The sequence below is a fragment of the Lissotriton vulgaris genome, chromosome 6, assembly GCF_964263255.1.
Source record: "Lissotriton vulgaris chromosome 6, aLisVul1.2, whole genome shotgun sequence".
NCBI lineage: Eukaryota > Metazoa > Chordata > Amphibia > Caudata > Salamandridae > Lissotriton > Lissotriton vulgaris.
This window is the reverse complement of record NC_141694.1, coordinates 1,709,859,844-1,710,436,559: the sequence shown is the minus strand read 5'-3', so window position 1 is coordinate 1,710,436,559 and position 576,716 is coordinate 1,709,859,844. Positions and strand designations below refer to the sequence as shown.

The following is a 576,716-nucleotide window of genomic DNA, read 5'->3' as shown; positions in this document are numbered from 1 at the left end:
TCAGGGCCTGGAAGGTGGGGCAAGCTGCTGCGGACTCCGGGACCGGGAGATAGCGGTGCAGAGGCCCCCTGACATTGTACCAGCTGGGGTCGGATTGGGAGTAGGACCCGACCAGGCTGCCGGATTGACTTTGTTTCTACGGCCGCACCTGGAGGCTCGCGGAGGGAGGAGCATAGGGAGTACTAGTGGAAGCTGCCTGAGCCGCCTGGTGAGGAAATCGAGGCCCTGGCTTGCGGCCCCTCTGTGAGTTGGGTGCGGGACATGCACTACGGGAGCATTGACTGTGGCGAGAGTTGGGACCTTAAGTCAGAGGAGGTGCCCCCTGGGGTCCTCCTAAAGTACTGCTGCCTGGTGGAGGGGTGAGGGCTGAGGCCTCCTGGGTGAGTGTTATCTGATAGATCGTCTGCACCTAAGGCCCGAAGGGCATGAAGGAGTGCGGAATAGAAGGGTGTTGAGAAGGCCTGGCGTGTTGTGTGGAGGCTGTGGCTGGGCCTGGATAAGCCTACAGATATTGTGGACACGCCAGGGAGATCCGGGGGAGAAGAATTTGTGGGAAGACAGGGGAGACAGCTATTGTCAGGATCGGCGTGGGGGCCCGCATGGGGAGCATATCCCCTTGATGTGGCGGCAAATGAGGGTGGTGTGAGCCATCTTGGCTTGAAGGAGGTGGGCCCTGAAGACTTTATCCCACTTGAAGGTGCTGGTGCAGGGGACAACAGCTGGTATCTCTGGAGGCTAGGATATGGTGCAGTGAGCGTCACGGGTCTGAGCTGGAGGGGCAGTGCTTTGACAGTTTACCCTCTTGCGTGACTTGAGGCCGGATTGGTGCTGAGGTAGCTAGAGTCTGGGGCCGCGTGGGCGCTCACCTGTCCGGATTCTGTTGTAGGAAACAGGGGCGGAGGTCGCAGACACCCCAGGTGAATGATGCACTTGAGTAGTCCGACCAGTGAGTGGTGAAGCCCCGCGCAGAGGGTGAGGCAGAGAAGTGCACCATATTGAGGCACGATGCAGCAATTGGAGGACCCCAGCCGGCATAACCAGAGCTTGGAAGCAGCGGTGCGGGAGTCGCCTGGACCCCCACATAGAGGACGGGGTGTTGAGGCAGAGTCATGGTGACGGGAGGGAGAGGTCCTAAGGCCAATGCCCAAAAACAGCTTGATAAATTTGCATGGGCCAAGACAGGAGAAAGAGGAGATTCGCCGCAATCGGAGAAGGAAGGTGGGGCGCCTGCCACTAAAGAGGGCCCGGAACCCACTCTCCATGACGTCATGGCAGCCATCAATGGGGTGCAGGCCTTGGTGGACTCGGTCACTGTGGAGGTCTCCCTGATTAGAGCAGATTTTCGGAAAATGGACGAAAAGGTCAAGGAGCTCAAGAGAGTCACAAATGTCCTACAAACGGACACATCGGAACTCCAAACGCAAATGCTTGAAATGCAGAAGAAGCAGAAGAGGATGTCGCAACAGCTCGATGACTACGAAGGCCGTGCCCGCCGCAACAACATCCGAATTTTAGGGGTCCGGAACGGACAGAGTGGCCGGCGGCAGACCTCTATGTGGAAGATCTCATCCCGAAGCACCTCAAACCTAGGACTCTGTCCAGCTATTTTTCTATTGCGAGGGCTTATAGGGTACCAGTGGGCAGACCAAAGCCTGGAGCGCCCCCAAGACCCCTTTTTGCCAGGGTATTCAACTACAGAGACAGAGATGCTATTCTGCAGACTGGGCGCTCCGGTCCACCCCTGAAGATAGACAACTACAAGGTGGCTTTCTTCCCGGATTTCACGGCCAAGGTTCAAGCCCAACGTCGAAGCTTTCTGGCGGTGAAGAGAGAATCTATGATCATTCCAGTGACGCTGAGAGAGGAGTTGGATGGCAAGTTGTGGTTTTTTGACTCTCCGGAGGCAGTATGGGAATGGATGGAGGGATGGAGTACGGTGGGAAGCCAAAGACGAGACAGAGTGGACAGGCCTGGTCTACACACAGGGCTGCGGAAGGAGACAGTGCACAACGGGTCGCTGGAGAAAGACAGCCAGCTGAAGGAGAAGGACTGACCGACTGGGGTGGCATGGAGGAAGAGCTCATGCCCACCTGAAAGCGCAAGTAGGGGGAAAGGGGGGAGGGGTGTGAATGCCCACCATGGAGGGACTTCCTAACAGAGAGGACTTAGTGCAATGCAGCAGACTGATGGGTTTTATTGTTGTGACCTGAATCAAATTGACAATATTCGCATGTGGATGGCTAAATTACGAGTTAATTGTGATGTGTACATGCGGGGAGGGGGCTGGATCACCCCGTGCAGTTTCGGCATTTCAGGGGGGGTGAGAGGCACTCTGCCATGTTTGGGAGTGGGTAGTTTTGAATCCACGGGCAGGGGGGCAGGGAGGGGGTCGGGGAATTGGTATTGGGGGGAGGGGGGTGTTTGAAGGTACAATGTTTAAATGTGCAGCTGGGATGTTTATTACTGGACAGAATGTTTACAATTCTCTCGCTTACCTCAGTGATCCATTTCATTGTGGCTCATGTTGTGATCTGGGATGGGGGACAGAGATAGGACACTTTCTGTACTAACGTGAAATGATAACGGGATGGGGGAACAAGATAAAGAGGGGGATAGTGCAACAATATTTGAAACGTCATTTTCCTGATGTGGTATTGTTACAGGAGACGCACTTGGTGGGACAGAAGACGAAGGCCCTCACTTGATGGGGATATAAACTCTTGGTTCATGCTGATTACACTTCCGGGTCGAGGGGGAGAGCAATTCTGGTAAAGTGGTCCGTACCCCTCATAGTTCGTAGGGTATGTTCAGATTTGGTAGGGAAGTTTGCAGGAGTGGAGGCCCAATGGGATGGTAGAGACCTCAATATAATTTCAGTTTATCTGCTGCCTGCTATGGGTAAATTGGCTTTGGAGTACCTGGGTGGGAATTTGACGGGATTACAGGAAGGTACACTGATTATGGGTGGCGACTATAATATGACATTAGACAACACAGTTGACCGCCAGTCACCAAGGTCAAAGGCAAAATCCATTACCCTGATGGAATTTACGGAGGCGTTGGGACTGGTGGATGTGGGTTGCACGCTCCAGCCCACAGACAGGCTGTTTACCTTTTTCTCTAGCATGCACCAAAGCTTATCATGTATTGACTACTCCCTCACACACCCATCAACGGTAGGAAATTTTGTTAAGTCCCGGGTTTTACCGAGGTGTATATCTGACCACTCCCCGGTCTGGGTGGAGTACACACACTGGGAAAGACAGGCACGCACCACCATCGTTCTGAACCCATGGCTTTTGCATATACCGGACATTAGAGAGGAACTCCGTACACAAACAGAGAATTACTTTGCCGAAAATGTGGGTTCTGTCTCATCCGCTCAGACGATATGGGAAGCGAACAAGGTAGTTCTGAAAGGGCAGGCCCTATCTTTGAAGATGGGATATATTGTTAAGAAACGCGAACTTTTGGTGCAGGCAGAAACAGACCTTCTTGACCTGGAGCGGGAACATGCACAGAATCCCTTGCCTGATACTGCCCATAGGTTTCGGTTGAAGCAAGATGAGTATAGGATAAAAACCTGAGAACATATGTTGGCTAAGTATTGCCACTCTCCGCACAGAATATATGAAATGGGGGACAGGGTGGGCAGGACACTGGCTTGGCTAGAGAGGCGAGAACAGGGGTCGAGATGGGTGCATACATTGATAACATCGGGGGGGGGGCTCCGTGGCACATCCACAGGACATAGCGGAGGAATTCGCTGCTCACCTAGAAAAGGTATATTCCCCCTCTACTCTCTACACAGAAGAGGACTCACGCCAGCTCCTGCGGGATAGTGACGTCCTGACCCTCTCAGAGGCAGATAGGGAGACCTTAGATGAAGATCTCTCAGATGAGAAAATTGGTAAAGCTATAGGGCAGATTAAATCGGGGACGGCGATGGGACCCAACGGTATCCCGGTTGAATTCCTGAAAGCCACTAACTATCGAACGATAGTGCATTTGAAAGCCATGTATGAGGAGAGCCTGGAGGTGGGGCGCTTACCAGTTGATCAGATGTTGGCCACTATTGTGGTGATTCACAAGCCAGGCAAGCCGATGGACGTCTGTGGTTCCTATAGGCCGATTTCACCGATTAATGTTGAGGCGAAAGTCTTAGCGAAAGTCCTCGCCAACCAGCTGGGGGAGGTTCTTATGACATTAGTCCACCCAGATCGGTCCGGGTTTATGCCTGGCAGAAATACAACCCTCAATCTAAGGTGCCTGCATAACGTAATTGCCCGTAGACAGTATATCAAGGAGGATGCCAGGTTGTTGTCTCTTGATGCCTCTATGGCCTTTGGCTCCATAGAATGGCCGTACATGTTTGAAGTTCTAGAGAGGGTGGGCCTGGGTCCCAAGTTTATAGCGTGGATTTGGTTGTCGTACACGGATGTTCTGGGTCAAGTGCGTGCAAATGGTCATACTTCTAGGACATTTACATTGCGACGAGGTACCAGACAGGGATGCCCTCTGTCCCCGATGTTATTCGCCTTTCTGTTGGAACCCCTTGTGGCGTGGATACGCTGGGATATTATGGTACGAGGGATGAGGTGGGCAGACGACATAGAGGACCGCATATCTCTATATGCGGATGAAATACTGCTGTACTTGGCTTCCCCATACAAATCAATATTGGTGGTGCTCGACATCTTTACGAATTTTGGCAAATACTCAGGGTATGCGATTAACTGGCATAAGTCTGTGTTATTTATGCTTTGGGGACAGGTCCCCTGGCTTCCGGCGGGCTGCTCCATAGTGGTCGCGGAGGACGGGTTTAGATACTTGGGGGTTTATGTTACGTCGGACCCCAATCTGTTATACAGCTCCACCCTGGCCCCTCCACTGTATAGGTTGCGAGCAGATGTGAAACACTGGCGGTCCCTCCCGCTCTCCCTGATTGGCCGGGTGGTACTTTTTAAGATGCTGGCCCTTCCTCGCTTCTTGTATATCTGACAAAATTGCCCGAACAAAGTCCCGGACTCATATTTTAAATCGGTGGAAGGGGAGGTCCGTACGCTGTTGTGGGAAGGAAAGGCCCCAAGGGTGGCGTTGAAGAAGTTGACGAAGAGTTGGTATGATGGGGGCATTGCGCTCCACGACCTGCAGCTTTACTATTGGACAGCACAACTAGTGATCGTCAATAGGTCGATCTACTGCCCTCCGGAGGATCCTGCGTACGCTCTTGACCAATATCAAACTGACCGATCAAGATATCTGGGTGCCTTGTATGTTAGTGACAAGAACAACAAGGGGAGGTTCTTTGGGCCCACCCTGCATATGCTGGAGATTTGGCGCATAGTAAACTCTCATCTGGGATGGGCTGGTATCCTTACTAAGGTTGCTAGTTTCTGGGGTGCGCAGAAACTGGGTATGTTGTGTTATCAGCCCGGCTTCGAGTTTAGAAAAGGTCTATAGCCAAGTGACAAAATTAACAAGCATTTTTGTGGTTATATAAAGTTCATAGTTACCATAACCCAGATATAAAGTCCAACTGTATACAAAAACATCAAACATTAAATATTTCAGATTTGATTTTATTAGTATATAATATATGTATTCATTATTTCTTTAAAGGTACAAATATTTATATTTTTTTCTTCTGTTTTGTTTTCTTTTCTTATGATTATTTTTCGATATGACAACATTCAATTAAAGTCATACTAGAAAAAGTGCATATAGACATGAAACTATACAAATTGTTGAAGGCAAAGCGGTAGGTAACACTACGCGCGTTTCGGCTCTTGAGCCTTCTTCAGGTGACCGTCTATTGCTCTATAAATTAAAAAAAAACATATATCAATAAAACTACAAGACAGACATAATATATACAGCGGACGTAGACAAATATAAAGAATATATACAGTTATTTAGCTTTAAATCTTCATTTGAGCAGCAAAGTTAGAACATTGTTTTGTAAGTATGTCTTCCAAATATAAATATATTTCATCAAGTCTTGAATTCTGTACCTTACTAAGTATTACCCTTCTAATTACACATTTTCATAATCAGAATGTATGTCAAGAATGAACATTCATTAAGTGTAACAGTTTGACAATCTCCGAACTCATTGTACATAAGTCGAAAAATGACATTCTTTGATTATAGCAGGACTACGAAAACAAACTACTTTCTCGATGCAGGAGAAAAACATGTTCATAGAATGTAGGAACATCACATGACATAATCAGTGAGTGACAATGCGGCTAAAAGGCTACCAATTAAAATCCTGAATATTAAGGCATTCAATACATAAGCTATTTGGGGATAAAGTAAAGTTACTAGAATATACTTACAACAATCGATATGGACCCAGACCTGATAAGTGGCGTAGATGTAATACGTCAGTCCCAAATAAGGGCTTCTTGATATCTATAGATGTGACATAACATGGCGCTTGTTATTGTAATGGCTCAAATAGCCATGGTAGAAAAAAGTTGCGATTTACATATCAAGAACTAATTTCTAAGGAGCCAATCCCAATGAACATAAACGGAATAGTGTGTAGTATGTTGCTATACCTTTCAAACGTTGGTAGATGAAAGAGATGTTGAGGACATATGTTGTAGCCGTAGAAAGACGTAGTAGATATCTATCAAACAGTGAGCAAGTATTACTGATTCATATTTTCATAGAAAGTAAGAAAAAACTAAAAAATAATAATGTCAATTAGTTACCTGAAAATCAATAGTTATGATCCTGTCTGATATTTGTCGCGATATTAACACTGAGGGTTGTATAGAAACTTCTGACTTGGCTGGAATTTTTAATGATATCTATTAAAGCAAAGCAGAAGCAGGAAAAGAACAGATTAAGCTTCAATCTTTGATATATGATGACTATAATGGATACAGTCTCAATGTGTATTTACCTCCACATTTGAGTTTCACTCCAAGTAATGGAAGATGACGAATGATAGTAAAATGCCCGGCTTCGACAAGTGGGACCTTATAGGTATCTCTGCAGTAAAAGAAAAGGTCAAAAAGGGGGCTATACTCACATTTGAGGAACTCCAGCAACAATATCAACTGGCCCGGGGAGAAACGTATAGATACCTGCAGATTCGCCATGCTCTTCAGATGGCCCTCCTGTCTTTTACAGACATACCAGACTCTTCACCGCTTGAAGACAGGCTGTTAGACGGGCCTTTGGATTCGAAAGCAAACTCTCTCACGCACAAAAAATTACGCAGAAAACTTCTGGATTCCTTTACGAGACTCAGGGAGAGATGGCAGACCGACTTGGGAAGTATTAGCAACGAGGAGTGGCATGAGGCCCTGATGTCCTTAGGGAGGCAGCCATAACACAGAAATTTAGGTTGATCCAACTTCGAATCCTGCACCGCTCGTATATGTCGGGACAGACTCCGGCAAAAATAGGCTCTAGGTCTGATGATCTCTGCCTGAGGGGTTGTGGCCAAGAGGCCACATTTTATCACACTCTGTGGAGCTATCCGAGGTTGAATGTCCTGTGGGAGGGGGCCTTGGAACACATGGGTTGTTGAATATCTGGGAGGCAACTGATCTGACGGAAGTGGAAAAACAGTTTACGACGCCAGGGTACATGCTGGTTAAGCGGGAGATAGCGAGAGGGTGGGGAGGAGTAAATATACCAAGCGTCCACATGTGGGCGAAAGAGTTTGACAGATGCATGCTGGCGGAAATGGAAGTATTCGTGGCAAGAGGGTGCCCCTGAAAATGGGACCGGAAATGGTCGAACTGGAATACATATCGAGGAGATCCTGTGGTATCCCCAATGGTGGAATTGGGAATGTATAAACGTACAGAAAGTGCAGAGTCTATGTAATGGTTACATGCTGTTTGCTAATTGTCCGGATTTGGAAATTTGTGTAAGTTGTAACTACTGTCCTTTTATATACATGATTTCTTGTAACTAATAAAAACATTTAAACAAACAAAAAAAAATGCTGCACTTGCACTTTGATTGAAAGATTGACTGTCTAAAACAAATATATAGAATGGATATTAGTTTGAAAAATGGGAAACTAGGTGATTGGAAACTGATCAATTAGATACTGGAATAAGAACACACGTAATTGATTTTTCTGCAAATTAAATAAATCCAGACTTGCTGATCAAGTATAAAAGTAGTGCCTGGTTGTTAAATATCAATTAAATACTTATTTTTATAGGTGAAACGAAGTACATGCATCAAGTGAACTTGCTCTTTTGTCCATAATGTGTTTGAATTGACATGTTCAAATATGGCAGCTACTTTGGTAGTGAAAGAGAACTGCGTGGTGCCTAATGAAAATATAGTCCTTCATTAATGTCTTTGTTGAAATGGCTTTTTTAATGTGAAAGAAATGGCTCCTTGGCATCGTGAACAAGGCAGCGTGAGGCTGCCAAAACGCGTAGATGTGATAGTTATGAAAAAAATAAGAAACTCAGTAACCAATACCTCTTGCAGTGCTGGATGATTATTATTAAATGCAGTAGTCTCATGGATATATATATATATATTACCTACTGGCGGTCGCCAGTAGGTATATATAGTTACGACCTAGTTACCATAGGAAATCCAAACATTCTATTGGGAATAACTTTGCCGCCTATTGAGGGATCTGCCTGTAATTTTCCTTAAATGTGCCTCGCTGCGCTCCGCTCCTTCCCTGAAAGTTTCGGGGGGATTCGTCGAGCAGGGGCCGAGAAAAAAGGTGGGTCCCCAAACTTAGGGACATTCTGACAAGGCTACAGCTCCAACGGCTGAACAGAATTACACCAGATTTGGCAAGATGGTAGGGACTGGTATGCAGCCGAGCCTTTTGTATGTTTGGTGTAAATCCCTGCAGTAGTTTTTGAAAAAATTGAATGTGAAATGTAGCCCAATGCAATTTTCCATAGGACCTTTAGACACGGCTACAGCCCGAACGGCTGAATGGAATTACACCAAACTTGGCAAAATGGTAGGGACTGGTATGCAGTAGTGCCTTTTTTATATTTGGTGAACATCGCTCCAGTAGTTGTTGCGAAAATTGAATTTTCCCAAATTATATATCTATATGTGGGACACCGTGAGTGCACGTAAGCTTACCATACTCTGTACCTTCCCGAGTATGATCTGCATGCTGATTGGCTGCCACTGTCTGTCAAAACTCTAAAACAGAAATTGTTGGCAGACATCTTGTGCCTCGGTAGACTGAGGCACAGGAAAGCAGAAAAACAAACGTGTAGAACTTAAAAAGGGGGCAGGGTAGAAGCACCCTGACCCCCTAGGCCCGCTCAGGGGGTCCCACAAGGCCCCCCCAGGCCCCCCTCCCCAATTTCTTTTTCTTTCGGAAAATCGTGGGGGTACACGCACCGTACAGAGTACAGTAAGCTTAAAGTAAGCTTAGTGTAAGCTTACTGTACTCTGTACGGTGTGCGTACCCCCGCGATTTTCCAGGAAAAAAACATTTTTTGGGGGGCCTGGGGGGGGCCTTGTGGGACCCCCTGAGCAGGCCTAGGGGGTCAGGGTGCTTCTACCCTGCCCCCTTTGCGTGTTGTGCACCTTTGTTTCACTGCTTTCTTGTGCCTTGGTTCTACCGAGGCACAAGATGGCTGCCAACACTTCCTGGTTTGGAGTGTTGGCAGACAGTGGCAGCCAATCAGCATTCCTTTCACAGGAAAGCATTTGAATTTGAATTTAAAATTATTTATATAGCGCACGTTCACCAGCGGTTTCATGGCGCTGCAACTGACAGATATCTGGGCGGGAGTAGCGGAAGTTAAATTAAAAAGGAAAACAAGACAGCTAGTGGACTAATTAAAAGATTTAGTAAACAAGTGAGCTTTGAGCTGTTTCCGGAATTGCGGATAGAGGGTTAAGGCTCTGAGCTCTAAAGGCAGGGAATTCCAAAAGAGTGGAGCAAGGGTCGCAAATTTCGATCCTCCCTATTTCTTCCTCCGGAACCGCGGGACTGTGAGGAGGGATTGAGTGGATGAGCGCAGTTCCCTAGTAGGAACATAGGGAATGATCTCAGATGAGATAAAAGCCGGTGCCGTGCCCAGTCGTGCTTGAAAGGTGATAGAGGCAAGCTTAAACTGGACACGTTCACGGACTGGGAGCCAATGTAGGGACTTAAGGAGGGGAGTGACGTGATGGAACTTTGGCAGTTTGAACACCAGGCGCGCCGCCTGGTTCTGGATCTGCTGCAAACGCCTTAAGCTATATGCAGGTATACTTGCATATAGAGCGTTGCCGTAATCCAGGCGGGAGATGACCATTGCCAGGGTGATCAGTTTCAGAGCGTCAAAAGAAAAGAAACGGGACACCTTGCGTATAGTTCGTAGTGAAAGAAAAGAAGAAGACACCACAGAACTAACCTGGGAGTGAAGGGTGAGCTGGGAATTAAGTTTAATGCCTAATGTTTTTACTGAGGTAGAAGGGACAGGTGGAGAGCCTAGGGAAGGGGGCCAAAACAAAGAAGACCAGGGACTGGATGAACCACCCGTCAACACCAACTCAGTCTTGTCTGGGTTGAGTTTCAGATGGTTGTGGTTCATCCAATCCCGGATATGAATCATAATAGATTGGAAATTAAGGACAGAAGCAGGGGAAGAAGACAGATTAAAGACAAGTTGGAGGTCATCCGCATAATTATATACGGTGACCTCCATTTGCTGCAGTGAAAAAATAAGAGGGGCGATGTAAAGATTAAACAAAAGAGGTGAAAGGGAGGAGCCTTGGGGGACCCCGCACTGAACTTTCCGGAAGTCAGCAGAAAAATCACCCAGGCGAACTGCCTGGGTGCGGTCCCTCAGGAAGGAGGATAACCATACCAGGGCGGTACCCCCGATCCCCGCCGCCTTGACACGGGAAAGTAAGATGGTGTGATCAACTGTGTCAAAGGCGGCTGAGAGATCGAGGAGAACCAAAGCCTGGGTCTGGCTAGTATCCATTCCCTCCCTGAGGTTGTCAAGGACCGACAGTACTACGGACTCCGTAGAGTGTGCGGGGCAGAAACCGGCCTGGCGGGGAGCTAGAACCCCGTACTTCTCCACAAAAGAGCTCAGAGCGCAGGTGACATGGCGCTCGAGCACCTTTGCCAAAAATGGCAGGAGGGAGATGGGGCGATAGTTGGCGGGAACTGAGGGGTCTGCACCCGGCTTCTTCAGGATGGGGATAATAACTGCTGTTTTAAGTGGGTTTGCTACGACACCCTGAGAGAGAGAGCTATTGAGGAGGTGAAGGGGGGGGGATCTGGAAAAGTGGTAAAAATGTGACGGAGGATGTGGGCAGAGCAAGGGTCTAAGGGGGAACCGGATTTGACAAGGGGGATTATTGAAGTCAGGGATTCCTTGGTCAAGGGGGGAGGGCAACAAGTTGTCCCTTGGGGGGGGACATTGAGGATCCACAAAAGTGGGAGGAGGAAGAGGAATGTTGGCTTTTATGGTGGCGATTTTCTGAATAAAGAAGTTATTTAGGGAGTGACAGAGTTCCTGGGAAGGGGTGGGCTTCAGAGTTGTTCTGTCGGAGAATGCCAGGTTATGCACAATCAAGAAGATTTCCCTCGATTGGTTCTCAGCTGCGAGAACGTTTGAGGAAAAATAGGCTGTTTTAGCCACCAAGATAGCCTTTTTATATTGAGCCAAGATGTTAATGAACTCCAAACGGAGTGAGGGGCAATAGTTTCTCCTCCAGGCACGCTCCGCTCGGCGTACCGCTAATTTGGTGGCCTTAAGATCTTCATTGAACCACAGGTTTGCATCCTTCTCCCGCTTTGAAGTGACCCGCTTCAGAGGGGCAATAGAGTCACAGCCTAAAGAGAGCCACTGGTCAATGGCCGTGACCTGGGAGAGAGTGGATAGACCTTGTAGGGAGGGGTAGGAAGCGGTTAGTAAGGCGGATAGATTGTCGGGGTCAACTCGCCCCCAGGCGCGGACCCAGACATTCTTAGGAAGTGAAGGCTTAACCGGGGGGTGGGTGGGAAGGGCAAATGAAATCAGGTGATGATCCGACCACGTGCAGGGTGAGATGGATAGGGACTCTACGGGACAATTTAGGGACCAGATCTGGTCTAAGATATGTCCTTTGACATGGGTAGGAGAGTGAATATGGGATATAAAATTGAGAGATTGAAGGGTGTCTGAAAATTCTTTTGAGGAAGGGCATTCTGCGGGGTCAGAGGGCCAAAAATTGAAATCACCCAGAAGCAGGATGGATGAGTTATTGACCGTGATCGTGGCCAATACTTCCAGAAAATAGGGAAGAAACAGTAGAGGGGATTGAGGGGGACGATAGGTAAGTACACAGGTGAGAGGGGGCGTAATAGAAGTGGTGCGAATAGCCAGGTACTCCGTGGTGGCAATATCTGGCAGAGAGAGAATTTGAAAAGGGAGGTCAGCTCGGGCAATGACCGCTACGCCGCCCCCAGCCGTACCATTAGAGCGGTCCGCACGTAGAGCATAGTATGGGGCTGGGAGGGTGGCCAGTAGAACGGGGAGAGAGTCATCGCAAAACCAGGTTTCTGTTAAAAAGAGAAGATCTGGTGCATGGAGGTCCAGTAGTACCGATAGTTCGTGCGAGTGGGCTACTGCTGACTGGGTGTTCAGATAGTAGGCCGAGAGGGCTTTAGAGGTTGCAAGGTTGTCATCATCCCCAGAGGGGTGAGGGGGAATGTGAAAAGGGGGAGGGGTGGCGGAAGAGGGTGCAGGAGACAGGCCAAGGGAAGAGATGCGGGAACAGGCAGTGGTGGATAATGGCCAAGGGCCCTGGAAGCAGCGGAGTTGGGCGGGGGTATAGGTGGTATAATGGGCAGAGTGACGTGCCCCTAGCCCCGGTCGGCCGCGGACGGGCGCAGACGGGCTTGACTTGTGCGCAACTTCGGCACGAAGTCGGCGCTCCCGCTGCGCTCGTCCGCTGCGCTTGCTCCAGGTCGTCATTTATGTCGTCTTGCCGTGAGCCACTAGACCGCTGACCTGCACGGTGGAGAGGCAGGGTGGAAGTGGTGCATGACCAGGCAGGAAGTGTCGCTCATAGGGCTGACCCTCCGCTCAAACGGCACACAGCCGGGGCGGACCGGGGTCGGGAGCGAAATAATGGAGGTAAGCTGGTAATCAGTTTGCCAAGGTTCAGAAGTCAATATGCAGGCGCGATGCTATTAGTCAGCGTGAAACGATTTTAAAAGACACACAGAGTGCTCAACACAGCTCTCAGTCAGCTGGGTTGTGCAAGGTTTAAAAATAAATGTTTAAAAATAAATGTAATCAGCGTAGCGTAGGAACGCGCAAGTAGCCTGCCCACCGCAGTAGTCTGCCACAGTTGTCTGATCGCGGGGTGGAACAGGAAGCAAGATATGCAAAAAGATACTGCAGCCACTAGACCGCTGACCTGCACGGTGGAGAGGCAGGGCGGAAGTGGTGCAGGACCAGGCAGGAAGTGTCGCTCATAGGGCTGACCCTCCGCTCAAACGGCACACAGCCGGGGCGGACTGGGGTCGGGAGCGAAATAATGGAGGTAAGCTGGTAATCAGTTTGCCAAGGTTCAGAAGTCAATATGCAGGCGCGATGCTATTAGTCAGCGTGAAACGATTTTAAAAGACACACAGAGTGCTCAACACAGCTCTCAGTCAGCTGGGTTGTGCAAGGTTTAAAAATAAATGTTTAAAAATAAATGTAATCAGCGTAGCGTAGGAACGCGCAAGTAGCCTGCCCACCGCAGTAGTCTGCCACAGTTGTCTGATCGCGGGGTGGAACAGGAAGCAAGATATGCAAAAAGATACTGCAGCCACTAGACCGCTGACCTGCACGGTGGAGAGGCAGGGCGGAAGTGGTGCAGGACCAGGCAGGAAGTGTCGCTCATAGGGCGGACCCTCCGCTCAAACGGCACACAGCCGGGCCGGACCGGGGTCGGGAGCAAAATAATGGAGGTAAGCTGGTAATCAGTTTGCCAAGGTTCAGAAATCAATATGCAGGCGTGATGCTATTAGTCAGTGTGAAACGTGAAAGCAGCATGGTTATTGGCAGTCAACACTTCTAATCAGGAAGTGTTGGCATTCATCTTGTGCTAGGTAGACCGAGGCACAAAAGAAGCAGAAAAACAAATGTGTAGAATGCAAAAAGGGGGCAGGGTAGAAACACCCTGACCCCCTAGGGCTGCTCAGGTGGTCCCACAAGGATATTAACATATTTAAACGTTATCCGCTAATAGAATTAGCATTTTAAAAACCTTGCAAATTCACTGAAAAAACCATAGGTTTCAGGCTTTATATAGTTAGGAATTAGCATTTAAAAAACCTTGCAAATTCACTGAAAAAAACATAGGTTTCAGGCCTTATATAGCTAGGAATTAGCATCTGAAAAACCTTTGAAATTCACTGAAAAAAACATAGGTATCAGGCCTTATATAGTTAGGAATTAGCATTTAAAAAACCATTGAAATTGCTCCTATATAGTTAGTTGTACTAACTATATTTCGCGCCCCCGCAATCCACTGCTGATGATTTCACATATTACATCATTCATGACATGGTCAGTGACATCACTGATGACATAATTCATGTGATAATATGATGCACCTCCTTACACTCTAATATAACCTTTGATACACCCAGTGTTAAATCCATACTACCATTCTTGAAACCATTGACACACCAATACCAGTTACTACATACGCACTCACTGATTGCTAGGTTTACACACACATCCACTTATTCACCCATAGAATCACTCATACATACAGTCACTCATCAATACAACACTAACATATGCACTCATACCCTATACAGACACTCACACACTGCCACTCATCCATGGAGTTACTCACACACCTAGTCAGTCATGCAAAGAATCAATCACACTTCCATTTCCTCAACTATACAGGTATACACACAACACCTTACTTATTCAAACATATACTAACACATACTTACTCTCTTATACAATCACTGATACAAGTGCACAATGATCCATACAGCCACTCGCACAATCACTGGCTCTCATGTATAGTCATTTATATATGCCAACTCTCACAAGCACTGTCTTTTACATATGTACTTACTTGGACATGTAGCACTGAGATATCCATTCACTCACCAACACACACATGCACACAATCAACCGCCCATACACCTGTGTCCACATGCACTCTTGAACCCACACACCTAGTGAATCAACTGCTCACACATCTATGCACAGAGTCACACACCTCCCAGCCACCCACACACACACTCAGTCTCCCATACAAATACTTGGGCAACCAATCAATAAACCATATAGCCACTCACATAGCTACTGATCAACACATGCAGCAGCTTACACAACAACAGACATACTGATGCACACATTCAGAGAGTTTAGTCACTAACCCATGCATTCAGTAAGACAAAATTAATCACTCACTCATACAGTCAGTCACGCACCTACTAAATCCTTCATCCAGACACTTATACATCCACTCATTCTTCAATATGTAAAACATATTTAAACTTTACAGAAACATACAGTCACTCGATGATGTCATCAGTGATGTCATTTGAGATGTCATCAGTGATGTCATCAGTGATGTCACGGACCTTGTCATGAATGATGTAATATGTGACATAATCAGCAGTGTATTGCGGGTGCGCGAAATATAGTTAGTACAACTAACTATATAGGAGCAATTTCAATGGTTTTTAAATGCTAATTCCTAACTATATAAGGCCTGAAACCTATGGTTGTTTCAGTGAATATATATATATATATAGGTATATATACCTATATATATATATATATATAGATATATATATATATATCTATATATATATATATAGGTACCGAAATGAAGAGCACAGACCACAGATGTAGAAAAACCTTCAGTATTTTATTTCATTGCAGGTACAAAACGGATGGGGCAGCCATGACGCGTTTCGTTCCTGACTTGGGACTTGATCACATGACGCCAATCCACCTATACAATTCATTTAAATAGTGGTTCACTTTTTTTACTTTTTCTCAGTTTTTTTCTTTTTTGTCAGTTTTTTTCTTTATTTAAACAGACACATAACAAACCTTGTGTTTGTGCAATACCCACACATTTTAAAGTGATGATTACCATACTAACTACTAACCAGTGATTAATAATTGTCAAACCTTTGAGCAAAGCAATTTTTTCTCCCCAAACATCATGTTTTGGCTTAAATGCCACATTCGCCAATCATTTTGTGCGTTTCTTTGTCCGTTTTTATATACATTTAACGGTCCTTTGGTTGCTGGACATGATTCATTACAAATAAATAAATGTACTTTAACATTTTAAGCTAATAAATAAGAATATAAATACATTATATACATTTGTATTTACATACCCATATAAATATGATAAAAGGCTGTATAAAATTATAACTGTATAAAGACAGAAAATATACTGCATAGGTGATTAAATACATAGTTAGGAGTCCATCAAGCATTGTAGTGCCTCATCCTATCTACTGTACATACATGAGTTCATTTTGGATTTGATGACGAAATGATTATTTATCATAGGATTGACAATATTTTATCCTCACTGGATATATCTAACTAGAAAAGATATATACACACCCACATCTAAATCCAATGTCCTATTTTAGTGTCTGGCACAATGATTAAAGTTAAGAAAAAGTAAAACCAATACAATTACCAGTGATATAAAAAATGATAAGGTGATTAAAAAGAGAGCAAATTGTAAGGGATTTATGAGGCACAACCATGTAATAAAGTTGTATATACATATATAAATATAAATATATTAGTTCAGTCTTACTTTGATGGTACCAGATCACACAATTCTGTGTCCCAATTGATCTATTTAATCATATGGAATACCCAGGAAATTTGTGCTGTATGCTTTTTTTTATATCAAACTAGTTTCGAGGGAGTTATTGTCTTTGCACATCTCGATTTGTATACGGGAACCTTTTTTGTGCCTTATAGGCTGGCGTGTAATTCTTCAGAACTATTCAGACCATTCGGGTGCTTCGTATCCAGGCTCAGAATGTAATGCATTTCCAGCAGTCAAAGACTCATCTCTAAAATTCCCCCCACGTTTGTTCCTGGGAACAGAGTCTATGAGGTAATATTTTAGATCTTTCGAATTAGCCTCATGTCGCTCGTGGAAATGTCTGGCCACTGGGTAAGCCTGATCGTGATTCTTAATTGCGCTAATGTGTTGGAGTACCCTCTTGTGTCCTGGTAGGGTAATGCTTCTGATGTACCTCAGTCCACACGGGCACTCCAACACATAGATCACATGATCACATGATTGCAAACATGATTGCAATTAAGTGCTTTTGTAAATGCCCTGTTCGGCCCTCCAAACGGTGTTGAAAATTCAGTCGTATTTACACCGTGCTGACAGGCTTTACAAACCTTACACTTGAAAAACTCCTTTTCTTTGTGAGAGCCAAGAGCCCTTGGGTTGTGGTCTGCCTGGATCATTTTCCACAAGGGCATCCTTCATTGACCCCCCTCTCCTGTATGTTATCATTGGATTTTTAGGGACAGTCCTGCCAATAACTTGATCCTGTTTGACAAAGTGCCAATTGCGTTTGATAATTTTTCTTACAGCTTGATGTTCTTTACTGTAGTCCAGAATAAATCTGAACATGTCAGGGGCTTATTTCTGGGTATCGGGGGCCTTATCGTCTCTGAAGAGCTGATTTCGATCAACCAAGTTGCATTTGTTGAGGGCCTTTCTTAGACATTGTTTGCCATAACCTCATTCCCTAAATCTAGCTAGACATTCTCCTTGCGCTATTAGCAGTGTTTCCTCATTACTGCAAATTCTTTTTATGCGCAAGAGCTCACCATATGGGATACTTTGCACGAGGTGGGTTGGGTGCGCACTACTGGCGTGCAAGATGGCATTGCCGGCAGTAGGTTTACGGTGTAGTTTAGTTTCTTCGCTCCCCTGGTCTATATAAATTTCCACATCTAGAAAAGTAACTGTGGAACAACTTATTGTAGCAGTGAAGTTTAGATTTAAATCATTCTGATTCAATGAAATTGTTTGCATCACACTCACTGCCATCCCAGACCAGAAAGAGGTCTTCAATATACCTCCACCAATTCCTGACATGCTTGTTGAAGGCATCTGAGTGTTTTGCCATGAGGACCTGCTCCTCCCACCAGCCCATGTGTAAACACGCGTAGCTGGGGGAGAAGCAGGCCCCCATGGCTACACCTCTCAACTGTTGATATATCACATCTTGGAACAGAAATACATTGTTATTAAGACATACTTCAACCATATCAACAATCATTCTATTATGTTCCTCATAGCTTGGCCCCTTCCTCGCTAGATAGTATTTTAGAGCCCACAACCTATCACTATGTTTGATTGATGTATATAGTGATGTTACATCTAACGCAATCATTAGATACCCATTTTTCCTTTGGAAGTCTTTCATCTTAGACAGAAAGTCTCCGGTGTCTCTGATGTACGAGGCCAGATTTAAAACAAACTCTTGAAGCAAAAAATCCACATAGATTGAGGTATTTTCAAAAACTATTTTTGGCTGAGATTATTGGCCTACCTGGCGGATTTATATATATATATTTATATATATATATATAAATTCCAAAACAAACGCAATTGTGCTCAGGATATGCACACCACAATGCTCCTAACACATTCATGGATCTTGTTTGGCCTCTCTGCAGCATGCTTGCCCTTTGTCCCTCATTGGCAATGATACTCGACGCGTTTCGAGGCAAACGCCTCTTCATCATGAGTTTTGAACAGAGGCAAGGAAAGCTCACCTGATGAATCACTCTCTTTATTAAATGACTCCGCCCACACTGGGCTTGGCTTGCAGTAATCACCCTGATGCATGCTGGTCCTTGCAGTTCAGGTGAGTATTAGAGTTCCTCCTATAGTAGACTCCAAACCCCTGTTAGCATTAAAACCGTTCGTAATGTCCTTTAGTAGGTTGGCACTTCAGGGCTGCATGCTAATTAAGCAAAGGGACATCGTGCCACAGATCGGGATCTTTGCCCTCTCAGTCCTTCCATTTAGAGTGGTGCACTTCCTGTTACTGCGGTTCGGGCAGCCGCGCTTCAAAATTCCAAACCAAACGCCCTTGCGCTCAGGATATGCACACCACAATGCTCCTACCACATTCATGGATCTTTTTTGGCCTCTCTGCAGCTTGCTTGCCCTTTGTCCATCATTGGCAATGATACTCGACGCGTTTTGGGGCAAAAGCCTCTTCGTTATGTTTTGAACAGAGGCATGGAAAGCTCACCTGATGAATCACTCTCTTTTATTAAATGACTCTGCCCACACTGGGCTTGGCTTGCAGTAATCACCCTGATGCATGCTGGTCCTTGCAGTTCAGGTGAGTATTAGTGTTCCTCCTATAGTAGGCTGCAAGTCCCTGTTAGCATTAAAAACCTTCGTAATGTCCTTTAGTAGGTTGGAATTTCAGGGCTGCATGCTAATTAAGCAAGGGAACATTGTGCCACAGATCGGGATCTTTGCCCTCTCAGACTTCCATTTAGAGTGGTGCACTTCCTCTTACTGCGGTTCGGGCAGCCACGTTTCAAAATTCCAAACCAAACGCCCTTGCTAAACAGAAAAAATATATTTACACTGAAACATGCCCAAAGATCTATAAACAATGTATTACATTTTCTATTTTTCTCTTCAGTTTATTCACCCAAGGGAATGTCTCCACATGCCTATATTTTCCATTTTCTTTTTAAGTTGGGGAATGAATTCCTTGTCAATACTGAGGGTCCCTGGGGTCAACTAGCCCACCAGGTACCTCCAGTAAGCGCCACGGAGCTGCGTTGCAGAGTGTTGTAAACAGGGGCATGGCCTCTGAACACCTCTCTGCAATGCAGCCTCCTGGGGCATACTGAAGGTACCTGGTCAACTATTTGGCCCCCTGGGACCCACAGGATTGAGGAGGAATTAATTCTCTAACTAAAAACGCGCCACAGGGTGTGTTTGCAGACATATCACCTCAGGCCACGCTTCCTTCCTTCACCACTGTGCAAACGAGCCTTGTGGCGCATTATAAGTTGGGAAATTAATTCTCTTTCAATACTGAGGGTCCCTGAGGGCCAAATAGCCCAACAGGTATCTCCAGTATGCACCAGGGAGCTGCGTTGCAGACAGGTGTTCAGAGTCCACGCCCCTTTTTATACCTCGCTGCAACGCAGCTCTGTGGCGTTTACTGGAAGTACCTAGTGGGCTAGTTTGACCCCTGGGACCCTTAGGATTGAAGGAGACTTAATCTCTAAACTTAGAATGGTGACAGGGCGCATTTACACAGTAGTGAAGGGAGGGGAGGGGACTGACGTGATGTAAGCAAACATGCACTGTGGCGCGTTTTAAGTTGGGGAAAAATTCCACTTCAAACCTGAGGGACCATGGGGGCCAAGTAGCCCACCTGGTGCTTCCAGGAAGCGCCACTGCGCTGCGTTGCAGAGAGGTGGTGCAGGCTGTTCCCCTTTTTACGTCTTTCTGCTACGCAGCTCTGTGGTGCTTACTGGATGTACTACGAATTCCGATTTACTCACCTGTTATCAGGAGAGACCTCAGTTTAGCATCTTTGAGCCCAGTACTGATCCTGAAAAGTAATTCCACGCATACTTGCCAGTAACTTGAATTTCCTTCCATAGGCTAACATTGACTGGTTTCATTTGGAAATTCTTCTAAGTGTGGAGTTTTGCAAATTTTAAATATTCACCTAAAATTATCCGAACAACGAATTCTGATTTACTCACCTGTTATCAGGAGAGAACCCAGTGCTGCATCTTTTAGCCCAGCACTGACCCTGAAAAGTAATTCTAACCATACTTACCAGTAACTTGTATTTCCTTCCATAGGTATTCATTGTCTGGTTTTCACCAGAAAAGTTTCTGTCTATTTTCACAAACTACAAATATTCCTAAAAAATCACCTGTATGACTTAAACGCATTCTTTCAACTGTTTACAGGAGATGCACCAGTGCTGGATCCAGGATCCACCACTGAGTAAGAAAAAGTAATGATAACACTAATTACCTGCTAAGTGAATTTCCTTCCTTAGGGTAACATTGACTGATTTCACTTGGATATTCTTCTAAGTGTGGAGTTTTGTAACTTTAAAATATTTGCCTAAAATCAGCCGAACAACGAATTCTGATTTACTCACCTGTTATCAGGAGAGACCTCAGTGCTGCATCTTTGAACCCAGTACTGATCCTGAAAAGTCATTCTAACCATACTTACCAGTAACTTGAATTTCCTTCCATAGGCTAACATTGACTGGTTTCACTCAGAAATTCTTCTAAGTGTGGAGTATTGGAACTTTTAAATATCCACCTAAAATCATCCGAACCTCGAATTCGGATTTACTCACCTGCTATCAGGAGAGAACTTAGTGCTGGATCTTTTAGCCCAGCACTGACCCTGAAAAGTAAATCTAACCATACTTACAAGTAACTTGAATTTCCTTCCATAGGCTAACATTGACTGGTTTCACTTGGAAATTCTTCTAAGTTTGGAGTTTTGCAAATTTTAAATATTCACCTAAAATTATTCGAACAACGAATTCCAATTTAGTCACCTGTTATCAGGAGAGAACCCAGTGCTGCATCTTTTAGCCCAGCACTGACCCTGAAAAGTAATTCTAACCATACTTAACAGTAACTTGTATTTCCTTCCATAGGAATCCATTGTCTGGGTTTCACCAGAAAAGTTTCTAAGGGTCTATTTTCACAAACTTCAAATATTCCTTAAAAATCGCCAGTATGACTTAAACGCATTCTTTCAAGTGTTTACAGGAGATGCACCAGTGCTGGATCCAGGATCCACCACTGAGTAAGAAAAAGTAACAATAACTCTACATACTTGCTAAGTGAATTTCCTCCCATAGGATAACATTGGTGATTCTATGTGAAAAAGTTTCTAAGAGTCAACTTTTAAAATACAATAATATTCCTTAAAAATCACTACTGTAACCAAAACTCTTTTACTCAACTGTTTACAGGAAATGTCCCAGGACTGAATCTAGGATCAAGTCCTGTGGTTAGAAAAGTAATCCATACAGTAACTAATTGCATTTAACTAGAAATTCCCATTCAGCTCAATGTTGCATTGTGTTTGAAATTGTGTTGCCCATTGCAACAACTGTAACTACTGTACTTAAAACTCTATTGCCTATTTGCAAAGTATTTAAACTAATGTAATTCATTCTGAGAAAGTATATTTTGTAATGTAATGTATAATGTAATTATAATGTAATTTAAAAAATAAAATATCTAAAAATAAATAGTTAAAAAAAAATTGTAAATCAGTATAAAAATAATAAATATAAGAATTAATGCATTTAAAAATTGCCATTTACAAAACCTTTGAAATTCACTGAAAAAACTATAGGTTTGAGACATGTTACAGTTAGGAATTACCATTTAAAAAACCTTCGAAATTCACTGACAAAACCATAGGTTTCAGTCATGTTATAGTTAGGAATTACCATTTAAAAAAACCTTAGAAATTCACTGAAAAACCATAGGTTTTAGGGATGTTATAGTTAGTTGGACATTTCACTTGTACAAAACCATTGAAATTCCTCCGTTATAGATAGTCGTACTAACTATAACTCGCGCGCCCGCAATCCACTGCTGATGATGTCACATATTACATCATTCATGACATGGTCAGTGACATCACTGATGACATCTCAAATGACATCTCAAATGACATCACTGATGACATCACTGATGGCATCATCCAAGTGACAATCTGATACATCTTATCATACACTAGTATAACCTTTCAACACTCATTATAAAATATGGAGTACCATATTTGAAACCATTGACACACCAACACAAGTTCCTAATAACACACTCAGTGATTCCTACATCTACACACACATCTAAACACTTACCTATAGATTCACTCATACATGCTAACAAAGATCAATAGAACACTATTAAATATACTTATACACTTACATCAACATTACACACCAGCACACATCCTATTCACTTATGCAGTCATCCTACTCACTTATGCAATCAATTGATCATACTTATATTTAATAAGCTACACACTTACACAAACACCACTTCATTTATTCATATAGATAGTAACTCATTCTTAGTGTGTTATAAAATCACTATTACAAGTATACAGTTATCCATACAGTCACTCATACAATCACTGAGTCGTATGTATACTTATTATATACAACAACTGTCACATACACTGCCTTTTATATTTCTAGTTTGTTGAACATGTATCATTGAAAAATATATTTACTCATCACCACACCCATAAAGAGATTCACTCACCCAAACAACTGTTTCCACATACAGTCTTAACCTCATACCTACTAAATCAACTATTTACACATCTTTGAACAGTCACACATCTCCCACCCAATCACACACACATTCATTCACTATCCCATACAAATACTCACTTAACTCATTAATGACTAATATAGACTTTCACATAGCTAGTAACTAACTTATCTAGTAGTTTACACCACAAGAGATAGAGTGATACAGGTATTCACACAGTTTAATCCCTATCCCATATATTTAGTGAGACACTTTAACCTCATGCGCGCTAGCGGTTTTCCGGCTGTGCGCTGAGATTTTCAAAAACCCGCGTTACATGACGAGCTCAGCTCGTCATGAGCGTACGACAGGCATACCTCATGACGAGCTGAGCTCGTCATGAGCGTCGAAGGTGTTAAATTCGTCACTTAGACAGTCAATCACATTGCTACTAAATCCTCCATTCAAACCTTTATACATCAACTCAAACTTCAAGGCAGACTGCTATATATATATATAATACTTATTTAAATATCGAACCAAACCACATTCACTGGATGATGTCATCAGTGATGTCATTTGAGATGTCATCAGTGATGTCATCAGTGATGTCACTGACCATGTCATGAATGATGTAATATGTGACATCATCAGCAGTGGATTGTGGGCGTGCGAGTTATAGTTAGTACAACTAACTATAACAGAGTAATTTCAATGGTTTTGTACTAGTGAAATGTCCAACTAACTATAACACCTATATATCCATACTAATATAATAAAGAGAGAGCCCAAACCTTTGAGGTGGGTAATCTCAGGAACCACAGCACCAATCACAACACCCAATACAGCGTTGGAAAGGGAAGTTGCAGCAGAAGGACATAGGCTATGCAGACACCCACCATATACATTTAAATAGTAAAAGAACCGTGTCAGCAAAGTAGTCCCTTGTGGGTGTGTCTGCGTTGTGCTGTGGGCGTTTGCTGGGGGCGTGACATACACTGGGGGCGTGTGGTACGTTCCGCCCTTCATGCCATGTCTCATATTGTGTGCTAATCCCACCCTGCTCCCTTTAAATACCCCTGCACCCCATAATCATAACCCACCCTTACTCCATAAAATACCCCAACACCAATAAACACTAACCCATCTTAACCCTATAAATATACCCTGTACCCCAAAACCCAAACCTATCCCTGAACCCTATAAATACTCCTGTACCTCAAAACCCAAACCTAACCCTGAACCCTAAAAATACCCCTGTACCCCAAAACCCAAACCTAGCCCTGAACCCTAAAAATACCACTGTACCCCAAAACCCAAACCTATCCCTGAACCCTAAAATACCCCTGTACCCCAAAACCCAAACCTAGCCCTGAACCCTTAAAATACACCTGTACCCCAAAACCCAAACCTACCCTGAACCCTAAAAATACCCCTGTACCCCAAAATCCAAACCTAGCCCTGAACCCTAAAAATAACCCCGTACCCCAAAACCCAAACCTACCCCTGAACCCTAAAATACCCCTGTACCCCAAAACCCAAACCTAGCCTTGAACAGTAAAAATACCCCTGTACCCCAAAACCCAAACCTAGCCCTGAACCCTAAAAATACCCCTGTACCCCAAAACCCATACCTATCCCTAAACCCTAAAACTACCCCTGTACCCCATAACCCAAAACTATATCTGAACCCTTAAAATACCCAAAGACCCCAAAACATATACCTCAGTACCCCAAAACATATACCCCTATACCCATACTTACGTTATCCAAACATAAAAAAAACATGCTTTTACCATTCAAGCATATACAACGAATTTTGTTGTAAATGTATGCATGGTAAAAGCATATAAAATGTAATACCATGCGTTATAATGGCATTGCGGAGTCATGGTACTTTCGTAATGAAAGTATGCGGAGTGATGGTATGCGGAAAGAAAGTTGCGGAATAATGGGTTTTTACCCTCCCCCGGTAAGTACATTGGTGGCACGGCGGCCTACATCTCAAGCAACATACTCATATTTTTTCACCACCCATTTGAAAAAAGCACAGGTCTCTCTCATTGATGGCCAGCACTGACATACACTTTCAGACACACCTCCCGCCACAAGTTCTAGAATTGCGAACTTTAGAGCTGGGGAGCTACGTTCGAATCTCGGCATCAGCTCAACATCCTGTGATTCCAGGCAAATCGCTTTGTCTCCACGTGCCTACCACAAATGAATGTGTTCTTCTGTAATGTAAATTGTGCTCATGCCATGTTGTCGAGTTCGCGCTATACAATATTGCAAGGGAAAATAAAGTAGGGAAACTCGAGTTCACACACTACTGAACGTGCACTCTTAAGTGCATCAGCAGTGCACTGTGAATCGGAGCGTGTCACAAATAGGAAATGCGATCAAAACGAAATCCTACAAAACAATATACTACTGGCCGGCAGCAATTCATACCCGGATAACGTCGGGACGGGCTGCTGTATATAGATATATATATATATATATATACATTTCACTCTTACAAAACCAGAGAAATTCCACTGTTTTAGTTCGTTCAGCTAACTATAACTCATGCCCCCGCAATGCACTGCTCATGACGTCACAAATTACATTATTCATGGCATGGTCAGTGACATCACTGATGATAACTCAAATGACATTACTGATGACATCATCCAGTGACTGTCTGTTTCTGTAAAGTTTAAATATGTTTTATATATATGCCAAGCTGTATTGAAGAATGAGTGGGTGTATAAGTGTCTGGATGCACGATTTAGCAGGCGTGTGACTGATTCTATAAGTGAGTGATTAAATGAGTCTTACTGAATGCATCGGTTAGTGACTAAACTGTGTGAATGTCTCTATCAATCTGTCTGTTGTTGTGTAAACTGCTGCATGGGTTGGTTAGTAGGTACATAAGTGTCTATATGGGTTATTGTTTGTTTGCCTGAGTATTTGTATGGGAGACTGAGTGTGTGTGTGGGTGGGTGAAAGGTGTGTGACTCTGTGGATTGATGTGTGAATGGGTGATTCACTGGGTGTATGTGTTCAAGAGTGCATGTGGAAACAGCTCTATGAGTGGGTGAGTGTGTGTATGGGTGTGTTGGTGAGTGAATATGTCTCAGTGGTACATGTCCAAGTAACTACATATGTTAAAGGCAGTATATGTGAGTGATGGTGTATATAAACAACTATATGTGAGTGACTGATTCTGACATTGGCTGTATGGATGTGTGTACTTGTATCACTGATTATATAAGAGAGTAGGTATGTGTTACTATCTGTATGAATAAGTAAAGTGGTATATATATAATTGTATAGGTGACTAAATGGGACTGTGATAGATTCTTTGCATGAATAAGTGGGTGTGTGAGTAACTGCATGGCTGAGTAGGGGTATGTGATTGTCTGTATAGCTGTATGACTGCATATGATAGTATTGTATTTATGAGTGACTGCATGTATGAGTGATTGTATGGATCAATCAGTATATGTGTGTCTAGACCTAGCAATCAGTGAGTGCATATGTAGTAACTGGTATTGCTCTGTTAACAATTTGGAAAATGGTTCTGTATTTTTCTGTGGATGTATTAAATGTTATATTAGAGTATGAAGAGGTGAATCAGATTGTCACGTGGATGATGTCATCAGTGATGTCATCAGTGATGTCATTTGAGATGCAATCAGTGATGTCACTGACCATGCCATGAATAATGTAATATGTAACGTTATGAGCAGTGCATTGCGGGGGGCGCAAGTTATAGTTAGCTGAACTAGCTATAACAGTGGAATTTCTCTGGTTTTGGTAGAGTGAAATGTCCAGCTAACTATAACAGCACTGAAACCTATGTTTTTTTCTGTGAATTTCTAAGGTTTTTTAAATGCTAATTTCTAACTATAACGTGCCTGAAACCTATAGTTTTTCCAGTGAATTCCAATGTTTTTTTAAATGTTAATTTCTAACTATAACGTCTGTAAAACCTATGTTTTTTTCAGTAAATTTCAAAGGTTTTATAAATGCTAATTTCTAACTACAATGTCGCTGAGACCTATTTTGTTCTGAAGTAAATTTTAAAAAGACATGCATACTTTTTGTAGTGAAAAACTAACTGTAACAGCAGTCTCATCTAATTTATAATTTAACAATGTTTAAAACTTAATTAGCACTGATTAAAATCTAAGTGTAGAAAAACTGTGACGCACCAGCTATGATACCTGACTTCGAACAACACCGTTCACAGTTCAGTCCCCAGCTCCGGCGGCACGTTAGCCCACCATTATGTCTGTATATTGGCAATACCTTGCTTAATGTTCCCGACACCCCTGAGCGCCGGGAAACCTCTCTGGAGGTAGCTGTACGCCTTACAAATCCTGGCATTTTTTAAATTTAAAACCATAATGATGACAAATATTAGAACATATTTTATTTTTCTTCTATTCTGAACGATTTTTTTTAATGTCTTCTATTTAGAATTACGGCAATTAATACATGCTTTTAGTAACGAGAAACGAAATGACACCGTTTGCCGGGTAACCGTTTTTAAGCTCTCCAACATTATATATATACGTGTGAAGATCGAAATGAAACCTTTACGGCTTCACATTACACAGTGAAAACGTGAGCACGTCTCAACTGTAAAATGTGACATCTAAATTGGCGGAGCCCCATGTTCCTTCCATAGACTACTGAATAACCAAAAAGTATATAAACCACACCCGTTGATTGATTATTTTCGTTTGTTCGTTTGTGCGAGTTATTTACGTGTGTCCCTTCTGTGATACAGGTTCCATTTTCTAGCGTCAAATTCTTCTTTTGCGACAACAAAAGATATTACAGAGTTGTAAGTTGTTTGATTATGGCATAGTAAATCCTTATAATACGTAGCTATTTCTCAATATTTAACAATTTGTATTTAGAAAAAAATATTACTGCTTGTTTTCTCCATTTATGTGTATCATCAGCAGGTTGTATCCAGAAACACAGTAAATAAAGAAAACACTGTTCCTTTTCTGCCTCCTTTGAGAACATATACTGTGACTATGTACATTTGTAATAATCAAAGTATAGCAGATCTCAGAGGTGTTGGTGATCCCTGGGCACGAAGATTAAAAATGTATCTATAACCCCAGCAGCTTCTGGTTCTTACTCTGTTTCCTCCCTGGGACCAAATAGTGTGAGTATGTATAATTTAATATTCAAATTCATACTGAACTCACAGGCGTTTATGACCCTTCGGCGCAATGACGAAAATCTTTTTAAGTCCCGAAGAAAAGAAGCTTTCAACATATTCACCTCAGGAAAATATTCTCCTACTCCTTATTGGATATATGGGTATAGTAGTGAATATTATAGTATTATCCTATATATTCTTAAAGCAGTACCTGATGTATCAGCGAAGCCGTAAGCGACCTCTAAGCACTACGACAGAACTTTCCAGTGTTCTACAGAATAGAAATGTAAAAAAATTTATTTTTTTGTAGTTGCAGTTATTCTTCTGCTCGTGTGGAATACTATAAACTCACCCCGTATATTCTAATACTGTGAGTTTATAGTACTTCAAAGGGGTTGGGCAGCTATCTGTGCGACAAATGTACAATACATACTACAGTTATTTCTGTAGATAACTTTGTATCTTACAGTTTGTTACATGGCTAATGTATCTTAAAATGGTAGTTGCTTAAAAAAATATTGTATACATAGTGCTTCATGTAATGTTTTGATGAAGCGTACATTTCTATGTAATATCACGTCATTTGTGTTTAACAGTTTTTTACTGGTGATTGTTGTTGAGACCTGAGATGATGTAGTATGGGAGTGCTTCTTGTAGCACTTCTTTACTACTCTATCTAAAAGTAACTGATGCCCTTTATACTAACAAGAATATGGGGCAACACTTTTACAATCTATAGACGACAAAAAAAGGGAGGGTGTGGCCACGATTTTATAAATTGCATTTTTATTTGTCACCCCTCTGATATATACAGCTTCACTTTCCCAAGAAAGTATATTTGTGATTGCTTAATAAAAACTGTTTCAAACCTAGACTGAAATTTTTGCAGCGCAACCACACCTCCCCTTCAGAAAAGTACATTACATTATAAGTAAATAGTGCTTCTGGGAAGTATCCCACCTGCAGACTTAATAAAAAGAAGTACGCAACACACTCTATTATTTTTCCACCTTGCTTTGTAAGGCCCACGCAAATTACATAAATGGCCCTTACAATATACAAAAATCAATTTTTACATTCACAGTCCATATCCACCACCTTGTGATCACTGTACAGAGTTAATAGTGTTCCTACCCTCCTCTACTTTTTTTCCCGTACTCCTTTGAACTGCGTCACAAAATGGCTGACAACAGTGAACCGTTTCCAACCAATAAGTAGCAATCTTGTACTCGGAACACTTTAGCGAATAAAATGTCCATGGTGTTCCACAGATGAGGGAATAGCTCCCAAAACCTCTACTTTTAATGCTTCACAGCCAATGAACATTAAACTTAGGAAGCTACTGCTTGGAACACGTTACCCAATCAGATGTCCCTGATACTCCACAGAGGGGGAGGGAATGGCTGGCAGCACTTCTACTTTCAATGGTTTACAACCAATAAACAATAAGCTTGGGAAGGTCCTGCTTGGAACACGTTACCCAATCAAATATCCCTGATGCTCGGCGGAAGGGGAGTGAATGGCTGTCAATACTTCTACTTTCAATGATTTACAGCCACTGAACATTAAGCTTGCGAAGGTCCTGCTTCGAACACATCACCCAATCACATGTCTCTGCTACTCCACGGATGGGGAAGAAATGCCTGGCAACACTTCTACTTTCAATGGTTTGCAGCCACTGAACATTAAGATCTGGAAGGTCCTGCTTGGAACATGTGAGCCAATCAGATGTCCTTGCTACTCCGTGAAGGGGTAGGAAATGGCTGGCAACACTTCTACTTTCAATGGTTGACAGCCAATGAACATTGAGATTGTTGTTCGAACACCTCAGCCATTTAAACGTTAATTTTTGTCCGCGCACAAGGACAGAACACGCCTTCCCACATAATATTAAACTTCGTCTAAGAAAGTGACACTGTCCATGATAAAAGTGAACAGGGCATTATAAGTAAACATTACTGCACATTATATTAAAGAAAAGCTGCAATATGGCGCATTGTTATTTTCCCGATATGATTTACACAGCCTACTGAACATTGCCGCAATACCGCAGATTCACACTTCCTTTGTGTGCACTGTTACACAGCCTACTGAACATTGCTGCAGTACCGCACACTCATACTACCTGTGTGTGAACCCTACACACTGCTTGCCACAATACGGCGCAGTGAACCCCCCTATTATTTTTTTTAAAATGCCCCTGCAACTTTGTCCACCTAGATGCCTCATTAAAATAAAAATGCTTTTTTTGTCCCTGGATGTCCTTCTACGACCCCCTGAGCAGGCCTAGAGGGTCAGGGTGTTTCTACCCTGCCCCCTTATCTTGTTTTATATCTTTGTTTCTCTGTTTTCTGTGACTCGCTTCTACCGAGTCACAAGATGGCTGCCAACACTTCTTGGTTTGGAGTGTTCACAGCCAATCACAGTGAAGCTTGTGCTCAGGACTTAGGCTCCCCTCAGATATTGAAACTTTTATTTTTCTAATTTCTCAGCAACTACTGAACGGATTTACACCATTTGAAAAAAAGTCGCTTTCTGATCCAAGCACTACCTTTCTGCCAAATTTGGGGTAATTTCGTTCAGTAGTTTCGGCTGTATCCTTGCCCAAAGTTTCCTATGGGAAATTGATTTTTTGACTATTTTTTTTTTAATTTCTCAAAAACTACTGAACAGATTTACACCATTGAAATAAAAGGTCTCTTTCTGAACCAAGCTCTACCTTTTTGCCAAATTTGGGGTAATTCCAATCAGCAGTTCGGGCTGTAGCTCCTTGCAAAATTTCCAATAAAAATAAACATGGAGAAAACGCATTTTGGGACCCCCTTTTTTCTCAGCCTCCACTTGATGAATCACCCCTACACTTGCAGGATAGGAGCTGACCTGGATAGACTTGTTGTTTGGAGAGTTTCTGGAAGATTCGTCAAACGACGTCAAAGTTATTAGCAAATCTAAGTAAGGATAAGGCTTATTTATTTTTCAGGTCTCCCCCGACCATCATATATATATCCAGTGGATAGGTCCAGTGGAAGGCTAGGAGTAGCCGAAACGCATAGGCCGTCCAATTTACTGTACGGTATCTTTGCACATGGTGTGTGAATAAAAACAATTTCAAAAAGACTTACCTGCTTGCTGTGCCGTGACTCCGCCGAGAGGGGGATGCTGAGGCGAGAGAATCTCAAGAGATATATATATACTAGCAGCCCGCCCTGGAAGGGGGTTGGGGGCAGCATTTCAGGCTTGCGTGCACTCCCGCCCCGCCCGCCATGACATTGTCTGTGTCCCGGACAATGTTGTGGCGGGCGGGGACTGGGGCGGGAGTGCACGCAAGACTGAAATGCTGCCCCCAGACCCTGAGCCTTACCGCAGTTGTTCCGGCCCAACCTCCCGCACCGGCTCTCTCCCGTCCCATGTCCCAGAGCCTTACCTGAGCTGCCGCTCCTCCCCGAGCTCCTCACTTCACCGCCGCTCCTCCTCGCAAGCCTGAAATGCTGCCCCCAGACCCTGAGCCTTACCGCAGTTGTTCCGGGCCAACCTCCGGCACCGGCTCCCTCCCGTCCCATGTCCCAGAGCCTTACCTGAGCCGCCGCTCCTCCCCGAGCTCCTCACTTCACCGCCGCTCCTCCTCGTCATCACGTACATTGCAGCCAGCGCTACGTCGTGGCCGTCAGCGTCGCGGCCGGTGCTACTTTCAGGGCACTACTTTTTTTTTAAGTTATATTTTTAAATTTACGTTTTTTAAAATTTTCTATAGCTTATGTCCATCTGCACACCCTGAGGATTACAACAATGTATTGGGTGTGTGGATTGGCGCTGTAGTTCCCGAGTTTACCTTGCCAAAAGGTTTGTGTTCTCTCTTTATAATAGTAGTATAGATATATATATATATATATATATATATATATATATATATATATATATATATATATATATATATATATATATTACCTACTGGCGATAGCCAGTAGGTATATATAGTTAGGATTTTTTCCCTATGGGATTTTTGAAAATTCTATGTCTAATAACTTTGGCGTTTGTGGACGGAATTGGCTGAAATTTTCAGGAAAATGGCACATTTTGTTTCTGAGCAGCTCTTGGAAATTTGGGGGGGTTAGTCAAGGGGGGCCGAGAAAAAAGGGGGGTCCCAAAACGCGTTTTTCCCATGTTAATTTCCATAGGGCGGTTGGACTCACTTTTAGCCCGAACGGCTGAATGGATTTCCACGAAACTTGGCAAAATTGTAGGGACTGTTAGCCCGATGTGCCTTTGCTAGGTCTCAATATATGTGCTTCAGTGAATTTTGAGAAATTAACGTTTAAAACAAGATATATATCTGTAACAGCGCTCCGGGCAGCGCTCCGGTTCGCGTACTTTTCGCGTATCGGAACTTTGCGAAGCGAAGCTGATTGGCTCTCCGGTGTCTGTCAACATTCTAAACAGTCCGGTGCGGCCGCCATCTTGTCTCTCGGTAGGATCGAGAGACAAGAGGAGGCCAAAACAAAGGGGGAAATGAAGGAAAGGGGGCAAGGTAGACCCCTTCTGACCCCCTAGGATTGATGAGGGGATATAATAGAGCCACGCTGGGCCCAAAAAGAAAAAAAAAAAATCCTATTTTTTCGCCGTAGAGACGCGTCTTGGTACGCGAACCGGGCAGCTAACCGGGCAGCTAACCGGGAAGCTAACCGGCAGTGAAACGGGAGTCTGACGAGTAGCTGATTGGCTGTCAACATTGTAAACAGTCCGGAGCGGCCGCCATCTTGTCTCTCGGTAGGATCGAGAGACAAGAGGAGGCCAAAACAAAGGGGGAAATGAAGGAAATAGGGCAAGGTAGACCCCTTCTGACCCCCTAGGATTGATGAGGGGATATTATAGAGCCACACTGGGCCCAAAAAAAAAAAAAAAAAATTCCGATTTTTTCGCCGTAGAGACGCGTCTTAGTACGCGAACCGGGCAGCTAACCGGGCAGCTAACCGGGAAGCTAACCGGCAGTGTAACGGGAGTCTGAGGAGAAGCTGATTGGCTGTTATCATTGTAAACAGTCTGGAGCGGCCGCCATCTTGTCTCTCTGTGGGATCGAGAGACAAGAGGTGGAAAAAAAAAAAGGTGTAAATGAATAAAAGGGGTAAGGCAAACCCCTCCTGAACCCCTAGGATTGATGAGGGGGCTATTAAAGTTCCCTGGGGGGTGAAAAAAAAAATTGCGATTTTTCGCGGTAAAGGTGCTTCCTGGTACGTTAACCGGGCAGCTAACCGGCAGCGTAACGGGAGTCCGACATATTGTGTTTTTTGAACGTTTGTGATATGTGCACGTGTGGATTTTGTCTAATTAAGGTTAAAAAAATATATATATATCTTTAAGCGTGTTCTGGCGCGCTTGCGTTTTGGGTTTGGTTTGCGCTGCAGAGACGATACGTCAAGGTTATGCGATGCATCATTAGGTGTCTCACGGGCAACGTGATACGTCACTTAATAAAGAATATATTTTACAGCTATAGATATTAGCTTTTAAAAAACCAATGAAATTCACAGAAAAAACCATAGGTTATAGACCATATATAGTTAGGAATTTGCATTTACAAAACCTTGAAAATTCACTGAAAAAACCATAGGTTATAGACCATATATAGTTAGGGATTAGCATTTAAAAAACCTTATTTTATTTGCACAAAACCATTGAAATTCCATATATAGTTAGTTGCACTAACTATATATCGCGGACCCGCAATCCACTGCTAATGATGTCACATATTACATCATTCATGACATGGTCAGTGACATCACTGATGACATCTCAAATGACATCACTGATGACATCACTGATGGCATCTCAAATGACATCACTGATGACATCACTGACATCTCATTTGACATTACTGATTACATCACTGATGATATCATTTATGTGATAATACATCTTCAGACTCTAATATAACCTTAGATACACTCAGTGTAAACAGGCACTCACAGACTGTCACACATCCATGGAGTTACCCACACACCTAGTCAGTCATGCAAAGAATCAATCACACCTCCATTTCCTCAACTATACAGTTATACACACCTTACTTATTCAAACATATACTAACACATATTTACTCTCTTATACAATCCTTGATACAAGTTCACAATGATTCATACAGCCACTCACACATTCACTGGCTCTTATGTTCAGTTATTTATATATGTCAACTCTCACATGGAGTGTGTTTTACATATGTACTTACTTTGACATGTAGAACTGAGATATCCATTCACTCACCAATATACTCATGCACACAGTCAACTGTCCATACAGCTGTTTCTACATGCACTTTTGAACCCATACACCTAGGGAATCAACTGCTCACACATCTATGCACAGAGTTATACACCTCCCAGCCACCCACACACATACTCAGTCTCCCATACAAATACTTGGGCAACCATTCAATAACCCATATAGTTACTGATATAGCTACTGATTTAAACATGCAGCAGTTTACAGAACAACATAAATAATGATTGCCAAATTAAGGCACTTTAATCACTAACCCATGCACTCAGTGAGACACATTTAATCATTCTCTCATACAGTCAGTCATGCACCTACTAAATCCTTCATCCAGACACTTATACATCCACTCATTCTTCAATATGTAAGACATATTTTAACTTTACAGAAACATACAGTCACTGGGTGTTGTCATCAGTGATGTCATCAGTGATGTCATTTGAGATGTCATCAGTGATGTCATCAGTGATGTCACTGACCATGTCATGAATGATGTAATATGTGACATCATTAGCAGTGGATTGCGGGTCCGCGATGTATAGTTAGTGCAACTAACTATATATGGAATTTCAATGGTTTTGTGCAAATAAAATAAGGTTTTTTAAATGCTAATCCCTAACTATATATGGTCTATAACCTATGGTTTTTTCAGTGAATTTTCAAGGTTTTGTAAATGCAAATTCCTAACTATATATGGTCTATAACCTATGGTTTTTTCTGTGAATATATATATATATGCACTGAAAAAAACAAAGGTTATAGTGACGTTATAGTTAGGCTGACATTTTACTCGAACAACACCAGATAAATTCAGAGGTTATACAGTTATAGTTACCTGAGCTTAATATAACTCACGCCTAAGCCTGAGTGGAGTTCTGCTGCGCCGAACTCCGGCAAGTTAAAAAAAACTCTGCTGCTGCGGTTTTAGTTTCTCAAAAACTACTGAACGGATTTGCACCAAATAACAAAAAACACAATATGTGTACATCTTCCTTTCTGCCAAATTTGGTGAAATTCTGTCCAGCGGTTTGGGCTATATGTTCGCCAACTCGTTCCTATGGGAATTAACATCTGAAATGCGCTCTTATTTCGCACCCCTATTTCTTGGTCCCTACTGCACAGATCACCCCCAAACGTTCCATGATACACAGAACTTACTTTGACACTTTTTTGGAAACATTTCATGCAGATTAGTTAAATGACGCCAAAGTTATAAGTAAGTCAGAAAATGCTTTTTCTAAAGAAACTAGGTCTTAACTATAACAAATTTATATAACAAAGACCAAAAAGATTTTCAATTTCTATGCCTTCATTTTCCAATATGGCAAGCATATACATTAGAAATTCCTGAGCATTTTGTTGGATATTCTGCGTAAATTGTGTAGAACCTGAACATATGTCCAAAAGATTACGAATATCAGAAATGTTTTGCATTTTACTTTTAACAGTTCTCAATTTTTCATAAACAGAATGCAACAAGGAACAAAATCTTTTTTCACGATTCTCCTTAATTTGCTGTTGCAAACTTTCAAGAAAAAAACATCGACCACTACATTAGCATAGCAGTTGATACCTGAACTATTTTCTAACTGATAACCAACAATCTCTTCAATAGTGTCCTTTTTCTTTTTACTTGCAATCTCAACATTATCTTGATTTCTTTCCTTCTCTATAACTTCACTACAGATATTCTCATGTCTTCTTTTTCGACCTATTACATGCTTTTCAAACACAGGAAATTCACCTAAATTAGGAGCATATGTTCTTCTTAACCTATTATACTCTTTTACACAGTGTAGCGGTTTCATGGTCAAGGAGGCGGGAACAGTGTCATCTTAGAGAGCCCCGTTGATTGTGTGTGCCTGGGAGTATATGCAGGGCAGGCAGAAAAAACTACACTAACCAGCATGCTAAGGGACTGTCTAGCGGAGTCACAGGGCGTATCTCATATAAGCACCTCCCTCCCACGAGGAAGGTGCTTGTCAATCAATCCAGAGGTTGTTGGAATGGCGGATGGTGATCCCCGCCGGATTTCAGCTGGAAGAAAGAAGTTTGCCGAAGAGTGGAACTCGTTCTGAATCTTGTCTCCTGAATCCTGACGACTTATGATAAGTACTATGGCAATTGGAGAGCGGGCTCGCCTCCGTTGCAAAAGTCGTGTGTTCTTTGTTCGTACCATAGTTAGATAGGGACTGTGATTTATTGGTACACTTGCTATTGACATTCCTTGGACTTTTTCTTGTGAATGAAGTACCTGTGTGCGAACGCGTCTGCTGTTAAAGACGTGTTTTGCAGATACACCATACGCATCTAACAAGAGATGCGTTCTGGGATACGTTGTTTTTCTTTGTGATCCCTGACTGGATTGCGACCCGAAAAGAGACAGTGACCCATTTACTTCCACTTCCTTTTTTTGATCCAAACTCAGGATTACTCGAACAGTGGTAGTGCTTGGCTTGTGATACTAACAGCCACAAAATGCTTTTTGTTCTTTTACCACTGTACTCAACGGCCAGGAACTCTTGTGTCGAGTGGATTTAGCCATTCTCCAGCTCCCTAAGACTGTGTTAATTCATAGCGCTGTTTTGGCCTGCAAGGGTTCCTTTGCCCGTTACTTACCGGCCTGGGTAGTGTGTGATTCTGGTGAGTTGTGGAATAGGGGTTTCGGAATATCTATGAGGATCTTTACAAAGGGTGGTTGTAACCTTATTCTTTGCTCTTCCTCAACTCAGGTGGGAAGATCTTTCCTATCCTACGCAACATATTGACCAGACCCAGAGGGACCCCCAGAGAATCATCACTGCCTGTTTTTTGTTTTATCCACTTACCCTTTCCCGACTGGGTACGTTTTCACACAGTGAGTGATACTTTCGCTGTGGGATTCGTAGCTGGATGGGACTGGGGAACTTCTCTTCAGACATCGTTTCTGCCGGACACATTGAGCAAAGGTTAGTGGTGTATTGTATGCTTGCGCTGCGGCCAATCCACGACACACAGTTGGCATCTGCAATAATCTTTCACTCATCAAAATCAATCAAAAACAATCCAGATAAAGTTCTGACTTGGGACAAAGCACCATATGCCATACCCTCTTTAAACACAGTACTTCCAATGTTCACCAAAGCACTGTCTATACTTAATCCTTGAGATTTATGAATACTCATTGCATATGCCAGAGAAAGTGGAAACTGTTTTCTACTGACATATAAACTTTTAACAAGCAAAAAAAAAAAGTGCAACAACCTATTTGTTTTACTTCTGCAATTTGATCAAATTTGATTTTTCAAAAATTCAATTCCATCTCTATTTTGATAATAAACAAAATCCACAACTTTACCCATCGCTCCATTCACTAAACCTTTTTCTAAATCCAAATTACGCCTTAAAATTACCCGACAGTTTACACATACATATAGATTCTTTTCTAAACCAGCAGTTTTAGATATCGATTTTTCTAAAGTATCCAATTTTGTTTTCAATTTTTCCGTCAAAATAATGGTATTCCTTCATGCTCTATTTTATCAATGGCTTTCATTTTTATTATTTCTTCATTTTCTAGGTTCAAAAGTTGTTAATTGAATATAGAACACTCGTGCAGTGTTGGCATTAAGCAGATTATAGATTTATTTTCTGCAATTTTCATATATATTTTCTCAGGAACTAGATTTTCATTTGGAAACAAATTTAAAACTAGTCGACTTTGCAAAGCTTGTTTGTTATGTTCTGTCAGTACTCCAATTCTTATATCTTGAAGAATAGTTCCATAATCAACATGTCGCATATTTGTAATGAGTTCTTTATATTCAAAATATGACCAAATATTAACTTTTCCAACACTACCCACAGCCTTTCTTGTGTCTTCATGCACTAGTGTTTTAAATACTGGTTGTCCTTTTATGGGAGTAAGTTGCAGTAGATCTCCAAAATCTATGACATGTTTTCCTCCAAATAAGTCATCGTACTCTGTTTTAAGAATTTGCTGCATTCTTAAATGCACAAAAGCAAGCATTAAGTTTGAGACCATGCTTAGCTCGTCAATATTCAGAAGTTTCATTTTCTTTAGCACTCTTGAAACTTCATAACAAGCTTCTTCAGATACCTTGTGATATTCCAATTTGTTTTCATGCTCTACAGGTATCATAAGCAAACAATACAATGCAATTCTTTTAATGGTGTATGCTGCCAACCCAGTTGGAGCAGTTACAACACAAGCCAAATGAGAGTCAGTTGTTTTCCGTAGATTACTGGTCAATACTTTAATTAAGAAACTTTTTCCTGCTCCATCTTGACAACTGACAAACATACGGATAGGTTGAAATGATTTGCATGTGCATTCTTTCTTTTCATGAAGAAATCCATGGTTAATCTGTTGTCTCACTTGGTGATATATTCCTTTCTGTTCAACATTTAGTTGTTCTTCCAAATGTCCTAAGTCCATAATATCTTCTTGAGCTTGATGCATTGCTGTTTCCACTTCATTCATGGCGATTGCTGTTTCATTTTCAAGAATTGGTTGTCCTAGTGGATCTTGACTCAGTGGAGCAGAACTTTGACTGTCTTGTGAACTGTCACTAGCAATTTCAGCTGCAATAGTAGCTTCTTGATCAATTTCATTGTTAAACATTTTCAGATAATTTGCAAAAACAGTACATTCTATGGTATCTTTACAAGCATTGAAGGAATCTTCATATCTTTGAAATCTCCAAGTAATTCCAATTCTGTACACCACGGTTTGAACAGTTGCAAAAGTGCCAAATAGTAAAATTCTCTTTTATCAGTAGTATCACAACTTAGTTTTCTGTGATTAATCAAATTTCCTTTCCTTTGTTTCACCAAACATCCTTCGGAACCAATCACTGCATATTTTCCTTCATTGATGTTTTTTCATTGATGTTTTCTGTAGTATTCCGTTTAAAAGTGTAATATTGCAGCACTTCATAGAGACACGTGTTCTCAAGATGATGACTTCTATTTGGATAATATGTATCCAACATGTTTGTTTTGACAATATCTGTACTTTCTGGATCTTTTTCTGCTAAATATTCAAATTCTTACACAGATTTAAGTACTCATCTTCGCGTAGCAGCAAGACCAAGACTCACCTAAATTATTCTTCTAGATTTTGAATATAAACTTGCAGATGATAGCCGATTTGAGCATTCATACGCTCCAATTTCTCGATGGGATAACATCTTTAAACTGAAACTGTACAATTTTTTACTAAGACTCTTCTCGTGAGAAATTTCTTCCCACATTTCTTTCAATTCCATCTTTTCTGTTTTTTTAATGTAGGATGTCACTTACCGGGCAACAGCAATGGAATTATCCGCAACATGCTGAATATCCATATTAGCATTCCATATTGAGAGAATAACTGGATTATAATCATTTATGTATTTTGATTCTTCAATTCTTCTCAAACTGGATGCATTTTTTGGAGATTTTCTAGTGATGGTATGTCTCATAGCTGACATAAAACTGTTTACTCTTCCATTGGATATTACAGGACGTGGAAATCCAAAACAACATTTGGTATAAAACTTTTCCTTGGACTTGTACTTCCGTCGACAGTATTTGCCACATCGATGACTTTGGAATCGTAAACTTGTTGTCTTAAGTTGTTTTCTTCTGTTCTTTTTGGTATAGCACATGTGGCATATTCTTCAATAAAAGACAAAACAGTACCGTCCGAATCAGTTCCGAATTTAGATACATCCTTGATCCATATCAGCATGTATATGAGGAGCACCACTAGCTTGATACTCCTTTCTCCAAAAGAAATCCACAACTTCTCCGAGAGGAGGATTCTTTTTATTGCAGATAAAAGACATCATAGCTTTAAATCTATGATTGAAATATCTGCATACATTAACAGGATCCAAAGAGCACAATTCTCCAGATGTCTTGTATTCAATATTTTTTATATTCGAATTTGCCTCTCAAAGAAATTCAAGTAAATCATCCCAAGCATATTCAGCACAGCTTAGGGTAAGGAACCACGTAGGAGTTCCTAAGTTGCTTAGCATACACTTAAGTTCTAAATGACGATGGTACCAATACTCATTAGTACCACGCTGACATGCCATCAGATTAATCAGCTGAGATTCTAAATGATCATTTCTCTGATGTACTTTATCCATAAATTCCTTTGCTGAAACATTTTGAAGATGTACTCCTGTTTTAAATATGTGGTTAACTGCGTATGAAACTCCAGACAAGTCACTCTCAAACAAAAGATGAAATATATACAGGACACAATGTCGAAATCTTGGATCTTCTGCATACAATCTTGTTGTCTGATATTCAGATGCAGGAATTTGCACTGATCGTTCATCACATCGTCCACCTTTTCCTGTTGGAAACAAGTGCAGAAAACAACGAGCTTCCAAACTTTTTTCGTATACACTCATGGGACTTTCCTTTGCTTTTTTCATTTGGAATAATTCAATAGTATTCCACATTACTTCTTTTGAATGAAGTGGATGTACACTATTATGTTCATAGATTTCTTCGCTTTTGGACATATCCACTTTTTCAATTTGACCACTTGGCGTTTCAGTATCATCTCGTAAACGTATTTCTTCTTCTCCCGCATACACATTTTTATAGTACTCATTATTTTTTATCAGATACAATGTTGCCTTTTGCACTTTCCTAACATCCACTAATTCTTGCCAGATTTTCTTACTCTTAGTAGGAACACCATTATCTAGAATAACTAGTGGTTCACTTTCTACATTCTCTACACAAATAGTTTCAATATTTTTCTTTAAATCTAGGGGTAAATATACAGATCTTCCTTTTAATCCTCTCTGTAAATCTGAAGGAGGCAATTTACCTGTTTTAGGCTCCATACGAACAATAGCTTGAAATGTGTGCACACATTGAATCAGAATAGAATCATAGGTATTTAAATCTATCGGTTCTGGAGGAATAGTTACCAACTCTAGATTATTATGGACAGCTCTAGCAGGCATTTAATTCTCGTCTAATTTGTTATAACAATATTTACTAATACGCTGATCAGAACCCAAATCAAAACAATTCTCTACCAACAAATACGTTGCAAATTCCTTACACTTGTTATTATTTTCTTTTTAACTTTTTAAATACAGATCAACAGCCCTAGTCTGATTTTTATAGTGAGTACGCCGACAACAAATACAAGAATAATTTGGCCTTTCACCTAAAATCACCTTAAACCTTGTAATTTGTTCTTCAAAATTTTTTGTAGTAGTATGTTGCACATTCTCTTCAACATTTTCTTCTATTAATGTGTCAGTTGCTGCACTTTCTTGTTCAGGACCAAAGTAACAAAACTCAGTTTCATCACAAACCTTCTTCACATCTGATACTGACCCAGACAAAAGAGCATTGTTCAACTCATTTAACATTAGTGCTGGACTTTTTACGTAATACAATCTTCTGACTAACTTCCGCATTTGAGAATGATGTACTGCTAACATCCTGAAATGATGAAAAACACTTTGACATACTTTTCCAGAAAGACAAGCCAGAGAATGAACTTGCAAACCAGTATTTTTCCTCACTCTGCAAGGGTCTAGTCCTTGCAATATCTTAATCTTGTGTTTAACACTTTTTCTACTATATTCTTTTAAGAAATTGCGTAAAATATCAATAGATTCTTGTTGTACACTACAAATACTACTGCAATCCCAAGTGTACACTGGGGCTTTAGGGCGTCTCCCTAGAACTTCATCAGGGAACCATCTTCTCTTTCTCAATTGGACAACCATTTCTAACCTCATAAGCTCGACCACTGGTATCAACTGCATGCAATAAATTATTGGTCTGAAAATAACTCTCTTCATTAAAGAAAGGCTCTGAACTTGAACTGTGTTTCCGTTCACCCAAACAAAATCACAAAAATTAGTTCTGTTAATTACTCCTTTACTCTTACTTTTGGCCTTCATTAAATGGATTGGTTTATCTAGTGATCGAATTCTGTTTAAAACTAAAATGTAGGGGGCGTGGCTAGCAGCCGAGCATGGCGGCAGCTTAGCAGAGGAGCTCCGTGAGTGAGGCGATATCCCCCGTACATCCGATGCACTGATCCGACTATTTGAACACTCCAGTGAGGCTGACCGGGTCCAGGACCGGGCGGAATCCCGCAGAGGCGTCCGGAGAGCCGGCGGACACCCGTGGCAGGAGAAGAGAATCCCGGCGCGGTGAGGCCAGTGCGTGAAGGAAAGCAGCGGACTGCCCTGCGACAGGGACCCGGGCGGAAGTGAGGAGGCGGCGGGACGCACACACAGGAAGTGACCGGCGTCCAGCAACTTGGAGCGCCATTGAAATCGGAGGTGGCGGTGGGGCAACTACAGTCGGCACCAGACAGGACAGGCATACCAGCACCACGCCAGGACAAGAGCCGAGGCTCCCACGAGGCCTGGGCTCCCGGAGAAGGAGGAGGCTGAGCCGGGCGCCCGACTGGCAGAGCACCGGCAACGTAAGGAGCTGCGCTGGGTCCCCCCCCCCCCCCCCCCCCCCGAACGAGATACGCGGAGGCCGGTGGCAAGGAGGAGGCGGCGAAAGCGAGGGGCCCCCCCCCTGGCGAGAATCGAGAGCCGGGGTCGGCCCGAGGCTGTGATAACCGGTGCACGACGCACGCCACCATCCTTAACTGCAGAACCCCCACCACGCGTCAGGAACACTGTGGGTGCAAACGTCTGAGGCAGTGGTGGGTAGGCAAGACACATCCAGCCGGCAGCCAACGACGCAACGCAGGGCGTTGGGACTATAGTGCGGGGACGGGGCAGCGGGGCCTGAACAGCGATAACACTACCCGCAAATACATTGCGACAGTGCCGGAATTTCCAGAAGGGACACCGCAAACCCCTCAGCCACGACTGTAAGACAGTGCAGCCCACGGTGGCGGAAGGGACACAGCCGGGCGCGCGTAACGCCAACAGCAAGAGAGACGCTAGAAGCCTGACGGCTGCCTTATAAAGCGGGACTGGCATACAGTGGACACGAGAGAACTGCGGCCAAATAGATTCCCGGAGGCTGAGGGGGGATAGACCGCCCGCACATAGCGGACGGAACCCGAAGGTACGGCGGCCCCACGAACCAGGAGTAGGGCAGACACAAGAAAGATCATGACAGGTAGAGGGCCCAAGCACAACTCCGCACAGGCGAGACTGGACAAATTCGCCTACGACAAAAACACCTCACCGCAAGTGGACCCTCGTAATTCGACGGGCAAGTCCCAGGAAGGGGATGGCACGAAAAAGGCGACGCTGGAGGATGTGATGCGTGCCCTGGCGCAGGTACAAACCACGGTGGGCTCTACAGCGACGGAAGTTACACTAATTAGAGCAGATCTTCAAAAGATGACCGAAAGGGTGAAACAAGTGGAAGTGGTAACGAAATCCCTGGTGGAAGACGTCTCAGAACTACAAGTTGCAATGGAAAAGATGGCGGCCGAGAATAAATTCCTCAGAGACAAGATGGACGATCAGGAAGGGCGCTCGAGGAGGAACAACGTCCGAATCCTAGGGGTTCCGGAATCAGAAGGAAAAGGGGCAATGGACCTATTTGTGGAGGAATTGGTCAAGACACATCTGCAGCCCAAGGGCCTCTCACATTTCTTTTCGGTGGAACGGGCCCACAGAGTGCCTGGTGGAACGCCCAAGCCCGGGGCAACTCCTAGGCCTATCCTAGCAAGACTATTTAACTTCCGGGACCGGGACGCCATCTTGCAGGCGGCAAGGGTATCCCCTCCCATTCGTATCCAGAACTCGACTATCGCCTTTTTCCCGGATTACACTGCAGAGGTGGCACGCAGAAGGAAGACTTTCTTGGAGGTAAAGAAGGCGTTAAGGGAGAAGGAGGTGCCCTACTCTATGATCTTCCCGGCAAGACTCCGAGTGGTGGCAGAAGACAAGGTCTGGTTCTTCGAGACGCCGGAGGCGGCACAAGACTGGTTGGAGGGCTGGAGAACCACGGGCCAATTCCATCGCACGAAAAGACAAGACCGGACCCACCGACACGACAGGCCCCCTGAATCGCAGACACTTGGAAGAGATGGGGGAAGTGGCTCACCGACACTGGACAGCCAGGGAGCAGCAGGAGGGGTCGAATGCTGAATCTACAAAAGACGCCGCTCAGATGCCCGTCACGACAATCTCTGACGGGAGGACGATGCCTGGACACTGGGCCTGGAGGACTCACAGGAGGGCAGGGATGTCGCCTGCTCTGGAAGATCTCCACCCCAGCGCGCAAGTACACTGTTAAAGGGATGGGTCAAGCACTCTGCTAAGTTGGGGAGGCGGGCGGTTGCAAGTCCGTACAGCAGGGAGGCAGGGAGGGGGGTGGAGGGTTGGGGTAGTTTACACGTTTTAGTAGTTCCACAATCAAGGTCTTGCGATAAACCCGTACAGATGCACAACCTGGGTCAGACACTAAGCGGGCGCACCCTGAGGCAGGGTCCCGAGAACCACAAACTACTTTGTAAGTTACATAATGCAAAACGCACAAGCAAGATTAGCTGAGGAGGGGACGCTGCGATCTCGGGTAACGCCGCTCAAGCTCATGTCATGGAATGTGCGTGGGTTGGGGGACAAGATTAAACGGGGGTTGGTGTTGAATGCGGTCAAGAGGTTGGGGCCGGCCTTGGTGCTTCTCCAGGAGACGCACCTTACAGGGTCCGCGGCGAAGGCACTTGATAGAAGGGGATACAGGATGGAGGTGCATTCAGAATTCTCCACAGGTTCAAGGGGCACGGGCATACTACTGAAGAAGTCTGCACAGTTCATTACACTCAGTACCAAGGTAGACACACTAGGGTGTTTCGCAGCACTCCAGGGCCAATGGGAGGGGAGACTCCTGAATGTGGTATCAGTATATGTCCCTCCGGCACTACACTCGACCATACTTCCAGCATTGGGTGAATTCCTGTTAGACCTACCCGAGGGGGACATAATAATCGGGGGAGACTTCAACGCAGTGCTGGATCCCACTATTGATAGGATACCGGCGTTGACACAACCGGGTAGCCCCTCTCAGTTGCAACGGTTCATGACGGCACTGGGACTGATCGACATATGGCGATACACTCACCCTGCCGCAAGGCAGTACACCTACCACTCAACGGTGCACAATAGTCTGACACGAATCGATTACTTCATGGCACTGGGAGGTGGAATACAAAACATTGACGCTGCTGACATACACCCTAGAGGGATATCTGACCATTCCCCGATCACTCTCGAGCTCTCCACGCAGGAACGAAAACGTAAGAGAATATACCCAATACATGCATCATACCTCAAAATTCCCAAGATTAGTAAAACACTTAAGACAACGACGTCCCACTATTTTAGGGAAAACACTGACTCAGTGCAGTCCCCAGCAACCCTATGGGAAGCCTACAAGACGGTGTTGCGAGGCCAGGCCATAGCCACTATAACGGGGCACACAAGAGAGAAACAGCGTGAACGGTCGGAATTGGAACTGGCACTAAATGCAGCGACGGTGGCTCACGAAGCGGACCCCACGCCAGCGACTGCCCAGACAGTCATCCTAAACCAACAATTACTTAGAGAGCATGACAAGCTGCAAACGGTGTCCCAGATCACAGACACGGCCCATAGAATATATGACATAGGGGATAAGGCAGGGAAAATGCTGGCATGGCTAGACAAGAAAGGAGGTTGTGCTAGGGGGATACAGCGCATTCGCGACAAACATGGGCAGATACGCACGTGCCCGGAAGAAATAGTGGAGACGTTAGCTTGTGGAATTTTGACTTGCGATCTAAACATCATCTGCGCCAGCTTGTCACCTATGTACTACATGCACGGCAGCTATTCTAGGTCACCTATGTATTACGTGCATGGCAGCCATTTTAGGTATCATGGTCTCCCTGTCCACGATCGATCGCCAGCACGTCCCTCTGACCCAGCAAGCATCCTCTGCGCACCCCGGCTCCCCCTCCCTCCTCCTTCTGAGCACGACCCTTCTGCATGACCCTGTCCTTGAGAGTCACGCCAGCGCCTGACCAGCACCTCCTCCCCTCCCATGAATGCCCCTCTGTTGCTAAACCTCCCTCCTGCACTGGATTGTCCACACAGCATGAATACCTCTCCATTGATGGCCCCTCACCCCGTGTCCGACTGTCCACACAGGTCCGAGGCCATTGCCTAAGCCGGAAGATATCATTTACTGCTCTTTATTGTATGAGGTCGCTCTCCTTCAAAGGTCCCTCTATTTGATCCAGGCCTCCCCACCCCCTGTGACATGATCAGGCGCACACATCCTAAGACTCGACAACACACTCAGCTGCGAGATGACTCTCTCTCTTATCAGCAGGTTGAGGACCTCTATTGTGAATGTATATGGGGGTGGGATTAACACGAGGATTACGGGGATGTCTTTCCCATGCTCTACAAAGTTGTGATTGTATTAAAGGAAGGTCACATGCCATAAACCAGTGTATAAGAGGCCAGGCCTCCGAGTGGCTGTTAGAGCACCTCGACATGATACCTTGTTGTCTGTTCTGATGTGTTCTGCTCCGTCGGAATAAACTTCTGTTTCCTGCCTTCTGGTCTCCGGCGCCTGCCTCATTGCTTGGTAAACTTGAACGGTACAAGGGCGGTTAGCGCCGGGCAAATCTTGAGAAAGGTCCTAGCCCTACCTTTTTCCACAATTGGCGTCCCAAAGCGTGGGGCCCATCAGCGACACGTGGATCCAGTGGGAGAGGTCCCGATGACAGAGTGAACGACTGCAACGATCGGGAAGAGCTCATGTCCGATAGACCCTCGTCTGACAGCCGATCATCCGACCTTCACTAGTTCTGAACAGACCTCTCTCGAGTGATCTACGGTCCTGACTGGGAACCATCAGGAGTGCCGCGAACAACACGAAGGAGAGAGGACGATCGGGCGCTGGATCCAGAGGACAGGAAACCGTCCATGCGGTCCGGGTAAGGTCGTGTAAACACGACGAATTGAGGAAATTGTTTTTGGATAATACTAGTATTACGCTTTGTTGAAACCCTCTGGAGATTCACTGTCTGCAAACGGGGAAAAGCAAACAGGCTCTCTCTTTGCAAGCAGTGAAGGATAGGTAACGCAGACTTTTGTCCCCATTGTAATCCGTCGTACCTATCTTCCTCCCCCACTGTTTCCCGAACTATCGTTCGTGGATTATTGTCTGGAGATTCTTTGTCTGCAAACAGGGAAGAACAAGGCCTCTCTTTGCAGGTAGAGAAAGAGTGGGTAGCGATAATTTTTTCGTGCCCACTTATTCTCCCCACTGGATTGTTTGATTGGCCGATTATTCGGTATTGGTTCTTTTGAGGTATTCACGGCCTCCAAACAACGTAGAATAGAAATATTCTGTCTAGTCTTTGTCCGCCGTGATAAGATAGGTAGTGCAGACTTTTGTCCCCGTTGTAATCCGTCATGCCTGTCTTCTCCCCACTGGTTGGTAGCCTGTTTAGCCCGGACCGCTTATTAGAGATGAACCATCCAGCTCCACTGGAGGGCACCCCTAATAAGGACATGTTCACTAAGTATGGACTAGTCGCTATAGCTTACACTAAACTATGGCATAAATATACGAAAAAGAACCTTGAAAGTCAGTGGCCACTGATAGGTTCCTTTGACGAAAATAAAATAAAAACATTAGAAATAGCGCTCCAGAAGAATAAGACCACGCCCACTATGCTCGACAGTATCGGCATGTGGCGCAAAGAAACGGAACAGCGAAAGAAAAGAGAAGAAGCAAAAATAGGGAAAGAATTACGAAAGGCAGCCCACCTAGCCGCAAAGCAACTAGAAGAAGAAATAAAAGAAAGAAAGGAAACTATGCAAAATCAAGAATCAGGGTCGACAGGCCAATGTCCTGTTAGGACCCCCTCTGCGCTCTACCCTGAATTGCCCTCCAAACAACGAGCGAACGACGAGCTACTACTAGGTCCCCCAACCATCTACATGCCCCCTCCATATGCCCCCTGCCGACAAAGCTTCCACGCTCCGAGTGTGAGCGAAAGCGATCTCAGCGCTAGTGCACCAGCCCTCACGGCCTTTGCACCAGCCACATTAACAACCTCATCAGACGACCCCGAGTCTAGCAAACAATCATCGGCCAGATTAAATAGATTAAGCAAAGATGAGCGGGACGGGATCGACAAAATAGCAAAGACCTTGGTAGAACGAAGGGAGAGCGAAGAGTACACAATGAACATATATAATTCACATGCCGAAAGCCACAGACGGCATTTTATTTTGCGATTCAGCTACCACACCCTGAACGCATATGAAGATAGGTATCAAAGTAAGGGTCCCGCCAGGCTGACAACGCTGTATAGGAAGATTGACGTTGGAGATGGGACTGAATGTGAAGCGACGGAACTCTTCATGCAGATGCTCGAGGTCTTCCGCCACCTTACAGAACAAAAACCAGAAACCAAGGTTACAGTCCCTGAAACGACCTCAGTAGAAGTAGTCAATACTATGATGCCTATCAGAGAAGCGGCTCCTTACTGGATCCCGCCACGGGGCCAGGGAACGAGCGATGATATTAATAATGAAAATGCAAAAGGGAGGGTTGTGTACAATTGGGTTTACCAACCATGGGACCGACAAGATATCCTAACCTTCAAGCAAACCCTGCCCGACTTAAGAAAGAACCCGACAGCATTTTACACCGAATTAGGCACAGCCTTGGGTTCGACAATAATGACCTTAGCAGATATTGACTTGTTCTTTGGGCTATGTCTGCCGGCTGACGTGTGGAAGCAAATCCGGAAGGCTGACCACACGGATCTGTTTGGACATACCTGGGACCAACTCGGTAAACTAGATAGACAGCGAGAACCGGGGAGCAAACCAGTGAAAGACATACTGGAACTCCCAGATAAAATAGTCCAGAAATTAAAAACACTGGTCCCGGAAAGAAAAGTAGACTGGTCGATAGTCACGGCCTGTCGACAGAAACCCCAGGAAGATGTGTCAGAATACTTCTCCCGATTCGAGACAGTGTTCTCCGACTACAGTGGCCAGGACATGACCACTGCAACCGGACAGCACCTGTTCGTACAAAATTACGTAAAGGGTCTAACACAAGAGGTCTCCCAAAAACTGCAGACGAGTGAGAGTAGTTGGGGGGCCTCCAAACCCGCAGCTATCCTTCAGATGGCTCAGTATTACGAGCACCAAAAGAATGAGAATGATAGGGCATCCGAGAAAAAGAAGAAAGATTTAAAGGAAAGGGTAATGATAGCCCAGATACAGGGTATAGCGCTAGGACGGGAACATCAAAGGGGGAACTACCAATCAAACACCCCCAGAGATCTACCTCCTAAGGATCACACCCCGACATCTCACCCTGGACGGAGAGACGTTAGCAATGACCAATGCGCTTTCTGCAAAGGGCTCGGCCATTGGAAATTCCAGTGTCCGGTTTTGCTAGAGATGAATAGAAATAGGGATTCCAGGGATGTGGCAGGTGGTCCGAGGAATAGAGTACAGGGCCGAGGGAACTCCAACGACACTAACAATGACAGATCAGGAAGACTGAATACATTTGACCGTCCCCGACAGAATCAATATCAGCTATCCGAAGGTGAAAATGCCCCCGATTTTGCATAGGACTGCCAGGGGCAAGGGAGGGATCCAGTCGAGCTCTGTGTTGACCAGCAAGGTCCTTATGTCACCGCTAAGGTCTTGGGTACAGAGTCTCCATTCTTGGTAGACACTGGGGCGACACGTAGTGTGTTATCAAAACGACTGATTCCAAGGGCACCCTTGTCTGGCTCACACATAACGTCGATAGGTTTCGATGGGACGCCCTCCACTAACCCCCTGTCCGTACCTATTACCTTTGACCTAGAAAGCAACACTGCTGACACGACATTTCTACTCTCCTCCAACTCCCCTGACGCCATTATGGGCATTGACTTACTGAAGCATTTTCGAGCTACCATTAGGTGTTCCCCAGATGGAATACGAGTCATCCTGTACGACAACCCAGACATGCCCAGATCCCGTCCCCCACGACACATGTGCTGCATAACTGACGCTGACATGTCCTTGCTTGACACCCTGCCTCCGTACCTGTGGGCCAAAAATGACTCTGATGTGGGGCGAATGATGATTGATCCTATTCACATAACTGTACGACAGGACGCCATACTCCCGAAGCTTCCACAGTATCGGATATCCCCCGAGGGTGAGAAAGCACTGGTAGCGATTATTCAGTCTCTGGTAGATGCAGGAGTGGTTGAAGAGGTGGTTAGCAACGTCTGCAACAGCCCAATCCTACCCATTGTTAAGAAGCAAGGTGAAGGAGATGAGAAAGCGTACCGCTTCATCATCGACTTACGAGAGATTAACAAAGTAGTTGTACCCCAATATCCTGTGGTCTCTGATATCACCACCATTCTGACCCTCATCCCGTCCACTGCCACCACCTTCTCTGTTATCGACCTTAAAAACGCATTTTTCTCTATCCCCATCCATCCAGACAGCCGTTATCTTTTCGGCTTCACTTTAAAATCTCGCTCATACCGATTCTGTAGAGCTCCCCAGGGGTACACTGAAAGTCCCAGCATTTACAGCCAGGCCCTCAAAAGACAGCTGGATGCTTTCCAGCTACCAGAGGGAGTGGTGTTGATCCAATATGTCGATGATATCCTTTTGGCGGCCGACACCACCCCGCTGGCAACGACAGCCACCGTCCAACTCCTACACTTCCTTGCAGAAAATGGCCATAAAGTCTCCAAAAAGAAACTACAGTTCTGCCAGCCACAAGTAACTTACCTAGGCCATCTTCTGTCCAAGGAAGGGAGGAAACTTACCCCTGACCGAATCCAAACTATCCTAGACACCCCCATCCCAAAAACGCAAAAGCAGGTCCGCTCTTTGGTTGGCCTAACCTCTTTTTGTAGACAGTGGTTGCCTAATTACAGCCTCATTGTGAAACCATTACTTGCCCTACTGACCAAGGATGCCCCCTCCCCGTTCCCTTGGACCGCTGAGTGTCAAGCCTCCTTTAAGGAATTACGGGATGCACTCTGCTCAGCACCCGTCCTCGGAACGCCGGATTACTCCAAACCCTTCTCCCTCTTCACCCACGAAAGGGAGGGATGCGCATTGTCTGTCCTGACTCAATCGATTGGCCCTAAGCAGCGCCCTTGTGCCTACTTCTCCGCCACTCTTGATCCTGTAGCCAGAGCCTTACCTGCCTGCCTTCGAGCGGTAGCTGCCGCTGCTGTCTCCATCCGTCAGAGCGAGGGAATCGTACTTTCCAACTCCCTCACTGTATTAGTGCCCCATGCAGTTGACACCCTTTTGAACCAGACAAAGACCCAACACCTGACTAGCGCACGACTGACAGGGTACGAGTTGACTCTGCTTGCACCCCACATCACACTTAAGAGATGCACGACTTTGAATCCTGCCACATTGTTACCCCTGCCTGAAAACGACCCCGACGTTCCTCCCATACACGACTGTGTGACCCTCACGGACGAACAGACTAGGAGTAGGGTTGACCTCCGAGACACTGCTTTTCCTGACCCCGATGGAGAGCTATGGGTAGACGGCTCATGCATCAAACTCCCAGATGGCACCACTTCAGCTGCCTATGCAGTGACGACAGCCCAAACAGTAGTTGAGACAGCCTGCATCACACAACGATCTGCCCAGGCAGCGGAACTGATAGCCCTCACCCGAGCATGCATCATAGCCGCAGGGACCACCGCGAACGTATATACGGACAGCCAGTATGCCTTCGGGGTGGTCCACCATTTTGGGCTCCTGTGGAGGGAGAGGGGATTCCTGACGTCCCACGGCACCCCAATCCTCCACGGAGATTTAGTGTCCGCTCTGATTGAGGCAGTTCTCCTCCCCAAACGATTAGCGGTGATCAAATGTCAGGCACACAAAAGAGTGACAGACTTAGTCGGACAAGGGAATGCATTAGCCGACATCACTGCACGAACCACAGCTGAGAATAGGACAGTGACACGCATATATGTGACTAGGTCACAAGCAGAAAAATGGAGTGACACAAGGGAAATGATCAGAGACATACAGTCGGCCAGCACCCCTCACGAATTGACTAAATGGGCAAGGGTGGGTTTGAAGGATGAGGAGGGCTGTTGGCGAACGAAGGATGCAAGCAAATGGTTGCTGCCCGACTCATATCTGATTCCCATTCTGACAATGGCTCACTCTCCCGCACACATAGGATCTGCACCCATGATCGAACTCATTTCCAAAGTCTGGCATAACGATAAAATCCCCGACTCAGCCAGACGCCTGGTTCAGCAGTGCCTTATTTGTCTGCAACACAACCCCGGGAAAGGAACTGTAGTACCCCGGGGAGGGTTCGGGACCCCCAATCATCCCTTTGAGGTCCTTCAGATGGACTACATCCAATTAGAGAGATGCCAAAGCCTGAAGTACGTACTAGTCATCGTGTGTGCCTTCAGCAAATGGGTAGAAGCCTATCCAACCCGTGACAACACTGCCATGACTACTGCCAAAGTACTACTGAAGGAATTCTTCCCTCGCTATGGCCTTTGTCGAATTTTATGGAGCGACAATGGCCCCCACTTCATAGCTGAGGTTATCCAATTAATCCTAAAGGGGTTAGGGGTGAAGCAACGATTTCATGCGGTCTTCCACCCCCAATCCGCTGGTCTAGTGGAACGCCATAATGCCACGCTGAAGCTGAAACTGGCAAAAATAGTGGCCACCACTGGACTCAACTGGCCGGATGCCCTCCCACTGGCCTTGTTATCGATGCGTTCCACCCCCACCAAGCACCATTTGACCCCCTACGAGGTCGTGTTTGGGCGTCCGATGAATCTCTGGACTGCTCCCAAACCGACCTCCATTCATGACGTCCCGGACGTCCTACTATCTGATTATTTGTGCAAGTTAACTAAAACGTTGTCTGTCATTCATCAACAGGTGCAGCAGGCTATCCCCGATGCTTCCAGGGGCCCCGGCCACGACATCCAACCGGGAGATTTCGTATTAATACGAAATTTCCAGCGAACCAAGAGTCTGGAACCTCGGTGGACGGGCCCCTGGCAAGTGCTGATCACCACCCGAACAGCACTCCGAGTGGAGGGGAAGAAGCACTGGCTGCACGCGCATCATTGCCGGAAGGTCTCTGCGAACCTGGCCACGACAGAAAACGTCAGCACCCAAGAAGAGCTCCTGAGCAAAGACCGACCGATATTGGACTGTTATCCCGATACTGAGGCACTCGAACTTGCAAAATTCTCTGATCCCACCGTGCCATCCAGAGAAGGGTATTTCCTGCGTCGAAAGGAGGGAGTTTCGGCTAAGTAGGCCACGGACTAAGTTAAAATCTCAGAACGGTGACCTAAACACAATCAAGGGTTGCCGGGAGAGAAGCTAAACGAAGTCTGTGGTTCTGCCCGCTACCGAGCCCCCTTGAAGGTGATGGAAGCGCCAGATAAGAAGATGATGGAAGCGCCAGATAAGAAGATGATGGAAGCAACAGGAAATACCCAGTATAGAAATCCAAAGACTGACAACTTGCACAAATCAAAGACAATCGCACTCTTCATTGTCTTCCTCTTCTGCCTCCTCCTCATGACCTCCTTCTGGATTCTGGAGGAAAGCACACCGGCTCATGAGACATTGCTACCTACTGCACAGCCAACACCCCTGAAAGAGCATCACCTAATATCTCTGTCGCCTCAGCTCCGAGAAAGGCGCAGGGAATTCTGGAACAATTCCTTCGTGCAACTGTTGCACCAACACAACCTTGCTGCAAATGCTACAAACTGTTGGATCTGCGGGTTGCTCCCGCATGCCACTGGACACTCCATTCCCTTCATCCCTTCACCCTTCTCAGTTCACGGCTCTTGCCTCGCCTGGTTGATCCTCATGCAAGAGAGCCACAGGGACAACGCCACCTCCAGCCAGACAGTGTCACACTTCTACTCTGGGTTCTGGCTGAGCAAAACAGGAAAGACCCCAGCTGCCCTGTGTCCTGCGCTCGCGGGCGCCACCTTCATCAAAGACATTCCTGCCAAAGAACGAGTCGAAGTACAGGTGCTCCACAATCCAGCCAGAACCACCTTCACTCATCTGCAAAAACAAACTACCGCCACTCTGACTGTGGCCCTGTCTGTTATCAACATCACCGGCCTTGTGTGCCTAGAAGGCCAGGGAACGCAACTGGTGGGTTACAGCGCCTGCCGAATCACCAGAACATTGGACTCAGCTGACCCCCCTTCCTTCGTTGCTTCTCCGAACATGTACTTTGTGTGTGGCACCAAGGCTTACACCTGGCTCCCGAAGGGTTGGAAGGGTATCTGTTACATTGCCTTCGTTCTTCCACCCACATATGTAGCCCCAGCCAACCATCACCGGCAGAGACGTGCAGACGACCTTGGACAAGCCGACTCCACTGGAGCACAGTTCCTGGATGCAGCAAAGGGACTTGTTCCTCTGTGGGGCCCAATGGCAAACAGCCGTGCTATCCGACATCTGACCCAGGCAGTAGAAACAACGATCAACATCACGGCTGGTATCCTCGCCAACAACACTGCGGAGCTTCAGGCGGTCCGCCTCGTGACCCTCCAAAATCGTCTTGTCTTAGACGTGGTCCTGGCCGACCGAGGAGGAGCATGCCGCATCATCGGATCCAGCTGCTGCACCTACGTGCCTGACAACTCGCCTTCAGTCTACAAGGCTATTGAACACCTCCACAGACTTTCCTCGGAGGTTCACCAAGAACAGGAAGGATGGTCGCTTGGGAGCTGGTTTTGGGACACTTTGAAGAACTGGGGTTGGAGGTTGTTTTCCTTTGTGTTGATACCTGTTGTGATCTTATGTGGGTGTTGTTTAGGTATCCAATGTCTGCCACCCTTGTGCGGCCTTGTTTCTAACTGTATGTGCCCAAAGACTTTGGACTTCCGAAATGAGCACATGAGCCCCCTCTATGAAGTAGAAATACGTGGCCTTATGGGGATAAATTCAAACTGACAAGTTGGCGAGATATGTTAAAAGGGAGGACTGTGGAATTTTGACTTGCGATCTAAACATCATCTGCGCCAGCTTGTCACCTATGTACTACATGCACGGCAGCTATTCTAGGTCACCTATGTATTACGTGCATGGCAGCCATTTTAGGTATCATGGTCTCCCTGTCCACGATCGATCGCCAGCACGTCCCTCTGACCCAGCAAGCATCCTCTGCGCACCCCGGCTCCCCCTCCCTCCTCCTTCTGAGCACGACCCTTCTGCATGACCCTGTCCTTGAGAGTCACGCCAGCGCCTGACCAGCACCTCCTCCCCTCCCATGAATGCCCCTCTGTTGCTAAACCTCCCTCCTGCACTGGATTGTCCACACAGCATGAATACCTCTCCATTGATGGCCCCTCACCCCGTGTCCGACTGTCCACACAGGTCCGAGGCCATTGCCTAAGCCGGAAGATATCATTTACTGCTCTTTATTGTATGAGGTCGCTCTCCTTCAAAGGTCCCTCTATTTGATCCAGGCCTCCCCACCCCCTGTGACATGATCAGGCGCACACATCCTAAGACTCGACAACACACTCAGCTGCGAGATGACTCTCTCTCTTATCAGCAGGTTGAGGACCTCTATTGTGAATGTATATGGGGGTGGGATTAACACGAGGATTACGGGGATGTCTTTCCCATGCTCTACAAAGTTGTGATTGTATTAAAGGAAGGTCACATGCCATAAACCAGTGTATAAGAGGCCAGGCCTCCGAGTGGCTGTTAGAGCACCTCGACATGATACCTTGTTGTCTGTTCTGATGTGTTCTGCTCCGTCGGAATAAACTTCTGTTTCCTGCCTTCTGGTCTCCGGCGCCTGCCTCATTGCTTGGTAAACTTGAACGGTACAAGGGCGGTTAGCGCCGGGCAAATCTTGAGAAAGGTCCTAGCCCTACCTTTTTCCACAAGCTGACTATTTTGAGGGGGTATATACACCAGACAATAGGGTGACAGCGCCAATGGCAAGGGCAGCACTGGAGAATATCCATATACCCGCGCTCTCACCGGAGGAAGGGGCTGAACTAGAGGCGGATATCACGAGGGAGGAGGTCCAGAGGGCGATCCACAACGTCAAGCCGGGTAAGGCGGCCGGGCCAAATGGTATCCCGATAGAATGGTACCAGTCAGCGTCAGACAGACTTAGCGGACCCCTGCTGGCTATGTATAAAGATAGCTTGGAAAAAACCACACTTCCGATGGATCAGAGGGTGGCGACCATAGTTGCAATCCCCAAGCCCGGTAAAGAACCGGGGGAGTGTGGGTCATATCGCCCCATCTCCCTGCTCAATGCCGAGATTAAAATTCTGGCTAAACTCCTCGCCACCCGGTTGATGGCCTTCCTACCCCAATTAATACACCCGGACCAGTCAGGCTTTATGCCCCATAGGAACACCGCCCTCAACTTGCGTAGGGTACATAACGTACTGGCCAGAGCTGACACACTGACCGAAAAGGCGGTGATCCTGGCGTTGGACGCTAAAATGGCGTTCGATATGGTGGAGTGGGAGTACCTGTTCGAGGTCCTAGAGCGGATGGGTATTGGCCCGAAATTCGTGGCCTGGATTCGTCTGCTTTATTCCGAGCCATTAGCACACGTGGTAGCAAACGGTCATATCTCCCGGACGTTCCGGCTAGGGCGGGGCACCCGTCAAGGTTGCCCGCTCTCACCATTACTTTTCGCAATTGCATTGGAACCCTTAGCGGCCCAGATACGCACCACCCCATTACTGAAAGGAATTGTCTGGGCGGAGGGATGGGAAGACCGCCTGTCACTGTACGCAGATGACATGCTGGTGTACCTATCGGAACCAGAACGGGGTGTACCGGCACTACTGAAGTTGTGTGACGACCTAGGTGGGGTGTCGGGGTATACCCTGAACTGGAGCAAGTCAGAAATGTATGTGCTGCAAGGCCCAACCCCTGAACTGGGAGAAGCATGCCCTCTTGCAATGGCGGGATCCTCCTTCCGATACCTGGGAGTCCAGGTCACGAGGGACCCAGCGGAATTCTTCCAAAAGAACCTGTCGCCACCACTTGAACGCCTGAAGCAGGATGTCAAATTCTGGGCGACGCTGCCGCTGACAATGTTGGGAAGAGCGGCACTCTACAAGATGATGTCGCTGCCCCGGTTTTTGTACATCCTGGAAAATACCCCATACCCGGTCGACAATAGGTACTTCGGGAAGGTATCCGCAATAATTGCTGGTCTCATGTGGAATAACCGTCCGGCGAGGATAGCTCAGGCTAAACTGCATAGGGGGTGGTATGACGGAGGGATTGCGCTACCTAACCTGCAACTCTATTATTGGGCCGCCCAATTGAAATCCATAAATCAATGGCTACATGTACCTCAGGACGACCCGGCATACCGGGCGGACAGACTGCAGTTGGGTACCCATAATATCCTGACCCCACTCTATGACCAGAGGAAGGTGCGTACACTCATCGGACCCACGAAGCTCACTGTGTCGCTGTGGCATAAGGCACAAGCGAAACTGGGGTGGAAAGGGAGAATCACGAGAATGACCCCTCTGTGGGACACGAAGGCCCTGGGCAACCTGAGGAGTAGTAAGGGATTCACGTCATGGGACAACATAGGTCTATCCACGGTAGGAGACTTGTGGGAAAGGGACGCAGTGATCCCCTTCGACCAACTGCGACAGCAATGTGAGATGGCGCCCACGGAACTGTATAGGTATATACAGGTGAGACATGCCCTGCAGTCCGCCATTCCCAGCGGCACAACGGTCCCAGAAGCATCACCCATGGAGGACCGACTGCTTACAGACTTTATGCAGGAGCGAGCGACCTCCCTCACGTATCGCAAACTAGTGAATAATCTAGCAGACCCAACCATAGCACTGAAAACCAAATGGGTGGAGGAGGTGGGTGATATGGACGAGTCGGAGTGGAACGAAGCGTTGGCGGCACCCAAAGAAGTAGGCATATCGGCAAGATTCCGCCTTGTGCAACTCAAGATCTTACATAGGGTATACTATACATGAACGTTGCTCTTCGCAATCCATAGAACACAAGACCCATATTGTCTGCGAGGGTGTGGGGAGGAAGGGACACTGTTTCACACTTTGTGGGAATGCGCCCGCATTCAAGAGTTCTGGAGACAGGTCATGAGGACTATTTCACAGACATTGGGGGTGTCCCTGACTCCCGAACCTAGGAAGTGCCTGCTCAACGTATGGGAACCCACAGACCTCACCAGACACGGGCAGCAATGGTCCACATTGGGGATGGTAGTCGCCAAACGAGACATAGCGCAGAAATGGGGGGCGGAGACCACCCCGACATTGACACAATGGTGCGCGAACATGGACAGGATTATGTTAGTGGAAAGAACAGTATACACAGTTAGGGCTTGCCCGCGTAAGTGGAACAAGATTTGGCTCCCATGGAACACGTTCAGGGGGGACATATGCGAACCCCTGGAGGAAGATGACCCACTGACATCTGACGAGGAAGGTGAGGAAGAGTAGGTAGAATACAGAAAAGGGGGTCCACGGCACCTAACTCAGGAGGGACGTTAGACGCATTCTGAGGGAGGGGTGGGGAAGGTACGCATGGCGGGGGTGGCAACGGGGAGGGCACCGACCATGATGGGTGGGTCCAAAGGGGGCTAGGAACACTGGGCAAGCGTCCAAAGACACGCGGCCGATACTCCAGGCCTACACAGGGGTGCAGTACACATTGCTAGAGACACTAGGGACCGAATGTGGTAGCTACTAGTTAGTTTGTTTTTTCAAGGTTTAAAAATAAAAAACTAGACCTCAAGGATTCATGTCGTGTTAAATCCACACCCTCAGGGGTGACAGTGAACTGCCGCCGCGCCCCCGGGATGGCGGCTAAGAGGCTGTGTAACGAGTCCAACAACATACATGACAATACGATGGCGGCCGGCCCCGGGGTTGTAGGCCAGAAGCTGTGTAATGTGAAAGTTCGAACAATAAAGGTCTTCCAAAAAAAAACAAAAAAAAAAAAAAACTAAAATGTATAATTTCCTTTTTAATTCAAAAGCCTTTTGAACAATGGAATCAATATGCTGCTTCGTTTTATAAAATAGTGTTCTTTTTTATATTTTTTACATCTTTTAGCAAGTTAAAAACAACTCTGTTGTAAAAAATCTTTTTTTCTGATTTCTTTATACTGATTTTGCCTTCTTTTATCATACATTGTGTCTTTTGAATATAATTTTCCATTTTTTCCTCTGCTTTTATTCATATTCATTTTCTGGTCGAAGCATACGTTGTACCTTGCACAATCTGCACACTGTTTTTAGGCTTTGAAAGTTTTTTAATGAATTCTTTTGTTGTCTTTCCGAAAGACTTTTTCTTTTTACCCACCTGATGTTAGTCATCCAATACTTGTTGAATTTTCTTCAAATAATTGTCCTTTTTCTGTCCTATTCTCTTTCTTGATTTTTTGGCATGATAAGTTTATTTTAATGATGATAAACAATATCTGTAAAAAATAAATATAAATAGATATATTTTAATAAATTATACTTTTCTATTACTATACAAACACATTGTATATAAAAACCATTCAACCACTTTCTTGTGTAATCACTTATTGAAATTGTAATTGAATGTGTAAAGATAACTGTGTAGGTGATTAGAGGTCTGCATGTGTAATGGACAAGGGTTTGTACCAGTGTTTGTGTTAAGTCCTGGGACATTATATTAGTCCTTAGGCACTGACTGAATGATTAGAGTCCTGCAAGGAGAATACCTGGATGAATGTATAAGTGTTTGGGTTTTGGCGCAGTGTTTGGATTAGTACATGATGCTGGCTGGCTGTCTAGAGCAGTGCATAGGGAGTGACAGGGTGTTTGCTGGAGTGTATAGGTACTGCCTAAGTAATTAAAGATGTGAAACACAAGTGTGTAGGTGGTTAGACAACTACATGCAGAGTGGACAGGAGTTTGTACAAGTGCATGTCTTAAGGCCTAGCTAACTGTATGAGTACTTGGGTATCAAAACAATGATAAGAGTACTACAAGGAGAGTGCCTGGGTGACATTATAAGTGGTTCAGTTTTGGCACAGTGAATGGAGTAGTACTGGGTGCTGAATGGGTCACTAGAGGAGTGCAATGGGAGTGACAAGGTGTTTGCTGGAGTATATGGATACTGACTGGGGAACTGAAGGTGTGAAAGACAAGTATGTAGGTGGTTAGAGGACTGCATACATAGTGGATAGGGGTTTGAATCAGTCTACGTGCTAAGGCCTGGGTCACTGTATGAGTACTTGGGTACTGACTGAATGATTGGAGTACTGCAAAGAGAATGCCTGGGTTAATTTATAAGTTGTTGGCTTTTGGCGCAGTGAATAGATTAGTCCATGGTGCTGAATGGGTCACTAGAAGAGTGCAAAGGGAGTGACAGGTTGTTTGCTGGAGTGTTTGAACACTGACTGGGTAATTGAAGATGTGAAAGACAAATGTGTAGGTGCTTAGAGGACTGTATACATAGTGGATAGGGGTTTGAAGCAGTCTATGTGGTAAGGCCTAAGTCACTGCATGAGTATTTGGGAACTGACTAAATGATTGAAGTACTACAACAACAACGCCTGGGTGAATTTGTAAGTGGTTGGGTTTTGGCGCATGAATGGAGTAGTACATGTTGCTGAATGGGTCACTGGAGGAGTTCAAGGGGAGTGACAGGGTGTTTGCTGGAAGTGTATGGATACTGACTGGAGATTTGACAAACCTCTCCATGTGGATATATAGTGTTAATACGTGTAGTATACTGCACAGTGGATGTAACCATATTACCTCAGCCAGTGGGTAACATCTCGGTCATGTAGCTGTGTTGTCCCCCCCCCCTGAAGCGGAAGCGGAGTGGTTTATAGGTTTTTATTAAATTAGCACAGCTAATTAAAACCATTGCAATAGATTGTCATCATAGCGCAGTTACAACGCTAAAGGCAAAAACTAAGAAAACCATCAAGTTTAAGTTCATATACATATGACTAACAAGGCAATCTTGTAGTTACTATTATAATCACGTAACAGGTTTCCAGAGCCAAGAATAAAATAAATTAGTACAGGAATACTAGGACAGGGGGCGAAAAAAGTCGGGGATACGTTTTTGGGGGGGAGGAACTGGAAGGGCAGGGGCCAGAGAGGGTAAAAAAGATTGTCAAGGATCTCACATATTTTCCATTCCTTACAAGCACTTGAGTGTCTAAGGAAGTAAAGCGAAGGGCCGATGCCTCCCAACATGTTCTGATACCCCATTTTAAATATAAGGGTTTTAAAAGAAGTCTTCTGGGAGCGTCAAGGGCAGGACAACAGCACAGAAGATGCAACCATGATTCAGACCTGTAGTTGCACAGTCTGCAGGCCCCCTCCTCACTTGTTGGAGCCCATCGGTTGAAGACAGTGGAGCGCAGACCTAAGAGATGCATCAACATTATGTTCTTCCGGGCCACTGCGTTCAGATTTTCCAGGAGGTAAGATTGAGGTACCCCAGGGAGGTAGGAGTTATTCAAGGGAAGCAGGATAGTTGATGATTTTAGAACCTGGATATCCATCAGGTAGGAAATTTGTGTGACCTGTTTATTGATAACCCTTTTCCAGACTGTGTATGGAATATTGACTGCGGTTAGTAATGAGTTGTTGATGTCTAGCGTTCTTATGGCCTTTATGATTTGACGATTCTAGGGATTGCCAGAGCTGGCAAGAGTTTCTTTTAACCGGGCTTTTAGGGTGTTGTCTGCGGCTTTTAGTGTCCTTATAAAGTATTTCAGGGTATCAGCCTCACACAAAATAGCTCCAGTCTTAGTCTTGCCCTGTGGATGAAATTCAGAATTCTTCTCCATTCCTGTCACTTGAGCACATATTTTTACACCTTTTACTGCACCTGGTAGTTTCCTTTCCTTTACATTAGAAAAGTTTATAAATTGTGTAAATAAATTATTCATATCGATTGGCATAAGATCTATTATTGTCTTTTAATTATTCATCAGGTACTAAACTGTATATATATTGGGCTGTTGTGTTCCATCCCCTTTTCTCTTGCAGGATTCAATCCTACACCAAAGGTGACTTAACAAATGTATTTCATCGATTGAGTGTGATTTAGCTATGTCTAGGACCACCGTGTTTTTCTATTTCAATTGATACCCAGGTCCTTTGACTTTTGTTGGGTTGACCCCATTTATTCAATGGTTCTACTGGTGTTAAGCAGGATGACTACCTGCAGCATGAAAGGAAACACAGCAGAACACCCACAGGTGCCATAGTGTCAATGACCATGATACAGGGATACCCATGAGGGCCACAAGATTCACCACAACAACCCCAGGACCACCAACGCCCCCCAAACTAGCATCTGAGCAAGTGTGTCCGTGTGGTCATTGTGTTAGCATGATAAGCAAATACCCTTCAACATCACAATGTGCTGTCTTCAGCAGACGTTACCATGTCAGCTCAGCGTTAGCAGTCACCCTGGACATGTAGCTACCCACGCATCCTTCTGCAAGCACAACACGTGTGCTGGTTCGGCCATCACAAGTCAGCGCAGGAGTGTGCCTATTCGACAAGGGAAATGGGGTGTCTCCCACATACCCATGTGCAGGAAGTGCGATAACTGTGTCTCTGTGTTCTGATGTAGTCTGCCACAAGGGCCGCAGCAGACAATGTTGGCATCCACCACCACCAAACGGCACTCTCATGGTATAGATCGAATGCTGCACGACATGCCAAAATACGCATTTCAATGCTGTGCCATACTAGTGCACGGTATTCAACAGCGCATCGTACAAAAGTATGCAATGCGAATGCATAAGCAATAACTGGCTTCTAATAGTACTAAAACTTGACAACAGGATAGGTTTTTAAGCACTTATGTGTCAGCAAATACATGAAGTAACCAAATGCTTCCCTCACAATGGTTGCGCAAATGCACACAGACTCACAGTGTGATTCTAGACAAGCAATACTATTCCATAGACTTTAGCAAAACAGACTCACTAGTCTGGCAGTGGTAAGGTGACTGCACACATTCTACATATTTCACTAATGCAGTCTAGTGTGAATGCCTGACTCATTCTGCGAATGCATAAGCAATGACTGGCTTCTAGTTCTAAAACTTGAGAACAGGATATGTTTTCAAGCAGTTATGTGTCAGCAAATACATGAAGTTACCAAATGCTTCACTCACAATGGTTGCTCAAATGCTGACAGACTCACAGTCGGATTCTAGGCAAGCAAGACTATTTCCTGGACTTTAGCAGAAGAAACACAGTAGTCTAATTAAAAACAAAGGCACCACATACAACAACGGACAAACTAATAACTCACCTCTCAAATTCATTAGTAGATTAAGAAGCATCTGAATCACACACCAGATTTTCTCATACAGAATGTCCGTAGTGCACTGCTCTTAGCAAAACGAAAAAAAAGGCAAACTTTCCCTCTCATTCTGAACACATATACATGTATATATCAAATCACATTGTTTCCCACATTAATTCAAAAACTAACACACATTTCTATTGGTTACTCATTTCAACCCTCTCCAATTGACATAACTTTGAACCCTACCCCCACTCTGCTTAATGCCTGTTACCATAGTAACAGTTCATGGAACACTCAACTGAACCCACAGGTCACAAGTTCAGCACACAATGTTGCAAATCCAAACAGCAAGTGTGCTTGACATTTCAAAATGTCAGCTTATCCTATGTAATGTTGTGTTCACACAGTTTTCATTAACCAATAAGAAACATGCTTTTGAAACACAGAAACATGCACCCTATTTTTCAGTCTATAATGTTCTCAAACAGCCAATCTTTTCTCTTTTTTTTAAACTGCAACTTATCCACCATTTTAGAAAAATCTTCGTTTTCAAACTGCCCATTTCACATACAAAAACATTCTGAGTGCATCCAGACCTCCCTTCAAGATGCTTAGAGTGTGGATTGTGGGACACAGCTATATTTTCTAGAGCCAAAGGTATGCAGAAAACAGAGGTATTGGCAAAGACCTAGCTTTGCCAAATGTAGACATTAAATGGATTGGACAGAGAGGATTAAAGTAGAACCAACTGATGCCATTGATTAAATCCTTTCTGCATCTCCAACATCCTGACCTCATAATTGTGCACTGTGGTGGCAATGACCTAGGCACTTTGACTGGGATAGGTCTGGAAATGCTTATGAAGGACACCTTTGGAGAATTCATGTCACTTTCCCTCAAAAATGCCTTTTTCTATTCTAACATATGCCAAAGACAGAAATGGAACTGGTCCAATCAATTTTGTCCACAGATTGAGAAACTAGGAAACATGTCAACAAAGCTGTTTCTGCTTATATTAGAGATTATAGAATGGGGTCCATTTACAACAAGAATCTGCGTTTTAATATGGACTGCATCTATAGGAGAGAAGGTGTACATTTTACAGATGAGGGTAACAGAGTCTTCTTAAACAACTTTAGACTCTGCATCAGTACTTACTTGTGGGTACCAAATTCTCCCAATAAACACAACAGCTCTTTTTAGAGCCACCTAAGATCTAAACACATAAGATTGATGTTGGACTTGGCCCTTTCCCCCGAAATTATTTGCTTCTTGCCCCCCTAATTTGGGATGTCTCCCCCATGGTAATAAACCTTTATAGGCAATGTGTGGTAAGAGTTGCCCTGTTATAAAAGGTAATGTCACGAAATGGTGTGCAGGAAATATTCCCTCATTTTAGAAATGCACCTGACTGAAATGTTCTGTAATTAAAATGGATGCCATGGCCATGGGTTTTGCCACCTGACTGCCGTAGGTCAGCAGTCTAGATATTATTACCCAGCCACCCCTAGCTTTCGGAGGGAAGCCTGGCACCCAGGGTGCTCAACCCCTCCCCTTGAGCCAGTTTAGACCAGCTTGCCCCTAACATTCTAGAAGGTTCTGGCACTGACTGGGAGGAGGGTATAAGTAAGGGGATGTGCCACCAGACACACACACAGAGCTGGGACAGGAATGTGAGGGGACCTGCTGCAAGGTGTTACCGCCACTTGGGCCTGTGTGCTGGGCCCTGCCACCATTCAACCCCCCCTCTACTGTCTCCAGGGCCCCTGCCGAAGGAGGGCCCCTCTCCCTAGGTCCCTGACACTGTGGGGGACCGTGAACCACGCCAGCGCTGCGTGAAAGAAGCCCCTGGAGGTGAGGAGTGTGCCCCTGGGGCTGGCTGGGGAACTGTTGTGGGATCTGTCTGCCCCCCTGGTGAAGCTGTGGCCCTTTGGAAGCGCTGGGCTGTGAGGAGCGCTATCAATAGAGGGCTAGGGAAGAATCCCCAGAGAAGAGGAGATGAGGTCTGAGTGCTGTTTGCCCGGGAGGGTGAATAATGGCTGCCTGGGATGTGCCTGGAAGACCCGTCTGCCCATCTGGAGTGCTGAGCCCCGAAGCGCTGTGAAGCCCTGAGCTCCATAATTTGCTAAGTGCCACCCTGACACCGGAAGCGCTGTGCCCGGAAGCGCTGAAGCGCTGTGTGGCCTGAGGACACTGTGTTCATTGCAAAGCGCCGCGGGTGCCTACCCTGCGTTTTGGCGCCAGTATGCCCGTTTAAATTGGAGCGAGTGCCTACCTTGCGTGGCGTCATCCACATAAAAGGGAGCCTACCCCTTACTGCCGCCGAAAATCACCGCCGCGGCCCGGTGCCGCCTTGGAGGGACCCCACTGTTGTGGTCATCGGCACGGCGGCCCCCGGTACCAGGAGAGGGCCGCCGAAGTGAAGAGAGGGCCGCGTTAGGCCCTGAGGTCGCCGTCACCCTCATCACGTGACGGGAGCGCTGCATCAGAGGCCGCGCCCCCGCTGGTGGCCGGGAGAAATCTGTGGCAGCGTTGAGCGTTGCGGGGCTCTCGTGTGGAAGAGGGAGCCCCGGTAGACCTTAGAAGACCGGAGTGGGAGCCTTCCCTGCCGGTCTGCGTCCCAAGGACAGGGGCTGGCGGAAGAGGCGGGCCGGGGCACACTGTCGGTGCCAGCCCCGCCGCCACAGGAAAAGCGCCGCCATCTGGACCTGAGGAGCCCCGGGTCCCAGGAGGGGGCCCGGGTGAAGGCTGAGGAGCTCCGGTGTAGGTGGGGCCCTCGGGAGGAGGAGAGCCCCACAGGAAAGGTGACGGCTGCCGGGGAGTCCCGGGTCAAGCAGGAAGCCGGCAACAAGACTCCCCCGCCGGTCTATGTCCCTGCGAGGAGCAGCACCTGAGGAGAGCCGCTTCAGAGGGAAGCCAGAGCCCAGAAGACGCCTGCAGCACCTGCTGAGCCCACCAGGGAGAACCAAGTGCAGCCGGTGAGTGGGGCCTTAGTCAGGCTGTGTGGAGGGTCAGAAGGCAACGGGCACAGAGTAGGTGCCCGCCCCCACCTCTCCTTTTGGATGCCGGGAGGACTGTAGTGGGGCCCGTTGGCTCAGATTAGCCTGGGGAGAGCCTGCCACTGGGTCCAAAGTGACTGGAAGTCCCCCGAAGGGGCCCGGACCCCCGTTAGGCCCCATGACTGAGGCATGGAAGAGTTAATCCCTTACTAGGGGGAAGGTTATTCTTGTTTATGGTGGCCTAATGAACTGACTGCTTTACCCAATGGGATGTTTATCCTTGCGAAAAGAAATCTTGCCTGAAGCCTGGTGATTGTGTTTCCTTAACGAAAGGTGCATCCTACCGTAGGCACTGGTTATTCTTACCCTAATGAGAGACTTATTCCTACCCAGTGATGAAGTTATTCCTGCCTGATGCCCTGGTTATTCTGGCCAAATGAAATGTTATTGCTGACTAAGGAACCTTTATTTCCCTTTGATGGAATGGGTATGATTCCCTAATGAAATGTTGATTCCTGCACAGTGACCGGGTTATAGGGGAGGGCTGATTATCCCTGCCCATGATTGGTGGTGTCCTGCCTGGGGTTCCCAGGTTACCTTTGATGCCTAGGGTGTATACCTAAGATGTTGTTGAATGCAAGGTGCCTACTTACCTGATGTTTTCTGCCCGCAGGTTGAGGGTGGGGTAAACCTGGATATGCCCTTTTAATACAGGTGACCTGCTCCTATGCTGGCCTGACGTGTCATTCCAGGCCCCCGGTTACATCACATGTTAATGAGCAAGCCTTGCTGCTTTATTACAGGTGCTCCTGTCTGTGATCATGTGCTGTGATGCCATGAAGTTTTTCCCTTACAGGGGTCGTGTTGAAGTTAAAAGGCATGAGGTGTATTTAGGCGTAATGTTGCAGTTTGCAATTACAGCCTACCACTAAAGATTAGAGCCTGAGTTGGCCCCGCCATATTGACCCCAGGTTTAATGTCAATTTAATCACATTCTTGTCATTTCAGCCACGGACTCATGGACTCAACCATTTTTCCCATTGTCCCCTTGTAAATAATCCCCCCTGATATACTTGGCTCTGGCGCCAATTGGCGCCCTGTTGTGATTATCACTGTTTTGCATTTTTTTTGTTTTGCAGGTTGGAGATATACTAAACTACTAATTTGTCCAACCAGAGGCGGTGTCTTGTCTCTTTTGTGATGTGCCTGGTGTGTCGTCTGTGGGTACTGCGTGAGTGCTTCACATGTCCTCCGTAGTTTGGCCTGCCCGCTCTGCTCCATGCTACCCCCCCCTGGAGATTTGGTAACCCCATTTCTTACTCTTGATATATATCTGAAAATATTACTTTTTTTTTGCTTGGAGTTGCGCACCCAGCGCGTTAGGAGTTGTGCACCCAACACGTTAGAAGTCGTGCACCCAACACGTTTAGCACCTACCTCTAATTTCTATTATCCATGGGAACCCCATCCCCCGGGGCCTATATACAACATTGGGGACCGTGGGGGGAGCCCCAATGCCCCCACGTTCCCACCGGCTCCCCGCGTCCTTCCGGAGCCAGCATTGCTTTTGGAAAAGCAATCTGGTTTGCATTTTGAAAGAGAGAGGTTTCCCTGCTCTCTCTTTCAAAATCCAAACCAAGTTTGCTATGGATGGGCGGTAGCCGCAAAGCTCCTACCCTGCCATAGCAAACAGCAGTGACCCAGGGGTGGGCACCCTGGGACACTGCAGGAGCCGGCCCTGGGAGGTGGCGGTCCCCAGGGCCCTCGAAGGCTCCAGGAGGGGGGCCGCGTGGCCCCCTCCCACAATGTACAAAGCCCCGGGGGTGGTGGTCCCTGGGGCTTGGGGGGGCCTTTGACCCCCCCATCCATTTATTTGAAAGCTCTGGGGGGTAGCATTCCCCGGAGCTAGGGGAGCATTTGAGCCCCCCACCCATGTTTTTTTTTTCATTGCAGGATCCACGCACCCTGCGTGCATTTTGCCATTAAAAAAAATATATATATATGCTTGCTCCCGTTAGTGACATTTTGATTTAACGGGAGTATAGACTTTAACAACTAACGATCACAACAACACCATGTCTGCTGACACGTTACAGGGGCGGGTTGAGGCAGCTAAAACTATGTTAACTGACTCCCTGGCTGGGGACGGAGCAGTACCAGTGATTTCAGCCACCCCACATGAATCGCACAGTAATTTGAAAGATCTGTTCAAGGCTTTGGAGAAAGCGAGCAAAGCCGAACAATCCAAATGATGGGAGCAATGTTTGCTGACTGGGTACTTAGAGGTCGGCAGGGTTCCGCGGGGCTTAAGAATCATGCTAGCCCCGTCATACGAGAACCCTGACCCTTGCATGCTTGTGGACCGGGCCGAATGCAATCTTGAGTCCTCCAAGAAGCTTATGGCAATAGTGATAAAGTATGCAGAAAGTGACAGGGCTAAATTGCTCTTGGAAATTGACAGATTGAATGAAGAAATTGACAAATTGCCCAGCACACCCAGTTAGCAAAACACAGGGACGATATGCTTGTCTGCTTGAAATGAGAGGAAGACGTGATCAAGAGGCGCAAGGCGTATAAGTTCCAAAGAGACCGTCTTGACTACAAACACGGTCAAATCTTTACGTTTGCCAGGAAATACGATCACCTCAAAGCTTCACACACGACCAAAGCGGCAAGTTCATCCACGGCTAAACCAACAGTAAGGGCGGTGACAGCTGAAACCTCATCTGTTTCAGAGGGCAGCTCCAACATCGACAGTGAATCAGATAATGAGCAGGCTAGATCGCAGAGAGTGGGGTTTCGCAAGTTCAACCTTGCACAGGAGCTGGAGGTAGTGCAGCGGGATCGCAAGCAGACTCTCCACTCAGGTGCCCAGGGTGTCACCGCAAACAAAGTGTCAACGCCAAACGGGCAGCAAGGAGGCGGTGCAACAAACAACGCAGGCACAACAAACAAAATAATAAAAAAACAACACAAACAGTGGAACCACAGATGAATCCTGCATTGACTAAACCACCCACGGTTGTCAATCTCACTGACGTGCCACTCACAAATAAAGAAACCTCCTTGCTTGCTCTGGGACTGTCATACAGCGCTAAAAGCAATTTTGACTATGCAGGCACAAAAATTGATTTGTATAAATATGTGTGAAAGCTCAAGCTGCGCAAATACCATTGCCTGCACAAGAATTCACAACCTACCACAGATGCTGGGCCTTGTTCCCAATCTCCCACTCTGTCTGCACCAGACTCCAGTCTGCTACTCGAGCTGATGGAAATGCAAAATGAATCCACTACGCTATCATCTAGCCCGGGGTCGGGCAGGATGCCAACAACTAAAACATCTACAGTTACTAATTTTAAGCCTAAATCCAAGTTTTGCCCATTGATGATCAAAGATAACATCGACCAATTTCACGACAAAGTTTCACTGGAATTAAGGGAATTCTTTCTCAAGCATGGCAGTTTCTCCAAGAAACATCACTATCGCGATTTTGAATACCATCAACTAATCAGAAAACTGAAAAGCAATACAAACATTATCGTGAGGCAATCTGATAAAGAAGGAAATGTGGTGCTATGGCCTCGCCAAATGTAACTGGATGTAGCACTTGGGCAACTTAATGACCGTGCTTGTTACCGACGGACTGACGCCAAGGAAGTACAGCTAGACAAGAACAATATTTATTCTAAACGTATGGCTTGGAAAAGCACTGGTGTTATAACTATGGATGAGTTTAAATTCATGAAAAATGACAATCCTGTAACACCGGTGATTTAATTCATACCAAAGATCCACAAGAACTGTTTGCTGCCACAAGGGCGACCTATTATATCTGCCTGCAACAGCATACTTGAGAACATTAGCAAATATGTGGACTTCTTTCTCCAAGAGTTCGTCAAGTCATTACCTTCTTTTGTGCTCGACACTGGAGATTTTTTGAGAAAGGTGTATGATGTGGAGTGGAAAACAAGTTATCTGTTAATATCTCTTGATGTTACCGCATTATACACCAGTATTTACCATAAAGATGGTCTGAGAGCAGTACAACACTTCCTTGGTTCTAGACCAGTGTGCTTGAATGAGCACACACGCATGATTGTAGACATGATCGACCTATGCCTTGAGAACAACTTTTTCTTGTTTGGGAATCAATTATTCCAACAGACCAGGGGGGGGTGGCAATTGGGGCCTGCTTTTCTCCCAGTTATGCCTGTTTGCACATGGGATACTGGGAGGAGCAGGTCCTCTTGCCTTACTTTGCGGATACCATGAAAACCAACATTGTAAAATGGTTAAGGTACATAGACGATCTTTTTATAATATGGGATGGCCTGGAGAATGAGGCAGCTGAATTCATTGAGAAACTGAACGAAAACACTCTTAATCTTCCGTTTACTAGTCATGTCAGTGACAAATCCGTTTGCTTTTTAGATGTGGAGATATACACCAGAGAGGGTGTAGTGTAATTCCTATATTCCGAATAGGCTCTGCGTATTGGAATAACATAAACACTAGTTTAGACGTAGGACTGAGGTCGACTAGGTCTCCACTGAATATGTTAGACTTAATTAGGTATGCCAGCTAGCTCAGAGGTCACTAGAAACTTTCTCGAATGAACAGGGAGGAGTTAACTTCCCTGATTAGACAAGAAGGGATTAGCTTCTGACAACTGCATAAACATGACAACTTTGCTCCCTCCAGAATAAGGAGTATATCTCCAGAGTCGTGTGAAAACAATAGATAGCTATTTCACTCAGTCAATCGTGCATACTTAGTTTCACCAGAGTGCAGAGAAATAGAGAGATGGGCGTTTTTCAATAAAAGGTGTTATTTATTGAATGTAAATGTATGTAAATGTAAATGTATTGGCATTTATATAGCGCACTACTTACCCGTAGGGTCCCAAGGCACTTCGACCGCTGCGAAACCCTTCCTGGCTTCCCTGAGAGATGGTCCCTTAATGGGTATCTCCAGGGTGAGACCAGGCATCCCCGGCGGTCTGGTGGGGCCGTTAGTGAAGATGAGGCAAGCTAATGCCCAGAGTTGCCGAGTGTGAACGCTGATCAGAGTGGGCACCGAGGCGAGAGAATTATCGAGTCCGCTGACCCTGGTCCAGAAACCTGCCGCGCCGGGAATCAACCCTGGTCCCGGGCCGTCCTCTGCTCTTGGGTCTGCCGCCTCTAACCAGTGAGCCACACTACTTCACTTCACTTCACTTGAGCAGTCCTCTTTCTCATGCAAGAGAAGTGAATTGCCACAATTGCAATACTTGTTATAAAGTAAAGTGCGTACAGTAAAAGGAGTATTATAAAATAATACTGTAAAAGCATTGATATGGTTTCTGAGCTATATGATACTTAAAATGGATAAAATATATACAATTACATACAATGATAAAAGTTGACTAAACGTACTCAACTGGTGCTTCTAAATATGCCAACCCCGGTGTACCTAACCTAAGCCTAGTAAGTGGGAAGGAGTAAGGGAGTCGCAGTTTAAGTTAAGTTAGTTTTGCCAAGAATCTGAATCAAGAATTCTCTAAGGGTCTAATCAGCTCCGTACCTTGGTTTTAGAATGAAGGAGGTCTTGTATCTCGTTCTCAGGACTCGATCTCCCAGATCTCCAAGGGTGACTGGAAACACTGGAGCTGGATTTCCTCTGCAGGAGAAAAGAAGGTGTCTTTCTCAGTGCGTCAAATGGGAGGGACGGCTTCCTTCAGCACTCGCATCATCTGGGCTTCGGGTAAGTAGATAGCCGCTCTGCTCCAAACCACCGTGTGTTGCTTAAGGCAAATGCTGGTATATTTATACCCGGAAGGTGCCGTGCTTGACGTAAGGTTGGACATAAGACGTCAATAAGAACCGTCACTAGGAACTGGCAGTTCTTTCAGGACTCGCAGGAATTCTAGGACAAATCAAAAGAAAAGCATGGGGAATTCCCAGGTTGCTGGAGGTTTGGTTTGTTTAAAGAACTCGTTGTACTTTCTAGGAGTCTAAGGAAGTAGCCTTGCCATATTTGGACTGCATTGGCTATTACTAAATATGGATATGATTCGTATGCCTTTATAAGGATATGATTTGTTATAACCACATAAGGGCATAAATCGGGGATATTTAATTAGGGTCCTAGATACGTTTACAACAAGGGTAGACTTGAAACCAAACTTTACCGAAAACCGACTGCCAGTAACAGTATCCTCCATGCGGGCAGCCATCGTCCCGCGCATCTCATAAGAAGTATCCCTTACGGAGAAATGCTCCACTTAAACGGATTTGTAGCTCACATTCTGACTGTAGAGAGGTCCAACTACTATGCAAAAACAGATTCATGCAGAGGGGTTACTCCAATGAGGTAATTGAAAAAGCCATGATTAGAGCGAACTCACAAGACAGAGCATCCCTATTGTCTAATACAATCCATGACATAGGAACTCCAAGGTCCAATACAGTACAGAGCAAGAAAGACACAGTCAGCATTGCCCATAGTGAAACTAGGCTTATTTTCACATTCAATAATCAACATCGGACTATTAGAAATATAGTCAAACGAAACTGGGCACTTATCACAAGTGACCCGGTACTGAGCAATCAGGTCACTGGTGCGCCTAGCATAGCCTACAAGCGTGCCAGGACCTTGAGCAACTGTTTAGTGTCAAGTAGCCCTGAGATCAGGACCACAGGCTCATGGTTAGACTCTAGTAAGGGCTTTCTGAAATGCTCATCCTGTAAAGCACGCAGAAATGGAGTCAGCAGGACAGAATACTCCACCCCATTCAGCGACACTCCGACCTCTATCAAATACAAACTGATGTGTCGCACCGAGTACGCAGTGTATGTGCTTGAGTGTCCCTGTGGTCTATGCTACATGGGAAGCACAAGACCACAGGTACACAAACGTATCCTCCAGCACCTCAAGGCATTACCAACGGCGACACTGCGTACCCGGTAGCGAGACACTTTGAGGAGGTACACGACAAAAATCCAGCTGAATTGCGCTACTTTGTAATTGACACGGTTTCACCTCAGAGGAGGGGAGGGGACCGAGAACTGTTGCTACGGAGATTGGAAACTAGACATATAATCTTATTATACACCAAGACACCTAATGGTCTAAATGCGGGGGAGGACTGTCACACTTATTCATGAGTACCACTTATGAAACTGCCAACGGTACACACAGAAACGTAGTAGCTGTCTCAAATAATCATATTGTTTAATGTATTTTTTATTTCAATTTTATATAATGTTATTAACACAGGGTAGCACTTACTTTTAAACTAATGCCAATATTTATTTTGCTGAGTTTGCACATATGTCTTCTTTTTGCACATTTGGAAATAGGGAGCTAGCTGGAAAAATCTTGGTTCATCTTAAACTTGTGGTTTAATCCCCATATTAGGGGTTTAACTGCAATTTTGTGGAGCATTAACAATTTTAAACATATTTATTGATCCATTTATTTATGTTTTGTATGCCTGGTTCCCTTTTGCTGCTATATTTATCTCTATATTTATACTAATATTTATGTATTTATATATTTAAATGTTATTTATGTGTAAGCATTGACCCTTGAATACTTTTGAACAAGATTTGACATGAATTAATTCTGACAAATGTGCTTATCTGCATTTACGCAGTAACTGATCTTCGACAGTATGTCTTCTATATCCATTGCAAAATACAAACTATTTTTGGCATCCATCACTTTAAAAGGACCAAAACGTTGTCATTAGGCATGGGCGAATTTTGCGAATCTCACGTTCGCGAATTTTGCGGATTTGCGAACTCGCAATCCGCAAAATCCGCGAATTCTCGCGAATTTGCGGATTTTTTTATTTTTTATGTTCGCACGGGTTTCTGCAAGTTCGCGAGGGTTTTGTACAATTTCGCAAATTGCGAAATTGTACAAAACGCATGCGAACTTGCAGAAACCCGTGCGAACACAATGTGCCCAGTAGGGTATGTGCCTCTGTCTTGTGTGAATAAAAGGTCAGAGAAAGATCAGTTCAGCAGATGAAGAGAAAGAAGCTCCTGGTCACAGGAACAGCACGGGTATTGCGCTCGTGAAAGTCAAGGATGCAAAGCCTATCCAGCATCACAGCTGATTTTCCACAGTAGATTTGGGAAGAAGGCACACCTGTCCAGCCTCGACGACGCTCACGATTGTTTTTGGGCTAATGAATGAGTCACTGATTTTGAGCATCAACTAGTTCGAGCGACCATGTGTGTGTTACTATGCAATCGCCCCGAAGGGCGCAGGGGTCCCTTGAGTGAGCTGCAGACCTGTGCCCAGCCATGCAACTATTTTACAATGGCGCCAGCAAGCTGCCAGCGCCGTTGTAAAATAGTTACAAAGTTAGCTTGCACAGGAAGCACTTAGATAAAATAAAGCAGCACCTGCTTCGTTTTATCTAGTGGTTCCTGTGCAAGCTAACTTTGTAACTATTTTACAACGGCGCTGGCGCCATTGTAAAATAGTTGCATGAGTGGGGGTTCAACTTTTGAACCCGTTACGTTCGCGGATTTTTTTTTGCGGATTTTGCGGGAAATCCGCAAAATTCGCGGATTGCGGATTTCCCAAAAATCCGCAAAATCCGCGAGCGTAACGGATTTCCCGCTCACACTTAGTTGTCATGTAATCAAGGTCTTGTTTGGCCAAAACGCGTAGTGTTGGTGTGGTGGAGAGCGTAATAAACCTCTGAGCACTAGTACCTGGGTTTGCCTCGTCTTTGATGCTGTGTGACTGCTGCGAGACGTCCTTCTGCTGAAAAAAAAAAATAAAAAAAATATATATATATATATATATTGTGCCTTGGGGGTTCTTGTGAGACCCCCTCAGCAGGTCTAGGGGGTCAGGGTGTTCCTACCCTGCCCCCTTTTTACATTTTGTGCACTTGTTGGATTGATTTCTTGTGCCTCACTTCTACCGAGGCAAAACATGGTTGCCAACACTTCCTGGTTTGGAGTGTTGACAGCCAGTTGACAGCCAATTAGCATGCAGCTTGTGATCGGTAAGGTGCACGCAGGGTGCGTGCAGGGTGCGCAGATCCACCGTACCCATAGATATATATGTGGTTTTACTTTTGATTTTCTCAGCAACTACTGAACAGATTTACCCCATTTAACAAAAAGGCACGAGTCTGAACCAAGGGCTACCTCTTTGCCAATTTTGTTGTAATTCCGTTCAGCAGTTCGGGCTGTAGCTGTGGCTCTGTATGTATTGCATTCTGCCATCCAAAAATAAATAAATAAAAAAAAAACATAACTACCTACTGGCGACCGCATAAATATATATATATATATATATATATATATATATATATATATATATATATATATCACCACACCTCCTTCTCAGGAATGAATACGCACTCGCAGGATCTATTCTTTTCAAGTTTTAATCATTTGCAATTTCCAGCATAATAAATACCGACGCGTTTCGCCACCAAACCCGGCGGCTTGCTCACGGTGGATATTTACTTTTACAAATTTCTTCCATTAAGAAGTGATTTCAAAACACACGTGATTAACTTGTCACTTCCTGCTGTTAATCGCTAAGCAAAGTGGGTTTAAAACTTGAAAAGAATAGATCCTGCGAGTGCGTATTCATTCCTGAGAAGGAGGTGTGGTGATAAATTTCGGCGGGGCTCTGCCGAGGAATACTGCACCGGTCCGAGAAGCGCCAGGGGTCGACGAGGACGAGGACGAGCCAAGTTGATGGAATATATATATATATATATATATATATATATATATATATATATATATATATATATATATATATATGCAAAAAAATAAGAGTTTATACCTACCTATAAAATGTTTACCAAGCAAATGCTTTTGCCACAAAAATATTTTACAGGTAAGTATAAACTCTTTCTATATACATAAAAAGAGTTTATACTTACATGTAAACTACTTACATTTTCGTGGTAAACGCATGCGTGGATTTGTCTTACATTCATTGATCTTCTATTCTGCTGGCATTATGCATTTTTCTCTTGCTCCTCTTTCCCTGTCATGCCTATTGATTTCTCAGTTTTTTTATTTCACTCTACCTATACTGTGTTCTCGATTTCCCCTCTCCTTTTACTCACTATTTTCAGCTCTGGGTGAAGAGAGATTTAACTCTGTGCGCCAAGAATGAATACTGCAGAGCAGAATAGAGGTATGTGTAGAAGGATCATGACAGGCATTGAACACAGTGAGGTTGTCATTAGACTACTATCTGCAGCACTAAGTTGTATTAATGCTGAAGCTGTGTCCCTCTTAACCAGTCCTGGTTAGGGACAAGCACTAAGTTGTGTAGATGCTGAAGCTGTGCCCCTTGTAACCAGTCCTGGTAACGGACACAGACAATGAGTGTTACAGGAATCCAAGCTATCTGGGGGACTTGGGGGTCCTTTTCTTGGGACTCTGAGTCAATCTGTGGTTACTGGATAGTATCTTGTTTGGGTTCTGTCCTTTAACACATGTGCCCAGTTGCCACAATTTTGCACTCCAAATTGGTTAGCTAAATTACTCCCTTTAGGCATTTGAGTCTTTCACAGTAGTGAGGGTAGCCAGTAAACGTGTACTCCAGGTGGTGGTGCGGGTTGCAGACTCATCTTCAGTTTGTCATATGAGCTAATGAAGCAGTGAGGATGGGGTTTGTACTGCCAAATCAGTGCAAATTCAAGTACAAGCTGTTCTCAAATGACTGGACCTTTGTCTCAAATTGATACTTAATATCAACTCATCAAAAAGTTAACCCAGTGCCCCGAGGAGACCATTCTACCATCAAATGAAACATTCTGTAACTCACTAGCCACCCTCTTTCAAGATAAGGTGAAGGGGGTCTATAGCGGGTTCTCACAGAGTGCTCCCCTAGGGATGCTGCCACCTGTAGGGACTCCTGGTGCGTCTAGGGGAAATGGAAATCACTCCGCTACCCACTGATGGGAGTGATCAGCATGAACTTCTCTCTTTTCCCCTATAAACAACAGAGGAAGTGATTAACCTTATGATGTCCACAAAACACGGGTCCCCCCTTGATTCCTGTACACCCAAAATTGTTCATCTTCTGCTAGAGGTTCTTGCCCCATACCTGACTCTCATTTGTAACCAAATGTTTGTCACCGTCATTTTTCCGGCTATTTGGAAATAGGTGTCCGTTCTCCCCCTCCTCAAGAAAGCTAATCTGGATGGAGCAGACCCGAACAATTATCGGCCAATATCCAGACTCCCACTGCCCGATGGTGGAAAAGGCTATTAATTCAAGCGATAATTATCGCTATTGCTTGGTTAGAGACAAATATTTACCGCTGAGCTGCGGCGATTTTTATCGCAGATAAACCTTGGTATTAAAGTCAGCGATATTCATGCATTACCGAGCTAATACTCTTAGCCATGTTATCCACCTCCCATTGGATAACATGGCTAAGAACTGCTCAGGGCAGGTGTTAGCTTTTGGAGATATTCGCGCTTAGCGCGAATAAATCCAAAAGTTGGTAATAGGAGATAGCGATGTTAGCGACTGTTTCCAGTCGCTAACATCTTGGCACGCCCACTTTGCATGTCATTAGTGATAAATATCACTGACATGCAAAGTGGGGCCCAAGATGGTCGCTATCTCCTACTAGCTGTCGCTAACTGGTGTTAGCGACAGCTAGGTAATAGGGAGATAATTTTATCTCTGCTTTCTTTCCTTTTAAAGCCAAAAAACAGAGATAAACCCACTTGATAATATGCCCCTCAGACATCTCAGTCTATCTGGAAAAGCGCGAGTGCCTAAATGATTCTCAGTTTGGTTTCAGACAGCAACCCAGTACTGAACTGGCGTTGATCTCTGCCTCTGAGACAATTAGGCAGACCGTTGATGCAGGAGGCAAAGCAGCACTAGTGCTGCTGGACCTCTCTGCAGCATTTGATACGGTAAAGCATCAGAAATTATTGTAAGTGCTGGAAGGTGTCGATATTAGAGGAAAAACGCTTGATCTTCTAAAATTATTTCTGTCAGGACGGGAACAGTTTGTGGTTCTTGCAGAGCACAAGTCGCTGAATTTTACATGCCATGTAGGGTGCCACAGGGCTCGTCATGGAGCCCTAATATGTTTAACGTACATGTTGCTCCACTGGCAAGGCTAATCAAATCTTTGGGTTTCTCTGCTATTTCTTATGCAGATGGTTCCCAGATTGCGGTTTCAGTGACAGGCTCTGCAAACAAAGCAGTGGCCCAGTTCCACACTTGTCTTTGCCAGGTGTGGGACTGGTTGTCCTCTAAATGTCTGAAGCTTAATTCTAGCAAAACTAAAATCCTACTTTTTGGTAAAGGCACCAACTTTTGTAACCCCAAGCTGTGGCCTCCAGAGTTTGGCCCGCTTCTCCACCCTAAAGATAAGGTAAAAAACTTGGGGGTGACATTTCACCCTATTCTCTCTTTTGAAGATCATGTCAATCAGGTCACCTCCGTCAATCAGGTCACCTCTGTCTCCTTCCATACTCTGAAAATACTAAGAAGGATTCTTCCAGTCATTCCAGCGGACTTGAGGAAATTAGGGGTGTCTGCCCTTGTTCTGTCCAGATCTGATAATTGTAACTGGCTCTTTATGAATCTTCGCAGCGCGTCTGTTGCTAAACATACCTAAATATTCATCGGTCTCCACGGCGCTTAAAAAGCTGCACTGGTTGCCAGTGGAAAGGCGGATAGAATTTAAGTCGCTCTGCATTGCATTTAAGGCAACTCACGATGCGGGCCAGCATTTCAAAAAAATAACTTGCAGCCTTATGCCCCTGCCCATGAGCTCCGCTCAGCAGATTCTCACAACCTGGTAGTTCCCAGGTTTAAAAAGTGTGCGTGGAGTGGAAGGAGCTTTTTGGGCAGCACGTCCCGGCTTTGGAATACACTGCCGGTGCAGATTAAGAAAGAAAAGCAACTGTTACCATTCAGAAAGGCTTTTAAAACATGGCTGATCACTCTTTGAAAAGTCTCCATTGCTTTTATTGGTCTCATGCTGAGTTAGCGCCATGATACCTTTGGGTGAATGTTTTGCGCTTTACAAATCTCCTTTTCATTTAATTTCATGACAGTGAAGACCATTAGGCTCCTCAAGAATGACAGAGTAGTGGATTTGTAGACCATAAAGGTTTATTAGTAGATTAGCAGTGGTAAAAGATCAAATCATTCAAATGAGTCATAAATCAATATTCATCTGGTAAAAGAGTTATTTGTATAATCCAAAGCAAGTCAAAATAGCAATCACAAAGGGAAGTTATTTAATGATTGTCATATGCAAATCTAAAAAGATTAATTTTCTTCTGAAGAGAAATTCCCTAACTCTAAACTGGAGATGCAAATAAAGGGGGCGGAAGTTAAGCAGAAGGTGTCAGCAAATAAAGCCTCTAAAAGACAGGCAAGGGACAAAGAATTTGCTCAACGGGGGCAACAGCAAGTAAGAAGTCTCAAGAACATTGAAAGGGGCATGTGCTTTCAAGCAAGTGAGAAAGCATATCTGAATCTAACTGTCTCGGCAATGCACACTGAAAGCATACAATTTCCAACAGTATGAAGCACCCCCCAGCAGGAGGACAGGAGCAGAGAAGACCTGGGACTCGGCGGAAAGGTACGTTTATTTTTTATTTCTCCGCGACACCCTGTGACCCCCCACAACCCATTGTGCCCACCGTCTCCACCTGCAAGCCATGCCGGTCGCTACTGTTTCCAAATACTTGCTCCAAGTGGCACCTCCATGTGACATTTGGGCAAGCTTGATGCTGAGAGCGCTGTAGCTGCTCTTTCTTATAAAGCCTCTGTAATTACTCAACTCTCTCTCAGTAGCCAGGATGGCAGTGTAAGGATGCCACATCCTGGTCTGTCCTACAGGGTAAAGCAGACAGCCTATCAAAGTTCAAAGTTTAAAAAGTACTTTATTCGGGTAAAAGCAAATAACCATTAAAGCAACAGATAATAAAAAAAGAAATACATTTACAGTGTTGAATTGTACAGTTATTTGTAAAAGGAGAAGCTATCACAGTTCATGTAATTTCATAATATATACAATGTTAAAATTCATCTGAACAGATTGATTTCCGATATTTAAAAACTTGTTTAAAAAACTCAGCTAATGAGGCAACAGTAAAAACATTGTCCATTTTTTGCAGTTCTAAAAACGCTGGGTGACATCTATACAAATTCATTTCTTTTAGGATAGGGACAATAAGTTTCCTACGTGGCAGGGTATAAAATGTACAAAAAAATAAAACATGTATATTGGATTGTGCAGATAATTCATCGCAAGGGCATACAGGCAGTTCATTAGACCAAGAATTCATTTCAGGGAAAGTGAATAATCTAAAAACAATGTTAAATCTAAAACGTGTTAAGAGGAATCTATCAAAATTAGGCATATGCAGGGTTAAGTATGGCTGTAATTTATCTCCGGTTAGAGTTAACTGATGTGAAGAGACAGTCTTTTTATTATTTTCATCAAGTAGTCTTTTTTCACTCAGATGCTCCATACATAATTTTTTCAGTTTTTTCCTGGAAATATGTGCCATAGTAGATGGATCTTCATAATATTGTGGGCAATCAATTTCCATCAGAAATGTTCTGATATAGTTTAGCCATTCAAGTCCATTTACTTTTCCAAGTTTCAGCATATCCTGTAATATGGTGCGATTTAATACACATTCATTTACAGTCCAGGCCCTGTGCCACAAAAGAATGGGCTGTGTTCTAATAATGTCTGTAATATACGGCACCCCCAGCTCAGCATGACAAATAAAAGTCGCTGTAATTTCTGGTATTGAGAGGATGTGCCGTAAAAATTTATATTCAACCATTTGAAGTGATTTTATATTTGAATAGCCGCAGAGCCCTGCTCCATACAATGCCACCGATACACACGTTGCGTTATAAATAGTAAAAATTTCCCTGATCGTTTTTTTCCCTAGTTTTCTTATGAAACTTTTTAGTGCCATTATTGTCTTGGAGAATAGGAGCGTTCTTGCCTTCACCGCATTTGACCAAGTGCCTGTCTCGTGAAACAAAATTCCAAGATACGGGAAGGTGGGTGTTCTTTCTAAAGGGGCGTTGTTTATATACATCGTTTTAATTTGCTTTCTGACGCGTGTGCCACAATTCATAGCAAAGGTCTTACTACAATTTATTTTTAAGTCCAAGCTGAGCATAAACTGGTTTAAAGATGTTATCAGTTTTTGCAGGGCCATGGGGGTACGAGCCATTAAAACTGCGTCATCTGCATACAACAGTGCAAGGATAAATCTTTTTCCACTCTTAGGCATATCCCCAAACTCTTGCAGCAGACAACTTTCGAGGCCATTTATATAAATTAGGAATAGAAAGGGGGCCAGGACGCACCCCTGGCGTACACCACGCCCTATCCCAAAGGGCCTACTACATTCCCCCCCCTTTTCCATAACGTACAATGGCAGAGGCTCCTGAATATAGCTCCCTTAAAAATTGAATTATAGATTTTTCTACGCCCAGCCTTGACATCAGGTCCCATAATTTAGAGTGAGACACACAATCAAAAGCCGATGTAAGATCAACAAATATGAAATACAAACGCTCCCTTTTTATCGTAATGTATTTCTGGTGGATCAAAAATAGATTTAAACCCTGCTCCGTTGTTCCTATGCCCTTTTGAAATCCAAATTGTAGGTCGCTTATTACCCCAAACTCCTCTGCCCAGTTTTGTAATTTGGCTAAAATAACTCTACCAAGGATCTTTATTGATGAGTCAAGAAGGGATATTGGCCTATAGCAGGCACAGTTTTGTCTGTCTCCCTTCTTGTAAATAGGTACAATGATTGATGTGAACCAAGATGGACTCAGTCCCTTTGCTAGCGCTGCATTAAAAAGTTGTACAAGCATCGGACCCCATATTTTGCTGTTCCCCTTATACAAATCTGCCGGGATCCCATCTGGACCAGCCGCCTTACTGCCTTTTGTGGCTTCCAGACTTGTTAAAACCTCGGGTAAAGTTACAATCAATTTATGGACCTCATCTCCTGACACATCTAGTGAGTTTTGAACCTGTATCTTGTACCTCATCTATAGACATATACAGAGTGGAAAAATGTGCAACCCAGTCCTCCTCGTTAATCGCAATTTCCATGTGTGCTTTGGTGTTTTCATAGGGCAGTGGTGCATTTACCACCCTCCAGAAGGCTGATGTATCTTTAGTTTGTGAGGCTGCACATAATTCTTCCAAAGCCACCCTTTTAATCACATTCTTACTGTCTTTTAGTGCCTGGTTGTAACTTTTCCTTAGGTTTCTTATCTGAGCAGTATCTCGGGGCACCTTATGTATTGCATGTTTGAGTTCTGTTAGGGCCTTAGTACAGGTCCTGTCAAACCATCTTATGCTATTCTTGGGCCCCTTCTTTGACGCTAATTTCAAGTTCTCTTTGATGGTGGATGCAATAATATTAAAATGCTCTATTATGCTTTCATTATCAGAGTCTTCACCCAGGCAGATTTTAAAACTGTCGGCACAAGTATTTACTAACTTTTTTAAGAATTCTTTCGGTACCACCTTGCTCCACTTGAGGGTATACCCATTTTGCCTCCCCAGTGCCACATCTGGGGCGACCTGCGCTGGGGTATGATCATTCCGTTGTGCTACAAAAAGGTTCTCAATCTCAAGTATTTGAGGTAGGTGGTCACTTACTGGTGTGTCCAAAACTTTAAAACCACCTATCTTCTGCCCATAACCATTTGAGCAGAGGGTAAAGTCAATGGTAGTCGATGCTCCCTCCCAATAAAGGTTGGTACAAAAGGTGTTGGTTGCTGAGTCATTTCATTCACAAAACCCAAATCGCAATTAAACAATAGTTCATTCAATAAGTCCCCAGTTTGAGTATGTTAAAAATGTGAGAGGTTAATGACCTGCTCTAACATTAAACCGCAAATGCCTTTTTGGCCTTTTGTACATGATGGACAATTGAAATCACCCCCCATAACATCATTACTTCCTTCTCCTTGCTGTCTAACTCACATTGTAAATTGTTAGCTAACAATTTCAAAATATCCTGAGGCATATTACCTGGGATATTATTGTAGAAATTTATAATTACAAGACAAAGACCAACTTTAGTATCTATCACTAATTTATGGTAAAAAATCACATTTAGAATAAAAACGTACCTTAAATTATTCGAGATGTACGTAATTAAGCCACCCCTAGATCTCCCATATGTGCCACCTACTGCAGGAGTGCAAAATGTTTTGTAACCATTAACATGTATGGGGTCTATGGCCCAGGTTTCTTGAAGGGCCATGATGTCTAAGCCATTTGTAACGGTATCCCACGAAGGATTGGTAATTTTTGATTTCAAACCTGCCACATTCCAGAACATCAATGTACATATATCTTTATTTAAGTCCATGCCATCATTATCTAGTTCCCTTTCCTGATTTACAAATTTGTTATTTCTGGTGGTATTGGTAACTATGTCGGCTTGCTCTCCATTGGTCCTGGTATCTATTCCATTATAACTTTTATTCTCCCTCCACGAAGTAATAGTCACATTTGTGTTTTCATTTGGAGTCATTTGTAGCCTTCTATCCCTTTCCTTCCTTGTGCAAGCCGATATGTTCCACTGTTCTAGGATCTTCAAAGGTTCCCACCACACAGTCTCCTTGAATTCTCTTTTTGGTTTTTCCCAACCAAGGGACCCTCTGTACCATTAAGATGTTACTGGTTATGGATGGTGGAAGGGGGTGGTTAGAATTTAACCAGTGAAGTACCTTATTTTTAAGTGTCCAAAAAGATTCCGTAGCCTGAGCAGCCAGTTCAGTGACCCCAGTTAAGATAACTACATATGGGCATGCATCTGGTGGTAAATTGATCCCTTTACGTTTTTCAGTCCTATCTTGTGATGGTTTATCAGGACTGTGGGTCGGGGCATTTAAGATTGCTGATTTATTTGCATTTGCCTCGGTGGATGGAGTAGATTTGACCGGGTTTTTACTTGTCACCGGAGGGCCAGGGTTTAACACTGGTGTTTTGGGAGCTGATTTTTTTAGCTTCAGCTAAGGACTTATTTGTTGTTTGTGGTTTAGTTACGGGCAGAGTTAGATGGGTTACTTTTTTAGTCTGGGTCGGACGTAAGGCTTCTATATTCTTATGTAGGGCATTTAATTGTGTTTCTATTGCCAGAAGCTTGTTTTCTAGAGGAGACAGCAAAGATTTCATGAGAGTTTTTAGTGTCGATATAAGCAGGTCTTCCCTATCTATACTGGTGGTTGTGCTATTAGATGTGATGCTGTTATAAAAAATATCAGCCAAAGTATCGTCTAAGATTGAATCATCAATAGTCAAAGGCATTGTTCTAGGGCCAACCTCTTCTTTCCCTGTGTCCACTTTGGATGCTCCCCTCAGTTGTTGTTTCATATTATCGGCTCCCGATTTATGTACAGTTGCCGCTTTTATCTTTTTAGAGGTGGTAGTGTTATTTTTAGTATGCCTAATCTTTGGGATTGCTCCCTCCCTTCTCCCTTTCGACTCACTATTGCTACTTTCCGCCTGGGAGACTATTTGTGTAGTAATGAGAAAGTTCCCCGATGGTGCCAAATGCTGAGAGTCACAGAGAGTAGAGTCCTGGAGTGCCGGCTGAGTAGACATGTTATTATGAACCTCTACGAGTGTCTGCAGAGGAGTGATATTGCTTGCTGCATTTTCTGGGCTACGGGCCTCAGCTATATGGCCCATAGATGACCTCTTTGCAAAAGCTAGATCCTGGGATACCCTGCTCTCCATAAGCACAATTCCCTGATCTATTAATGTATTAGTGCGAACTATAAAGTCATCGAGGGTTCCTGTCAACTTTGTCCCCCCAGCAGCAGTCATACTTCTAGTTTCGCGAGCCATTGCTCATGAAAGGAATGAAACTGCAAGCAGTTTTATAGTCAGCCTCAAGTGTTCATAATATAAGGAGTGCGATAAATTGTATAATGGAGATTTATGCTCACATGACCAAGGCGATCCTGTGAAGAATTGGGCAGAGTTTCCGGCCCAGCCCAGCCTCCTCCTGCCTCTGACGGCCGCAGACGGCCCGCCCTTTGCCCGGGCTTCACCCGGCTCGTCCCACACGCGTCCCGCGAAGCGGGCGCTGCTCTGCTTTTGTGCGCCTCCTGGCGCTGGCGCGGTGTCAGCAGAGCGCGCCGCCCCGGGACTACAATTCCCGGCTGCCTCAGCGTGGTTTGGCAGCGTTTGGATGACTCCTGGCGGTGGCGGCATCCTCTCAGGTAAGTGGCAGCCCTTAGATGACTCCTGGCGGTGGCGGCGTCTTATCAGGTAAGTGGTAGCTTTTTAAATTGTTTCCCCCACTTCGCCGGGCGCTGCTCTGCTTTTGTGCGCCTCCTGGCGCTGGCGCGGTGTCAGCAGAGCGCGCTGCCGCTGGGCAGCCGGGAATTGAAAGTCCCAGGGCAGCGGCGCGGTTTGGCAGCGTTTGGATGACTCCTGGCGGTGGTGGCGTCCTCTCAGGTAAGTGGCAGCCCTTAGATGACTCCTGGCGGTGGCGGCGTCTTATCAGGTAAGTGGTAGCTTTTTAAATTGTTTCCCCCACTTCGCGGGGCGCTGCTTTGCTTTTGTGCGCCTCCTGGCGCTGGCGCGGTGTCAGCAGAGCGTGCCCCCGCTGAGGCAGCAGGGAATTGTAGTCCCGGGGCGGCGGCGCAGTTTGGCAGCGTTTGGATGACTCCTGGCGGTGGTGGCGTCCTCTCAGGTAAGTGGCAGCCCTTAGATGACTCTTGGCGGTGGCGGCGTCTTAACAGGTCCTTGAAGTCTGAAACTTCGGAAAAGTGGTTAATTCAATTTCTATTGATGATGAAGTGCTGGAAAAGAAATGCAGCAATGCCCGGGCGCCTCATGAGTGGCGATAGAAATGGACGCCCAATGCAATAAGAGGCCATGTCTGTCATGTGTGTGCATTGCACCTTAACCTGCAGCAGAGTGGTCATTCAGGATCACTCCTTTGTGAGTGTGGAGGACTCCTCCTTCTGGTCCTTGACCACATGGCCTTGCCATCTTCTGCACGTTTTGATCACAGATGAGCTGAATATGCACGTGTTCACGTGCGCACATGCAGGAGGTTTTGAGCAGTCAGTTTGTGAATTCAACCTTGAGCACAATGCGTGTTTTTCCAATTTACGCAAACCTAGATAAAAAAAGTGAGTTGTGCTCATACTATTTTGCTGCCTAGGTTGCAAAACGCCTCACGCCTTCCTCATTGTGAGACTGTGATATAACCTATATATTGTACAAATAACTGTTTGTATTACAAGGAGGTGTGGAAAGGTGACGCACTTGCGTTTGAGATTCACAAGCGATGACGCATTAAGGTAGGACGCACCAGAAATGTGACCATTTGCAACTCACTACCATTCATGCAACAGAAAATTGCTAACAACTACAAAGGTTATAAAATAGATGTATGGCTTGCATGTGTTAAAAAAAGGACAGCTCTTCCTGTAATATAATAATAATGAACTTATTACCTAACCGTGATCCTCTTCCCAGTCTTACCGAATGAGGTAGCTCCGTCCCCGGACAGATCGTGGCCCAAACTTTTCTTTTTTTATTATCATTTTTATTATTATCACTATTTTCCACGTGAGCTACAATGGTCCTTCTTCCCTTTCTTATTTTAAAACAACCTTCCCCCGCCGATGGCGGCTTGCACTTAAACAAGCTATGCTATATTGCAGTTTTTTAAAACTTGCCAGAGGGAAAAGGAAAGGCTGTGACTAAGGTAAGGAGCATTAGGCCTCAGGGTAATAAATATCGCCAAAAGTACTAACTACCAATGAAAAGTCTTTTTTATGAAATCAACAGCTCTGAATGTGTCACTCTATTACAGAGGTCTTGAAACGTTCTTGCTTTGAGCAAAATGTTTTCAAGTCGGGCCCCCCTCCAAAACTTTGTCTGTACTTGGGGTAGTGGAAAGGTCCTGGGCGAGTGCACACGGTGGGATTACCCTTTCAGGAGCACTTTTTCTGTAATTGATAATCCACACTAAATGTGACCCTGGTAAAAGAGCAAATATATCAAGCAATAACACAACTCCTGATACTTGGAGTGGTGTGAGCCCATCACACTACTGAGACCCAATGCAGCTGCACGTGTAGCACTAATGCTAGCTGTAGCCTTGAGTAGCAGACTGTGTGCTGTGCCTCGTTCACCTTTTCCCCAATATGCATGGCCATCACTCCAATCTTGGAACAGATTCTCTGTCCCTTTCAGAATAAAATGAGCTCTGGCGTGTTGTCCACCACTTTGCAGTAAGAGTGCACTCCCAACTAATGCTAGGAAGAAAAGCATACAATCCACTTTTATAAATGAAGGCAACCATAATTGGTATACAGTGGACCTCTCACTCCTTGGTCCAAGGGCCACTGCATCTGCTTCAGTAATGAGATCAAATGCCTTGTGAAGTGGAGTTCTTCTCAAATGGCCCCCCATCTTGCTCCTTTCGCCACTTTGTCATCTCTCTGAGGCCTAAGCTAATGTGTCCCCCCTGATTACACCGTCCCTTCTCTTGGGCCATTGGTCCGAGGCCCAAAGCAACACTTGCAAAACAATGGTAACAATAGTAGGCCCCAACATAATCAAGAAAAGACAGTAAAACAAGACTAATTTGGGTTTCTTTGACCCCTCACACCCCTGGCCCCCATGCAACTGCATCTGTGGTACAACTGATACCTACTACTCTGCCCACTCTCTCCACTGGCCCATCACTCCTTGTTGTCAGGTCCAGAGCATGTTCTCTACTCCTTTGTGTCAAAAACAAAGGGGAGTAAATCCCACATCTTGCCATCTGTTGCTTTGGACATGTTCCCTGTGCTGCAAAGTTAACTATGGCCACGTCTTTGAACCCGCCACCATGGTGCCGAGAAGAACAGTTACCATCCTTTTATATGACCTTTACTTGCTGGATATAAATGAAGACAGCCTGGAACTGCGATAAATAAAGAAAGTTGCACTTCCAGGCCATCTTCATTTACAAGTATTTACACTGCCATTTGCACCCCCTTAGGAACATAACCACAGCCCCCAGGGGGTCGCACCCCACAGTTTGAAGATCTCAGCTCTACCAGATGCCCATACCCAATGAAAAAGAAATATTTTTGTCCCAGCTACTGTGGGACTCAGGATGCAGGCTGTTAAAAGTGCAGGTTTTAATTAGGTGTTGATTATGGTCACTTTTAATCTAACTACATACACAGCAATTATATGTTTTCTAGCAAATAAACATCTTTCAAGGTCCTCTCATGTGACTTTATTTGTCTAATCATAAACGTCTGTGGGCAAACACTCAAGTAAGAGTGTGTAACTGAGCAGAAGAATATAGAAGTCCAGGTAGGCATACATAAAACTAAATTATTGTTCAAGAAACTCAGTTTGAACACTTTGATTTTGCAGCTCAGTCATGCTTAGGGATATTCCAAAATGTATTATTACAGTTGTATTTCTGTGTCTCAAAGGCATGAATGATTAAAACAGGAAAGCAAGTGCAGTTGATATTCTGGCCTCTAAACATGTCATCGAATTGAAGTCTTGCAAAGCTTCAGTCCTTCAAGTGTACTTTAGCCTGACCAATGATCATGCTGACCAAGAGAGCCAAGAGGTCTGGTGAATGTGCAATTAAAGTGTTTTTTTCACTGATGGCCTGAGTGTGTGATACTCTGGATGGATGTGCGAGTGAATGTGAGAATGTTATTGCCTTGTGTGGCAAAACAAAAGCCTTGGACACACTGCTTGGGCTTCTTGAGACTGGTCCTGGTGGTGGGAAAGCAGCTCAGGCTATCACAAGTAGGGCTGCAAAGCAGCAGTAGGTCATGTGAGCGAACTGGTTTGTGGAACGAGACAGACATTGGAAAGTAACTGCACAAAAGTAAATGTTTGAACAATAACCAGTTGATTATGCACAGAAGTGTTTTCCCCTTCTGCCTCTTTGGGGGAAGCACTGCTGATGTTAACAAGGGACTGGCGTAGCCAGGAGTAGCAAGAGACAATAATTTATAGGCTACTACAGTCTGTACAAGTGCAACACGTGGAGCAAATACAAAGAGCTACTAATACAAGAACAGGCCTGCAGGCACTGCAGCAATATGTGTAAACCAAGTGAGACAAGACAACAACAATAAAGTGATGGATGTGATGCTTACATTAAGCTCAGCCTCTGGCAATCATTTGGGCTGCATTCAGTCCACAGTTTTTCATGCACCATACCACTCTAAACAAAGGCCAACCTTATGCAAATCAGTACTGACACTTCTCCCCATGAGAACACTCTGGAACTACCAGAACTACCAGACATTCCAGATGGGACCACTGGGAACCCCATACCAGTTTTGCCTTTTTTGGGGTTTGTCAGTCGGGTGCAGCTTATATCCAAAGTCACAGTGAGAACAGGACCCTCATCTTGGCATACTTTTTGCACTTAGGGCATCAACTGCAACTACAATAAGATGATGGATGTAATGCCACTGTCAACCACTCTGGGCCGCAGTTGAGTACATTGTTTTTCGCACATCATGCCACTCTCGACAAATGCCGCCTTAGGCAAATCAGAACAGAAAATGCTTCTAATGGGAACAGTTCGCCCCGTTCCAAGTGGTAGAGTTAAGCAATATATTGCTAAGATACACATGATTGTAAGCATGGAAGAGGGGAAAATTAGCATTAAGGGGTGTAACGGTGTCTCTAGCAATAACCGTAGAGACACAGATGGTCATTGGGATAAAGTTTAGATTCCTGTAGGAATATGGGCCGATTACAGGATGCAAACATTTATTAAATTATGAAATAAGAAATCTGCACACAAAGGACAACCTCAAATGGATAAACGGAGGACAATTCAATTCAAGCAGGTATATTTTTGTATACAAAATAAAACCAGATTAATATATCCCCTAATTTATGTATTGGCGTTGGACAATGACTAGGATTAGTCACCAATAAAGGATGCTTCCAAAATGACAAAGCCATGAGATTGGATTCAGGATATCCAAAACATTTTGAATACCAGCTGCCTTCCGTAGTATTTCCACATTAAAGTAGGGGAAAATTCAACTTTTTAAATGTTTTTCATATATTGTTTTGCAAACATACATATTAGCAAAGAGCTGCTGTATCTGGGAGGCAAAGCTCTGGCACCTCCTATGGGCCCTGACCCCAAAGCATTTCCAGAATCGAAAATTGTTGCCCAAAGATGGAAATACTTTTTCAAGATAGAAAAAATATCTCATTTACCATCACCCATGAAAGTTATTCAGTAGTACATTAGTCAGACATAACTTTCCCCTTACTACAGCCCAGTTCGAAACATTTTGTGATTCACTATCAGTATAGATAACGTGCAGAAAGGACCACAAATGTAAACCATAGAGAATATTTCAATCAGATGATTTGTCAGATCATCTCAACCCTTATTCCAGTATTAATATTTCCCCAATACTTTCCCACATACTGGTTTCTCTAGATTCCCACATTCAAGTGTAATATTTTAACTAATTTATTATAACGTTTAAAAAATCCTTTTTTTTAATCTTCTCTATACTTATCACAAGGATATCTCCACCCTAAATGTGGTAAAGTATAGTTGTTAAATATTAATGTAAATTCATTGTATATATTTATCTTAAAATTAGAGCTCTAATAAATGCTACAGCACCATTAACTAAATTAACATTTCATTTTTACTTAATTATATTAAATTAAACAAAACTATCTTTCTGATGTTTAAATTAAAAGAAAATCACACCTAAAGTATTTTTTATTATGCAATATTAATTATTAAAAGTGAAGAATAGAATTAATTTAAATAATTTGATACTATTTTAGTAAAAGAGAATAGTACATTTGTTTATACATTCAAAACATTTGTTCAAATATTTGATGATTAAATAATATATAAATTGTTATTGGTATTAAGATATATGTATTTATATGTTTACCTATTTATTTTAACATTATTTACTATGAGGTTTTATTCTAAGTCCCTACCTTTGGTATTTTCTATGGTAGGGTGTTGCAGTTCCAGTGGCTGGCCATGTTTGGTGCTCGATGTTCTCCAGTTCCAGCTCTGAGCTGGCAAAATGTACTGAGGTTTTGAGTCTCTTTTTAGCTGGGGTAACTTTAGAAGTGCAGTTCATGAATAGCAATGGCCATTTTTTTGTGGGTGGGTGCATACCTCTCCTTAAAACCATCCCTAACACTCCCTAAACTCTTATTTCATCTCCCTATATCTCTCCCATTTAGTAGTAAGTATGCCTCTTTTACATCTACTCCCCCAGGTCCTGCCTAGGTTTACTACTAAGTAAATTCCGATGTCGTAAGGAAACTGTCCTGAATGATTCGGTTACCGACTGGTTTCCAAACAAATCGGGTCCTCTTAGTCTGGACGACCGATTACGATGAATCCCAGCATCGTTCGTTAGACTCGTATTGACTTCAATGGGAGCCTGTGTCCTGAAAGCGAACACAGGCTCCCATTGAAAAAAGGGGTGGTGTGGGAAAACCTTGCACCCTGTGGCGGGCACCCCATGGTGCCTACCATATTGTGCATGGTTGGGAAAGGGATCCCTTGGGTACCCCATGGGCCACATTCTGATGCCTTTGGGTGATGGGATGCCTGCAAAGGGCCCCCAAAGACACATTTCTGGCAGGTGTTTCGTCTCGGGCAAAGCAAATCAGAATCAGAATCTGTCATCTTAATTGCTCGTCCGCAAACCGTGTCCATAGAGGTGTATGAATCCGCTCTGAAAGACTCGGGCTTTACATATGCCTTTCGGAACTGATTCGGTCTGCTCGAATGGTTTCCGAGCATCGTAATGGGTTGTTGGCAAAACTGTACTATTCGGTAGAAAGCAAGGGTTCCGAATCAGATTTGACAATACCAAATTCCATCCGGAGCCCTTCCTAACAACATCTGTATCGGCCCCTTAGTAGTAAACCTACATTTGTTAGGACCATAGAAAAGACAGGGGAGGTGGAGGTGGAGCTTTACATTTGTAGGTTTGTGAATAGCATTTTGTAGTACTTTAGCAGGCTATTGTAGTACTATTACACGTACTACAAAATGAAATTATCTTATTATATCTGCTGACATACACAAACACCCTAGCCCTCTTTTCTCCCTGTCTGTTTTCCTTTATGTTTGCAGCATCCTGTGTGGATATTTCACAACCTTGCGGCCTCCGCCAGTCACCACATTAAGGGCCCGATGTAGGTAGATCTACATTTACCACTTCATAAATACCGAATCATACCGAATCGGTATTTATGAAGTGGTAAATTAGAGGGGGGGGATGTAGGTATTTCAGATTCGGTAAATACCGATTCGGTATCCCCCATTGCTCCCTATGGGCCTTGAAGCCCATAGGAATCAATGGGCATTACCGAATCGGTAATTACCGATTCAGTAATTACCGATTTGTGCAAGGGTGCAGGGGGTGTCACTTTGACACCCTCTAGCACCCCCAAAACAGGCATGTGAGCCATGTGGCACACAGACATGCCCTAAGGGCATGTCTGTCTGTCACATGGCATAGGTGTGCATGCACACATGTGCATGCACACCTGGATTCGGTATTTTAACACCCAATTGGATTGGGTGTTAAAATACCGAATCTGAAGGGCCTGTGGGACAGAAAGTAGTCCCACCTACATCCCAAATTTAAAAATCGGTAAAATTACCGATTCGGTATTTTTGCGATTCGGTAATTTTACCGAATCGGTAAAATACCGAATCGGACAAAAAAAGGTCCCCTACATCTCAGTAGGCCAAATACCGGTCGGAAATGGCCGAAATCGGCCGTTTCCGACCGGTATTTGATACCTACATCGGGCCCTAAGTACCTTTCAGCACAGTGCTCACTTTTCAGACAGCAATAATATGGGCTGCGTAGCTTGTGACATCCTGATTTCCTTTTTATGCTCCCTTCATGCAATGGTATTGACAAGTCATTTTCTGACATACACTATTTTTAAGCCATGCCATCTCAACAATGTTTTACCAGTATCAAACATTTATACATTCTTAAAACTATCTGTCACTGCTGCTAAAGGAACATTTGTGTGATTTATAGGTGATGTATTCACACGCTTCCAATTTCTCTTTGGTTACCGCAGCATCTCAAAAAAGGATTCTTTATATTTTTAGCCATTGATCTTTGGACTTGTTTAGTCCACAGTAAGTAAGTTCGTTTCGCCCAGCACCACCTTGCCTCTCCGTAGTTCTTATCTCTCCTATTTTGTCTGCATTATATGTTATGCTTGCAATTTGTTATGTCCTGATGATGATTTATGAAATCTCTTATATGGTCGAAACACCATTGTCACCAATACAGTCAGGCTAAGGAATTTTGCTAGGATATTGATTTTCGTTTTATGGTTTTGAGATTTGTAAAATCTTTTCTATTTTGATTCTCTGGTGATTACATATGCTTGTATATACACATATTTCACTTAAGTGTCCCTTTTGCACTGTGTGATCAACATAGAGCATGTAACACTAGGTGAGATAAAGCACACCTGTAAATAAAACATCTGAGCTGAAATTTAATTACGTTTAGGTTTAATATCCGAATAGAAATCATGATTACAATAAGTTTGTTTGCTAACATGAGCTACCTTCAATATGAAGAATAACTTTTCATGCTTGGTTTGCATTCAAAGCGACAAGTGGATGCATGTAACATGCAAAGTATGTGTTAGTATTGCATGTTTAGTTTTTATTCAAGGTCAAATATATAATCACTATCTTTGCTGTCAGAGTACTACACAACAAACTGCTGTGCTAATACGCTTCTATTGAAGTTTGCCAATAGTTCAAATCCCACGAGGTTTATTCCTTGTGAAGTAAAAAGGCCAATAAAGCTAATAATTCTAAGGATTTTCTTCTTGTGATAAATTCCTATTCCTGACTGATGTCTCTAGTGAAACAATCAAGTGACATAGATTTGTAATCCCTGTGGACGACTCCTCGTGAGTCATAGCTTGTTGCCTTAACTGCGTAGAGGGCAAATGAAGAGTCTGTTCCTGATAGAATAAGTAAATATTTTCTCTTCTCTCCTCTTTCTGTTACCTAAGCTCATCTGTCACTACATTGTTATCTGCATCGCTCTATATTAGGAAGGTATACATATTAATCAATTGTATGATATGAATACTGGGTGCTGTTTTCAGCAATATTTGGGGATTCACATTACCCAACTCCAACCCTCACAAGTCTTTAAAGCGGAAACAGCAAAGTCTTCAACATTTTCTGAAAAATTAACATATCAAACCGGCTGTGAGTTGATTATAAGGCTTCCCTCCTAACATTTAATAGTTTACACTGGATAACCGTCCTGGTGCCCAGGTCTCAACCAGAGGAGACTTTATTTATGATTCAAGCATGAACCCAATTAGAGGCCATTTACACAGGTCCATACTCTCTGTTATCTTGTCCTGATGAAGACACGGGGTGATGGTGGATCTGAGCACACAACATAATTGGGAAACATCGATGAATATTATAGGTGTTCCATATCACGATTGAGCATGTAATGTATGTATATGTAATGTAATGTATGTATACTTGTAAAGCGCACTGTTACCTCGTTACGTGGTGTCCTGGCGCTGTATACCGCTGGGGAACCCGTCCTGGCTTTCCCTGTGAAAGAGCATCCCCAAGGTGAAGCCAGGCATCCCCGGCGCTGCTGGGGCCGTTGTGGAGATTAGGCAAGCTATTGCCCAGAGTTGCAGAGTGGGACCCATGGTTAGCGTAGGCACCTAGGCAAGAATTATCGAGTCCGCGGACATTGACCCAAGACCCTGCCGCGTCGGGAATTGAACCCTGGTCCCGGGCCGACTTCTGCTTCAGGGTCTGCCACTTCTAACCAGTGAGCCACACTTCTCCATATCACACATCCCAAAAATAAGGACATACGCTTGAATCTGTCTGTGTAATTGTGTGTAATTGTGTAATGTCTTGTGTATTTAAATGTTATTATTTGTGATGTACTGCACTAATTGTGTGTCTTGCATTCTTTGGAGCTGTAAAACAATGGTCATGTGTACTATAGTGTGCCCGCATGGTAGATGAATATGTCAATGACTAATTTTTTTGTTATTATTCTGGGTGTTTTTGCCATAGAGGTGGCCATTCCTAATTAAACAGGAAATTAAGTAATTTGTAAAGAAATTCCCTTGGGAACTGGCTGTTCTCCATACTATTTGTCCCACATTCAGCATGTCATTAACTGTAGCAAAACTCATAAAAGTTGTGTAATCATCCAAACAATGACTTTGCTAGGGCATAAGGCTACACAAGTCTGCTACAAGCTACATGTTGTCTACATTTCAAGGTTTGACAATTACTGTATAAAATAAATAGGGGTGGGCGCTTAACTCTGGTCTGCCAGCGGAGTTTGCAGAGTTTTTAGTACTCCGTGCTCCATTTGGAGCACGAAGTTTGGCAAAACACTCCGCACTCGGAGCGGATTTTTCCAGTGGCAAGTCAATAAAGGCCAAATATTAGCAGGTAATATGGTGGTCCTTGATGATACACAAGGTATTTACCTGTTACATCACTAAGGCAGCCAAGGTTAAATTTCTTCTTTCTGATGTTACTGTGAAGTAAAAAATTAAATACAACAAAGGGGGGGAGAGAGAGAGAGAGACAAGTGGATTCGGTCTCCCTTAGCAATATGATTAAACAAATTAGAATCCACTCAGCAAGTGGTTTTGATCCCTAAAGTGATGGGGAGCTCAGAGTGTTGTTTAAATGTCCCTCACACACCAACAGGCCCCTTGGTGTCATGCTTCATCATCGGGGCCTTCGCACCCCTCTACGGGATGCGGCGTGCTGCGACTCACGAATACGTAGGAGCACTTGATAGTGAACTATGTGTAGGTGTGTGTTTAAGGGAAGAAGTGTGAGTGGTGAGGTGAGGTGAAAAAGTGAAAATTAAATTAAAAAATACCTGGCTCGTAGGAAAAAATTATTTATTAGGTCCTCGGCTGGTATCACTAAAAGTGCAAAAGGAGGTTGATAATATACGTATTAGGGTATATCAACCAATTAAAGCGTCGACATGTTTCGGAGTCTGGCGACTCCTTCTTCAGGACAAGGATATGCACATTATCCTCACCTTACTCACATGGAATGTTGAATGTCAAAGTGTATTCTACAAAAAAACAAAAACTAGGTGAAATGTACCTATTAATGTAATTATGAAAAAGCTCAGTTGCGCCCAATTGGCGTTAGAGAGACCTGTGGAATAAACAGACATAATAAACATCTCAGTCGGACGTCCAGGAACAGGGAAAAGACAATGCTTTCCAGTCAATAATGGGTAAAGAGAACCAAAATTAAGGTTCAGGAACCCTGTAAAAAAACATTAAAAATGACACACAGTAGACATAGACATACATCTGTGGTAAAATACATAAGGGTATTATTCTCCCCAAAACATCACTGAGGAGGAGGGGGAGGAGTTGTTAAATGGAGGCTTACTTATAGTTCAAGGTTTGATGACCTCATGAGCCTAAGCGTGGTATTGGGGGATTCCTTCCTCACTGCTCAGTAAAGCAACCTAAAGGATATTAAGGGAGGGTTTTAGGTTGTTGTAGTAAATTTGGAGAGAAAGAGCTCATCCTTGATGCTATGACCCAACTCACGGTTACTGCATGGTGTAATCGCCTGCCTTCCCCTCAACGCTGCTCCGATGAAGTGTGGAGTGAGGTTGGTGATTTTACTCTTATATACTGCCCTTGCTTCCAATTGGGGAGTAAATTGAATAATTAGGCACGGAAACATGCCCAAGTACGGCTGTTCTGTGTAGATGAGGTCCGGTACTGCGCGTTAGGCAAAGGCACGGTACGGGGATCGAGTGCGCATGCGCCAGAAGCTAGCGCTGATGTTGTTGCGCATACGTGGTGCCCGGGATTATGCTAAGACTGATACAGTCATCGCGCATGTGTTATGCCCAGACGCCGGCACAAGTTGCAGGCTAAAGCATTAGGTTTCATTAATAGTGGGAGATAGAGGCAATTTTAATCGCCTGGCGTCATGGTTTATAGCGCGTCAATATTTTAAAGGACGATGTGACTCAGTACATTAGGCTTATGTTGTAAGAGGAAAAATTAAGAAGTGGCCAAGGCTGATTCATATGCGGGTAGCGCCTATGTTTAGCAGCACATCTTGAGGAAGCTAGAACCCTGCGCATTGCTGTCAGGAAAAGGGTTTTTTTCTTACACTTTTTCTTTCCTTAAACACACACCTACACATAGTTCACTATCAAGTGCTCCTACCTATTCGTGAGTCGCAGCACGCCGCATCCTGTAGAGGGGTGTGAAGGCTCCGATGATGAAGCATGACACCAAGGGGCCTGTTGGTGTGTGAGGGGCATTTAAACAACACTGAGTGCTCCCCATCACTTTAGGGATCACCACCACTTGCTGAGTGGATTCTAATTTGTTTAATCATATTGCTAAGGGAGACTGAATCCACTTGTCTCTCTCTCCCCCCCCCTTTGTTGTATTTAAGTTCTAGACAGCGCACAGCTGTGGGAGCCCCTTCCCATTTTTTGACCACACTAAGACATTCGACATACACCACAAACAACACCCTGAACCTCCTACCCTTCCTATACCAACATGGAGGACGAACATGGCCTAGCCTTCAGTGAGGACGACATCGATAGAATTCTCGCAGATGTCAATCCTTTTGAAGGGCTAAGCAACAGTGACCCAAGTCCAGCAGTAGCAGACTGGGATGAGTTAATGAACACAAGGAAAATTCAAATAAGGGCGGCCCTACATGGCTTATTGATGACGGAATATCCAAGGAACAAAAGAGCCCCGCAGGGTCTATTGGTAAAGAACGAACCCTTTATTTTCCAGGATGACCTCGTCTTTAAAAAAGCATGATCTCTTATCTCCTGGCATTGCACCAGAAACTGGCTGGTGTTGATAGTTCAAACAGCCACAAGAAAATCTTTGGAGCTAAAAGTGGAAATCCAAAAACTAGAAGTACAATTAAAAGCCTTTATTTCACCAGCAGACGTAAAGAAAGGGTTGGAAGAACTAAATCAGCAAATGAAGGATTTTGAGGCCACCTTGAAACAAAGTAAATTTAACAAGTTGAAAAAGGATAAGGGCCGCTTTACCCCTGAGAGAGCATCTCCATACACAAGAGCTGACTACGTGATGAAATGCAATGTGAGTGACACAGACAGTATTAGCTCAGATGGTAGTACTGCAAGTACTAACTTAGGTGGTTTCCAGCAGAAAAAACAGAGGGGTGGTTTCCACCAACAGAGGTCTCAATTCCCCCGCCAGAGAGGCTGGCGAGGTTTCCAGGGTCCCCAATATAACCCTTACCAGAACCATTTTCAGTTCCCACAATACCAATTTGGCCCACCACAAATGAGACAATTGTATCCCCAATGGCTTCCAAATCAAACCAGTGTTCCCCAGAATGCTCAGCCTTTTTTATCATGGGGCCAGGGAACCCGCAGAGGGAGGAACAAGAAGGGCAACAATGTCAACTGGCAACCCGCAGACGAAACAGACCCCAGGGTCCTAACAAGGAGTATGACTGCGAACCAAGCATCAACGAGCAAGAGGGGGACCTAGTTATCAATATAACCCCATGGCCCCTCAGTGATTTACAACGTAAAGTAATGAATAAAGGCTTAGGGTACGTCCCTACTAATAAACCTGACACCTTTTTGTTACACAAGGAAATCCAAGATTTCATAAGAACTATCAAATTGAGGGCTTTATTTAAGGATAAAGAACCTTCTCAAGATACCTCTGATACAGGTTTAAGACCAAAGTCCAATTTCATACCTTTGGACAACCAACTCCCTGTGGAGGTTTTGGCTTTCGAGAAGGCAATTATGCATGAACTCAAGAAAGTGGACACTAAGCAGAAGGTGTTCTAAAACATAAGCAAACTAGAGAATGAGGCGATCAGAGAACTAAGACTCAACAAAAACTTAACCATAAAACCAGCAGATAAAGGTGGGGCAGTGGTTATTCAAACTACTACTGCTTATGATAAAGAATGTAGGAGACTCCTCTCTGACAGAAGAAATTATCAGGTGTTGGCAGAAGACCCAACCGAGTCTCTACGAGTACAAATAGAAGCGATGATTGAGGAAGCCTTGGCACATGATTGGCTTACCAAAAAAGAATCTGAATTCCTGGTTCAAAAAAATCCTCGCACTCCCTATTTCTATACGATACCCAAAGTCCACAAAAACCTTGAAAACCCACCAGGGCGACCAACTGTGTCCGGCATCTCATCCATCCTCGAACCTCTGTCCAAGTTTGCCGATGCCTTTTTGAGACCCTTGGTGCAAGCCACTGATACATACCTGAGGGACACTAAAGCGGTCCTGCAACTATTACAGAACTATCCCTTCGATCCTGATTCACAAATGCTTCTGAGCCTGGATGTGGAGAGTCTCTACACGAGCCTCCCACATGATGAGACACTTCTGATTATCGAAGAAGTACTTCATTCTGGCCGATGGAAATACCAAACTCCCAGAGGAGTGGTCATGGAATGTATCTCGCTGGCCCTCACCAAAAACTTCTTTGAATACGAGGGCACCCTGTTTTGGCAAAGCCATGGAACCAGCATGGGGAGCACATTTGCTCCGAGCCTGGCGGGATTGTACGTCCACCACCTACAGTCCTCTAAGATTCTCCACCCCAACAACCACTTCAGGGGGAGAATCCATACATGGCAACGCTATATCGATGACATTTTTGTTATTTGGGAGGGGGATGGCCATTCTATCACCGAGTTCATGCAATGGCTCAATGACCAGAACTCCTTCTTGAAATTCACCTACCAAATGTCCAATAGCTAAATGATCTTTCTGGACCTCAATATCTACCATGAGGCAGGTTTGCTGAAGACAGAGACCCATTTTAAACCTACGGCGAGGAACTGCCTCCTCAGGTTTGACAGTTTCCATCCTCGTCACCTGAGGGAGAACTTACCATACGGGCAGTTCCTACGCCTACGTCGCAACTGTAGCGATTTAGCAAAGTACAAAACTCAGGCCACTGACCTGAGTAGGAAACTGAGACAAAGAAAATATCCGAATCACGTCATCCAGAAGGCAATGAAAAGAGCCAGGAATAACAACCGTGAAGCCCTTTTGGAAGATAAACCTCAGAAGGATGACCAACCGAACAGAACAATCTGTGTCACTACCTACAGTCCAGTTGCAAACCAAGTATCCAAACTGGTCAACAAACATTGGCGTATACTAACAAGCGGCTCATTGAATCTGGAGAAACCGCTGTTTGCTCACAAACGTGGTAGGAATTTAAAGGACATGCTTGTCCACACAAGACCTCCCACACACAAAGTGGAACAAACAAGGTTACAAGGAATACAGGGCCATCACCCTTGTGGCAACTGTAACAGTTGCCATCTTACTAAGAAAAGCCAGACTCTCACCTTCATGAATGGTACTAGTTGGGAACGCACTTTCACCAACTGCAACAGTAAAAACATAGTGTACCTAATCACATGCCCTTGCAAGAAGGAATACGTGGGAATGACAATGAGGCAAGTCAAAGTAAGGATTAATGAGCATAAAAGCAACATTGGATGCAAAAAATCATCTACAAAGATGGCAGTCCATTTCCTTGAACAACAACACTGTGTGAATGAGTTACAATGGACAGTGATTGAGCAGTTACCCACAGAGTCAGGGTTATTCGAAAAAGAACAACATTGGGTGTTCCGTCTTGGTACTGCCACCTCTGGGCTGAATGACTCTATTCCTTGGAGACAGCTACGTTGAATGTACAATGACAGCTCCCAGTTTACCCATAAGGTTAACATCACTGACTCATGGCACCCTTTATACTCTTTCCCCGCAGTACTTTTATGAAATTCATCATTACTGAGAGAGCTTCGACCTCAATATGTAATTAGACTGCTCGTATATACGGTGCGTTTCGTGCTAGGCAACCCGTGAATAGCTAGTAAGAAAAAAAACCTTTTCCTGACAGCAATGCGCAGGGTGCTAGCTTCCTCAAGATGGGCTGCTAAACATAGGCGCTACCCGCATATGAATCAGCCTTGGCCAATTTTTCCTCTTACAACATAAGCCTAATGTACTGAGTCACATCGTCCTTTAAAATATTGACGCGCTATAAACCATGACGCCAGGCGATTAAAATTGCCTCTATCTCCCACTATTATTGAAACCTAATGGTTTAGCCTGCAACTTGTGCCGGCGTCTGGGTATAACACATGCGCGATGACTGTATCAGTCTTAGCATAATCCCAGGCACCACGCATGCGCAATAACATCAGCGCTAGCTTCTGGCGCATGCGCACACGATCCCCGTACCGCGCCTTTGCCTAACGCGCAGTACCGGACCTCATCTACACAGAACAGCCGTACTTGAGCATGTTTCCGTGCCTAATTATTCAATTTACTCCCCAATTGGAAGCAAGGGCAGTATATAAGAGTAAAATCGCCAACCTCACTCCACACTTCATCGGAGCAACGTTGAGGGGAAGGCAGGCGATTACACCATGCAGTAACCGTGAGTTGGGTTATAGCATCAAGGATGAGCTCTTTCTCTCCAAATTTACTACAACAACCTAAAACTCTCCCTTGATATCCTTTAGGTTGCTTTACTGAGCAGTGAGGAAGGAATCCCCCAATACCACGCTTAGGCTCATGAGGTCATCAAACCTTGAACTATAAGTAAGCCTCCATTTAACAACTCCTCCCCCTCCTCCTCATTGATGTTTTGGGGAGAATAATACCCTTATGTATTTTACTACAGATGTATGTCTATGTCTACTGTGTGTCATTTTTAATGTTTTTTACAGGGTTCCTGAACCTTAATTTTGGTTCTCTTTACCCATTATTGACTGGAAAGCATTGTCTTTTCCCTGCTCCTGGACGTCCGACTGAGATGTTTATTATGTCTTTTTATTCCACAGGTCTCTCTAACGCCAATTGGGCACAACTGAGCTTTTTCATAATTACATTAATAGGTACATTTCACCTAGTTTTTGTTTTTTTGTAGAATACACTTTGACAATCTACATTCCATGTGAGTAAGGTGAGGATAATGTGCATATCCTCGTCCTGAAGAAGGAGTCGCCGGACTCCGAAACATGTTGACGGTAGACAGTCAAAATATCGAGTTGGAAATATCGACCTACCATAATATCGAGTCTGAAATATCGAAGGAGCATAATATCGAAGGCAAGAATATCGTAGGACAGAATATCGCCCCAAGGTAAGTAATATCGATATACTTAATATCGATGTAAGTAATATCGAAGTTAGTAATATCGATAGCATATATATCGATGTTAATAATTTCGATGACACTAATATCGATATTTGTATTATTTTATAGTTTTTTATTATGTATGTGTTATATGTTTAATTTAAGTATTTAAAATAATTACTATTATATGTGTATACATTTTCTATAATAGTATATAAATTTATAAGGAAATTTGATGTTTTAGTACCGGAGCGGGTTGTGGGTTTATAGGGGAATAGGGTGGGAAGTAATTTAATTATGGTAAGTTGATTAATAATTAGTAGGATTAATTAATTAATTATAATTATTTGCTAATTAATATTGATTAATTGGGAAATAATTAATTGATTAATTGATATATATTTTCTGTAGCGGGATGTGGGTTTATAGGGTAATAGGGTGGGGAGTAATTTAATATTAATTAATTAATTAATATATGTTTTTAAATATTTATAACTAATTAATTGGCAAATAATTAATATTAATTAGTTAATTAATTATTATAATTTTGAACATATTTTAAGTTAGTAATTAATTGGTAATTAAATAATATTAATTAGTTAATTACATTAATTAGAGTAATTTATTTATATATATAATTTTTAGTTACTGTTAATTAATTATTTGGGGAAATATGATATTAATTATTAAATTATATTAATTACAGCTTATGTGCTAATATATTTACTTTATTGTTATTGTTAATTAATTATTAATTGCTAATTAAATAATATTATTTAACTTTGGGTTAAGGAGTATTTTTAGGGTTCAGGGTCATTTTTGGGTCTTTGGGTAAAGGGGTATTTTTAGTGTACAGGGTCAGTTTTCAGTTTTTGGGTAGAGGGGTATTTTTAGGGTTCAGGGTCAGTTTTCAGTTTTTGGGTAAAGGGGTATTTTTAGGGTTCAGGGTCAGTTTTCAGTTCATGGGTAAAGGGGTATTTTTAGGGTTCAGGGTCAGTTTTCAGTTCATGGGTAAAGGGGTATTTTTAGGGTTCAGGGTCAGTTTTCAGTTCTTGGGTAAAGGGGTATTTTTAGGGTTAAGGGTCAGTTTTCAGTTCATGGGTAAAGGGGTATTTTTAGAGTTCAGGGTCAGTTTTTAGTTCTTGGGTAAAGGGGTATTTTTAGGGTTCAGGGTCAGTTTTCAGTTCTTGGGTAAAGGGGTATTTTTAGGGTTCAGGGTCAGTTTTCAGTTTTTGGGTAAAGGGGTATTTTTAGGGTTCAGGGTCAGTTTTCAGTTGTTGGGTAAAGGGGTATTTTTAGGGTTCAGGGTCAGTTTTCAGTTTTTGGGTAAAGGGGTATTTTTAGTGTTCAGGGTCAGTTTTCAGTTTGTGGGTAAAGGGGTGTTTTTTGGGTTCAGGGTCAGTTTTCTCGACTGTTGCACTCTCTGGAGAGGGAATAGTAATTTTATCCCTACGCTATCAAACACTTTCCCTACTGTTCCACTCTCTGCAGTAGGAATAGTAATTTTTACCCTTACGCTATCCAATGTTTTATATAATTAATTGTTAAAATATCACATGTTTATTTTATTTTTTATATTACTTACATTTTATTTATGTTATTGTTTCATGTTTGTAAATGTATTAGTAAATTAGAATATATTTCATTAATTTATAAATTAGTAAATTAATTATTAATACTTATTGTTCAGTACATATATATTATATCTTTACTGTATATATTTAATTAATGTATTATTAATATATATGTATTATTTATTAATTTTAAACATTATTAGATACTTTTAAATATGTATATTTTATTTATTAGTGTTATATACTTACTTTTACATTTATATATATAAAAAAAAATAACGATATTTTTAACATCGATATTTTTTACATCGATATTATTTTTTCGATATTTTTGTACTTACCATGTTGTAGATAGGATGTCGATATTTTTGCCCTCGATATTGTTGACTCGATATTCTTGTAGGTCGATATTTCTGAGGTCGAAATTCTGTCAGTGATCCCATGTTGACGCTTTCATTGGTTGATATACCCTAATACGTATATTATCAACCTCCTTTTGCACTTTTAGTGATACCAGCCGAGGACATAATAAATAATTTTTTCCTACGAGCCAGGTATTTTTTAATTTAATTTTCACTTTTTCACCTCACCTCACCACTCACACTTCTTCCCTTAAACACACACCTACACATAGTTCACTATCAAGTGCTCCTACGTATTCGTGAGTCGCAGCATGCCGCATCCCGTAGAGGGGTGCGAAGGCCCCGATGATGAAGCATGACACCAAGGGGCCTGTTGGTGTGTGAGGGGCATTTAAACAACACTGTGTGCTCCCCATCACTTTAGGGATCACCACCACTTGCTGAGTGGTTACTGTGAAGTATGCATTCCTAGTGTAGTTTCCCAGTTACCTTACCTCCTTCACATGGTGGCTATCCAGGACTGTGCAGCATTTATAGATAGGAATAACCATTCCTAATATTCACTAGAATATTAGCATCCAAACTCGACCTTCCGAGAATGAACTGCATTTTCCTGGGAACAGGTCGGAGAGGTTTAAGAAAAGGCACGAGACAATGAATTTTCCTGTGTAATGGAAGGGATGAGGAATACCTTTTGTTCAAGAGGTAAAAAATAAGGAGCTTTTATACTTCAAAAAAGATAATCATTGTTATGGACAGGGCAAGATTGCAACCAGGAAAGCAGATAAAAACGATGAATCTGCATAATGGAAGAGGAATTAAAAATTAATATATTGAATGTGAATTACCTTTTTTCACAACACTTCGAAGAGGGAGGCTATTTTTATGTATTAGAGGATTCCAAGGCTGAGGCTATCCTTCAGCAAGCGACACAGAAGTCATATATTTTAAACACCGCTGATAATTATTGGAGAGCAATAAAGCATATTTTGGAGTGCAGCAATGATGATAGGAAAGGTGTCAGTTGTTACAATCATTAGAACAGAAACTAATCTGAAGGGAGATGGTCTGCTGCCGTACTTAGTTGATGATTGCCTAAATACAGAAGACTCCTCTGCATTTCATGTAATGGTAAATGAGCTGGTCAAACCACCCTCTCCAAAGATCCTAAAATAGAACACTGGATCAAATCCCAGTCTGCCCAATCAATGGAACCTGGGCATATCAAAACAAATGGCATTGTTTTGTGCAGGAATGGACCTCTTCCTGCAGAAACAAAGAAGTGCAGAGTCGGAGCGCTGTTCATAAGTGATATAGTAAAATAATTAAGCTATGATATTTATGTATTTCATGGGTTCCCAACATTTTTTTATTCCTATCACCTTGTGGAAAGAATAATCCATTTATGGTTTTCATAAATGATCAAGATTGACATGTAGTCTAACCTGTTGGGTCTTACTGTTTGAGTCCCACAGAATCACTTGTCTTTTGCTCGCCAAAGATTGTGGCATTGGATTGGAATGTGGAATGTGAAGCATGATTTAGATGTCTATGATGCTCCACACATATAAATTACTTTTCTTATCTTGTTTTGTCCTTCCAAAGGATCTCCAACTTTAATTATGACTTGAAAGAAATGAGGGCCTGATAGTACGAGTAAAGCACATCACAAACTCTGAATCATGCCTTTAATTTCTCCAGCACCCCTGCATTAGGTGTGGCAGTTTCCTGCATAAATGTGATTTCTTACACCACATACATTCCCCCTCCAAATAATTCGGCTGCATTCACAACTTCACAGTGTGGGATTCATACAAGTCATTCATGTGCAAATTATAACTAGATTTACTATTTGTAAAACACATCACAAGGCTGAGCAGAAAACAAAATACCTTACAAAAATTGAGACTGCCCAGTAGAATCCTATGTGCCATTACAGATGTAGGGCTCTCAGACTCAAACTGAAAAAGTAATATAATAGTTGGATAGTAAATAAGGTCTTGGAAAAACTAGCTGTCCACGACAAAGAACTGTTTGAATTTATTAAAAAGTGTGGTTAGATGTTAGCAGTAAAAGCAGGGGCAAACACAAATGGAAACATTATGCCAGTTAAGGTGGTTTGTAAACTTTTTCAAGATGAAGAGAAGACTTAAAACCAATACGTGGAACATTATTATGCTTTGTACTCTAATTCAACCCCCTTTCACTCGATTCATAGAGCCAATTAAGCACTATTATACACACACTTAACTTTGTCTGATAATGAACATGAAGAACTACTGGAGAATGTATCACAGGAGGGGGTAAAGAACAAGACTGAGCTCTCAAAATGAGGAAGAGCTCTAGACCCCAATGATCTAATAGGGAAATTCTGGAAAACAGTAATGTATTAAATGCTAGAACATTTAACTTAACTGGCTTATGAAATCTTTAGTGCAGGTAAGGTTTAGATATCTTGTCTTGAGTCACACATCACACTTCATCGTAAACCAGGTAAAGATCTGGATCTATAAACTTTCTACAAAGTGGTTTGATTATTGAACATGAATGATAACACCACCTCAAGACTAACTTCAACTTGACTTCAAACGGCAGTGGAGAAACTTATTCATGAACCGATCATTAGACCATATTATATCAACCTCCTTGCTTCATTGATATTTCAAACACCTTATTCCATCCCTTAAAGGCTATCCTGGTGAACATGGAGAATGACTTTGGCTTAACCAATTGGTATTATTTTTGGGCAGTTTTAGGTACTTTTGGGTCCTTGGCTAAGTTGCTGAACATAATCAAAGCCTCTATTCCAAGCTATAAGCACTCCCAATAGTGAATAAGCAATTTACTATCAGCTTCAATAAAATGTCTGTTCTCTAAGTAAAGAATGGGCATGGGGGCATACACTGTAAGATCTTATGTTCTTTTTATTCACCCATCATGTGCGTTTGATGACTGTAGAGTAGGTGCACATTAAAGTTGGGGGTGCAGATCAAATATGCATTTGAAAAACAACATATTTGAAAAGTTTTGGCCTTTGCATTGAACTTTTCTTTTGATACATTTGAATATTGTAATTACACTGATAGAGAACTAGAACACTTATTTGTTCTACATTCTGTATGAACGTTTTTTACAAATGTTGAGACTTTGATTTACAGAAGCCTTCTTCAGGACAGAACAATGCCCTTCAAATTTATTTATGTTTAAATGGTGGGCATTGCTTTGGTAGGATAAGAGTTTGGAAAATATTCATCCTTACTTAGTTTTAGATTATCATTGGCTTTATGTTTGCACTGTGTGTTTCATCTGCTTTTTTTATTATCTTCAACTACTTGCTTTGATGTTTTTGCACCATATCCAATTGTTGGACTTCTTAACAGAAATATATCCACGGACATATAAGCAAGCACACCTCATATGAGCTATCAGAGCTTTCAAAACTTTAATTCTGACTATGACAAAAATGTCGGGTGATAACAATTGTTCAATGCCCATATAATCTTTGGCTTTTGAATCCACTTCTCACCACTAATGATCATTCAGACAGTGGCCCTTATTTTTGTCACTGTAGTCATAACTAAGATACAAATATGCCCTATCATATATTAGCCATTCTTTACCCAAACAAATATTTTTTAAATTATAGAACCATGACTCCATCATTGAGTTTCACTACACAATACCTTGTCCAGGAAGTCCATTTACACTGTGGACGTATGTCAATGTTTACACTGTATCATAAAAGATTTATGTTTTTGTACCTTGCAAAACCCCAAAGATAAAATAAACATCCCCCTTTTCCACCCTCATGCCCAGAAGGTGCAGGCAGTTTGCATACACAATGGTCATGATTCATGATTGTAAGTTTCTGTATGGCTAAATACCTGTGTGAAGATCCGTGCACTTGAGGCAGATATCTCTGTACAAATAAGACAGAACAGGAGGAGGCACAGATTTCTGGCCAGAGCTTTGTGAATAGCATTTATGAGTATAAAATGAGTAATATAGGATCACTACTTTATATTCATAAATGATGTTTGCAAATACACACTTTAAAGGACTAAAGTACACATCAGGAGATGACAATGTGAATGCTTTGGAGTATTTGACCAGATGTACATTTTTGGGCTGACAACAAACAACATTATTCCATCTTGGCAGTAGCTGATTCACCAACTCCTGCCACCTAGATTCCCAGATCCAAATTCATGAAATCAAGATCTGTGAAATTTCAATATGGATATACCACTTATGACATGTCCCATGAGAGAGCCCTTGCAGTCGGGAATGCAAATGTGGTGAACATTCCTGACAGCATACCTTTATGGTAATTGTATTCTTATAGTACTTACTATCCCTGACAAGGCATTGAAATGCTTTTCGGCGAGTAGCACGTTACTCCAGAACCCTCAATGGATTCGTGGTGGATTAGTAAAAGGAAATATTTGTTCATTTGAGCACTGGACATGTGAGTTTGCTAGTTGGATTTAATAAGATGAAGGAGAGAAGAGTCTAGAAAGTGTTATTTATAGATAATAGTAGTAAAATTAGGTGTGGAGTGAGTCGAAGGAGGGATAGAGGGAAGAGTCTAGAAAGTGCTATTAGGGAGATCAAAGTAGTAAAAGGAGGTTAGGGATGAGTCAAAGGCGAGATAGAAGAGAGAGGAGTCTAGGAAGTGCGATTAGGGATAGCAGTAGTACAATGACATTTGGGATGAGTCAGAGAGTGGAGGAAAATGATATATTGAGGATTAGACAAAGTGCACTGGAGAGAGTTGGAGGTTTTATTTTAGTTTTTTCTGCAGAAGAAATAATGTAATAAACATATAAATACATAACTACATACAAAGGTATGCATGCTCATGGATAATAATAAAGAGATGTAAAGTTGTATTATATGAATTCCCATATGTGCATGTATGGATGAATCGTTAGAAACTCAGACTTTCCAGTGTTACTATATATAACACAAATTTTTTGTGCATTTGTATTAATTGTTTTTTTTGCGTGACATTTTATGGACTTTTTTAATATACACTTGGTAGCTTTTATTGTATATTTTCCCTAATATTTAAATAGTGAAGCACTTTTAGATACAATTGTTATGATCACATTTACACATTGTGGTAGATAAACTAAAATAGAGACCCAGAAGCATCCAATCAAATAACTTGTATAAGTTATCACACATTGTGATAGATTTAAATAAATAAAGCAGAACCCACAAGCATATAATCAAATAAGGTATATGTAAACTATGCAGTGACCTATATACATACTAAGCATAAATAATATGTATATATATTCTAACCATAAGTAATGTTACAATTGCTAAGCAGAGTATAAGAATATCTACACATTTTTAAACTATAATTAGTATTTTTTATATATATGTACAAAGAAATTTAGATATCTAGATACCAAGGTCCACAACCATTTGGTCCCCCTTACGGCCCCCCACCACCAGCACCATTCTACTATGGCCCACCGATGTACCCTCAACAGCCTTTCCCGAATTGGGGAGGTAATCAAGGAAACCAAGGCAACCCAGGTCGTCCTTTTTTAGGCAGGGGCAAGTCCCAACAACGGCCAAAAAACAAAACAGGAAAACAACTACAATGGGCACAACAACTAGTGACGGAAGGATGCCACACTTGCAGCAAGGGCCCTCCAGAACCATCGACGAGCGAGCCTCAGATCTAGTAGTCAATCTATCTAGTACCAAACTTACCCCAATTCAGACACAAGTTTTAAATAAAGGCTTAGGTTTTGTACCTACTACCAACATTGACAAATTCAAACTATGTTGTGAGCTGAAAGAGTTTCTTAGAAAACTGAAACTCCAAGTCTTTTTCAAAGATAAGAAACACAACGACCAAATCGAATCAGACACCGGACTAAAGAAAAGATCAACATTTGTTCCAACCCCTGGAAGTTTACCAGTTGAAATTCTGGCTTTTGAAAAGGCCATTATAAAGGAGGTGAAAGAACTTGACCCATGCACAGTGAAAGTGTTTCAAAACACAAGCAACCTGAAACTGCAAACAATACAGGAACTATCAAAAGACAGCACTTTAACTATAAAACCTGCTGACAAAGGAGGAGCCATTAATCTACAAAATACATCTGACTATAGAGAGAAATGCCTACGACTTTTAGCAGACACCAGAAATTACATCATCATCAAAGAAGATCCCACTGAACGATTGAGAGTATCTATTGCATACCTCATCGAGGAATCATTGGCGAACGACTGAATGAGCAAAAAAGAAACTGAATTTCTAGTAAATAACAAACCAGTCACCCCCTACTTCTATACAATCCCCAAGATTCACAAACAGTTGGACAAACCACCGGGAAGACCTATAGTCGCTAGCATAGGATCTATCCTTGAACCTCTTTCCAAATATGCCGATGCCTTTTTAAGACCACTAGTGCAGGAAACAGATACTTATCTGCAGGATACAAAGGATGTCCTCTGCCTACTCAAAGAACAAAGTTTTGACCCTACATCCAGCATTCTCATAAGCCTGGATGTGGAGAATCTTTATACCAGCCTCCCCCACAAAAAAACTCTTGAAATTTTGGAAGAAGTCCTTTTTGATTCCCAATGGAACTATAAAACACCAAGACATGTAGTTCTGGAGTGTTGCCATTTGGCCCTTACCGAGAATTTTTTTCGGTTTGAAGAGACACTATACCACCAACAGCACGGGACCAGTATGGGCAGCACTTTCGCGCCGAGCATAATTCCTAAAATTCACCACCACCATGAACAGATCTCACTTGATATTTTTGGATTTGAATATACTGGCAGATGGAGGTTTTCTAAGGACAACGATACATTTTAAAACCACGGCAAGGAACTGTTTATTGACTTATGACAGTTCCCATCCTAGTAAAAATACCACTGAGAATGCACAACCTATTTGTATCGCAACATTCAGGAAAGTGTCGGATCAAGTAACCAAAATAGTAAAAAAACATTTGCCAATTGTCAACAGCGGAGACCTGAACATACCTATCCCAATGTTCAGCCACCGCCGAGGGATGAATCTGAGAGACCATCTAGTCCACACTCGTCCTAAACCAACCAGCACGGTTACCAGAGTGCAACCTCTACCTACGGGCCACTATCCTTGCAACAATTATACCTGCCTAGGAGCAAAATAAATTGGTTGAGGCCCACTAAGCACGGCATTTTTAATTCACTTACACCCACTCCACCACTTCTTTGCACTACACAAAGTCTTTCACCTGTAAGTGCTCCTGCTTAGTTCGTGAGTCGCAGCACGCCCCTTTTCGTAGAGAACTGGGATGGCCCCAATGATGAAGCAAGTCACCGTGGGGCAACCCCGGTGAGTGAGGGGACACTAGAAAGAAATGTTTCTTTCTTTTAAGGTTGTACTGGTCAACTGGGTCTGTCACCTACACATGAGCTAGGTCTCGGTATCCAGTAAATTGGATTCCAACTTATACATTAAGACTTTGGAGGACAACCTAGTCTCTGATTCCTCCTTCTCCCCCTATTTCACATCGATATCTAGATACAAACATGTAATCAATTTATACATGTTTAACATACACAGACATATGTTGTACATTTTGTTTTGATAATGGTGGTCAAACAGCCAACTCTTGAGTAGTCTTCTGAGAGATAAGATAGTCATCTGTGGTTCTTATGTTTGGGGTTAATGAATTCCCATAGTTTGGCTGCTGAACAGTGAAAGATGTACCACCCTCATACTTTTTTTTGTATACTGAGAGTATGAGGTGTCAATCTGGAGCAGAGGTTCCTTTGTTGTATGCATTTTGTGATTGTATTCCTGATAACTAGTGGTCCTGTTCTATGTATTGCTTTCTGGGTGATACAAAGCAGCTTGAAGGTGGATCTTCAGGCAACCTGTAGACAATGTAGGGTCCTTGAGGCAGGGGAGATGTGGGTTTGGTTTTACGTGTAGGAGTAGTCTGACTACTGAGTTCTAAATGTGTTGCAGTGTTTTCTTTTCGTAGTTGATGAAGATGATCCATGGTAAAGGCCATTGGTGTAATCAAGTTTAGACAGTACAAGAGAGATAGTAGCTTGGACCTTGTGTGGAAATCCTAGGTGGGAGGAGATGCGCTGCAGAGTTTTCATAGTAATTAAGCTTGATCTTGCTAACTTATCCACTTGGGCATTTATTGATAGCTTGGAGTCCATGGTAATTCCAAGGTTTCTTACTTCCTTGGATACTTTAGGAGGTGGTCCCAGATCATCAGGCAAGGCACAGAGTGGGTCATAGTTTTGCCAATCTCCACATGTGAGCATTTCAATTTTTGACACATTCAATTTGAGATGCTTCCATGTCATCCATCGATCAACAGCTCCGAGGCATTTCAAGATTTTTGAGTTTCCGATGTTTTTGGGGCTTTCTAGTTTAGGAAGTATTTGTGTGTCATCTGCATAGTTATAGCATGTGAGATGAAATGCATTGACTATTGCTGGTAATGTAGAAGTTGAACAGTATGGGTGAGATGAAAGAGCCTTGAGGGATCCCTGCTTTGTGAAGTACAGTTTGGATGAAAAAGGGAGAGTATGGATGAGATTTGTTCTATTTTGAAAGTACGATGTGATCCAGTCGAGAGCAGTCCCCCCTAGGCCGGCTTCGCAGAGTCTTTAGATTAGACTGTCATGATCAACTGTGTTGAAGACAGCTGAACGATCCAAGAGAAGTAGCACAGAGACCCCGTTCTGCTCCTCTTTATTTTTAAGGTCATCCCAGATGGTGATGAGGGCAGATTCTGTTCCTTGTCTTGGAAGGGACCCGGTTTGGAAGTCAGAAAGTATGGAGTTGTCTTCAATGAATCGTAACATCTGGGTGAATGCTGTTCTTTTTATCAGTTTACCCAGGAAAGGTCCAGTTGTGATTGGTCTGTAGTTGTTTGGCTCTTATGAGTCCATATTTGTTTTCTATATTAATGGGCATATGCATGCATTTTTTTAAAGCCTTCTGGAATGACTCCTGTAGTTAAACATTGTTTATGATTGTTCTGACTGGCATGGCAGCAAAAGTAGTTAAAAGAATGTTCTTGAAGATTTGTGGTGGGCAGGGGTCAGAAAAGCAGCTGGCTGGTCTGCCCTCTTTGACAGGAACCATAAACTCAGTTTCTAATTATTTTTTGAAGGAATGCAGAGGCTGGGTTTGCCTACCCTTGAAGGGGAATGTTAGCAAGGGATTGGTGCTGGTGGGTTTCCTTCATTTTAAATAGGAGTACAACATGTCTGATTTAGTTGTGTAATGATTTTCCAGTTTGTCAGTAAATTCTTGAGAATTGGGATGGCTTCCTTCTGTGCATTTAGGTTCACGAAATCCAGCGAGCATTTTTATAAAATTGTCCATTTGCACATTTAGCATTTTGAATTATGTTTTAATAGTACTTTTTTTTATTGCTTTTGATTGTTGACTTGTATATTCTGTTAAGTTTGTATATGGTATGTTTGTCTTGATTTGCGTGTGTTTTGAGTTGGGTGCATTGCAGGTTTTCAATTTGTTTTATCTTTTTAGTTCTGGATTCATCTGAGGTGCTTGTTTTTATTTGTCCTGTCTTGTTAGAAGTATTTGCAAACATACTCAGTAACTTTCTAGCATTAACCACATTAAAATTACACTTGTGAAAGTGGTACAGAAGGGTGAACAAGTGCCCAATAAGAGGGTCACAGATACAGTTTATTCACTTGGAAAAGTGCATCTACTGTAAAGGGAAAAAAAAAAAGGAAAAAAAATTGTAATTGGATATTTTCACAGAACCTACAACTGTGACTTGTCCAGTTCCTAATTTGTGCTGGTGGTTTCCGGTGCTCGGCACCAGTACTTAATTGGCAACACCGGCGCTTGTGACAGTCTGCAACAGGGCGGCACTTCATGGTTAATTTGGTCATTCTTATAGCTTTGGAGGTCTGAAATAGTCCGAATTGTCACAATTGTAGGAGTGTGATAGTTAAAAGTTGCGTTGTTACTAACATTGGCAGCATTACAGGGGCAATGTGAAGGTTTAAGCTACAGTGTCCTCTTCACGAGAGTCCCAGCACTTTTTCTTTTACAAATTAAGCACTGGGCTCGTCCACGCCACAGAGGTTATGAGGAACATGTATACATCTGTAGATCATTCCCGCCACTGCTGTGAATTAAAACATTGAAGAATTTCTCATTTTCGTGACTGAGGGTCATCATTTTTTTTAAAACTTGACTGTCCAATCAAAATGTGGAATGCAACCGACTTTTCACACGAGCAACTTCTTTGCTGAATTGGAGGTAGTGTGAGCGTCTGAGCTGATGTATGCACATATCAAAAGATGAAACATATCCAGAACGTTTGCTAAAGGACAAGCTGAAATAGACAGAGCCTTGACACAATGGCTAGTATAGAATTTGAATCTATTCGGTAACATTTTCATTAATTCCCCTAATGTTTAAGCATTCCCTCGAGGTTAAATAGAAATCAACATTCAGAAAGAACCCGTGTCCCTTTTGTGCCCTTTAATTAAACAGAGAGGGTTGATCAGTCCTCCCTCATTATTTGCATACTGAGAAGCTAATCATCTTTTTTATTGATCATTTAGACTATGCCAGGCTGCGAAAATACTGAGCAGACATTGTGTCTGACGGTTCTTGTAAGCACTTTCGCTTAAAAAATATATATTTTAACAAAGTTGTCTCAGCTGCATGTCTAAAGTAATTCTGATCATAATACCGACCACAAGGAGACATATGCCTAGACTTTTATTTCTTCCCTTAAACAAAGATTTTTTTTCAAAAAGCAACCAACCTATTTTCTATAAGTGTAAAAGTGAAGCTAAAGTGCCTTTCCACAGGGACTGAACAGAAACAGCACGTTCAGAGAGCGCCTGGGCGGCTGCTCTCTCTGATTGGATGCTCTGGTGTTGGCAAGCTCTTTTCATCTTTTACCAAGGGCCCTTTATTTCTATATATCTCTGTTCTGTGCCTTATGAAAAGTTTGTACACTAAGTGACTGGCTACGCGGAGTTTCTTTTTTCTACTGCCAAGTTCTTTTTAGCTTTGGCAGCAAGCGTGTTTTTCCTGTCATCATCTAATGCCTATTTATTTTACGTTGCTGTAATGCTAGTGAAATTCACTCATAAATCCCAGGTTATGAAGCAGAAGATATTCATTTCATTTAATTAAAACTCTCCAGTGTCTCATAGCCTCTCTGTCTCATTGTCATTCCTCCAGGTCCAAATTAGTCAACAATTCGGAAAGCTCCCGTAAGGCACTCGAATTTTGCCAATGAAGAATGTGTCGATTGCCTGGAAGTTATTCTTTTTTGTCTGCTTGGAGTGTTTGATTTATGAATCATTTTATATATATTATATGTTTTTTGCAGAAAAGGAAAGCGTCTGCTTTCACTAACTCCTTGTGAACTCGGCATCACCACTGGGTTTTTCTGTGAGTGAGTGGTGGCTTGAAACCAGGAGAGAGGCACGTCATGGACTTCAAACGTGTAGAGATAGATTTTATCCCCCTGGCTCAATCTCCGAATCCACTCCTACATTTAATTTGGCCTGCTCCCCATCAGACAGGCTCCCCCGTGCTGGAGGGCCTTCTTCTAGTCGTTCTATTGTTTTTTCCCAGATTTATGCATTATGCATCTTTTCTGTTTCTTTGTAGGGAGAACATATTCTTTGATGCCATTGCATAGATATGTCTCTAATCCAAGAAGAAGTAATTTGAAGGTTTGATCCCCTTCAAAATCTGCTGTGCAAGCATGTCCCACTCACCTCCAGACAACAAGCAGTCAATTCTACCATCCCATAGGGTTGTGCAACAATCACCCCTCCTGAGCAAGAAGGCATCACCCAACTCCACCGCAAAGGCAGGCAGCAAAGCTCTTTCTATGGATGCTCTCACTCCCCAGCTCCCATATCCATGAATTAAGTTCATCCACTATTCCACACTTCCCTGGAAAAACTACTTTTCCCTGTCTAGCTATAAACATCAATCACGTGTGGGTAGTCAGGACTGTGTAATTTGTTGTTCAAGCATTGAGCCTCCATGAGTTTTCTTAAATATGGGCTCCCCTGTGATGTTTATTTTAGGTATCCATCACGGTATGCAGAGAACACCCGGGCAGGCTTCAATAGCCCGAAATACCCGAGGCATGTTTGGCAGGTATCATCACCGTCTCAACTCCCCCGGGTAGGTGTCGTCTTTATTACTTAAGACCTGAGCAATTTATCAAAAACTTTTACAAGCCACTAAAAGAAGCAACACAACTTCCAATCTTTAACCCCAACGCAGTCATACCACCCTGCACCAGAACTCTCCATGCATATTGCATGCACTTGCACCATTCCACTCAAACAAAATTGTCAGATACCAGCCTCTCCATCATCACATCAAGACAAGTAGTAATGTTCTGCCATAGCCCTCCACAAGTGGCAAAACATCTTTTGAAGCCGACACCCACCACCAGAAAGGCACAACCTTGATTAAGGTCACTTAAGCAGCCATCTGGTTCTACCCACTTTTCTCCCACCAATATGCTCTCTGCCAAAAATCATTACAACCTGCAACCAGTAGCAGCTGGCATGGAATGGGTGGATGGGCGGGGCGGAGGGGGGGGGGGACAAAATGTAAAAAAAAATACCACTTACCTCCTCACAGCCGACGTCTTTCCACAATCATGTTTTGGCTTCTCCTACGAGTCCCGGAGGCTGGAAGCACCTAGGCTCCCCTAAGCGAATCACAGTGCTGCAAACCACCATTGTGATTGGTCTGAGCACAGTGTTTCGGCACTCAGATGGGGACAGGAAGCCTGTGCATGTTCCCCATCAGCCTGGTGAGGAGCATACAAAGTGTGCGTGACTCTTCGGCCATCCAAGACGGCAAGCCAAACCGTCATGCGCACTTGGAGTGTGCAAACCACTCCTCCTCCTGTGCACCAATCCCACCCCACCCTAACCCAGGCCCGAACCTATGAAAAATAAAATGATAATAACGATGTTATTATCATTTTATTTTTTCTGCTCTGAGAGCAGTGGAGCAACGATCCTCTGCATTAGCCGAGGAGATGCCCCTGCCTGCAACCGTTAAGTTACTTTTTTTCAGTGTTGTCTTTTTTGCTAATGCCGCTGTCAAGATACATCAAAATATAGCTATTGGTGTTGAAACAAAAGTCCTGAATAAATATTTTTGCCCTTCAGCTGGTAACAGATCACTACTTTAAGAAACATGCTAAGTGGAAAATATGATGGCTGCTTCCTTTTCATTCACACTTTTGGTGATGTCTAGTATGGGAAAGCATGTATGGTTAAACATCAAATTTAATTATTTAGTTTCAGAATGTTGTCCTGAGCAAAGAGTGCACACCTTCTTAGGTACTCTGGCCCAGGTTGATTAAACATTGATGCAGCGCAACACAGGAAGACAACTTACTGTGCTGCCTCAAAATGGAGAGGGCAAGAATGCGTCATATCTATTAAGATGTGGCACATTCCTGCTCTCTCCTTGTTCTGGCACACTCAGTGCAACTAGTGCCAATGCAGGCACTCTTGAGTGAGTCATGGTGCAAGGGTGCTTGCATTGCAAGTAGGATTGTCTTTCATCCTTAGATATGTTTCCTCACTCTAAGTGTGCTGCACAATGCAGCACACTAAGAAAAAGGAAACACTGAGGAGAAATAAAGATATTGCTCCTCCGTGTGCCTCTATCGGGAAGGTGCAGCATTTTGACACATTCCCTGGTACATGAGTCTTGGTAAATCTGGAAATGTGCCAAAATCCATGGGTGGATGCATGAGAACACCTGTGCTTCATTCACGGAACGCCTTCCTAGGGCAGAGTACTGTGAGGTAGCGACTTGCACCACCTTGCGTTTAGGGCCGAACTGGGAACCCAAAGCAGCCCTGGCAATTTTGTGGGACCAGCCTCCTGGGGTGGGCATGTGTGAAGCACTGTTGCGTTCTTTACTGGGGGCCAAAATTGCAGCATTGCTGCAAAACCAGTCCCACCACTGCAAAACCGGCCCCACCCTCCCCGGGAAATGCCCTATGCCCGTTACGGCCAGTGTCACCATGCTTGCATTACTCCATATTCACCAGGCATCGCAGGGCCACACAATGAAGCCTAGAATTGCTTGCTTAATCTGTTTAACTTGGAAGATCACGTCCTCCCCCCAGCTGCAGCCAGAACGAAAGGTGTGGGGCAATCTGCCTCCGCTAGCAAAATGTCATAGGAAGCGGTTAGATTCTCCCAAATAATCCCTGTCATTACATGCTCAATGTCACCCTCTATACGAAAAACCATATTGTACAGTCGATCCGGAGGGGCTATCCGGGTATCAGCTGTTTCTACAGTGATGAAAGTTTCAGTTGCTGTCGCCTCCAGACAAGGATGCAGTGCCTCCCACACTATTGTAACTTCTGCTGCGCTGTCTAGCAGGGTTACCACCCAAGTTCAGTCCAGCAGTCGGGTTCTCACCATCTGAGGCATATCTCGCTGTTAAAGCAGCAACTTTCTTACTTTAAAATGGGGCCCGGAAGCAAGGTTGTTCCTCCCGTTTCCCCTTGCCGTCAAATTGACGATGCTGATCACGTCCCTGAGGTGCAGGTTGAATCTTGCCACGATCCTGGTGTTCCCCACCACTGACTAGTGAGCCAGAAGAGATCTGTGAAGAACAAGGAGAAAGCGGATCAGGGACCTGAAATCTATGAGGAGTCTTAATTTGTGCGCAGTCGCACAAGTCATAAGTACGCTCAGGAATGTTATGTGTCAGTGAACCCGCAAGCAACCCTTGTTTCTGTTGTTGTTGCCTCATTTTTTTTCCAGTTCTTTTTAGAAAATACTGGGTGTCCATCTGCGTCAGATGGAGCTCTCGGTTGTGTTTGAGACTGAGTTTGCGTTTGAGTAAAAGGGTTAACACCCAAACTATTGTGGCCAATAGTTTTATAAGTCTTTGCAATAATTTTTGGTAATTTGCTAGGTTTTTCTACATCAGGGACTACTATCAAGCCGTTAATGACTTGAAAGCTTACTGCATTGCCCTTGACATTGGCAAGTATCATATCAGTCACCACGTCAAATACTCCCACCAGTCGCATCCCGAGTTCCACAGCCGCTTCAGCACCATGCTCATCTTGAACACGCTTAATCACGGAGGGGAGGACAGTCATAGAGGGAGTGGCGAAAGACTTCGAATACACAGCTGCAAACACCTTGTCCCAGGTGTTGCAATCAGATAACTCGGGTATTAAGTCTTTAGGCAACCTAATAGTCAAAAATCTGTGTTTTTCTTCAGGAGAGGTATTAGGAAAAACAGCTTCAAGCTGTCCAAATTTCACGGCAAGCCAATAAGGCAATTCATCCTTATTTGTTTGACACTTGTCCATTACCGAATTAACCATTACGGGGTTGATAGTCACTCCACCAGACCCCGCAGGTTGAGTAACAACTCAAGGGGAGCCATCTGAAAAGTATGCAATACAAACTGATAACAGATCTATGTACTGGAATCAGAGAAGTATGCAACATACGTAGCTCAGGCAGTGTTGCTGTCGTTAATCCCCAGCCAACACAGGCCATGTGGCCCTTTTTATTGATAATGGACATAAACGGACCGGTGTGAATGAGTAAGGAAGGGTTCCATTAAACCAAATTTTGTGTTGCCAAGCTGTGAGTGGAACCTTAAGGGTCCGATAGTGTTGATACGCAATTGGAACAGCCGCAGCAGTGTATTCATGAAACAGATTGTCTTCCCCGTCCACCACCGGAAAGGTGACCCAAGAGTAAAAGACCTCAAACAGGTGCGCAGGATCACCGTTCTTTAGCCCACTCTGCCGCCTAGTGTGGCAGGGTATGCTCAGACGTGAGTCCCTTGCTCACTTTGCCACTGGATTCAAGAAAGCCGGGCTGAAGACGGCTGGAATGCCAGAAACCGGTCCTCGGAAGCTTGTTTCCGGTGCAGGGAAGACATGGCTTGGCAGTTCGGGCTGGACTGTTCCCATGAGGCATATGGTTAGACTGATTTGCATATAGCCATGTCTGAACTGGGGTGGCAGAGTGGGCTAAAGAACGGTGATGGATTAAACCCAGATCTTTTGACTGGGTGTGAGTGTTTGATTGATTCAGATGCTCCGTCCATCATCACCCCCTTTTGTACCGCTTTTGGTCACCATAGTGTGGCAGGGTATGCTCAGACGTGAGTCCCTTGCTCACTCTGCCACTGGATTCAAGCAACCGGGCTGAAGACGGCTGGAATGCCAGAAACCGGTCCTCAGAAGCTTGTTTCCGGTCCGGGGAAGACATGGCTTGGCAGTTTGAGCTGGACTGTTCCCATGAGGCACAGGGTCAGACTGATTTGCATATAACCATGTCTGAACTGGGGTGGCAGAGTGGGCTAAAGAACGGTGATGGATTAAACCCAGATCTTTTGACTGGGTGTGAGTGTTTGATTGATTCAGATGCTCCATCAATCACCACTCCCTTTTGTACCGCTTTTGGCCGCCATAAATGTGGCAGGGTATGCTCAGACGTGAGTCCCTTGCTCACTTTGCCACTGGGTTCAAGCAAGCCGGGCTGAAGACGGCTGGAATGCCAGAAACCGGTCCTCTGAAGCTTGTTTCCGGTCCAGGGTAGACATGGCTTGGCAGTTCGGGCTGGACTGTTCCCATGAGGAACAGGGTAAGACTGATTTGCATATAGCCATGTCTGAACTGGGGTGGCAGAGTGGGCTAAAAAACGGTGATGGATTAAACCCAGATCTTTTGACTGGGTGTGAGTGTTTGATTGATTCAGATGCTCCGTCCATCACCACCCCCTTTTGTACCGCTTTTGGCCACCATAAGTGTGGCAGGGTATGCTCAGAAGTGAGTCCCTTGCTCACTTTGCCACTGGATTCAAGCAAGCCGGGCTGAAGATGGCTGGAATGCCAGAAACCGGTCCTCGGAAGCTTGTTTCAGGTCCAGGGAAGACATGGCTTGGCAGTTCGGGCTGGGCTGTTCCCATGAGGCACAGGGTCAGACTGATTTGCATATAGCCATGTCTGAACTGGGGTGGCAGAGTGGGCTAAAGAACGGTGATGGATTAAACCCAGATCTTTTGACTGGGTGTGAGTGTTTGATTGATTCAGATGCTCCGTCCATCACCACCCCCTTTTGTACCGCTTTTGGCCGCCATAAGAGTGGCAGGGTATGCTCAGACGTGAGTCCCTTGCTCACTTTAAAACTGGATTCAAGCAAGCCGGGCTGAAGACGGTTGGAATGCCAGAAACCGGTCCTCGGAAGCTTGTTTCCGGTCCAGGGAAGACATGGCTTGGCAGTTCGGGCTGGACTGTTCCCATGAGGCACAGGGTCAGACTGATTTCCATATAGCCATGTCTGAACTTGGGTGGCAGAGTGGGCTAAAGAACGGGATGGATTAAACTAACCCTGGGCGTAGTGTGCGGAGTTGGGCTACGCGGAGCTACGCGAAGTGGGCACAAAACTACGCCCACCCCCGCACTACGCGTAGCCCCACTACGCACCGCCCGCCTCCCTCCCGCCCTCCCTAAATACTGCAATAAAAGGATAGAAAGCTTTTAAAAACACTTACTTTATCCGCCGCGTCCCCGGGGCTCCCTCTTGCCGTCCCTGGATTCGCTCCGCCATTTCGAATAGTAATGCGCATGCGCGGGCGCCCGCGCATGCGCATTTCTCGTGAGGAATGCGCATGTGCGGCCGCCCGCGCATGCGCATTAGTATTCGAAATGGCGGCGCGAATCCAGGGATGGCGAGAGGGAGCCCAGGGGACGCGGCGGACAAGGTAAGTGTTTTAAAAAGCTTACTATCCTTTTATTGAAGTATTTAGGGAGGGCGGGAGGGAGGCAGGTGGCGGCCGGCTACGCACAGTCTGCGGAGCGCGCGTAGTGCCGCCTGGCTACGCCCACTACGCAAAATGCGTAGGAGACGGCACTACGCGCACTCCATGCACGGAGCGTAGCTGGCCGCCCACCACCAGATTAAACCCAGATCTTTTGACTGGGTGTGAGTTTTTGATTGATTCAGATGCCCCGTCCATCACCACCCCCTTTTGTACCTCTTTTGGCCGCCATAAGTGTGGCAGGGTATGCTCAGACGTGAGTCTCTTGCTCACTTTGCCACTGGATTCAAGCAAGCCGGGCTGACGACGGATGGAATGCCAGAAACCGGTCCTCGGAAGCTTGTTTCCGGTCCAGGGAAGACATGGCTTGGCCGTTGGGGCTGGACTGTTCCCATGAGGCACAGGGTCAGACTGATTTGCATATAGCCATGTCTGAACTGGGGTGGCAGAGTGGGCTAAAGAACAGTGATGGATTAAACCCAGATCTTTCGACTGGGTGTGAGTGTTTGATTGATCCAGATGCTCCGTCCATCACCACCCCCTTTTGTACTGCAGTCCCACTAGTAGTATTTAATTTATAGGAAGTATGGCACAGGTATTGGCACTTTACGTGGAACTTATAAATAAATTAAATATGCCAATTTGATATAAGTCAATTCTACAATGTTTTCAGGAGATAGCACAAGCACTTTGGCACTAGTTAGCAGTGGTAAAGAGTCATAAAGTCAACAAAAACTAATTCAGCACAAAAATAGGAGGATGAAGGCATAAAGTTTGGGACTGACCCGGCAAAGAGGGCCAGGTCCAAAAAAGACCAGTTATCATAGTGAGTTAACAGTGACAATTACAAATCTCTCTTAATACTTAGGAAAACATGTGAAACTAGTCTGTGATGATAACAAACATCATACCACCAAGTCAGGTAAAAGAATTGGATTTGGTCTTCCAATTTAGGACCCAATTCCAATCTCATTTGGAAAGCCCTCCGTATGGCTCGGATCCGAAGGGCTTTCCGGACGAAACATGCTCCGGGAGTCCGAGCGAGCTGGTACGATGCGTCTGTAAGCATACGACTCGATTCGCTAAGACTTCCATTGAACTCTATGGGAGCCTGAATACAGATGCGTACACAGACTCCCATAGCAAAAAAGGGGTGGGTGGGGAGAAGGGAACTCCCTGTGGCACACACCCCATGGTGAACACCACATTGTGCATACTTGGATCCGGGGACCAATGGGCAACCCCTGTGACAGATTCAGAGGGCCCCAGGTGAAGGGGGGCCTGTTACGGCCCCCAAAGTACTCTTCCGACAGCCGTTTTGTCTTGCTGAGACCGAGGAGAAGCGGCTGTCCGGATCGGGCATCTTACGCGCTCGGTCGGAATCCGGCTCCGTTGTGCGGTGCGTCTATGTACGAGTCGTACGGACAGGTTCGGGTCCCATGAATGATTCAGTTGGCGTGTACGCAAACTTTTCATCGTACTTGGTCATTTGGACCTGTGTACAAGTCGGTCAAAAACAAGGGCTACGAATCGGATCCGGTAAAGCCTAATCCGATTCAGAGGCCTTCCGCACAACATCGAAATCGGGCCCTTAGAGCAACTTGCTGGAAGGCAATTACAATCAATAAATCACTCAAAACACTTTTCCTAGGAAGACCCAATCATTATATAACTACATAAAAGAGAAGCCTTTAGTATCACTTTGTGCATATGATGTAATTTAGGTTTTGGAAATATGTAGTCCATGTCATAACTCGCATTTTTAAAGACTTTCAATACTATTGCAGAGAGTATTAAATGACCTGCTGCTCACGAACTAGGCAGTAACCACCAACCTAGGAGAAAAACGTACCATCTCAAGAAGCCATTGTAACACGAGGCTATTTTGTTGTCAGGCTAGAAGTCACAAGGAGCACAAAGATAAATATCTGATGTTGGAATTCTTATGCTAAACTCTAAGGGGCAGATTTACAAGAAAGTGACGCTTCTGAAGAAATGCGTCACTTTCCCTGCGCCACCCTGAAAAACACTTTTGCCGTCATGGATGCGCCGTATTTAAAATACAGCGCACCATGGTGCAAGGATTGACAGGTGCATCAGAAATTCTCACGCATCTGTTGGGGCAAAAGTCAGGCATTGCTGGAGTTGTGTCGCAAGCCTCAACACAACTCCAGCAAAGCATTTTGAGGCCTATTTTCACTACACTGCATCATCCCTTACGCCTGCCTCAAGCAGGCATAAGGTTTTGATGCAGTGGCATCCTAGAAGTGACGCCTGGAAATCTTGTAGATTTCACTCTGTCACTTTTACGAAGGCTTTCCTGCGTGGGAATGCCCACCCTACATACATTATACCTGACACAGGTATAATGTGACGCAGGGCTTTACAAAGTGACTATCTTCATAGTTGCATCACATTTTAATTTGGCCACATTTTTTACGCCTCCGCTGTGTCACAAAAGTGATGCATTGGCAAAGCAAAAGTGTTTATTTTATTTTATTTATTTTATTTAGTAGTTTGTAGAGCGCTCAGCTACCTCCAATGGAGTTGTCCCGGCGCTGAAGATATTACCTCACAAAGGGTCAGTGGGAGGATGTAGGGAGTAGCTAAATTAGATGAGGGTAAAGAGCCAGGTCTTGAGTTTTTTTCGGAATAGGGGTTCTGACGTCAAAAATCTTAGCTTTGCAGGAAGCTGGTTCCACAGTTTGGAGGTGGCCACTGCAAAGCCTCTTCCTCCCGTGCGGGCCAGGCAGAAACGGGGGCAGATCATAAGGCGGCGATGGTTGGATTTAAGGTTTCGGGAGGCTTGTGAGAGTTTAATTCTATGGCGCAGGTAAAAAGGACCTCGATCATTAATAGCTCTAAAAGCCAGGATTAAAGCTTTAAATTGAATGCGGAGTCTCACTGGGAGCCAATGAAGTTTGATCAGATGGGGTGAAATAGAGTGGCGGTAAGGGATGTTGCAGATCAGCCTGGCCGCTGCGTTCTGGACTCTCTGTAGTTGGTTTATGAGGTACGCCGGGGCACCTACACATAGACTATTTGCGTAGTCCAAGTGAGCTGTGATGAGAGAATGGACAACTGTTTTTCGAGAGTCAATTGGCAGGTATGGGATGATTTTTTTTATCATGCGAAGCTTTCCAAAGCAAGATGAGGTGACTTTATTAATTTTCGTCTTGCAGGAGAGGGCAGTGTCAAATTGGAAGCCTAGGTTACGGGCGGCTTGAACTGGGTCCGGGGGAGGGTTGAGCTCAGTCGGCCACCAGAGGGTGGAGGGTGTGGGGGATTTCTTATTAAAAAATAGGACCTCCATCTTGTCCGTATTAAGCTTTAAGTTATTGGCCGACATCCAAGAGGCAAGCATGCATTGGCGAAAGTTGTGGAATGATGTTTCGGAGTGGTCTTTGAAGGAGAACACTAGTTGGGTGTCGTCAGCGTAAAAGGTTACTTTGTCGCCCCATGATTCAATCACTTTTGCTAGTGGTTTTAAATACACATTGAATAATAGCGGACTGAGAGCCGAACCTTGCGGAATGCCCCAGATCAATGGTTTCTTGGAAGAAAGGAAGGAGCCCAGCATCACCTGTTGGAATCTGTTTGTGAGGAAAGATTTGATCCAGGTGAGGGGAGTTCCGCTGACACCTACCTCTTGCAGGCGAGCGAGAATGTGTGTCATGGGAGATGGTATCGAATGCTGCGGATAGGTCGAGGAGAACCAACATGGCCTCCTCTCCCCTGTCCGTGCATTCTCGAATCAACTCGGATACCTCAAGAAGAGCTGACTCTGTACTAAAGTCCGGTCTGAATCCAGATTGGCAATCATGGAACCAAGAGTTGGATTCAAGGTAGTAAGATAGTTGCTCTTGGACTGCTTTCTCAAGCACTTTAGCGGGCTTGGGCAGGAGTGAGATTGGCCGGTAATTGCTTAAGCAGGAGGGGTCAATGCCTGCTTTCTTTTGGATTGGGATAAGCATAGCGTGTTTCCAAGCGGAAGGGACCATTCCTGAGAGGAGGGAAGAGTTCCATATTTCGAGGAGGAAGTCAATGACTAGAGGGGCAATCTCGTTCATAATTAAGGCTGGGGCTGGATCCAATGGAGAGCCTGATTTACATTTCACAAATAGGTTCAGGGCATGCTCCTTAGTAAGAGGATGGAAAGGGGTAAATGAATGCTTGCTGATAATGACAGGGTCCTGGGTGGTATTGCGTTCTGAAGAATAGTTTCCGCAATGTTGGATATTTTTTTTCCGAAGAAGTCTGATACATTTTCACTCAGTGCTTGGGAGGGGGGGACTGAGCTGGTCATAGCACTGGGGTTGGTAAAATCTTTAACAATATTAAAAAGGGTTTTGGAAGAGTTTTTTGCCTTTGCCAATGGTATCAGCGAAATAGGTGCTCATGGATTTGCGTTTAAGTTTGCAAAACTCCTTGAGGGCTTGTCTGTAGTGAGCCACTGTCGTTCTATCTTTTTACACTTACTTCTGTGTTCCCTTAGTTCCTGAGTGAACCAAGGGGCTGATCGTTTTTGTCTGCGGGAGGTGAGGGTTTGTAACGGGGCTAATTTCTCAATAGCAGTCGTGAGATTATTGCTAAATATGAGAACCACTTCGTTGAGATCGTCAGGAGAGGGTTTAGGCTGTAATGATATTGTTGTTCTAGGGTAGAACATGATATCGTGTGCCATTTTCTGCCTTGTGTTCTGATGGCAGACTCCTTTTTGACAATTTGAGTTGAGGATACCTCAAATGGGATTAGAAAATGGTCAGACCATGTCAGAGGTAGGGTTTGGAGGGTTTTTAGTTTTTCTTGGTTTGAAAAGATAAGGTCAAGGGTGTGTCCTGCAGTATGAATGGGGCCCTTAACTCTTTGTGTCAGATTTAGGTTTTCCATGGATTCTAGGAAATAGGAGGCGCTGTTGCAGCTGCTTATATCAACGTGGAGGTTGAAGTCTCCCAGTACCATGAAGTGGGGATGTTTGATAGAGAGATCTGCGGTGATTGCCAATAGTTCAGAGATGGCAGATTGGGGGGTGTTCGGGGGGTTGTATACCAAGATCCCTGAGGCAATGGCAGTCGTAGCGTCCGTGATCGAGAAGTATAATGCTTCAATGGGCTTTATATTCGTGATTTTTCTAGAAGTGTATAGTAATCTGCTTTTTCTGTAATGCATCTCCCTGGCCCTGATTCTCTGCCTGATGCTCTAGCTATATGATGTCATTTGGAATGTTATGGATATTTGTACTTGAAGGTGGAGCTGTTGGAGAAGATGGGCTGAGCAGCCAGGAGCGTGCTTCTGGTGGGGCTTATATTAAGACTTACATTGGAATTTACTAAGCTGTAACTTAAAGAATAAACTACAACTACAAGAGCCGTCTACCAGACTTCATTGATTTCTACAAAGTGATTTTCAGGTGGTTCTTTAAAATTACAGCGATTCCTTCTCCTGTTTTGGAGCCTTCACGGCATAACCCAGTGAAGCGATAGCCGGTGGGTACGGCGAGAGAGATGTCTGGGTTGGAGGAGTCTTTAATCCAAGTCTCAGTTAGAAATAGGAGGTGGAGGATAGTAGTAACCAGATGTCACTGGCGTGACAAGGTAAGGAGCGACAGTTCACCAATCCCATAGAGTGAATGTTGATGGGAGAGGGTCGGCTGGTTGTGGCGCCCTGGGGGCAAGTCCAGTAGGGTCACAGAGTGAACTGGTAGTTATGACATTTGTGCAGGGGTGGGTTAGGTAGAGGGAGGTTGCATATAATGGTGGGAGTGCAAGATCTCTTACCAAGGTCTAGAAGCTGTGACCTGGTCCATGTAAGTCTCTGCGCGGGTTGAGGATTAACAGCATGGCTGGCCCTAGGCACGGAGCTGGCGCGGACGGGCGCAGACAGGCTTGCCTTAGGCGCGCCTTCGGCGCGCAAACGCCGCGCCCGCTGCGCTCGCCCGTTGCGCGTTCGAAATATGCACATGATTTATAGGGAGTAGGCGTCGGGAAGGAGGGGCGTGGCCTCTGAAAAGGGGCGTGGCCCTAGAGTGCGCGGTAATGGCCGTCAGAGTTTGTTTGTGGGAGTTCCCTCGGCAGCGCTATGGTCCGCTGCATGGGTGTAGTCAGGAGACTGAGTTTCAGTACAGTGAGTTTTTAAAATCAACATACTTCAATCGTGACTCTCAGTTTTTAAAATCAACACAGTTCAATCGTGACTCTCAATTGTTTAAAGTAAAAGTGCTCGCTTAGTTAGGCTACCGGCCTCCGCCTCAGGAGTTGTAATCTTCTGAATGACGCTAGGCTTTAGCGTCTTTTGTAGTCAGGGCGAAGGGCGTGTAAATCTGACCCTAAGGATATGGAACAATCTCACTGAAGTTTAGACAACCTACTTAATTTTTTATAAAAGATCAGGAAATCCATCCATTTTAGGAGCACACCACCTCAGCCCCTCCTTCCATATCCCACCTTAAATTTGTACACAGTCCCAAAATAGACCCTCAACTGTATCTCAATGATTTATCCCTCAGCCACTCAATCATACACTGAGTGGTCTTCGAAGGTTTTTACTTTCATCCTATTTTAGCCAACACTTTTGCTTCCTCTCAATTTTTACAGACTGTCGGTCCTTCTGAGGTAGTAGTGCAGACAGACTACAATTCCTATATGTAAAAACACAGAGATGGTCACCTCACCTGCACACTCTGGCCAGCTTCATTTTCATGACACTCCCATTCAAAAAAAATAATTTAAGATGCCTTTCACCAATAATTCCACATCCTTTAAGGTTTCATTCCCAGGTTTGAAGCTCTGAATATATGGAGTCTGGAAAACAGCTCCTTATCTTTAATATCTTTCAATTTCAATTAGAGGTCTTTCTTCCTTTCAGTTTCTCTAATTTGGATGTTCATCTACATTTTCTGAAAATCTGAATTAAACTGCATCAGCTCTTTCATCTTCCATTTCCACCTTTGCCTCTGTTCACTCTACACTGTTTTCTAAACGGTCCTTCAAATGTTTCCTGCATTCCGCCTAATGGTGCCCTAATAGCTTGGTTCACAGGGGCCTGAAGGTCACCTTCCTACACCATCGAAGGACATTTCACCTTACCTTTGCCAGACTCTCCAAATCTGAGCATCACACTCCTTTTTCTTTCCGTCCTCCTCCATTTTGGGAGCTTGGAGGCAACATTCTTCAGTCCAATTTCTTATGTCTGTCTGTTGTTAGGGAAAATTGCTGCTTGGAGAACATGGCACAGTGAATACAGTAGAAAGCGTGGATCTGTTTCACAGCCCTTTACATATCTATACATCTGTTACTGTGCGTCTTGATGCCGAGTGAGAGTACTTCTCTAGCCCACCACCTCAATAGTTTATCTGCTGCTTTCTTTCAGCGGAGGAGCCCTCCATACCTATGACTTACTCTTTCTGTCAATTAAAAGTCTGCATCCGCTCACCATCCTACAGAGGATTTAAAATATGACATCCTAGAAATGTGCACACATGCGGAAGGGAACAGTTGCTCCATATACAGCACTTCAAATCTCATTCTTTGCCATCTCAAAATGCTATGACCCAAAGATGTTGGTATAACCCAAAGTAATATTCCTCAGTGCACAGTCTCTGAAAGTGGCGTTCACTTTGCAAGATACATACCTATGATCTTCAGTTCACTGACTACATCAGTAGCAAGGGGTGAAGTCACTGATCCATTTTGGAAGCGGAGTGGTGACATGAACACTGGGATGTCCTTGGGTGTCACAATGTGACAGACTGCTGATATTCAGATCACCATTTATTAGATTTGACTAGAGACGTCGCTGCTATCTGCCGGGGCTTGTGCCATCGACAGAAACAAATCATACAGTAGGGTCTTGTGGGCCAACCCTCATCCTTCATTGCTTGTAAAACAGTGTTATAGTGAATTTGGTTCAGGCCACAGATGTAGTTTGTCTTCACCAGGTTCAAGGAATTTCATTGGTGCATTATGTGCGGACGGGTATCTATTAAGTACTTTGCACTCTTTGGGGAAGATTTACTATTATTTCTCTTACTGCGCTATTGCGTGAAAGGGAGACAGCAGAGCACCATTGCTCTATATTTACAAAGATATAGAGCATTTCTACTTCATCCTTGCACTGGCACACTGTGTGCTGCCTAGCACCAATGCAGCCATCCACAAGGGTGTCTGATGTATGGGCAGGATTGTTTATGTAAAGGAATGGATACCTTTCTGCACAAAATCAATCCTTAGAGGCATATTCCTAGTTCTATGTGTGCTGTAGAATTCCACAAACCTGGAAAGAGAAATGAATGATAAAAAAGAAGCCCTCATCCAAGATAAGTGAAGTGCATGGAAAAGTATGCTGCTTCTACCCTAATTTGAGCGACTATAAGACCGTCAATCTCTGTTCCTCTCTGCCTCGCAAAAGGGACTGCCATGTCGGAACACAACCAGGCAAACAACCCTCAGTGAAGCAGGGTCTGCACCAGCACAAAGCCAGCAGCATAAATGAGCATTGATATGCGGATGTGGCTGCAGTCAAAGCTGTCAAGACTAGAGGCTTAACTGGCAGCCAAAAGAGAAACCAGGGGAGTTAGACAAGAGAGAGAGGCATGGGCCTGCTACTTTGCAGCTTGAACAGGAACACCTCTCCCTGAGGAGCGGGCAGAGCGCCGCAAGAGCGCACTTAGACACTGATTTGTGTCGTAGCATAGATACCATTCCTTAAAAGTATCCCACCACTAGACAGTCTCTGAAGGCCGTATGACAAGCCTGCCCAAAGCCTATTACCTGTGGACTGAGGAGAGGATTGGAGGACCCGAGCAGCGAAAGGGAGGCCTGACACTAGGACAAAATTGTTCCGCACCTGCAAGGCACATCATGCCGCAACCCACCAACCGTGCCTGATGACAGTGATGCATCAAGGGGCAAGTCCTGTGCCACCCTGAGTAAGGAGGCAGAACCACTGCTACCTACTACCTATGGAAGGAGATCCTGGAGGAGGAAACACCACGGAGTAGGGGATCATAGAAGGTAGCTTAGGAGTGAATATGCGACATGTGGCATGCCACCACACTGATCTAGAGAAAAAGCAGCAGAAAGTGGGCCATATGCACACATCTACCCACAAAGTGGGAACATCAAGAAGGTCCAGGAAGGTAGGTCATGAGAAACATGGCCCGACACCACACAGCACCAGAGAAGCAGAGGAGAACGTCATCTGTGACTTCCATGATCATCACCAAACGGGAACCCAACACCCAAGGTCGTTGACCACTGAGATGCCCTGTTTGCTGGCCATGAAGAAGATGCATGCCCTGCACCCAGAAGAAGAGACTCAAGCGCCTGGATTTCTAACCCTCATATTTCCAAAGATGGCGCATGCCACTGCATCCAGAAGAAGAAGTCTCAACTTTATCACTGGAAAGAAGGTGCAGGCTGAACACCAAGATGAAAGAGGAGAAGGAAGTGTGACCAGATAGTTCACACCGGGAAACTTGATGACCCACCAAGCCCAGGCTGGAAGATCAAGAGTGGCCAGGGCTGGAAGGGGCACTTGAGAGGTAAGATGGCGGCACCCTGATTGTTTCCTGGCCACGATCGGAGTAGGTTAGCTGCGGACTCTGACGGCGTAGTTGTGGGAACTGCTGCTGGCCTGGCTGTGGGAAGAGAGCACTGTGAAACTGAGAGGTGCCTTCATGAAAAGGGGGCCTTTGAATACCTGCGTACCGGGATTCCTTGGGACCCGACACAGCGGGTGCGAGACACACTGTGCATTGTGGGGTGAGAAGGCAGAGATGATTTTCACTGCTCACTAGATGCGCGGACGCTGTGGGAGTGCTCCTGCTAGTTCATGACCCTAAGTGAGCTCCTATTGATGAGGCTGAAGCCCTCTGTGGTGACTGAGAGGTTGTGGTAGAGGTATTGCTTTGGAAATTATGCCTGGAAGAACTACGAGGATCCTGGCTGCCTTAAGGTGAGCTGCTCCCACACAAAACAATGTGAGGCTGTCTGAACAGGTGGAAGGGCAGTGACAGAGCTATGGTGTGGTGCGATGATGGCGTGGACAGGTGGTGCGGTGACGGCAGTGGGGCAGGACTTTGGGCCCAGTCCACATCGTGGCAGGAAAGCCACTAATGCAATTTCCATGCAAATCCTCTGTGGGTCTCCCACAGCGTGGGACGCGCCTGGGCGAATACCATGCCAAGAGTGGGCTTGTTGGTGCCCATCCGCTGCCGGGTGAGGCTGGGCCAAGCCCACTCTTTGACCCCCCTGTCATTAGCAATAAAATTGCCCGGACTGAGCAGAGGCTCTCTTTAAATCCTGGTTGGGACAGTGGGGGCTCACCTGGTCTTTCACCTCAATCTTTTCTGGTCATGCCATCTACCCTACCCTCTAATGACGCAGTTTCTACCACAGCCCAAGGACTTATCCCAAAATGTGCGGAAATCCCCCCGATACCCCTACTACCTCTATTGTTTCAAGTAATAAGGCTGCCCATCCGAAGCTGACAAGGAAATCAAATGAACGTGCAAGCAGTTGGGTAGCACTGCTCCTTCCTTCTCTGATACCCCGCAAGAGCCTGTATCAACTCTAAGCCCAAGGGTTCTATGTTATTATTATTATTATTATTATTATGTTTCTAATATAGCGCCTGAATCGACCCCCGAAGGGGTATCTCCGCGCTTGCCTTGGGAACCCGTCCTGGCTTTTCCCTGTGAGATAGCCCCTACAGAGCATCCCCAAAGTGAAAGCCAGGCATCCCGCCGCGGGGGGGCCGTTGTGGAGATTAAGCAAGCTTAATGCCCAGAGTTGCAGAGTGTGAACCCATGATTAGGTCAGGCACCGAAGTGAGAATTATCGAGTTCATGGACATTTGAGCTCAAGACCCTGCCGCGTCGGGAATTGAACCCTGGTCCCTGGTCTGACCTCTGCTTCAGGGTCTGCCTGCTCTAACCAGTGAGCCACACTTCTCCACTGTTCCTCACCACAGCAAGAATGCCTGGATCACCAATTTAATAATGAACTCCTGGCAAGTCATTTTGAGACATTTTCAGAGAAGCTGTGGGTCATGCATATTTCAGAATTTCATCCTTTGCTCTTAAGTTTGGACTCTACTGAATCTAAATTAGTCCTTTCTCTACCTGGTGGTGGCCATCTTCCATCCCAAATAGGTACCATCAATATGGGTCCTAATAGGCAAGGCAGTGCAGCCAAAGCACATGACATACTTCTGGAGAACCCCCGCTTATCACATGTGCACCCCCCATTCCCTGCAATACAGTATTTCCCCCAGATCAATCATGTAACAAACATATATTTACTGGGCAAAATGCAGGCTTTATGTTTACTACAGTTCCTAAAGTTACACATCCAGTGAAGGGTCCTAAGGGAAAAGCTTTACTAGTGAAGCCGCCTATCCAAGTACCTGTTATCAATCTCCCTCAGCTGCATGCCCCTACGTGTCCATGCTGCTAGGCATACCTTCTTTAAGAAATGACTATGTGAAACCTATGAAGAACTCCATAATAAACCCTTAGACTGGCTGGTTTGCCACAGAGACCTGTCTTTTTTCCATGCAAGAGACATTTTGCATGTCAGGAGATGTGCTTGGATAGGGCCTAACCAGCCTGAACTTATGGGAGATTGTATTGTGGTACATTTTTGATTCCCAAGGCTGGAACATTTGCTATTTAACCTTAGGTGTAGTTTTCTACCAAGCAGTTCCATTACCCTGGTCCCCCTTGGCTATTTTAATAGACCCTCTTTCTCCCAGGGGCAGCAATTGAGTCATTTTTCTTTAGATCACAGACAGGGCGCACTAGGCACCTGTCCTTCTACTCACTGGGGGGCTGACAAATTGCCCTCACTCAATTCTAATTTGCCAGTCAGCATCTCTCCCATTGATTTTACAGCCAGGTCTCGGGTATCATTGCACACATCTAGTGACCCTTACTCCGTACCTTCATCCGATAGGTACGATGCACTTTCTGATTTCGATTGACCCACGGCCAAAAAGGTCTTTGTATCACAGGCTGTTCCCTCCATTACACCTCTGACTGATAAGATAATTGCAATACCTATTGTTTCAAATGTCACACAGTGACCAGCTAACACACTTCATACCTTGACAACACAGTATAGAACTTTTTCTATACTTAGCTTCAATGTAGCAGGTCTTAACGCATAGATCAATAACTTGGACTGGCAGACTTTGTCTCAAAGTATGACACAATTGTTTTTGTTTTTTTTACTGGTCTTTATTGAACAATTTTGTCAATTAAACCACCACCCCCACCCCCCTTAACCCCCCCCATACAGACCATTTTTAATTATTAAACATATACAACACAATTGTACTGCAGGAAACTTGGCTTACTGTTGCACCACATTTCGAAGGCTATGCCTGCTATTCCTGCCTTGCTATCCCATCGATATGGGGCCGGGCATGGGTAGACTATCCATTTGGGTCAGTATAAATCTCTAGATAGAGGTCTCAGAGGTTAAATCTGAGTCATCATCTTTCCTAGCATTACAATTATGTGTTCCTAAGACAAATATTGCTTTTTATGTAATAAATGTTTATAACGACGACTTTACTAATGTCATTTGTACACACTATATCAGTTTATTCAATTTCTTATCCGATCTGCAATTAAAGGGCAGAACTAGTCAGTTGCAATCTCATTTTTTTTTTTGTGGTGATTTTAATGGAAAGCTAAATGGGGCCTCTTGGAACCAGGGTGACCGTACAGACGGGCACATTACTGCCCAGGATGCAAGGGGCAGAGCTCAGTGAGTATCTTGTCACCCATGGCTTGCTTGGTTTACTTGAGACACTAGGAGGGGCCAATAGTACGATTCTGTCTTTCATGGGCACTCACTAATCTCACTAATAGATGATATGCTTGTAAACCTTAACTTTATATCCTGGTTCTCTAATGGAGAGATTTTACCTACAGAGTGGGAAGACCATGATGCCCTTTGTGCCTCCATGCTGTTACCGATCATGAGACAGCTATGTAATAGTAATTCAGTCTCACTCAATGGACAGCTTAAGTCTGGTTTCTTGCTTGAAAAAATTAATGGAATCATTATCGGTTTTACTTAAGTCACAATTGAGTATATTCCTCAATTGCCTAGACGACAGTGGACAGGAGTTATTGGCCTTGCATTACAGCGGGTCAACATGTATTATCAGGGAGTCTATGCTTATGCCAACCCACACATCCAATGTGCATCCTAGGTGGTTTGATGGGCTTGTTCTATTGCAATTCGAATCATGAGAAAGGCTTTAAATGCACGGCCCAGGGTAAGGCTTGACATTTTTCACGCATGTCATGAGTATAAAACCACGCTTTTAAACAGGAAGAGGAAGCTATATAAATGGGACTGGGAGCAGCTGGAAAATGCAGCCCTAGAGAAGGACAGTAATCCTTTTGTAAATTAGTAGAACAAATTAGACCAAAAACTCCCCTACTAATCCTCTTCTGCAAAATAACCTCATAGATTCAGATTGGGTTACTCACTTTGTCTCTACCTATCATACTGAGGTAGACCCGAGTATGCTAACCGTTCCGCGTGATAGAATAGAGAACTCCTCCCCCCTCCTAATATCCTTGCAGGAGTGGGATTGGCAATTCAACACATTAAGAGTGGGAAAGTGCCAGATCCTGACAGGGTACCAATGGATTTGTTGAAATCTATGCCTGAGATATGGGGTCCCCCCATTAGAAACACATTCAACTCTTGCCTAACAGCTAATATTTCTTACTCCTGGACCATGGCAACCGTTGTGCCAATATTTTAAAAGGGTGACCAAATGTCTCCCAAGTGCCATCGTCCTATCTCGCTTATCAATAACACAATCAAAATTACTGGCAGAGCCATTTATGACCATTTATTTAAATAGGCAGCTGATAAGGACATTTTCTCCCATTTTCAATTTGGTTTTCAGCCAAATCAAGGTACCAACAAACAGTGTCTGAACCCGGCTTGATAATCTCCAAGTATATCAACGCCAGATGGTCTCCCATTTATCTCGCTTTCATGGATCTGTCCACTGCTTCTGATTCACTGACCAGAACCAAGTTATGATTAATGTTGCTGGATCAAGGAGTGGAACCCCAATGGTGAACTTTCTGTACTCATTACACCCAGATCTTCCAGCTAGAGTATGTTTAAATTCCTACGACGAGCTTTCATCTGACTTCCAATTGTAGAACGGGGTGCGACAGGGGTGTATACTGGCACCAATACTCTTTATTCTTTATATAAATAGATTAACATCTCATTTAACTTCTTCCCAATTAGACGTACCTAGAATAGCGGGCAGTCCTGTTCCAGCGTTGCTTTATGCAGATGATACAGTGTTGCTAGCCTTGCGCCAAATGCACTGAGACACCAGGTGGGACATTTTGCCACTTTTATGGAAAATCTTGATTAAAAAAACAATTACACCTAGTCGCATATCATGTCCAGCGGACTAAAAAAGGCAAGGTTAAATAAAACCAGTATCAATGGGCAAGCACTAACGAGTGTTAATAATTTATGTTACTTAGGCTTAACCTTTAGCTCTTGAGGGTCTTGGAATACCCACCTTGTTCACGCTAGACTTAAACTTAGTAGAACTTCAGGGATAGTTTGTAAGCATATCCGACCAGGTTTCCGAGGAACCGTTCTAGCACCACTGAAGGTGTATCATTCGCAGTGTATCAGTGCAGCTACTTATGGTGCAGGAGTCTGCGGTTTTAACAAATGCTGCTCCTTACAAGCAGAGGAAAATATTTGTTTTGTTGAGTTGAGTCTACCACCCACCACCGCTAGTCTCATCATTAATTCTAAGGTAAGCCTGGGTTTTATTTCTGATAAGGTATGTTTGGTGCCACTCTTATTATGGTCTGGATAAACCCAGCATCAAAGCTATGTAGGAATACCATTCTCAATTGTCTCATGCTGGATAAGGCCTTCTCTATTCCTTGGTTGAGATATACGCTGGATACCTTAGCAACCCTGGGTTTGTCTTCTTGGTTTACTGAGCCTAGCAGTATTTCCAAAATTGATAAGACGGAGGTGAAAGCTCCATTCCTGGAGCATTGTGAAGAAACAAGAATGAAAAACGAGTTAGCAAAACCCTCAGTCTTGAAATATTACAGATCTTAAGTCACTGGTAAGCCACCTATGTATTTACCTTTAGATCTTACACGTTGGGAGCGATCACTTCTCTTTCACTTCAGGGCGGGTCAATTTACTAGTCCCTGTTTTTTAAAAGCTCCTTAGGCCTAGAGGAAACACAGTATCTACTTGCAGCTGTGACAATCAATCTGTACACTCACTTCTGCACTTTATGTTCTTTTGCAATTTACACAGTTAGCACACAAGCACTTTTTAAAACCCCCTGTTACTTAAGCTAGGATTTCAACAGTGTAGAGCAGCCTTGCTCCACTTACTGTTTTGAAGTTTGTGTGAAATTCCATATCATGTCTGTGCTGTTTAGAAAGCAGCCATTCACACTGGAACAACTATGACAGGTTAATTGCATTCTGGTCTTTGTATGTTTTTATACTGTTTATTGTATTTCCTTACTTGCATGCATGTCGTGGGTTTTCAGGAAGACTCCAATATACAGTTGTTCCCACGGGAGGAGAGTGATTTTCTGTGTTAGCTCGTTTCTCCCTTTGCTTATCCGCTCATGTTCAGGTAGTCATGACTCGTGCTGTCCCTAAGTTTTACAGGTAGAGTTAGGCTAACTCTTGCGCTAGTAGGAGCACATAGCGGACCCTCTTTGAAGTTTTTTTCTCCTCTTTTCTTTTCTTTTCTTTTCTGATATGAGTGTATTGATGTCTTAAATCTTAAGCATAAATTACATTGTTGATTTTTTTAATGAAATTGGTTATTTGTTGAAATTTGGAGTCTCAAAGCATGTCAAAGCCTATAAACATTTATTTAACCATTTTAATCAAATGTAAAATTGTTTTACATTTTTTTGAGAGAACATGGATTTGTATTTGTGGTCTATTTTCAATTAGACCGAATAAAGATTTTGAATTGAATTGAATTGATAGGACTCGAGCCACTGACAGAGTCCATCTATCCACACCAAGAATCCACTGAGGTGAAATAAGGACTGGCTGGTGTACACTAACCGGTGGATCAACAACTCAGTGCATCCAGGCTGAGGCATGCAGATGCCTCTACAAATGAAGAATGTAAGCACCTGTAAGCACCTGGCCATTATCACTCCCAAGTTGTTAACAACTGAAGAAAGAAGACCATCAAGGCAAGTCGTCACCACCTGTCGCACAGGTTCACCACACAACTTGCCACCCCATTATGCCAGCCCCTGTCTAGTGTATCATGACCACCACCCAAGGAGCATCAAACAACCAGAGTGGAGTCTGACACCATCAACAGACAAGAAGCACCAGCTACACTCTAAAGAAGCAGTCAACCAGCGACTACCTGCTCACCCTGCTTGCATCCTGATCCCAGTAGAGAGAGTCCGTCTTGATCAGGACCCCTCTACCCCTGCGGTTGCATGATCGACTAAGCAGTGGCTTAGTTGGAGGGCTTCCAGTGGCCCAGACGTGGCAAACACATAACCCTAGCCAGCGCAGACCAAAAGCACGAGAGATGACCTTGACACTGCCCCACAGATGGATTCCAGGGGATAGCAAGGCCTTGCAGTGGAAACTCCAACAGGTTGCAGCATGACAAGACGGTACTCAGTGAACTAAGCAGTACCACCAAAGTAACCTTCATGATGGACGCTTTGCGGAAGACCCAAACAACACTCGTGACGCACCCTTTTTGGGTTCATAACACCAACCACCAATTATCCTGAGCGTCAGCAGAGTGAACCAACTCCCCACAATGGACACGACTCTGGCCAGTACGCGACCAGGAGGTTTTTTACTTCTTTGATCCAGTGTTGATGTTCTGTCCCACACAGGTTAAATCGTGAAGGTGAGCAAAGATGTCCTGTTACAGCCAGCGTCATAGTTCATACAGTCCACTGAGGTCCTGCTGATTGACTCTATAGACCTAAAGTCTCTGTGTGTTTAGTTTCTTTTGTTTTGTTTCTGCAGGTTGTTCTTTTTCATTTGGATTTTGGGAGGAATGAGGTGTCCTTCATGACACGTTGTGCAGCAGCACCTCCCTTGGGGCAGTGCTTGCACCTACCCCACACCCATCTAACACAGGGGTCACCAGGCAGGTGACCCTGCTAACTAAAGGGCCCGGATGCACGTGCTTGTGGCCAGTTTCACACAAAGACTACCAGCGTCCAAATCATCATTTTACTAATATGTGGGCCTTGACCCCCACAACACAAAAGTTACACGGGAACGTCCCCTTGACAATAGGTAAAGCAAAACAGTGCTTTGAGCTTCTTTGCTTTACTTTTAAGCAACTTGTTTTGCGCTGGAAAGTAAATAACAAAAAAATCATTTGACGCGGGTTTGCCTCACTTATGCGACGCAAACACAGCCTAAAATATTTGTAAATCTGGGCCCGAGTTTGACAGACTTATTTAAATTAACTACTTTAATTTACTTCACCATCATGCACTCCTCCATAGGTGCGGCCAATAATAGTTTGAGTGCGAATGAGGCTTTCTTCGAAAATAATATTTGGGAAAATGATTTATAAACATTTTGCGAGTTCAAGTGCAGTTTATTTTTATTGCCAGTTTGTCTTGCCTCACATCCTGTGGCCAAAAGTTACAGGTGCTTAAATCCTTAGAAAAATAAGCTACTGTCTGTTGGAGATTTAATAAAATAGTAAAACAAATCATATGTTCAAGACTACCTAATATGCACCACTAAAGTTATTCCAAAACCAGAGCAGGATATTTTTTATTTATTTTAAACACCTTTCAAATATTCAAAAGGATTTTGCCTTTCAAGTTAATTAACTTTGCTGAAATAGTATGTATAAAGTTTGCAAAAACTAGGATATAAAATGACAGGCCAAAAAAATCTTGTTTGATGTTCCTAATGGCAATATTTTATAATAACCAGTTTATACATTTTAGTAACACATCTAAAAATAGATAACAATAAATGAGACGATTACATGTTGAAAGTTTATAATGTTTTACAGAGATCAGCAGCACGATAAAAGTAGGTGTGTGAATATCAAGTATGAAAAGTGAGGCTGTTTTCTGTGCCTTGAAGGGGAATGATCTCATACTAATTGCTTTGGGATTTGCTTGGTAACTGCTTAACTCTGACATCTGATCATCAGGAGAATGAATGCTCACTACTAAAGCTATGATATTTGATCATTGGGTTCACCTATCCAAATAAACGACCCCGTAGTCAGTCCGTTTTTCTTTAATTATAATTGAAAGGGTTTAGTTTCATACCTTTAACTTTGTTCGCCTAAAACAAACAAAAGCAGAAAAACGTATGCTAGATAGTATTTATATCATATAAAATGGGCATATTCTATTTAGAACCATTTGCTCTGCTAACTGGTGAAATTAAACACTTAGGGGCCGATTAGGATGGAGGATTTTCCGCCTCCTCCGGGCCGGCGGAAGCCACCTCCGGCCCGGAGGAGGCGGAAAATCCATTGCGGGCTCACCAAAGACCCACCGCCACATTACGATGGCTGGTGGGTCTTGGTTTCTGTCCGCTGCTTTTCCGCCGCGGTCGGATTACAACCGCGGCGGAAAAGCTCTCATTTGGCTGGCAGTGTCTATCAGACACCGCCGGCCAAATTAGGAAGCATTTGAAAACATGCTTTTCCGCGGCGGTTTTTCCGCCGTGGAAAAGCATGTGTACTTTTGATTTTGGGGGCCCGTTGCGGGCCCCCAGGGTGTTGGTGGGTGGGTGGTGCACATGGGGGGTACCTATGGTACCCCCCAGCATTTACATGCACAATGCGGCAGGCACCGCGCGGTGCCTGCCGCTTTGTGCATGTAAATGTTACACATGCACTTTTAACATTGCGGCGGGTGCTGCTTCAAGCAGCACCCGCCGCAATGTTAAATATCCAGGATGTGACCGCCAGGGTGGCGGTCACATCCTAATCGCACATGAGGGAACGCCGCAGCCCATGCGGACGTTCCCTCATACTCTGGGGTTGCGGATGGACTCAAGTCCGTCCGCGATCCTAATCGACCCCTTATAGTGGTTACTCGTAGCACACTTCTTCAGGTTTTTTAAGCGTCTTCTTAACACAATTTTCAATTAGGTAACACCTAATTTCTTTAATTAGAAAAAACGCTAAAGTTTGGTAAAGCACCTACCAGACTTCAACACTGCTTAGTGCAAATACCACGCTCATCTGAAGGGGTTGGGGGGGGATAGAGAAAGAGAGAGAGGGCCTGATTCACAGAATGAACTTAAGACTCAATCCTAAACTTACTACTATTTTGGTATTCACAGAATGCACTTACTACTTTTGGCATTCACAGAATGCACTTACTACTTTTGGTGTTCACAGAAGTTAGGATTTTGTCTTAAATTTGTCTTAAGACAAACTTAAGATAGACTTAAGACAAACTTAAGACAGACTTAAGTTAGGATTTTGTCTTAAGTCTTTCTTAAGTCTGTCTTAAGTTTGTCTTAAGACAAACTTAAGATACAATCCTAACTTCTGTGAATCCCAAAAGTAGTAAGTGCATTCTGTGAATCCCAAAAGTAGTAAGTGCATTCTGTGAATACCAAAATAGTAGTACGTTTGGAATTGAGTCTTAAATTAATTTTGTGAATCGGGCCCAGAGTGTGTGTATGTGTTTGCGTGGGTGCGTGTGTGTGTGTGAGAGAGAGAGAAAGAGAGCGAGAGAGACATGGATATACTCACAGAAACATTTCTCTGAGAGTAAATCTATTCATGTGGGTTGGGCATGGGTTTGTCAATGCGGGAAGGACTTGGAAGTTTGTAACCACCCACAAATGTACAGCTTTGTGGGCATTCACAATCACAAACCAGTTTCCGACCCCTTCTTGCCCTTAAAATGTTTGGAGATACACTCTTGCCAAGGGCAGGGGTGAATCCCTTTCCAGTATGAGAAGGATATGGAAAATCAAATCAGGATACAATTTGATGCACATGAGTCCACGCTCGCAAAACATTTCAACATATGCGCCAGTGTGTTTTATGCTAAGCAGATTTACAGCTTTTGGAAGAGGAAATGTGTCCCACTTGAAAACAACTCCCTTCCCAAACATCCCTATCAGTTTTAACAAGTGTTAGGGATGTTTGGGAAGGGAGTTGTTATCAAGTGGGACACATTTTCTTCTCCAAAAGCTGTAATTCTGCACTAATGCTCTGTAGGAAACACACAGGGGCATATGTTGAAATGTTTCGAGAGTGTGGCCCGATGTGCATAAAATTGTATCCTGATTTTACATTTTAGAAATGGCAATAAATCTCTTTGCTTCATTCCTTACTCATTAGGAACATCTGGTGCTCAAGTTGAAGGATGGCATTCAAGAGAAGGAGATATCTGCCAAAAAGCCCACAGTACTGGGGCTGGTGGAAATGGAATGACTTCAACTTTCAGAAACCTCCACCACATAAGGTCATCTCATCACCTTAGGCAAAGCCCATGAGGCAGCACTGATGCTGCTGACTATATTATATGATGAATCACAGCAATCTGGTATTAAGACTAAAACAATGAGTAGAACTTACAAGCCCAACGTTACACTGGATCCAATCTTCTCTTTACATAAAAATTAACTAACCTGAATATGGACCATTCATTTCCAAAGTTAATTCAGTCATGGAGATAGCAGGGGCTTATTTCCCCTTAGGGAGATGGTTGGTCACTTGAAATAATTACGTCAGTGGACATCATCAGTTAATAAACTAATGTTAGAAAAATATGTCTCCAATAAAGTAACACTGAATTTGTGTATGTTGCTTACAATTATACATGTATTTGATGTGCTTATGTAATGTGAACTTAGAAATGTTCAGCAAAAATATTTATTTATATGTACTTTTATGAGGCCTATGTGCTATTCTCTTATGTTGGCCAATTTCTATAGGTCTGAAATGCATTTTCCCTGGATGCTCTCATATTAGATTTAATAAATTGAATTTCATGTGCATGTTGGATTTGCTCTTTTCTCACGTTGTTGTGGCAGGTGGAGACATACGTCTTAGTGAGCTAATAATAACGCTTTTGTTTTAGGAGTTAGGCTTAGGGAGGAGAGGATACATTTGTACAAGGAGTGCTGATAATGTGAGATGGAGTTCTTCTCACTGGAGAAGGCCTGGGAATCAAGGTCATAGAGCCAGGAGCTGGGAGCATCGAAACTGCATGGAAAATAACCTATAAGAAGGTCCCCAGCAGGATGAGGCGATCAGATGATGCGTGATGGGTGTATTTTATGATTTTTGGTGTTGGAATTAGGGATAGTGCCCCGGTGGGTTGAGTTAGGAGTAGAGAGGAGATCGATGGAGAGGGAAGGAGCATCTTATAACAAGCTCTGTAGCCTTAGGCTACTGTCCCATACAATGTGAGTGCACTTCTTAGGGAGTCTTCATGCGCTGACACCTTTTGTTGACTTGCCTGGGGAATTCTAAGTAGGGATGTCACATTAGTCATAGTGTAGGGGCAGACTAATGCTTTTTATTTACAAACCTTCAATGAAGTCGGATCATGACATGGGGGCACTTATTGCCTGCATCCTGACTTTGGAAATCGTCATTCTTTTCATGATCCAGAGACTGAAAATCGCAGAAAGGTTTGGCTTTGTATTAGTTCCAATGTATTTCTATAACCTCATCTTTAGGGGCTTGTACGTCTAGTAATTTTTGGCTTTGTAATAAACCCTGGAGTTGGTGATTCTTCGGAGTCATGAATTATTGTACCAGATGTGAAAAGTTATTTCTCCCCTCTACACTTCTAAACAGGTACCAAAGGTCCATTGACCAAGGGATCCAGAGTATATTGGAATCAGGGAACCGGGACCCATCATATGCGTCAAGCAGAAGAGGCCACTTGTATGTACTAATGTGTGTCAAAGGAGACCCTGGGTTTGATTTGGGAAATGGGACTCGCCACATAAGTAGAATAAACTATATTGTACAAGAGAGAAAAAGAAGGCTTCAAATGCCGGGTACGCTTGAGGACTTTCTGGAGTGTAGAGGATGTCAACTTCTATACAAGCATTTTTAAGAGTTAACAAAAATTTGCACTTTGCCCAGATTCATACAATGTGAGAATGTGGGAATGTAAGGTTCGAACACATACTTCCACCTACTGCAATCAGCAACTTAATCACACAAACATTCCTCCACTCACTACAATTAGCAACATAGGGCCGGATTTAGATCATGGCGGACAGGTTACTCCGTCACAGCAGTAACGGATATCCCTCCTGCCAAAATATACATCCTGTTTTATCCTATCTTGGCAGACGGGATATCTGTTTCCGTTGTGATGGAGAAACCTATCCGCTAAGATCTAAATCAGTCCCTTAATCACTTGAATACACCTCTTAAAAAACATGTTTGCTCGCAAACTCCTGCAGCAGGTGTATTGATGCACTGAGCCACATTACCCACTGCGATTGCACCATGTCAGGGATTTGGGTAGCAAATATAGCCAATTAGGTGAAGAGGCAGGAAGGCCATTGGTTGTGAGCTCAAGTTGGTGCATGTAAATGACCTGAGTTTGATCGGCAACCTCCTGCCCTTCTTGTTCCGGTGGCTGCCGCCCCCACCCAGGGGAAACAACACTTACAATGCAACTTTTACAACGCACTACCTTTACAACAAAACTTTTACAACGCAACATCCATTACAATGCATGACATTTCAACGCAATCATTACAACGCATGTCACTACAATGCATACCACTACAACGCATGTTATTACAACGCAGTCATTACAACGCATACCATTACAACGTATACCTACACTATCCAACAGTTACCCTAGGGTTGCACCCCCTGAGTTAGAATAGTAATTTTTACCCCTACACTATCCAATACTTACCCTACTGTTGCACCCACTGGAGTTAGAATAGTAATTTTTACCCCCACACTATCCAACACTTACCCTACTGTTGCACCCTTTGGAGTTAGAATAGTAATTTTTACCCCTACACTATCCAATACTTACCATACATGCAATGTAATGGTATGCGTTGTAATGATATGCGTTGTAAATGTAGTATGTGTTGTAGTGGAATGCGTTGTAAAGGTAGTATCAAAGAATTCGTTGTAATGGCATGCGTTATGTTATGTTATGTTATGTTAAATTAATTTATTGAGCGCGCTAACACCATTAGGTTTCTTGGCGCTGTACAGAGGGAGCAGGGAGGAGAGACAGAAAATAACATAACAGAGGATGACAACTAGTAGTAGGCTACAGTAAACAGGTGCGTTTTGAGGAAAGATCTGAACGTGGAGTAGGGGGAGGACAATCTAAGAGAAAGAGGTAGGGAGTTCCAAAAAGACGGGGCTAAGAAAGAAAACCTAAGGCCACCGTGTTTCTTCCGCTTGAATCTGGGGACAGAAAGTAAAGCCAATTGGGATGACCGAAGGGTGCGGGAAGGGACATAAGGATGGAGCAAGGAAGAAATGAAAGAGGGGCCATGACCAGTGAGGGATTTAAAAATGATGCAACCAAGCTTAAATTTACAGCGGGCAGAGACCGGAAGCCAGTGGAGACTTTTTAGGAGAGGTTGAACGTGCTGATCTCTGGGTTGATGGTAAATCAAGCGAGCAGCTTGATTTTGGATCAGCTGGAGTCTCCTGAGTTGGTATGCAGGAATGCCTACGTATAGTGCATTTGCGTAGTCAAGCCTAGACATGACTAACGCAAGCAGGGCCAAAGTAAGGGCATCGGTGGTAAGTAGGCGGGAGATTTTGCGTATTTTCCTGAGCTGGAAATGGCTGGAGGAAACTACAGCGCTGATCTGGGGTGTCATAGATAGATCGTTACTTATGACAACTCCCAGACTTTTTGCTGAGTTGACGGGACAAGGGGGGCTGCCAAGACTGGCAGGCCAAAAGGAAGAGTGCCAGGGATTGGAGGGCCCCCCGACAAGGACCAGCTCAGTCTTGTCGGGGTTGAGTTTCAGATGGTTTGTGCCCATCCAATCACTGATGAAGCAGAGGGTGTTTTGGAAAGTGGAGATAGATTGGTCACTGGAGTCGATGGTGAAAACCAGTTGGATGTCGTCCGCGTAGTTGAACGCGGAGACATTGAATCGACGGAGGGAACGGATTAGCGGGGCCAGGTATAAATTAAAGAGGAGAGGGGATAAGGAGGAACCTTGCGGGACACCACAGGTCAGCTCGACTTGAGAGGCGGAAAACTGGGACAGCCTGACAGCTTGATGGCGATGGGTCAGGAAAGAGCGCACCCAGTCCAGAGCTGTACCCTGGATGCCAGCCTCTCTGACACGGTCGACCAAAATATCATGGTCGACCGTGTCAAAGGCGGCCGACAGATCCAGAAGAACCAGGGCTTGACAGGTGTTAGAGTCGGCGCCCCTGCGTAGTTCGTCCATCACAGAGAGGATGACTGCTTCTGTGGAATGCGCAGGTCTGAAGCCAGCCTGCTGGGGGTCCAAAACACAAGAGTCCTCTATAAAAGAAGTAAGGGTTTGAGTGACGTGGGACTCCAGGACTTTGCTGAGGAAGGGGAGGAGGGAAATAGGGCGATAGTTGCTCATGGTGGATGGATCAGCCGTAGGTTTTTTCAGAATGGCGACCACCTCTGCCCGTTTGAAGGAGGCCGGAACCACCCCCTGTTGTAATGGAATGCGTTGTAATGGATGTTGCGGTGTAAAAAATGCGTTGTAAAGGTATGCGTTGTAAAAGTATGCGTTGTAACGACATACATCCCCACCCAGCCCTACTCCGTGGAGAAAGCTCCCTTGTGGTTTGGATTTTTGCATGTACAGCCATTATGTGTTAATGCCATCGGTGCCCGTGACCCGGGCCCTCCATCTTGGCGGCTTCAATCTGATTCAACATGCCGCTGGACTATGCCCTATGTTGCCTGAATGACCTTTATCCTGAGTTGCCCCCCCCCCCCTTGGGTCTTGTACACCCCTCTCATCTTGCTCAGTCACCACGACGCCAGATGTTATGTTTGCTGATCTCCTAGCCGGTTTGTTTTGACTTTCACATTGACTTTTGGCTCCCCTGAAGTACTTTCCCCCTTACCGGTTCTACCTGGCCTTTTTACTTCTCCCCCTCTACCTTCTATTCCCCATGTGACATGTGTATATAGTATTCTATGCTATAGTAAAACTGTTTTTTTTTTCCTATGTGAAACTAGGCTTCTGTAACTGATGTCATTTTGTATCTCGCTAATCCTCATGGAAAGCTCTCTGATACCTCCAGGTCTAGCCAGCTCTATAGAAAACTCTGCAAATAAATAAATAAATCAATGAACTCTTTATATCGACAACGAACCTTAGCATTGCTAAGCAGATATAGCAAATGTAATAGAGGGTAAAAAGAGAGAGTATCCTTTGCCATTTTTGACTCTGATAGACCACAGAATTACAGGGTTGTAAATTCATTATAGAGAAAAATAAACTGTATAATATGGATGCCCTGTGTATTTGCTGTATATGTATTGTAATATTCACAACCACCCTTTCACAATTGTTCTTGGGCAAAGCACGGTTTAGTACTGTTTTGTTACTTGTAGACAACATGCTGAACTGGCAAATGCAAAAAGGTTTACTGTTGCATTACAGGCTAGTAAAAGAACAAATAAATGCTATAAACTAGTTCACACACCCAGCATCCATGAGAGGCGGTGCATTACGTCATATATCATGCGCCACTGCAGCAGCAAAAGCTCAATATGATTGGACGCCCTGCGGATGAATAACGGGAAAACTGCTGCCACAGAGATTTACTGCTTTTTTTCCAGAACTTACATCAAGCGCCCCGGGCATACATGCACATAATATGAGCAATTATTTCAAGCTTATGGAAAAAAAGAACACTGACAATTTTATATCATGCCATGGCTTACGCTGCCATCTCCAGATTTGTTTTAGCAGCGATGACGTTACTGTTTCATGATTGCACACCACGTACAACTGTAATTTACACCCATCGAGCCCAAGCAAGCACTGACTCCATCAGTGTCCTGCAGTAAACGCATGTATGTGCTAGGCTGATCTTAGCTCATATCCCAGGAGCACACACAAATGAAGTAAACTTTAAATAAGGAATTCAAAAGTTGATGTATTTTAGAATAACACAGAACATTAACAAAAAAAGATCTTTTGAAATTCATCAACATACCAGAGCAACTTTAATTAGAGCCCACAATCTGAAAAAAAATAGGAATTGTAACATCCAAAGTTCTTTATTGTATAGAGATTTTTTGGTGATATTTTTGAGTAAACCGAGATACCACTCTACAGAAACCTGAGAGGCTTGGAGTATTGGAGGGATGGTCATGAACATATAGAAATAGTGAAACATTGAAATGATATGCAGAATTTAATTTCAAAGAAAACATACTTGCAGGAAGCCACATATTTTCTTAAAAAACGGACTTTGGGGCTTTGGAATACCTTGATTGCTGAATACCAGTGCTGCCTGGTTTTGATCCCACCTCATGCTTCTTTACCTCCTGCATCTCTGTCTCACTTTAGCAGGCATGCTTCCCCCCTTTTCCTCACAGTTTGTCTTTCTTTCACATTCCTTCTCTAGGTACCTATGCATCGCATATGTGAATGAGGATCTCTCATGCTCCCCTGCCAATTTTAGGAGTGCTTCCCAGCCTAGAAAGGATTTTACTACTGAGTCCAACATGAGTACATCTCTGACCATCTGCGTGTCAGCAAAAGGTTTGATAATAACTACAAATAGGCTTGAAATTACAATTGGAGGGCACATGGAAAACAGCGATGCCTGACACAATCACAAACACCAACAACAAAAACAATATGAAGCACATCAATACAGCCAACATCACTACTTGTCTTCTTCACTTTGTGCCATGCATCATCATGGAGGAAGTGTCCAGTAAGAATAATCGTGATGCAGGCCATATAATTCAAAAAGAAATGGAACTTCTCTAAAGTAGATGGAGCTTTTTGGCAAAACTGTAGTTGACGAGTGCGGAGAACTCTACAGTTAGCCTCCACACACCTCAGTGGAGCAGAGCAGCCGGCCATTTGACAGGACTTCCCCAATATGGTGAATACATTGGGGCTGGAAGGGGGCGTGGCCATGAGGCGGATGCTCCGCACCGACCCCGTCTATTATCCTGCGTAGGGGCAATGTAAGAAGCCCCTGAACCCCTGTGGCAGTGGCGGAAGGAGCCTAGAGACACCGACCGACTAGAAGGGGAGTCCCACAGCGACGCGGTTGAGGGAACGGCTGACTGAAATTGGAGCCAGGCTGCGAACCTAACTTGGCGGCAAGCGAGCTCGGTAATCCAACTAACTGAAGCGGCGGCCGGACCAGCAGCGAGAAGCAGGGATCGCCAGAGGAGGAGAACGCCACCCACGAGGACCCAGGGTGGGCATTGCTGAAGAAGCCTGGGGTTCTCAGCCCATCCGACTTCTGGCCCTTTGGGGACACGGGCAGCTGAGGAGACATTAAAATGGCAGTGTGGGCGGCCTGATAAGGACTTGCAGCATCGGAGAACTGAAGCCGTGGGCTGGCCCTGGGATGTGCGCCACCGCCGACAGGCCGAGATCTCCCGTATGGGGATTGAAGAGGAGGATCGTGGCACAGCACGGAGCGGTCTATATTTGGAGGCAGATGGGCCCCCCCTTACCCCATATGGGCGGAATCGGCAGCTGAATGGGAGATCAAAGAAGTATGAGGGTGATAGAACAGGTGGACCGATCCTGTCGGCATCCGGGACTACGGCGCTGAGGCTGCTGAGGCCATCCTGACCGCCTGGCTACATGGAGCTAACGCCTGCAAAGGACTGGGAGCAGTTCTGGAGGTAAGTTGTCTCTATGGTGCCGCCATCGCAGCGGAGATCGTGAGGTAGGCAGACTGACTGTTCTTGGAGACTGCCTGTGGGGTGGAGAATCTCCCGAGGAGGGTACAGACATAGCGGGGGGTGCCCATGCAGTTGGAGGGGACTGGTGACTGAGCCGAGCCGGCCGTACATGTCAGTGACACCCCTGGGGAGCCAACAGCCAGTGCAACCGGGCCTGGAGGAGGGAAGAAGGAGGAAACCTAACCAGCTGGGGGAGCCCAGATGGGCGACGAGACTGCGAGCTGGTGAGGGTCGAGACGCATGAAACCACTGGTGGGTGAAATAAGCAGGGGTGGACAGTGCTCTGAGGCCGGAGGAACAGCAGGGCTGACAAGAGTGGCCTGTGAATGACTTACGCAGCTTGACCAGATAAGCGGCCGCAAAGGGCTTGGCAGGAGTGGGATCTGAATTGGCTCTGAGACCTGCTGTTTTCAGCCCTTAAAGCGGTGGGACAGCAGAAAGGGACGACGAGAAAAGTAGCGCAGCTGACAACCGCTGGCCTGGAGTGGGTCCTCTCGCTGGAACGGAACTATTGATGCCAAACTAGAGAGAGGTCTACCAGAAGGGCTGATATTGCGGAGTGGTACTGCCCAGCCGAGCCTGGAGGACAGCCCAGACGAGGTGTGTGAATCTGTGAGTGGGTGTGGCGCGGCAAAGTCAGGACGGCTCGACTGCTCGAGGGGTGGAAAGCTGGAGGCCGCTGAGATGAGGGGATTCATAGAGGAGAGCCAGACGGATTAACAGATCTCGTGAACCGAGAGGAAATAGGGAAGCCAAGAGGGAAGCAAGCTGGAGCACCACCGGAGCAGGAAGAAGATACGGCCGCCACAGAGGCACAAGAGGGATCGCAATAACGCTCGGAGGGGATGCTCAAGCAACAGGTCGTTCGAATATTAAAGGCTATCACAGACATCAGGGAGGCCTTGCAACTGGACATAGTGCATGTGACACAAGGACTAGGATTGCTCTGAGCGGATCATGCCAAACTGGCCGATAGGGTGAAACAAACGGAGGAAGATAAAGGAGAACTGGAACCGGCTTAAAAATCGATGGCAGCACAGATGACCAATTTTCAGAACAGGCTGCAGACCCTGGAGCGGAGAACTGAGGATGCAGAAGGGAGGAATCCAAGAAACAACATCCGGGTGGTGGGGCTGCCTGAAGGGGCGTAAGGGCCCAACATGGTGGACTATTTGGAGGAGTGGCTGCAGACGACTGTAGCTCCAGAGGGTTTGTCATCCTTCTTTACTTTGGAGAGAGCCCATAGAGTGCCAGCCAGACCGCTGGCTTCCGGGAGACTGCCCAGGCCAGTGGTGGCTAGGCTGCTCCATTATAAGGACAGAGATCTTCTGTTGAACAAGGCTAGGACTGCAGGCCCATATACGATGGGTAACAGTCAGGTGACACTGTTCCTGATTATATGCTTTAGGTTCAGCGCAGCAGGGTATCGCTTGTAGCCGACAAATGGGGATGTTACATGATTTGAAATGTATTACCTGGAATGTATGGGTGCTCCATTCAATGCAGCGATGCCACAAGGTGCATGCTTACTTGGTGCGATGAGGGGTGCATGTGGCGTTCCTTCAGGAAACTCATCTTAACTGATCTGAGGGAGTAGCCCTGAAAAAGAGATGGAGGGGGAAATTATTTTACACAACTTACTCAGCCTTTTCCAGGGGAGCCTTAGTGTGGGTCAGTGCAGGAGTTCCTTTTCAACCGATGCAACAATTCGCTGATCCAGGGGGAAGGTTTGTAGCAGTGAGGAGGTGGTTAAATGGAGTGGAGGTGACAATGTGTAGTGTGTTTGCCCCCAATGCGGACCAACCCTCCTTCTTTGAAAGTTTATCGGGGAGTCTAGCGCCATATTTAACTAATGCAACAATAATGGGAGGAGATTTTACCTCAAAGGCAGATGTGGAGAGAGACAGATGCCATCCCCTTCTTTCTGGCAGCCCAGTACATAGGATTTCAGACTAATTGGGGGCTGGTTAACACATGGTGGGCGCAGCACTTGGATGAGCGGGATTATTCCTATTATTCTGGGCTCCACAACTTGCATGTGAGATTAGATGCAATATTATGCACCCCTGATGCCCACTCTATGGTGATAGGTAGTGACTATTTGGCCAGAATAATATCGGACCACAACCCATTGTTAGTGCGGATGCGCTGGAACCGAGGGAGGGCGGTTATACCGACTTAGCGGCTCCGACCAGAGGCGCTGGAAGACCCTGTCTTTTGTGAAGAGCTAGGGACGGGTATTGGTCAATATTTTGAAGAGAAGAGGGGACGACAATGTCGGCTGCGATTGAGTGGGATGCGTTTAAGGTGGTGGTCCGGGGTGTATGTATTAGCAAAATGATGGGGGTAAGGAAAACAATATTGAAAGACCAGGAGAAAAGCAGTGGGCCGGCTGCGTGATGGAGAGAGAGCCCGACCTGGGGACTCAGGGGTACAGACTTATAGAGCAAGGATGCACGTGCCTTGCTGGCATGGGTGGCTAATCCGACTCCCAGGGGGGCACCGATATTGGGCCTGATATCCCCCGCAGGAAATATGGTGAACACACAATCAGAGATAAACAGCTTGTTCTTAGAGTATTATATTGGACTCTACAGTTGCCAACTGAGTCAGGGTGCTGATGACATAGAGGAGTATCTAGAGAAGGTGGCCCTGCTGAGCTTAGGTAAGGAGCAGGAAGATCTGCCTGGAAGGAAGATCACAGTGGGTGAGATCAGGAGTGCGATTATGCATATGGCCTGTAACAAGACACCTGGGGTGGATGGCCTCCCCATAGAATTTTATTCCAGATACGTGGATTGTTTAGCACTGCACTTACAAGTAGTATATCAAGAGGCACATAAGGTGGGGAGACTGCCTGAGACCAATAGTGAGGCTATTATTATTCCCCTCTTGAAACCTGGAAGGGAATCTACAGACATGAAGGTGTATCGCCCACTCTCAATGTTGACACCCGACTACAAAATCTTGAGCAGGATCCTAGCAGCCCGATTACTCCCATACATGTCACAGCTAGTACATCGGGAACAGTCGGGTTTTATACCTAAGCGTAACACGTCTGTTAATGTGAGACGGCTGCTGCGCATTTTGGAGGAATACCATGATCTGCCCTCGACTGCATTGATTCTTTCAGTAGATATTGAGAAGGCATTCAACAGTCTGGAATGGCCATTTCTTTTCCAGGTTATGCTCAAGCTGGGCTTGGGGGAGACGTTTATGGGATGTACTCAAATACTATATAATTCAGCGATGGCTTGGGAGAGGACAGGGGAAACGGTGTCGTCATCCTGCTCAGTGGGGCGAGGGACACAACAGGGTTGTTCGCTGTCTCCGCTGCTGTTCGCGCTGGCGATAGAACCGTTAGCGGTGTGAGCTAGATCAGGGAGACATTATATTGGGCTGGAGATGCACGGAGACACGCACTACATATCGTTTTATGCAGATGATCTGCTGATGTTTTTTGGCTACCCCTGGCGAGGTCTTAGAAGCAGGCGCAGGTGTGGCGTCACTCGCCCATATGCACTGGAGATACCTCTGGGCATGTGTACGGCCCTCCCGATTGGAGGATATTGGTCTGCATTGGCAGAGTGGGAGGAGCTGGGGCTGCAAATGGTTGGGGACCTGTATGAAGAGGGAGCCCTCTTGCCTTTTCAGGCACTGCAAGACAGGTAAGGTTTGCCCAGGGGTGACTTTCTGCTGCATGCCGCCCTGGTGTCTGCGATTCAGAAACACTGGGGGGGTTATCAGAACCACGAACATCCGTGACATGTCAATATGTTGTGATGACAACGGGGACGATGAAGGAAATAACATGCCCGTATAGGAGAATGGTGGAGGAGGGATTGCAGCCACTGAGTCAGTTGCGAAGAAAGTGGGAGACAGACCTGGGCAAAGATATTCCGGAAAAGACTTGGGCTAAAATAGTTGAAAGGGCGTGGAAGGGCACGCAGAATGCCAGATTCCAACGAATTCATGTCTATTTCATACACAGGGCAAACTTAAACCCAGGCCTGATAAATAGATATTTTAATGTGGATTCAGCATGTTGCCCCCGGTGCCATTTGAAGGCCGCAGACTTTCAACATGTGGTGTAGAGATGCCCGCGGCTCGGAACATATTGGGAGGAGATGGTGAGGTCCTATGTGGAGTGACGGATAGGCGGATAGAGCCCGACATGGTGGCATGTATACTGCACTGGTTTCCCCATATGACGCAAACTAAGATTACAAACAAATTCATAGATATGGGGTTGCTATTAGCTAAACGAGAACTGTGGAAGTCCAGCATAGAGCGATGGAGGGCGGAGTTCACAACCTGGCGGCTAGCAAGAGTATGGTCAGGTTCCAGCAGACCAGAAGAGCAAATAACGGCAAAGCAATGGAAACTACACAGGCATGGGAAGCCTTGGTAATACTACTGAAGTTGCCAGAACCGGACTGGGACACTGACTCTTTAGAAACTTCTCAGGAGATGGCCTGAACATATGGAGTGTGATTAGGATTAAGCTGGATGTGAGGTAGTGGAAGCAGGGCTGGAAACGGCATATATCGGAGCGTAGCTCTAATCAACTAGGAGATCTGCACACCCTAGCACATTGAAGGTGGTTGATAATCCTTGTCTAGAATACTTGGAGCACACCAGTGGGAGGGATAGGGGGGGGGAGAGGGAGGGAGAGGCAGGCAAATGAGGGGGCACAAATCTTAGGCACCACAATATTGTGGGATGTTACTGAATGCATGTAATGTTGAAGATATTCATGGAAGGTGGGGAGGTTGGGAAGTTTAATGTTATAGTGATTAAGATGCAAATACAAGCCCAACAGGGAAAAGTGGATATACATGTAAGGTACCAAGAAATGTGCCCCTATCAATAATATGCTTTCTCTAGAGGGGTGTTGTGTGTGTTGAAAACCAATAAAAATATTTAAAAAGTAAAATAAAATACATTGGGGCTGGAATAATGTACCAACGGGAGTTTAAAAAGAAATAGCAAGATGAAATGAGGCGTGTGAAGAACAAATTTGCCAGGATAAAGGTGGCATCTATACTCCATGGCGGTAGACCATAACACCTCCAACTCACCTTACATGGAGCAGTGTTTCCTTGAGACTATGTGCCTCTACCAGCTGCATGGCTGTGCTAACATTTGGCTAGGTTGGTGTCACTGAAATATCATATACATACATACACACATACAATGCTTGACAACTGAGAGAGCACTAACTTCAGGTCAGGTAAGCTGCACACATAAATCAGTGCAGCAACATATACTAACCTCTGCCAATGTCACCAATGCCATAACCAGCATACATATTATCTAGTTTCATCTACATGCTCTTTTTCAATAAAAGAAACTATTTACTTTGTGCATCTAAACCGAACAACAAGGTAACCTCCATACTTTTCATGGGACTTGCAATCTATTCTGGTACATGTTTTTATGCAAGTCCTACAGTTACGGCACTCTAACACATAATTTCATTTATACAATATTTCAATCTCGTACTCACTAACTTTGCTTCTGCATTCAGCTTCCTAGAATTTAGTGAATACCACCCTGAAGAAGACCTTCACCTGACACAGGGATTCCCGTAAAGAGGGCCTGAATGTGTCTGCACACCTTTATGGTTGAGGAGAGTGAATTCCATTTGTCGACTATTCTCATACTTTACACTTGAATATGATGGACTGATAAAAGAAGGGAACCATTAAAGGACATAACTCTCTATCTTATGGGAAACTGATTATTCAATTATAAAGATTATCGAGTGAAGTAATGGATGTATAAATATTTCTTGGACACTTGTTTATGTATAACATTATCTACTTAGTGATATATCTATATATATATATATATATATATATATATATATATATATATATATATATATATATATATATATATATATATATATATATATATTTATATATATATCAATGCTCGAAGGTGTCCACCTTTGAGTAGCACGCGAACTGCAGCTTGGTTTATGTACCATCGGCGGGTGTGTCATATGGAAATTGGAGAAGTGTGTCAGCGGATGCGCACACCGCTTCCGTTAAAGCCCCAGAAGAGAAGCAGATGGAGCTTTGAAACGCGTCGGGCAGATCCATTACGGAGCGGCATCTACAAGCGGATCCCCGTCCTCACCTACACATAAATTAAGCTGCTGCTCGTGTGCTACTCAAGAGGTGGACAACCTGGAGCGACAATATATATATATATATATATATATATATATATATATATATATATATATATTCACTGAAAAAAACATAGACTTCAGGCACGTTATAGTTAGCAATTAGCATTTAAAAAACCTTAGAAATTCACTGAAAAAAGCATAGGTTTCAGGAATGTTATAGTTAGCTGGACATTTCACTCATACAAAACCATTGAAATTCCCCCGTTATGATTAGTTCAGCTAACTATAACTCGCGCGCCCGCAATGCACTGCTGATGTTGTCCTCAATGACAAAGAAAAGTGCAGGAAGAAGCAAGACATGCAGAAAGAACAAACAGAGGAGCAGAAAGAAGCCTTGTTGTAAAATCATCCTGTACCCTCAACTTTTTCAGACGGGTACTGGTGGTACCTGAGTCTGACTAACCAGTCCTAGAGCCAGTGCTATGTTAAAAGACACTTAGAATACAGTTAAAACATCCACATACACTAGGGAACACTATGTGCTGGGGCCCCCCTGTGATTAGCATGACCTCCTCTGTTACCCCTAGTATATAATAGGGCAGGGGGTTTAAAAACAACCTCTTAAAATGTACCACGGGGTGCGTTTGCATACTGGTGAAGGGAGGGGGGCCTGAAATGATATTTGTGCAAACACGACCTGTAGGTGTTTTAAGTTGGGGGATAAAGTCTCCTTGAATCCTGAGGGTCCCTGGGGGCCAACTAACCCACCAGGTATGTTCAGTGAGTGCCACAGACTAGCATTACAGAGAAGTGTAAAATGGGGCATGGTCTTGGACCAACTCTCTCTGTAACGCAGCTCTGTGGTGCTTACTGGAGGTACATGGTGGACTAGTTGGACCCAGGGACTCAGGATTAAAAAGGACTTAATTCCCCAACTTAAAATGCGACACAGGGCGTGTTTACACACGTCACCTCACACCCCGTCCCCTCCTTCACCACTGTGTAAACATGCTCTGTGGCCGTTTTAATTTGGGAGATTAAGTCCCCTTGAATCCTGAGGGTCCCTAGGGTCCAACTAGCCCACTAGGTACCTCTAATAAGCGCCACAGAGCTGCGATGCAGAGGGGTGTAAAAAGGGGCACAGCCTGGACCACCTCTCTGCAATGAGGTGCAGTGGCGCTTACTGGAAGCACCTGGTGGGCTAGTTGGCCCCCAGGGGCCCTCAAGATTGAAGGGGAATTATTTCCCCAACTTAAAATGCGCCACAGGGTGTGTTTGAAGACTTCACCTTAGGCCGCGTCCCCTCCCTTCACCGCTGTATAAACGCGCCCTGTGGCAGTTTTAAGTTGGGAAATTAAGTCCTGTTGAATCCTGAGGGTCCTTAGGGTCAAACTAGCCCACTAGGTACCTCCAGTAAGCACCACAGAGCTGTGTTGCAGACAGGTGTAAAAAGTGGCACGGCCTGAACCACCTCTCTGCAACGCAGTACAGTGGTGCTTACTGGAAGCACCTGGTGGGCTAGTTGGCCCCCAGGGGCCCTCAGGATTGAAGTGGAATTATTTCCCCAACTTAAAACACACCACAGGGCGTGTTGGCACACGTCATCTCAGGCCCCGTCCCCTCCCTTCACCACTGTGTAAACGCACCCTGTGGCAGTTATAAGTTGGGAAATTAAGTCCTGTTGAATCCTGAGGGTCCCTAGGGTCAAACTATTCCACTAGGTACCTCGAGTAAGCGCCGCAGAGCTGCGTTGCAGAGAGATGTAAAAAGGGGCGTGGCCTCTGAACACCTCTCTGCAACGCAGCTCCCTGGTGCATACTGGAGGTACCTGGTGGGCTAGTTGGCCCCCAGGGACCCTAAGGATTCAAGGGGAATTCATTTCTTCCTGGGAGCAGCAGAGCAGGGTAGGTTGGGTGCCGGGTTCCCAACGAGGAGCATAGATACCACTTTTTGGGTGTCCATACACTCCGCTGCACCTGAAGAGGCTTAATCTTACACTATTATAGGTTGCCTCACTTCCCTAAAGGATATATTCCTAGGGTAAAGCCAGTGGTAGGTAGCAGAGCACCTCACCACTCACATGTAGATAGTTTTTACTTTAAATATTTCCTCACGGTCCGAAAGAATTGCCAATGATCATTGCATGACTAGTTTAGGGCGAGAAACATGTTGACCATCTGGGAGTAGAGTATGCAATTTGTCACATTAAGAACAAAATAAGCTACCCCTCCCCTGCTATTTTACTCAGGCAGGGTCCATCACAGAATAAAGCCTTAGCAAAGAGGATTCCCTTACCTGTTTTAACATCACAATACACGTCTAGACTCAACTAGACCCCTCACACCCACTGCACCCTTACGGCAAGGAACAAAAGATCTCCGATAAAGAGCCCCTTTAAGGGTGCCCGTCGGGAATTGCAGCGCCGGCCCAACGAGGAGCAGGCTCAAATAATGAAGCATGACACCTAGCTTGCTGGGTGTGTGAGAGCCCTAGTTCCGAAAGGAGGAATTCCCCTCCTTGACCTCTTGTAATACACTGTCAGACTTCAATAGCTATGCATTCTACTGGTGATTATTACATCACCAAGGAACTTCGTACTCTTATCTTTGTTAAGTGCATCTTGGGCTTGTAAGTTGGACCTACCAAAGCCCAGAAAACTGTCCCTCCCTTTTGTTGATTATTCAAATTATTATTACCTGTAGATTAGTATTGCAGGAGAAAAATACGATTCAATTAATCTTTAATAGTTGGACAGGATAGGGATGAAGCGGACTTCAGAAATAAGTTAAGAATTTGTTCGCAGATTTAAACTCCCATAATTTATAATACATTAACGAGTGTTGCATGTTTTTGTATTAATTCAACCTAGAATAATGTGCACCCTCATGAACACGTGGGACAAAAAATATGTGCTCTTGACGCATTTGTCACTACGTTTAAATATTATATTAACTTTGTCTTTTGTTTTGTCAAACATTAACTGCGGCTGTTTAAAATAATAGCATGTGCATTTTCTTAAATGTGCTCTTGTTTATGTCATGTCTTTCATGTGACAGTGTTTTGTTCGTCTATTGTGCATAAAGCTAGATAACATAGACTAATGGGTTAACATTAGTGAAGGGGGTGGGTAACAGCATAATAATCATTACTTGAATTAATTGATGTCTTGTGTTTCCTTGTATACTAGAGTCTTGCTAAAAAGAGGCCTGTGGCCTATTTCTAAAATGGATGTCCGAAGTCCTGTCGAGTTGGGCCTTGCACAGCAGAGAATGAAAGAAAACATTTTCTTCATAATTCTTTGAAAAACAAACTCGCGGAAGCTGACCTGTGCTGAAAGCTGACATAATCATTGTATAACTTTCAATGCCAAGGACTGGACATGGCGGCGGAAAAGCTTGGGCAGAGGAAGCAATGAACTGCTTCATTTTATGTTGTAAGCCTCGGAAGAGCTTGTGACACACGTAGACAAAAGACAATGCCGCTCTTTAGGAATATGGTTTTTGCAATGTGAAAGGCGAATGACTTAATGGACTGACATTTCTCGACCAATCACGCTTCGAATTGGTCTTCTTTTTGTATTCTATTAGTTAGTCTTAGATAGAGAAAAGGTATAAAAATTGTCCCCTTGGGAAGAGCACAGTTTGCTCGTTCCTGTGCTCCAGAGATGCTGTCGGACTTTTTACTCACGTAAGAACTTTTCGAACTTATGTTTTGCCCTTTAGGTTTCTTTAGTTAAGTTAGGAAATTAGGGTCTAGGGAATGAGTTCCTAAATGTTCAAGCATTTCTCATGCTGATTTGATTTAAACTGACAGTCTAATGTGCCTTTCTAATAATAATGCTGCTTAATAAAATGCTAATAAAGAATTAAACCCTTTAAATGCTCTTTGCTCGATAAATAAAATTAATAAAATTGATTTTGAAATGACAAGCTGGTCTTGTTTGTTTCGTTTGAGTTACCATTGGTTAATCCATTGCCTATGATTTTGACTTAATTAAATGTTTATGAGAGTGTTTGATTACTTAGGTCAAATGATTCAGTTGGTCAATTCATGTCTCAAGTCATCTATGGGCCTAGTGATAGATTTTATGAATAATGGTGAGTATTGTGGTGTAGAGTTGTACATATGAGACTGAATTTCCTTTGGCCCGCTGGATCAATAGTCTCCAGGTTTTCAAATCTCCTTGCTGCACCCACTCTTCTTGGAATTAAAGACAGTTTCCTGTTCCCTGTTTATTTAAAAAGCGACATTGGCCAATATCATTGCTTGCTATATCAGAACCCCCTTTCTACTAGTATTTATTTATTATTATATTAAAGGTGGAATCGTATTACTTTTCACTCACCTAAATTATCCAAATTAGCTGTTTTTTGTTTCAACCTCGATTAGAAATGCGTCCATACGGCAACAAGAGTCTAACGGAAATAATGTTCATTGCTATCCTAATAACACAGAGTCAGAGAACCCTGCATGGGTCATACTACTGATCATGTCTGCCAGTCTACAACTAATTACAGAAAGAACATGACGTGATCCTCTTTCTGACTCTCCACCTGTTTAAAATGGGTGCTGTTATGGTCGCCTCACCCGTCTTCGTGATATAAAGCAATGCACCCACCTAAACGTGTGAGACTACCCACCGGCTTGTGAGAGATGACTCCCGGCAAACAACCCCTCCATAATTCTAATGATCAAGACTGCTATAAGCCGTCTAGACCAACGTGTTCTAACATGCTCCCTCTTCAATATTGTCCCCTCATAGAAAACCCCACACGTAGACTGAAAACTTACCGGGACTATACAGTCCCAGACATGCACCAATCCGATTTCCTTTTATCAAACAAACAAGCTGGGCAGGTCAAGACCACACTGTCAATAGAGCCCTCCCATGTTTAGCATGGAACTCAAGATGGGGATTGGATGTTATTAAAACCGCCGCCATCTATAAATGACTACTTCCTGTACTGAAACCATACACTGAGACATTCCGCCCTTGTTGATTAAAGAGCAGGGAGAAATCCAGAACAGCATTGTTCCTGTAGTTGGTTTTTTACACATATGAACAACAAGAATCTTTTATCAAAATTTAAAAGAAGGCATCATGTCTATTCCGATTTTTTACACAAGCCAATTTTTAGATGGAAGTCCAGCCCGAACTGCCAGGAAGCTTGTTTCCGGTCCAGGGAGGACCTAACTTGGCAGCTCAGGCTGGACTGTTCCCATGAGGCGCAGGGTCAAGACTGATTTGCATATGGCAGGGTCTAAACTAGAGTGGCATAGTGACCAAAAGAACGATGGATTTAACCTAGATCTATTGAATGAGGGTGAATGTTTGATTTGCTCAGCATTCCATCCATCATCTGTGTGTCTATTGCTTTCTCGCCCTAAGTGCGCCGGGTATTCCCAGATGTGGGTCCCGGGCTCACTGTGCCCCTGGATTCAAGCTAGCCTGGCTGATAAGGGGTTATGCCCTGAAACCGCCCCCAGGTTGCTTGTTTCAGGTCCAGGGAGTACCTTACTTGGCGGTTCAGGCTGGACTGTTCCCATGCAACACAGGGTCAAGACTCATTTGCATATGGCTGGGTCTAAACAGTGGTGGCGTGGTGGGCAAAAGAAAGATGGATTTAATCCAGAAATATTGACTGGGGCTGAATGTATGATTTGCTCTGCATTCCGTCCAACATTTGTGTGTCTTTTGCTTTTTCGCCCTAAGTGCACCGGATATGCTTAGACATGGGTCCCGGACTCACTGTGCCACTGGATCCAATCTAGCCTGGCTGATGAGGGTTGATTCCATGAAACTGCTCCCTGGATGCTTGTTTTTGGTCCAGGGAGGACTTCGCTTGGCAGTTTGGGCTGGACTATTCCCATGAGGCACAAGCTCAAAACTGATTTGCATATGTGTGGGTCTAAACGGGGGTGGGATGATTAGCAAAAGAATGATAGATTTAACCCTGATCCATTGACTGGGGGTAAATGTTTGATTTGCTGTGCATTCCATCCATCATCTGTGTGTCTTTTGCATTCTCGTCCTAAGTGCGCAGGGCTTGCCCAGACGTGTGTCCCGGGCTCACTGTGCCACTGGATTGAATCTAGCCTGGTGATGCCCCTCAACCGGTCCCAGGATGCTTGTTTCCGGTCTAGGGAGAACCTGGCTTAGCAGTTTGTGCTGGACTGTTCCTATGAGGCACAGGGTCAAGACTGATTTGTATATGGCTGGCTCTAAACTGGGGTGGCACGTGAGCAAAAGAATGATGGATTTAACCCGGATCTAATGACTGGGAGGGAATGTTTGATTTGCTCTGCATTCCGTCCATCATCTGTGTGTCTTTTTCTTTCTCGCCCTAAGTGTGCAGGTATGCCCAGACATGGGTCCCAGGCTCACTGTGCCACTGGATTAAAGCTTGTCTGGCTGATATGGGGTGATGCCCTGGAACCGGTCCCAGGATGCTTGTTTCCAGTCCAGGGAGGACCTGGCTTGGCGGTTGGGGCTGGACTATTCCCATTAGGCACAGGGTCAAGAATGATTTGTATATGGCTGGCTCTAAACTGGGGTGTCATGGTGAGAAAAAGATTGATGGATTTAACCCAGATCTATTGACAGATTGTGAATGTTTGATTTGCTCTGCATTCTGTCCATCATCGGTGAGCCTTTAACCTACACTATTGGCAGCTTATTTAGGTTCCGGCTTTACTATTCTCTCGTCAAAAGTCAGTTTTCTTGGCATCTTACACGAGCATCGAATCTTATACCTCAACTAAAGGTGCCGCTGCCTGCGCGAAGCACTACCACCGCTGGTTTTTAAAATTGAATTACTTGAATCTGAAAGTCACAAATTGAATTGATGAATTGATGCACTGCTATTTTAAAACTGAACTAACCGCCCTAAAACCTGCCGCCACACCAGCTCGACTCTCGTCCTGGTGGAGCCGCCACCCGAGCGCCAATCAGAGAAGAGGGGGAGGGGCTGGGGCTGCCAAGGGATACAAAAGCTGATAGCAGCGCTGGAGCAACCACTCTAAAGGTGCCGCTGCCTGCGCGAAGCGCTACCACGGCTGGTTTTTAAAATGTAATTACTTGAAAGTGAATGTCAAAAATTGGATTGATGAATTGATGCACTGCAATTTTAAAACTTAACTCACAGCCAAAATCTGCCACCACACCAGCTCGACACTCTTCCTGGTGGAGTCGCCACCCGAGCGCCAATCAGGGAAGAGGGGGAGGGGCTGGGACTGTCAAGGGATACAAATGCCGGCAGCAATGCGGGAGCGCAACGGACGCGTGCAGCGGTCGTGCCAGCGGCGTGCCAAAGGCAAGCCCGTCTGCGCCTGCGGCCGACCGACGCAAGCCACTATGCCCAAATCACTACCTACTCCGCAACCCAACTAAAATCACTCCACTCCAACAATCTAGCAATCGACCAGTGCTGTCGGGCGAACATAGCAGCAAATGGGATAATGGTAAAAAGATTCCCAGAAGTCAGTGAATATACACATCAGAGTAAAAGCACGAACCTCAAAGCTATAAACAAAGTAAAACCCCTAACAGTTACTTATCTAAATACCCGTTCCTTGGTCAGACACCAACTTGAAATACACAACCTACTGGCGACAGAAGAACTGGACATCCTACTGCTAACAGAAACCTGACTAACACAGGACTCACGCCCTGATATCCTAGCAGCAGTACCTAACAATTATTACATCCTCCAAGCTAATTGCCACCATTGAAAAACTGGAGGGGGGGGGGGGACAGCAATAATACACCAAGACTTAAAATTCTCAATACTTACCACCCTTGAACTATCACAAGTAGAGAACCTAGAGCCAGATGTAGGTAATCTCAATTTACCTATTCTTAAATACCGAATTTTACTGATTAGGTATTTAAGAATAGGTAAATGGGATGTAGATATTTTTTCGGTAAAAAATACCGAATCGATAAGATTTGATAATTAAGAATCGGTATTCAGTAATTCCCATTCATTCCTATGGGCCTAGAGGCCCATAGGAATGAATGTGAATTACCTATACGGTAAATACCGATTCGGTGAATACCGAATCGGTATATACCGAATCGGTACTAGGGGGAACTCTTTCAAGGGTGGTAGGGTGTCACATTGACACCCTGTTGCATCTGCCACATGGAATGCGTAAATTGCTTTTTTAACGGTTTTCGTTATTTACCACCGCTTGTAGCTGGTGGTAAATAACGAATCCTTACAGGTGAAAAGCACTCACTTTTCAGATTTGGTAATTTACCGAATCGGTATTTAAGAATTCGGTAATTTACTGAATTTTTAAATACCGATTCGGTAAATTACCGAATCTGAAATGTAGCCACCTACATCCCAAATGCCTAATACCGGTCGGTAACGGCGGAAATTGGGTAATTTCGCCCGTTACCGACCGGTATTAGGGTTTCTACATCTGGCCCCACGTGAATAAACTAGAGTCCGATTCTGCCCCGCTAGTTTGTGTCATACTTTACAGACTACCACAGAGCATGCCACAGTTCCCACAGTCCTTGAGCGAACAGACGACACACCTCATAACTAATCATGCGAAAATACTACTCATTGGGGATCTCAACTACTGGGCCAATGACCCAGCAGGTGGACCTCACTCGGCTGAATTAACTGACCTACTTATGGGGCTAAACCTCAGCCAGCACATCACCACCGCTACACACATTAAAGGACATATATTAGACCAGGCATGGTCCACACACCTGACTATGACAAACTTAGATGTAACACCTTGCATCTGGTCAGTTCACCATCTTATTAAATTCTCCATAAACAACCTTGCCAAACATATAAATTGAAATAGTGGAGAAATAGTGGAGAAACGAGCAGATAGAGACAACAAAAAAACACTGTTAAAGCGGGAGAATAATTGGATATACAACTTACAGACTCTTAAGCCCAACGGGATGAACGAAAGGACAGAATTTATCTGTTATTTATAAACATTGTGTATTCATATAGCATGTTAGAGTAGGTGTTGAATATCCCTATCTCAGAACAGTTGATGTGTAGTGCAGACGTTGAATATCAGTTTTAGCATGTTTTCCATTAATTTGGTTTACTTTAATTATGTGTCACACAATAACATTTGGTTTATAACAAGATCTTTTTATGCAGATCCGTGTTTCACAGCTGTTCAAATCTTTATTGTTACCTTGAGGGGATCACTGAGTTCGTGCAGTTACACTGTCCCTTTTATAATTAGAAGCGCGTAAGCCCATATCCTAATCCTGTAATATTTGGTTCATAACAATGATCTCTTAATGCATATCCCCAATTCACTGTTGTTCATATCTTTATTGTTACCTTAGGGGGGAACACTGAGTTTGTGCAGTTACACTGCCTCTTTAACAAATAGAAGCGCATAAGCCTATTTCCCAAACCCCACCCCCTACACAGAGTCACACGCCGATTAATCCCGGCGAGGGAACCCATGGCGGTTACCCGATTACTCTGTCCGGATTTCAGGCTTTAACGGATACAGCATTCTAAAGTGGTAAGCGCAATATCAAGCATATTGAAGCACAAGCTAAGCTCGCCGCGCTCTTTTAATAACAGTTATACCGTAAAGATCGTATAAATAAGAACTAGGATGCCCTGACACAGACAGGTAGTCCATATAGACTAATAACTTGTAGTCGCACGTGAGCACCCGATTTAGGAACCGCCAATTGGAGATTTTTATAGATATGTTTAGAATACCTGATGGTGGCACAATGTGATATTACCTCCTATGATGTGTAAAATCGTTATATTGTAGCGTACATTTAAGTAGTAAATGGATACAAGTTTATTAATCCATAACGCACGAGCACACTAGTACATAAGGTTTTTGAACAGTTATTCGAATAGATGGTAAACAATGATGGCATTAATCTAACATTGATATCATGTTAAAACGATTTGACATATTATTTAAACTAGAGGTAGAGTTTTAGGAGTCTTGTTTTATTTTTGCAGATTTCCCTGATGAAGACATTCATGCTGAAATGCATTGGAATGATGGAATTATGGAATGATATATAAGAGGAGTGGAGGAGTGTGGCTCAATGGTTAGAGCGGCAGACCCTGAAGCAGAGTTCTGGCCAGGGACCAGGGTTCCATTACCGCCTCGGCGGGGTCTTGGGCTCAATTTCCTCGGACCTGCTAATTCTCGCCTCGGTGCCTATTCTAATCACGGGCCCCACGCTGCAACTCTGGGCAATAGCTTGCTTAGCCTCCACACCGGCCCCAACAGCGCTAAGGATGCCTGGCTTCACCCTGGGGGTGCCCAGGAGTGGACACTTCACAGGGAAAGCCAGGAGGGGTTCCACAGCGGTATGAGTATCAGCGCCAGGAAGCCGATTAGGCGACACCGCTAGGTGACTGTCTGGTGACAGTGCGCTCTATAAGTACCATGACATTTACATTTACAAGAATGTAGTTATGACAATAACAATATATTTCTACATATGGAATTGAATGCATAATTAAATGCGAGTCGTATTCATGAAGTATGAATAAAATACTTTGAAGATAGACACAACAGTTCTTTATACTGTATTTGGAAGAACTTTTGCTGCAGTATTACAGCACATATCTGTGCCCCAGGAGACACTCAAACACCCAGTGTTGGTGCAGCCTTTTTGAATTCAGACATTACTCCATTGAATGGAGTAATCCTGAGGAGCACGAATTAATTGGACATAAATTCCCAATAAAGAAGTTGCAGTGCGCAGTCACATCATAGAATCTATTTATACGTCCTGCCACGAGACTGCAGCACGCATTCCACAAAAATGCAGTACGAAGAAAAAACGCATCTCACCGAGAGTCGAGCTGAAACGTTTGCATATGCAAATGATGAAATCACCAGAATATACTCATTGATCAATGAAGAAACCACAGAATATTCTACCTCCAGGACCAAAGAACAACAAATTAAACAATTGCTATATTTATCACGAAAAGTGATGAATCAACGCCTGCACGCAACCACAATGGTAAGATACCATAGAGCATCACAAATTCCTCGAGGTCTAAGGATCTCACTAAAACCGTACTTGCGTAAAAATTCCCAAAAATTTACAGACAGATGGTTCGCGATATTGAACAAATGTTCACTCGATATTATTTTATTAATAATTGAGGAACTATCACAAATATTAGAAGAACTAGAAAAGGATATTACAATGGTGAAAGAAGAATTGGAAAAGTAAATGTGCACAGAAGAATTGAATAAAATACTTGAGGATATTCAAACACAACTCAATAAACACACAGAAGAGGTCAATGAAAGGAAATTAAGAAAGTATCGCAGAGATACTATTGACTATAAATTGGGCGAGGTTTATACCTGGGCCGAAGTATATGCCCAAAAACGACAAAGTCACCCATACTCAGCACAAACAGGCACCTCGTCTACTGACACTGATACATCGGAAACAACAAGAAGGACAGCGATGACTTCAAGAACACAACCTAGTACCAGTATGGCAGCGCAGCCTTTTTTAGAATCAGGCCCCCCAGGAGGGGACGACCCAGGAGGTCGAAGAGACGAAGAGGCATCGGAGAAAGAGAAGGATCCACCACAAACGCGGAATGTCACGTCCAAGAAGGACAAGAAGAAGAACAGACAATGAACAATCTGGTAATAAACATCTCTGATGTGAAACTCTCGAAATTTCAGTTTGCCACACTACAGAAAGGAACATCTTTTGTTCCCACCGCCAGTACTAACCTATTGGAGTTAAACACACGTTTTTTTAAACTTATGAGAAAACTTAGACTTTGCCATTTTTTTGAAAATGTCATTACTGAGCCCAAAGAACCAAAAGAAGACACACTTAAAGGCCTCACCAGTAAGAGTTCCTACATGGCTCTAATAAGCCACAAGACACTTGACTTATTCGAGCAATTGGTAAAAAAGGATCTAGCCAAAATCAACTTTCGCAAACCAATCAAAGCTAAACACATGACACAAAAGGAACAGGCTACACTCAAATCCATAGCGGAAAACAAGACCATCATTTGTCAAAGGGCAGATAAAGGTGGAGCTCTAGTTATTCTAAACATGGAATACTATCAAACCCAGATACGGACACACTTGCAAGATGAAAATATATACATGGAACTAGAATTTAATCCAACAATGGAAATCCAAATGATTTTACAGAAAATCATCCAAAGCGCGATGGATAAAGGTATAGTTGATGGAAAGATGAAAAAATTCCTTACCAATGAATACCCCAAACCACCAAGGTTTTACATGACACCGAAAATTCACAAGGATCCGAAGAAACCACCTTGTCGGCCGATTGTTTCCATATGTGGCAGCATACACGAACCAGTAGGGAAACTTATTGATGAATATTTGCAGCCTTTTGTGATCACGATGTGTTCATTCGTGAAAGACACAACAGATTTTTTGAACAAATTAGCAGCAATTTAATTGACACAAGAAGAAGAGATCATCATGTGTAGCATTGATGTCCAAGCATTATATATCTCCATACCCCACCTTGCAGGGATCGAGGCAGTGGAGAAGGCTCTGCTAACAATGAATTATGAGGAACCCATGAAAATATTCATATTGGAACTGCTAAATTTCACCTTGATGCATAGTTATTTCACCTGGGAAAATCATTGGTATCTCCAAAAAAGTGTTACATCAAGGGGCAATTCGGCGGCGGCGTACGCCAATATCTTTATGCACCAATATGAAAATGATCACATTCTACAAAATATCAAATGGAAAAATCAATTGCGTTTGTATTTAAGATACATAGACGATATATTCATTTTGTGGAAAGATTCAAAAGAGGGGTTGATTGAAAACATCATGGCATTAAACAAAGTCGATCCTAGAATACAATTCACTTTCGAGATGCATGAGAAAACCATCAACTATTTGGATGTCACAATAATGAAAAAATGCAATAAATTTGAGACTACTTTATTTTCTAAAAAAACTGATCGTAATAACTTACTGGCATACCAGCGTTTCCACCCCCAAGCACTCAGACATCATTTACCATACTCGCAATTGTTGCGAGTAAAAAGTATCATTTCATACCCAGAGGAATTCATCAAACAGTCAGAAAAAATGGTCCAACGGATAACCGGATGGGATATTGAAACAATCCATAGAGCGTGTTAACAGTCGCGACAGAAAGAGCCTATTGTCAGCAACAAAAACAGTCAAGGACCCCAAAATAACACGTGTAAGCAAAGTTTCCACTGTTACGCCACAATACAAACGTATAATTAAAAAACATTGGCCGCTTTTATAAACAGAACCAGACTTTAAGGAGATCTTCAATGAAATACCCATTTTTGCTTTCAACAGAGGAAGAAATTTGGGTGAAATCATCAAGCAACCTCCAAGTTTACCTCATGTACAGAAATTTAAGGGTACCATTCCATGTAGAAATTGTGGAAGCTGTAACAACATTCTACAAGGTAACACCATCACTCATCCCATGAGGGGCAACAAAATAAGTTTGAAAGTGAACGCTACATGTGATACGACTAATATAATTTACATGATTAAGTGCCCGTGTGGAAAGGCCTATATAGGTCAGACCGAGCGAAAGCTAAAAGTACGGCTGAATGAACATAAAAGTAATATCAGAACAAGGGCATTAAAATCAGTCGTGGCAACTCATTTCATCGAAGCTAATCATCAGATTAGTCAAATTAAAACATGTGTTTTGGAAATAGTGGAGAAACAAGCAGATAGAGACAACAAAAAAGCACTGTTAAAGCGGGAGAATAATTGGATATACAACTTACAGACTCTTAAGCTCAATGGGATGAACGACAGGACAGAATTTATCTGTTATTTATAAACATTGTGTATTCATATAGCATGTTAAAGTAGGTGTTGAATATCCCTATCTCAGAACAGTTGATGTGTAGTGCAGACGTTGAATATCAGTTTTAGCATGTTTTCCATTAATTTGGTTTACTTTAATTATGTGTCACACAAAGACATTTGGTTTATAACAAGATCTTTTTATGCAGATCCGTGTTTCACCGCTGTTCAAATCTTTATTGTCACCTTGAGGGGATCACTGAGTTTGTGCAGTTACACTGTCCCTTTTATAATTAGAAGCGCGTAAAGCCATCCTGTGATATTTGGTTTATAACAATGATCTCTTAATGCATATCCGCGTTTCACTGTTGTTCATATCTTTATTGTTACCTTAAGGGGGAACACTGAGTTCGTGCAGATACACTGTCTCTTTAACAAATAGAAGCGCGTAAGCCTATTTCCCAAACCCCACCCCCTACACAGCGTCACACGCCGATTATTCCCAGCGAGGGAACCCAAGGCGGTTACCCGGTTACTCTGTCCGGATTTCAGGCTTTAACGGATACAGCATTCTAAAGTTGTAAGCACAATATCAAGCATATTGAAGCACGAGCTAGGTGCGCCGTGCTCTTTTAATAACAGTTATAACGTAAAGATCGTATAAATAAGAACTAGGATTCCCTGACACAGATAGGTAGTCCATATACACTAATAACTTGTAGTCGCACGCGAGCACCCAATTTAGGAACCGACATTTGGAGATTTTTATAGATATGTTTAGAATACCTGATGGTGGCACAATGTGATATCACCTCCTATGATGTGTAAAATCGTTATATTGTAGCGTGCATTTAAGTAGTAAATGGATACAGGTTTATAAATCCATAACGCACAAGCACACTAGTGCATAAGGTTTTTGAACAGTTATTCGAATAGATGGTAAACAATGATGGCATTAATCTAACATTGATATCATGTTAAAACGATTTGGAATATTATTTAAACTAGAGGTAGAGTTTTAGGAGTCTTGTTTTATTTTTGCAGATTTCCCTGATGAAGGCATTCATGCCGAAATGCATTGGAATGATGGAATTATGGAATGATACATAAGAATGTAGTTATGATGATAAGCATATATTTCTACATATGGAATTGAATGCAAAATTAAATGTGAGTCGTATTCATGAAGTATGAATAAAATACTTTGAAGATAGACCCAACAGTTCTTTATACTTTCTTTGGAATAACTTTTGCTGCAGTATTACAGCACATATCTGTGCCCCAGGAGACACTCACACACCCAGTGTTGGTGCAACCCTTTTGAATTCAGACATTACTCCATTGCAGGGAGTAATCCTGAGGAGCACAAATTAATTGGACATAAATTCCCATTAAAGAAGTGGCAGTGCGCAGTCACATCATAGAAACTTAAAATTCCCCCACCTGACCCTGGATACTTTAGGAGCTGGACCACCATTAATAAATGTCAATTTCTCAAAACCCTGGCCAATACAATCCCCATCACCCAATCCTCCATAGATGAGAGTGAGAAAAACTTGTCGGACTGGCTCTTGACAACCAGCAATAAACATGCCCCGCTTAGGAAAATACAACGGGCACGTCGCCACGAAGCCCAGAAATGGTTTTCCACAGACCTAAAAGAATTAAAACTCGATCTGCGCCAAGCAGAAAGGAAATGGAGATACAAATACTCACCAGATGACAAAAACACCTATTTAACAGCTCTTAGAACCTACAAAAAAATGATTCTGACTGCAAAAGTCGAATATTTCTCACTCAAAATCCTCACCTCCAAGGACATCTTCTCAATAATCAATGATCTATCAAACCCTGATAGAGTGGCTTTAAAACCACACTTTCGCAATTTCTATGCGATTCCCTGAATAACTTCTTTATTGACAAAATTAAAATGATCAAAGCAAGCATCCCCATATGCATAAAGCCCACTTGCCAAACGAAACCAAAAAACACACAAAGGCTAGAACAGTTCCCAATGATAAGCCAAGAAGTTTTTTTTTCACAGACCTTAAGACCAAAGTAAAATCTGGCTCTCCTAGAGACTGCTGCCCGCCTTGGATCCTAAAGGAAGCCTTCTCGGCCTGCCCAGAGCCAGCCATGGCCCTCTTAAACAATTCACTATCCCAGGGCCACGTACCTGATACCTTCAAAGAGGCATCTGTCATCCCCCTCTTGAAAAAACCAGGAGCTGATCCTGGAACTCTCACCAACTACCGACCCATCTCACTGCTTCCATATCTGGCCAAACTACTTGAAGCCCATGTAGCCAAAAGCTTATCAGCCTTTCTGGAGCAGTCAGACTACCTGGACCCTCATCAAGCAGGGTTCCGCCCAGCTCACTCCACAGCATCAGTGATACTGTCAGTCCTGGATGCCCTGCTGGAGAAAGCGGATGGAGGATCCCCCCAAGCACTAGTGCTACTGGATCTCTCTGCCGCTTTTGACACGGTCGACCACAACACCCTGGTCGACCGTGTCATGGATGCAGGAATCCAAGGACCAGCCCTCAAATGGATAAGCTCCTTCCTAAGAAACCATTACCAAGCGGTCCGCCTTGGAAAATTCACAATACCCAAGATTAAAAACACTTACAGTGTTCCCCAGGGCTCCTCACTCGCCCCTCACTTATTCAACCTATACCTTCTCCCACTGATCCATGCACTAAAAGAAAGAAAAGTCCAAACTTTCAAGTACGCAGATGATTTTCAACTAATATTTCCAATCAATAACTCCCCTACCACTGTTCACGAATTCCAGACGACAATGCTGTTCATCCGTGACTGGATGAACAGCAACCACCTCAAATTAAATCCGGACAAAACGGAAGTCATCCTCACGGGTGGCCCATCAAACCCCTGGAGCTACCACTTCTGGCCTAAAGAAGTAGGACAACCCCCGTCCCCTTTACATCTTCTAAAACCTTGGAGGTCATAATCAACAATGACCTGACCATGAAAAATCAAATTGGATTTGTGATCTCAACGTGTTGTTTCCAGCTAAGAAAAATAAGGAAAATCACCAGGTTCCTTAATCATGAAGCAAAAATACAGGCAGTTCTCGTTATGGTAGTATCCCACATCGACTATGCCAACTCCCTTTACTTTGGCCACCTCATCAACCGCCTTCAAATGGTTTAAAACCAGGCGGCCAGGCTGATCCTTCAAGGAAATAGGCAACAACATATCACCCCTCTGCTGAAAAAGTTACACTGGCTCCCAATAACCCATAGATGCGCCTTAAAGGTGGGATGCATCATCTTCAAATCCTTGATTAACAAAAACCCAAAATTCATTAACAGCTTGATCAATAGGTACAACCCCGCCAGCAACCTGTGATCTGCCTGCATGCATCTCCTGATCACACCTCCTTTCAGGCTAAAACGCGCCGGGGAACATGGTCCGCCACACTAGGCCCCAAATGCTGGAACTCCTTGCCTTTGATGATCAGATCCTGCACAGACCTCATGAGCTTCCGCAAACTCCTGAAAACATGGCTATTTAAACAGGCATACTAGTAACACCGTAGTATAACACCCTCCGAGCAGCGCCAAGAAACCAACCTGGTGTACGTGCGCTCTATAAATAAAGCTTAACAAAATATAACATTGTTTTGATGGAATACCCATGTTCTATGTACATGGTCAAATTCCTCTGGAATTCCATCCTTCTCATACACGTTACCACATTTCAGAGGCACATTAACTTCGCAGGGTCACCAAACCCTTCACCTGTCCCAAAACTTCAAACTCTTGGTTCACCAGTGGTGGACAGTGATATTTTGAAATGGAGGGGTACCTGTGAGAAGTGAATCTTTTAACCCAGGGACAGACACTGTGATAAATCAACAATGCCTTTAGGCTTGATGTCAAAGCATGCAATCATGGCTCAATGGCTCATTAATAGTGTTTTATTTATAACGGGCCATGATTCAGAGCTCTGAATTTGAGATTGAAAGCAGTGTGAGTTTATCACAGTGCCTGTCAGTGGGTCAAACAAGTAATAAGAAAACACAATCAATGTTCTCTGTGTTCTCCTCTTTTACAAACCGAGTGCGAGCCCCAGAGCCTTAGCCAACTCCCCTCTACTACTCCAGGTGCTTCTCTCATGCTGCTTATAATGTTAAGCAGCATGAGAGAAGAACCAGGATTGGTTGGACCGGGCTGACTCAACGCTCTTCTAGGCACTGGGGGACTGTGCCTTCTCTCCACCCAGCTGTCTATGCCAGCTTGGGTTGGAGCTTTTTAAAGTGCGCATATCAGGCTGGCCGTACCAAGTCAGCTGTTCGAAGAGACATGAAAATCAGCAGCAATGGCCCTGACTCTTGGCTCATGCTAAGAGCAGCACTAAAATATAAGGTAATAAATAAATGTTATTTTTCAATACCTTATTCCTTCACACTAAAATAAAAGACATGGCATGATGAGATTTGTCTTGAATTCAGGAGACTAATGTATGTTGTTATATTTTGCAAAAAAACCTGTAAAGACCTATAGTGGGCTACATCATGGGCAGTGACCTTCCAAACAATATGTTGGGAGTGCACAGGGCACTGCAACCACTGGAAAGCTATTATATACAGGAGAACAGTCACAGATGGTGTTTATATACAGAGCATATACAAAATCTGTAATTCCTAGTCTTCTTGTGCAGAGCCCAACAGAGACCTAATTTGGCAACCTGAAAGAAACAACATAAAAAAGTTTAGTAACACTAGTAGTAAAGGGTTAAGGAGTACAAAAGGTAGTAAAATTATGTAAATTGTAAAAAACAAAGATCAAAGGTTTAAGTACAATAGAGGGGAGCAGGAGCAGCATAAATTAGTGCCCTACCCTTTTATATGCAACCTATTTATTCATCATGTATTTAACAACATTAATCTGTGTACCTGTTATCAATTAACTGTGAATGGCTATGTGCTAATTTGAATGAGAGCCACCTATATACTTAGCAGTATTAAAATAAATATATTCTTCATAAAAGGGTATGTTTATCCTTCTTAAAATAAACTAGATATATTCACATATGATAACTGTACTAATTTAGAGTCTATTCTGAATCTAATATTGGCCTAATTTGTGACCACGCCCAAGTTGCATGCATTGCATTTTAATTAAATATCCTGCAAGTGTCTTGTTTTTTTCACCTCTGCATGTGTCTTTTCATGTACCTTGTTAAGTTAGAATAGTTGTATTGTTTATTGTATTAGACTAGTTAGACTATTGAACTTTTTAATTAGACGTAGGCCTAAGATATGGAGCCTGAGACAGTGGGAGAGACCCTCCGGAGAATTTGGGCTTCCACCTGATCCTAGAGAACACAGTCTTCGGATTGGTTTGTTTGGTTGAAACTAATAGGAAGAACCTTCTAGAATCTTATTTCATTAATTAAATCATTAAGTGTGTAATCATTAGAACAGTTGAGCAGACCCTGTCCTAACGAAGACTGCTTCTTGACTCTGCTGATTTACCCTGCCCAGAGTGTGGCGCTTCATGCTTGAGCACTCACATTTTCCGCTTGAACCTCAAGCTGGGTTCATTTCATGCTGACACCTTACCCATAGAATTTACCCTGGCTTCTTTCGACACTTTATTTAGAATAGGAAAGTACCTTTATGGAACCTTCTCTGTTGATATTTTGCTTGCTGAATGTCGTATTTGTTCTTGATCATATGCAAATTCGGACTGCATCATCATTTAAATTGTTTATTCTTATTATGTGTTTCCTTCAATTTTGGCAATGGATTTGATCTGTAATTTGATTGAAATTGTTAATAAACCCCTCAAGCTTTAGACACCATCATCTCTATCATTCTTGTGGAGCCGCTTTGGCTTCACTGTATTTGAAATGTATTGCCGCTGTTAGCTCCTTTCTCACACTTCATGTCGACTATCAAAAGTCCCCATAACCATCTCTTTGATGATTTTACTGAAAGATGAAGATTCAAGAAACCCGCTCTATCAGGGCCAAATAAAGAATTCAACAAGTCAGTATCAGTATGTGACCAAGGGTAAAGCAATGTAGCGACTTTGTTGAAGCAGAGGCTTATTAAAGCACTGCTGAGTACATAAAAGAGTTGGTCTAAACTTGACTACTTCTTCTGAACAGTTATCCAATGGAAATCTAGAGGATTGCATTCTCAACAACTAGCAGAACTCTTCAATGTACTCAAGTTCAAAAGACTTTATTCGAATTGAATTCACAATTCATAAAAGTATACAGATAAAAATCACAATTAAAATTCAGTTTTTCCATTCAAAATTAAACATTTACAAAGGTTTGATTTTTTACAGTTAAAAGGAAGTTTAAAAAGGATAGAACAATACAATTAGTTAAAACACATAGTGGTTAAAAGCACTTAATTAAGTCTTGTTATCCCATGACGATGGTCCTTCTCACTCTTAAAATTTAATTCAGGAAGAGGCTCACTGTACTGATAGTAAGACAGTCATCTAAGGACCTGAGTTTATTATAGGCATCTCTTGCTCTCCTTAGGCCCCAGGTTAACAAGAGAGGTTTTAAGATTTGTCGTCTGGAATGGCTATATAAAGTGCAGAAAAGTGTATATTTGATTGAAATGATTTGCCATCACAAGGACACCGCCTTTTTACTCTCGCCCAGTCATTGCAGGTCGGGAATGATACGAGTCTATAAAAGGATTCCAGGCGAAAATATGTCAGGAGCCTACGGTGCTGTAGAGGGTGATCTATTACAAGATACAACTGGGGACCCCTCTGAGATGTTACTTCATCATGGCTCATGACAGATTTTTTTGTCCTTTCAGCCTTCCACCTTTGCAGTTCCAAATGTTCCAGCAACATCTTTTTGAGCATAGATCTCAAGAGCAATTCCAATGAGGCTGGGTCAGTAAAATATTCAGGATGACCAATCTCACTGACAAAGTTCTTAATGTAAGTAAGCCATTTAATATTTTTCAACCCATCACAGCTTAAGCAGTCCTCTATGATAGATCTGTTCAATTCTGTGGCAGGGTTGGTCCAGACATTATGCCAAAGTAAGACAGGGGCAAGTTTTATAATGTCCGTGGTAAAAGTAAGCGCAACTTTGGCATGTAATACATATATAGGAGTGCTCCTCAGTGTAGCAGTTATGAATCGCAGGAACCTATTCTCGATTCGCTGAATCACCTCCACTTGCTGCCAGCCCCAGGTGCCAGCCCCATAGGTCCCAATAGCCACACATTTCGATTTGAATATTTGAAGGAGCTCCTTGACTGGCCTGTTTCCTATTTTTTTTTTGCAAAACTCATAAGAGCACCAATTGCTCTGTTGAATGCCACGGCCCTTGTGTTCACAGCAGACTTCCAGGTGCCTTGCCTATCGAAGTGAACCCCCAAATAGCAAAAGATGTCGGCTAACTCCACCTTTCTTTCATTTAAGATGATTGGGCATGGTGATCTATGGTTGTTTGGGCCGCACAACATAGTGAACGTCTTTGAGACGTTTACACGTAGCCCTCTAGAGGTCTGTACGGCTTTCTGGAGACCCACCTTGGTCTGTGAAAGGATAGTCGCATCATCAGCATAAATTAAAATGGGGATGGGTTTGCCTCTGATTAGAGGGTAATCATGATACTGCTGTGATAAGCAAGAACCCACTCCATTGATATATAGATTAAATAACAGGGGGGCCAAGATACAGCCCTGCCTTACCCCTCTATTAATCTTAAAAAGCTCTGTGCATTCGCCCCTCTGATCGTATCTTACTCGTGCACCTGCCTCAACGTAGTTCTCTGATGTAGTCTATTATTTTGTTGTCCAGCCCAATATCCCTCAGAGCCTGCCAGAGATTGTGGTGCAAAACGCAATCAAATGCAGAACTGAGGTCCACATATGTCACGTACAGATTGGATTTCCTTGCGTGTACATATTTCGAGATGATTATGGAGAGGTTTAACCCCTGCTCAATTGTCCCCCGCCCACCCCTGAACCCATACTGGAAAGTTGATAACACTTCCTGTCCCTCTAACCAATCCTGAATGCGGGCCAGAATGACCCTGCCTGCCATCTTCATAAAGCCATCTAACAAAGAGATGGGCCGATAGCAGGCAGGATCATTCCTGTCCCCCTTTTTGTATATCAGGCCCAAAATTGCCTCCTTCCATGTTGGGATAAAACCTCTTTTAGCCATGCAGTTCAGGACTCTGGTGAGTAGAGGGGCCCACAGGTCTGGGTACGTTTTAAACACATCAATAGGGACAGAGTCTGGTCCTGGTGCTTTCGAGGCTGAACTTTCCCTTAGGGCTTTGTGTACCTCCTCTAGTTTAAATTGAATGTCTAGAGGGAACGGGGAATCTGCAACTTCATTATTATTGTTTTAGGGGAAAGTACAGGCAGAACCGTAGTGCCATACAAGGCTTGGAAGTGACATATCCACTCCTGAGCCATGATGGTATTATCTAAACGAGGACCTTGCTCGTCTTGATAGAAAGGAGCATTCACAGCCTTCCAAAAGGCAACAGTGTCCTTTTGTATTGCTGCTGCATGGAGGGCTTCCCAGGCTTCAGCTTTTAGATCTTTCTTTCTCCTAATCAAAGCAGCATGGTAGTTACGCCTAGCCCTTTGAACTTGAGCTCTGTCTAGTGGGGTAACGTGCAGTGCATGTTTAAGTTCCCGCAATGCCCTGGAACAGTTTGGATCAAACCACCCTGGGGTTCTCTTGACTATATTGCGCGGATTTCTGGTCAGGAGGTGTTTGATTGAACTACAGATTTTGTTAAAGGAGTCCAGGACTTGTTCTTCGTCCTCTTCTGGAGTCAGGCACTTAATGATTTCCTTATGGGAAATGGTCACTAAATTTTTATGGAAACTCTCTGGTATTACCTTCTCCCATTTAATGCAAAATCCATTACGCTGACCAAGAATAGGGTTAAAGTCATAATTACATTGAGTATTAAGGGGCCGCGTATCCAGATTTAGCTTAAAAGTAACTGAGATGGGGTAATGGTCACTAATGCCACTTGTTAGTGTCTCCCATTTATTAACTAATGGGGCATAATGTAACGAGAGTAAGGTAAAATCAATAATTGACTTTGCCCCTCTTGCATTAAATGTAGGTGTAAATGTTTTCGGCACTGAACAAGCCTCGTTGATAAATACCATGGATTGGTCTACCAGTAAGTTATTAAACAAGTCTCCTAATTTTGTATGGGCAAAGTGGCTTGTTGCCCCTATAGTTTCATCTTCCCAACCGCACACTCCCTGTAGACTCCTTGGACATAATGGGCAATTAAAGGTCCCTACCCACATGAGAGCCAGGTCCCCCGGACAGCTGTCTATGATCGTCTTAAGGGTACTTGACAGTTTCCTAATGGTGGTTTCCACTTGGGCTATCGGGATGTTATTATAGAAATTAATGATAGCTAAGTTTTCCAGGGATCCCCAAGATACCCTTAATATCTGATAATATGGGGAATCCAAGAAGCTCCCTAGGACCGTGGGACCTGAACAGATAGACAGATATATAGTGAGCCCTCCCTTATGTCTACCCCTTTTGGTGGAAACTGCCGGAGTAAAAAAAGTTTTAAAACACAACAAATGGGATTGCTCCCTGGCCCATGTTTCCTGGAGAGCTATAATTGAGTGGGTCATAGTTATTGCACGCCAATTTGCGTCATTGATTTTTGGGGCAAGACCCGCTATGTTCCACGTTATTATGCTGCCAGGAATTTCAATGTTATTTAGGGGTGTTACAACCATAGGTGTCACAGGGGCCAGTTCCATTATGTCGCAGAGCATAATCCCAAACAAATTATCCGGTTGGGGGAGTGATGTTATTACTTCCCCAGATACTTGTATTTCAGGGTGAGGGACTATCACGGGGGAGTATTCTGGCGTAGTCATGGTATATACAGAAGCCAGAATGTAATTTTGGGCAGTCAGATTTTCTTTTTTGCCTTTTGTCTTGTAAATTGGTGACAAATTAGCAGGGGCCCCAACCGTCATTCGCAGTCATCCAGGCCTGAGAATGCTTCAGATCTGTTAGTGAGCTCAAAGGGGGTAAATGGCAACAAATGGTCCATTCCCCTGTTTCCTTGCGAATGGTCCCACCCCCTGTTGTTATTCCCATGTCCCCTGTATGGTACGGTGTTCCAGCCAAATACATTTTTTGGGTTCATGGGATTGGGAACCTGCCACATATATTGGTTATTTAATGTTACGGGAGGATTATTCCATAGGCCAGAAGGGACCCCTAAAGACATTATGGGAGTTACCTGGGATCTTGGGTAGAAATAGGTTAGGCCACAAGGAGCAATGGTTGTACCAGTGGTCCTTGGCATCCAATTTAGGATGTGTTTGACCGCACCTGGATCTCTAAAGTTTATAATTATGAGATCACCCTCTATGTCTTTCTCTCAACTCCCCAGCCAGGAGAGTCGCCGCACATAGACAATCTCACCATTGATGTTACATGGGAGCGGTCTGTACTGGCTAAGCCAGTGCATGGTTTTATTTTTTAGTTGACTAAAGCCTTCCCTCCTGCCATCTTGTAAGGTAGGGACGCCCTTGAGTCCAACCACATAGGGGACCGCGTCAGGTGGTAATTCAACTTGGCGGCCCCTATGGTTTCCTGCTCTATCTGGATGTAGCCTCCCCCCAGACTCATGCTTATTTCCTCCAAGAGCTGTACTAGCCCCCTTCGGAAATTCCTTAGGAATGTGTGGGGCGAGTTGATGAGCTGCCTTGGGTGGATTCGCCCCTTGTTGGTTACGAGTCACAGGGTTACTAGGTGGAATTAAGTCCTTTTGTATTGCAGGGGTAGAGGTTGGGACTGCGGCTCCGGGGGGTGGGAATGGCTTAGCTGAATCTTTGGTTAGACTTGCTTTGTTGGTAATGGCCGTTTCTAAGTCCCCCATCCGTTGCTCCAACCTCTTCAGTCTCTCTAGTATGGGAGATGTGAACGACCTAAGTAGATGTTCGATGCTGTCGAGGAATACAGAGGATAATTGTTCCTTGGTCGTACAGTTCCTGTTAGATGTTGAACCAGGACTGGATACAGTCAGTGTGGTGGTATTTATGGGAGATTTTATTTCATGTGGAACCTCCTGTCCTGGATCTGGAACTAATGTAGCCTTTATAGTGAGTGCAGATGTATCAATAGCCTTTTTTCCCTTTCCAAAGTCAGTATGGCTGATCTTAACTCTTTGTGGAACACCTCCCCTCCTGCGTCTCTTGTTTGGTGGTGGATCAAAGACTTTAGCGACTTCCCGTTTCCCAGCTTTCTTTTTTAGGTTTCCCACCACTACTCGAGGAGTATCTGGTATAATTTCTATAGCTGTGTTAATGTCACTAGTAATTAAAGTGTTGTTTTGTTCCACACTATTAAGGGCAGTCGATGAAGGGGGCGTATCTCGCAGAAGCATAGGAATGCCCTGCGTAGATAACGGATCCTCATTTCCTAATATCAAGCCTACACCCGTAGGATTAATCTGGGATGGTACGACCAAAGGGGTTCTGGTTTTGATAGCTTCAATCGAGCGACGTCGCTCTGCCCTGCGTTCAGCCAGTGCGCAGTCCCTTTCCATATCGGGGGCGGGTTTTCTAAAGTAGTTATCCAGGGTACCTTTGCTTTTTCCCTCAACATCAACAAGCATAATTTTATTGGGGTTAGCAGCCATAGGTGCTGGGAGAATCAGTGTTAGTGATATATTGCAGGGTTAATGTTGTTTAATTTAATAACTTTGGTATTCCCAAGAATAACCTTTAGTAATGAGAGTGCGAACCCTAGATAAGTTCCCCTCCAGCGTTGTTACCCAGTAGGTGGATATTGTTTGAAGGGCAACCAGGGAGGAGGCCCTGTGGGTAGTCACTGGGAAAATAGGACTTTGTAGAATGTGGCAGTAATAAAACAAATACTGTACGTAGTTGCAGTAGTCACATGGCAAGGGTGCTCAATATCAACAAGAGGGCAGACTTACTGAATAAGGTGGTGGCGTTACAAAAATATAAGAGGATGGGCCCAGCCCAGCCTCCTTCAGCCATCGAACGGCCACAAAACGGCCCGCCCTTTGCCCGGGCTTAGCCCGGCGCTCCCGCGACGCGGGGATGTATGACGTTTATATCGCGCCTGGAACTGTGGGCGTGGTGGTGGTCCGGCCCAGGTGTTCTTGGCCAGAGGGGAGTCTTGGGATTTGCAGTCCCCCACAGGTATGCTGTTACAAGTTCCACGCGAGGAGAACATCACTCGCAATCAGGGCGCTATGCTGAAAGAGTTTTCACCCGGTCAAAACAAACTGGAACTCCAAACAGTGAAGAATGCCCCACGATTTTCAGTTGCTTCACAACACTCGCCACAACCAACTCTGCGCAGCGGCATGTACTCATGATATGGGAAGCAGAGAGGTGGATGGACAGAGACAAGCTTTTGCTGAAGGATGTGTTTTATGTATGAGACTTACATAGAACAAACTGAGCTATACATGAACAGAGCACTGTACAGTGTGAGGGTCTTACAGTGGATGATGCAATGCGGAATTGTGGCAGCAAAGAGAGGAGGCAATAACAAAGCAGCAGATTGCATCCAAGGGAAAAAAGCAATGAGAAGAAACTCTCTTGATGTGGTACAGAAACCTGAAGGTAACACAGTGACAAGCTGCTTCAAAAGACAGGGTTTCAACTGCTTATGGGAATGGAGAAGGGACTGAACTTGGGGGTTCTCAACAGGGAAGACATTGTTAATCTGTGGGATCCAGCAGCATAGATTCTAGCATTTAGATTTTTCCCTGTGTAATTTTCTGCTTTACAGATGTGAGTGGTATTGAGGCTGAAAAGCTAGCTGTTGTATATCTTTCTCTTTCGCCATCTTTTTCATTTGATCCCTTTCACTTTCTATAGCTTTCATTGTGGTGGTCAGGCCCAGATCTATATTTATATCAGACAGAGTATCAGATATGGATTATGGAGACACCTCTGTTGTTATTTTATCCATTCTACATTTCTCCTCTTTTCTTTACAACCATTTTCTTTTTTTTGGTCTGCCAATGATGGAGACAATTTGGGTTGCCTCGTGATGACCAGAAGCCTACCGATACCACCCTCTGGGTGTGTTATATCTTTTTGTAAATTTATTTTTAGAGTTTTATATAGCGCAAACTGGACCCGAAGGTATCAGGTATCAGAGCGTTCTACTTGAGCACCAGTTTCGTTACAGATGGACACATTCATTTTTGTTAGGCAGGGGAGATTAAGGGGTTTATTTACAAGCCCCTTGCGCCGCTTTTGCGTCACTTTTCCCATGTTTGCGAAGAACTTGTATATCTGCTTCTTAGTGCTTTGCCCAGAATCACAGGATGTTGAGTGCTGTTGCCGAGACTCGAACCTGGCTTCCCAGCTGCGAGGTCGCCCGCCCTAGCCATAATGCTACATCTTCTCCCAAATTCTTAACTTTACTTTTCTACCACAATATAAACAAATCTTCATTCAAGATGGAAACTTGTTGATATTTGCAATATAGGGCATGAAAGTCGATCACACCCCCCATTCACCGTATTAGTTCATTTCTGCCCATATTTGTCTCTTTCTTTCAGAAACTTGTAATTCGTGGCCTTTTCTGTGTCCTTATGATGGGTTTTCAATACACGCATCATTCCTATTCCTAGTATCAAATACTTTGACATATTAATATGACTTTGCAATACAATGTTTTGTGTATCAGAATCTGGTCTTGCAGTATTTGTACTTATTTCATCTTTTCAAATATTGCATGCTTCCTGTACTGTGTAATGCAGCCATATACCTACCTGTAGGTTTACTGGAACCCAGACAGGTTTTTATAAAGAATTATTTACCATGTTTCCAAAACTCTTAACTTACCTGACAAAAGCTTCTGTATTTCATCTATTACTTCAGTCTCGTTCACTTTTAAACCCTCTGAATCAGATTTACCTTTAAGGTAATACGTCCTCACGTGTTTCTACTTGAATACAGACTGCAGAGTCATTTAGTTCAATAATTATTATATGCACCTAACATATCTTAAAGAACAGCAAATCACGCAGGGCCTCATTTATGAGAATTGACGCATCGCTGAAAGCAGCGATGAGTCACTTCTCAGTGCGCCCTCCTTGTGACATGATTGATGCGTCATATTTATTGTATGACGCATCATGTCGCAAGGAGTCACAGATAAGTCAGTATTTTTGACGTATCTGTATGGCACAAAAATGACGCATTGCTGGAGTGTGTCACAAAAGTGATGCAACTCCAGCAATTTGTCCTTTCACATGGGGCAAGCCCCATGTGAAAGGGCCTGCATCATATCTTACGCCTGCCTCACAGCAGGCATAAGATATTGACGCATTTGTGTCCTAGAGGTGGCGCAGTGAAATCCTATAGATTTCACTGCGTCATTTCTACGACCCTTTCTTGCGCTGGAATGCCCCCCTGCATACATTATACCTGGTTCAGGTATAATGTGCAACAGGAGTTTACAAAGTGACGCATCTGCCTAGATGCGTCACTTTGTAAATATGGTGCAACAAGGCACATTTTTTACGCTGCTGGTGCATCACAAAAAGTGACGCACCGGCGGCATAAAAGTGACGCACGGCCTCATAAATGAGGCCCGAAGAGCCTTCATTAAACACAATTTGCAACACAATGGGGAGAGGAACAAATCGTGAGAACAAGAAAACAAAGACCGACCTCTTTTTCCTCATTCAAACACCAGGCACATGGCACAGCATAATTTATTCCAGTCAATGCTTTCAATGAGAAAGCCCTTAAAAATCCAATGAGCAACCTGATGTCACACTGCTTTTCTCTGAAGTACAATCAGTACACTCACCATTAACATGTATAAAAATAGAACCATAATGATTCAGGCCAATAACAGAAACCTAATGACTTTTGACATCTATCAGTGTCTCAAATAGACCAAACTGAAAAGGGCTAAAACTCAGAAACTATTTTACAGCCTAATTTCAACACTTGTGGAAGAAAAACAACACCCATAAAGGCCCTCTGGTCTACTTGTTTAATGGCAAAAGTAAGTAACCGATAAAAAACTATTGAGAGTGCAAATTCAAAGTGTGCCGTACTTGGGGCCATATGTATGAAAATAGAGTTTGAGATTCTCAAATTGAGATTTTCAGCGAATCGCAATTTGAGAATCGCAAAATGCAATCTATGTGGGATTTGCTAATAATTTTGCGAATCCCTCATATTCCTTATTTGTGAATCGTAAATTGAGATTCGCAAATAAGGAATACCTTCCAATTCATTCCTATCAGCCAGGAGGGCCATAGGAATGAATGGGAAGACATTCTTAATTTGCGATTAGCAATTAGAGAATCGCAAATTGAGAATGCAATTTCAATGGTGCCACGGTGTCAAAAGGACACCCTATTGCACCCCTGAAATGTGCATGTGTGCACATGTGGCACACATACATGCCCTATGGGCATGTATGTGCACCAAATGGCACTTTAAAATACAAAATAGTGAATTTTTAAGTGAAATCTCATTTTACCACCAACTTGAAGTTGGTGGTAATTTGCGATTCCTTAAGACCAAATTGCACTTTCTTTTGTGCTTCTAACATTACATTTAAGGAATCGCAATTTGCGATTCCTTAAATGCAATTCCAAAATAAGAATCGCAAAATTTGCGATTCCTTATTTTGCGAGGGGTTTTTGTGTGCTACATTGCAAACTGCTAATTTGCGATCGCAAACGCTGAAATTCTGCGAATTTCCGCGTTTGCGAGCGCAAATCGGCTTCATACATATGGCCCCTCATCCTTCTGTATATGCGCTGGATCACACAATGCTAAATTGACTTCAATTCCACATTTCTTGTGTACAATTCCTACAATGCTGCAAGCAGAGAATAGGACACATGAAGCTACACAAAACACTAGCTCGTGAGCAGGTGTCTAGCTCTTCTTGCGGGATAAATGTACAAAGACCTTGAAGAATTTTACAGGGGAGTACAGTAGAAAGCTGACGTCACACAATCTGAGATTCCAGCTTTTGATATGGCAACCTCCAAACCAGGCTAAATTTGTAGTGTACAACATCGAAATTACAAAAATGGCTAAAGGGTTAAAATGCATGTTAATGAGCAATTATGCAGAGGGTTTGGCAGTACTTTAGGGAGGTATAAAAAGAAGTTCACAATTCCCTCCTCTTTTACCATGAGGTGAAAATTCACGACAAATCAATGGCGATCTGTCCAATCACTTCATCATGAAATTCAACATAATTACATTTTTCATTATCTACATGACTGTTAGCATCTTTGGCAATATCAAGGAGATTCTTAGGAGAAATCCTTTATTTCTGTCAATGAGTTGAATAGTGCATACACATAGTTCAACCAAAACACATATAGTTATCACAGGAAGGACTGTGGTTAGGTTTCAAAAATCTTTATTCTCCAACTTCTCATTACTGAAGATTTCAAGGACACTTAGTACTATTGTTCATTGCAGAGGAACTTTTAATCTTATGTGGTTCCCTCACACTACTCTGATGTGATCTATTTGATAGAAACACCCAAGTGTTTTCTCGATTTCAGAGAGTTGTTTCGGTAGTTCTACAGATCAAGGCTGCACGTTTCCTGATACTGCACTCTCAACTGCGTGCTTTTAGTCCCCGCTCACCTTCTTCAGACGTTCAGAGGAGGTACTACCTTCTGGTGCTGGAGCCGAAATTCTTCAGGTGAATTGGGAAAAAAAGCACTCTAATAATGTGGCCGGTTGGGAAGCGTGTTTAGGTCTCCACTAGTAGTTGTTGCAGGGAGATCAACCAACCATAGTACGCGAAACACATTAGGAACTAACTCCTAGTTTCTCGTCAGTAGAGATTTGTCTTGGGAAATATAGGCTTGTTTTGGGAATACCCAATGAACCTTGAAAATAACTTTTACAGATTTTGATTCAGGAATATCAAGGACAATGTGTTATTTAACATAAGGAACTGTAATTCTGGACTTGCTCTCTTAGTAGAAACAACCACCAATTTTTTGATTGAAATGTAAAAACAATTCTTCGTGAAAGTAGAACTATGATTTGCTGAATAACCTTTTTCATTCCAGGTCTCTTTCCCTGCACTACCCACCCTAACTTCCCTTCCCCCTATTTGACCATATTGATACTCTGGTGTAATATAATACTCAGAGTCAGTGCTGCCAAAAGTATTGCATCTTGAGAGCATCTCTTTCGAGGAACTGGGTTTCACCCCATGGGTGGGCATTAGAGATGCAGCGTCTAAGGTGGGGCAGTGAATAAGTATGACATGGGGGCAGACAACTATCGGTTTTCACATTGGGCCAACCTGGCAGTTGAAAATCATAGGGTCTTAGCGGTAAGGAGGAGTGCAACAGCATAATGATGAACAGCTACAATCAAGGGGAAACTCCACCATCCAATATTTTCGGAGGCTTCAACAAGGTGGGCAGCAGTGGCAACAGAGCAGAGACATGGATGGAGTCCTGCCACTGAAGACTATAGCAGAAGAATGGTATACTATGGGATGTTTCTGATCTTGCAGTAGTACTTCAAATGAAATATTTCTCATTCAACTTGAGTAAACAGTTTGGTGTACTCAGGGAGCCCCAAGGCTGGTATAGAGGACATTCATTATTTGTACAAATGCATGTTCAGCTTCTTTAGACCACTGCAAGGGATCAGGGGTGTAATTTTAAAGATAATGCTTCAAAGGTTTTACAATTGCAGTGTAACCATGGATCCACTGTTTACAGTACCCAGCAATTCCCAAGTACAATTGTGCCTGCAAGATGGTTATTAGACATTATAATTTAAGGATGGCTTTAATCCACTCGCTTAATAGATGGTACTTTTGTGTGGAGAACTCATGACGTAGCTATCGAAGACAGAGAATACACAATAACAGTTTTTTCTTTGAAGCCTTAGCCAATTCAGTGAGTAGATGAACAGAGTAACCCTTGCATTTTATTAAGTGACATAGGCAACAAGAAGATCATGAACATATTCAACCAAAGTGGAGTTTCCAGGAAAGACCAAAAAGTCCAAATCTTTCATTAAAGCTTTTGGGGGGGTGGCAGAATGGATTCTCCTTGAGGAAGTCTCCTCCATGCCAGTTGAGATCTACTGAATTATGAGGTGAAGAGAAAATGATTCATGAATGGGCACGGTGAAAAACACAGAACACAAATCCACCACGGAGAACCCCTGAGCATTCGCAGAGATACTGGAAAGGATGGCAGCAAGGTTTGGAACCGCAGGAAAGCTGGAGATTACCACATTATCAAAAGCATCCTGTATGAATTTGTACAAATGTGTAGTTCCTGCTTTTTGATAGCGAGAGTAGGAGTATTGTATCTGCTAACAAATTAGTACCAACATATCCTGTTTTATAAGGTTGTCGATAGGTGGTCGAAATCCTGCTTCAGCTTCAGGCTTTATAAGATATTGTGGAATATGTGGTGATTTTTCATAGGATTTATCTTTATTTTAACAGGATCAATAGGAAGAATTCAACCCACATCATTAGCACGTGTGGACCATAAAGTTGAAGGGACTTAGGGCCAGATGTACGACCAAAAAATTGTGCTTCACAAATTGCGACTCTTTTGTGAGTCGCTATTTGCAATGAGCAATTTCCGATGTACAACAGTGTATTTCACACTGTTAGCGATTCCTAATGGGATCGCAAAATGCGACGATCATTAATATTAATGAGCCTCTCGCAATGTGCGAGCCCATTAGGAATGACAGCCCTCCCAGGGATGGGGGCTTCCTGGGCTCAGCAGACTACCATGTATGGGACTGCTTTTTAATAAAGCAGCTTTTTTTTTAAATGCAGCCCATTTTCTTTGAAGGAAAACGAGCTGCATTTAAAAAAAACAGAAGTGACATTTTTCAGTTTTCTTTTTTTGAGCACTGGTGTCTGGTACGACTGCCTGCTCTTAAAAATATTTTCCAACATACTCACAAAGGGGAAGGGGTCTCCTGGGGACCCCTTCCAGTTTGCGAGTGGTTTACCTCCTACTTGTCAGGGACTTGCAAAATAGCATTTGTACATGCTATTCCCGTTTGTGGCCACAAAAGAGGGTCGTACATCTGGCCCTTAGGCACGTAATTCAGACAGATCTTCAGAAACTTTGTTAAAAATTATTAGAAAAACATTAACAATCCTTCTCGCACAATAGGGCAAGGACACCATCTTACTTGCTCTGTAGTTCATTGAGGTAAAATTCATCTGGTGAACAGAAAGCAGTGTAATTCAACTTACATATAAAACAATTGTGACCAAATGCATTATCAGTAGAAGATGAGGATGGAAGAAATGTATGCTTCTCTGTGATGGGACCACGAGCTGTAAAAATAGGATTGGAAATGTGAAGTGGGAATATTTGATTTGAAAAGCTGGCTGCATCTATGGACAAGCCAGAGAGAGAGAGAGTGAAGAAAATTCAGAGGTTTTTGGGGCAGGTTGGCTTGTTCCAATGTCATTAAGACAGGTAGTAGGTTTACCTTCATCCCACAGTCTACATTAGTACATTTTTAACAATGGAAATCAAAGTGTTCATGGTACAGTCAGTCACTCTCAGGCAATCCTAGTATTCAGGGTGCAGATTCTGTGAAACCTGAGTAAATTCAGACAGTTCTACCTGTCTCCTACTTTTCCACAATTTAAACATGCTTCTTCCACTTCTATAGCTTCTCCTCTGACTCTCCCAGTCCTCCTCACAGTATGCCCTCCTCCCTTGTTCCCCTCGAAGGGAAGCTTCTCGGGCCTCCAGTTCACAGTCTGTTGCATATTTTGCCATTTTAAAGACATCATCTTAGATGCTTGTTAGACTTGGCACAATTGGCATGGGTCTCCCTTCCATTTTTTGCTGTTGCCGCCTGTGTTTTTGCTGGTCTAGATGCTTTGGGCACTTTGTCTCTGCTGTTCAGTGCCAAAGTGCAAGTGCTCCCTTTTGTAATTTGTTGTATGGATTAGTGGCTCCATGCTGGTGGGCTTGCAGCACTGATTGTGCCACCCACCGAAGCAGCTTTTAAAATGTGGCTCAGGCCTGACATTGCAGAGTCTGTGTGCAGTCTGGGACTGCCATGTCGACTTGGCAAGTGCACACACTTGCCAGTCCCTAAAGCTTCCCTTTTCTGCATGTTAGTCACCCCTAAGGTAGGCCCAAGGTACCCCTGTGGGCAGGGTGCATTGTACGTGAAAGGTAGGAAATGCCCTGATGTGTGTGGCATGTCCTGATAGTGAAATACTGCCAATTTAGTTTTTCACTATTGCAAGGCTATCTGTTCCCATAGTCCAGAATGGACAGTTTGCTGTTAACATCTTATAAACATAACTGACCTAGGGAACAAGATAGGAAAATAAACTTTAGTATGCCTGAACTCAGAATGTTAAAGTGCATCTTTTAGTGTGGGTGATTTTTACATTCTGTGTGTGAAAATACCACTTTTATAAAGTAGGTCTTTTCTTGCTAACCATCCAGTGTGCCTCTGCTAGGTTTGTGCATTGCATGCCTGGCAGGTGAGTGACTTGCGCTGGGAGAGGGCTGCGGCTCCAGCAGTCTGATGAGTCAGGGCTGTTCTGAATGGACCTGGGTTGAATTTAGAGTAGGGGGAGGAGATTTCCTTTCACCTGCCTGGGCCAGGTCTGCTTTCAACAATGCTGTCTCCATCTCCTGCCAGGAAGCTGCACCAGAGAGGGCAGAACTGGTTTTGGCTGGGTACAGACACTCTCTAACTTCAAAGAACAAAGGATTTGTGTGTCTAAAAAGTGGGGCCCAGACCCCAGACTTTAGAGTGCTTATGGGAAATCAAGAGGCACCTTTGCCAAGGAGAAGAACCGGAGAAGCTAAGGAAAAATACTTCCCCTGTGCTGTTTGCTGTTTGGGGTTGGCCTGCAGTGGTTACGTGTTGCCAAGGAAAGGAGAAAACAGACTTTACTATTTTGCTTTGTCACCTGCTTAGAGAAAAGATCTCCAAGGGCTTATAAATGAGCTTGCCTCCTGTTCTAAATTTTCAGGGAGACAAAGACATCCCCACCAGCTCCCCTGAATTTCCTTGCTGGGAATTCCAACCTGCAAATAGGTGCCTGCTGATGTCTGCTGTTGAGGACCACTGGAGACTTTTTGTTGCTGGGAGCTGGAAGATCAACGCAATGAGGAAGAAGCAAATCGCATCCGCACTGATTCTTGAGGTATCGCCGAGTCACGTAGAAGACGCGTGCCGCATCCGCACCAGGTCCTGGCGCATTGCCGAGCCACGGAGAAGAAGCGTGCCACATCCACCCCGAGTCCCGACGCATTGGCTGTGCAGCTGCAAACGTTCATGCATCGTCCGGGTTGTCACATCGCATCGAGCAGCCATTTTGATGCATCACACCGGATCATCACCACGCATCAAGGCGCCATCTTGTCCCATCATAACTGGAATGTAGTTAGGAACAGATGCATCACCTCCCCTGCGCTGCAGTAAGGAGCGGGCCCATCGCCTCCCCTAAGCAAGGAACTGACGCATCACCTTCCCTGCGTCCCTTTTGTTTGTTTTGCATGACTCATCTAAGGTACTGGTGTGGAAAAAGAGTTGCATTTACAACTTGCATTGGACTGAACTATTTCTACCATATAAGAGCCTTATTTTTGATACTGTATTGTGGGTTTTTGGTCTTGGTTAGATAAAGAGTACTTATTTTTCTAAACTGTTGTGGTGTCCATTTGTCTTGTTTATACTGTATTACTGTATGTGTTCACAAATGCTTTACACGCTGCCTCTGAGATAAGCATGTCTGCTCGTGCCAAGCGGGTAGCCGGGGTTATTTTAGAAGTGTATCCCCCTTATCCTGACTAGAAGGAAGTATCAATATTTGGACAAAGGTGCAAACCATTGCCAACTAGAGACCCCTATTGCTAATGTTGGTGGTCAGTGGTGAGGATTTGGACTTGCATTTGCGATTTACATACAGTGATTGGTATACACTACTAGTGAGTGCAGACCATTACATGAGCACATACATTTTGGTAGAACTTTTTCTGTGGAAACTCTATTTTTTGGAGAACTGCCAATTTTTGAGGAAAGCAACATCCAATGCATCTATGGATTTAGAATTTGAAGAGGAGAGGTTTCATACCTACACTGTGCCACAGCTTAAAACCATCTGCAAAAAAATAAAAAATAAAAATCTCCATGGGAGGCCTCACCAGGAAGGATGAGTTCCAAAAGGCGCTAATGGCCTGGTTGGAGTCTAGGAATGCCACTGAGCATCATGAAGAGCCCAGAGAAGAGGCAGAGAATTGAACTGGTATACCATAAATTCTTTTTTCAGTTAGTCTACCTTTGGTCCCTGTAGAGTTATTTCCTGCCTCCATTGGTTTTTGTATGAATCTTTCGCAGTTCTTCTGGGTCACCTGGCAAGATGTGTGATTTACTTCAAGAAGGTAACTTTAAGACTAGTTGGCTCTTATTATTACTTGAGCAACTTTTTTGCAACTTTGATGAATTGTGCCTGAAATACTTGAGGAGGTGTGTCTATGGATTTGCATAACCCTCCTCGTGCTTCTCCTGGTTCCCCCATTACCTCACCCATTTTGAGTTTAAATTTCCCCTTTTGGGACCTTGCCTCTTCTCCCACACACATGTACAGCTGAGTAGTACTATTGCATGTTAACCCCGGGTGTAGTTCACGTAGTAGCGCTACGCTTAGCTTGCGAATTGCACTTCGCACTACGCAAGCTACGCGTAGCTATGGGACCTGCATAGTGCACTGTGCAAAATGCTGATTGCACAGTGCCAGATGCTTGTCCGCACTGTGCAATCAGTGCAAACCACATCTTGCACAGTGCAAGCGGTCGTTTACTGCCGCTCGAGTAGATTTCTACTGGAGCTGCAGCTTTCTCAACGCGGACAGATAGTTTCTCATCGCGAGAGGTCGCAAGCCTACGCGACCACTCGCAATGAGAAACCTGACCCCCCCGTGTTGAGAATCTCGCGCGGAGGTTTATTTTCCACGCTTGTGATCGGCAACTTGATGTTGCTGATCTTGAAGTAGGAAAAAGTCTGGCCGGGATGTCATTTTGCTCGCTCGCTGTCGCCAACTTGACGTTGAGGACCGTGAGCAAGCAAAAAATGACCGCTATGCTACGCGTGTTTGCACTGTGCTACGTGCAATTCGCGTAGTGCGAAGTAGCGCAAACTTCGCGAGCGTAGCTTAGTACTTCGCAATGGGATTTTTCATGTATTTTCCTCACATATAGAGGATTATTCCAGACACAAAGGCTTGGCTTCTGATACAAGTTGATTTCCAAATGGGCCTTTATGATTTACCACTGGACATTTACAGATAGCATAAGAGTAGCATACTATTCAGCATGCATACAAATGCTTTTCAGAATCAGGTACTATATGTTCATTAGATACATCCACCAACTCTATCACGGGATCCCTTTGAGTTCACCTGCAACTCTAACAGAACATCAAATGAAGCAGACACATCTATTACTGCACAACTCCTTTCAGTAAAAATTAATTTGTCAACAGTTTTTGTAGGTGTATTATTTCAATATCCTCAGTTAATCCGTGGAACCAATTCCAGTTCTAATATATTGTCCTTGCACATTAATAGGTGAATTCCCCTGTAGGCGTAGAAAAAAGTGAGAATCTTTTAAACAGTGGTACTCAAGTGTAGCTCTCGAGCAATATGTTGCTCATGGGACCCTAAATGTTGCTTCCCAGAGGATCCAGACCTGTATCATTTTCTTTGTATTATCATTACCTTGGAAGACCATTTCTTTTCTTTTGGATTTAAGATTAGAAGTGTTTCCTTATTACTGGTCCTCAGTGGTGCTGTTTTCCCAACCCTTGGTCCGGAGGTCAGCTGCAATATGACTGTTTCCTCTCTAGTGGCAGGTTGATTCTCTTAAAGTCCCCACTTGAGTGAAGACTAGGTGAAGGGTGAAACAGAGACCTTTAGGCATCTAATCCTTCTGGCTCCTGGAAATGGAGCACCACTCTGCTCCTGTATTGCCACTGTTGATGCCTTCTCTTTTGCTAACAGACAAAGCAGTGGGATTTATAGTCCAAATAAGACAATTTCAAAGTCGGCAAAATGTAGTACATAGTAATGAAATAAGTCAAAATGTTTACTGAGATAATGGAAAGGGGCGACCACTCGGTCCCCCCGAACGTATGGTCGGGTGCCCCGATCCCCCCGGGAAACCATTTTGGGCGGGAGGCGTGTCACGGCTGGTATGCCCGAAGCGGCGTAGCCGGGGCGCGCCTTTTTTCCCGCCCAAGAGGGGTTGTCCTAGACACCTACACCGTTGGCCACGCCCTGTAGGCGGTCGGAGGAGGGTCCACGCCCTCCCGGAGAAGAATAAAAGGAGCAACAATCCAAGGAAGCATCCTCTTGTTCCTATGCTTGGAAGCTGCACCCCTTCGTTGCACGTGAGCTCTTGACGGAACAAGAGCCAATTTTGAGAACTTGTAATTTTGTGTTTCTTCTTTCAGCGATTTCGAAGCTTTGACCTAGGACCTCGTGGAATATCCGTGAACGATGCCTGGCAAGAAGGTCGGAAAGAAGGTTGGAACCGATCAGATGCTTCGTATGCTGGTGAAGGACATGGAGGACATGAAGAAGCAGATGGCGGCAATGAATGGTGCGGGTGGACCGAAGAGAGTCATCGGACCAGCATTGCCGGGAGTAATCCCTAACGGGAGAGGTAGAAGGGCCAGGAAGGGGGCGTCAGGTGGGGAGGCTTCGGTTCCCGAATCACCTCCAGCGAGCCCGGTCAGTCCGGTCGAGGCCCCAGTTCCGGTCCCGAACGCGGGACAACCGATCCCTGTAGTGGTCACTCCTGTGAACGAGGGAGATATGCCTCCTGAGCTGGCTGCCCAGTTGGCGGCATGGTTGGGCAGAGAGAACGAGGGGGCCACGGCTGAGGAAGCCAGGTCGATAATGAAGCAGTTGCGGCAATCGAAAGATGCTGCGAAGGCACCTTGTCCTCTTGTTTCCCCGCAGGTTCCTGTGGAACAGCCAGTTTCGAGCGTTGGAACGGCAGCGACAACAGTCACAGCTACTTGTTCGGGTAAGCAGCCATTGCCAATGGCGGGGGAGGGATCGTTACCCTCAAGGAGGGAAAAAGTGGTTCAACATATCCCGATGGATGTGAAAGAAAGGATTTGGGCAGATAAATATGTGAACATGTTTTCCTTGTTGACCGATCACTATGAGATTGAGCATGTGAGAAATCAGAAGGAGTTGTTGCATCCTAGTGTATGGCGTGCAAAGATGGCGGGTTTCAGAGTAGATGAAACGATCGCCAATTGGGCCAGGGCGTTTGGAATGTTCACTGCAATTATGGGGGAACGTAGGCCTGAATTATTGTTGGAACTAGCTGTTTACCAGGCACGTATCATGGAATTCTATGAATCGTACGGGGGCAATCAATGGTGTGGTTATGATAGCACATTTCGTAAGGCCAAGGAGCACGACTCATCCCTGACGTGGGATTGTTTCGACTCCATTTCCTGGCAGAAACTGGTGGGGTCGAACACGGCGAAGTCGCCTTCTTTGGGCGGGAACGGGGCTGAGCCTTCCCGCCATTCTTTGGGGGCGCCCTTTCGAGCGGGCACAAGCAGTGATCAGAACGCAAAAAATAATGGGAACTCGGGTAGGAAAGGGGTCTGTTGGAGCTTTAACAGAGGCAAGTGCACTAGGCCACAGGGGACATGCAAGTTCAGGCATGAGTGTGCAGGGTGCGGACAGTCCTCACACCCCAAGAGTTCGTGCAGAGCCAAGACTGGTGATACGGGAGGTAGAGGAGGCGCCAAACAGGTCTAAAATCGACCGAGGGGCACCATTACCTACTCCTGTTGATATCATGGCACTGATCCCTTGGCTGAACGAATACCCTGATTATATCTCCGCCGGGGTGTTGCGAGACGGTTTCTCATATGGTTTCCGCATCCCGGCGGGGGATTTTCTGGGGGAAGCACAATGTAAGAACCAACTATCGGTTCAACAAAATACGGCGGTGGTGCAGGCAAAGATTGGGAAGGAAGTGGCCCGAGGTCGGGTTGCTGGACCATATGGCATGCCACCAGTTGTCGACTTTGTTTGTTCACCGTTGGGAGTGGTCCCCAAGAAGGACCCAGGTGAGTTCAGGCTAATACACAATTTGTCCGCTCCTAGGGGTCTTTCGGTGAACGATGCGATTGACCCGGGAGTTTGTTCGGTGCGGTACGCATCCTTTGATGAGGCCGTCGCCATTTTGAATCGCCTGGGGCCCGGAGCGCTGATGGCTAAATCAGATACCGAGTCAGCGTTCCGGTTGCTCCCGGTACACCCAGATGACCAGCGTCTCCTAGGTTTTATGTTTCAAGGACGCTACTACATGGATAAATGTATGCCAATGGGTTGCTCCATCTCTTGTGCGTATTTTGAGAAGTTCAGTACTTTTTTACAATGGGCTTTCACCAGAGCCACGGGCTTTTCACTGGTCATGCATTACCTTGATGATTTTCTGTTTCTGGGGGCAGCCGGGGACACGGAATGTGCACAGGCTTTGAGGGAATTCTGTAATCTTATGAAAGAATTTGGCGTGCCACTGGCACCAGGCAAGACGGTAGGGCCATCTACTACACTCGAGTTTCTGGGAATTGAGCTCGATTTTGTAGAGGGGTGCTTCCGCTTGCCCAAAGAGAAGGTAATGAAATTCAGGGCCTCGCTCGAAATGTGCCTCGGCGAGAGAAAAGTAACTCTCCATCAGTTACAACAGGCTGTGGGTCAACTTAACTTTGCCCTTAGAGTGATACCGATGGCTCGCCCCTTTTCCCGCTCTATCGCACAAGCCATGGTTGGCCTCAAGGAAGGGCACCACCGCACAAGACTGTCAGCAGAGGTTCGCCAGGATATGCGCATATGGCTGGCATTTCTGGCAGATTTCAACGGTCGTGTCGTGTGGAACTAACCGCCAGTTTCCTCGGAAGAACTGGGGTTGTGGACCGACTCGGCAGGGAGTGTAGGTTTTGGCGCCATATTTGGCAATCAATGGTCGGCACGAACCTGGCCAGTGTGGTGGCACGATAATGGGCTCACAGGTAACATTGGGTTTCTGGAGCTGTTCCCCATTCTGGTGGCCTTGAAAACATGGCCAGAGGGGTTTCGTGATCGCTCTGTGGTGTTCTGGTCTGATAATATGACTGTGGTCGAGTGTATCAATAATCAGGCAGCACGCTGCAAATGGATTTTGAGATTGCTGAAGGAAATTGTCCTGCTATGTATGAGACTAAACGTCCACTTTAGGGCAAGACACGTGCCAGGGGTACTAAACCAGGCAGCTGATGCGCTCTCTCGTTCCCAGATGCAGGCCTTCCGGGGTTTTCTGCCCTCAGCGGACTCGGTGGCGGCACCATTTCCCGAAGCTCTCTGGTCTCTCGGTGCCCCGGATTACAAAACCTTGTGGGAGAGAGTCTAGCACCCAGGACAAGGAAGGCATATGAAGGGGCGTTCCGTTCCTATTGGTCCTTTTTGGGTTCAGCTAGGGGGGAGCATTGGGGGCAGGAGGAGTATGTCCTGAAATTTCTGGTATCATTACATCAGGCAGGCAGATCAGTGGCTACGGCCAATACGCATCGGGCCGCCATTTCATTCATGGCGCGGGCTCATGGCATCCAGGACCCCACATCGTCCTTTCTTGTACAGAAGGCGCTGCGTGGGTGGCAACGCCTTGAGGGTCGTAGAGTGGATGAGAGGCACCCGATAGGTTTTGAAAGGTTGTCCCTGTTAATGTCCGTACTTCCTGCGACATGCTCATCTCAATCCGAGACGGTGCTGTTCCGGGCCGCTTTTGCATTAGCATTCCATGGGGCTATGCGGGTAAGCGAACTGGTAGCGAGGAACAAGCAGGACACGGGGGGAGGACTGTGTCGAGAACACATTCAAATTAAGGGCGAGACAATGGTGATCTCGATAGCCAGGTCCAAGACCGATCAGGGAGCGATCAGGGACAGTGTGGTAGTCCAGCGGATTCCGGGATCTTCCATGTGCCCGGTTAAATGCGTTGAAGAGTACTTAGCGCTGAGGGCGGCAGCATGGGGGGGAAGCTTGCTGAGGCACACCGACGCCACCCCACTGACTAGGTTTCAGTTTCAGCGGGTGTTAACAATGGCAATCGCGGCGGCGGGCTTGAACCCGAGCGATTTTGGGACCCATTCCTTCCGGATAGGGGCTGCTACAGAGGCTACAGCCAGGGGTCTGAGTGTTGAAAAAGTGAAGCGGTTGGGGCGTTGGTCCTCAAACTGTTATAAAAGGTATGTGCGTTTGCACATGTTGTGAAGCCAATGTCATGCACTCACGCTTCTTGTTTTCTGTTTGGTTTACAGTTTCGCGAGCAGGCTTTGCGGGGCGGACTGTGCAGTTGACCCGACACCTGGGGACCAGCGGTCAAAGATCACCGGCTGAGGAAAGAGTGGTGTGGGTCGTTGGCCACTCATACGTGAGGCGCGCCGCAGATGTATTCAAAGCAGGTGACATGATTCACGTGGCTGGGGGATACGGGTACAGGGTGACCTTCCACGGAAGGGGCGGGCTCTGTATTGACCAGTTTCAAAGTTTCATTGAGGGACTGTTAGGGCGGACGAGGTCACCGCCATCTGTAATCATAGTGCATCTTGGGGGCAATGATTTGGTGGCCATTGGTCGACGAGTACTTCTCAAGTTAATTTTGTCCACAGTAAGTTGGTTGGCAAGAAGGGTTTCGGGGTGCACAATCGCATGGTCACACATGATTCCTCGGAAGGTGTGGCGGGGAGCCCTCTCTGTGCCAGCTTTGAACCAGTCAGTAAAGAAGGTTAATAACAAATTTAGTAGGTTGTTTCGTACAGGTAAATTGCAGTGTATTCCACACGGGTGTATCCGGGGGGACCATATGTATTTGGCGGATGGGGTCCATTTGTCCCGGGAGGGAAATGTCTTACTCATACGAGACTTCTTAGCTTGGTTAAAGAGTTTACGTAACTATGACCTTTAGTAGGAGCTTTGTGGGGGGTCCGGATAGCCGGTCAACTATCCGGCCTGTGGCGGTAAGGTCATGATCGGTGAGCAGTAATTGGAAGATCCCTAGAGGTGGGGCGCCACCCATTATGGATGGGAGCGCCCGGGGGGAGGCGGCCATTGGCCCCTCACACGGGGAGGCGGTACCCTTCTAAGGATGGGACCGCCGAAAGGGAAGGCGGTCAAGGCCCCTCCCTGGGGAGGAGGGGCTACGGGTCCCCTCCTTGGAATTTCCCGGGGCCAGGACATCCGCGACGGCGGATGTGGTAAGCAGTGTGGGGTGGGAGGGGGGTCTACGCTACCTTCTAGACACCTCACACGAGTCCTCGGACGACCACCAAGATGGCGTCGAGTAAATATGGGCCCCCGTTAAGACAAGGGAAATTGGAAGTTGGCACAGAGGTATAGTCCTCTGTGCGCCCGCCCCTCACTAGTAAGGGGGGGAGTTCTGGTATTAGGGATCTGACACCGGTTACGACCTTGCCGTTGGCCCGTAATGTTAGGATGTACAATTTGAATTTTGAGAAATGCATTTACAGGATGTTTTAGAATCGGCTAGGAGAACCTTTGTATTAGAGATATGTTAAGGTTAGCCAATAAACATCGTAATGTATAAATGAAATTGTACATGATATGAAACTGTTATTTTAATGTTTTCATTTTGTTTCCTATTTTAATAAATACGGCCGGGAGGGTAACTCCCTCCCGCCTTCCAAAAGCTCAAGAACTGTATCCGTCTTCCCATTCTTGGGGATTGTGTTGGGAGGGAGTGACGGGTATCCAGGCCATATGGAAAGGGGCGACCACTCGGTCCCCCCGAACGTATGGTCGGGTGCCCCGATCCCCGGGGAAACCATTTTGGGTGGGAGGCGTGTCACGGCTGGTATGCCCGAAGCGGCGTAGCCGGGGCGCGCCTTTTTTCCCGCCCAAGAGGGGTTGTCCTAGACACCTACACCGTTGGCCACGCCCTGTAGGCGGTCGGAGGAGGGTCCACGCCCTCCCGGAGAAGAATAAAAGGAGCAACAATCCAAGGAAGCATCCTCTTGTTCCTGTGCTTGGAAGCTGCACCCCTTCGTTGCACGTGAGCCCTTGACGGAACAAGAGCCAATTTTGACCCACCCACCAGCCCCTGATGACAGCGATTTGTATTGCAATAAAGTCGATTGATGATGATATTACCTCCTTTTCAGGTTGTTTCTAATAAAGTTTGGTGTTTTGATATACAATAAATGGTTGCTCTTTTAGCATGAACTCAGGCGAGTATCGCAGCTGGGTTGAAAGAAGTGTAGTGTAGAGATAAAAGTTTATACTTGAAATGCCTAGTATAATTGTTTATTTCGTTCTCATTAGTTAAACAATGTCGTATTTATTTTTGGTCGGGCGGTAAGGTCATGATCGGTGAGCAGTAATTGGAAGATCCCTAGAGGTGGGGCGCCACCCATTATGGAATGGAGCGCCCGGGGGGAGGCGGCCATTGGCCCCTCACACGGGGAGGCGGTACCCTTCTAAGGATGGGACCGCCGAAAGGGAAGGCGGTCAAGGCCCCTCCCTGGGGAGGAGGGGCTACGGGTCCCCTCCTTGGAATTTCCCGGGGCCAGGACATCCGCGACGGCGGATGTGGTAAGCAGTGTGGGGTGGGAGGGGGGTCTACGCTACCTTCTAGACACCTCACACGAGTCCTCGGACGACCACCAAGATGGCGTCGAGTAAATATGGGCCCCCGTTAAGACAAGGGAAATTGGAAGTTGGCACAGAGGTACAGTCCTCTGTGCGCCCGCCCCTCACAAGTAAGGGGGGGGAGTTCTGGTATTAGGGATCTGACACCGGTTACGACCTTGCCGTTGGCCCGTAATGTTAGGATGTACAATTTGAATTTTGAGAAATGCATTTACAGGATGTTTTAGAATCGGCTAGGAGAAACTTTGTATTAGAGATATGTTAAGGTTAGCCAATAAACATCGTAATGTATAAATGAAATTGTACATGATATGAAACTGTTATTTTAATGTTTTAATTTTGTTTCATATTTTAATAAATACGGCCGGGAGGGTAACTCCCTCCCGCCTTCCAAAAGCTCAAGAACTGTATCCGTCTTCCCATTCTTGGGGATTGTGTTGGGAGAGGGTGACGGGTATCCAGGCCATATGGGAATGTCCCTTTATAAAGTGGTGTCCCTTGATTCTCCCAAGGCAGCTCTTGCATTAATTAATCTGCCTGCCAGTGAAGGTCTCAGGCTGAGTCTGGGGTATAATAACATTAAAGACTAGCCAGTGAAAATGTATTCCACCCTGCCAATTGAATCTATGTACGTTGTAAAATGGTCAAACACAGCATTTTACTGCAAAGTTCAAAGTCAATTTCAGGCATCTTACAATGCTGTTCTGACCTCTAACAGCTCTAATACAGGACCTGTAAGGAAAACAATTCCTAATCTGGATTTCTTAATCATGGAACCTGCAGGTGGCTTTCCCTATAGAGCTGGCATGGAATTTCAAAACATCCATATTGGGGAATTGTGGCATGTTTTAGAGTATGGTAAAAACAAAAAAAACTAGTAATTTCCCGCAGCTTGGGCTTTGAGGAAAATAGTTAAAGTAGTCGTATACCCTACCAAAATTTTAGAGTGTTACTTTCCTATTGTTCTGCAAAATGCACTATTTGCTTTGGTACCTCCCAAAACATCCTGACTCCCCAAGAAGATGTCTTTTCACCTCACCACATTTTGATCGGTGACCATACTAAAATATTTCACATGCACTAATTCCTCTTTATTATGAAGAATCTCCAACTCCTCAATGTAAAGGGATCTCTCAATCCAACAAAGGTTTACCAATGCTGCTACAAAATGTGTTCAAAGCAATCAATTTGCCTCTAAATGTACATACGGTTCCCTGGGGTTGGGACCCAAACCTAATTATAAAATGGTATTACAATCTAAACGTGTATATCTATGCCACTACTCTAATGTTCTTCAACATGACCTACTTTACACTAATTTTCCAAAAGTGTAAAGCGGACAGGCACCAGCAACCTTGCAGACTAGTTGTTAATTTCCTCCATTATTTTTCAAGATTTTATGTTGGAAAAAGCTCCATCAAATCACAAGCCTGAAATAAAATAAATAAATATGTCTTGCACTTGTACCTCAGTCAATTTCCATCAATAATAAAGATTGCTTGAGTTTACATCAATTATTAAATCTTCAATTTTCCTATACACTGACTTAAAACTCTGTCTTTGGCCAGATCTTTGTCAAGATACAACAATAAATTCTACTCATTTTAACCAGTTTTGTGGCCAAATGCCATTTTTTGCTATCATTTCAATGAAAATAATCAACGTCAATTGTACCTTGATCTTCAAATTAGATGAGACTTTGTTTAATGGTCACTGACCTACATTAGCCTCTAAAATACACAATATGTTCACCTCCTAAATGTTGTTAATAACTCCTAATTTACACATATTAATTATGTATATTGTGTCCAGATGTTTCAATCTTTTTACCAACACATCCTTGTTCATATGTTCCTCAATGATTCAGATGTTGCTCATCATTTCATTTGACACACAAGCATGGCTCAGTGCTTATAAATGGTTGGGAATCCCGTACTGCGGCTAAATGGATATCAACAGGTGAAGGGAAATCACACATCCCTGATTGATTCCATTTTCTTTTGCTGTAAATAGTGAGCTTTCCCTGTCTGTCCTGAAAGTCCCTTTAGTTACAATTTTAGCACATATCTTAAGCTACTATTTAATTAACCTAGACCTCTATGTGGTAATGTATAATCTTGGCCACTGTGACTCTTATGGTGCTGCATAAAAACTGTACATTCACTTACACTTAACTCATTTGTCCATCCACTCCAGGCCACAATCAACTTTGCTTCCTACACTTGGATCAAGACTTTCCAATTTACCTTAGATATGCCTAACTTACACTATTGCGAAAAATATAATTACTGGACAGAATGCAGAACAATGGCATACATTCACCTCAGTACAGAGATCTGGGCCTAAATTTGTCTGCTCCCCATGCCATTCCAGTTTGAGCCTAGCCATATGCAAACCAGTCTTGACCATGATCCCTTTTAGGGACAGTATAACCTGAACTGCCAGGCTAGGTCCTCCCTGGACTGGAAACATCCTAGGACCGGTTTCAGGATATTACTCTTCATCAGCCAGGTTAGCTTGACTCAGTGGCATGGAGAGCACGGGACCCACGTCTGAGTATACCGTCCTACTTGAGGGGACAAATACAAAAAGAACAATTGATGAACAGAATGCAGAACAATGTCATACATTCACTCCAGTACAGAGATCTGGGCCTTAATCCATTGTTTTTGGCTCCCCATGCCATTCCAATTTGAACCCAGCCATATGCAAATCAGTCTTGACCCTGCCCCCTATGGGAACAGTCCAGCCTGAACTGCCAGGATGCTTGTTTCTAGTCCAGGGAGGACCTGGCTTGGCAGTTCGGGCTGGACTGTTCCCATGAGGCACAGGGTCAATACTGATTTGCATATGGCTGGGTCTAAACTGGAGTGGCATGGTGAGCAAAAGAATGATAGATTTAACCCAAATCTATTGACTGAGGAGTGACTGTTTGATTTGCTCTGCATTCCATTTATCATCCGTGTGTCTTTTGCTTTCTCGCCCTAACTGCACTGGGTATGCCCAGACGTGGGTCCCGGGCTCACTGTGCCACTGGATTAAAGCTAGCCTGGCTGATGAGGGGTGATGCCCTGAAACTGGTCCCAGGATGCTTGTTTCCAGTCCAGGGAAAACCTGACTTGGCAGTTCAGGCTGGACTGTTCCCATGAGGCAAAGGGTCAAGACTTATTTGCATATGGCTGGGTCTAAACCGGAGTGGCATGGTGAGCAACAGAACAATGGATTTAACCCAGATCCATTGACTGGGGTTGAAAGTTTGATTTGCTCTGCATTCCGTCCATCATCTGTGTGTCTTTTTCTATCTTGCCCTAAGTGTGCTGGGAATGCCCAGAAGTGAGTCCGGGCTCACTTTGCCACTGGGTTAAAGCTAGCCTAGCTGATGAGGGGTGATGCCACGAAACCAGTCCCAGGATACTTGTGTCCAGTCCAGGGAGGACCTGGCTAGGCAGTTTGGCTAGACCATTCCCATGAGGAACATGGGCAAGACCTATTTGCATATCACTCGGTCTAAACTGGGGTGGCATGGTGAGCAATAGAACGATGGATTTAACCCAGATCTATTTACTAGGGTAAATGTTTGATTTGCTCTGCATTCCTTCCATCATTGGTGTGTCTTTGACCTACACTATAGGCAGCTTATATAGGTTCCTGCTTTACTATTCTCTCTTCAATAGTCAGTTTTCTTGGTGTCTTACACGAGCAATGAATCTTATACCTTAACAATGTTTTGATGGGATGCTCATGTTCTATATACATTGTCCAATTCATGTGGAACTCCATCCTTCTCATAAACATTATGACATTTTCAGTGGCACATTAACTTCTGATGGTTACTAAACCCTTCCCAAAGCTTCAAACTCTTGGTTCACTAGTGGGGGACAGTGATATTTGGTAAAATAAGGGTCCCTGTGAGAAGTGAATGTTTTAACCCAGGGATAGACACTGTGATAAACCAACAATGCCTTTAGGCTTGATATCAAAGCACGCAATCATGGCTCATTAATAGTTTTTTATTGATAACGGGCCATGATTCAGAGCTCTGAAGTTGAGGTAGAAAGCAGTGTGCGTTTATCACAGTGCCTGACAGTAAAACAAAATCAATGTTCCCTGTGTTCTCCTCTTTGGCAGACCCAGTGTGAGCCCCAGAGCCTTAGCTAGCTCCTGCACTACTCCAGATGCTTTGCTCATGCTGCTTATAATATTAAGCAGCATGAGAGAAGCACCAGGATTGGTTGGAGCTGGCTGACTCAATACCCTTCTAGGCACTGGGGGACTGTCCCTTCCCCCCACCCAGCTGTCTATGACAGCTTGGGTTGGAGATGGTTAAAGTGCACATAACAAGTTGGCCATAGAAAGACAGCCATTTGAAGAGCAAGACAGCCCTTTGAAGAGACATGCAAATCAGCAGCAATGGCCCTGCCCAGCCCTGACTCTTGGCTCATGCTAAGAGCAGCAGTAAAATATCAAATGGTAATAAATACATTTTATTACCATTTTATTTTTCACTGCCTGATTTCTTCACACTAAACAAAAAGACATGGCATGACGAGATTTGTCTTGAATTCAGGAGAGTAATATTTTTTGTCCTAATTTGCAAAAAAAGCTGTAGAGACCTATGGTGGCCGACATCATGGGCAGTGACCTTCCAAACAATATGTTGTGAGCGCACAGAGGACTGGGACCACTAGAAAGTTATTATAAGCAAGAGGGCAGTCACAGATAGTGTTTATTTACTGAGAATATGCAAGGGAAACATGTTTACAATGGATGCTTTAGATCTTATGCTATTACAACGCAGTCATTACAACGACCACGTTGTTACAACGCAAACGATTACATCGCAAGTCGTTACAACGACTTGCTGTAGGGGTAGGTGTTGGATTTACAATCCAACACCTTCCCTGCTGTTGCACAAACTGCAGTAGGAATAATAAATTATACTATTCCTAAGTCCAGCCTGCCCCCCTACAGCATGTCGTTATAACGACTGCATTGTAATGGCATGCGGTCTAAAGCATGCGTTGTAAAGAGATATATTCCATATAGAACATCTGCTGTAATCCAAGTCTTCTCCTGAAGAGCCTAATGAGACCTTATTTGGCAACCTAAAAGAAACAAGATAAAAGAAGTTTAGTAACACTAGTGCTAGATGGTTAAAGAGTACAAAAGGTAGCAACTATGTAAATTGTAAAAAAACAAAGATCATAGGTGTAAGTACAATATAGGGAAAGAGCGGGCGCAGCATAATTTAGAGCCCTACCCCATTATATGCAACTTATCTATTCAACATGTGTTTAACAATATTAATCTGTGTACCTTTTATCAATCAACTGTAGTGAATTGCTATGTACTCATTTAGATGAGAGCCACCTATATATTTAGCAGTATTATAATAAACATATTCTTCTTAAAAGGGTATCTATATCCTTCCTAAAATATACTAGATATATTCACTTATGCTAACTGTACTAATATAGAGTCTATTCTTAATCTAATGTTGGCCTAACTTGTAACCACGCCCAAGTTGCACGCATTGCATTTTCATAAAATGTCTTGCAAGTGTCTAGTTTTTTTTCTCCTCTGCAGGTGTCTTAACATGTACCTTGTTAAGGTAGAATAGGTGTATTTTTATTGTATTAGACTGGTTAGACTATTGAACTTTTTAATTAGATATTGGCCTAAGATATGGAGCCTGAGACAGTGGGAGAGACCTTCTGGACCAGGCAGACCAGACTGATGTTACATCCAAGGTCGCCAGGATAGTTACTCTTTTGATTAAGAGCTGTGAAACTTGGGCGTCCACCTCATCCCAGAGAACAATGTCTGCGGATTGGTTTGTTTGATTGAAACTGATAGGAAGAACCTTATAGAACTTATGTGTGTGTGTAATCATTAGAACAGTTGAGCAGACCCTGTCCTAACTTCACAGAGAGAATACTGCTGATTTACCCTGCCTAGATTGTGGCGCTTCATGCTTGAGCACTCACATTTTCCACTTGAACCTCAAACTGGGTACATTTGATGCTGACACCTTCCCCATAGAATTTACTCTTGCTACTTTCAACACTTTATTTAGAATAGGAAAGTACCTTTATGGAACCTTCCTGGTTGATATTTTGCTCGCTGTATGTGATTCTTTTTTATGATCATATTCTAATTCGGACTGCATCATCATTTAAATATGTATATTCTTATGATATATTTCCTTCAATTTTGGCAATGGATTTGATTGAAATTGTTAATAAACCCCTCAAGCTTTAGACACCATCATCTCTATCATTCTTTTGGAGCCGCTTTGGCTTCACTGTATTTGAAATGTATTGCCGCTGTTAGCTCCTTTCTTACACTTTATGTCGACTATCAAATTTCCCTATGACCATCACTTTGATGATTTCACTAAGAGATCAAGATTCAAGAAATCCGTTCTATCAGAACCAAATAAAGAATTCAACAAGTTATAGAACACTGTGTAACAAATCAGTATGTAACCACGGGTAAAGCAATGGAGAGACTTTGTTGAAGCAGAGGCTTATTAAAGCACTGCACAGTACATAAAAGAGCTGGTCTAAACTTTTTGCATTTTAGTAATGTAAGCCATCTGACTAGACTGCTTCTTCTGAACAGTTATCCAATGGAAATCGAGAGGATTGCATTCTCAACAACTAGCAGAACTCTTCAATGTACTCATGATACGAGAAGCAGAGAGATGGATGGACAGAGACAAGCTGTTGCTGAAGGATGTATTTTATGTATGGGACTTACATAGAACAAACTGAGCTATAAATACATGTACAGAGCACTGTACAGTGTGAAGGTCTTACAGTACATGATCCAATGCGAAATTGTGGCAGCAAAGAGAAGAGGCAATAACAAAGCAGCAAGTTGTATCCAAGGGAAAAAATCAGTGAGAGGAAACTCTTTTGAGGTGGTACAGAAACCTGAAGGTAACACATTGTCAAGCTGATTCAAAAGACAGGCTTTCAACTGCTTAGGGGAATGGAGAAGGGACTGAACTTGGGGGTTCTCAACAGGGAAGACATTTTAAATCCATTGGGCCCAGCAGCAGAAATTCTAGCATTTGGTTTCGCCCTATATAATTTTCTGCTTTACAGATTTGTGTGGTATTGAGGCAGAAAAGCTAGCTGTGGTATGTATTTCTCTTTCACCATCCCTTTATCCCTTTCTTTGTCTATAGCCTTCATTGTGGTGGTCAGGTCCACCTCTATATTTATATCAAGCAGACTATCAGATTTGGATTATGGAGACACCTCTGTTGTTATTGTATCCAGTCTACATTTCTCCTCTTTTCTTTACAACCATCTTCTTTCTTTTGGTCTGCCAAGGATAGAGGTACAGGGACTATTTGGGTTGCCTCGTGGTGCCCAGACGCCTACTGATAACACCATCTGGGGGTGTTGTATCTTAATTTTTATTTTTTTTAGTTTTATGTAGCGCAATCTAGACCCAAATATATTAGGTATCAGAGTGCTTTACATGAGCACCAGTTTCATTACAGATGGACACATTCATTTATGTTAGGTACGGTGAGATTACTTGATTTGCCCAGAATCACAGGATGTTGAGCGTCAATGCCGAGACTCAAACCAGATTCCCCAGCTTTAGGTCGACCGCTCCAGCCGTAACGTTAAATCCTCTCCCAAAATCTTAACTTTACTTTTCTAACCCACTATAAACACATATTCATTCAAGTTGGAAACATGTTGATATTTGCAATATAGGGCAGCAAAGTCGTGCCCACCCCCCATTCACCTTATTAGTTCATTTCTGCCCATATTTGTGTCTTTCTTTCAGAAACTTGTAATTCGTGGCCTTTTCTATTTCCTTATGATGGGTTTTCAATACACGCATCATTCCTATTCCTAGTGTCAAATACTTTGACACATTCGTATGACTTGGTAATACAATTTTGTATGCATCAGAATTTGATCTTGCAGTATTTGGACTTATTTCCTCTCTAAAAATATTGTGTGCTTCCTGTACTCTCTAATGCAGCCATATACCTACTTGTAGGTTTACTGGAATCCAGACAGGTTTTTCTAAAGAATTATTCACCATGTTTCTAAACCTCTTTACTAACCTGACAAAAGCGTCTTGATTCCATCTATTACTTCAGTCTTGTTCACTTTTAAATCCTCTGAATATGATTTACCTTTAAGGTAATCCGTCCTCACTTGTTTCTGCTTGAATACAGACTGCAGAGTAATTTAGTTTAATATTTATCACAGGCACCTAACATATCTTAAAGAACAGCAAATCATGCAGACCCTTCATTAAACACAATGCATAGCACAAAGGGGAGAGGAACAAATCGTGTTAAGGAGAAAACAAAGACTGACCTCCTTTTCCTCACTCAAACACCAGGCACATGGCACAGCATATTTATTATATTCCAGTCAATGCTTTCAATAAGGAAGATCTTAGAAATCCAACGAGCTACCTGATGTCACACTGCTTTTCCCCGGAAGGACAATCAGTACACTCACCATTAACATGTATAAAAACAGAACCATCATGAGTCAGGTCAATAACAGAAACCTACTGACTTTTGACATCTGTCAGTGTCTCAAAGACCTTTACAGGGGAGTACAGTAGAAAGCTGACGTCACACAATCTGAGATTCTCGCTTTTGATATGGCAACCTCCAAACCAGGCTCATTTTGCAATGTACAACATCGAAATCACAAAATGGCAATAGGGTTAAAATGCACGTTAATTTGCAATAATGCAAAGGCTTGGGCGGTGCTTTAGGGAGATATAACAATAAGCTCACAATTCTCTCCTCTTCACCATGAGGTGAAAATTCACAACAAATCAATAGCGGTCTGTCTAATCATTTCATCATAAAATTCAACATACTTACTTTTTTCATTTTGTACATAACTGTTAGCATCTTTGGCAATATCAAGGGGATACTTAGTAAGCATGGGCGGAAAATCCGTTTCGCTCGCGGATTTTGCTGATTTTTGGTAAATTCGCAATCTGCGAGATTCGCGAATCTCCCGCAAAATCCGCAAATCCGCAAGCAGCGGATTTTATGGCTTGCTCGCACTGTTCGCGTGAGTTCACGGCTTCCCAGTACAACTTCGCGCCCCGCGAATAAGCGCTAAATTGCAGAAATACGATCTTAGCAAAACTGAAACTACTTACCAGGTTCAAAAGTTCAGGCTCATCATTAGTAGCCATTTCCTGTAGTGCTTCCTGAGGGGCCCCTCCAGAGTTCAGTTGCCAGTTGCAACTATTATGTGACCCTGCTCTGAACCTCAGAATAGTTACACATATGCCACAAAGGTCCTGAATTACAGCTAAGGGAGACAAGCAGGAGCCAGGCTGGAAGTTCAAATCCATTAATCAGCCCCTAATTCATTATTGTCAGTTGGGGCAGGGCAGGTGTTGTAACTAATTTTGCAACAATGAAAGCACTTAGCAAGTGCAAAAGATCACTAATCAGGAAGCACTAAGGAAGCAGGTGCCAGCTAAAAAAATGTTCTGTGACACATTAATCAGCCCCAAATTAATTCAGGTCACTTGAGGCAGGGAAGGTGTGCTTTGCTTTGCCACAATAATGTACACTGACTGGACAACCAGAGGGTGCTGTGATGAAACAGAGGGTGGCATGGGTGGGCCAGAGGGTGGCATGAGTAGTCAGAGAGTGGCAGTGGTGACAGAGAGTGGTAAACACAAAAAAAAAAAAATCCGCAAATTCGCGAGAATTCGCGGATTTTGCGGATTGCGAGTTCGCAAATCCGCAAAATTCGCGAACGCGAGATTCGCAAAATTCGCCCATGCTTAATACTTAGGTGAAATCCTTCATTTCTGCCAATGAGTTGACTAGTGCATACACATAGTTCAACCAAAACACGTATAGTTATCAGAGGAAGAACTGTGTTTAGGTTACAAAAATCTTTATTCCCAAACCTCATTACTGAAGATTTCAAGTACAGTTAGTACTATTGTTCATTGCAGAGGAACTTTTAATCTTATGTGGTTCCCTCACACTACTCTGATGTGATCTATTTGATGGAAACACCCAAGTGGTTTTCTTGATTTCAGAGAGCTGTTCTGGTCTTTCTACAGATCAAGGCTGCACATTTTTCCAAACACTGCACCCTGAACTGTGTGCTTTTAGTCCCCGCTCACCTTCTTCAGACTTTCAGAGGAGGTACTACCTTCTGGTGCTGAAGCCGAAATTCTTCTGGTGAATTGGGGAAAAAAAGCACTTTGATAATGTGGCCGGTTGGGAAGCATGTTGAGGTCTGCACTAGTAGTTGGTGCAGGGAGATCAACCAACCATAGTACGAGAAACACATTAGGAACTAACTACTAGTTTCCCCTCAGTAGAGATTTGTCTTAGGAAATATAGGAATGTTTTGGGAATACCCAATGAATCTTGAAAATAACTTTTACAGATTTTGATTCAGGAATATCAAGAACATTGTAGTATTTACCATAAGGAACTGTAATTCTGTACTTGCTCTCTTAGTAGAAACAACCACCATTTTTTTGCTTGAAATGTAAAAATAATTATTCGCGAAAGTAGAACTATGATTTGCTGACTAACCTTTTTCCTTTCAGGTCTCTTTCTGTGCACTATCCACCCTAACTTCCCTTCCCCCTATTGACCATATTGATACTCTGGTGTAATATAATACTCAGTCGGTGCTGCCAAAAGGAGGGCATCTTGAGAGCATCTCTTCCGAGGAACTGGTTCGCTCCCCACGGGTGGGCATTAGAGATGCAGCGTTTAGGGTGGGACAGTGAATAAGTATGACATGGCGGCAGACATGTACTATAGGTTCTCACATTGGGACAACCTGGCAGTTGAAAGGCATAGGGCCATAGCTGTTAGGAGGAGGGCAAAAACATAATGATGAACAGCTACAATCAAGGTGGCACTCCATCATCCCATATTTTCAGAGGCTTCAACAATGTGGGCAGCAGTGGCAACAGAGCAGAGGTATGGATGGAGTTCTGCCACTGAAGACTATAGCAGAGGAATGGTATGCTATGGGCTGTTTCTGATCTTGCACTAGTACTTCAAGGGCAGATCTATCTAATTAAACTTGTGTAAACAGTTTGGTGTACTCAGGGAGTCCCAAGGCGGCTATAGAGGACTTGCTTTATTTGTACAAATGCATGTTCAGCTTCTTTAGACCACTGCAAGGGATCAGGGGTGTAATTTTAAACATAAGGCTGGAAAGGTTTTACAATTGCAGTGTAACCATGGATCCACTGTCTACAGTACCCAGCCATTCACAAGAAAAACTGTACCTTCAAGACGGTTATCAGACATTATTTAAGGATGGCTTTAATCCACTCGCTCAATAGATGGTACTTTTGTGTGGAGAACTCATGACGTAGCTATCGTAGACAGAGAATAAACAATAACAGTTTTTTTCTTTAAAGCCTTAGCGAATTCAGTGAGTAGATAAACAGAGTCACCCTTGCATTGGTCATAAGTGACATAAACAACAGGAAGATCATTAACATATTCAACCAAAGTGGAGTTTCCAGGAAAGACCAACAAGTCCAAATCTTTCATTAAAGCTTGGGGGAATGGCAGAAGGGATTCTATAAAGCCTTGAGGGAGCTTCCTCCATGCCATTTGAGAGCCACTGAGTTATGAAGTGAAGAGAAACTGATTCATCAATGGGCTTGGAGAAAAAGACAGTACACATATCCACCACGGAGAACCACTGGGCATTTGCAGAGATACAGGAAAGGATGGTCGCAAGCTTTGGAACAGCAGGAAAGCTAGAGATTACCACATTATCAAAAACATCCTGTATGAATTTGTCCACATTAGTTGTTCCTGCTTTTTGATAGTGGGAGTAGGAGTATTGCATCTGCTAACAGTTCCAAAATACCCTGTTTGATAAGGTCGGCGATGGGTGGTCAAATTTCTGCTTCAGGCGTTATAAGATATTGTGGAATATGTGGTAATTTTTCATAGGATTTATCTTTATTTTAAACAGGATCGATAGAAAGAATGCAGCTCCCATCATTAGCACGTGTGGATCATAAAGTTGAAGGGACTTAGTCACGTAATTCAGATAGATCTTCGTACACTTTGTTAAAAATTATTAGAAGAACATTAACAATCCTTTTCGCACAACAGGGCAAGGACACCATCTTACTTGCTCTGTGGTTCATTGAGGAAAAATTAATCTGGTGAACAGAAAGCAGTGTAATTCAACTTACAATAAAAAATCGTGACCAAATGCATTATCAGTAGAAGAAGAAATGCCTGCGTCTCTGTGATGGGACCAAGAGTTTTAGAAACAGGATTGGAAATGTGGAGTGGAACTAATTGATTTGAAATGCTGACTGCATCTAAGGACAAGCCAGAGAGAGATAGTGAAGAAAATTCAGAGTTTTTTTAGGGCAGGTTGACCTGTGCCAATATCAATGAGACAGGTAGTAGGTTTACCTTTATCCTACAGTCTACATTAGTACATTTTTTTATCTTCTCCAAAACCCGGTGAGCCCCTTCGCTCAAAGTCGTAAAAACCTATAACAGGTGACATGTAGCGACAGAAATGAAACCAAAAAAACAATAAAGCAAAACGCCAGTCAAGAGTCTGAAAGCACTAGAACAGAGTTGTACATACAACGCAGGAAGGTACCCAACTAAAAGCCCTGAAGAAAAGCCCGATAAATGAGACACAGACTTGGAAACGTGTTGGCTTTGGCACATTTGTTGCAAAGACGAATGCTTTTTCCGCAAAAGGCCTTTGAAAGTTCTTTTGACAGCAATAGAATAAAGAATGTACACTAAGTTTTATGCCTTTGCGTGACCAGTCCTAGACTAAATGGAATCAGGATAACGTAGGCCTGGTAGTAGAAGTAGTTGGTAGGGTACAACCTTGAAGTTTGGCAAAAATGTTCCTTGGTAAATGTATTGTTTAACAGATAAATGTAATTCAATTGTTTGTGATTTGTAAAAAGTGTTTATAGTAAATGTGTAAATATTTGTTTTTTGTACGGCAACGAACAAACCTCAGACTGTTTTCAGAAATTTAAAAAAAAGTGATGTAACTTGTATTACTCAAAAAAGTGTATACATCACCCAAGGATTAATTACCTTAGGGTGATATTCTGCTCAAAATAAAAAAAAGCGGCAGAACTGAACAGTGACGAGGTCCATACTGATGGCGCCTTACCAACAATCAGAACCTCCGTCTTATTGCCGTTGAGCTTGAGGCAATTACTTGCCATCCATGCGGCAAGCTGTTGCAAAATCAAAGTGTTCATGGTGCAGTCAGCACCTCTCAGGCAGTCCTACTATTCAAGGTGCAGATTCTGTGAGACCTGAGTAAATTCAGACAGTTTTACCTGTGTCCTACCTTCCCACAATTTATACATGCTCCTTCCACTTCTAGAGCTTCTTCACTGCCTCTCCCAGTCCTCCTCACAGCATGCCCGCCTCCCTTGTTCCCCTCAAAATGAAGCTCCTCAGACCTCTAGTTCTGTTGCATATTTTGTCATTTTAAAGACATCAGCTTAGATGACAACTTTAGTGTTTGTAAACCAATACAGAGAGCCATCAATTTATTTCTCACATTTGTGACAGTTAGTCTGGAGCCAAGGCTGGGAAAGGCAGCTGTGCACTTCAAAGACATGCCTCTAGAAGCTTCTCCCCACTTCAAAGGCAATAAAAGGTATAAAAGAAGGGCCTCAGACAGCACCACTCAGTATACTTCTGGATCTATGGATACTCTGCCAGTAAGAAGGACTGCTGTGCCTCTACAAGGTCTGCCACTCTGCTGGACTGCCGCTCTAAAGGAAACTGCCCTGCTCTGCTGACCTGCTGCATTCTGCCCCCTTGCCTGGGCGAGAAGGACTGGGCCTGCATCTCTTAAAACCAGAGTGACTCAAAGGGCTAGTTGTATGGACTCCTGATCAGAAGCCTCAGGTAAATAACCTCTTCCAACAACCCTGAACCCAGCACCTGGACTCTGCAATCTGTAAGCCCTGCTCTACCAAGTGGCAACACCCCAGTCCTGGACCCTTGGAAGTGGGCCTGAAGGTGTTTCTTGGCGACCCAAGATCCTGTTTTCAGGCCGGGCCGCTCCCCCACTGCGTTAGCACACCCTGCTGGCACTGTGTCCCCGAGCCTCCCTGCTGCTGCGAGTTCGATGCCCTCCTCCACCCGCAGGCTCCTGCCTGCACCCCATCCCTGGTGGCCCAGTAGTGGGCCTGTAAGTATTTCGTGTGTCTTCACTGTTGTTTATTTTTTTGTTCATTTTTATCTGTTACTGCTACTGTCTGTACTTGTCCTCTTCGTAGTCTCTGTCCTTACGTTTGCCCCCTGCCTCCGTTATCTGCTGCCTGTGTTTGCCACTGTTTTTGTCTGCCTTCTATGTCCCTCCGTAGTTAACACTGTGCTTTTGTTTGCCTTCTGTGCCCATTTCTTGTTTTCGCCACAGCTGTTCTGGTCCGCTCCCCCCTCCCGCCGCCCCGCGTTTCCCGCCGCTGCATCCCCTATGGCCCCCCCCCCGTGACCCGATTCGTCCCCGCTCCCCCTCCCAGTTGCTCCTCCCTCCCTCGTCCCCTCATAATGCAGGGCGAAGGCGCGTCGAAGGCAAGCCCGTCTGCGCCCGTCCGCGCCTGGACCCCGCCCAGCGTCAGAACCCCTGGCTCCCACCAGAGCCAAGTAACCCGACTGAGATACGACACCGCCACCATCCAAGCCCTCAACACCAGCCGTTCATCCACCTGCTACCAAGCCACCCTGAAGCGCACCCACGGACCATTCTCCTGCCTCCGGACCTTCACCCCGCCCACAGCACCAGGCAACAACAACCACCTCAAGTGCATCCTGCTCAACACCCGCTCCGTCCACAAGCACGCCGTCGAACTCTGGGAGCTCCTCGACACTACAGCTCCGGACGTCGCCTTCCTCACGGAGACCTGGATGAACGCCTCCTTAGCCCCCGACATCGCCATAGCCATCCCGGACGGCTACAAGATTACCGGAAGGACAGCACCAACAAAACAGGAGGAGGAATCGCCATCATCCACAGGAACACCATCAGCGTCTCAACCAACACCGAGGAAACCCTCACCACCGCCGAACATCTACACTTCTAGATCCACACCGACCCTAAGACCACCCTCAAAGGAACCCTCATTTACAGACCCCCGGGCCCACGTACACAATTCAGCGAAGCCATCGCCGACTTCATCAGCCCGCACGCCCTCGCCTCCACAGACTACATCCTCCTATGGGACCTGAACTTCCACCTGGAGAACCTCAACGATAACAACACCACTACCCTGCTCGACAACCTAGCCAACCTCGGACTCAAACAACTGGTGACCAGCTTTACCCACTACGCCGGACACACGCTCGACCCCATCTTCTCCGCCAGCAACCACGTCACCTACAGCCACACCACCGGCCTCCACTGGACCGACCACAGCTGCATCCACTTCACCTTCAAGAAGACTACATCCCACCACCACCCGCAGCATATCCCCCGCAGAAGCTGGTGAAAAATCACCACCGACCAGCTCACAACGTCACTAAGCCAGAACCCGCCATCCGACACCACCGACCCCAACGCCGCCGCACGCAACCTCACACAGTGGATCAGCAACTGCGCCAACACCCTCGCACCACTGAAGAACCCCCCTGGCAAGCCCGGCAACAGGATAGCCACCTGGTTCACTGACGAACTCAAGGACTCTAAGAAATCCTGCTGAACCCTTGAGAAGACCTGGCGCCGTGAACAGACGGCAGAAAACCATGCAGCTCTCAAGAATGCCACTCGCATACACCACTAACTGATCCGCACCACCAAGAGCACTTCTTTCAAGGAGCGCCTAGACAACAACGTACACAACAGGAAGGAGCTCTTCAGCATCGTGAAAGAACTCTCCAACCCCAGCGCCAACTCCAATGATATCCCACCATCTCAAGACCTCTGCGACGCCCTCGCCACCTTCTTTCACCGCAAGATCGCTGAAATACACGACAAATTCGGCGCCCAGACTCTGCCATCAGCCCCAGAACCATCACCCCCCACCACCACCCTCAACACCTGGAGCCCCATCAGTATTGAAGACACCACCCATGTCATGAACACCATCCACTCCGGCTCACCGTCCGATCCATGCCTCCACCACATCTTCAACAAAGCAGACGCCTTCATCGCACCCCACCTCCGGAACATCATCAACAACTTCTCGACCGCTACCTTCCCAGAGAGCTGGAAGCATGCAGAGATCAATGCTCTACTGAAGAAATCCACAGCGGACCCTAAGGACCTCAAGAACTTCCGGCCCATTTCCCTGCTTCCCTTCCCGGCAAAAGTCATCGGGAAGACCGTCAACAAACAGCTGACCACCTTCCTCGAGGCAAATGGCTCCCTCGACCCATCCCAGTCCGGATTCCGCTCCAACCACAGCACCGTGACCGCCCTCATCGCAGCCACCGACGACATCAAGACCCTGCTCGACAACGGGGACACAGCCGCCCTCATCCTCCTTGACCTCTCAGCCGCCTTCAACATCGTCTGCCACCGCACCCTAAGATCTCGCCTCCACAACACAGGGATCCAAGGAAGAGCCCTGAACTGGATCACATCATTCCTCTCCGGCAGAACCCAGAGAGTCCGCCTCCCTCCCTTCCACTCTGCGTCCACCGAGATCATCTGGGGCGTACCCCAATGCTCCTCGCTCAGCCTGACTCTCTTCAATGTCTACATGAGCCCCCTCACCACCATCGTCCGCGCACACAACCTCAACATCATCTCATACGCCGACGACACCAAGCTGATCCTCTCCCTCACCAAAGACCCAGCCACCGCCAAGACCAGCCTCCAGGAAGGAATGAGGGAAGTCGCAAACTGGATGAAGCTCAGCCGCCTGAAACTGAACTCGGACAAGACGGAAGTCCTCATCCTGGGACCATCCCCATCCGCCTGGAACGACTCCTGGTGGCCCAACGCGCTGGGCACCGCACCAACACCCACGGACCATTCACGCAACCTGGGATTCATCTTGGACTCCACGCTCACATTGTCCAAACAAGTCAACACCATCTCAACCTCATGCTTCAACACCCTGCGCATGCTCGAAAAGATATTCAGATGGATCCCCACCGAAACAAGAAGAACCGTCACCCAGGCCCTCGTCACCTGCCGGTTGGACTACGGGAACGCCCTCTATGCAGGAACCACAGCAAAACTCCAGTGCATACAGAACGCCTCCGCTCGCCTCATCCTGGACATCCCTCGCCACAGCCACATATCCGCCCACCTGAGAGACCTGCACTGGCTCCCAGTCAGCAAGAGAATCACGTTCAGGCTCCTTACCCACGCACAAAAGGCTCTCCACAACATAGGCCCTGACTACCTCAACAGACGCCTCACGTTCTACACTCCGTCCCGCCAGCTCCACTCCGCCAGCCTCGCCCTCGCCACCATCCCACAGATTCGCAGAACCACCGCCGGAGGAAGATCGTTCTCCTTCCTGGCTGCCAAGACCTGAAACTCCCTCCCTGTCTAACTTCGACTGACCCAGGACCACCTCACCTTCAGGAGACACCTCAAGACCTGGCTGTTCAAGCATCAGCATCACCTCACCCCCCCCCCCCCCCCACCCCAGAGCCTTAAGACCCTCATGGGTTAGTAGTGCGCTTTACAAATGCTATGATTGATTGATTGATTTCTGCCAAGCCCAGCTGTGGTCTCCCATTGGAACCGATTCGAGCGATGCCAAGCCACGCAAAGCCCTGCTTCACAGCAGCCAGCCTCATCGGAATAGATGCTGAGCAACGTCATGCCTTGCAAAGCCTCTGATGCAAAGCAGCACAAGGCCAAACCCTGCTACACTGCTTCCAGGAACCAAAGCAAAATGATGCCAAGCCCCTCAAAAACTCGCCACAAGCTTCCTAAGAACTGACGCCGGACAACGTGAGGTCTCGCAAAACAACTCCATGCAGACCGCGTACCAGGATTTAAGGGACTGCATTCAGAGGACCTAGGTGGGTCCCTGTAGCCAGCCTGCACTCAATCATGGTCAGCCTGAATGTGTGACATGTCTCCGGATCTATTGATTGGATTTTTGTTGTTTTGGACATTATTTATTCAAGAAAGTTCTATGTTTCTAATTTGGTGTGGGACACTTTGTGTGTGTGTGTTTTTTAACCCCTTCAGCGCTGCGCACATTTTCGCCCTGTGTGGGCGATTTACAAAGTGGCCAGGGTTCGGACGGCCCGCGGCCGTCCTCCGCACAGGCCCACCATGACGCATGACGGCTGGGGGCCGTTATGTGCAGCGAAGGGGTTAAACTTTATTACTGTTTGAAGTGTTGCAGAAATACTTTACATTTTGCCTCTAAGTTAAGTCTGACTGCTCTGTGTCAAGCTAACAGGGGGAGGGGGAGCACAGGTTAATTTGAGGTTTGCTTCTGCTTAACCCTGACAAGGACTGTGATTGCTGCTTGTCCAGGGCTCATACCTAAGTCAATCAACAACCCAGTTTCTCACACTTTCTCACACTGTCCTCATTAGATTTCCCCCATTCTTAATTTGTATGTGCCTCTGTGAGTGGTCATATGCCTATTGTATTTCAATGAGACTTCATAGGTTTTATTTACTTGTCACTGTGATGAGATTCAAGTTCATAAGAAACATTTCTTAAAATGGAATCACAATGTGAAAGCCAACTTTACAAAGTATTTAATAACGTTTGAAGGGAATTTAATCAATGGGATCCTAAAATATAGTGTCTTGGGACTTAATTCTATTGATGAAAGTAAGAAGCGAAATTTGAAATTTATTTAAGATCTATGCATGTGCAATATAAGGCCTTGAGTACAAATAATTTCACACTAAATTTGAAATCATGTCTCGTGAAAGCAAATTCATGTTTCTGACTTATGCCTGCCAAATAAGACTGATTATAATCTAAGTTGCCCTCACCTCTATTAAATGGGACATAACAACAGATTATTAACTATTATATTAATTGAGTCAAAATCTTCATGGTGACAGGGTCCTGATAGCATTCTCATAGCCATCTTCCAGTGTCTTTCTTGGTCCTGGGCAAGGATTTTCAATAGATTATGTAGTATAGGGTTACATACTCTAGCCATACCCCCTTCGTGGAAAGGAAGTTTAATTCTACCAATTTATAAGGAGGGTCCTGTCAGACGTAGTCTTCCTCAGGATCTGATGTGATGATATAAGGGCCCACCTCTCGATACCTCCAATTCTGATTGTAGTAAATACACAGAATATTGAAGTGATCAAGCGGGGGGGGGAAAGGGAATTAGGAAGGGAACTGCTGGGAAGGAGATCTGAAAAGGAAAAGTTATTGTTGCGAGTTTCTTAATACTTCACTCGACTCAAGAACATAATATTAATAATGATATCTTTACACTCGAAAGATCTAGTCAGCTTAAAAATAGTATCTACTTTGGTTTTTCAGTAGAAAAGACTATTGTCTCATTTAAGCGTATTCACAAACAAATTTGCTCCCAAACGAAGTAACGCTAAGAAACTTGTGACAGAATTGTTTTGTAAATAACCTCTTTACAATCTACGCAACCACAAGAAATTGTATCTTTATAATATCAGCAAATAATCAATTTTCGCTATTCTCATACCTTTTTTTGAAAGCCTATTTAGTCTGAATTGCGACTAAGCAGGACTAATCATATACACCACAATTTCACCAAAGAAAACAATGAATTGAAGAAAAAACATCACATAAATTCAAGGGATATTGAATTGCTCTAAATATGTACTTAGAAATTATCACAGAAAGCTTTGTGCATTTTATTTCTAAAATCAAGAAAATATTCCTTAACTCAACTTTTGTAAATGACTTTGAACCTCTAAATTCTGAGCTTTTACTTTCTCCTACCTGTAGAGTACGACCTACTCTACAAACTTGAAGGGCGTGTCTGCTACTCAGGATTCTCGAAGAGAGTCTTCTTGGAACTTGGATCGGCTTCTCCTCAGCAGCACACGGCAGGGAAACGCCATACAGATCTGGTCCACTTACTGCAAATGGATTGCTCCCTGAAAGAGACTCCAAACACACTCCAAAAACTCCTAACCAGATTGGAGCACCTGGGACGAGCTGCCACACCTTCAGAATATCCAGAGTAGTGAGCACGGACGTTTGGGCGCGGTCGCGTACATTGACGTGACTACGCCCCAGCTAAATCCCACGCATGCGACCGGTATGCTAAATCTCACGCATCCGGTGGACGCGGTAAGGGTGCTAAACCTCACGCATCTGGCGGACTATACCCAAATGAATGTTTAAACACACACAAGAACACAGGGCTTTCAGACAACATTATTACTAAGGCCCTTTTGCACATTTCTGCCACCAACGTCCTCCTAGGTCAACCTGGTGCATTTTGCCACATAATGGCACCAGACATGGCGGACGATAGTGACGCCTGCAGAGTGGGGCGGGCCCTAGACCGCAAGCCACCCTATTCCTGACAGGTCCCAAGAACCAAACAGGCAGTTTCATACTGATTTCACTAATGGAAACATGCTTTGGTAAGCCATTTGCAAACCTGGCCATTTGAAAAAGACTTCATCACAATACGTCAGTGAGAGTTTTCTTCTAATTGCAGCACAATAGGTAAAGTTCTTGCACTAACGATAAGGCTCAAGCAAATATAAGAAGCAATTTGAAAACTTGTGTTGATTTTATGGATCTACCAAGTGCGTTTGCTAGAGTGAATCATGCAATTCTCTAGGGGAGGCTATCATCCAGGTGGTCTAATGAAATTTATAATGGAAGTGAATAGTGACACCTGGGTTAGAGTAACACCAGGTTCAAGGAATGAGTATACTTCTCAACTAACTATTGAAGGTGGCCTTAAACAGGGCTAACTTTAATCCCTTTTTTATTTCTAATAAATGTGACCAATGTACCTAACAAATTATAGGGTATTCACTGCAATCCTCCTGTTCCAGGAGGACATATACTGTCTCTACTGTTATATGCCATGATTATTGTCTTCCGGGAGAGCACACCTATATGATTGTAGTGACAATACATTTATTCATGATTAGTCACAAATTAGTAATTAATCTGAAATAATCAGAAATGGAGAATCTAAAGCCCCAAAGAGTTGTAAAATTGGTGGCCTTGATATTGATATTGTAAATGAATATATATATATCCTGGCATTACCTCTTGATTCAACTTGTCTTTGCTTCCTATATCACAAACCAGGTTGCAAAACAACCTCTGTGGATCTGGGGTTTAACATTTTTTCCATGCAATAGATTGATGGATTGTTGCTGCTTTACTAAGAGTCTGGGCTTAGAGTGCGCAAGGAAATGCCACTTTTTGCATAATCATTGCTCAATTGTTTGATTGATGTTGCTGGGTTTTCAACTTTGTTGCACTTGGGCCCTGCTAACCGGGCCCCAGTGCATGTGATCTGGCCCCTAAACATATGTATAATGACCCAATCTGTGATTGGAATATTTGACTTATCTGTAAGGCACCAGTATATGGTGCCATGTGCACCCAGAGCCTGTAAGATAAATGTCAGTAATGGATTGCAGCACCTATTATGCCACCAGTAAATTGACAAGCCCTGAGTGTCCAGTTTAAAAAAAAGTTCAGGCTGGCCAAAATAAACCTTTTGCCAGTCCTCAACCTTTCTACTCAATACTTGTAAGTCACTGCCAAGGAAGGCTCTAAATTCCCATAGGGCAGGATGCAAAGTATTTAAAAATTAGGATATGTTTTTAACTTTTAAGTATCCTAGCAGTGAAAAATCTCTAATGTTGTTTTTTACTGTAGCAAGGCTGACTCCCATAAAAAAGCACTGGGTTACATTATATCACCTTGTAATGCAAGCCTCCAGTTTGGGAATCAACCATTGTTCAAGGGCTCACATTAATAGGAATTTAAAATCCAAGTCTTGTGGTTGATGCAATTAGGATTAAAATGGGGGCGGTAGTCTCAACTTTCAAGGTTTTGCCCAAATGTTTAATATTAACATGCCACATGACATTCCTCACCAAATACTCTGCATGGCCCATGGTAGACCTGTCAGCCTTAGGATGGTCCCCCTAAACCTTTTTGCTGTACTCTTCCATATTTTTTTGTTCTAGTTTTTGTTGTCCTTAGGACTCTGTGCACTTGACCAGTGCTAACCAGTGCTAAAGTGTGTGCTCACTCCTTAAAACATGGTCAAATTGGCTTGACCCCAATGGACATATTTACTTATAAGCCCCTAGTAAAGAGGTACTACATGTACCCATGGCCTTTAAATTAAATTCTACTAGTGGATCTGCAGCACTTGTTGTGCCATCCACTTAAGTGGCCTTGCAAACCTGTCTCAGGCCTGCAATTTAACCCTGTGTGTGCAGTTTTAAACCGCCATTTCGACCTGGCAAAATGCACCTTTTGCCCCGCTCAAACCTGGCTCTTTAATGCATGTAAGTTATGGTCCTGGTAGTGCAAAACTCTAAAATTCATTTTTTACTACTGCAAGCCTGCTTCTCCCTTAAAATAACATTGGAGTTACCATATTACTTTTAATTAGCTGTTTATTCCAAATGAGAGCAGGTAACTAGTTCATGTTTAGTTTCTTGTGAATTGTAATGAAAACTCCTCTTTCATGGTAAAGCCAGATTCCAATGTAAAAAATTTGACTTTTAGAAAGTTGCCATTTTTCTGTCCTTTTCATGTAGTGCTTGCAGTCTGTCTCTGGTTCACATGACTGGGTGGAGTTGGCAGTTGGTCTTTGTATATTTCTCTTAGATGGCTGCACACGGTAGAGGGCTTAGGTGTGCATGGATTGGCAGGATGGGACATTTGCAAACCTGGCCATTTGAAAAAGACACAATACGTCATTGAGAGTTTACTTCTAATTGCAGCACAATAGGTAAAGTTCTTGCACTAACGATAATGCTCAAGCAAATATAAGAAGCAATTTGAAAACTTGTGTTGATTTTATGGATCTATCAAGTGTGTTTGCTAGAGTGAATCATGCAATTCTCTGGGGGAGGCTATCATCGAAGTGGCCTAATGAAATTTATAATGGAACTGAATAGTGACACCTGGGTTAGAGTAATACCAGGTTCAAGGAATGAGTATACTTCTCAACTAACTATTGGAGGTGGCCTTAAATAGGGCTAACTTTAATTCCTTTTTTATTTCTAATAAATGTGACCAATGTACCTAACGAATTATAGGGTATTCACTGCAATCCTCCTGTTCCAGGAGGACATATACTGTCTCTACTGTTATATGCCATGATTATTGTCTTCCGGGAGAGCACACTCTCCTTATTTGCTAATTCAATAAGTTTAGGGTCTATTTTAAGTAGAATCCCTTTCCTACGTTCGTTAGACAGGGCAGTATTGGCATTGCCAAGGAGGCAGATAGATCTTTGAACCCATTCGCGCAGTTCTTTAGGGTCAACGGGGATGCCTCCGACATAAGCATTCTCTGCCAGATCAAAAATCTTAGATAGTGGGCCAATAATATCCAGAAGGCGGCCCTGACATGACCTGAGCCCCTTGTCTATGCCCCTTCTCGGGTCTTTGGCACCTTTAGCTATAAATGCAACGACCTTAGTGTCTAATTCGGGGGTGAAGGCGATTTTATCTGGAAGTGATGGGCGAGGACATTCCGATCTCAATCTTGATCTCACCTCCTTAGGAATTTCCCTCCTTAGCCAAAAGCTAACATAGTCTGCGACATGTTGAGATGGTAACCATTCGGGAGAAAGGGGATGTCTTATTAGTAAGAGGCCAAACATATTATCCCCAAAGGGGTCAGTGAAGCCCATCTTGGATCCCGATGCCTTATTTGTTCCTTCTGGGCTCTCCCCGGAGTCATTCTCCCGGACCTCAACGTCCGAATCAAAAGGAGATGAGCAGGAGAGGTCTATCTCCGCATCATGATGATCGTCGCTATCGATATTTATAGGTGAATCTGGACCTGATTCTTGTCCTTCTGTGGTGCCCGAGGCACCGTTCTGATCTCCGCCCTGGTGGCGAGACTGAGCCGATTTTGATGACACCTTATGTTTTTTTGTGGAGAAAGTAGGTTGTTCTCCGGCGACTCTTTTCTTTGGGGCCTTGACTGCCCCTTCTTTAGTGCTTGAAGTGCGTGTGTGAGCACCACTAGTGGAAGGCCATGCCCCCGTAAACTTTTCCAAATTTTTATTTATGGTGTCCAAAATTTTTTTATCAATGGTTTCGTTAAAGGAGGTCATGGCTTTATCCATGGCTTTAGAAACCAACAGTTCCAACTTTGCATCTATTGAGGCATCAGGGTTAGAAGACATTGTCAAATACAAGGTAAAAAGGACAGGATGCCCAGTAGCCTTTAACCCTTATTTTAAGAATGTCCAGCAGTCTTTTACCCTATTAACAAGGTAAGTTAAGCACAAGCGCCTCAAGAAAATATCTGTCGGTTTTATAATAATCCTACCTTAAGTTAGACCTGTTTCCCCTCTTTTTTTTTTTAAGCATAAAATGTCATTAGCGAGAGAAAACGGGGTAAAAACTAAGAGATCGCGATCGTGGTGTCAACTGCCGAAGCTGGTCCGTAACTAGGGCAACGACGCGTTTGTGTGCGTTGCTAAGGGCTTTTCGTCTAAGGCACGTACCCTCCATGGCGCGCGTCAGAGGCGAGTCGCGAGGGAAGGAAAAGCCGAAATGACGAGAAGACGACCAAGAGAGGAGAGGGGAGGTAAGCGAAAGGCGCCGACACACCAGGGTAACAGGCCGTCGATCCGGCCGGGTTGCGGGTGCGGGCAGCGTCCGCATAGTAAGGAGATTGCATTCGCGTTTAAAAGACGCGAAGAGGGAGAAGCAGGAACACGAGTCCCGAATATGAGGAAGGGGCCGGAAAAGTACCGGGAATGAAGGCCGAGAAGGCGGGCATCGGGAAAACAGATCGAGATAACGATTAAATGAACAGATGCACAAAAAGTATAGACAAAGCAGAAAGAAACACAGTAGTCCTCGGAAAGGAGAGAGAGAGAGATATTAATGAATGAGCGCAAGGTAGGGTCAAGTGGACCCAGATATGCGACAATAGGGTGAAAATCAAGCAAACACATGCACCAGAAGGGATGAGTAAAAAGGAGGCACTTATCTGTGTGAGCAGCAGCAACAAAGAAGGAAGATGGCTATGTGTCCATGAGTTATATACCTTTCTAGAATGTTCTGCTGAGCTGTGGCAATAAAGGAGAATTTGCATAATATTAGCCTCCATGTCATGCCATAAAATTATGCGAACAACGTATTAAAAGAAAAAATCCTCTAAGTATGTGAAACCCATTAGTAGAAGTTTGCACAAGATTAGAGGTGAATGATGCACACTTCGCTCAGCCCTAGAGCGCACAGAGTGGGCATCAAGAACCAAAGCAGTGCAATCCTGTCTGTATGTATATCTTCTGGATGAGAGAAAAGTTTGTCTATGCCTGTGCAGCACCTGTCCTCTTGCTCTCCAGGGCTTCCAAGTAGTCTTTCAGCAAAATGATCCCACACTCATTGAGGGTACATGATCAAAGGAAATAGTCTTGTGATACAGCCACATTATTTCTAACAAAAGGCTATCCGGTTATGACTGATGTAAAACTCTGGTCCAAGTTCACCCACACGGAGGATAGATGGCTGTGACTTGAAGTAACAAGTGTTGGCAAAACTAATAGATTTTGCCTCTATTTATTGGCTTTGCCACGCTTTTTGGCAATGTTATGCACCATTGGTAAAAGGCCATATGCTTTTTGATGATGCTGTACAGTATTAACTCCAAATAAATGAAAATGTGTAATGCTATGAAGCACGCATAGCGTGTATGCGTCATTCAGTAGGCACTGCATGCCTTTTGACGATTGTGCGTGCGTGCTTGCGTGACTGTGCATGTGTGTGCCTTCTGATTGGCATGGGTGCCACTTTCTTCATTTTTTTTCTTTTCGCGTACCGATCCAAGACGTCAGACGCCACTTGCAGTGGTAAATAGAAAATACTTTTTTCACATGCATGAACATGTTTGTTTGAAAGCGGAGCACTACTGCAACACATATCAGCTACCGGTCCCTCTCCAAAAATATACCTGGACTTTTTTTAATCGCCACAAGGGGTGTTGGAACAGCGAAGGAGTGGGTGGGATAAGAGCAATGGAGAGTGCGCAGGGGTGCAATGGATGGGAAGAGAATACAACTATTTTTAAAAATGCCAAGGAGGAGGAAGCAATAGGCAAAGTGGGAGAGGAGGGATTAGGAAAGAGTATGGAGGATGGGTATGGAATAAAAAGCATCACCTGAGGAAGGGAGTAAGCGGAAAGAGAGCATCACTGAGCACTCTGGGCATGGGGCGGAGATTCCTTGTGAATGAAGCAGTACACAAACGCGAGATCTTGAAAACCCATTCACTCACAAGGAGTACTTAAGAAAAAGAATAAAATAGTTCCCTAAATAGTAGTGAAGGCTAGAAGACAGCCAATTAGATGGATGGCAAAGAGGCTGTATTCTAGAGGAGGGCCAAACAGAAGAGGAGTAAGGCAAGCCGTTGAATAAAAGCAAGCAAATGAGTGTAACAATAAAGCCAACCAATGGTTAGCAGTGGGTGGGCTGTAAGCCACTGTAGGTTTGAGGTATGGTCCGCAAGAGACCCAAAAAGTCCCCTGAGATACAGTGAACTGTAAAAATAGACCACGCTGATTTACCTCAGACACAGGGCAAAGCACATCCCAGTTTCCACAAATGGTACCTACCCCGATTGATAAAAGCCTCCAGCTAAAATCTCCAGGCAATACTAAGTTTTTTTTTTCAGAACAAGCTTTATTGTCATATCATGAAAGATTGCAAAGACATTCCACGGTACTCCGAACCCCGGAGGAGCCATGAGCATAAAATCAAGGTACAAAGACTAGCAATCAATATAGAAGACAACATTAATCACTTTTGTCGAAGAACCCCCCAATCCCCCCGCCCCACCGTAACTACCCTCCACCCGGGTCCCCCCCTAACTCCAACACGATATCAGTCCATTTTCAGTAATGCAGTCTATATGAAATTGGCAGTACACTCCTACCCTCGCCCAGGGTCATCAAGCAGCTGTTCACCGACAGCGTCCTGTTGTGTCGGCGGCTCCAGCCACAGCCCCCTATATTCCGCCCACCTCTTCCAAATTTTGAAATGCTTTTAAGGGCAGCCTCGTGCTTCGAACACTGGACTTTCTAAACTCATACAGTAATCCAACCCCTGCTTCCAGGCCTCTATCGGGGGAGCTCGAGAGTTTTCCAGGCACGGGCCACATCCCTTTTAGCCACCACCAGGCCTAATATTAACAAGTGTCTTTTATAAATGCTACCTCCTACCTGCTCCAGCACATTGAAGAGACCCAGCTGTGATGTACGGTGGAGTGTCCAACCCAGCACCTCATCCGAACAATCCCAGACCCTCTTCCAGTACCCCTCCAATGCCCCACAAGACCACACCGTATGCATAAACGTGCCCACTTCACGGCCACACCTCAGGCAGTCAGGGGAGGCAATCAGACCAGCCTTATGCAATCGCTCTCTCGTGTAGTAGGCCCTGTGCAGGTATTTAAATTGAATGAAGTTTAATCGTACTGCAATAGCCGTCTCCCAGGGGGCTGCCAGGGCCTCTCTCCAACTCTCCTCATCTAATTCTCCTACATCTCTTTCCCAAGTGGACCGCAATTTGTCCAGGGAGGAGGAGCAGTGGGTAACCAGGGATTGATAGATGCAGGATATTTTTTTATCTTCCAGTTCCCCCATGAACAGTTTGGCTTCCAGGGGGCTGAATTCCGGTAGGGACTCCAGTCCCTCCAAGGCAGGGGAGTTAGCGTGCCTAAATTGTAAATATTGAAAGAATTGGGAGTACGGCATATCATATTTGTCCCGCAAAGCCTGGAATGATTTAAGGGTCGTTCCCCTCATTACATGTCCCAGGGTCGAGATCCCTATTGCATCCCAGCCGCGGAATCCCCGCAGCGCCGCTAGAGCCGGCAAACGTCCATTGTGCCACAGGAGAGTCTCCTGCATCAGTGTGTTCCACCACCCCATGCGTCCCAGCGCCCTCCGCCACACCTGAAACACTACCTGTGTAACCATCGGGAGTTTCTTTCTTTTTGCTGCCGAGTATAGGAGCTCATGCAGAGTATCTGGATCCATCAGATATCGCTCCAAGGCATAGGTCGGGTCACTGCGGTCGCCATACCACCATTCGTTTAACACCAGCAGATGGGACGCTTGGTAGTAAGATAGGACATCTGACGATGCTAGTACGCCACAATATGCGGACAGAAAGCAGGTGCGAAGCGCCATCCGGACGGCGCCCCCAGCCCAGAGAAAGCGACCCAGAGCCGAATTGACCTGGCGGAACCACTGCGGCGAGATAGGGTACGGGTGATTTTGTGGATGATACAGGAGACGCGGGAGGGCTACCATCTTAAATATGGCGGAGCGGCCATATATATTGAGGGGCATGCAGGACCACGTCTTCATATCCGATCTAACTTTGTCCCACACTGGAACGATATTGCGTTCCCACGAGACTCACGGTATATCCGACAGGAATACCCCGAGATATTTAAGGCCCCCCGCTGCCACCCGAAGGGTCGACGCCCAGTCGCCAAGCGCCGCACCATCCCCTAGGGTCCATAGGGTAGATTTCTGGACGTTAAGATAAAGCCCCGAGACCTCGCCAAATATCCTCATAATCTCAAGAACTCTTGGGCCCGACCTATTAAGGTCAGTGAGAAAGAACAGCACATCGTCTGCATACAGAGCTATCCTATCCGACGGCCCAGAGTCCCACTCAAATCCCCTCATCTGCACATCTATGTGGACCCACGCCGCTAGTGGCTCCATGGCGAGAGCAAAGGCAATACTAAGTTTTGCATTACGCATACAACTAAACTTATACAAAAAAGCTGCATTTTAACTGATGATCCAACGAAAACAACCAGAACAGACTCCAGTCTGATGGAATCCTTGAGACCATGACATAAAGATACCTGAAGTCTGATAGTTTTGCAGGTCTTAGTTAGTGACAGTACACCCCTATACTAACCTGTGTAACATAGCATAACATAACAGGTCGCCGTCACATCAGTCAATTCCAGATTTTTTTTTTTTTTTTGAAGTTAACAACTTGAAATTCTTTGTGGAAACAATTCATGAAAATCAGGGTTAAATCCTTCAAAATAGCATCATGACCACTCATTAATTAAAAGACATGATTTTGACTGCTAAGCCGACGCGCAGCTCATAGATTGAGAGGTTTATCAATTCCGTTTCTTTTTAACATATTTATTGCGAAACTAGAGGTGTTTCCTTGTTGTGGTGAAACTAAAAATATTTTCAAAATGTTACAGTCTCGATTGTACTCCAGGATTCAAACAGCCAAAGTTACCAAGAGCTGCATGTGTCTGTATAGTAGCGTTGCAAGGGTGCCATGGGCCTGGATGCAAACAAGGCATATAAGCCTTTTTAAAATGATGGACAACCCCAGTGCACTGTACCTGCTGCACTATTGGTAGCTCCACCTCTTGTCTGCAGAGCCTTTTAATACTGTTGGACGTCCTTGCTGCCACACCAGCTGCAGAACCTGCTACAAGGCAACAACAGAGAGAGAATGAAGTGTTACTGTCTCGCCCCATGTCCTAATCTAGTCTGTCTATGAGCTCTCAACATAATGCTTTTCGTCTGGACCGTCTTGTGTTGTGGCATGGTGGTTGTCCCCACAAATGTGTGCTGCATAATGGTATTTGGGTTTATAGGGGAATAGGGCGGGAAGTTATTTAATTACCTCAAATTGTAAAGCGCTCTGATATCCTTCGGAATCAAGTTTGCGCTATATAAAACTTTATAAATAAATAAAATAAATAAATCTGAAATAATCAGAAATGGAGAATCTAAAGCCCCAAAGAATTGGTAAATTGGTGGCCTAGATATTGATATTGTAAATGAATATATATATATATCCTGGCATTACCTCTTGATTCAACTTGTCTTTTCTTCCTATATAACAAACCAGGTTGCAAAACAACCTCTGTGGGTCTGGGGTTTAACATGTTTTCCATGCAATAGATTGATGGATTGTTGCTGCTTTACGAAGAGTCTGGGCAGACCAATTACAAGCCATTACCTTTCATGGCTTAGAGTGTGCAAGGAAATGCCGCTTTTTGCATAATCATTGCTCAATTGTTTGATTGATGTTGCTGGGTTTTCAACTTTGTTGCACTTGGGCCCTGCTAACCGGGCCCCAGTGCATGTGATATGGCCCCTAAACATATGTATAATGACCCAATCTGTGAATGGAATATTTAACTTATCTGTAAGGCACCAGTATATGGTGCCATGTGCACCCAGAGCCTGTAAGATAAATTTCAGTAATGGATTGCAGCACCTATTATGCCACCAGTAAATTGACAAGACCTGAGTGTCCAGTTTAAAAAAAGTTCAGGCTGGCCAAAATAAACCTTTTGCCAGGCCTCAACCTTTCTACTCAATACTTGTAAGTCACTGCCCAGGAAGGCTCTAAATTCCCATAGGGCAGGATGCAAAGTATTTAAAAAGTAGGATATGTGTTTTTAACTAGGTATGAGCGGATTTTGCGGATTGGCAATCCGCGAATTTGCGGATTTGCGGATTGCCAAAATCCGCAAAATCCGCGCAGATTTATTTTTTTATGTTCGCACGGGTTTCTGCAAGTTCGCACGCGTTTTGTACAATTTCTCAAATTGCGAAATTGTACAAAACGCGTGCGAACTTGCAGCAACCCGTGCGAACACGAAGAGAAAGAAGCTCCTGGTCACAGGAACAGCACGGGGATTGCGCTCATGAAAGTCAAGGATGCAAAGGCCTCTACCCAGCATCACAGCTGATTTTCCACGGTAGATTTGGGAAGAGGCACACCTGTCTAGCCTCGAAGACGCTCATGATTGTTTTTGGGCTAATGAATGAGTCACAGAATTTGAGCATTAACTAGTTCGAGCGACCATGATTTGCGGATTTTGTGGTGGGGGGGGGCTTCCATGCGAGTTCACATGCCTCTTGCATGTATAAAAGGTCAGAGAAAGATCGGTTCAGCAGATGAAGAAAAAGAAGCTCCTGGCCACAGGAACAGCACGGGTATTGCGCTCGTGAAAGTCAAGGATGCAAAGGCCTCTATCCAGCATCACAGCTGATTTTCTGCAGTACATTTGGGAAGAGGCACACCTGTCCAGCCTCGAAGACGCTCATGATTGTTTTTGGGCTAATGAATGAGTCACTGAATTTGAGCATTAACTAGTTCGAGCGACCATGTGTGTGTTACTATGCAATCGCCCTGAAGGGCGCAGGGGTCCCTTGAGTGACCTGTAAGGCTGTGCTGCCCTGTAACTATTTTACAATGGCGCCAGCAAGCTGCCAGCACCGTTGTAAAATAGTTACAAAGTTAGCTTGCACAGGAAGCACCTGCTTCGTTTTATCTAGTGATTCCTGTGCAAGCTAACTTTGTAACTATTTTACAACGGCGCTGGCAGCTTGCTGGCGCCATTGTAAAATAGTTAAATGAGTGTGGGTTCAACTTTTGAACCCGTTACGTTCGCGGATTTTTTTTTGCGGATTTTGCGGGAAATCCGCAAAATTCGCGGATTGCGGATTTCCCGAAAATCCGCAAAATCCGCGAGCGTAACGGATTTCACGCTCATGCTTATTTTTAACTTTTAAGTATCCTAGCAGTGAAAAATCTCTAATGTTGTTTTTTACTGTAGCAAGGCTGACTCCCATAGAAAAGCACTGGGTTACATTATATCACCTTGTAATGCAAGCCTCCAGTTTGGGAATCAAGCATTGTTCAAGGGCTCACATTAATAGGAATTTAAAATCCAAGTCTTGTGGTTGATGCAATTAGGATTAAAAAGGGGGCGGTAGTCTCAATTTTCAAGGTTTTGCCCACATTTTTAATATTAACATGCCACATGACATTCCTCACCAAATACTCTGCATGGCCCATGGTAGACCTGCCAGCCTTAGGATGGTCCCCCTAAACCTTTTTGCTGTACTCTTCCATATTTGTTTGTTCTAGTTTTTGTTGTCATTAAGGCTCTGTGCACTTGACCAGTGCTAACCAGTGCTAAAGTGTGTACTCACTCCTTAAAACATGGTGAAATTGGCTTGACCCCAATGGGCATATTTACTTATAAGCCCCTAGTAAAGAGGTACTACATGTACCCATGGCCTGTAAATTAAATTCTACTAGTGGACCTGCAGCACTTGTTGTGCCATCCACTTAAGTGGCCTTGCAAACCTGTCTCAGGCCTGCAATTTCACCCTGTGTGTGCAGTTTTAAACTGCCATTTCGACCTGGCAAAATGCACCTTTGCCCGGCTCAAACCTGCCTCTTTAATGCATGTAGGTTATGGTCCTGGTAGTGCAAAACTCTAAAATTCATTTTTTACTACTGCAAGCCTTCTTCTCCCTTAGAATAACATTGGAGTTACCATATTACTTTTAATAAGCTGTTTATTCCAAATGAGAACAGGTAACTAGTTCATGTTTAGTTTCTTGTGAATTGTAATGAAAACTCCTCTTTCATGGTAAAGCCAGATTCCAATGTAAAAAATGTGACTTTTAGAAAGTTGCCATTTTTCTGTCCTTTTCATGTAGTGCTTGCAGTCTGTCTCTGGTTCACATGACTGGGTGGAGTTGGCAGTTGGTCTTTGTATATTTCTCTTAGATGGCTGCACATGGTAGAGGGCTTAGGTGTGCATGGATTGGCAGGATGGGACATTTGCAAACCTGGCCATTTGAAAAAGACTTCATCACAATACGTCATTGAGAGTTTACTTCTAATTGCAGCACAATAGGTAAAGTTCTTGCACTAACGATAATGCTCAAGCAAATATAAGAAGCAATTTGAAAACTTGTGTTGATTTTATGGATCTATCAAGTGTGTTTGCTAGAGTGAATCATGCAATTCTCTGGGGGAGGCTATCATCGAAGTGGCCTAATGAAATTTATAATGGAACTGAATAGTGACACCTGGGTTAGAGTAATACCAGGTTCAAGGAATGAGTATACTTCTCAACTAACTATTGGAGGTGGCCTTAAATAGGGCTAACTTTAATTCCTTTTTTATTTCTAATAAATGTGACCAATGTACCTAACGAATTATAGGGTATTCACTGCAATCCTCCTGTTCCAGGAGGACATATACTGTCTCTACTGTTATATGCCATGATTATTGTCTTCCGGGAGAGCACACTCTCCTTATTTGCTAATTCAATAAGTTTAGGGTCTATTTTAAGTAGAATTCCTTTCCTACGTTCGTTAGACAGGGCAGTATTGGCATTGCCAAGGAGGCAGATAGATCTTTGAACCCATTCGCGCAGTTCTTTAGGGTCAACGGGGATGCCTCCGACATAAGCATTCTCTGCCAGATCAAAAATCTTAGATAGTGGGCCAATAATATCCAGAAGGCGGTCCTGACATGACCTGAGCCCCTTGTCTATGCCCCTTCTCGGGTCTTTGGCACCTTTAGCTATAAATGCAACGACCTTAGTGTCTAATTCGGGGGTGAAGGCGATTTTATCTGGAAGTGATGGGCGAGGACATTCCGATCTCAATCTTGATCTCACCTCCTTAGGAATTTCCCTCCTTAGCCAAAAGCTAACATAGTCTGCGACATGTTGAGATGGTAACCATTCGGGAGAAAGGGGATGTCTTATTAGTAAGGGGCCAAACATATTATCCCCAAAGGGGTCAGTGAAGCCCATCTTGGATCCCGATGCCTTATTTGTTCCTTCTGGGCTCTCCCCGGAGTCATTCTCCCGGACCTCAACGTCCGAATCAAAAGGAGATGAGCAGGAGAGGTCTATCTCCGCATCATGATGATCGTCGCTATCGATATTTATAGGTGAATCTGGACCTGATTCTTGTCCTTCTGTGGTGCCCGAGGCACCGTTCTGATCTCCGCCCTGGTGGTGAGACTGAGCCGATTTTGATGACACCTTATGTTTTTTTGTGGAGAAAGTAGGTTGTTCTCCGGCGACTCTTTTCTTTGGGGCCTTGACTGCCCCTTCTTTAGTGCTTGAAGTGCGTGTGTGAGCACCACTAGTGGAAGGCCATGCCCCCGTAAACTTTTCCAAATTTTTATTTATGGTGTCCAAAAATTTTTTATTAATGGTTTCGTTAAAGGAGGTCATGGCTTTATCCATGGCTTTAGAAACCAACAGTTCCAACTTTGCATCTATTGAGGCATCAGGGTTAGAAGACATTGTCAAATACAAGGTAAAAAGGACAGGATGCCCAGTAGCCTTTAACCCTTATTTTAAGAATGTCCAGCAGTCTTTTACCATATTAACAAGGTAAGTTAAGCACAAGCGCCTCAAGAAAATATCTGTCGGTTTTATAATAATCCTACCTTAAGTTAGACCTGTTTCCCCTCTTTTTTTTTTTAAGCATAAAATGTCATTAGCGAGAGAAAACGGGGTAAAAACTAAGAGATCGCGATCGTGGTGTCAACTGCCGAAGCTGGTCCGTAACTAGGGCAACGACGCGTTTGTGTGCGTTGCTAAGGGCTTTTCGTCTAAGGCACGTACCCTCCACGGCGTGCGTCAGAGGCGAGTCGCGAGGGAAGGAAAAGCCGAAATGACGAGAAGACGACCAAGAGAGGAGAGGGGAGGTAAGCGAAAGGCGCCGACACACCAGGGTAACAGGCCGTCGATCCGGCCGGGTTGCGGGTGCGGGCAGCGTCCGCATAGTAAGGAGATTGCATTCGCGTTTAAAAGACACGAAGAGGGAGAAGCGGGAACACGAGTCCCGAATATGAGGAAGGGGCCGGAAAAGTACCGGGAATGAAGGCCGAGAAGGCGGGCATCAGGAAAACAGATCGAGATAACGATTAAATGAACAGATGCACAAAAAGTATAGACAAAGCAGAAAGAAACACAGTAGTCCTCGGAAAGGAGAGAGAGAGAGATATTAATGAATGAGCGCAAGGTAGGGTCAAGTGGACCCAGATATGCGACAATAGGGTGAAAATCAAGCAAACACATGTACCAGAAGGGATGAGTAAAAAGGAGGCACTTATCTGTGTGAGCAGCAGCAACAAAGAAGGAAGATGGCTATGTGTCCATGAGTTATATACCTTTCTAGAATGTTCTGCTGAGCTGTGGCAATAAAGGAGAATTTGCATAATATTAGCCTCCATGTCATGCCATAAAATTATGCGAACAACGTATTAAAAGAAAAAATCCTCTAAGTATGTGAAACCCATTAGTAGAAGTTTACACAAGATTAGAGGTGAATGATGCACACTTCGCTCAGCCCTAGAGCGCACAGAGTGGGCATCAAGAACCAAAGCAGTGCAATCCTGTCTGTATGTATATCTTCTGGATGAGAGAAAAGTTTGTCTATGCCTGTGCAGCACCTGTCCTCTTGCTCTCCAGGGCTTCCAAGTAGTCTTTCAGCAAAATGATCCCACACTCATTGAGGGTACATGATCAAAGGAAATAGTCTTGTGATACAGCCACATTATTTCTAACAAAAGGCTATCCGGTTATGACTGATGTAAAACTCTGGTCCAAGTTCACCCACACGGATGATAGATGGCTGTGACTTGAAGTAACAAGTGTTGGCAAAACTAATAGATTTTGCCTCTATTTATTGGCTTTGCCACGCTTTTTGGCAATGTTATGCACCATTGGTAAAAGGCCATATGCTTTTTGGTGATGCTGTACAGTATTAACTCCAAATAAATGAAAATGTGTAATGCTATGAAGCACGCATAGCGTGTATGCGTCATTCAGTAGGCACTGCATGCCTTTTGACGATTGTGCGTGCGTGCTTGCGTGACTGTGCATGTGTGTGCCTTCTGATTGGCATGGGTGCCACTTTCTTCATTTTTTTTCTTTTCGCGTACCGATCCAAGACGTCAGACGCCACTTGCAGTGGTAAATAGAAAATACTTTTTTCACATGCATGAACATGTTTGTTTGAAAGCGGAGCACTACTGCAACACATATCAGCTACCGGTCCCTCTCCAAAAATATACCTGGACTTTTTTTAATCGCCACAAGGGGTGTTGGAACAGCGAAGGAGTGGGTGGGATAAGAGCAATGGAGAGTGCGCAGGGGTGCAATGGATGGGAAGAGAATACAACTATTTTTAAAAATGCCAAGGAGGAGGAAGCAAAAGGCAAAGTGGGAGAGGAGGGATTAGGAAAGAGTATGGAGGATGGGTATGGAATAAAAAGCATCACCTGAGGAAGGGAGTAAGCGGAAAGAGAGCATCACTGAGCACTCTGGGCATGGGGCGGAGATTCCTTGTGAATGAAGCAGTACACAAACGTGAGATCTTGAAAACCCATTCACTCACAAGGAGTACTTAAGAAAAAGAATAAAATAGTTCCCTAAATAGTAGTGAAGGCTAGAAGACAGCCAATTAGATGGATGGCAAAGAGGCTGTATTCTAGAGGAGGGCCAAACAGAAGAGGAGTAAGGCAAGCCGTTGAATAAAAGCAAGCAAATGAGTGTAACAATAAAGCCAACCAATGGTTAGCAGTGGGTGGGCTGTAAGCCACTGTAGGTTTCAGGTATGGTCCGCAAGAGACCCAAAAAGTCCCCTGAGATACCGTGAACTGTAAAAATAGACCACACTGATTTACCTCAGACACAGGGCAAAGCACATCCCAGTATCCACAAATGGTACCTACCCCGATTGATAAAAGCCTCCAGCTAAAATCTCCAGGCAATACTAAGTTTTTTTTTCAGAACAAGCTTTATTGTCATATCATGAAAGATTGCAAAGACATTCCACGGTACTCCGAACCCCGGAGGAGCCATGAGCATAAAATCAAGGTACAAAGACTAGCAATCAATATAGAAGACAACATTAATCACTTTTGTCGAAGAACCCCCCAATCCCCCCGCCCCACCGTAACTACCCTCCACCTGGGTCCCCCCCTAACCCCAACACGATATCAGTCCATTTTGAGTAATGCAGTCTATATGAAATTGGCAGTACACTCCTACCCTCGCCCAGGGTCATCAAGCAGCTGTTCACCGACAGCGTCCTGTTGTGTCGGCGGCTCCAGCCACAGCCCCCTATATTCCGCCCACCTCTTCCAAATTTTGAAATGCTTTTAAGGGCAGCCTCGTGCTTCGAACACTGGACTTTCTAAACTCATACAGTAATCCAACCCCTGCTTCCAGGCCTCTATCGGGGGAGCTCGAGAGTTTTCCAGGCACGGGCCACATCCCTTTTAGCCACCACCAGGCCTAATATTAACAAGTGTCTTTTATAAATGCTACCTCCTACCTGCTCCAGCACATTGAAGAGACCCAGCTGTGACGTACGGGGGAGTGTCCAACCCAGCACCTCATCCGAACAATCCCAGACCCTCTTCCAGTACCCCTCCAATGCCCCACAAGACCACACCGTATGCATAAACGTGCCCACTTCACGGCCACACCTCAGGCAGTCAGGGGAGGCAATCAGACCAGCCTTATGCAATCGCTCTCTCGTGTAGTAGGCCCTGTGCAGGTATTTAAATTGAATGAAGTGTAATCGTACTGCAATAGCCGTCTCCCAGGGGGCTGCCAGGGCCTCTCTCCAACTCTCCTCATCTAATTCTCCTACATCTCTTTCCCAAGTGGACCGCAATTTGTCCAGGGAGGAGGAGCAGTGGGTAACCAGGGATTGATAGATGCAGGATATTTTTTTAACCGCCAGTTCCCCCATGAACAGTTTGGCTTCCAGGGGGCTGAATTCCGGTAGGGACTCCAGTCCCTCCAAGGCAGGGGAGTTAGCGTGCCTAAATTGTAAATATTGAAAGAATTGGGAGTACGGCATATCAAATTTGTCCCGCAAAGCCTGGAATGATTTAAGGGTCGTTCCCCTCATTACATGTCCCAGGGTCGAGATCCCTATTGCATCCCAGCCGCGGAATCCCCGCAGCGCCGCTAGAGCCGGCAAACGTCCATTGTGCCACAGGAGAGTCTCCTGCATCAGTGTGTTCCACCACCCCATGCGTCCCAGCGCCCTCCGCCACACCTGAAACACTACCTGTGTAACCATCAGGAGTTTCTTTCTTTTTGCTGCCGAGTATAGGAGCTCATGCAGAGTATCTGGATCCATCAGATATCGCTCCAAGGCATAGGTCGGGTCACTGCGATCGCCATACCACCATTCGTTTAACACCAGCAGATGGGACGCTTGGTAGTAAGATAGGACATCTGACGATGCTAGTACGCCACAATATGCGGACAGAAAGCAGGTGAGAAGCGCCACCCGGACGGCGCCCCCAGCCCAGAGAAAGCGACCCAGAGCCGAATTGACCTGGTGGAACCACTGCGGCGAGATAGGGTACGGGTGATTTTGTAGATGATACAGGAGACGCGGGAGGGCTACCATCTTAAATATGGCGGAGCAGCCATATATATTGAGGGGCATGCGGGACCACGTCTTCATATCCGATCTAACTTTGTCCCACACTGGAACGATATTGCGTTCCCCCGAGACTCACAGTATATCCGACAGGAATACCCCGAGATATTTAAGGCCCCCCGCTGCCACCCGAAGGGTCGACGCCCAGTCGCCAAGCGCCGCACCATCCCCTAGGGTCCATAGGGTAGATTTCTGGACGTTAAGATAAAGCCCCGAGACCTCGCCAAATATCCTCATAATCTCAAGAACTCTTGGGCCCGACCTATTAAGGTCAGTGAGAAAGAACAGCACATCGTCTGCATACAGAGCTATCCTATCCGACGGCCCAGAGTCCCACTCAAATCCCCTCATCTGCACATCTATGTGGACCCACGCCGCTAGTGGCTCCATGGCGAGAGCAAAGGCAATACTAAGTTTTGCATTACGCATACAACTAAACTTATACAAAAAAGCTGCATTTTAACTGATGATCCAACGCAAACAACCAGAACAGACTCCAGTCTGATGGAATCCTTGAGACCATGACATGAAGATACCTGAACTCTGATAGTTTTGCAGGTCTTAGTAGTGACAGTACACCCCTATACTAACCTGTGTAACATAGCATAACATAACAGGTCGCCGTCACATCAGTCAATTCCAGATTATTTTTTTTTTTTTAAAGTTAACAACTTGAAATTCTTTGTGGAAACAATTCATGAAAATCAGGGTTAAATCCTTCAAAATAGCATCATGACCACTCATTAATTAAAAGACATGATTTTGACTGCTAAGCCGACGCGCAGCTCATATATTGAGAGGTTTATCAATTCCGTTTCTTTTTAACATATTTATTGCGAAACTAGAGGTGTTTCCTTGTTGTGGTGAAACTAAAAATATTTTCAAAATGTTACAGTCTCGATTGTACTCCAGGATTCAAACAGCCAAAGTTACCAAGAGCTGCATGTGTCTGTATAGTAGCGTTGCAAGGGTGCCATGGGCCTGGATGCAAACAAGGCATATAAGCCTTTTTAAAATGATGGACAACCCCAGTGCACTGTACCTGCTGCACTATTGGTAGCTCCACCTCTTGTCTGCAGAGCCTTTTAATACTGTTGGACGTCCTTGCTGCCACACCAGCTGCAGAACCTGCTACAAGGCAACAACAGAGAGAGAATGAAGTGTTACTGTCTCGCCCCATGTCCTAATCTAGTCTGTCTATGAGCTCTCAACATAATGCTTTTCGTCTGGACCGTCTTGTGTTGTGGCATGGTGGTTGTCCCCACAAATGTGTGCTGCATAATGGTATTTGGGTTTATAGGGGAATAGGGCGGGAAGTTATTTAATTACCTCAAATTGTAAAGCGCTCTGATATCCTTCGGGATCAAGTTTGCGCTATATAAAACTTTATAAATAAATAAAATAAATAAATCTGAAATAATCAGAAATGGAGAATCTACAGCCCCAAAGAATTGGTAAATTGGTGGCCTAGATATTGATATTGTAAATGAATATATATATATCCTGGCATTACCTCTTGATTCAACTTGTCTTTTCTTCCTATATAACAAACCAGGTTGCAAAACAACCTCTGTGGGTCTGGGGTTTAACATGTTTTCCATGCAATAGATTGATGGATTGTTGCTGCTTTACGAAGAGTCTGGGCAGACCAATTACAAGCCATTACCCTTCATGGCTTAGAGTGTGCAAGGAAATGCCGCTTTTTGCATAATCATTGCTCAATTGTTTGATTGATGTTGCTGGGTTTTCAACTTTGTTGCACTTGGGCCCTGCTAACCGGGCCCCAGTGCATGTGATCTGGCCCCTAAACATATGTATAATGACCCAATCTGTGAATGGAATATTTAACTTATCTGTAAGGCACCAGTATATGGTGCCATGTGCACCCAGAGCCTGTAAGATAAATTTCAGTAATGGATTGCAGCACCTATTATGCCACCAGTAAATTGACAAGACCTGAGTGTCCAGTTTAAAAAAAGTTCAGGCTGGCCAAAATAAACCTTTTGCCAGGCCTCAACCTTTCTACTCAATACTTGTAAGTCACTGCCCAGGAAGGCTCTAAATTCCCATAGGGCAGGATGCAAAGTATTTAAAAAGTAGGATATGTGTTTTTAACTAGGTATGAGCGGATTTTGCGGATTGGCAATCCGCGAATTTGCGGATTTGCGGATTGCCAAAATCAGCAAAATCCGCGAATCCGCGCAGATTTTTTTTTTTATGTTCGCACGGGTTTCTGCAAGTTCGCACGCGTTTTGTACAATTTCGCAAATTGTAAAATTGTACAAAACGCGTGCGAACTTGCAGCAACCCGTGCGAACACGAAGAGAAAGAAGCTCCTGGTCACAGGAACAGCACGGGGATTGCGCTCATGAAAGTCAAGGATGCAAAGGCATCTACCCAGCATCACAGCTGATTTTCCACTGTAGATTTGCGAAGAGGCACACCTGTCCAGCCTCGAAGACGCTCATGATTGTTTTTGGGCTAATGAATGTGTCACAGAATTTGAGCATTAACTAGTTCGAGCGACCATGATTTGCGGATTTTGTGGTGGGGGGGGGCTTCCATGCGAGTTCACATGCCTCTTGCATGTATAAAAGGTCAGAGAAAGATCGGTTCAGCAGATGAAGAAAAAGAAGCTCCTGGTCACAGGAACAGCACGGGTATTGCGCTCGTGAAAGTCAAGGATGCAAAGGCCTCTATCCAGCATCACAGCTGATTTTCCGCGGTACATTTGGGAAGAGGCACACCTGTCCAGCCTCGAAGACGCTCATGATTGTTTTTGGGCTAATGAATGAGTCACTGAATTTGAGCATTAACTAGTTTGAGCGACCATGTGTGTGTTACTATGAAATCGCCCTGAAGGGCGCAGGGGTCCCTTGAGTGACCTGTAAGGCTGTGCTGCCCTGTAACTATTTTACAATGGCGCCAGCAAGCTGCCAGCACCGTTGTAAAATAGTTACAAAGTTAGCTTGCACAGGAAGCACCTGCTTCGTTTTATCTAGTGATTCCTGTGCAAGCTAACTTTGTAACTATTTTACAACGGCGCTGGCAGCTTGCTGGCGCCATTGTAAAATAGTTAAATGAGTGTGGGTTCAACTTTTGAACCCGTTACGTTCGCGGATTTTTTTTTGCGGATTTTGCGGGAAATCCGCAAAATTCGCGGATTGCGGATTTACGGAAAATCCGCAAAATCCGCGAGCGTAACGGATTTCACGCTCATGCTTATTTTTAACTTTTAAGTATCCTAGCAGTGAAAAATCTCTAATGTTGTTTTTTACTGTAGCAAGGCTGACTCCCATAAAAAAGCACTGGGTTACATTATATCACCTTGTAATGCAAGCCTCCAGTTTAGGAATCAAGCATTGTTCAAGGGCTCACATTAATAGGAATTTAAAATCCAAGTCTTGTGGTTGATGCAATTAGGATTAAAAAGGGGGCGGTAGTCTCAATTTTCAAGGTTTTGCCCACATTTTTAATATTAACATGCCACATGACATTCCTCACCAAATACTCTGCATGGCCCATGGTAGACCTGCCAGCCTTAGGATGGTCCCCCTAAACCTTTTTGCTGTACTCTTCCATATTTGTTTGTTCTAGTTTTTGTTGTCCTTAGGACTCTGTGCACTTGACCAGTGCTAACCAGTGCTAAAGTGTGTACTCACTCCTTAAAACATGGTGAAATTGGCTTGACCCCAATGGGCATATTTACTTATAAGCCCCTAGTAAAGAGGTACTACATGTACCCATGGCCTGTAAATTAAATTCTACTAGTGGACCTGCAGCACTTGTTGTGCCATCCACTTAAGTAGCCTTGCAAACCTGTCTCAGGCCTGCAATTTCACCCTGTGTGTGCAGTTTTAAACTGCCATTTCGACCTGGCAAAATGCACCTTTGCCCGGCTCAAACCTGCCTCTTTAATGCATGTAGGTTATGGTCCTGGTAGTGCAAAACTCTAAAATTCATTTTTTACTACTGCAAGCCTGCTTCTCCCTTAGAATAACATTGGAGTTACCATATTACTTTTAATAAGCTGTTTATTCCAAATGAGAACAGGTAACTAGTTCATGTTTAGTTTCTTGTGAATTGTAATGAAAACTCCTCTTTCATGGTAAAGCCAGATTCCAATGTAAAAAATGTGACTTTTAGAAAGTTGCCATTTTTCTGTCCTTTTCATGTAGTGCTTGCAGTCTGTCTCTGGTTCACATGACTGGGTGGAGTTGGCAGTTGGTCTTTGTATATTTCTCTTAGATGGCTGCACACGGTAGAGGGCTTAGGTGTGCATGGATTGGCAGGATGGGACATTTGCAAACCTGGCCATTTGAAAAAGACTTCATCACAATACGTCATTGAGAGTTTACTTCTAATTGCAGCACAATAGGTAAAGTTCTTGCACTAACGATAATGCTCAAGCAAATATAAGAAGCAATTTGAAAACTTGTGTTGATTTTATGGATCTATCAAGTGTGTTTGCTAGAGTGAATCATGCAATTCTCTGGGGGAGGCTATCATCGAAGTGGCCTAATGAAATTTATAATGGAACTGAATAGTGACACCTGGGTTAGAGTAATACCAGGTTCAAGGAATGAGTATACTTCTCAACTAACTATTGGAGGTGGCCTTAAATAGGGCTAACTTTAATTCCTTTTTTATTTCTAATAAATGTGACCAATGTACCTAACGAATTATAGGGTATTCACTGCAATCCTCCTGTTCCAGGAGGACATATACTGTCTCTACTGTTATATGCCATGATTATTGTCTTCCGGGAGAGCACACTCTCCTTATTTGCTAATTCAATAAGTTTAGGGTCTATTTTAAGTAGAATCCCTTTCCTACGTTCGTTAGACAGGGCAGTATTGGCATTGCCAAGGAGGCAGATAGATCTTTGAACCCATTCACGCAGTTCTTTAGGGTCAACGGGGATGCCTCCGACATAAGCATTCTCTGCCAGATCAAAAATCTTAGATAGTGGGCCAATAATATTCAGAAGGCGGTCCTGACATGACCTGAGCCCCTTGTCTATGCCCCTTCTCGGGTCTTTGGCACCTTTAGCTATAAATGCAACGACCTTAGTGTCTAATTCGGGGGTGAAGGCGATTTTATCTGGAAGTGATGGGCGAGGACATTCCGATCTCAATCTTGATCTCACCTCCTTAGGAATTTCCCTCCTTAGCCAAAAGCTAACATAGTCTGCGACATGTTGAGATGGTAACCATTCGGGAGAAAGGGGATGTCTTATTAGTAAGGGGCCAAACATATTATCCCCAAAGGGGTCAGTGAAGCCCATCTTGGATCCCGATGCCTTATTTGTTCCTTCTGGGCTCTCCCCGGAGTCATTCTCCCGGACCTCAACGTCCGAATCAAAAGGAGATGAGCAGGAGAGGTCTATCTCCGCATCATGATGATCGTCGCTATCGATATTTATAGGTGAATCTGGACCTGATTCTTGTCCTTCTGTGGTGCCCGAGGCACCGTTCTGATCTCCGCCCTGGTGGCGAGACTGAGCCGATTCTGATGACACCTTATGTTTTTTTGTGGAGAAGGTAGGTTGTTCTCCGGCGGCTCTTTTCTTTGGGGCCTTGACTGCCCCTTCTTTAGTGCTTGAAGTGCGTGTGTGAGCACCACTAGTGGAAGGCCATGCCCCCGTAAACTTTTCAAAATTTTTATTTATGGTGTCCAAAAAATTTTTATTAATGGTTTCGTTAAAGGAGGTCATGGCTTTATCCATGGCTTTAGAAACCAACAGTTCCAACTTTGCATCTATTGAGGCATCAGGGTTAGAAGACATTGTCAAATACAAGGTAAAAAGGACAGGATGCCCAGTAGCCTTTAACCCTTATTTTAAGAATGTCCAGCAGTCTTTTACCCTATTAACAAGGTAAGTTAAGCACAAGCGCCTCAAGAAAATATCTGTCGGTTTTATAATAATCCTACCTTAAGTTAGACCTGTTTCCCCTCTTTTTTTTTTTTTAAGCATAAAATGTCATTAGCGAGAGAAAACGGGGTAAAAACTAAGAGATAGCGATCGTGGTGTCAACTGCCGAAGCTGGTCCGTAACTAGGGCAATGACGCGTTTGTGTGCGTTGCTAAGGGCTTTTCGTCTAAGGCACTTACCCTCAGCGGTGCGCGTCAGAGGCGAGTCGCGAGGGAAGGGAAAAGCCGAAATGACGAGAAGACGACCAAGAGAGGAGAGGGGAGGTAAGCGAAAGGCGCCGACACACCAGGGTAACAGGCCGTCGATCCGGCCGGGTTGCGGGTGCGGGCAGCGTCCGCATAGTAAGGAGATTGCATTCGCGTTTAAAAGACGCGAAGAGGGAGAAGCGGGAACACGAGTCCCGAATATGAGGAAGGGGCCGGAAAAGTACCGGGAATGAAGACCGAGAAGGCGGGCATCAGGAAAACAGATCGAGATAACGATTAAATGAACAGATGCACAAAAAGTATAGACAAAGCAGAAAGAAACACAGTAGTCCTCGGAAAGGAGAGAGAGAGAGATATTAATGAATGAGCGCAAGGTAGGGTCAAGTGGACCCAGATATGCGACAATAGGGTGAAAATCAAGCAAACACGTGCACCAGAAGGGATGAGTAAAAAGGAGGCACTTATCTGTGTGAGCAGCAGCAACAAAGAAGGAAGATGGCTATGTGTCCATGAGTTATATACCTTTCTAGAATGTTCTGCTGAGCTGTGGCAATAAAGGAGAATTTGCATAATATTAGCCTCCATGTCATGCCATAAAATTATGCGAACAACGTATTAAAAGAAAAAATCCTCTAAGTATGTGAAACCCATTAGTAGAAGTTTACACAAGATTAGAGGTGAATGATGCACACTTCGCTCAGCCCTAGAGCGCACAGAGTGGGCATCAAGAACCAAAGCAGTGCAATCCTGTCTGTATGTATATCTTCTGGATGAGAGAAAAGTTTGTCTATGCCTGTGCAGCACCTGTCCTCTTGCTCTCCAGGGCTTCCAAGTAGTCTTTCAGCAAAATGATCCCACACTCATTGAGGGTACATGATCAAAGGAAATAGTCTTGTGATACAGCCACATTATTTCTAACAAAAGGCTATCCGGTTATGACTGATGTAAAACTCTGGTCCAAGTTCACCCACACGGATGATAGATGGCTGTGACTTGAAGTAACAAGTGTTGGCAAAACTAATAGATTTTGCCTCTATTTATTGGCTTTGCCACGCTTTTTGGCAATGTTATGCACCATTGGTAAAAGGCCATATGCTTTTTGGTGATGCTGTACAGTATTAACTCCAAATAAATGAAAATGTGTAATGCTATGAAGCACGCATAGCGTGTATGCGTCATTCAGTAGGCACTGCATGCCTTTTGACGATTGTGCGTGCGTGCTTGCGTGAATGTGCATATGTGTGCCTTCTGATTGGCATGGGTGCCACTTTCTTCATTTTTTTTCTTTTCGCGTACCGATCCAAGACGTCAGACGCCACTTGCAGTGGTAAATAGAAAATACTTTTTTCACATGCATGAACATGTTTGTTTGAAAGCGGAGCACTACTGCAACACATATCAGCTACCGGTCCCTCTCCAAAAATATACCTGGACTTTTTTTAATCGCCACAAGGGGTGTTGGAACAGCGAAGGAGTGGGTGGGATAAGAGCAATGGAGAGTGCGCAGGGGTGCAATGGATGGGAAGAGAATACAACTATTTTTAAAAATGCCAAGGAGGAGGAAGCAATAGGCAAAGTGGGAGAGGAGGGATTAGGAAAGAGTATGGAGGATGGGTATGGAATAAAAAGCATCACCTGAGGAAGGGAGTAAGCGGAAAGAGAGCATCACTGAGCACTCTGGGCATGGGGCGGAGATTCCTTGTGAATGAAGCAGTACACAAACGCGAGATCTTGAAAACCCATTCACTCACAAGGAGTACTTAAGAAAAAGAATAAAATAGTTCCCTAAATAGTAGTGAAGGCTAGAAGACAGCCAATTAGATGGATGGCAAAGAGGCTGTATTCTAGAGGAGGGCCAAACAGAAGAGGAGTAAGGCAAGCCGTTGAATAAAAGCAAGCAAATGAGTGTAACAATAAAGCCAACCAATGGTTAGCAGTGGGTGGGCTGTAAGCCACTGTAGGTTTGAGGTATGGTCCGCAAGAGACCCAAAAAGTCCCCTGAGATACCGTGAACTGTAAAAATAGACCACGCTGATTTACCTCAGACACAGGGCAAAGCACATCCCAGTTTCCACAAATGGTACCTACCCCGATTGATAAAAGCCTCCACCTAAAATCTCCAGGCAATACTAAGTTTTTTTTTTCAGAACAAGCTTTATTGTCATATCATGAAAGATTGCAAAGACATTCCACGGTACTCCGAACCCCGGAGGAGCCATGAGCATAAAATCAAGGTACAAAGACTAGCAATCAATATAGAAGACAACATTAATCACTTTTGTCGAAGAACCCCCCAATCCCCCCGCCCCACCGTAACTACCCTCCACCCGGGTCCCCCCCTAACTCCAACACGATATCAGTCCATTTTCAGTAATGCAGTCTATATGAAATTGGCAGTACACTCCTACCCTCGCCCAGGGTCATCAAGCAGCTGTTCACCGACAGCGTCCTGTTGTGTCGGCGGCTCCAGCCACAGCCCCCTATATTCCGCCCACCTCTTCCAAATTTTGAAATGCTTTTAAGGGCAGCCTCGTGCTTCGAACACTGGACTTTCTAAACTCATACAGTAATCCAACCCCTGCTTCCAGGCCTCTATCGGGGGAGCTCGAGAGTTTTCCAGGCACGGGCCACATCCCTTTTAGCCACCACCAGGCCTAATATTAACAAGTGTCTTTTATAAATGTTACCTCCTACCTGCTCCAGCACATGTAAGAGACCCAGCTGTGACGTACGGGGGAGTGTCCAACCCAGCACCTCATCCAGACAATCCCAGACCCTCTTCCAGTACCCCTCCAATGCCCCACAAGACCACACCGTATGCATAAACGTGCCCACTTCACGGCCACACCTCAGGCAGTCAGGGGAGGCAATCAGACCAGCCTTATGCAATCGCTCTCTCGTGTAGTAGGCCCTGTGCAGGTATTTAAATTGAATGAAGCGTAATCGTACTGCAATAGCCGTCTCCCTGGGGGCTGCCAGGGCCTCTCTCCAACTCTCCTCATCTAATTCTCCTACATCTCTTTCCCAAGTGGACCGCAATTTGTCCAGGGAGGAGGAGCAGTGGGTAACCAGGGATTGATAGATGCAGGATATTTTTTTATCTTCCAGTTCCCCCATGAACTGTTTGGCTTCCAGGGGGCTGAGTTCCAGTAGGGACTCCAGTCCCTCCAAGGCAGGGGAGTTAGCGTGCCTAAATTGTAAATATTGAAAGAATTGGGAGTACGGCATATCATATTCGTCCCGCAAAGCCTGGAATGATTTAAGGGTCGTTCCCCTCATTACATGTCCCAGGGTCAAGATCCCTATTGCATCCCAGCCGCGGAATCCCCGCAGCGCCGCTAGAGCCGGCAAACGTCCATTGTGCCACAGGGGAGTCTCCTGCATCAGTGTGTTCCACCACCCCATGCGTCCCAGCGCCCTCCGCCACACCTGAAACACTACCTGTGTAACCATCGGGAGTTTCTTTCTTTTTGCTGCCGAGTATAGGAGCTCATGCAGAGTATCTGGATCCATCAGATATCGCTCCAAGGCATAGGTCGGGTCACTGCGGTCGCCATACCACCATTCGTTTAACACCAGCAGATGGGACGCTTGGTAGTAAGATAGGACATCTGACGATGCTAGTACGCCACAATATGCGGACAGAAAGCAGGTGCGAAGCGCCACCCGGACGGCGCCCCCAGCCCAGAGAAAGCGACCCAGAGCCGAATTGACCTGGCGGAACCACTGCGGCGAGATAGGGTACGGGTGATTTTGTAGATGATACAGGAGACGCGGGAGGGCTACCATCTTAAATATGGCGGAGCGGCCATATATATTGAGGGGCATGCGGGACCACGTCTTCATATCCGATCTAACTTTGTCCCACACTGGAACGATATTGCGTTCCCACGAGACTCACGGTATATCCGACAGGAATACCCCGAGATATTTAAGGCCCCCCGCTGCCACCCGAAGGGTCGACGCCCAGTCGCCAAGCGCCGCACCATCCCCTAGGGTCCATAGGGTAGATTTCTGGACGTTAAGATAAAGCCCCGAGACCTCGCCAAATATCCTCATAATCTCAAGAACTCTTGGGCCCGACCTATTAAGGTCAGTGAGAAAGAACAGCACATCGTCTGCATACAGAGCTATCCTATGCAACGGCCCAGAGTCCCACTCAAATCCCCTCATCTGCACATCTATGTGGACCCACACCGCTCGTGGCTCCATGGCGAGAGCAAAGGCAATACTAAGTTTTGCATTACGCATACAACTAAACTTATACAAAAAAGCTGCATTTTAACTGATGATCCAACGCAAACAACCAGAACAGACTCCAGTCTGATGGAATCCTTGAGACCATGACATGAAGATACCTGAACTCTGATAGTTTTGCAGGTCTTAGTAGTGACAGTACACCCCTATACTAACCTGTGTAACATAGCATAACATAACAGGTCGCCGTCACATCAGTCAATTCCAGATTATTATTTTTTTTTTAAAGTTAACAACTTGAAATTCTTTGTGGAAACAATTCATGAAAATCAGGGTTAAATCCTTCAAAATAGCATCATGACCACTCATTAATTAAAAGACATGATTTTGACTGCTAAGCCGACGCGCAGCTCATAGATTGAGAGGTTTATCAATTCCGTTACTTTTTAACATATTTATTGCGAAACTAGAGGTGTTTCCTTGTTGTGGTGAAACTAAAAATATTTTCATAATGTTACAGTCTCGATTGTACTCCAGGATTCAAACAGCCAAAGTTACCAAGAGCTGCATGTGTCTGTATAGTAGCGTTGCAAGGGTGCCATGGGCCTGGATGCAAACAAGGCATATAAGCCTTTTTAATGATGGACAACCCCAGTGCACTGTACCTGCTGCACTATTGGTAGCTCCACCTCTTGTCTGCAGAGCCTTTTAATACTGTTGGACGTCCTTGCTGCCACACCAGCTGCAGTACCTGCTACAAGGCAACAACAGAGAGAGAATGAAGTGTTACTGTCTCGCCCCATGTCCTAATCTAGTCTGTCTATGAGCTCTCAACATAATGCTTTTCGTCTGGACCGTCTTGTGTTGTGGCATGGTGGTTGTCCCCACAAATGTGTGCTGCATAATGGGATTTGGGTTTATAGGGGAATAGGGCGGGAAGTTATTTAATTACCTCAAATTGTAAAGCGCTCTGATATCCTTCGGGATCAAGTTTGCGCTATATAAAACTTTATAAATAAATAAAATAAATAAATCTGAAATAATCAGAAATGGAGAATCTAAAGCCCCAAAGAATTGGTAAATTGTTGGCCTAGATATTGATATTGTAAATGAATATATATATATCCTGGCATTGCCAAAATCCGCAAAATCCGCGAATCCGCGCTGATTTTTTTTTTTATGTTCGCACGGGTTTCTGCAAGTTCGCACGCGTTTTGTACAATTTCGCAAATTCGCAAAACGGGGATTGCGCTCATGAAAGTCAAGGATGCAAAGGCCTCTACCCAGCATCACAGCTGATTTTCCACGGTAGATTTGGGAAGAGGCACACCTGTCCAGCCTCGAAGACGCTCATGATTGTTTTTGGGCTAATGAATGAGTCACAGAATTTGAGCATTAACTAGTTCGAGCGACCATGATTTGCGGATTTTGTGGTGGGGGGGGCTTCCATGCGAGTTCACATGCCTCTTGCATGTATAAAAGGTCAGAGAAAGATCGGTTCAGCAGATGAAGAAAAAGAAGCTCTTGGTCACAGGAACAGCACGGGTATTGCGCTCGTGAAAGTCAAGGATGCAAAGGCCTCTATCCAGCATCACAGCTGATTTTCCGTGGTACATTTGGGAAGAGGCACACCTGTCCAGCCTCGAAGACGCTCATGATTGTTTTTGGGCTAATGAATGAGTCACTGAATTTGAGCATTAAATAGTTCGAGCGACCATGTGTGTGTTACTATGCAATCGCCCTGAAGGGCGCAGGGGTCCCTTGAGTGACCTGTAAGGCTGTGCTGCCCTGTAACTATTTTACAATGGCGCCAGCAAGCTGCCATCGCCGTTGTAAAATAGTTACAAAGTTAGCTTGCACAGGAAGCACCTGCTTCGTTTTATCTAGTGGTTCCTTTGCAAGCTAACTTTGTAACTATTTTACAACGGTGCTGGCAGCTTGCTGGCGCCATTGTAAAATAGTTAAATGAGTGTGGGTTCAACTTTTGAACCCGTTACGTTCGCGGATTTTTTTTTTGCGGATTTTGCGGGAAATCCGCAAAATTCGCGGATTGCGGATTTCCCGAAAATCCGCAAAATCCGCGAGCGTAACGGATTTCACGCTCATGCTTATTTTTAACTTTTAAGTATCCTAGCAGTGAAAAATCTCTAATGTTGTTTTTTACTGTAGCAAGGCTGACTCCCATAGAAAAGCACTGGGTTACATTATATCACCTTGTAATGCAAGCCTCCAGTTTGGGAATCAAGCATTGTTCAAGGGCTCACATTAATAGGAATTTAAAATCCAAGTCTTGTGGTTGATGCAATTAGGATTAAAAAGGGGGCGGTAGTCTCAATTTTCAAGGTTTTGCCCACATTTTTAATATTAACATGCCACATGACATTCCTCACCAAATACTCTGCCTGGCCCATGGTAGACCTGCCAGCCTTAGGATGGTCCCCCTAAACCTTTTTGCTGTACTCTTCCATATTTGTTTGTTCTAGTTTTTGTTGTCATTAAGGCTCTGTGCACTTGACCAGTGCTAACCAGTGCTAAAGTGTGTACTCACTCCTTAAAACATGGTGAAATTGGCTTGACCCCAATGGGCATATTTACTTATAAGCCCCTAGTAAAGAGGTACTACATGTACCCATGGCCTGTAAATTAAATTCTACTAGTGGACCTGCAGCACTTGTTGTGCCATCCACTTAAGTAGCCTTGCAAACCTGTCTCAGGCCTGCAATTTCACCCTGTGTGTGCAATTTTAAACTGCCATTTCGACCTGGCAAAATGCACCTTTGCCCGGCTCAAACCTGCCTCTTTAATGCATGTAGGTTATGGTCCTGGTAGTGCAAAACTCTAAAATTCATTTTTTACTACTGCAAGCCTGCTTCTCCCTTAGAATAACATTGGAGTTACCATATTACTTTTAATAAGCTGTTTATTCCAAATGAGAACAGGTAACTAGTTCATGTTTAGTTTCTTGTGAATTGTAATGAAAACTCCTCTTTCATGGTAAAGCCAGATTCCAATGTAAAAAATGTGACTTTTAGAAAGTTGCCATTTTTCTGTCCTTTTCATGTAGCGCTTGCAGTCTGTCTCTGGTTCACATGACTGGGTGGAGTTGGCAGTTGGTCTTTGTATATTTCTCTTAGATGGCTGCACACGGTAGAGGGCTTAGGTGTGCATGGATTGGCAGGATGGGAGGGTGGAGTTAGGCATTGCCCACTTACACCTTAATAGGCTGTGCTGCTTTGCTACCAGAACGTAAGAATCTCTGCTGCCTTGCTACATTGCTGCTCTGCTGCCTGCTACCCTGGCTGATGAGAAGGAAAACTGGAACAGCACCCTTCGTATCATGCTGAAAATGACTCAATGACTCAGCCAGATGTCCTCCTGTTCTAAGCTACAAAGAAATAACAAGCACCTGAGGCTCCCTGTAACTGTCGAGCTGACCAGCTGCTTAGACTGCATGAGCCCTGCTGGTCTCTGCTGGAGTGAGCTCCTGACCCCCAAGTGGTGCCCTTCAGGTCATGGACCTTGGGAGTGGCCTCAGTTGAGCTCCCTTCAAGTTTTTGGTCTCTTTGCGAATGCGAACGTGCCAGTTTGTGCCAAGATCTGGAAGTCCATGCCTCCCGCTAACACGTACCCATCGACGAACCTGAATCTTCGCACTACAGCAACCACCAACGACGCCCAGCAGCGCAAGATCTTCACTTTTGGCAGCAGCATTAACAGCTCGCAGGGACATCCAACGCAAAGCTCCAGCAAGGGCTAACTGAGATGCCGTCAGGAAATTCATGCTACAGTGACAACTATCTGTGATGCTCAACCAGCTCATCATGCTACATCGACAATGAAAATCCACGATACTCTCCCTGCTCCTCACAGCCCCTTCTGCCCCAAATGAAACTTGCTGCACTCGGTCCCTCCATTCAGCTCCTACGCTCTCTGTGTACAGGAGAAAGTTAGTCATTACTGCATTCCGAGTGAAACAGCAAACATGAATGTATTGAAGATTGTGACATTTAACGAAGCCATCAGAAAAAAGGAAAAGTAAGGTGACCTGGAGAGATGTGGATGCATACATGTAGTTCTTGGAAAGAGACATAATTGATGTAAAATTGAGGATATCTTAGACATTATTGCCCACTGAGACAATAACATTTAATCTAGAGACATATCTTTGTATTAGGAAAAACCATGAAGTATATTGTAGCATTTCCTTACAAATAACACCACACCGGAGTATGTAGTTAGTATCTGCCTAACATTCTATACCCAACCATATATACAAGGAAATACAGAATACAGAACACTTACCAAGTTCCTCAAGGTCATACATTCTACCCATGACTAATGAAACTTATGATACAATACATACACTTTACATCCTCCTCCTTTTCTTTAAAAGAAATTTAAAGAAAGGATGAGAGGTAGAGGGAGGAAAAAGTAAAGGGACATTAAAAAAAGTTCAAAAGCATATCAATTCATTATAACTATCAGGTTTCCTAACAACTCTATGACAAGAGGTCTTCGCTTCTGAAGAACAACTTGAGTAAGATTGACATCCATCTGTAAAGGTTTCATTAACCATACTTTTCCCCGAACCATTGGGATTTGTACCCAAGTTTAATCGTTCTGAGTTATCGAGATCACACATTATATTCAGCACTCAAGGAACTGCGGCCCACATCATTAAACCACCAATAATCATGGTTAAATACATTTTTTTCATCATCTTATGTGCAACCACAACTTGCCATGCTAACTTACTCATGTGCCAAACTTCTCCATTTTCCAAAACACCTGGGTCAATCAATCAGGGATTTGTTAAAGCGCGACTACTCACCCGTAAGGGTCTCAAGGCGCTAGGGGTGGGGTGGGTCGGGGGGATGCAGGTTCCATTCCATCAAGGAGGGGGTCTGTCGAAGAGCCAGGTTTTGAGGTTTTCTGCAAAGATGGGGAGCGATGTTGTCTGTCTGAGGTGGAGCGGAAGGGCGTTCCATGCTTTGGCCGCGAGGAAGGAGAAGGAGCGGCCTCCCGATCTGGTCTTTCTGGTGAGGGGGACCACGGTGTAGGAAAGCTGGGCTGATCGTAGGGTCCTTTGGGGTGCGTGGAATTTGAGTTGGCTGTTCAGGTATGCTGGTCCGGTGCCGTGGAGGGGCTTGTGTGCGTGGGTGAGCATCTTAAAGGTGATTCTCGCCTCGACGGGGAGCCAGTGGAGTGTGCGCAGGTGCTGGGAGATGTGGCAGTGTTTTGGCAGGTTGAGGACCAGTCTTGCGGCGGCGTTCTGGATGTTCTGTAGCTTGCGGATGAGGTTTTTGTTTATTCCGGCGTAGAGCGCGTTGCCGTAGTCGAGTCTGCTGGTGACCAGGGCGTGAGTGACTGTCTTTCAGTGTTCGAGGGGGATCCATTTGAAGGTCTTACGAAGGAGGCAGAGGGTGTGGAAGCAGGAAGATGAGACAGAGTTAATCTGGCGGTCCATTTTGAGCTCGGAGTCCAGGATGATTCCCAGGTTGCGTGCATGGTCTGTGGGGGTTGGGGGGTTTCCAAGGGCGGTAGGCCACCAGGTGTCGCTCCAGGCATCGGGGTTTGGGCCCATGATGAGTACTTCTGTTTTGTTGGTGTTTAGTTGTAGGCAGCTGTTTTTCATCCATTTGGCGACGGCTTCCATGCCTTCTCGAAAGTTGCATCTGGCGGTGTTGGGCTCGTTGGATAGGGAGAGGATGAGCTGGGTGTCGTCTGCATATGACACGATGTTGAGTCCGTAGGTTCTGACGATGGGGGCAAGTGGAGCCATGTAGACGTTGAAGAGCGTCGGGCTGAGGGAGGAGCCCTGGGGGACTCCGCAGGGGGTAGGTGTTGGGTCCGAGAGGAAAGGGGGGAGTCTGACCCGCTGCGTCCTGCCGGAGAGGAAGGAGCAGATCCAGTCGAGGGCCTTGTCCTGGATTCCTGCATCGTAGAGTCTGCGTATTAGGGTGCGGTGGGAGACTGTGTCGAATGCCGCTGATAGGTTGAGGAGGATGAGGGCTACTGTTTCTCCTTTGTCCAGTAAGGTGCAGATGTCGTCTGTTGCGGCGAGGAGGGCGGTTTCCGTACTGTGGTTTTTTCTGAAGCGGGATTGGGAGGAATCGAGGATGTTGTGTTCTTCAATGAATGTGGCGAGTTGGCTGTTGATGGCTTTCTCGATGACTTTCGCTGGGAACGGGAGCAGGGAGATGGGTCTGTAGTTTTTGAGGTTGGTGGGGTCCGCTGAGGGTTTCTTTAGGAGGGGGTTGACCTCTGCGTGTTTCCAGTCGTCGGGGAACGAGGCGGTCGCCAGGGAGCGGTTGATGGTTTGGCGGAGCATGAGTGCGATGATGTTGGCGGCTCTGTTGAAGATGTGGTGGTGGCAGGGGTCCGCGGGGGCCCCTGAGTGGATTGACTTCATTGTCTTCAGTGTGTCTTCGGTGGTGAGGGTTGTCCAGTCATTAATCGCTGGTTTCCGGGTGTCGGGGTGGTTGGTGAGGGTTCAGTGTGTTGGATGTCTTCGTCGAAGTTGTCGTAGATGCACTTGATTTTGTGGTGGAAAAAGATGCTGAGTTTGTCGCAGAGGTCTTGTGAGGGAGGGATGTCGGTAAACTCGCTGGTGGGTTGGCCGAACTCCTTGATGATGCCGAAGAGTTCCTTGCTGTTGTGTGCGTGGGGGGAGATTCTGTCTTCAATCGCTTTTTTCCTCGTTTCTCTGATGAGTTGATGGTGGGCGTTGGTGGCTGCTCTGAAGTTGTTGTGGGCTTCTGTGGATTTGGTGTTTCTCCAGGCCTTTTCGAGGCGGCGGCATGTGCGCCTGGACTCTCGCAGTTCGTGGTAAACCATCTGGCTTTCTTGGCACGGGTATTGTTGTTTTTCTTGAGGGGGGCTATGGTGTTGGTGCTGTCCGAGATCCATCTATGCAGGGTTCGGGCTACGGTGTTGGGGTCATCGTTTTCCCCCATGGTTGGGGTGGAGTTGTTGAGTGAGGAGGTGAGCTGGTCATCAGTGATTTTGGTCCAGTTTCTTTGTGGAAGCAGGTGCTGGTGTCTGTGGATGGTGGGTGTTCTGAAGGTGAAGTGGACGCAACAATGGTCGGTCCATGGGAGTTCAGTGGTGTGGCTGAAGGTTATGGAGTTTCCTGTAGTGAAGAGGGGGTCGAGGGTGTGTCCTGCTGAGTGCGTGGGCTCGGTCACGATCTGGCAGAGTCCAATGTTGTGGAGGTTGTCCAGGAGGCATGTGGTGTTGGGGTCCAGTGGATTGTTGAGGTGGAAGTTGAGGTCTCCCAGCAGGGAGTAGTTGGTGGATGCGATGGCCTGCGGGGAGATAATGTCCGTGATGGAGTTGGCGAAGGGTCCAGGGGTCCAGGGGGTCGGTAGATGAGGGTTCCTCGGAGGGCAGCGGTGGGGCTGGCCAGTATCTTGAAGTTATGTTATGTTATGTTATGTTATGTTATGTTATGTTATGTTATGTTATGTTATGTTATGTTATGTTATGTTATGAGCATTTATTACGCGCACAGCTGCTCCAGCAAAGGAGCGTCCTGGCGCCCGACAAGGTAACAACATAACAAAGCTTAAAAAGGGCAAACTAAGGTGAAGACGAATTTAAGGAAATAGAAAGGTCTTAGCGGCCCTACGAAATAAGAACAGATCATCCAGAGCACGTATCTCTAAAGGAAGGGAATTCCACAAGGCTGCATCACGTACTCGAAATGAGCGGCCGCCAGTACGGCTACGCTTGAACCGGGGGACTACTGCAAGTTCAAGGCCCGAAGAACGTAGAGAGCGGGCCGGAACATAGGGAGACAAGAGATTCAAAAGAATCTGAGCAGGAGAGCCCTTGAGGATCTTGTGAGACAAACAGAGCACTTTAAATTGAATCCTCTGCTTAATCGGCAGCCAATGAAGAGAGCGCAAGGCCTGGTTTATCCCTACCAAGAGGGAGCTGGCATAATCGAGCCGAGAAATCACCGTCGCCTGCACCACCAGCTGCCTGGTCGAGGCGTCAAAAATTTTAACACAGGTTTTAAGCCGCGCAGGATACCGAAGCAGCAAGCAGCAGTTCTCTTTGTGTGGCAGACAAAGCTACAGGCAGGGTCTAACCACACCCCAAGGTTTTTTATCTCCCAGACCGGAGTTGGGGTGGGACCAAGCTCTGAAGGCCACCACATATCGCCCCAGAGTTCCGCTTGCTTGCCGAAGATCATAATTTCCGTCTTTTTTGCGTTCAACTGGAGACAGTTGGAATTCATCCAGCTGGCAACCGCCCGAAGTCCATTCTGGAATCTTGGGGCACCCAAACATGAATCCCCGCTGAGCGTGACCGCCAGCTGAGTGTCGTCAGCGTATGACACCATAGTCATTACCCACCGCTTGACGACCTCAGCCAGCGGCCTCACGTAAAGGTTGAACAACGTGGGGCTCAGCGAAGATCCCTGAGGGACCCCAAGATCCAGAGGGTAAGATTTAGACTGATGGGGCGGGACGGCCACGCAAAAAGATCGGTCGGCAAGAAAGGAGCGGAACCACTGGAGAGCAGAGCCAATGACGCCAGCTTCCTCAAGGTGCTGCAGAAGGATCCTGTGCGAGACGGTGTCAAAGGCGGCGCTAAGATCTAATAAAACAAGCGCCGCCGTTTGACCCGCATCTAGCACAGTGCGCAGGTGTTCCACCATGAAGAGGAGGGCTGTCTCCGTGCTGTGCCCAGCTCGGAATCCGTTCTGCGTGGCATCCAAGATGTTGGCCCGCGTGAGATGGTCTGAAAGAGCAATGTTCACGTGCGCCTCCGCTACTTTTGCCGGCCAGGGAAGGAGCGATATCGGACGATAGTTCTCAGGTTTGCTGGCGTCCAGAGACGGCTTCTTCAAAATGGGCGTGACCACTGCCTGTTTCCACTTGGCGGGAACCAAACCAGATGCAAGCGAGGTATTAATCAAGGAACAGACCGGCAAGAGGTCGAGAGATGCCGAATCTCTAAACAAAGCCGGCCTTAGAGGGTATGCCGGAGACCCGGACTTAACTTGCTGAGCCAATTTCTTAAAGCTTTCAGATGTTAGGCAGGGAAGAGAGTGTAAAACATCCTGCACTGGAGGGCTAGGAGGCCCTCCGCTATAAGGCATAGCCGTGGGAAAGGCTCGGTAGATGGCTTGGACTTTTTCGAGAAAAAAAGCCGCCAAGGTTTCGCAATGTGAAGTGGAACAAGTTTCATTCACAGAGGCCTTTTTTGCCACCAGGTCTTTCAGAGCCTTGAAAATGGTTTTAGATGGATTAGTGCTGTCGCGGAATTCCAAAGCATAGAATGCCGCACGAGCTCTGCAGACAGCGCGATGGTAGGAATTGACGGTGGCCAGATACATGGCTTTTTTACTGGTGTCATATGTATTCCGCCATTCTCTCTCAGCGCGTCTACAAGTTCTTTTAAGCGCACGCAAAGATCCATCATACCAAGGACTAGTGTCCCTTGATCCGCATTTGCTCAAAGCCACCGGAATAAGGGAATCAAGGGCCCTGGTGACCCATTCACAGAAACGGTCATAGCCCGTTTCCACAGTGTCTAACGGGCCCAACGGGTCCTCAGACAAAAGGCGAAGGAAATCCTCGAGTTTTAGTTTATTCCAATGCCGTCTGGGGACAACTCGGACCATGTATTTAAGAGGGTGCTCATACAGTGGGCACTGGATTGTCACCAAGAAATGGTCCGTCCAGGCCAGAGGGGAAGGGGTAGAGACCCTTGCCTCTGCGAGATTCGTAAAGAAGGGGTCCAGGGTATGTCCACCTACATGGATGGGATACGTAATCAGTTGAGACAGTTGGAAGGCCTCAAGAAGATCGGCCAAAGTGCTACTCACGGCAGGCGCGGTCAGATTGTCAAAATGGAGATTCAAATCCCCAAGGATAGAGAAATTGGCACACCCTACAGCCAGTGTGCTAATAGCATCTGGGAGGGCCTCCCTGAATGCCACGTTGCTGCCTGGGGGGCGATAAATCAAAATAGTGAAGTGAAGGTGTTCCATCAGTTCTGTGGACTCATCAGGGAGTGTGCTCAGGTGGAGGCTGGATTTGTGGACGATGGCGATTCCTCCTCCTGGGTGGGTGGGGCAGTCCTTCCTGGAGATCTTGTATCCTTGGGGGATGGCGATGGCGATGCCCGGTCCCGAGGTGGTGTTGGTCCAGGTTTCTGTGAAGAATGCTACGTCTGGGGTGGTGCTGTCCAGGAGGTCCCAGATTTTTGTGGCGTGTTTGTGGAGGGATCGGACGTTGAGGAGGATGCATTGCAGGGTCTTTGGTTCAGTTGTGTTCTTGTGGACGGGTTGTGCTGGATCCGTGTTCTTGGCGGTGCTGCAGGTGTGCCGGCAGTGGTGACAGCTGAAGGGTCCATGGGTGTCGGCTGGTGATGCTAGCTTGCAGTTGTTGTTGCAGCCTGGGTTGAGTGCGTGGAGTGCTGCAGGGTCGTAGCATTGGCGGGGCGGAGGTCCAGGGGTCCTGGTGCTGGTCGCGGACGGGTCGCAGACGGGCGCAGACGTGCGCAGACGTGCTTGCCTTTGATGCGCCTTCGGCAGTGGCCGCCATTAAGTAGGGGTCGGGGAGGTCTGGACAGCTGGGAGGCGGGAGCGGGGAGCTGATTGGGCCGGTCGCGCTGGGGGGGGAGGGGCCGCGGGGGCAGCAGCGGCGGGGAAAGGTAAAGAGAGGAAAGAAGGGATAAAGAAAGAAGGGAAAATAAGCAGAAATAAGGCACAAAAGAGCAGAGATGTAGAAAAGAGCAGAAAGGTGAAAGATAGAAAGGGTAGAAAAACGAGTGAAAACGAGTGAAGGAGCAGAGGGAGAGAAAGGGAAAATGGGCAGAAATAAGGCACAAAGGAGCAGAGGTGCAGAAAGGTGAAAGATAGAAAGGGGAAAAAAATGAGTGAAAACGAGTGAAGGAGCAGAGGGAGAGAAAGGGAAAATGGGCAGAAATAAGGCACAAAAGAGCAGAGGTGCAGAAAGGTGACAGCTAGAAAGGGGAGACAAACGAGTGAAGGAGCAGAAAGAAAGAAAGGAGACAGAGGTCCACTGGACCACCAGGGATGAGGCGCAGGGAAACCTGCGGGTGGAGGAGGGCCTCAATCACCAACACTCAAGAGTGCAGGGGCAGGGGCACCTCACTTAATATTGGAGTTGCGAGGGTGGGAGAGCAATTTCACTGACAATGAGTCAGTGGTCTTGCTCGCCTGTCCCCGCAGTGGCCGCCATTAAGTAGGGGTCGGGGAGGGCTGGACAGCTGGGAGGCGGGAGCGGGGAGGGGAGCTGGATTGGGCCAGTTGCACTGGGGGGGGAGGGGCCGCGGGGGCAGCAGCGGCGGGGAAAGGTAAAGGGAGGAAAGAAGGGATAAAGAAAAAAGGGAAAATAAGCAGAAATAAGGCACAAAAGAGCAGAGATGCAGAAAAGAGCAGAAAGGTGAAAGATAGAAAGGGTAGAACAACGAGTGAAAACGAGTAAAGGAGCAGAGGGAGAGAAAGGGAAAATGGGCAGAAATAAGGCACAAAAAAGCAGAGGTGCAGAAAGGTGAAAGATAGAAAGGGGAGAAAAACGAGTGAAGGAGCAGAAAGAAAGAAAGGAGACAGAGGTCCACTGGACCACCAGGGATCCGGCGCAGGGAACCCTGCGGGTGGAGGAGGGCCTCGAGCACCAACACTCAAGAGTGCAGGGGCAGGGGCACCTCACTTAATGGTGGAGCTGCAAGGGTGGAAGAGCAATTTCACTGACAATGAGTCAGTTGTACCTAATTTGTGATATCTTCTTGGGCTCACTAAAATTGCTTTCTCCTTTAGGAACCTTCCTGGCACTTTTGACACGTACCCACTGACCTACACACAAATTCACTGGTTTGGTTCCGTGTTTGACATCATGATATCATTTTTTTATTTTTTTTTATTTTTTTAAGTTTAGTTTAACTTCACCCAAGTTGCAAATCACCATACCGTTGCATTTCATCCAACCTAGATTACTTTTGGAAAATGGGATTCTTCTTCTCATTAAGGAGAATTGGCTTTTGTCTAAGGAACCATGAGAAAATACTCTGCAAGCCCACACCATTTTTTTAACTCACCTTCCCAAGATAATCCAGATTCATTACACAACTGTAAAATGCTCTGTAAAGTCTCTCACCAATACCATTACTGCAATGATAGTAAAGAGCAGTACATTTTTGTTTAATACCAGCAGAATTGAGGTAACTCTGAGAACATGTCAATTAAAACTAAAATATACTAAGTGACTCTAGATTTGATTTCAGTCAATACAACATCCTCCTCTTCAGCTTTCAACCACTCCTCATGAGTGATGCTGGTACGAACTTCATTTATTTGGAGAATATTGCAACAGGGAACTCATTCCAAGAGTTACTGGCAATTTCCATTAAAGATAAGGCTAATCTGCTGAGACAAACTACATTGACATTCTTGGCACAAGACACATAGTGGATATCAAATAAGTAATCCTGCAATTGCATAGAAGATTTGGCTATTCTGGCAGTAGCTCTGGTAAGACCCTTGGTGGTTAGTAATTTGGTTAGAGGCTTATGGTCAGTTCTAACACAAAATTGTTTTCCCCACAAACATTTGTGAAAATTTTCCAACGACCAGACTACTGCCAAGGTCTCTCTCTCGATAACAAAAATATTTTTCCTTAGTACGAGTGAGAGACATGGAAGCAAAAGCTATAACAACTTCTTGCTTAGTATCATTACATTGAGTAAGGACTGCTCCTAAACCATTACAACTGGTGTCGGTAGTAACTATAGTATGGACATTGGGTTCAAACCCTTGTAAGTTTGGTGCTTGGCTTATCGCATTTTTTATAGACACAAACGTTTGTTGACCCTCAAGTGACCAGCAAAAATGTACTTTGCTTTTGAGCAAATTCCTTATTGCATGGACCTTTTCTGAAAAGTTTTTTAACAATTTTGAATAAAATTCTGCTAAACCCAAGAATGACCTCAAATCATCCTTGAATTTCAGCGCTGGAGCATTAATCAATCAAGCTTTAACCAGCTTGGTTTTGGATCTGATACCTGAATCACTGATTTCATGACCTAAATAAGTGACTTTTTTTCTACGTTGTTGTTTAGCATACTAGAATGGTGCCATGGAATTTGGTGATACGCCGAGGATTGGTCAATTGTGAAAACAACTTAGCATACCGAGGTAAAGACAACATTTCGTCTATTCTAGGTAGTGGAAATTGATTTACTACAATGTTATAATTGAGACTCCTGAGGTCCACACATAAACATATTTTTCCATTGGCACGCCTTGTGATGACCTCCACAGGCTGAATGATAAGTTTCTTCTTTATTTCATCCATAACAATCATAGTGTATTTCAAACTTTATGGATTTTGGGTATTGTATTCATTGTAACTCTAATATGATGAGAGAAACCTTTGAGATTACCAATTTTTCCTTTAAAGACTTTGAGAAACTCATTAAGAACCCAATTCTTGGTGCTCTCTCTTTTGCATGCAACTTGTTCTGGACTGTAGGAATCAAGTATGATATGTAGTGCTCTCTGGTCCTTCCAACCTAAAACAGATGGACCGTCAGTGGCTACATAAAGTTTGCAAGTGGCCCTATGATTCTTGAATTCAAACATTAACACACCATAACCCAGCACCTCAATTTTATTGCCTGTGAAAGTCTCTGGAATCACATCTGTAGGTTCCAGATGTGAGAGAATAGCCCCAACAAACTTGGTTTCCCACACATTTTGTGCAATGATAGTAAAAGGGAACCAGAATCTGCTACAACCACCAAAGGAATCCCTCCAAAATTTACCATTCACAAAGGTTTCTTTCTGTCTGAACACTTTATGTTGAGAAAAACATTGCATTTTTTATTCTCCCTGAAAGGCTGCTCTCGAATGGAACTACCAGAATCGTAGTCCGAAGAATTAGAATCAGTTTTCAGTGAGACATATGACTTTCAAATTTTTCTTAGACTTTTTCCTGCAAACTTTCGCAAAATGGCAAATAATAATGCTCTCCAAACACTTTGCCGACTTGGCAGGACACCTTTCAGATCCAGCATTTTGCGCTTTACTGACACAGCGATAACAGGAAAAAGTTGAAGAATCAAAGTGCTTCTCTTTGGTTTTAAACACCTTGTTGTGATTACTCTTATTCTTGGTGGACAAAGCTTTTCCGTATTTATCTGATAAGATGTTATTAACAGTTGAAGGCTTATTCTGCTCAGGGATTGCTTTAGAGCTTCTTTCAGACAATTCTGCCTTTTTTCACTGAAGCTTTAATATCTTTTAAACTAGAGTCACCTTCAATCCAAAATCTATCTTGAATGCCCCTGTTTTTTGTACAGACTACCACCTGTTCGTGAATAGGTTTGTCATGCAAAACTCCAAATTTACAAGTGTCAGCTAAAGTTTTCAGATGAAGAAGTGTTCTCTTCAATAGACTTGTGTTGTTGCTGTTCATTTTACAGAAGGCATGTCTTGTTACAGCAATGCACACAGTTGGAGAATAATGCTCAGATAAATCGAAAATTGCAGCTTTAAAAACATCAATGTCACCGCTCTATCAGGTTTCTGTTTTTGGTTATATACTATAAGGTCTTCAGGGCCTAAGCAATGTCATAGAATTCTTTTTTATCTTTCAGGGGATAAACTGCTGCCATTGTCTTCTAGAGTAGCAATATAGTTTAAAAAAAACTCTTTCCACTCCACCCATTTTATGATGGGTTCACTAGGAGATGTCAGAAATTATTTTTGAGTATTTAGTGTAAAGCTAACAATGGTGTTAGCTGTGTTGAAGTGGTTGCACTGTTACTAACATCCTTGACCACATACAAAAGAAAAAAAAGGGGCCGATTACGATGGCGGGCGGAACATCGTCCGTACCACCATGGCAATGTGAAAAGACCGCCCGTATGGCTCGCGGCGGCACCGCTGGTCCCATTACGATGCAACGCGGGGGAAAAAACACCCGCCACAGTCGGAATCCATGAAAAACCACTGTGCATGTGCGGAAAGGCTGAAATACCGTCCACGGTGGTCCCATTCGCCACAGCAAGCTCACAAACCGCCGATACACCCGCGGAATTCCCGCTAGTGCCATTACGATGGCACAGCGGCGCTCGCGGCACGACCGTTTGTTACCGACCGCCACGATTATAAACAATGATGAATGTGAGCCCCGGAGACTGGACCAGCTTGGTCCGACCACGGCAGTCGAGTGGAAATAGTAATGGCGGTCAAAGGCAACTACAGCACAAAACCAACAAATGTGGCTGTGCATCTGGCTCAGCCAATAAAAACAACTAACACATCCCATTGACAGATTCCCCTGGAACACATAAACTACAAATCCCAGCTCAACACAGACAACACACCTGACATGAATACCCCCCAAAACACACCCACATAGCTGAGCATAAAACCAGCCCCTGCCTTACCACACTCCCCAGCAAAACTCCAGAAGTGAAGGGCCTACCTCATTACACATATGAAAGCCAAACCTGCATACATCACCCATCACAAACACACCCACACCCACACCACACACATCATCATCACCCCCACCCACAACGGCACTCCTAACCACTTAGCACATCACACACAAAGGCACAGAAAATGCCAAAATTCACTGATGGTGAGTTGTCAGTCATGGTGGATGAGAACATAAGATTAGTGCCGTACATCTTAGGAAGCAGGGCACAACAGACCCCAGCAGCCAGGCAAAGTCAAATGTGGCAAAGGATAGTGGACAGAGTCAATGATGTAGGGAAAATACCACGCAGCAGGAAGGAGATCAGGTAGAGGTGGACTGACCTCAAGAGCAAGGTAACGGAGAAGAACAGCAAGAACCGTGAGCTGGCCAACCGTACTGGCAGTGGACCACCCATCCCACCAAGAACATTCAACCCATGGGAGGAGAAGGTGCTGCGTATACTGCAGCCAGAGAATTGCACTGGAATTGAGGGTGGATTAGAGTCTGGTAAGTACAAACAAAATACTGCCATAACACTGCAATGTAGTATCTTGCACAACTGCAAAGCAACTGTTCCTAGGCCCAAATGTTCTCATGTCCAAAACACTCCCCCCAAACAGGTCTCACCGATCCTACATCAACTCACTCTCATTCAGCACAAATGTACCTAGCAGTATTGAAGTGATGGCTAAGCATGGGCGAATTTTGCGAATCTGGCGTTCGCGAATTTGCGTATTTGCGAACTCGCAATCTGCAAAACCCGCGAATTCTCGCGAATTTGCAGATTTTTTTTTGTGTTCGCAAGGGTTTCTGCCAGTTCGCAAGGGTTTTGTACCAGTTCGCAATTGCGAACTTACTTGTCGGCTCGCAACGGTCGCGAATTTGTTGTTTCTACGTCTGGTTCATCATCACAGGTTTACAGCACCCTCTGTTTCACCACTGCCACCCTCTGATTCACCCATGCCACCCTCTGGTACATCACTGCCACCCTTTGATTCATCAATGTAGATTATGGGGGGAAAAGCAAGCACACCTGCCCTGCTTCAACTGACATGAATTAATTTGGGGTTGATTAATGTGTCACTGAATTTAAACTTCCTGTCTGGCACCTGCTTCCTTATCTGTAATTTGCTTTCTGTTGCAGTGCAATTTTTTTTCCCAGGACCTTTGTGGCCTACTTGTAGCTATTCTATGAGCCTGCTGTGAGGGTCAGAGCAGGGTCATAGAATAGTTGCAAGTTGGCAACTGAACTCTGGAGGGGCCCCTCAGGAAGCACTACAGGGAATGGTTACTAATGATGAGTTTGAACTTGTGCACCTGCTGAGTGCTTTCAGTTTTGCAAAACTCGTTTTTCTGCAGAACAGCAACTGTAATGCCCCAAACAAACATAGGCAACTGAACTCTGGAGGGGCCCCTCAGGAAGCAATACAGGGAATGGTTACTAATGATGAGTGAACTTTTGCACCTGCTGAGTGCTTTCAGTTTTGCAAAACTCGTTTTTCTGCAGAACAGCAACTGTAATGCCCCAAACAAACTTACTTGTGAAAGTTGATTTCTAATCCAAAAGTGATCCAAAGAAAGTCAAAAGGCCTCAAATCCAAAAAAGTGCAGGCAAATGTCAACCTGAGGAGTTATTCTGATAAAAATCATCATTTTCAGAAGGTTTATGCTGCTTGCTAGTGGATTTGTTGTGCAGAATTGCAAATTTTGTAATTTTGCGAGTGAGAGATTATTGCTGCCCGCCGCATCTACGTGTTCGCAATTGCGAACTCTCGCGATGCATCGCCAAATTCCTGCGGGATCCCGCAGCAAGATCCAAAATGGCGCAGCACTCGCAAAATATCGAGAAAAACAACTCGGCAAACGCTGAATGACGGTAAGTGAACGCCGCATGGCGCAATGTTGTATCACCAAGCAAAAAAATGTGCTGCGTGCGAATTTGCGGATTTTCGGTAAATTCGCGAGAGTTCACGGATTGCGAATTTACCAAAAATCCGCAAAATCCGTGAGCGGAACGGATTTTCCGCCCATGCTAAGTGATGGCACATGTACAGCCAGCCTACATTAGAACTCCCACCAGGCCCCCTTGTCCCACATCTGAGCAGGATGTAGCGCTCCCCCAGAAGCATGTTGCAGCCATTGCATTGTTCCCCTCCAGCCAACAGTAGGTAGCCACAGGGAGGGCTGTTTGGTGAAGGGAGGTCTGTACCACTACTCCCACCATGCCCCCTGCCCCACAGCCTACCAAGATGGATCCCTCCACCACCCCACCCAGGAGCACCTGGAAGCCATTGCCTTGTTCACCTCGAGCCAACAGGTAGGTAGTCATCTTCACAGGGAGGGCTGTTTGGGGGAGGGAGGCCTGTACCACTACTCCCACCATGCCCCCTGTCCCACAGCCTACCAAGATGGATCTCTCCCCCAACCCACCCAGGAGCACCTGGAAGCCATTGCATCATTCACCTCCAGCCAACAGGTAGGTAGCCATCTTCACTGGGAAAGCTGTTTGGGGGAGGGAGGCCTGTACCACTACTCCCACCATGCCCCCTGTCCCACAGCCTACCAAGATGGATCCCTCCCCACCCCACCCAGGAGCACCTGGAAGCCATTGCAGCACACCAAATGAACTAACAGGTAGGTAGCCATCTTCCCTGGGAGGCCTGTTTGGGGGAAGGGAGGCCTGTACCACAACTCTCACCATGCCCTATGTCCCACAGCCTACCAAGATGAATCCCTCCCCCACCCTACCCAAGAGCACCTGGAAGCTATTGCATCATTCACCTCCAGCCAACAGGTAGGTAGCCATCTTCACTGGGAAGGCTGTTTGGGGGAGGGAGGCCTGTACCACTACTCCGACCATGCTCCCTGTCCCACAGCCTACCAAGATGGGTCCCTCCCCCACCCCACCCAGGAGCACCTGGAAGCCATTGCAGCACACCAAATGAACTAACAGGTAGGTAGCCATCTTGCCTGGGAGGCCTGTTTGGGGGAAGGGAGGCCTGTACCACAACTCTCACCATGCCCCCTGTCCCACAGCATACCAAGATGGATCCCTCCTCCACCCCACCCAGGAGCACCTGAAAGCCATTGCATTGTTCACCCCCAGCCAACAGGTAGGTAGCCATCTTCACAGGGAGGGCTGTTTGAGGGAGGGAGGCCTGCCCCACTACTCCCACCATGCCCCCTGTCCCACAGCCTACCAAGATGGATCCATCCCACACCCCACCCAGGAGCGCCTGGAAGCCATTGCAGCATACCAAACGAACTAACAGGTTAGGTATCCATATTGCCTGGGAGGCCTGTCTTGTGGTGGCCTCCTTGTCCCAAAGCTGAGCAGGTTGTAGCACTCCCCACACCACCAAGCATGTGGAAGGTCACTCATTGCTATCGTAAAACTTACAGGAAGGTGGTAACCATGTGCAGCATGCTCAGCTTTCCCAGATGCATGTTGCCACATGCACAGAACAGCAATGCAAATCATGTAGATGACAACATGTCTGTGTTGTCACACCGTGTGTACACTGCACCAAATTCAAATTCACAACAGACAACATGGACTAATAAAGTATGTACCTCAACATCATGTCATGGTGCATTGTCTTCTTGCTGACATGCAAAGGCATTACATTGTCAATCATCTGTTGAATCAAATGTCACAAATATCAGTGTAACAACAAGCTTGTTGCGTGCAACTCAATTACCATATGACCTCTGTCCAACAGGAGAATGACAACGAACTACACAGGATGACGACAACATGCAGAGCCAGTCCCCACCACAAGAATGTGAGCACTCTGATGCAGATTCACTCACATTCTCTGACCTGGATTCTGAAGCCGTCCCCTCTCGTGTGCCAGGGAATAACATGGCTCGAGCCATCACCGTCACCACCACCACCACCACGGCAACAACAACTGGGCTGGCCCCTGCCACCACAACCTGTGTGGTATCCACCAACATCCTCTCTATCACGGCAACAACAACTGGCTTGGCCCCTGCCACCACAACCTGTGTGGCATCCACCACCATCCTCTCCACCACGACAACAACTATGCTGACCCCTGCCACCACGACCTGTGTGGCCTCCAACAACAACTAACAAAACGGTATTGGAGGGCTAAAGGGACGTTTAAAGACCTGTCTAAGTTCTATCCCCTTATGAGAGCAACATGAACAACAGACAAACGTAGAGGTCTAAATCAGAAACCTGATCTGAATAACTAGCAAAATACCTTCATGTCTACAAATTACACCAAGATAAGAAGTGACTATCAAATGTAGGCAACAGACCAGATCGCCAACAAAGGGCCACCAGTAACTATTGGTCAAAACTCATTTAGGATTCCCATCAATAACTTCCTTGTCCCACAGCTGAGCAGGTTGTAGCACTCCCCACACCACCAAGCATGTGGAAGGTCACTCATTGCTATCGTAAAACTTACAGTAAGGTGGTAACCATGTGCAGCATGCTCAGCTTTCCCAGATGCATGTTGCCACATGCACAGAACAGCAATGCAAATCATGTAGATGACAACATGTCTGTGTTGTCACACCGTGTGTACACTGCACCAAATTCAAATTCACAACAGACAACATGGACTAATAAAGTATGTACCTCCACATCATGTCATGGTGCATTGTCTTCTTGCTGACATGCAAAGGCATTACATTGTCAATCATCTGTTGAATCAAATGTCACAAATATCAGTGTAACAACAAGCTTGTTGCGTGCAACTCAATTACCATATGACCTCTGTCCAACAGGAAAATGACAACGAACTACACAGGATGACGACAACATGCAGAGCTAGTCCCCACCACAAGAATGTGAGCACTCTGATGCAGATTCACTCACATTCTCTGACCTGGATTCTGAAGCTGGCCCCTCTCGTGTGCCAGGGAATAACATGGCTCGAGCCATCACCGTCACCACCACCACCACCACGGCAACAACAACTGGGCTGGCCCCTGCCACCACAACCTGTGTGGTATCCACCAACATCCTCTCTATCACGGCAACAACAACTGGCTTGGCCCCTGCCACCACAACCTGTGTGGCATCCACCACCATCCTCTCCACCACGACAACAACTATGCTGACCCCTGCCACCACGACCTGTGTGGCCTCCAACAACAACTAACAAAACGGTATTGGAGGGCTAAAGGGACGTTTAAAGACCTGTCTAAGTTCTATCCCCTTATGAGAGCAACATGAACAACAGACAAACTTAGAGGTCTAAATCAGAAACCTGATCTGAATAACTAGCAAAATACCTTCATGTCTACAAATTACACCAAGATAAGAAGTGACTATCAAATGTAGGCAACAGACCAGATCGCCAACAAAGGGCCACCAGTAACTATTGGTCAAAACTCATTTAGGATTCCCATCAATAACTTCTATGGATCAATATTTTCATTTGGTAATCCTGCCAGGGTATTCTGTCTCTTGATCATTGAGACATGCGGTATACCCACATAGTTGGCATGGAGTAATGACATACAGTCACTAGATTCGACCAAATGGTGATGATCTGATGGGGGAGTGCAGTGCAAATGAGTAAATGTGAGTGTGAGGGTTAAAATAGGATAGGGAGCTTTAACAAAAAATTACTTTATTGGGCGTAAGCCCCTTCCTAGTTAAAAACAAGAACAGTGCAACAACATTAACGCAGTTTAAACAAATAGCTGCGAAAGAACCAACATGTTTCAGCCTGATAGGGAAGGAGCCCAAGGCTTTCGTCAGGGTCTCTGTTCTCAATAAATGCTACTGCCAAATTGGTGAGAAAAGTGTGAAAAAATTATAGCAAAAAAACACACAAGTGAATATATAACAGTAAAGGATATATTTCTCCTGTATCTGTTTCCGTCGTTGTCCCAAACCCGGAACTGAGTCAGGGGGAGGCCTCCCCCTGACTCAGTTCCGGGTTTGGGACAACGACGGACAGAGCGGGGTCTCACATTTACCTGAGCCAGGTCCAGGAAGAGGTGAGGTCCTTTCCCCGGGCATACTGGATCGCACCAGGTGTCAAGGAGGAATAGAAACAGATACAGGAGAAATATATCCTTTACTTCTTATCTTGATGTCCTTTGTAGACATGAAGGTATTTTTCTAGTTATTCAGATCAGGTTTCTGATTTAGACCTCTAAGTTTGTCTGTTGTTCATGGCCTCCAACAACCCCATCACCACTGCTGCCTGTAACATTTGCCCTGCCACGGTGGTTACCAATACCACCACATCACAGCATGACAGTGCATCGTAGGACAATGCCACAGGGAAATGGCAGGAGGACAGGTGGGAGGAGACATGGGACAGAGACACAGGAGGACAATGACCCTGAATCCATGGCCACCATTGCAAGAGTCCTTGGTTCCTACCAGGAGAATCATGAAGTAATGTGCCAGCTTGCTGAGGACCTGCATGAGACAGTCCATGGACACACGGATGGGCCAACTGGTCGACATTGTTGGCCAGCTAGTGGGTGTGCTGAGAGACAGGCTCCCAGGCCCAAGGGCAGATCAACCCCCCTCTAGTGGCATGCCTGCCAGGCATCACAACGAATCAGCTATAGCAAGTGCAGCCCCTGCCATACGCACCAGGGGCCGACCAAGAATCCTCAGGGGAAGATCTGGCAGCAGGCCACCATACCAACCCACACATGGAGCCAGCCATGATGGTACCTTGTACTTCCCCCTTGCATGGACTCTGTAGACTCTGTTAGCCCACGTTGCCAAGTTGATTGCCTGAGTCTGTTGGACTGTGTGACTCCTGCTTTGTGCAAACTACTACATTTATCTCATCTACCATGACAGACAAAGAATGTATACACTCCTCACAACTCCAGCAGTAAATGTGAGGAGTCCTTGACAGTGTGAGTGAACCTTGAAAGACACAAGAGAATGACATTTACTACTCATGTTATGCCATTGCAGCTGAAACACATCAATAGTCATCAATGGTACTCAGACAAGCACACATAGCAATGCACAATTATCTCAACATACACATGAATTACCTGAGGACAAATACCCTGTGAAACACACATCAGCCATCATCCCACATGCAACAACAGCCAGCAGTCAACAACATCAATGCCTTCAAACTGACATCCAAGCCAACACATGATTTCCCTGTCCTACTGAGTCAATTACATTCAAGGGAAGTAGTTGGCAATTAGCTGTTGTAGCAGGTCACCACCTTCTTCTTCACCACTATCATCATCACTGGAAGTGTGTGGGTTTGCAGGAGGGGGCATCTGCTGCTCATCCTCATCAAGGATGAGTGGAACGGCTTTGCGCACGGCAAGGTTGTTGAGCATGCAGCATGCCATTACTATTCGGCACACCTTCTGTGGGGAACACAACAGTGCACCTCCACTCTTGTCCAAGCACCGGAATCGGGACTTTAGCATGCCGAAGGTGCGCTCAATCACTCGGTGTGTCCTACCATGTGCCTCGTTGTAGTTGACTTCACCCGGGGTACCTGGATTCCTTATTGGGCTCAACAGCCAAGGCCGGTTGGGATACTCTGAGCCACCTAGGTGTGGAATACATGGAGAAAGGCAGTGATAAAAACAGTGGAAGAGAACAACATGTCACACACAGCACACTACTTGTCTTAGTCTACTCACCTACAAGCCATGCAAGCTCTGGATCTAGATCTGCCATCAATCGTGGTACCACGCTGCTCCGCAGGATGTAGGAGTCAAGGGCAGATCCGGCAAATCTCGCACACACATGGCTGATGATCAAATCAGCTTGGCAAACCACCTGCACATTAATGGAATGGTAGTGCTTCCTGTTCCTACACACCTGCTCACGTGCTTGTGGTAGTACAAGGTCAATGTGTGTGCAGTCAATGGACCCCACTACATGAGGAATGCGGCCAAGGGCATAAAAAGCAGCCTTCACAGCAGGAAATTCTTGTATACTTGGGAATCTAATGTATTGGTCCTTGTACAGCATCATTGCCGACACAACTTCCTACAGCACCATGCTGAACATACCTTGCGACATACCACCACCATTGGAAAGAGCCCGTAGCAAAAAATTGCAGGGCTGCCATGAGCTTCACTTTTGAGGACTGGGCAGTTGGATGTGTCAGTTGAGGTGTCAGATGAGGCTCAAACTGAGCACACAGCTCTTGCACTGTTGCACAATCAAAACGGAACTTCCTGATGACGTCCACATCCTCCATGTCGGCCAGCACTGTGTAAGGACGGTGCACATTTGGTCGTCACCTACATGAAAAGGAAGAGGGATAATGTAATTCAGATAATGCTATGACATGTGTCAAACAGAACACATATTGACTTAGGCAGCACAAACAATTAAGGGACTTTAACCTTCCATGAATCCACAACTCAGATGCATGTACACATTAAACACATGTGGGGTTACATCTGGTCATGTTGCACATACTTACTAACTCAAAAAACAGATTTGCACGTTGTGAATGGCACACCAATGCATTTTGTGTAGCAAGCACTAGGAGTAGGTGACACAGCAGATGTATGATACAGCTAGACTGCTAACTAACATGTAGCTGCAGTGCCTGCCACACCTTGCTGATAAACTTGCATGGACCACCAGTGTTCATCACAATGTACACAGAGTGTGTAAGCAGATCGCATGTACTAGATCCTTCAGATATGTGCACATGAAAATGACCGCAGAATATGTCCATGCAATTATGTGTGTGGACTGATTGTCCCTCTCACACAGTGATTTCATGGTCAACATTGTACATATGTCAGAAGCCAGAGATGTACATGCACACACATGTCATAGCTGACATGAGTAAGTGCATGTCAATGCATTTTCATCTGCCCACACAGATGCCAAGTGTAGGCATCAGTGAGTTGAATGTCACACTAGCAATCATATTGAGAAACAACTGCAAGAAAACACTGTGGTGCCATCTTGCCCAGGAAGAAAAGTCGCTGAGTCACATTGCTAGTCCATATGTGCGGTAGGCGTGCTCTGCATCCGTGAGTCACCTCATTGGTCATACTTGAAAGATGCAACATGGCGGTAGAGACCGCCTGGCATCTGCGGTGTGACAACGCCAATGCTATTGCAGCCAATGGGACCCACGATTGCGGTAGTGTGATGCAACATTTGAAAACCGCGATAGGCGTGCTCCACATCCGCGGGTCACCTCATTGGTCATACTTGAAAGATGCCAGCTAGCCAGCCCAATTACAGTAGCTGACTATCACTGTAACAACCCCAGGGACCTATACATGTCTGTGAGAGCCCAACAGATCTCACATGCCTTCAGACACTGCTGACTGCCATTACTCCACAGCAACTGCTTGTTTCCCAGATTCCTGGATACCGTGATGTCGAGGACGGAGAAAGTCAGGGCCAGTCCCTTCACCACGGAGGAGCTTGAGGTTCTGGTGAACGAGGTCCTTGTCAGTATGGGCGGCTTTTTGGTGCGCCAGGTTTACTGGTAAGTGTGACTGAAAACAAGTGGGATACTGCTCGGAATGTCACCTTGATGTTCCAGTGTAATAGTATGTGCCTGTGAGTGCAAGTTCATTTGCAGGCATCCATATAGTTATCATTGAATGCTCCATACATAGGCCGTGTGATTTGCATTGGGACACGTGCTGAGGAGATAATTAGTACACCTTTCCTGCCATTCCTGCACTACAGCAATGAACATGTTGATGTGAGATTATCTATTGTAAATCTGGGTCACACTGCCATGCATTTTAATGTAATGTAAATGATGTCTGTAGCCTCATTATGCAACATAGCTGACAGGGCAGAGGGTAGGGAGTGCCTTGCATTTTTCAAACCTGGCCCACAGACAAATGTTGTTTTGATACAGCCCAAGTCAGGACTTACTCTGACTGTACCATGTGAAGTCATTGCCCACTCACACGTGACAAACTCACTAGTGGATGTTCATATGTATACTGTCATAGGCCAATGGATGATGTGTGTTGTGAAAGGCTGTAGTGCATGTTGTTTAGGTGTGCAGCATGTTCAACAGTCCTATGCATGACTGTAACCCAGTTCTGTAAGTTGCAACTCCACACATCTATTACCCAACTAGCCAACATAGGACTGATGACTCTGAATATGTCAAGAAATGCATCAAACATGAGGCAGTGAGGCATCACCATGCCAAGGGCATTGGGGTGAACGGGGGGTGGTTGACACAGTCATTCAGGTACAACACATCTTTTGCACTGTGTTACATGTGTTGCTCACTCACAGACAGCGTCACCGATGGGTGCCTACTGCATAAAGCTTTAAGTGCTGCCATTTTGTCTGTGTAGGTGATGGCCATGTCCTGTGTCCTGCATCATACGTATATATGTATATAGTGATGTAATGCAAATGTACAATGTGTAATGCTCTATGGCCTGGGAGGAGAAGTGTCTGATACTTCCTTTTCTTGTCTCCCAAGCCTGCAGTTGAAGGTCAACCAACATAAGGCCGCATGGAAGGACATTGCACGGAAGGTGCGGGCCTTCAGTGTATCCAACAGACTGCACACACACTGCCAAAGAGGTGGGACGACATCTCCCGTCTCAGCAAGACCGTGGGAGAGATGACGTTTGGGCTGGCACCTCGGGCAGGCAGGCTGGCACGACGGACCCTGACTCCAATTGTCCCGCATCTTGTCTGTGACCCAGACAGAACTGTATGGACGTTTGAGGGACCATCAGCAGGATATGTGTGGGAGTTTTCTGAGAAGGCTGACTTCTTAGAATACTGACTGACTGCATGAATGGCATCCGTGAGCCACTTCTTGTTGGTGTTGGTGTGCCAATTCCGATGAGATTACTACTCAGTGGCCTATGTGTCGAGTACAGATGTCATGTTATTTCATGGATGTGAATCCACATTTTTAAGGTACAATGGCACTTGATGTTGCGTCATAACATGTGGCATTATGACATGTTGTGCATTGTGGGTGCTAACAACATCAGCAGGCAGTCTACAGCAGTGTGCAACATGTAAGTATGCATTTGACGATCTGTCCCTTGCAGGACTTTGAAATGGTGTGACCCACACTTCTGAAAATAACGTGCAATTTTTTTTGTGATCACTTGCACCATTTGATATGCATCATTAGCTCTGGTACAATGTAAGATGCAATTACTAGTATTAGTGTTGTCTCCTTACATTGACTGCATATGTGACAGGGGCAACATGCTGTGTTTTCGCCTGTATCACATACAGGCACGTGGCTTTGCCTACAGGGATGTCCATGTTGGGTTTATAGGGAGCACAGCCAGTATGTTTTCCTGTGTGTACGTCACATGGGACCTTGCTGTCAACAATGCATGTTTGCATCAGCCTCTGTACCTAGCATTGTTGTTACAAACGCACACTGCACAGGGTTTTATGCAACATGGTGTTGCCATTATAAACTTTGGTGTTGTGCATGCATACATTCTTTGTGTCTCTTGCACTGTACTAAACCTATGTCTCTCTCCATTGCAGAATCTACTGAGTGCACAGGAGGCAATGAGACGGACACCAGTTCTGAAGCATCTGGCACGCATGATTCACATGAGGTCACTGACACGGAGGTGTCCAGCGCCTCGGAGGGGGACAGGAGTGTCCATGAAGAATCGCAACCAGAAAGCCCAACATCTACATCCGATGACTTCAGTGGGGAGTCCGCAGCAATGGTGGCCACAGGGATTGACAATGCAGAATCTACATCCACAACACATCGGCTAGTGCCCACCATCCCGCCTACTACCACTAGTGCATTCCGTGCACGCATGGCTGTCAAGGGTAGAGTCGCATTCGCACCAGGCACTGCTGCACCTGCCCCAGTGTCCCGCTCAGTGTTGAGGTGGTAGACCTCTCGAGGCAGTTGTGTGTGGGGCAGACAGCTCTACTAAATGAAAACCAGGATCAGGACAAGAAGTTGGGACAAGTTCTGGCATTCATGGAGGGCATTAATTCGGATGTGGGTGGGCTATACAGGACTCTCCAGGGTTTGTCCTCGACCGTGACTGTTGCCATTCAGCTGTCACTGCCTCAAAGTCCAGCTCCTGTCCGTTCAACGAGCACCTTGCCAGTAGCAACACCTGTGGAGAGTGAACACACAACAGAGCCCTCAGGCCCCAAGTTGGTGAGACGCAGCCCACGACAGCACCACACCAGCCCCTAAACTGGACACAGGCAGACAGGGAGACAAGGAAACAAGCCCTTTAGATGAGAATCTGGGGCGTCAGGCAAAGAAGCAGGCCTCTATTCACGTTCCAAGACATCACACCCAGCACAGGACCCTCCCATCCAGAAAACTGCTGCAAAAGACACACAGACAGCTTCCATGCCTTCTGTGGTGAAGGTGCCTGTGAAGGCGAAGCAACAACAGCTACCTAGGACACCCTCACCACAAACCTCCACTCCCACCAACACCCCTGTGAAGCGTAGTCAGGAGAGCAATGTGCGGGGGGTAACAGGACTACAGGGGATGGGTAGCAAAAGTCAGGCCAAAACCAAGGCTAAGTCCAAAACCATCAAATCCCCTGTGGCACCTTTGTTGGAGGGTGAATCTGTTGTGCCCGCACCACTTCCCAGTCAGCCCAAGACAATTCTGAAATATTGTATCCCTAAGAAGTGTAGAGTCAGCCCTCCACATTCTCCCTCTCCCATCCTGTCTCACAGCAGCTTATGCACGCCTCCACGTGCCACCATCCCACCCGGCCCATTTAGCCCTCTGCATGGCACAGCGACTACTTCCTCTGCCTCTGCTGGTCCTCTGTCTCCTGGGTTAGGTCCTATCACTGGGCTGGACACTCTGCCACCTCAAAGTCCAGAAGAAAGGCAGGCCTGATGCCAAATGCTTCCCACATTCCCATCTCTCCCACAGTTTGCCTGGAGGGAGCTCTGGTATCACCGTAGCATTTGGCTTCACATGTCAGTGCACTGTGTGGCACATTCACTTTTTACATTCTCATGCATTTGATGACTATCATGTTATTTTGCAATAAAAACTGTTACTCCTGTTGTATACTTAATTGGTGCACTTGCTGAACTAAACTGTTTTATGGGTGTGTATGGCTCAATGTGCAACATGCTCTGCATGGCATTTCCACATTGCTATTTCATTGTTTAAGTTTGTAATAGTTTGAGTGACGTAACACTCACTTTTCTTATGATCAACTATGTGGCTTGGGAGTGCAATTATGCTTGTTTGTGTTGATGCACTCTCACACTCATCATATCACCTTGAAATTCCTTCAATTGTACACATGTCATGTTAGGATTCTATGCGACAACCAAGGTGCATTGTACACACAGTGTGACTTGAGGGGTGACCATGATTGCTGTTTTTGGATGTGTGAACAGTAGTGTGTGTAATGTAATCTTGTGTAGGCCTGTCTGCACACTCACATGGGTATATTTGTGTGTGTGGACTTGAGTAGTCAGACAGTGTGCTTGGCCTGTCCTTGTCAGTGTTGCTGATGTGTATGTGGCACTTAACGTGCCATATACACACGTGTTTTATCCTGGTATGCATTGCCTGTTTGCTTATTTGGTCTGACAAGTGCCTCTAATTGTTTGTACATGGATGAGTTTGATGTTGGGCAGTGTATCCTTCCACTCCTTGTGGACACATTTCTGTTTTTGCTGTCAGTTGAGAGTGTGCAGGGTGTGTGACTGCAAAGTCTGAGTTGTGTATTGTTGTTGAGGCACGTGTGTCATGTCCTACTCAGCCAGACTGACATGTTGGTGGATTTTTCTCCTGCCTTGCTCTCAATTGTGTGGTTTTCTTTGCAGATGCAGTGTTTGTTGTGGATATTCATGGCATCCTCTATGTGTGGTTATGATGTGTGCACATTGTGAATGAATGGTTTATGTGTTTTTGGATGTGCAATAATCACCTATGCAAACCTGATGTATACACCACTTCAGTCGCATGTGTTCCACCCCATGCCTTCACAATGTGTGACCCTCACCAGCACTTCATGGTGTGAAGTGGTGCTGTGAGTGTCCGCTCAGTGTACTGGTCCTATGTGCCAATCAGGACAGCCTGACATGCATATGGGTGTCATTGTGAGATACCTGCTTGCATGCATGGTTGCATGTGTGCAGTGCATGTGTTTAAACAGCACATTGCTCTCGTCAAGTTATTTGCATCTGCGTTCTGCTTTGTTGTTCCGCGGTGGTTGTGGTCAATGCTGTATATGTGTTTGGAGAGCTACATTTACACTGGCTGTGTGTGTTGTGATGTATGCAGTGTGATGACTTGTGTTGTGTATTTACATGCTGGGGCAATCAGATATGTGTGATTGTGTTTTGTTTTTTGTTGCCAGACGGCTTACTGGGCATGCAGTGCTGTCAGTGTATTCTATCCACTATGTTTGCTGCCACATCAGGGACATCTATTGTTATTTATGTCTTTGTGATGGTCACATGTCAGTATGTGCTTTTGCACATTGCTGGGTGTGTGATCCACACAATGTCAACTTGATTGGCACATGGATTGGGTGGTGTTTTGCCAACCACTGTTGACTCTGCCTGTCATGTGGTTCAACCACGATTACCTATGTGGCACCAGTATGCTGGTGGGCTTTGGTCCCTGACACTCACCTTGCCACTAGCAGGGAAGGGGGCTGACACCAGGGGCACCTGTATGCTGGTGGGCTTTGGTCCCTGACACTCACCTTGCCACTAGCAGGGAGGGGGACTGACACCAGGGGCACCAGTGTGGCAAGTCAATACAGGTGTTGTGTTGTTTTGCAACATAACACCTATGACCTGGTTGCCAGACATCACTTTCCCTGATTGTCAGATGGGCACATATTTGTATGTGGTGCAGGTTGGGATGGTAGTAGCTGTGATTGTATCAGGAAATAACAGTTGCTACCAATGGGGGCACGCTATTTACTTTGGGCCCAGGTCCCACTCAATCCTTACCCCCTCACTAACACTGCTCATGCGTGGTTCTGGCCATGCCTACTGGGTTGTGTGGATGTTTTCCGCGTCCTCACCGCTGCGGTGACGTGACAGGGAGATGGCGGTGCTTACTTTGTTGTTGGATAATACCGGTGCATAGCAGTGTGTTCACAACTTGCGGCGCCTTGCAATGACACTGGTGGATATGGTCCTGTGCCCACCAGAATGTATGTAGTGGACAGGAAGACATTTGTATGTCAGCCGTTCTGTGTTGATTTTGTGTGCGGATGTGTGTTCTTGACGTACCTGCGGTTTTGTGCACGGCAGCGGCATCTTAGTTGATGGCGGATCAGGAACAGCAGCGGTAGGGCCTGTAGGGCAGGATCCATTGCGGTAGCGACCGCGTGGAGCACTCTGGGATTCCCGTTTTGCTCCGCGGTGTCGCTTCTGCCATGTTTCGATTGGTGGTTTCTCCATTGCGGTCCGGTGACCTACTTGAGGCATTGTAATTGGTGTGGCGGTCTCACGTCATTCCGCCTGGCGGTCTCTCGCTATTGGCTACGTCCGCCCTGGTTGCGGAGCCAAACTACTGGCGGAACTGGAAATACCACGGCGGATGGAAATTGGGCTATGTCTGCCCATCTTAATATGGTGGTCGGGGATTCGCGGCCGTGGTTGGCATAACAACCCCCGCCAGGCCAGCGGATGGCCACACCGGCCCAGAGGTGGCGGACCACCCACCATAGTAATCGGGCTCAAAGTCACACAAGTACAGAAGTAAATAAATGTAATGTTAATTCACTTTGACAAAAGATGAAAATCCAAACGGCAAAGAAATATTAGTAAAATTAAATTTACTTGACAAGCTTCAGAAATCCAAGCATAAAATAATCTTTCTCCATTCATTTTCCGATCTCTTAAGTTAATTTTTCTTAAAAAAATGGGGTGAAAAGTCAGCAGTTTCCGTGTATCTCGTACGATTTCCCAAATCAAAGATGGCAGCATGTATAATATTTAGGGGTCATGTTGCGTGACCACGATCCATTAGAAACTTGCCCCAGGTAGCTCAGCGACAAGATTTGAAGCTGCGTAGGGACGATCGCTACGGCGCGTGGAACGATGCTGCCTGAAGAATGCGCAGGAGCCGTTACAACAGGTAAGCCATTTATAAAATGCACACACGGCTGTTGCCAGTAACTAGACACGGACGGTGAAATACAAAAGGCTCAAATTATGGCATAACAAACACTGACCTCGTTGATTCCGTTTTGTGCCGTGGATCTACTGAAATAGTTGAGCTGCTGTTGAAGCTGTAGCTCGCCGTGAACACCTGAGTTAGATGTTTTCTTCGCTCGTAGTCAGGGTTATGCCAAATTCTGCTCTCCGCGAACACAAGAAGTCCTTTGCAATCTTGGTGCAAGCGTGGAGTTGCATGCCAGATGCAAGAGCTTGCTTTACAAAAGCGAAGAAACATGCAATTTCTGTTGAGGCATGAAATGTGGGAAGGTTGTAAAAAACCTTCAGAGCAGGGTGGATTCGAGTGGTTGGTAGCCAGCAACTCATCCACAAATCAATGTAGCATTTCCTTACAAATAACACCACACTGGAGTATGTAGTTAGTATCTTTTTTTTAATACCAACCCCTTATTGGTCTGGTGTTGGCAGCAGCTCCCAGCAACATCTGCCTAACATTCCATACCCAACCATATATACAAGGAACTACAGAATACAGAACACTTACCAAGTTCTACCAGGTACTACATTCTACAGATTGCTAACGGTACTTATGATACAAAACATATACTACATATATCTTCTAATGTACAATAGCCTGCAATTATTTATTGAATCTTACTGAGTTATCCTCGGTGTGCAGACAGAATATTGAGTTTTAAATATCGAGTTGCACAAATATCGATTCAGAAATATTGTGATTGAAAACTATCGACAGCAAGAATATCATGGTCAAGAATATCGACTTAAGGTAAGTAATATCGACTGTAAAAATATCAAAGTGTTTAATATCATTTGCAAAAATATAGGGTGTCAATACGATGGCGGGCGGACTTGAGTCCGCCCACCATCGATGCAGGGACTGGAACCTCCCATCTTTAAGGCAGCGGTCCTGTACCCCCGATTACGATGCGACTGCCACTGTGGCGGTAGCATCTCCCATACTTTGCATTGTGGTGGGTATGCGTTTAGCAGCCCCCGCCACAATGCAAATATGAAGTCACTTGCATATCCCTACACTAAGTGGCGGGAAACAGCATTTACATCGCATGCGCTACAAGGCATGCGATTACAGCATGGTCATTACAACGACCACGTTTGTACAACACAAGCCATTACATTGCAAGTCATTTGTACGACTTGCTGTAGGTTGTGAGCTAACTAAGGAACAGTATAATTTACTATTCCAACACCTTCCCTACTGTTGCACAAGCTGGAGTTGGAATAGTAAATTATACTATTCCTAAGTCCAGTGCGCCTCCTACAGCAAGTCGACTTGCGATGTAATGGTTTGCTTTGTAACAGCGCGGTAGTTGTAACGACCGCGTTGTAATCGCATGCGATGCAGTGCATGCGATGTAACATTGCATATTCCTATATGGCAAGCACCATGGGGCCCCCCAGTGCACTTGACGCAGGCCTAGGATGAAGGGGGTCCCCTTCGGGCCCCCACATCCGTTTCCTCCTGTCTTTTCATGCCGAGTTGACTGCTGCAAAAAGATCAGAGGAAAGGGATATTGTAATCCTTCCATTGGTGCCTGCAAGGGACCACCGCAATGTTAGTCAATATTTTTGTTCTGCAAGGCGGTCGGAAAGGGACTGCCTTGCGGGACCGTGGTGGGCGGTCTTTACGTCCGCCACGCTTCACCAATGATTCCCCCCACTATCGTAATATGGTGGGGAAAAACACCAGTACGATGGGGGAGGGCCCGCCACTGCATGCAGTGGTGGGCCCTCTGCCATCATAATGACCCCCGACAGTTGTTAACAATTATTATTATGAGTTGGACTTGGCACTTTTTGGCAGGTTCACCCCTGAACTTGTTGCCTTTTAATATGACATTATGGTAGTGATTTTAGGTCTCTGCGCACTTTAGCACTGTGGCCCAGTGTAAAGTGCGTGCGCTCTCTGAGTGAGAGTGGTGAGATTGGCCTGCCCTCCCATAGGAATGCATGGGGAATATGTGTGTCCATGGTAGTTCCTGATGTGTGGGGAGTGCAGGGGCGAGTTTGGTATGTGCAAACTCGTGATGTTAAATGCTGCGTTATGATGTGCGCAGATTTAATGTGACTAGTGAAGAAGTGCCACTTTTAGAAGTTCAGACATGGCCATATGCATTTGTCAACCCCAAGTGGGATGGGTATGCTCATACGTGAGTCCCATGCACTCCACACCACTGGATTCAAGCAAGCCGGGTTGAAGACGGCTGAAATGCCAGACACCGGTCCTCGGAAGCTTGTTTCCGGTCCAGGGAAGGCATGGATTGGCAGTTTGGGCTGGACTGTTCCCATGAGGCACAGGGTCAGACTGATTTGCATATGGCCATGTCTGAACTGGGGGGGTGTGGAGTGCAAGAAAACAATGGATTTAGGCCCAGATCTCTGTACTGGGGCGAATGTATGACATTGTTCTGCATTCTGTCCATCAACTGTGGTTTTTACTTTTAGAAGTTGGCATTTCTGCGTGCAGTGTATGTGAATTGACTGTCTGGCTTGCGATTGACAGGAGCTGGCTGGTGTGCTTAGCCCCATTCGAATCAGGATGGGTCTGCCCGGTGGTAAATGGGGGGATCTGTATGTTGATGGAGGGGAGGAGTTGCACCTTGTCCCTGAATAGGGCTGGGCCTTCCCTCCACAATGCTGGCTCCACCCCCTGTGGTGCGTCTGATGTCCCTGACCCATCCTGTGAATAGGAGAAGAGGAGCTGAGCAAAACAAAGTGTTCAAGTGCTCCCAAACCAGTTGCATCTGGTTTTCCCTAACCCTGTGCTGGGTGTCAAAGGATTTCGCTGTATAAATAAGGGGCTGTGACCCCCATGAAGTTGATCTGGTTCTGTACTCGAATATACCAGGGGTGTGCTGCTGCTGGGGCCCAGGGGAATGCTTGCCTCCCTGGGCTCTGCCCTGCCCCTGGATGCCTGGAGGACTTTCTGAAACCTTTGGACCTGTTCTTTGTCCTTGCCAGGACCTTCAGCAGCCTCCCTGCGCCTTATTTTGGGGCTGGGCATGATTTGATTTAATTTCTCTAGGAAAGGGAGAGCCTGGGGACTAAGCAGCGCGGCGCTGCAGCCCTTGCCGAGGGAATCCCCCTCGTAGGGACTCATCCCACCTCGTGGGCTTATTGCGGGTGCCACCCCGCTTCTTTAATTATTTATATTACAGGTGCCCACCCCGTTTTGCGTGCCAGTGGTAAAGCGGGTGCCACCCCGATGCACATTTTAGATTATAAAGGGAGCCTACCCCCGAGAATGACCGCGGCGGCCCTCGCCGAAAACCGGAAGTCAGCTGAGGCCTCCAACGGCAGTGCGGGGCTCCCAGGAGTGCAGAGGCGCCCCACAGGAGAAGTACTGCCGCGGCCTGAGTTGAGTCCCCCATCAGCCCTGGTGAGTGAGGGCTGGGTGGAAGACATAGCCGGTGCTGCTCTTCAGGACAGCCCCGCTCGACAGAGGGCTGCCCCAACAGTTATCCCATGCGGAGTCTGGGTTGGGAGAGGCAAATTTTGAGCAGTCCCGCCAGGAGAGCGGGCTGCTCCAGAGTGGCACAAGTTCCTTTTTTTATATGAGCGGACCCGCCAATGCGGACCACTCCACCGATGCCCATCTTTTGTTTCAAGGGCCCCGTAGGGGTCCTGAGGTCCCGGGGGCCCGTGTTCCCCCAGAGCCATTGCGCTCCAACAATTGGTCATTTTCTTTTACTTAGAGGGCCAGAGTGGCCCTGGGGCAATGTCAGGCCCCTCAGTTATTTCCCGAGCCCGGGGGCTCCAACGATGGCACCATTAGTTTATGGCTTGCCCAGAGCCCATAATTTCTTCATTATTCCCGGAGCCAGTGCGCTCCTTGGGGGCCATGTTTCTGTTCAGAGCCAGCCCTGCAGTGGGTGTTTTAGAGCCCAGATGGCTCCCACATGGGGCCCAGGCATTTGTTCTAAGGGCCAGTAAGGGCCCAGGCTGCTTTTTGACTATCATTTACAGCTGGCCCGCAAGTGGGCAGCTGCACCGTTTAGGCCTCTCTGCAGCTTTCAACACTGTCTGCCACCACACCCTAGTACAGCGCCTCAACAACATCGGAATCCAAGAGAAGGCACTTGAGTGGATCATCTCGTTCCTCGCCGGAAGAACCCAGAGAGTCCGCCTCCCCCCGTTCAGATCCGAGACCACCGAAGTCATCTGCGGGGTATCACAAGGATCATCACTTAGCCCAACCCTCTTCAACGTCTACATGAGCCCTCTCACAGCCATCGCACGCAAACACAACCTCAACATCATTTCCTACGCCGACAACACCCAGCTGATCCTCTCCCTCACCAACGACCCCGCCACCGCCAGAATCAGCCTACACGAAGGGATAAAAGACGTCGCGGAATGGATGAAGAACAGCCGCCTGAAACTGAACTCAGACAAGATGGAAATCCTCATCCTGGGATCATTGCCCTCTACCTGGGACGACTCCTGGTGGCCCCCTGCCCTGGGCACCACTCCCAAACCAACGGACCATGCACGCAACCTGGGCTTCATCCTGGACTCCTCCCTCTCAATGACCAGACAAGTCAACGCCGTCTCATCATCTTGCTTCAACACTCTGCGCATGCTCTGCAAGATCTTCCGTTGGATCCCCACCAAAACCAGGAAGACGATCACCCAGGCACTCGTTACCATCCAGCTGGACTACGGAAACACCCTCTACGCCGGAACCACAGCCAAACTTCAGAAAAGACTCCAGCGCATCCAGAACGCCTCTGCACAACTCGTCCTGGCCATCCCCCGAAACAGCCACATCTCCGGCCACCTGAGAGACCTGCACTAGCTCCCCGTCAGCAAGAGAATCATGTTCAGACTCCTCACCCACGCACACAAGGCCCTCCACGACCTGGGCCCCAAGTACCTCAACAACCGCCTGACCTTCTACACGCCCACCCGCCAGCTACGATCGTCCAGCCTCCCCCTCACCGCCATAGCACGCATCCGCAAAGCCACCGCCGGGGGAAGATCCTTCTCCTACCTGGCAGCCAAGACATGAAACTCCCTCCCGATCCACCTCCGGCTGACCCAGGATCATCTCTTCTTCAGGAAGCTCCTCAAGACTTGGCTCTTCGAGCAGTAACAGACCCCTCCCCCCAGCGCCTTGAGACCCTCCCGGGTGAGCAGCCCGCTATACAAATGCCCATGATTTATTGATAGGCGCAATTCCAGTGCGAGTCCCTGAGAGGGACAGAAGTGGCACAGAGGTGCCAGGCCTTCCCCAGCTGCGCAGCAATTAGTGCCAGCTGCATCGTTTAGACCCCATGTTGTTCTCAGCTGCCCAGCAAGTAGTGGGCAGCTGCAATGTTTAGGTTTTGTGCAGTGGCGCACCCTGGACCTTCGCTGCTTAGGCAGCAGCCCTGACTTTATGGACATAGGGCATTTGAGCCCCTTTTGCAGGGGGATTGTTACATTTATAGGGCGCCAGGCCCTAATGTGATTTATGTGCAAATGTTTTTGGGTGCTAGTAAATGTATTGTGTATAGTATGTTTTGCGCACCCTGTTTGACACCTCTAGATATGGTTTATGTTTATGAGGTTGTTTTACCTATTTAGGTTGTGTTAGGGAGATTATACTTCCCTGTGTGATTTACGCCCCTAGTGTCATTTTTACTTAGGTGGTTAGGGTCTAGTGTATTTAGACTGGTGGGATACTGTGTATGATGTAGTTCATGTCACAGGCTGTTGCAAAGTACAATGATTACCAGTGTTTACTGGTTGTACGTTTTATGGTCTATTTTACTTTTACCAAGTTATCTATTTTACTATTTCTTTACCAAGTGCTATTTCTGACAGTGGCCCATGTGGCCATGTCATATGTATATAATCCCTTGTAAATATTGTCCAGTGCTGGTTGGCACAGTGTACCTTATGTGTTTACTATTCTAATGTGTTTTGAGAATACAAAGGCTATTTTTGATATAACCTTGTGCGGAGTTCCTTTTGTAGTGTCCATCAAGGTGGTATGATTAAAAGCAGAGTGACAATAGCATGTAAGGAATTACTATTCACCATGAATGATATCTGGTCAACATGTTTCAGCCCTTATGGGCTTTCGTCAGGACCTATGATGCACTACTGCAACACTTACCATGTGCTGTGATTAATAATTTACAGACATTGTTCAGTTCTATGTCTGAATTAGTGTGCCTTCTCCCAAATGTTAGGGAGGAAGCGCCTCACCTCACCTGGCACTCGCTCAGGATAAAGGAGGCCACGCACTCTCCGTCGTTGCCTCGGTTTTGAAGCTGAGCCGAGGGGGAGGTTCGGCTCAGCTTCAAAACCGCTATTGTCACTCTGCTTTTAATCATACCACCTTGATGGACAAACCTAATAAAGTGTCTTCATGACATCAAGATAGGTATTTTTAATCACTTGGATTATTTTCCTCTTCTTCTTTTTTCACAATTTTTGAGCACTGCAACTTGCCCCTTCAGCCTCTATACTCTCATCTTCTTCGGTTGAGGGTTCAACCATTGGGTCCAAGAGCAGCTAGCCTCAGGTTCTTCCTGAGGAGAAGCGTATTGGACACCAGTTTCCAATGTGAAAACCCAGATGACGAAGTTCCACTATTGAGTGGGCTGATGGGTACATCTTCTTGTTCTTTATTCTGAACCTCACTTCTTACTTTCCTCTCTACTGAGTCTATTTCCTCAATAACCTCTTGGTATTGTTATTTCTGTGGGATACTATACAGGTTCCAATCCGTAATTTAGTTGATTTAGACCCTTGGTATCTTTCGTGTGTTGCAAGCCTCAGCCAACCAGAGATCCAACTTTGAAAACTGGAAGGCAGCTGTGAGGATTAGGACTTGTGTTTGCGCAATACCACAGCGGCACCTGGCTTCACTACAAAACTCTGCATTTTAGAAAGTCACATGGAAAGGGATTATTGTTTCTAAGCTTGTTCTAAATGTCATTTCTTTGGAAATGTGTTTCTTGTGCACTGCGAATTGGGTGTCCTGCCAAGGACAGAAACCAGAGAATCTGGAGGAGAGACTGCCCTTGGCCACTGTCCTGGTTCTTGGGTTGGCCTACAGTAGGGACTTAATTGGTATGTGTCACTAGCTCGGGAGGGTAGATTATCCCCTAAGTACAGTGTGAGTTTTCTGGATTCACCAGTAAAGGTGGGATCCAGTGGAAGCAGCATAAGTGTGTCCAGTGCATGTGTTCCCTGTCCCGTTCCCAGAGTGTGGTATCTGGTGCTCAGTAAGAGGGGTGCAGGTTGAGATTCAGGGACAGTAGATACTGTCTCACTGGTCTGGGGGTGTGTGTGTGGATGAATAGTGTGTTGCACTGGACGAATGGGTGTCAGTTCTCTGAAATAAGGAGCTTGCTGAATACTTGGTGTGAGTTCTCTGAAATAAGGAGCTTGCTGAAAACTTGGGTGTGAGTTCTCTGAAATAAGGAGCTTGCTGGTTGATTGAGTGTGAGTTCTCTAACATAAGAAGCTTGCATCAGGGAGTGATTCCAAAAGGAGTGGCTGAGGTGTCTTCCAGCCCAGAGGGGTGGAAGAGGTTCAGAGTAGCCCAGCTAGGTCCCGGTGTAGGGGCCCACGTCCTGTCTCTGAGGAGAAGGAGTGAGTGAGACTGCGTGTCTCCATGTGCCTGAAACCCTGCCTCAGGACCTGGATGGTTTCTTTAAGGAACACCAGGTTGGGAACCTAGGCTGTACTTAAAGACCATTTGAGGAGGATCTCCCAGTGTTTAGAGAACGTGGAGCCTCTGTAAGCAGGGCTCCAGTAGTTCTGGTGTCTGGCGGTACCGCTCCAGTTGGGAGGGTGCAGAAGTCCAGAAGGAGGGGTGAGAGGGGGAAAAGCTCTCCAGTAGAAGAACCAGTAGGTCAGGGGCCAGCCAGAAGGGCTTTTGGGGTTTGTAGGGGTAAAGGGTGGCAAGTAATTTGTGTTTAATTAAATAATATATAGTTATTAATGAATGCTAATTATTTGATATTTATTTTAGGTACTTGTTTATTTTTGTGTATGTTATTTTTATTTTTAAGGTGGTAAAGGGTGGGTATTAAATGCATTTGACTTACTTCATAATTAGTTGTGTCTAATAGTAGTAGTTTTTAATTTTAAAATATGTTTTATTGTGTAATGTATTATTTTACAGTTTAATTTAGGTGTGTCTTGTGTGGATTATAGGGTTAAAGTGTGGGTAGTTAATTAATTGTTATTATTTTTTATTACTAATATTTTTTTGAATTGATAATTAATTATGTTAATTATGGAAGTATATTTGCATTAAAATTTAGAAGTGTTTTGGTATTTGTGTGGTGTTATAGGCTAGGAAATTAAATAAATACATTTATGAAATAAATAATGTTTTTGTTTGTAAAAAAAAATTTGGGGAAATGTATTAATCATTTATTTTTTATATAATATTTGTAGATATTTTTTAATAAGTAATTATTATTATAATTTATTTTATATATGAAATATATTGTTTTGTTTAATTTTTAACATATTTTTAAATGTGTTCATATATTTATTTTCATAATATTATTTTTTGATTTTTAAATATTATTTTATTTTTTATTTTTGAACTGCTTAGAGTCTGAATATTAAATTCACCCCTATGCTATCCAACACTTTTGCTACTGTTGCACTCTCCATAGTGGGAATAGTAATTTTTACTTCTACGCTATCCAGCACTTTCCCACTCGTTGCACTCACTGGAGTGGGAATAGTCATTTTTACCCTTCCCCTATCCAAAATTTTCCCTACTGTTGCACTCACTGGAGTGGGAATAGTCATTTTCATCCCTCCGCTATCCAACACTTTTACCTACTATTACACTCACTGGAGTTGGAATAGTATATTTAATCCCTCAACTATCCAACACTTACCCTACGGTTGCACTCACTGGAGTGATTTATCATAACAGGGACCCCCCTGGATCCAAATGGAGTTCCTAGGACAGGGCAACAACAATTTAAATAAAAACATTCCTAGGCAACCACTAACCTGTCGAAAATCAGATTACACATGGACATTTGTCGAACAGAAGTATCAATATACTGACAAACAAGAATTTTAATTAATAGATATATATATATATATTTATTGGATAACAAAAAAATACAATAAAAAACATTAAAAAGATGGCAACAGAGTGACTTAAAAACATTTCATACAAAACATGCAAATTACATGAGCACAGTAATAATCAAGGTATTCGGACAATGAAGTAGGTGTTGTGGATAATCTCTGTCCACAACACCTACTTCATTGTCTGAAATGTCAGTGCTTTAACTATGCATCCTTTTATGATGGCCAGTGCCAGGACTAAAAATATATCCCCAGGTTCTTGCCCTTGGGTGTGGGATTTAAGCCTAAAACATGTTGCCAGCGTAAAGATGCCAGTCCTGCTCACTGTCCTTTCTAGAGTGATATTTTTCCATTAATCAGTGATCACCAGACACTCTCATACTTTATGGTTGAAATCCGCTTCTCCCTTTAACAATCCACTGGCACTGTTGGCTATATACTAGTATATACACGTCACTTATGGGTCAGGAAAATGTACTATGCAGGAATTTGAACTGTTGCATTTTGTGTTTTGCATTCCTGGAAAATGCGGGCAATCCTTTGAGTATCAGGTAACCTGGGTACATATACTGACATGGGTCGTTCCAGCGTAAACCCCTCCCCATGGTAGCCTTTCTTTGGTTCTCGTGTGCGTGATTAGCAATTAAAGAATCTCAGGCAGTGACTAGTGAGTTTAGCTGTTACTAATTGCTTCTCTTCATAGGTAAAATCGGAAACCATCTGGATACCCATTGTAATTGAGCTGCAATGTAATTGATCTTATCTTTGGGGAGCCCCAGATTCTCTTGGGCCGTGGGAAGCCTTATCATATGTAACAACACTCAATAACAGCACTTATCACAGATCTGTGACAACAATAAGCCATCCAACTCTCTAAACCTCTTCACTGATATCGGTAGTTGAAGGCTTGCAAATCCAGAAGACTTGGTAACATTGACATATTTGTTAAACCTATCTTGCCCATAATTGTAAATGACAGCTTTCTCTTGAATTCTAAATGATGCCTAATGCCTGTTTATCCTACCTATGTTTTACTCTACAATATCTCGAGTCACATGGTAAACCTGTACCCAGGTACCAGCACATTTGCCGCTCCCATTTGAGCGTGTCCCTTAGTGGGAACAGGCAGTATACCTTGTGTGTGTGTTAGACATTGGGTTTCTGGTTGGCTAAGGTATACACCATGTCCAAGCAGAAGCCTAGTCAGGTTAAGCTAGACATATACCAAAAGATAACCTGAGCTCACCCTCTGGTAGCTCAGCAAAAAACAGTCAGGCTTATCTAAAGAGGCAATGTGTAATGTATTTATGCAAAACACAAACGCACAGTGACGCAATGAATGCACCATAAATACATTCCACATAGGTTTATAAAAATAGGATATTATATTATAAACAATACAAGACCAAAACAACAAAAATCAGATGTATAAAAATTTAAATATTGAATGGTAAAAGAATATACGCAGTAAAGCGTTTATGAGCAAGTAGCGCTAAAAGGTTACTATTAGGTCGCACTGGATCAGGGCAAAGTCGAAGTTTGAGCCAATCTCCTGGAAGCACCAGCTGGCTACAGGACCCACAAAGGCCCCGGTGAACAATGTACCTTTCCTGGTCACAAGCAATGAAATGTGTTGATCTTTTCCAAGCAGTAAAATCGATGGTCCGAAGACTAGTGCCAGAGTTCAGAGGCGTCGAGTGATGTGTCAGATACTGTCACACAGTCTAGGGAATGCATCAATATCACCAAGCTGCAGCAGACGCGATACGCTGTTGGATGTGTCGATCTCTGGAGCTGGGTTAATGCCCTGGTTCTTTACACACAGATAAGAGATGCATCAAAATCCATGTTGCAAGTACCTGGTCCACTTTCAGTGAGCCAGGCACAGGAGCAGGGGTAGAGACATTGACATCCTCAAGTCTCAAGCAACAGAGGCAAACCAGTAAGCCCCTGGAGATTACTGGAAGGGAAGGCAGAGTCCAGCTCTCCTTCAGCAGATTCATAGATTAGCAAGGCAACAAACTGCTGAGCAGTCCAGCTAAGTCCCTTAATCAGCACAACAGTCCTTCAGATAAATGTTAAGTTTACAATCCACAAGTGTCTAATTTGTTGGGGTCAGAGACCTAGTTCTTATATCCAAAAGTGCCCTTCATGTGGGAGGTGACAACAAAGAAGCTCTCTGAACTGCACATATTCCTCTTTTAGCCCAGTACATGTCTGCCAGGCTATCTATGGGGGACGGGGGAGGGAGAGAGGGAGCAGCCCTTTGTGTGGGGACAGGACATGACCTATTGAAGTGAAGCGTTAGCCACTAAATAGTATTGTGTAATCCAACTTCACCAGTAAGTACGATTTATCAATATCATTCCAAATATTGGAAACATGAAAAAGCTACTCCTCTCTGACCAGGAATTACAGCTTCAAAGTGTATAAAAGAATTCTCAATGCTAACCTTTGAGAGGGGTAGGCCTCACAGTAGTAAAAAACAAAATAGGCTGTCACTACTAGGACATACAAAACATAAAACTACATGTTCTACCTTTTACTCACATAACATCCTGCCCTTAGGGTTGCCTAGGGCGTACCTTAGGGGTCACTTATATGTAATAAAAGGGTAGTTTAAAGCTTGTCAAGTAGTTATAAATGCCAAGTCGAAGTGGCAGTAAACTGCACGCACAGGCACTGCAGTGGCAGGCCTGAGACAGGTTTGAAAGGCTACTTTTTAGGGTGGCACAATCAATGCTGCAGCCCACTAGTAGCATTTAACTTACAGGCCCTGGCTATATGGTATGCCACCTTAAATGGGACTTTCATGTAAATGAAATAGGTCAATTAGGTATACACCAATTACACACATGTTTAGGGAAGAAGCATGTGCACTTTAGCACTGAATAGCAGTGGTAAAGTACTTAGAGTCCTAAGGCCAACAAAAAGATTCAGAAAAACATGGAGGCAAAAAAACAAAAAGGCTGACAGGTCTAACGTATGCCCCCCCTCCCAGCTAAAAGTGGGGAGAGTTACCCATTCTCTAGAGAGTTCTCTTCACTAAAGCGGATAAACCTGAATAGACTATCAGCATTGGTGTGGTCCACCCTGTGTCTGTGTTTTATCCTGAAGTACATACCTTTTATGGAAATGCACCATCTCAACAGTTTGGGATTCTCACCCCTCCTGTGCATGAGCCACCTAAGGGGTCTGTGGTCAGTCTAAATCAGGAAGTGAGTGCCAAACAACTATGGTCTCAGCTACTTCAGTTCCCAAACCACAGAAAAAGTTTCTCTTTCTACAGCACTCCACCTTTGTTCCCTGTGGAGTAACCTCCTGTAGATAAAGGCTACAGGTTGGTGTAGGCGCTCATCATTAATTTAAGATAGTACTGCCTGTATTTCATCCTCCAAGGCATCTGTCTGCATGATACTCCTTGGAGAAGCCAGGAGCCCTGATCACAGGAGCTAGGCACACGGTCTGCTTCAGGTAATCAGAAGTACCTTGGCATGCCTCTGTCCAATTTACAATCCTGGGCTGCTTTTTTTAAGTCAGCTCAGTCAAGGGCGGCACAATGGTGCCATAGCCTTTGACAAATCTCATATTATACCCAAAAATGCTCTGACCTCAGTCTTTTTTTTAGTGGGGGGGTGGCAGGCCATGATGGTTTGTATCTTGGCCTGAAGGGGTTGCACCTTCCCCCTGCCCACCAGGTATCCCAAGTACACCACAGACCCCTGCCCTGTCTGGTACTTACTTGTCTTGATACTCAGGCTTGCCTGTTGCAGAGCCTGAAGCACTTCCTCAATGTGAAAAAGGTGGTCCTTTCAGCTGCTACTGAAGGCAGTTATGTCATCCAGATAAGCAGCAGAGTAGGCCTCCATACTAGCAAGGACCTGGTTTGCCAGCCTTTAGAAAGTGGCAGGGGAGTTCTTTAATCCAAAGGGCATCACTCTAAACTGGTAGTGGCCCTCTGGAGTGGAGAAAGCTGACCACTCCTTTGCTTCCTCTGCTAGGGCAATCTGCCAGTACCCCAATGTAAGATCAAAGGTACTGAGATGGGAGATGGGGTGAGCATCAGTCTTAGTCACAGAATGTATCCCTCTATCCCTAGGGTATTAGTTGTGCTATACAATTAAATAAATACATAATCCACACAGAACCTCATTTCAGGTGTGGTGCCTGGTGGGGCAGCTTTTAGTACCAGAATAACAGGACTGGACCAGGGGTTACTGAAGGGTTCTATCACCCCCAACTCCAGCATCTTGGACACTTCAGCCCTAATGCTGGACCTCACCTTATCTGACAAGCTGTCTGACTTTTTTTTAACAAGGAGTTTGTTTTGTGTTCACATCATGGATGAATAGTCCCAGGGATAAGGAAGAACAGAGAGGAGTATTGCCCCAACACTTGGTGGCAGTCTCTCAGTTGTTTAGGAGTTAAACTGGGGGAAAGAATGACTCCCTCCACAGACCCATCCTTCTCCTTATGGGCTGAGAGGTCAGCGAGAGGTGCACTCTCCTTATCCTCCATGCCACCTGTCACCAGTAACAGGGTGACCTCACACCTCTCAAACTGGGACTTGAGGCCAATGACATGCAGCACCCGGTGGGGTTGCCTAGGAGTCTTGAGATCCACAAGGTAGGTGGTCTCCCCCTTTCTCTTAGTCACATCATATGGGCCAGTCCGGCGGTCCTGGAGAGCTCTAGGCTCCATTGGTTCCTTTACTGCTTGGCTGGCTTCTAGGCTGTTGGAAACTAACTTCCACAACTTAGCCATTTGGCTCATAAAGGCCAGCACAATGCTCACTACATCCTTGGGAGATTTCCTGGGAGATTTCTACCAAACTTCCTTGACAAAACGCAGGAGTCCTCTAACAGAGCGCCAAACTGATGTTCAAATGGGCTAAAGCCCACTCCCTTCTGTGGCACTTTCCTGTGGGTAAACAACAGGCATGGCAAGAGGATATCCCACTTTTTCCTCAAGGCCTCAGGCACGCATCTAATCATGCCTTTCAAGGTCTTATTGAACCTCTCAACAAGCCCATTGGTTTGTGGATGGTAATGGGTGCAGAACTTGTAAGTAACCCCCTACTCCTTCCACATTGACTGCATACATGCAGACATCAAATTTGTGCTCCTGTCAAACACAACTTACTTCGGTAAACCCACTCAGTAAAAATCCCCATCAGGGCCTATGCCACTGCAGGTGCAGTCTCGGATCTCAGAGATACTGCCTCTGGATACCTAGTGGCATGATCCACCAAGATAAACTTGTTGCTTAAAGCAGTCTGGGGATCCATAGGCCCTACAATGGCTATGCCCACACCTCTCAAAGGGATTGCCAGTGACTGACAGTGGGCTGAGGGGGGCTTTCAGCCTCTGCCCTGTCTTTCCACTAGCCGGCAGATCACACAAGTTCTGCAGAACATATTTGAGGAAGTCTTGATTCTGGGCCAATAACAGTGTGGGACAAGCCTTTCAAGTGTCTTGTCTTGGCCCAGGTGTCCTGCCAGGGGAATTTCTTGAGCCAACTCCAGTTGTAAGGTCCTGTAGTATTGGGGGACCATCAGGGCCCTTGTCCCAAGTAAAGGAGGCTGTCCTCTAAGTAAATATGGGGACTACCAGAGGCATCACCTGCTGTTTGGGCTTCAGCCTGTTGCCTCAGTCCCTCAAGGGTTGAACACTCTCACTGTGCCCTACAGAACTCCTCCTTTGTGGGCCATCCTTCTACATGCCATCCAGCAATGACAGGAAGGTCACCAAGGAGAGCAGTGCCCTCCTCAGTGAGCTCTGGGATGACCACTGCAGGTGCTCCATCCATCTCACTGGGAGTACAATCAGTACTCCCTCAGGGTTCCCCAAACCCTTTGCCTTTCCCCCTTTCAACCGCTGTCTGGGCCCTTTTTCCTGGCTCCAGTCCTTTATCACTCTCATCCTGAGCAGCCATGGACCTTTTCGTAGCACAGAGCCAATCAAATTATCCTAACATCTCCATGTGAGCCTTGAGCTCCCTTTCCTTCCAGGTAGTGTACTCAAGGTCATTACCTAACAAACAGTCCCCAGGCATGGCAGGGCTCACAGCAACTTTCAGAAGACTTGAACCCTCCCACCCCCCACTTAAATGGTACCGGGGCCACAGGATAGTGACCCGCTCTGTTATCAGCCCCCGTAACCTGGTGGAATGCATTGGGAATGACTTCCTCTGGGGAAACCAGCTGACTCCTCACAATAGTCATGCTGGCTCCTGTATCCTTCAGAGCCTCCACATCTTGCCCATTGATGGTGACCAATTGCATATACTTTGCAGTATTAGAAGGTACATGGATCTTAGGAACCGTGTCACTGTCACCCACGGATACTGGGATAACCTCACTAATCTCCGCCACTTTAACTGAGACTAACTCTTCCACCAGCATTACACTCACTGCACCTGGAACCTTTCCTCCAGTAGGAGGTTGTGCTCTTTTTTTGCCCTCTCGTGTCCATACTTGTAGCACTCATAGCACTTAACAGGCCAGGGCTGCTGATTTTTGTCAGGGTAGTTTTTCTTCTGGTGGCCAGATTAGGAATGAGAACCAGACCCTTTTTCCTGTGAGTTGTTTTGTGGGCCTAAAGAGAACTCCTTCTTTTTATCTCCCCTCCTTCTTCTGGTGGGAACCCTGACCACCCTTTTCAGAGTCCCCCATGTGCTTTCTTGGATACTCTGTTGCTGACCCAGATGTCCGCCTCCTCAGCAAGCTTTCTGGGATCAGTAAGCTTACTATCCACTTGATGTTGGGGCAGCTCCGTAAAACAAATATCAAGCATCTACTCCTTTAAAAATAAGTTGTGCAGCTCAAAACCCTGTCTTCCTGGAGACTGGGAGTCAGCACCCAAAAGCAGGAATGCTAGGTTGTAGATGACATGTTATAAGGTTCAACCATTCCCTTGTACGTGCCTCTGCAACCATACAGTTTGTAAACCATTCAATGAGCAACATAGTGGACATGTTCTATAAAGCAAACTATATATGCGTCATTTTATAAATCATTGCCTTTTCACTCTCTTGGTATAAATTGTGCTTATATAAATCATTGATGCAATGACTGGAATGGAAAACGGCAAAAACAACTTGGTGCATGGCAACATACTCCAACACAAGTAAAAAATAAAATGCTCGCTATGTCAACATGTATTAATCAAAAACACACGTCACTCATCATGGTTCCGTTAGCGATCCAGGTTATTTTTGTTCTTTTTTTCTACTGACTGTCACAGGGGGCTCCTTGTTGTTATTGGGGGGCTTAGTTATAAATGGTGCAACATGGGGGAATTGGCACTGAGAACCAGCAGGACCAGAGGCCCACCTCACCCTCTTTATTGCTGCCGTACGCTACCCAACCAGAGAACAGGGGCAGGTTTTCCTTTCTTGCATTGGGGAACATTATATCCTTCCTAAGCTACTGGTTATTGTTACCATAAATCAACCACTTACTTTCCTCCTGCAAAAACATTTACCATCAAAAAGTCTAAAGATTAAAGCAACCACAGAATGAAAGAAAGTCCAGCGCACTTCGATGGTCTTATTTGTTTAGCAACCAAGGAGAAAAGGAAAGTCTTAATTTCAGCTGCGTCATAGCAGAATGCTCGAGGAGGGTCTGCTTTCGCCTCAGGTTTGGGCTGGGGCTCTCTGTTTTCCTTGCATGTGGGAGGGATTCCTTTCTTTTCGTTCTACTCATGCCGTTCCTTCCTTTTACTTCATTTGTTTTGAAAGTGGTAGTCATGGGCAGCTTCGGGCCAGGCATAACATGCTCTCCTGACAGGAAAAAAAGAGTAGCCCTCACGGTAACTTAATCAAGTATAGAGATGATTGATGGAGTGACCACAAATAAATCCGCGAATCAAACATTTCACAGAGTCCGTTCCCACAACTGAAATCCACTCCCGGGGATTTGGATTCACCAAAGTGTTATGCGAAACGGAAGTGACATCACACACCCTTTAATCCTCAAAGACATGGTAGGCTTCGCCTTTCTTTTAAACCCGGAGCCCTAAAGAGCCTCCAAATCAACGTAACGTGAAACAGAGGTGTATGTAAAGGGGCCCTAACATCTAGCGGTGCAGAACCGCTACATAAGATGCTCAAATAAAGGAGCTATATGGCCTCCTTTTTTCTGCTGAAAGCCTAGGTGATTGGAAGAGAACCCTGTTTACAAGTTGCACCGTTTATCCTCATGACCCCCTGAATGTGTGCCACACTGGCTAGCCAGGGCAAGCAGCAGCTACCCTTGGCTACCTCTAATTTGCTTCCATATCTGTTTCATTAATGTATTCTCTTCAAATTATAGTACTCAGGCAGAAGGGGCGTCCTAGGTAGTTATGCACCAGATGCTGGTGTCAAAGAGCCCCGGGAGAAATTCTACCACCTAATCAATAACTAGATCGAAGCACCCTACCTTCGCATATTATTGCTGTATAAATCCCACCTTAAATATATAGATGTGTTTTTCATGGTGCACGTTTAGAACGTGGAGGAATGCTGGCAGGCCATATTTTTAGGAGATTACTCACACTAAGAATACAAAAAGGATTCCAGAGTTCAAGTTTTAGACGTGATATGTACACGAGTTGGATTGTGTGTTTTTAAATATAATTTGTCTTTGTGTCTATTTACCAACCAGACGCTAGACAAAGTATTGCATTTTGGTACTGCACATCAATTTAAAGCACTCACATAAAACTTAGGGCCAGATTTATCAATATTGGGAATCGCAATTCGGAAAATCATGTTTCCATATGTATGAAACCCATGCATGGCCGTTTTTTTGAGTCACAAACAAACAGGTACATGCATCATTGGTGCCGTTTGCGATTGCTTAGTTGCGAAAATGAAGGAATCGCAATTAAGAAATCGCAAACGGCAATGCATCAAGAAATCGCAAAAGTTTTAGGGATTTCTTAATATTCCTTATTTGCGATTCCTTAATTGCGAATCACAAATAAGGATTCACTTTACATTGATTCCTATGGGCCTTGAGGCCTATAGGAATCAATGGGAAGGCATTTTCATTTTGTAAATTCGCAATTAAGGAATCGCAAAATGAGAATGCAATTTCAAGAGTGCAGGGGGGGTCCTTTGGACCCCCCCTGCACCCCTGGAATGTCACGTAAGTACATTTTACTCACACACATGTCCCAAGGGCATGTGTGTGTGTAACATAAGTGTCAAATAAGCATTTATTTGCATGTTTTACACTTTTTGCAAAAATTACCATGAAAGTGTACTTCATGGTAATTTTTCCCTACAAAATTGCGAATTCGCAAAATAAAATTATTCTTGCATAGCATTTAAGAAATCGCAAATTTTGCCATTTCTTAAATGCTATCGCAATTTGAGAAATCGCAAAAAATTGCGATACGTGAAAAATAAATGATGCATCCCAATAAGTGATTTTGGAATCGCAAACGGCCGATTTTTGCGATTCGCACCGTTTGCAATTCCAAAATCGCTTGATGCTTGTGCCTAAAAGATTCAGGCCGTTTGCAACTGCTAAATAGTCTTGTAACATGTATCAACCTTTTTTGCGAGTCGGTAACTTATTACTGACTCGCAAAATATTGTGAGCAGGTGCGCTGGGTGCAAACAATGAAAATGCGCCTTTAGCATAATATGGCCCCAGGACTCTGACGTCTTGCCACATAGTCGGCTAATGGGATTCTCTGCCATAAGTGCCTCCTAATACACATGGAACTCATGAAGAAGATTATTGTGACAGATTTTATTTTTGAATTGAATTAAAAGAAGGATTCCCGTCTTCTGTTAGAAGTAGAGGGTTAGTTCAGTTTCAAAGATTTCTTTCTGAAATGGAAATCTATTTTTTGAATCAGCATTTTATCTCACACGGCTTTACTTTTGCTAAATATGGCAGTTACCAATTTTGCTTTGTTGAACAGTGAGATGAATGAATGCTCTTAAAATGTACTCTTTCAGTTAGCACTTCCACTCTTTCTTTTGCTCCTCATATTCTTCCCTCAAATAAACAGTCATTGGCAAAGTCAAGAGGTTACATATATTACACTATACTCTCAATAAGCAACCAAGGGATTCGAGGCCACAGAGCCCAATTAGTCACTCAAGTATCCACAAGAATTCTTTTTTTACATGACATTGCCCACCTCCATGGTCCGCTGCTTATAGACCACACAATATAATATTCAATGCCAAAAATAGAGAGGCAACATGAATAATTAATCATAAATAAGAAAGAGGTTCATGAGTCTTCAATTATGTATCTGTATTCTTCTTTAATATTCCTGATCCAATACATATTCAACCAGCCCGTTTCACCCTAAACAGGGCTTCATCAGGGCAAGACTAATTTTTAGAATGGTGTACAGTGTCATCCAAAAAAAGGTGAATGCCTGGGTTTATTATCTTCCTTAAACAATTGAATGAGTCACGTCCTCCGCATGGACCTTGGTTGGACTATGCATTAACAGGAGTGGTGTGTTCAAGAATATAGTTCAGCGATAATGGGCAATTAATCATTTATTCAGGCATCATGACATCCCTCGAGTCCGAGAGAGGTTCATAGTAGTATGGGTCGTGTACGGCTCGCCTTCCTCTTCGATACTGACAACGGATCTGGAATGGTCAACATGGCTTAAAGTATAAAATCAAATCACTATCACACAGTCAGTGCTTGACTTCGTCATATTGTTTTTTTCTTGTTTACTTGAAGTCATGTTGCACAACAGCCAACACTGCTGCTCCATATGTCTAAAAAACAGTGACAACCCAATTGATGTTGCATAGACAAAAACTATTGGCTTTGCCAGTGCTTGTTTCCCAAGGCTTTCCTGAAGATTAACACTCTGAAGTTTGCTCTCTCTGAGGTGGCTCGATTCCACTCTCAGGATTGAGTTAAGGGAACCTGTAGTGCCCTGGGCCTTGCTTTTCAGCCTTGTTTTTAATTCCTGATTTTTTTTGTCGGCTGTTTGTTGGTATTTATGCAGTGGAGAGTGCTCTATGATACATAGTGAGGTGCCATTTCTATAGGACTATTACATTCTTGTTCCAAAAGGCCTTACTCGGAATGTGGCATGCTCTGTAATGCACCACAAGTAACACTGAATTTACCTCTGGCCTCCGAGCAGTGAGTTTATGACTTCAGAAAGCAAAACCTTATTTTTTATATAGAACCTTTTACTAGAGTTTGTAAGAGCTGTTTGGGTCATATTTATATTTTATGACAAACCATTTACCGACCTCAGAAGGATGAAAGGCTGCGTGAAGTGTTGATCTCACCAGATGCCAGCAGGGAGCACTTAACTGGTTGACTCTCCAGTTTTGGCTGTGGTTCGTTGAAGAGAGCGTAATTGTTCAGCTGCTGGTGGGGTAGTTGAAGTACTGTATGTTTGGATATGCTTGTGCATTACTTGTAGTCTCACTATCAACAACTCAGCAATGCAGCACGCGTAAGGTAAATTGTTTTATTTAAGTACTTACCTTACTCTTATCCATCGTATGTCGGACTCTACTACCCCCCCACTCTGCCCTTCCCCCGCCCAGCCCACCACCCAGAGGCATTCCCACGTCGAGCTACCAATGTCCAAGGGTTTGCTGATTTGCCTCCTGTTTTTTGAATTTTCAGGTGCACTAAAGACTTCCTGCAATTGTGCTGAGGCCGCTGGATGTGCTACTCATGCCAGAGGCACTCTCTCCAAGTTCTGGGCCTCAGAAGTTGGTTCTGTAGCTGCTTCTCTACAAAACCGATGCATTTTCACCACTGCACTGATTGAAACTGATGCATCGCCCTTCGACGCCGATGCCGAAACAGATGGTTTAATATTATTCTTTAACAACATTGGCGTTAAGAAGTGGTGGTGCTGACGAGAAATGTGGGACAAATGAAGAGCATGTGATTAAGATCATGGATCTCCAAGTTACACAAGTCACACTCTTTCCATGTTTTTCCAGAAGAGGACCGGTTTGCAGTTATGAATATAGCAGAAGCAAGTTCATTCGAAATAGTGTCCAAGAACAGCAGAGTCCATGGTCCAAATTCCAGGTTAAGTATCACTGAGCTACCTTGGGATGGCAGGATGAAGTAACTGGCTCCAGCCTTTTCTTTGACATCCAGAGCCCCAGTTACAATGAATTGGTGTAGGGCAGCGCAGCAAGTTTTTTTTCTGAGCTGCTCTATGCCAATTGGTATGATCAGGAAGGCCTTGTTTTTGCAAGATACGGTGCATTCCTGTCCTTTCTGCCTGTGCACAATTTGGTGTCTAGTGCCAAATCAGGTACCCTTGCACCATAGTGCAAGGGTGTCTGCGTTGTTGGCAGGATTGTTTTAGTGCAGTAAGACGCACCTTCCTGCACTAAAAACAATCCATGGATGCGTTTTCCTCTTTCTATGTGTGCTGCAGAATGAAGCACACATAGAAAGAGGAAATAACGAGGAGAAATAAAGATGTTTCTACTCGTTACACCTTCCCAGGGGAGGCATACAGTTTGATGCATTCCTAGGTTTACAGATCCTTGTAAATCTGTGAATGTGTCAAAACACATTGGTGTGGCATGGGAAAACCCACTGCAATGCCCATGGAACACCCTCCCGATGCGGTGGAAGGCAACACGGGGACTGGTGCTGCCTTGCCTTACACCATATGTATGAGTACATGAAAAGCCTTGCAAAGTGACTTTGAGTGGCCTCGTAGATGTGGGTCTGCACTCTGTGCTGCCGAAGCATCATAAAAAGTGGTGCAAGGGGCTTTTAAAAGAGCCCCCCAGTGCATAAAGTCTTTCTGTTAGCTTGTAGAGCTAGAGGCATCCTCGTCCGTATTCCAACCCCTAATAAAACGAAAAGTATTATCACATGTGCATCCGGCAAGTGGACCAGAAGTACCCTCTGCACGATCCCGAAGTGGGATTGAGATTGGACTTGTTTTCCCATAAGTGAAGCAAGGCGTGAGACAGAAAGAAGCATCTAATGAACAAACATAAAACACATGCCTCAAGTCACCAGCCCTCCTTGTACAATGACCACATTTTTAGGTCGAGCCTAGAGCCAGGGCACATGCACTGCTCTGCGAGACTTGCTGCAGTGGATTATTTAAAAAAAGCCCTACCCACTCTCTGCCCATATTTGTCATTGGCTTGTGTCATTGTCCTTCATAAATGCTGGATTCTAATTCGTAAATAGGCTTGTTAGTCCCTCCTTAGTACCGCCTTGTCGTTATTTGTAACCTCCCATGCCGACTTGCCCTTTTACTTTGGTTGTTACATGATGGTACGTGTTTTTTAGTTAGTAAGCACTACTTTCTTTAATGAGTTTCTCTTACTGCAGGCAGCACATAGGCCCTTGCTTTCAGTAACAACACAGGCACCCACTTTCCCTTTAACTCGGGCGCTCGCTTCCACTCTAACACGTGTGCCTGCTTTCAATAACAACACAGGCGCCCACTTTCACTTTAACACAGGCACCCAGTATTATCTCAATCCCCCACCCATCCCGTCCCTGATCAATCTCGCTCCATCACCCTCGTGTCTGTTTCTTCCCCTCCCACCATCCAGACCTAAAGCCACGCCTCCTCTATGAGACCGTCTAAGTTGCCCATATCCTAGCTCTTTTTTCTTTTTATAGAGTGCCTCGCTGTCAGCTTCTAAATCTGTTGCTGCCTGGCATATACCCTGTCTACCAGACACCGGAACAAAAGTCCCCTTTCTTGTGCCCTCCCTTTGCTACCTCTGCTCACAGTCACTGAGAGGTAGCGTGCACAAAGGGGCCAATAATGCCTGGCGTTGGCTCTGAGAGACTTTTCTCCTTCCAAGCATCATTTGTTTAATTCTCATTGAAATAAAACCCTCTAGGTTATCGATTTTCTGAGTACATCCATTATATCAAAGGGGCTGTTTAGGATGCTTATTGCCCAATATTGTTCTCTAGCGCCAGTGCCCTACTGCGCATCACATTTTCCAATCCAAACACTAGACTGCAACAAAAAACGGATGCAATTGGGATCAATGGCACCCCCTCCCTTTACCCACACCCCCTCTTTTGACCTGGGCTCTTCCACTCTGATCTCACAATTGAGGAAATGTTAGAGTAGCTAGGGCTGCTTGGAGCAGAGATCAGAGATAAAAGCGCATATCAAATTGTCCGGTTCGATGTGTACTCATCACCTGGGGTTTTGATTTCAAGATGGTAGGATGTTAACAAGATTTTATTGACCCAGACTTCTCATCCGCAAAAAGTGCCTGGTGAAAATACCCGCTGCCATCAAACAGACACAAACGTACTGGCATGTCAGTTGGCAGGCCATAAAAACAGGCCCAGAAATAGTCGCATATATCAGTTGTCAATCCAAAACAACAAACTCAAACACAGTAGCACAATCAGGTTGGCAATCTATAACAACAGGCACAAACACACTAACACATATCAGTTGACAGATTATAACACCAGGCACAAACACACTAGCACATATCAGGTAACACAGACTGTAACAACAGGCACAAACCAGTCGACAGACACTAACAACAGGCACAGACACTTTAACACATATCAGTTGACAAACCATATACCAACAGGCACAAACATACTAGCAGATAGCAGTTAACTGGCCATAACAAAAGACACAAACATATTAACATATATCAGTTGACAGAAGATAACAGCAGACACAAACACACTAACTAGTACTTATCAGTTGACAGACCATAAGAACAGGCACAAATATAATAGCACATATATGTTGGCAGACCTTAACAATAGGCACAAACATATTGGCACATATTAGTTGGCAAACCAAAAAGCAGGCACAAACACACTAGCCCATATCGGGTGACAAATACACTTGCACATATCAGTTGACAGATCACAACAACAGGCACAAACACATTAGCACATTTCAGTTGGCAGACCATAATGGTAGTGACCAACCTACAATATGAGAATAATCTGTGGATATTTCATTAGTTTAATTTAGGCAGGCTGCAAAGAAATGGGTGAGCTGTGTCCACATGGGCGTTTGGTTGGTATTATAGCATATGGACTGAGAAGTCAGAATTCCTGATTTGGTTTTTTTTTACTGTGAACATCTGTTTCAGGATTAGGGATCTTGTGTTTGGTTTGGTATAAGGTAAACATTCTCACCACACACCTTGCAATTGAGCTTTCAGGCACACTGAAATAAAACTTGAATCAATTTTAAGAAACATCTTTCAATACTGATCCAGCTGGGATATGTGGTGGGGCTGTTGTTCTTCCGATGTTTGAGGGCATTTGATGGGGGGGTTGGGCCACACCTAATGCAACAGTTCTTGCCATTCACTCTATCAAAACTATGCTCCCTTTCACTGGATTTCTACTGTTAGCCAGTTCTCTTTTTAGGACATTTCCCCTAGAACTCCCTGCACCTTTCCAGGTTTTTAGTTTCCATTCTGAAACATATAGCCCTGATTTTGTAATGCGATAAGCAAGAGTACAAGTCACAGAATCCAAACAAAATAAAAAGAATTTGCAATGCAATAGGTCTTGCATCTGTGTGAGTTTGAGCTATGGGCATTGCAATTTACAATGTAATTATGTGTCTTTAAAACCTGCAAGCAGTGCGTAAACACACACTTTGTACTTATAGTCCCTGTTTACGAGATGCATGGCTGGCAGTAAAAGAGGCGCAGTTACTGCCACCCATGCTTCTCGAAAGCAATGACTATAAGTACAAAATGCGTGTTTACGCACCGCTTGCAGATTTTCAACACACATAAATAAAAGGTATTGTAATTTACAATAACAATAGCTCAAACTCTGGCAAATGCGAGACCTATTGCATTGTAAATGCTCGTTTCATAGGCGGCAAATCAACTTTTTCTAGGTGGAGATGTCTCCGAGTGTTCTACCTTAAAACAAGCACACAATCTCTGTCAACCAATCAGAATTCTTTCTCCTATAAGCTGGCACTGTGTTTCCTACTCCTAACTCACCTCCCCAACTGTACAGTCATCCATTTTTTCCCCTCACCACTCACCATGTTTCCAAGGACGTGTTTTATAAACCGGATCAAATGTTTACACAATCTTATCATATGGATTCTTTGCATACGTAATGACCCTCAGATCCGCATTTATTTCATAATTCGATTGATAACTCTTTCAGATGTGCTTAAAAGACATAAAATGGCTCTCCCTAAACATCCAGGTTTGGTTAACTTGCAATGCCTACATGGAAAGCCAAAGATACTGCTTCCTTAACACTAAAGTCAGATGATTAATTAGCAAGCTGTGCTTAAACTGAGCAGGTGGTTGCTGTTGGGGGGCACCAGCACTTATTTTTGGGGGCCGATACTTATCTTACTGCCAGCAAAAGACACATGGGACACACGGAAGAAGAGAAAGATGGAAAAACGTCACCAAGAGAGAAAGCATGAACCTACAAGAGCGAGCTGAAGGGGTAAGAACCAGCTGTAAATAGGATAAAGCGGTCTGACATGACTTTGGGATTCTGCGCTCGCAGCCACGTGTTTCAGAGGTGAGTTTTGGGCTCCAGCACATTACCTACTCATTCTGTCTCCCCGTCCCATTCCTTACAAGTGAGCAGCTAGTCTGCTCCACAGAACCCCTAGCCTAGCTGAGCTGTTTGTACTTCCCCCCAGGATGACGTCACCATCACGTGACGATAAAGGGGGAAGTGCCAAAACCAAACATCCTGTTCTTTTTTTTCTGCACCAGTTCCTGTTGCCTGGCTGTGCTGTGCTGCTAGGAGTTTGCCTCGAGTTTTGGTGAGTTCCTTTTGTTTTATTTTTGGATTCGGCGGCCTGCTCTAGCGGCCGCCCGTTGTTTGCTATTCTGTGTTCCCCCCGCGCTGCCTCTGCCGGCGGTCTGCCATTTGACACGCGGTTCGAGTTAGCGGCCGTTTGTCATTGTCTGCTCTTACCTTGGTGCCTGGGCCTGCTTCAGCGGCCATTCCTGGGTGATTTCTCGAGTCCCCGTGTGCCCTGCTTTAGCAGGCGGGGGTTTCTGTATGTGGAGGTGCGGCGCTCGTGTTTCACGGTGCCTTTGGGGGGCTAGTCTGGCTGTTGGCTGTGCTTTTTGTGCCGGTCCACTTTTCCTGCTCTTGTGGGATTTCGTGTCCTCAGGACTTCGTGTCCTTCCTGACTGGCATTTTTTCCTTGCTTCTGCCTGATTTTGGTGTTTTGGACTGGCATGGATTCCGAGGCTTCTTCCCGTGCTGCCCCTCTTGATGCCCTGCGCCTCCTTATTAATGAGGCTGTGGCTGCTGCTTTCCTGGCTCTGGACGCGGCTGGGCCTCCTCCCAAGGTGCCTTGTGTCTCTTTGGATTCGCAGGCTGCTCCTAAGGATGACAATGGTCCTGATGATGAATAGGGTGTACGTGGTAGATTTGTTCAGGGTGCTGAGCTCGCTGATCTGTTCACCCATGTGCGGTCCAATTTGGGCTTCTCTCCTCCTGCGGATGCTGTTTTGGAGAATGACTTCTTTACGCAGTATGCCCAGCCTGCTCCTGATTCTTTTCCTTTGCACGGGGCGGTACGCAGTGTGCTGTCTCACGAATGGAAGGAGGTAGACAAGTCTTCTTTTCCTCGTTTCCTGTCCAGGCGTTACCCTCTTTAGGGTTTTGCTACTGAGTTCCCTCAGGCTGTGAAAGTTGACAATTTGATGGCTGGCCTTTCCTCTCAGGGTTTGGTCGTTTCTGAGGACGCCCTTCCTGCGGACGCTGTGGATAAGAGGGTTGAAGGGGTGGTGAAGCTTTCCTATGCTGCTTCTAATTTTTCTGTCCGGGCGACTGCATATTCTAACTATATGGTTCAGTCGCTCCTTAAGGATTTCTAGTCCCTGTCGGTTCTGCTGAACGACGGCGAGGATGCCACGCCTCTTTTGTCTCTGATGGAGTTGCAGGTGCGTTACATATCGGATCTTTCCTTCGACAATTTGGGGGCGGCGGCGGCTGCTTCTGGTGCTTCCATTGCTGCCTGTCGTCATATTTGGATACGTTCCTGGAAGGCGGACTCTTCCCAGAAGTCGGTCCTCCTTAAGTTGCCCTATGAAGGTTCCAAGGTATTCGGTCCTCAGCTGGAGGGTATGGTCAAGCAGTCTGCTGAGAACTGCAAGCTGGTGGCTCCGGTCCGCCCTCCTTCTCGGGGTCGTGGATTTGGTTACCGTCACGCTTTTGGGCCTCCTGCTTGTGGCGCTTCTCAGCCCTTTCGTGGCTGGGGTCGTGGCCGGGGGGGCCCTTGGAAGGGCCAAGTCCCGGCCGCTGCAGGTGTTGCCATCCCGCTTCCTCATCTTCTCAATGACTGTCTGCCTTTGCCGGTTGGTGGTCGCCACCGGTCCTTCCGTGCCCAGTGGTTGTCAGTTCCGGATGCCTGGGCGGTTCAGACTGTTTCGGAAGGTTGCCGGCTCAAGTTTTCCTCTCCTCCTCCTCCGAGTTTTGTTCAGACTCCCCTTTCCCATCTTCCTCTGCGAAGAGATGCTTTGTTGACAGGTGTATGGCTCCTGTTGGAGAAGAAGTCTATTGTGGAGGTTCCTCCTCTGGAGAGGGGCAGGGGATGCTATTCGATCCTCTTTCTGGTCTCAAAGAAGGACACTTTGGATCTTCGTCCTATTTTGGATCTGAAGCGGGTTAATCGCCTCGTTGTCCATCGTCCATTCAAGATGGTGTCTCTCCAGTCCATCCTGCCTCTGGTCCTTCCGGGTGGCTTCCTGGTGTCCCTGGACCTGATGGACGCATATCTGCAAATTCCTGTCCATCCGGACGACCAGTGTTTCCTCCGTTTTGCTGTGGGGTCCCTTCAGTATCAGTTCCGTGTGCTCCCATTCAGCCTTTCATCGGTCCCAGGGTGTTCAGCAAACTCTATGCCCCTCTGGTGGGTATTCTTCATTCCAGGGGGCAGCTGGTGTTTCCGTATCTGGATGACTGGTTGATTGTCTCTCCTTATTTTTCACCGGCTCTGTCGGATGTGGACCAGGTGTGTCATCTGCTGGGTTCCTTTGGGTTCCCTATCAACCACAGGAAGTCCTCCCTGGTGCCCTCCCAGTCCCTGAAATTCCTGGGGGCTCTTTTCCGCATGGTCATGGGCATGGTATTCCTCTCGCAGGAGCCCAGTTGACTTTGTTTCATCACCTTTCCTGGCTTCTGTCCCAGACCCGGGTGTCTGCCCGTCTCTAGTTGCGGAGTCAGGGGGAGATGGCGTCCACTCTGCATCTCCTTCCTTGGTCCAGGCTGATCTGTACCCCCTGTTGCATCATGTCCTGTCGCACTGGGATCCTGCCTCCTTGGACTACGAGACTCTGATCCCTGTCACTCCGGGGATTCGGGCGGATCTCCAGTGGTGGTTGTCCCCTCTCTCTCTTTCCCGGGGGTTCGATCTCCTTCCTCCTCAGTGTGTGGTCGTGTTTTCCACTGATGCCAGTGCTTTGGGGTGGGGTACCGTTCTGGGTGCCTCCAAGGCTCAGGGTCGGTGGTCCAGTTTCGAATCCCTCCAGTCCTCGAACTGGAAGGAGTTGAGGGCGGTTTGGTTGGCTCTTCTTTGGTTCGCTCCTCTCCTTCGGGGTCGGGCGGTCTCTGTGCAGATGGACAATCAGGTGGTTCGTTCTTATGTGAATCACCAGGGGGGCATGTGTCGTGCTCTGTTTCTCCTATCTCGGAAGATCGGCCTTTGGGCCGAATCGAGCCTCTTGTCTCTGACGGTGGTGTATCTTCCGGGGAAGGAGGATGGGCCTGCGGATTCTTTGAGCAGGGTGTTCCCCTTCTCAGTGTCTCTCTGTCTGTCCCCGGATCTGTTCGATCTGATTGTCCTCCGGTTCTGCCTTCCTTGGCTGGATCTTTTCGCCTCGGAGGAATCTGTCCTTCTTCCTCGGTTTTGCAGCATAGTTCCTTCTCCGTTGGCATGGGCGACCAATGCTTTCTCGATTCCTTGGTCGAGGGGTCTGCTGTTTGCCTTCCCTCCATTTGCCTTGATTCCGAGGGTCCTCTGGAAGATTCGATTGGATCAGGCGGAGGTTTTCCTGGTGGTTCCGGAATGGTCTCGGCAGTCTTGGTTCCCCCTTCTGCTGGCCTTTTCTTTTTGCCCTCATTGGAGGTTTCCCCTGTCTCCCTCCCCGCTGCGGCCTCCTCTTCTCGGGGTTGCATCCCTGCGTCGCCTCCGGCTGGGGGTTTGGCACTTGAGAGGTTGAGTGTGCTGGGTCTGGGTTGCTCGGTTGAGGTTGCCCGATGTCTCCAGCTTTCTCGGAGTCCTTCCACCTTGAAGTCGTATGACCGTCACTGGAAGAATTTCTCCTCCTGATGTCTTGTGAGGGGTCTCGCTTCTGCCTCCTGTGAGGCTGTGAAGGTGTTGGACTTCTTGCAGGATGGTTTCGTCTTGGGGCTTGCGGTTTCTTCCCAGCGGGCCCAATGGGCTGCCATTCTTGCTTTTCGGGGTTCCTCTGTTTCCTCTGTCTCCCGGTTGGTGGCTCGCCTTTTGCAGAGTTTCTTGCTTCAGCATCCTGTCTCTCTTTCTCCTGTGCCTTCTTGGGATCTTCCCTTGGTTCTCCGGACTTTGACGGGTCCTCGTTTCGAGCCTTTGGACTCTGTGGCCCTGAAATTCCTTTCTGCCAAGGTTATTTTCCTGGTGGCCATTACTTCTGGGCGGAGGGTTGGTGAGATTGGGGCGCTGATGGCTTCCCCCCCCCCTTCTTCCGCTTTTGCGATGATGAGGTCATTCTCCGTCCGAGTCAGTTCTTTCTTCCTAAGGTGGTGTCTTCTTTTCACTGTCAGGAGGATATTGTTCTCCCAGTGTTTTTTCCAGCTCCTGCCTCTCCTGAGGAGGTGCTCCTCCAATCATTGGATGTGCTAAGAGCTCTACGCAACTACTTGGAGCGTACAGCTGGTTTCCGTAAAGTTGATCCCCTTTTTGTCACCTATGACCTCTCGGGGCTGGGGCTTCGACCTTCATTGTCCACCTTGTCTCGTTGGGTCAGAGGCGCTGTGGTTTCTGCTTACGATTCTGCCCAGTGTCCTCTGTCTTTCTCTGTTCAGGGTCGGTCGACTCGGAGCATGTCTTCCTCCTGGGCCATGTTCAAGCGGGCCTCATTGAGGGACATTTGCAATGCTGCCACGTGGGCTTCTCCCCACAATTTTGTTGCCCATTATCGTCTTCAGTTGCAGACGGCGGCATATGCTGACTTTTAGGGCTAGTGTCCTGTCTGCTGTACATGATTTGTGAACTGTACTATTTCTTGTTGTTTACAATGGACCTGTTTTTCTCGTACTTTATGGTCTGTTTTTTTCTTACAATCACTGTGTGCTTGGGTATGGGCTCACTTGTAAGGAATCAATCAATCAATCAATCACAGGCATATATATAGCGCACTACATACCCGGAGGGTCTCAAGGCGCTAGGGTTGCTACTGCTCGAATAGCCAGGTCTTGAGCTTCTTCCTGAAGGAGAGGTGGTCTTGGGTCAGGCGCAGGTCGGTCGGTAGGGAGTTCCAGGTCTTGGCGGCCAGGTAGGAGCAGGACCTTCCTCCCGTTGTCATTCTTCGGATGCGGGGGACGGCGGCGAGGGCGTGGCTGGCTGATCGGAGATGTCGTTTGGGAGCGTAGAAGTTGACGCGGTTGTTGAGGTAGCTGGGGCCTTGATCGTGTAGGGCTTTGTGTGCATGGGTGAGGAGGCGGAAGGTGATTCTTTTGTTGACGGTAAGCCAATGCAGGTCTCTCAGATGTCCGGAGATGTGGCTGTGTCGTGGGATGTCGAGGATGAGTCTGGCTGAGGCGTTCTGGATCCGCTGGAGTCTCTTCTAGAGCTTGGCGGTGGTTCAGGGCGTAGAGGGCGTTGCCGTAGTCCAGTCGGCTGGTGACGAGGGCCTGGGTGACCGTCTTCCTGGTCTCGGTGGGGATCCACCGGAAGATCTTCCGTAGCATGCGCAGGATGTTGAAGCATGACGAGGAGACGGCGTTGACTTGTCTGGTCATGGTGAGGGAGGAGTCCAAGATGAAGCCCAGGTTGCGTGCGTGGTCTGTCGGTTTGGGTACGCTGCCCAGGGCAGGGGGCCACCAGGAGTCGTCCCAGGCGGAGGGTGAGGAGCCCAGGATGAGGACCTCCGTCTTGTCTGAGTTCAGTTTCAGGCGGCTGGTCGTCATCCACTCGGCTACGTCTTTCATCCCTTCGTGAAGGTTGGCTCTGGTGGCGGCGGGGTCGTTGGTCAGGGAGAGGATCAGCTGGGTGTCGTCAGCGTAGGAGATGATGTTCAGGTTGTGTTGGCGTGCGATGGCCGCGAGGGGGCTCATGTAGACGTTGAAGAGGGTGGGGCTCAGCGAGGATCCTTGAGGGACGCCGCAGATGACTCCGGTGGCCTCTGACTTGTATGGTGGTAGACGGACTCTCTGTGTTCTTCCGTTGAGGAAGGAGATGATCCAATCCAGTGCCTTCTCCTGGATTCCGACGTTGCTGAGGCGCTGCACTAGGGTGCGGTGGCAGACAGTGTCGAATGCCGCGGAGAGGTCTAGGAGGATGAGGGCCGCTGTTTCTCCGTTGTCCATCAGGGCTCGGATGTCATCGGTGGCAGCGATGAGGGCGGTCTCGGTGCTGTGGTTGGCTCGGAAGCCTGACTGTGAGGGGTCGAGGGATCCATTCGTCTCGAGGAAGGCAGCCAGCTGCTTGTTGACGGTCTTCTCGATGACTTTGGCTGGGAACGGGAGGAGCGATATGGGGCGGTAGTTCTTGAGTTCGGTGGGGTCCGCTGTAGGTTTCTTGAGTAGAGCGCTGAGTTCGGCGTGCTTCCAGCTCTCCGGGAAGGTGGCGGTGTCGAAGGAGGTGTTGATGATGTCCCGCAGGAGGGGTGCGATGACAGCGTCGGCCTTGTTGAAGACGTGGTGAGGGCAGGGGTCGGTTGGAGATCCGGAGTGGATGGAGTTCATCATGCGGATGGTGTCTTCGGTGCTGGTCGGAGTCCAGGCGCGGAGGGTGGTGGTGGGGGGCGGTGGTTTGGTCGTGGCATGCGTCGGTTGAGTGCTGACAGGGGACAGGACGAGGAGGTAATGCCTGGTTACTCACCGGTAATATCCATTACTCCGAGTCCTGGTCTCCCGGTCCCATTCCTGAGCCCTTCCCTCCCTCCCTGGTTTGTTTTATCTTGGGGTGATTGTATGTTTTTCTTTCTGGTTTCTTTGGTATTCTCAGGATGTTTGGTTTCAGCACTTCCCCCTTTATCGTCACGTGATGGTAACATCATCCTGGGGGGAAGTGTAAACAGCTCAGCTAGGCTAGGGGTTCTGTGGAGCAGACTAGCTGCTCACTTGTAAGGAATGGGACGGGGAGACCAGGACTCGGAGTAATGGTTATTACCGGTGAGTAACCGGGCATTTTTATCTACAAATTATACACTGTTAGCAAGCATCAAGTAGTTAAACTGGGGAACTTCAATGTAACCTAAGATTTTGGCAGTAGCTACCTGTACAAAAATTGTCTGAATTTATTTAGCCTCGTGAAAAAGAGGTATTTGGGAACAGAAAAACCATACTTAGCAAACACATCACTGATTAAACACACACCAGGCATATGCAGCAATGTTGAAATCACGAGCAACCACCTCCCAGTCGTGCTGCTATCCACTATGATATTTTCTCAATGTATTCTCAATATAAGTGGAAATAGAAACAGCACACAAATAATCTGACCTTCATCGTATCACCTAGGAGTAATAGTAACGACAGAGCTATGGCAACAGCCGTAGCAAACGGTAGTGTAGCAGGTGAAGTGACACCGGGGTCTGGAGACCTGAAGTGTTCATTATTGATTGATTGACCCAGTGGTTTCCTAACACTAGCTTAAAACCTGACTCAAAGAGAATGAGAAGACCATTGCTATATTTCACTAGACAAACTGCACTGCGAGCATTCAGGAGGGCTTCTCCTTTCATGTATTAAAAGCCACGGCCATCTGGCTACCCCATTCGATCAGATGTAGCCCTGATGCCCACCACCAGCACATATATTAAATTGCAATGATAAATTGTCATATGTAAACTATTCCCTAGATCACATGAAACCTTGACTAATGTCAAGCCTCTCAAAGGCTTTGAGTATCAAGCGAAATTCCAGCTAAATTCATTGTTTTATTGGATTCCAAGGTTTCCTTGTCGATCACAGAATATGACAAATCAGATTTGATTTAGTGATTGCCAAATGACCTTAAACTAAGTCAATTTCATCACCGTTAATTAATTTGGATAAAAAACATTAAAAACACAAGAGTCAATATGTTTTTTAAATCATATATTTAAGATCATGAAATCCACCTATAATGTTAATAACAAGGGCCCAGATTTATTAAGGACTTGCATTTTCACTGTGTAATTAAAGTAGTTGCAAGGCAACACAAGACCTTCCCTGGGATTTTCTAAGCCGTGCAATGGCCGACTTACTTCACCTTACATGGCTTTGTAAAGAAAATGTAGCATAAAGCAGGGTCTTGTGTTGAGTTGCGTTACTCTGCGTCTGGGAGGCTTTCCATGGGTTGAACATGGAAGTTCTCATGCATCCACCCGTGGATTTTAGCACATCTCAGATTTACTACAGCTAGTGAAACTAGGAATGTGTCAGAATGCAATGTGGGGCCAAATTTACAGGTGTAAGTTAATATTACTAAAAAGAAACAGCAGTACACACATGGCCAACCACTGGTATTAGAACATTCTCCCCATGAAAATATTGGAGACATAGACCTAAAATTATACCTTATGGTAGATAAAGTTAATTTATTTTAACTATTTAAAATAGTATAAAATGTAAACAAATATAATTCAATGTTAAAATTATAAACATAGCAATTAATATTTAATTATCAAATATTTTAACAACCATTTTAAATTTATATATAAATTGTAACATGATTTTTATTAAAATATAATTTTGAGTATCACGTAGAGAGTAGTGGCATATTAGTCAAGCCTTTGAGAGGCTTGGTTTCTGAAAGGAGATGCCATTGTTGAGGTATGCTGTGCCAATGTTATGTCGTACATTGAAGTTGTGGGTGAGGAGTTTGACTTATTCTAGTTTGTGAATGGAGAGCCAGTAGACCGCCTTCAGGTCTGGGGTGATTTGAGTGTGGTGTGGGACTTTGAGAGTGATTCTGGTTGGTAAGTTCTGAAAGGCTTCTAGTGAGTTTTGGTTGATCCCATAGACATAGAGGGGGGTTCCCATAGCCCATCTTGCTTGTGACAAGGGTATGTGTGACTGTTTTCCAGATTCTGATTGGGAGCTACTTGATAATTTTCCTCAGCATCTTCAGGATATGGAAGCATGAGGCAGTGACAGCCTTGACTTGGATGCTCATGGGTGGTCATGTTGAGTTTATTGTTGATGATGATTCTGAGGTTCTTGGCGTGGGTTAAGGGGTGGGTGTAGACCCTAGTTCTGTTGGCAACCAAGTGGTGTCCCAGGGTGATGTGCTTTTCCCAAAGATATATATATATATATATATATATATATATATATATATATATATATATATATGTACGTAAATTCGCCACACCAGCTGAAGCAGCCGCCCCAGCTCTCAAGTTAAATGACGAAGGAACAGACCCAGATTTTGTGCTCAATTGAGGTGTTTATTCTCCAGCAAGCCTGCCGCCGCCATTACGCGTTTCGCCTCTTACAAAGCTTGATCACATGGCCATGGAAAATGACCATAAGGGGGCAGGGTAGACCCCCCCTGACCCCCTAGGTTTGATGTGGGGGCTATAAAAGGGCCCCGCGGAACAAGCTTCCAAACTTTTTTCCCAAACACTCATGGGATTCCCCCTTGCTTTCTTCATTTGGAATAATTCAATAGTATTTCCTATCACTTCTTTGGAATGTAAAGGATGTACACTATAATGTCCATCAAATTCTTCACTTTTGGACATGTGAACTTTTTCAATTTGGCCACTTGACATTTCACTATCATCTCCTAATACTATTTCTTCTTTCACATAAACATTTTTGTCGTAATCATTGTTTTTTATGAGATACAATGTTGCCTTTTGCACTTTGCTGACATCTACTAATTCTTGCCAAATTTTCCGACTCTTTGTAGGAACACCATTAACTAGAATAACTACCGGTTCAGTTTCTTCTTTCTCTACACCAATAGTTTCAATATTTTTCTTTAAATCTAAAGGTCAATATACAACTCTTCCTTTTCTTCCTCTCTGCAAATCTGTGGGAGGCAATTTACCTGTTTTAGGCTCCATACGAACAATAGCCTGAAATGGGTGCACAGATTGAATCAGAATAGACTCTTACATGTTGAAATCTACCAGTTGTGGAAGGAGAGCTACCAACTCCAGGTTATTATGTACAGCTCCAGCTGGCATTGTGTTGTCCTCTAATTTGTTATAACAATATTTACAAATACGTTGATCACTACCCAAATCAAAGAAATCTTCTACCAACAAATGAGTTGCAAATTCCTTCCACTTCTCATTGTTTTTGTTTTACTTTTTAAATAAAGATCAACATTCCTAGTCGGATTTTTATATTGAGTTTGTCGACAACAAATACAAACATAATTTGGTCTTGCACCAAAAATTAACTTAAAATTCGTAATTTCTTCTTCAAACTTCTCAGTACTACTATGTTCCACGCCTTCTTCAACATCTAATTCCATCAATGTCTCACTTTGACTACACTCTTGTACAGGACCAAAGTAACGAAACTCTATTTCATCACAAATTGTTTTACATCTGATACTGACCCATGCAAAAGAGCACTGTTTAAGTCACTTAAAATTATTGCTGGACTTTTTGCTTAATACAATCTTCTGACTAACTTCCGCATTTGGGAATGATGTACTGCTAACATTCTGAAATGATGAAAAACACTTTGACACACTTTTCTAGAAAGACAGCCAAAGAATGACCTTGCAAACCAGTATTTTTTCTCACTTTGCAAGGATCTAGTCCTTGCAGCATCTTAATTAACCCTGGGCGAAGCACTACGCTACGCTCGTGGAGTTTGCGAAGTTCGCGCAACTTCGCACTACGCGAGCTGCACGTAGCACAGTGCGAACACGCGTAGTGCAGCGTAGCGTAGTGCAGCGCTCATTTTTTGCTTGTTCGCGGTCCTGAACGTTATGTTCGCGACCGCGAGCAAGCAAAATGACATCCCGGCGAGATTCTCAACGCGGGGAGGTAAGGTTTCTCATTGTGAGTGGTTGCGCATGCTCGCGACCGCTCTCAATGATAAACTACCAGTTCGCATTGAGAAAGCTGCAGCTCGAGTAATAATCTACTCGAGCAGCAGAAAACTACAGCTCAAACTGTGCAAGATGCAGTTTTCAATGATTGCACAGTGCCGGATGCTTGTACGCACTGTGCAATCATTGAAAACACATCTTGCACAGTGCGAACATGCTACTACTCAGCTCGCTTAGTGCTACGTGAAGTTCGCGTAGTGCGAAGTGCACTTCGCGTAGCTTCGCGTAGCGCTACTTCGCGAACTACGCCCACCCCTATATTTTTTTTGTTTAACTCTTTTTTCACTATACGCTTGTAAGAAATTCCGTAAAATATCAATAGATTCCTGTCGTATACTGCAAATACTACTACAATCCCAAGTATACACTGGGGCTTTAGTACGTCTCCCTAGAACTTCATCAGTTATCACTTCTTCTACATTTCTAGGAACCTTCTTTTCTTTTTCAATTGGACAACTGTTTTTTTACTTCATAAGCACAACCACTGGTATCAACTGCATGCAATAATGTATTGGTTTTAAAATAACTCTCTTCATTAAAAAAAGACTGAACTTGAACTGTGCTTCCATTCACCCAAACAAATATAAAAAAAGTTAGTTCTGTTAATTAGTCCCTTCTTTTTACTTTTATCCTTCATAAAATGTATTGGCTTATCTAATGATAGAATTCTGTTTAAAACTGCAATGAATAATTTCCTTTTTAATTCAAAAGCCTTCTCAACAATAGTTTCAATCTGTTTCTTCTATACTGATATAATAAAGAGAGAGCCCAAACCTTTGAGGCGGGTAATCTCAGGAACCACAGCACTAATCACAACACACAATACAGCATTGGAAAGGGCAGTTGCAGCAGAAGGACATAAGCTATGCAGACGCCCACCATATACATTTAAAAGGTAAAAGAACAGGGCCAGCAAAGTAGTCCCTTGTGGACGTTTCTGCGTTGTGCTGTGGGCGTGTGCTGGGGGCATGACAAATGCTGAGGGCGTGTAGTACGTTCAGCCCTTCAAGCCATGTCTCATATCGTGTGCTGTGGGCGTGTGCTGGGGGCGTGGGCGTGTGCGCGGGATTACCAAAAAAAAAAACGAGCGTTGTGCCCAATATTTCATTGTTTTTTCTTCCCAGGTTCTGTACATTCCAGCTCCCGGTGTGCTTGCCCCACGCTCCCAGTGACGTGCACCTGCTTTACTGTATGGAGGTCAGGAATGGCGCTATTCCGAAGGGCCGAAAGAAGCGCAAACAGGGGCCATTATGCAGGAAATGTACTCTCACCTTAACTTCCGGTGACGCCTGAAGCGCACACTGGCGATTTTCCACTTCTGTTGCGCACAGGCCTCGTGCCACGTAAATCCGGACACAAGGCCCGCCTCCACGTAAATAGCAAGAAAGGGACTATCCCTCCCCCGGTAAGATGTGATGATATTCCGCAAACCAACAACCCGCATATCATCACTACGCAATTTTTAAAACGCCGGACTATTACTCCGCAAAGGCATAATTTCTAAAACTTTTACAATGCATATGACTTTATCACGCATGCCATTATAACGCAAATGCATGTGTGGTAAAGTCAATGCAAAATCTCAAAATTCTATTCCCGTCCCGTCCTTCCTTGAAAGTTTGGGGGGGATTCGTGAAGCGGGGCCGAGATAAAAGGGGGGGTCCCAAAACGTGTTGTCCCAATGTTAATTTCCATAGGGCGGTCGAACTCACTTTTAGCCCGAACGGCTGAATGGATTTCCACCAAACTTGGCAAAATTGTAGGGACTGGTAGCCCGATGTGCCTTTGCTATGTCTCAAGATATGTGCTCCAGTGGATTTTGAGTAATTTAGGTTCAAATAAATATATATATCTATGGCAGCGCCCCCGGTACGCGCACCGGGGAGCGCTCTGGGCGCGCCACGCGAGGTGCGCACGGAAAGCTGATTGGCTGTTGGGTGTCTGTAAACATTCGAAACAGTCTGGACCGGCCGCCATCTTGTGTCTCCGTAGGATAGAGACACAAGAGGTGGGAAAAAAAGGGGGAAATGACCATAAGGGGGCAGGGATAGACCCCCCCCTGACCCCCTAGGTTTGATGTGGGGGCCATAAGGTAGTTCTAAAAAGATCTGGTTTTTTTCTTCTTTTTCTTGTTTTATATTTTTTTCTTGTTTTTTTGAACATTTTTAACTTTTTGGGGGTTTTCTGAACAGTTTTATATATTTTTTGTATTTTTCATGGGGAGAAACGAAAAAACAGGGAATTGAAAATGGCTCAACTGGAGCAAAAAAAAAAAAAAAAAGAAATAATTAGGGTTTATTGGGGCATTTGTGGTTGTCCCCAGCAAGGACGATGAGCTTTACGCTCTGTTCTCCGTAGGAGATGGTCTTCCCACAATGTTTACAGATTATTCGGAAATCCGCAAACCATGGCTGAATGCAAGGCATCGTCTCTCTTGCCTCTTGTCCCGACGGAGTGCCTTGCTTTCTTTTGGAGGAGGTGCTTGTAGTTTGGGGAGGGTTTCTGGCCAGTTCCCTCATCTCTGCAGCAGAATAGTTGATTGGATGCTTGCGCTGCATGTGTCTAATCATTGTGTTGTTTCTGTATGAATATTTTTTATTAGGGTTCCCCCTAGAAAGTTCCATGCCACAGATTAGGCAAGTCACCTTGGCTGCATTTACTTTTTTCTTCCCCTCTGGGATCGAAAAACACTCCCATATAATGTGTGGTCTTGGCTGGTATGGGGTATTGTGTTCTTCAAGCCATCTTCTCCTCCCCTCCTCCCCCTCCTCCTCCTCTTCCTCCTCTTGTTGACCACCAATGTAATCTTGTGGTGGTCCTCTTGGTGTTTGTGGTGGTGGTGGTGGTGCTGATGCACCAGCTGCTGCTGCTACTGAAGCCATTATATAGATCAAAAAGGTACAGAGAGGTACAAACAGGTCTTCCTAAGTCAAAGGACAAAGTCAGAATAAGGAAAAAAGGTGGGGTCTTTCATCATTTGGAAAAAAACTGTCCTGAACCAATGAGAAGTGTTATTTTCAGGTCACAAGACCAGGGATTTCATCATTATGAAACCAAAACTGTTCTGCACCAATAAAAAGTGTTATTTTCAGGTCACATGACCGACGCGCTTACGCGACACGACCCGGGCGCGCCCCAGGTCCCGCAAGTGCGTCGGATGTTTACGTTGCGCGATCGTATTCGCTCAAGTGCTTCCGGGTGCGCTTACGCCGTGCGTATCACGCGGACACGGCTACACGATACGTCACAATCATGTTTTCGTTCGCGACATTGGCGCTAATGGGACGCTTCCCGGTTCGCGCTTCAAACGACTACGCTCTCCGGGGCGCTCACCGTGGCGCGCCCCGGGAGCACTCCAGGGTCAACAAAAAAAATAATAAATAAATAAAAAAAATTTTAAAATAAAAATAAAATATAGGATTCCTTCATTTACAAAAATATTACATTTCATAGCTATAGACATTTGCTATTAACCAAATTTTGAAATTCAAAGAACAGGTTTGGGGCCTTATGTATAGTTAGGAATTAGCATTTAAAAAACCTATGAAATTCACTGAAAAAACCATAGGTTTCACACCAGTTATAGTTAGGAATTAGCATTTAAAAAACCTATTAAATTCACTGAAAAAACCATAGGTTTCACACCAGTTATAATTACCTGGAAATTTTACTGACATAAAACCATTGAAATTCCACGTTATAGTTAGTTGGACTCACTATAACTTGCGCACCTGCAATGCACTGCTGATGACGTCACATATTACATCACTCATGACATGGTCAGTGACATCACTCATGACATCACTGATGACACCATTCTTGTGACAGAGTGAGAGACCTCCTTTCAGTGTAATGTAACCCTTGAAACACATATTCAAAAATAGAAACTAACATTTTCCAAAAAATGGAGATACCCATACCAGTTACAACAACCAATTCAGTAATTCAGCCAGCTATATACACATCCTCTCATTCAGCAACAGTTCTATATAGCCACTCATACATATACTCACTCATCATATGTAGTGATACACCTATACATCCTGTTACACACCGACAGTCATCCAAAAGTTACTCACACACATACTCACACATGCAAATAAACTATTGAACATCCATTTATTTGCATATACAACTATACACACACTACCACCTTACTTCTAAGGAAACTTACACATACTTACTCTCTTAAACAATCACTTATAGAAACACATACTTATTTAAACAGGAACTCTTACAATCTCACATATACTCACTTATAAACATCAATACTCACATATACTAGATTAAAACTAAGCATGGGCGAATTTTGCGGATCTCGCGTTCGCGAATTTTGCGGATTTGCGGATTCGCAATCCGCAAAATCCGCGAATTCCCGCGAATTTGCGGATTTTTTTTTTTTTTGTGTTCGCCCGTGTTTCTGCCAGTTCGCGAGGGTTTTTACAATTTCGCAATTTGCGAACTTACCTGTCGGGTCGCAAGTTTTGCGAACTTGTTGTTTCTACATGTCCAGCCTGTTTGGGACACTCTTCTTCATCACTGCCACTCTCTGTCACCACTGCCACTCTCTGACTACTCATGCCACCCTCTGGCCCACCCATGCCACCCTCTGTTTCATCACCACACCCTCTGGTTGTCCAGTGTACATTATTTTCGGCAAAGCAAAGCACACCTTCCCTGCCTCAAGTGACCTGAATTAATTTGGGGCTGATTAATGTGTCACAGAATATTTTTTTAGCTGGCACCTGCTTCCTTAGTGCGCCCTGATTAGTGATCTTTTGCACTTGCTAAGTGCTTTCATTGTTGCAAAATTAGTTACAACACCTGCCCTGCCCCAACTGACAATAATGAATTAGGGGCTAATTAATGTGTCACTGAAAGAATTTAAAGTTCCAGCCTGGCACCTGCTTGTCTGCTCCTTTAGCTGTAAATCAGGACCTTTGTGGCATACAGTTAAGGTCAGAGCAGGGTCACACAATAGTTGCAAGCAGGCAACCGAATTCTGGAGGGCCCCCTCAGGAAGCAATACAAAGAATCGTTACAAATCATGAGGTTGACCTTTTGCACCTGCTCATTGCTTTTGCTTTTGCTGAAATCGTTTTGCCGTTTTTTTCGCGCTATTCGCGGGGCGCGGCGTCGTGCGAAACCGACCGCGGAAGCCGCCAATTCGTGCGAATGAGCATTTTATTTTTTTGCGGCTTGTTGTTTCGCGAGTTTTTTTGCAGTATTCGCGAGCCGCTTGCAGCGCAACACGCGAATTTACCCCAAGGTCGAGTACGGGCGCGGCCATTTTGTTTGCGTGACGTATTTCCGTTTCCGCCCGCTATGTATAATCTCGCGCAGTAAGCGCATTGCGAGTAGAGGTTCGCACGAGATCGCGCGGGAAATCTAGAGGTTCGCACGAGATCGCGAGGAAAATCTCGCGCGAACTGACTTTCGCGCTCGGAAACGGGCGCCGGCCATCTTGTTTTTCATTCATTTCCTGTGTCTGGGCATGGTGTTTAATCCTCTTGATATCTTTCCCATCCTTTGCTTGTTTTCAGTTTTTTTTTTACGATTTTGCTTCTTATCTATCCCTCTCTTTTCCTAGCTGTATATTTTTGTCTTTTCTGCTATTTTTCTTTACTTTTAAACTACTTTTGTAAACTCTTTTCTTTTCTTCTTCCCTATCCTATTCTTTCTTAATTTTCTACTTCTTCCTACCTTACCTGCCCAGACCATGGTCAAGCCAGGCGCCGTGAAGCTGCCCAGGCACTTGAGGGCCGCAGCGGCGGCGGGGAGTAGTGCTGGACCCAGTGGCAGGACAGCAGGCGTGAGATCGAGGGGGGAGCAGGTGACGCGCCGGGAGATATTCAGCCCGGAGGAAGTGGGCGCGCTGGTCTACTTCGTCCAGCGCCGCCTGCCCAGGACCATCGCGGGAGGCGGCAGGATCGCGGCCGGCGGCTATAACATGCGGGAGCGCCGGAAGCGGTGGGAGAAGGTGTGCTGGGCCATATCCCACCTCTACGGGGTCCAGCGCACCTACAGCCAGGTCACCCATCGCTGGACGGACCTCCTGGACCGCGAGCGCGACCTGCTGGACCAGCTCGGCTTGGAGATCCCCGGGCTTGGTGAGTAGTAGTAGCCATTGGCATTTAATCACTCACTACTATGATGTTTTCTCCTGCTCTGTGTTGTTGTATTGCAAATATTTGTTTTTTACATGGAGCAAGCCAATAATGCCGCTGATGACGATTACATTGTAGTTAAATTATATTTCAAAATCTTCTGTGCATTTCAGGTGCACTGCTCTCCTTCTCAGTGGGGTTGCTACTATGCTTATTTGTTTTCTATTTCGTGGTCTCATTGGCCTGAGTAACTATTATGTATGAGTGTACTTAACAGAACTGCGTAATGCTAGACACTAGGGGGCAGATTACATTTACAAGCCCCTTGCGCCACGTTTACGTTGCCTTGCGTGACGCAACAGCGGCGTAAACGTGCCGCATCCCTGCAAGTCATTTACAGCATGACGCATCTAGGGAGATGCGTCACGTTATAAAGCCATGGGCCTGCACCACAATGGGTGCGTTCCTAGTACGCAGGGTGGGCGGTCCAGCGGCTGTGCGCCTCGCAAAATTGCCTGCGTGAAATCTACAAGATTTAACGCAGGCACTTCTGCGACGCTGCTACGTCAATTCAATTCCTTATGTCTGCTCGAAGCAGGCGAAAGGACTGACACAGCATGTAAAGTATTGGGTGGCCCTGAGCATTACTGGAGTTGCATTGCGTTGGCGACGTGACTCCAGCGATGCGCCGCTCTTACGTGACGAGATGCGTCACGCAAGTGCCTACCCTTGCGCCAGGGCGCGCCGCATTGTAAATGAGGCACATCTGCCGTGTCGCAAGGGTAGTTTTGCGTGACGCATTTGATCTGGCGCATCTCTGGAGATGCGCCAGAACGCGTAAGTAAGTATGCCCCTAAGGGGCAGAATTGCAATTACCGTCGCATCCCTGCAAAGTAGCAGGGATGCGCCATTAATTGTGCGGCCCGCTACCACCACCAAACATGGTGCGCCGTATTTGCAATGCGGCTCCCCATGGGCCCAAAACGTCACCGAAGCTTTACTGCTGGAGTTGCGTCGCAACGATGGCGCAGCTCCATCAATGCTCTGGGGTACCCTATCTCCCCAATGCTGGGTCAAGCCGTACGTCTGCTTCAAGCAGGTGCAGGGTTTGTGTGACGCATCATTGTCCTAAAGGTGACTGATTGATATTTTGTAGATTTCCCTCAGCCACTATTAGGATGTGTTCCAGCGCAGGAATGCCCTCCCTTGCGCCGGAACGCCCCCTGATGGCGCAGGGCTTTATAACGGGATGCATCTCCCAAATGCGTCACGTTGTTATAATATTATACGCCGCACCATGGCGCCCTTTTTTGTTTAGCTGCTGCGTCACAAAAGTCACGCAAGAACGGCGCAAAAGAGCCGCAAGGGCTTAAATCTGCCCCTTCCTTTGTAACCCTGACAATAAGAAAAATAGTGGCGGTGGATTGATAGTTTGACTATTTAAATGACTGGTAATGTAGCAGGCAACTGTTAGTGTTGTCACTGATCTGACTGAAATCACAATGGAGTTTGTCTGTCACTTTGCGTCTTGCCTGCGGACTGCTGCCTGCCAGTCCTAGGTGAACGTTTCAGTACTTTGTTTAGTGAGTTACGTGACTTTCGAAGTCACAGGTCCGCAAATAAATAAAAAGTAACCATAATCAATATAATTTCGCGGAAATATTTTGTTATTGTTCTTTTGAAATGTTTGATTTGGTTGACATTGACAAGCAACAATCATCCATGTTTTCTGTTCTTTCTTTCATGTTGTACGTCAGCTCCCCCCAGGGGCGAGAGGAGGACACAGGAGCAGCAGGCGGCGGATGCTGTTCATCAACAGGGCCAGGATCGGGCAGGCGAGGGCTCCTCTGCTGGCCCCAGTAAGTTTTCATTTTAGACTAGTACCTATTTTTCCTAGCGTTCCTCATTTGAATTTTTTCAAAATTGTCTTTGCTCTTCTTGTAGACTGTATCTAAATTCTTATCCTGCCTCTACTATGACTCCCTGTGGTATTACTAGATTATTCTTATTAGTCTGTCTGTGTAGCTAACTAAGATTGCACGGTTGGCGAAACTCCCATGATTCTAGTCAGCAATAGCTCTATCAACTTAGTGCAGTCCTCTGGGATTGTCCATAATGTCTTTTGAAGTGTTCTATCTGGACTCATGCTTGCAAAAATTGCAAAACCTTTCGTTCAGTCACTCTAGTCTGGAGGACCAAAAAACACAGATTGTATTTAAATTTAAAAGCTTTATTAAAAGTAAACACATTTATTAAAATGAAGTCATAATAAAACTAAACGTTTAACTGATAATGGAAAAGTGGTTAGTGCTGACGATTAATTGAAGACATTTCTTGTGGTCGAGCCGAGCTCTCACCTGGTTTCAACTTGATCTTGTTGTTAGAAGTCCATCTTCTGTCTGTGTGGAGAAAAATGGTGCGTGTTAAAAAATCAGCCTTCATCAGTTGTGCCAAAAAGTGCAGCAAGACAACCTTCCCTGGAAAAAGGGACATTTTTTTTAACTTTAACGTAGACAGTCACAAATTACATTGTTTTCACATGTCTTCATTCCTAGACCAAATACTAGTGACTAGTGAGTGCTTTATTCTAAGATTCTTAAATGTACTTTGTAGGTGGAACATCTGGTGGCGGGGCCAGTGTGGTGGTGGTGCTCGACACGGAGGCGGAGGGCAATTCATCATCAGGGGAGGAGGCGGCGGCGCCGGATGTGAGAGTTGAGACGGTGGTGGCGGCCAGAGGTAAGCTCTTATATATTCCTTACTTATTGAGATTGAAGACTAGCTGGGAAGGCAAGAATATGAGATGCATGGCTGGGTGAATGATGAAGCAATGATGGGTGGAAGGACAACAGCCTGGGTGGGTGACACAGAAACTGTATGTGTCCATATACCTGGATCATGCTACTATCTGACTCTTAGATAGCATATGTGTATCTAGAGCAGGGGTACTCCTAGTACGGCCCGCGGGCCGGTGGTGGCCCGGCAAGCCTTCGTTGGCGGTGCGCTGACCTTGCAGACAATCACTGCTCCCCCGGCCCCCACAGAGCAGAGGCTTTTTTGTATTTCACCTGTTAGCGCCCCTGCATCTCCACTCTGACAATCACTGCTCCCCCGGCCCCCACAGAGCAGAGTGGAGATGCAAGGCCACAAAGAGGTGAAATAGAACTAAGCCTCTGCTCTGTGGGGCCGGGCAAGCAGTGATTGTCAGGGTGGAGAAGCAGGGGCGCTAAAACAAACAAAGCCTCAATAATATGTTAATGGTCTTTTAAAGACCTGTTAAGTACTTTGGTGTTGTTGTCTGTGTGTGCGCGTTGAGGAAGCGGTCTCAACCCGGGCTGAAGGCTGACACAGATAGACACACACACAGTGAGATGACAGAGGGAGAGGGAGGGCAGGAGGGAGAGAGAGATGGAGGGAGGGCAGGAGGGACAGCAGGAGGGAGAGAGATGTATGTAAATGCTGGGTCTGGTGGCTCAGTGGATGAGGGCATCTGCTGCAGGGACCTGTGTGCAACCTCATGGTCACAAGTTATCGTTTTGCTTTAGCCCCGCCCCCTCTGACTCCGCCCCCACCAGTGCGGCCCTCGGCCCCAAACTACACTGTAAATGTAGCCCCTGAGAGAAAGTTTGTGAGTACCCATGATCTAGAGAGAGTAGACGGTCAGTGGATGAACTAAGTGTAACTTTGAAGAGCATGTAACACTAACACTGCACCCGCACGTCCGTTCCAGTGTAGGAAAGGCAAGGAAAAGAACTTTTAATTTTGTCCAAATACTACCATAAATAGTAGCAGTAGTTTGTATTGCAAGCACTGCATAGATCCGGTTATTATGGTGGCCACTCCCTACCTCTCTTAATAAGTTTAGTAGTACTCAGTCATTCATGTGTGGATGTATCACTGCCTGTCACTCAATAAAAAGCAAAGCACCTAAAGTCATCCCATATATAAGCAAAAACATCCCATGTGAAGTGATAGATAATCAGATTATTTATCTTCTTCAATTTTCCATTTCTAGTACTCATTTCCACTGTAGGGTGAAAGTTAAATTAATTAAGCAGTAGCCCTTGAGTTGTAACAGAGTATTCTCAGTGCCACCCGTAATAGAAAAGTAAGAGATTCACCACCTGCATGTACTGGACGGGTACAGTAACGCAACGGCAACGCAAGTCTAGGTCACTCCTCATGGCGTGCGTCTCTTTTTCTCGGGTGCAAGTTTACCGCGCTGGCATTATGCCGGCTTGCAGAAAATAACGTACCAATTTTCCAAAACAAGAGACAAGAAGAAGAATAAGACTGGTGTACTTTCATAGTCGACTCCAATGGAAGTCCACAGTGCTCATAGAATTTGTTCCTTAAACTCCCACTAATGTTAGAGCAAGGATGAAGAAGTGTGAGGTTAGATAGATACTGGCCTCAATAGTTATGTAATGCGCTTGCAAGTTGCTAGTTGTACTGCAGCACACATTTCTGCTGAATGATTGAGTTAATCTTAAAGAGCATTGGTTACAGACTATGTCTTTCTTTCTTCATATAGGTTCTCCTTCCAAACGAACAAGGAGGAAGGAGCTGGCTAGAGCGGCCCGGCAACGGAGAATCGAGGCCACTGTTGCGGAATATCGGCGGCTGGTGGCCCTGGAGGACGTGGAAAGTGTGCGGTCGACAACAACGACAACGTCGTCCTCCGTGGCCTCACCGGCTGCCACCGTGACCCAGCACAGTGGTCCACCGAGACTGAGCCGGGCTGCCAAAGGCAAACGCCACCGCCGAGCAGCAAGGCCAACAGCTGCTTCTCACAGGCCTTGCACCTGCAAGGCAGTGAAGGCACGCCTGCGCCGCACCACCCTGATGGTGTCCCGCCTTCAGCAGGAGCTCGCCTTGCTCCGCGAGGAGCATGATGCCCTGGCCCAAAAAGTGAACAGCATCCACCCATAGTGTCCCTTGCCCCTTTTTTAGAGACTTTTGGGGGGTGGGAATTGGGAGTTGGGTTTTTGGGGACTTTTGAAGGACAATCGTTGGGGTTAGGGAGGGTCTTGCGGGAGATTATTTTGTTAGGGATATAAATATACTTTTTCGAACTTTATCTGAGCATACCTGTTTTTTACTGCTTGCCTGGTGGGTGGGGGTTTAACGTTGACTGTTTTCCTGAAAGTTTAGTTCCATTTTCTTCCTTTAAGTGTAAATGCCCAAATGTTTTCAACACTAAGTGCCTCTCACAGACTAAGTGAAGTGAATCCAAGAGTCCTAGGACTTTAGTAGTACTACCTTCAGGCTCTCGTCTCTCGTACTAATACTCCATTATACCCCCAAACCACCAAACGCTTATCTTACCTGTAATTTGTGTTTGAAAGTAGGGCTAGGCCCAGGGCTGGCTCCACGGGAAACACCGAATAACGTTGGCAATCTTGGTCGGATAAAATTTCCTCATAGCGGTGGTAGTAGTGGTGTGACACAGTGGCAGTTGCATGCCTATGAAAAAAAAGAAAATGAAATCTGGTTTGTCCTCCTGAGCAATTCAACGGTACAACTGAGAATATAGCAGGTGACAGAAGTACAGTAGAGCAGTGCCACATTGTAGCCTAACAAATGGTAAAGTATAACTACTAATTCGGTTGAAGTTCTTTCACATTAGCAATGGTTCTTTGTCAAGCAGAGTAAGAATATATCATCGACAACTGTGGAAAGAAAGAATGCGACAGTACAGGGCCTGTGTGGAATTATTGATAACTATATTCAACATAAGGTCTCTGTAGCCAGATACCCGAGAGCCTTGCTGGTCACTATAAATCCATTCACAACAACACTCAATGGGGTTGGTCTGGAAGGTGTCACGTTTACTCCCCGTGATCCAGTCGATGCAAATATGGTTCCACCTCCAAATGTCACCAACACCCAGAAGTGTAAACACAGGGTGTTCGAGGCATTAGGCGAGGGAGAAAAATAACAAACTAAAATAAAAAATGTGGGATGGGTAAAGGTAGGGTCAGCAGGGAAAGGATACCTGTAAGAGAAGACAAGACAGGCATCAGTGAAGTGATGTCCTAACATACAAGGGTACTCTCATATAGTCTCACTAAATAGTCTGCAAGTCTCCCGCCTACTCATGGGAAATGTAGTTTCATAGTACGGTAGGCGCTTAGGGGCTGCGTAACCTGACAGAAGGTATAGTAGATAGAAAAGGAGAAATTGCTTTTTTCTAGGTGTCCCCTCACTCACCAGGGTTGCCCCTTGGTGACATGCTTCATCATTGGGGCCATCCCAGTCCTCTACGGCCTGGGGCGTGCTGCGACTTGCGAATTACGTAGGAGCACTTACAAATGACTATGTGTGGTGCAGATAGTGGAGTGGACTAAGTGATGTGTTAAGGGATCAATGTAGAAGCCGAGAGAGAGCAAAGAAATGCAGTCACAGTCAGAGAAAAAGGCAAGGGATACTGTATCTATGTGGTTGTAGTGGTCCTGTTGGAAGTGGTAAGTAAGTTGCCCGCAGAAAAAAAATCCTCCTATTAGCGGCACTCCTCCATTGCAGCCGACGCTTCGTCCACCGATGTTGGTCACCAGAAGACACCCTGTCCACTGCCTGCCTGATGCTGAATTGTGGCTCGCTACTGTGAAGCCTGACTCCATCCTTTTTTCCCCATTGCAGAGACTGAAACCCGGCCTGTAATTATTCAACGAAAAACAGGAAGTGATATAATATTACAACACCACTGATAAATAAATATAAGGTATGTAGGCTGTGGAGTGCAAAAAGTCACAATTTGTTTTTCCTAGTAGACAGACAGTACAATGTTTTTGAAAGTGCGTACTCTGAGTCACCTTTTGAAGGATAAGTAAGTATGGGCAAATTAATGTAGCGGATCTTGCCCCTCAAGCTAGGTGTACTGTAAACTGTGTTTTAGAACAAAAATAGATCTTCCTAGCAGTGCTCCCACCCAAAAAACGAGGCCTAGCAGAAAACTGGAGACAAAACTTACTTTGAAAGTAAAAGTAGGCCGAAGTACCCTAATTACCCATTACCCCCCGTGGATTGTATTCAAACCACTTGCAAGCAACCAAGCAAAAGTAGCCATAGCCAGCATCGCTCCAAGACTCGAAATCCCCCCCACTCAAACACATGCAATAGAAATACTGCTAACCCTAACGAACCCTAAGTTAAGAATAGTGGCAAAGGCTTTCTTTAACTATGCCAAATCCCCCCTTTCCCACCATGGATTTTCTTCAAATGACTTGCAACCAAAATTACACATTCTCACGAGTGCTCTAAGACCCCAGAACTCAGTTTGAAAAATCTAGAACACCCCGATACACATGCAATCCTGCTGCTAGGGCTAACCCTAACGAACCCTAAGTTACAAAAAGTGCCAAAACTAAAGGCTTTTCCGCGCGGATTTTGTCCCAACCACTTCTACCCGGTATTAGACCTTCCCAGGAATGCCCCAAGACCCGGCAACCCACCCGCCAAGAAGCATAACACCCCCAAACAGGCCAAAAGCAAAATCTCATACTTGCAATATTTCTGGGCCTTCGGTCCAAACGCGCTGCGTAGCTAGGCCATAAGTCGGGGTTGGCACGACGGATTTCCTGAAAAGCAAATGCAATCAAGATTAGAGTGTCCCAGCAGTGCTCCCAGACCACGAAACTCACCCGCAAACACCAGCAAGCCCCCCAAACAGGCCCCCGAAAACGCTACATAGAGCAAAATGTCTGAAATAGCCCAAAAAAAATCGGCCTGGATTTTGTCCCAACCACTTCTACCCGGTATTAGACCTTCCCAGGAATGCCCCAAGACCCGGCAACCCACCCGCCAAGAAGCATAACACCCCCAAACAGGCCAAAAGCAAAATCTCATACTTGCAATATTTCTGGGCCTTCGGTCCAAACGCGCTGCGTAGCTAGGCCATAAGTCGGGGTTGGCACGACGGATTTCCTGAAAAGCAAATGCAATCAAGATTAGAGTGTCCCAGCAGTGCTCCCAGACCACGAAACTCACCCGCAAACACCAGGAAGCCCCCCAAACAGGCCCCCGAAAACGCTACATAGAGCAAAATGTCTGAAATAGCCCAAAAAAAATCGGCCTGGATTTTGTCCCAACCACTTCTACCCGGTATTAGACCTTCCCAGGAATGCCCCAAGACCCGGCAACCCACCCGCCAAGAAGCATAACACCCCCAAACAGGCCAAAAGCAAAATCTCATACTTGCAATATTTCTGGGCCTTCGGTCCAAACGCGCTGCGTAGCTAGGCCATAAGTCGGGGTTGGCACGACGGATTTCCTGAAAAGCAAATGCAATCAAGATTAGAGTGTCCCAGCAGTGCTCCCAGACCACGAAACTCACCCGCAAACACCAGCAAGCCCCCCAAACAGGCCCCCGAAAACGCTACATAGAGCAAAATGTCTGAAATAGCCCAAAAAAAATCGGCCTGGATTTTGTCCCAACCACTTCTACCCGGTATTAGACCTTCCCAGGAATGCCCCAAGACCCGGCAACCCACCCGCCAAGAAGCATAACACCCCCAAACAGGCCAAAAGCAAAATCTCATACTTGCAATATTTCTGGGCCTTCGGTCCAAACGCGCTGCGTAGCTAGGCCATAAGTCGGGGTTGGCACGACGGATTTCCTGAAAAGCAAATGCAATCAAGATTAGAGTGTCCCAGCAGTGCTCCCAGACCACGAAACTCACCCGCAAACACCAGCAAGCCCCCCAAACAGGCCCCCGAAAACGCTACATAGAGCAAAATGTCTGAAATAGCCCAAAAAAAATCGGCCTGGATTTTGTCCCAACCACTTCTACCCGGTATTAGACCTTCCCAGGAATGCCCCAAGACCCGGCAACCCACCCGCCAAGAAGCATAACACCCCCAAACAGGCCAAAAGCAAAATCTCATACTTGCAATATTTCTGGGCCTTCGGTCCAAACGCGCTGCGTAGCTAGGCCATAAGTCGGGGTTGGCACGACGGATTTCCTGAAAAGCAAATGCAATCAAGATTAGAGTGTCCCAGCAGTGCTCCCAGACCACGAAACTCACCCGCAAACACCAGCAAGCCCCCCAAACAGGCCCCCGAAAACGCTACATAGAGCAAAATGTCTGAAATAGCCCAAAAAAAATCGGCCTGGATTTTGTCCCAACCACTTCTACCCGGTATTAGACCTTCCCAGGAATGCCCCAAGACCCGGCAACCCACCCGCCAAGAAGCATAACACCCCCAAACAGGCCAAAAGCAAAATCTCATACTTGCAATATTTCTGGGCCTTCGGTCCAAACGCGCTGCGTAGCTAGGCCTTAAGTCGGGGTTGGCACGACGGATTTCCTGAAAAGCAAATGCAATCAAGATTAGAGTGTCCCAGCAATGCTCTCAGACCATGAAACTCACCCACAAACAGACGGAACCCCCCCTAAGAGCACCTCAAAGGCAAGCAAGTCATCAAAAACACAAAAAAATTTCCGCCTCGGATTTGGCACAAACCACTTTTAGTGCTTCCCAGCAATGGCCCCAGACCCGTCAACTCACCTGCAAAGAGGTAGAACAACACCCCCACAAGTGCTGAGTCTTTCTTCATTGGGCGTAAACCAGCCCTCTGCTTTGATGGAAATAGGAGTCTGGAGGAGGAGGATAGAGGAGCATGTTCTTCTGAACTTGTGAACCTGAGGAATGCAGACTGCGGCACCTTCAAATAAATTAGCAAACAAGTGAAGACAGTTCTGCTGATGGGCTTGTCTTTGTGATAATCTGATTAAAGTTTGAATTATATTAACTGTGCACAACAAAGAAAGACAGACACACAGGAATAAAAGTGAATAAGGATGAAAAAGAAAGTTATTGATTCGTTGTCTCATTTTCAGGGCTCGAAGTCGGAATCACGGTCCAGGAATAAGAATAAGGCTTCGTCATCATACTCTGCGAATTCAGCCCGGGTGAGGTCAGTGCCACCTGACAGAGTAGAAATTCCCTCATCTATGGTGCTGGCCACCTCCTCTTCATCCGGCACGCTCTCTCGTACTCTTATATCTGGTGGTATGAGGTGCTGATTCATCTTGATCATTGTTAACCTCTCCACATTTTTGGGCGAGAGGCGGCTCCGTTTGGGAGTTACAATCCCACCAGCCGCACTGAAAACCCGTTCAGAAGACACACTTGCGAGTGGGCAAGACAAGTAGTTTAAAGCCAGGTTGGTGAGCTGTGGCCACAATTCTTTTTTCCCATGCCAATACGCCAATGGGTCAGAATTAACATAGACCTCTGTGGAGTCATTCAGATAGTCCTTCACCATCGACTCAAGGTCCTCCTCCAAGGTTCCTCCACTTTGCGTAGCTCTTGCTGTGCCTCTGGCCTTTTGAGAACCAAACCCACGCAGAGCTAGCCAATCCTCTTCAGCCTCCAATGTTTCTGCTGTCTTTCGTGCAGATGATGCGGTTGCCGGTGTCTTTAACGGCTGAGAGGTCACTTGTGCCACAGCCACAGGTGCAGAAGTGGATTGTTTTGACTGGGGATGGCCTGCTGATGTACTGCCATTTCCTTCAATTTCCAGCCGTTCTGTTTCAAACTTCTTGGCTGACAAGGCTAGCCAACGTTTGTACTTTGTAACATCTTCATCAGCAAAAGAAAAGAATGCTCTGCCTGCCAGCGCCTTTTTGTAGCGTGGATCCAGAATAGTAGCACAAATGTAATGCTGTTCTGAGTGGATCTTTTGAAGACGTTCATCACCTTGTAGGAGCTCTAATAATTGCTCAGCCAGAAGCAAAGAAGAGCCTTTCTTTTTGTCATCTTTTCGAAACACAGAACACACCTCCTTCAGTTGGTCCTCCAGCATGTACAACAATGGGATAGCTTTTCCCAAATTAGAGTCCTCCTTGCTGACTGCACGCGTGAAGACCTCAAAAGGACGAAGCATGCGTGTTAGGCTTTCAACTATGTTCCATTGCGGCCCACCCATCCTCAGCTCCTCTATACCCTCTTTCAAGAAATATTGATCGAGTTGCGTATACTGCTCATACAGACGCTCAAGCATGTAGAAGGTTGAGTTCCAACGTGTTACCACCTCCTGGATGAGTGCTTTCACTGGCATTTGACATTGATATAGCATGCTCCTCAGCTGCTTGCGGGCCTTAAAAGAATGCCTGAAATGCTTGCAAATTTTTCGGCAGTTCTCCAATACACTGGACGCTGCACTGAGTTTATTACCCAAGAATTTTTGGACAACCAGGTTTATACAGTGCGCCAAACACGGCACTCTGAAATAGTAACCGTCCCTCATGGCCTTAACTATATTGGAGCCATTGTCCGTGGAAACATAACCAACCTTGCGTTTTAGTGGGGACAGACAGTTAAGGACCTTTGTGTTAAAGACATCCAAAATGTTTTCTGCTGTGTGACGTTTCTCCAAACCAAACATGGCTAGTGTTGCATGTTTCCGAGCACCTTTAAAAACAATGTTAGTGTCAACACCTGAGTTTAGCTTTGCTTTAGCCCCTGAAAAAGAGACCCAGTGTGCAGTGATGCACATGTAATCAGCGCCTGCGCCACTGCTCCACATGTCTGTTGTCAGATGTATAGTGTGAACAGCACTCTTCTGCAAAGCTGCCCCAATCGCCTTCAGAACATCTTCATGTAGTGCTGGAACCGCAACTCGGGCAAAATAGAACCGGCTAGGAACCTTCCATTTAGGGCAGAGCGCTGCCACTAATTCTAGAAAACCAACCCCTTCGACAAAAGAAAAAGGGAGAAGGTCCAGAGCTAGCATTTTAGCCAGCTTAGTGTTATACAGACGGGTCATTGGGTGGTTGCGTTCATATTGCGCTTCTGTAAACAACATCTTTTTAATGTTGCCCTGGACCAATGATTTACGGGATGATGATCTCTTCGACCCAGTTACGCTCGCTGATGAACTTTTCCGCATTGATGTCTCACTCTCTCCCACACTCTTAGTGTGGCTCCCATGGGGTGTGCTGCTGACATGGGAACTGGGTGTAAGTGAAGTGTTTGGATCGTCTTCTTCTACCTCCTCGTCATCAGCAGATGACAAATCAACGTTTTCATTACGTGCAATTCCGGCTTTCTTGACCGCCTCTAGGTGCGGAAACCATTCGACAGGGTGCCTTCTCTCAAGATGACCTCTCTGGCCTCCGGTACCATAGTTAGAACCAAGCTTACCACGACTATATCGAAGCTTACAAAGGCTACAAATGGCTACGTTTTCCTTTTTTGGGCAAACACTAAAGAAGTCCCAAACTGGAGACTTGAAATGTCTTCGGGGGCCGCCGCCGGAGGAGGCGTCGATACTGGTGGTGGTGGTCCTGCTGCTAATGACAGATGAAGTGGAGGATGTGGATTGCCGAACTTCAGTACGTTTTGCACTTTCACCACCACGAATTGAGGTCGAGGACGAGGTGGGTACCTTCTTGCGAGGAAGAAATATGGAAGCGGTAGGTTTTGGTGTACTACTTAACTCCAAATCTAATGATTCCATTTCCATTGCCTCCTCGCCGACATCATCATCACGCTCAGCAGCTTCTCGGGATAGGGTCAAAATGTCTCTTTGCTGCATGCCCGGTGGGGCTGCAGTGACCTTTGTGATGACTGCCTCGTCGTCATCGTGAGAGGCTTCATCACCAGCAGTATCTGTCACTTCTTGTTGAGCCTCATCACACTCCATAGGTTTGAGTTTTTGGACGACCTTCCTTTTACGCTTAGGTACCGGTGGCAGATCATGGTGTGCCTCTGCCTCACTGTCAGACCGCAGTTGTCGTGGTTCCCAAGACAGATCACTTGCACCAGAACGAGGTGGGCTTGAAGAAGATGTAGACACCCCCCTTGATCTTTTCCTTGCTAGGGATGTGGAAGACAATGAATGATCATCAGGAGGAGTGGCTTCCAATGATACCTCAGCTTCATTGTCGATTTCCAAATGTGCCCCTACTTCGGGAGGAACAACTATTGTGGGCACTTGTGAACGTCCATGCACCTTTGCTTGCGCATCTCCTTTTGCTGCCTCTCCTTCCACATGTACTTGGGCGTGTACTTGCACATGGTGTTGTTGTTGCGGCTGTGGTTGTTCAACACTTGTCAGATGAGTTACAACAACCTGTGTTGATTCAGGGACATTGCTGCTACTTTCTTGCGATGAGCCAACATCACTGGTCGATGGTGATTGGAGAAGTACACTGACTGCCTCTGAAGCACTCAAGGGCTTTGACTTAAGTTGGCGTGGTGGTGGAGGCACTGAACCCAATGGAGCAGGGGTGCTGCTCTCAGGTTGGTCCCCAGCAGATCCTGCTGCTGCAGGCGTACTTTTTCTTTTGCTCCCAAAAAAAGTGGCGGGTGACACACCAGCCTCCTTGGTAACTTGCTTCTTCTGCTCCTTACTAGCAACTTTCTTGCTAGAGGAGCTACGGAGAACTTTCTTTGGGGCCATCTTCTTCAGAGCAGGTCAGACAGCAGGCCGCAGTTGCACGAATTGTAGAGTTGTCTGAGGCCAGACGTGACGTCGCGTGACGTTATGCTGCACACACACACCGCTGCAGGACTTCTTCCTGGCACTGGTGGTTCTCTTGAGTCTTGTGCACCTAAAAAAAATGGAAGACAGAGGAACATCAGTTCAGTTATAGAGCACAAAAAAATCGAAAAACACTGCAAAATCAGCACAATCCCAATCCATCCATGCCCTCCATAATGTTTAAATTCAAGACAACCCACAGAAAGACTAGGCCCATGCAAGACTCACTACCCCTGGGCATAAATAAAGGTTGAAAAGTAGGCAAAATGGTTGGAGGCCTAACAACAAAGCCTGCATTCAAAATGGCCACTTGCCTGCCAAGCACATGGCCAGTGCCTGTAGCTGCACTCAAAATGGCCACCAGCCACATGGCATGTCCCTCCCCATGAACACCCCCAAAAATCGAAAAACACTGCAAAATCAGCACAATCCTATTCCATCCATGGCCTCCATGATGTTTAAATTCAAGACAGCCCACAGAAAGACTAGGCCCATGCTAGACTCAAATACCCCTGGTGAAAAGGCCCCAACAACAGGTCAAAAATCGAAAAACACAAAATTGTACAAAAAAAAAAAATCGAAAAACACAGAAAAATCAGCACAATCCCAATTAATCTATGGCCTCCATGATGTTTAAATTCAAGACAACCCACAGAAATACTAGGCCCATGCAAGACTCACTACCCCTGGCATAAATAAAGGTTGAAAAGTAGGCAAAATGGTTGGAGGCCTAACAACAAAGCCTGCATTCAAAATGGCCACTTGCCTGCCAGCACATGGCCAGTGCCTGTAGCTGCACTCAAAATGGCCACCAGCCACATGGCATGTCCCTCCCCATGAACACCCCCAAAAATCGAAAAACACTGCAAAATCAGCACAATCCCATTCCATCCATGATGTTTAAATTCAAGACAGCCCACAGAAAGACTAGGCCCCATGCACCACTCACTACCCCTGGTCAAGGCCCCAACAACAGGTCAAAAATCGAAAAACACAAAATTTTACAAAAAAAAAAATCGAAAAACACAGAAAAATCAGCACAATCCCAATTCATCTATGGCCTCCATGATGTTTAAATTCAAGACAACCCACAGAAATACTAGGCCCATGCAAGACTCACTACCCCTGGCATAAATAAAGGTTGAAAAGTAGGCAAAATGGTTGGAGGCCTAACAACAAAGCCTGCATTCAAAATGGCCACTTGCCTGCCAGCACATGGCCAGTGCCTGTAGCTGCACTCAAAATGGCCACCAGCCACATGGCATGTCCCTCCCCATGAACACCCCCAAAAATCGAAAAACACTGCAAAATCAGCACAATCCCATTCCATCCATGATGTTTAAATTCAAGACAGCCCACAGAAAGACTAGGCCCCATGCACCACTCACTACCCCTGGTCAAGGCCCCAACAACAGGTCAAAAATCGAAAAACACAAAATTTTACAAAAAAAAATAATCGAAAAACACAGAAAAATCAGCACAATCCCAATTCATCTATGGCCTCCATGATGTTTAAATTCAAGACAACCCACAGAAATACTAGGCCCATGCAAGACTCACTACCCCTGGCATAAATAAAGGTTGAAAAGTAGGCAAAATGGTTGGAGGCCTAACAACAAAGCCTGCATTCAAAATGGCCACTTGCCTGCCAGCACATGGCAAGTGCCTGTAGCTGCACTCAAAATGGCCACCAGCCACATGGCATGTCCCTCCCCATGAACACCCCCAAAAATCGAAAAACACTGCAAAATCAGCACAATCCCATTCCATCCATGATGTTTAAATTCAAGACAGCCCACAGAAAGACTAGGCCCCATGCACCACTCACTACCCCTGGTCAAGGCCCCAACAACAGGTCAAAAATCGAAAAACACAAAATTTTACAAAAAAAAAAAATCGAAAAACACAGAAAAATCAGCACAATCCCAATTCATCTATGGCCTCCATGATGTTTAAATTCAAGACAACCCACAGAAATACTAGGCCCATGCAAGACTCACTACCCCTGGCATAAATAAAGGTTGAAAAGTAGGCAAAATGGTTGGAGGCCTAACAACAAAGCCTGCATTCAAAATGGCCACTTGCCTGCCAGCACATGGCAAGTGCCTGTAGCTGCACTCAAAATGGCCACCAGCCACATGGCATGTCCCTCCCCATGAACACCCCCAAAAATCGAAAAACACTGCAAAATCAGCACAATCCCATTCCATCCATGATGTTTAAATTCAAGACAGCCCACAGAAAGACTAGGCCCCATGCACCACTCACTACCCCTGGTCAAGGCCCCAACAACAGGTCAAAAATCGAAAAACACAAAATTTTACAAAAAAAAAAAATCGAAAAACACAGAAAAATCAGCACAATCCCAATTCATCTATGGCCTCCATGATGTTTAAATTCAAGACAACCCACAGAAATACTAGGCCCATGCAAGACTCACTACCCCTGGCATAAATAAAGGTTGAAAAGTAGGCAAAATGGTTGGAGGCCTAACAACAAAGCCTGCATTCAAAATGGCCACTTGCCTGCCAGCACATGGCCAGTGCCTGTAGCTGCACTCAAAATGGCCACCAGCCACATGGCATGTCCCTCCCCATGAACACCCCCAAAAATCGAAAAACACTGCAAAATCTGCACAATCCCATTCCATCCATGATGTTTAAATTCAAGACAGCCCACAGAAAGACTAGGCCCCATGCACCACTCACTACCCCTGGTCAAGGCCCCAACAACAGGTCAAAAATCGAAAAACACAAAATTTTACAAAAAAAAAAAATCGAAAAACACAGAAAAATCAGCACAATCCCAATTCATCTATGGCCTCCATGATGTTTAAATTCAAGACAACCCACAGAAAGAATCAGTCCACCCACCACTGAGTACCCCTGGGAAAAGGCCCCAAAACAGCAAAAAAATCGAAAATCCCAAAATTTTAGTTGCAGCAACTGTAATGCCCCAAACAAACTTACTTGTAAAATTTCTAATCCAACAGTGATCCAAAGAAAGTCAAAAAGGCCTCAAATCCAAAGATCCAGCAGCATCCACAAAAGGTAATCCTTCCAGGTCCACATCCGAATGAAAAGTGACCAGGAGATGGACAAAGCACTGGGAGGAGCCTGCTGAACAGGAACAGGAAGTTGAAGACTATGGGGCACTTCCTTCCTCCCACCCCCCTGCCCCCCTCCCCAAAATGGACTCCTCGCTAAAAAAGTGCAGGCAAATGTCAAACTAAGGAGTTATTCACATAAAAATCATCATTTCTAGAAGGTTTATGCTGCTTGCTGGTGGATTTCTTGTGCAGAATTGCAAATTTATATTTTCGCGCGCCGCATCTCAAATCTCGCAATTTGCGAAGTACCGCGAGACGTGATCTCGCCGTACTCGCGTTGACAAACTCTCGCTGGCAAGCCGCGATGACGTAATCGCGCTCGCCAATTCCCGCGGGATCACACAGCAAGATCCAAAATGGCGCAGCACTCGCAAACTATCGAAAAAAACAACTCGGCAAACGATGATAAACGCCGCGCGCCGCAAAAATTGTATCACCAACGCCGCGCGCCGCCAAAAAAATCCGCTGCGTGCGAATTTGCGGATTTTGCGGGAAATCCGCAAATCTCGCGGATTGCGGATTTCCCGAAAATCCGCAAAATCCGCGAGCGGAACGGATTTTCCGCCCACGCCTAATTAAAACATGTTGTTACTGATAAAGACACTAGTGAGACAGTCATTCACTCACTAACACACACATATACACACTCATCCACCCATACAGTCCTGCACATATGCTGTCTTCAAAAAACATACAAACAGTGAGTCAGTCATTGATGCATCTATGTGCTAAGTAATACCCCCACCAAACCATACAGACACTCATACTGATACTAAAAAAACATCTAATAACCCATATACACACACATGTAGCTACTCACCAACCCATGCACCAATTATACACAAAGTGAAACACTGATACAAACATTAAAATATTTAATCAATACTCGCTAATATATGTATTCACTAAAATACACTTATTAAGCCAGTTAACTAATCAATTGTTTTTTTAAAAAACATCCATTAAGACACTTATTTAAACATTTATTCTTCCATCGACCTTTACATATACATATATAAAATATATTTATTTTTCAGAAAGACAGACATTCACTGGATGGTGTCATGAGTGATGTCATGAGTGATGTCACTGACCATGTCATGAGTGATGTAATATGTGACGTCATCAGCAGTGCATTACACGCGCAAGTTATAGTGAGTCCAACTAACTATAACGTGGAGTTTCAATGGTTTTATGTCAGTAAAATTTCCAGCTAACTATAACTTGTGTGAAACCTATGGTTTTTTCAGTGAATAAATATATATATAGATATATATATATATATATATATATATATATATATATATATATATATATATATATATATATATATATATATATATATATATATATATTTATATATATATATATATATATATATATATATATATATATATATATATATATATATATATAAATATATATATATATTTATATATATATTCCAGCTCCGAGGTACCCAACGTATAAAGGAGCACCCGGACCTCAGCTGCACACAAGGAGCCTTGAATGGTAAGCACGCCTCCAGCACAAGGATATCCTTTAACTGTTCAAACTGCCCTGGATGCCTGACGCGTTTCGAAGTGTCCCCACTTCTCTTCAGAGGCTTTGGCAGTTATGAAGGAGCGCTTGAGGCACCACACCCCTTCTTGCTTAGATGCACGTCCTAGATGGGACTTGTAGTACCTCACGTCGCGCTAATGTTCAGGTGGTAACTTTTCAAGCCCACAGATGGGCCTCTCTGTGTGGAATGCGTGCAGAATCCATATGCTGCTGTCCCATGTTCTCGGCCCGTAGTCAAGACCGCATGGCCCCCGGTTCTTTCAGGGTGGTGCTCCTTCCGCGACATTGGCCGCCGCGTAAATATTCCAGCTCCGAAGTACCAACGTACAAAGGAGCACCCGGACCTCAGCTGGACACAAGGAGCCTTGAATGGTAAGCACGCCTCCAGCACAAGGATATCCTTTAACTGTTCAAACTGCCCTGGATGCCTGACACGTTTCGAAGTGTCACCCCTTCTCTTCAGAGGCTTTGGCAGTTATGAAGGAGCGCTTGAGGCACCACACCCCTTCTTGTTTAGATGCATGTCCTAGATGGGACTTATGGGACTTGTAGTGCCTCACGTCGCGCTAATGTTCAGTTGGTAACTTTTCAAGCCCACAGATGGGCCTCTCTGTGTGGAATGCGTGCAGAATCCATACGCTGCTGTCCCATGTTCTCGGCCCGTAGTCAAGACCGCATGGCCCCCGGTTCTTTCAGGGTGGTGCTCCTTCCACGGCATGGGCCACCACGTAAATATTCCAGCTCCGAGGTACCCAATGTACAAAGGAGCACCCGGACCTCAGCTGCACACAAGGAGCCTTGAATGGTAAGCACGCCTCCAGCACAAGGATATCCTTTAACTGTTCAAACTGCCCTGGATGCCTGACGCGTTTCAAAGTGTCCCCACTTCTCTTCAGACACTTTGGCAGTTATGAAGGAGCGCTTGAGGCACCACACCCCTTCTTGCTTAGATGCACGTCCTAGATGGGACTTATGGGACTTGTAGTGCCTCACGTCACGCTAATGTTCAGTTGGTTTGTTGGTTGGTTGTTGGTTGTCTTTTTTTTGAGGCGTGCTTACCATTTAAGGCTCCTTGTGTGCAGCGGAGGTCCGGGTGCTCCTTTGTACATTGGGTACCTCGGAGCTGGAATATATATATATATATATATATATATATATATATATATATATATATATATTTTTTTTTTTTTAATTAATTAAAACATTTATTCTTTTAAATTGCATTATTTATATTATTTTATTTACTATTTTATTGTATTACCCTTTACACCCTAAAAACGAATCCCACCCTGCTCCCTGTAAATACCCCTGCACCCCATAATCATAACCCACCATTACTCCTTAAAATACCCCAACACCCTTAAACACTAACCCATCTTAACCCTATAAATATACCCTGTACCCCAAAACCCAAAACTATCCCTAAACCCTAAAAATACCCCTGTACTCCAAAACCCAAACCTAGCCCTGAACCCTATAAATACCCCTGTTCCTCAAAACCCAAACCTACCCCTAAACCCTAAAAATACCCCTGTACCCCAAAACCCAAACCTAGCCCTGAACCCTAAAAATACCACTGTACCCCAAAACCCAAACCTACCCCTGAACCCTAAAATAGCCCTGTACCCCAAAATTCAAACCTAGCCCTGAACCCTTAAAATACCCAAACACCCCAAAACATATACCCCTATACCCATACTTACCTTATCCAAACATTAAAAAAACATGCTTTTACCATTCATGCATTTACAATGAATTTAGTTGTAAATGTATGCGTGGTAAAAGCATATAAAATGTAATGCCATGCGTTATAATGGCATTGCGGAGTCATGGTACTTTCGTAATGAAAGTATGCAGAGTGATGTTATGCGGAAAGAAAGTTGCGGAATAATGGGTGTTTACCCTCCCCTGGTAAGTACATTGGTGGCACGGCTTCCCACATCTCCAGCAACATACTCATATTTTTTCACCATCCATTTGAAAAATACATAGGTCTCTCTCATTGATGGCCAGCACCGACATACAATTTTAGACACAACTCCCGCCACAAGTTCTAGAATTGCGAACATTAGAGCTGGGGAGCTACGCTCGAATCTCGGCATAAGCTCAACATCCTGTGATTCCAGGCAAATCGCTTTGTCTCCCCGTGCCTACCACAAATGAATGTGTTCTTCTGTAATGTAAATTGTGCTCATGCCATGTTGTCGAGTTCGCACTATATAATATTGCAAGGAAAAATAAAGCAGGTAAACTTGAGTTCACACTCTACTGAACACAGTGCACTGTGAATCGGAGCGTTTCACAGGCCTGTCATAGATAAGAAATGCTATCAAAACAAAATCTTACAAAACAATATACTACTGGCCGGCAGCAATTCATACCCGGACAACGTCCGGACGGGCTGATAGTCTTTTTATAAAATTCTGATCTTTTTTTATATTTATTCACATCTTTTAACAAATTGAAGACAACTCTATTGTAAAACATTCTTTTCCTTATTTCTTCGTATTGATTATTTCTCCTTTTACCATAAATTGTTTTTTGAAAACTTGATTTACCATTAACTTCTTTTTTCTTCTCATTCTTCTTTGTTGTTGAGATATTCTTTCTACTTTCTACATTGTGCAAATTATTTCTAGTCTTTTAAAGTCTTTTCATAAATTCTTTTGTTCTCTTACCAGAAGACTTTTTCTTTTTTCCCACAACTTGTGCTTCATCTAATACTTGCTGTTTTTTTTACTTCAAATAATAGTCCTTCTTTTGTTGTTTCCTCTGTTTTTTTAGTCATGGTATGTTTTTTTTAATGATGATGAAGAATATCTATAAAAATATATATATAATATTATTAACCCGTTCGATGCTGTTGATGGAACCGTTGCTTCACGCCCCTCGGGTGGGCTGTGCTCATGACGGAACGGTTCCGTCACGGCCCGCTCGCCGCGCCTGCGCGGCGTGTTTCATTAAGCGAGCGGGGCCGTGACGGAACCGTTCCGTCACAAGCACAGCTCACCCGCGAGCCGTGATGGAACGGTTCTGTCACCCGCGCAGGTGAGCCGCGCGCCCCCCGTGACCGTTAGCGCTGCGGCGGAATAGCCGCCGCAGCGAAGGTGTTAAAATAAATCAGTAAGATATACTATTCTATTACTAAACAAACACTTTCTACATAAAAACCATTTAAACGCTTTGTTTAGAAATCACAATCCATTTACTGCAATACACAGGTACTAAATGGATGATTGTAGGAGGGAATGAGTACTGTTTACGTGTTTAGAGGACTGCATCAACAGTGGATAGAGGATTGTAATAGTGCATGTATTAGTACCTGGGTCATTGCATGAGTACATGGGTAGTGACTGGATGATTAGACTACTGCAAGGAAAGAGAATGGTGAATTTATATGTGCTTGGGTTTTATCACAGTGATTAGATAAGGAAATGGTACTGGCTGAAATATTTGACTAGTGCACAGAGAGTGATAGTGTGATTGCTGGACTGCATGTGTACTACCTGGGTAATTGGAGGAGTGAATCAGTCATGTGGAGGTGGTTAGAGGACTGCATGGATAGTGCACATTTGATTGTAGCACTGCATGTGTTAATGCCTGAGTCATTGTACAAGTACATGGATAGTGACTGGATACTTAGTACTGGAAGATGACAGCATGGTGAATTTACAAGTGCTTCAGTTTTGGCACAGTGATTAGATAAGGACATGCTACTGGCTGGATAATTGGAGGAGTGGACAGAGAGTGACAGTGTGATTGCTGGAGTGCATGGGTACTACCTGGGTAATTGGAGGAGTGTGTCAATAGAGCGGAGGTGGTTAGGGGACTGCATCGATAGTGCACATTTGATTGTAGCATTGCATATGTTAATGCCTGAGTCATTGTACAAGTACATGGATAGTGAGTGGATACTCAGAGTTCTGCAAGTTGACAGCATGGTGAATTTATAAGTGCTTGGGTTTTGGCGCAGTGATTATATAAGGACATGGTACTGGCTGCATGATTGGAGGAGTGGACTGAGAGTGATAGTGTGATTGCTGGACTGCATGGGTACTACCTTGGTAATTGGAGGAGTGAATCAGTACTGTGTAGGTTGTTAGGAGACTGCATGGATAGTGCACATTTGATTGTAGCACAGCATGTGTTAATGCCTGAGTCAATGTACAGGTACATGGATAGTGGATGGATACTTAGAGTGCTGGAAGTTAACAGCATGGTGAATTTATAAGTGTTTGGGTTTTGGCGCAGTGATTACATAAGGACATGGTACTGTCTGGATGATTGGAGGAGTGGACGGAGAGTGACAGTGTTATTGCTGGACTGCATGAGTATTATTTGGGTAATTGAAAGAGTGAATCGGTACTGTGTAGGTGGTTAGGGGACTGAATGGATAGTGCACAATTGATTGTGGTACTGCATGTGTTAATGCCTGAGTCATTATACAAGTACATGGATAGAGACTCAATACTTAGAGTGCTGCAAGTTGACAGCATGGTGAATTTATAAATGTTTGGGTTTTGGCGCAGTGATTAGATAAGGACATGCTACTGGCTATATAATTGGAGCAGTGGACAGAGAGTGACAGTGTGATTGCTGGACTGCATGGGTACTACCTGGGTAATTGGAGGAGTGAATCAGTACTGTGTAGGTGTTTCGGGGAGAACATGGATAGTGCACATCTGATGGTACCACTGCATGTGTTAATGCCTGAGTCATTGTACAAGTACATGGGTAGTGACTGGATATTTAGAGTTCCAGAAGCAGACAGCATGGTGAATTTATAAGTGCTTGGGTTTTGGCGCAGTGATTAGATAAGGACATGGCACTGGCTGGATAATTGGAGGAGTGCACGGAGAGTGACAGTGTTTGCTGGACTGCATGGGTACTACCTGGTTACTTGGAGGAGTGAATCTGTAGTGTGTAGGTGGTTAGAGGACTGTATGGATAGTGCACCCCTAGTCAAGAGATCTGGGTTGAATCCATCACTCTTTCGCTCACCATGCCACCCCAGTTTAGACCTGGCCATATGCAAAACAGTTTCGACCCTGTATTAATGGAATAAACCCAGATCCTTGTGACTGGGGGCGAATGTTTGCGTTGTCCAGTATTCCGTTCATCAATTGTTTCTTTTGCATATGTCACCCTAAGTGGGAAGGGTATGCCCAGACGTGGGCCCCGTGCTCACTACACCACTGGATTCAAGCTAGCCTGACTGATGAAGGGTGATGCCCTGAAACTGGTCCCAGGATGCTTTGTTCCGCTCCAGGGAGTACCAGGCCTGGCAGTTCAGGCTGGACTGCTCCCACAAGGAACTGGGTCAACACTGATTTGTATTTGGCTGTGAATGTTTGCATTGTCCAGCATTCCGTCCGCCAATTGTTTCTTTTGCGAATGAAGACTCATTCCTTGTATTATGTAGTTTTGTTGATCCATTCCACAGTCATTCTGAATTCGTAAGAACCAGGTGACATTGCAGAGGTCTCTGTTCTGAGCTCAGAGGCCTTTGTCCTAAGTGCGTGGTCCTGTACAGTGTGCAGAACGTAAAATATGGTTGTAAAGGTACTTGTGTGATCTTTACAATCATAAACTACTTTTATTATGACTCCATCCCATATGCTGAGGCTGTGCAGACATGCAAGTTTGCACGTCATAGTAAATTTACACTTGGATATAGTGAACACCCTAGAAAAGGAAATGTAATAGTAAGTGAACAGTACATTTGCACATATCAATCAATCACTCAATCAGAGTACTTGTAAAGCGCGCTACTTACCCGTGAGGGTCCCAAGGCGCTGAGGGGAGGGGGGTGCTGCTACTGCTCGAAGAGCAAGGTCTTGAGGAGTCTTCTGAAGGTGAGTAGGTCTTGGGTCTTCCGTATGTGGGAAGGGAGGGTAGGTCTTGGCGGCGAGGTAGGAGAAGGATCTGCCGCCAGAGGTTGTTCGTTGGATGCAGGGGACAGCAGCAAGGGCGAGGCTGGTGGAGCGGAGCTGACGGGTGTGGTGCAGAAGCTGAGTCTGCTGTTCAGGTAGGCTGGTCCGGCGTTGTGGAGTGCTTTGTGTGCGTGGGTGAGGAGCTTGAAGGTGATCCTCTTGTCAACGGGGAGCCAGTGTAGGTCTCTCAGGTGGGGGGTGATGTGGCTGCAGCGGGGGACATTGACGATCAGTCGGGCGGAGGCGTTTTGGATGCGTTGTAGTCGTCGTAGGTGTTTGGCTGGGATTCCTGCGTAGAGTGCGTTGCCATAGTCCAGTCTGCTGCTGATGAGGGCCTGTGTCACCGCTCTTCTTGTTTCGGTCGGGATCCACTTGTAGATCCTGCGGAGCATGCAGAGGGTGTTGTAGCAGGAGGAGGAGACGGCGTTGACCTGCTTAGACAAGGAGAGGGAGGAGTCGAGGATGAATCCTAGATTGCGTGCATGGTCGGTGGGTGTTGGTGCTGTTCCCAGTGTGGTCGGCCACCAGGAGTCGTCCCAGGCTTAGGGGGTGGGTCCGAGGATGAGGACCTCCATCTTGTCCGAGTTCAGCTTCAGACGGCTGCTCCTCATCCAATCGCCGACCTCATGGAGGTTGGTTTTGGCGGTGTGTGGGTCCTTGGTGAGTGAGAGGATGAGCTGGGTGTCGTCAGCATCAGAGATGATGTTGAGGTCATGATGGCGGGCCACTTGTATGAGGGGGGCCATGTAGACGTTGAACAGCGTTGGGCTGAGGGATGAGCCCTGGGGGACGCCGCAGATGATGTCGGTGGCTTCGGATCGGAAGGGTGGGAGGCGGACGCTCTGGGTTCTGCCGGAGAGGACGGACGTGGTCCAGTCAAGAGGTTTCTCTTGGATTCTGGCTTCTAGGAGGCGTGTCTTTAGAGTGCGATGGCAGACCGCGTCAAAGGCGGCTGACAGGTCCAGGAGGATGAGGGCTGATGTTTCACCATTGTCTAGTTGGCGCCTGATGTCGTCTGTGGCAACGATGAGGGCTGTCTCGGTGCTGTGGTGTCGTCTGAATCCGGACTGGACAGGTCCAAGATGTTGTTGTCTTCGAGGTGGCGGCCTAGTTGCATGTTGACGATTTTCTCGATGACCTTTGTCGGGAACGGGAGCACGGAGATGGGCCGGAAGTTCTTGATGTCCTTGGGGTCCGCTTTGGGCTTCTTGAGGACACATAGATTTACTCACATGTAAGTTTACCTTTGAAAATTGGCCCCATACCGGTTGCCTACCACATTGGGAATTACAGAGAAGGTGCACTTTTTTGTGGTACTGGTTAACATGAAGGTGTTCTTGTCATTGATTGGATCCCTCCAAATATTCAAGTATAAGTTTAACCCGAGTGTGCAGTTGTTCTGACACCATATTATTCTGGATAGGAGTTGGAACCGGAGGTTAAGTATTAAAATGCACATTTTTACTTCATGGAGCTCTACACACTGGTACAAAAGATGTAACCATTGTGAGGAAGACTAGCTATCTCCCTGAAGATGGAAAGCACTCCAGACTACCCCAGGACTGTGGGAACGACCAAAAGACCTGCTGTGCATGAGACTGACAAGCGAAAGTAAAATGTTTTCTAAGCAGTAAACCAGCCTTGTTCAGTCTTGAACTATGGTACCTCTCCCGGCAACGAGTTTCCAAGAATCATAGATCTGATACTCCTGCCTAGCATAACTAAAAATCATGTCTGTCAAAAGTGTACATTTGTGCATGATTTTAACAGCTGCCTGACAGAGGATCAAACCATTTGTTTTGCAAGCTGGCAGGTGAGAGAGAAAACAGCTCTGTTCAGTCACTGCAGAGACTGGCGCATGGTAAAGTATAACAAAAAAGTTACCTACACTTCACCATAGGGAGGTCTATGCAGTTGGGGTGGAGACCTCTGCATGGTGAAGTACAGGGAAGAGTTGCCTGTACTTTACCATAGGGAGATCTCCTCACCAATGGCTGTGATCGCCACGTGGTAAATTATAAGGAAAAGTTAAATAGTTTGTTCAACTTGGAAAAGGTTTGCTAAAATATGTTTTATGTACAGCATTACTGTAAATTGTTTATATATATATTTAAATTATAGAACTAGAGAACAACTGCTCTAGCACTATTAAGGAATTTCACAATTTTAAATACATATATTGCGCCAGATGTATCAAGATTCCGATTTGCGATTTCTAAATAGCGATTTTTTGCGAATCCCTATTTAGAAATCGCAAAATGGAATGTATGTACAAAATCGCAATTTTTTAGCGATTCCTTATTATTCATTATTTGCGAATTCGCATTTTGCGAATTCGCAAATAAAGAATAATTTCCATTGCATTCCTATGGGCCAGGAGTAATGATAGTGCAATAAATAGGAATGATAGTGCAATAATTCTCAAATTGCGAATTCGCAATTAGCTAATCGCAATTTGAGAATTATTTCAAGTGTGCAGGGGTGTCTCAAAGATACCCTGCTGCACCCCTGAAATTTACATGTGTGTCCATGTGGCGCACATACATGCCCTATGGGCATGTATGTGCCTCACATGCCACCCTTACAAATGCCAAATAGGGCATTTTTAAAAGAAATCGCAAATTACCACCAACTACAAGTTGGTGGTAATTTGCGATTTCTTAACACAAAATCGCAAATTCAAAATGTTACATACATATCATTTAAGGAATCGCAAAATTTGCGATTCCTTAAATGCTATGGCAAAATAAGGAATCGCTAATTATTGCGATTCCTTAAATTGCGATTTTTTCTTACATATGAAAAAATGCAAAAAGGCTGTTTGCGAGTCGCAAAAGCCTTGATACATCTGGCCCTTTGGGCCATATGTATCATCAAACTATTTTGCATTTCCTAAATAGCGAATTTTAAGGAATCGCTATTTAGGAAATGCAAAATGGTATGTATGAACAAAATCTCTTTTTATTTGCGATTCCTTAAGCTTCCTTATTTGCGAATTCGCATTTTGCAAATTCGCAATTAAGGAATAATTTCCGACGCATTCCTATGGGCCAGGAGGCTCATAGGAATGAATTCAAAATAATTCTCAAATTACGAATTCGCAATTTGCTAATCGCAATTTGAGAATTATTGCAAGGGTGCAGGGGTGTCTCAAAGACACCCTGCTGCACCCCTGAAAAGAACATGTGTGTGCATATGGCACACATACATGCCCTATGGGCATGTGTGCGCATCATATGCCACCTTTAAAAATGCCAATTTGTGCATTTCTGGAAGAATTCGCAAGTTACCATCAACTGAAAGTTGGTGGTAATTTGCGAATTCTTAAACAAAATTTGCAAGCTAAAATTGCTACATACATAGCATTTAAGGATTCACAAATTTGCGAATCCCTAAATGCTATGGAAAAATAAGAAATCGCACAAGTTTGCAATTCCTTATTTTGGGAATGTTTCATACATTCCAAAACGTGCAAAACGGCCGTTTGCGAGTCGCAAAGGCCGAAATTCTGCGAATTTCGGCCTTTGCGATTCAAAAACGGCTTGATACATATGGCCCATATATTAAATTACATTGAAACTATTTTACTCAAGGTTAATTTAAAAAGCTAAATACACACCTATGGTACAAAATGAATTTACAGAGGACCTCCACATATATGTCAATCACTCAAATATCACAGGTCGCCTGTAGCAAAAGGTCTTGTCTACCTCCAGCTACTGCAGCTTCCTGTCACCAGCAACCTGCAGACACCACTTTCAGAATCTGCCTACTTTTTCCATAACTTTACTGACTGGCAGAATTTAGTTAGCATTGAAGAGTTGGATTCCACCATTGAATAAATAACTTCTATCCGATTGCTAGCTATGAAATAAATAGTGCTAAGCGGGAGCATGCGAATTACATTTTAGCTACTTGTTTGAATGACAGTAAATATTTCAAAATACGGAAAGTAACAGTTTTACTAAGTTATTAAAAGGAAATTTGTTGTCTCGTGTTCCAAATGGTTCGCCACATTCTGCTTCTTGTTTTCTCAAGCTGCCACAGTTGAGTGTCTCTGAGTGGTGCTCTCCGTGTGTGATTTATAGTCACTCATAACCCTGGGAAAAGTCCCTTTTGGCAGAAAGTGGTCACACGAAGCAGTTTCAGCCAAGAGATTTTTCCACCTAAGCTTGTGAAAAGTTAATGCAGCACTTTTAGATTTAGTAAAGCACTGAAAGCATACATAAATATTTCATGGGCTTAATATACCTGCGCTTTATTTTTTTTTAACTCTAGAAACTATGATTTGAAACATCAGTTATGACCAATCTTGAAGCTAAACGAGCTAAAAGCCATGGCAGACACTGAATAATACTGCACCTAGAACAACAAACGAAGGTTTCAAGTAGTTTATGTGAAATATAAGTTATTTGAGATAGATTTAAGCATCCATTTTACACATATAAATTGCAGTGTTTCCCACACAAAAACGCCAAAATGTTTGCATGCACATAACACTGGATTCACAAAGGTAAAAAGGTAAAGATTTGTCTTGGCACAATTCACACGTGTTAAAGTCTGATATAATTTGTTTTACGAAAGCTTCGCAAAAGGTAGAGTTGCCCTCGTAAATTGTTTTAATCATGCATAACGTTATCCCATGATGGTGTAATAGCACACAAAACGTGCAGTTGCACAAAGGCGAAGGCAATTCAGCATATGTTAAATGGGGCGTAGCTTGGCCAGGAAGATTAGGGGGGTGAGCTTCATATTTTCCAACAATCAGCTGGCATATAATGTTAAAACTAATTATAGGACAAGCAGGGCACATGCATGAGAGGGGCTTCAGGGGCAGTGGAAAGGGTGATGAATGCTGATTGGTAGGAGCACTAAGTGAGAGAAACACCAACATTTGTCTATATTGTACATGTACTTTTATGGTTTGAATCAAAACCGAAATAAAGTCTCTTAACCTACTTACTTACTTACCAACATTTGTAAAATACCCAACAGTTTTGAGGACTTTCAAAACACATATGAGAGAGTGAGTGTGTGTGTGTTTTAGTCAGAGTGTGCAGGCAAAAATCCCAGGTGAAATCAGACACCTCACCATACCGACTGATAGCACCTGTACCCAACTATTCAGCAGAAAATAAATTGATTAGGAGGTTTAACAACCCAAACACCCCCTAAAGCTACTTGCCTCTGTGTGTTAGTTCACACTCACATAACGGAAATGCATGGACACAGGCGAAAATTGACCTTTACAAATATTTTCTTCAAGTATGATTGACCTGAGTTTAGTATCCAGTACTTCTGGAAAGTTACTCCTTGGCTGAACCAAATATTCAAACATTTTCGGGGTGGAAAGTTGTCCGAGAGAGGTTTCAGAATTCCTATATACACATGTTTGTGGACATTCTCAAACCTCCAAGGCAGTCCATGCAATGCTCACTTCCCGCCTTTTGAATGAGATTTATCACTGCACACTTTGCTTGAAATAAACTAAGGGGGTCATTAGGATGGTGGGCGGAAGTGCCTCCGCAGACCCTGAGTATGCGGAACAGGCCTATTTTCCGTGCGCCCGTCGCGGACACTCCGTCCGCCAAATCAGGATACGAAATACGTGCCAAAATCCGTCCGCGGCGGTAGAACAAGGTCCGCCGCACCACCACACCCAACTACGCGGCAGACGTAACCTTTCCAGAGACTCCGCCGTACGGACTGACAACTAGGACCGTCCTCCAAATCAAGATGGCGGAAAACACACATAAAAGCGCGGCGGAAAAACAACCTGCCTGAACACGGCGGATGCTCCACAGCGACCATACCCACCACGAGCCGCACGCCGACATGGACCCTGCACTACAGGCTTACCCGATACTCTACGCGATCCAGTACGTCCTCGTCTTGGCCCACCATCGACGACTACGCAGGTAGGCACCTAAGCATTCGCTGTCTGGAGAGGAGTACCGGCAAGGGCGGTGACGTAGGGAGGGGGGAGTGACATGTCCCAAAATGCACAAATGCCTGTGTACGGCAACGCCTCCAAGGGCCGTGACCCAGGTAGGGGAGAGTGACACGTAGCAGAACCAGGGCTCAAGTCGGGGTACCACGCGGGTGGACGGCGTCCCCCCACTAATTTAACAGGGAGCATGATAACTATAAACTGCAACTGAGTGGAAGCCACCTTTTGTGTCGTCACTTCCTGTCGTGATTTCAGCGTCCCCCCACTTCTTTTTGCAGGACTTGGGTCCTGAGCAGAACCCACCGCCCCCAAGAAAATACCAATCCACACCAGCATCACACACGCAAGAATGACTCTGACAAAGCACGACACATTAATCCCAATTTTATTTACGCAGATTCGGAGCAAAGTCACAGTCTAGGAAGGAGCATGGCCATAGTGGACACCAGAGCAGGAACATCAGATGCAGTACATCAGTATGAGGATAGCAACAGGGCAGTGTGGACACTAGAGCAGGTACATCAGATGCAGTACATCAGTATCAGAACAGCAACAGGGCAGTGTGGACACCAGAGCAGGTACATCAGATGCAGTACATCAGTATCAGAACAGCAACAGGGCAGCAACAGGGCAGTGTGGACACCAGAGCAGGTACATCAGATGCAGTACATCAGTATCAGAACAGCAACAGGGCAGTGTGGACACCAGAGCAGGTACATCAGAGGGCATACATCAGTATGAGAATAGCAACAGTGCATTGTGGACACCAGAGCAGGTACATCAGAGGCAGTACATCAGTATCAGAACAGCAACAGGGCAGCAACAGGGCAGTGTGGACACCAGAGCAGGTACATCAGAGCCAGTACATCAGTATGAGGATAGCAACAGGGCAGTGTGGACACCAGAGCAGGTACATCAGATGCAGTACATCAGTATCAGAACAGCAACAGGGCAGTGTGGACACCAGAGCAGGTACATCAGATGCAGTACATCAGTATCAGAACAGCAACAGGGCAGCAACAGGGCAGTGTGGACACCAGAGCAGGTACATCAGAGCCAGTACATCAGTATGAGGATAGCAACAGGGCAGTGTGGACACCAGAGCAGGTACATCAGAGCCAGTACATCAGTATGAGGATAGCAACAGGGCAGTGTGGACACCAGAGCAGGTACATCAGATGCAGTACATCAGTATGAGGATAGCAACAGGGCAGTGTGAACACCAGAGCAGGTACATCAGATGCAGTACATCAGTATCAGAACAGCAACAGGGCAGTGTGGACACCAGAGCAGGTACATCAGATGCAGTACATCAGTATCAGAACAGCAACAGGGCAGCAACAGGGCAGTGTGGGCACCAGAGCAGGTACATCAGATGCAGTACATCAGTATGAGGATAGCAACAGGGCAGTGTGGACACCAGAGCAGGTACATCAGAGCCAGTACATCAGTATGAGGATAGCAACAGGGCAGTGTGGGCACCAGAGCAGGTACATCAGATGCAGTACATCAGTATCAGAACAGCAACAGGGCAGTGTGGACACCAGAGCAGGAACATCAGAGGGCACAGTACAGCAACTTACAGCACACTATCAGGTGGATTGCGTGAAGTACCCGCATCGGACACACTGGCAGCACCAGAAACCGGAGTGTGACACACAGCCACAGATGTAGTGACTGACACGTGAGCCACAGACCCAGATACACTGCCAGCACCTGATACAGGAGTGTGACACACCGATACAGCCCGAGTGACTGACACATGGCCCATAGACCCAGATACACTGCCAGCACCTGATACAGGAGTGTGACACACCGACACAGCCCGAGTGACTGACACATGGCCCATAGACCCAGATACACTGCCAGCACCTGATACAGGAGTGTGACACACCGACACAGCCCGAGTGACTGACACATGGCCCATAGACCCAGATACACTGCCAGCACCTGATACAAGAGTGTGACACACCGACACAGCCCGAGTGACTGACACGTGAGCCACAGACCCAGATACACTGCCAGCACCTGATACAGGAGTGTGACACACAGACACAGCCCGAGTGACTGACACATGGCCCATAGACCCAGATACACTGCCAGCACCTGATACAGGATATGTCTCGACTGATACCCTGCCACTAACAGACACATGCGAGTCAACTGCACCAGCGCCACTGTGACCACTGAAATGATGAGCCACAGGGCTGTATGGTCCAGGAGGCAGGGTGGCTCTGGGAGCGGGGGATAGTTGCAATTGGCCGATATCGGATTGGGCATGTGTCAATGCTGTGTGTCTACGCTTCTTTTGGACATGTGCCTGCACCCTGGACAGGACAGGACTCACAAGTCGACCGGACTGAGAAGCAATTTCACCCACCATGGGATGTGCATGTGCTGGGGGGGGAATGGTCTCTGGGGACGTGCTGGAGCCTGCTTGTCGTTTGCTGTGTGGCTGCCTTGTGGCCTCTGCAACATGTGTCATGGGGGATGCCACAACAGGGTCCACCTGCATCCGTCCCTGACGGGCCATGATGGGAGTGGAGGTAAGGGGTGACTCCACTGCTGAGTCTTCTGTATTCCGTTTGCCAGAAAACAGCTGTCTCAGAGCAACTATGGGTGATGTATGCCTGTCCCTGACAGCGCCACTGTTCATGGGCGAGTCCTTGGGCCTTGGATGTTCCATTTCCGTAGGAGTACTGTAGTCTGCGGACTTGCCCTGTTCCCTGGATGGTGCCCTCTTCCAGGCAGCAGACTTGTCGTCTGTGGTGTACATATCAGCAGGACACCCCTTCTGCCCGTGTGTGTCCCTGCCCCTGGGACTGTCCGTGCTCCTCTTAGGTGCGTTTGTCTTGTGACTATTCTTGTCCCTGCCCTTGGGAGTGGCTCCTTCCTTCGTAGTCTCCCTGCCCTTGGGAGTGCCTACATCCTTCCTGCTTTCCCTGCCCTTGGGAGTGGCACCTTCCTTCGTAGTCTCCCTGCCCTTGGGAGTGCCTACATCCTTCCTGCTTTCCCTGCCCTTGGGAGTGGCACCTTCCTTCGTAGTCTCCCTGCCCTTGGGAGTGCCTACATCCTTCCTGCTTTCCCTGCCCTTGGGAGTGGCACCTTCCTTCGTAGTCTCCCTGCCCTTGGGAGTGCCTACATCCTTCCTGCTGTCCCTGCCCTTGGGAGTGGCACCTTCCTTCGTAGTCTCCCTGCCCTTGGGAGTGCCTACATCCTTCCTGCTGTCCCTGGCCTTGGGAGTGGCACCTTCCTTCGTAGTCTCCCTGCCCTTGGGAGTGCCTACATCCTTCCTGCTTTCCCTGCCCTTGGGAGTGGCTCCTACCTGCCTAGTCTCCCTGCCCTTGGGAGTGCCTACTTCCTCCCTGCTTTCCCTGGCCTTGGGAGTGGCACCTTCCTTCCTAGTGTCCCTGGCACTGGGAGTATGCGAGCCCTCAAGAGATGTATTCGTCTTCTCACTGTCCTCGTACAGGGTAGTGTCAATGGAAGCGGGAGTGAGTCTTGGCCTGGTAGTACCTTGTGTGTGGGATGGCTGTGCAGCATGTGTAGCCATTACACCCAACCCCTCTTTTGCCTCACGTGTGTGTACTCCACTATATCTGACGTTGTCCTTGTGAACAGAGTTACCTGACCTAGGGGATGGGGTCTGAGGCCTCCGTGCCTTGACGTGCTGGCTGACGCTGCTTCTAGTGCAATAACCTGTATTAGAGTCCAGATCAGATAATTCACTCCCCCCTGACACATCCAGAGTTGTAGATGGTGGAACAGAAGTGCCACCCAGTCCATGCGACTGTGCAATGGCAGACGACACACTGTTAGACAATGACTGCAGTGTCCTGTGTACACCAGCCAGATCACCATGCATACCTTCCATGAATGCCACCACCTGCCCCAACTTCCTATCGTGGTCTTGGAATGCATTAATCATATTGGTCTGGCCCACACACAGCTGTCGCAGCAGATCAACAGCCTCTGCACAAAGTGAATTTTGGGTCACCGAGGCTGGGGCAGCGGTGCCGACACCGAACGCCACTCTGCTCCCCCTACTCCTGCGTGCACGAACAGTACATGGTGCAGTTGCCGGCAGGGTGGGCCCTGTGTGCTGTGTCCCGACCGAAGGTGTTGGTTGCCCACTCCCAGTCTGTGACAACAGTGCTGACTCACCAACACTGTCGGAAGATGATGACGATGTTGTCTCCACATGCGAGTCCTCCGGGACGGTCCTGTCCCCCTCTCCGCCGCTGGCCCCTTCGGTGTCAGTCTGCGTGTGCGCGACGTCTGATCCGGATGCATTGCCTTCTGTAATCTCCGCCGTCTGTGGCTGAGTGCCCTCTGCCAAAGCTGAAAAGCACAGGAAATGGGTGTAAGTAATGGGCACACACACGTACAGTACTGCTGCGGAATCCCTAAAGCCACTGATAACACTGTCCATCGATCCCCCAACCTGCACACAGCCCACCCCAAGCAGTCATCCTCACAGGAATTCTGTGGCGTTGGCCGTAATACATGTACAGCATGCACACTGGGCATGAGGAACTACATCAGCACACAAGTGTTGCCAAGGGGTGACGGAGCACTACAGCATGTGCATGACAACTGAACAGCTTAGCAGGTGGCGTCTCAACATTCCGCATCTGCAAGTGAAAAGTTAACTGTGGCAATGTCACCAACATGCCATTGGAAATAGACTCACGATCGACGGAAGACTCTAATGTGTGTGGGCAACCATACATGCATTGCACTCACAAGCAACATACACTGACAGTAAGCTTACCGCCACGTTGCTGTTCATCCACACGCAACTGCTCGGACAGGTCAGGATGCGTCACAGCTATGATACGGTGCATGAGAGGGGTCATTGAGCGTCGGGCCAGACGTGCCGTCCGTGGAATCAGCCCTAGTGTCACTTCCGCTACATTCTTGCTCAGTCTGGAAATGTCGTCCCAGCGTTTGTGGCAGTGTGTATGTCGTCTATTGGACACCCCCGCTGCTCGTACTTCACGTGCAATGCTCCTCCACACGTCCTTGCGAAGGTGCAGCTTTACCTACCATGATGGGAGACAAAAGGGTGGAAGTCAGGGGACAGTTGGCCAGTCACACAGATAGGAGCAACACATCACTCTCAGCAGCCATGCACATATCGATTCTTTAGTTGTTCACACATCACACCGCCAAGTTTCCCAAAGACCAGGTGCCATATGACACCTCATGCACCACAACTCATCCCCCACGACACTTACCGCCTGTCCGGGTGCGCCGTACAGGCGTCCGTAGTTGCGTAGCACAGCGTCCACGAGGACATCCAGCTCTGCGGCGGTGAAGGGACGAGACCGGACCTCTTTGACTCCCGACATGGCAAGGTCACGGAGTATGGCACTAGAGCGGCAGTCGGTGGTCAGCTCCGCAGCAGCAGGTGGAGGTGATGGTCACAGGCAGCAGTCGGTGGTCAGCTCCGCAGCAGCAGGTGGAGGTGATGGTCACAGGCAGCAGTCGGTGGTCAGCTCCGCAGCAGCAGGTGGAGGTGATGGTCACAGGCAGCAGTCGGTGGTCATCGTAGAAAGTTTGCTTTTGCACATCACACATATACAGGGCCCTGTGGCCATGTCAGTGGCATACGGCGCCAGCCATTGGTCCGCCGTGAGAGCGTGTTTGGAATTGGGCCAATGATTGGCCCTGGTGTTGCGGTGAACAAGATACGGTACTTGCAATTGGCCAACCGTGGCCCATGTCCACACCTCCCATTGGCTGCACTTGCACAGACCGTCACGCTCACACACCGGCAACTGCACGTGCTAGAGACCGGGACGGATGCATCATTTGCAACAAAGTTGTAACAGTGGCGCCACCATGGCGGGGCACGTATTCGGCGGGGGAGGTGGAGGCCAAAACAGCCATAAGCTGATGTCCATGCACATGCCACTTCATGACCCCCCTTACAGTGACATTGCATCAGCCAGCCTACACCGGCCGGCCCAGCTCTACCCACTACCGCCATGCCAGGCCCAGCCCATGACCGCCGTTGCGGCCGTGCCAACTACCGCCGCTTCAGGCCCCCTCCACTACCGCCGTGCCAGACCTAGCCCATGACCGCCGTTGCGGCCGTGCCAACTACCGCCGCTTCAGGCCCCCTCCACTACCGCCGTGCCAGACCTAGCCCATGACCGCCGTTGCGGCCGTGCCAACTACCGCCGCTTCAGGCCCTCTCCACTACCGCCGTGCCAGACCTAGCCCATGACCGCCGTTGCGGGCGTGCCAACTACCGCCGCTTCAGGCCCCCTCCACTACCGCCGTGCCAGGCCCGGACCATGACCGCCGTGCCACTGCAAGGGCCTGCAGGATCTGCCCTTGCAGTGGTGGGTTGCCTCACTGTCTCCCTGCGTGGCTGGGATGGCGCTGCCCCAGCGTTGGCGGCGGGGTTGGGCAGGGTGGCAGGGGCAGAAGTGGTGGTAGTAGTGGTGGTGGTGGAGGTGGTGCTGGAGGCAGCTGTGCAGGTCCGAGTAGCCGGTGTTGTCGTGATGCCAGTGCCCGTTGTCGTTGTAGTTGCAGGTGTGACCTGCGTGGCAGAGGTCCCTGGCAGGCTGCTTGATCCGGCACCATCCTCTGCCCCGGAGGTGGCTGCACAATCGTCCCATGAGTGCTCGGAGTTTGGGGATGCTGGAGGCCTGGTGTCAATGGCGGCAGTCAGATTAGGATCCCCTGCAAAAGAAGAATGTGATGATGAGTAATGTTGCCTATACGTGTACATGTATTTATGGTTGACATTCAGTCGGCATTGGCACACTCCCCACCCACCACCACCACTCTCTCTATGGACATGGGGGCCTGTTGGAAGTTGTAGTTCCGACCCCTCACACACCCCACCCACCACCACCACCCTCTCTATGGACATGGGGGCCTGTTGGAAGTTGTAGTTCCGACCCCTCACACACCCCACCCACCACCACCACCCTCTCTATGGACATGGGGGCCTGTTGGAAGTTGTAGTTCCGACCCCTCACACACCCCACCCACCACCACCACCCTCTCTATGGACATGGGGGGCCTGTTGGAAGTCGGACTAGTGACCCCTCACACACCCCACCCACCACCACCACCCTCTCTATGGACATGGGGGCCTGTTGGAAGTTGTAGTTCTGACCCCTCACACACCCCACCCACCACCACCACCCTCTCTATGGACATGGGGGCCTGTTGGAAGTTGTAGTTCCGACCCCTCACACACCCCACCCACCACCACCACCCTCTCTATGGACATGGGGGGCCTGTTGGAAGTCGGACTAGTGACCCCTCACACACCCCACCCACCACCACCACCCTCTCTATGGACATGGGGGCCTGTTGGAAGTTGTAGTTCCGACCCCTCACACACCCCACCCACCACCACCACCCTCTCTATGGACATGGGGGCCTGTAGGAGTGCTTTAGAGGTTGGTGAGTATGTGGACTGCATGCAAGGCTGGGGTATGTGGGATGTGTCTTCAGAGTTGTGTGGCCCACACCGTGTTGTTGTGTTTGTGGTGGTTGGTTGGTACTTACCAGCCTCTTCTCCATCAGGAAGTCCATCGAGGGTGTCAGGGTGCAGGATGGTCAGCACCTTCTCCTCCCACTCGGTGTATGGTAGGGGCTCCGGGGGGGTTCCACCGCCTGTGTGGTTGGCCCGGAGGAAGTTCCGGGCTCTAATAGACTTCACCCGGGTCTTCAGGTCGTGCCACCGCCTCTGGATGTCAGCCTTGGTTCTCGGGACGCTCCCGGAGGCATTGACCCTGGTCACGATACGGTCCCAAAGGCTGTTCTTCCGAGCTATGCTCGTCTGCTGCACGAGGGATCCGAAGATGTGGGGTTCCACACGAAGGATCTCTTCCACCATTACCCTGAGCTCGGTGTCGGAGAATTTAGGATTCTTTTTGGGTGCCATGGTGCTCGGGGGGTGTGTTTGTGTGGAGTGCGGAGGTGCTGGTGTGTGCTGTTTGGGTATGGTGTGGTGGGTGTTTGTGTGCAGGGTGTGTTTGGGTGTGGGTTATGTGTCTGAATCAAATAGTTTGCTGTTAGTCAAGTCAAGTATTGTCTCCTGCTGTCAGCTATGCTGGGATGCAGAGGATTTCGGGAGTGGGTGGGAGTCAATTTATAGTCTGTGTGTTGGCCCTGTGTGAATGTTGATTGGCAGTCAGGTGATAGGTGGGTGTGTTGTCAGGTGTGGTCTATGCAGTTCTTGGGGGTGGGTAATTGTGTCTTGTGTTTGGTTTAGATGTGTCAGGTGGGTGGTCGTCCATTTTGCTGTGTTTGGTGATGGATTCTGTCGGTATGTATGCCATTGGATTGACTGTAGGGATGTTGGACTTCCGCTGTGGTGCCCCGTTTCTCATTGCATTGCTACCACCGCGGACGTGGATCGCGGTGGCTACCGGGGTACTTGCGGAGTTATCCTAATTGCGGACACGGAAAGTACGCAGGTATCGCGGGGGAGGTTGTTGTTCTCCTGGTCATGTGCGTACGCGGCGGTCGGTGTTTTGTAGGTTCCGTCCGCATGCCGCGGAATCAGGTGTACTTCGACCGCCGCGGACGGGGATTGTTGTGCTCCGTCCGCCGCGGTCGGCGTTTCGGTCACATTTGATCCTAATCGCTAATGCGGTTTTTCCGCTGCCAGGTCCGGAGTATCTTGCCACCTTCCACGGCGGACGGAGCACGTTTCCGTCCGCCATCCTAATCGGCCCCTAAGTATGGATGAGAGATAGCCTCAAATTTAATGGCTCAAAACCAGAACTTCTTATACTAGACCCAGCAAACTTACTCAAAAATGTTGACACACTGGAGCTTATATACGGATGTACGACATTACAACGCATGCTTTTACATCGCATGCTTTTGCAACGCGGTTTTAACAACGCATACCATTACAACGCATAGTGCTTTGGGGCGCTGGATAGTGAATAGTTTAATTTACTATTCCAACTCCAGTCCCTGTGGATAGTAGGGAAGGTGTTGGATAGTAAATTAAACCTATTCCCTATCCTAGAGCGCCCCCCCAGCGCAATGCGTTGTAATGGTTTACGTTGTAAAAGTTGCGCCGTAAAGGCACTGTGTTGTAAAAGTTGGTTGTAAGTGATGTTTCCCTTATATACTTGCCCCTTGAGCCGCCAGTAAGTCACTTTTTCCGATATTAAAAGTGACGCACCAGTGGCGCAAGGGACTTGTACATAAGCCTCACTGTGCCCCATGCTCACCTTCTTCGGAGACCTGATAACCATTACAAAAAAAGCATGAAACCTGTGAGTGATGTTGGATGCTGACCTTAGCCTGAACGTGCAAGTGGAAGCAATTGTCAAAACACCATTCCACCAGTCAAACGCCAATGAAAGGCTTGCTGTTCATCCCAACGCAATACCACTCCATGTCAGGGATGGTTGTAATCAATTTATGACTAAACTGCTGTACAATCATTGTACCACTGACTGCTACCATGACAAATCAGTCTGCTTCAAAATGTATATAACAAGGAATGTAGAAAGATCTTTCGGCTAAGCAAAATACAAACCATTAACCAGACACCCCAAAAGCCTAGACCAGCTTCCCAGAAACAAAAGAATCACATTTAAGTGTATCTACATACAAATGCATCCAAGGTGTAATAGACCTCAAATGACAACAGGAAAAAAATGTCCAATGCACCCAGCATGCAAATTCTATTCAGCCAAAGAACGGCACCCCCAAAACCAGCTGCAAATACAGGGGAGACAATGTTTTTCTGTGAGGACCCCAGTTCTGTGGCACAACATGCCCTCTCAATTTAGCCCTACCCAATCACTGATACAGGTTCAGAATACTTCATTTCTTGTATTTCATTTGTAACTTGCAGCAGTGACAAACCTGTTGAACTTTAAGGTACACATACAACAAAATAAACATTGCTACTTTAAACTTTGCAACTTTAAATAACAAAATAAACATTGTAACTTTAAACTTTGCAACTTTAAATATTCATAAAACTTTGAACTTTAAACATTCATAAAATATTACCAAAACAAACTGAATAAATGCAGACAGTTACTCAAGTGCAGAAAGTGTGAATTCATGTGTTAAAGCTTTAAAAATTAGTTATGTGTCAAAGGACGATGTCCAGCCTCTGCCACATTACAGATTCAGAGGTATCTTCTAATAGGCCTGTAATGTGCTTGAATCTGCTGTATATTAGGTATGCCCCCATGCCTATTTCTGCTAAAGTTTGAATTGTAGCACACTTGCCAATACCATAAACACCTCACCAGGGTAGGACTGGGAATCAAAACTGGCCCTGGCAAATTGCTCGGCCACCCCCCCATCCCCCTCCCCCAATGGGGGGTGGGGTTAAGGGCGCCACTGAGCTGTTTGCCAAGCCCGGTTTCAGTTGATTTTGTTACAGGGTAGATATTGAAGCTATGCTGAAAAAACGTCCCTGTAACAAAAACAGCCCCCCAGGGGCCCAAAACCGGCCCCCAACCTGGCAGCCCACCGGGGAAACGCCTGGAGCCCGCTACGGCCAGTGTGGCCCTGCACCTCACTATTGATGTCCTGAAGCGATGGTCAACAGAGCTTAAAATCCCCACTTTCAAATGTTTTACAGAAGATTACTTTATCTAGTGTAATACACCATATTGGAGATAGTTGACATTTAAGGTATCTCTCTAATGATTCAAGAGATTTCCATGGTATACTGAGACATTAAGCCCTTCCGTTACACATTGTGAGATGCTTAAAACATTGTGCTAAAGTTCAAGAACATGGATTTTTGTGCATTTAACATGAATTCTTTATTTAGAGAAAAGTAGTTACAAGGACTCAAGAAATATTTTAACGCTACTTCTCTGCATGGGAAATATGTTCCTGTAAGCAGAGGTAAAAATCTGGAATTAACATTCAAAAACACAGTCTCAACATATTATTTCATATGAAATTCTAATTTTGTAGTGATACTACAATTACCAGGATCATGATATTGTGAACAACCTGACCAATTACAAATGAAGGCCTGAATGGGTAGAATGTCACGGAAAATATTGTTGGAATGTATCGTTGGAATACAATGTCAATGAATGTCATGCTATGTGCAGGCCCGACAACTGCAATATTAGCAAATGCAAGGTGAATGTATGCCATAACTGGTGGCCCACACAATGGCCATCAGTGCAATGTCAATGTATACCATAACTTGTGCCCGGCACAGCAGCGCCAACATAAGAAACAGTGATACCAATGTATGTAATAATCCATGCTCGTATGATAATATTATTGTTGCTAATAAGAACAATGTCAATGTACGTTAAAACCAGATCAAACATAACCTTGTTAAAACAAGTAAGAATGTACAAGATGATCACTGTAAGCACAATGTTGATAATGTCGATAAAAATGATACCCGTGGCAGCCATATTCTTTTCAAGAGTTCCGATGAACTCACATCTTTGGTGTTGGATTCACTTAAGGGGACCTCTCCATCAACTCAGAGTCAGAGATACGTTGTTAGGAAGGTCTTGCGACCCAAGCCCACAACTATTGAGAAACAGGTCACAGACGGGGTACCCCATAAACCAAAGACAAACACACACCCAGGGAAAAACATGATCGATTTCACAGTTAATAGTTGCTCCACAAACAAGTATGAGATAATTGGGCCCAATAAAACCCATTTGGCCAAAGGCTGGGATCCCCCAGAAATACCTCAGAAATACCGCAAGCTAGATACCACATGTAGATAGGTACTCTCTACCAATCAGGACATGACATGCACACAACACCTAGTGATCACTTACTGCGACTTACTGTGTGGTGTAGTGGTTAAGTCAGCTTCATGGGTGAGATATTATCATCACAAGAGATACCAGATGTAATATAATGGTATAAAACTCCTGATTTGTTTCTATTCCAGGGGGTTTGTAGAATAACTTTTCTCTAGTTTATCAGTCGTCGCCCACGTTTTCTATTCATTTTCACACAAAAACTCAGTTGAAACTGCTCATAAAACTGTGGGATAGTCTTGACTTATATTTTGAATCACACAAGCCGCCATGAAATGTACTCTTACAATGGTGTATATTTCAGTCTGCTCAAGCTTGACCTATACCGGTTCTCTACCTAATTTCTCCTATAGGTAATCACCTGTACTTTGTCGCTGCAGTATAGAAGTAGTTGCGAAATAACTAGGCAACAAAATAGTGAGGTAACCTTAACAGCCATTGCAATCTTAAAAATGAAAATTCTCCAACATTTTGCTTTGAAAGTAGCAGCTAAGCTGGCTGTGTACAGGACCCAAATATATGAAGCTGGGGAAAATACTTGTAGGATTTTAGTGAAGAACTTCAGCAAAGGGAAATTGACAATCGAATCTAGAGGATTCAGGACCATCTTGATCAGATTCAGGACTCCCCAGGTGAAGTTTTGAATGTGTTTTGTAAGTATTATCATAACCTATATGCAGAAGAAGAAACAATAGGTGCAGATGAGAAGATGCAGGAATTTAGACTTGAAACTGAAACAAATAAGGTTAAATACGATCGAAACGTAAAACTGTCTGCATGTATAACATGGGAGGAGGTGGAGAGAGCAATATTGTCTTTAGCTATAGGAAAAGCGGTGGGCCCGGACAGTATTCCTCTTGAATTTTTCAAGATATTTCGTCAGGCGCTTCGTCCGGAACTTATGGCACTGTTTTTTGCTGCTCAACGTGGCTTAGCTCCTGATTCTTGGTGAAAAACTACCATCATTGTTATAAAAAAAAAAGGATAAACCTGAGTTGTACCTGTAGTCATACAGGCCCATCTTGTTGATTAATTTAGACGGCAAAATGTTCCCGAATATTATGGCTTGTCGCTTAGGAATAGTCATTACCCCTTTAGTATCTAATTTCAACAAGGGTTTATCCCTGGCATGGACACTGCCGACCATGTGAGACTCGTAATAGCTCTTTTAGATTGGGCTCAGGCAACCGAATCTTCACTGGTGGTGATCCTGTTGGACACCGAGAAGGCGTTCAACAGGGTCTCCTGGCGGTATATGTGGGATGCTTGCGACACATCCGTAAGAAGAAACTTTCAGGGCTAATACCAGGTATTATTTAATTAATAAAATAATCGTATGGATTATTATTATTTTGTCTGCGATACTCAGCCCATGTCGGGCTTGATAGATTGGCTTTCTAATTTAGATGTATAAATGTTTGTGATTGTATCATAGTATCACAAAAGTTGTATCCTTTGGAGATAAAATTGTTTTACCATTTAGATCAATCTGTTCCACTCATTCTTTTTTTATTTTTTTTTATTTTTTAGTAAACCTTTATTGTTGCATTAATCAGATACAGGTATGGGCCTACAACCCGCATGGCTGGCCGCTAGTACGGTTAGGTCAACACAGTAAAGCTTCAAGCGAAAAAACAGTAGTCCGCCACCCGCAGGCCCTGCGTCAAAGCTAGATGACATTAGCACTAGGCATAACACACATATATCAGGATCAAGGAAGGTTTCTTTTAGAAGATATAAAGAAAAACAGGATCCGGTTCAGTATAATCAATCAGTAAGAAAGTAAGGAATCGCAATATCACAGGATATTCACAACTAGGATCACTATGATTGAAATCTTCGGCACCGGTGCACATTAAACAGGATAATCAATAAGAAACAATACACGTAGCATCGTTAAAATTTTCCTCCGGCACACCTATGAACATCGTAGTATTATCCTCCCCAGTTGAATAAACTAACAGGAAGTATGGAAATACCCTACCCAGATCCCAGAAAAGAAAAAGAGAAAAGAAAGAGAAAAAAAGGCCATAGAAACAATAAAAGGACAAAACTAACAAAAGCCCATCCCCTCAACCCCCCACCCTGCACTCCTGTAGATGGCTATGGCCTACCCCCCCTAGCAGTGTGCCTGCCGCCCCTTAAAACCCACTAACAGAACTAATCTACAAGAAATGAAAAGAAATAGATACTAGTAAAGCGGAGGAGGATCTCCAGGCCAGCCCCCGGCCCTACCCGGCCCCGCGCTAAACCCTCAATACAGTAAACAATACGAAATCGGATACAACCAGTTAACAAAAGGGAATAAGATACGTTGTTGCGCCCGCAAAGCCACATAGTCACAGGACCTTTCCGAAGTCTCTCTTCCTCCATCAGCCCGTTAGCAGTCCCAATACAACGGCACCATCCCTAACCTTGGCCCACCCTATCGAGCTCACTCACGCTTATCAGCCAGTCAGTCTCAAAGAAGATCGTATCGGAGGACTCAGGCACCCCGAGTAGCAAGAACAGCCGACCTTTTAAAAGAGAGTCATTGCGGGGATCAGTCCACCCCAATACGTGCACCAAATAACGTGACAGAACTGAGCATAGGATCCTTAGCAAGTGGGGAAGAATCAGTGTCCCATTCCACTGTCAGAGCCGTGCCAGCTCATTCAGGGGCGCTGCGTGGTCTGCCGGCCCCTCCGGCGTTACAAGTCCAATGTCTCCCGCTTCGTGCGAACCTTCCGTTGGCCGGCCAGGAGTTATAGCGGTCGTGTCCCTCAGAGCCTCGCTTGTTAACAGGGTATCAGAAGCACATCCCACTGATGCGAGATCGGGCAGGGTGTCATTCGCCCAAGGTCCGACTGGCGTCTCCTTCCTGAGGGTGGCAATAATGGCGTCCAGCTTGTCCCCCAGGTTCCGTGCATCATAATCCAGGGCACCGCGGAGGGCGCCAAGGGCCATAACAAGATCACCAAGCATCATCTTGTCGCAATACTCCCCAATTCCAGCGTATCTCCGTGACCCGAGACCACGATCGCCCTGGGAGACCTGACGCAGGGTATTGCTGTCCAGAGCTGCAGCTCGGTCTGTATCCAGCCCCGTGCAGGATCGGGAGCGAGTCACAAACAATGGGGAGGGAAATTGCATGGCGCCACGTAGGAGACTATAAGGTCGGGTGCAGCAGTCGGAACCACCAACACCCCCAGGTGTACCTCGCCGTTAACAAAGGAAACCCCCGTACACCATTCGGGAGACTCCCGCAGTTGTCGGGAGAGGCAGGCTCGACTATCGACTATCTCACCGGCAAGCAATCTGGTTCCGAAAGCTGCAGTCAAGAAGGCGATGGTCTAGGCCCTCCCAGTGGTATCATTAGCCATATATAACCAATAGATAATCCTGACAACAATAAAGTACAAAAACAATTTATTGGTTAAAAACAGGTAAAATACACAAATGATCCTAAAGACCGTAGTACATGATGGCATTGTTATTCAACAAACAATTCAGATACCAGATAAAAATAGACCTAATAGCACTTTATGTTAAGCACCAATATGAAAAAATAAAAATAAAACAGAAAGAAAGTACATATCACAAGACACACAACCCTATGTCATAAGTAGAGTACACATCCGTAAGAAGAAACTTTCAGGGCTAATACCAGGTATTATTCAATTCATAAAATACTCATTTGTCTAGCCACTTGACAGATTTGTTTATTTTTCAATGGAGCGTCAACGCGTTTCGATGGCCTCTTTTATATCGCCATCTTTTTCAAGACAAAGACTTTTATGGACTCTCAATACAACAACATATATAAAGTAATTATACACATGTAATCAGTTAAAAGCCTCTAAATAATTATACTAATGTCCAGAACCTGATTAAAGGACTCTAACAACAATCCTACTGGATGATTAAAACCAGAGCTGGTATTATAAGATCTTGAACCTGACAACGAAAGGTCAAATTAGACTCCTTTGATTCAAGCTGATTGTGGTGAGGGAGTCACTCTATCCAACATCTATGGCCCATTCACTGTTTCTGAAAGATGGCCAAACCGTGTGTCTCTGTTGAACAAACCGGAATGATAATGATGTCCTCTATTCCTTAAAAATCGAATAAGCAGATTCAGGGCCCCCTTTAGTTTAGGGTTTATATAGATTACGCTCCTGGTGGAGTCATATACCGCTTGTCTTACCGGATAGTATCATAACATTACTTTCTTTTGTGTTTATAATGCCTCGACTAAAAGGGTAAAAAATTCAATACAAATATATATATTTTTTTTAATATACAAGTAGTTGCTGATTGTTTGTATTTGTTTTATGCTCTTTTGTTTTATATCCTCTTTCTTGATTTAGCACATTTTGTAGTATTGTACTTATTTTTTCTGTTAGATGATGTATTCCTGTGTCAAAGAAAGCAACCAATAAAGAACTTTTGAACACAAAAAAACAGCTCAACCTCCTGAGTCGTGCTAACTTACATACCCAGGCATGGTCTTTTCCTCCCATTTGAATGCAGCTGCACAATGGGGGCTCAGTGGGAACAGATCTTAGTATGAAAGGTAAGCGGAATGAAAAAAATTACTAGACCTAAAAATACATTTCTTGAGGAGCTCAGTTCCTGCAATTTAGGTTTCAAGTGCAGGTCTGAGTAATCAAGGAAAGTATTTTACCGCCCTGTCAATATTTTTCCTGGAAGCTTCGGTAAACAGACTCCCTTCAGATCTGCTCTGTGTGCGCCCGATAGACCTAGGTGTGTTTTGCCACTGAAGTCTTTATTCTTCAGAAATACAGTAAACAGGACGTGGTTATGAAATCCCTAACAAAAAAAGCACGTCCACTCCTATAACACACATATAACCCTCACTGGCTTACGGAGAACATTTTATTTTAATAGATGGCCTTGCAGCTCCCCTTCATCAGGGAGCCTCTATCCCACTCTAACCCAAAACAAAATGGTAAAATGCCATTTATCAGGCGGCTGTATCGCTCAGCGCCATTTTAACGCGGTGAGCTTCAAAGCTGCAGGTATTGGGTTTCTGTGCTCAGCTCGTTTGTTTACGTTTGCTTCTTCAAATGATTGGCTCGGCCGCTCCTGAGTCAGCAGCCGAGAGAGTCTTAGATCTTCTGAGACTGATTGAGGATGAAAAGGAAAGGCCTCCATTTTAATTTAAGCAAACAGAGCTCTGGCGGCTTCAAGTGTCGTAGCGGCCCATGACTTACTTTAGCGTGTCTTAGAACGTGCTCCTAAGTGTCACCTCAGGCGATTCCTTTTGCCCCATAGACTGATTCATTAACCAGCCCTGATCCCATATTGTAGCAGACGTCACTTCACTTGACATTAGTCCTTAGCAAATGCAATTTCCAAATACTTAACCAGTGAATGGAAAAGAGCATAGAGGACAGATTGTCCTTTCCGAATCAAAAAGCACCCATCACCCAGAAGGCCAAGATGCAAGTGCCACAATAAGACACATGTACCTGCTCTGTTTAGCATAAGAGTGTTCATGCTGCTTTCATTCTGTTTAGGTGGGCCCTTCAAAGGCCAGGAAGCAGGCGGCCTGCAAAGCCAGAAGTGCATTTTCCGCTAGGCAATTCTTTTGACTTGAGTTTGGGTCACTTTCATTCTGAAAAAAAAACACAGTTCATCCGGAGTTTTCTACATTTACAGACACAACTGTTAATTGTTCTCTTTCGTTTTAATGAATTGTTTTTCTCCCCAAATGGGAATGTAAGGGCATTATGATAAATTAAACAAATAATTAAAAGATGCATTCAGGACAAATTTTATATTTTGTACTATACTTGAATTATTGTTGGATAAGATAGCGGGAGCCCAGCTATCCTACTTCCTGAACACTTTAATCGCTACCACTTTAAACTACGCTGGGGAGATTTTCAAGCACTTTGTGTTGGGTTGGCGTCACAAAAGTGACACTAACCAGCACAAAACGTTTTTTCCTTTATCACTTTCCAGTGCAAAACTTGTTTTGCGCTGGAAAGTACCCTAAAATAAAGCAAAGCAGCGCGAAACATTGCGTTGCATTACTTTGCATCAAGGGGGTGTTACATGAGGGTTCCCATGCAGACATCCATGCTTTCGATGCTAAACCCGATCTACTAACATTAGTAGACTTTTTTTAGCGCCACAAATTAACGCCATAAAAAGCAGGCGTTAAATGTCGAAATATTTTCAAATCTCCTTTCTTTTCTGTCTTTGCATTTGTGCTGCACTGTACAGCACAGTTATAAAGTAGGAAACGTTTTTCGCTTGTCTAGCCATAGTATTTTGTACAGGAAGGGTGCTCTTCCTTACATAACCTAGGGCAGACCCAGGCATGCAGCTTAGCTCCATAGTGTTGAGACCAGTGCCGGTGCTAGGGAGAGGGGAGGAGAGAGACATATATTTGTGAATATGGCTCTCTCCCTGTCATGCAACGCAGTGCAAAAACCACAGTTGATGGGCAGAATGCAGAACAATGTCATAAATTCATCCCAGTACAGAGATCTGGGCCTAAATCCATAGTTTTTTTGCACTCCACACCACCCCAGTTCAGACATGGTCATATGCAAATCAGTCTGACCCTGTGCCTCATGGGAACAGTCCAGCCCGAACTGCCAAGCCATGTCTTCCCTGGACCGGAAACAAGCTTTCGAGGACCGGTTTCTGGAATTCCAGCCGTCTTCAGCCCGGCTTGCTTGAATCCAGTGGTGTGGAGTGCATGGGACTCACGTCTGAGCATACCCTTCCCACTCGGGGTGACAAATGCAAAAAATATAGTTGATGGACAGAATGCAGAACAATGTAATACATTCACCAAACGCAGTGCAGCGCAGCATTTTTGACTGCTGTGCTGCATGACACCTTTGAAAACCTGGGCTGTGGTGTCATATTTATGACCAAGTCATGCCGTGCAGCGCAGCACGTCACCTTTCTGTGCTGCACAGAGTAAAGGGCAGGAATGTGGTGTATTCAAGTAAATCTGATGCATTCCTGCCCTTTCGTTTGCGCAGGCCCCCTTTTGGCAGGATAGCGCCGCTGCACTATGGTGCAAGAGTGCATGTGATGCTTGCAAGATTGTTTCTGTGCAGGGAGGGGCACTTTCATGCTCAACGCCAATCCTGAGCAACATATTCCTCTTTTTATGTGTGCTAAAGAATACAGCACACATAGAATGAGGTAGAAGCGAGTAGAAATAGAGATATTTTTATTGTTATGCCTCCTATAGAAAGGTGTACCTTTTTGGCACATCTCCAAATGTTGTAAATCTGGGGATGTGTCAAAATCCATGGGAGTTGCGTGGTTAACACCTTTGCAATGCCCATAGAACACCTGCCCAGTGCAGTATAAAGCAAGGCAGCAATTTGCACTGTGTTGCATTACTCCATATTTTGGAAGCCACTCAGAGTCACACAAAGTGGCTTTCTGTGGCTTAAAAAAATCTTAGAAGTTTGCATCATGCAGGTACCACTCTGCATGGTGCAAACATGATGCAACCCTCTCATAAATGAGGCCCTCATATTCTTGGTGCTACAGCCTCAAACAGGAATTTACAAAATGTAACTAAAAGCCCTCTTTATTAAGGGGTTGTATCGTTTTTGCACCACGTAATGCGGTGCATGCGCGACGCAGCACCCAAATGCGGTTTATCAAGTCATGCAAGGCCACTTTTCATGGCCCTGATTGGCTTGATAAATCAGGAGTAATGCAATGCAACACAAATCATTGCTTTGCGTTACTCTGCCCTGGGAAGGCATTCCATGGGAATAGCATGGGTGTTTCCACGCAAGTCACAGAAGTTTGACGCATTCCCAGATTTACCATTACTGATAGACCTGGGAATGCACCAAAATACTACGCCTTCCAAAGGTAGGTGTAATGAGGAGAAATATCTTTATTTCCCCTCTTTACTTCCTTTTTCTCTGCAGCACACATAGAGAAATATGCCTGCACAAAAACAATCCTGCATGCAATTGCATGCAGCTGCCTGCGTTGGCGCCAGGCAGCACATTGTGCATCAGCGCTGAGAAAAGGCAGAATGCGCCGTTTTCTGATCAAAACAGTGCTTTCCTGCACTTTCTCTGTCATGCGGCGCAGCAAGGTGCCTTGATGCGCTGCGTTACTTTGTGCTGTATGCCTTCGAAGGTGATAGAGAGATGAAAGGATCATTTTTGCACCGCGCAAATATGGCACAAAGTCTAAAACTCCACTATTTTACTTAAATGGACATTTTGTTGAACGGAGGCTTAATATCAAAGGTAACAACATATCTGTTAGAACTGGCTATTTCTGGTAGGCTAGGGCTGATGCCAAAGCCAGGCAGAAACCACCATTCTAGTCAGGGCAAGGAAGTCACACGCCAAGATAACCCCTGCTCACCCTCTAGGTAGCTTGGCACGAGCAGTCTAGGCTAAACTCGGAGGCAATGTGTAAAGCATTTGCGTCAGCGCACAACAGCAACAACATACTAGGCACACCACAAAAGAGACTCCACACAAGGTTATTGTAAAAATAACTTTTGTATTGTAAAAAAAACACATCAGATAAAATCACACGTATACATGGTGCCAACTGGCACGGGTAATATTCACTTGGGATTATTTACAAGACAGGGCCACATGGGCCACTGTCATAATCAACACTTTCCGAAATAGAAATACTTGGCAGAAATTAGAATAAAAGAATATAAAATCACTGTAGCACAAAGTAACAGTTATAAATCACATCCAGTAACTACTGGGAACAGGTAAGTACCCACTACGCAACCCTAAACCCCTTAGGAGCATGTCACGCAGGGAACCAGGACCTCACTAGGACCACCTGTACTAAAAAGGACAATCACCTAAGTATCACAAAGCATTTAGGGGTCTAGGAAAGAACACATTACCCATGATGCATAAATATACATTCAGAGGAGTGATAACGGGAAACACATGACGCATAAACCTACACATTCAGCGGTGTTTAAGAACAGAGCACATGATGCAATAAAATACATTCAGGGGTGCAGCGCAGGGAGACACATGATGACTAAAACATTCAGAGGTGCAGCGCAGGAAAAGAAAGACACATAACGCATAAACACATTCAGTGGTGTCAAGAGTAAAACAATAGCGCAAGAATCACATGATGTCTAAAAACATTCAGAGGTGCAGGAATAACACATGATGCAAGAAATCACATTCAGAGGTGCAATGACCATACAATTGCGCAAAAACTCACATAAGCCACTACCTGTGGCAGTCCCTAGGCCAACTGGCCTTGTTGGGGCTCAGACGCTCTGAATCTCAATGTCAGGGTGCACTGCCATGCAGCGCCAGTCTCAAAGTACAAAAAGCCTAAACGTGGCAGCTGCCCACAAAGTGCTGGGCAGCTGGGGAACAACAAAACTGCGCCAGGGCCCTCACTGGCCCTTAGGCGCCAACTGCGCCACTGCTGGAGCCACACAGGCTCTGGGCATATCGCACATGCCCCAGACGTTGGAGCTCTCAGGCTCTAAAAACAATGGTGCCCCCATGAGCCTCACCGGACTCTAACCCTCACACTCGGAGGCAAGAGGGGACAGGCACCGACAATGTGCCCCGATGCCCCCTCTATCGAATATGGCCCTGTGCTGGAGCCACACAGGCTCTAAAAAAAAACTCTACACGCAGGCAGGAGTGGGCGGGCACCGGCAATATGCCCCGACGCCCCCATCCAAGCCACCGAGGCTCTCTGCACAATGATGCCCCCCGTTGGAGCCTGTCTGGGCTCTAAACTGCAAATGCCCCTGGGGAGCCTCGTGGGCTCGAGCCAACGGTGGGGCGACCCACTGCCATCCGGGGCCGCCCTCGATGCACCAAAGTCAATTATGCCCCTACGAGCCTCTGGGCTCGCCAAACAAGATGCGGCCCCTTAAGCCTCTCTGGGCTTGCAAAACGCGTGGGGGCGACCCACTGCCAGCCGGGGGCGACCCACTGCCAACCGGGGCCGCCCTGCAAGTCCTTCCTGCTATGCCTGTCCCACGCACCAGCCGTAGCCACCCGAGTGCCCTCTGCAGAGCGGGGCGGCTCCGCACACTGCACCAGCGAGGTAGGCGACCTCGCACTTCCCCTCCCGGCCGGCTTCCACTCACCGGCTTCCTAGACGTGGGGGGCAGCGCGTCTCCTTCACCTCGCCCGGCAACAGTGCTTCCCTCGAGGTGGAAGGCGGGCCTCTTCCTGCAGCATGGAAGCCTCGCAGCGGGGGCGGTCGAGCTTCTCTCTCTCTGCAGGGCTCCCTCGGCACACGGGAGCCCTGCCAACCGGCCACCTCGTCTCCTCGGGGCTCCTTCAGCCGAGAGGAGCCCCGCGAATGGCCGCCATCTCCCGCGCCTTCTCCTTTCTTCTTCCCCGAGCTGCGGGGACGGGCACTTCCGGCCGGCTGCGCTGGGATTGGCCGGCCGGCCAGCCGCTTCCGGGTCGCTGCGGGCAGCGCAGCGGCCCTTCTCCTTAGGCAGGCAGGCGGGGGCTGATATCTATTACGACCAACAATTAAACAGCGCTCTCAGCGCTGGGGGGAAACAAAGCGCGCCAAAGCGCTTTGAACACAGCTAGAGCGCTCCCCGGCGCCGAAGGAGATTTAAAGCGCTCCATGCACTAAAACAGCAGGCAGAGCGCTCCCAGGCTCTCAGGGGGAAGCACAGCGCCTCCAGGCGCTAGAAATACCACTCCAGCGCTCTTCACAGGAAAATGCAGCTTCTCCATGCTGCAACGGTCCCAGAGCTTCCCAGGGGCAAAGCCAAGTCCCCCCTTCATCCCAGGCAGGGCAGAGGGGTCCCCCAGGAGTCCAGGAATCCAGGCATCCAGGGGCTGGGCAGTGCCCACCCCTGGTAGATTCAAGTCAGCCACAAGAGCAAGAACAAGAACATTTTGGAAGAGGACACAGCCCCTTCTTATACACAAAAAAGTCTTTGAAGCCCTTTGAAGTCTTGGTGCAAGGGGGCCCTGAGCACTGGAATGTTTCTTGTGTTCTTCTTCCTGTCAGCTTCAGGGCCAGAGGTGACAGTGGGCCGTCAGGAGGGAGAGCCAGCATGGTGGGCAGGCAGGCACGGCCCGGCACCACCAGACGCTCTTTTCTCCCATCCCTGACAGCAGATGGGGCCTTTCATCTATGGCTGACTCAGACCCCCTCCTCCGGGGTCCTGCAGACCCTGTCCTACTCAAACCAGACAGTCCATCCACCAGCAGGCCCAGGCACTCCTGGGCCAGGCTCACCAGCCAATCGCACGCCAGAACCAACTTACACAAATATGCCAACTTCTAAAAGTGGCGCTTCTAGACTAGACTCAATCATGCCGCATATACCATTTTGCAGCATTCAGTCTCACGAGTACGTGCATACCAAACTCGACCCTGCACTCCCCACACATCAGGAACTACCATGGGCATACATATTCCCCATTCATTCCTATGGGAGGGCAGGTCACTCACCACTCATTCACAGGGAGCTCAAGCACTTTACACTGTACCACAGTGAAAAAGTGCGCAGAGGCCGAAAATCACCAACACCAGGTTTCATAAACAGGCTAGGAAAAGGCAAAAAGTCTAGGGGTGAACCTGCCTAAAGGGCCGGGTCCAACATAACCCCCTTCCAGCCAAAACGAAGGGTAGACCAATCACTCCACTGATGGGCTTCCTTGCTTTGGGCGACAAAACACGGACACGGACCTGCACGGCAGGGACACCCTCCGGTTTTACGCCACTCTGAACCCACCTGGTTACCTCCAAACAATAACTCTCTGACACCACTAGGATACCACACTGGTACTCCCTAGTCATCCACAGCCAAGACCATCCAAATATCACAGGTCCTAACCAACCCACAGAGCGGGGGGTAGTAACCCCTGGCACACACTAGCCATTCTCCACTCTCTCTCTCAGTGTAGCTACAACTACCACTGATCCAACAACCTAGGGTCCACACCCCCAGGCTGACCAGAGGTCTCGGGCAAGAATGCCCCACCTCTACTTCTGGGTTTCCGCACCCTCACAGAGAAGCACTCACCAGAACACAATTCTCCTACCAGATCAGGTGGTAGACCATCACTGGTCTACCACCTGGAAACTATTTCACTTCTGAGGTACAAAGCACACAGCACAGTTCCTCTTCAAGCAGGTGGGGGGACACAGCAAAGTCCCCTTTCCTCTACCTTGGGGGAAACAACAAACTGCAGGTGAGCCCCAGAACATACAGCAAGGGCAGCCCCCTCAGTCTCTTCAGCTGATCCACTTTGGCAGAGATTCCTCTTGACCTAGAAGTTTCCTAATCTCCCAACCTAAGATCTAAACCCTCAGGTTGCACCGGGGTCAGAAGTAAGGACACCGTCCTTCTGCACCCCCTTCCAGTTCCATGACTACAGGCCCTGTATGTCTCAGGCTAGACAGAGCACATGCCAGCAGCGTATCAGCAACACACTCTCCTCCAGTACTCCCTATCACCGGGTAATTCTCAGTATGTCCCAGGCTAGACAGAGCACACGCCAGCGGCGTATCAGTGACACACTTTCCTTTAGTACTCCTTCCAGGCCAGGCCACAACCCCAACCTGGCTTCGTCCCTCCTCGGGGAACGACCTCCAGAGGCCCCACAAATGGTCAAGCACTCTAGACAGTCAAATGCTCAGCGAGCCAGGACTTCTGCACCCTTCACTTAGGAGCGGTACTGCCCAACACCAGGACCGCCGGAGTTCTGGTTACAGACACTCCCCGTCCTCTAGACACAGGAAGATCCTCCTCAAATGACTTATGTACAGCTTAGGCCCCTGACCTGGTGCTCCCCTAGGGAACCCTCCAGGCTCTGAGATAGTGTTTCAGGCCAACTTGGGACACACCGTCCCACACTCACTCCGCCTCCACTGAGACAGGACGTGAGCCCCTACACCCTACCCTTTCTACTGGGATCTAGCTGGGCTACACTGTAACCTCTTCTCCTACACAGGATCATCAGATACTCAAGCCACTCCTTTTAGAATCACCTCCTAATGCCTCTGCAAGACATCTAGCACACCGCCAGACATACACCTTCTTGTCCAGTGCCTCTGCAGGACCTCCTGCACACCACCAGAGGTACACCTCACGTGCAAGCTCCTTAAAAAAACTCACACCAGCTCCTCCAGTTCAATACACCACTCATTCACACACAACCCCCCCCCCCCTCGGACTGGTAAGGCAGTTTCTACCACCCCTGAGGTTCCGTGATAATTGTAAGTGGTGTTTTTGATTCGCACGAATATGGTCGAGTCTGGTATCTATGAACCGCAAATGACGAGTTTAGTGGGTGTATGCAGTTTCGCTGTTTTAACCTAAACCGTTCGTCTGTTACGTGGGTTTTTCTATCTGTACCCACGGGTTCCATCTTAGATACGGCGTCCATTTTGTCTCTTGCCCTCAAGTAGCCAGCGAACGGACGTTGTCCGCTTCGCGACCCTGGGATTCCCAAGATATCTGCGGAAGACACATGTCCTTTGAAAATGTCTTTATGACAAGGGGGATGATACTGTAAGGCAGATGGCCCCTCCCGAGGCTCATCTTGCCGTGCCGGTTTATTGTCTCAGCCGTGCATCTCATTAGGCACGTCCCTTTGATGCCTGTAGCTCGTGTCTCCCGATACCTCCTCTTTTACACCCTTTCCGATTCCCCCACTGTCTCCATCTTCCTCTGCACCTGTCCTTGTTCCTTCTTCGATCCGTTTTACTGCTGATTGGAATGTACTAATGGTGGGAAGATGGGTTTTTACAGTTGGGAACCGCCAAATGCATTCGCGCTTATGTTTCGGACTCTGAATGTATCAAAGCGACCAAAGCGACCCCTCTCGGGGATAATTATGGGAACCGAGTCGTAAACCTTTGTGTACCATGTAAACCTATGGAAGAAACGTGTATAAAAGGAGCGACCCACTTGCAGCAATTTGAAGCAGTCTCCCCAAGTTGCACGTGTTGTACTTGCTGTGACTTCTGTGTTCCCTGCAGTAATAAAACTCGAATCTTTGACGCCGAAGGAAGTGTCCCGTGTCTCTGTCATTCGTACGCCGGAGCAGGTTACCCACGAAGGTTTCAGGTGTTGTCCCCTGGCACCGCTGGGTCTTAAAGAACCCAGTCCTTCAGTTGACACCCAACGTGGGGCTGCATCAGTGGTACCGGTCCAAGCCCGACGATCGTGAGGAACTTCGTGTGAAATCTCCGAGGGAAGGTGCACCCCGCTTCATCGATCCTGTTGTCGAAACAAGTGGCCCGAAGACTTTTCCCGCGAAGATTCCCGTCTCCTGACGGCTGCGACGGACTGCTGCCCTGACTGTAGACCTGTTTTGGCGCCTGGCGTAGACCTTGGTATAGCGAGACGATTGACGGGCCTTCCTGGTGACGCCATCGATCTTTGAGTTAAGTATTTGTGGGTCGCGCCCAGAGTTCTTGGTTGTGGTTACTTAGTTGTTGCATGGTTCCATTGCATTTGTGGTTCTTGGTACTTTGTTGTGTTATTTGACGACTGCAGCCGCCAAAAACCGAGGGTTTTTGCTCTTTGCTGGGACTTGGTAAATCCTGTAACCCTTGAAGTTTGTGAAACTCGGCTAGTGTGCAAGATGCCTGGTCGCTGTACTTTGTTTAGTTGTTTCAGACGTTGTGGTACGGATTCCCGACTGGAGGATTCGTGTCCGATACCTCCGGTTGGAACTCCCACTTATGAGCTCTACAGCAAACACGGGCTAGGCCCGATTACTTTTAATGAATATTGGATTTGTTACACTAAAAAGGATGGTGTCCTTAGTTGGCCACCTCATGGTAGCTTTGAGACTCCAATTTTAGATAATCTTGAGGCTAAATTATTTGCGAAAAAGTCAAGGCCGGCCATGTTTGATGCCTTTCGGTTGTGGCGTAAAGAAGCCCGACAGAAAGAGATCAGACAGACTAAACATAATCAGAGAGATGGTGTTGCTACTATTGTGAAGAAAGCAGAGCAGTTTCAGCGTGATAAGGAGGATAAGGAAAAGGAAGTGTTTGATAGGCTACAGCGTATGTCCATAGATAAATGCTATCCTGCTTTGCCTACGGAGTCGGAAAAGAAGGAAGAATCAGTTGAGGATCCTTTAATGTCTTATCTTATGAAGTCGCCACCTCCGTATGTGCAGGGTACCGCAATTCCTGTGGTCCCCCCTGTACCTGTTCCTCAAACTGCTCCTCAACCTGCACCTGTTCTTCCGACTGTTCCTGCTCCCTTGCCTGTTGCTATTCCTACTGCTCCTCCGCTTCCACATACTCCTGCTCCCGCTACTGTTTCTGCTCTACTAACTCCTGTTGTTGCTTCCGTCTCTACTCCTTCGCTTGTTAGTCCCTTGTGCTATACCTCTCCATCTACTCGTAGTCGTACTTCTCCTGTTGCGGCTAGCTTCTTTCATTCTCTCGGACCTGTTCTTGGGTCCGCTGGTTCGGATGGTCCGCAGAGACGTAGTCAGCTTCCTGGTAACAGGGAACGTGCTTCGCTATACAATATGGCGATGGGTTGGATGACGCATCCTCTTAGAAATCCTCCACGTGCTGTACTTGATACGTTCTGTCAATTCAATGTACCGACACAAAGATTTGTGTTCGAAGAAATGTGCAAAGTTTTGCGCGATCAGATATCGGCCGATGCACCTGACGAGGTGTTGACCGCTTTGTCTGATCTACAGCTTCAGTTCTCGAACGGACTGATAGTGGATACCAACGTTCGACGTGCTGTTGAGCGGTTGCTATCTTTCCGTCCCACTCCTATACCTCAAGCCTTGTTTGTTGAGGACGTTGAGAGGCAGTTAGATGCGTCTGGTCAGTTTCCCATGCGTGAAGTCCCTCCAGTATGGATGCCAGCTAACCCTCAAGCTCAGCCACCGATTTTGGCGCATTTCCAGAGAGTATGGATACATCTCCCATGGAAACGATCGGAAGTGTTACAGGTGAAGCAATCTTTGCCTGACCCCCGCAAAAATCCTGCAGGGTATTATAAGGAATTGTCGCAGCTCGTAGACGCTACGATAATGAATCTTGCCGATATTGATATGCTGTTTGGTAATGTCGTACCGCAACCGGTATGGGCTAAGATTCGTCAGGAAAACCATCCAAATGATTTAGGTGGTGATTGGGCTGCCATTATAGCGGCGGATGGGTTGCAAACTGGTGGTGCTAAACCCGAACAGTTGATTGCTGCTCTCCCTCAGAGAATAATTACGCTAATGAAAACTCTTATGCCAGCTATGAGGGTGAATTGGGACAAATTGTCAGCTTGTAAGCAGAAGAAAGATGAGAGTGTCTCCGACTTCTTTACGAGATTTGAGGAGGCATTCATCGATCATAGTGGGCAGGATATGGGCACTGAGGGTGGTCAACGGTTGTTTGTGGATAAATTTGTCTCTAACTTATTGCCCGACTTGAGCAATAAGTTGAAAAATTCTGAAAGTGAGTGGGCCGTTTCTACCTCGGCTCAAATATTGGCTACAGCACAGTATTATGAGAACAGAGAGAAAGAGGAGAACGATCGCGCTGATAAAAAGACGAAAGAACTTAAAACTAAAGTGTTGTTACAGCAAGCGTATCCTCCGCGTTCGAATCAGAATGCTTCACAGCAAAATAGATCGCAGCCACAATCGAATAGACCACAATCTCGAAATGACTCCCAAAGATCTTCGTTAGGGTACAATCAGTGTGCCTATTGTAGACAGGAGGGTCATTTAAAATTCAATTGTCCTGTTCTAAACGATCGTAATAGTGGTAACTCATCTAGGGGAGGTCGTGGTGGTTCTCAGCAGACGTCACGCGGTAGGGGTCGTGGTGCTCAAAATGACCGTTCAGATAACTCATCAAATTCTAATAACTGTTTTGATCAATGTGGATCATCGCAAGGACGATCTGCGCAGTACAATGTAGACGATTATTACGTCGATCAAGGAACTGACGACAGTAATTACTAGGATAGCCGTAGACAAGGAGAGGGAGTGGTATCAGTTCCGGTTGATCAGAGAGGGCCTTACGTCGCAGTTGCTACATCGGGCGTCGTTGAGCCTTTTCTGTTGGACACTGGTGCAGCGAAAAGTTCTATTATGCATTCGAAACTCCCTGGCGCACCTTTGTCTGGCTTAACAAATGTTTCCGTTGGATTCTCTGGCGCCCCCGTTAGCAATCCAGTTTCACGCCCTTTGCCCCTTACAATTGGGCCACGTGAGCTTGAAGCTCCGTTGATTTTGACTACTGGTTGTGGTGAAAATCTCTTGGGCCTGGATTTGCTAAAACGGTTGTATGCAACTTTGTATTGTTCTCCTGCGGGTGTAAAGCTTACGTTAGGAGAGAGGGTTGTCTCTCCTATGTACTTGTCTCTCGATAAGCTTCCACCGGAATTGAGTTCTCTTCCTGCGTCTCTATGGGCAACAGGTCCCAATGATGTGGGCCTACTTGACATCTCCCCTTATGTTGTTCAACTGAAAAATAATTTGCGATTGCCACGTATCCCCCAGTATCGTATCTCTCTTGATGGTGAACGAGCACTGTTAGCGATCATCTATGATTTGATCGAGAAAGACGTTATTGAAGAAACGCGGGGAAATGTGTGCAACAGCCCTGTACTGCCCATTCTAAAACGTACTGATCCTTCGAAACCACCTGTTTATCGTTTTGTTATCGATCTACGGGAGGTAAATAAAATTGTGATTCCTCAGTTCCCTGTTGTGCCTGACATCACGGCGCTACTGACTCTGATTCCAGCTTCTGCATCTTGGTTTTCGGTGATCGATCTGAAGAATGCGTTCTTCAGCATTCCGATTGCGGAAGAGAGCAGAGACCTTTTCGGTTTCTCTCTTGGTGGACGTAGCTTCCGGTTTAAACGCGCTCCTCAGGGCTACTGTGAGAGTCCATCGATTTACAGTCAAGCCTTGAAGGGTCAACTGGATGCGTTTACGTTGCCGGCTGGTGCGGCTTTAATCCAATATGTCGATGACTTATTGGTTGCTGCAGATACTCAGGACATTTGCAAAATTGCTACGGTGTCGTTGCTGCAACATCTCTGTGACTTACATCACAAGGTGTCCCCTTCTAAACTCCAATATTGTTGTCAAGAAGTAACCTACCTAGGTCACTTATTGTCAAAGGAGGGAAGGCGGTTGACCCCAGAGAGAATTGCAGCAATTGCGCGAATGACTGTGCCAACAACCCAAAGAGATGTGCGTGCCTTTTTAGGTATCACGTCGTATTGCAGGCAATGGATTCCAAATTTTTCATTGCTAGAGAAACCATTGGTGGCTCTTACGTGTAAGGATGTTTCAACTCCTTTACTATGGACGGAAGAATGTCAGAAGAGTTTTTCTGAATTGCGTGATTCATTGTGTTCGGCTCCTGTGTTAGGTACTCCTGACTACAGTAAGCCGTTCACATTATACGTTCACGAGAGGGAAGGTTGTGCTTTGAGTGTCTTAACGCAACCTTTTGGTGGTAAGCAACGTCCATGTGCATATTTTTCCTCGACCTTGGACCCGGTAGCTAGAGCATTGCCGAGTTGTTTGAGAGCAACAGCGGCAGCTGCGGTGTCCATCCGACAATCAGCAGGATTGGTCATGGATAATATGCTTACGGTGATGGTTCCGCATGCAGTCGATACTCTTTTAAATCGTACGAAAACTCAGCACTTGACGAGTGCGAGGTTGTCTGGGTACGAGTTGACGTTGCTGGCAAGTCATATTCAGATAAAACGTTGCAATGTTCTGAACCCGGCAACTTTGTTACCAATTAGCACGGAGTCAGATGAAATAGCAGAGCATGACTGTTATTTGAGGACCGAAGAGGAAACAAAAGGTCGAGTGGACCTTAAAAACACTCCTTTAGAAGATCCAGACGGAACGTTGTATGTGGATGGTTCATGTTTTAAATTGCCGAACGGCGATGTCACTACTGCATATGCTGTCGTGACGTTGAATACTGTTGTTGAAGCTGCAAGATTGAATCAGAATTCTGCCCAGGCTGCGGAACCGATTGCTCTTACTAGAGCGTGTGTGTTAGCGAAAGGGAAACGTGTGAATGTGTTTACCGACAGCCAATATGCATTTGGTGTCGCCCATAGTTTTGGACGGTTGTGGAGAGAGAGAGGTTTTATGACATCGCATGGTACGAAGATTCAGCATGGTCAGCTTGTGAGCGATCTTTTGGATGCACTTACGTTGCCTAAGCAGATAGCGATTGTTAAATGTAGTGCACACCGTAAGGTGACGGATGATGTTGGACGTGGTAATGCGTTTGCAGATGAGACTGCTAAGGAGACTGCCCGGAACCTTAGCACTCGAATGTATGTGACGAGTTCGGTTAGGTGGCCTACAGAGTCTAGTATGTGTGAGGACACTATCGAGAGTGTGAAAGCAATTCAGAATGAGGCCACCGAGACTGAAAAGACGAAGTGGAAAGAAAGTACGGGAAAGTTGGATGCGAATGGTTGTTGGGTTGATTTGTCGGAACATAAGAGATGGATGTTGCCAGATGCGTATGTGCTGGCTATTGTGACAATGGCACATGGGTTAGCACATATTAGCGTGAAAGGTATTTGTAAGTTGCTGTCTCCTGTGTGGAAGAATGATGGTATCACGAAATGTGCTGAACGTTTGGTTAAGAATTGTATGGTATGTATGTTGTACAATCCTGGTAAGGGAACCCCAACACCTCCTGGTAGTTTTGCTCCCCCTTCGTGTCCCTTTGAGGTGATTCAATTAGACTTCATCCATATGGAGCGATGCAATAACCTGAAATACATTTTAGTCGTGGTTTGCGCGTTCTCCCGATGGATTGAAGCTTATCCTCTCAAAGACAACACTGCTTTGTCAACTGCAAAAATCCTACTGAAGGAATACTTTCCTCGGTACGGAATGCCTCGGGTTGTATGGTCTGATAACGGAAGTGAGTTTGTGGGGAGTGTGATGAAGAGTGTGTGCAAAGGCCTTGGAATTCATCAAAAATTCCACAGCGCCAATCATCCCCAGTCAGCTGGTTTAGTTGAAGGGTATAACGGCACCCTTAAACTAAAACTAGCGAAGATTCAGGCTACGACTGGTCTTTCGTGGCCTGACGCTTTACCTTTAGCTTTACTGTCAACAAGGGCAACCGTACACTCCCGAGTAGGGCTTAGTCCCTATGAAATAGTGTTCGGTCGCCCTGCGAATGTGTGGGGGGTCCCTAGACCGGGTGTGTTCCGTGATCTTGAGTACCCAATGTTGATTGACTATCTTCATGATCTGACTGCTAAACTGAGGTTAATTCACCAACAGGTTTACGAAGCATTGCCGACGCAGACGGAGGGTCCAGGCCACCAGCTCCAGCCCGGAGACTGGGTGGTAACCAGAAATTTTGCTCGTAAGAAGAATTTGGAGCCCAGGTTCACTGGACCCTATCAGGTCCTCCTTGCCACGAGAACTGCCGTTCGTTTAGAGGGCCGGAAAAATTGGGTGCATGCCACCCACACGAAGAAAGTTCCTATACCGTTACCGGCAGACTCGTGGGTGAGGAGGGACATTGCTTCAGCTGAATCCGAAGGATTGCCGGCGTTTGTACCTTTTAGCGACGCACAACCTGTCGGAGAATCCCCAGTGCAGCAGAAAGACACTGTTGAACATTTGTCACCAAAAGACTCAAGACCAGAACATTCGACTGATCAACAGAACTCTGTTCCTTTAACGGATCCTTTGTTTGACTAACAGACACGTCCTGGGAAAACTCGATACTTTTTGTGATCCAGCACTAAGGACAAATAAAAAAGATTTCGTTCTGTCCATTGACAATTGCATTATCCCGTTTTCCACGATCAGTTTGAACACCCGTATCATTGTAATTATTTCTGTATATATTGAGTTTCGTTCTACCTGCATTTTTACTTCCACAGCTGAGAGATATTTTTGCATATACATTGTAAATAAAGGCCGTAGGGCCGCGCGTGTACTTCCTTCTGGTTAGTAGGTCTTGACGCTAGGTTAAAGACCGTCGGTTCCTGGGAACTCCTAGGGATTGACTACTGCTACACAGAACGAAGTCCGTCAAGAAACGTTGCGGACGGTCGTAGGGGATGGCGTTTTCAAAGCTGATGGACTTGGAAGAAGCTCAGGCGCAAAGGTTCAACCTACAACAACTTAGTCGTACCAAGTGTTTTATGTTTCAAATATTTGTATTGCTTTTGACTGTTTCTGCACTATTGGTGGGTGGGGTGTATTACACGATGTCTTACTTCTTACCTTCTGCCATACCTACTCCTACTTCTGACCCTAAACTTACCTCCACTGCATCCCCTCATTCTTTTCATATCTTACCCGAACACGAGCAGGCTAGACGTGTACAATTCCGCAATAATTTCTTTATCCAGCTCCTTCACCAGCACCAGTTAGTGGTTAACACTACTAATTGTTGGGTGTGTGGGTTGATGCCACATACCACGGATAGGGGAATTCCATATCTGGTTTTACCGTATAGTTCCCAGGGTTCCGCTCGAGCATTTCAAACAATGTTTCGAAGCGCACTAGATTCTTACCCCAGTCGAGAGCCACGTTCTCCCTACTTTGGCCCTGGCTCGTATCACAAGCCTTTGTCTATAGCGATAGAAGACTTGGATAGAGATATCTATGAGCCGTCGCTCATTCCGGAGGAAGAGATACAAGCCTATAGGGTCCTGAGTAAGGTCGAGTATAGTGCGCTCACGAGTGATAAACAGCTTAAAAGCTCACCTCCGATATGGGTCGTACCCCACATTGGTAATTTTTGTTTAATGGGTCGTGGCCGAAGATCGAAAGCTCGACTCGGAGAGAGTGCTTGCACCGAGAATTACATTCTGCCGATGGTCTCATCCCCTGTGTTTCTGGCTGCCAAGGGTACATACTTTGTCTGCCATGATCGTACGTATGCATGGTTGCCCTCCGACTTTGCGGGCTCATGTTTTATCGCAAATCTGTTGCCTCCGACGTTCACTGTAGACGCAGACTATCACAAGACTAGAGTTGCGAAGAGCGAATTAGCGAAGAGGATACTGCCGGTCAAGAGGCAGGAGACTTTTTCAAGGGTTTCCTCCCGTTTTGGGGGCCTATGGTTAATAGTAGGAACCTGAGACAATTGACTCGAGTGGTAGAATCGACAGCTAATATTACTGCCAGTGCCCTTGGTAATATCACCACAGAACTTCAGGCGGATAGACTTATGACGTTACAAAACCGTATGGTTTTAGACGTGATCTTAGCAGATCGAGGTGGGGTATGTAAGGTGATCCATTCGAGCTGCTGCATCTTCATTCCTGATAACGCTCCGACTGTCTATCAAGCCATCTCAAAGTTGCATAAGATCTCTGAGTCCATACACGTGGACGTAGGGGATTGGACGCTACTTGGGTGGTTTTGGGGCCTGATGTCGACTTGGGGTTGGAAGATTCTGATGATTATCGGAGTTGTTGTGGCATTCCTGTTCACGTGTTGCCTTTGTGTGCAGTGTGGTCCTGCCTTATGTGGCCTCTGTGCTACAACGTGTATGCCGCCTGTTACCAAAGGAGCTCGGTTGGACAGAGCTATGTTACAGCAACATCTAGATGGTCTGATGAATATTGAGTATGATTCCGACTAGTGCTTGCCTACATGAGGGCAAAAGGAGCGTCTGAGGTTCCGTGATAATTGTAAGTGGTGTTTTTTGATTTGCACGAATATGGTCGAGTCTGGTATCTATGAACCGCAAATGACGAGTTTAGTGGGTGTATGCAGTTTCGCTGTGTTAACCTAAACCGTTCGTCTGTTACGTGGGTTTTTCTATCTGTACCCACGGGTTCCATCTTAGATACGGCGTCCATTTTGTCTCTTGCCCTCAAGTAGCCAGCGAACGGACGTTGTCCGCTTCGCGACCCTGGGATTCCCAAGATATCTGCGGAAGACACATGTCCTTTGAAAATGTCTTTATGACAAGGGGGATGATACTGTAAGGCAGATGGCCCCTCCCGAGGCTCATCTCGCCGTGCCGGTTTATTGTCTCAGCCGTGCATATCATTAGGCACGTCCCTTTGATGCCTGTAGCTCGTGTCTCCCGATACCTCCTCTTTTACACCCTTTCCGATTCCCCCACTGTCTCCATCTTCCTCTGCACCTGTCCTTGTTCCTTCTTCGATCCGTTTTACTGCTGATTGGAATGTACTAATGGTGGGAAGATGGGTTTTTACAGTTGGGAACCGCCAAATACATTCGCGCTTATGTTTCGGACTCTGAATGTATCAAAGCGACCAAAGCGACCCCTCTCGGGGATAATTATGGGAACCGAGTCGTAAACCTTTGTGTACCATGTAAACCTATGGAAGAAACGTGTATAAAAGGAGCGACCCACTTGCAGCAATTTGAAGCAGTCTCCCCAAGTTGCACGTGTTGTACTTGCTGTGACTTCTGTGTTCCCTGCAGTAATAAAACTTGAATCTTTGACGCCGAAGGAAGTGTCCCGTGTCTCTGTCATTCGTACGCCGGAGCAGGTTACCCACGAAGGTTTCAGGTGTTGTCCCCTGGCACCGCTGGGTCTTAAAGAACCCAGTCCTTCACCCCTGATCACTCAACCTGACCACACATGGCACAGGTACCAAACTCTGGGAGCGGGGAATGGGAATTAACACACTGGACACATTAAAGCTGCCACCACTGGATCCTACCATACTGTGGAATCCAGACACACACACTACACTCAGGCGATAACCACCCTCCTGAGCTAGTCATTTCTCCTCACACTCCCTCCCCTCCATCTACCCACAAAGGGACAGGATTTGGGATTGGACAATGGACCCCGCAAGGGATTCCTAATCTATGGGAACCTCCCCCTCTACTGGCGTCCTGCCCTGTCACTTTCTCTCATCTGCCTCTAAACATAAAGCGCAGGAACACATTTGAAAATGACACTCTTGAGGAAAAAAATCAAAAACAATAATCCCAAACATGTGACTATCTGAAAAAGATTGCAGAGTTTTGTAATGTAGCAAGTTGTCGCTATTGCACTGCGCAAACACAAGTCCAAATCCGCACCGCTGACCACCAATGTTAGAACTGGCTATTTCTGGTAGGCTAGGGCTGATGCCAAAGCCAGGCAGAAACCACCATTCTACTCAGCACAAGAAAGTCACACGCCAAGATAACCCCTGCTCACCCTCTAGGTAGCTTGGCACGAGCAGTCTAGGCTAAACTCGGAGGCAATGTGTAAAGCATTTGCGTCAGCGCACAACAGCAACAACATACTAGGCACACCACAAAAGAGACTCCACACAAGGTTATTGTAAAAATAACTTTTGTATTGTAAAAAAAACACATCAGATAAAATCACACGTATACATGGTGCCTACTGGCATGGGTAATATTCACTTGTGATTATTTACAAGACAGGGCCACATGGCCCACTGTCATAATCAACACTTTCCAAAATAGAAATACTTGTCAGAAATTAGAATAAATGAATATAAAATCACTGTAGCACAAAGTAACAGTTATAAATCACATCCAGTAACTACTGGGAACAGGTAAGTGCCCACTACGCAACCCTAAACCCCTTAAGAGCATGTCACGCAGGGAACCAGGACCTCACTAGGAACACCGTTACTAAAAAGGACAACCACCTAAGTATCACACAGCATTTAGGGGTCTAGGAAAGAACACATTACCCATGATGCATAAATATACCTTCAGAGGAGTAATAACGGGAAACACATGATGCATAAACCTACACATTCAGCGGTGTTTAAGAACAGAGCACATGATGCAATAAAATACATTCAGGGGTGCAGCGCAGGGAGACACATGATGACTAAAACATTCAGAGGTGCAGCGCAGGAAAAGAAAGACACATAACGCATAAACACATTCAGAGGTGTCAAGAGTAAAACAATAGCGCAAGAATCACATGATGTCTGAAAACATTCAGAGGTGCATGAATAACACATGATGCAAGAAATCACATTCAGAGGTGCAATGACCATACAATTGCGCAAAAACTCACATAAGCCACTACCTGTGGCTGTCCCTAGGTCAACTGGCCTTGTTGGGGCTCAGACGCCCTGAGTCTCAATGTCAGGGTGCGCTGCCATGCAGCGTCAGTCTCAAAGTACAAAAAGCCTAAACGTGGCAGCTGCCCACAAAGTGCTGGGCAGCTGGGGAACAACAAAACTGCGCCAGGGCCCTCACTGGCCCTTAGGCGCCAACTGCGCCACTGCTGGAGCCACACAGGCTCTGGGCATATCGCACATGCCCCAGACGTTGGAGCTCTCAGGCTCTAAAAACAATGGTGCCCCCATGAGCCTCACCGGACTCTAACCCTCACACTCGGAGGCAGGAGGGGACGGGCACCGACAATGTGCCCCGATGCCCCCTCTATCGAATATGGCCCTACGCTGGAGCCACACAGGCTCTAAAAAAACCCTCTACACGCAGGCAGGGGTGGGCGGGCACCGGCAATATGCCCCGACGCCCCCTCCAAGCCACACAGGCTCTCTGCATAATGATGCCCCCCCGTTGGAGCCTGTCCGGGCTCTAAACTGCAAATGCCCCTGGGGAGCCTCGTGGGCTCGAGCCAACGGTGGGGCGACCCACTGCCATCCGGGGCTGCCCTCGATGCACCAAATTCAATCATGCCCCTACGAGCCTCTGGGCTTGCCAAACAAGATGCGGCCCCTTGAGCCTCTCTGGGCTCACAAAACGTGTGGGGGTGACCCACTGCCAACCGGGGCCGCCCTGCAGGTCCTTCCTGCTATGCCTGTCCCACGCACCAGCCGTAGCCACCCCAGTGCCCTCTGCAGAGCGGGGCGGCTCCGCACACTGCAACAGCGAGGTAGGCGACCTCGCACTTCCCCTCCCGGCCGGCTTCCACTCACCGGCTTCCTAGACGTGGGGGGCAGCGCGTCTCCTTCACCTCGCCCGGCAACAGTGCTTCCCTCGAGGTGGAAGGCGGGCCTCTTCCTGCAGCATGGAAGCCTCGCAGCGGGGGCGGTCGAGCTTCTCTCTCTCTGCAGGGCTCCCTCGGCACACGGGAGCCCTGCCAACCGGCCACCTCGTCTCCTCGGGGCTCCTTCAGCCGAGAGGAGCCCCGCGAATGGCCGCCATCTCCCGCGCCTTCTCCTTTCTTCTTCCCCGAGCTGCGGGGACGGGCACTTCCGGCCGGCTGCGCTGGGATTGGCCGGCCGGCCAGCCGCTTCCGGGTCGCTGCGGGCAGCGCAGCGGCCCTTCTCCTTAGGCAGGCAGGCGGGGGCTGATATCTATTACGACCAACAATTAAACAGCGCTCTCAGCGCTGGGGGGAAACAAAGCGCGCCAAAGCGCTTTGAACACAGCTAGAGCGCTCCCCGGCGCCGAAGGAGATTTAAAGCGCTCCATGCACTAAAACAGCAGGCAGAGCGCTCCCAGGCTCTCAGGGGGAAGCACAGCGCCTCCAGGCGCTAGAAATACCACTCCAGCGCTCTTCACAGGAAAATGCAGCTTCTCCATGCTGCAACGGTCCCAGAGCTTCCCAGGGGCAAAGCCAAGTCCCCCCTTCATCCCAGGCAGGGCAGAGGGGTCCCCCAGGAGTCCAGGAATCCAGGCATCCAGGGGCTGGGCAGTGCCCACCCCTGGTAGATTCAAGTCAGCCACAAGAGCAAGAACAAGAACATTTTGGAAGAGGACACAGCCCCTTCTTATACACAAAAAAGTCTTTGAAGCCCTTTGAAGTCTTGGTGCAAGGGGGCCCTGAGCACTGGAATGTTTCTTGTGTTCTTCTTCCTGTCAGCTTCAGGGCCAGAGGTGACAGTGGGCCGTCAGGAGGGAGAGCCAGCATGGTGGGCAGGCAGGCACGGCCCGGCACCACCAGACGCTCTTTTCTCCCATCCCTGACAGCAGATGGGGCCTTTCATCTATGGCTGACTCAGACCCCCTCCTCCGGGGTCCTGCAGACCCTGTCCTACTCAAACCAGACAGTCCATCCACCAGCAGGCCCAGGCACTCCTGGGCCAGGCTCACCAGCCAATCGCACGCCAGAACCAACTTACACAAATATGCCAACTTCTAAAAGTGGCGCTTCTAGACTAGACTCAATCATGCCGCATATACCATTTTGCAGCATTCAGTCTCACGAGTACGTGCATACCAAACTCGACCCTGCACTCCCCACACATCAGGAACTACCATGGGCATACATATTCCCCATTCATTCCTATGGGAGGGCAGGTCACTCACCACTCATTCACAGAGAGCTCAAGCACTTTACACTGTACCACAGTGAAAAAGTGCGCAGAGGCCGAAAATCACCAACACCAGGTTTCATAAACAGGCTAGGAAAAGGCAAAAAGTCTAGGGGTGAACCTGCCTAAAGGGCCAGGTCCAATATAACCCCCTTCCAGCCAAAACGAAGGGTAGACCAATCACTCCACTGATGGGCTTCCTTGCTTTGGGCGACAAAACACGGACACGGACCTGCACGGCAGGGACACCCTCCGGTTTTACGCCACTCTGAACCCACCTGGTTACCTCCAAACAATAACTCTCTGACACCACTAGGATACCACACTGGTACTCCCTAGTCATCCACAGCCAAGACCATCCAAATATCACAGGTCCTAACCAATCCACAGAGCGGGGGGTAGTAACCCCTGGCACACACTAGCCATTCTCCACTCTCTCTCTCAGTGTAGCTACAACTACCACTGATCCAACAACCTAGGGTCCACACCCCCAGGCTGACCAGAGGTCTCGGGCAAGAATGCCCCACCCTACCTCTAATTCTGGGTTTCCACACCCTCACAGAGAAGCACTCACCAGAACACAATTCTCCTACCAGATCAGGTGGTAGACCATCACTGGTCTACCACCTGGAAACTATTTCACTTCTGAGGTACAAAGCACACAGCACAGTTCCTCTTCAAGCAGGTGGGGGGACACAGCAAAGTCCCCTTTCCTCTACCTTGGGGGAAACAACAAACTGCAGGTGAGCCCCAGAACATACAGCAAGGGCAGCCCCCTCAGTCTCTTCAGCTGATCCACTTTGGCAGAGATTCCTCTTGACCTAGAAGTTTCCTAATCTCCCAACCTAAGATCTAAACCCTCAGGTTGCACCGGGGTCAGAAGTAAGGACACCGTCCTTCTGCACCCCCTTCCAGTTCCATGACTACAGGCCCTGTATGTCTCAGGCTAGACAGAGCACATGCCAGCAGCGTATCAGCGACACACTCTCCTCCAGTACTCCCTATCACCGGGTAATTCTCAGTATGTCCCAGGCTAGACAGAGCACACGCCAGCGGCGTATCAGTGACACACTTTCCTTTAGTACTCCTTCCAGGCCAGGCCACAACCCCAACCTGGCTTTCCTCCCTCCTCGGGGAACGACCTCCAGAGGCCCCACAAATGGTCAAGCACTCTAGACAGTCAAATGCTCAGCGAGCCAGGACTTCTGCACCCTTCACTTAGGAGCGGTACTGCCCAACACCAGGACCGCCGGAGTTCTGGTTACAGACACTCCCCGTCCTCTAGACACAGGAAGATCCTCCTCAAATGACTTAAGTACAGCTTAGGCCCCTGACCTGGTGCTCCCCTAAGGAACCCTCCAGGCTCTGAGATAGTGTTTCAGGCCAACGTGGGACACACCGTCCCACACTCACTCCGCCTCCACTGAGACAGGACGTGAGCCCCTACACCCTACCCTTTCTACTGGGATCTAGCTGGGCTACACTGTAACCTCTTCTCCTACACAGGATCATCAGATACTCAAGCCACTCCTTTTAGAATCACCTCCTAATGCCTCTGCAAGACATCTAGCACACCACCAGACATACACCTTCTTGTCCAGTGCCTCTGCAGGACCTCCTGCACACCACCAGAGGTACACCTCACGTGCAAGCTCCTTAAAAAAACTCACACCAGCTCCTCCAGTTCAATACACCACTCATTCACACACAACCCCCCCCCCTCGGACTGGTAAGGCAGTTTCTACCACCCCTGATCACTCAACCTGACCACACATGGCACAGGTACCAAACTCTGGGAGCGGGGAATGGGAATTAACACACTGGACACATTAAAGCTGCCACCACTGGATCCTACCATACTGTGGAATCCAGACACACACACTACACTCAGGCGATAACCACCCTCCTGAGCTAGTCATTTCTCCTCACACTCCCTCCCCTCCATCTACCCACAAAGGGACAGGATTTGGGATTGGACAATGGACCCCGCAAGGGATTCCTAATCTATGGGAACCTCCCCCTCTACTGGCGTCCTGCCCTGTCACTTTCTCTCATCTGCCTCTAAACATAAAGCGCAGGAACACATTTGAAAATGACACTCTTGAGGAAAAAAATCAAAAACAATAATCCCAAACATGTGACTATCTGAAAAAGATTGCAGAGTTTTGTAATGTAGCAAGTTGTCGCTATTGCACTGCGCAAACACAAGTCCAAATCCGCACCGCTGACCACCAATGTTAGAACTGGCTATTTCTGGTAGGCTAGGGCTGATGCCAAAGCCAGGCAGAAACCACCATTCTACTCAGCACAAGAAAGTCACACGCCAAGATAACCCCTGCTCACCCTCTAGGTAGCTTGGCACGAGCAGTCTAGGCTAAACTCGGAGGCAATGTGTAAAGCATTTGCGTCAGCGCACAACAGCAACAACATACTAGGCACACCACAAAAGAGACTCCACACAAGGTTATTGTAAAAATAACTTTTGTATTGTAAAAAAAACACATCAGATAAAATCACACGTATACATGGTGCCTACTGGCATGGGTAATATTCACTTGTGATTATTTACAAGACAGGGCCACATGGCCCACTGTCATAATCAACACTTTCCGAAATAGAAATACTTGTCAGAAATTAGAATAAATGAATATAAAATCACTGTAGCACAAAGTAACAGTTATAAATCACATCCAGTAACTACTGGGAACAGGTAAGTGCCCACTACGCAACCCTAAACCCCTTAAGAGCATGTCACGCAGGGAACCAGGACCTCACTAGGAACACCGTTACTAAAAAGGACAACCACCTAAGTATCACACAGCATTTAGGGGTCTAGGAAAGAACACATTACCCATGATGCATAAATATACCTTCAGAGGAGTAATAACGGGAAACACATGATGCATAAACCTACACATTCAGCGGTGTTTAAGAACAGAGCACATGATGCAATAAAATACATTCAGGGGTGCAGCGCAGGGAGACACATGATGACTAAAACATTCAGAGGTGCAGCGCAGGAAAAGAAAGACACATAACGCATAAACACATTCAGAGGTGTCAAGAGTAAAACAATAGCGCAAGAATCACATGATGTCTGAAAACATTCAGAGGTGCATGAATAACACATGATGCAAGAAATCACATTCAGAGGTGCAATGACCATACAATTGCGCAAAAACTCACATAAGCCACTACCTGTGGCTGTCCCTAGGTCAACTGGCCTTGTTGGGGCTCAGACGCCCTGAGTCTCAATGTCAGGGTGCGCTGCCATGCAGCGTCAGTCTCAAAGTACAAAAAGCCTAAACGTGGCAGCTGCCCACAAAGTGCTGGGCAGCTGGGGAACAACAAAACTGCGCCAGGGCCCTCACTGGCCCTTAGGCGCCAACTGCGCCACTGCTGGAGCCACACAGGCTCTGGGCATATCGCACATGCCCCAGACGTTGGAGCTCTCAGGCTCTAAAAACAATGGTGCCCCCATGAGCCTCACCGGACTCTAACCCTCACACTCGGAGGCAGGAGGGGACGGGCACCGACAATGTGCCCCGATGCCCCCTCTATCGAATATGGCCCTACGCTGGAGCCACACAGGCTCTAAAAAAACCCTCTACACGCAGGCAGGGGTGGGCGGGCACCGGCAATATGCCCCGACGCCCCCTCCAAGCCACACAGGCTCTCTGCATAATGATGCCCCCCCGTTGGAGCCTGTCCGGGCTCTAAACTGCAAATGCCCCTGGGGAGCCTCGTGGGCTCGAGCCAACGGTGGGGCGACCCACTGCCATCCGGGGCTGCCCTCGATGCACCAAATTCAATCATGCCCCTACGAGCCTCTGGGCTTGCCAAACAAGATGCGGCCCCTTGAGCCTCTCTGGGCTCACAAAACGTGTGGGGGTGACCCACTGCCAACCGGGGCCGCCCTGCAGGTCCTTCCTGCTATGCCTGTCCCACGCACCAGCCGTAGCCACCCCAGTGCCCTCTGCAGAGCGGGGCGGCTCCGCACACTGCAACAGCGAGGTAGGCGACCTCGCACTTCCCCTCTCAGCGGGCTTCCACTCACCGGCTTCCTAGACGTGGGGGGCAGCGCATCTCCTTCACCTCGCCCGGCAGCAGCGCTTCCCTCGAGGGGGAAGGCGGGGCTCTTCCTGCAGCATGGAGGCCTCGCGACGGGGGCGGTCGAGCTTCTCTCTCTCTGCAGGGCTCCCTCGGCACACGGGAGCCCTGCTAACCGGCCGCCTCGTCTCCTCGGGGCGCCTTCAGCCGAGAGGAGCCCCGCGAACGGCCTCCATCTCCCGCGTCTTCTCCTTTCTTCTTCCCCGAGCTGCGGGGGCGGGCACTTCCGGCCGGCCGCGCTGGGATTGGCCGGCCGGCCAGCCGCTTCCGGGTCGCTGCGGGCAGCGCAGCGGCCCTTCTATTTAGGCAGGCAGGCGGGGGCTGATTTCTATTACGACCAACAATTAAACAGCGCTCTCAGCGCTGGGGGGAAACAAAGCGCGCCAAAGCGCTTTGAACACAGCTAGAGCGCTCCCCGGCGCCGAAGGAGATTTAAAGCGCTCCATGTGCTAAAACAGCAGGCAGAGCGCTCCCAGGCTCTCAGGGGGAAGCACAGCGCCTCCAGGCGCTAGAAATACCACTCCAGCGCTCTTCACAGGAAAATGCAGCTTCTCCATGGTGCAACGGTCCCAGAGCTTCCCAGGGGCAAAGCCAAGTCCCCCCTTCTGCCAAGGCAGGGCAGAGGGGTCCCCCAGGAGTCCAGGAATCCAGGCATCCAGGGGCTCGGCAGCGCCCACCCCTGGTAGATTCAAGTCAGCCACAAGAGCAAGAACAAGAACATTTTGGAAGACGACACAGCCCCTTCTTATACACAAAAAAGTCTTTGAAGCCCTTTGAAGTCTTGGTGCAAGGGGGCCCTGAGCACTGGAATGTGTCTGGTGTTCTTCTTCCTGTCAGCTTCAGGGCCAGAGGTGACAGTGGGCCGTCAGGAGGGAGAGCCAGCATGGTGGGCAGGCAGGCACTGCCCGGCACCACCAGACGCTCTTTCCTCCCATCCCTGACAGCAGATGGGGCCATTCATCTACGGCTGACTCAGACCCCCTCCTCCGGGGTCCTGCAGACCCTGTCCTACTCACTCCAGACAGTCCATCCACCTGCAGGCCCAGGCACTCCTGGGCCAGGCTCACCAGCCAATCGCACGCCAGAACCAACTTACACAAATATGCTAACTTCTAAAAGTGGCGCTTCTAGACTAGACTCAATCATGCCGCATATACCATTTTGCAGCATTCAGTCTCACGAGTTCGTACATACCAAACTCGACCCTGCACTCCCCACACATCAGGAACTACCATGGGCATACCTATTCCCCATTCATTCCTATGGGAGGGCAGGTCACTCACCACTCATTCACAGAGAGCTCAAGCACGTTACACTGTACCACAGTGAAAAAGTGCGCAGAGGCCTAAAATCACCAACACCAGGTTCCATAAACAGGCTAGGAAAAAGCAAAAAGTCTAGGGGTGAACCTGCCTAAAGGGCCGGGTCCAACAATATCAATGACAGTGAAGCATATTTTGCCTCAGAGTAAGTGCAGAGAGTACATTTGCAAACCATAAAGATTTATTAACACATTTTCAATCTCAATTGAATCAATTAGTAAACAATTAATAATCACCTGCATACAGCAGATTTGAATATAATCCTGGCAAGTCTAAGGCAAATGCTAAAATAGGTTATTTAAAGATAGAATAGGCAAAATATGCAGTTTCTAGACCCTTAAAGGGAAACTCCCTTATGCTAAATTAAGATTGTGGGCAAAATAGGGAGAAATTTGTAGGCAGCATGTTTCAGCAAATATAATATCTAAAAGGGAACAAGAAGAAATGTGTTCGCACAAGAAGCTATCTCCAGGTTAGTTAAAAAGTTAATATGAGTACGGGGTCTCAAGAGCAGGGATAAGGGATATCCGTCTCTGAAAGTGGACAGAAGCAAGTCTAATTAACTACAGATTAATTCACAAAATTAAAACATAGAATTACATCCAAGGGGGCATGGCCTGGCGGCGATCGAGATGGCCGCGTAGCGCCGTAGTGCGTCTTGGGATTATTAATATTATTTATTTAGAAGTTTGTAGAGGGCGCAGTTACATCCGACGGAGGTGTCCCGGCGCTGAAGACAACATCTAGTGAGGTTCAGTGAAGCTTAGGGGGATACTGAGTGGGCTAGATCAGGGAGAAGAGCCAGGTCTTAAGTTTCTTTCGGAACAGAGGCTCAGAAGTCAGGAATCTCAGTTCCATTGGTAGATGATTCCACAGTCTGGAGGTGGCAACTGCAAAGGCCCTTCCTCCCGTTCTCGCTAGACGAAAACGGGGGCAGATCATTAGGCGAAGATGGTTAGATCTGAGATTTCGGGATGCTTGTGAGATCTTCATTCTGTGTCTCAGGTAGTCGGGCCTCAACCATTGAGAGCTCTAAATGCAAGGGTCAGGGATTTGAACTGAATACGTAGTCTCACTGGGAGCCAGTGGAGCTTGATCAGATGAGGTGAGATGGAATGACGGTAGGGAACATTATAGATCAACCTGGCTGCTGAATTCTGTACAGTCTGCAATTGATTTATGAGATACGCCGGGGCTCCAACGTACAGACTGTTTGCGTAGTCCAAATGGGAAGTTATGAGGGCGTGGACTACTGTCTTGCGTGAGTCTAAGGGTAGGAAAGGGATGATTTTTTATCATACGAAGCTTTCCAAAACAGGACGCAGTGACTTTGTTAATTTGGGTTTTGCAGGAGAGGGCAGTGTGAAATTGGAAGCCCAGATTGCGGGCAGCTTGAACAGGTACAGGGGGAGGATCTAATTCAGCCGGCCACCAGAGGCTAGTTGAGATGGGGAATTTCTGATTAAAAAATAAGACTTCCGTCTTATCTGTATTCAGTTTTAAATTGTTTGAAGACATCCAGGTGGCGATATTTACCATGCAGTGGCGGAAGTTTAGCAAAGAGCTTTCAGAGTGATCATTGATGGAAAACACCAGCTGGGTGTCGTCAGCATAAAAGATCACTCTGACGCCCCATGATTCCACCACTTTTGCCAGAGGCTTCAGGTATACATTGAATAGGAGAGAGCTAAGGGCGGATCCCTGTGGAACCCCCCATGTCAACGGTTTCTTGGTGGAAAAGAAAGAGCCCAGCATCACTTGTTGGAATCGATCCGTAAGGAATGATTTGACCCAAGCGAGAGGGGTCCCACCAACTCCCACCTCCTGCAGGCGTGTAAGTAGAGTTTCGTGGGAGATGCTGTCGAATGCTGCGGATAGGTCGAGGAGGACCAGCATGGCCTCCTCTCTCCTATCCGTGCACTCACGAATCGACTCGGACACTTCTAGTAGGGCTGTTTCAGTACTGAAGTCCGGCCTGAATCCTGACTGAGAGTCGTGGAACAGTAAGTTTGACTCAAGATAGTCGGACAGTTGTTCTTGTACCGCCTTCTCGAGTACTTTGGCCGGCTTCGGTAGGAGTGAAATCGGTCGGTAGTTGCTCAGACACATTGGGTCGACACCAGCTTTTTTTGAATGGGGATTAGCAACGCGTGTTTCCATACGGAATGGACAACACCTGAATATAGGGAGGAGTTCCAGATTTCAAAGCAGGGGGTTAATAACTAGTGGGGCAATCACATTTAGGATCAGACTCCGGGGCTGGATCCAGCGGTGAGCCTGATTTGCATTTTAAAAATAGATTCAGGGTATACTCTTTAGCAAGTGGTTTAAAAGATGTAAATGCTTTAGTACAGGTGATGTCAAGATCTGAGGTAACTTCTGTACGATTCTGGAGGATTGTTGCCGTGATGTTAGCAATTTTTTCAGAGAAGAAGTCAGATAGGTCTTCACTAAGTGCTTGGGAGGGGGTGACGGGAGCGGACAGAGCAGTGGGATTGGTAAACTCTTTAACGATGTTAAAGAGGGCCTTAGTGGAGTTTTGTGCGTTAACAATTGTTTCTGCGAAGTATACACTCATGGTATTACATTTGAGTTTGTGAAACTCTTTAAGGGCCTTTCTGTAGAGAGATTTGGTTGCAGGATCATAGGTCCGGCGCCATAGGCGCTCCAGTTTTTTACAACTGCTTCTGTTTTCCCTTAATTCCTGGGTGAACCAGTGAGCTGACGGTTTTGATCTGCGGGAGGTGAGGGTCTGTAAGGGTGCGACTTTCTCAATGGCGGTCGTGAGGTCTTTATTAAATGTAAGAACCGCTGCATTGAGATCATCAGAGTGTGAGTCTAAGCTATTGCTGTACGTTTGCACTAGGGCAGTGCAAGAGATCTTGTGCCATTTTCTGCCTTGTTCTCTAATGGCAGATTCCTTCTTGAGAGATTGTGGTATAGACACCTCGAACGGAATCAGGAAATGATCAGACCATGTCAGAGGTGTGGAGGGGAGAATTTTTAGCTTTGTGCAATTGGAGAAGATCAGATCAAGGGTGTGTCCCGTAATATGTGTGGGGCCACTAACCCCTTGTGTCAGAATTATACTTTGCATGGCGTCTAGAAGATGGGTGGCACGACTGCAGTCACTTACATCTACGTGATGGTTAAAGTCTCCCAGTACCATGAAGTGAGGGTGTTTAAGAGACAGATCCGCAAAAACTGCTAACAGTTCAGAGATGGCTGGCTGTGGGGTATTGGGGGGGCTATAAACCAGGATACCTGAAAAAATGGCTGTAATGGTGTCAGAGACAGAAAAATACAGGGGCATATTATCAAGCCTGTGCGCTAAAATTATCGCCGCTTTATCGGCCGAAAACGGCCGATAAAGCGGCGATAATGGGCTTGATAATATGCTCTATGGAATTCCAATCGAAGCACATGTTAGATGTGAAGACATCTAACATGGGCTTCGATTGGAATTCCACAGAGCATATTATCAAGCCCATTATCGCCGCTTTATCGGCCGTTTTCAGCCGATAAAGCTGCGATAATTTTAGCGCACAGGCTTGATAATATGCCCCATAGTGCCTCTATGGGCCCTATATTCATGATTTTTCTCAACGTGATCGTCAGGTGAGTCTGTTAGATTACTGCGATTCCGCCTCCCGTCTTGGAGCCTTCGCGGCTTATACCTGTAAGGCGGTAGCCCGGGGGCAAGGCGAGGGAAATATCTGGGTTGGGGGAGTCTTTTATCCATGCCTCAGTCAGGAAAACTAGGTCCCAGGACATGGTAGATAGTAGCAGCCAAATGTCAGTAGCGTGGCATGGCAGAGAGCGACAATTCAACAATCCCATTGCACTGAATGCCCCAAAAATCTGGCCATTTATCCTGAGGCAGCATTCACCCGTTAGCTCCGGAGTCGGGTGGTACGCTCATCTTCTCTGCCGCTTGCCGGGCGGCTGAGTGGTGACGACCGGCGGATTTGAGGCCTGAGGGGCCTAACGGCGGCCGAAAGCATCGGCCTCCAGTGACAGCACTGGCCGACTAGGTGAGGAGCACACTGGCGCCCGCGCTCCTGGGGGAGCGGAATTCGGACGCCGGGGGGCACAGGGGCCAGCCCTGCTGCTATCTGCCCCACGGAGGGGCTAGGCTCTGATCCTCGGAGCTGACATAGGTGCTGCTCTGGGCCCCAGGTGCACGACAGGAATTGGTGGCGGCCGCACTACCGGGCGGAGAGCACTACAGTGGACCCATCTTTACCGATAACAGACCTGGGCTTCCTGGTGGCTGCCAGAGGACCGGCCGGACGATCATCGCTGTGCCTCCCTGCTGACTCCGTTGAGAAAGAGAGGAGGAGGGCCGGTGGTGGCGGGCAATTGCTTATGAGGTGGAGGAGTGCCACGTGCAGCAGCAGAGGAGTGTTCGGGAGAGTCTGAGGCCTGGCGCTCTTGGTGAAATTGCTGCAGCGGTGCATGACCTGACCTGGCCATGTGGCGGAAACCCAGTACACCGCCGGTCGTTGTTGCTTTGGCCACCCGGGGAGGCATAAGTACTGCGGAGAGGGTCTGGGACGAGGACCACCACGGGGACCACAATACGCCCCAAGAAATCTACCACCACGCAGATGAACAATATATGGACAATTATGCGGCACAGCCTGGAGAGACCGAGGCGGGTCACCCTGGATCTTCCTGGGTTACGGAGCCGTCCCTGGCTGCCATCATGCAGGCGATTCAGTCACTGGGGGCAACGTTGGAAGCCAAAATAGTTGCTGTCTTGATAGAAATGGCCCTCCAATGAGCTGAACTTAACAAAACATCCGAGAAGGCCACCCAGAACGTGTTGGCGATTGCAGATCTCCAGCAGACCACCAAGGAGCTACAGGGCAAGGTCCAGCGACTTACTCAGCAACAGAGGCACAGAGAGGCACGCCTGGAGGACCAAGAAGGAAGGGCACGGAGAAACAACGTGCATGTGGTGGGGGTCCCAGAGAAAATGGAGGGGCCAAGTGTAGATCTATTCCTGGAGGATCTCATCCTGAATCACCTAAAGCCCAGGAGACTCTCTACGTTCTTTGTTGTCGAACGAGCGCACAGAGCCCCGGTCCTCCCTCCTCGCCCCTGCACCCCTCCTAGGTCGATCATTGCAAGGATCCTGAACTTTAGGCACCGGCGCGCCATCTTGCAGGCTGCTCGACAACATGGGGACCTGCGGATCATCCGGTTATTCCTGGACTTCACTGTAAAGGTCCAACGGGAGCGCAGGTCGTTTGATGCAGTTAAAAGGGAGCTTTGAACCTGCGGCATCAAGTACATGATGTTCTTCCCTGCACGCCTCAAGATTCATCTGCGGGGGAAATCATACTTCTTCACATCGCCGGAGGAAGTCTTCACTTGGCTGGAGGAGCAGGAACAACATTGAGACAGTCAGCGGCAGGGAGATAGCTGGAGAGAAGTGGCGGAGCGTTCCCCGGCCTCCTCCATGGGATCGGCGGAGAGGGGAAGAAGGAACCAAGATGCGACTCGAGGGACTGGTGGCGCAAGGGCTCGCAGCCTGTCGGTCTCGCCTGATCTGGGCTGAGGTGGGCAGGGGAGCCACCGATTGGAGACTCGAGTGGAAGAGCACGTAATGTATGAACGCTCCGCTGTTGGGTTCTGGCTATGGAGGGACATACCTATTCAGACTGGCTGATGGGCGTGACATTTGGTCCTATGCTGACCGCTGGGGTGGGCTTGGGCGCGGGAAGGGGGAAAATGGGGCGGGGGGCCCGGTCGGGCTGCGTACATGCCCAAGGCTTGGTGTGCTCCTAAAGATTGTTTGCATTCTCCGAGATTAGCGTGCTGCAGGGGCTGATACAGTGAATGTGGGGCTGGTTGCTGTCCCCGGGCAGCTAGTCTTGTCGTCGGCCACCTCCCCAGAGTTTTCATGGTATGGGCGACAGGCGCTCTGCTGGTTGGTGTTCATTGGGTCTTGTTGACCTAATAAGCAGTGTAGCAGGGTGGGGGGGGATTGGGGAGTTGGGGGGAGCAGTTGGTTGTGTAATCTTTGTGCTTTGCTTTTTTGCAGACATGTGTGCGTAGGTCTCCAGAAGTATGGCTGACAGTCACAAGGGCGGTAGTAGGGTAGGGCGAATGTGCTCCTCCTGTTTTTTATTCATACATTATGGCGCATACATCGGCGACACAGACGGTTAACATTTTATGTTGGAATGTCAAGGGTCTACAGAACAAAATAAAATGCACCATGGTCCTTCAGAACCTCCGCAAGCATGCCCCAGATATAGTCTTCCTCTAAGAGACGCATCTGGTGGGTAATCACTATCAGGCGCTCAATAGGTTTGGATATACACTGCAGGCACACGCAGGCTTTACCACGGGCTCCAGAGGGGTTGGGATCCTGGTGAGTAACTTGCTGGCCCTTGTGATCAACCGCAGGTGGCTTGACCCCCTGGGACGTTATGTAGCACTCTCTGGATGGTGGGAGGGTTCCACGGTCAATCTCTGTTCAGTATACGTCCCGCCCAGGTTGCCCGGCACCACATTTCCGGACCTAGGGAAACTGCTCCTTGAGGGGAGGGGAGGGGATATGAACGATGTGATGGTGCGGGAGGCGAACAGGTAGGGGGCCCCACTGGATCGGGGGGAGGGAAGTCAGCTTGGGGAGTTTGTCCATGCGCTGGGTTTAGCGGACCTCTGGAGGGCGCACAACCCTCGCCTTCGACAATACACGCACATATCAGCGGCACATGGATCAGGTTCCAGAATTGATTACCTCCTCACACAGATGGGACGTATGGGGCTTTTTCATAATAGTTGTCACAAAGCCAGAGGGATATCTGACCACTCCCCAGTGGAAGTGCAGATGAGGGGTCCCAAGCGAGATTGGTCAACTCCTCCTCGGTTAGATGCTTTTCTATTTAAAGACGAGGAATTCCAGGAACGGTTCGGAGACAGGGTGGATCTCTACTTTGTTGAGAATGTGGGCTCGGAGACGCTGTTGGGAGCTACGTGGTTTGTGGCTGAAGCTTGGGGTTTGAGGCGAGCTGGGGCTTGAGGCGAGCTAGTGACTCTCCCGCTGCTGCCGTCGCAGCCGGGCTTTGCTCCCGCATCCTACCTCAGACTTGCTGCTGGTGTCCGGCCGGGCTTGGCTCCGCCGGCGCCGCTGGGGACTGCATCACCCAGGATCCTTTGCGCCAGGACGACCCTTCATCGCGCGCCAGGAGGCGCATATAACCACGCCTGGTCCCTCGCCTCGCGAGGTCGCGCCTGGAGAAGCCCGGGACAAGGGCGGGCCCTCTGTGGCCCTCAGAGGCCGGAAGAGGCAGGGCAGGGCCACCTCACTTGTTTTCTCGCCTGTTTACCGCTGGAAAAATGAGGTACACCTTTCAGACCCATAACAGTGACTGCCTTGAACACTTCTGGCTAACATTTAAAGATTACCGAGGTTACTACGTAACACGTTGGTCCTGCATAGGTGTCTGTTTTTACTATATAAGTAACCCGCACTATGACTGCGAAAGAAGTTTCAAAAAACGTTATCTCTCAGGGGGGCCTCGGAAGGGGACTTTGTACAATTACCTAACTAGGGTAACATCGGACATTGAACGTGCAATAGAGAGAGTTGAACAAAGTCTTTTTATAGAAGCCGCATATAGTTGCTAATCCCCTTTGGCGGTAGCAGACCAATGCCAGAATTTAACCTAATTGGAGGAACTGAATCTGCTCTGTCATACGGTATATGCCAATGTTGAAGAGGGAAACAAACAATCAGGTGCCCCATTCAAACCTAAAGTAACCCATCCGGAAACCCCCCTTTTACCTCCAGCAAAATCCAACACTCATTCGATAACGAACCCTCAGACTCCCTCTGTTAAAAGAAAGCGCAGAGGTGTCAAACAAAGGGGAAGACTATTAAAAAAACTAAAATTGTACTCTAGTCCCCCCTCAGTCATTAGCAACACCCCGAATTCATCCAGGGCATGCTCAACTCTTAATTCCCCTCTAGCTATCATATCATCTGAACTACTGGCCCAGTTCGAACTTCTTGTCAAATCTATAATATCCCCACTGGTAAAAAGAATCATTATAATAGGGGAAAAGATCACTAGTATAGAAGGGACAATGAAGGAAAACGCGATACTTTTAAAAAGATTGGTAGGATCTAAGCAGGTAGAGTCTCTAGTCGCTACAGATGTTCCCAAAATCTTGGCACAAAGCACTAGTGCCCCAGTCCAGTTAGTTGCCCCAAAAATTATTATCAAATACTCGGCACCCAACACCAAACTTGGTAGTACCGCAGAGCACAGTTAATAGAGTAGGGCGGATAAATGTTCCCACACCCTTAGAGGGGACTCTTCCCAACCATGGCATGCAAAGAAAGTCTACCCAAATTGACCTACCGCCGGAGGCTGCTCCATGTGTGTGCATTCTCTCAGGCGTGCCCGAACTAACTAATGGTAAGATGGAAGGACAAGCTGAATTGGCAAATGAGGTATCTTTCTGGCTAACTAAGATCAGGCCCCTCCCACCAAACATCGATGATAAAATTTTAAACGTTAGAAGGGTGAAATGGTTGGGACCTTTACCTAAAGATATAGTGGGTGACCAGCGGATCCAGAACGCCTCAGCACGACTCATCCTGGACATCCCCCGTTGCAGCCACATCTCGGGACACCTGAGAGACCTGCATTGGCTCCCGGTCAACAAGAGAATCACCTTCCGACTCCTCACCCACGCACACAAAGCCCTACACAACCAAGGCCCAGGATACCTCAACAGCCGCCTCAACTTCTACGCTCCCAAACGCCAGCTTCGATTGACCGGCCACGCCCTCGCCGCCGTCCCCCGCATCCAAAGAGCCACCACAGGGGGACGGTCCTTCTCCTACCTCGCCGCCAAGACATGGAACTCCCTCCCGACCCACCTCCACCTGACCCAGGACCTCCTCGCCTTCAGGAAGCAACTCAAGACCTGGCTGTTCGAGCAGTAGCGGACCCCCCTCCCCTAGCGCCTTGAGACCCCCTGGGTAGTAGTGCGCTATATAAATGCTTTGATTGATTGATTGATTGATTATTGTAAACTGTAGGGACTCCCACGTCGTCCCACATCTGCAAGGCTGGCAGCCACTATTGGGAGACGGCCCTATAGCTACTAGGGAGCTGAGAGACTTCTACCCTCGAACCATATACTTGCCCCCTGTAAATCTAAATGTAGAAAAGAACCACCGCAGAGGCAATAGAGGCCATATACTCAGCAACTTCAACATACCCATTCGTAATCGTTTTGCTTTACTTACCGGTATAAATCCGGTGTACTGACCTGTTAAACCGACCTCCGATTGGTCAGCTAATAATGATTCGAAGCCTGGGGTTGGTCTTTACTTGAATACGTTTTTACGCTTTTTGCACTCTCGCTTATTCTGTAGCACATTTGTAACACTATGGTGAATTTATTGTCTACACTAGGAGAACTGTAGAGGAGACAGTATTAAGTGTGGAAACCTACTATGAATAGATTGTTTTTATCAAGAGACATTGAGGGTTGCATCTCTTTTACAAACAAATGAGGTTTTTTTATTTATTTTTCTTCTTTTTTGTATATTAATTTTATTATTCCTTGATGTAGTATTTCCTTTCTTACTATGTATTGTAACGAATGTATTTTAAATTTTGTACTGTGCTTTCATGGTTGCTCTGTTTCAACCGAATAAAGCTTATTGATTGATTGATTGGGCTCGGTTTGGTCCCCTGGTATCATCTGGAAGGGATTCAAAACCGTGCCGAGGGAATTTGTACAGGCTGAAATTGGGAAGAGAAGGAAGGAGAAGCAGGACCAGGTCGTTGATTTGGAAACGGAGATTCAGGCCCTGGTGAGTGATAGGGGGGATCCAGGATCAGGAGATGAACATAAGACATATGCTACGCCTTAAAGGAAAAGAATTAAGGAATGTCTTGACTGACCAGGCTCAATCGTACGCTCTTGCAACACAGCGCCGGGTATACGATCTGGGGGTCGAAGGAAATAGGATGATAGCCTGGCTCGAGAAGAGTGATAGGGATCGTAATTGGGTCCCAGGCATTAGGCAGGTCGATTGGGCAACAAGAGAAACTGGGACGGGAATAGCCGAGTTCTTTGCACAATACTATGAGTCCGTCTATCGTCAGCATACCGAGAACCAGCAGTGGGAGTGCACCGCCTTTTTAAGGGATATCCCCCTCTCCGTATTAATGCCAGAGGATAGGGACCTCTTAGATTCTGATATTACAGTGGAGGAGGTAGAGGCGGCCATGAGTGATTTACAAGCAGGGAAGGCTCCGGGCCCTAATGGGTTCCCCGCAGAGGCGTTTCAATGTGTGTCGGGACGGATTGCCCAGCACATGCTACACATGTTTAACACCGCCAGGGAGGACGGGTTCCTCCCGAGGGACCTGAGGTCAGCAACGATAGTCGTAATACATAAATAGGGCAAACCACAGGATCTATGTAGCTCCTATAGACCCATCTCCTTCCTTAACTTTGAAACCAAGGTCCATGGCAAGGTTCTGGCCACTTGACTGGGAGCGCTAATCCAATCCCTGATCCATCCAGATCTGTCAGGCTTCTTGCCCCACAGGAATATCAGGCTCAAACAGCAGCGGCTGTTTGGGGTACTCCAGTCGATGTCCACTCGTGCAGAGGTTCTGGCGGCTCTCCTGTCACTTGATGCCCACATGGCCTTTGACAGTATGGAATGGCATTACATATACGCGGTCCTGGCCAGGATGGGCTTTGGAGACACCTTTCAGGCGTGGGTGAGACTCCTATACACGGCGCCACTTGCGAGGGTCCGTTTTAATGGCGCCCTTTCTAGGTAGTTTGAATTGGGACGAGGGACACGGCAGGGTTGCCCGCTTACCCCGACACTATTTGCTCTGGCCCTCGAGCCGTTGGCAGCCTGGGTAAGAACTGATTCTGTAGTTTAGGGCATTGACCAGGGGGGTGGATGGGAGGAGCGTATCTCTCTATACGCGTATGATGTGCTACTGTATGAACAGGAGCCGGCGATCTCCATCCCGCGAGTGATGACGCTCTTGCGGACATTCGAGTAATACTCTGGGTACCGTATTAATTGGGATAAATCCTTGGGTCATCAGTTGTGGGGGCCTCCCCTGGATCTGGGTGGGGTTTGTGAAGGACTGATCTGGAAAGATGCCTTCTGATATCTGGGTATCTGGATTACAACATCGGAGACGGAGTTTACATGTTTGAATATACAGACCCAGATAGAGCGCCTTCATGCTTACGTGGCGCATTGGAGGACTCTCCCGCTCTCCCTGATGGGAAGAGCTGTCCTCCCTAAGATGATGGCCCTCCCCGTCTCCTTTATGTGTTGCAGAGTGCCCCCTTCGCAGTCCCAGAGAGGATTTTCCGGGTAAAAGTTTCGGAGATCGGCGCATTGCTTTGGGGAGGTGGATGCCCTAGAATCGCACTGAGGAAGCTTCAGAGAGGGCTGTTCGAGGGGGGTCTGGCTGTCCCGGATATCAGACTCTACTATTGGGCGGCTCAGCTGGTGAATGTTAACGGGTGGGTGTTCGCCCGATGGAAGAGCCAGCATACAGAGTGGACCGTATGGTTCTAGAGAGTGGTAGATACTTGGATACACTCTATCGTAAGGGTAGGCGTAGACTGGCCCAGCTGCCCCAGACTGCTGCCGTGGTAGGAGCTTGGAGGAAGGCATCCAAATTGTTGGGCTGGGAGGCAAAACTCATGACACACACTCCGCTGTGGGTGGGGGACTACCTTCCCGAGGTGTCAAAACTGAAGGGCCTGGGCAGATGGAGCCTGATTGGCATTGATGTGCTAGGCGACCTCTGGAAAAGAGGAGACGTGCTAGAATTCTCTGCCCTGCAGGAGGAATTTCAGATGGGAGGAGGGGACATCCTACATTACCAACAAGTCCGACATGCCATGCTGCGACATCTCCAGAAGGGGGATCAGCTGCCAGAATATGCCCCGCTTGAAGACAGATTGCTGCTGGACCCAATGATAGATAAGGCCATCTCCCTCACATACAAGAAGCTCATTAATAACATTCCTGATCCCATGGAACTGACCCGAGAAAAGTGGGAGTCTGATGTGGGTTTATTAGAGGAGGATGACTGGCGAGAGGCATTGCAGAGCCCTAGGGAAGTCGCAATCGGAGCAAGGTTTAGATTGGTCCAGTTGCGCATCCTACACCGCTCCTACACTCCCCACACTACACAATTTCGCATTGGGTATGCTGCCTCTAGGTTCTGTCTGCGAGGGTGTGGAGAGGAGGGCTCCCTTTTCCACATTTTCCACATTTTATGGGACTGCGCCAGAACCCAGGCGTATTGGTCTAACCTAGTGGCCATAATGTCCGAAGTGATTGAGGCGGAAGTTCCGATGGAGGCCAGATGGCATATCCTAGGAGTGACGAACGACGTCACCTGGCCGAAATAGGACAAGATCAGGCTGGCGCTGGCGAGCATGGTCGCCAAGAGGAATATAGCGCGATTATGGGGTAGTGACCTACTGCCGACTGTGGAAGAGTGGGAACATGACCTGGACTGGTGTCAAAGGGCGGAAAGAGTGATTTACAAGAGCAGGGGGGTGCCCTAGGAAATGGGAAAAGATATGGGGGGCGTGGAGGCGGGATAGAGGGGAAGTGTGGGACACTCAGGATGTCTTACTGCAGCCCTGAGGTTCAACTTGAATCTCAGTCTGTTTCTGTGGATTCATAATGTTTATATTGATATGTAAGTATTTATCTGCCGCATGTATGTCCGCCTGCCATTAACAGATATGTACGATGTCATTTTTATGAGAGCCTATATTTTGAATAAAAAGATTAAAAAAAAAAAACAAGATTCAAATTTATAAAAACATGTTAGAATCAATATGATGCAGGCATTTAACAAATGTTGTCCTTTAAGCAGAAAATCTGAGCAAATCTTGCAGTCAATAATATGAAGCAAATGTGGCACTCCTACTCTTCTACTGGAGCTTGGGCCCTAATGGTTGTCACAAAGTTCAACCTAAGTTCAATCATTTAGAAAGGTCAGTTGATTTCGAATCTGTCAAAATAAAACATTTAGTCAAGGTCAAAATCTGGCAACTTTAGTCAATGAGTCTCCTAATAAATAGGTTGTCACTGTCCAGTCTCAAAATTTCTTGAATCAACGTCATGTCAGCAAAATATGTCCATTCGGGAGCTGAGTACCTCCTTATTGGTACCTGTGTTCTTCTTGATCATGTGACTGCTGGTTGTTCATTGTTATTATTACTCTGTCCATTAGTCACTGTCTCCTCGTTGATAATGTTTGGGATGTATTCTTTGGACAAAGAAACTCTAAGGGGCAGATTTATGTTAACTGGCGCATCCCCAGGGATGCGCCAGTTAATGTGCGCCACAGTGCGCCACAGCTACGTCACCCATGGTGCGCCGCATTTACAATGCGGCGCACCGTGGTGCAAAAACGGCACAGATGCGTGGCGCATCTGTGCCGGAAATGTGCCGTATTGCTGGAGTTGCGTCGCAAGCGTGACGCAGCTCCGGCAAGGCTCGGGGGTGCCCCATCTACACAATGCTGCATCAAGACCTACGCCTGCTTCAAGCAGGCGTAGAGTTTTGATGCAGCATTGGCCTGAAAGTGACTGAGTGAAATCTCATAGATTTCACTCAGCCACTTTCAGGAGGCGTTCCTGCGCAGAAACGCCCCCCCCTGCGCAGGAACGCCTCCTTATGGCGCAGGGCTTTACAACGTGACGCATCTCCTAGATGCGTCATGTTGTAAATAGGGCGCATTGTTTGCGCCGCCATTGCGTCAAATAAAGTGACGCAATTGCGGCGCAAAGAGGCGCAAGGGCATCATAAATCTGCCCCTAAGTCTCTCACCCTTCCTTGGCCACTTCTTGTTTCCTTCCCTCTGATTGCCTTGCTTGTCCCTTCTCCAGGCTCAGAGTCTGCATTCGCAGCTTCTTGATCTTGGGCCACTATGGTTTTCCTTGGCCCATTCACCACCATCTCTGCACTTGTCTCGGGTTTGGTTTGAGACACTTATGTGCACTCTTCTACTTCTTTCCCTCCTGAGCTCTCAGGTTGCACTGGATTCAACCGTTGCAAGTCAGCAGTGGTTGTCACCACTTCTTCTCCAGCTTGCCTCAATCTCCGCATAAATTCATTTTGGGAGGCCTCCACATTTAACAGCAACGTTCATGACCTGATAGGGACCACACCATGGAGAATTCAGACACAACTTCCTCATGTGCTTCTTCACCAGCACCAGGAAGGGGAGTCACCAACTCAACCTGGTGAGAGACAGAACCCCCCACATCAGCCAGGCCTTTGCAGTAGTCAAGGACAATATGATCTGTAATATTTATAAGTGTAGTCAAAGGCAGTCGTCACATGGCTCTGCCAATTGAGATCTCATAAGGGGACAATCCTGTCCTCTGATACAGGATGCTTCTCAGACTCTTCAAAACCAATGGAAGGGCATTGGGTCATTTCAAAGATGTGGATAAACATATCTTAACAAGATGAGATTCCTGTGTGTCATTGAATTTCTTCACTATTCCTGAAGCCTCAAGTTCATAACTACAGTAAAACCTCTCATCTACCTGCATAGCTGCACACAAAAGTTTCATCATTTCATTTTTTAAGTCTATCAATCAGGGGTTTATAAAGCATGACTACTCACCCGTGAGAGTTACAAGGCACTGGGGAGGGTGGGGAGGCTGCTGGTCCATCTAGGTTTGGATGATTCCATGATCTGATTTCAGATAAACCGGGATCCTACAGTGTGCAGTCAAGTTCCTTAGCAACTGTTTAGCCACAGTAAGACTGTAATTTCCCCTAGTAGGGTAAGCGTCCACCTATTGGAAAAAGAGACAAACCACTACCAAGATGTTACGAAGCTCAATGAATAGGGGCGTCCTGACAAAGTCAAGTTGCAGGTAATTAAAGGGGTTACCGGATCTCCCTGTATGACTTTTAAGGACTGCTGTCCTCCTACCTGCATTTAACTGTTGGTATGTGGCACATCTGTGACAGAGTTCTGCTGCAAGGACTCAAAACTGGGGATTTTACCCATAGGTACTAATGAGGCAAATCATCGAACCTCAGCACATGTTGGTTGCACCATGAATATATCGGTTCATCAGGGGTAACATGGATTCTGGTAACACAGGTCGGCCGTATACTAAAAAACACATCTCATTCTCCTTTTTCTTACACCCTGATATACCCACTTCTCCTGCTCACATTATGACACCTCTTCTGCAAACTCTTCACCTCTTCCCATGTATCAGCAACTGTCAAGAAAAATCTCACAGATGTTTCAATTTTAGGTTTATTTAATATTGAAGGTGCAAGGCCCAAGAGAACAATATCTTGCTATTTCTTCTGGATAGCAATTCCTAGCAGTGACAAAATCGTTTCTGCTCTTGTGTGCTACACATTTCACAACAGCTACATCAGATGGCAGCTGCAAAACTTCAAGAAGGTCCATAACATTATGCCTATTTCTAATTGGAGAACTAGACAATAAAATAAAAAACCCACCGGGGGAGCACAGCTCCCCCAAATCAAGGCCTTCATCAAATGTGCACTGGGTATCAGTGTATATGGTGACTCTTAAATTGTCATAGACACAGCAGGCTCTAGTAAGAGCCATCATTTCAAGCACCTGTGCAGAGTTACATTGCGCAAAAAGACGCTTCTGAAAAACCTCTCACTACAATTACAACCAGTTGCTGTTCTCTTTTCCCCTTCATGTGAGATCCTTGTGATCAAATTTGAATCTAGAGAGGAACAACTAGGGTTTTGGCTAGAGCGCAGTAAGGCTGCGCCAAATGTATATCAAACAAACGAAATGCCAGTACTGCGCATTCACTTGAGGCTGAAAGTAATTGAGTTGAGATTCCTCAATTACAAAGACCACTTTTTCAGTCTAATTTATCAAACATTATTCAATTTATTTCTTTTTTCTTTTTCGAGAATTTCAAAATATTATTCAAAGGAATGGAGAACAATGTGTAAAGAAAGTGACTCCTACTATGTCAAATTTATTTCACATTTAATATATAGTGAAACCAGGTTATTGATAATGGGAGAAATATCAGAAAAGAATTGTGAGAGAAAGGATTGTGTTGGAGGAACACTCAACATTGAATGGACTAAAAACGCTAGACTTAATTGACACACACGAAGACAAAGCCAAACAAATGAAGGAGTGGTGTGAAGGGGAAAAGAAGAATGAAAAGAATATGTGTATGCCCTGCGCTAGTCCTATTTTTGGGAGCAGGTGCTAACACCTCCACTAAATGGAACAGGGAAACAGAACAGTTTATTTGTTTCAGTCAATACATTAGACCATCTATAAATTGAACATTTGCATTTATAATAGCATAAGACTGGTCTAGATCATAGGTGAAGGAGGTCGACGCGTTTCAAATCCTTTTAAGTGCTGGGATTCTCATCAGGACCATGTGGACAAGATCTGAACTTCTGTGAGTAATAGTTGGTCCCTGGAGGGCAGAATTGGATGTATTGGAAGTGTTGAAGAAAAAATCTCTTCTTATCTATATAGTCCTCAGACTATTGTGTTTAAATTCGAACGCAATTGATCCGTTTGTGGTGTTTTCTTTACCTTTATTCTGAGGACATTAGAGCCCTTAGCTCTGAGCAGGTGTCTGCGCAGGATTTGGCCCTGCAGACTCCTTCTTAGCTCAAGAGAGCGGCTGAGGCGCAACCTCCAATGTCCTCAGATTAAAGTCATTATGATGTGTAGAGTGGTCAGATGACACCATTTTACAGAAACCTTTCAAGTCTTGAATTTTCTTTTAACAGTCATGATAATGAGGATTTGGCACTGCAAACTCCTTCTTAGCTCCAGAGAGCGGCTAAGACTCCACCTCTAATGTCATTTTTAGAAGCTCTGGGATTGGCATCAGAGTCCAGGATCGGAAGAGAGAAGCAAGGTGGCCGCCGTCAGAACGGTAGGTAAGTGTAATTTTAAATAGTTTTAATTGTGTTTAGTTGTGAATGCTTCACCCCTCTACCCCCACCCCACCACTAAGAAATGATAGCAGCCACCACTGTGCCTGTCTTGTAACTCCTCCTATAATCTGCATCTTGTCCCTCAGCCTAGTGGAGGATGCATTCCCTGTTCCATATATTTAATTCAGTTCTGCTCAGTAGCAGCAGGAATCCCTGTGTGGAAGATTAGTGCAAGAGGAGATTTTGTTTGTCTAGGTGCTGTATAATTGTGCACACTTCCGAATATTTCTACCAAATGATGCATTTCACATGTTTGTAATCACTTTTAGCGAATGGTTTATATAAGTCTGGCCACAATATGTTCAAAGAAACTGTAATGAAATTGTGAGTGACTGAACCGAGCACAAGCAGATTTCTTTTTAAACAAAAGTTTGGAACACCGACCATCTAGATGATGTCAGTGCAATAAAGTCCAAAAAAGTTTACTTTGGCCTTGTGTTTGAAACTTCTACTCTACTTGAACTTGGGGACCTGAAACTGTGCCCTGTAAAGCTTTTTTATTCTCTCACTCTAAACTAAACCTGTGTTACTGCCCATATGGCAATGCTGGCTGTCCGAACATCTAACAGGTGTGAAAACGTAATGCTTATATAAGCCACGTGCAGTGAAATATTAATTCCAATGCCTTATTGTACTTGAGATCTGGTCTTTAAAGTTAATCTGTCTCATTAAAGATTGCAGGGATGGTATACTAGGAGCGATATTTTGAAAATCTCCAGGCATATGTATAAGATTATCCCCAAGCTTTTCAAATTACTTATGTGTGCATTTTATTTCACTTTTGCACATAAATAGTTATTAACTAGCTGTCCCGTTTCCAGCTAGATGTTCCACACTTAATGAATGAAATCAGTATTTTCGACACTATTTTACCAAGAGTGTTCCTGCTTTTGTAAAAATGTGTAATCAAGGTTTAATTTGCATATATTAGGACAGACAACGGACCATATAATGAACCGCTGTGCTTGCTGAGGGCCTGTCTATGTGTTTTCACTGAATGAAATCTCTCCGAAAGTATTGCGTGAATTGATGCATGACCTGCAGACAGCACAAGTCGTAAAGAATGAGCGGCGACTGTCTCTAAACCACGCTAGACTTATTTTATACAATAAGTTAAAGACATTCGGATTTGTATGTATGCCTTTTAGACAATGCAAGAAAAAACTACATGAGGTAACCCTTAAACCCAGTTGAGACCTGGGTAACAAGTGTCTGTAACAAAGAAACAATGTCTCAACAGGTCATATTCAAAGGCAATTTTAAAAGAGTATGTATAACATTTGCAAGAAAAGGAGTCCAAACCGGGAGGCAAGAAAGATTTGTGCAAAAATTGCCAGGGCAGTTTATATTTATACAAAAAGTATAAGGTAGTAGCGTTGTCGTACGTTTAAATGATCATGTAACCTGTGCATCTTGTGCACATTTGTGCTTGTGAGAAAACTGAAGGGCGCAAAGTGACAAGTGAAAATCAGCGAAACAATGGCGCAAACAGAACAAAGAATTCAATATTTATCCAAATAATTAAAAATGGTCCAAATTCATTATGTGGCAATGAGTATATAGATTCAGGGACCATGTGGTAGAGATGTGCTGAACAATTGCGCTAGGGGGTCGACGACGTTTTGAACTGATAACACTTCAGGTCATCATCAGGACCGGGTTACAGTTTATTTAGCGTGCAAGGGAGAGAATGAGAGAAAATTGAGTTTAAAGGCAGTGTAGCAGTAAAGAGGGAAGGCAAGGGGAGAAAAGGGTACCTGAATGGATCAATGAAGATGGGCTGTAGCAAAGACAGCATGGATGGCACCCGTTTGGTGTGCCGGGGCATGAAAGGCAAGGCAGTATAGTCGAAGGGCCAGTAGGGGATACTGTGAAAGAAGACAGATGCTTTAAAAATGGGAAAAAGGGGGTAATAGCTGCAGGTGTAAGCTGAGAGACCAATGAGTGAATAAGGGGGAAAGAATCACCCTTGGATCCACTAACTCAATCTGGGGCAAAGGGGCAATGTTGGAATCAATTGTGGCAACGTTAGCACAAAGATGAGATTTAAACTGGCATCTAGTGATAATGAGGTGCCCGGTTAAAGTGTCTGAGAAAATTGAGGACGCGTTGTTAAAAATAAAAGACAAGCAGGGGAATCGCTTGAAGTCAAGATAAAGGGCTAAGCGAGTGGCGAGTTACCTTAATGTGCTCAGAGTGCAGCCAAGCTTGGCATAGTTCCGCCGGGAGTGGCTGGAACTGCTGCGCTTTGACTCTATAAACCATGGAATAATGCAATCAGCATGTCATTGATCCCTATATCTTATGAAACTTTGGGGTCTTTTTCTGTTACTCGCCTTCTTTAATATTGTATTATTGCTGAATAACTCCTTGTATCTGAAGAGATTGTTCCATCTGTTACTAAGTATGATCACCATCTACCTGTGTATTTTATATTACTACCTTTGGTCCACCATTGTTAATCATCCAAACTATGCTATGGAAATGTATTGTTTCCCTAAACTACATAGCTTGGTTGTTTCAATGTTTCCTTCCCTAGGCACATTCCTTGAATTCTGAACATGGAACATGGATGATTCCTACTCGTTCCTCCATCTCCGATATGTTGTTTTCATCATATTTACCTTGACTTCATTTATGTTTTGCCTTAAAATTGATGTCAAGGTAACCTGTCATTTTCTTTAATATTTCTAACCTGTCTTTTTCATTAATATGCCAGTTGTATCTTAATTTATTATTTGTTACAATTCCGTCCAGCCTTGATTCATCTCTGTCTCTACATATCAATCTTTTCTTACTTGCATCTTCCCTGCCCTACCCCTTTAACTTCTTTCTTGCCCCAACCCCGCCCTCTGATGCTATACGCAATACGTTTACCTTCCTGTGGCGTCTCTTACCACTTTTGCATTCACAGCAAGCCATCCCCATGGCCGACACGGACTCACGCAGTTGTTTGACATATCTGTTCCAGCCACTCCTGGCGGAACTATGCCTAGCTTCGCTGCGCTCTAAGCACATTAAGGTAACCTTCAGCCTCTTACTTAGCCCTTACTTAGCCCTTTACCTTGACTTCAAGCTCTTCCCTTGCTTGTCTTTTATTTATAACCACGCGTCCTCAATTTTCTCAGACATTTCAACCAGACACCTGTATATCACCAGATGCCAGTTTAAACCCCATTCTTGTGCTAACATTGCAGCAATTGATTCCGACATTGCCCCTCTACCCTAGATTGAGTTAGTGGATCCAAGGGTGAGTCCTTAATCCTTATTCACTCGGTCTCTCAGCTTTGCACCTGCAGCTATTACCCCTTTTCCCCATTTTTAAAACATCTGCCTTCCTTCACAGTATCCCCTACTGGTCCTTCAACTATACCACCTTGCCATTACATCCCCAGGCATACCGAACGGGTGCCATTCAGGCTGTCCTTCGCTACAGCCCATCCATTGAGGTACCTTTTCTCCCCTTTCCTTCCCTCTTTACGGCTATACTACCTTTAAACTCTCTGAATCAATTTTCTGTCATTCTCTCCCTTGCACGCTAAATAAACTGTAACCCAGTCCTGATGATGACCTGAAGTGTTATCAGTTCGAAACGCCGTTGACCTCCTAGCGCAATTGTTCGCAGCATCTCTACCACTTGGTGCCTGAATCTATATACTCATCCCATATTGTCGCACAATGAATTTGGACCATTTATTATTGTTTGTATAAATATTGATTTCTTTGTTTTCTTTGCACCGTTGTTTTGCTGGTTTTCACTTCTCACTTTGTGCCATTCACTTTCCTCATGAGCACAGATGTGCACAAGATGCACGGGTTACATGATCATTTAAAGTAATACAGTGCTACTACCTTGTACTTTTTGTATAAATATAAACTGCTCTCAGCAATTTTTGCACAAATCATTCCTGCCTCCCTGTTTGGACTCTTCTTGAAAATGTTTTGCATACACTTTAAGAATTGCCTTTGAATATGACCTGTTGAGACATTGTTTCCTTGTTACACACATTTTAGGCATTGGAAGCACATAAAAACAAGCACTCCAGTCTGCACTGAGCCAGCCAACTGTTCATGATACAACCTCATTGACTCTCACTGAACACAGGGAAAGGTGAAATAACATTTTCATCGCTATAAGCACCTTGGTTCAAATAACATGAATACATGAACTAGAAAGGCTTCAAAGCCCGGCAACCAGCATTAATGTTAGTAAACTTAATTATAAACCTCAAGCTCTAAAACATCCCACTAGATCCTGGTGGATAAAAGAATTATGTTAAAGTTATATGAACCATATACAAAGCAGCATGGGACAAAGGAAGTGGATCAGCAAAAAACAACCCTGCCACTAGGGACCATAAATCCTCAGTTGAGGTGGTAAACATGAGAGCTCTATGATAACTCCGCGGAACTCATATTTCCAGATGGGGCCAGTAACAAGTTTACCAGCCCAATTGGCATATGTGGGTCTCTCGTAATGAGGGCCTATGTCATGAAAAGGGACCTCTACATGGTGAAATTACAAGAGGTCACCCAATGTGCTATAGAAGACCCAGGTGGTCCAGTGTTCCAGGTTGGAATAAACTAAATACTAAGCTAATAGAGTCTATACATTAGAATGAAAATTAGTTAACTTAGTATGTTAAATAGATCATAAAAAGTGTAAAACAATGTTAAACTGACACGCATTTAAAATGTGCTAATTCTCAGTAGGCAGTCATTGTTATTCATGTAGGCCATTGAAAGGCCATGAAACAAGCTTTTCCTGCTAAAAGGGAACTCAATATTGCTGAAATGTGCACAACGTCATTTAGAAGCTTGACCCTAGAATCTCATTCTTAGAGATGTTGTCATAACAGCAGAATATTTTGGTTTAACAAAATGTATTATTCTATTAAGCAACATTTATATTCTTGAATATCATGAGAATTACCCACCACCATATTAGGATGGCGGTGGGCATCGTGGCATACGCAAAATCCTTCCACTGCTTTTCCACCGGTGGCAATCGCAACGATTGCCTGGCGGGCACAGCAGGCCACTAATATGGTGGCGGTGTCTAGCAGGCACTGTCCGCCTTATTGGGACGTGGATATTGGAGACGCCTTTCGATGAGCCGCTTTGTCCTAATCATTATTTTTTAAGAGATTTCTGTAAACTTATTTGATTGATGGACTAACTAAATAATGACCATAAAAATAAAAAAAGAACTTTACTAATATCTCAATGAAAATTAAAGCTTTGAAACAAAAATACTACTTTCATTATGGACTGAACTTAAACTGTTAATGGAATTAAAATTTGAGATGACTAACTTGCTCATTGACTCTTAATACACATTTCAAGGTCCATCACTGAGAAGGATTCAGCGCAGGTACAAAGGGCTTAACTCTAACCGATGAAAAGATTTTGGGCCCAGACCTTGCTGTCAAAGCTAAGGGCTGAATAAAACTACATGTGCTTTAAGAAAATCTTTAAAAATGAATGGTTCTAGCTTTCCTATAAATAAACTCAATCCAGGTGGGAACTTGAAATAAAGAAGATTGGATCAGATACATCACTTCCTTGATTGGACACTCACTTCCCACAGCTTTTAGTATATAAACTCACTATGGTAGTCTGTAGTGTCCAAAAGGTGATTATGAGTGCTATGAAACTTTATGATAAGAAATAAAAAATAAACTCACTTGAATTTAATTGACTTGATTGATCTGCTGTCAAAGTTGGTGCACAGGTAGAATATCGAGTTTGAAATGTCAACATCCACAAATATCAAGTTGAAAATGTTGTGATGCAGAAATATCGACAGCAAGAATAACGTGGTCAAGAATATCGACTTGGAGGTAAGAAATATTGTTTTGAAAATATTGAAGTCATTAATATCATTTGCAAAAATATCGATGTTTTTAGTATGCATTTTAACATGAACTATTTGTTTCTATAAGTCTAGCTTTTGTTTTTAATATACGTGTTACATTTGTAGTAGTTATTAATTTTATTTAATTGAAATATTGCACTTTTTAGTTCTGTAGCTGGTTGTGGGTTTATAGGGGACTAGGGTGGGAAGTAATTTCATAATAATACATTATATATTTTTCATTTATTAGTATTTTTTTAATTTAGATTTTATAGTGTTAATTGTGGACATTAATGTATTATTAATGAATTATTAATTGGTTAATTATTAATAATTAAAAAATTACTTTTCCCACTCCAACTAGTGCAACAGTAGGGAAAGTGTTGGATAGCGGAGGGGAATAATTTACTATTCCCACTACAGCAAGTGCAACAGTAGGGAAAGTGTAGGATAGCGGAGAAGATAAAATTACTATTCCCACTCCAGGGAGTGCAACAATAGGGAAAGTGTTAGATAGCATAGAGGAATAATTTTATATTCCCAGTCCAGCAAGTGCAACAGTAGGGAAAGTGTTGGATAGCGGAAGGCATAAAAACAAACATTAAAGCTTTTGAAGCTAAATCCCCAAACAAAATAAAAATAAAACCATTCCCAAAAATATTTATCAATTAATAAATAAATATTAATGATCATGTTTAATTTATTTAAACTAAATTACTTTCCACCCTCGACACCAATAAGCACCGAAACACACACTTGGGGTCTATTAGGATCGTCGTCCGAAAACCATTCCGACGGCGTGGTAGCAGAAATGAACCATAGGCACGTACCGCAGGAAAGAGGGCAGTCCAATTAGGATTAACTGTCAGAAAAACCTGAACGCGGTGGAATGATGCCACTAAAGACCGCCGGTAGCGGGCGGAGCAGGTGAAAATCTGTCCGCGTTGGTCGGATTGGTGGCCGAAAAACCCAAAACACTGCTAGGCCAGCGGATTGATCACACGTACAATTAGGATACCATTGAGGTGACAGCGGAACAATCCTCTGTTTCCGACCGCCCCGATCGCAAACAGTGATGAATGGGAGAGCCAGCGGAAGGGCGGTTGCATACCCACCGCCGTGGACGTTCTGGAACAATTATGGCAGTCGACAAAAAAACACACAACAAGGCCCCCAAGTGTACAGATCAAACTAGCTCAGCCCCCAAAAACACCCAACACACCCCAATGACACATCCCCAAGGCAACTAAAAAATACAAAGCCCAGGACAACCCACACAACACACCTGACAGCAATGCTCCATTTTGACACACCCACATAGCTGAGTATAAAACCAACCCCTTCCCTGACCAGAATTCTTTGCAATACTTCACCCCGGAAGGAACTAACCCTACAACACAAACGAGAGGCAAACCACCACACATCTCACCAGCACAACAACACACACGCACCACTTTCATCACCACCACTTCCACACCTGCACCTTTAACACATTTGCGCATCACACACCATAGCATAGATAAATTGCCCAAATTCACTGATAATGCATTGTCAGTCATGGTAGATGAGGTAATCAGAGTAGAACCACAATTGTTTGGTAACCTGGTCCAACAGACACCATTAGCCACCAGAACCCAAGTGTGGGAAAGGATAGACAACAAAGTCAATTCAGTAGGGACCACCCCACGCTCCAAGAAGATCATGAAGCGGTGGCATGACCTCAAGAGACAGGTTAAAGAGAGGAACAACAAGAACCACCAAGAATATTCATAGCATGGGATGAGAAGGTGCTTTCCATACTGCATGCAGAGAGACTCACAGGAATAGCCGGGGGAGTGGAGGCTGGTAAGTACAAACAAATGTCTACCATCACAATGGTATGTACTGTCTTGCACAACTACAAAGCTACACCTCCCAAATGCATTCATGTGCACCACAGACTCCCCAAAACATGTCTCACAGATCCAACATTCACACACTCTGATTCACTCCAAAGGTAGCTGGCAACATTCCCTTGGTTGTATGTGTACAGGCAGCCAGCACTACAACCCCCACCAGGCTCCCTGTCCCACAGCTGAGCAGGATAGAACACTCCCCCCACCCAATAGCCATGTGTAACCATTCCCTTCCTCTGCTCGACAGGGAGCCAGCCATCTTAACAGGGAAGGGTGCCTGTGGATAGGAAGCCAGCACTACAACTCCCATCAGGCACCCTTGTCCCACAGCTGAGCAGGATGGAGCACTTCCACCCCACCCAGAAGCATGTTGGAGCCATTGTATTTCAACAACCAAAGTTACAGGTAGGTAGCCATCTTAACAGGGAGGGGAGTTTGTGTGTTAAAGACGAGCACTCCAACTCCCACCAGGCCCCTTGTCTAACCGCTGGGTAAGATGGAGCACCCCCCACTCAAGGGCCATGTGTAGTCATTCCCTTCCTCTGCTCTACAGGGAGCCAGCCATCTTAACAGGGAGGTGGGCTTGTGGATAGGCAACCAGCACTACAACTCCCATTAGGCACACTTGCCCCACAGCTGAGCAGGATGGTGCAAACCCACCACCCAGAACCACGTGGCAGCCATTATATTAATCACATCAAACTTACAGGTAGGTAGCCATCTTAACTGGGAGAAGTGTTTGCTCACATCAAACCTACAGGTAGGTAGCCATTTTCACAGGGAGGGGGGTTTGTGGGTGGGAGGCCAGCACTGCAGCTCCCACTATGTCCCCTTGTCCCACAGCTGAGCAAGATGGATCCCTCCCCTCTCCCAGAAGCATGCAGTAGCCATTGTATCTCACCAACCAAACTTACAGGTAGATAGCCATCTTAACAGGGAGGGGTGTTTGTGGGAGGGAGGCCAGCACTACAACTCCCATCATACCCCTTTGTCCCACAGCTGAGAAGGATGCAACACTCCCCACACTCACAACCATGTGGCACTGTTGCATTACTTGCTTCAAACTCACAGGTAGGTGGCCATCTAAACAGGAAGGGGTGTTTGTGGGTGGGAAGACTGCACTACAACCCCCACCAGGCCTCCTTGTCCCATAGCTCAGCAAGATGGAGCACTCCTCTCCTCCCAGAAACTTGCAGTATCCATTATATCTCCCCAACCAAACTTACAGGTAGGTAGCCATCTTAACAGGAGGGTTTGTGGGTAGGAGGCCAGCACTACAACTCCTATCAGGCCCCCTTGACCCACAGCTGAGCAGGACGGAACACTCCCCACACCCAAAACCATGTGGCAGCTGTTGCATTGCTCTCTTCAAACTCACAGGTAGGTGGCCATCTAAACAGGGAGAGGTGTTTGTGGGTGGGAAGACTGTACTACAACCCCCACCAGGCCCCCTTGTCCCACAGCTCAGCATGATGGAGAACTCCCCCATCCCAGGAGCATGTGGCAGCCATTGTATCCCACCAACCAAACTTACAGGTAGGTAGCCATCTTAACAGAGAGGGGTAATTGTGAGTGGGAAGCCTGCATTACAACTCCCACCAGGCCCCCTTGTCCCATAGCTGAGCACGAGGGAGCACTCCACCCAACCCAGAAGCATGTTGCAGCCATAGCATTGCTCCCTTCAAACTCAGAGTTAAGTGCCCCATCTCATGTCCTTGTGTCTCACCCTGAGCAGGCTGGAAAACTCCCCCACCCAAGAGCCGTGTGTAACCTATTCCCTCCCTCTGCTCAACTTCACAGGTAGGTAGGCATTTTCACAGGGACGGCTGTTTGTGGGTGGGAAGCCTGCATTACAACTCCTACCAGGCCCCCTTGTCCCACAGCTGAGCAAGACGGAGCACTCCACCCCACCCTGAAGCATGTGGCAGGCATTGCATTGCTCTTCCCAATATTATAGGTAGGTTGTCATCTTAATAGGGAGGGGGGGTTTGTTCATTGAACGCCAGCACTACAACTCCCACCAGGACCTCTTGTCCAGCAGCAGAGCAGGATGGTAGCACTCCTCCCACCCAGAAGCATGTGGCAGACATTGCATTGCTCACCTTCACCTGACAGGTAGGTAGCCATCTTCACAGGGATGGGTGTTTGGAGTGGGAAGCCTGCACTATAACGCCCATCAGGCACCCTTGTCCCACAGCTGAGCAAGATAGAGCACTCCACCACACACCCAGAAAGATGTGTCAGAAATTCCACACAAATGTGCCACAGAACAGGTAAGTAAACAGTGCATGCACCCCGCCATTTCACTCCAAAAGCATGGAGCCATATCACCACACCAGCCCTCACATCCCACCAACACTCTGAGAGTAAGGGACTCAAGGCTGAGGGAATCATTGAGGAGGTTGAAGGAATTCAGTGGTTGGCACCAGTTGTAGCCACCACTAAAGCCAATGGAAGTCTACTCTTATGTATTGACTTAAGCGGACTCAATAAACAAGTTGTAGTGGATAGATATCCTTTTCCTAAGATTTCTGACACGCCTATGCTGTTAAAGGAAGCTAAGACTTTTTTCTACAGGAGATCTTAAATCTGTGTATCACCAGATTATGCTTGATGAGAAATCCAAAGACTTTACATCTTTCATAACGCCTGTATGGACATACAGACTCATAAGGCTACCATTTGGGCTGGTGTCAGCAGCCTCATTATTTCAGAAATCATTAGAAAAAGTGCTGAAAGATCAGTTGGGAGTGAATATTTATCAGGATGATGTGCTTATTTTGGGGAAAGATGGACAAGAACATGATTTGAGACTTAGGCAAGTGTTACAAAAGTTTGACAAATGCAATCTCACAGATAAATTAGACACGGTCAAATTTAGGAGATCTTCAATTGATTACTTAGGTCATACCCTTTCTGGTGAAGGTGTGGAACCTAAAAGTGATTTTGTTTTAGGCTTAGCTTATATTGTATTCATTTGAGTAGCATCATGGAGATAGAACCTGGTGATGCATGTGTTTAGTATAAAATGTTCAGTTGATCTCAGACAGCCTACTGGATGGATGGGACCCTTTCATTTGGTGTAAACCTGCTATTCTACAACACTGGAATCCTCTTCCTTCAACATTTAACTCATTTTACACATGGGATCTTGTTTTAATTATTATTTTTTTATTTTGTATTTTATTGTTTTTCATTGCGAGTTGATCAGGTTACAAACATGTTTAGTACAAAAGAAAACATCATAACCAATAAAGAAAGACAGCAGAGAATGTTTCATATATACAACAAACATTGCATGAGAAAGAAAGAAAAATAACAATTTTCCAATCGTAATTATACATTGAAAAGGCAGCGCTGTAAATAAAGACTCAATAAAAAAATGAATAAATGAGCTACTGCCCCACTTCCCCCTCCATCCATCGCTCTACAGGTTCCCAGATTTTTATTCCTATTGCCCTTCTTTTACGCCCTTTCGTTCTATAGATGGCACGTGATAGGATATATCTTGCCAGGAGCCGCCCTCTCCAAACAGAGAAAGAGGGTGGGTCTGGACTGATCCAATCTTGAGTCACACATGAACGAAAAATCCCAACCGAGATAAATAGCAGCTTTTTGTGAACATCTATCATGGATGTAGAAGAGACTCCGAACAAAACAAGCTCTGATGTGAGTGTTACAGAAATTCCAAGTATCAAAGAGAGAAAATGTTGGATTTCTGATAGAGTTCTGTTTAAATGTGGGCATAAAATAACATATGCACCACGTCCGCCGCGTGCAGACCACATCTGCTACAAGCAGTATCTACTGAAGAACCCCATTTTGAAATTTTGGCTGGCGTATAATAAAGATTGTACAACACCATGTAATGCTGTGTTTTACTCCTTCCGGAGATCAAGATAGAGTTGGCCAGATGGATGGATTCCTCCATCTTGATAGAGTCCAGTCCCAGTTTCTCGGCCCAGAGTTGTTGTCTAAAAGATAGGTAATCTGGGTGTAAGGCCAACAGCTGATTGTAAAAATAGCCAATCTTTCTTCTTTGATACATGGAGTCAATCAAAGGGATTTGTTGTAGCGATGTGCGTTCTTGCACCGTTAAAGTATTAAAGTAACTATGCCACTGTAGATATTTAAAATAATAGGCATTCGTTAGTTTAAATTTGGTTTGAAGCTGGGTAAATGGTAACAGCTTATTATCCTGTAAGAGATCACTAAGCTGTGTGATGCCGAGGTTGCGCCATCTTTTCATAATATTGTCTGTCCCCGCAAATGGAAAAATATGAAGAGACATCAGGGGAGTATATCTCGTAATTCTAGGGATGTCAACAATACGTTTAATGGATTTCCAAGCCCTAAAAGCAGCTTTTAGAATCTTAAATTTAGTTCTTTAATAGTAGCTGGGCTCAGTGAATTTTAATAGACAACCCTTAGCCTCTACTTCTAGAACCAGTTCATAAATAGATGGGGAGTGGGAGTCCAAGATCGGGCCTTGTCACTAATTATTAAAGGGGAGATAAATTGCAGCACTTCGGATAGATAATAATAGAAGAAATATGGGATGCCCCAACCCCCCCTGTCCTTTGGTGTTATCATTTTTTGGTAGGCTCTTTGATGTCTTTTATACCCCCAGAGAAATCGTCCTGTCATTTTCTCCAACTGTTTAAAAATAGGAAAAGGAAACTCTAAAGGAATACAGCGAAATAAATATAAGAATTTCGGCAAAATTATCATCTTCATGACATTATTTCTGCCATATAGTGACAAGTGTAAATGATTAGTGCGCTCAAGTAAAGTCTCAGACTTTTTTATCGTAGGTAAAATATTTATTTCAGGGATTTGTGAAACTGGTGATGTGATCTTAATGCCCAAATATGTCACAGTGGGGACTATATTAGGAAGTAATGGGGGGTTGTGGCCAGTGAATAAGATTTGTGTCTTAGCCATATTTAATTTGTAGCCCGAGAAGGCACCAAACTGCTTGGCCAGATCTTCTATCTTTGGAAGTGCTTTAACTTTATCCGTGGTAAGGACAACCACGTCATCAGCATATGCCAGTGCCCTGTAGCATATGCCTGCCGCTACCAGCGGTGTTATCTCGTGCGCGCGGTTTAGTTTATTTAAAAAGACATCAATATAAATTGGGAATAGCAACGGGAGGCCGGGTACCGCTGCCTAGTACCTCGGCAAATAGGAAATGAGGTTGACTTATTTGCTCCAAATTTAATAGATGAGGTAGGTGTGTTATACAAAGCTTTCAGTGCCCTCATCATACCGGTCCAAACCCCCTTAAATGCTAATAAATCCCAGAGATAAGGCCAAGCCACTCGATCGAATGCCTTTTCGGCGTCTAAAAAAGTAACCCCCACTGGTGTATTTGTACCTTCTCCCAGTCCAGCAATGCAATTACTCGACGGACATGATCCGTGGTGTCACGTTTAGGTATAAACCCATGTTGCCATCGCGATACTATGGTAGGAATTATTGAAGACAGGCGTGTTGCTAGGATTTTAGAAAAAACTTTGCTGTCGGCTTTTATAAGTGAGATCGGCTTATAGGATGCCGGATCAGAGGGAGATTTGTCCTTTTTAATAAATGCCATAATGGTCGATTCAGAGCACGAAGGAGGAATATCACCTTTCTGTGCTTCCAAGAATGTAGTCAACATATCTTGTTTTAGTACATTTCTGAACATTCGGTAACATTCTAGAGGAATCCCATCTGGTCCCATGGCTTTACCAATAGCCAGAGATAAAATCACAGAGTTTATCTCTTCCCAGGTGATATCCAAATCTAAAAACTTGGACTGTTCTAAAGAAAGTTTGGCCACATTATTGTTAATAATAAAATTCAAAAATAAATCATTAGAATAATCTAGTGTATCTTGAGCATATAGCTTGCAATAGAATTGTCAAAAGACATCTAGAATTTTATCAGGTTTGGTATGTGTCTGACCTGCCTCATCTTTAATTGAACTAATAAAATTTGATGCCACTTTTTGCCTCATCTTTTTTGCCAGAATTTTCCCGGTTTGTTCCCCCATTTCGAATATCTGTGCCCTCATGACTGCAGATTGTTCTGCCAGTTTGGCTGCGAAAACTTCATAAAGTTTGGCTTTATGAATGGCTAATGTTGATTTAATAGCTTCAATGTTCTGGTTCTTCCTAATAGCAGATATCAGCTACTCTTCCCACTCTCGAACAGCTTTATATAAGAGTTCCATTTTTTCACGAATGAGTTTCTGTTTATTAATTGAATATGAAAGGGTCTCTCCTCTCACCTCCGCTTTAAAAGTATCCCATACGGTTTTAGGGGGGGCGCTGCCTCTATTGAATTAAAAAAATTCCGTGATCCACTTGCCCATATGTTCTATATTTTTTGCATCCGCCAGCAGTTTCCGATCAAATGACCACTGCTTCAAATTAACGCTGGGATGAATATTTATTTCTATCATAATTGGATTATGATCCGATATAATGCGGGAAAATGTCTCAAATACAATATTATCAATGAGAGAGGTATTAATAAAAAAATAATCCAACCGCACCATCTTATGATGCGGTGCGGAATAAAAAGTGTAATCAGGTAGGATAGGATTCTTTGTAAATGCTACATCGGACAAACCATATTCTTTTATTAAACATTTTAAAGCTTTAAAAGTCTTTTTCTTTAAACCCGTATAGTCGGCAGTGCTATAAAGATCTAGGCCCCCATACTGATGAATATTAAAGTCGCCACAGAATATCAAGGGAGATGGCCATTGCGCTAACTCAAGACTTAAGAAATTCAAGATTTCAGGATCGTCTGTATTAGGAGCGTAGATTGAACAAATGGTATAGGTTTTGTTATCAATATTGAGTTCCACAATAACCCATCTACCATATGGATCAGCTTTGCTGCGCTTAAGAAACCCCAACCCTCTTCTGATGAGGATCGCCACCCCCTTTGCGGTGGTTCCCTGGCGTGTGCATACCTAGATCATTAAAGCAATGCCGATCACTCCAGGTCAGATGCGACTCTTGTATACATAAAAGGTCTATACGCATAGACTGAATCATCTGTGCACATACCCCCCTCTTCTTTTTGTTGTTTAGCCCACACAGATTCCATGAACAAATCCTCAATTTCCCCAACATTTCATTTTGATAGGATCCTCCCAAACATTAGTAACATAGTCATTAGAATGAAATTTACTACACATGATTCTCTCTTGACATCTCCAATGAAATATATCAACCACAGCTTTTTATGGTTAAATTTCATATTCATGATTAAATAGACTGCACCACCAAACAATATGCTCTCTGCTTTAATTTTATAGAATTTTCTCTTCACCTGATCAATCTCGCACCCTACAACCCCCTTCCCTTCCTCAGAACCCCACCCCACCCCCTCCCCCTCCCAAGTAGAGGCAAAGGGACTAAAGAGTCTCTCATCGTGATGATAATGTAAGTTGCAATTAGTGTGTCTCGTCATTAAACTACACTAAACTACACTAAAGAAACCGATTATATATACCCTCCATTATCTAAAAGAAAAGTAGATTGATGCATGAGAAATACGAAATATAAAGAAAAAAAGTCAATGCTACTGGATATCCCCAAACAAATGACCTCAGTGAGTGAGGTCTAACTTTATATCAGATCAGATTGATGTGAGTAATTCTTTGGCTGCCCCCTCTGAGGTTAGAAAATATGTTCTCTCTTTAAAAATAACCTTCAGTTTAGCAGGATTAAGGAGAAAAGCCTGGGCCTTCCTTTGCTTGAAAGAGTGGAATCATCTGTCGGAGCTGCCATCTGAGTTGCACAGTGGAATGACAATAATCAGGGCGGACAAAGAACTCCAGGCCTTTCCCCCTACGCTTCCAGTCTGGTCTAGCTAGATCGTAGAGAGCTACTCTTGCAAGAAAGTTATTTAAACAGATAAGGATAGCCCTGGGCTTAGCATTGGAATCACTTCTAAGATTCTTTTGAAAGGGGAACCTATGCGCCCTTTGGAGTTCTACATCCCATTTCCACTGGGTAAGCTCTGGAAAGGCCTCAGTGAAAAGATCTACTACAAATTTTCTGATATCTCCCCCTTCACTAGCTTCAGGAATACCTAGGATACGCAGGTTGTTCCTACGTGATCTATTTTCGAGATCTACAAGCTTCCAATTGATCTCCTCTTTTAGCCCCACTAACGATGATAGCTGTTTATTCTGGTGAGTCATCGAGTCCTCAATTGCTGAAATCCGAGCTTCTGCTTCTACAACTCTAGCTGAGACCTCATTACAAGTTTTACCAACTCGGCGAAGGTTGTTTTGAAGGCGGCGAACTGCGCCTTGAGTGTGTAAGTTCTCAGTTCTGGTCTCTTCGCGATGCTGTAGCATGACTTGGTATAGATTGTTTAATGTTATTTCAGGTGTCGAAGAAGTCTCAGAGGTTAATACCAAGGGGGTAGGAGACAGCTCAATGGAGGGACCTTGGACTGTGAGAACCGTATGTTCCTCATTACCCCAGTCAGGTCGCTCCGAAGATTTGTCGCAGTCAAAGTCAGAATCCTGGGGGAAACTATGTAAACTCTTCCCACTCTCATCGTCTCCCCACTCACCACCTCCTTCTCCATCTCCATCTCCATAGCAACTGCCCGCTTCCAGCGCATTCAATAAATCCGACATCGAGTAAAATTGGCCAGCCGAGTCGGTAGATTCGACTTCTACTCGCAAATTAGCTGTTTCTGTGATCTCTACTGACTCTGATGATTCTTGCAGCGGGATATCAAGGGGTGGAATCTCCTCCGGATGTGACTGCTGTGCGGATAGTTTAGCGCCATTAACAGAATTGGTTATAGTACCCCTTTCTTTTCCATGATATGAAGATAAAGCCAATGTAGACTCCTCTTGAGGTACCTGGTCGGTGAGTCCGGCGTTAGCCTGCATGGGGCTGTTGGGATTTGCTGAGTAGTTGCTGGTCAGGGTCAGTTGTTGAATTACAGACCGCTCAAGCTGTTCGGGCTGTTCTGGGATTTCTCCTTGGTCTCCTTTTCCTTTATTGTTGTTGGCGCTTTTATTTAATTTCCTGAAAATGGCATGAATTTTCGGGGTGGTTCCAGTAGAAGCACTACTACTCCCAGAATGCACTGGTGGGGTTTGTGCAAGATCCTGGACTGGAGCAGTTGTTGCCGATAAACCGGAGCCTTCTCCAGAAACAGTTTTAGCATGTAAAGAGTTACCAATAGCTTTGCCGCTTTGAACGCTTTGAACCGCTGATGGTGTAGCTGGTGCTCGAGTCTGAACCGCGTCCTGAGCTGCTGCCGCTGTCACAGCGCGCGTCTTGGGCTTCGGCTGTTTCGGCATCCTGTAGCGAGCGTTGCAGCCTGCCGGCGTCTGTAAGCGGCTGTAGTAGAACCTGGCTTGGCCGCTCAGGTTGCTGGTACCACTGACGGAGTTCCGATCAAGGATTTCACAGGACCCAGGCACACCGGCTCCCCTCGCTGACCGGCGCTGCCAAGCCGCCAGGAGTGAACATTGAAGATTCCTGTAAAGGTATCGCCGCATCCCCGACTCACCGGCGAGTATAGTAAGTGTCTGTAAAGATTATCGCAGGTAAATGGAGCGGGCATGCCGGCGGAGCCCACTACCGCTGCCCCTCACACGGACACCCTTGCATCCGCCAATGGATCTTGTTTTAAATTATGATTATGATTTTTACATTTTGAGGTCACCGTTCTTGGGGTTGGGTTTGTGAACTCTAAAACTTGTAAACTTTTTTTAACGCCAAACATCTGAAAACTTCCTAATGAATTTAAACTAAGTCACAAATTAACGTTTTTTAAATATAATTTTTGGTGTAATTTTGTTTAGCAGGTTTTGTGCTCTTTTGTATCAGATTTAAAATAGGAAAAATCATCATGTATAATGTAACCCCCCTGATAAAATCAACTGAAAACTATGTATAAATGAGTGCAAATCATAGGACGTAATCTAAGCAAAGTGCAATTTACCCATGATTATTGACTACTCTCCAATTTTTTACTGTTATAAAAATTATTTATTAAAATAAATCAGGCAGCTATGAGACTGTGCCAAATGGAAAGAGTGTATCTTTCAGGTTTATAATTAATGTGCTATTTTTATCCATTTTATGAATTATTTCAGTACAAATCATACAGACACAAAGGCACAGTCTCTTTTATTGCAAATGCTATGATGTATGGGTGTTTAATCTAATACTGCCAAAATAAAGGTCTCTGAAAATCAATCCGAATGTAATGGTTACAGATAGCGTGTGAGTGAAACAAATTTAATTTCTTATGTGTGTGAGTACACACAGCTATGAATAAGATGGATGTTCTCCAGCTCTTTCTAAATATGGTTAATGTATAAATAGCGCATGTAGATATTGATGCCTCAGTCTAGTTTGCACTTTTCTACTTATTGCTTCATGCATTACTAAACTAACTACATACCAAATAAACATGCACGATTCAAGGGATTTGCAAAAATCATTACAGTTGAAAATACTGTTTCGCTGATTGTGTTTTTTGAGAAAAACAATTAACCTGTTTCCTTAAGTAAGATGCAGTATGGCCTTGGCATATTTCAGCAAGTAAAAAGTCAACCATTCATGTACATGTTTCATAAATATCTGCATAATTTTCTGTATCAATGTTTGCAAGGTTTTTAATTGATTTTAACAGTATTTTAAGAATTATTCCCTAATGCTTCCTTGTGAAACTAGACAATATTTAATCACATTCTAATTATGATTTAAAGAATCTGCATCTAGCTTTCCCAAAGAAAAGTAATTATGCTCAATTGGATTTTGACAAATGTGCCACAGAAAGGGCAGGGGAATTGTTTGGGATGTTCCAAAAGTACCATTCTGCAGGAAAATCTTCATAGGGATTTTTAGGTTCAACATACTGTGGTCAGGCCACAAAGCAGTTGACTGCTTTGCAATCTGACCCACCCTAGGAATGGTTTCAAATGCAGGAATGGAGGTCTGCTAGAGACAGACCTCTGTCCCTCCTTTCGCATTTATTCAATGGCAAAATATTTTTTAAACAAGCCTGGCCGCTAAATGGCTGCCTTAAAAAATAACAGTAGGCATTTGGGGAATGACATAGGCAGAGGTATGCTTTGGTCCACTGGACCTATGTATTCTTTCCCAGATGCGTGAGCTAGAATTCACAACGAGGAAGCTGTCTCAAATGACTAGAAAGTATTTGATGTCAGTATTCCATCAATAGTTCGGGACCGCTATTGCAGTCACAAATCATTGACACATACCATTGCAACTTGGAAGACGAGCAGGCACCCCTGTCACACACCGCCTCATTCTGATTTGGAATCAATCACAATGGGCATCTTGCAAGTTGTAAAGTCATTGTCCCCCACAATGAGTCTGTGATTTTATGACTAGCAGACCATTAAACCATGGAAAGGCTCAGCGGATGGGCCTTTATAATGGTAGAGGAGCATCGCCCCTCCGCTGCGAGTGCAGGAAAAACATGAAAACAATGGTAATACAACAAATTTATTAGCATTTTATTTTTAAAGCTGACAGCTGCTGAGTCTAATTCCACAGTCAGCAGCAGGGAAGGAACAGTGTGCACTTCAATTTAAAGTGAATATGTAACTTTGGCCGGTTGTCTTATGGCAGCCAGCCTAACATGTGCATTTTAAACACGCCAACCCGGGCTGTCTTAGACAGCTTGATGGAGAGCAAGCACCGGCCCCCAATGCCTGAAGGAGCGCATAACCAGTGCTCTCCAACCAATCCTGGTGAGTCTCTCATGACGCCTGAGCTCCATGATAGCTGTGCCTGGAAAGGTGGAAGGGAGTAGGCTGAGGCTCTGGGAGCCTACTGCCTTTGCTGGAGGAACCATCGACTCCCGAGGGGAAGAAGAGCATTGGGTAAGTAAATCTTCATAAGTTTATTTGAATTTGATTGAAATCACTAACAGGCACTATGAGAAAGTCGTAGTTCCTTCAACCTAAACTCCAGAGCTCTAATTGGTGGCCCAATATGAACACTGTTTAAAATGGACCACGATTGAGTGCTTTGCATTGAGACTGAGGGCACTGCTGGGTTTTTTCACCAGTGCCTGTCAGTGGGTTAAATATCCGCCTACCAGTTTGGTGTGCTGCTGGCCGCCGCTGAAAAAGCTTTGTATAATGAGCTTGATCTCTGTGAAAATAGAGAAAACAGGTGAAATAAAATACAGAAAATTTGGGGCCAGATGTGCTATGGGATTTTGCATGTGCAAACAGGTTTGTGACCCATTAGCGCATGCAAAAATCCTGTGGGCCTAGTACAAACACTATTTTGCGGGTCGCAAATACATTGAGACTCACAAAATACCATTTGGCGACTCGCTATAAGGAAGGGGCGTTCTCTTCCTAATAGTGACCCCACAAGCCATATATGAATTATTTTGCGACCTCAATTGCGTTGGCAAAACACTCGCAATTTGCCGCCCTTTTTAAGAGGGTGGTAATGCAATTGCAAAAGGGAAGGGGTCTCCAGGGAACCCCTTCCCCTTGCAAATGCAGGGGAATTCTTTTTTTTAGGGGCAGGCAGTGGTCACAGCGACCACTACCTGCCCTTAAAAAATGAAAATAAAACATTACATTTTTCTTTTCAAATTCACCGAAAACGGGCTGCATTTAAAAGCTTTATTTAAAAGAATTCCCAGACATGGAGGTCTTCTGAGCCCAGCAGGACAACATACCTGGGAGGCCAGATATTCGCAATGGGGTCACAAATTGCGAGTGCCTCATGAATATTGATGAGGCATGCAATTTGCGACCACATCGAGAATCGCAAACAGTTTTTCTGACACTGTTGTACATGTCATTTTGCGAGTCGCTAATTGTGACTCGCAATTGAGTGCAATTTGCGACTGACAAAATGAAATGGTCGTAAATCTGGCCCTAGGTCACTTGTAGTGTTTGGCACATATGGTACATTGTCCTAGTTTGGCGCATATTTTGTTCCACATTTGGGGAGAAAGTATCAAATATATTCATTGCATACACTGGAGTTTTAGCTATACACATTTGCTCTTAAAACTAGTAAATGAAAACAAAAACTATGGTTGGCTCAATTCTCTATGTTAGTGAAAAGAATAAAAATAATTGTCTAAAAAAAGATGTCACATGACTGGTTAAAAACCTCTGAGACATTTCCTAGGGCAGGCACCTTGGTAACATCACATTTGATTGGAAACGTGAACATGCTCATGGTCAGAGTAGAAAACAGAGAAAAGGGCTGATTTCATTCAGACACACATCCTACTTCCTGTAAAAATTATGAGGAAAGGATGGCATGTTTCTTTTCTGCTTCAGCACTGCGGAAGACCATGGGCCTCATTTATGAGTTTTTGCCATAGGGCAGTGCCGCAGGCCTTCTTGCAGCGTTGCTATACGGCAAAAGAAAAGGGCAGGAATGTGCTGTATCTCTAAGATATGGTAGAATCGTGTCCTTTTTCCCTGCACCGGCGCACAATGGGCTGCCATGCGCCAAAGCAGGCACCTTTGCACCATAGTGCCTGCGTTGCGGAGATGATTATTTTTGGGTGTTGCTGGGAACGCCCCCAGCAACACCCATTTCACACCCCTTTGATATACAGAAACTGTGTTAAAGAGAATGATATTTACAAGGCAGCATTAAGCCTAAAAGAGTGGCTTAGTGTTGCCTGGTAAATATGGAGAAGGCTCCTGTGCCATCGGAGTGTCACATAAACTGATGCGGCGGCGGCGTTGTGCTTAGCCAACCGCTAGCTAAGGGCAATATAGTGTATATTGTGTATAGCCTTTCATAACTCCCAGAATGCTAAATTTTTGTGATATCGCTATCCTGGTTGAAGAGAGTTGACACCTCAGTCTCACAGTCTTTTAGTTCAAGGGTTTCCCAATGCTAAAGAGGTTTCTTAACGCCCGTAGTATCTGGAAGGAGTGTGGGAGTTGAATTTAGCTTGACCATGGGCATCACAGAGTGGAATTAAAATAGAAGAATCTTGGACCCAGGAAACTGGACATAACGTGCGTGTGGCCAAGAGGGGCTGGTGATTCCAGAATTATTACTAAATGGTTTCTATAATTACCACCTTTGTCTAGGCGCAGATAAGATAGGTCTTACTATGTCAAGGAAGTGTGTTTCTCATCCTGGATTGGATGCACAAAGTGTTTGCTTAAATACCCCTCACACACCAAAAGGGCCCTTGGTGTCATGCTTCATCATAGGGGGCTTCCCATCCCGCTGCGGGACGGGGGGTGTTACGACCTGCAACTACGCGGAAGCACTGATCTTACAGTACTATGTGTTGTGCAGGGGGAGTGAGAGGAAGGGTCTGAGGTGAAAGTCAAAAAGTGAATTAAAAAGGACCTGATCTCATGGACTTAAGAAACTTGAATAGGTTGTCGAGGCTGGACTTGTTAACATGGTGGTGCAGAGATGTCCTGCGTTCAATGTGCAGATACGGATGTATGATGTAACAACGCGTGTTATTACAACGTGTGCTGTTACATCGCAGTTGTTACAACGACTGCATGTTACCATGCTATGCCTTTACAACGCAAGTCTTTACATCGACTTGTGCTAGGTGGCGTGCTAACCTTAAAAAAGTGTAATTTACCATTCCAACTCCAGTCCACTTATCAGTAGGGAAGGTGTTGGGATAGTAAACTACACCATTTTTAATGTTAGCACGCCATCTAGCGCAAGTCGATGTAAAGACTTGCGTTGTAATGGCATAGCGTTGTTACATACGGTCGTTTTAACGACCGCGATGTAACAGCATTGCGGTGTACTATCCGCGTTGTTAAGGATGTTTCCCGCAGATACTCCTATAAAGTCAACATGTTTCGAAGCATCAAGGCTTCTTCATCAGGACTGAAAGATCCCCTCAGTACTCACTATGTTGATATCAAATGTGAAGATGTGCTATATACAAAAGTGAAAAAAAGAGGAAAATGCAAGATTCTCATTCACTTTATACCTAATAGTACCTCTAAAATGTTTAATCTGAAAGAGAAAGTACAACTAATTTTCTAATTGCGCCTCCCAATGCGCAAACACGCGAAGCCAGTAAAAATAAATAAAAACGCCACAAGGTGACTGTTGTGTATTTAGTACTACTTACATAGTGATAGAGGCTTCCTAGAAGATCCCCCTCCAGGGCAGCGCTCCAGGAGTTGTACTGGCTTCCGGTCAGGAGTAGGGTGGAATTCAGGGCACTGGCCACATGCCACCGCATTCTGAGAGGAAAAGCCCCTGCCCCATTACAAAGTCTGGTCACCTGGTATGAGCCCACCAGGAGTTTGCGCTCGTCTTGCACAGGTCTTCTGAAAGTCCCCAAAATAAAGAAAACACGAATGGGGGGTAGATCATTCAGATACCTGGCCGCTAAGCGGTGGAATGATCTGCCGATGGAACTACGCATGGAGTTTTCGGAAACCCTGTTCAGGCGAAAACTTAAGACCTATCTCTTTAGACGCTAACTACTGTTGGCTGCTCACGGACACCCTACCTACCACAGCGCGGGGACACGCCTTGGGCGTAAACCAGGCGCTTTACAAAACTCCCTAATAATAATATATCGGTGCAATGACCTATGGGAAAAAAGGCATACGAGACACACACACATAGAACAGAAATCACACACTCTATTTTTGTAACTAGAGTAATTGCAAGTGGTTTGTATATAACTGATATCCTCATACACTGGTCATACACTGGTCTACTACATACTCCTACATTACATGTCTCCTACATGTAATGTAGGAGACAATACTCCATAGCCTCTGTAACTAGTAGGGAAGGGTGTCGCCCCCTGAATTCTGTTAATAAAGGGTAGGAAAAGAGAAGGTTTTGTAGATTGCTGGGGGTTTTCTGAAGTCTGAAAACCATGAATTTCTTAACTTCTATGCCGTATATGCGTCTCGGTCCACACTGCCTCGCTTCAAATGACGCCAACCTGCGGCTCCGTTGTGTGAAAGGAGTCAGCGGGGAGGCTCTATTCATGTAGCCGCTAATAGGCAATAATTGATTGAACCTGCGAGGAAAAATACCCAGATTCACCCGGAAATAAACCACTCTTGGTTCCCAGTTGTCGTTCCGTGGCTGCGTACTGGAGAGCTACACCTTGTTTCCATGGTTACTCAGGATACACAGGGTAGAACGGAAGTGAGTCATTGCTGGGTAGCAGGGCTGCAACTATGGAGCTGCATTCAGTCATAGGCTGAAAAAATGAAATGGAAGAGTTACAGGAGCGGAAAAATGGTCCGGATAGGATCTAGAGTGTTAAACCCATAAAGGTGTTATAAGTAAACGTTATAAAACGTTTTTAGAAACAAAGGAAGAGAAAATGTGATTAAGAAAGTAAATTAAATTCAATTACAGGACAGATGAGGTGTGGCAATGAGCACATGGGACAGAGTATCTCGGGTACAATGGTGTGAATAATAACCCCAGAGGTGGGGGGAAGGTTGTAAACCTCGTATCTGCCACATGGGCTGTTTATGTACAATGGTTACTAGTTGAGGCATTTGGAGATCATATGTTTAGAAGGCAATTGCTCTATTTCAACAATGAAGTCCAATGTCTGGTCTGGTGCATCTTTTTAAGGAAATCTCGCATAAAGGTGCGACATATGGTGCGTTATGTATGTATACCAACCTCAGCTCTCGAGTGAAGGTGGCGAGATACAAAGGTTACATTTGATCACTAGCAGCCACATGCATCAAGGTAGGATTTTGGGCGAACTTAATTGAGAAAATAAAGGAATCGCAATTAAGGACTCCTAAAAGTCTATCAGGCACAGGCATCAAGGTAGGATTTTGCAAGTCCTTAATTGCGATAATTAAGAAATCGCAATTAAGGACTCTATGCAAGAAGGTATCGCTATAAAAATAGCGATTCCTACACATTACTTATTTGCGACTCGCAAATAAGGAATGGCTTCCCATTCATTCCTATGGGCCTTTTGGGAAATGCGGGAATGGGAAACTGCATGCGCAATTTGCGAGTACCAATAGGTCCTCGCAAATTTCACATGCAATTTCAGGGTGGAAGGGTGTCAAAAGGACACCCTGTTGCACCCCTGAAATTGATCTGTGCACATATGTTGCGAACACACATGCCCTAAGGGCATGTGTGTGCGCAACATGAAACTTTGAAAAGTGCACAAAAGCGCATTTTTCAAAGTTTTTGCAAATTACCATGAAGTTCAACTTCATAGTAATTTCCGCCCCCATTAGCGAAATCGATATTCTCAAGTGGTTCATGCATTGCATTTACAGAATCGCAAATTGGGATTCTTTAAATGCAATTGCAATTTGAGAAATCGCGAATAATTGTGAATTCTCAATTTGCGAGTTCCTTGAACCTTGATGCATCGCAAATGCCATTTTTGCGGGCGCAAACGGACAATTTTTGCGAATGCACCATTAGCTCGTGCAAAAATGGTTACTGCATATGAAAACCCGCATAGGCAAACATAAGAGCAATGTACGCTGTAAAAAAAGCACAACCAAGATGGCAAGCCAATATTTGACTATGGCTCACACCGTGGATGATTTCAGGTGGACTGTAATTCAACAAATTCACAACGAGAGAGACCTGCTGGAAAAAGAACAACGATGGGTGTTTCGCTTGGGGACCAACGTTACTGGCCTCAACTATGACATACCATGGGCCCAATTGCCTTGATAACGTGGAATAAAGTCTCTGCACTTTCTCCAACACCAAATGTAAACAACCTCATTAAAGAACAGAAATGGGGGTTTGGATCACTGGAGTGACGGTTACTCATGGTATAAAGTAACATCACTCACTGCGCATCTACACCCTATAGGTAAACACCTAATGATAAAATGTGACATTTGTATCTCGCCACCTTCACTCAAGGGTTGAGGTTGGCATACATACATAGCGCACTTTGTGGTGCACATTTATGCGAGATTACCTTTAAAAAGATGCACCAGACCAGACACTTGACTTCATTGACGAAATAGAGCAATTGAGCTCTAAACATATGATCTCCAAATGCCTCAGTTGTGTCTACAATATACCCCTTTCTAGCTCATTGAGGAAGCATCGTACATAAACAGCCCATAAGGCAGATATATAAGTTTACCACCCCCCGCCTTTGGGGTTATTATTCACACCATTGTACGCGAGAGACTCTGTCCCATGTGCTCATTTCCACACCTCGTCTGCCCTGTAATTGAATTTAATTTAATTTCTTAATCACATTTTCTCTTCTTTTGTTTCTAAAAACATTTTATAACATTTATTTATAACACCTTTATAGGTTTAACACGCTAGAACCTATCGGGACCATTTTTCTGCTCCTGTAAGTCTTCCATTTCCCTTTTCAGCCTACGACTGAATGCAGCGCTCTAGTTGCGGCCTTGCTATCCAGCAATGACTCACTTCTGTTCTGCTCTGTGGATCCTGAGTAACCATGGAAACAAGGCATAGTGCTCCAGTACGCGCCCACGGAATGACAACCGGGAACCAACAGTGGTTTAATTCCGGGGGACTCTGGACATTTTTTCTTGCAGGTGCAATCACTTAATGCCTATTAGCGGCTACAAAATAGAGCCTTCCCGCGGATTCCTTTCACACAACGGAGCCACAGGTTGGCGTCTTTTGGAGCGAGGCAGTGTTGACCGAGACGTAACTACGGCATAGCCACTAACAAATTCATGGTTTTCAGACTTCGGAAAAATGCCAGCAATCTACAAAACCTTCTTTTCCCCTACCCTGTATTAACAGATTTCAGAGGGCAACACACTTCCCTACTCGTTGCAGAGGCTTATGGAGTATTGTCTCCTACATTACATAGTATGTATTGACCAGTGTATGAGGATATCATTTACATACAAACCACTTACAATTACTCTAGTTACAAAAATAGAGTGTGTAATTTCTGTTCTATGTATGTGTGTCTCAAATGTCTTGTTTTTCGAACAGGTCATTGCACCGATATATCACTATATAACTAGTACTAAATACACAACAGTCACTTTGTGGCATTTTCATTTATTTTTACAGGTTTCGCATGTGTGCACATTGGGAGGCACATTTACCAAATTAATTGTACTTTTTCTTTCAGATTAAACATTTTAGAGGTACTATTAGGTATTGTATAAAGTGCATGAGATTCCTGCATTTTTCATCTTTTTTCACTTTTGTATATAGCACATCTTCACATTTGATATCAACAACATAGTGAGTACTGGGGGGATCTTTCAGTCCTGATGAAGAAGCCTTGATGCTTCGAAACATGTTGACTTTATAGGAGTATCCGCACATTGTACGCAGGACATCTCCGCACCACCATTTTAACAGGTCCAGCCTCGGCGACCTATTAAAGTTTCTTAAGTCCATGATGCCAGGTCCTTTTTAATTCACTTTTTGACATTCACCTCAGACCCTTCCTTTCACTACCCCTACACAACAAATAGTACTGTAAGATCAGTGCTCCCGCGTAGTTGCAGGTCGTAGCATGCCTCGTCCCGCAGTGGGATGGAAAGACCCATATGATGAAGCATGTCAAAATGGGCCCTTTTGGTGTGTGAGGGGTATTTAAGCAAACACTGTGTGCATCCAATTCAGGATGAGAAACTCAATTCCTTGACACAGTAAGACCTTTTTTTTTTAAGAATCCCCCTCCTTAAGGTGGATCTCTTTGTTTTGACTACAGATTATTAAGAGGAGGACGTACCCACCCCAAATGAAGGACACTACCTCTACACTCCCTAATTTTGTTCTTTGAAGCTAGGAGCAGATAGGGGCAGAATGTCCTGTTCACTTAGTAACGTATTCCACACTAGTCTTCTCTTGCTAGAGGATAATATGGGATGAACATATACATTTTTTTTTACTAAGTAATTTTTTCTGGCAACCGCTATTGAAATGTATTATTGTATGTGATGATATTGGATTGATGTTCTTTAAAAACTGTATTGTGTGAAAATTTGAGATTCTACAGATGCTATTCTAACATATCGCATATTCCCCTATGTTGCATCAGTGCATATACTGCCTTATTTTGTTTTATTGAAATGTTCGTTTGAACTGTTTGATGTAAACATTTAAAAATTGTAAGCGCTGAGCTCATAGTACGTAATTTGTAGGGTTGCGCCATGTACAAATTGTTCCTAAGATTAGACAAACAAAACTAGAATTGTATGGAATTGTATTATCCAAATTACTAAAATTGTCATGGAATCCCCACTATAGACTAGGTTCCCAAAACATATAAAAAGATGTAATATATTTTGCCAAGAGTTGTATTACGCACCAAGGCACACACATTTCCCTGTCCAAAGGGGGAACATTTGACACAAATATAATTGAATCAGTGTTAGAATTGTGGGCTATCTTTGAAGAAGTTGAGTGCGATCACCCTATTATGCTGATAGCAAACAAAGAGTCGGCACCTCCACCACCATATGCAGGGATGGTTGTACTCACACCAGCTCCCTCTGCATTAGGTTTTTCAAACCCAATAATAGTAGAAGCCGAAGAGTCCCCCACCGAAAAAGTCAGTCAGTTCTAAGCCTGAGAAATCTAAAAGCAAGCAAGCCCAGACGCCTCCAGCACAGCCCAAATTCCTAGGGAAGGTCGCCAAAAACTCGACTCCCCTTCCACCACACTCAACACGTGAACAACACAAAGGAGGGTAAAATACACATTTCTACTGGGTCGGGTGAGCATAAATGTGTGTCAGGGAAGATTATGGTGGTTCTCAATATTGACGCAGCGAGCTCCGAAGATGAAAGGAGTTGCATTCCGTAAGGAATTGATGGCTAGAGTGGGACTACAGGGTTTGCCAAGATAGCCGAAAAGGAAACAGAGAACGAATTTAAGGGTGAAGCCAGGATAACTAAAGCAGCGAGCAGCTCTGAGCAAAAGAGATAGGCTTGACTGCATGAGGAAGAAAGGTGTGAACGGGGGCTCGAGAGAGAAAGGGCACATAGCAGGGAATTAGAGCGAGGGTGCAGGACAGCGCACGCTCCTCATGAACGAAGTGAAGCCAAGTACAGGGCGTCGTGCTGGGAAGAGTCAGAGGTCAATGAAAGGCTACTAGCAGGGCTCAGAGCCACATTGTTCAGTAAACATAGGAGAGGGACTGACCAAGAGATAAAGGAACAAGGCAGCCCGGTACTTACCGATCCACGATGAATGAAAAACAAAATGGCACTAGTGAGTAAAATGAGGGAAACAGCGACGAGTTACACATCCTGAGGGAGGTAAAAGCTAAAAGAGAAGGCAAGGCTTTTGCGCACCCATTTAGTGACCTATTAGCAGATTGGACTGAGAAGAGGGACCAATATGATAGGGCTTGGTCAAGGTAAGGTTTGCTTGCGACAAAGGACATTGCTGTTGTGGAGAACTTCATCAGGCATGAAGAAGGAAACCCTAAGTGGGACCTCCTCTACATGCAGCAATGCCTCACTAATGGGAAGGCTATGTTGAGGAGAAACCCACAGAGCCACCTAACGCAAGAGTGTTCCCGTTACTACAGAAGGGTGCATGGGGATTATATGCATGCCATGGGCCCAGATGTACAGAGAGGGGTTGAGAACAAAATTACATTCATTTCTGGATAGGGCATGGAAATGGATTAAATGCTTCAAGAAAAACACCGCAAGTATCAATCTAGCGATAGGAGATATTAAGAGTTTGCTAAGCAGCCTTATTGGGTAGCAGACTAACACGCTGTTTGCCCAAGTTCGCATGAATGAATGAATGAGGGAATTTACAAAGTGTGGAATCTCCCCCGAAGGAGCATCTCTGCGCTAGAGGTACCTGGAAGCTAGGCAAGCAAAATTAGTTACTATAGAGTTCTGTTTTCAGGAGTTTTCTGAAGCGTAGGAGGTCGGGGCACTTCCGTAGGTGTATAGGGAGAGAATTCGAGTACCTTGGGGCGAGGTCAGAGAAAGCTCTACCCCCTGTCTACGGTAATGGAATATAACTTTTGTTCATTGCTTAACTACACATACTGTAGGTGGGGCTTAGGACAAGTTAATATGTTCATCATTCTTTGGATAACATGTCTCATTTAACTTCCTGGCTTCTTTGAATTAAAGAAACCATTCTGTGTATGGTATTGACTTTTATCTCTCCTCTCCGAGTATTTATACACAGCACTTACAAAAACCAATCAGAAGATATACAATAAAAATAATCTGTTTATGACTCCCCTTTGTTCCCGATTGGGAACGAGAGAAAAACGACTTTTATTTAATAATGGTTTGCCCTGCAGGCTGTTTTCCTATAGGAAAGAGTCATCTACAGCACCTTTCATGTTCCTGTCAGAAGTTTAGCCACCGAGAGCAGATTGCAGCTGTGCACTATATATATATATATATATATATATATATATATATATATATATATGTATATATATATATATATATATATATATACATTTTGGAATTGAAGAACGTGCAGTGCTGAAGCGTGTTTTAGTTTCTAGTCTGAGATTCAGTCGGTCTTATGCAAAATGGCTCTATCTATGGATATTGCCTGTGAGAAACAGTCTGAACTAGCTGCTGCTTGGATTTTATTGTGCTTATTTTATTGTTGGTTAAGTCCAGATGTACTGCTTTACGATGATTAGCTTCGAAAGATGTCTTTTTAAACTATATTAACACTGTTTTACTCATTATATAATCTTTCACTGTGACCTTTATTACTCGATTGTTAAAAATGTGTTGTGACAAACTGGAAAAGTTGCATATAAATGGCATACTGCTAACTTATGTAAGGTTGCACCAGATGTCTTTTCAGTGTGGTTTTGAACCCTGAACGCAAGTCAGTGGCAAGTATGACAGGTGGAAAGGAGTCCGAGTGAAAGGGATTGGTTTAGGTGCTTTTAAAAACCAAAGGCAGCTTTTCAGGCGCAACTCAACTCAGCAAGACAACTCGCTGCGCTGTGTCAAATGGAGAGGTCAGCAATGTGCCATATCAACTACACTTCTGCTCTGCGCTGGATCTTGGGTGGCTGTCAAGCGGCAACGCAGGCACCCTTGCACTATTGTGTTACAGCCAGTATTATGTTTCCCCTCATAACACCTCCACCTGAGCAGGCATACCATTTTGACACATTTCCAGGTTTACTCAAGTTAGTAAATATGGCAATGCGTCATAAATGATGGGTGGATGAGTGAAAACACCCTCGCTCAACCCATGGAGCGCCTTCCTAAGGCAGAGTAGCGACTTGCACTGCCTTACATTGCTCCAGATTTACTATATGCCAGGTGTCTCTGCATAGCATACTAAATGTCACTTAAGGGCTTGCGTTGCCCTTGCGTCACCTTGCGTGATGCAATGGCAACGCAAGCCCTTGATACATCTGGCCCAAAGTGACTGTGAAGGAGTGGGTAGAGAGTTATGATATCAAGTGATTCAATGGAGGAGAGTAGTAGAGGATAATCAATAGTCTTGAAGAGTGGTTGTGGTGAAGATCCATTTGTGTGTTTTGTTATTGCTGTTTTTCCGGTTACGAGGGTATGGAAACCTCACTGGAGTGGTCTAAGATGTTTCAGGAGAGACAGAGACAGCTGAAGATCAATTGTTTCAATTTGTTCGAAAAAAATTGAGTTAAATTACTGGAAGATAAGGGGTTATCAGTAGGTTTGTTTTGGATGGGTAAAACCGCTACTGATTCGAAACATGAAGGACTGTGTCTCTAGCGAGAGGTATCCCAATAAGAGGTCAGAAAAAGCTGGGTGTTGGATGTGACATATTTGTTGTACTGAGGATTAACAGGGTCAAATGAGCACAGGACATATTGCTGGCTTATTTGCGCAATTAAGTTCAGTTAGGCATGTCATGCTAAAAAGTGGAAGATCAGTTTGGAAAGACTAGGCTGGGATGGGTCTATAGAAAGGTAGTGGTCGAGCAGTGAGTAGTGTTGTCACAGTGTCCCTGGTGGTAGCAAGTTTTGAGCAATAATAAGTAGCAAAATGATTGTTTGATAAGTATGGGATATTGATGGATTATGGTGGAGAAGACTGTAAGGCGTTGATGGTGTGAGGAAGGAGAAAGCTAATAAGCCTAATTAAGCTTTGAATGTGTGAAGCTTTAGCATTATTGATAGCATTGAGTAGTTTGTTTAAGGCTAGTTTGTATACCCCTAGCTTTAGTTGTAGTCTTGTTTTGCGCCATTAGCATTTCAGTGCACTCGTTATCATTTTGAAAGTCTTAATGCTAGTTGCTATACATGGTTGTGAAACTGTAGTAGTGGGGATGTAATTGCATAGTGATTTAATTCTGCTGAAGCTTTGACTAATAGTCTTGTTTTAGAGATTGAACAACGTGTTTATTCACTAGTAATGTGAGATTGTGCATTTCGTTTAGGAATGCTTGGAGGGAGTCAGGGGAGTATTTGTTCTTCTAAATGGGGGAGTTTGTGGGGGAGGAAAAGCTGGAGGAATGAAGGCTTGCATGCGTATCAAGTCATGAACAGATTATGATGGATTGATGGTCGATTTGTAGAGGGATAGCAGTGATGTCCGGTAAGATTTGGGAAGAGGGGGGCGGACGGGACACACACACGCTCACATACACATAACACTCATAACCAGGCGTGCAAACACACACAAACACATTCATTCACAACACTCTTTCCCAAACATTCATACATGCACGCATGCACGCACCAAACAATGTAAAGTGAAAATAAATAACACTTACCTTCAGCCAGCTCTGTTCTGCCTTGGAGGTTCCAGGAGGCTTGGGACTGCTGCCTTCCCTCATTGGCTGACCTAAGGTCAGCCTGAGGGGAAGGCAGCAGTCCTATCGTCATCACAGAGTGGGATGGGGTCAGGGACACTACTGAACCCACCCCACTCTGTGATGAAGTGTCACTGATTGACACTCGACCCTGGGCGCTTCAGGGCTTAATACTGAAGCGCCCAGGTGCGAGGCAATCAGTGACGCTATCCCTTGTCACTGAGGGGAGGACTTCAGCAACCTTTGCTGAGCTGAGAAAGTCACGCCCAATGGAGCTGTGACTTTCTCAGCCCAGCAAAGTTCAGTTTAGGCAGGCAGGAGCCAGCGCCAAATGCGCATGTGTGTCTGCTGGCTGCTTAAACTGAAAGTGAATAGTGTCTGTCAGGCTGACTTTTGTTCAGCCTGACAGACACTATTCCTACGTGGGAAAAGGGGCAGGGGAGGGACCCTTCTGCCCAAATGGACCAGCCGCGCATGTGGGATAGTGTGCTAGATATCAATATAAGATTGAGGGCTTGGCCTTGACAGTGTGTTAAAGCTAGACATTGGGTGATTTGCAGTTAGTCTGCACCTGTTTTTGTGTTACATATAATAAAAGTAAAAGGAAATTAAAAAGGAAATAAAATTGAGTATATATATTATGACACCATAGAGTCACTTATTTGAACCACTCAATCTATATTTGAAACAGTTATACATAAGAACATTAAAATAATGATCAAAAATGTATATCCTTATATGTGTCAATAAGTAGGACTATTATGAGTGGCACCTGAAAAAGTCAATTTAGCATGAACAGATAACATTGACATACTTTTCCAATTGGTAGTAATAATTTTAAAGCTGCAGAAATTGAAAAATCTAGACGTTTGCTATTAATATCAGAGAGCTTTGTTTTAAGTTAAGATGATTTAAAAATCACTATTTCAAATGACAATTTAGCTGTGATATGAATTTTTTTTTAAATAATCTTTCAAACCTCTTCCCAAAATTTACTACAATCATAAAGCATGTGACTTAGTAAGCCTTCTTTCTGATTACAATTCCAACAGTTAAGAGAGCCTGAAATGTTTGCATTAACTAATCTTAAAGGTGACTATGAACATTTAAATAGTATACAGATAACCATCCAGATATACTATTCATCCACATTTTCTTCCATATGTCATGAGAGATGGACAAATGTAATTCATTATTCCAAAACAATGAGAAAATTCTAACATTTTCCCTTTTTGAATTACTCAATTTTTTTATAAAGCAAGGAAACTATATGTGATGATGAAGTAATTGTGTGAAGGAACATTTCTAAATCTGAAGTAATCTTGAGAGAAAATCTGTTTGGAAATGAATCAAGGATTGAATTACACAAGAGCTTATGTGTTGCAATTCATCAAAAGTCAAAAAAGCAGTATTAAACAAAACTATTGTTTAAATAAAAGATGCCTGCCTGAAACCAAGATTGCCAACATTTAGGATGCTTAGCTAACTTTATAAGGGGGTCATATCATAATGCTGCATTTAAGGTATGTGAAATTGAGGCTTGGAAAACCAAATCCAATTCATCTAAAATCAATTTTGTAGATTTTAAGATAACATTTCTTTTTCATCAGGGTAGACGAGTTAGCCATAGTGATTACAGCTGGTAAAGGAAATGAGGAAATCAAACATTGTTCCATGAGAAGTCATGCAGGCGAATGAGAAAGATGTAGGTACTGGACTGTGGGTACTTTGTTTTAAAATAAATGATTTATGATAATTAAGGAAATCTGGTAACCCAAATCCACTTTTGTTCTTAGTTGGTACTTATACGGGGAGATTTATCGATCTAAATAAATAAAAAAATAAGTTGATCTAGATTTTTATAAACTTGAACAGGAAGTTGAATAGATATCATAGAAAGAAGGTAACATATTTTTGGATCAATTACCATTTTGATTGAATCAACTTTTCCCCACCAAGATCAATGTAATGCAGACCATTTCTGAAATTTGTCTTTGATGTGATTGATAATATAATCACAATTCAAAGTAATCGATTGTTTTATGGTGCGAGGAAATAGAACATCAAGATATTTCATTTTTTCCTTTTGCCACACTATTTCTTTATTTGGTCAAATATCAGGGGCACAAAAAACATTCAAAGGAAAAAATTCTGTTTTATTAGTGTTTAAGGTATTTCCAGAAATTTGAGAATACTTATGAATTAGACTTAATAGAGGTGAAATGGAAAATACGGATTTGCAATATATAAGAGTACATCATCAGCATAAGGCGACGATTTAAACATTATTTATGAGATGACCTTTGATTTCCACAGAATTCCTAATGGGAATAAGTAAGGGTTCAATACCAGAAAAAAAGTAAAGGTGAATGGGGGCAACATTGCTTAGTACCCATAAAAATGAAATATTTATCAGAAATTTGACCAATAATTAAAGGTTTGGAAGAAGGACCAGAGTAAAGAGCGGAAATCATATTAATAAATACGTTACCAAAATTAAAAGTAGATAATGTACGGAAAAGATATTGCGAAAGGACTTTATCAAATGATTTTTCCTGCATCTAATGCTAAAATACCTGATGGCACCTGTAAAGGCAGGCCAGTTTCAATTGCATGGAACAATAATCTTACATTATTTACCAAATGTCTATTTTTTTATGAAACCAGATTGGTCAATATGAACAATAGCATCAATGACAGAGGCCAATAATACCTTTGCATAAAGTTTACAGTCCTGAATAATTAAGGAAATAGGCCGATATTTTGAGACAATGGTAGGATCCTTGTTAGGTTTCAGGAGAACTAAAATTAGTGACTCCGTAAAGGACCCAGACGTTGAACCTGTTTTGTCAAAATCATCAAACAATTTCAGTAAATGAGGTGAGTGGTGAGAAGAAAATTCTTTATAAACAGAAAATTCTTTATAAACAGGTTCGATGTCTAGCTAAATTCTGTATAAAATTCAGCAGGAATGCCACCTGGCCCAGGAGCTTATGGGAATTAATAGCGGATTGCACTTCTTTCAAAGTAATCAGTAGATCCGATTTATTTTCAACTGACTGGGTAATCATAGGTAAATTATACATATTATAAATATTATGAATATGTACTATATCACAAGATGAAGGGTTATTTTAAAAAGTTAAGTAATAATTCATGAACTATGTCTTAGTGAGATAAAATAATTTGACCATTTGAATCATGAAGCACATGAATTTGAATTTCATCTCTCTTAATACATAGATTATTTGCTAAATGTTTTCTCAATCGATTAGCATTGAAACAAAACTTAGCTTTGCTATTAGAAATTTGTATGCCAGCTCTAGTGCTTAATGTTGATGTTAATTTATAACAATGGTTCTGTAAAACTAATTTATATTTGATGTCATTAGATCTAATAAAGAGACGTTCATGCATTGATATCTGTTTATTTTATTCTTTAAATCTGGAATTAAATGACTTGTTGTTATGAGCCATAATAGAAACTGTCGCTTATCTAATATACACTTTAAATGCATCACATTTGTTAACAAGTGAAGCAGAACCTTCAGTAAGTGCTGACAAAAGCTTTGGCTTATATTTTTCTTTGAGAACATGAGAACATCATTGGTGGCTTTGCGCATTCTGCCTTGCGAATGTTGGAAGGAGCTAAGTCGTTAAAAACACATGAAATTTGCGTATAATTGGAGATATCTATATTATGAATAGCAGAATCAAAAACTGAAGGAATTAATTGGCAGTATAATATATCATTTATACGAGAATAAACATTTTGAGGATTAGAAAAAAAGTACATTGTTTTTCTTTGGGATGGTGTAGGCGCCAACTATCAATTAATTTTGCTGTTAAAAAAAGGATGTTAGAGTAAAAAAAGCATTGGCTGGACAAAACTTGGCTAAACATGTTCTGTCCAGAAAGGGATCACATATAAGATAAAAAATCTCCTCCAATATTGAGTGGGACATAACCTAATTTTAGAATTTCTGACGTACAAAGAGGGCAAAAATTAGGATCATCAGATGTCGGACTGTACACATTAACCAGATGCAAAATAGAATAATCAATTTTAATTTTAGCAAGATATAATGACCTTCTCAAAACAAACGTTTGCTTTGAATTTGAAGATGTACATTTTTTGCAAATAAAATAGCAACACCATTTTTCTTATTAAGCGCAGGAGATGAAACGACATTACCAACTAATTTTTTGATCATATAAGATAAAATAGTATCATCTATATGTGTCTCTTGAAGCAAAGAAATATTAGCTTTATGTCTAGCTAAATATTCTAGAAATTTAGTACATTTCACAGGGCTCTCAAACCTTTACCATTGAAAGAAACAATTTTAATACCTTTACAACTATTCAAGAGCAGCTCCAACATAACATGAAAGGACAAAAATGAAATATGCAGACAAACATTAAAAAGACCACATAGAAAAACCTACAAACAACAACAGAAAAACATAAATAGTAGCTCAGAATCACGCACACACATATGCAAGAATTACCTACCTAAATAAAGCCCTCAATGAAGAACTTAAAAATAAAATGTTGAGTTATCAAGAAAAAATGCATATAACAGATACGCATATATTTCAGAAACTTTTCTTTCCATTGAGAGCAGCATCTGCTGATCCAGGAAAATATGAAGATCGTTAGAGTGCTGAAAAAACATGGAGAAACTATCTTTCCATATTCTCATGGTAGATAGATCAAAAAGGCCATATTTGAAACCACAGCTTCTTAGTCTCAGTCTAATGTCTGAGAATTCCTTGTGTATTCAACAGTTTCTTTTGCAAACTGAAGAAACTTTTTATGTCCATTAACCATCAGTGAGGGGATCTCTCTTGCTGACTTCCTGATCATTACCAAATGATGATGACGCAAAACTTTGAAGATCATTTGACGAGGTTTGGTGTTGCTTGAATTACGATGTGAAAGAATTCTATGTGCTTTATGGATTTCAAATTGTTCTGGAAAAGTGAGGCGTAAAAAACCCAGTAGCAATTTTTCAAGATATTGTCTGTCGTTATTCTCTTCAAGATCCTCTGGCAAGTTGAAAAAAAGCAAGTTATACTGTCTATTACGATTTTCTAAATCAAGCAATACATTACTCATCTGCAGGATTTTTGATGTAATAGGCATCAAACACTCAATTTTAGATTTGTTATCCTGAATTTTAATTGCATTGTCAGAAACCTTGATAGAAAGACTTGCCATATCTTTGCGTATATTTTTTATTTCTGCAGCAATATTTTCTGTTCTAATAGAATGGATAAAGAAGGTTTCTCAGACTCTACAACTTTTGACTTGACAGGTGAAGGAGAAATATTTTGTTTGCATTTATTAGATGTAACATCCACATTCTTTCCCTTCCATTGTAATAAAGACATGTCACAAATAACAAAAGCAGACCAAAATAATAATATGAAGGGAATTAAATGTCAAGTTATACGATAAAAGACTGTGCAGCAGCTAAAACCAGCTGTTGGTGTAGGTTAGGCTTCATCCGCACCCTTACCTGTATGTAACTCTACCATTCTGTGAGCTACTTCGGCAGTAGTTCACTTGCCTGACTGGTGAAAGGCTGAAGCAGATAAACACCAGTAAGGCAGCAGAAAAACAATCCAGCGTTGACACCAAAATGGAGCACCTGCCTCAATTAACACACCAAGACCACTGTAACAGGTAAGACTTGCCAAAAATGTGACGTTTCATCCGTTGATAAAATGGGCTTTTTAGAGAGCTATTGGGCGGCGGTCATCTTGCTTTGCACGTTCGTGCGACAAGCTGTACTTGCCTGTTTTGGTACAGTGAGCAAAAAGTCATGTTCTTTCTTATGACACAGAGGTCTTAGTACTGAATGAGACTAATTCATGCATTCCGGACTTCACTATTTCGGTTTTCCAACCACTGGGTAATGGGACAGTGTTGTTGTGAATTTACCTGCTTTAACTTAGTAAGTAAAGTACTTGCTGTTTTAATTCAATAAGGCACATGGTATAGGTGGCAATACATTGTAGAGCTATTTAGGGATTAGCATAACTTTGCACCTCTTTGCAGTGGAATCCACAAATGTGGGGCTGAATCACAAAACATTTTGACTGGCCCTAAAACATGTCCCTAGTGATGCGTAAGGCAGTGCTGGTGCAAACACATTTTTCCACAGCATTACATGGTGGCAGTGCTTAATTTGAGGCAGTGGTTGCTGATGGGGCCCACCAGCACTCATTTTTGGCGAATGGTACTTATTTTTAATCAACAGACTATGATCCAGAAAAACACACAAAAGGAAAAGAGAAGGAAGAAGAGAAATACAGAAAAAACTGTGATGAAGGGGAAAGCAGGGATAAACAAGTGTGATAAGGAGGCAGGAAATATCTGTTTGTGTATTAAAGAGGCATGAGCTGGAATCAAAACTACGCAGCCTTGGTATTCGGCACTCCAACTTTAATGGTGCTGGCCACAGGCTTCTTTTCAAAACTTTGGGCCCGTCACTTATTATTTACAAATTAAAATATGTGGTTGTAGCATGTCCAATGCTTTTGTTGTTGCATATTTAAGAAGACTGTGCACAGTTGAGGTAAAGCAACTCTACTATACCACTACACCATACTACAAAACACAGTGAAGAAAAGCAGTAAAACACAACAAAACAACAGTACAATGCAACAATAATAAAACAGTCATTATGCACTGCACCAACAAAATGCAGCAAAGCAACCACACAACAGGACAATGACAGCACATAAAAACAATGGAACCACACTAGTACAATATAATACACCAGCGCAACATAATACAACTTGGCTAATCATAAACACAAAACAACACAACTATTCAAATTTACAATTGTGCAGGCTTATTTTGTATTGTGTTCCGAGTGTGTGTGGCTGTGCTGTGTTGTGATCATGCTCTTCTGTTTTACTGCATCATCCTATTTCTAGCACATTATTGTGATGTTATAGAAATGTATTTATTATTGTGGTGAATTGTGTTCTTGTGTTTCTTGTATCGCTGTGTCCTGCTGTGTTGTTATCCTGATGTATGTGTGCAACTGTACTGTTTAGTTTTGTGCCATTATGTTGCCTTTGTGCTTTATGGCTGTGTTGTTTTATTGTACCTTTACGTTGTATTACTGTGCTGGTGTATTGTTGTGTTTTTTTATTTTCACGGAGTTTTATATAGCGCGAACTTGACCCGAAGGTATCGGGTATCAGAGCGCTTTATACGAACACCAGTTACATTATGTGAGAACACATTCATTTTTGTTAGGTACAGGAAGATCTAGGGCCAGATGTAGGAGAGAAAATACCGGTCGGTAACGGCCGATTTCGGCCGTTACCGACCGGTATTTAGGATTTGGCATGTAGGGGCCATCATTTTACAGAATCAGTAATTTTACCGATTCTGTAAAATACCGAATCGGTAATTTTACTGATTCGGTAAATTTACCGATTCTGTAAAATACCGAATCGGTAATTTTACCGATCGGTAAATCCACATGTAGGTGACACTCCTAAGAGTGTCACAGGCCCTTAAGAATCGGTATTTTACCACCCAATCCAATTGGGTGGTAAAATACCGAATTCAGGTGTGTATGCACATCTGTGCATGCACACCTGTGCAATGTGACACACAGTCATGCCCTTAGGGCATGTCTGTGTGCCATATGGCACACAAGTCCGGAATTGGGGTGCTAGAGGGTGTCAAAGTGACACCCCCTGCACCCTTGCAGGATTCGGTATTTACCGAATCGCCCATTGATTCCTATGGGCTTCATGGCCCATAGGAATCAATGGGCAATACCGATTCGGTATTTACCGAATCGGTAAATACCGAATCCTACCGATTCGGTAATTCTTAAAATCGAATTACCTACATCTCCCCCCTTCATATTTACCGACTCTTAAATACCGTAACGGTAAAATTCGGTATTTAAGAGTCGGTAAATATGAATTACCTACATTTGGCCCCTAGTGATTTGCCCAGAATCACAGGATGTTGCACGTCTTTTGCCGAGACTCAAACCCGGTTCCCCAGTTTTGAGGTCGACCTCCCTAGCTGTAGGCTAACTCCTCTCCACATTATATTTTAATACCATTTTAGTGCAGTGGTATTATGCCAGCTTGTGTTTGTTATACTGTTATATTGTAGTTGTGCCTTGGTTGCATTGTTATCTCATTGTCTCGTACTATGCTTGTTGTCTTGGGCCCTGCCATGTTTTAGAATCAGTATTTTGCTTTGTGTTATGTTATTGTGTTGTTTCGTTCTGTGTTTGCTTTTAACTATCAATAAATGTAGCTGCATCCCCAGTTAGAAAAACCACATTCCGTTAACTTTCCAGTATCAAACAACCATTTAGCGCTATCAAAGTGGTAACATAACACTGCTGCAACTGTTTGAAGCAGCAATATTCTGAACACTGTTGAAGAGACCAAGCGATAAATGATCACTTTCACTCCTCACTTTAAGTGATCCTGCCTGTGTTGCTTTTGTGCATAGTGAGAACACATGTGAGCAGTGCAGAACGAGGGCAGCAATTCAAATCCAAAGCATGAAAAGTCACTGTAAAAAGGACATCTTTTTTTGGTGTGGCCCTCCAGTTTCTAAAACGTACTATGCATAGGATACCCCTGGGCAGCTTATATAAATGTCCTGTAGGGCCACAGTAAATGGTGTAATATAACGAAATGCAATGTAAGGTGGACTTTTGGGCCGCTGCTTGAAACCGTGAGGGTATCCAGGCGATGCATGGTGCAGAAAAGAAACCAATAACAGGGTAGTTAAACGTTATATATGAGGTGCAGTGGGTATTTATATATTCTATGTTTATGGCAAAAATATATGGCGACTATGAGCACCTATGTACCCTGGCTGGGCTGCTGTTTAAAGGTACTGCAGAAACATATCAAGGAAAACTTCATTTGCCATGAAAGAGAAACTATTTTTATATAATAATTTGACAACTCTGAAGTGCTCAATATAATGCGTAATATCAAAAAAGTGGCACATTAAAATTTGAAAACGGTGCTCTTACAGTGAATAAAGGCTATTTTTACTGTGAAGGTTCAGCTACATTTTACACTAGATATTCTTAGGTATGATTAAAATATTTATGTTATATCTTCGCTTGGCAAAATGCTAGAAATGCCTTTCCAAGCTACTATGCTCCTCATTTAAAAAATCTAATTTAATGGTAAAATCTGATATTTTATATCTTTCTCTTGAGGAAGAAGTCCTTGCTGGAAAAAAGAAGACTCCTAGCTCCTGATTTCTGCCTTGCACCTATTGATGGAACTGCTCGCCAAGAGTAGGATAGGTGATATCCTTTTTGCCTGCTACAGGGACACAAAAAGCTAAAGGACTCCTGACTCCAACAATACCCAGCTAACCACAGATGATTGAACCCTGCAGGAACCCTGGCAAGAGAGGCCCCTGATGCCTAGAAGCCTGCCATGCAGACCTGGGGGCTCCAGCGGTAATGAGAAGAAACTTTCACAGCAGTTAAAGAAAGGCGTGCCCAGTGAGCTCAACCTCAAGGTGGGAAAGAACATCACGTTCAGCCCTCCGAGATCTTTCTGCTAAACTGATAATGGTTCAGCTGCACCATGAAGTGAAGGTATATGGCCCCCGGGAGTCCTGCCCATCTAAAGCTTCCAGCCTTGCCCCACTTGAGAAGCTTGAAAACCATAAAGTGACTAATTCTGAAGGGAAAACTTGGACTTGGGCGAGACAGCAAATCTACGCCAGGAATGAAGAAATCCAGCTTCGTCCTTCTTGGAGCTTTTGGCATCAAACACAAGGGCTTCAGCAGGAATTTCTGCGGAAACTTGATAATGACATATCCAGTTTTGAGGATCCCTTAAAAGTCGCACCTTTGGACCTCTCCCTGTGGAAGGATATTGACTGATTTCAAAGGATGAGCCTTAAGCTAAAAGTTTTTACCAGGATAACCCCGTTGGTGTATCCAGCTTCTGCTCGATTTGATGTCTGCCAGAAATAGCATTGAGGTCCTGGTCAGGCGCATGCCTTTATTTTTCAATCACACATTACCTTACCTTTGTAGGTGCTTTTGCCTGACAAGTTAAAAAATCTATATCTTGGGTTCCCCTCATCTAATTTTGATCATTTTGATGTCTCTTTATTCATTCAATTTTCTCTATTTCTCTAAATATTGGGGAAATTTTAGTATGTTGTTTTCTTGACTTTAAAATTGTTGGTACTGCCTTAACTTACCATGCACTTCTTTGGGGGTTGCCTATTGTTTGCGCTATAGCTACCAGGGGTTGAGTAGAGATGCTTAAAGAATTGTGTGTTGGCCTATCTAAGTTGTGTTTAGCAAGTTAATCAGGTGTCAGCCACCTCCCAAATTAATATCCCAATTTCTAACAGTCAACAAAACTTTGCATAATTTTACATTCACTGTCATGGTATGTTTGAAAGTTTATCTTATCCTACACAGGTGAACCAATGGTATCAGCTGGCACCTGTTTACATAATTGACTACTGGTTTTCATGCCCCCTAGAATTTGAGCATTTAGTTGTGCACAAGGGCTCTGCATAATGCACCAGTGTCAGGAGAGAAAGGACAAAACATGAGTTGGTCTTGTTTTGAAGGGTGGTATAATTGTGGAAATCACATGAAAGTTTTTAGCTTTGCTGGTATGATTTCATGGGTTGCATTTGTTAGAAAATGAAGACAAAATGGTTAAGAGTTGTAATTTGAAATGATTTATGTGGGATATACACCTCTTACGGAGGCTATGTTTGGATGATATAGATATATATATCTATATCATCCAAACATAGCCTCCATAAGAGGTGCATATACCACCCAAATCATTTCAAATTACAACCCTTAACCATTATATATATATATATATATATATATATATATATATATATATATATATATATATATATACATATTATATATATATATATATATATATATCCCTTTTGTTGCGTCAAATACTTAATCTTCCTGTCTTAAATTCTCCCTCACGTCCCATCGCATACTACCATGTGCAATCTGATTGATTGCAACTAGTGTCCACAAACACAAAACAGCACCTTATGTTTGAGATTCCCTTCGTGTAATAAAAATGTTTTCTATAAAAGTGCTCCTTGGAACTAACTTCACACTATATCACATATCATACTGAAAGTAAAAGATAACTTCTCATCTGGAAACTTCTCAAACAAACATATTTGTAAAACTATTCTTTCTAGTTTATGACAAATGCATATACAACCACGCTCACCCTTGTGGATTAATATATTTCTGGATCCATTATCTTAGGCATGACAACATTTTAGGGTGTATTAAGTGTAACCCGGCCAAAAGTTAAATAAAACAGGCTTGCTTTTATTTTTGAATCATACCATTAAATGTGTTGTTTTAAATACACAAACTAATGATATAAACATAGGCAAAAATTATTGACAAAAATTAAAAATTCCATGGTAGATCAGAGAACAAGTACACATTTTATCTAACTGGGATTGGCGAAGTGTTTTCATGGGGTTAGTACATTAGCTTGCTTCACTTCACTGCTTACTAATAATGTGCATGTTTATGCCATGATATATGTTTTTTAATTATTTAATTAGCTCAAAAAGTGAAGGAATGTCTTTGTTGTTATTGTTATGTTGTATAAAACCGCACTATGCTCTTAAATGAAAGTATATGTGCTAAGTCTAATGAATAACAATATGACTCCAGTAAATGAGATGTTTATTGAATGAGTGGGTTCTTGAAATTGGTTCAAGAACATGCACTTGTAAGCTGGGATGTTGGTACATATCCTTTCCAACTTTACAAATAAATGCTCTGCTTTCCCAGGTATGATTGATTGTGTAGTAGATTACATCATTATGTGGTTTGAGTGCTGTATATACGTTTTGAAGGACAGAATTGCTATGTTGTTGAATATATTTGTGCTTTTGTAATAAATTGCCTTCACCGGAGGATAGGCAGATTCAACAGAATTTTCCTCTTAACTACTGCAGGTCCCATCTTTAGAAGGTAGATGAGACATTGTCTCATGGATCTTTGTGACCATTCTAACTGTTGAGGTCTATCTCTAAACAACTGGAAAGTGTGGATCCATCTTGGAACTGTGAACCAATATTCAGCTCTACATTTCTATTATTGTGGATTAATATTCGGCCCCATTTTAGAGCCATATACTGCTTAGACAATAATAGCTCTGTCTTTGTGGTCTGGCAAAGTGGTCAAACTTACTGCTCTAAGCATCAACTGACATGGAGTAATATCATATAATAGGCACTTTTTTTTAGATTCCTATATTCTAGCATCTCATAATTTGCACTGGTTGGAAAGGGATTTATGTGTAGCTAATAAGCTAATAGGAACAGTTTTTGATTCTTTTTTTATATATTTCTTTTTATTAAAACAAGGCATCAGAGAAAAACAGGTGCACTGTGTAGAAGCGGGTCGGATCCATATAACGCTATATCATACAGAAAATGTTAGCATGAGGGGAGGGTGGGGGAGGAAGAATAGAAAAAACAGAATGAGTATACATGAGAGAGTCATGGGGATGCTGGAATATCAAAAATAACAACAGTAGGTGGTACACATATGTCCCCTCTATATCTGTTCCAAGGTCCCCAAACAGTAGTCCATTTTCGAGGGTGACCCCTTGCCAGATACACAGTTTTTTCCCGGAACATGCACCAATCTATAGCCTCTTTCCACCCCTCTAACGTGGGTGGCGTCTCCAATCCCCACAGCTGAGCAATATTGCTTTTGGCTATCATGTTACCCAAAGTTACCCACCGAGTCTGTGCAGTGTTTAGATCCGTAGGCTCCCAAATATTCAGGAGACATCTCCTAGCCTCTGGCGGCATGGCCACCCCCAGCACTTCCCACATGACATCATGTATAGTGCCCCAATAATCCACCATATAGCTACATTCCCAAAGGATATGAAAAAACGTTCCTAATTGACCACATCCACGTCTACACCGACCCTCCTCCGTAAATCCCATCCGAACCAGATGTGGGCCTGTAACATATACTCTGTGCAAGATTTTTAACTGGACAAGTCTCAGTCTGGCCGGAATGGCGACTTCTTTCGGTGAAGACACTGCCGACTGTCAGTCTTCATCGTCTAGTTCAATTCCTTTTCGGGTCCATTTATCCCTCAGATCAACTAGAAGGTCTACTCTATGGTTTATCCATTTTTTATAAATTAAGGAAATAGTGCTGTCAGGTAAGTGCCCATCTAGAATTCTATCTTCAAGTGGTGAGGACTCCGGTATCTCTTTCTCCCCTGGAAGTGCTGATTTGAATGCGTGACCTACTTGTGCGTATCGGAAATACTCCGTTCCACTCAGCTCAACTTCAGTTTGTAATTCCCCGAAGGATTTAATCCTCCCCTTTACCCAGACATCTCCAACAGTGGTGATTCCTATCAGGTCCCACTTGTCAAAACCCTTAGTGTTCCAGAGCTTTCCCAGTTTGTCTGAACCAAAAAATTGGGGTGGCCAGGGTAAGTCGGTCTCTCCAACCCAACGAACCAGTAGTATCATGCCATATTCGTACCGCTACCCTAGTTGGCCCCGTCACAGTTTTCACCGCAGATCTGGTATAAAAAGCTCTAGTGTAGTTGCCACCAGGGAGCAACCATTTATCCATAGCAAATCCCGGGCCGGTCATCGGCCCATAAGTGCCATGGTTTTTAGCTTCCAACTGTGAGGCCCAATAATATCTTTTAATGTCAGGGTGGGCTATGCCACCATCATACCATGGGAGCGTTAATTTGGATAGAGCTACACGGGGTCTACCTTCCCACAACAAGCTACGCTGCACCCCTTCAACTTCCCGAAAGTAACTAGCAGGCACTACATCCAACGTGTTTTGTAGGGCATAAAGAAAATGGGGCAAGGACATCATTTTAAATAGGGTGGCCCGACCCAATAACGAAAGCGGAAGCTTCTTCCAGCCGGCAACATCACTTCGTAACCTAAGCTGAGGGGGGAGGAGATTTCTTTCATATCTAAGTTTGGGGTCAATTGAGATATAGATCCCTAGATATTTAAACCCTTCTGTAGAGATCTGTATCGGACAATTTCGGGAGTGGGGGGGGATTGGGGCGTTTCCGCACAGAACAAACAGACAGGATTTCGCCCAATTTATAACAAGTCCCGAGTTTCTACCGTAGGAGGCCAAAACATCACAGACCACTATAAGGGACTTTCTGGGCGAGGTCAAATAAAGCAAAATGTCCTCTGCGTACAAAGAGATGCGGTCTTCAAATTGTGGTGACCCACCAATACCCCGAATCGATGGTTCCCTACGGATCCAGGCCGCGAGAGGCTCAAGAGCCAACGAAAACAAAAGGGGGGACAGCGGACAACCCTGCCTAGTGCCCAGCTCGGGACAAAATGGCGCCGAGACTCGATTATTCACCACGACCTGAGCTAAAGGTTAGGTGTACAAAAAACGCACCCAGTTTATGAATTTGGGACCAAAACCAAACTTTGCCAGGACAGCCCATAAATATGACCATTCCACCGTATCAAAGGCCATCGTAGCGTCTAATGATGCAATAATGGCTGGTTCTTTTAAGGTGTATGCCCTGGCCACATTTCCATGTAGCTTGCGTAAATTCAAGGCCGTATTTCTATGTGGGATAAATCCCGACTGATCGGGATGTATCAGGTCACTAATAACTTTGATAAGCCTATTAGACAACAATGTGGCAAGTATCTTAGGTTCCGCATTTAACAACGAGATCGGCCTATATGAGGCACAGCTGGATTTGGGCTTTCCTGCCATATGAATTACAACAATCGAAGCTACCCTCTGGTCATACGGCAATACACCCTGCTCTCGAGCTTCAACAAACATGTCTCTGATATAGGGGGCAACCTTGTCTGGTCGGAGCATATACAATTCAATTGGGAGTCCGTTAGGGCCCATCGCCTTACCCGGGTTCAAAGAACAAAGTGCAAGAGCTACTTCATCTATAGTGAGCTTACTATCCATACACTCGCGATCTTCCTTAGAAAGGCACGGGAGCTGAATATCCCTCAACAACAAGCAAGGATCCTCCTCAGGTCGGTCTGATACGGAAGTATAGACCGTCCAAAAATAAGTCGCAAAACTATCCGCAATTCCCCAAGGATCCGTTATACGCTCTCCCTCCGCAGTCACAATTTCAGGAAGTCAAGTCAGTCAAGTCAAGTCAATAAATTTGTATAGCGCGCTACATACCCAGAGGGTCTCAAGGCGCTTGAAGAAGGGAGGGGAATTACTTGTCAAATATCCAAGTTTTAAGTTGCTTTCTGAATGCTAGGTGGTTCTGAGTAAGGCGAAGATGAGTGGGAAGTGAGTTCCAGGTTTTAGCTGCCAGGTAGGAGAAGGATCTGCCTCCCATGGTGGTTTTGTTGATGCGAGGTACAGTGGCAAGGGCTTGGTTGGAAGATCGTAGCTGGCGGGAGGGGGTGTAGAAGGACAGTCGTGTGTTGAGGCATTCGGGTCCGATTTCGTAGAGTGCTTTGTGTGCGTGGGTTAGGAGCCGGAAGGTAATTCTCTTATTGACGGGGAGCCAGTGGAGGCTTTTCAGGTGGCCAGAGATGTGTTCTTTACGCGGTATGTCTAATATGAGCCTGGCTGAAGCGTTCTGGATGCGTTGGAGTTTTTTCTGGATTTTTGCGGTAGTTCCTGCGTAGAGGGTGTTTCTGTAGTCCAGTCGGCTCGTGACCAGAGCGTGAGTGACTGTTTTTCTAGTTTCGGTGGGGATCCAGCGGAATGTTTTCTTGAGCATGCGAAGAATGTTGAAGCAAGATGAAGAAACGGCGTTGACTTGTCTGTTCATCGAGAGTGAGGAGTCCAGGATGACGCCCAGGTTGCGTGCGTGGTCCGTCGGGATAGGTGCTGTTCCAAGGGCCTCTGGCCACCAAGAGTCATCCCAGGCGGAGGGGGAGGTGCCTAGGATGAGGACTTCTGTTTTGTCTGAGTTCAGTTTAAGACGGCTGTGCTTCATCCATTCGGCTACTTCTTTCATTCCTTCGTGCAGGTTGGTTTTGGCCGTGTTCGGATCTTTGGTGAGTGATAGGATCAGTTGAGTGTCGTCGGCGTAGGAGATGATGTTGAGGTTGTGTTGGCGTGCGATGGCCGCGAGGGGGCTCATGTATACGTTGAAGAGGGTGGGGCTGAGTGAGGACCCTTGGGGTACGCCGCAGATGACTTCAGTGGCCTCTGACTTGAATGGTGGGAGGCGGACTCTCTGGGTTCTTCCGGTGAGGAACGAGGTGATCCATTCCAGTGCTTTTCCATGGATTCCGACGTTTCTGAGGCGTTGTAAAAGGGTGCTATGACAGACCGTGTCGAAGGCTGCGGAGAGGTCGAGGAGGATGAGGGCGACTGTGTCTCCATTATCTAGTAGAGTTCGAATGTCGTCTGTTGCTGCGATGAGGGCGGTTTCTGTGCTGTGCTTGACTCGGAAGCCGGATTGTGAGGAGTCGAGGGATTTGTTGGTTTCGAGGAATGCGGCGAGCTGGTTGTTGATCGCTTTCTCGATGACTTTGGCCGGGAATGGAAGGAGTGAGATAGGGGGGTAGTTTTTGAGTTCGGTGGGGTCAGCTGTGAGTTTCTTCAGGAGGGCGCTGAGTTCGGCATGTTTCCAGCTTTCCGGGAAGGTTGCGGAGTTGAGGGAGCAGTTGATGACGTCTCGGAGGTGCGGTGCTATGATGGAGTCTGCTTTGTTAAAGATGTGGTGAGGGCATGGGTCTGTGGGGGATCCTGAATGGATAGAGTTCATCAGACGGATGGTGTCCTCAGTGGAGATTGGTTTCCAGTCATTGAGGATGTTCAGGGGGGGTGGGGGTCCTGCAGGGGGTTGGGTGGGTTGGTTTTCGGGTCGGTTGTCGAAGCTGTTGTGGATGTCTGCAATTTTGTTGTGGAAGAATGAGGCTAGGGAGTCGCAGAGGGCTTGAGAGGGGGTGATGTCGTTGGAGTTGGCCGAGGGGTTGGTAAATTCCTTGACAATGTTGAATAATTCCTTGCTGTTGTGGGCGTTGTTATCTAGTCGGTCCTTGAAAGCGGCTCTCTTGGCAGTCCGGATCAGTTGGTGGTGTATGCGGGTGGCGTTTTTGAAGGCGTCCTTGGTTCTGGTGGTTGGGTCTTTTTTCCAGGCCTTCTCAAGGGAGCGGCAGAGTTTCTTGGATTTCTTAAGATCATCGTTGAACCAGGAGGCCTTCTTGCTGCCTAGTTTGATTTGTCGTTTTTTCAGTGGTGCTAAGATGTCGGTGGTGTTGGATAACCATTAGGTGAGGTTAGTGGCTGCTTGGTCTGGGTTTGAGGAGTGGGCTGGGGGATTTTGAAGAAGCGATGAGGAGATTTGGTCGATGGTAATTTTGTTCCAGTTTCTTTGCAGAGTGGGTTGGGGGTGGTTGTTGGAGGTGGGCTTGTTGTAGGTGAAGTGAACGCAGCTGTGGTCAGTCCAAAGGAGAGCTGTGGTGTGGCTGAAGGAGACATGTTTGCTGGAGGTGAAGATAGGGTCGAGTGTGTGACCTGCGATGTGGGTGGAGGTGGTGACCAGTTGTTTAAGTCCGAGGTTGGCGAGGTTGTCCAAAAGGGTGGTGGTGTTGCGGTCGTTGTTCTTTTCAAGGTGAAAGTTGAGGTCTCCCAAAAGGATGTAATCCTCGGAGGGGAGCGCGTGTGGAGTGATGAAGTCCGTGATGTCTTCACTAAACTGTGCGCGGGGTCCTGGTGGCCTGTAAAGGAGGGTGCCTGAGTGTGGTTTTGGGGTCGGTGTGGATCTGGAAGTGAAGGTGTTCAGAGTTGGAGAGGTTGACGTCCGAGCTGGTTGAGATGCGGATGGATTTCTTGTGGACGATAGTGATACCTCCTCCTGTGTGGCCGGTACGGTCCTTGCGAATGATCTTATAGCCTTCCGGGATGGCAATGGTGATGTCTGGGGCTGAAGAGGCATTCATCCATGTTTCTGTTAGGAAGGCGACGTCCGGAGAGATGGTGTCTAGTAGATTCCAGAGGTCCATGGCGTGCCTGTGGACCGATCGGGTGTTGAGCAGGATGCATTTTAGATGGTTGGGGTCGGATATCTGTTGTGTGATCGTAGATGAGGAGTTGTTCTTGGTGCCGTCGAACTTGCAGGAGTTGCATGAAAAGGGACCATGGGTGTGTCCAGGAGTGGCTTGGACGCAGTTGGGGGAATGGCCAGAGTTGAGGGCTAGGAGGGTGGTGGCATCGTAAGAAATGCGGGAGGGGTGGACATTACGAGGACCAGGGGCTCTGGCGCTGGGCGCGGTCCAGGCGCGGATGGGCGTAGACGGGCTTACCTTTGGCGCACCTTCGGCGCGAATGGGGCGCGGTCGCTGCGCGTGGACGCTGCGCGTTAGGTCATTGGTCATAAATGGATGGTGGAGGGGGCGGAGCGTGGGAGGGGCAGCAGCTGGGAGGCGGTGGCGGGAGGAGGGGCGGACCAGGGGAAAACAACAACACAAAATGGAGGGTCAAAGGCAGGCACAGCCAGGGGCAGCAAATGCACAGCGTGTTGTAGGGAGAGAGCCTTACACGCACAAACCAGGTGTAAAGTCGCCAAAATCAGAGTTACTGCCACAGCGACGTTGCGCTGCTATTTTAATAAATAAAGCGACAGTGCAGCGCAATTGTAAAAATAAATTCGACAACGCAGCGCTATAAGGCGTCCTTGCAGTGCTATCAGTGAAATAAGCAAATGAGGCAATGCAGCGCTATAAAGCGTCCTTGCAGCGCTATCAGTGAAATAAGCAAATGAGGCAATGCAGCGCTATAAAGCGTCCTTGCAGCGCTATCAGTGAAATAAGCAAATGAGGCAATGCAGCGCTATAAAGCGTCCTTGCAGCGCTATCAGTGAAATAAGCAAATGAGGCAATGCAGCGCTATAAAGCGACCTTGCAGCGCTATCAGTGAAATAAGCAAATGAGACAATGCAGCGCTATAAAGCGTCCTTGCAGCGCTATCAGTTGAATAAGCAAATGAATCAATGCAGCGCTAGGAAACAGAAAAGCAGGAGACCAACGATACCAGCGTGCAGGACAGCTTGAGCGTGGGGGAGCAACCGGACTGAAGGAGGGTCCAGGCGGTCACAGAGGACTCGGGAGCGAGGAAGGATACTAATCGTGGGTGGGAGGGGCAGCAGCTGGGAGGCGGTGGCGGGAGGAGGGACGGACCAGGGGAAAACAACAACACAAAATGGAGGGTCAAAGGCAGGCACAGCCAGGGGCAGCAAATGCACAGCGTGTTGTAGGGAGAGAGCCTTACACGCACAAACCAGGTGTAAAGTCGCCAAAATCAGAGTTACTGCCACAGCGACGTTGCTCTGCTATTTTAATAAATAAAGCGACAGTGCAGCGCAATTGTAAAAATAAATTCGACAACGCAGCGCTATAAGGCGTCCTTGCAGCGCTATCAGTGAAATAAGCAAATGAGGCAATGCAGCGCTATAAAGCGTCCTTGCAGCGCTATCAGTGAAATAAGCAAATGAGGCAATGCAGCGCTATAAAGCGTCCTTGCAGCGCTATCAGTGAAATAAGCAAATGAGGCAATGCAGCGCTATAAAGCGTCCTTGCAGCGCTATCAGTAAGCAAATGAGGCAATGCAGCGCTAAAAAGCGACCTTGCAGCGCTATCAGTGAAATAAGCAAATGAGACAATGCAGCGCTATAAAGCGTCCTTGCAGCGCTATCAGTTGAATAAGCAAATGAATCAATGCAGCGCTAGGAAACAGAAAAGCAGGAGACCAACGATACCAGCGTGCAGGACAGCTGGAGCGTGGGGGAGCAACCGGACTGAAGGAGGGTCCAGGCGGTCACAGAGGACTCGGGAGCGAGGAAGGATACTAATCGTGGGTGGGAGGGGCAGCAGCTGGGAGGCGGTGGCGGGAGGAGGGGCGGACCAGGGGAAAACAACAACACAAAATGGAGGGTCAAAGGCAGGCACAGCCAGGGGCAGCAAATGCACAGTGTGTTGTAGGGAGAGAGCCTTACACGCACAAACCAGGTGTAAAGTCGCCAAAATCAGAGTTACTGCCACAGCGACGTTGCGCTGCTATTTTAATAAATAAAGCGACAGTGCAGCGCAATTGTAAAAATAAATTCGACAACGCAGCGCTATAAGGCGTCCTTGCAGCGCTATCAGTGAAATAAGCAAATGAGGCAATGCAGCGCTATAAAGCGTCCTTGCAGCGCTATCAGTGAAATAAGCAAATGAGGCAATGCAGCGCTATAAAGCGTCCTTGCAGCGCTATCAGTGAAATAAGCAAATGAGGCAATGCAGCGCTATAAAGCGTCCTTGCAGCGCTATCAGTGAAATAAGCAAATGAGGCAATGCAGCGCTAAAAAGTGACCTTGCAGCGCTATCAGTGAAATAAGCCAATGAGACAATGCAGCGCTATAAAGCGTCCTTGCAGCGCTATCAGTTGAATAAGCAAATGAATCAATGCAGCGCTAGGAAACAGAAAAGCAGGAGACCAACGATACCAGCGTGCAGGACAGCTGGAGCGTGGGGGAGCAACCGGACTGAAGGAGGGTCCAGGCGGTCACAACACGATCTGCTCTATCTTTCTTATCCAGCCACGCAATCAACTTCCCTGCCTTATCTCTAACATCATACAAATGACCCTGCTGCTCCCTACTCATAGCTCTAGCACCATCAGTGACCAACATTCTATACTCAAGCTGCTTAAGATGCAGAACATGTAGTCTAGCAAGTACCAGGGGTTGATTGGGGCCACTATGCCTCCTGATCTGGGGGTAATTACAAATCTAAGCCAGACGGGCAAATGATCCGATATCCCCGTGTCATGTGTTTCACTTCCTCATTATATGTCGCCAGGGCCACTGGTACCAAACAGTAATCAATTAAACGTAAACAGAAAATCTGGTTTTCAGAAAGCCTGAGATTGCTCAAGCAAGCCACCAGAAAACTAGAGAAAAAATGGAGATCCTCCCGCCAAGATACAGATAAGCAAATATACAGTAGCTCCTTGACAGCATACCACAAGGCCATTCGCATAGCACGGAAAACCCATATAGCTTCGCAACTACTGATGGCTGGAAATAACCCTAAAGCACTATATCAGATTTTAGAGACCTTTGTTAAACCAATAGCCTGCGAAAGCATGGAGGTGGCCAGTCAACAATTATGCGATAATGTCTCCCAGTTTTTTACTAAAAAAATTGACGCCATATATGATAAAATTATACACTCCAATCAAACTAGTAGGAATGTTGATGACCCTATTATAAATACAGAAATGCAGCCTTCGGTCATGAATTCCCTCTCTGTATTTCCGCCTATTCAGATTGAGGAAGTGTCAAGACTCATCACCCAGATAAAGAGTGGCTGCCCGACGGACATTATTCCTGCACGGATTATGCCCATTCTGGTAACGGATCTAGGTCCTATTATCCAGAGGTTGATCAACCTTTCATTGAGCACAGGACAGGTGCCGAAAGGATGGAAGAAGGCTCTGGTCAAACCGCTTAGGAAGAATACAGCAATTCCTTGGGAAGAGTTATCCAACCTCAGACCCATATCATTACTCCCGTTTATGGGTAAAATAACTGAAAAATACGTAAACAGGAAACTGTCCGAATATATTGAATCCGCAGGAGTACTGGACCAATCACAATCCGGCTTTAGGCCTCGGCACAGCACTGAGACTGCCTTGATGTCAGTCGCAGACGATCTTCGCATGTACCAGGATGGGGGCTACTCTGCTATCCTGGTGCTGCTGGATCTGTCTGCGGCGTTTGACACCGTATCCCACTCCATCCTGACTGCCAGACTGGCCAATATTGGCCTGAAACACGAGGCTCTGGCATGGTTAAGGAGTTTCCTAGCTAACCGCACCCAGCAAGTCACCATGGGTATGTTCAGGTCAGAGGAAGTTGAAATCTCTAAGGGGGTGCCACAGGGCTCATGTCTGAGCCCCACGCTTTTCAACATATATGTGGCACCCCTGGCTAACATCATGAGAACCTACGGATTCATCCCGATATCCTACTCGGATGATACGCAACTCCTCTTCCCCTTTAAGATCTTTACCCCTGAGGTGAGAAACTCCTTCTCCCAGGGCATGAAGGCAGTAGCCCTCTGGATGTCTACCAATTATTTGCAATGTAATGTTGGGAAGACAGAAGTCATGTTGTTTGGTGAGGCTAAGCTACTTTGGACTCCAGACTGGTGGCCACAAGACCTTGGACCAGTACCTAAACCCAAATTAACTGTTAAGAACTTGGGAGTCAAACTAGACTAAGAACTTACTCTCAAACAACATGGCAACCAGGTGGTGGGATCCTGCTTCCATGTGATTGCTTACTGCGGAAAATCTTCCCCTTACTCCCTGATACAGCTAGGAAGACTCTGGTACAGGCACTAGCCCTGAGCCGATTGGACTATTGTAACGGCCTGCTTTTGTCCGCCAACGAGGGAGTCACTAAAAGACTCCAGGTGGTCCAAAACACGGCTGCCCGTCTAGTTCTAAATGCCCCTCCACGCACGCCCTCTAAACCTCTGCTAGCTAAGTTGCATTGGTTATCTATCAAACAGAGGGCCAAGTTCAAAGTATGTTGTACCATACATAAAAGCATCAACGGGATGGGCCCTGCATATCTAGCCGCCAAATTCATCCCCTACATACCCTCTAGGGCTCTCAAGTCCAGTGAACAAGGCCTTCTCTGGGTACCTAGAGCAAAGAACCCCGACTTGGAGCTAAGGCACTTTCTGTAGCAGGACCCTCCCTTTGGAACAGTCTCCCTACAACTCTTGGCTATGCACTGATCACCTCCCTTTCAGAAAGATGTTGAAGACATTCTTATTCCAACATTAGGCTGGAATAACTGCACCACTGTGCTTCCCCTAAATCTTTGTGGTAGGAGCCAAAGGCGCGGAGATACACCTCCGGGAGTCGAAGCCAGCGCATTACAAGCCCGTTAATAAATAAATAAATAAATAAAATTAGAGAAAGGCTACCATGAGCCCCAGAATGAAAAGTATACTGCCGCTGATCAGGGTGAAAGAGTCTCCAAGTATCAATCAAACCTAACACATCCATGAAATCAAGTAACCATCTTTGCTCCTGTCCTATATCTTGAGGTGTCTGTCTGTCCACAGCGCCCAAAACCACGGCGTTGAAATCTCATCCCCAAAAAACAGCAATTCTCTCGGGAGGTCCAGGAGGACCTTCCCCAAATCAGCGAAGGTAGTTGTTTGCATACCTGGGGGACTTAAATCGAAGCTAAGGAAAGAGTGCTTCCCTCCCATTGCCCCAACACTGCTATGTATCGTCCCCTTTCATCCTCAACGATTGAGTCCATTACAATCGGGAGTGAATTTTTAAGTAGGATCCCAACTCCCCTGGAACCCGAAGTGAATCCCGAATGAGCTATCAGACGATATCCCTTTCTATGCATAGCCTTACATTAATTTCCTAATAAGTGTGTCTCCTGGAGTAGGACCACATCCGGATTGTGACACTTGAGGAACTGTAGAACCACACTCCGCTTAATTTTATCCCCCAACCCATTCACATTCCAACTCATGATCCTCAACCCTTATCCCCCATCCTGAAACATAAAGAGGATCCAACCCCCCACCAACACCCGCACCCTAGACAAGCAGCTATCAATTGCTAGATCTTGAAATACAATGCCTTGCAAAAACACAAAAAACACAAAAACAAAACAAAAAATAAACTCCCCCCTCCACCCACCCCCAAACTTCCCGTTACTCTACCCCCCACCCTGAACCCCTGCTTACGACTATCAAGCCTCCCCAACTTGCAGTGTGACTGTCGCCCTAACATCTAGACTAAACTACAAAAAAGTAGGTCTGAGGAGGAAAAAGACCCACCGATAGTCTGTTGACCCCCCATCTTCACTATTTTAAACATTTTATCAGAAACATTACATCAATAGTCTGTTCCCCGACCTTCCCCAGCTCCTATGGTAACAGTACTTATTCTTGTTCTTGCGAATCCTCTTCTTCTTCTCCACTTTGTCTCCGGGGTTCTTGCTGAGTAGCTAAAGTGTCCAACCAGTCCGCAGCAACTTCGGCTTATCAAAGAAGTAAACCCTCTCTTCATGTTCAATTCTCAGCTTGGCCGGGTATACCATAGCGTACTTAAGTCCCTTGTCACAAAGTTTCCTTTTAACACCCATAAAGCTCATTCTCTGTTTCTGGACTGCCTGGGTGAAGTCCGGGAAGAAGCTGATGGATGCATTTTCGTACTGCAAGGGGCCCCCGGATCTGGAGGCCTGTAGAATCGCATCACTGTCCCTAAAATTGAATATCCTCGCTATCAAGTGCCGGGGAGGGACATCAACTCGCGGCCTTCCTCCAGGAATTCTGTGTGCTCTTTCCACGGTAAAGAAATTCCCCAGGCCTTTGGGCTAAGATGGTTGGCTATGAGATCCTCCACGAAGAGATCTGCAGCTTGCATCTCCGCCCTTTCCCGTACTCCAATAATGCGTACGGTATTCCTTCGGGTCCGCCCTTCAAAGTCTTCCAGTCGACGAATAACCAGTTCATTCGAGGCCCTCAGAGTCCGAACTTCTGATTGTAATTCTGTTACATCGTCCGTCAGACTGGTCGTCTTGATGTCCAGAGATTTCACCTTCTCACTCGTTTTCGTGAGGTTCGCACGGATCAAGTTAACCTCAATAGACACAGTGTCCAGTTTATGAGCCAGAGTCTCCATCTTCTGCCCGAGAGAGGACTTGACCCCATCAATGGCGGCCATCACATCTTGTAACGTAGGCTCCACTTCCAGGGCAGAGGTTTCCTTTGCTCCTTCTTGTGACTTCCCCAGTCCACTAGGTGACCCCTTGGATTGCGCATAACGGTCCATGTTGTTGGATTGGGTATATCTTGCCCCTCTAGTGTTCTTCGGTTGCCGTTTATCCCCTTCCGGTTTGGTCGCCATTTTGGGACGATCCTATACTCGTCGTCTGATCCAGGGTGGCAGTGCTATATAATCGTTATAATTGGGCCAATATCAAGTCTGTTGCTCTCGACTCCTTAGAATCTTTGGGATACTCTACTCACCATCTGCAATTCCGTTGTGCCCAATAATCGGCAAAGACCCCAGGCCTTAGCACCCTCACTGGCGCGACGTCCATGCAAATCCTCGATTTCTATTCCAAAGGCTTCCACTTTGTTAATATGTCCTCACAATATGGCCCACCGTAGCTGCCTAGGGTTTCCGATCATCTGGAGCACACCTGGGCAGGATCGCCAAGAGCTCCCGGGCAAATCAGATCCAGTCGAGAGGCCGAGTCGGCCACTTCCGGTCCCTTGTGCCGTTGTTGTCGCACTACACCTCGGGCACAATGTCAACCCAAGCACCGGACATCCGAGATAGACAGGCCGAAAACTTCCCAACTCTCCAACGCTGGATTCCGGGGCACGGCCGGGACGCAGTTTTCGGCGTCTGACACTTCTTCAGTTTCGCAATAAGAAGCACGCTACAGTGAACAGGATAAACTACAGGATATATTCGGGGGCGACGGGGGTCTCGGGAGCCCTAAGCTCACGCGGCCATCTTGGATGCACGCGAAGCTCCTCCCCCAGTTTTTGATTCTTAAAGATTATCTAGTTAATCTCTGTTCACTTCAAGTATTCCTATTGGCTACTTTGAAGTGATTGAATTTAGGACTAACAAAATTTTGGTCACAAACTTTGTACATTATGCTCATAGGTATGGGACCTCATCAGACTGAAAAATGTAGTCACAGAGAGGTTAAAGATACAAATGAATACATATTATCGAACAAGCATTGGCAAAGCCAATATGTCTCACCTGTGGCATGATAGGCAGGCTTATAACTTTGCCAATGTTTGTTTTGGTTTTGCTATGGTTTATTTGAAAACACAAACATTAAATTGGCCACCATGCATGTGTGCACATGACTGCCATCTCTGAATATTTTTGAAGCATAAAAAAACAATCCAAGTAGGCAGTTGTGTATGTACACACAGGGGTTATTTTGTAATGCGTTCTCTTTTACTTCATGATAAAACATTCCAAGACACCCTGCAAAACATGGTAGCTCTTTTATGATTATTTATCACGAGGGAGAAGAAAAAGATGTCAATGCACATCTGAATATACACGTAAAGGACTGTGGCTATCTTGGAATGCTGTTTTTTTAATTTTATTATTTTTTAAATATATGCTAAACATTAATCAACAGTAACATCAGACCTAATGCAGTACGTTAGAATTACAGCAATCTAAATTTGTGATGATCTTATCTAACTTAAACATAAGTATTGGCTGTTGATTGCCAGGGGGAGAGGGGTATGCACTCATTACGATCTTAAAGAACATTGACCATGTCTGAGAAATAGTGCATTATCTTTTTCTAGTTAGTAGTTATGCAAAGGACCCCAGATGTCATGTGGCCTCATTGCCTTTGACCATGTCTTAGCATGTATTAGCATTTGCATTACAGCATGTTACCTTTTTCAGACTGCCTTTAGCCAAAGGCATAGGACCTCTATTCCATGATATACCAGGTTATAGCAAGCCTTCTCTTGGCCAGAACAATATTACAGACACTAGTTTACTGATCACCTTGGAGATCTCCGCTATGTATCCCAGGACAGAGATCAGTGGTGTTGGTTCTATATCAGTATAGCATACTACAGAAATCAAACCACATACCAAGTGGAAAAAGTGTGTGAGCTGGGATTGAAACCTATTACAGATATGAACTATAGTTGTGTCTAGCTTGTGCATTAGAATTGATGTGAAATAGAGGCAGTGTAAGAATTTGAAATTTAGTCATTTGTGCCTGTAGTTTATTGATATGTAAGCTGTATGGGAGCAATAGAACAGCCATCTGTCTTCTGGTAATGGTTCCTCAGTATCATACTCCCAGTGCTTCTATGATGGGATAGGACTTATTAAGACTCATCACTCAACTGGTGTTTGCCATTTTGCATAGTGCAGATAAAGAACCTCTAGTATGTAAAAAAAGGCACTAACTCTGGAGTATCATTGTGAAATAATCGGCAAAAGGCCTAATAGTATGTTGCAGCTTAAAGTTTGTGAACACGCTAAGGAGTTTAATTGTGCCACCCTCTTGCAACTAGTCAAGAGCCAGGAACACCATATCTCTTTGGAGGTGCCCTGGACAAGCCCATTCAAGAATATATTCTAGGCTACTATGTAGCAAAGGTTATTCAGGACTGGTAAAGCTGGATAGTCAAAGAACTTATGGCTAGAGAACCTACACAACACATACCACACTTCATTAGTAGATGCCATGGTGTCTATGCCAGAACTAGGGTAAAATAGTTTTGTGGATAATGCAATCTAGAATGTGCTTGAATCTATAGTGGTTAATCTCTGCTACTATGTGTGGTACATACAGAGGTGAGGAAATCCAATAAAGGGATAAAGTGGGCTTTCTAAGCTTAATGGTAACACTTTGGGTATGAACTCGAGAAACAGCCTTTCATCAAAATGTCCGCTTAAAATGTCCCAGCACATATCAATCAGGTCAAGATGGAGCAGAGTAACCCTGGGCGGAGTTCGCGGAGTGGGGCTTCGCGGAGCTACGCGAAGTGGCCGAGAAACTACGCCCACCTCCGCACTCCGCGTAGCCCCACTCCGCAAACACCACTGGCCGCCAGCCCTGCCACCCGCCTCCCTCCCGCCCTCCCTAAATACTTTGAAATAAAAGAATCAAATAATTTAAAAAGCACTTACCTTGCCGCCGCTGCCCGCCGCGTCCCCGGGGCTCGCTATCTTCCGTCTTCCGTCTTCTATACTAATGCGCATGCGCGGGCGGCCGCGCATGCGCATTTTCTCGTGAAAATGCGCATGCGCGGCCGCCCGCGCATGCGCATTAGTAAAGCGGACGGAAGACGGAAGATAGTGAGCCCCGGGGACGCGGCGGGCAGCGGCGGCAAGGTAAGTGCTTTTTAAATTATTTTGTTCCTTTATTTAAAAGTATTTAGGGAGGGCGGGAGGGAGGCGGGTGGCGGCCAGCTACGCTCCGTCTGCGGAGCGTGCGTAGTGCCGCCTGGCTCCGCCAGCTCCGCAAAATGCGGAGTAGGCGGCACTACGCACACTCCGCAGACAGAGCGTAGCTGGCCGCCCACCGTTAGAGCAGAGGTTGGTGAAAAATGATAATGAGAAAAATTCCAGAAAGAACACCTTGCCTGCTACACGTCTCTTTACCTGTGAAAAGAACTCCATGTGGTAGGCCCATAGTTATCACCAAGCACTACCTCTGGGGATTTTTGGATTAAGATAGAGTTGGTAAACCAACAAAGTGAGTGTTTAGGCTGTATAGGAGGTGTTGCCTCAACCAGTGGGAATAGCTTATATTTTATCCAGATTCCAGAGTGAGAAAGTGAATTATTAGTTGGGGTGGATGGTAGTCCCCAACAAGTAATAATGTCACTAGTCTCGCCAGGTCCTGAAAAGGTTTCAGAAATTCAAGCCTGAGCGCAACCCCTGGTATCTATGGCACAGAACAGCCAAGTTTATCTAAAGAAAATGTGTTAAGCATTTAGAAGGTAGAAAGCAACACAATAAAAACATCTCTCCAATTTATAAAACTAGAGAATATTTGAATCAACAAAATGACACTGAAAAGGGCAACCAGAGACATTAATTTATAAAGTTTGAATTCTATTTAGCAAGCAAAAGCACAATGCCCAAACTATGACCACTGGTCACCCTAGACCTGGTGCTTCTCAACAGATATGGACCCCTAGATCTGGACAATGGTGATGTTTGAGACCAGCCGTGATGGAGCTCAGGCTGGATACGAAGACAGGTTTGGTCCCAGTCAAAGAGTTACCTTCTGACTTAGAGATTTTTCTTGAGAAAAGGTGGTTGTCAACGAGTTGTCAGCGAGGCAAGCTGTAGGCTTGATCCAAGAAGGGACTTGATGATGGAGGGTTGATGAAGAGCGGGTCCTAGCTTGGTCATCAATAAAGGTGGGAAAGCTCTGAGCGGGCGAAGTCTGGCATCCTTGCCGAGGAAGGTTTTGACATGGATCAGCTTTAATTCGGCATCACTCTCAGCGAAATTCAACTTGACCATTAAGTCAGATTTAAATGACTATTAAAATGGGTCCTTGAATCATTTGTCTAGCTATTCCCAAACTGATGTTACGCATTATCATGTGGTAAAATGCAACTCAGTGTTTTCCTATAGGAGTGCCAGCCTTGACACAGTGAAAAAACACTTTGGAGGTTTTTCACTGTCAGAACAGGTAAAATTAAATATACATGAGCTATTTTTTAAACATTATTCATCGTTTCCTATTGGTAATTAGAGCCTACCTTAGGGTGACTGATAGGTATCATTTTGCAAGGTCAAATTGGTAGTTTTAAAATGGCACTCCTGTTCTGTAGGGACAGGCCTGGAGACATGCTATGCATTATTACTTTAATGGTGGCACAATATGTGCTGCAAATCCATTAGAGGAATTTTACTAACCGGCCCTGGGCATTTTACTTACAGGCCCTGCGTACACTTGTATATCATTTACTATGTATTTATAGGTAAGTTAAATATGCCAATCAGGAGTTTGTTCAAGTTCAACAGGGTCAGAGCAAGTGCAAAAGGGCCTGGCTAGCAGTGCCGCAGTGCTCAGAGTCACAAACCATCAACATCATTTACATGAAATGCAGGTGCTCCTACAAGAAGAGATATTTTCTTAGACAGAGTTCGTACCAAACCTCACAATTTCACATAGTATCAGCAACATGTTAACATTGGGGCATTATTCAAATAGAAGGACATTATCCATATACATAGCTAGTACCAACCATCTAGTAGTAAAAGCCAAATCACTATATCAGTAAATTTCCCAAAGTCTGCAGGTTAGTGGTTCCCCTGCAGTGGCAAAAATGAGCAGCAGCTGGGGACAATTTTTATGTGCGCTTCGGCAGTTATCAAAGGTCTGAAAGATACACCCACTAAACATGACTCTATCAATGACTTTAGATCAATGCAGAACTATACCTTTTAGCAAATTATAACCCATAGGTGTCGAGAAGCACCAAGAATGCAACTAGGTGAGGGTTCATTTGATGAATATGGGCAAAGAAAGTGTGCATCTTGTATGATATTGTCCTGCCAAATATGAAGCCTGTCTGATGTGGAAGCACCAGGCCCTCATTAAACGAGTGAGTCAATTAGCGTATACAAGTGAGTCAATATTAAGAAAAGATAAGGGGTATAAGACTGTCACAAAAAATATGATCTTTTCATGGTTGTTTAATGTTGAGATTACAGCCTCCCTACTAGAGCAAGAGACTGCAGGCCTCGGTATACATTGCCAACACATGCTGGCCCAGTAGTTAATTGTACATTTTATACAATTCTATCATAAGACCATCTGTCACCAGTGCCTCTCATTCAAACCACCATGGCAGTGCAAATGTGTTGAAACCATGGGGATTCTATGAGAGCCTAATGATATTCAGCATCTATCCATGAACTGGTGATCAAGTCTAGTTTTGGTTGATATGAGGGTAGATGGAGAGGCATACATGTCTTACCATGTGTTATAATATGTTCTCATCACGAAACTCATTTTTCTACAGTTTATTTTTGCTACTTTAAAGTGGCTACTCTCTGATGCATAGCAAGGACAGTGGCATGTAAGTGCACCGAACCACAATTCTTCTATTCTTACCTTTTTTTTAATCTTTTCTGTCCAGTACACACTCCCATTTGTTGTGGGAGGTAGATATGCCCTTGCTTTTTTAACTTCATGAGTCTCTGTGCATATCATCTGATTGTTCCATTAAGACCTTCAAGGTTGCTTCCCCTTTCTAAGCTTTAAATACATTTTTGCATTGGAAGAGTTAACAACAGATTCTGTACGCTTTTTCTTGTATCACAGCCAATACCCACAAGACAAATCGCTGCAACCGCAGTCCTGGAATTATTAATTAATACAAATATTGTATGGTGCTGACCTTGGGATGGCAAGTGTATGTGTTTGTAGAGGTTCTAGAAGGAAAGGTGAAATAGGGTGACATTTGTAATTGTGTGAGCATTCTGGGATTACAGAGGAGTGCTGGTCCACATCTAATATGTGGATGAGGTGTTCTTGTAATTATAAGAATGTTTTTATCATGTACAATGTATCATGGGTGCTGCTACAAGCAGTAATGGCTGTGACGTACAAGCAATGAAGGATGAACCCCACAAAAAACAACAGTGTTTCTGAATGGAGCAAACATACATGCATTTCATGTTGTGCCCAATGACCTAATGATTTTTAAGGCAAGTGAGGCAAATGTTAAGTAAAGGCATACAAGAGAGGGGACATGGGCACATGCAAGATAGCTTTTCAGTGCTACTGCCATGACTGCTGATGTGTGAGTACACATCGCACATGGGACCATGAAGCAATGCCGGAGAAAGCATCACACATAGGGTACCACTCACAGAGAATCAGCTACAGCGTAATCTGCGTTCAACATAGTTACTATGGCAGCATGGCATAATGAGGCAGTATGAGCTAGTTTCATATTTTGGATGGATTGATTTTACAAGGTTGCACAACTCAATATTAACACCAACAATATTGCATTACAAGAATATCAAGAACAATATCAAGGGACTAAATATTGAAATGTAAAAAGATATCGGGAAGTATAGATTAACTATTCCTAAGCCCACATCTATATAACTTGAGAATATATGTACCACATAGATACATATATGTGGTATTAGGTATAGAATATCTAGAATAACTTGCCTGTCAATATTTGTTTTTCATATTTTGTCCTCAATTTTCTGTCCAATGGTATCGTGTGCTCAATATTCAGGGTGTACACCATTTAAAAACAGGCCCACATCATATAGGACGCTCATTTGCATACAATGCAGCATACTAACATGAATATAAATGATCACACTGATGCAATGATTGGAAACAGTGACAATGGCAAAGTGTCTGAGGCAGCAGAATGCTGTTACACGTTGCATTGCTGTGGCCCTCTGCTTCACATGGTACATTTACCCCAAGTGAATCGACAACAGCAGAAGATAATGAACTTTTATCAGTGATCAGTAATATCATACATTAATCCAAAGGGCAGTAAACTACACTACAGGGTTCATACATAATAAAACATAGTATTAGATACTCATCACCTAGCAAGATAGTCAGCATAGGTTCGCCCTCGAAGGGTGGGGTGGTTGCTTTTTGCAGTTCAGTCACTTCCATGTTCACAAAGTACACAGAGCCAGGTTGTTTGTCTGAGGACTTAAAATGTAAGTAATGTATACTGTTGGTCTTGAAATGTCTGTACCTCTTTTGAGTGTGCTAATGTCCAACACTCATATGCTATGCAATAGATAAAAAAGAATTGCCATATTTCTCATATCTGCTGTAAAAGAATTTCAAAATGGTTGTGAAAAGAAAACATATAAATGAGGACACACTGGATGAGAATATGGCTAGCAATGGCAAGAGTGTTCTTCAAGTGTTTTGATGAATGAATCAATGGATTGGAATTTCAATGAGCCGATAGCTTTCCATGTGAATGTACAGGCGTAACAGGTAAAGGTTTTAGCATATTTAGGATCCTCTTTATCAATAGAGATGATGACAGAGTTTATAGGTTGTGTAATGGGTGTGCAATGTGGACTCCAGCTATACCTCCAGGTTTGTATGCTAGGAACATGTGAGACCTGGTATCCTTGGCATTGTTTCCCCCTAAAATGTTGCCTTCAGACCTCCTGTTTTTGCTGACTTTGTTTTTGCCGGCCTTAGGACCCTGCACACTTTACCATTGCTTACTATTGCTAAAGTGCTTGTGCTCTCTTCTTAACACATGGTAACTATGGCTTATACCCAAATGGCATACTTCATTTACGTATAGGTCCCTAGTAAAGTAGCACTACATCTGCCAGGGCCTGTAATTGAAATGCTGCTAGTGGGTCTGCAGCACTGATTATGCCACCCACTTAAGTTGCCCTTTAAAACATTCCTCAGGCCTGCCATTGCAGCATGTGTGTGCAGTTTTTAAACTGCCATGTTGACATGGCAAAATAAGCCTTTTGCCAGGCCCAAGCCTTCCCTTTTAATACATATGTCACCCCTAAGGTAGGCCCTGGACAGCCCAAAGGCAAGATGCAGTGTATTTCAAAATTCGGATATGTACTTTTAAGTTGTACATGTCCTGGTAGTGAAAAACTCTTAAATTACTTTTTCACTACTGCAAGGCTTACCTCTCCCAAAGGATAACATTGGAGTCATGTTATTACATTTTCTAAATGTAATTTGCACATGGAAATATATAACCAGTTCATGTCTCTGGGATCATAATTTAAAATCCTAGCTTACGGTAAAGGCGGATTTTAAATTGCTATACTGAAAATGCCACTTTTAGAAAGCTGGCATTTTCTTGCCTTAGCCAGTTGGTGCCTGTGCCGGCCACTGTGTCACATGACTGGGTGTGGGTGACTGTTGGGCTTTGTGTATTTCTCCTAGACAGCCACACACAATGGGGAGCTTAGGTGTGACTGGATGGGCCTTCATTGGCAGCATGGGTGGGAGGAGATGGGCCTAGCCTTACTTACACTTGAATAAGCATGTCCTGTCTCCACACAAACAACTACATACCCCCCCCCCTCCCCCTATCGTAAGTATGGAATCAAGGCTAGGGAGGCAGGGCATCTGTGCACTTTAAAGGCATGTATTTGGAAGCTTCTCCCAACTTCAAAGGAACAGCTTTGTAAAAATTACTGGTCCTTGATCACAAACTCTTCAGTACACTTCTGGAACTGTGGATACTCTTCCAGGAAGACGGACTGCTGAGATACTGCAAAGATTGCCATTCTGCTTGACTGCTACTCTGAAGCTCTGAAGGAACTCCTACCCTGCTGTGATAACCAGCTGCCCTCTTGCCTGGAGAGGAAGAACTGGACCTGCATCTTGAACCTAGGACCCCAAAGCGACTCCAATGGCTAGACCGCTGTCCTTCTGATCTGAGCCTCAGGGACATAAAAGGCTCCACGACATCCTGCACCAGCCTCTTTACCCAGCTGCAGTGAGTTCCTGGCCTCCAAGTGGAGCCTTTCAGGTCCTGGACTCATTTGTGTGGCTCAAGGGAGCTGAAATTAAGATTTGGGCTCACACGAACTGGACCCAAAGATAACGGGTATCAGAGCGCTTTACATAGCACCAGGTTTCGTTACATGAGGACACATTCATTTTTGTTAGGCACAGGAAGTGATTTGCCCAAAATCACAGGATGTTGAGCGGCACTGCCCAGTGCCTGAGGCGGAAGCCGGGAGCTGGAGGTACGCATCAAACCTTGGCAAAAACCTTGTTTTAAAATTGTGTGGTGTCACTTATTTACTTGAATTGTGATCCTTACTGTACCCTCCACAACAGTAAAAGCCTCTTGAAGCACACAGCGGTGCATACGCTGTAGCGCTTTTTACTTTGCTAAAGCGGCCGCCATTAGACCAGGCGCGCTCGCCGACCACGCCCACTAGAGGCCACGCCCCCATTTTCCCGCCTACTTAAACGCTGATCGTCAGCGCAACGTTTACATCCCTGACCCAGTCCTGAGGCGGAAGCCGGGAGCTGGAGGTACGCATCAAACCTTGGCAAAAACCTTGTTTTAAAATTGTGTGGTGTCACTTATTTACTTGAATTGTGATCCTTACTGTACCCTCCACAACAGTAAAAGCCTCTTGAAGCACACAGCGGTGCATACGCTGTAGCGCTTTTTACTTTGCTAAAGCGGCCGCCATTAGACCAGGCGCGCTCGCCGACCACGCCCACTAGAGGCCACGCCCCCATTTTCCCGCCTACTTAAACGCTGATCGTCAGCGCAACGTTTACATCCCTGACCCAGTCCTGAGGCGGAAGCCGGGAGCTGGAGGTACGCATCAAACCTTAGCAAAAACCTTGTTTTAAAATTGTGTGGTGTCACTTATTTACTTGAATTGTGATCCTTACTGTACCCTCCACAACAGTAAAAGCCTCTTGAAGCACACAGCGGTGCATACGCTGTAGCGCTTTTTACTTTGCTAAAGCGGCCGCCATTAGACCAGGCGCGCTCGCCGACCACGCCCACTAGAGGCCACGCCCCCTCCACCTAGAAATGTGCATGCACAGGAAGCGCAGCGGACGAGCGCAGCGGACGAGCGCAGCGGGAGCGCCGTTTGCGCGCCGAAGGCGCGCCTAAGGCAAACCCGTCTGTGCCCATCCGTGCCACGGCCGGGCCCAGGGCCGGTCACGCTGCCCAACCTACGGTACGTACAAATCAATTACTTACCTATACCCGAGCTGATCTACTTGCTCTAAATCACAATAAAAATCACTGTCTTAACATTATCAATGCCGAGACATGGTTAGGACCCGCATGCTGCCACCATTGCAGAACTCTCCTCACTCCGGAAAAACAGTTACCTAACATGAACAACGCAACCTCGCTTCGTGGAGCCTTGATCAATGCGAGGTCCATTTGCAAAAATGGGGAGCACATTCTTGACCTCATTACGGAGAACGACATTGACATGCTCTTCATAACCGAAACATGGCTGAAACCATGGTGCAACCCGATCATAGCCCAAACTGTCCCCCAAGGATACCTCATTCAGAGGATCGACAGACAAGAACTCAGAGGAGGTGGTATAGCCATCATCCATCGAGATTCACTGAAATGTACTACCATTGAACTCTCAGACGTAAAAGGGGCAGAAAGCATGGGTTTCTGCATCCAACTAAATGAGGAAAATACCTTCGCGGGAGCCCTCATCTACCGCCCCCCAGGACCCCAAAACGGCTTCTTCGAAAGTTTCGAAGATGCTCTCAGCACTTTAACCTTAAAATACGCAAATTTCACAGTTTTGGGTGACCTAAATTTCCACCTAGACAAACCCAACGACCCCAATACCATATGGCTCAACGACTTAACCAATATCCTAGGACTGGAAATACTGACCAAAATGCCCACGCACAAAGCAGGCCATATACTAGACTGCATTTGCACCAATACCAAAACCCTAACTGTCGAAAACCCGCTGATCCAAACATGGACCGACCACTGGCTAATTCCTTTCACTCTAACCACCAACAAGAAAATGTCTAATACCGCCAACCTAAAAATCGAAGTCCCGATGCAAAAAGACTGGAAAAAGCTTGCCAGCTCACCAAATCTCCTGCTCACCGCAGAGAAATCTAAACCATCGCTATCTGGAGACACAGAATCCGACTACAACATTTTTTGCAATTGGATCTCAGAGTGCTGTGGTCCGGCCAACTCAGAGAAAGTAAGAAAAAAACAGAATAGAAAATCTGCACCCTGGTTCTCCCCCGAGCTAAAAGTCAAACGTACAGAGATCAGAGCTCTCGAAAAGAAATGGCGCCAAAACTATGATCCAAAGGAAGCTCTTGCCTATAAAATCGCTAGGAAACTATATCACTCTATGATAAAAAACACCAAAAAAGACCATTTTCTTCAAAGAATCAATCGGTCCAACAATAATCAGAAACAGATCTTTAAAATTGTTGACGAGTTTATGAACCCCAGAATCCTCAGGCAAGAAATACCACCCTCACTGACTCTCTGTAACGACATAGCTGACTATTTCGAACAGAAAATACTTAAACTTACCACAGACTTCCCTGACCCTCCTGAACCCCCCCCCTACGACGCAACGCGACCAATCGACAACAAACCCCAGCTGAAAAATTTTACTCACATCAGTCTCGACGAATCCCGACAAGCAATTCTCTCCAGCAAATCAGGCTCCCCGTTTGACCCATGCCCCCCAATGCTGCTCCACACTCTGGTGGACACGGTAAATCCAGCCATAAATTCCATCATAAACTCCTCTTTGGCCACTGCATCCATTCCGGCTGAATGGAAGCTCGCTGCAGTCAAACCTCTGCAGAAAAAACCCCTACCTGACCCCACTACGCTCTCCAACCTTCGCCCCATCTCGTTGCTCCCACTACTGTTCAAACTGACCGAAGCTGCAGTAAATAAACAGTTGACTAAACATCTAGAGGAAAACCACCTATTTCATCCTAACCAGGCTGGTTTCAGGGCCAAACACTCCACTGAGTCAGCCCTCCTACATACTGTAGAGACCCTCAAGATGGCACTGGACCAAGGGAAAAAGGCCGTCCTGATCCTGCTCGACCTGTCGGCGGCCTTTGACACGGTCTCACACCCCGTGTTGATAGGCCGCCTGACAGAGTCAGGGCTAGCAGGAACCGCCCTCGAATGGCTGAAAAACTTCCTAAGCCATAGGAGGCAAGTCACCATGCTAGGAAACTACTGCTCGGATGAAAAAACCATAAAAACAGGGGTACCACAAGGCTCAAGCCTGAGCCCGGTTTTGTTCAACCTTTATATGACCCCCCTGATTGAACTCATCACATCCTTTAACATCAGCACGATATCTTACGCTGACGACACCCAGCTCATCCTAGTACTGGATAACAACTCTTCTAAAGCGGAGGAAAATTTGAGAAACTGTCTGACGGCAACCTTTGAATGGATGCGAACGCACCATCTCAAATGTAATTCAGGTAAAACTGAAATCCTCCCTTTTGGCCAAAACAACCTTTTTCCCCCACCAATTGGTGGCCCCAAGACGCCGAAATCCCACCAAACACCATCACGTCGGCCCGCAACCTTGGGATAAGGTTTGATGAAGCCTTATCCTTTAAGCAACAAGCAGGTACAGTGGCAGGGTCCTGCTTCAATATCATCAAAGGTCTTAGAAGGTTCTTCGACCTCCTTCCCCTAACAGCTAGAAAGACTGTGGCAGTAGCCCTCATCACATCCCGCTTAGACTACTGCAATAGCATCTATGCAGGCTCAAACAGAGCTGTTCTGCACAAGCTGCAGATGGTTCAAAACGCTGCCGCCCGCCTGGTGCTAAGACTACCCAGGAAATCATCTGCCTCAAAAGCACTCAAAACCCTGCACTGGTTACCCATCCACAAAAGAGTGCTATTTAAAATCCTGCTCATCACGTTCAGAGCCTACCACCAGTCGGGACCGACATACCTGTCCCAAAGGTTTGGAAGATACACTCCCTCACGGTCACTCAGATCATCCAACCTAAACCTACTCGCAGTTCCCAAGTTCAGACTAACCACAAAAGGTGGAAAATCCATCGGAGTACTTGGAGCCAAAGCCTGGAACAAGCTCCCACCACAAATGCGCTTGATCCATTCCGAAAAACTGTTTCGTAAAACGCTCAAAACATGGATCTTCAAAACCGAAGACTCACTCTGCTTAGCGTTAATCTAACCTTACACTTTATCCATAGACCAGGATCTATGAATATGATCAACCTTAAGCAGCATCCCCCCTTCTTTTCGGGACAGTGATGTCTAGCGCCAAGATGCTCCCTGGAGTGTAAGTGCGCTCTATAAAAGCCTATTCACATTCACATTCACATTCACTGCCGAGACTCGAACTTTGTTCCCCAGCTTCAACGTTGACTGTCAAATGTGCTGGTGTTGAGCACCAGAAACCGCCAGCTCAAATTAAGCACTGGCGATGCTCCCTCAGTCTGACCCTTCCCACTGCAGTATCGACTGCTCGGGTGTCTGCTAACACAAAGCTCCAGCTATGCCTGCCCACAACTCCGAATGGCTCTTCACGCTTCGCCAACATTCTCCCGCAATGCTCTCCCTGCTGCTCCCAGCACCTTCTTCAATGCAAACTGGACCCTTGGCACGAACTGGAGAAGGTAAATTTCAGCTGTCCTCTAACTTGGTAACTGTATCTGACATGCGCTCCATCGCGGTTGGCCTGAATGTGTGACTTTGACCCTGTCCAGTTAGATCAGATATCCTGAGTTGGCTCTTTGTACTTTTTGGTGCCATTTTAACAAATTGTTAAAAAATTTATGATTTCTGTTCTACTGATTATATTTTTGTAATTTTGGTCTTGCTTTCTGTATTTAATGTTGTGCTATTGTTCTAACTTGGTGTAGGATTCTTTTGTGTGGTATTTTAAATGTTATTATTGTCAGAAGTGTTGCACAAATACTATACACATTCCCTCTAAGTGAAACCTAGCTGCTCTGTACCAAGCTACTATGGTAATTAAGCACAGGTTAAATTATGGTTTGATTTTGCATTGCCCTTATGAGGATTGTAGTTGCTGCTTAACCAGAGCGCACACCACAGTCAACCAGTAACCGAATTTCCTACAGAATATGACTAAATTTCTATTTTCCATTGGATTTATAGAGAAGAATGTACAGTTAACATATCAGGCTGATTAATTGTTGTATTTAGGTGCATTTACCTATGTACCATGAGAATAGTTTTAGACCTATGTAGTCAACAGCAGACCGGTATAACCAAAACTAATTGTGAAGCTGTGACTTTACAAAAGTTGCAAGAATTGCTTTGGGATGACCAGGTCATTTTAATGAATTGGTTCTGAATAAAAGGCCCAGGCAAAGAGGCAGGCTAAGTGATACATCGCTGAGTGTGACAAAATGTTGATTTATTTCTTGCTTTCCTTCTTTTTTTATACCACAGATCACACACCCAATTTGGTACCTTAGTCATGTACAGAGATCCTTTGATATGTATGACATAAAATGCAGAAAGGCATAATCTCTATTGGATGCAAATCCTTTACATTACACCAAGAGGCAACATGCTTCCAAGACTTTAATGTGATAGACACTTATTCTGCCGTACTTCAAAGTCAACTTCCTTAAAACAACCTGCACATTGCAGGCCATTCAACTCAACCTCCAAACCCGTTGAGGAAGTTGGAGAGGGGTCAGGAGAGATAGAATGTAGAATGAAGAGGTGATTGGATTATTAGAAGCTCCAAACAAGGTACCACCATAACATGGAGAAGAAGGACAAAGGGCTCTCCTAATCTAACTTAGTGCTATCAGAATCAATTCTGCCCTGTCCCTCTTTATCTTTCTTCAAACATGTGTCAAAAATGGAATTGGTAAGAACGCGCACTGGCAGTATTCAATATGGGCACCCACTGACTTTCTTCCATGGACCCGAGGAATCTCCACTGCAGTGTCGGGTGGTTTTTACCATCAATTAATATATAGCTGTCAGAAATGGCAGGGAATGGTAGGGTAAGCTTTTAAGCTTATAAATTGTCCATTTCGAGAAGCTTTGCCTGCCACTCCTGTCCTGGCAGGACTTTAGCTGCCATTTTGTTTAAAAAGGTCCCTCAGCCTCCCTTATAATTCATAATGGCATGTTTTTTTACCCATAGAGACTCCCTTTTCTCTTTGCTAAATGGCATATATCGCCACTATTACTATATTTTTCCCCTTTTTTCACAGTTGTTCTCTGAGAGAAATCCCAAACTCCTATTCTCCTCAAACCTTTGACTGCCTTGCCATTATTTTTGGTCACCTGCAGTGCTGGTTGCTTATCGTTATTCGACCCACCAATCCTCGCTGGATGAATCTACAGGACCAAACTTTATTATGGATACTGCACATTCCTTCAAATCTCCGGCTTCTTCTGTTTCTGGCGCTCACAAGGAGTCTGAAAGTGGTTCAAATAAAAGAATAAAGAAGGATCCCTCCTCACCTACAAAATCTCCATTACCCAAAAACTCTGGAGGAAATTATGGATGAGTTAAAAAATATGAAACCTTTGATGGTGGAGACAAGTGCAGCTCTACAAAGGATTGAGGATACGTGATCCATTCGGGATTCAAGGCTCACTGAGGTAGAAAACTGGGTTAGTGACGCTCAAGGTGAAACAGCCAAGGTTTCCTATTTAAAGAAGGAGGTTACACAGCTCACAAGACTGGCTGATGATTTGGAAAATCGTAACCGTCGTAATAACCTATGAATTTATGGTATCCCTGAAGGATCAGAAGGGCAGGATGTGATTACATTTCTCAAGTTGCATACATCCAACATTATGGGGCTGAAATCTTCAGCGGAATCGAACACTGAAAGAGCTCATAGGATTGGTCCTTCTCCTTCTGCATCCTCTAATAGCCCTAGAGGGATTATTGCTCTTTTTTGTTACAATAATCTGATTTTATGGTAGTCCTTATGCTGGCCAAACAGCGTAAGCAGATGCTATGATCAGGACACAAAGTCTTTTTCAGTCAGGATGTGGCCAAGGTTACTGCAGTGAGGAGAAAATAGTTTTTAGACTTGAGACCAGTTCTGAGATCCATAAATGTGCGGTAAGGGCTTCTTCACCCATGTTTCTTCAAAGTCACCTACAAGGAAAGGAGAACGACCTTCGAAGACCCTAAGGATCTCAAACAATTCATCCATGAGCAAAAAGGAGAAGAAATGGAACTGAGTAAAACTAGATCTGTGCAACTGCTTTTCCTGTTTTTTTTATTGTCTCATTTTGTTGTTTTGTACAGGTTCTGCGTTCCTCTTGTCTGATGGATTACATTGTGACGGTATGCTATATCAGGTTTCTCATCACATGGCAGGTCTGTCCGGTGTTTCCCTGTCAAATTAGTTATTTATGTTCTATTCTATACTTTATCAGTCCTGCATGAAGTCTCCAGTCCTGACTATATATATATATTGTTTCTCAATTTCCTTGTGGCTCTCCTTCAGTTGGACTTCTTGTTTTGCCCCCATGCTCCCAACTAGTATCCTTTCGCTCTTCATTCTTGTGGATGATATGACTGAAGTCCTTTGGCTTTTTGCCATCTTTTCACTTTTCTATACACGGGGGAGATATTTTCCTCACTCCCCGCTGTTCTATTTTTCCTTTACATTTCTATCTCATTTTTCTCTTCCTATTTTCTCTTCTTTCCTCACACCAACTAATTGTGACTCTCCATTAGCTTTTACTCATCCCTCTATATTTCTGCTTATTCTATCAGTCTACTATTCTTTCTACTCATTTAGTGTCAGATTTACTGATGCAATACTCATGTTTGCTTCGCTAGCTAACCATTACTGCGTGTGTTATTCATGGCTTAGTTACTGATTGTTTCTTGGAATGTAAACAGACTTCATAATCCTGTTAAAAACAAAGGGTGTTAACCCATCTTTCCAAGTTGAATTGCTTTTTTACAGGAGTCAAATCTTAATCCCTTCCACGCTGATGACGAGCTGGGCTCGTCATGGCGTAGCCTCCTCGCACGCTGATGGCGAGCCCAGCTCGTCACGTAACATGCGTTTTTAAAAATCTCAGCGCAGGAGCGGAACTCCGCTAGCGCGCATGCGGTTAACACCTTAACGGCTATGGAACGTCCAGCTCCAGTGCTGAATGTTCCATTGCGCAGGTGCAGTTGGAACGTCCAATGGCCGACGGCAGCACTCCCAAGGTAGTAGTGCCACCGGCCGCTGGACGGGCGCAGCACTTAAGGTGTTAAAGATATCAACATTGATTGTATGCGCAGGCAATAGGTAGGTTCCGTTTTTAGTTCTTCTGCTGTTAATAATAAGAATAGTGTTTTAATTCTATTTCATACATTTTTGCATGTACAAGTGATTAAGGAAACCAAAGATGATGATGGGAGGTGGTTACTGCTGACTGTCATGATTAATGGCACTTTTTTCTCGCTTTGTAATATTTATATCCGACATTTGTAGATTTACATTTTTGAGAATGATTCTCTACTATTCTATACGAATGTTCTTCAGACAATTTATAGTTCGAGGAAATGTCAAGCAATTATTGGATCCCTTTATTGATGGGCGTTCTCAAGTTAGATATATCCCCAAAAAATTCAAAAATGCTTCCATAGAGTAATTTCTTCCAGAGGTTTAATTGATGCCAGGACCACTGTTCACCCTGACTTGTTGGAAATTACATATTTTTCTCCTGCACATGCCTCATGATCCAGAATGGATTATTTGTTTGTTACACAAAATGTTCTCCAATCGATTTTAAATGTTGAACTTAGCTCCATTCTGATTTCAGATCACACCCCTGCTATTGTAGACCTAGACATCCCCAACAACAATTCACGGCCTAATAGGTGGGGATTCAATAACACAATATTGCAAGCTACACAGTTTACTGATGCATTTGCAGATTTTGCAACCAGTTTTTTTGTTTTAAATCTTCCTGTTGATTCACAGAAGAATTACATATGGGATGCATATAAAGTGACTGCCAGGGGTTTCAATATTGATTACGTCACAGGGAAGAAGATTAATTTCCTCTAAATAAGCAGACACTTTGCCTAAATTAATCCAAGCCAAATTGCAAAACAACCAACGAACTTGAATTGATACATAAGGTACTTTGCATAAAATTAAAGCAAATATGTTTGGAGGCCGTAATAATGCAAGGAAAATGTTGGCCAATTATTTGAAAATTAAAAAACAAAAATCTAAAATACATGTCATCACAGACAAAGATGGATTGACTCAACCTAAAGACAAAAAAATTCTAGACTGTTTTATACAGTATTACACTAACCTATATTCAGAGGAGATTTCTCCCACGCATGACCAATTGGACTCTTTATAGGCCGAGCAATTGAGACCTATTGTAATTTCTAATGTTGGGTTAAAGCCATCCCCCAGCTTTTGATTTGTTTGTTTCAGTCTCCTTCCAAAATCCTTGCTTGCCAGTGGTAAGTCATGCCTCTGTGTCCCACCTTTCTCTCTTCCATTCCTCCCATGCAGCAGGGACTAAGTGCTGTCTCATCACACTACAGTTCTTTGTCTGCTTTCTGGGGGACTGTTTTTTTTCTTGGTTTCCTGCTCTGTTTCCGTTTGTCAGTGTGTAGTTTCAGCAACATAGCTGATTACATTTAAATATAGTTGTTCTCCCTCCCACCCCCTCCTAATTCGACAGTTGTTTTGGCGGTAGTCTTTCGTCATGCCTGCTTCTATAGCCTAACAGCTATACAAATTACCCCTCGCCGCATGGCAGTGTGGGTTGGAATTATCACCACACTCAAAGTAGGTTTATTTTGGAAATTCTATGTTTATAATGGCAAAGACTTGATGACCTATTGAAAGGATTTAGTTCGGTCTTTGTATACTTTATGTTTGTGTTCTCTTGGTTTTGGTTACAGACGTTATACCCGTGAATATTGAAGGTCGGTTGATTTCCATATCTCCCTTACGTGTGACTTTCTTTTCACTAGTGGTTTTGGTTCTCTCTTCTGTCACTGTGTGACACTTTGGTGCGTAACTGATGATAAGCTAATATACAAATAGAACTATATTCAAGCACATATCGTTTCACAAGGGTATCATTATTAGATGTCCAGGAATGGAGCATCTTCAAACCTTTTCTGGTGTGCCCTAACTTGTGTGTGATTTGCAATCCATGGCTACACTTATATGCATGTACCAACACAGCAAGAAATGGCTAATTAACAACAAGGGAACCTGTCACGGTGGAGTGTCTCCCACAAGAATAACATTGTAATTATATAGCCATTACTGTAACTATATTAGTGACTGTGTAGCATATCTCTACCTTGCTTTGAAAACGTTGCATTTACAACCATACTGAGGCGATGAAACACGTGTTGGCTTGCAATCTATAAACAAAGAAAAGCTCGAAGAAAGAATATAAGGGCAAATAAATAACTTGGATTGATTATTTTTCCAAATGTTGTGTGACTAGCAATTGCAACTTATGTCATTTATATATTATGTGTGCTGGGGATCAGTAATTAAATCAAAAATTGAATTACTCTGGGAATTGGACTTCAATCAAGAATTTTCTCAATACACCTGGGAAACAATTTGGGCTAAGATACGTACTACTTCCCATTCTGCCGCCACAACCCAAACTTTATTATTTCTATAATAGAGTATATTATGCTCCCACTCACTTACATCAGTTTCATTTAACTAATGACACATTGGGGCCGATTCCAATTCGGGAAAACCCGCTCCAAATAGCTGTTCGGAGCGTTTTTCCCGTACGAATCGTACCCTGCAACGTCCCACGTACATACGACGAAGTACGATTCGTACCAGGAGCCGTACTCCGTAGGAGTCGTACAGAGACCGTACAACTCTAATCTCCGTATGATTCTCCCTCGGAACCCACTGTACGTGACATCTGTACGGTTCGCGGCTGCTTTTTACGACCCAGCAAGTACGATACGTGTCGGGTACACACCGTACGACTCTTTTTCTACGGGAGCTGAAAACAGCCGTAAAAGCAGAGTTCGCACTGAAACAGGTATAGAACGGCCCCCCCAGGTACGGTGCGTACCCCCTATGATCGCAGGGGTACGCACCGTACCCCTGCGATCATGGGGTATACGAGCCGTACCCCATGTACGATGGGTGTACGAGCCGTACCCCATGTACGATGGGTGTATGGCTGGGTGTACGAGCCGTACCCCATGTACGATGGGTGTACGAGCCGTACCCCATGCACGATGGGTGTACGAGCCGTACATGGGGTACGGCTCGTACACCCATCGTACATGGGGTACGGCTCGTACACCCCATGATCACAAGGGTACGCACCGTACTCCTGTGATCATGAGGTGTACGGACGTTGCGGTGTGTGTGTGTTTGTGTGCTTTTCATACGACTCGCCCTTACCTGATGTGGACCGTACGAATCGCGTCCTCATACCCCGGTCCGGATTGTACTCATCAGATCGTACGGCATGTGAACGAGTCGTACGGTTCACGGTTTCAACCTTGCAATACGTACGGATCGTGACGATTCAGACGGATTCACGGAATACGGATCGTACTACGTGACTCGGACGGACGGGTACGATTCGTACAGAGAGGGCTCCGGAAACGAATCGTACGGATGGTTTTTTCCCCGAATCGGAATCGACCCCTAAATGTTGGTCTTGTGCCTAAAAAGGCTGCGAGTACTTGCAATTGTTTTTTGATTGTCCCAGAGTTCGTAGTCTTTGGTTGTTAATAAGGGATAAGCTTAATAACATATTGTCTGCGAATTCCACGTATAACACAGTTCATTTATTTTTGGGTAGTGCGTATTCTCTATGGCTTTCTCGGAAGACAATTGGGAAATTCATTGATTTGCAAATAGCCCAGGCTTTTCAAATTATCACATCCAATTGGATAAACACTTTAAAGATCACCTTTATTGCCTGGTGGAATTTACTATGTCATCATCACAGGTTCGGCAGAGCCCATGCTACTACAGTACCCTTAATGATTAAAAGAGATCTGCTCTGGCTTCCTTTGATGTCATACCTATCAAGAATTGGTGCCTCTGCTAGATCTGTGTGCACCACTTTGGACCTCCATGGGTAGTCAGTATCTTGCTTGTTTTTTTGGTAATATTAGATAATATTTAACTATGTTATTTTAACCTTGTGCGTATATTCTTCTTTCTTCCTACTCCCTTTATTCTTCTTTTCACTCTTTCTCACCTGTCTTCTCTCATCTCCATTCATAAAAAATTTCTGAAACTGCTACAGTTTAATATCAGTATTGTTCTTTCTACTCTGTGCTTTAATGTTTCATTTTGATATTCATATCTTAATTGTTATCCCTATATTTCATTGTTTTATATATTACGCTTACATAATGCTTGTGTTGATGTATCTCATTTTGCAATGTATGGTTTTACAAATTCATTCAATAAAGCATTTCTAACTTACAAAAAGAGTGGAATTGGTGGAAAACCACATAGAAGAACTTTGGGGCATATTATCAAGGGGGTTTATCTCAGCTTTTTTGGCTTTAAAAGCCAAGAAAGCGGAGATAAAATTATCTCCCTGTTACCGAGCTGTCGCTAACACCAGTTAGCGACAGCTAGTAGGAGTTAGCGACCATCTTGGGCCCCGCTTTGCATGTCAGTGATATTTATCACTAATGACATGCAAAGTGGGCGTGCCAAGATGTTAGCGACTGGAAACAATCGCTAACATCGCTATCTCCTATTACCAACTTTTGGAGATATTTGCGCTAAGCGCGAATATCTCCAAAAGCTAACACCTGCCCCTGAGCAGTTCTTAGCCATGTTATCCAATGGTAGGTGGATAACATGGCTAAGAGCATTAGCTCGGTAATGCATGAATATCGCTGACTTTGCAGCAATATTCATGCATTTCGGCGACTTTTATCGCTTAGGAGATATACCTTGATAATGGCAAAGTTCCTAAGCGATAAAAATCACCGCAGCTCGGCGATAAAAATATCGCCGCTAAACCAACATAGCGATAATTATCGCTAGTTGTTGGTAATATGCCCCTTAGAGACAAAGTATAGAAAGAGCATCCAGTCCTCACGCCTGAGGTGATAAATCTATTGAACATAGAAGAGGGAGGAGACTTTCTTCAGCTTCACTGACAATGCTGTACAACTCCTCAGGAAAAAACCAATTATATGTGAAGTCTATTGCTCCTCTTGAGGCTTCTCCTGTCTGTGTTTTTCCTTTGTAGCGCCCTTTCCTAACACCTCGTTGGCCTAGGATGCCAAACACAGTGAGGAAACTATAAAAATATCTCAGTGCTCCCCCTCCACCTGACAACATAAAGGTGTATTGAAGACACAAGGGACTGCGTTATGTAATGGCATTGTTTGCTCCTAGCGCACCTTTGGAAAGGTGCGCGGGCGCTCGCAATTCTAATGCCCCTCATTATGTTCAATGCGCTGCACCGAAGGCAGCCATGAACTCCATGTGAAAATATGGAGCAGCTTCTCCGTGTTTTAACAGTGCAGGTAGCATCTGCCTGCACTTTCAAAGGGGATTAGAGAACTCCTTACAGCCAGGTGCTGGCAGTGACTGTACCCGACTGCAAGGGGATGCCTGGACGGGTAATCAGACCCCATCTACCACCTGCAGAGGGCTGCTCTCAGCAGGCGCACTGACAGTGCCCCACCTTTTAAATGGAGCACTGTCAGTGCGCCTTCAGAGGGCTTCTTTGACTCTGCGCCCATGTCTGTAATATAGCGCGGGCAGAGAGTCAGAGAAATTCCTTCATTTGCATAGGGCACGCCCCCAATGCAAATGAGAGAACACCCTCTGTTGATAGTGATGGCGCTTTAAGTTCGCCAGCGCTGTCAGTATTATAGAAGGGGACGCACAAGCATCTACACCCCCTTCTATAATATCATAGTCCCCTGGGAGGCACACAAAGTGGGCGCAAATGCCCGTTGTGCCCCTAGGGCAACTTATGTAACAAGGCCCCAGGTGCTAATTTTTTTTTTTATATAAAAAATATGCTTGCCAGAAACGTTGCACGGAAAACCCGTAAAACCCCAATAAGTTTATATATGCACTACTTGCTGAAGGCGAAAGTAAATGGTTTCACACACTTCCAGGTAATTTTTAGGGAACCATACCACCCTCAACTACAAAATGAAAAGCTGGCAAATTGCCCTTCATAGGCTGCAGCACATCCGGGGGGCATTTCAAATGACACCCCAATACAAATACACACATACACCTGAACAATAAAATCTTACCTAACCTTTGAAGAATTTGAAAATACAGATTGTAAGCAAATCTCCAACTTGATTAGTGCAGGATTGAAGAGGAAGCTAAAGCCTAAGGGGAGAAGCTTCAACAGTTGAAAATGAATAAGGTTTTCAGGGTGCAACTTATAGTTTGTCTCCGAGTGAGGACTCTCACTCAAATGTTAGGATTAGGATGAGGAAACCAGATCAGAGAGTAAATGGCTCACACTCAGCTAAAGAAATGTTCACTGTGTGTATAGTGCGTTGCTGTTGGAGGTCCAAAATACTTTTGGATATTACCAGGTTCCTGTTCCTTCATGCACAACTGTGTGCTGTAGTGCGAAGAATCATTTAAGCTGACACAACTTTCTTACAATCAGAAGTACTAAGATGTTTTCATCAGTCATTTCTACTTAGAAATGGATACTAAAAAAGAAATAGCCAAGGCGTTTGAAATATTAAATAGAGTTATGTAAAACTACAACGTTGTTTTTTGTCAACCTGTACAAAGGTCTATAGAAAACAACCCCATTTGTGAATTTTGCAAATTCTTTTGCTTTGCCACTTCTGCATAAAAATGGCAACTTCTGAAACAAATTATGTTGCACATGTTGGTATTTAACAGTAACAAAATGGTTATCCGTGGATATACTATTGCAGAAAATAGTGTTCACCTTCAGAATGTCATTGTACATAGAAAAGAAAAATCAAGCTGAAAAAACTGCTAAAAATAAGTCTCTGTACCTAGCACAGTTTCGCAAATTTACATTTTTCGATTAAAAAATACTGCAAATAGCATCCAGCTTGATTTGGCTTGATTGAGGTGAAAACGATCTACCTATGTAGAAAAAATATTCACACAATAAAAAACAAAACGATTTTCTAAAGAAGCTTTGTAAACGGCAAAAAGCCAGGTCATTGCAACTTTTTCCCGCAGAAAAAAGACTTACACACTTCTAAAGGTACATTGTAAAACAGTGTTCATGAATCGATTCTCCAGCTTGCTTGCACGTTCAATGCACACACCGCTGTAGGAATTTATGGATATTTAGATACCTTAATCCAGAAATTGGCTTTCGATGCTCTGGTTTATAATACTTTAATGGTGTTCCCATTAAATGTGTTTGTGGTCATAGGAGTGGAATCACTGTGTTCTTTGGTTGTCAGAACCATTTTAATCTGAGTCTTCTACAATGAAAGCACTTCCACATGGATTCTCTCTCCACATCAAAACGCTGGTGGGATCACCATCAAACACTGCCCATCTCAGCGAATACTAGCTGCCTGGAAGACGCTCCGTGACGCAGTCATGGTAATAAAGAGGATGTGCAGCTGGGGCGCTGCCATCTGGACATCACACTGACTGAGCAAGTTCTTGCCAGTTAGATTCTTAAAGGCAAAGCCACTGAAGGTTTAACTGTGCAGTGTCTGGTTTACAGACTGACACAAATGTTGTTCATATGTATGTATAGATGTGACCAGGCTTAATTGTGTAATGCATCCACTGTAGGGGCCTATGTTTAACTTTATGGTCACAGGTTCAAATCCTGGCAGCTCCACTCCGCCTTTCATCCTTATGAGGTCAATAAAATGAGTACCGTTGGGTAACAATAAACATCTGTTATTCAGCCCTGAGATGCTCTTCTAGGTGAAGGTGTTGCTTTACAAATACACTTTATGTTGTTTGCCAAGTGCAGCAGAACCCTGTAGAGGGCAACCAGCCAACATGACAGTCCAAGATGGTTTACAGAGGAGAGGGGACTAGGGTCACCAGTAAAACGAAAGCTAAGGTGTTAGGATGTTTCCTTTTATGAATAATTGAGACATTTTCCTGAATTGAAGGAGGGGCGGGACAGTTCTGATGGTTACTGGGGGGGGGGGGGGCAAAATTGTAAGGGCAGAGATGGAGAAGGCCTGTTTGTTTGTGCTTTCTTTCTTCCATTTCTTTTAGTTCTTAGATTTAATTATTACATTTCAGAAACAATTATTTGAGGAACTTGAGCCTCTTTTCTTCAGTAACATCGAAGTGACCTGATTTGGAGACTCAAGGCTTTATATTCAAATCTGGTCAGGTAGAGTGCATGGAAGCATAGCAATAAGATGGTAAATGTACTTTGCTGTTAATATATAAGAAATTACCTGACACGTTATTCATGCAACACGTGGGAGGGGTTTGCTGCATTTAATACATTAATGCAGTGGTTTCTTAATTTTTTGACTTCCAAGGTTCCCCGCTTAATCATTACTGGAACCCAGGGATTCCCACTGAATCGTTATTGGAATTCGGGGATGCCCCCTGAGTCTTTACTGGGAGCCAGTGAGCCCGGCCTAAGTATCTTCAATGATTCGAACTGCAAAACAATACACAAACAAAAACAGAAGCAAGCATCCATCAAACCAATGCACAAATGATGAAACACTATCAAATTCACAAGCAAATACATAAAAAAATAATTATTAAGAAGGTTAGGGCATTTCTAAATTCAATTGAGGCCACTCATCGTCTATAGATTATTTCTTGTAATGTACTTGCACTGATCCAATGAATCAATTTTTAGCCTAATTTCTAATTCCGTTATATTAAAAAATGTTATAACATGTTCAATGGTACAGATTCTTCTTCATTTATATACACTTTAATAATCTGTTAATATTGTTTGATATTCTAAGCAGTCCAGGAACCTCAGAGTAGAACTCGCTGCCCCACAAGGGTCCACTGACCACAGGTTAAAAACCACTCTTTAACGCTTTCGCTGCGGTGGTAATTCCCCCACGGTGTGGGGGCGGGGGGCTGAGCACGGCGCTGCGGTGCTCGTGACGAGCCCAGCTCGTCATGAGTCACAGTGGAGCTGTGCTCATGACGAGCTGGGCTCGTCACAACACCGCCCACTGATCAATTCTCCCACACAGGCAGGGAATTAATCGCGCGTGGGTCGGGCGCAGCCGTTATGACGAGCACAGCTCGTCATGTGCGCAGCTCCACTGTGACTCATGATGAGCTGGGCTCGTCATGAGGGTCATGAGGGTCGAAGAGGTTAATGTATTTTATATTTTGATTATTTCGTAGTTCTCATGACGTTGGACAGGCCGTTTACAGGACCTGAGCTGTGTTCAAATTATAGGGCAAGGCACCAGACCCAAAATATGTTTTGTAAAAAAACGAAAGGTGTTTGCACGAAGAAACATGTCCAAATTCATATTTGAAAGCACTGTGTTAATGGTTAGGTTTGAAGCTTTATTCGATCAGATTTTAGTTTTGAGATGTCTCCTTTAATATTGGAGGCCTACGGGCCAGCCTTGTATCAAGGCTAATTGGGGGGAAATAGATGGAGACGTACTGGAGGATTTCTTCTCTTGTTATACAACTTGCATTTGCCAGAGAATACAGCAAATGACAGGCCAGATGCCTGGCTGATGAGGGGTGATGCCCCAAAACCGGTCCCAGGATGCTTGTTTCTGGTCCAGGGAGGACCAATCTAGGCAGCTCGTGTTGGACTGTTCCCAATGAGGCCCAGGGTGATTTTCATATGGCTGGGTCTAATCAGGGGTCGCATGGTGAGCAAAAGAAAAATGGATTTAACCAAGATCTAGGGTTGAATATTTGATCTGCTCTGCATTTTGTCCATCATCTGTGTGTCTTTTTATAAAGATAGGTCCTGCATCGGAGGGATACAGGCAGACAGACAACAACATCAAGATTGGTGTATGTTGCATCAAGTGAATGAGATTAGTGGGACTGTTACATGCATTCTGTCATCAGGTACGGTAGTTTGATAAGGAATTTAAAGAATACAAATTCTGCTTTTTGAGGATTAGATTCCAGCTCATAGCATCGTATTGTGCGTGCACTGGTGCTAACACTTAGATAATATGTATTACAGTGGCGTCCAGTTGCGCGGTTGGAGACAGTATTGACCTCATGAACATATGAGGCAATGTTCCCCTAAAGACAAGATTAAAAAAAGCATTGCGAATGCAGTCAGTTAGAAAGGAAGGACTGACTTAAAAAGGGAGTTAGGGATCAGAAATTTCAGGAAAATCATGAAGTACTAAGATATAATACAGAAGGCAAAATATAGCTCAAATCATAGGACATAGAAAATGAATTGCTGTAAGTGCAATAATGAGTAGAACCAGAAAAAAGCATGAGTCCCAAATTTGCATCAAATCGATAGAGAAATGGTCAGCATCCCTAGTAGAAACCCAAGAGTCTGGCTCACACCCAATTTTGAGAGCATAGAAAGTATTTACTGGCATAGAAAGCAATTATGTTTTGCACAGTCCGCATTGGATGAGCAGATGTATCTATTCATTGAAAGGCACAGTAAAGTATTATAAAATGTTGAATAAACCCACTAAACTAGCACTATCCCCTAATAGGAATATATTAAACTCTTCTGACCTAATGTCATTGGAGAAAGCAGCGCAAATGCCTTCCGATAAACAATGGAAAGGCTTATGAATGTCCTGTCTATGGTGTGTAAGCAGGAAGAGACTTGGATGTAACACAGGATTCCTCCAGTGCTCTTCAAGAACAGCATATCATTACAAAACAAAAAGTGTACATTTTGCAGCATGCGATATCAGAACGATAGAATAAACACACAATGATTATTATGAGACAGCAGCAGCAGCCACGTGTTTGAAGATGGAGACCTAGTCACGTCTTAGTTCAGCGTAAACCAGAAAAAATCTTTTCTAAACTTCTCAGTGTTTTAGTTCCAATTGCATTAAATTAATGTTAATAGGCACATATGACTCTAATCAGAAACTCACTCCATCAATTTCCAGGGCTTGATTTCGGCAAATCACTATTGAGATTAGGGATGGCATGAGCTGCTGACACAGTTTAGTTGCTTGTGTTTTTTTTCCTTTGAGACAGGTTTTCTGTGAATCAAGGCTCAAAGAGGTTCTGTACTAGGTTATATTGCATGACCGGAAGAATTGAGTTCTGGAGTATTCTGTCATTAGGTCAGTAGTCACAATGGATCATTTGGCAGCACTGTCACAGGCATGTGGAAAAATAGGCAAGCATTCTGCCCAAATGCATTTTAATGTCTTTTAAGATCCTAATGCAGGCTTGTGATGCATACCAGTTACCACTGTGAGTCAAATGCTTGTTGCTGTGATTCAAGTCGTGGTGAGCTCAGCCATTTATCCATCAAACAAGAATACAATGTGTGACGTTGAGTTATGTAACAATAGCAACCATTATTTATAGTGATGTAGCGTTACTGGGTCCAAATACTTCACCCACTTTGTCTCTTTACACCTCAGAGTCATTTACTTGGTCCTCCGATGGAGCCTGTAACCATGCCAAGAGGGGTCGGATATGTGGAATCCCATCCAGTTAGCCCATGAGGACCAGGAATTGGGTAACTGACCTGGAGAATAGTAATTACATTCATAAATCTAAATACTAGCCTATAAAAAATACAAAATCATTACGGCTACACCAAATCTCCTGAAGAAATGCAGTTGGACAGAATCTGCAAACTAAAAATTTAGTTAGAGCTAGGCAAAATATTTACATTAGTTTAGAGATTTCTCTTTCTAAATTGCCATTCCTCATTAATGCTCAGATTTGGAATGCACAATCAATAATTGGAGACAAATCATAAAGAGACTGAAACACATATCCTGCAATTGAACTTAGGAGTACAGAATAATCAATGTAATCTCTTTCAATTAACCAATCGGTCAATCAGGAGTTTGTATAGCACGGCTACTCACCCATGCGGGTGTCATGGTGCTGGGGGGGAGAGAGGGTGCTGCTGATCCATCGTAGCATGGAGGTTCTTCCAAAGAGCCAGGTCTTGAGAGCCTTCCTCAAATGGGTCACCGAAGAAAAAGGCCTGAGGTAGAGGGGCAGGGTGTTCCAGGTCTTGGCGTTGATGTAGGAGAAGGATATTCCTCCAGTTCTGTTCTTTTGGACCCATGAGACAGTGGCCAGAACAAGTTGGGCAGAGCGAAGTTGTCTGGCGGGTATGTAGAATGAGAGGCGGTGGTTCAGATATGCTGATCCTATGTTGTGGAAACTTTGTAGGCATGTATGAGGAGCTTGAAGGTGATTCTTCTGTTGACTGGGAGCCAAGGGAGTTGTCAAAGGTGTTCTGTGATGTAGCTGTGGCAGGGAATGACGAGGACCAGTCTGGCTGCAGCGTTTTGAAAGTTTTTTAGTTTCCTAAGGAGTTTCTGGGTGATGCTGGTGTAGACTGCATTTTCGTAGTCAAGTCTGCTGGTGATGAGTGGATGGGTGACCATTTTTCTGGATTCAATGGGGGATCCATCTGAATGTCTTTCAAAGCAGGGATTGACCCAGGCTGAGGAGGCAGGTCCCAAGATGAGTACTTCAGTCTTGTTAGAGCTTGAGTTAGCTATCTTTCATCCAGTTGGCAAGGGCTTTCATCCCACTGTGAAACTTGATTATGACACCCGCCAGTAAGTTGGTGAGGGAGAGGATCAGCTGAGTGTCATTGGTATAGGAGACAATGTTGAGTCTGTGGTTTCTGACGATGGCCGCGAGGGGGACCATGGCGATTTTGAAGAGGGTGGGGCTCAGGGTGGAGCCTGGGGCACTCCACAGCTGATATTTGTAGGTTCTGAGAGGAACGGAGGAAGTCTGACTTCATGTTTTCAGCCAGTAAGGAAGGAATGGATCCAGTCCAGGACCTTGTCACTAATGCCAGCATTGTGGAGTCTTGTAATTATGGTGCGATGATAGATAGTATTGAAGGCAACCGAGAGGTCCAGCAGGATGAGGGCTGCGGTTTCGCCGTGTTCAAGGAGGGAGGGGATGTCATTGGTGGCGGCGAGGAGTACGGTCTTAGAGCTATGGTTGCTTTGGCAGCTGGATTGGGAGATGTCCAGAATGTGGTTCATTCTGATGCACTCGGAGAGTTGAGCTTGATTGCCTTCTCTATGACCTTGGCTGGGAAAAAGAGGAGGGAGATGGGTCTGAAGTTTTTAAGGTCAGTCGGGTCGGTGTATTTATTTATTTATTTTATTTAGAATCTTATATAGCGCGCAGCTACCCCCAACTGGGGTGTCCCGCGCTGCGAGCAGCAGACATTCGTAAGTGTCACTATGCAACTAAGGGTAGGTAAACAGCCAGGTTTTTAAATTGCCTCGAAATTAGCATTCAGATTCTGTCAGATGGAAGGACAGTGGCAGGTTGTTTCAAGCTTGGGCCGTGATAACAGCAAATGCTCTTTCCCCCATTCTAGAGCACCGAAGATGGAGAGTACCTAGAAGGAAAAGATGGTTTGATCTAAGGGAGCGGGTGGACTGGGCATGCTTCAGTTTGGCTCTAAGGTAGGCCGGCCCCTGGCCCTGCAATGCTCTACATGCCAGTACCAGGGATTTAAACCGAATGCGGCTAGTCACTGGCAGCTAGTGCAATTTTTTTAAGTGAGGTGAAATTGAGTGACGATATGGGAAGTTACAGATCATTCTTGCCGCCGCATTCTGCACTATCTGCAGATGTTTGACCAGATAGGCAGGTGCTCCAGCATACAGGCTGTGTGCGTAGTCCAGATGAGATGTTTATGAGGGCGTGGATAATGGTTCGTCATAGGAAGGAAAGGAAGATTTTCCAGATCATGAAGAGTTTACCAAAAACAAGCAGATGTGACCTTATTTATTTGAGCCTTACAGGATAGCTCATTGTCAAATAAGAATGCCAGATTCCTGGCCGAAGCCACCGGAGCAGGAGGGAGATTCAATTCAGGGGGCCACCACAGCAGGGAAGGAGGGATTTTTTTGATTAAAAAACAACACCTCGGTTTTGTCTGAGTTGAGCTTGAGGGTGTTGAGTGACATCCAGCCTGAGAAGATGCTGAGACAGCGGCAGAAGTTCAGAAAACTGGCATCAGAGTGATCTCGAAATGAAAACACTAATTGTGTGTCATCAGCTTAAGAGATCACTCTAACCCCACAAGATTCCGCCACTGAAGCCAGTGGTGAGACATAGACATTGAAAAACAGTGGGCTCAGGGCAGAGCCCTGAGGAACACCACAACTAAGCGGTTTCTTCTCCAAGACAAAAGGTTGGAGGAAGACCTATTGGGTACGATCACCTAAAAAAGATCTAATCCAAGCCAGGGGGGTGCCCTGAATCCTGAGATAGTACAGTCTCTCAATCAGTATACCATGAGAGACCATATCAAATGCCGCAGACAGGTCAAGGAGCACTAACATTGCTGCCTCACCTGCGTCCACGCATTCGCAGATGGTCTCTGATACCTCTAGAAGTGCAGTTTCTGTACTATAGCCAGATCTAAAACCGGACTGTGAATCGTGGAGAAGTTCGCCGGACTCAATTTAGTTGGAGAGTTGTTGTTGCACAACTTTCTCCAGGATTTTGGCTCATGGTCTTGAGTGTTTCATCTGTGGAGAGTGGAGTCCAGTTGAGCAGGATCTGGTGGGGTGCGGAGTGGTTGTGTGCGGTGGTGACAGGCATTGTGGCAAGGTCTTGGGTGTGGAAGCAGTCGTTGATCTGCCTGATCTTGTGGTGGAAGAAGCTGAGTTTGTAGCAGAAGTCTTGGGCGGGGCGGGACGTTTGTGATCTTGCTGTTGGGCCTTTCGAACTCCTTGACAATGGTGAAGAGTTCTTTGCTGTTGTGTGAGTTGGCATTGATTCTGTCTTGGAGGGCTACTTTCTTTGTGGTTTTGAGAAGGAGGTGATGTGCATTGACAGCGGTTTTTAAAGGTTGCATGGGTTTCCAGAGGTTTTTTTTTCATACCTCTCTTCTCAAGTCGTCTGCAGGTGTGTCTGGATTTGTGGACTGTGGGAGTGAATCAGCTGCTTTCTTGGAGTGTTGCTTGCTGGGTGCTTTCTTGAGGGGTGCAAGAGTGTTGGCGCAGTTGGGATCCATAGGTGAAGGTTGTGTGCTGAGGTGTTGGCGTCTGCTGCTGTCAGCGGTGTGGTAGTGCAGAGGAAGCTGGTGAGATTTTCTTGGGTGGCCTTGTTCCAGCTATGATGGGGAGGCAGTGAGGGTGGTAGAGTATGGTGGGAGTGGTGAAGGTTAAGGGTAAGCAGTGGCGGTCGGTCCAGAAGATTTAGGTGGTGTAGCTATAGGTGATGTTTCTGCTGGCGGGGAAGAAGGAGTTGAGCGTGTGTCCAGCTGCGTGGGTCAGAGCAATGACTAGCTACTTGAGGTCGATGGTGATGTTTTCCAGAAGGGATGGGTGTTCTAGTCACTGGGGTTGTCCAGATTGAAGTTGAGGTCACCAAATAGGATGTAATTGGTGGATGTGAGAGTCTGGGGTGCGATGAGGTCTACGATGGCGTCGTTGAAGAGTGCAGTCCAGGTGCAGAGAGGCTTGCCGTTGGCACTCCTTTGGCAAATCAGTGGCACACCCGCTGCGCAGGCGCTGCCATTATGTAGTGTGCCAAGGGGCAGGACAGCTGGGAGGTAGAAAACGTGGGGAGCTAGAAAGGGTCACTGGAGGGGGGCAATACAGCAGGGGATTGCAGAGGCAATGGCGGTGAAGCAAAGAGCAAAAGGAAAGGAAAATGTGCAAAAAAGGGACAGAAACAAAAGCAAAAGCAGAAAAAGGCAAATGAAGCATGAAAAGCAGAAAAAAGGGAGACAGAAGGGCAGTCCAGCAGCAGAGCAGTGATGCTCTACCACTAGACCACCAGATCCTCGATTTCCTGACCAGGGACCAGCAGCAGCAACAGGGGTAGCAACAGCTACCAGGGGGAGCTGTGCAAGGTAGAAAGCAGACCATCAATTACCCAAATCTCAAAAGGAACAACTCTGGAAAGGGCATGAATCATCTCGGATCAAAGGCTCTCTCCCATGAGGGAAAGAAGTCCAAACATAGTGCACACAGGAGTGTCAGAAGTCCACAAGGAAGCAAGTCTTCCGTGGTGTGTGGTAAAATGGCAAAAGTGGCAGAAAAATGGCTGAATGGAAGAATTGCACAGTTCTCATCACTCAAAGGTATGAAATAAGTTCTAAAGTTCTGGGGTGACACCCACTGGGTCACCTCATCTGGTCAGACCACTCCGTTCATTGGTTAGTTTGCATAGGATGATCGTCAGGCAGCATGAGGAAGGCACATTGCATGAGGAATAGGTTGTGATCATTACGTTTAGCTGTCAAATCATTTAAAACTGCAAGGCGCAAACAATAGTCCTTTAACAACAGCTCATGAGTGAGTTCAAGGAACAGTTTCTCATGGCAGATGTTTCTAATGTTACAATATAATAACAAATAGGCCTAGCAAAATCATGGGAACTCTTTCTGTGACACATAATTTCACCTCACATTACAAGTGAGCAGAATCTTTCCATGAGAACAGAATTAAGCAATAGAAAGAAAATGCAGACTTAAATTGAATTTTGTTCAGGAAATACACAGTATAAAATAATGGAAATATGAATTTAATGTCGAGTCTTCAAAATATTTACATTTTTGTTTTCCAATTCTTTGCACTACTGTCGCATCTTAGATTCTTTGCAATTAATATATGTAACTATGACGCATTACTACATCACCAAAGTACCAAGAAGTAAAAAAAATGTAATCTAAAGAAACAAAATAGTTTCTAGTAATTTCCATTAATATATGTATGATGATTATTCTGTAGAAGTTTCAAAGAATTTGAAGTTTCTATAAATGTGCAGCACCCTTCTTTCCTTTCATCACTTACTGCAGATTTTCACATATGCAAAGCATGGAGTTCAAATATGAGGCTCCAAAAATACAAATGTAATGTCATCTAAGTTGCATTAGTTTCACTAATTCATCACATTTATCATTGTTGAATGATGAATGGTTATCGCAATCTCTAAAGGACATGAGCCATCGCACTCCCAATTCTGTTCCACGTTAAAGAATACACCATCATAATTTGATTTGAGTTTTGTAAAGCGCCAAAAATACCCTTAGGCATCTCTGCGTAAGACACAAGGAAACATAAAGTACACAGTTAGGATTTAGTGAAGGGCCAAGTTTTTAAAAGCTTGCGAAAACTCCAAAGAGAGGGGGCAGATTTTATTTCTAAGGGAAGCCAATTCCAGTTTTGAGTTGTGCAAACCATAAAACGCCTACCTCCCCAGGAGGGTTTAGGATTCCTGGCAGTACTGGACATAAGAATCCTATTGGGAATGTACCTTCTAAGTTTTTCTCTTAAAATGCTGGACCTCAACCCTGAACCACTTTATAGGTGATACAAAAAGCTTTAAAGAGAATCCTTCAATGCACAGGGAGCCGTACAGTTTAGAAAACATAAACCCATGTTAGTTAACGTTTAATTTCATCTACTCTACACTCTTCTGCATATTTTAACGATGCAGTAACTAAGTCATTTCATGTTCTAATTCTCATTATTCCACAATGCATAATGAGCACAAATTGTGCACGTTTGTTATTTTTCCCTCAAGAAGGTGTCAAAATCAGATTTGTGTGTCAACTAGGAATACAGCGGTTTATCTGCTTCATCAATAGCAAGATGCAAGTGCTAAAACATAATAAGATATACTTTATTAAACCAATCAAAAGGTACTTACAGCTTGCAAAGCATAGGGAGATGGAGAACACAGTTTACGTGTTCAACTAGGTGACAAAGCTAAGAGGCTATGCTATGAAAGTGGTCTGGTTATTAAAACCAGAGTAGGTGTACTATCAATTTCTAGGTACTCCCTACCGATGTGTATTGGTTTTATATCTTTCTTTATCAATACACCCTATATCAAGTCAGTAGTGACCTGACCACTGTGCACTTTAAATTAATGCAACTGCACTGTCAAAATATACATAATAATATTTCATTAATCCTACTTATTTACAATAATATGTACATTATATTTCAAAGGTTACATAAATCATGGAGTGAAAAATTCTTTAACAACTCATATTCACTTTAATGAAAAACATTCATGTTTAGTCATCACAAAAATATAATTTCTTCAAGAAGTTCTAGAATTTCTTTCTTGCCCAATGCATTTCGGTCTTAGGGTCCTTCTTTGGGGGCTTCAGTCTGTGAAGTACATAAACACATCATATTTTTGTCGCAACCTTCTCATTGTGCATGGGAGTATATAGTCACAACAACTATTGGCTGTGCCGAACAAATCTGCTTATATCCACAAAGCAAAGCATTCACGGTGGAAATCCACCAAACAAAAAAAAAAATATGAGAGTTACATAGATTATCCCTGGATTTTGTCGCTGGACATATCTTGGATCTTGCCTAGTTACTGTAAACCCTTGTGTTTCGTTCAGGAATCTATCTTGACAGTTATTCGTGTCTGTTGGCCAGATTAACCATTTTTTCCATTCAGGATTAGTTCTGTTCTGTTTTAAAATGTGGTTTACGTCTACCTCCTCATCTGAAGTGGTGTTACTATCAGGTGTGGGCTTTGATATGAACTGTTTGTTTAAATCTTTTATCTTAGCCAGGCCAAGACCAATATGTTTGTTGAACAGTTTCATTTAAAAACATTGGGGCATATTATCAAGGACCAGTGTTAAAATTATCGCCGTTTTATCGGCAGGAAACTGCCGATAAAACGGCGATAATGGGCTTGATAATACGCCCTTGTTAATTCCCATAGAAGCCAATGTTCTGGTGTTCACATGGGCTTCTATGGGAATTAACAAGGGCGTACTATCAAGCCCATTATCGCTGTTTTATCAGCAGTTTCCTGCCGATAAAATGGCGATAATTTTAACACCGGTGCTTGATAATATGCCCCATTATTTGTTCTGGGATTATGCAGTCTCTAAATAAGACTTCTAAACCTTGCACCTGCCAGTCTTTTGTGCCCCAGACAGTTTTTGTCTCAATGTTGTCTTTCCAAAAGTCAAAACCTAATGTGGGCAATTGAGCATAAAAGGCCACAGAATACATTTGCTTAGTATTAGTCATCATACTTTTCATTCCTGCCTGATTAACCTTTTTAAAGTAAAAAGTTTCTGGATTTGTGTCATTAAAGCCTGTGAAGTATGGAAATTTTTCATAAAATGTTTTTGAGCTACCCTTTGGTGGCGTCAGACAATGTTCCCATCGATTATAAGAAAAAACATTTCTAGGGTTTGCAGATTTGTGCAAATATTAGTGAGCAAAATGATTAAAACAATACATTTGTTCATAATCTGATGAACCTTCTAAGTATTCATGTTTTGCAACTTTTGCTGACATCTCTAAGTCTGCCATCATGTAATTAACAGTCTCAAAGTCCCAATCATCAGAAAATGTGCTGGGTGAAACAAAATCACTCAAGGAAACCTTAAACTGGTGTGGAATCTTCAACAGCTCAACCGGACCATAAATGTCATAATCAGTTCTATCCCGAGCTATACCACAAGGTAGAGGAACGGCTGTGATATTTACTGATGACAGGTCTCTTTGTTCACGATGAGATGATTTGTGTGGCTTCAGGAGTAAGTTGATGTTCTTACTTGCTGTGTCCATTTTACTATATTTTCCATCTATCAGCTTTCCCAAACTTAAAACAAGAATGAGCCATAGTAGTAGAAAAAGTATGCCCTACAAAATTCAACCCATGGTGAAACCAGATATGTATTTGCAAGCTGGTGAAAACGTTCTTTTACTTGTTCCTTGAACGTTTTATTTGCTGGCGTTGCTTCGGGGTCACTGGGATCCTCAGAAAATGTATCAAAGTTGATGAAATAGCCAGAGGCAGTTCTGTCAATGGTTGGTATTACATCCGGATTATTTGAAACCGTTGTAGCTACTTGTTCCCTTGACATGTTGGTATAGTCAGATGCTACATAATTGTAGACAGGAGTTTCTTGACGAACTGTTATTTGGGTTTCAAGAGGCACAAGTTCCATAGCTTTGTTGCATAGTCCTTCTTTTCTCACTGTAGATTCTTCAAAGGTGATGAGTCTTTCAGTTTGAACCTCTTCGATAGTAGCAAGATTTGGTCTTCTGCTACATCTTTGGAGTCCACTGGGCCTAGTACTTAATATCGGTCACATATTGTGGTTTTACCAGGTCAATTGATACAGACCCGTTCACCTTTCTTCCAGCAAGAGGCGGCAGTAACACTGTTCTTGATCCGTGGACTGCTAGTAGAGGTACTGGTTTCCTGTAAGAAGGCCCAAATTCCTTCGAATCCGCTATTTTCTCTCTGACCAAATCCCCAATCTTTGGAATCCAGACAGGTCTTGCTGGGACAGGTGTTTTTTCTTCAGTGGTTGTTGGATTCTGTAATGTGGTGCTTAGACTTCTTTGTGTTTCATTTAAGTCCTGCAAAATAGCCAAACGGTCTTTGATATCAAAGGGTTTTTGTTCTACCACTGAAGTATGACGATCGAGGTTCTCGACCATAAGTCTAGTACCAAAAAAGATTTCATATGGAGTGATTCCACCCAGAGATCTTTAAGACAACTGCCGTCAGGTGCATGTGGGTGTGTGGTTTGAGTCCTAAGAATAAGAGTGCTGTTGTGCGTATAGTGAGTACTAAAACTACCTAAGGGTGTACCTAAGAAACCTTTAATGAGAAGGCACCCTTGGTAGAGTAAATGAACCCGTAGGTTCAGGGTTACCAATGCAGGCGTAATATGCCCATGTAACTTAATCAGGTCGACATGTTTCACGCCTTGGATGGCCCAAAGGGTCCCTGGCGTTTCTTCAGGACCAAAAGTGAAGTGGTGATAGTGTAGTGCACAATAGTAATTATGGTTAAAAGAGAGGTAACATTGGCCCTCTGAACGATCTGGGGGGGGCCAATCTATAAAATGAGTAAAGTAGTGGTTGAGGTGGGGAGGTTCCTTCTTCCGGTATGTTGTATCATCGGTAATTCTGCGTTGGCTGCGTCGGAGTAAAGTAGTGGCCCAGATGGTAATGACCTAGTTAAGAAAAGAAGGGGAGACAAAAACAAAAACAATATAACACACACTGTGATGTTGTTTACAGGAAAACAAGTACTTCTACCTTAAAATAGGGAAGAAACGTGTGGGAATCAGTAAAAGAGACATGACAGAAAGCTAAACCACTCAACATTGTGATTCCTGTGTGCTGACGCATCATGAGCGCAGACAGTGTGACATGCCAGTTTGAGCAGCACATATCATCACTCAAACCGGGCAGGTGCCCATCCATGTCCGATGCGCCAAATCATACTGTATGTCTCAACTAGCCGAGGTGTTCTTAGCATTGTCCCCACAAGTTGAAACATATCACACGTTAATTATGCCAATGCCCCGTCTTCATATTGTGTTGTTCGATACACTGAGGCTGGGTTTTAATGATGACAAGATGCTGTGCACATGTAAGACGTCCGGAAATGCTCGGTGCTGTGGATCCGTAGTCGGAGCTTAAATGTGAAGGGAAGTAATGCATCCTGTCTTACCTAAAGGAGCCCTAGTGGGGCTACATAAGCTTATGGCGTAGGGGGCCCACACTTGGTTGGAAACAATTACTCTACAGGCCAGTGTTAGACAAATAGATACAGTCACTCGCAGACTTACTTGGAAAGAAGATTCCCCCTGCGATGTCCCGTAGTTCATACTCACTTAAGTGATCGGGTGCCGGCTCGAGAAACCTGCCCCGTCCTGACGCCTGCTTAAATGACAGGTTGCATGGTGCCCGACGCTGTGATATATACTAGTCCTAGTGGTTAAGATGCGGAGGTTCCTTCTTCCGGTATGTTGTATCATCGGTAATTCTGCTGTGGCTGCGTCGGCGTAAAGTGTCTTTTGGCGCATGCGCAGTGGATAAAGATCAATCGCGCATGTGTCTAGTGCCACTTGTGTACTAGACTGATATCGGCAAGTCTCAATGGTTCTTGCTAGTGTGCTAAAAAAACTTGTATAGCGGGGACGTGTGAAAAGATCTACAAAACGGTTAGTTAAAAATGAAAAATCAAAGGATGTTTTAAGTTTTAGAGGATAAAAACAGTTACCTCTGACAGATGGTCAAAGGTGCGTACAATAAGGAAACAAAACAAAAACAAAGTCTTTGGATGTCACAGTCCCGGATGAGGGGTTCACATTCACCTTTGGAGTGGAGCGGCAGGTGGTTTTGAATACTAGTCATGGGGCACCCATAAATGCGTTGGGGAGAGTCGTGGTCATAGTAGTGCTAAATTGTTGACTTTAGCACAAGTACGAAGAGATGATAGGTAAGTGCTGCGACACACTAGAGGGATATGCTAGTAATGTCTCAAGGTGAAGAGCACAGCACTAGGGTGTTATTGAGGTGGAAGACTATGGGTCATGACTTGAGTTAAAGTTCTACCCATGGGATTTCAACATTTAGGCCACAGGTGTTTGTCTTGAGGCGGTAAACCCATCTTTGTTCACGTCTGAGCAGTGAGTGGCTGTTCCAAGCGGAGATGGCCTTCAGGATTGTCCAGTTAATGGCCTTGCATGGGTGGCCTTTGTCAATGAAAGGGTGTGTGAGCTTAGTAGCCGTTCGTTTCTGTTTGATCGTACATTTGTGCTCAGTGATCCTCACCTTTATCGCTTGTGTGGTCATTCTAACATATGAGAGATTATAGGGACATGTGATCAGATATATACAGTGGGTGGTGTTACAGTTCGTGTGCTTACGTTGTTCCCATCTGAAGTTCCCAAGTTGCAATGTTTTAGTATGTTTGGTTGAGGGGCATACCCCACAAGTGCCACAAGGATGATGTCCTGTGACAGAGGGCAGGTGCCACAATGTAGTTTCCTTGGCAGTTCTTGGAGGTTGCGGACGTGTGTGCACCAGCTCGTCTTGAAGGTTCTTTGCTCTTTGGAAGGCAAAGCGTGGTGGTGGGAGATCTAAGGAGTCACTATTAAGGATCTTCCAATTTCGATTGATTATCTATTTTATCCTGTTGGATATTGGAGTGTAGGTGGTGACGCACGTGATCAGGTTATTGGTTTTAGGTTCCCTGGGTTCAATTGTTGTTTCTAGCCCATTTTCTGGCTTTTGAGATTACATCTCTCGGGTAGTGTCTCTCCTCCAGGTTGTTAGCCAGGGTATCTGACTGGATCTCAAATTCTGTCAGTCTGCTACAGTTGCGTTGAATCCTCAGAAATTGTCCATAAGGCAAATTCTCTCACAGTGCTTTTGGGTGGTAACTCTTGAAACTCAGAAGGTTATTGCAATCGGTAGTTTTTCTGTATATGGTAGTCTGAAGGTTGCCATTCTCAAGGCTAATTAATAGGTCCAGGAATGGGATTTCTTTCTCGCTAGTTGTCATGGTGAAGCGTAGGTGGGGGTCCTTCATGTTGATCCATTCATGGAAATTTTCTGCCATGGTTGAGGTGCCTCTCCAGAGGATCAAGATATCGTCAATATATCTCTTCCAATTTACCATGTTCATTTTGAACGGGTTGGAATCATTGAAGATGTGTGTAGCTTCAAAATGAGACATGTAGAGTCCCGCCAGGCTCGAGGCAAAAGTACCCCCCATGCTGGTACCCTGTGTTTGTTGGTATACCCTGGTGTTATACATGAAAAGTTGTTAGTCATAGCCAGAGTGATCAGGCCGACGATGAAGTTTTACGGAGTTGTTGTGGGTAGCTCAGTGTCCTTCAGAAGATTCTCAACAACTTAGATGGTGGCTTCTTGGGGGATGTTGGTGTACAGGGTCTCCATATCAAGTGTAAGTAGTAGGTTGATCTCTTCCGTGTTGTCATCATTGATTTCTTGTAACAGATTGAGCACATCCCTTGTGTCCTTGAGGTATGCTGGGGTTGCTTGGACCAACGGCCGTATGAAGAAGTCGCTGAATTGACTCAATGGTTCCAGAAGGGAGCCAATCCCAGATACTATTGATCGCACCGGGGTGGGGGGGCTTACGCCCTTATGAATCTTTGGGAGGATATAGAAATATGGCATCTTGGGGGTGTTGTTTACTAGAAAAGCGGCCTCTTTCACTGTGATCCAGCCCTCCGTGGATGCCTCATTTACCAAGATGCGGATCTGTCCGAGTAGGTCACTCGTAGAGTCGTTGGCCAGTATTTTGTAGTATTTAGTGTTGTTCAGCTGCCTGGCGCATTCGTGTTCATAATCCTCAAGGTTCAATATGAATGTCGCGCCTCCTTTATCAGCTGGCTTGATTATAATGGTGTGGTCGTCATTGAGGGATTTGACTGCCTCACGTAGTTTGTTGGGCATGTTGTTGTATGATGATATTTTTTCCAGGAGGTTAAACTACTTGAGAACGGCCTTCTCAAAAGTCAGGACTTTGCTAGGGACCATTCCTACTGTGGGTGTAAATTTGGATGGTGGTCTCAATCCTGTGTCTACCTGATCCGGTATGACCAGGTCCTTACTCCCAGTGCATGACTAATATGCACTTGGGATTGCTTGCATAAACGTGTTTGTGCTTCATGATTAATACCTGATTGTATCGTTTTTAAAACTGCCACTTTAAACTAATTTTCGCCGCATTTTAATTAGATCGAATTTCACTTTCAAAACCACATTTGGCTTCTTACCTCGCCAAGCACAATTTACTCGCCGTGTGCCCTGGTCCACCACGGGTGTTTCCCGATTGTGTAAAGGGCGCGGAGGTGAACAGCTGCTCCTCGAGCCGATTGGTGAATCCTGGTCAGGTGGGACGCCAGGCTCCTGAAGCGGCCATATTTAAGAGGGGCAAGTAGTATTGCTCGGTTGGTCCTTACTCCCAGTGCATGACTAATATGCACTTGGGATTGCTTGCATAAACGTGTTTGTGCTTCATGATTAATACCTGATTGTATCGTTTTTAAAACTGTCACTTTAAACTAATTTTCGCCGCATTTTAATTAGATCGAATTTCACTTTCAAAAGCACATTTGGCTTCTTACCTCGCCTAGCACAATTTAATCGCTGTGTGCCCCGGTCCACCACAGGTGTTTCCCGATTGTGTGGAGGGCGCGGAGGTGAACAGCTGCTCCTCGAGCCGATTGGTGAATCCTGGTCAGGTGGGACGCCAGGCTCCTGAAGCGGCCATATTTAAGAGGGGCAAGTAGTATTGCTCGGTTGGTCCTTACTCCCAGTGCATAACTAATATGCACTTGGGATTGCTTGCATAAATGTGTTTGTGCTTCATGATTAGTACCTGATTGTATCGTTTTTAAAACTGTCACTTTAAACTAATTTTCGCCGCATTTTAATTAGATCGAATTTCACTTTCAAAAGCACATTTGGCTTCTTACCTCGCCTAGCACAATTTAATTGCCGTGTGCCCTAGTCCACCACAGGTGTTTCCCGATTGTGTGGAGGGCGCGGAGGTGAACAGCTGCTCCTCGAGCCGATGTGTGAATCCTGGTCAGGTGGGACGCCAGGCTCCTGAAGCGGACATATTTAAGAGGGGCAATTCTTTTCGCGCCCAGCGAACACGCCCAGCGAATGTGCGCCGAAGTTGCGCCTAAGTTAAGCCCGTCTGCGCCCGTCCACGCTGAGGACGCGCCAGGGGCCAGACGGGCTGGACCTCGCTTCCCCCTCCATGGCAATTGTGAGTTGTACTCTTATTCCACTCTTCTGGCTCTTAGACCTGTGCCAAGTTCGTGCCATTTTAGCTTATCCCCAGATGACTTGGCTACTATTCACTGTTGTAAGAGGACTTTACGTTCTAGGTGCCTTCGCTATCCTCATCATAAAAATCCTGCCGCCTGCTCTTTCCTCTCTAAATGAGGCAGGCCTGCTGTTTAATGCCAGATCTCTGGTGCGAAATAATGTTGCCTTTAACGACTTTGTTTCCCAAAACAAACCACCCTGGGTTTTTATCTCCGAAACCTGGGGCTCTGAAACCCCTGGCCCAGATCTCGTGGACGCAGTTCCTGAGGGCTATTCCCTGTCCAGACTCGATAGGACAAGGTGTAGGGGTGGTGGGCTGGGAATCTTGTTTAGAGACATCTTTACTTGTTGTACCAAGCCTCTCTCTCTACCATCAGACACCTTTGAGGCAATGTATTTCTCCATTAACTTTCTCCCTTCTGAGTCTTTCTCTGGAATTCTCTGTTATAGACCCCCAGGCCCTAAAACAACTTTTTCCTACAAAAATTCTTAAATTCATTGAGCCCTATGTTGACTGGCCCCATTTTACCATTCTGGGTGATTTTAACTTCCATCTAGAGGCCACAGATTCGAAGGACACGTTAGGACTTATAGATGGTCTAGATGCATGTGGACTGCACCAATTGGTCATTGGCCCCACACATCTGGCCTCTCATATGCTTGACGGCATTTTTTCTAATGATGCCAGACTTAGGACTGATACCCCTATTCCCCTCTCTTGGTCTGACCATCTGGCAGTTCCCTTTTTTCCTAAAGCAAACTCCAACCCAGGCAACAAACCAAAGACTGATGTTTGGTCCACTAGAAGGAACTATAAAACTATAAATGATAATACTCTTTCACCTTTTATGAACAATCTTAGGTGTCCTTCTCTGGAGGATCCAAATAGGGCTGCCTCTGATCTTTTTAATGCCCTAACTATAGCTATGGACTCTCTTGCCCCGGCCAAACGACATTACTCAGCCCGAAAGAGCCCCTCTTAACCTTGGTTTTCTGACCGCCTAAAAACCATGCGTCAGAAATGCCGGCAACAAGAAAGGTCCTGGATTGCTCATCCTGATCCACGGGGGAAAGCCCTGCATAAATCCCTTCTTAGAGATTATAAGAAAGCGAAAATGGAAGAAAAAAGGCATTATTTCACTAACCTGACTACATCCCTAAAATCCCCTAGAGACCTTTTTAACATTATCGACACTCTCTCGGCACCCAGACCGGCTGACCCTACCATCAAAACTCAGGAACTCTGTAACAGCTTAGCGAGTTTTTTCCATGATAAGATTGCAGATATCTATAGTGTGCTCGAAATTAGAAAGCAAGAGCTTAACGCTAAGGCACCAGAATCCTCCCTCTCCATCCCTGATAGAAATGGAAAGACTGATGTTTTGCTGCAACCTTCATTTACATGTTTTCCCTCTTTATCTATAGAAGATCTCAATCTTTTACTTGATGCCACAAAGTCCTGCTCGCGTCTTGACCCCTGCCCGCTAAAAATCTTAAAAACTTGCAGAGGGTCGGTGCTTCCCCCGCTACTGGAAGTTATGAACCTTGCGATCCAAGAGGGTATCTTTCCCTCTTCCTGGAAAACCGATTTTGTTAGGCCTCTGCCTAAAAAACCCTCCTTAGACTCAGGGATCTTGAAGAATTACCGCCCTATTTCCTTACTCCCGGCCCCAGCCAAGATTCTGGAATCTCACATAAATCAACATCTGTCCACTTATATTGAAAATTCCAACATGCTTGATAGCTCCCAGCACGGCTTTCGATCAGCTCACAGCACTGAGTCTGCCCTCACTGTTGTGACAAACAAAATTCGATCTGAGATTGACAAAGGACATCCTTCGCTGCTTGTGTTGTTAGATCTCACAGCAGCTTTTGACACCCTGTCCCCGTCAATACTGATCTCCAGGCTCAAGGATATCGGATTAGGAGGCTCTGCCCTCAGTTTGCTCTCCTCCTTTCTCCATCACAGGGAGCAGAGAGTAAAAATGGGCAACTTCCTCTCCGATCCCCAAAAGGTGCAATGTGGGGTTCCCAAGGGTTCTTCATTGAGCCCTTCACTGTTTAACATCTATGTTACCCCACTTGCACAGGTGGTAAGATCCTTTGGCCTGGACGTGCTGTCATATGCTGACGACACACAGATCTTGGTATCCATCACCCAGCCAGTCTGTGAGATCGCCTCCAAGTTTAGAGCCTGTATGGAGGCAGTCTCTTGGATGACATGTACTTTCTTAAAATTGAACGGTGAAAAAAACAAAGTTATGGTCTTCGGAGGGAGCCAAGATCTCTGGTCAAAGGACTGGTGGCCTCCATCCCTTGGAGATTGCCCGACTCCCACTCCTATTGCTAAGAACCTTGGAGTACAAATTGATCCCGCCCTTTCCTTCGACCCCCAGGTAAATAGGACAGTGTCTACTTGCTGTGGCACCATCAGAATCTTAAAGAAAATTGCCCCTTACCTGTCCTTGGCAGCCCGGAAACAAGCAATAGCTGGCCTAGTACTATCGAGGCTAGATTATTGTAATGCCCTTCACGGTGGCATCAATAAAGGCTCTATCCATCGCCTCCAAATGGTGCAAAATACTGCAGCCAGATTGGTTCTAAGCCTTCCCAGGAGGACGTCTGCAACAATGGCCAGAAGGGACCTTCATTGGCTTCCAATTCCATCTAGGATTTCCTTCAAAATTCTCTGTCTGGCCCATGGTGCTATCCATGGCTCAGGATATGAAAGCATTAGATCTCTTCTGTGTGCCTACACCCCCACTAGAACACTTCGTTCATCTTCAAAGAATAGGATGGTAGTCCCTAGGTTTGCTAAGGTTAGATGGGGAGGTAGAGCCTTTTCCACCTTGGCTCCCAAACTGTGGAACTCCCTTCCCCTTGAGCTTACCAGTCAATCCTCCTTGACAATTTTCAAAAAACTTCTCAAAACCTGGCTTTTTTCTCAAGCATATTAGATTCTTGCTCTCCCAATGGCCTTTGGTCTAGTTATCTGGAGTCGGGACTTTCCATGTCTGTTCCTATTGCGCCCTGATGCCCCCTGGGGCTAAGTTTTTGCGCGGTATAAAAACGCCATTCATTCATTCAAGAATGGTCTGAGTCTGATTTTCCTAAAGATGTGATAACTCTTCATTGAGCCTCAAATTGTCTTCTTTAGGTGTGGGCACAAAGCCTAGACCCATCTCCAGTGCTGTCATCTCCTCGGGAGTAAGTTCCATTGATGATCTGTTAACGATCAGTTTTCTTGGTGTGTCATGCTCCTTGTTTTTCTCAGTTGGTCTTCTGTGTCCTGCCACTGTACCTGTTTGTTCCCTCTTCTTCTTCTGCTGCCTCTGCCCCTGCCTCTGTTCTGAAAAGGTGGAGGAGGGTTGTGGAAGAATGGTTGTTGAAATCCCTGTGGTGGTTAAGGAAATCCTTGTGGCGGTACAGGATACGAGGGATACCACATTGGTCCTGGTTGTGGATAGGGCTGGTTCAGGTATCCGTACATCGATGGCATCAAAGGAGGCGGTAGAAGGCCTTGTTGATTGGAGGGTCTACCCCAGCTCTGATTGCTGGAATTGCTGTTTATTTATTTATTTATTACATTTGTATAGCGCATTATCACCGATTGGTCTCTAAGCGCTTGTACTTGAAAAACTGAATCGTTACAGAAAACAGGCACCGAGTTATATCAAACCCCACGCTTCTCGAAAAAGCACAGTTTTTAGCATTCGCCTAAAAGGCAAAAGATTTGCTTCCTTCCGTAGGCCTAATGGTAACTTATTCCAAGCTGCCGGCAGAGTAGTTGAAAAAGCACATCCACCGAGGGTGGTCATACGGTAGCGCGGGCTAACCAAAAGAGTGTCCTCAGATGAACGCAGGGTCCTTCTGGGGATGTACTGCACCAGTCTGTCTTTAATGTAGCTGGGAGCATTACCATAGACCGCCTTATGTGCGATGCACAGACCTTTGAATAGAATCCTCTGCCTAATGGGGAGCCAATGTAATTGGCATAAAAGAGGAGAGGCATGTGTGCTTCTGGATTTTCCAAAGATCAGTCTGGCTGCATCATTCATCACTATTTGCAGTCTTGAAAGTTGTTGCTGGGGGAGCCCAACATAGAGGGCATTCCCATAGTCCAAGCGTCCTAAGATCATTGCGGACATCACCGTCCTTAATGTAGAAAAAGACAGCATTGGAGAGATTTTCCGGAGTTGCCTTAGAAGGCCAACGCATGTGCCTACCACCGACGACACTTGGTTTTTCATCGATAGGTTACCATCAATGTGGATGCCCAGGCTTTTCACCACCCTCACTGGTATCGGGGTCCTAACCAACTCCTTAGGCCAGAGGTGATCGTTCCAAGGGTTGCCCGAGATGGTAATGGGCAACACTTCGGTCTTCTCTGGGTTGATCTTCAAGGAGTTGGAGGACATCCAATTAGTCGTGAATTTTAAGATGTCATGTAACCTAGCTTGGGCTCCAGGTGAATCCTCAATTTGTATGATAATCTGTGTGTCGTCGGCATAATTGTAAATTTGACACTCCATCTGATTTAGAGCAGAGATCAGTGGCTGTAAGTATATATTAAAAAGGAGCAGTGAAAGGGCAGATCCCTGCGGCACTCCACATGTTATAGCCGCTGGTGTAGAGACCAAATCTGACAGCTGGACCCTCTGCGATCTTCCCTGCAGGAATGAAGTTAACCAGCCCAGCACGGTCCCCCGATGCCCGGATCTCTCATGCGTTTCAACAGTAGGTTGTGACTCACCGTGTCGAACGCGGCTGAGAGATCTAAGAGCACCAGGGCCCGGGGATCTTTTTGTCAGCTCTACATCTTAGTTCGTCCAGGATGGATACCATCACCAGCTCCGTGCTATGATGTTTTCGAAAGCCGGCCTGATTTTGCTCTAACATAGCGTTGGCCTCCAGATGTTTTGAAAGGTATATCAAAACATGCTGCTCAATCATTTTGGCTAAAAATGGTAATTGAGAGATGGGCCTATAATTTTTTAGATTTTTAACGTCGGCCCCCGGTTTCTTAAGAAGCGGGATCAACCTAGCCTCTTTGAAAGAAGTTGGAACCTGTCCCAACTCTAGGGATTTATTGAGGAGGGTAAGTACATCCTCTTCAAATCCAGACATCGCGAGCTTAAAAACACTGGGTGGGCAGGGGTCTGCCTGAGAGCCAGAGTTTACTCTCTCTGCCAAACTGGCCAGCGTCTCCTTAGTAATCAAGGGTAGTGTGTTTATGAAGTGGTTTACCTCTGGGGAATCCTGCGCAATGTATAATGGACAATCAAAAATTGGCGTCCGGGATATTTCACCCTGAAGGTCTTCAATTTTTCTTATAAAGAACTCCTGGAAGTTCTGACAGTCTTCCTGGGAAAACTCTGGTTTCTGCTCTTTGATGTTTCTCAATTCCTTGAGTACTTTGAAAATTTCTTTCTGCGGGACCCGAGCTGTCGCTATTCTGTTTTCAAAGAACTCTGCTTTGCGGGCTAATATAGCCTTTTTGTAGTGTGCAAGCTCCTGCACATATAGGTTCCGGGTATTAGTATTATAGTCCCCCCTCCAGGCTCTCTCCACCTTTCAGAGCGCCTGTTTCTTAGATCTTAGAGTTTCATCAAACCAGGGAGCCCCCATCCCTCTATCCACCCATTTCACCTTTTTTACTGGAGCAATAGCATCAATGGCATTCTTCAATTTATCAAGTACTTTTAGACTGCCAGTCTCAACATTCTCATTAGCTATATTTAGCTTGGCTGAGTTTAATAGGTGTCCAACCAGCTCTTCCTTATTGATGTTATTCCATCTTCTTACCATTTTCCACACAGTTCTCTGTCTGTTCCCTGTCCGGTTAATCTTCCTCTGACCTGTGATTAGATAGTGATCCGACCAGGCACACAGTGTAGTAGTAGCATGGTCTGGCAAGGGATCTGTGATCCAAACCAGATCTAATGTATGACCTTTGTCATGGGTAGGGCCGGTCACTATTTGACACATACCTAAGGTCGTTAAAGCCTCTTCAAGGTAAAGAGCTTGCCCCACCTTTGGGGAAAGCTCCCAATGGAAGTTAAAGTCTCCCATTATCATCAAGTTCTCATACCGGGACCTGAGGTCATGCACAACCTCCAAAAAGTGATCCAAAAAGGTTGGTTCAGCCCACGGAGGGCGATATAACAATAAGATGACCCAACACGTTGTGCCCATCTCAAATTTCACTCCGAGAGCCTCTGCTCCACCAAGATTTTCCGCACATACTCTTTCTGCTTTCCAACAACTGTTATATAGGAAAGCTACCCCCGCTCCTCTCTTAATGCCCATACGATTGAGGCAAATGGCCTCAAAATTCGGGGGGAGAGAGGCCACCAGATCAGGTGTTAAAGATTCCTCCAGCCACGTTTCTGTGACCCCAAGGATATCAACGCCACTGTCCTGTAATAGCGGGAAAATTTCTAGATTATGCCTCTGTAGGGAGCGAGTATTTAGCAGACCGCACTTCAAGGTTGTGTCCGCCGTCCGAGTATTTATTTCCTCCTTCGACTGTTGGGGCTTGAGTAGCCCTTCCTGTCGTAATAAAGCTATACAATCCTGAGTGGGCAGAACATCGGCCCTATTAAACTGTAATAAAGAGGTTCTACAATACCTAAGAAAATGGATGGGGTTGTGGCCCCTGGTCCCGGCTGGACGTGGATGGGCGTAGATGGGCTCACCTCTGGCGAGCCTCCGGCGCGCCCACGGCGTGACCGCTGCGCGTCAACGCTGCGCGTGACATGAGGCTGGTTGAAATAGACGTCGTACAATAGCCGCCTGACAGCTAGAACGCTGCCCCAAGATGGCGTCCAAGGAACGTCCCCACTATCCCCAAGATGGCGCTAATGTTCGTGGCTATGGCGAGAGACCCGCTAAACAGCGGTGAGGGAACAATTTATAGTGCAGGTAAGCGGGCATACACATTAAAAATGTACAGTGAGAATCACAATATCCCACTTATTAAAATAAATCCTAAAAATTGAATGCCTTTGATAAGGGCGCTGCAAGCTGAGATAAAGCGCTGATGACCTCTGATTTAAATACTTCTCTGCGAAGCCTTCTCCTGAGCAGTTCGGTTTCGTTCTCTTAAATAGACGTCGTACAATAGCCGCCTGACAGCTAGAACGCTGCCCCAAGATGGCGTCCAAGGAACGTCCCCACTATCCCCAAGATGGCGCTAATGTTCGTGGCTGTGGCGAGAGACCCGCTAAACAGCGGTGAGGGAACAATTTATAGTGCAGGTGAGGTTTGATGATCGTCCTGACTGGTTGGAGGTTGATGACCCATCGTCTGATAGAACGTCATTCTCTGTTGGTTGAAAGTCATCTTTAATATAGGGGTAAACTTTCTCTCTGTCGAATCTTTTCAGGTCTTTCTGTAGTTTGTTGATTTTTTGATTGAGAAGGTAGTCTCGGTGGTCGGACATCTCTGCATTAATCTCAGCTAGACGCGTCTTGTATGCTGAGATACTGATCCCTGTCTTTAGGCCATTCTCAGCTATGTTGATTTTTATTATTAGTGCGTCAGAGAGATGTTTTGCCGTGCTGATTATTAGGATGATCCAATCGCAGGTGCATTTCCAAGCGATTTGTCTCCATTCTCACCAGAAGATAAGGTCTTCAAAAAAGATACGTGGTGCCGTCCGAACAAGAAGACCGTGCTAAATTGGCTCTGAGGTACTCAGTCACTATAGAGCCATGGAGAGCAATTCTGACCGGACATTTTTTAAGGGAGGCTAGAGAGTACCAGTCCCCTTGGATGCTGGTTGTGGCCGCATTACCATCACCATCTAGTAGCGAGGGTGTCCTAAGTATTTCTGCCACAATGTCTTCCCCAAAGCTAAGTCCTAGATTCTCCTCCATTAACGTGTGATATGTTTCAACTTGTGGGGACAATGCTAAGCACACCTCGGCTAGTTGAGACCTACAGTATTATTTGGCACATCGGACACGGATGGGTGACTGCCCGGTTTAGTGATGCTATGTGCTGCTCGAAGTGGCATGTCACGCTGTCCGCACTCATGATGCGTCAGCACACAGGAATCACAATGTTGAGTGGTTTAGCTTTCTGTCATGTCTCTTTTACTGATTCCCACACGTTTCTTCCCTATCTTAAGGTAGAAGTACGTGTTTTCCTGTAAACAACATCACAGTGTGAGTTATATTATTTTTGTTTTTGTCTCCCTTACTTTTCTTAACTAGGTCATGACCATCTGGGCAGTGTCATAAGCCACTACTTTACTAATTTCATAGGGTGGCCCCCCCAGATCGTTCAGAGGGCCAATGTTACCCCTCTTTTAACTATAATTACTATCGTGCACTACACTATCACCACTTCACTTTTGGTCCTGAAGAAATGCCAGGGACCCTTTGGGCCATCCAAGGCGTGAAACATGTCGACCTGATTAAGTTACCTGGGCACATTATGCCTGCATTGGTAACCTCTAACCTAAGGGTTCTTTTACTCTACCAAGGGTGCCTTCTCATTAAAGGTTTCTTCTGTACACCCTTAGGTAGTTTTAATACTCACTACATGCACGACAGCACCATTATTCTTAGGACTCTACCCACACACCCACATGCACCTGACAGCAGTTATCTAAAAGATCTCCGCTAAAGTGACCCTTCGGGGGACCGTAGGGCATTGCACCGCCAGCCTGACGAGGAGCAACCGCCCGATGATGAAGCATGACATCCTTCGGGGTGTGTGAGGGCAACATGAGACTTGTCTTTCCCAGCACCTCCCCTTACTCTAAAGACAGAGTCCGCCGACCTAGCACTTTTCTTCTATTCCCTACACATCACCTTGTTGGAACACTCATTGGTTACTTTTGAGCACGGGCACTGGACCATTAATACGCTCCTGGTCCCCCCTCTTCTTTTTTTAAATACATAGATTGCTTTATGTCACAGTCTTTTCTTTTCACTACAGAATTTCCCTCAGGATGGAATGGATTTGAGTACACAATGCAATGCCCAGATTGGCCATGGCCTCCTTGTAAGCTTAAAAGCTAAACGCTGGACCCTAATCAGAATGTAGCGTGCCGATAGCGTATGTGCCAATAAAGACTCGCAAATCTTTTATAACAGTTCGAGCGTCAGCCGAGCACTGAGGCCACATCCAAATGAACCTTGAGCATGAATCCACTGTGACCATGATATATTCATAGTCACCATCCCTCTGTAAGGGACCACAGTGGTCCAGGTAAACACATGCTAGTGGTTTATCTGAAATAAGAAGGGGCGTTTGCGCAGGACGTTTCACTGTTGAAACTTTAATTGGCATATTTCACATTCCAAAACATAGTTCCGGGTCTGTTTCCTCATGCGCGGCCACCAGTATCTTTTGCTTTAATAATGACACCGTGGCGGAAACACCTGCGTGTGCAGAGGCGAGCCCTTCATGTGCTGCTACAATTAGTCCTAATCTGTGTGCCATGTTTGGAATTACTCTATCCCCCACTCCAAGTATTCGAGCGAAAGGAACATTATTTGGATCAGTGATATATGAGTACTTGAGTGGAAAGCCTTTTGGTAATGTTTTATCGCTATCTTTGTTGGAAGCGGCCACAGCCTGCATTATTTCGCTGTCTATTTTTGTTTTTGAAAGAGTGATTGCAGCTATGGAAGCCGTTTGCACAGCTGCCTTCGCGGCTTCATCAGCCGATGAATTCCCTGCAACGTGAACGCCATCACGCTGATGACTCAGTGTATGGATCACGTGAGTCTTTTGTAGTTCTTTCTGTATTAGAACTACTTGTTCCCAAAGCAATTTATGCTTGATTGTGCCACCTTTTGCGTCTCTGAAACCATTTTGAACCCAGTTCTGCAAGTATTCATTGTAAGACTGAACGCAGTAATACGAATCGCACACTATTAGTGTGGAGAATTCGCGATCAGTATTTTCCAGCGCCATCTTGAAAGCCTGTAGTTCAGCTCGCTGAGCTGTACACTCTCCGAGAGATTGAGTTTTTGTGACCATAGGTCTAAATTTACCATCGTGCCAGCGACCTTTAACAATCGCGCACGCAGCACTATAAGCTTATTTACCCCCAATTGCGGGCTGTGCTGATCCATCTGTATAGATTAAATATCCTCAATGTTCTAGAGGCAGAATCTCAGTGGGCAGAGGACATTCTTGTTTGTATTGGAGAAATTCTTGAGTTTTCAAGTAGGGGTCAAAAACGTATTCAACGTCTGTTGCAGCAAGATAATTTACCCATTGCATCCATCTCGGATGTAAAGCCTTTGCATTTGGAATGCTTGCTTTTGTCGCTGCCTGTAAGGCAGGTACAGGAGTAACGACCTTTATTCGCCTTCCCTGCGCGAGTGCTCTCTCTTTTGCTACTGCAGTTTGAACCACTGTCAGAATTTTTTCTGTTGAAGTGAATTTCATTTCAGCTTGTGTGTACAAGTGTGATTTGTAAGCTATAAGTACCTTTTCACCTTCGTTAAAGGTTAGGTATGTGAATCGGCATCTTCCTAGAATGAATCGGATTACAAGGTTGGGTACGTTTTTTACGTGTCTGTAAATGTGTTGTTGCTAACATGTCTGTTTGCACTGAACGCAAAATTTCTGTGTGTTTTTGAGTCCAATTAGTTGGTTTGAAATCAGGTTTTATTAGTTCGTAGAGATGTTTAACCCTTTCTGAGTAATTTGGAATGTAAGTTCTTCTGAAATTCAGGAATCCTAGAACTGACTGTAAGTTTTTCAGCGTTTTTTGAGGTTGGAGCAGCGCACATTTTTCTAAAAGGTGTGCTGCCAGGCTTTTGCCTTCACTTGAAAGCTCGTATCCCAAGAATAGGACGTTGAGGTGGGCAATTCTTCATTTTTTAAAGTTGAATTTGTACCCTTCAGAGCCAAATCCAAGTATTTTGGTGCTCACCATGTTCAAGTGCCTGTCCAAATCATAGTCTGTAAGGTAGATGTCATCGATATAAGATAACCCTCTACATCATATGTTTGTAGTAACACTGTTACTCTGGCTGAAAATAACCCTGGACTGTTCTTGAATCCCTGGGGGAGATGACAGAAGTGTCGTTGTATCCCCATATTTGGGAAAGCGGTCCAATACCTGCTTTCTGGTGCAATGTTTTGACAGAAGAAACCGTTAGAAATATCTAATGTTGTTTTCTATTTTTTGTGCACAATGTTATTCCTCAGTGCTGCACTGTGTGCATTTTGTACTGCAAAAGTTTTGTAACAAGAGGTTAAATGTCTGTAGTCCAAAACTAGACGATATGTATTGTCTGTTTTGGAGACAGAAAACAAAGGATTGTTCATTGACGAAGTGCATGTTTCAATGACCCCTTGGTATTCAAGTTGATCTAAGATCTCCCTGACCTGTTTTTTAGCTTCTTGCTTAACTGGATACTGCCTCTGAGCAGTTGGTTGATTTTTTAACTGTATCTTATGGTGAGGAGAGTCCGTATCCCATTCTACGTGATTTTTATATAATGCTGGAGCCTGGGCCACAGCCCATTTTCTGGCATAAGTGTATTTTTTATGAATAGGAATATGGTTTGAGAAGGCTGGCATAATGATCTTTTCGCCATGTGGGCACTGACTGACAAATTCAGGTGGCCAGTCTTTTTCAGCCAGAAGAATGTCATAACCCTTAGAGAGTTTCTCCCAAAAGAGTGCTCTTATTTTTCTAGTTATGTCCCCCTCTATCCAGAGTGTTACTTCATATAACTTATGGGGTACGCTAACCCTGGTATCTGCAGTTTCAACCTGAATGCATTCATTCAAGTCGACTGTCTCCAGATGATCCTTCAGGATCTTGAGAGCTATGGTAACCTCTACTGCGCTGTCCAGCAGTGTCTGGGCCGACTCCCCATTCTTGATTTTTGTCCTCAAGATCCTCAACATGTCTGATTTTAAGACTTGCTACCTTCTTTTTGTAGAATTGAGTTTTCTTGTTTTTTGGAACGTGTTGATCATCTTTGGACACGTTCTTCCTTGTGTTCTGATCGTCCACTTCTTTCGGATTTCTGCGAGGAAGTCTGAAATGTTCGAGAGGAATGTGTATGAGTATCTTGATATCTATCAGGTTTTCTCAAATGATCCCTATTTCTGAGGTTGTACCTCTTTTCAGATGGCTCCTTTTGAGGAGACCTTGCTCTTGATTGAGAGCTCTTCTCCTTGGGAAGTGTCTGTCTAGTATTTTCCCACTTCTTTTTAGAAGTGGTGAGATGGTTTTTAATAAAAACTTTTTCAGGATTTTCTGTTAGTTCAGGTTTTACTGGTTTCCCTCCCAAACTATCTCTACCTAGTTCTTCATAGGATTTTTCTATTATTCTGGCAAGTTCGTATCGTTGCTCAGTTACATCAAGTTCTTTTAGTTTTTGGCGGATTGCCACTGATGCTGCTTCAACCTTTAATATTAGCTAATTTTATAGCTGAGACCTGTTTGAAAGCTTTCAGTAATGTAATACCAAGATTTAAAGCAGGCTCTGACCCGTATTCGTTTTGAATTTGTTTCAGGACATCTGATATCACCGCCATGGATGGAACACCATGGGCCTCATTTATGAGGACTTGCGTCAGTTTTGCGCTGCTGATGCGTCACTTTTTGTGACGCATCGGCAGCGTAAAACATGCGCCTTGTTGCACCATATTTAAAAAGTGACGCATCTAGGTAGATGCGTCACTTTTTAAACCCCTGCGCCACATTATACCTGCGTCAGGTATAATGTATGCAGAGGGGGCGTTCACCCGCAAAAAGCCTCGTAATAGTGACGCAGTGAAATCTATGAGATTTCACTGCGTCACTTTTAGGACGCTGTTGCGTCAAAATCTTGCGCCTGCCTCACAGCAGGTGTAAGACTGATGCAAGCCCTTTCACATGGGGCTTTCCCCATGTGAAAGGACGCATTGCTGGAGTTGTGTCACTTTTGTGACACACTCCAGCAATGCGTCACTTTTGCGCTTACAGATACGTCAGAAATACTGACGTATCTGTAACTCCTTGCGACATGATGCGTCATACATTAAATATGACGCATCATTGGTGTCTCAAGGAGTGCGCAGTGAAAAGTGACGCATCGCTGTTTTCACGCAGCAATGCGTCACTTTTCATAAATAAGGCCCCATGTGTTTTGTATAGATTGCAGCACTGACTGTAGCCCAAGTGTCACAGTCCTCCAGGTGTGGTGAAACCCCCATTGGTAAACAGATTGTTAGAATCCTGTGCTTCTCATGCAGTGTACTATCGGGAAATACTGCCTCGATCTTAGTAATTTTTTGAGCTAACCAGAATGGAATTTGTTCCCTTTTGTGAGTAATTTACCAATCACTGATTGTATAGTCTGTGGTGTAATTTTGTTTGTGTTCCCCTGATGGGGGGTGTGCTGTGGAATTCTTATAGCAGGTTGGACTGTTAGAGTCTGCATGACATATTGTACCAATTGTCTATATATTTTAATTAATTGTTTTAGCTAAGCTAACAGTTCTGAACCTGTCATTCTTTCAATGTCAGGATGTGGTGTATAGCTGGCTAGTACCGGCCATGTTGCTCCTGGTCTACCTAGTGGACCGAGCCTGGTGATGAGATTTTGAAGGGCGCCTTTAAACCAGACCGGATGCTCTTGGTATGTTAATGGAATTTCAACATCCTCGAAAGGAGCGTATTCCGCTGGAGGTTCTTCTATCTTATAGAAGTGGAACACATGTGTTGTTGGATTTACTTGTGGAATGATAATCCATGAACAGTATACCTCTGTATGCCGATATTCATGTGCCTCCATGACAAATATTACCCTACCACCTCTCGGTGGTAGGCCATTTTCTATTAGCTTTATAGCTATAGTTTTCCTTAAGTTTTCCGGGATGATTGTAGCATCCGGGTCATGTTGTTGGAGACCTGTAACGTCTAAACCCGGTTGGGTATTATTTTCTGCGGGTATCTGACATTATGTTGAAAGTCTTGCAGAGCAACTTTCAAGGAAACAAAGATAACGTGCACAATATCCTTTAACGTTGAATAAAACCAGAAACTAATACATAGAATTCTTCGTCCTATTAGTTATGGCGGATATTTCATCCTTTAACCCACTCCAGACGTCCGTTGGAGTATTTTACGGGAAAAAAGGGTTCTCTGTGAAAAGCACAACTGAGATACTCTAGTATCTAGCGTTAAATTAGTGCCTTACCAAACGTTGGGCGGAATTTAGTGTAGTTTCTGTATTCCCAATAGGCTCTGCGCATTGGAATAATATATCCTATAGATTTGACATAGGACTTATGTCTACTAGGTCTCTATGAAACATATTAGACTTAATTGTGAGTGCCAGCTAGCTAAGTGGTCACTAGAAACTTTCTTGAATGAACAAGAACGGATTAGTTTCTGACAACCGCATAAACATGACAACTTTGTTTCGCCAAGATAAAACTGATCTTCAGAGTCTTGGAAACAATAGATAGATATTTTACTCAGTCAATCGTTCATGCTTCGTTTCACCAGAGGTGCATAAAAAGTATTTATTGAACAGTCTTCTTTCTCATGCAGAAGAAATGAACTGCTACAATCGTAACACTGGCTGTAAAGTATAATGCGTACAGCAAGAAGAGTACTATAAAATAATACTGTAAAAATATGGTATGGTTTCTAAACCATAAAATGCATACATAAATAAATAAAGACTAAAAGTACTCAACTGGTGTTTCTAAAATACGCCTACCCTGATGTACCTAACCTAAGTCTAGTGCGAGGGAAGAAGTAAGTGAGATGTAGCATAAGTTTAGCATTCTTTTTTGCCAAGAATCTATCCAAGATTTCTCTTAGGGTCTAATCAGCTCCGTACCTTGGTTTAGAATGAAGGATGTCTGGTATCTCTCTGTCTCCGTTCTCGATTTCCCAACAACCCGCAGGGGTAGCTTGGAAACACTGGAGCTGGATTTCTTGGCAAGAGAAAAGACATCAAACCTGGACTTCTATTGAAATTCTCTAGGGCATATTATCAAGCCCCTTATTGCCGCTTTAGCAGCAGTTTCCTGCCGCTAAAGTTGCGATAATGTTATCGCCTTTCTTGATAATATGGCCCAGAATCCTTAATCCCAATAATTCGAATACTTTGCTGTATCAGTCTTTTGTGGACTCCCAATGATAGCAACAGTCTACAAACTTTGAAAACTCTAGCAACAAATTGCAGTCTTCAGCAACTGTGTATCTTGATTGCCTAGCAAAGACACATGGGACCACGAAGATTTATACTCCAGAGGGCCTGTTCACAAACTGTATTTTGTAGTACATAGAGTAGTGCTACTGTAGTGTACTACAAAACTCTATTCATAAACCTACGGGCTGTGACTGCTTCTATATTATTTTGTGTGACGATCTCCGCCACGATGGGGGAGATTTATGCACAAGCATGTACGCATTCCTGTAGGTAATTGGGGGAAAGGGGTGGTACACAGGAGGGTGGCCTTTGAGATGTAATCACATTTGCAAGCTTGTTTGTATAAAAACACTCCTTAAAGTTATAACAAATGAAAACGATGGTTCTTTACCAATTCTCAGTCTCCTGTGATCCAGTATTGTGCTCTAATATGTTTGTCAGCCTCATCTGTTTTGCTTTCTGAATAATGAAGCTAGTCAGTATTTTGGTTTTGCCAGAACCGCAGAATTACTTCATATCCTGACAAACACTTAATTAGTGTTTCACTGTGTGCGATTTCTAGGAAATCTACATGTATTGCAATTTAGTGGAATCATTTACTCACAATATAATCATTTGTAATTAAAAGTATGATATAGCTCATTGTAAAACGGAGTTTTTGACACCTTGCCTTCATTTCCAAGGACCTGTACGCAGCTCTAGAAGTGAATGTGCAAGGAGAGCTGTGTGAAAGGCCAGCACAGAATCTGTGTTTCCACTCATAGCTCTCCCCTGCCTGCAGCTCCTGACTGTCAATCATGGCGTACATGTGCTGGCGGCGACTAGACTTTTGTGAATGTGCCTGTAAATACAGCAGACAGAAAGAGAGAGAAAGAGACATATTTTTACTCGGACCCTTAATAATATTTATTGATTATTAGTATCGTTAATGAAAATCATCAGCAATTTCACAAAATATTTGAAGCCTATGATCTGGACCTACCCCTTTGCACCACTGGCTCTGCTGACAAATCATGTTAATTAAATATTTGCAGCACAATACAAGCCCTAAACCTGAACGTTCCCAATGACATTCTCATAAAAACATTTTTTGACTTGTCTATGAATTAGATGACTCTCTACCAGCAATTTGGATTTTCACCTGTCATTATTGGATGCATGACTTTATAACAAGATTCAACTTCAAGCTTATTCAACAATGAGCAAAGCCAATTTCTCTGATGTTCTATCACAGAAGGGAAGACACAAACTATATGCGTTACTAAGTCCAATAACTCATGTAGTTATAGGTTCACAATTTACACTTTTTAGTAGCCCCCTAGTTCCCAAGCCTAATTCAACTCCATTATAATGACGAAGCAAGTCTTATCCTAAGAAATTTAATTTCATAAAATGAAAAACTTCTCATGATGGAAGCATTGCTGACTGTTAAAAATGTGGGTGTTAACAGGCGCTTAGCACAGTCCTCCATGCTTGTATGAAAGGTGATACCTATACTTGGTGTTCTATTCTGATTATTAACGGCGTACATGACATCTGGGATAACCAGAGGACGCTGTCCTTAAGAGACTCCATTGATGTCTCATAACTCTGCCCGAGGAAAAACCATGCAGTTTATACATAAAGGCCCCTACTTAAATCTTAGGATATCATATTATTGTCTAGATCATTAGCATGTGATTTTGGAGTGGAATTCCTTTGCTTCGACACCGTCTCCCACCACACCCTCGTTGGTAGACTATAACATCGGCATACAGCAAAACGTCCTCAAATGGATTGCTACCCTACATCTCTGCATCCAAAGACATCATATGCAGCGTACCACAAGGATCATCCCTCAGCCCCACCCTGTTCAACATCTACATGGGCCCCTCACAGATGTCATCAGTTCCCACTGACTCACGTAATCTCGACTGCAGAAAGCACTCAACTAATCCTCTTGCTCACTGATGACTCCTCCAGCGCATAAAACAACTGCTGCAACACCATGAACAACGTAGCCAAAGGGATGAGCGACAAATGCCTCAAGCTCAACTCTAAAAAAAACAGAAGTTCTGATCTTTGGTAGGAAAATCTCAACTTTGGACCACAGCTGGTGGCCAGCAGAACACGGACCTACACCCACACTAACTGACCATGCACGCAACATCAGCATCTTCCTCGAAGGCCAACTGACCATGAAACAACAGGTCAACGCAGTCGCCTCCTCCTGCCTTCTTACCCTTCGCATGCTTTGCCAAATCTTTAGATGGATCCCAAGCCACACCAGAAAGACCATCTCACAGGCCCTTATCACCAGCCGCCTCAACTAAGGCAACACTCTCTACACCGGAATCTTCACTGAGCTCCCCGGAAGACTCCAGACCATACAAAACACTCCTGCCAGACTCATCCTAGACCTCACCAAATTGACTCACATCACTCCACACCTCGGAAACCTCCACTGGCTCCCCATCAAGAACAGATTTCAATTCAAGATCCTCACACATGCCTACAAAGCACTTCATGACAAGGACATCCTACATCAACCACCTTCTGAACTTCCATCTGCCCGCAAGACACCTGTGTCCCACTTCAGGCACCTGCGCACACACTTACTACATCCGACACAGCCGCAGTGGGTGCAGCTCCTTCTCCTACATCGCTGCCAAGACTGGGAATGACCTGGCCCTCGACCTCTGATTATGGCATCCTTCCTGACAGACACAAGAAAGAGGGTCAAGACCTGGCTTTTCTACAGAGTCACAGCACCCTCAGCACCCAGATACCCATATGGGTGACAGTGCTACGCTTCACAATTACTGATTTATTGATTTCGGTTTTATCTATGTGAACACTCAAGAATGAGTTTGTAAACAATCAGTCTGGGTTATCCTGTAAAACCTTTACATGTTCTGTACCCTGATCATGGCATTCAGTGTTGGCCTGACTGTATACTAGCACTAGCCCCTATGTACTGCTGTTACAATGATTAACACTTCCCTTAAACTGACAGCACACTAGAAGCAAGGGCACTTAAAGCCTAATCTAGGATAAAATTAGTGCTGTACAGAAATCAACTTATTTTGTATAACTTGCGCCAAGTAACACATCCAGTACCTGTGATTCTGCTGCTTATTGTGTAACATTAGACCACTGTGGAATGGTAGAATTAAGCAAAATACGACTTCTACCTATTTTTAATGTTTCAGTAAATGTACTAGACGATTTCTGCTTGTTTTGGGGACCGGTGCTCGTTAACAGCGGCCTGTAGAACTTTACATCTGGAAAAAGTTTGATTTCTGTTGGAAGACCGGGAAGAAGCACATGGACTCTTATGATGAAGCCTCAACCTCATCAGCCTTTTTCAGGCCTTGTGAGGACACAACCTTTTCAACTCATGGGGCTGTATCATGAAGGTGTGTGTGTGATTGTACTTTTCAAAGAGCATTAAGGAGTTAATGTATAGACCCCAGACAGTACATATAACAACAGAAAGCATTCCTTGTTAAAGAGCAGATAATCTGTTGATTGTAGAATATGGGAAAAGTACTGCAATTTTCACTATAAAGAGCCCTCGCCCACCCAAAGGGTGGCATGCTTAATCTCTGAGCCCCTCCTAGCACCGTCTGAATGATCCAGGTGTGAGCTACTAGTCTAATGATGGGTAGTTTGCAGTGTGTTTTTAAAGTTGGTAACAGGGTGGATGGCATCTGGTGACTGCCTGGGGGACTGGGATATAGGGAGAGTTTGAAGAGGGAATAGGTATAGAATGAGGGATGGTGATTAAACCTACCTAATTATGGTCAATAAAAATGTTATTAGGTCCCCAGTTGTAGGAGTAAAACAGAGTGGGGTTAGTTCTACTTAAAGATTTGAACATATTTCTATGGTCAATAGAGGTGTCGTGTCTAACCCTGGGCAAAGCACTACACTACGCTCGCGTAGTTTGCGAAGTTTGAGCTACTTCGCACTACGCGAGCTGCACGTAGCACAGTGCAAACATGCGTAGCATAGTGCAGCGGTCATTTTTTGCTTGCTCGCGGTCCTCAACGTCAAGTTGGCGACCGCGAGCAAGCAAAATGACATTCTCGCGAGACTTTTTCCTTGTTCGCGATCGCGAGCATGGAAAATAAACATCCCGGCGAGATTCTCAACGTGGGGAGGTCAGGTTTCTCATTGCGGGTGGTCGCGCATGCTCGCGATGAGAAACTACCAGTCCGCATTGAGAAAGCTGCAGCTCGAGTAAAAATCTACTCAAGCGGCAGAAAAGTACAGCTCGCACTGTACAAGATGCCGTTTTCAGTGCCGGATGCTTGTCCGCACTGTGAAATCATTGAACACGACATCTCGCAAAGTGCTACGCGTAGCTCGCGTAGTGCGAAGAGCACTTCGCGTAGCGCTACTTCACGAACTACGCCCACCCCTAGTCGGGACATTCTTTAGGACACTGTAGCCCTCTCTCCTGAATGAGTCTATAGGGGAATTTCTGAACCAGAGGTCTACAATAATGCTCACAGATCTTCTTGGTTGAAGTCCCGGCCTTCTGGGGTCTGGTGATCCAATTTTAAGGCTTCTATCATTTCATCTCAGATGCTGGAATCTCTCCAATACATGTGTCTCAACCCAGCATGTTTCCATTCAAATGGGCGCGCATCTGTCTGGGGCACAGGTATCTGAGAGATCCTATTCCTAGATCCCCCCATCTGAGATGAGACAGTAGAACCATTAGGATTCAATTAGTCCCATTTTTAAGGTAAAGCAAATGTTTTTAGTTTTCTACGTTAGTAAGCAATTTCTTAATGGATTAAGCTAAAACGTCTGCAGGTTTTAAATACTAGATTGTCATATTCTATCGCAGGAAGGTTTCAGTCTTAATAAGTTCAGTTGTTTGGCTAGGTTTCATTTTAGATGCAGGTGTGGCTTCTTAGGATGAGTGATTATGATTTATTCTTGATTTAACAAGGATGGATTGAGGAATGCATCTTTTTCCATTCTATTGAGCCTAGATTAGTTTTGGGAGGGTAGCATACTTGATTGCAAAGGTTTGACAGAGAGTGTTTTTGAGACTCAGAGAGTAGTACAAAAGTTAGCCAGAACATAAATAAGGAACATTGATTTCAATGTGGTATCATCTGATGGCAGAATGAGGTCATAATGACTTCAATTCCTTTTAATCGTAAGCGAGTACTAACCCTGTACAGTAGTCATATAAGTGGATTATTCCACAAAATGAGTGCATCATCCACAAAATGAGTGCATCAGAATTACAGGCTCGAGGCAATTATACAAATCACCAATACATGAGTAGAAACAAACAGTTATATACAAATCATTTAAAATAAACATAACATGTTTTTACTTTGAAACCCGCACTTTACTACCCAAAAGCATTCCATATCTTACAAATTACTCTAAAATCATTAGACACCACAGACAGCCCGGTGGCAGAGGGCTTGCTTTGCAGACATTGAGAGAGTTGAGAGCAAGAGAGAGCCTCTCTTCGTATTTCTTGCCTCTCGCCCCGCTGAATGCGAGCGGCGGCGTCTTTTTTAGCGCACTGTTTTTAATATTGCATATTTCACCCTACCTTTTGTTGTGCAGGTCATTAACTTCAGTTTCTGCTTCCAGAGGTGAGCGGCTGGCTGGGGGCTGTTTGTAATCGCGGGTTCCCAGCGGCAGCGGGCGCCATCTTTGCTTGGGCTTCAATCTGCATGAAGCTTCCCTGACACTCCACCCTCGTCCCGCCCCTATTTAGGAGCGCGTTTTACTCCTCTGTCTGTGTTTGGCAGACAGCCCGGTGGCAGAGGGCTTACTTTGCAGACATTGAGAGAGTTGAGAGCGAGAGAGAGCCTCTCTTCATATTTCTTGCATCTCGCCCCGCTGAATGCGAGCGGCGGAGTCTTTTTTAGCGCACTGTTTTTAATATTGCATATTTCACCCTACCTTTTGTTGTGCAGGTCATTAACTTCAGTTTCTGCTTCCAGAGGTGAGTGGCTGGCTGGGGGCTGTTTGTAATCGTGGGTTCCCAGCGGCAGCGGGCGCCATCTTTGCTTGGGCTTCAATCTGCATGAAGCTTCCCTGACACTCCACCCTCGTCCCGCCCCTATTTAGGAGCGCGTTTTACTCCTCTGTCGATGTTTGGCAGACAGCCCGGTGGCAGAGGGCTTGCTTTGCAGACATTGAGAGAGTTGAGAGCGAGAGAGAGCCTCTCTTCGTATTTCTTGCATCTCGCCCCGCTGAATGCGAGCGGCGGCGTCTTTTTTAGCGCACTGTTTTTAATATTGCATATTTCACCCTACCTTTTGTTGTGCAGGTCATTAACTTCAGTTTCTGCTTCCAGAGGTGAGCTGCTGGCTTGGGGCTGTTTGTAATCGCGGGTTCCCAGCGGCAGCGGGCGCCATCTTTGCTTGGGCTTCAATCTGCATGAAGCTTCCCTGACACTCCACCCTCGTCCCGCCCCTATTTAGGAGCGCGTTTTACTCCTCTGTCGGTGTTTGGCAGACAGCCCGGTGGCAGAGGGCTTGCTTTGCAGACATTGAGAGAGTTGAGAGCGAGAGAGAGCCTCTCTTCGTATTTCTTGCATCTCGCCCCGCTGAATGCGAGCGGCGGCGTCTTTTTTAGCGCACTGTTTTTAATATTGCATATTTCACCCTACCTTTTGTTGTGCAGGTCATTAACTTCAGTTTCTGCTTCCAGAGGTGAGCGGCTGGCTGGGGGCTGTTTGTAATCGCGGGTTCCCAGCGGCAGCGGGCGCCATCTTTGCTTGGGCTTCAATCTGCATGAAGCTTCCCTGACACTCCACCCTCGTCCCGCCCCTATTTAAACGGCCAATATGTGTCAGCGCAGCGGACGAGTGCAGCGGGCGTGACGGAGGTGCACCGGAGTTGCGCCTGAGTTAAGCCCGTCTGCGCCCGTCCGCGGCAGGCCGGGGCACGGGCATGTCACTCTGCCCCGCCTCATTTATCCCCGTTCATCCATTATTTCACTTCACGATCCCGTACTCCCTTCCCCGAGCCCTCTGTCAGCCACGCCGTATGCGGCCTGCCCGCACCCAGGAAATCTTTCCCCGAGAACATTTTTTCATCTCCCATACACAGGCCACCTGACCTGGCAGGCAAAACTCGCACCTCTACCTCGGTACTAGCCCCGAACTCCCCCGTATCTGTGATGTACCTTAACACTCGGTCTCTGGTCAGCCATCAATCTGACATCTTCTATCTTTTAGGATCGGAACTGCCTGACATCTTGTTCCTGTCCGAGACCTGGCTCACAGATGACTCCTCCCCTGACATCCTGGCGGCCATCCCTTCGGGATATTACATACTGCAAGCCAACCGCCCCTCTGGCAAAGCGGGCGGTGGGGTTGCAGCCATCATTAGGCACCCTATTCGGTTCTCCTCTGTGCCCACCCCCGGCATCCCCATGACCGATTGTCTTGTACTTAGACTGGAGCAACCTGGGTCCTCTCTTATATGTGTCTTAACTTACCGCCCTCCTCAACCTATGCCCAATTTCTCAGTCCAGTTTGGTGAGCTTATCTCCCAGCTGACCATTAACAACACCAATGTACTGGTCCTAGGTGACTTCAATTATTGGCCGTCGGACCCCCATGAAACCTCTGATTCACTTGCCTTCTCTGACCTTATGCTGGGCCTCAATTGCACCCAACATATACACACACCCACGCACGTTAAAGGTCATATCTTGGACCAAGTTTGGACTTCCTCCCTAGACATCTCTACTCCCCTTTTTCTTCCCTGCCTCTGGTCAGACCACTTACTCATCACCTTTTCCCTTGCTAAGCCCCCCCCGGTCACTACCATCCGAGAATCTAACTTCCTGGCACGTAACTGGAACAAGGCCGACCTCAATAAATTTACCTCTCTCCTGAGCTCATCTGCCCCTCCCATTACGGGACCTACCATTTCCATTGACTCTCAGTCCGAGAACCTCACCCAATGGCTTGTTTCCGCCGCTGACTCGGTGGCACCTCTTAAACCTGTTAAGACGCGGCGCAGTCACGACGCCCAGAGGTGGTTCACCGAGGAACTCAAGGCACTGAAACTCAGCCTCCGTCAGGCCGAAAGGCGCTGGCGTCGAGGATATGCCCCCGAGACAAAAGCGATCTTCTCTTCTCAGCTGAGGGAGTACAAGTCTGCTATAGCCCGGGCTAAATCCAGCTACTTCTCCAACAAGATCTTGAACTCCACTAACAAGTCCAAAGATATTTTCTCTATTGTTGAGGAACTATCCAACCCGGCGAGAGTCACCATTGCCCCCCTCCCCTCTCAGCCTCTGTGTGATTCCCTGAATCAATTCTTTGTGGACAAAATTGTCAAAATCAAAACCAGCATCTCTGCTCACGTCTCATCTGCCCCTCCCCTCCCAAGCACCTCCTATCACCCCAACACTCACACCCTAACCCAGTTCCCCCTCATTTCGAAAGATAATTTTCTCCCCCTCTTGGTCAAAGTTTCCTCTGGCTCTCCTAGCGACTGTTGCCAGACTCATCCTCGACATCCCACGAACCAGCCACATCACCGGACATCTGAGAGACCTTCACTGGCTCCCCGTCAACAAAAGAATCACCTTCCGCCTCCTCACCCACGCACACAAAGCCCTACATGACCAAGGCCCGAGCTACCTCAACAGCCGGATCAACTTCTACGCTCCCAAACGCCACCTCCGTTCAGCAAACCACGCCCTCGCCGCCGTCCCCCGCATCCGAAGAGCGACTACAGGAGGTAGGTCCTTCTCCTACCTGGCCGCCAAGACCTGGAACTCCCTCCCTCCCGACCTGCGCCTGACCCAAGACCACCTCTCCTTCAGGAAGAAGCTGAAGACCTGGCTGTTCGAGCAGTAGCGGCACCCCCCCCCCCCCAGCGCCTTGAGACCCTACGGGTATGTAGCGCGCTCTATAAGTGTCACTGATTGATTGATTGATTGCCCCCCCTCGGCCCTGCGGGAAGCCTTCACTTCCTGCCCGGATCCCCCCCTAGCCCTTTTAAACAACTCTCTGACTACGGGGGTGGTTCCGGGATCCTTCAAACGGGCAGAGGTGGTCGCCATTCTGAAAAAACCCTCGGCTGACCCGTCCATCATGAGCAACTATCGCCCCATCTCCCTCCTTCTCTTCCTCAGAAAAGTCCTGGAGTCCCATGTCACTCAAACCCTTACCTCTTTTGTAGAAGACTCTTGTGTTTTGGACCCCCAGCAGGCTGGGTTTAGACCTGCGCATTCCACAGAAGCAGTCATCCTCTCTGTGATGGACGAACTGCGCAGGGGTGCCGACTCTAACACCTGTCAGGCTCTGGTCCTTCTGGACCTGTCGGCCGCCTTTGACACGGTCGACCATGATATCTTGGTCGACCGTGTCAGAGAGGCTGGCATCCAGGGTACTGCCCTGGACTCAGTTCGCTCTTTCCTGACCCATCGCCATCAAGCTGTCAGGCTGTCCCAGTTTTCTGCTTCTCAAGTTGAGTTGACCTGTGGCGTCCCACAAGGCTCTTCCTTATTTCCTCTCCTTTTTAATTTATACCTGGTCCCGCTAATCCGCTCCCTCCGTAGATTTAATGTCTCTGCGTTCAACTACACGGATGACATTCAACTGGTTTTCACTATTGACTGCGGGGATGAATCCATCTCCACTTTCCAAAACACCCTCTGTTTTATCAGCGATTGGATGGGCACAAACCATCTGAAACTCAACCCCGACAAGACCAAGCTGGTTCTTGTCGGGGGACCCTCCAATCCCTGGCACTCTTCCTTTTGGCCTGCCAGTCTTGGCAGCCCCCCCCTGTCCCGTCAACTCAGCAAAAAGTCTGGGAGTTGTCATAAGCAACGACCTTTCTATGACACCCCAGATTAGCGCTGTAGTTTCCTCAAGCCACTTCCAGCTCAGGAAAATACGTAAAATCTCTCGCCTACTTACCACCGATGCCCTTACTTTGGCCCTGCTTGCGTTAGTCATGTCCAGGCTTGACTACCCAAATGCACTATACGTAGGCATTCCTGCATACCAACTCAGGAGACTCCAGTTGATCCAAAATCAGGCTGCTCGCCTGATATACCATCAGCCCAGAGATCAACACGTTCGACCTCTTCTAAAAAGTCTCCACTGGCTTCCGGTTTCTGCCCGCTGTAAATTTAAGCTTGGTTGCATCATTTCTAAATCCCTCACTGGCCACAGCCCCCTCTTCATCTCTTCCTTGCTTCATCAGTATGTTCCCTCCCGCACCCTTCGGTCATCTCAAACGGCTCTGCTTTCCGTCCCTAGATTCAAGCGAAAGAAACACGGCAGCCTTAGGTTTTCATTTTTAGCCCCGTCTTTCTGGAACTCCTTACCCCTTTCTCTTAGGTTGTCCTCCCCCTACTCCAGATTCAGATCTTCCCTTAAAACGCACCTCTTCATTGAAGCGTACAATTAGTTGTTATCTTCTGTTATGTTACTTTCTGTCTCTCCTCCCTGCTCCCTCGGTATAGCGCCAAGGAACCTAATGGTGTTAGCGCGCTCAATAAATTAATTTAACATAACATAACATAACATAATTGCACATGCTTCATTTTCATATATATGAAAAATGCTGATATCAGTGCGTAAACCTTCAGTTAAGTGTCTTCTACCACACCCTGGTACTAAGGATGACTTATCCCCCTGTCTGGCTGCACAAATGCATGGAGAGTCACTGATTTGAACATCCAGTGGTGTTTAGCCTAAAGTGACATTAACTGCTGCATGAAGGATCACTAGCTGAGCTAAGGAATGCAATGGGAGTGGGGAGCATCATATCTGAACGACTATCTTCTATGGGTGAAGGGAGATCAGGGCCCGTATTATGTAATTGGTACACAGTCCCTGGTTGTGCCACGGCGCACCCTTAAGTAAGTGCACCAGGTGTAAACAGAGACAGTTGGCCCTGTTAAAAGTAATGAGCTGCCCACAGGCCACTCGTGAACTTGCGCTGCCCGAGGGAAGTGTAGTATTGAAACATGGAGTGGCTGTTTGAATCAGACTCCTCGTCTTTCTCTGTGCAGGCGGCACCCACCAGCATTTTTAAGAGGGGGCAGAGATGTCCCTGCAGGCAGGTGCAGTGGGTGGCTGCATCGGCGTGCAGGGTGTGTCTGTGGGGTCCATGTGATTCTCTTTGCCCCTTGCAGGGGTCACACTCAGGGGGCGCACTGACCGTGCAGCATCATATTGTGATGCAGAGTCAGTGCCCCTGCTGGCAGGCTCCTTGCGTCTGCATCCTCATCCATATTAAGGTGCTGGCGCAGAGGCAAAGTGTTTCCCTCATTAGCAAGGAGCCACCCCCTCATGCTAATAAGGGAATGCCCTCTGAAGATAGACCCAGTGCTCCATATGCACCGGTACAATCTGTCAAGCATCTGCACCTTCTCTGTATTACCACAGTGCCCCAGTAGCAAAGAAAACATGTGCACACTCCAGTTGCACACTCGAGGCATTGTTTGTAATATGGACGTAGGAGGCTATACCTCTGAATAGCACTGCAGCACCATGGGAGAGAACAGTGGCAGCAAAGTACAGCTTGGCTATGGATTAGCCACGCAGATTTGACACAGGAATCACAGGAACAAAGGATGCACTACTCAGATGAGGCAGTGTATTTGTGAAAGGGTAGTTGAGAGTTATGGTATCACTTCCATTCATAGCACTATATTATCTGTCAAGCATCTTTTCATTCCTCCTTTGCCTCACATTGAGTTGCAAGACAGTTGAATAAAACCACTTAGGTGTCACATTTTCCCCCCAAGGTGGGGGTTGATTCATTAAAACTAAACAAAATACAAATCTCCCAGTCTATGTGGGACATTTATGATATTTTTTTTCTGTTCATGATCGGGCTGGACTGTTCCCATGAGGCACAGGCTCAAGATTGATTTGCGTATAGCTTTGACTGAACTGGGGTGGCAAAGTGAGCTAAACAGTGATGATGGATTTAAACCAGATCTGTGACTGGGATTGAGTGTCTGAAAAGTGTCAGTGCTCATTCCATCATCTCCTTGTGTTTGCCATGTTCCGCACCAGTTCAATCAATACAACATATGGGTGCCTTCTTTTAGATAATAAATGCAAGGATCCACACTAATGTGATCACACTGGATATTCAGTGTAAGGTAAATTAAAAAATGACTTTTTGCTCATGTCTTGATAAGGAATGCAAATTGCAAAAGATAATCCTTTACAGAATTGATTCACGGTCAATGATGCATATTGATTAAAATGTCTATGCTCACTGGTCACTAAAATGTGGGCTGCACACAGCAGAATATATATTTGGCTCTTCTAAAGAAAGTGAGTCAAGAAAGAAAACAAATGTATTGCCTCAGAGGGAGGGGTTTCTTTTTAGGGATAGGGTGAAGTAATGTTGCTGGAACCTATTTAAACCATTTTAGCCAACAAGGTGTAGAAGTTTAAATGTAATGAATCATGCTATGATTTAAAAAGGTCTACCAGGTTTGGCACTTGTATCTTGCTGCCATCTTGAGTTCTACAAAAATAAGTTTAGTATAATCTGTGACTTAAACACGTCTTCTAGACACCAGGGAAACCTTTGGGCTGCTTAGACCACACAGTGGCACTTGATGTTATTTGAATAAAACAGGATTATACTTTATCCATTGCCAGAATGTAGTGTCTTGCCAATTAGAAATAATAGAACCCTTTTGGCTCCTCATGGACTCAGTAGAACTGTGACCTAAGTGTTAGAGCGGAATGCACTGAAGGCTGGTTTAAAATGTTGAGTTCGCGGTTACACGCAGAAGAATAAAGACTGTAATACTAAGCTCTGGGTGTGGCGTAGTCCTTTACGGGTACCTAGGCTGGGGAGGATGGTAGACAGAACATGTCAGCTTAATCAACCAACATCTTTCGTTATAGGTACTTAGTAATAGTTTCATGCTTGATTAGGTAACATTAACATAGGGTCAGAATCAAATATGGGAGTGGAGGGGTCATAAAAGTGGCTGAAAGAGTTAATTCTATTTGAAAACTATTGAGTAGTCTCTCCTACTGTCTGAAGTGACCTGAGGATGATTCAGGGTATATGTTATTGTCATATTGAAACTGAAGACACAAAACACAGACATTTCCGGGAGGGGGCAGGCCAAGAGTTCCATTTCACGACCACGAAACATTTTCTTTTTTTAAACATGGGCACATTCTGTTTATAAGAGAGCTGCCAGTTTGTCTTCTAATCTGTTCTTTCAAAATGTCGTCCAGATGCCTCAACTCTACAAACATTACCTATTTGAAGAGGGAACAGGAGCATGGCTGAAAGTGTGGTGTTAAATACTGTGCTAAATCCCAGACCCAGTGGACTTCCTCGGCCTAAACTCTGCACTGAACTGAAAACAATTCTTGGTTAGCACATCGGTTCAAACCTCAGCCTGTCCCAAGAGAACTCAAGTACACTGGGCTGTTGTTTACTGAGCGCAATTGATGCTGAACAGATCCCAGGCCATGTGCACAACAGGGAGGAGAAGGAACATATTCATATGGAGTTGTTTTCAAGAAGGATGAATGTTTTACTCTTCCATCTGCGTCGATGCAGTTAAAAGGCAGTCAGGAGAGCATGCTGCAATGTTTATGTCCACAGTGAAGCAGTGTGAGTGAGTGGTACGCTGGGTGTCGCCCTTAATTTACATCAGGATGACTGACCATGTTCAGTGTGGGAGCTGTGTGCAAGTTTGACAGCGGTTACGTTACTGCTGGACTTCTGACATGATCACTGGCTTCCAAACAGATTAAATAAACATTAGGGCTTGACAGATCACAGACCCAGACCCGTGGACCCAGGGAGCAGACGTGCTCATGACTGTGGACAAGGAAAAGGGGATGAGGATCCAAACCCTAGAGACCACGTCAGACTGAATCTAGTGCAAATGCAGCTCATTTAAGGGGCATATTAACAACGCTTTGCGATAAATATCGCAAAGCGCGCTTAGCGCACATTTTTCTATCACGGGTTATCGCTGGGTTTTATCGCTGAGATACGCCTTTATTAGCAACGCGTATCTCAAATGCGATATTTAATCCAGCGATAGTGGCGAAATGACTGTTCATTGCATGGAATCCAGCGCAAATAGGCCAGCGATAGGGGAATGCTTGCTGATATGCCCTGGTGGATTCAGCCTCACAATCCACTTCCCATTGTGTAGATAGGTAAGTAGTTTTCTGAGCAGGTGTAAAAATACCACCGATGAATCCGGTTAGAGCGACTTTTGTCATCGCTAACCGGGTCCTGGGTCTCATTGCTAATAGGGGGTAGGTCTGTTAGCAGCCATTTTTGTGGACTTTAGGTCGGGAATGCCTACTTTGTATGTCATTAGCGATAAACATCGCTGACATGCAAAGCGGCACCCAAAATGTTCACTTTCGTCATGAAGCTGTCGACAACTTGCTGATAGGGCGATAAAAATATCACCGCTTTAGCTGCAAAAAGTGACGCTATAGCGGCGATACTGCCCTTGCTAATATGCCCCTAAGTTTGTAGATTGATATAGAGCTGCTTATCATTTGTGAGGGTATCCAGGCGCTGTCCATGGGCACGGGGAGATTATAGGGCAGATTTACATGCCCCCTATGCCACTTTTGCCTCACTTTTCCCATGCTAAAAGTGACGCAAAAGTGGCGCAGGGGGCTTGTAAATCTGACCCTAAGTGATTTGGCCAGAATCACAGGATATTGCGCCAACAGCAAGGCTCGAAGCCGGATCCCCAGCTCCTGAGTGGCAGCTCTGTACACAGCGTCACATCCTCCCTGTGTATAGTGCCGAAGGCAACAAGGGAGCTCCAACCTGAGGAGCCCAAGTAGTATACATTACTAAAATGGTCATATGTCACTACATTCCTAAGACAGGCCATCATCCCTTCATAACCTTCGCTTGACTAAGTTATTTACTAAAGTTCTATTCCCAAATTGGAATAACTTATAACTATTTGCTGGTTTCCACAGCCATTTCCATACCTAGTTATCCCATTAAATCAAATATGCCCATTTAGGTTTAGGAAAATTTACACTTTTTTCGTATTATGCTTAGAAAACCATTTCCACTCATCTTCTGCCCGTTTTTCTACCCTTGTGAAAAGTGGGGTGACTGTTACTGCTTACATCTGGATCTAATACTTAGATCTTCAGATGGGTGTGGAAATGTACTTATAAATATTTGTAAATACCCACAGAGTTATAATTTAGTCTGTATTCACCAATTTTTCATAGCATTTCCCTGACGACTTCCCCCGACAGAACCTTGAGACCCTAGTTAAAAGTAAGAGAAAATGTATGTGTGGACAAGTGACACATAAGTGACTGAGTTACACGTTCTCATTTCACTGAACTCTGGTAAATGCAGTATTTATGCAGGCTTACGCTACATGACTGCTGGACATACCTGACGACATTACGAGGAAGACTTTCCAGATTACTTTGGCTAGAGTCTACTGCTACCTCACCCCTATTGTGGGGTCTTCTATTTTATATACATTTGGATCCTTTAAAAACTCAATACTTCAGATCCTTTCACCTGTAACATTTAGCCCTGATGAAGTTCCTTTGAAAGGAACGAAACACGTTGGCTGATGCCCTATCATTTGTGTCACTGAAGAAGAATAAAAGATATTGAAAAGACGTACCTAACAGAGTGTGACTTCATTCTTGGTGCTCCCTCCATGATCTCAAACCTATCTGTCTGGATTCTAGTGAGACCTAATTGCGGCGAGTCTTGGAGGTGGATTGCACAAGACTCTTATGAATTGAGGTGCTGAACCCGTGGTCAGCCGCAGTTGGGAGAATTTTTTTGTGTATAATGTATGTAGGCGTAACTTACTCCTATTAGCTGGAGTAAGGGATATTGTTACAGAACATCTGAACAGAAATCCCAAGGTAGGTGTTTTAATCCATGACATAATAGAAAGAAAGAAAATATCTAAATGTGCAGATTAACATACATTTCTTAAGTTGTTGCTCATTGAAGGCTATCACTCAAAACTCAGAAGTGGCAGCACTGTCTTTCTCTCTTGATGCTCCACCCCTCTGGCTCTCTCTTCTTGGTCCTTCAGGATGCTCAGAGACCTGAATACAACTGCACGGAATCTACTATGAAACCCCCACTTCCCCACCTCTCCTATTGCCCTTTAGGTTCTTGTCTCTTCTTCAAACTACCTTTTTTGCCACATGTGGTTCTCCTCCACCCTTCCTTTGTACTGGCCCCACATCGCTTGTCTCCTTCTTTTTAGGCCAGGCTAGATAGCTTTATCTATATGTGAGACCTCTTGTAAACACTACAGCCCGATAACACACAACATACATACACATACAGAAAGGGGCTGTGGGATAGTTTGTTCCAGCTGCTGACTTGTTATGGTGAGCCCCTTTCAGTCATTGAGTCAGGTGGCTTGTCATCACTCTTTAGCGCAGCCCACAGCCTTTCACAGGTGTATATATGTTACGTAATTGTGCCTCATTTCATTCCTACATTCACACACGCATTAGTAGTCTACCTTTCCAAGCATTGGGTGTGCACACCTACATATTTTAACTGCACTATGCACTTGGGCTGCTAGTAACATCACAGAGACTCTACAAAAGACCCTTGCACAAGGAAGATGTCTGCAGAGGACAGGAAGTCAGGTACCCTCCTCCTTTGGACCAGCCAGAAGTCAGGCATTTCCACATTTACATGTTTGCCTCCTGAACCTGCCGCAATATACTTCAAAGACATACAGCAAGAAATGCACAAGGGGCACAAAATAAATAAATGTGACTGGGTTGATCTGGCAAAGCTGGGTATGCAATGTAAACTGCTACAGTGTCTAGAAGGCCGATAACCTTGACTTTCTATTAGTAATATATCAATTGGAAATCTTCAGCCACATTGAAAGAATGGATATTTTATACAAATGTATGACGGAATTCTTTATGTGTTTTTCATGCAAGCGTTGGGAACTCTATCATTTGAACGAATGCGTCTTTAGCACGCATTTATTCTGCGCGCAAGTCATTTTACCGCCTTGCCTTAGGTGGCGCTGAATATTGGAATAGTTTAATTTACTATTCCAACTCCAGTCTGTGCAACAGTAGGGAAGGTGTTGGACTTTAATTCCAACACCTCTCCACCATTGTGCCCCCCTAAAGCAAGTCATTGTAACAACTAAGTATGGGCGAAATTTGCGAATTCGCGGTACGCGAATTCATGCGAAAGCAAATTCGCATTCCCCATAATCCGCAAATTTGTGCAAATTTGCGGATTTTTTTTGCGTGTACGCAGGGCGCTTCGCGTGTTCGCAGGCCGCTTGCAGTGCGCCGACCGCAAAGTTACCCATGAGGTCGTAGATGGGCGCAGCCATCTTGTTTGCGTTGCGTATTTCCGTTTCTGGGCGCTAGTTGCATGTTCGCGTTGTATGCGGAGCGCGATTACGTGGTCGCGTGCGGGGGAAATATCGCGCAAACTTACCCACGCGGATCTCAATGGGCGCGGCCATCTTGTTTTTCATTTATTGCTATGGTTCTGGGCATGCTTTTTCAATCCTCCCCTAATCTTTGCAATGCTTTGTTTATTTGAACTTTTTTTTGATTTTTTTACTCATTATCTATCCTTCTCTTTTTCTACATCTATATTTTGTGTTTTTTTCTATTTTTGGTTACTTTAAAACTACTTTTTTAACTCTTTTCTTTTATTTACTTTTTCCCTATTCTCTTTCTATTATTTCCATTCCTGTCCAGGACCATGGCAAAGGGAGCCGGGAAGAACAAGGGGAAGGGTCCCGCACCCCGTACCCGGCTCCCTTGCGGGGGATTAAGGGGGGAGGATGTATTGGACCGGGAGATTTTCAGTGCGGTGGAGGTGGCCGCACTTATCTTTTATGTTCAGCCCGCCTCCCGAAGACTGTCGCAGCAGGCGGCAGGCCCGGTGCAGGGTATGGCCTCCGGGAGCGTCGCCAGCTCTGAGATAAGGTGTGCCGGGCCATGTTTAGGGAGTCGGGGGGTCTGGCGCACCTACCAACAGGCAATGCACCGGTGGGCGGACCTCCTTGACCGGGAGCAGGGCCTGCTAGGCGTGGAGATCCCTGGGCTTGGTGAGTAGCTATTTCTTAACTACTTTGTTTTCTTCTGCTCTGTGTTATTATGTTGCTAATATATGTTTTTCCCGAAGAGCAAGAATGCTGCCAATTCGATTACATTGCAGATAAATTAATGTTTATAGCTTCTGTGATTGCAACCTGGTGCTCGCCTGCTCAGTGGCGTTGCTACTATGGTTACTTATTTGCAACTTTGTGCTCATTTGGCCTGATTATGTATGAGTGTAGTACTTTACAGAACTGCATAATGCTAGAGAGACTAGAGACTCAAGTCTAGTCCTTCCTTTGTACTCCTGCTGCCACTAAGAAGAAGAGATAGTGGTGGATTGATAGGTTGACGACAGCAACGCCGGCGGAACAAGGTGGGCAGGATCAATCCTCCGAGATCTCTTCTGCTGGCCCCAGTAAGTTGTTCTGTTGTAATGTTAATATTAATATTAATAATTATACTTCCCTAACTTTTACAGCACCTATGCATTCCAAACTGTTTCCTAATTCTATTTTTTACAAAAGGGTCTTTGATCTTCTTGTAGACTGTTTCTACAATCTTATCCTGCCTCTACTATCACTCTCTGTGCTTTTACTATTTACTATTATTATGATTCGGTCTGTGTAGGTAGCTAAGCTTGCCCAGTCCGCAAACTATGTTAAACAAAACTCTGATCCAGCAACAGCTCTAGGCACTGAGTGCAGTCCTCTGGGTTGCCCTTGCTGTCTATTCCAGTCTTTTTAATGTAAGTGCTTTGACAATTTCCAACAACAAAATGTCAATGTGTCCACCAAGAATTAGCTAGTAGTTGGCTTCTTTGATTTGATAGGGGCACATACCATACCGCTAGTGTTTCAGGGACTATTTTGCACATACAGAAGTATGGACAAGAGAAATAGGACGTTGTTGATGATAGGTGCAGTTCGACTTTCCACATACCTCACTCCGAACAGAAGTTGAACCTCCAATCCCCTGACCGACTATCCAGTGTGTCTGACCAATGTTATATGACCCAGAAGAACAGAAGAAGACTGCCACCGAGTCCCGACCTATCAGAGTCACGGAAGCATGCCTGCACAGTGCAGTAGTGCAAACCCTTCCTCTCACTCACTCGTGAACAAAAACCACACAGTGTTTTTTAGTTTTAAAGTTTTATTTTCAAATAAGAAATAAAAAAACTATTTCTTTATTTTTAGTAGCGCAGTATTCCGAGAGAGCAGTGGTGATAGATGATGTTAAAGTTTAAACACCCTTCCCTAGAATCAATATACTTCAACTTAACACATCTAATTATTAAAATAACTGTGGGGGAGCCCTCACCTTGTTTGAACTTCAAGTACTGGTGGTGATGAGGAGTAGGTGTTGAATTGAAAAGCTATTGTTGGCAGAAGGGCAATGGAATCTTCTGTCTGTAATTAGAAAAATGTTGCACGTTAAAAAGCAAGCATTCATCAGTTGTGCCAAAAAGTGTAGCATGTAATGGCTAAGCATATAAAAGGTTAACACCCTCCCCAAAACCGTCACTTTTTTTCATTCCCAATAATTGAAAATTGGTTATGTATTAACATTTTCTTCCATTACGATATGAAATAGGGGGTGGTGTATGGCATCTAAAAATATGACATGGTTTTTCTAGGCGTCATCATAACATCTGATGCGGCACCTCCTACCACCAGTGCCGGGGCCAGCAGCTCAGAGGCATCCACTACTCTAGGGGCTGATGCGGCGGCGCCACAAGGGCCACCAGGAGGAGCTGAGGGGGATGGCTCAGCAGCGGCTGATGGTGGTAAGTTATTATACTCCTTACTTATTGACATTTTAATGTAGGCTTGCAAAGGAGTGTATGATGTACTGTACAGTAGACAGTACACTAGCACAAGTACACTGTACTGTTAAGTACAGTTACTAATTTAGAACTACATTTTTTCCAATCACGGAGAAGACAGTCACCCTTGACTTAGCAATAGCATTAGCGGCGTAAGTTCTCGAGTAAGCAATGGCCCCCCTCTATTTGACTTCAACTCAGCTGGGAAACTTTTATCATGAAGCCAAGTCATATCAGATGAACTTGAAGGATGTGATGAACTAACAGGGAAAGAAGGGTGAAAGGAAGGACGAGCGAGTCGTAACATTTATGACTGTAAAGAATGATGCATGTTTTTGAATGGAGGCAGAGATGGCTGATAGGAAGGAATCAGATGCATGACTGCTTGAAGCAAGTATGGTTGGAAGAGGAAGAAAAGATGACTGTCTGTGTGTGTGAATCAGAAAATGCATGTGTGGTGTGCATTGCAATATATCATTTGGGTGAAACTCAAATGCAAGTCAAGACGGGGGTTTACCAAATAAAATAATAAGGGCATTAGTTGGTTGTTGAGAAAAAGTAAACTTAGTACAGTTGAGACATTAAAAAGAATGATAGACATTTACTTTGAAAGCCTGGATGGTATCTTCTTCCTCATAGATAGCAGAGGTGTATGTAGAGCAGACGCTCAGTGGATGAAGAGTGTTACTTTGAACAGCATGTCCTTGCCAGAGTAGCAAAGCAGAGGAAATCCAAATACTAGAAGTTGTGATTGTTCAGAAATACTCCCTTGACTAACAGTACAGTAGTTTACTTTGTAAGCACAGCATATATTGGGTATGTATTGTATAGTTCACATTATATCAAGTCCCTTCCTCCGGCAATTATGGGTATCACACTCACTCCCTATGTTAATAATTTTCTACATTTCTACCCTAAAAAGTCACAAAACACACAAAAATTACCACAATCCAATGCCATCCATGCCCTCAATGATGTTTAAATTCCAATTCCAAGTCTTTGCTGCTCATGCCTGCACCCAGTTTGCCTTGCTTTCATCCATTATGCCCAGGGGTACTCAGTGGTGCATGGACCAAGTCTTTCTGTGGGGTGTCTTGCATTTTGAGTGTTTTTCGACTTTTTGGGGTGGTGTTGGGGCCTGGCCATGTGGGTGAGGGCCATCTTGAGGCCTGGTACAGGCAGAGCCTGGCCATGTGGTGGGGGTCAAGTGGCCATTTTGAAGCCAGGCAGTGTGCTCAGGCCTGCACCCACTTTGCCTTGCTTTCAACCATTATGCCCAGGGGTACTCAGTGGCCTAGTCTTTCTCTGGGGTGTCTTGAATTTAAACATCATTGAGGGCATGGATGGCATGGGATTGTGGTAATTTCTGAGTGTTTTTCAACTTTTTGGGGTGTATAACTGATGTTCCTCTGGCTTCCATTGCTTTTAGGTGCACAAGAGAACCACCAGTGCCAGGAAGAAGTCCTGCAGCGGTGTATGCAGCACACGTCATGTGACGTCACGTGTGGCCACAGACTAAACAACTCTGCAACTCGTGCAACTGCGGCCTGCTGTTCGGACATCTCAAGAAGATGGCCCCAAAGAAAGTTGACCGTAGGGCCTCACCTAAAAGGAAGGCTCCCGCAAAGCTTCGACTTATGGCTGATGAAGACAAACAAGAAGTAGTGTCTTCTGCTGCTGATGAACAGTCTGACGATGACCCAGTCATCACAGTCGTCACTCCAGCCCCAGCAGGCATGCAGCAGACAGACATTTTCACCCTAGCCTGAATAGCTGCTGAGCGGGACATGGGCGGCGTGGCACTGGTACTACCACCGTTAACTACAACACCAACACGACCTACAGCTCCCATCTTTTTTAGTCAGAAGGGACCTCCATCCAGCTCGACCTCAAGTAGTGGTGCTGTAAGTGAACAACAGAAATGAATTCAGCCACGCCCATCCTCCACTTCATCTGGCATTGAAAGTCAAAGTAGCACCTCCACCTTCAGCAGACATCACCAGTCCCCAGTTTGGGACTCCTTTACTGTTAGCGCAAAGGCGAAAAACATGGTCGTTTGTTTGATTTGTAAAGCATGCGTCAGTCAGGGTAAGCTTGGTACCAACTATGGTACCGTAGGTAAGCATGGGCGAATCTCGCGTTCACAAATTTTGCGGATTTGCGAACTCGCAATCCGCAAAATCCGCGAATTCTCGCGAATTTGCAGATTTTTTTTTTTTTTTGTGTTCGCGCGGGTTTCTGCCAGGTCGCGAGGGTTTTTGTACAATTTTGCAAACGCGAACTTACCTGTCGGGTCGCAAGTTTTGCGAACTTGTTTCTACGTGTCCAGCCTGTTTGGGACACTCTTCTTCATCACTGCCACCGTCTGTCACCACATGCCACCCTCTGGCTCACCCATGCCACCCTCTGTTTCATCACAGCACCCTCTGGTTGTCCAGTGTACATTATTGTGGCAAAGCAAAGCACACCTTCCCTGCCTCAAGTGACCTGAATTAATTTGGAGCTGATTAATGTGTCACAGAATATTTTTTTAGCTGGCACCTGCTTCCTTAGTGCTTCCTGATTAGTGATCTTTTGCACTTGCTAAGTGCTTTCATTGTTGCTAAAGTAGTTACAACACCTGCCCTGCCCCAACTGACAATAATGAATTAGGGGCTGATTAATGTGTCACTGGATTTGAACTTCCAGCCTGGCTCCTGCTTGTCTCCCTTAGCTGTAATTCAGGACCTTTTTGGCATATGTGTAACTATTCTGAGGGTCACAGCAGGGTCACATAATAGTTGCAAGTAGGCAACTGAACTCTGGAGGGGCCCCTCAGGAAGCACTACAGCAAATGGCTACTAATGATGAGCTTGAACTTTTGAACCTGGTAAGTAGTTTCAGTTTTGCTAAGATCGTATTTCTGCAATTTAGCGCTTATTCGCGGGGCGCGAAGTTGAACTGGGAAGCCGCGAACTCACGCGAACAGTGCGAGCAAGCCATAAAATCCGCTGCTCGCGGATTTGCGGATTTTGCGGGAAATTCGCGAATCTCGCGGATTGCGAATTTACCGAAAATCCGCGAGTGGAACGGATTTTACGCCCATACTTAACCGTAGGCCAGAGAGGTCATCTCAAGCAACACCACACTATTGAGTGGGAAGCACACATGAGGAAGATCGAGGAAGGCAAAAGAAAAACAAATCCAAATGTATCCCTTGATATTGCATCTGATGATGACGAGAATCTGATCGTGCAGGAGGGAAGTGAAGAAGCAACAGACATTTGTTCTGGTACACCCAGTTCTGCTGGCAGCAGCACTGCAGTGGTATCGCACTCTACCACTGCAACATCTATGAGGCACACTAAGAGTGTTGTAGAGACACCAATGCGAAAAACTAAATCAATGGGCCTAGCTGGTTTGAAGACGTCATCATCATCATCCTCACGTAAAATGATCCAGCCCACCATTCGCGGATTGTTCTGGTCGGAGGCGCCATTTGAACGCAATCACCCAACGGTACGTCTGTATAACGCAAAGCTGGCTAAAATGCTAGCGCTGGACCTTCTCCCTTTTTCTTTTGTGGAAGGAGTGGGGTTTCTAGAATTAGTGACAACAGTCTGCTCTAAATGGAAGGTTCCTAGCCGGTCCTATTTTGCCAGAGTTGCGATTCTAGCACTACATCAAGATGTGCTGGAGGTGATTGGGGCAGCTTTGCAGAAGAGTGCTGTTCACACTATCCACTTGACAACAGACGTGTGGACCAGTTGCCAAGCCCTTGATTACATGTGCATCACTGCACACTGGGTCTCTTTTGCAGGGTCTTTCGCAGGGGTTAGAGACAAGTCAAGTGCCGTTGTTGACCTGGACACAGTTTTTCAAGCTACTCGGAAACATGCAACATTAGCGATGTTTTCCATGGAGAAAACTCATACTCAAAAAACATTTTGGATGAGTTTAACAGTAAGGTCTCTGAATGGCTACAACCAAGAAATCGCATAGTTGGTTTTGTTTCCACTGATAATGGCAGTAATATAGTTAAGGCCATGCAGGACGGTGAATATTTCAGAGTGCCGTTTGGCGCACTGTATAAACCTGGTTGTTCAAGACTGAAACCCAAGTCAAGAAGTTATTGTCTACCTGCCGAAGAATCTGCACACATTTCAGCCATTCTTTTAAGGCCCAGAATCAGCTAAGGAGCATTCAACATGTACATGAAGTGCCAGTCAAAGGACTCATCCAGGAGGTGGCAACACGTTGGAACTCAACCTTTTACATGCTTGAGCGTCTGTTTGAGCAGTGCATGGTAATCAATGACTATATCTTTACAGTAGGTTCTATTGACCTGAGGCTAGAGTTGGAGGAATGGCAGCTAGTTAAAAGCCTGACAGACATGCTTCGTCCTTTTGAGGTCTTCACGCGTGAAGTCAGCAGGGAGGACTGTTGTTTGAGCAAAGCTATCCCATTGTTGCGCATGCTAGAGCACCAACTGAAGGCGGTGTCTTCAACGTTGAGAGATGATGGTGGAAAGCAAGCTGCATATCTGTTGGCGGAGAACTTATTAAGCCGCCTAGTTGCTAATGAAAGGCTTCAAAAAGATACATACAGAACAACATTACATTTGTGCCACTATTCTGGATCCACAGTACAAAAAGGCAGTGGCCAGCAAAGCATTCATTCCTTCTGATGAGGCAGATGTTTCAAAGTACAAACATTGGATAGCTGTGTCAGCCAGACGGTTCGAAAAAGATAGGCAGAAAATTCAAGGAGCCGTCAGAAGTCCAACTGAATCAGCAGGCGATCCAGCGTCAAGTTCTACTTCTGAATCTGTGGGTGAAGGGAGTAACTTTCCGTCACAGCTGTTAACGACACCAGCAGCAACCCTATCATCATCCTCACCTGCACCAGGCCCATATTGTCGGAAGCGGATTGGCTAACTCATCAAGGGTTTGTTTGTTCCAGTGCTGAGAAGGCCACAGATGGTACGCAAAGTGGAGCAACCGTGGAGAACCTTGAGTTGATGGTGCAGGCCTATCTGGATGAGCCAACACAGGTCTTTGTTCATACGAACCCATTGCTGTATTGGTACAGGAAAATGGCTCTATGGCCACTGATCACCAACCTGGCTCTAAATTATTTGTCTTTCCCACTCGCAAGCGTGTCTCCTAAACGTGTTTTCAGTGCTGCTGGTGCCATTGTAACTTCAAAAGGGGCCCGCCTCTCGGCCAAAAATGTGGAGAGGTTAACACTGATCAAGATGAAACAGCACTTGATACCACCAGAATACAAAGTACGTGAATGCACGCAGGAAGAAGAGGACACCGACTTAGGTGACGGAAGTTCTTCTCTGTTACCTGACCTACTCCCGTCTCAATTCATGGAGTTGGAGGACGAGCTCTACTTCCCTGACACCGAGCCCTGAAAATTACTTCATTTTTTTAGTTCTTATTCACTTTTATTGCATGGTGTCTTTCTTTGTTTTGCAACTTTTACCACAACAAAACTCTTATCACCTAATCACAACAAGTCCATCAGCAGCACTGTCTTCATCTTATATTCCTTATTGATATGAAGGGGCTGCAGTCTGCATTCCTGAGGTTTACAAGTTCACAACTCAATCATGCTCCTTTATACTCCTCCTCCAGACTCCCCCTACCCATTTCCCTCAAGGCAGGTGGATGGATTACGACGAGTCCCCTCAAGTGGGACTGAAATTACTGACTGACTACTTGCTTGCTGATTGCTGACAGAGTTACTTTTGAATTGATATTGATAGGAGAGGCTGCCCTGTGGGCCCTCACTTTCCGAAGAAGATGCGGACATAAAGTAGAACAGGTAATGAATAATTGAGAAGATGGCATGCACTGGACAGCAATGGCTGTCTGGCTTTGATGAAACCAATTGCTGTTTGTTTTTTGTGCATGAAATGATGATTCATATGTCTTCTTGTCTTGGTTATTATCTAATCTTTCACACAGTAATTGTAACTCATGTTAACAACTCTTTTTTTTTACCTTGTTTAATTAAAATTGTACTTCAAATTCAGGGGCCACTATATTGCATTTCACAAAATATGCAAAATGTCCTTGGAGCGGACTCACTTGCCAATATACCATGATGAGTTATTACATAATATAATTAACAATCAGAGGGGGGAGAGAGAGAAATCAGAATGGATTCATTCTCCCTGGGCATATTTAAATAAACAGTTAGAATCCACTCCTTGAGATTAAGGGTGTCTCCTCCACAGTGGGGAACACCTTTACGTTTTTAGGTCCCCTCACACACCAACAGGCCCCTTGGTGTCATGCTTCATCATCGGGGTCATCGTACCCCTCTACGGGGTACGGCATGCTGCGACCTACGGAGACGTGGGAGCACTTGTTAGACTATGTGTGGTGTTGGTGAGGTAGTATTTAGAATAAATGTGAATGTATTGTGGGGTTTGGGAAATAGTGATAGTTAAAAAGAACCTGGCTCGTGGGGTGACTAAAACATTTTTAATAAGCCCCCTGGCTGGTGCTGTTAAAAATGAGGGTGGGATGTCACTACGCTGACAATGTGCGTTACCTCCTTTTTGTGTGCGTCGACATGTTTCGGTGCCAGAAGCACCTTCTTCAGGACGGGGTGCACAAATCCCCACCTTACTCACGTTTCTCTAACTAATACCAGAATTTTCTAATAAAAGTGAGGAAAAATTACAGTGCAGGTAAAATTAATGTACCTAGCAAACAGACGTTGTCTATTGATCAACTGTTTTGGAGTTGTAGATAAACCTCATGAGCCAAAACGTCAGGATCTGGTGTGCTAACTAACACGATTTCAATGAGGAAATATCTCCTAATCGATCCCTTAGCATTATCACCGGAGCCACGTAGGGATCGATCAGGAGGTATTTCCTCATAGAAATCGTGCTAGTTAGCACACCAGATCCTGACGTTTTGGCTCATGAGGTTTATCTACAACTCCAAAACAGTTGATCAATAGACAACTTATTTTTGCTAGGTACATTACTTTTACCTGCACTGTAATTTTTCCTCACTTTTATTAGAAAATTCTGGTATTAGTTAGAGAAACGTGAGTAAGGTGGGGATTTGTGCACCCCGTCCTGAAGAAGGTGCTTCTGGCACCGAAACATGTCAACGCACACAAAAAGGAGGTAACGCACATTGTCAGTGTAGTGACCTCCCACCCTCATTTTTAACAGCACCAGCCCGGGGGCTTATTAAATAATTGTTAGTCACCCCACGAGCCAGGTTCTTTTTAACTATCACTATTTCCCAAACCCCACAAAACACTCACATTTATTCTAAATACCCCCTCACCAACACCACACATAGTCTAACAAGTGCTCCCACGTCTCCGTAGGTCCCAGCACTCTGTACCCCGTAGAGGGGTATGATGACCCCGATGATGAAGCATGACACCAAGGGGCCTGTTGGTGTGTGAGGGGACCTAAAAACGTAAAGGTGTTCCCCACTGTGGAGGAGACACCCTTAATCTCAAGGAGTGGATTCTAACTGTTTATTTGATTAAATAATATATCTTTTTTCTTTACAGTCACTCACTGGGATGGATGGACCATCAGCGTCGATTTACGGAAGAACTATGGCCAATTTGTGAGTAGCAAACAGGTAAACCAGTCTACAACAACTACTACAGCAGGACTAAATGTCTGTCTATTCGTGGTATGTATTGGTCGAGGGCGAGGCAGTGTACTGTTGTTGTTATGCCAGGCAGAGTCCGCTCCAGACAGCAGTTCATGTAAAATTGGGGCTATGTGGCTTGCTGCATACAATTAGATATGCTTTGTCTGTCTGACAAAGAGCCTAGGTAGGCTACATCAGGTTGCTTCGCTCAGTGGTGTCTGCCTTGACCCTCTGCATGGCACTGCCTCAAGCTTGGGCAAAACATCCGTTATTTTTGCAAAATTTGCTGTTTTTCGGTATTTCGCAAATCTTGCGAAAGTACCGCAAAATCGCAAATTCTTGAGCGGAACGGATTTTGGCCCATGCTTGCGGCAGGGCCATGCAGACGGTCAAGGCAGGCACCACTGAGTGAAGCATCCTTCTGATGTAGCATACCTAGGCTCTTTGACACAGACAGACAAAGCATATCTACGGTTTAGGGTTCAGTGCGTTTTACTAGGGTTTTTGGGTTTAAGTTGGTATGGTACACGCTGATTCTAGGGCTCGGGCCCGATGCAGGCTCTTTCATAATGATGTTGGCAATGTTTTAAGGGGGTTTGGTGTTCTTCGGTCCAGAATTGGCAGAACTTTTCGGGAGTTTTGCGGGCGCGCGTGTTTGGGTGAAAACTAAGTGAAAACTAGTCATAGACCTTCTTCTTCTTCTTCTTCTTCAAAGAGCGCAGTGGTTCGATTTTGTTCTGCCTTGCTGAGATTCTTTTGAATCGCTGGAACAAGTGACTGTCCAGGTGAGTTTCAAGAGGATCAAAGTAGTGGAAGTGCTGAAAACAGCAATGCTTTGTGAACAGCGCAATTTGCCATGTTTTGAATATACCAGTATTGCATGTTTTTGGGGGGCTGTTTGGGGGTGTTTTAGATTTGTGGGGGAGGGTGTGGGGGTCTGGGAGCACTGCTGGGATAGCATAATTTTTATTTGAAGTGATTTGAAGAAAATCCATGGCTAGCTGCAGAGCGCGTTTGGACCAAATCCATGGTGAAAAAGCTTTTGCGTTTTTGCTCACTTGCCTGTCTTTGGGGTGCTGTTTGGGGGGCTTCCAGGTTTTTGTGGGTGGGTTTTGGGGTCTGGGAGTACTGCTGGCACAGTCTAATGTTGATTGCATTTGTTTTTCAGGAAATCCATGGTGGAAAAGGGGACTTAGGGCCTAGCTGCGCAGCGCATTTGGACTGAATTCCAGGTAGGCCCGAAATTTGCTGTCTCACTTTTTGCGGTTTTGCTTTTTGCCTGTTTGTGATTTTGGAACTAGGGCTAAATATTTCAAAGTCCCTGTTTTTGTATTTTTGCTTTTTGCCTGTTTGGGGGTGTTAAACTTGTTTCCACCTGGGTTGACGGGTCTGGGGGCATTGCTGTGAAGGTCTAATACCGGATAAAAGTGGTTTGGAGAAAATCCGACGTGAAAACGCTTTTCCATTTTCAGGCATTTCGCTCACTTTAGCATTTTTGGGGGGCTGTTTGGGGGGGTTCCTGGTATTTGTGGGTGGGTTTTGGGGTCTTGGAGCAACGCTGGGTATGGATACTTTTGATTGCAAGAGGTTTGAAGAAAATCCATGGTGGCAAAGGGGAGTTAGGGCCTAGTTGAAGAAAAGCGTTTGACACTATTTTAAACTTAGGGCTCGTTAGGGTTAGCAGTATTGCATGTGTTTGGGGGTATTCGAGATTTTGGCAACTGGGTTCTGGGGTCTACTCTTGGAGCACTTGTCGAGAAATGTCTAATTTGGGTTGCAATTGGTTTGAAGAAAATCCATGGTGGGAAAGGGGGGATTTGGGCCTACTTTACTTTCAAAGTACGTTTTTTCACCATTTTCCACTAGGCCTCAGACAGGTAACAGTATCGCACGTTTTTTTGTGGTCTGATTGGTTGTATTCTACATTTTAGCGTCCGTGTTTAAGGGTCCGGGAGCACTGCTGGGAAGGTCTAATTTTGTTCTAAAATCATAGTTTACACTACACCTAGCTTGAGGGGAAAGATCCGCAAAATTCTACCATACTTATTTATCCATCAAAAGGAGACTCAGAGTACGCCCTTTCAAAACTATTGTACTGTCGATTCTGAAACTGAAAGTGTGACTTTTTGCACTACACAGCGTACGTACCTTATATTGTTTTCTCAGTGGTGTTTTAATATCACTTCCTGTTTTTGCATCAACATTTACATGGCGGCTTTCACCCTGTGCAATGGAAAAAAGGATGAAGTCAGGCTTCAAATTAGCGACCCGCAATTCAGCATCCGCCAGGCAGGCAGTGGACAGGGTGTCTTCTGGTCACCAACATTGATCGAAGGAGCGTCAGATGGAATGGAGGAGTACCGCAAATAAGAGGAATGGCTTGATGCATGCAACTTCCCAAATTCAACAGGACAAGTACAACAACATACAGTAACAGTATCCATTCATTTCTACTTATCTTTTAAATAATGTTATTGCTGTGAACTTCTATGAGTGTGACTTTGCTCTCTGCTTCTAAATTGAGAAAAATCGCAATTTTAGGACTTTCGGTATACACAGAAGGCATTTAGGAGTCCTAAAGTTAGGAGTCCTAACTTCTGTGAATACCAAAATGAGTAACTTCATTCTGTGAATACCAAAAGTAGTAGGTGCATTCTGTGAATGCCAAAAGTAGTAAGTGCAATCTGTGAATACCAAAACAGTAGTAAGTTTAGGATTGAGTCTTAAGTTCATTCTGTGAATCGGGCCCTAAGTTCATCCAGTGACCGTCTACTCTCTCTACATACACATATGCTATCTATGAGTCAGATAGTACCATGATCCAGGCATCCATCCATTCAAAGTAAATGTCAATCATTCTTCTTAATGTCTCAAGTGGACAAACCTTACTTTTTTTCACAGGAGAAGAAAATTTTCATTTTATTTTGGAAACCGCAAGCCATGCATCCGTGCTTGACTTGATTTGAATTTCAACCAAAGGATATATTGCGCACACATACAGTTTCTGTCTCACCCACCCAGGCAGTCCTCTTTCCTTTCTCCTTCCACCCATCCTTCAACCGGACATGCATCATATTCCCAGCCACCTCGGGAAGCATTCAAAAACACATATCGTTCTTTGCCAGTCATCATTACTTTTAACTCGCTCGTCCTTCCACACTTACTTACACCCTTCTTTCCCTTTTCGTTCATATCATCCATTTAGTTCATCTCTGAACTGACTTGGATTCTCGAAAAACCTTTCACAACTGAGTTGAAGTCAATTTAGAGGAGGCTACTACCTGGTTAACAAAAACTTAGTTCTAAATTTGTAATGATAAGAATTTAGAAACAGTCTACAAGAAGATCAAAGACGATGTAGGAAAAATCGAATGTGGAACGTTAGTAAAAAATAGGTACTCTAAAAGATAGGGAAGTATAATTATTAATATTAACATGAAAAGTTACTGGGGCCAGCAGAGGAGCCCTCGCCTGACCGATCCTGGCCTTCCTGGCCCTGTTCCGCCGGCACCGCTACCTCCTCCGCTGTCCTCTTGCCCCTGGGGGGAGCTGATGTACAACATGAAAGAAAGACCCAAGCATGGATGATTGTCGTCAACCAAATCAAACATTTCAAAAGAACAATAACAAATTATTTCGGGGAAATAGCAAGTAGACAACAATTGCACTACATTTATTGAACTATCTGATGTGGTCTACTAGGATATTAGTATTGCTGGGTTCACGGACCGTCGACTTGGAAAGTTATGCAACTCACTAAACAAACCACAAAAAGGTTCGAATAGGACTGGCAGGCAGCACTACGCAGCACGCGAAGTGACAGACAAAGTCTATCGCGATTGCAGACCAGTGAGGACACTAAAAAGTAAGTTTGCTACTACATACCCAGTCATTAAAATACTCAAACTATCAATCCACCCCCACTATCTCTTCTGAGTGGCAGGTGTACAAAGGAAGGACTGGACTTGAGTCTCTAGGGGCAGATTTACAAGTCCATTGCGGCTCTTTTGCTCCATCGTTGCATGACTTTTGTAACGCAGTGGCAGCGCTAAAGAGGCGCCATGGTGTGGGGTATATTAACAACGTGACGCATCTGGGAGATGCATCACGTTGTAAAGCCCTGCGCCGTCAGGGGGTGTTCAGGCGCAAGGGAGTGCGTTCCTGCGCAGGAACGCATCATAAAAGTGGCTGAGTGAAATCTACAAGATTTCACTCAGTCACTTTTAGGCCAATGCTGCGTCACTCAGTCAAAACCCTGCGCCTGCTTGAAGCTGACGTATGGCTTGACGCAGCATTGGGGAGATAGGGCACCCCGGAGCATCGATGGAGCTGCGTCGTGGTTGCGACGCAACTCCAGCAATGCGCTGCCTTTAGGGCACAGATGCGTGACGCTTCGGTGTCGTTTTTGCCCCATGGTGCGCCGTATTGTAAAAGCGGCGCACCATGGGTGGTGGAGGCATGGGGCACAATTACAATTACAATTACAAATAGTAATTGTAAATCTGCCCCTTAGTGTCTAGCATTACGCAGTTCTGTAAAGGTGGCAGGATCAATCCTCCGAGATCTCTTCTGCTGGCCCCAGTAAGTTGTTCTGTTGTAATGTTAATATTAATATTAATAATTATACTTCCCTAACTTTTACAGCACCTATGCATTCCAAACTGTTTCCTAATTCTATTTTTTACAAAAGGGTCTTTGATCTTCTTGTAGACTGTTTCTACAATCTTATCCTGCCTCTACTATCACTCTCTGTGCTTTTACTATTTACTATTATTATGATTCGGTCTGTGTAGGTAGCTAAGCTTGCCCAGTCCGCAAAACTCTGATCCAGCAACAGCTCTAGGCACTGAGTGCAGTCCTCTGGGTTGCCCTTGCTGTCTATTCCAGTCTTTTTAATGTAAGTGCTTTGACAATTTCCAACAACAAAATGTCAATGTGTCCACCAAGAATTAGCTAGTAGTTGGCTTCTTTGATTTGATAGGGGCACATACCATACCGCTAGTGTTTCAGGGACTATTTTGCACATACAGAAGTATGGACAAGAGAAATAGGACGTTGTTGATGATAGGTGCAGTTCGACTTTCCACATACCTCACTCCGAACAGAAGTTGAACCTCCAATCCCCTGACCGACTATCCAGTGTGTCTGACCAATGTTATATGACCCAGAAGAACAGAAGAAGACTGCCACCGAGTCCCGACCTATCAGAGTCACGGAAGCATGCCTGCACAGTGCAGTAGTGCAAACCCTTCCTCTCACTCACTCGTGAACAAAAACCACACAGTGTTTTTTTAGTTTTAAAGTTTTATTTTCAAATAAGAAATAAAAAAACTATTTCTTTATTTTTAGTAGCGCAGTATTCCGAGAGAGCAGTGGTGATAGATGATGTTAAAGTTTAAACACCCTTCCCTAGAATCAATATACTTCAACTTAACACATCTAATTATTAAAATAACTGTGGGGGAGCCCTCACCTTGTTTGAACTTCAAGTACTGGTGGTGATGAGGAGTAGGTGTTGAATTGAAAAGCTATTGTTGGCAGAAGGGCAATGGAATCTTCTGTCTGTAATTAGAAAAATGTTGCACGTTAAAAAGCAAGCATTCATCAGTTGTGCCAAAAAGTGTAGCATGTAATGGCTAAGCATATAAAAGGTTAACACTCTCCCCAAAACCGTCACTTTTTTTCATTCCCAATAATTGAAAATTGGTTATGTATTAACATTTTCTTCCATTACGATATGAAATAGGGGGTGGTGTATGGCATCTAAAAATATGACATGGTTTTTCTAGGCGTCATCATAACATCTGATGCGGCACCTCCTACCACCAGTGCCGGGGCCAGCAGCTCAGAGGCATCCACTACTCTAGGGGCTGATGCGGCGGCGCCACAAGTGCCACCAGGAGGAGCTGAGGGGGATGGCTCAGCAGCGGCTGATGGTGGTAAGTTATTATACTCCTTACTTATTGACATTTTAATGTAGGCTTGCAAAGGAGTGTATGATGTACTGTACAGTAGACAGTACACTAGCACAAGTACACTGTACTGTTAAGTACAGTTACTAATTTAGAACTACATTTTTTCCAATCACGGAGAAGACAGTCACCCTTGACTTAGCAATAGCATTAGCGGCGTAAGTTCTCGAGTAAGCAATGGCCCCCCTCTATTTGACTTCAACTCAGCTGGGAAACTTTTATCATGAAGCCAAGTCATATCAGATGAACTTGAAGGATGTGATGAACTAACAGGGAAAGAAGGGTGAAAGGAAGGACGAGCGAGTCGTAACATTTATGACTGTAAAGAATGATGCATGTTTTTGAATGGAGGCAGAGATGGCTGATAGGAAGGAATCAGATGCATGACTGCTTGAAGCAAGTATGGTTGGAAGAGGAAGAAAAGATGACTGTCTGTGTGTGTGAATCAGAAAATGCATGTGTGGTGTGCATTGCAATATATCATTTGGGTGAAACTCAAATGCAAGTCAAGACGGGGGTTTACCAAATAAAATAATAAGGGCATTAGTTGGTTGTTGAGAAAAAGTAAACTTAGTACAGTTGAGACATTAAAAAGAATGATAGACATTTACTTTGAAAGCCTGGATGGTATCTTCTTCCTCATAGATAGCAGAGGTGTATGTAGAGCAGACGCTCAGTGGATGAAGAGTGTTACTTTGAACAGCATGTCCTTGCCAGAGTAGCAAAGCAGAGGAAATCCAAATACTAGAAGTTGTGATTGTTCAGAAATACTCCCTTGACTAACAGTACAGTAGTTTACTTTGTAAGCACAGCATATATTGGGTATGTATTGTATAGTTCACATTATATCAAGTCCCTTCCTCCGGCAATTATGGGTATCACACTCACTCCCTATGTTAATAATTTTCTACATTTCTACCCTAAAAAGTCACAAAACACACAAAAATTACCACAATCCAATGCCATCCATGCCCTCAATGATGTTTAAATTCCAATTCCAAGTCTTTGCTGCTCATGCCTGCACCCAGTTTGCCTTGCTTTCATCCATTATGCCCAGGGGTACTCAGTGGTGCATGGACCAAGTCTTTCTGTGGGGTGTCTTGCATTTTGAGTGTTTTTCGACTTTTTGGGGTGGTGTTGGGGCCTGGCCATGTGGGTGAGGGCCATCTTGAGGCCTGGTACAGGCAGAGCCTGGCCATGTGGTGGGGGTCAAGTGGCCATTTTGAAGCCAGGCAGTGTGCTCAGGCCTGCACCCACTTTGCCTTGCTTTCAACCATTATGCCCAGGGGTACTCAGTGGCCTAGTCTTTCTCTGGGGTGTCTTGAATTTAAACATCATTGAGGGCATGGATGGCATGGGATTGTGGTAATTTCTGAGTGTTTTTCAACTTTTTGGGGTGTATAACTGATGTTCCTCTGGCTTCCATTGCTTTTAGGTGCAAAAGAGAACCACCAGTGCCAGGAAGAAGTCCTGCAGCGGTGTATGCAGCACACGTCATGTGACGTCACGTGTGGCCACAGACTAAACAACTCTGCAACTCGTGCAACTGCGGCCTGCTGTTCGGACATCTCAAGAAGATGGCCCCAAAGAAAGTTGACCGTAGCGCCTCACCTAAAAGGAAGGCTCCCGCAAAGCTTCGACTTATGGCTGATGAAGACAAACAAGAAGTAGTGTCTTCTGCTGCTGATGAACAGTCTGACGATGACCCAGTCATCACAGTCGTCACTCCAGCCCCAGCAGGCATGCAGCAGACAGACATTTTCACCCTAGCCTGAATAGCTGCTGAGCGGGACATGGGCGGCGTGGCACTGGTACTACCACCGTTAACTACAACACCAACACGACCTACAGCTCCCATCTTTTTTAGTCAGAAGGGACCTCCATCCAGCTCGACCTCAAGTAGTGGTGCTGTAAGTGAACAACAGAAATGAATTCAGCCACGCCCATCCTCCACTTCATCTGGCATTGAAAGTCAAAGTAGCACCTCCACCTTCAGCAGACATCACCAGTCCCCAGTTTGGGACTCCTTTACTGTTAGCGCAAAGGCGAAAAACATGGTCGTTTGTTTGATTTGTAAAGCATGCGTCAGTCAGGGTAAGCTTGGTACCAACTATGGTACCGTAGGTAAGCATGGGCGAATCTCGCGTTCGCAAATTTTGCGGATTTGTGAACTCGCAATCCGCAAAATCCGCGAATTCTCGCGAATTTGCAGATTTTTTTTTTTTTGTGTTCGCGCGGGTTTCTGCCAGGTCGCGAGGGTTTTTGTACAATTTTGCAAACGCGAACTTACCTGTCGGGTCGCAAGTTTTGCGAACTTGTTTCTACGTGTCCAGCCTGTTTGGGACACTCTTCTTCATCACTGCCACCGTCTGTCACCACATGCCACCCTCTGGCTCACCCATGCCACCCTCTGTTTCATCACAGCACCCTCTGGTTGTCCAGTGTACATTATTGTGGCAAAGCAAAGCACACCTTCCCTGCCTCAAGTGACCTGAATTAATTTGGAGCTGATTAATGTGTCACAGAATATTTTTTTAGCTGGCACCTGCTTCCTTAGTGCTTCCTGATTAGTGATCTTTTGCACTTGCTAAGTGCTTTCATTGTTGCTAAATTAGTTACAACACCTGCCCTGCCCCAACTGACAATAATGAATTAGGGGCTGATTAATGTGTCACTGGATTTGAACTTCCAGCCTGGCTCCTGCTTGTCTCCCTTAGCTGTAATTCAGGACCTTTTTGGCATATGTGTAACTATTCTGAGGGTCACAGCAGGGTCACATAATAGTTGCAAGTAGGCAACTGAACTCTGGAGGGGCCCCTCAGGAAGCACTACAGCAAATGGCTACTAATGATGAGCTTGAACTTTTGAACCTGGTAAGTAGTTTCAGTTTTGCTAAGATCGTATTTCTGCAATTTAGCGCTTATTCGCGGGGCGCGAAGTTGAACTGGGAAGCCGCGAACTCACGCGAACAGTGCGAGCAAGCCATAAAATCCGCTGCTCGCGGATTTGCGGATTTTGCAGGAAATTCGCGAATCTCGCGGATTGCGAATTTACCGAAAATCCGCGAGTGGAACGGATTTTACGCCCATACTTAACCGTAGGCCAGAGAGGTCATCTCAAGCAACACCACACTATTGAGTGGGAAGCACACATGAGGAAGATCGAGGAAGGCAAAAGAAAAACAAATCCAAATGTATCCCTTGATATTGCATCTGATGATGACGAGAATCTGATCGTGCAGGAGGGAAGTGAAGAAGCAACAGACATTTGTTCTGGTACACCCAGTTCTGCTGGCAGCAGCACTGCAGTGGTATCGCACTCTACCACTGCAACATCTATGAGGCACACTAAGAGTGTTGTAGAGACACCAATGCGAAAAACTAAATCAATGGGCCTAGCTGGTTTGAAGACGTCATCATCATCATCCTCACGTAAAATGATCCAGCCCACCATTCGCGGATTGTTCTGGTCGGAGGCGCCATTTGAACGCAATCACCCAACGGTACGTCTGTATAACGCAAAGCTGGCTAAAATGCTAGCGCTGGACCTTCTCCCTTTTTCTTTTGTGGAAGGAGTGGGGTTTCTAGAATTAGTGACAACAGTCTGCTCTAAATGGAAGGTTCCTAGCCGGTCCTATTTTGCCAGAGTTGCGATTCTAGCACTACATCAAGATGTGCTGGAGGTGATTGGGGCAGCTTTGCAGAAGAGTGCTGTTCACACTATCCACTTGACAACAGACGTGTGGACCAGTTGCCAAGCCCTTGATTACATGTGCATCACTGCACACTGGGTCTCTTTTGCAGGGTCTTTCGCAGGGGTTAGAGACAAGTCAAGTGCCGTTGTTGACCTGGACACAGTTTTTCAAGCTACTCGGAAACATGCAACATTAGCGATGTTTTCCATGGAGAAAACTCATACTCAAAAAACATTTTGGATGAGTTTAACAGTAAGGTCTCTGAATGGCTACAACCAAGAAATCGCATAGTTGGTTTTGTTTCCACTGATAATGGCAGTAATATAGTTAAGGCCATGCAGGACGGTGAATATTTCAGAGTGCCGTTTGGCGCACTGTATAAACCTGGTTGTTCAAGACTGAAACCCAAGTCAAGAAGTTATTGTCTACCTGCCGAAGAATCTGCACACATTTCAGCCATTCTTTTAAGGCCCAGAATCAGCTAAGGAGCATTCAACATGTACATGAAGTGCCAGTCAAAGGACTCATCCAGGAGGTGGCAACACGTTGGAACTCAACCTTTTACATGCTTGAGCGTCTGTTTGAGCAGTGCATGGTAATCAATGACTATATCTTTACAGTAGGTTCTATTGACCTGAGGCTAGAGTTGGAGGAATGGCAGCTAGTTAAAAGCCTGACAGACATGCTTCGTCCTTTTGAGGTCTTCACGCGTGAAGTCAGCAGGGAGGACTGTTGTTTGAGCAAAGCTATCCCATTGTTGCGCATGCTAGAGCACCAACTGAAGGCGGTGTCTTCAACGTTGAGAGATGATGGTGGAAAGCAAGCTGCATATCTGTTGGCGGAGAACTTATTAAGCCGCCTAGTTGCTAATGAAAGGCTTCAAAAAGATACATACAGAACAACATTACATTTGTGCCACTATTCTGGATCCACAGTACAAAAAGGCAGTGGCCAGCAAAGCATTCATTCCTTCTGATGAGGCAGATGTTTCAAAGTACAAACATTGGATAGCTGTGTCAGCCAGACGGTTCGAAAAAGATAGGCAGAAAATTCAAGGAGCCGTCAGAAGTCCAACTGAATCAGCAGGCGATCCAGCGTCAAGTTCTACTTCTGAATCTGTGGGTGAAGGGAGTAACTTTCCGTCACAGCCGTTAACGACACCAGCAGCAACTCTATCATCATCCTCACCTGCACCAGGCCCATATTGTCGGAAGCGGATTGGCTAACTCATCAAGGGTTTGTTTGTTCCAGTGCTGAGAAGGCCACAGATGGTACGCAAAGTGGAGCAACCGTGGAGAACCTTGAGTTGATGGTGCAGGCCTATCTGGATGAGCCAACACAGGTCTTTGTTCATACGAACCCATTGCTGTATTGGTACAGGAAAATGGCTCTATGGCCACTGATCACCAACCTGGCTCTAAATTATTTGTCTTGCCCACTCGCAAGCGTGTCTCCTAAACGTGTTTTCAGTGCTGCTGGTGCCATTGTAACTTCAAAAGGGGCCCGCCTCTCGGCCAAAAATGTGGAGAGGTTAACACTGATCAAGATGAAACAGCACTTGATACCACCAGAATACAAAGTACGTGAATGCACGCAGGAAGAAGAGGACACCGACTTAGGTGACGGAAGTTCTTCTCTGTTACCTGACCTACTCCCGTCTCAATTCATGGAGTTGGAGGACGAGCTCTACTTCCCTGACACCGAGCCCTGAAAATTACTTCATTTTTTTCGTTCTTATTCACTTTTATTGCATGGTGTCTTTCTTTGTTTTGCAACTTTTACCACAACAAAACTCTTATCACCTAATCACAACAAGTCCATCAGCAGCACTGTCTTCATCTTATATTCCTTATTGATATGAAGGGGCTGCAGTCTGCATTCCTGAGGTTTACAAGTTCACAACTCAATCATGCTCCTTTATACTCCTCCTCCAGACTCCCCCTACCCATTTCCCTCAAGGCAGGTGGATGGATTACGACGAGTCCCCTCAAGTGGGACTGAAATTACTGACTGACTACTTGCTTGCTGATTGCTGACAGAGTTACTTTTGAATTGATATTGATAGGAGAGGCTGCCCTGTGGGCCCTCACTTTCCGAAGAAGATGCGGACATAAAGTAGAACAGGTAATGAATAATTGAGAAGATGGCATGCACTGGACAGCAATGGCTGTCTGGCTTTGATGAAACCAATTGCTGTTTGTTTTTTGTGCATGAAATGATGATTCATATGTCTTCTTGTCTTGGTTATTATCTAATCTTTCACACAGTAATTGTAACTCATGTTAACAACTCTTTTTTTTTACCTTGTTTAATTAAAATTGTACTTCAAATTCAGGGGCCACTATATTGCATTTTACAAAATATGCAAAATGTCCTTGGAGCGGACTCACTTGCCAATATACCATGATGAGTTATTACATAATATAATTAACAATCAGAGGGGGGAGAGAGAGAAATCAGAATGGATTCATTCTCCCTGGGCATATTTAAATAAACAGTTAGAATCCACTCCTTGAGATTAAGGGTGTCTCCTCCACAGTGGGGAACACCTTTACGTTTTTAGGTCCCCTCACACACCAACAGGCCCCTTGGTGTCATGCTTCATCATCGGGGTCATCGTACCCCTCTACGGGGTACGGCATGCTGCGACCTACGGAGACGTGGGAGCACTTGTTAGACTATGTGTGGTGTTGGTGAGGTAGTATTTAGAATAAATGTGAGTGTATTGTGGGGTTTGGGAAATAGTGATAGTTAAAAAGAACCTGGCTCGTGGGGTGACTAAAACATTTTTAATAAGCCCCCTGGCTGGTGCTGTTAAAAATGAGGGTGGGAGGTCACTACGCTGACAATGTGCGTTACCTCCTTTTTGTGTGCGTCGACATGTTTCGGTGCCAGAAGCACCTTCTTCAGACGGGGTGCACAAATCCCCACCTTACTCACGTTTCTCTAACTAATACCAGAATTTTCTAATAAAAGTGAGGAAAAATTACAGTGCAGGTAAAATTAATGTACCTAGCAAACAGACGTTGTCTATTGATCAACTGTTTTGGAGTTGTAGATAAACCTCATGAGCCAAAACGTCAGGATCTGGTGTGCTAACTAACACGATTTCTATGAGGAAATATCTCCTAATCGATCCCTTAGCATTATCACCGGAGCCACGTAGGGATCGATCAGGAGGTATTTCCTCATAGAAATCGTGCTAGTTAGCACACCAGATCCTGACGTTTTGGCTCATGAGGTTTATCTACAACTCCAAAACAGTTGATCAATAGACAACTTATTTTTGCTAGGTACATTACTTTTACCTGCACTGTAATTTTTCCTCACTTTTATTAGAAAATTCTGGTATTAGTTAGAGAAACGTGAGTAAGGTGGGGATTTGTGCACCCCGTCCTGAAGAAGGTGCTTCTGGCACCGAAACATGTCAACGCACACAAAAAGGAGGTAACGCACATTGTCAGTGTAGTGACCTCCCACCCTCATTTTTAACAGCACCAGCCCGGGGGCTTATTAAATAATTGTTAGTCACCCCACGAGCCAGGTTCTTTTTAACTATCACTATTTCCCAAACCCCACAAAACACTCACATTTATTCTAAATACCCCCTCACCAACACCACACATAGTCTAACAAGTGCTCCCACGTCTCCGTAGGTCCCAGCACTCTGTACCCCGTAGAGGGGTATGATGACCCCGATGATGAAGCATGACACCAAGGGGCCTGTTGGTGTGTGAGGGGACCTAAAAACGTAAAGGTGTTCCCCACTGTGGAGGAGACACCCTTAATCTCAAGGAGTGGATTCTAACTGTTTATTTGATTAAATAATATATCTTTTTTCTTTACAGTCACTCACTGGGATGGATGGACCATCAGCGTCGATTTACGGAAGAACTATGGCCAATTTGTGAGTAGCAAACAGGTAAACCAGTCTACAACAACTACTACAGCAGGACTAAATGTCTGTCTATTCGTGGTATGTATTGGTCGAGGGCGAGGCAGTGTACTGTTGTTGTTATGCCAGGCAGAGTCCGCTCCAGACAGCAGTTCATGTAAAATTGGGGCTATGTGGCTTGCTGCATACAATTAGATATGCTTTGTCTGTCTGACAAAGAGCCTAGGTAGGCTACATCAGGTTGCTTCGCTCAGTGGTGTCTGCCTTGACCCTCTGCATGGCACTGCCTCAAGCTTGGGCAAAACATCCGTTATTTTTGCAAAATTTGCTGTTTTTCGGTATTTCGCAAATCTTGCGAAAGTACCGCAAAATCGCAAATTCTTGAGCGGAACGGATTTTGGCCCATGCTTGCGGCAGGGCCATGCAGACGGTCAAGGCAGGCACCACTGAGTGAAGCATCCTTCTGATGTAGCATACCTAGGCTCTTTGACACAGACAGACAAAGCATATCTACGGTTTAGGGTTCAGTGCGTTTTACTAGGGTTTTTGGGTTTAAGTTGGTATGGTACACGCTGATTCTAGGGCTCGGGCCCGATGCAGGCTCTTTCATAATGATGTTGGCAATGTTTTAAGGGGGTTTGGTGTTCTTCGGTCCAGAATTGGCAGAACTTTTCGGGAGTTTTGCGGGCGCGCGTGTTTGGGTGAAAACTAAGTGAAAACTAGTCATAGACCTTCTTCTTCTTCTTCTTCTTCAAAGAGCGCAGTGGTTCGATTTTGTTCTGCCTTGCTGAGATTCTTTTGAATCGCTGGAACAAGTGACTGTCCAGGTGAGTTTCAAGAGGATCAAAGTAGTGGAAGTGCTGAAAACAGCAATGCTTTGTGAACAGCGCAATTTGCCATGTTTTGAATATACCAGTATTGCATGTTTTTGGGGGGCTGTTTGGGGGTGTTTTAGATTTGTGGGGGAGGGTGTGGGGGTCTGGGAGCACTGCTGGGATAGCATAATTTTTATTTGAAGTGATTTGAAGAAAATCCATGGCTAGCTGCAGAGCGCGTTTGGACCAAATCCATGGTGAAAAAGCTTTTGCGTTTTTGCTCACTTGCCTGTCTTTGGGGTGCTGTTTGGGGGGCTTCCAGGTTTTTGTGGGTGGGTTTTGGGGTCTGGGAGTACTGCTGGCACAGTCTAATGTTGATTGCATTTGTTTTTCAGGAAATCCATGGTGGAAAAGGGGACTTAGGGCCTAGCTGCGCAGCGCATTTGGACTGAATTCCAGGTAGGCCCGAAATTTGCTGTCTCACTTTTTGCGGTTTTGCTTTTTGCCTGTTTGTGATTTTGGAACTAGGGCTAAATATTTCAAAGTCCCTGTTTTTGTATTTTTGCTTTTTGCCTGTTTGGGGGTGTTAAACTTGTTTCCACCTGGGTTGACGGGTCTGGGGGCATTGCTGTGAAGGTCTAATACCGGATAAAAGTGGTTTGGAGAAAATCCGACGTGAAAACGCTTTTCCATTTTCAGGCATTTCGCTCACTTTAGCATTTTTGGGGGGCTGTTTGGGGGGGGTTCCTGGTATTTGTGGGTGGGTTTTGGGGTCTTGGAGCAACGCTGGGTATGGATACTTTTGATTGCAAGAGGTTTGAAGAAAATCCATGGTGGCAAAGGGGAGTTAGGGCCTAGTTGAAGAAAAGCGTTTGACACTATTTTAAACTTAGGGCTCGTTAGGGTTAGCAGTATTGCATGTGTTTGGGGGTATTCGAGATTTTGGCAACTGGGTTCTGGGGTCTACTCTTGGAGCACTTGTCGAGAAATGTCTAATTTGGGTTGCAATTGGTTTGAAGAAAATCCATGGTGGGAAAGGGGGGATTTGGGCCTACTTTACTTTCAAAGTACGTTTTTTCACCATTTTCCACTAGGCCTCAGACAGGTAACAGTATCGCACGTTTTTTTGTGGTCTGATTGGTTGTATTCTACATTTTAGCGTCCGTGTTTAAGGGTCCGGGAGCACTGCTGGGAAGGTCTAATTTTGTTCTAAAATCATAGTTTACACTACACCTAGCTTGAGGGGAAAGATCCGCAAAATTCTACCATACTTATTTATCCATCAAAAGGAGACTCAGAGTACGCCCTTTCAAAACTATTGTACTGTCGATTCTGAAACTGAAAGTGTGACTTTTTGCACTACACAGCGTACGTACCTTATATTGTTTTCTCAGTGGTGTTTTAATATCACTTCCTGTTTTTGCATCAACATTTACATGGCGGCTTTCACCCTGTGCAATGGAAAAAAGGATGAAGTCAGGCTTCAAATTAGCGACCCGCAATTCAGCATCCGCCAGGCAGGCAGTGGACAGGGTGTCTTCTGGTCACCAACATTGATCGAAGGAGCGTCAGATGGAATGGAGGAGTACCGCAAATAAGAGGAATGGCTTGATGCATGCAACTTCCCAAATTCAACAGGACAAGTACAACAACATACAGTAACAGTATCCATTCATTTCTACTTATCTTTTAAATAATGTTATTGCTGTGAACTTCTATGAGTGTGACTTTGCTCTCTGCTTCTAAATTGAGAAAAATCGCAATTTTAGGACTTTCGGTATACACAGAAGGCATTTAGGAGTCCTAAAGTTAGGAGTCCTAACTTCTGTGAATACCAAAATGAGTAACTTCATTCTGTGAATACCAAAAGTAGTAGGTGCATTCTGTGAATGCCAAAAGTAGTAAGTGCAATCTGTGAATACCAAAACAGTAGTAAGTTTAGGATTGAGTCTTAAGTTCATTCTGTGAATCGGGCCCTTAGTTCATCCAGTGACCGTCTACTCTCTCTACATACACATATGCTATCTATGAGTCAGATAGTACCATGATCCAGGCATCCATCCATTCAAAGTAAATGTCAATCATTCTTCTTAATGTCTCAAGTGGACAAACCTTACTTTTTTTCACAGGAGAAGAAAATGTTCAATTTATTTTGGAAACCGCAAGCCATGCATCCGTGCTTGACTTGATTTGAATTTCAACCAAAGGATATATTGCGCACACATACAGTTTCTGTCTCACCCACCCAGGCAGTCCTCTTTCCTTTCTCCTTCCACCCATCCTTCAACCGGACATGCATCATATTCCCAGCCACCTCGGGAAGCATTCAAAAACACATATCGTTCTTTGCCAGTCATCATTACTTTTAACTCGCTCGTCCTTCCACACTTACTTACACCCTTCTTTCCCTTTTCGTTCATATCATCCATTTAGTTCATCTCTGAACTGACTTGGATTCTCGAAAAACCTTTCACAACTGAGTTGAAGTCAATTTAGAGGAGGCTACTACCTGGTTAACAAAAACTTAGTTCTAAATTTGTAATGATAAGAATTTAGAAACAGTCTACAAGAAGATCAAAGACGATGTAGGAAAAATCGAATGTGGAACGTTAGTAAAAAATAGGTACTCTAAAAGATAGGGAAGTATAATTATTAATATTAACATGAAAAGTTACTGGGGCCAGCAGAGGAGCCCTCGCCTGACCAATCCTGGCCTTCCTGGCCCTGTTCCGCCGGCACCGCTACCTCCTCCGCTGTCCTCTTGCCCCTGGGGGGAGCTGATGTACAACATGAAAGAAAGACCCAAGCATGGATGATTGTCGTCAACCAAATCAAACATTTCAAAAGAACAATAACAAATTATTTCGGGGAAATAGCAAGTAGACAACAATTGCACTACATTTATTGAACTATCTGATGTGGTCTACTAGGATATTAGTATTGCTGGGTTCACGGACCGTCGACTTGGAAAGTTATGCAACTCACTAAACAAACCACAAAAAGGTTCGAATAGGACTGGCAGGCAGCACTACGCAGCACGCGAAGTGACAGACAAAGTCTATCGCGATTGCAGACCAGTGAGGACACTAAAAAGTAAGTTTGCTACTACATACCCAGTCATTAAAATACTCAAACTATCAATCCACCCCCACTATCTCTTCTGAGTGGCAGGTGTACAAAGGAAGGACTGGACTTGAGTCTCTAGGGGCAGATTTACAAGTCCATTGCGGCTCTTTTGCTCCATCGTTGCATGACTTTTGTAACGCAGTGGCAGCGCTAAAGAGGCGCCATGGTGTGGGGTATATTAACAACGTGACGCATCTGGGAGATG

At 45.1% G+C, this 576,716-nt stretch overlaps 1 long non-coding RNA gene across 1 annotated transcript; it reads left to right on the top strand.

Annotated features, from left to right (window-relative positions):
- The first annotated feature begins 326,279 nt into the window (after window positions 1–326,279).
- LOC147709338 (uncharacterized) lies at window positions 326,280–329,300 on the top strand. Its single transcript, XR_015296546.1, has 3 exons — window positions 326,280–326,378; window positions 327,133–327,258; window positions 329,054–329,300. It is a non-coding gene; the product is annotated as an uncharacterized LOC147709338 (long non-coding RNA).
- The last annotated feature ends 247,416 nt before the right edge of the window (window positions 329,301–576,716 follow it).